This window comes from Pezoporus wallicus, unplaced genomic scaffold (assembly GCF_028554395.1).
Source record: "Pezoporus wallicus isolate ANWC-B61680 ecotype Strahan unplaced genomic scaffold, APGP_CSIRO_Pwel_v1 contig_865, whole genome shotgun sequence".
In the NCBI taxonomy this organism is placed as follows: Eukaryota; Metazoa; Chordata; class Aves; order Psittaciformes; family Psittacidae; genus Pezoporus; species Pezoporus wallicus.
In genome coordinates, this window is record NW_026636827.1 from 1,568,153 (window position 1) to 2,144,868 (window position 576,716).

The 576,716-nt window shown below is 40.2% G+C and overlaps 3 protein-coding genes, 3 long non-coding RNA genes and 1 other non-coding gene across 11 annotated transcripts; 1 reads left to right on the plus strand and 6 right to left on the minus strand.

Moving 5' to 3' along the window:
- Positions 1-39,224: 39,224 nt before the first annotated feature.
- LOC130595256 (uncharacterized) lies at positions 39,225-42,771 on the plus strand. The gene is made up of 4 exons (XR_008971284.1): positions 39,225-39,416; positions 40,248-40,412; positions 42,369-42,591; positions 42,694-42,771. It is a non-coding gene; the product is annotated as an uncharacterized LOC130595256 (long non-coding RNA).
- Positions 42,193-68,295, minus strand: LOC130595255 (histamine N-methyltransferase-like). Of its 3 annotated transcripts, none has more exons than XM_057401819.1 (7): positions 68,153-68,170; positions 54,762-54,958; positions 54,124-54,176; positions 50,648-50,755; positions 47,038-47,168; positions 46,425-46,518; positions 42,193-43,367 (listed from the first exon to the last, which is right to left on the minus strand). In XM_057401819.1, the coding sequence occupies exons 1-7, from the start codon at positions 68,153-68,155 to the stop codon at positions 43,012-43,014; spliced, it is 942 nt and encodes a 313-aa protein (XP_057257802.1). In that variant the 5' UTR covers positions 68,156-68,170; the 3' UTR covers positions 42,193-43,011. The 3 variants fall into 3 exon arrangements, with proteins under 3 accessions (XP_057257802.1, XP_057257803.1, XP_057257804.1); XM_057401820.1 differs by lacking the exon at positions 68,153-68,170 and adding an exon at positions 59,766-59,957; XM_057401821.1 differs by lacking the exon at positions 46,425-46,518 and having other exon boundaries at positions 43,164-43,367; positions 68,153-68,295.
- Positions 68,296-79,990: 11,695 nt separating this feature from the next.
- Positions 79,991-80,093, minus strand: LOC130595274 (U6 spliceosomal RNA). The gene has a single exon (XR_008971289.1). It is a non-coding gene; the product is annotated as a U6 spliceosomal RNA (small nuclear RNA).
- A 6,636-nt stretch (positions 80,094-86,729) lies between these two features.
- On the minus strand, positions 86,730-100,481 carry LOC130595257 (carnosine N-methyltransferase 2-like). The gene is given in 11 exon segments (XM_057401822.1): positions 86,730-87,260; positions 88,054-88,147; positions 89,128-89,258; positions 89,357-89,464; positions 92,518-92,570; positions 94,858-94,996; positions 96,371-96,432; positions 98,687-98,717; positions 98,720-98,752; positions 98,755-98,882; positions 100,387-100,481. Coding segments are annotated over 11 exon segments (1,203 nt in total). The 5' UTR covers positions 100,455-100,481; the 3' UTR covers positions 86,730-86,904.
- Positions 100,482-121,038: 20,557 nt separating this feature from the next.
- On the minus strand, positions 121,039-405,896 carry THSD7B (thrombospondin type 1 domain containing 7B). 3 transcript variants are annotated; one of them, XM_057401823.1, is made up of 28 exons: positions 405,802-405,896; positions 403,639-403,812; positions 348,252-349,047; positions 336,055-336,306; positions 328,613-328,782; positions 314,911-315,066; positions 313,039-313,236; positions 273,618-273,809; positions 270,552-270,786; positions 268,382-268,497; positions 261,660-261,792; positions 260,564-260,664; positions 229,050-229,244; positions 224,323-224,586; positions 201,667-201,845; positions 157,880-158,013; positions 156,980-157,133; positions 145,655-145,796; positions 144,169-144,284; positions 143,516-143,633; positions 136,517-136,662; positions 131,228-131,387; positions 130,702-130,875; positions 130,517-130,612; positions 129,346-129,428; positions 127,605-127,797; positions 124,010-124,097; positions 121,039-122,203 (listed from the first exon to the last, which is right to left on the minus strand). In XM_057401823.1, exons 2-28 carry the CDS (start codon positions 403,775-403,777, stop codon positions 122,122-122,124), a joined length of 4,812 nt encoding a protein of 1,603 aa, XP_057257806.1. In that variant the 5' UTR covers positions 403,778-403,812; positions 405,802-405,896; the 3' UTR covers positions 121,039-122,121. The 3 variants fall into 3 exon arrangements, with proteins under 3 accessions (XP_057257806.1, XP_057257807.1, XP_057257809.1); XM_057401824.1 differs by lacking the exons at positions 403,639-403,812; positions 405,802-405,896 and adding an exon at positions 355,931-356,092; XM_057401826.1 differs by lacking the exons at positions 143,516-143,633; positions 144,169-144,284.
- Positions 405,897-458,227: 52,331 nt separating this feature from the next.
- Positions 458,228-465,275, minus strand: LOC130595266 (uncharacterized). Its single transcript, XR_008971285.1, has 4 exons — positions 465,096-465,275; positions 459,818-459,908; positions 459,112-459,235; positions 458,228-458,350 (listed from the first exon to the last, which is right to left on the minus strand). It is a non-coding gene; the product is annotated as an uncharacterized LOC130595266 (long non-coding RNA).
- Positions 465,276-502,977: 37,702 nt separating this feature from the next.
- Positions 502,978-505,515, minus strand: LOC130595267 (uncharacterized). The gene is made up of 3 exons (XR_008971286.1): positions 505,325-505,515; positions 505,268-505,290; positions 502,978-503,057 (listed from the first exon to the last, which is right to left on the minus strand). It is a non-coding gene; the product is annotated as an uncharacterized LOC130595267 (long non-coding RNA).
- Positions 505,516-576,716: the final 71,201 nt, after the last annotated feature.

Genomic DNA, 576,716 nt, shown 5'->3' on the forward strand with positions numbered 1-576,716 from the left:
TTTATGTTCTGCTCATAAGGGCAGAATACATCTGGTTTTGCCTTTTACCACCCATTAGTACAATGCATATAATTTCTTTTTTTTTTTTCCACCCGGAATCCCTGAAAAACACTTAGAAATCCATGGCAGGAGTTTGGATTTTATTAAAACTTGATATTAACTTGTGCTCCAAAGGCAGTGGGGCCCTTTGCACCATTGTGGCAGTGTGTCTGGGTGGCCCCTGCTTTGGTAGTGGCTGCCTCAGTTTGCAGAGTATCCAAATTGCTCCATTCATTTTGTCTGGCAACTGGAAGAACCACTGGGGATATTTGAAATCCCAATGTTAATGTCTTTGTTGCTGACTGAAGCATGTCAAGGAGCAGCAGCTTAGAGACTTCCAGGACGGGGTCTGCATTCGCAGAGATTGTGGACATGTGCTTGCAAAATCCCTCTCAATTTCTGGAAGAAATCACTCCTATATAAAGCCACCAAAAAGAAAGGGTCATGTACTAGTTAGGAATCCTCACTGACTTCCCTGGTTTGGGGTTTAAGCTGATAAAGGATTGGATTTTCCCTGTGCGATAACCATTTCCCTGCCCTCCTCAGCTGCAAATAATTAAATGAGTTTCAGTAAATGTGACATAAGATCAGATCCCAAGAGCTCCTGCCAAAGAGCACTTTTAAGGCATGAATTAAATACAGGTTGAAGTACTTTTAACCAATCAGCTGGTTTCTCACAGAGAAACGGGAGCTTCTTCATTTAGGAGCCTGACATTTTGTCCAAGTTCTGCTGAGCAGAACATATCACACCAGTTAACGCGGTAATGAAGAAGTGATGGTGGTATTTGCACTCGACTTGTACGTCAGCATAAATTCTGTTACTTGTCCAGATCCATACAACTTCCCTGAAATAAAGCGTATTTCAGCCCCATTAACCAATTTAAGATCTAAAATGAAATGAGATCAATTTAACTTAAATCCATCATAACCAAGCTGGCTTTGAGAATTACTTTCTCTGGGTCTGTAAGGATACTTCCAGTAACTGTTCCAGCAAGATAATGTATTCTGGGCTTTTTAAAGGGCCCAGCTACCCACAAAATTTTAATTGCAAATACTCAGATCAGATATATGGACTTCTGCTTTCTTAATGTCACTACCACCCATGAAAACTTGCAGTATTCCTGCATTAGAATTTCAGGCAATAAATGAATTTTAATGTGTTAAAATGGTACATTTATAACTCAGCCACCAACACAAAACAATAAATGGTTTTAAAAATAATTACTGCACTTTAGAACAGCCATTATTTCAAGCAGTGGATTTCAGTTGTGTTCACACAGTGCAGTTAAAAACGTTTAAATATTTTCAGTTTTCAACAAGATGGTCACCCAAAGTGGATGTCTGAGAAATAAAAACTGGAATTAAAACCTCAAAGAGAGGTTACGTTTACCAAGTTACTTGTGAGAGCTGCATCATGGTTCTCAAGGCTCAGCCTGCTGCAGTTAGCCAAATAGGTGTAGTTTCTGCATAAATTAATTCATTTTCTCACAACACCCATATAGCCAAATATAATTCTCAATTTAACCTGTTTCTATGGGGTCACCTTTGTGTGACACCCCTGTACTGGTGTCATCAGAATTAATAGGAAAACTTGCCTTAAGCTTAATTGGTATTTTAATGCCTACATTTTTAAATTACTTGAACACTTTCTTAATTAAACTGGAACATTAAAACTGAAACTGCTCTTTATTTTTTGCTGTTTTCTTCATATTAAAATATTTCAAAGATAATTGCAATCCATATGGAAGAGTGCTTTTTGTAAAAAAAAAATTAAAAATCTTGTACTTGATACTAGATGTTAATTATAAGAAAGAAACAACTGGGGAAAAAATGTAATAGGTAGTCCAAAGGCCAGCAGTGATTTCACCTGAATGACTGAACATAGCAATTGCTTCCCAGCTGTTTAGATTCTAATCTCATTGTGGATCTGTATTGCTTTCACTGACTATATCTTTAATATCTACATGGACAGATGCTGTAGTGGTTGTTAAGACATTTTAGGAAACTTGCATCTTCCATCACCATTGTCACAAGTTAAAGGTCCAGAGACCTTAAGCTGATGGTTCAAACTCATCTTGCCAAAGCAACAGAGTGAAAAAACATATCTTTTCTTTTACTGTCCATTTTAAAGAAAACGAAGTGAATGACGAATTCAACATCAGTAAAGTCATTCTGTCCCTCAGCTTGCAATGTTTGTGGAGCTTTATTTAATGGAAAACTGAGATCATTCTCATATACAGATTGTTTATTGTGTAGATGTTTGTTTTAATGCCTATCCTGTTCCTTCATCCTCACCATCCTGAAATTAACCATATTCAGCAGAAAAACCATATACCTTTCTTCCCCAAGCAGTGTTACAGTTAGGGATGGAAATGTGTTATTGAGCTTAAATTAATGTATGAATTCACTAAACATTTTCAAGCTCTGTGCCCATATTCCTTAGAGACAAAACGTTAGCCAACTGCAGTGAAAAAGTAAAAAGCCTTTTATGCTCCAACACAAGCAACCTTAGTGACTTCAGCTTCCAGCTTACACAAGCCTACCCCACTTTGAGCTGTAGTCACTGAAAATCAAATAACTTTCTACTGATGGTTTTAATCTGGTCTCATTTTTTTTTTCAGGTATACCAGTGCCAGTTCAGAGTGACTCCACTTTGCCCTGTGTTTTTTCCAGTTTTATATCAGCATAAAGAAGACCAGAATCAGACCCCAGTTTCTCTCTGATGTGTTGAACCAGTTTTGGCATCATGCAGTTCTGCATACAAAGAGCCAATGGCTTACAGCAGAGTAGTGGGCTGCAGGAGGTTTGCCTGTCTTTTCTTCTGAATTAAGCTTGGTATTTGCTCAAAGAAAAAAATACACTGCTAGTGCCAATTAGATAACTGGATCATTCTTTTTCTTCCATCAGAAATTCCTTTCTCTTTTATTTTCAATTCTAAAGGCCCAGCTTCTAAAGCACACTGTTGCACATCTGATTAAATGGGCTGTTTGTGGGACTGAGCTCCAAAATTATAAATGTCCTCTGAGTTTGTAAGCAGGTAATATTCTTCAGAGAGATTTTCACTTTTAAAATGGGAAACAAAATAGAATTTTCATCATCAGCTGAGCTCAGAGCTATTGCTGTCTTTTCTCTTCTAAACCTGCTTTTTACTCAGTTACTAGACCAGCCTCCCTCATGAGCCTCTTCCCAGAAGCAGCAAAAAAGGCAGAATTAAAGGAGAGACAGAGTAAGGGTGGTTGTTTGTCACTTGCCCATGTCTTGTCTTCCAAATAGAGCTTCCCTTTTCTCCCATAAGAAACTAGAACAGTTAATTATGTAGTCTACAGTCCACGTCACCCACAGTAGCTGCAGCCATGTACCTTCACCCTGCTCACCACAGACCAGTGCCTGTTCCTGCATCTCAGCCTGTGATGCAGCATGACCCCACCAGTCACCACACGGCAAATCCTCTGGAACGGTTTGTCCCATACCACACACCCCGGGGCAACGTGCTGGCTTGTTCCTGGGCAAGGGACAGAAGCTGGAGGCACTTGTTCCTTTTCTATTGATAAAAATGGGAGAAATTCTGCTGCCTTTAGTTGTTTTGAAGGCAGCGATATTTGATGTGCTGGTTCTTGCCTCTGGCTTTTTCCTCCTACTCTTCACCCAGCAAAATAAGCTGGAGCTCTCAGAAAGGGCCTCTCTTTTCCTCCCAGTTAATTACACAGCTGAGTCTCTGGTCTTTGTTGCTGTGAACACTGATAAAACTTGAAGAGCTTTAGAGCATGAAAGTTCCTGCAACCACTTTTTCTGGCCTTTTGTGGTTCAGTACCCTATCGAGTCAGCAATTATTTTAAACCTTTATTGCAAGTCAATTCAAAATAAAGGAAAAATTTCATGAAATCATGGAATGGTTTGTGATGGAAAGGACCTTAAGATCACTCAGTTCCAATCCCCCTGCCATAGGCAGGGACACCTTACACTAGACTAGGTTACTGAAAGCCCCATCCAACCTGGCCTCAAGCTTCTCCAGGGATGAGGCAGCCACAGCTTCTCAGGGCAACCTGTGCCAGTGCCTCACCACCCTCAAAGAGAAGAACTTCTTCCTAATATTTGATCTAAATCTCCTCTCTTCTGGGTTAAAGCCATTCCCCCTTGTCCTATCCCTACCTGCCCTTGTAAAAAGTCCCTCTCCAGTTTTCTTGTAAGTCCCTTTTAGGCACTGGAAGGCTGCTCTAAACTCTTCTGAGACCCTTCTCTCCAGGCTGAACAAGCCCAGCTCTCTCAGCCTGTCTTCATAGGAGAGGTTTCCTCCATAATTTCTCTGTAATCATTTTTTATGAGCCCCTTCAGCAAGATCCTGCTCCACATGCAAATTCACATGAGCTTGCTGGGTTTTGTAGTGTTACTGGGATTACTGCTCAAAATGCTTTTACTGTTATTTCAGGTGCTGGTGACATACTCTGGTAAGGTTTGCTTTTAGGAGAGAAGGGCGCATCCACCCAAAGACAGTCCTGCCAAGCAGTGCCTGGAATTGCTGGCAGAATTTACCCTTCTGTGCAACATTGCCTCTTTTTGCATTTGTAATAATATGGCTCTTTAACACACTAGAAAAAAGGTTCTGCATTTAAACATGCCACAGGAGTGAAGATTAAGAAAGCAAGTGCAGACGCCCAGCTGTTGAAAGGAAAAGGAGTATGAAATTGGGGGTGGGGGACAGAATTAGCATTCTCCTCACATGCTCGCTGCCTGCTCGAATCACAATGCAGGCATTATCAGTGAGGGTTGAATCTTTGTATTATTTCCAAGTTTCCCCTATTGTCAGTCATTGTGACAAAGTGCAGGACAATCTGACACAATGATGAATCACTCCAGACACTGAGTTTTCACATGGCTGTCACAGGATCTCAGTAGGCTGTGTCACCTGAAAATGCCACAAGACTAAAGCTGTGGTGTACTTCAGAACAAAAATGGAGTTTGGTATAAACTCCACTCATTCAGGACTTAAACATGGGAGTCTGGAGGGATGGCTGAGATTTTCCTCTTCCTTAGGAAATCTCTGCGTTTTCATCCAGAATGAATGAAGTAGGGAGCGGAGCTTAGGATTTATTAACATGTCTTGCATGCAAACCAGGAAGACATGGTTTGGATTTTTATGTTATGGAATGGAAGGATTTCTGTTCCTGCATAGAAGGGTTTGTACTGTGTGCATTTTTTAAAATACTTTGCTCAAGATGTAATGCCTATCAAAGGGTATTTTATCCCAATAGTTTCAGTTGCATATATAAAAATGAGTTTCTTGCACTTACTTTTTTTCTGCATGGTAAAGTTATCTAGCATGCATTTTATTTTCTCTGTGGGTCAGGTAAGATGTAGCTGTACTGATAACTGATTGATATATAGTCAAATGCAAATATGCTTGTTTAAGTACATGCCTTGCCTTCATGTATATTTGCTTGTAGGTGCTATTGTGAGTCTAGCCCGGAAGAACATTGCTTTCTCCCACATTATTATTCACAAAGGCAGCTTTCTGAGTTATTTCTGTTCCTGCACAATATTCATGATAGCAATTTGATACCTTAGCAGTTTCAAGGTTATCAAGTGATTGAAAATCCTACTGCTTATTTCAAGGTGTTACATATAAACTGTACTGCCATCCATTCTAGTAATATAATAGTTTTTCTTAACGCCTTTCATGAACTCCTGATTTAAAGTGTAAGCTAAATTCAGAAAGGGCCTATCAGCCCCAGACTTTCCAGTGCAGCTCAGCTGCTGAATACAGTCCTCTGAGTTTGTACTGCTGCATGTACACTTAAGCAGGCAATATTTAATCTCTTTCAGAGATATTGATATATCAGCTCCCAAGTGAGGACACTGAACCACGGCCATAATAAGAAACAAAGAAATGGCTATTTATCTCATGTGTCGAAGGGCTAGTGCTCCTTTGATATGAATCTCATGAGCAAGAATTGCAGACTGTACATCATATGGATTAACTTTATACCAAAGAGCCGCTACAGAGCCATATGATACTGTAGCGTTCATTAGCGATGAACAAATAAATGCCATTGAATGCTTAATGAGGGCATTGAAGAAAAGCCCATCATTTCTCAACCTGTTTTGGGGGCTCCCAGCCACCCACTGAATTTTGGCTGTGGATGTAGTTTGGGTTATTTCTGATTGGTGAATAGGGTTGCTTGATGGAGTTTACATGGTGGCATCTGCTTAAGTAACAGATGTCTGTGCCACTAAGGTGCTATGTTCTCACTTTTTATATAGAAAGAAATTGCTTCTCAAAGAGTTTTTATTGTCTTTATGCAAATTAAAATACAAAATTCCTCTCCTTAAAGGATCCTCATTATAACAAGAACCTTAAATAATCATAAATACATATGCAGCCTCATAAAATCTTTTGCTCTTTGGATATTAAGGAACTTCCTTCTGCGCTGTCAATTGTGCATGAAATTAGTTCTTATTTCAACTACCAGTATGAAGATACTAGCTTTTATTCTGTGAAGCCCCACTGGATTTCTAAACAAATAGTGCAGAATAGTTGCTTGTGCCAAAGTATTTCGAGGAGGAAATTTTGCATTCTGCTTCTCATGCAGTGCTGAAGAGTAAAATAGAGCTCTATACTTATTTCCCAGAAGCCTGGTGACAGAAATATACATGTTTTTTATCTTTCTTTTACCAATTTTCTTTGCTAGGCAAATGTGTGACATCTTTAAGGATTCTCTTTTTCTTTTAACCAGGGATTGAAATCTGTGAGGAATCATGCCTGGAAAAATGCCCACAGTTGCCAGCCTACTTCGGGCTGAGCGTTAAGGTATACAAGTGCTTACATTCCTGTTTCATCTCACATCATAACTTTGCATCAGGTATGACTTGCACAGCCCTAGTTTCCCTATCTATTTTGTTTATTTCCAGTGACAGGGAGGAATGAAGTCCCTTTATTCTTTGCATTACGTACATATGGACCAAGCAAGATGTCAGGTAACATGGTACTTTCAGGCAGGATGAAGGGCCTGCTAAGGGAGGCCATGGCCCCAACCCAGTTTGTGCAAGAGTGATACCAGACCCTGAGACAGGTAAAATTGTACTTTAATGGGATGTTTTGGGATTTTCTCCTGGCTACAAAGTTCAGGACAACAGCTCCTGTGCTGGACAAAATGATCCTTGATGAGGTCAAGATGTACATGCTAACACCAGACTAGAGCATCTACCAGCCTCATCCAGGACCTTTGGAAAAAAAAAATGCGTGGAGTTCAGTCAGCACTGAAAAGCACCTACCTGTCACCTCATCGCTCTTAGGCAGAAGAAATTGCCCCACAAGGACCTCTGAGGTCAGCATCATCTGCCAACCCCATGATGATTTGGCTGCCCCATTCCTCCCTGCCACCCAAACAACCGGGGCAACCTGGGCAGAGCCGTGGCTGGGGTATGTGTATCTATTCATCTTGTTTTCCTTCATGTGGGCTCAACAATCACCAAACCCATGGTAAGCTTGAGAGAAATGGCTAAATTCCTGCAGAGGGGGGAGCCTGGATCATGCCCGGTCTCATGTACTTTGTGCTCGGTTTTGTCCTTTTAGAGTATGTTGTATTAAAGGAAAAGAAATTGAAAAAGAATGCGTAGAGAACAGAAATGTGATTCTTTATTTTTTTCTGACCTGTGGGATGTGATGCTGTAGGAGTCAGAAGCCAAAGTCTGTTCAGTGTTTCAGTGGATAAACCTTATTTTAGATAGATATTTCTGATATGACCTTTTCCTAACAATATTTTTTCACATATCTATCCAGTAGACTGAGTAAGGAGGTGGTGGATGTGCAGTGTATTTTTAACCTGATGGCAAGAACATTAGTAACATAGAAGGGTGCTTTATTCTACTGCTAGCGCTGGCATCTGTTTCACAAACATTACCAAGATAATCACATTCTTCCTGCATCTGTTTTGCTTTAGCTCACACAGATAATTCAAGGGTAATGCACCTTGTCTAAGCTAATTCTAAATACATGCCTCAAACACAACAAAAAGCGCTTGGTGGGTATTTTGACCCAATGCACTACATCAAAGTAACCAAGTAAGCTGTAAATGCTTTGAATAAAATAGGACAAAAATTGGCATTTGTCCAGCCATGTTTCTGTCTGGCAGTTATTTGAGTTTTAAACTTTCCCTTTATGTGAATATGCATCAAACTGAAGTGCAACCTGTGAGCTATTCAGGTGCTCAAGTGAGAGCTGTGCTGAGGGATAAAATACACAATGGTCAGTGTGTTCTCATGTCTAAGATAAGTCCTGGAACTGAGACTTGACCTTTTCAGATAACCTGCAGGATATCAAAATTGCCTATATGGGACAACACCTTTGGGATGGTGCCCCTGATGAGGGGGAACTTGGAGCTGTTCACTGGGACTTTGACCTCTGGATCCATACATTAACTCCTGAAAAATGGAATTATGCAGATGATTGGTGAAAGTGAGGTTACATGAAACTAGCAAAATTGATAAACATAGTAAAGGATGTACTTAAATAAAAACAGAATGTTTGTTGCTTATGGAAAGTCAACAAGAGGTCACACCTCTGGAGACACATATCAAATTCTGTTTTGTATGGTTAAGAAATATCAGTGACCATTAGTATCAGCAGCTTCTTTAGGTACTGTGATCAAGTAATAATCTAAGGTGTCAGAAGCTTGAAATGACTCCATTAGAGCCAGGAAAGAGGAGAATTTATGAAGACATCATTAGCATTTCCTTTTCAAGCTTCATGCAAATTTCTTGGAGGGAACATATGCCAAGAGTCTTCCGTTAGCTGTTGGAGCCAAGAGGAGTCCCTTTCTCAACATTGGCTTCTGCCTGTCATCTTCTAAACAGTATGTCATATGGTTTCAGAGAGCTAACACTACACTGGACATCATTCTATTCATAAGATTGATTTCTTCTAAACACTTTAAAATGGTTTTGAATGTTAATTATTTTTAAAATATTACTACTCCTAATAAGCAGTATGATAAATGCATTTAAAAATAAATTATTAGCACTCTTCCTATTTTCAAATGCATTCAGACTTTATCAGTAAAGTTTAATTTGGGTTTGACTGACGTTCCAGTAAAATGCTCATCAACATAAGAGAATAAAGTAAAATGAGGATTTTTCAACGGACTCCTGAGAGTGTATAGACAGCAGAGACCACTCTGAATCCCTCCTAAACAAAAACAGCTTGTATGTAGCAGGTCAACATTTGGAAACACACTATGGTGAAGAGGAGTCTGAAACAGGTCTTCATTCCTCATCTTTCAATGCTAAAAAGCAGATTCAAGCATTTGAAAGCAAAGGCATCAGAAAATGAACAGAGAAAACAAGTGAGTTTGTCTCCAACAGGAAAATCATTTAGTGCTATTTAAAGTGATACACTAGTTACCTTCTTATTGCACTAATAAATACTCACAAAACTATAACACAGATTGACTTGAAGAGAGTCCTTGCTTTATTTTGAGTAACTGCATTAAATGGCAGGGTCTTTGTCCCAAGGTTAGGAACTGCTTCAACAGTAAAACCATCCTGGATTTGATCGTACACCCAGCATTGTAGCATTTGATCATACATCTCAACAGCACTGTAGCATTGGGTTTTGGGGACTAATTTCTAATTTAGCCTGGTATAAGTGTGAGTTAATTTATGCCTACTTTATTTTTCTTTGCTCTCACCTGTTCACATCATTGATATTTTGCTTTCCTGCCTGTCTCTGTTGTCCTTACTTTTTTTGTATCTATGTATGGTTTAACTCAAAACTTTTTATAACACTATTACTGGTGGAATTTTATTGGCTTTTTTTTATGAGGAATTACAGTAATTTATCATTTAAATTAAAAACAATATATGATAGGAAAACTTTGAGCATGCTTAGTGGTAGACAGATAGATAGGTTGTCTTGCCTGCAACCATTGGTGCTGTATGTGAGAATTCCTCAGGGCCAACAGGAACAAAGAGCAAACCAGGATGAAAAGCTAGATCTTCAGCTTGTAGTAAGAGACTTTAAAATGTCTTGTTGAAGCATACACACAAAACACTGCTCTGTCATTGGGAATAACAGGCAATAAATTGATACAGTCTTTAGGGAACTGAAAATGAGAAGTACAGGAAACAGCAATTAAGCAATTTCAAGCCTAAATCATAACAGCGCAAGAGGAACTCCCTAGATGCTGTCGCAGCCTTTCAAATAATCACTGGATAAGTTTTGCCAAGAAGAATAAAAAAAAACAAAAAAAAAAGAGAGAAAAAAGACAGCAAAATCAAGGCGCATACTCAGGAAAACACAGAACTGCAAAATCAAATTAATGAGGGGAAATTCCCAGTGGATGGAAGAGGAAAGGACTTAAGGACTGCATCGTCCCCTGGGACAGTGGCACAGGTCACAGCTTTGCAAGGAGGAGCCATGCAGGAGTCATGTGGCCAACAGCCCTGTCTCTGAGCCCTGCTACTGCCTTTGCATGCTGTGCCCTCCCAGGGACCTCCTTGGTTTTGGCATGGGATTTCTGTAACTGTGGTCGTGGTGGAGGAGATTTGCCCTAAATGGGTGATTCAGGAAACTGCAGAGATCTCCTCTGGGAAGCTTCCCTGAGAGCCTGCTGTCCTCTTAAGTCCCTGCAGCCTCTCCCCAGGCTTACACCACACCAATCTGATTCCCTCATCAAAAAACACAGCTGGGTAGCCAAAGCATCCAGGAATACCTGCATCTACTCCATGTGAACCAGCTGATTTGGGCAGCCTGGCAGCTAAGGAATGTCCTAAGCAGAAATTTAACAGCAATGCTGCCCCTTTTCTGACTCTGCTTGGGAGTTCATGTTTCGATCATCATAAGTAGCAGCCCTCTAAATCTATGCGATTACTCAGATTTATCCTTCTAAGCAGTCATACAAGGGAAATAATTTGGTTGTCCTTGATGAATTCTCTAGGATAGTTTAATACAGAATCCCTAAGTCTCTTTGCCTGATGATGAAAAAAATACTGAGGTTTAACAGGCTTGAAACTGCTTATGGTTTTTCTGATGATGACCCAAGATGAAGTCCTAACACTGCTGAGCATGCAAGGACTCATTTTCTGCAAAGCAACACTGTCCACGTGTATATGGAGAATTCGAGAGTTTTATCCTGATATTTTAAAAGTATTTCCAAACTAACTCCATGACTAAGGAGTGTGACTGGGGGTTACGCACTGCAAATACCTTGTATCTGTTTGTGCCATGTCCAGAATGACCACAAAATGACATTTATTCCTTTTGAACTACAAAGTTACTTTGTCTGTTCCCAGAAATCTCAGTATTTCGGAGAAAAGCTGGATTTGCAAACATGTGCCGATCATCTGGACAGCATGCATGTGGGAGGGTGCAGGCTTTCTGAAGGAACAGGACTCGTGACACATGGGCACATTCTTAGCATCTAATGTGAAATATGTCTTGCCAGAAATGCGTCTTTTCAGGACCAGTGAGACCATGATGCAGGGGAGGTCTTGAGCATCTGTTTAACAGCATAAGCAGAAAGTCATGAAAATCATTAAAAACAAAAGGAAACCAAACTAAAAAAAAAAATCCCACAACAAGTAAGAGACAGCTAACTATATGAAATCCCAAATCTTAGCTCCAGGTAATGCAATCATCTGAATATCTATTTCTTCCCATTTGCATGATTAATTGATATCTTGTTAAGTGCTCATTAGGGACACTGCAAATCAGCGTGGAACAAAATAAACACTTCACAACAGAGAAGAGAGTCTCTAATTGTGAGTTACACTGGAAAAAATGGGTTTTAAAAATTCATTGGAGGAGTCATCCTGTATTATATGCAAGGTAAACATGATTGAAAATTTCCCAAACTGTTACTGGAGACTGTATGGAGCAGCCTGTGCTTTCTCACGATGCTGCTCTGACTTTGGTGAATTCCAGACTGCATGTCTGGCCAGTGATCTGAATAGCAAGAAGTAGTCACAAAAAATGTTTCTAAAAAGGTATTCAAGCTTATTGACATATGAGTCCAGAAGACTGTATATCTTGGTTAATTTATACACATATCTGAATGCTCAGGTTTACATGTGAATAAGATTTCAAGTCAAGAAATTTCCTGTCCTGATGATGGAGGCTCTGCTGCAGAGTTGTTTTCTGTAAATATAAATGCTGCATGTAGAGCAGGAATATCTAATCTGTAAAATGCCTGCTTTACAGAGCATTTTAGAGGTAGTAGTGTTGACAGCAGAAACCAGCAATGGTCCAGCATGCAGAAATCCAATGCTTAAACTCCTGAAAAATCCCATGTCCCTTCTCTCCATGTCTGCAGGCAGATGTCCATCAGTTTGATAGGACCATGTGCGTGCTGAGAACAGTGCCTGAACAAGTGCTTTTGCTGGACCATGGTTATTGCACAGGCCATTACACAGATATTGGAGATTTGGAAACCAGTCAGTACATGCAAACCAGCTCTTCATTATACTACTGTGGATCCTGAGTACTCTGGTAATAAAATAGATTAGTAATAAATAATGATAAGTAAGGAATGGAATTAACAACAAACTTCAGTTCATACAACAGGGCTAAAAGTATACCTCCTTTATTGTTAGAGTAACAACACAAAGTAAGAAGTGTTAGCGTAAGGCCCACACAGTGCTCTGAACCTGTAGGGGTGGTGTGGTGAGGATGACTGTGATTAAGGAGTAGATGGCTGTGGTTCTTCCTAACTGGGAACTTCCTAACTCCCTGGGGAGTTTCCACCACAGCACCATGGCTCTCCGTGTCCTTGCAAAGGGAGCAGTACGGGGAGGAGCAGGCAACTGTTGTGCCTTCCCATGCACCCTGCTTGGCCAGGAGAGGTAACAACCGATTAATACTCTTGCACATTGTAGCAGAGGTATTACAAGCTTTTTCTCCCTGTTGCAGCCTGACAGTTCCAGTGGGAATTCTGAGCTAAATGGCTTTTTTTTTTTCGTGCACCAGAGAGTAATTTAATTTATTTTCTCTCTTGCTTGTTTTCCATTGCCACAGCAGAAAGGACAATGATGGATAAAGGGAGAAAGCAGGAAAGCTGCGGCAGTGATTTTCCATTTTATTTATAGTGACGCTATGTAACAAAATGTAAAGATAGATCTCATTGCTGACAGTTTTGTCGCTTCTTGATTTCAGGCTGGCACTTCGGACCTCCCACCTCCACCTCCTGTGAGGAGCGCTGCCCAAGGAGAGGGATCAGGCAAAGGCCTGCATTCGATGAATGGGGTGACTCACAAGAAAGAAAAGGTGCAAATAAAACAGTGAACAATTTAGAGTTTATTTTTCTTGGAGGAGACACCTCAGGCTAAATCTTGCTCTCCTGAAACTGAAGTCAAAGGGATGAATCCAGTGAATGATGGGAGAAGACTGGAAACTAGAGACATAGCAAAATCCTCCCAAAGGAGAGAATGAGAAATATCATTTCAGCTGAAAACAGAAATGCCTGGCTTCTGTTACAGCCTTTTCCAGATAGTAACCTATTTGCATGACAGGTGAGCAGTGAATCATGCTCTGTGAGACTTTTTGATCAAAAAAAAAAAACACCGTACTGAAGGAGACAATGAACATTTCAAAATCAATGGCCTGAACAGCCAGCAAGGTATCAGTGGTGATGACTGCCCACTTGAAAATAGCAAAAAAAAACCCCTACTGGGGTGCAACCTGAACAAGTACATCAGTACTACAATCAGTAGTATCATTAGCTTTTCTTTTGAAAGCCACTGGTACAGAAATGCACCTCTTATTCACAGCACTGCCTGGCCATGCATCTTATTTTAGTAAAAGAAAAAAAAAAGTATTTTAAAAGCATGTAAGCAAATATTGGATGAGAACAATCAAATGACAAAGGAGTCAGAGAATGATCATGACTTGTTTTTAACTCCGGGGAGGTGTTCACAAACCACAGAGAGAAATAACATGCAAGTAACTTTTCAAGTAGGGAAAGAAAACAGTACTTAATGGACACGTCAGCCTTGCTTTTTGTTTGTTAAGTTTTTTTATTGCTTGTGGCTGGAGGAAGCAGCTGCAACACCCGTTTTCATTTATACTGCAGGTGCGATGGGAGTCTGCCACACCGGGCTACACTTTCGAAGTCCTCGAGGGACTGTATGAGAGAATGACTTTGATGGATTGTAGTTGCACTTGAAACCGAGCTAGGAAAGATTAGCGTGTCTCAAGCAGAGAGATACCACTCACCTGATTTTTTTTGCACAGATGAGATAATTTTTCTAATTAACCTTGATAACATTTTCAGACACACAGGCCTGTCCACACAAAAATGGAAATAAATTTTCAAATGGACATCTCACTTCTACCCATGTTTTCTAGCAGTAAATACAGAATTTTAACACCTTGGTTTCCAGCTGATTCAGTGGGAAGACTAAAGCTGACCCTGCTTAAGAGAAGCAGAAATTTCCCACAAGAGCCTTTAGCAGAAGTCCACACTTCCATAGGCATCAATGTGTTTTGTAAACACTGATTGAATAAGGAGAGTAATATGAACTTAAAAGTAGCCTTACAGTGTCAGATGCTAATTTCTCTTCCCTGATTAGCATCCCTGTTGATGCTAATCAAAGTCAGTGATGCTATCCTTTTCCAGCAGGGTCTCAATCACTAAAAATATTTTGGAAGCCAGAGCATGCCAGAACCTGGCCCTTTGGAAATATTCAGTGTCTGACCTTTGCCCCTCAGACCATCCCACTTAGGAACAGGAAAAACCGTCTCATAATCCTGCTGAATTCACATGAAAATCATCCTGGAAGCAAAATGAACTATTCCCCCTGCTCTCACTTGCTTTGTTCAGTTTTGAAATTACTGAGGTTCTTCAAAGTTTCCAGAGTCCCCTTGGTCTTGTCTACCTTTACAGCAGCACAGATTTTGTACTGCATAGAGCTGGGAAAGCAGTTCTCCACTTCCCAAAAGGAGCCATGATACCTGTGAGAAAGAGCAAGTAACTCCCTCTTCACCCATTCACCATGCCCTTTGAACCTACTGTGGGTGACCCAAAGCAAGTACCATTCTGAAAGGCTTTCCTGAGGTGCTTGCTGGAGGTAGTGTTTTTCTCTGCTACCTGAAAGATGATAAAGCTTGCCAAGAATGCAATATGAAAAATAATCTAACACATTATCTAGGCTTCATAAACCTTCATACAGGCAGAGGAACTGAGAAACTGTAATATAGGTAACAACCTGTATTTTCCCCAGGAGCTAGGAATCTATATTGTGGGAGAAGTTTTAGCAGGATATTTGGCTACAGTTAAACAGAATTTAAGAGGGGGCCAGTGAATATTTGAGTTTTAGGAAGATAGCAATTTTAGAGATACCACGATCTCTTTCATCTCTTCCGAGGTTATGCTGATACCTCAGCAGCAATCTGCCTTTCCCCTTCGCAGAGAAAGCCTACCCCAGCTTTTGCTGCAGCTGGTTTTGTAAAAAGCCAGTAGTTAGTTGACCACTTTAATATGACTTTATAGGTCTTTTAACACATCTGTTAAAAGATGCAGTTGCTCTGGGTGAGCATTACTGTCTTAGGCAGAAGTGATTGCTCTGTGGGATTGGCTTTCTTTACCTGTAGCAAGTTTATTGCATTATTATTCTCAAAAAAGTCTATGACCATTTCTTATCCAATTTAAAAAAAAATTGTAAAATAAAAGTGTTTAGAAAAATAAAACATGCCAATGCTCACAAGTTATTTACTTTAAAACTCAGTTGTGCCATTGGCCTGAATATGCTGATGAGGTGCCATTCACCCAAGCCCCAGAGACAGTCTTCATGATGGTTCACAAAATAATTTGCAAAACTTTCAGACTTCATGTTACGTATATATTTATTTCTTTTTTCTTAAGGAGTAACATGGTTCTGAAAGTGTATTTTGTTCTTTCAGACATGCTTTGGTGAGGGTTTTTTTTCACTTTGCTCATTTCTGAGGCATACAGTCTTTCTACCTTCTCAGTCTTTGCCATAACTTTTGAAAGACACAGGCAGAGAAAGAACAGATGGAAATAATGATAATTACTTACTTTGAACATTGCAAGAAGTGCACGAGGTCCATCCAAAGTAAATGGAAAGACTATTAATCTATTGTACTGATATTGCCTCTGTTACCATAGGATCTGAGCACCTCAGCAGCTTTCAGGAATTTATCCTCAGGAATATGTGAGGTAGGGAAGCATATTTTTCCCCATTTCATTGAGGTAGAGACAGACTTTTTGTGCTTCCCACAGCCATACACACTGATGGAGCAGGAATTTGAAGCTGAGTGTTTCAACTCCTTTGCCTTGATGGTAACCTGATCCCGTGTGACCAGCAGAATGAATGGGTTCTGGATCCAGATCACTCTGACAGGCATCTGTCATCTTTACTCCCAAACACTTCAAGCCATATGTGGAGTATAGTACCAAGCATAATGACCAAGTGGCCTATAACAGCTATTTAACGGTCTCACAAGCCTTAGCACATCAAAAGTTGGCTCTAGTGAAGCAAATCTCTAGAAATTAAGGCAATATGAATCATACCAAAATCCATGTGATTTTTCTACAACTCACTAAAAGAAGTCTTGTCCCCCTTAAATGAAATGTATGTTAATTACTGAATGGGGTGTGAACAGAAAACCACTTACAAAGGAGCTTTACTACGCATGAATAACATGACTTGCATGATAATCAGGAGCAAAGTGTGTGAGGACATCTCACTGATGTTTCTTGCCCACGATTCACTGCCCCAAGCACCTTGTCCTATGACATCTGTCATCTCCTTTAATCCACCTGCCACATTCCTGCTCTGGCTTGCTCTTACTTTCTCACAGTACATTCCTGGGACAGGGTTTACCGTCTGGTATTTATTGGCATACAGAAAGTCTTGTGCCCTGACCTCCTGGTACCTTTCTCCTGTCGGCGAGTCACCGTCCTTATGGCTTGCCCCCACAGCTGCATACACCACAGCATCCCTGTAGCACTGAGCAGCTACAAAACTCCTCCACAGACCCACAGCCCACACAATGACCTGCAACAACCTGGTGTTGGCTATGCAGTTCCCTCATAAACAGGATTGCACACAACAGTTTGGGATACAGAGTCCTGGGTTGTGAAGACCCTCCTAATTTAAACAATGTGTTTGGACTAATCTCAGCTGAAGATTTTACACTACTAGAGGAATTAAAACTATATGCTAAGTGGTAGATCTCACCTGTTATATTTTGCTTCTGGGTGAAAGCAGTATACAGTTCTAGTGACAGCAAACAGAGTATCACCAGTGATCATTTGTGAAACAGGAGGCAAGAATATTTGGTCTAAAAAAGAAATATGTTTTAAACAACACAGAGGACATAAAATATGATTTTGGTGTTAAAGGCTTGATTGTTTAGGTTTTGAAGAAATAAAAACTGGAATATTATACAAGTGGTCATCAAATGTACCTACGCATCCACTACATGTGCAGTACATGAAGAGTAAAGTTTTCAGGTGTCATGCGCGATACATGTACAACAGTAGCATATATATTCATTTGAAGTAAATGTGTAAAACATATAGTGCTCATATAATTTCCAGGAACTATGTAAAGAGAGCGTGAAGGGCTTAGCTATAAGGATTGAAATAGTAGGGAGAATTCAGAAACCATAGTTAAAGAACTTAAAAAGAACATCTGAAAAGATGAACCTTTTGATAGGATTTAAACTGCCTATGGGATTCAAGAGCTTTAATCAACAAAAGCAGCTTATTCCATCAATGTGAGCAATAGCAGAAGAGGCATCATCAGTAAAGAACATTGTAGAAAACAATTTCTTCAGTTTAAAAAACTGTTCAGAGAAATCTGAGACTCCTCCCTTTGTCTGGTGACCATCTGGATGGATTTTGCCTTGGAAAGCCTGTCTTGAACTTGAAGCAAACAAACATTTGTTCACATGGTAGGAAAGAAAAGTTTGAAGCAATGTGCCAGAACTGGAAAAGGCACCGACGCGTATCGGTATATTTACCCAGAGCGAGAAAAATGTTCTCTTTGTTTCTGGGACATTATCTTTAGTCCTCTTGTAAAGGTCTCCTTGACCACCCTGCATAGTGCAAAGTCAGGGAAAAGATACTTATTTTTTCCCGTAAATGACATCTATTTCTATGGCATACATTTGCACTCAAAGGTCTGTTACCAGAAGACTCTCTGGACAGTGCTATATTAGAGTCTCTGAAGCTTAATTTCTGTGTTCCTTAACAAGGTTTTAGTCACCCCCAAATCAGTTTGTGTTCGGTGGTTCCCTGCAGGGAGGATGTGCCGCCCTGGCCTGGCACTGCTGGCACCCCAGCCCCGGAGCTCTGCAGGGTTTCTGGTGAGCTTTGCAGGACCAGTACCCGGCGAGGTGGCGGTGCCAGATGGCTCCTGCCCTGCTGGGCCAGGCTGCCAGAGCCAGACCCTGGCTGCCATTTCAGGCAGCTGGCTGTCACACTGATGGACTCAAAGCCATCAGCTTGCACCAGGGCCCTATCCAAGACCTATAAAGAGGGATTGAAAGTAAACTCCACAATGGGGAGGAATAATGCAAAGAGGCAGAAATTGTTATTTTCCTCTTCACTTAGGGTTAGCCATTACAAATTTGGGTGGCATTGTTTTGGATGAACCCTGGACAACTCTGTACCGCAATATATTCAATCAAACACTCATTTAAATAAGCTCGCAGTTCAGGTGTTGGTTGTGAGTTGTTTCCCATTTCAAGCTACTTAGCATCCCTGGCTGTTTCTTCACTAACTGAAATATCTGATATCCTTCAACAAAAATAACAGTGACTGCTAACAATATACTTATCAAACATAGAAGCAACCTTTATGCTCTTCAGCATTCCTGGCAGTTAGTATTTACTAGATCTCTGAACCTGACTTACCCAATGCACAGAGGCAGGAGGAATGCTGTATTTCATATTTCTTCTTTTCAGAGCTTTGAGTACAGTGCAAGTAACTTTTTCTACAAAGTCAGCTAATACAATCCTTCATCTTAGACATGTATAATTTGCAATGTAAAAGCAATGGGTCATCACATTTGTATGAATCCACATATAGGGTAAAAAGTTTGAATATTTTGGAAGGAGCTTATACATACTTCACAAAGGACACTGATAAATCATACACTGGCTCTTCCTTATTTGTGCATCATCATTGCTCTGGCAGAAAGACAATTGCATTGCCTGACTTAAAAGCAAGTAGTTTAAGGCTAGCTTGTTAGTGTACATTTTGACAGTTTAATGGGCATTTTTGAGAGTGCAAATATAGGTATATCTAAAAGATATACATGGAAGATTTTACGTTCAAGATGAAACACACCTTTTCCTTAGAGATGATTTTGACTTTTTTATTTTAAAATTACCTTGAAGTGAACAATGAATTCGTGTTAAAATGAACAGCAAAGGTTTTTAAAAAAGGATATAGGTTAGAATGCTTTAAATTCCAGTAAAATCTTTCTGAAATGTTTGAGCAAATTGAGGGCACCTATTCAAGCACATATTACTTTCCCACCAGCACTGCAGTCTGAGAGCTGAATTATTAGGAAAGTTCTTTTGTTGGATTTCAGACAAATCACTTTAATGTCCCAAAATTGATTTGGCATGAAATCATCAATAGACCCTCCAGAATACTAATAGCATTAAAGGCAGAGGCCAGGACTGTCAAACTTGCTTGGCTAAAGTTAGGCTCATAAATTAGTCGTTAGCCATCCAAATTAAAGTCTTCTGCTTCCAGATGTGCTCTGTGTCCTATGGTCCATCTGAAGAGATTTCAGCAAGTGACACATGGGGGAAATGGGAACACTAGGAACAAGGGGAAGAGTTTATTTAATGGCTTTGCTTCTCAGCTCAAATCTTCATCTGTTGCTGTAGTATTTTGTAAAAATGCTATATATGCTGAAATGCTGTAGTAGTTTGTAAACCACCCAGGTAGTTTGTAAAGAACTAAAGTTCTGTGCAGTTATTTTTTAACAAATCCACAGATCTTGACTCTGACCCGCACATCTTTCTTCTCATCTATTGGAAACACTGGCACAGCCCAGTACTCTGGGCAGAGAGCAAATTCCTCATAGGTGAAGATGATTAACCTCTTCTCCCAACTCCACTTTCTACAGCCCTCATGGCCTTGGGTGAAACTTCTCCTAGTCTGTACTTTCTTGTCTGTAAGAAAAGGATGATGATGCTTAATTTCCAGGTATGCAGTGAACATCTCTCATTGTATTGAGCTACTTTCACTGAAGCATAAGTTTTTTGTAGGATCTTTGGCATAAAAGTACAGAGCAACCTTCTTCTCCCAAGTAGTTGTATTTATGAAATTTAAGAGTGTGAAACAGTATTTGGACCAGGTCTTTTGGCAATAAGATATGTAATGCACTATCTCTGTAATATCTGGGGACAGGAGCCTTGGGTGACATAAATCTGCTTTTTTTAACTTTAGTCAATTTGAAAGAATTTCCTTTAGTGGAGGTATTGATTCAATTCAGCTGAGGTCCAGGCCTCTGCCTTTTCAGTAGCAACGTTTCCTAAAGCAACGGGGACAAGTACAGTATAGGAGGAGTTCTGCAGCCAAGCAACAACTCAAGGGAACTAAAACCATCATAGCTGATTAACAGAAATGAAAGCTGCTCAGGAAAGAATCAGGGTATGAATTTAGAGCGCAAGAATTAATTGAGAAGGGGATTCTCTTTGTACTTCTTCTAGTAGGTCAAACAGTTCATTCACTAAGATGCCTTTGAAGCTGCTAGCAAAAAAAGCATCACTGCAAAGATGAAACAAACCACTGAGTGAAGTCATATGTTTGTCCTAAACCCTACTATTCTGAGTGAATTAGTTGCACAGTGAATAGCAGAAGACTAAGCCAGAGATGCTCCATTAGCCTTTCCAAAGAGAGGGCAAGAAAGGGATAGCTGTGGCAAGAGAGGAGCTAAGGGTAACATGCAGCCTTAGTACAAGAACAGGGACATAGTGCTGGAAGGTTGAATTGCTGCTTTGTTTATGCAGCTGTGCATGAACTTCTGCTTTTCCTGCAGAAAACAAGGACCGAACACAAATTCGGAGCAATATGCTCCCTTCCTGATGGCATTCCTTTAATGATGGTGGGGGCAGGTGAAAGTTACAGTGATATTGTGGTGACTTAGTAGATGGTTATTCAGGTAGCCATGAATTCAGTGGGAGTTTTTACACTGATTTTAATGGAACGTGGCTCACAAGAAAGAAAAGCAGATGCAGGCACAGGAATTGATCGGTAGGATACAGGAAAAAGACCACAGCTCCTGATGAAGTCAATGGGAGGAAGGGTTTTCAGTAGTAACATACAAAATCATATCGGAGAAAAATAAACGTGCATGCAGAGCAAAGGAAATGCAGTGTTTGGTTTTTGATAGCCCTTGGCTGCTTGAAGATACTGACAGTAGGAAAACTCACTTTTCAAATTTGCCTCTGCTTTTGATGTAGAAAGGCAATGTGGGATGTTTGTCCCAAAGAAAGCAGGAATAAAAGAGATATTAAGATTTCACAGTCCTGCACTTCCTCATCAGATAGGAGTTGTGGCATATCATGCCATCCTCTGCCTCCAGCATCCAAACTTGTACTTATGGAGTCACTCATCTTTTGATGAGGATCAGTTAGGTATAAGAAATGGAAGAAAATAGGATGTAGTCATAGAATATGGCACATTTTGTGATGTAAATTGTGAAAACAATAGTTGCTTTCCCCATATTTTTCCTTACCTAAGCCTCCAAAACAAATAAAAGAGGGTTTTCTTTTTGTCATGATGCTGTATTCTGTTGTATTTATTGTATTTTCCAGCCTAAAGTGCTTTGTGTGTGAGATTAAAAAGCTGCAAGTCTCAGGCCATCTGGCCAACCAAATGGATTTAGTGTACAGGATCACTGCCAGATGTATGCCAGTTGTAAGTTTAATTTTTGAACATAGAAAGTGCCTGGGGCTCTGTGTCTGTTATTCAGAGGAAATCAAGCTCCACTTTTCCAGAAAAATCCAGATACAGTTTGAATCTGGGTGTATGGTCTTTTCTCCTTCACATGGTTTAGGGGTGTATTCTTTGTTTCTCCTAAAGAAAAATTATAGCAAGAGGATTTTTCATATATCTTACATGTTACGTATGTTTGATCACATCTGTCTGACCTTACAGAACAGTAGGGACCGCAGCAATAAGTTTTTATAAGGAGCTGCACTGAAATTGTTTACTCGAAAGATAAAATTTCAGAAAGTATTTCTAATTAATTTGCACATATATTTATTTATGATCAATTTGGAGAATACATATTTTTTCAAGTATATAATAGGTTATAATATCTCAGAAGTGATATTTAATTGATTTATTTAAATGAGTAAAGGAAGATGAGATATTTCTATCTTTACAGACTGTAAGAAGGATAAAATGCATTGTTTTTTTATTTTGCAAATGATCTCACATAACAATGTCTACAGTACATCTGAAACAGTTATTGTGAAAATGAGGAAAGGTGTGAGCACAGACTGAAAAAACACACCAATTGAAATCCAGGATAAAAGCAGGATTTAGGCAATGGGAAACAGTGATTTGCAGGTCTGGCTCTCCTGCCTAACATGCTGCTGCCTACATCAGTGTATTTCTTTGCAGCTGAAATACTGAGGTTGAATTACTTTCTCCTAAACAGACCTGAAGACCCAATGAATCAGAGATAAATGTTTTGGGGAAAAAAAAAGAAAGACTTGTTTGTCAGGGCAGAGTTACTCTCCCCTGTCTGATGGAACAGTGAGAGAGGAGTTGGTGAGTGCCAGACATCCATTTGCAGTAGCCAAAGGCACCTGCAGTAGATCTTAGTGCCCTTGAGAGGCACAGCATGCGGGACTGCACAGGATCTGGCAATTTCCATCACAGTCCAGTTTAAGTATATGTAGACAAAAAGAAGTTCAAATGTTCAGAAAAGGAGAGTGGTGGCAATGTTGCTGCCAAGAAGCAAAGCCTCTGATAGGAATTTCATTGCAAATGTCTCTGACACTAAAAATAAATCTCAGTCTTCCAAAACAAGGGCTGCATTAGCCTTGAAATCAGCAGGTCTAATTGTATTCTTGTGCCTGGAAATAGACAAGAAGATTTGGTTAGCAGCTCAGATTGGTATGTTAGCAGCTCAGATGATAACCCATCATCTGAAAAAGGCTCCATGTGGTTTTGGGTCCAACTTTCCAATGAAGAGCCATAAAAGAAAAGCTGGCACTGTAATTTGTAGCTTGTTTTATGCTTGAAAGTAATTTTCCCTGTGATATTAGCTGTTTTTCTCTTCTCCTGCAAACTCATTCAGGGGGTTGGAATCAAGGAAACCAAACAAATAGTAGATTTCATAAAGTAAGGAACAGCAAATTGAGCAAAAGGAGGATTACGAAGACTAAATCTTTTGTTCAAAGAGTGATTAAAAAGCATTAAGTTGGATGAAGTCAATCTGGAGCTTAGCTGCATGAACCTTCTGCCCTGTTTTTCTTCTGCTTGGTTTTCCATATATTAAGAAATTAAAGAGAGGGAGAGACCTCTTGAGGACTGCTGAGGTGGGGCTTTTTAAAAGTAATAGGCAAAATCAGTTGGACATAAGCTCTGTTTCCTGGTTTCCAGGGAATGTAAATTGTCCAGGCCAGCTGCCTCTGAGAACAGCAAGAATAAGTTAAGTGCTCTTTTCCAGCAGAGGACTAGGGCAATTCACACCCAAACATATGTGCCTAGGGGATTCCTCCAGGCAATGAAATTTAGGGATTTGTAGCCTCCTCTTCCCATGGTTAACAGAAAACAGTTCCCCTGCCCAACAGCAAATACAGCTGCAGTTCATTGCTGAAATAAAGTGACAGGGTAATTGCTATTTGCTTTGTATTCAAAATACCTTTTTTTTTTCCCTTTTCCTTTGGTTTTAGATTAAATAAGCACAAGATGAGGGCATCCAGCTCTCAGAGCTGTGTTTGCCTTAAAGAAATCTACTTAGAGGAGCACAGCTCCCTTGCAGGAAAGACCAATAATAGTATGAAGTAGGAGTTATCAGTGGATGCTGTATCATAGCCATGGACTTATATCAAGAGAGACTAAAAATAACAAATAGTCAGGTTTCTGCACTCAGCTTTTGCACAGCACTTGGAAAGCTCTAGCCTTTTTCCTGCACTGTGTTTATACAGAAAGATCAAGGGTGGGGAACAGAGTACAGCTGTAAGCATAAATGAGGTTGGTATATCTTTTTTCCACAGCTTTTCCATATTTACTGACTTAATTGTTGTCTTCTGTTTAGACTGTTGTTTAAAATTAATTGCCAGTTTGATTTAAAGCTAATTGTTCATTTCAAAATCACCTGTCTCCAGCCATTTCCCATGATGGGCACTTTGGTCTCTGCATTTTCGTATCCTCCCTGTTTGGCTTGATGACATTTCCTTTACCTGAAATATTTGTATTTCTGGTCTTTAATGTCCTTATGAACATGGTAATTTTAGTCTTTATTTCCGAAGAATACCACCCTTGGGCAGCAGCTCTGCCCCATTGCTCTGCCACGTGGAGCAATGGCTCATAATGGAGCAATGTGAAGCACTCCCAGTGCCAGCAACATTAAATGGAGTTGTACTGAGCAAAACATTTGCTCTGAAGCCTTTTGCTTTCCTTGGATATTATTTTCCCCCCTGATTTACACTTCCATTTCTAATGAAAACCAGAAGGAGGAGTTCTCCACACCCCCTTCCAAAGGCACTTGAAAAGAGTTTGGAGGAAAGCTATTTTCCTTCCAATAGTTGTTTTTGATATTTCATCTTCTTCCGCATTCTATGACTAGGTGAAAATGGGGATTTTGGTAAACCGAAGTTCTCCTTTCCCCCAGAAAAAGCTAATAAATAGTCTAGTGGCTAGAGCACATGTCAAGGGCTGAAGACATTGCATAGCTCCCCACTCTGTTGCTTACCAGAGACTGAGTTTAGGTCTTGGCAGTGCAGGGCCTGGGGTGCCTAATTGTCTTAATCTCCACTCTTCATTTCCTCCAATCATTCTCACTTCTCCCCCAGAATAACTATTATTCCCATGGAAATTTGCTTAATCCGCCATTTTACCAAAACTCCGTGTGGTTCTCTCTGAGAAAGTTGAAAAACTGAAACAGGACTTGAGTTGAAGGAGTTGGTTAGCTCCAGCCATAGGGGATAAGCATTTTTATGTCGTCTTTTTTCTTTCTATTTCAAGTACAGTGGATTATCATAGAATCATAATATCCTCTCAGAATTGCTTTTCCAAGGGGTGATGCTGTATAAATCATGAAAACTAGACATGGAAAATGTTGAGCAGGTCTCCTGGTCCAACCATCTGCCAGGAGAAGATTGTTCCCTGCAGAATTTTCCCCATTGCTCTGCTGTAGCAAAGTAGCAAAGAGGTGCTTTATCTGCAAAACAGCTCCACACCTATTTATAGTCCTGCAGAACTCATTATCTTTAGTTACAGAGAAATTACTTTACACCACTGTTACAGAATAAAGTCCCTCTTTCTATACTTTCACAGCTGAATTTGCTCACATGCATGTCCCTAAAGCCACAATTGTGAAAGCTGATATACATCTGCAGCTTGATAATTAAACCAGAAACATACCTTATCCACCACAACCACATATCCTGCCCTTCCGTAACACACTGATAACCAACTGGCAACCACCTGATTACTCCCCCACAAATAACAGGGAGCACAGCAAAATGTTCCTCTGTGTCTAAAGCAGAGAAGGGGCATTTCATTACCAGATCCTCTCCCTCTTTGCCAGAAGCTACCAAACAATAAAATGGAAAGGAGAGATATGGCTTCTGACATCTGTCAGTGCAAGTAGCCTTTGGTTCAACCTGGGCTGTTATAAATATTATATTAGAAGTATTAGCAAGAGCAGATTGGATTGCAGCAGGTCCAGAATGAGACAGCCTGAAGGCTGGCAATAAAGCTGGAAGAAATGAAATGGTTTGGCATAGGCATGTTCTGCTTTGCATTGTTTAAGGAATGAAGAGGAATGGGGGAAATAGTTCTGCTTCGATTCAGCTCATCCAGAATATCTATTTAGAAGAGCCACTATCACCACCTTGGCAAAGATAGACAGCCCCTGCATGAGCAAACACTGACATACGACACTGTCCTCACAAAGTCTATTTAATTACCCTCATCACTCTTTTATGCTTTTCTGGGCATGTTTCTCTATGTTTAATTAAGTTTGCATCACTAGTGGAGGTGGGCTCAGTCTGGGAGTGCAGATTCAACTTGCACAGGCTTCGCTGAGTGAACCTAGGCACATCAATGAGGGACAGAGGTTGAAGACATTCAGGTACTGAAAGATGAAAAAATAGTTACTATCTCCTCTTTGTTTCACACAGTGAGAGCTCCTGAAACTGGCAGTTTGTTTTTACTCTCAGCTATAGACACCACAATGATAATTTTTTTTTTAATCTGGTTCAAATCTCTGTATCTTGGTCCCCCACCTGCATTATGGAGAGAAAACTATTTCTCTAGCCTGAACTTCTGTGAGACAATAAAAACTTTCTGGCAGAGGCCATGTGAGTTCCTCAGCTAAATAGGAAAATTCATTATATCAGTTGAAATTCTGACAATTTCAGGGGAGCAAAGAAAATCAAAAGTATCAATATATCTTACACCTTCCTGTTACTGCAGTTTTAAGGGCTACTTGTAAATAAAAATAGTTGATCAAAAACATTAATTTTTCAGGTCCATGAAGTTACTTAAAGGGGGGGGGGGGGGAGAAAGGGTAAAACAAAAATACTTTGATGTTTCTCCTCCAGCAACAAGAGAAAAAAGAAGGTGAAAATCATTGAAGAGGTGGACATTTCCACACCACTAGATAAACCCTCTGCCTTGGTGTACACAGGGCATCAGGGGAGGGACATGCCAGAAATTGGCCTAGACTATATTTCCCTAGAGGCACAGAGAGATATTGAGGGAAATCACAGTCATTCTGTATCATGTGATGGAGAAATCAGGATCTATTTTTTCTCCTCATTTTAAGAATGCTACAGACTCGACAGAAACCACATGAGAAAGCTGATGAAAAGAAGAGTGGGGAGAAATCATTCCAGTCAATACTTCTGAAGTGTGGGCTTGCATCATTTGCTCTGCAGCCTTTTTATCATAGCAGAAATGCTCATATATGGGAGAATAGCCTTAATCATCTTGGGTAGAAGGTTATTATATAAACAAGTATATATTTAATTGACCTCTCTTTGCTCTCTAGAAGGACTTTCCTCACATTTCAAGTTGGAGGAAGGTCTAAAGTCAAGAGCACTCATCACAAAAAGGTACTTGAAGCTTTCTCTTTAAGGATGTGCAGTTGCACAGCCCCTTCAAGCAACTTTAAACGGGTGCTGTGAATGGCAACTCAAGAAGCTGCTCTATCATTAGCTTCCACCTGAGTGTAAAAAAAAAAAATACACTGTCTGACCTTAAGTGGATAAGAAACACTGGCTGTCAAGAAAATGTCAGTAAAATATCCCCAACTGCTCTGGTACTGTTAGCCACTTCTGGCATTGTGCCTGCCTTACAAAATGCACTAAGGACTGTATCCTCTGCAGGACAGGCTGAGGCATCTACACACCCTACACTGTAGTTACAATGCCCATCCAAGGATTGGAAATGTTTTTCTGTTACCACCCTCCTGGACTATCAATTTGGTTGGTTTGAAACATCTGGGTGTGGTGCTTTCCTCTCAATCTTGACTCATCTTGGTGCTAGCAAATAACCCCATCACAGATGTGTTTTACACATCTGTAAAAGCAGAGTGGTGCTCCTGTCTTCCCAGGTGACACAGATTTGTGGTGTGAGATGCTCCTGCCCTGCCTGCCACTATACCTCATCGAGGTGTTGCCCACCAGGCAAGACTAGCCCAGAAAAACCTGCCCATCACTCTACCACCATCCTGCTGGGATGATACCCAGTGTGCAGCCAGCAGGTCTGGCCACAGTGCCTCTTGCTGTCACTTTGCTGCAGACCATTGCTATTTGGGGGTGTATTTGTGTACCACATACAGCATAGGGTACATGCAGCCATTTGCTTTCTCTGACTTCTTTCACAATTGCCACTACAATTTCTGCTTTGGCTCTCTTCCTAATGACTGTATTATTAGCTCTATTTTCATCCGCTCTCAGTTGTTTATTTTGCATAGAGTTACTTTGGCTCCTCTACATATCACAAATTGATTAGCTGAACCAAGTCCACAAATGCTAACAGAGAAAGCATGTTGAGCAGGGTTTTGTCCACCCAGTGTCATTTTCACCCTTGCAATGTGCTGCTGCTCCCTGGCAGCCCGACTGCTGTCCTACTGCACTTCCAAACGTACAGTGGCACAGGGAGAAGCAGACTTCTCAAAGGTCCTATTTTATTCTGGCTCACTGGAAATCTTTGAGGGAACGAGGAGATGCAGGATATTAGGATATTCCCTAAGAGCAAACAAAAGCAGAAGGGAAAATCTGTCATTGTCTAGGGAAAATCGGAGAGGGGACAAGTGGATAGAAGTAGAAATAGGTGATCTCCATTCAGCTATTAAAAATTAAATAAAGCTGCCTATCTCCCAGGTGTTGGAAGAGGAAAGAGCACAGGTTATATGCATGCGTAGTTGGAAGAAAGTCCTAGCTAGAAAAGAGTTTTATAACAATTCTACCCTGCTCCCAGCCAATCCATGGGTTTAGCATGCTGGGATCTCTGGTGGGCGATAGCCCACTTCCCAGCAGAGAGAAGTTATGGAAGCTGCGCACAATTTTTAATGTTTAATGACACAAAATCAATTGGAAGAGGTTGCAGTTTCCACAATTAATTTAGGAGATCTCTCAGAACAGGAGAAAGTGGGAGAGTTTCCATTAGCCCTGGAAATCTCATCAATGATAGGAAAATGGTTATAAACAACCCCGCACTCAAATAAACGTATTAATAACCTTGTCCTCACTCATTTCTCATGTCTCCCTAAGACAACAATTTTGTCACCAATAAGGTCATACCTTGGTCTCAATTCCACCCTGTCTTTACACAGACACAGAACATCCATATGGTTGTAAGCTCTTTTAGCAGAGTGAGCTCTAAACCATGGCTCGTGGTTGCTGCCCCATGAGCTATCCCTGGTCCAAGGGGCAGGAATCACAGATGGATAATCCCTCTCCCTATGGGCCCTGCCGCATAGTGAGAGGCACTTTATCCAAAATACAAGGTAAGAAGCTGTCCTGCCCTGTAGCTGGGCGGGAAGGGGTTCCTAGTCCTGGGTGCATGATGGCGCTAGCATGGTTGATGAGAAGGTACAAGCTGATTTTGATGGCCCTGATGCCATTTGCCAAGCTTAATGCTGCATGGCATGAAGTGCCCGTTTTCTGCCCTTGTTTTGCTCAGACGGGGGGAGTGTGATGCCTTCGCTAGCTGGAATCTCAAAAAATAAATAAAGTTATTTTTTGTGTCTTTTAAAAATCCCAGGGCTAAGCAGAGGTAGCAACAGTCCTCACTGCAGCTCAGTGCAAATCAAGAAGCTGTTTTCAAATCTTGCAGGTTGTCTCCAGGACTCCAGCTAAGTGAAGTCAAGGCAGGGTTTGTAATGCACAATTTAATCAGTGAATTTGTAGATCTCAAAAGGCGTGCTTAATTTAATATTGTTTCTAATGGCTATTGTCTTCATGCTTGCCTGTTTCCCCGGTGCTTTTCCCTTTTGTAATTACTTGAATGGCCATTTCCAGGTGCACTGCATATATTAGCAAGCACTTTCATTTTAGTAATGAGTAAGACACTTTCAGTGTTTGTTTCTTCATTGCCCTAATACTCAGTTTATTAAAGGTCCTGATTCTACTAAAAGAGAAAAATTAACATTTACCACTTCTTTCTGCCTCATTTTCCTCTTATACCATATGATGTCTTTGAAAACAGAAGTGTTAAATTACTTACTGGCCAGGGTCAGACCAGATTTAAATAATCAGAGAAAAGTAAACTAGATGGAGATGCTTGGCCAATGCCTGTCCTCACTCCTTATCAGGATGACAAGTAAGATTTTGTTGAACTTAAAACCATTCCCCTGGTCATCAGGACCTCGGGGCTATTTTAAGCTCTGAAAGGAGTACCTGCAGTATGTTTCCTACACCCCATTACTATCCCTTAGCATTAATGTGCATTTTCCCACTCCTTGCCCTGCAGCCTGGGGACTTGTGGAGTGTAGGAGGCAGAGCTTTGCCCAGTCACCCCAGGCTGCTGATTAACACTGTGGCAGAATTTCAGCATCAGCTGACAACCTTCATCCTGCTGCTGAGCAGGATTTATTATACATGCTCAACATCCCTTTGCCACATGCTAGTCTAATTTCAGATTAGCTGTTTATTAGCGTTATTACAAACATGGCTCTTCATCTTCTATTAAATGGTACTGCAGTTGCTGGGCTTCCCACATGAAGCCTGTAAGGAAGCACTTGGTTCACTAAATTACCCTGAAAATGTCAGACTTGCTCTGTATTATTAGCTGTACGTCCTACATCCTCTTTATTAGGATTCTGTGTCTTGAGGGTGCCCTGTGGCATATAGATTTTTTAAAATACAAACCCGTGTAATTTTGCTGTTTAAAAGAACATTTAATTAATCTGGATTCATTGCTTGTATGGGGCAAGTTAAATGAAAACTAAATAGAAGGCATATGATTGCATGTTATTAAGAAGAGCAACTGCTCCAGAGACCAAACGCTTTTAACACAACATTAAACTGAGCTCATTTCATATGCACAGGTTAGGAGAACATATTCTGAGAAGATCAGCAGAATGGTTATGGGCACTAAACAGCTTTTAACAAAATGCATCTTTCAGGGAAGAAACCTTGCCTAAGCTAGACATAAATATGCTAATGACGGGAATGAAAGCTTCGCACAGATTCTAGGTAACCTTTTAAAAATGACCACTTTTATAGTGTCAGATGTAAATGATAAGATTGGCTTTGTTTATTATTTCACCATCTATAAATTAACAAGGGCCACAATGAGCATAAAAATAAAATACAAAGTATTCTGCAGGCTTGAGTCATTGGTCACATCATGACTTTTTAATGGTTTTTAGGAAAGCAAAAGGAATCGTGATTAAAAACTCTATTACACAATTTCCCATTCCCTACTCCATTTATGTTAACACTATTGGTACAATCAAACTATTTTAAGAAAAGCACTCACCAAATTTCCAAGTATCCTAAGCTGTTTTTTAAAAGTCTACTGCACCTATGTCTTTTTCCAACCCCATCCCTAAAATTCACCTTGTCTGTGAGACTACAAAGCCTTCAGCAGTGCTGTGGCCCTCGGTGGGCAAGAGCTGCTATTTTTTACATGAATCGCAGCCATCTCATCATACCTTTATAGCTCTCAACTGCTCTGAGGTTAGGACTGCCTTTGGTATTTTTGTCCCTTGTTTGGAGGAGGAATAAGGGTTTGGATGTGCATCACTGCATGGCACTGGCTGGATGTTGTAGCCCTCTCCCCCCTGCTTTCCTGTGCATCCTCCTTGCCTGTTGATTTACCTGTTACTAAAGTTAAAACCACATCTGCTGACAATTTTCAGCTCAAGCCCTCTTCAGAATGTGACAAGGACACCACATCTATTTTCCCTGCTTGCAATGAGCATGCACAGCTAAAAGAGGCAGCTCTCAGCAGGAGTTTCATGACTGAAAAGCATTAGAAAAACTAGAATTACCTGTTTCTTCCAATGAAGTGACTTAAAATCAAGCTACTTGGCATTGTAGCTTCTGGTGGGACCAGCAATGTGTGTCCCTGGTATGTGTTCCCTGAGCACTACTGCCTTTCATGCAAATAATGAATGTCAACAGTGAAGACATTGCTGTGAGAAGCTTTTGCTCACAATCCTTCTCACAGTCACAGGGAGAACACAAATAAGAGGCTTCCCACATATGAAGTAGATGCACTCAGATATGAAGCTGCACCATCTCCCTCCAGTTTGGCTCCCCTGCTCTCTCCGGAAGGAAGCACTGGTCTCCCTATTCTGCCTGACTCCCCCAGCTCCAGAGAAGCTTTAAAAATCCCCTGGGCACGAAGATGCCTAATGGCCAGAACAAATACCTATGTCCTAAAACGGGCAGGCCTTAATTCCTCTGTTCATCCATCCCCTGAGCCGGTGTAGGCGGCTCTGCTTGCTGCCCTTGTTGCTCCTAGCATGGCCCCAGGGCACCTTTTGGTGGGTGGTACAATCCATGACCCTGGGCTCCTCCAAGGGTTTGGACTGCCGACAGGTGTCACAGCACATGCCCCCAGTTAATAAACAGAATAACTTTTGCCTGTGTGTTAGGCCAGACATGTCCCTTTACCTCTATCTAGGTCAGCAAGAGCCATGGGAGTATAGAAGTGTGCTCTGAAAAAAAGAGGAAGAGACTTTCCTATTTTTAGGTTGGTTTAATTGTTTTTCATGCTTTTCAGAACATCTGAGAGGAAACTCTTCCCCAGGAGTGTCACTTCCCCTGTTCGCCCCTCATCTGGGAAGACCAGTGCTGTAGGAGGTGCCTCTCCTGCACTGCAGCCCAGGCACAGCACCAGCTCTGCTTCTCTTGGGGTACCTCTGTCACTGATCTCTCTTGTCTTCTCAGTGTGCCTACTTTTTATCTTTCTTTCCAACTGCAAAAGAAACGGAGCCCCTCCATGCATTGCTAATATGAGCATGCAGAATATACAATATCCATAATAATACAACAATACAAAATGCATAATAATGCACCATATACATGGGAAACTGAATTATAGCACACAAATGGAAACAAATAAGGCAGACTTGGAGCAACTCTGCCTTCCAAATATAAATGTGCTTGTCCAGAGGTCAGGCTTGTAACTTCTGGGTTTTGAAACGAGCTCCTAAATGGAGACCCTGCATCTTTTTTGTTCGTTAACACAATCCACCCCTGGGACACATCAATACAGCTGCGGCTTTGAGATGAGTTGTAGCTAATATAGTAATGAGCAGGGATGTAATTAGCAACGTTGGAAGGGCTGCTGTGGGCAGATGGGAGCTGAAAAGACTGCGCTTGTTGTGAGACAGGCGTTTATACATATTGGCCTGGGAGTCTAAAGCAACGTGTGATGAATGACCTTACTGATAAACCATTTGAACAGTAAACCATGGCATCTGTGTCCCTTGCTTTGGTACAGGGCAGTTGTTCCCTCTCTATAAATCATGGCAGAATGAGGTTTCCCTTAGTAATCTGGGTTAACCTTTCCTGCAAACTAATCTGAGTTAGATAGCTGAGAGTTTAAATCAACTCTTCACCTGAAAGGCAAGAAGCCCCAAATTTCTCTGGCCATGGTCCTTTGCCTTCCAGCAGACCCCAGTTTCTCCCTTAGAGCAAGTGCCGTCTTCAGGCACAGCCTCAAAATTTCTGCAAGGTGACAGGAAGAGTAGCCAGGAACAGACCTGAAGGAAACAGAAATACTGCAAAGTTTATGCTGCAAAGCCTCTGCCTTTGTCAGAGTGCAAGCTTTTAGTTGGTTTGTTGGGTTTTTTTTAATCATATTTTTTTATCCCACATGCCATTAGCTACTGCCAGGCATGCAGCATTACAGCAGCCCATAGGTACTTGAGTATTTATTTCATAGTTTCTGCCCTGGCAGTGCATGCCTCTGAGCAGCAGTTCACTGGACTTATTTCAGGAAAGATCCCAATCCCAGTAATAGCTTCTGATGGAAATATTCTGTGACTGCTAACTCTCAAGCTTTCTCGGGTTTTGTTTTCCAGAAGGCAGTAATTTCAGGTAGTCTTAGCATCTGCTTTCGCACTGAAAAACCCAAGAGAACCTATTTTTCAAACATGTACAGCAAAAAGCCTTTTACTCTGTTTTCCCTGGGACTTAATGCAGGACATCAGGGTTTATGCTCTCGTGGGCTGTGCAAGCACTGCTATCAGCAGCCTAATACTTGCCCTGGGCTGAGATGTCAGTCATTGTTAGGAACGAATGACATTCAGGAAGAAGAGATTTAGTGTGTAAAATGGGTAACTATACTTCTGCACTGCAACGTCCTGTATAGTGTCTCCAGTGATGGTCATTTCAGCTTGGGCTACAGGCAGCTCCAAATGGTTGGACTGTCATGATTGTTTAGTGTTTCTCCAGCTGTGGTTAAAAGTGGTGACCCAGGGAAGAGTATCCTATGTCTCCTATATGTACAGGGCAAACACATATGATAATTTTTCTTTTTTTTTTTTATCCACCTATTTCTGCCCAGGGATCTCCTACACTGGACACTGCATGTTCCTCCTCAAAACAGTTCTCATCCACTACGTTGCTGTCTTCTCTTGAACCCTTGAAATAAAGGTTTAACATGTGTTCCTCTTTCAGAAGGAATTCCAGAGGTCACCCAGCTGCCATTTCTTTGTTCAGGGTTTATAGATACCAAGCAACAGCAGCCATGAGGGAGGTAATTTCTGTCAGGAAACTCATCCATGATCACTGATCCTAATTTATATCAAATCTTTACAGTCCTTTTCCATAAATAATGCTCTGTTCTTCATATTAAAAAAAAAATAATCATTTGTTATTTACACAAAAGATGCACCTAAAAACCACTGACTGAGATGAAGACTCAATTGTGCTAGGCACTATAAAACAAGCAGTAATCCCCAAAGAGCTTTTAAAGTAAGGGATTGATAGTTTAGATCTCCTAGGAAGACGAGTCACAGTGAATCTTTATATTTCTATGCAAAGCAGAGAAAGTTGTTGGGCTTTCATTCCCTTCAGTTCTTGATAGCACAGATAAAGCACCAAGCAAAATAGCTGTGCGACTTTGCAACTTGAATCACAGACAGAATATGTGTGCAGATTTGGCCAGAGGCATTCATTGACTTCTAAGCAGAAATTTCTTCCTGAATCGGGAAAATGGTGAGCTGGGTATTGCTCCTCGCTTAAAATGTCAGCCCCACAGTGGCAGGTGTGATTGCTACAGGCTTCACAGAGAGGAGCAATCCCAAACTCTTTACCATAAAAGCATGTTACTGACTTCCCGCTATTGCACCATGTTCATGGACATGCCCCAAACAATCATTTTTAGAGTGGCTCAACTCCTGAGCTTGCCTTGGTGTGCATTGAAGCAGTTTGTTCTAAGCAAGTCATGTTCACTACCCTAATCTGACATGAAGCCTGATGGAAAAATCTGTGATCGATTATAGCAGCAGGACAAAGAGATATGAGAAGAAAGCAATGCAAAAGAACAGATATCAATCACTGGTTCACAACGAGCCTAAAGAAGGTAGCTGGTGCTATTACTGAATTTGAAGGCAGTGTAGCACATCTTTTTGCTGTTGTAGGTAAACACTCCGAGCTGCAGACTGTTTGTCTTACAGACAGACCGATTCAGTATGAAAAGTAGATTTTGAAGTATGGATTTTGTTGGAAGGGGACAAAATGAACTATTGGTTTGCTACCTCGAAAACAGTGTAGCATGTAATGAGTGTTTGCAGTGGTTTCACAACTGCTTATTACTGTTATTTTTAAGAGTGTTTTTTATAGTTATAATTTTTAATTGATTATGAAGTATATGGTGGAACAAATTTGTATTGAACAGCAGACAGAATCAACAAACTTTAGTGTTGAGTTAGCTTTTTTCTTGTTCCTAGACAAGATCATACTTCAAAGCAAATTAAAAATGTGAAGCCAAATTCTGATTGCAATGCAGGCAACAGAAATCTTCCTGTCAGTCTCAATAAAAGCAGGCGTAAGTTTTCAGTATTGGTCCGGTCCATCCAATTCACATGTCTTTCCATCTTTATCTAATCTAATACATGGTCACAAGATAAATTACAGAAGTATAAGATAAATTGCATTGCTATTCATTTTTTGCAAGATCACCTATACTCTGGACACTAATTCATCTCCGACAGGATCTATTGTAACATACCAGATCCTCGCAACAGCCTCCGAATACTATAATTCCATTTTCTTTAAGAAAACAAAGAGATTGTATGTGCTTGCCCTCAGCAAAATAAATGATATCTCATTGTCACCCTGCAAAATCAAAGTTATAAAAAGATCAAAATGTATTTATAGCATTAGAAGTCTCAAAAGTATTAGGTTCTTATATTCTATTTGAGTGGAAAACTATTACATGATTTAGATTGAGGGATTTCAAGTGGGAAAGGATGACAGTTTATGTTTAGGGATTTCAAAGAGTCATTAATTTGGTTATTTCTGTGTTTGTTTTGTGGTTTTTTTTTTACTTTGTTAGATACTTGATAGTACAGATAGAATACACAAAACTGAGTGAGAAATCTGCAGTATGCTGTAATAATTATTTCTGGTGCTTAATTAGAGCAGTTCAGCTCTCTTGAACAAAAGCACCATCCTGAATCGCTCCAGTACCACTTTGGACCCAGACATTCATGCATCTCTTTTAAGGCAACTTATTTTCACTTACACTCATCAGATCCACCCCTACCTTCCATACGATCTCTGCTGGGTAATGAAGGATGGCAGTTAAATGCCTCTTGATGTGCAAGAAAACAGTGAAGAATTGAATGCCAGGTGTTGGGAGGTACAAGCTAAAGAAGGCTGCCTTTGCGAGTTGTAGGAGACCTCCCCATTGCCACTAGCGTGAAGGAACACCAGGACACTGCAGGATGGTACGATTGCAACACAAAAGCTGGTGTCAAGCCCATTGATGGTAGACACCTTTGGTTCCACCACTAGTATGAGCTGTTGAATGAGCTAGGGTGGTGGTGGGCACTGGACTTCATCCTGAACCAGCCCCATGTCTCACCCCAATGTCCCATCACTCTGCTGCTTTGGAAAAGGGGAAGCAGTAAGCTGATGGCAGTTTTGGCCGAGGATACATGTTAACACCAGCCCACGTAATTGCTTTCTGGAAGTCGGCATTGCCACTTTGACTGCCAACAGCTGCCTTCTCCTCCTTGCGCTGCCACAAATCACTGCGAAATGGTGCTGTGAACCATTCAACAGCTGCTGAATTTCACCCAGGAGATTGCTGCACCTCAGTGGTAAGTGAAGTGGCTTTGCATATCAAGATTTTAAAGCAATTTGGGACATTTTGAGATGGAAGACAGTATTGATGTGAAAAGACAATTATATTTCCTGCAGAACCCACTATGCACCCCATGAACACAAGAGCGATATTCAAGACAAGAGCATGTATTGCAGGATGATGTGAAAACCTGGCCTTGCTGGTGGAAGCAAAAGTTTTCCTTTTCAGGGAGGTGCAAGCTGCATCTTACACTGTTTAGGAGCAGTTGAGGCATAATAGTTACATCCAACTAATTGGATGCATTGCTATAGGCACTTAAGAAATACAATAGGCATCTGCACTCAGCTAGATAGTTATCCTTCGGTGTAGCAAGCTGAAGTCAATTATGGAGTTAAATTGTGAAAGATTTGACCTGATGTCATTTATATCTCAAATCATAATTAACACTTAAAGTTCAACTCTATGGCAATTTTCTTTTAATAACACTTAAAACCCATCTAGAGCTCAAAGAATTGCATAGACATGATGAAGGGTGGCTTGAGTGGATGCTAGAATTTTAGCATTAGTAATTAATCCTCAAAACACCTTTGCAAGGCATATGGGTAGCATCATTTCTCTTCAGTTTCTTCTTTAAAGAGAAGTGGGTTTTGCCAATGCCTCCCAAAAGTCCATGGCACCTGTAGATAAGGACTGAGGCTTTTTCAGGTATTAAACCAGTGAACACTCAACTCAGCCACGCTCCCATCTTTTCATCTTGGTATAATTTTAAATGTAACCAAACTCTTTAGAAAGATTATGAACAAATTGCTTGTTAAATGGCCTGGTTTTTTACCAATTAGAAGCTATGCAAATGCAGAAGAAAAAGTCTGCCATAAACACAGCTTCTGCTTCTAAGATTTTCATGTGGATGAAGTACAAATCTCATGGGGAGGGAAGAAATGTGCTCTTGGACTAAGACCTTGTAAGCCAAGATTCAGCTGGCTGCAGATTTTTATGGTCAAGTTATAACTGCCTGTAAAGCAGGTTAAAATGGAAGTGCTGACAAAACTTTTAAACTGCAACAGCGGAAATGGTGCCGCAATAATTTATAATCTACAGGCAGCTTGGATTTATTATCACAATGACAAATGCACTGTCATTGCTAATAGGATATTTCCCAGCAAGGACTTCTTGTTATGCAAGCCAGGTTCACTATGTCATGCAGCATGATAGCAATAAAGTCTACAAGAATTTGTAATGAACTTCAATTACTAATAGATTATGGTTAATGGGAAATATGTGCAGTAAAGATATGGGTTTTTATATGCGCCTTCTGGTACTTTACAAGGCAATGATTTATGCTACAATTTATGTTAACATTCTCCAGTATGAAAAAAAGCCTAAATTGGTGGAATGCCACTCCATCCATAACAAATATTTAAGATAATTCTGCACATCATGTAAATTAAGATGTAAAATTAGATATTAATCCATTTCATTTTAGCATTTGTATTTTTATTAAAAATGAGGACTTTGCCCTACTGTGTAATGACATTAAAAAATCCTATCATGGGCTGCAAGCATGAATTACACTGATGCAGTGTAATGGCCACAGCAACTGAGCTGTAAGTGCATTTGTTCAATTTGCTGTTGTAATTAACAGAGCAGTGAGAGTATTTTTCTATGTATGTTTTAAAGTAACAGCCCTTGAAACCGCTCAGGCAGGTATGTCTGACTCACAGGGCATATATACGTGATGACGGGGCTCCTTTGGAGGGGGTCAGCCTTTTCATTCCCCATTTTTGTTCTCCCCCTGCCTTCCTGTGTGGCATTGCTCTAAACCCATGCCTGATCTGTGGACATCGGGCTATTCCCTTCCCTGCACAGCAAACCTCCCGCAGGAATGACTTTGGGAAATAATCACTTGATGCAGCATCAGAGCCATGAGCTCATGTCCCTTATCAGACGGACACAGGCCCAGGTGTTTGACTGCTATTTCAAAGGAGAGCTGTTGTTCTTCCTCCTCCTCCACTCCCTCCAGCTTTTTTTCTCCTGTAATTGTAATATAATCTGTATATTTCATCCCTGGCAGTCTTCAAGGCCAGGTTGGACAGAGCCTTGGGTGACATGGTCTAGTGTGAGGTGTCCCTGCCCATGGCAGGGGGGTTGGAACTAGATGATTTTAAGGTCCTTTCCAACCCAAACCATTCTATGATTCTATGATTCTATATTCCAGATTTATGTAAAAAAAGATGTCCCCAGTTTAAAAACAAACACTGTTCAGAACCATCTCTGATGGTGGAGGGCATGCGCCATTCCCGCCAGTGCCAGGGCACATCAGGGACATTGGTCGGTGGGAGTGGGAGAGAGGCGGCCATGAGGGATGAGGGGAGATCGTGAGGGGAGATCATGAAGGGAGAGCATAGGCAGCCATGAGGGAAAATCATGAGGGGAAAGGTGGGTTGGTTATGAGGGGAAACCATGAGGAGACAGGAGGGGCAGTTATGTGGGGAGAGCAGGGGCTGCCATGAGGGTGAGGGCACATTGTGAGGGGAAGGCAGGGACAGCCATTAGGGAAGACAGTGAGGGGAAAGGAGGGGTGGCCATGAGTGGTGTGGGGAGATCAAGAGGGGAGAGCAGGGGCAACCACATGGGAAGATCATGAGGGGAGTTATGGGGCAGTCATGAGGGGACAGGAGGGGTGGTCATGAGGGGTGAGCGGAGACTTGATGGGAGAGCAGGGGTGGCCATAAGGGGAGAGGTGTAATTTTGAGGCGAGAGCAGGGGCAGCCATGGGCCATGAGGGGTGGCCATAAGGGGACATCTTGAGGGGAGCTGAGGGGTGGCCATGAGGGCTAGCGACAGCAGCTCTATAGTGTGGAGCCACAATGAGATTGCAGATGAGGGGCAGTCATGAGGGGAGATCAGTTGCCCTAAAGTGACATGGTTTAATGGTGGGCTTGACGGTCCTGGGGTAATGGTTGGGCTTAATGTTCTTAAAGGTCTTTTCCAACCTAGCTGATTCTGTGATTCTATGATGAACACAGAATATAGACGCAATGTTAAGGATTGCATTTACCCAGTCACACTTCTGCAGTATTTTTACACTTCGTATCTGAAGCATACCCAAATACGAAGAACCTGCATAGTATTATACCAGAAAAATATTTCTGATATATTTTTAATATAGGTAGCCTGATACCCAGCTTGTGTCCATCGGTGTTATTCTGATTTAAGATCATTGCTCTGGGTGAAGCTCGGTATAAAGACTATAAATTCACTTTCTAGGAGTGCAAGCAAGGAAGATGCATCCTGTTAGCCCACATGTCCGCCTGCAGGTTTGCAAAGAGCGAGGCCTGTCTGGAGATGTGCTTTTGGAAGAAATTGCTGCTGGTTGAGATAAGGCAGACTTTCTAAGAAGAAAACAATTAATTCAATGCAGAAAGCACATGGGTAAGTTCAAAAGTGTATAAATGCCAATCCATGGACAAGCTGGACTCCCCAGACATGCTCTGGAATAGCAGTATCTTGCCGTACAATTAAGGGCGATCCTTGCATGAAAATGTGGTTCTTCAGTTGGAAGTTGTGTGAGAGATTTACAAAAACTCCTTCAGTATTTATAGTCAAATAAGCATAAAATTGTTCTTCCCCACACTCATTTCCTACTAAATACTTACAGACTCTACTTCTTGGAAATCTGTGTGTTACAAATTTAAAATTAATTTATCCCTTAAGGGTGCTCTTCTGATTCAGTTTTTCCCCAGCCCCTTAACAGCAGCAGCTGCATATACAGAATGGAATTTATTGTGTTTTTTCCCCCAGATTTTTAATGAAATTCTCCTCAGAAGCAAAACCAGTGGAAGAGGGCCACTCCAGCATGTCTGCTTTCAGATAAGGAGTTTTTTTCTCCAGCCTGGGGTGAAAGTGCCTTTTTCTCCAAGTGAATTCTGCTTTTTAAATAAGACCCCATGCAATGCCATGCACCCAGCAAGTACTCTTTCTCCCTGGCCTCTCCCTTTCTTAAAGGGGGAAGGAACTCCTATATGCTTTCACATTGAATCTCAGGGGTTTTGTGTGTGTGTGGTCCTATCCTCCTCTCTTCTCTCCAGATCATCTCTGTTGTCCCTTGTCTTTCCTGGTCTTTCCCACATTTTCAGGACATCCCCAAAAACTCTAAAAAGCTTTTTTTCTTGTATTTCTTACCTCTGCTAAAGCAGAAAACAGCAGGACCTGCATATGCATCTTGTTACTAAGTTTTGTTGTTGAATTTTGTTGGGGTTTTGTTGGTTTGGTTTTTTTTGTGTTTTTTTTTGTTGTTTTTTTTGTTCTGGCATTTCTGTGGCTCCCAAATATATGTCATTCCTGACATGGTTGATGTGGCAATATTCAGGGGTCACCTCCTTCACAAGCACCATTTAGAAGAGGTCACTGATAGCACAAAAGTGCTACAGAAATAATCGCAACTTTGTTTCCAATTAGAAATGCATGCAGCAATCTGTCCTAATGAGATTTTCTTTCTTTCCTGCTTCAGTATGTCATCATAGCAACTCACAGATATACTGAGGTCTTCTAATGCAGGAATCTGTACACAGCACTGTGTTAAAGTGGTAATAGATCTTCTTCTGTTTAACAGCTAAGAAATGTAACGGAAACACTCTAAAGTACACTGGAATTAATATTTGATCACTAGGAGAAGTGTGTGTTTTGAATAATTCACCCTAAAACAGCTATTAATGCACAATATAGTCTCTTGAAAATCACTTCAAATCATTAATAATCTATATTGTACTAGAAATGTACATGCAGAAATAAAACATAATTTCTTGCAGCTAAAACATTACCTAACGTAAACCATTTCAACATTGAATCAAATTATTTCAGTGGCAGAAATCACACCTGTCTCACGGGATAAATTGGGTATTCAGACTATTGAATTCATTCAAGCGACTATATTGTATCCCAGTATGCATTGTGCCTTGTAGAGAGCATAACACTTCTTAAAACCATAAAATCATTCAGCAAAACACATGCATTGACTATCAGAGTAGAGACAGCCCCACATGGAGAAGGAACTGAGGAACACCTTCTTGCTGAACATCCTATACAATATACTAAACAGATTTAGCTGACACAACTCCACTGAAAATCAAACAAATCCCACTGAAACTTGTCAGTTTGGCATCAGTGTTTAATTCTACATTTTCATTGTTACAAAGCTCACAAAACATTGCTTCCAGGCTAGAGAAAGGTTTGTGTGGTAAACTAAAAGTATCAAAAAGCCCTATGTGACAATAGTAGCTGATTCCTAACAAAGGCTTTGCGTCGGAGCTCACTAGTAAAAATGACCTCTCCAGGACAGTTGTCACCACTGCTATGTCTTAACCATCTTCAATCGCACTCCTCTTGCAGTGCCAGAAGGACCTGGTACACAAATCACTCTGCAGATGCGACATCATGAAAATAAAAATGTGGGAAAAAGGAAGGGAAGCAGTGCCATTAAATAGAGTTGGCTGCAGAGGCAGGAGCAGGCAACCACTGCAAATGCAGAAGGCATGAGGCCACTTTCACAATAACTGGAGGTATGAGATCAAGTCACAAGCTCAAGAAATCCCACTTAGCAGCCACGCACATGGTCAGTCATTCTGAGCCTCCACTCTTGCCAGCTGCACTGAGAAGTTGTCATTTGCTTATTTGGTCTGCAGAGAGTTTTTAAATGATGATGAAAAGGTTATAGATCTTGATTATTTCTTAGGAAATAGGTTTCTGCAGTGCCTGAGTGGATGGTACGAGTTACATCTGATTATACACTATCTGATAAAGCACAATTAACTGCTTAGTGAGTTACACATTCATAGATTGGTACAGAATTAATCAGGTATTAAAGCTCACTCATAACAACAGATATTAATACGGATTTCTTAACAGGCTCGAAAAATAATGTATCAATACTGAAGTAAACTAAGCCATTTCTAAAGGATGAAAAATGTATTTCAGCTGTTAACAGTTTGCATTTGACTATTTGCTTTAGATCAGGAAGCAAGAAGAGGTTAACTCATGGCTCAATCACTACTACGCTCAGGTTGTTATTAAAAAGTACCTTCCCATCTCTTTCTTGACTGCATTCAGGCTTTCTTAACTCTTCTATTACCTGACGCTTTAGTTCAGGAGGAGCAGTTTTAGAAAACTCACAAGTTTCTGTCAGGAAGTCCAGCAACATCTCCCCATCCTTGTTCCCTTCAATAAAGCAGCTTGTTATGTCCATGTGGGATGGGAGCTCATGAAGCTGGCACTTCAGCCCAGATGAATCCAGTATCCTTTTTATGTCAGCAGAGGAAACATAAGAGCAGAGATCATCTAAAGGGAAGGAAGACCCGTACTTCTTCCATAGCGCTTCCCAGCCACTGGTTCCTGGGATAAACCACCAGAAAAATGCTCAAGAATAAGGAAAACCACAAGATTTTTATCACGTATTTTTTTTAGCAGTTGTCCTCACTGTGAGCAGGATCTTTCCAGAACTGGGACATATGTCCTGAGGCATGGTGGAGATGGTTGCCTCCCTGCTTCTGGCGGCCTTGGGATTGGGGGTTGCAGAAGGGAATGGGCACGTTACTTACCCTGGAGCTTCAGCACCTCCCACCAAGCCCCCAGAGACAAGAGCACCTCAGTGCACTTAATCATCCTCCCTTCCACTCTCAACACACTGCGCCTCCCTGCTTCCTACCCATAGGCAGTATCTTGCAGTGACATCCTTTTATAGTTGACATGCTGAACACCAGCTATACAGTGCCATCTTCATGAATTAAACTATTCCTTAGGTTTCTGCTGCGGTTTGGAAGACCAAATCCTCTCCTCTCCCTTCACCTGATCACATGGTGGTTGAGCTACATTTGAGCTTCATTGAAACACTTATTACCAGTAAACTATCTGCTATGTGACCTACATGGGGTACAAAATCCTGATCACACTGTCCATGAAGCTGGATGCGTAATGGAGAAAAGGGTGGGATGGACAGAGTCCAGAGTGAAACTGCACCATCCTCCCAGCCTTCAGCTTTCTCTCCCACCATGCTCACATGCTGTTGGCCATGGGCAATGAGAGGGTTGCCCCTCACCCCAAGCAGACCTCCCCAGTGCTGGCAGAAGGATGTTTTGGCTGGGTACTATTTGGATCTGCAACAATGAAGAGTGAGGAAGGAAAAGGCCCCTGTGGCACTGCAGTCACCTAGAGAACCAAGCCCAAGCCAAGCCCATGTTTCTGCATGCACCTCTTCTCAAGGGACGTTTTACAAAGAAAACAAGCTGGGTGAACTGAAAAGTCCCCAGATATGCCTTCACATCTTTATTTTCCCTCAGCCTGGATTTCTGATTCAGCATTTCTTCTATAAATCATTTATAAAGGATCACCCAGAATGACTGGACCGGATGAAAATAACTTCAAGCCTAATGAGCAGCTCTTGAGAGTTATGACAATAAATCTCCATAACTACTAAACCCAGTTGCTCGGCAATTTTGCAAATGCTTTATCTGCAAACAGTTATTTATAGCCAAATAAACAGTTTGGTGTTTAGAAGAGGGGCTACAATATTTTCTTTCACCTTGCGGAAATTGAATGCAGAACACTAATTGCAGAAAATTTGCTGGTGTCAGTGTTGTGTGACTCAGTGCCATCTCTGAGCTGAGCAATTATACACTACCTGAACGCAGCATTATTATAATAGCTCTCAATAGGCCCAGCATATGGCACTACTTTTGTTTTCAAGGCGATGTAAACAGATTTTTTAAGTATGTTAAAAATACCACCACATAGCTCTTGCAACTCACCTGCTCTCCCAGCAGGGGCAGTGCAGGAGGGACTGCAGCCCTCACCAACTGACCAAGCCCTCTCCTATCAATCCTATTCCCTGTTTTTTAATTAACACATCCTAATGTGTTTGTGTTGGAGATGACGTTACCTTCATTTTTTGAACTGAGCTTTGTTCTGCTTATCTTTCAGTGCCTCTTTTTGCTTCAGTGCTCATTTTCATAGCACTTCTTCCTTCCCCTCCTCTGCTCCTCTTTCCCCCACGGTTTTCCCCTTCCTTTCCCCTCTGCTATTCTGAGCCCTACTCCTGTGTCTCATTTTCTTGCTGGGCCCAGAAATTTATGCTCCATTCTGCTTCACTAGAAAACACAGAATTGTCTGGTCCAGAGAGGACTTCGAATACTTTTCATTTTTAATGTGATTTCATAATGTGATTTTTAATCACATTAATTTTGAATACATGTGTTTCCCCCTGTATTCACATTTCATGAATATCCAAAGGGACAGGTTAAGCAACTGGAAAAGAGTTTCAATTAACTATACACAGGTAATCAGCAATAGTTTGATATTATGATCTATTCCACTTCAGCCAAAGAATGAGAACAGTTCTTTCAAATAATTTAAAATCAGATCATTTAAAACAGGGATTTCTTGTAGTGAGATGCTTGAAAACACTTTAAACTAAAAATAGCTTGGAGACAAATAGTTTGAATAAATTAAGGTCAGGGAAGTGCCGCTTCATTGCGGACACTTCATGAACACAAAAAAAGAACTTCATTAAACACATTGCAGTTTGCAGACACGACCAAATTCAATTAAAAATTAAGCTTAAACCTCTGAACAAATAATATATCTGGCAAAATTATCGGATGCGACTGTTTACACAACTGAAATTTCTATAGCTTGTGAACCAAATTAAAGGCTTTCTAGAGTCACATTAGACCCCACCATTGCAGTATCTCTAGCATACTTTGCCCACAATAATAAAAGGTCATCATTTACTCTGCTCCCACATTTTCCTGCTGGATTGACCACAGAACATCTCTTTTGAGATCCAAAACAGCTTAAGAATGCTGTTTTCCACCCAAAATGATGAAATTAAGGAAATGGGCAGTTTGAGAAGAAAATGAACCATATGTGCTCTAACACCTGCTGTATGGCAGAGCCGAGCCCTGTCGTAGCTGTTTGCTTAATGCTGCAAGTCTCCAGGAGTGAGATAATGTGGTACCCGGCCTGAAAAGTCTTTTACAGAAAATAGCTGATGTTGAAAGAGCTCTTGTGAGTGAGAGCCGCTGGATGAAGCTGCTCACCTGCTGTGGGGTTCTCTGCAGCGTCCATCACTGGCCGGGCTGTAGGATGGGGAAAGGTAGAGGGCAAGAGAAAGATGTTTTGTGTCCTTGGCATGGGTTTTCTGGCTTACAAAGCCTTCTACTTTACAACCTGCAGCATCGAGCTGTGCAGGTATATAGACTGTGCAGATTTCAATCTATGTAGACGAGTGGACACCATTTGTTACTCAGTGAGTTCACCTCTACTGGTGAAAAAAAACATGTTATAAATAAAAATGCGCACTGATTTCTAGATGGCCTGTGTTGAACTTGCAGGAACCACAGAACTCCTCATGGTTCTTGCCCAGTTGAGCAGCACTGGTAGAGCAGCTCTCACCTGACACCAGGATAATGAGGAGCTTCGCCTGCTCTTCCAGGAGGCTGTGGAAATACTGGATAGTTGCTGAGACATCTTTCACATAATACAGCATCTGGAAAGAGCAGAGATACTTGCAGATATGGTGAGGTCCTGGTGAATATTGTAAGTGGTACCACTAGGTAAAAGAAATCAAATGGGGGCAATATTGACAGAACTGCAGCAAGACAATAGGACGTTAGCACAAAATTGGGCAATGGACTCATACTGCAAGCTTGTGGCTGTCGCTGCCCTGCCTGCTCTCTGGCTCTCCCAGGACTAAGCTTATGGTCATTTGTTAACCTGAGATAAACAGATTTTCCTTTCTTAACATTGAAGATTACTTGTAATGGTTTCAGTAAACTTGGAAATACAAAGGCAATTTCATGGAGAGGACACCCACCACCTGGTTATTTGGACTACTGTGCCCAAAGCTGCTTTGCTGTAACTCGTCTTTCATTTTTACAGTGCATTCTAAATTACAGGGAAATAAACTCACCTTTCTTCCCCTTAGAGTGGATAATGAGGTCATATACTTCATGCATACTTTTAATAGCCAAATCTTTGGCAACATTTATTTTGCAGAGATTTTTACCTGGATCATGTGAATGAAGTCCCATCTTTTAGACTTATTTTCTGCACTCATTCGACTTTCATATTCATATGCTGTCTCCTCATGCCAGGTAAACTTTATGTTCTCAAGGTTTGATGCTGCAGCCACATGCTCTGAAATATGAGAGAAGGCAGGACAGAGTTATCTCAATTGCAAATACTAGACTGATTTCCATTTACAGCTTTTATACATCCAGAAGTCATATTTAGGTAAAGAGATCTTGTACCAATTCAACCCAGCAGTAGAATATTTAAAATCTTGAGCACATATGTGAGAAGGGGGCTATAAAGGTCTTTGTAGGATGAAATCTTAAGAGGGTCTGATGTTTTTCCCTTTGAACCCTCATTTGGGCTCATCCAGTCTTCACCTGATCAAAAAAACCCAACCCAACCCAACCCAAACCAAACCAAACCAAACCCCAAACAACTCTTCCCCATGACTGAATTTCAAGATGTTGGCTGAGATAAACAGTTCTGAGGCCATGAGCAGTACATTCCATGCTGAATGGGGGAAGAGTTGATGGCCTCTTCACTTAGGTGCCACACAAGCCCTACATGGCTGTGCAGAAGCCAGGCCATGGCAAAGGGTTTTCTAGAGACTGAACAAACGAGGATGGATCAAAGGGGATTTAATTTTTGAGAGAAGCACAATTAAAAGCTCAAGAAGGGCAGAGACAGTAATTGGCTCACTCTGGGAATGTGTCATGGGGATGGTGGGAGAGGGAAGGAGCTTTCCTCCATGAGCAAGGAACAATCACTTGACATTTGTCTTCTGCTGTGTCCAAATAATTTTTCAAAAGCCCACAGTTTCAGCCAACTGCTTCACGTAAAAGGCATAATAGTATTTTAAAGCAAAGAGAAGTATAAAGAGTGACACATGGCATGTTTTCATACCTTGACAGAATGCATATCCAGCACCAGAGGAAAGCAGAAAGCTGGAGAAGGAGTAAGTTATACCAAGGCCCTGGCTCACTGCATTTCTTTGCCTTTTATGGGAGCAAAAATGAGAGATAACTTCAGAATTTAGGGGATGCCAGAATATTAATGTCCATCTGCTGGCATATGGAGCTCATCTCACTGCGCTTCTGCCTGGAGCTCAGGATTGCTCCAGGACAAAGCTAGCCCTGATGCGATTTCCGTGCTTCGCTGGAGTTAACATAAATTTAAAACTCAAATGGCCCAAAGGCAGACTGAGCCTTAGCTACAGAATACATGTTCAAAACAACATGATTTGCTAAGACCAGGGCCTTTACACCACTAATCACAATGTTTCTCCTTTAGGGCTCTGATTAGGCCATACCCCTATTGTGTAGATGAGAAATGGTTTATCAGTCCTCATCTCCTCTCTTTTATGGCTGGAAATAAGCCACCCTTTTTGATGCTGCTACTATTACTCTGTTTGCTTCTATTTATCAGTCACCAGCTCCGGCACTTGCAGTTCAGATTTAATTTGCTGTTTTAAACTCAGGCTCCATTCAGCAGCAGTTCATATCACCATCACAAATAATCTGGTGCAATGTGGTTCAATTCAATTTCTAGAGAGTCTGAAAGGAGGTGCTAGGAAAACTGAAACCATTTCCAGGGTGGGATTTTGAAGTCGAAATTTCAGAAAGGGCAACCTCATTCTGATTATGGGAACTTTCTGCCCAAAGATTCATCTGAAGCTAAAATGTATCGCCCTAACCATTTTGAAAGTTTTTCCTTAATTTTATCCTGGTTGTGTGCCCTAGCTGGGTGCCATCAAAACTTCAGTACCTGCAGTTGTGCCATACCATGCAGGCAATGTCAATGCACCTCAGTTGTGGGGCCACCAACACTCCAACCACGGTCACCAAGGAGCTTCACCTGGACATGGACTGGGAATGAAGGAAAGCCACAGCCTGCTCATGGGGCTTTGAGGAGAGCCTCCATTCTACCACGCAGCCTAACAGAAACCTCAATTTGTAATCACTGCACGTCCCCATCCCAGTATGAAACTTCTCCTGTGAGCCTGGCTTCTCCTTCCCAAGGGGAAAGTATCTGTTTAGGCAGAAAATATAACTACTGAATCCTCAAAGGTGCAGATAATGCTTCCAGTTCTCTCTGGAAGATCTTAGGGCTCAGAAACCTAATTAATGATACCTATTGGGGACACAATTTATTACCAAATAAGAAAGTTTAAAGAAAGAAATGCAGATTAATATTTCATTTCTAGTTTAACGTAAAACTTAAAATAAGGACAACGTCTTACATTAACTTTATTCTGGAAAGAAACTCACTGAAGTAGGACTGCCAGTTAATCAGTGGTAGGACCACTAGGAAGATTCAGCACAAATCCAGTCTCCCATAGCCTGTGGTCCATGGCCCAGACAGGACAGAAATGCTATGTGCAAGTGCTCAAACTGTCTTATAGGCTGAGTAGATGATCTGTTGTCCATGCTTCACCATCTCAGCCTGGAGCAATGTAAAAGCTCCTGGGATTTTGCACATGCCATCATTTCAAGGATCAGGTCCATGTAATACAGAGACAGATATAAAAAAATACATTTCCTGGAAGCCTTTGGTGCTTCTGGTGACTGGGAACTCCCTCACTGCAGGGAGAAAGGGATTGTTACAAGTTTTATTATTTTTCCTTCAACTTCCACAAGTTGCTTCATACTAAGAATGCTTCATTATTAAGGACTTAAGCAAGAGTAAGGGTTGGAGATTTACAGTGTGGTTTATAATCTGTTATTTACTATGGTTTGGAGCATTTCCAACAGCTCGGACTGCTGACCAGTTTCATTCTTTTCTGCCACATTCATTCAGCAGCTGTTTTCTGGCAAGGTGTGCTCTGCTCAGGGCTGCTTACAGTCTGTACTCCATAGGCGGTGTCTCCTCCATAAAGGACCACAATTACCTGGTAAATTAAAGCCTGGTAGGTGTTAATCCAGTCATACTCAAACTGTGAATTGATATTTAATGCTCACTTGGTAGGGCAATTTGACCAAAGCACCCCTGCTAACATTCAATTCTCCTTAGAAAACTCTTTGTCTTTCCTTCACAAATGTTGCTCAGACCTTGGGACTGGTGGAAGGAAACAAGCTCTAAGCCACTAAGCACACAGCAAAAGTCCTTCCTATCCCTCTTGCTTTCCTTTCAATGTTTTCTAATTCAAAGGATGCCAAGTAATTTAGTGTAACACTGTGAGGTTTAGCTAATTGTTATTTGTAAGCAATTTTTAAGATATGTGAGAATTACCATGAGACACTAGAATTTTCCCTTTGATGCTGAGGGGGGGGGTCCTGATTCAGCGCAAGTTGAAGGAGAAAAACTTTCTGAAACGTGCAGATTTTACTCTATTCCCGTACAATCACCCATCAGTTCCCACCTAGTTTAGCTTTTTAAGTTTGTCTAGCCCAAGCATTTGCCATGCAGAGCTCTTCGCAATGTGAGAAACTAAGATTTTAATGAAAGACTAAACATCGTTGAAAAGCAATGATGGCAAAAAAGCATAAAATAGGGACTTTTTTTTTACTTTGTCAGAATTGGCTCTTAAAAGTATCTGAATGCAGAGTAATTCTAATGAATTTAGCATATTTAATTAAAATTTCATTTATTTAATGTAAAAATACCTTTGTACTTGAAGATTTGGTCAGCGCTTGGTTCTATCACATGGTTGTTGATGGTGACCCCTGGATATCTGGCTTGTACTTTTGAGAGTATCAGCAGGTCAATCTCACCTAGGGAAGCAAGCAACATGAAATACCAGATGAAAGTAAAGCTCAGGCAACTCCTATCTCCACGATGATCACATCCCCCGTTGGTGATGCCTGCCATTCATGTACAGAAAATGTACCACACAGGTACATGTAGCTGCTTTGTATTCTCACCAGATTGCCACTGAAGGTTTAGCTCTAGGATTTGAGAAAAATTTCAGTATCAGTTCCAACTATCTTTATTCCTCCTCTCTGACTGCCACCATCAGTGCCAAGGGAAAAACAGACACATTCATGTACATGGCTTGACGTCCTATTTTCTGGACATGGCCTAACTTCCTAACTTCCCCGGGCAGATCCTAAATGGCTTTGACAGTACCAGTTCTGATAGTCCCAAATCACCAGCAAACCTGGCAGGATTTCTTAAGAGTCAGCAAAGAGCATTTCTAGCCAAGTGCCTCACTGGTTACGAAGTCATGTGGGTGAGGGAGCAGAGAATATGTGTTTACACTGGAATCAGAGGCAACATTCATGTCTGTTTGTCTTTACTGTACTATGACTTTTTCCATAAGTATGTGCACATACCATCTGTATTTATCTAACCCCTGTTTGCACAGTACCCCAGAACTGACTACTTTTTTTGGTGAGGAATAGTTCTCTCTGGACACTGTTCAGGCCAGCTGCAATTATTTTACTGACAGAAGTACCAATAGATCCAGCATTTCAAAATTTAAAATGAGCTGCCATTGCTCTTGATCACCTCTCCCCATCCACAATATAGGAAGCGGAAAAAATAACAGAATTAATTAAGGTATAAAGAGTGAAACAGAGGGGTAGCTGTGGTGAATAACAGATCCAGAGGCTGTGTTACAGACAAATACTGAGCTTCGTTCTGAAATATTTCCTTGTGCTTGCACACAAGTCCATTTTATAAAATTCTCTACAAATGAACCAAATTATGTACTCAATGAAAGATCACCCAGCAAACTCTGATGGCGAGACAGGCCCTTGCTGAGGGAGGGCTCCCCCACTGTATTTGCACAGCCTTTACCCATCTTCATGATTTTCAGTGGTCCTGGGCTCCCACCACTTCAGCATTAGCTACATTATACAGAAGATTTGAGGTACAAAAGGAAAATACCATGGATTCAGTAGTCATAATGTGCTCCTCAGAGCTCAACCCAGCATATCAGCTCTTTCCCCAGGAGGGTCCTTTTCACTATGAAGAACTCTCTGCCTATTTCTGACCCCACCACACATCATCACAGGTCAAAATCCAGCACTCATCTCAGGTCTCATCTGCTTATTAATGCCCTGAGAATTTAACATAAAAAGTGAAGAAGGGTTCCAATTTTTCAAACTTACATGTCTTTCTTACAGCACTAACAACACCAAAATTTATATGGCATATGATTCTTTGAGGGAGGGAAACTGAATTTCTGAAGCAGCAGAAATAGCTGCAGCTTTGCAATCACTGCAAACCCTGTATTCTGCTGAAAAATCGGAGCAAAGCCAGTCATCTGCTCACTGCCATTGTAGAATTTGAGAACAGAGCATTTGTAATGAACTACTAGAATATTTTGATTTTTGGTTCCTTTACCAACTTTCTGTAAAAGGGATTAGCCCTTTGAAAAGACTTCGTAGTTCCTCCTAGAAAAAAAAATGAATTTTGAATTTATATATGTGGTTAATATACTCTTCTGTTGCCAAACCACCCTTGTATTGCTTCTAAACACCCCCACACACACACCCCTTTGATTAATAATTTAATCCACAGCCTTAACTGACTTCGGTTAGCTCTTTTATATGCAAACAAGTGTCCCGAGGCATTTTACAGTCAAATCTGTGGCAGCTTGCATTATCAACAATTTGGCAATTAGGCTATCCAAATTATTTAAACTCTCCAACACAATTACCTTTTAAAGGCTACCACCATGTTCACCATTAAGCTTCTAATTAAACATTTTACGTAACGGAATAGTTTATAGCACAGTTGCTACTTTATAGCAGCATTGATGACTTTTATGGTTTTTAAAGGTACAAAGTCCTGTGTGCTGGAGTGTGAACTTAATAAAGCAGAAGCTGTAGGCAAAGGCAGGCGCTGTACATGGGCTGGTGCAATGGGATATGATGCTACATTAAATGGTGTGCTTGTCTCTCGAGGTAGGAAAGTGGAAAGGAAACTTTCCTTCCATGCTCCCTCCTTGCAAATCACAGGGGCAGATGAGGCCAAGGCAGCAGCTTCATCACTGCCCTCCACCATCCAGGATTAGCCGGGGGGGTGGTTGGGAATTTGCTTCCCTTACCTCCCAAAAACAGGGGAAGAGAACAAGCCAGAAAACAGCAGGGGGTTTGGTGGTTTGGCGATTTTTGCATCACAAAATGAGTTTTGCCTGCATAGTATTGCTTGAATGTCCACTTAGCTGGAACATCCCTGGTTATGGAGCTGAGTACCTCACTAAGTGTTCCTGTTAGAAACAACACTTTTTTTTTGGCAGAATAGTTTCCTTTGTGTGGAGAGCAATATTACTGCTCTCTCAAAGTGTTTTATACTAATGCCCACCATTTGCATACAATTATTTTTACTTATTAGGAGAGATTGACAAAGCTGAGATCAGTCTTTGGAGATGGCATGACTAAAGCATTTAAACTAAATTAACTGTTAATATAAAATTTAAGTTTGATGACTTAATAGGCAGAGCAGAATTAGAAACAGAGGCTTTAATTATGGGCAACTTAAGCAAGAATTTAATGAGAGAAAGCCATTTGATGTTCTTCATATTGTTTTTCCATCCAGCAAACTCCAGATTAGAAATTTATTTCTTCCACTTTCTTCTGGATTTATTCTGGAGCTTATGTTCAGCTCCAGTGTTCTGGAGAACAGTAGCTCCACAAGGGGCTCGTTTATTGACTGTGGTCAGGAAGTACATACAGGCAAAACAGCGCTCAGCCTAGGCTATCACATATCAGGGCAGGAGGCAGCAGTGATGGGTAGTTACTGTCTCGGTAAGTAGGTACAGGGAAGAATAACTGTAATAAAATTAAAAAAAGAAAAATGAAATTTTTTTTGCCAATACAAATTGAATATTCTGAGGAATCTAAGCAATTTGGGGGTGGGAGTGTTGCACAGAAGTACTACGGGGCAGTCAAGCCTCTCTCTGCCCTTGAGGAGGGATGGTGTAGAAGGAGGTCTCTCATAGAGAGAGGGCGGGGAGGCACAAGCTGTTCCCAGATGATGTGGCCACACACCAGCTAGCACCATCTGTCCCCAGGAGCTGACTTTTCAAGAAAAAAACTTATTTCCTCCTCTGCTCCTTTCTGCAATTTTTAATCCCCTATTCACTGGGGGAAAAAAAAAAAACAAGATATCAATATTGAAGTCCATAGCATACCTGCTCCACCACCAACGCTTAGAATATTGATTGCAGATTTCCCGTTTCCAATACTGAAAAACATTATTTATACATTTAGGAGAGCTACCCAGTACTGGAGAGCGTAACACGTTTAAAACACCTTAGTGAGGCTTTGGCAGAGCCATAAAAACCTGAGCCCAGAGAAGGACCTCCTCAGAAACAGGGTTTAACACTGGCTGCCTGCTACCCAAGCCAGCCCACAAAGCAAGGGGTCCAGAGAAAAACACACACCAGAGCAGGACTGTTATTCAAACACGTGAAAGAGAGACTAAATATTACCTGAAAAGATTACTTTTAAGAGGATGCTCACAATCAAACTTAATATTAGAACATAGTATCTGCTAGTGCATTTTATAGTTGATTCAAGGCAAGCTGTATTTGCATGCAATGAAACAATTCAGCCTTATCTCCTTCCTGATAGGCGGGACCCATCCCGAAGAACAGCCATTCAGCAATGTGTGCACTTGAAATCTCCAGCCAAGCCCTAACAGAGACCCACAGACACTGACAGACAGGATGGCCAGCAGGGAACAGCAATATGCCTCCTGCAGACAGCCTTCTGAGATCATCCAAGTCTGTCAGTGCCATTCAGCTCGATGTGACCACTTCCATGTTACCTCCCTATCACAGCTGGCAACTGTCTCTCCATGAACTCCTGCATGCACTGGTGCTCGGTCGAATTCGCGAGGAAGAGGCGGAAAGACTGGAGGTATCTCTCAGGGTCACTAAACAAGCTCCTCATTGGTGATGCCATATTAGTGTTTGGAAGGCTACAGGATCGGTCAGGCTGCTCCTTGCAGCTCTTCTTGCAGATCTAGGGAAGGAATTGATGCAAGGGGTTAACCGATGTACAAGGGGGTAGGTCAAGCCGCTTGCTTAACAATGTTACTACTCATTCATGCTTATCATACTCGCGATGTATGCTAGAACAAGATAATAAGGACATAGCTATTGTTAAGAGGTAGGGACCGTGACTTGATTTCCTTCGGATGCCTAGGCCAGCTGAAATTGGCTCTGCGGTTTGACAATGACTAAGCCTCCAGGGAGCATGCATAATGACTAGGGGTGAAAAGTTCAGGCTCGAGGAAGACTTGTTTACTTAATCTTGAGGCCCATGACCACCAGGAGGCACTGCACAAGTGCAAAGGACCTTTCAGCTTATTATAATACAAAGCAGGAATAGGACATGAATATGTACATCCGTGTTGTGCAACCTCATGCATATGTATAACATTAGAGGATAAATGTAAAGGGGAAAGGATGCTGAGGTGCACATGTCTTTGAAGGAGCTATCCCCCATGCGCCTCAGCGCCGAATAAGGCATACCTACTTTACAACTTTAACAAGTTGTGGAGTCCATCCGCGTATCAGAATAACAAATGCTAGAGAGGTAAAAACCATGCCTGGACTTTGCTCTGCATTCTCAGCCCTGCTACTGCACTTTAGAGCACTTAAAAAGGTATTATGCAATTTTGAAATAGAAGCTGTAAATCAGGTTTGAGCAGCAAAGGTAATATATCATCTTTAATCTGCACAGAGGAAATGCCAACATTTTTTAACTGTGCTGACTCTGTTAAAACCCAGTAAAAAGGCCTTTAGATGGTTCTTAAACATAAGAAAAATTCCCTTATTTCTTGAAGTCATGGAGAAGCTCCAAAGACTTGGTCTGGATTAGAAGAAAGTGCAACACACATCTCCAGAGGTGCTGGAAGATGCCTCTATCTCTTTTTTTTAATCTTTTGATGTTCTTAGAGGGAATGTTGATGGTGGGGTGAGAACAATAAAAACCTTATAAATGCACTCTTTATTTTTCTAGTTCCTCTGAAGATACTGGTATGACTCCCACAGGCTAAGTGGTTAATTCATGAAAGCCATGTGAGTCACTGGAATGGATGTTAAGCTAAACCCAGTTTTACAAGTTGGGAGAGAGGGAGGCAGAGCATGCTACTGGGAAACATCCAGCTGTACTGTGAAAGCTCCACAGAGATGTGTTCATCCCCTCTCAAACCACAGTTTAAGTCTGTCACGTCTTGTAGCAAATGGCAAGGAGAAAGAGGAACCCCCTTCCTTCTCAAGGGTCCCAAGCTTAAGGATCGCAGCGTACATCCCCAGTGTCTCCTACAGTCTCCTCTGGCTTTCTTGCAGAGGTTACATCCTAGCCACCTCTTGCTATTTTTATTGCTCCCTTTGGACTGTCTCCAGTTAAACCCCGTTGTTGCAGAAGTGCAGCAGCCAAGGGTGAAAGCCTCCCACCTGCTGACACCCCCTGGCTTCCAGCACAGCTGGGATGGCTTCCCTCACCCCACCGAGACCCCACACCCCCTGCCTTTGCTCACCAGCATGATCACTGAAATACAAAGCACAGGTTTTTTCCAGACTACTTCTCTTGTCCATTTGAATTATAATTCTGTTCCCTGTTGTGCTCAATTATCTCCCAGCAACAGTCCTGTCCCTCCTCCCAATCATAAACAGAAACACAAGGAGTAGTGGGCTCAGGTTCCCACTCATCATTACCTCCGTTTCTGGCAGTGAACTGCTGATAAATTTTCTGACAAACTGTGCAACCAGTTTTCCACCCACCCAATAGCTGTCTTATCAAGGCTATGTCTTCCTTGCTTGCTTACAAGAATGTCATACCAGATGGTGCCAACCCTAAAGCCTCTGTATAGGAATGACTCCTTCTCCCCTGTACACCAAGACAGTTACACCACTGCAGAAAGATGGTCACAATTTCTCCTTGACATCTCCACATTTCCTGGCAATCACCTCTTTCTGGTGCTCACTCTTTCTTGAAGAACGATTTCTTCTACAGAAAGCTGTCACGCTCAGCAGATCCACCCCAGCTCCTCCTTCCTTTTCAATGATAACATAAGCTGCTTGGCTTTGCCCACTTTCTTTTGATGCTCATAGAATCACAGAATAGTTTGGGCTGGAAAGGACCTTAAGATCATCTAGTTCCAGCACCTTCCAGTAGACCATGTTGCCCAAGGCTCTGTCTAATCTTGCCTTGAACACTGCCAGAGATGAAGCATTCACCACTTCTTTGGGCAACCTGTTTCACTGCCTCACCACCTTCACAGTAAAGAACTTTTTTCTTATATCTAACCTGAACTTCCCCTGTCTAAGTTTAAACCTATTACCCCTTTTCCTATCACTATAGTTCCTGATGAAGAGTCTCTTTCCAGCATCCTTATAGGCCCCCTTCAGATACTGGAAGGCTGCTATGAGGTCTCCACGTGGCCTTCTCTTCCCAGGCTGAACAGCCCCAACTGTCTTCATACGGGAGGTGCTCCAGCCCCCTTTTCATCCTTGTGGATGATCCTCCAGACTTGCTCCAACTGTTTCATGTCCTTTTTATGTTGAGGACACCAGAACTGCACACAGTACTCCAAGTGGGGTCTCACAAGAGCAGAGTAGAGGGGCAGGATCACCTCCTTCACCCTGCTGGTCATGCTCCTTTTGATGCAGCCCAGGATATGGTTGGCTTTCTGGGCTGCGAGTGCACACTGAAGCTGGCTCATATTCATTTTCTCATCGACCAACACCCCCAGGTCCTTCTCTGCAGGGCTGCTCTGAATCTCTTCTTTGCCCAACCTGTAGCTGTCACTGGGATTGCCCCAACAAGTACAGGACCTTGCACTTTGCTTTGCTGAACTTCATGAGGCTGGCACTGGCTCACCTCTCAAGTGTATCAAGGTCCTTCTGGATCCCACCGCTTCCCTCCAGTGTATCAACCGAACCACAGAGCTTGGTGTCATCGCCAGACTTGCTGAGGGCACACTCAATCCCACTGTCTATGTCACTGACAAAGATGCTGAACAGGGTAGCTCTCAATACCAGTCCCTGAAGGACACCACTCATTACTGGTCTCCAGTTAGACATTGAGCCATTGACAGCAACTCTCTGCATGTGGCCATCCAGCCAATTCTTTATTCACCAGCTTGTCCATACATCAGATTTATGTCTCTCCAGTTTAGAGACAAAAATGTCTTGTCTCTAAAGATATGCAAGGGTAACACAAGGATGTCTTGTGTCTGAGATAACATCCAAACTGTGATGTTTTGGTTTTGCATCCCATGAAGCCTCATCTCTAAACATCCCAAGGTTCCTGAAGGCAGATGCATGGTGAAGGTTTGCAGCAATGCACTTCCTCCAGTGCATGCAACCTCCAGAGCAGGACCCAAGGTGTGATTTTCCACCCATACTACCTCCAAGGCAGACTCAATTTTTGATTCACTCGCTGTTCCTCACCCTCTCAGTCAGCAAGGATATTTTCAAGAGAAAAAAACAACAAAACCAAGGATGTTAAAGAGCAATGATGAAACAAGACTGATAACTTGGAGACGGGAGAGCTTTAAAAACTTTTTTGGGTCCTGGATGCCCACGACAACTGGTAGGAATAAAATGTGAAGATGATGCCCCCCCCACCCCCCAGCCACAAAGCTTTCCCTTTGCTACCTGTTTCAGTGAGCCTGGTGGTGGTAGGTAACACAGGCAAAACAGCCCATGCATCACACAGACCAACAAATTGCAGATGAATTGACTCTATGGTGGGGGACCATCACTTGTCTCGCAGGGTGATATCTGCCACTCACGTGCATGGAGGCAGCACAGTGCCCCCACCCAGCTCAGCTACCACACATGAGCCTCAGAGCAGCAACCTCTCCTTCTCACAGATGACCAACACTCGAATACCCAGAAAAATCTGAATTTAGCTGGGGAAACCAAGTATGAATTTTGCCATAGAGAGTAAGGAAGCACACACCTGGCCGTAAGTCAGGTGAGAATTACTTGCTGCTAACCCACTCTGAAAATAAAGTGGTATATGCCTTGTTTGCCCATTCCTCTGCTCTGCCCAACACCTTGCTTTTACTTTAAATGCACAAAGAGGCTTTGCAATTTGCCACTAATGTATTTTACTGCATTCGATCTTGAAAAAAATATTTTGCAGTTAATAAGAGGAGATTTAGACAATCAACCTTTCTTCTGTGCCTCCCTCTATTTCCCATGATTTAATTTGCCTGTGTTCACTGCTCGGCGGTCTCTAATGAGCAGCTGAGATTCATTTTCATGTTAGACGCAGTTCAAGAAATTTGTCTCATTTCTGTCATTATGCTTTTGGCTGTTTGCATTTGCCCCATTTATTTCACTTACATGTTTTGCTGTTTGAATTGCAGCCAGTTAACTTTAAAAATGAGTAAAGAGAAGGAGGAAAAGGATTTTTTTTTCTGAATGAGGCTAATGGAAACTTGGATAATGATGTTCATTTGGGCATGCTCCCTTCAACGATAATCCAAATTTATATACAGCTCCCTAGAAAGATTGAGAAGTTTTGAAAACAGACTGTGTTTACACTGCAGTTACTTATCTACCCTTTGTTTGGGCTGGTGCTAGTAGAATTAAACCTGCTTTAAACTCACCCCAAACCGCTTTAAACCTTCCCCATGAAGACAAAAACCAAGTGTGCGTGCTCTCAGCTGTAACCTATTTGCAGCAGGAGCTTAGGTTTATTAGCACAGGACTGCATTTGCCCATGAACACCAGCAAGACAGGGATTCCTCTTGGAGGAATTTAACGCAATCTGCTAAGCTAGTGCTTGCCTCGCAGGCAGCTGTACTTACATGCAAGTGGTCTGCGCCTCTTGGGGCTGTGGCCTCCCAGGCACGACGTCGCTGCGGTGCCCAGGACACACTCCCGGCTGACCAACTTCCCAGCCGCCACTGCCGTCCCACCCCCCGGGCTGCGACGTGGCAGCATGGAGGAGGTTGTGCCGCCTGAGAAAGGAGCAGTAAACATCTTAACCTCGTGCAGCGGCAGCTGCCTGCAGAGACAGTGGGAGCAGTTCGAACCCTGCCCTCCCAGCACCCTTTGCACCGACCCTACCGGCTGTGCCCAGGGACACGCCTGGCACAGCCACCAACACCCTGGGAGTATTTAGATGCAGATCTTTGCAATGTGTTAATTAGTGTCTGGATGAAAAATAAAGCCCTGCCACTGGTGTATAAGAAAAGCAAGTCTTGATAAATTGGAAATAGTTGTCTCAGTGTGTGGCACACGGCAATGTGCAGTATCATTACAGTTTGCCTCCCATTATAGATTACTTTGCTTTTTAGCTCGTTTTCATGCCAGCAGCTGACGTTTTGCTTATCCTTTACTTTTCATGGCTTAAGCATTGGGAAGCATTTTCCAAGATGTGTGCACCCTCCGTAGCCCTGTTAGGAGCATTTTTATCCCACAGAACAGAAGCGTGGAAAAAAGCATTAACCCATGTCTGCTATCACACTGTGATTTGGTGTTCAGACCATTAAAGTATTTGCCCTGTGTGTGCCTCAAATTATTCATTGTGCCTTCATGTTTAGTGTGAAGGGGTTGGTTTTGGTTTTTTTAAAAAGTTAAATGACGTTTTCCTTGGGGCCTTAGGTGGAGAAATGAGCGGTTCGTGGAGAAATGAACTAATATCACAAAAGTCTTATAAAATAATGCCAGTAATATTAATTATTATGCTTTCAAATGCACAGTTACAGGGAAAATGGATTTAATTTGACATTTAGCTGAAAGTTTACTGAAATATAGATTTCATATCAACAGTTAAACTTGTTCAGCTAGAACGATGACTCTGTGTGAAGGTAACCCACCGTATGTTTTTCTCTCTCCACACACAGCACCATTTCCAAACCACTTTGAGGGAAGGAGGTACAAAGCTGTTTGCCAAGCAGCAAACCCAGAGCTGCAAGGACACAGTGTTTCAGTACCTTCTGGTGGTCCCTTGGCAAAAAATGATGCCAAAGCCAGTCAGGAGGGACGAGCAGACCCACAACTAATTTGCAAGTGGACAATCACAACTTTATTTTCAAAGGCATTTTAAAGGAAATGAAACCCCAGCTACTCTGTGAGACAGCTACAAATTGAGCCAGCTTCTCTTGGTTTGCAGCATCCCAGCTAACAATCATTTTGCAGCAAATAGTTCCCACGCAGGCTGTGGCTGCTAACCCTGCTGCAGCAATAGCTGTGCAATGCTGTGCAAAGTCCTGTGCTGGCTCTGTACTGGTGATAAGCACTGCTGTTCAAACATAGCTGAACAGCAAGATTAGTGGTGTTTTCCTGGCTTTCTGTGCAGTTCTGGAAATCCAGACTAGTTGACATCACCAGAGCTGTGCAAACTGGTAAAAAAGAATACAAACTCCGTCCATCTGACCCATGCTTTCCTCCCTCTGCAGTTCACCAAGTGTGAGTTTTCTAAGTGCCAGTTGCCTTTTAATATGAAAGCCTAAATTTAGAGATCCAAAAAGAAAAATTATATTCATCTGGTTATTTTAAGTGATTCATAAAAAAAAAAAAAAATTAAAAATGCTACTTGTTAAATTGCTTCTTTAATTTCCCTTGGAGATACATTTTGTGAGCTCTAAGCCAAATCCCAGCCATTTCAGTTCTACATGGGCTCAGTCCTGTCCTGATGATGAGTAAATGGGGAGGAAGGATGTTGCACCATTGCCTAGACCTTACTTTCCTTGTCTTCCAGCACCTTCCCTTCCCATTATAAACATTATAAAATCATTATGGAATCATAGAATGGTTTCTGTTGGAAGGGACCTTAAAGATTATCTATTTCGAACCTTCCTGCCATGGGCAGGGACACCTTCCACAAGACCAGGTTGCTCGAAGCCCTATAAAACCTGACCTTGAACACTGCCAGGGATGGGGCAGCCACAGCTCAATATTTAGAAAAGTTTTTCACCTCCCTGTGGCATTTTACCATGTGTCCTCCTGTATATAGCACTGTCCTAGATGGCAGGAGCCTGAGTTATTGAAAGGAGATCCCACAAGCCTTGAAGTCACCAATATATGGAAAATAATAGTTTTTGCGCATTAAACATCTCTCTGTCATGACAGGTCAGGGAACAATTCACATCTCTGTAGAAAATTGGCCAATAGTGGTGTAGTATAATTATTAAAACACAAAGTTGTAAAATGAGTCCACCCATAAGCCTGTCAAGGACCCAAATAGTTGTCACTGGCCCCTTAGGTGAGGAGAGAGCTGTGAACAGTCAACATCTGCAGATTATTTCGTACTCTGGAGTACATCTGCATGGTATTTGGCTCAGAATTTATTCTCTGGGAAGGAGGAGAAAGGATTTAAGTGTTACGGTCTTGATACAAATGAAACATCATAAATTTCTCCTTCCAGGGATGCTGCGAGTGATGCTGGGAGACAGTCCTCACTGAAGGAGGAAAGGTGCAGGGGAACGTGCCCTGCCACATGCTCCTTGGGAGGCCACCAACCGTGCCCAACCTCAATGCAGGATTTCCCGTAGGTTGTGCTTCAGCAGCCTCATTGGTTCCATGACAAAAGTAGGAATAAGCAGCACAAAGGTACCCACAGAAGATTTAGAAAAGCTGTGATAACCGATTAATCAATTGATGTCTTCAGAGATTAAAAGTGCTAAAAAAAGCTGGGTACAAGCAAGGTGTGGGGGCTGAGTGCTATTTTCATGTGAAGATAGGTGTTTAAAGCTGCATGGTGCTGATTTTTATCTTGGAAGATATGGGAGTGCTGGAATAGACCCTCTGTCATGTGCATGGCTGCAGCGACCTTCACTTGGGTGAAGACCCATCCCTTTAGAACAGGGACCAAAGCCTGGAGTCAAAGCTGAGCAAAGCTGAGCTTGGGAGCAGGCAGGGGGAAGGATCTGAATGTCATGACCCACCTGCCTCAATAAAACCCAACAGTCCAAAGTATGTGGGTCAGATGTAAGAAACTGGATTTTCAAGAGACAGCAGGAGTGGGAAAGGTGGGGCAGGAAAGACCTAATTGCTATCCTTTCACCATACTTCAGAGCATCTGTTTATGAACCATATGACTGAGCCCAGAGATCCAGGAGTTTATTGGGCTTACCTCTGGATCTGATTTAATCACACTCAGACAGCCAGATAAAAGCAAAAGCTAGACGTTGCTTAATGTCTAAAGAATTATTTCTGCTGTCCTCTAATAAAGCACACTGATGTAAGCTGGAGTTGATAACAAGATCGCTGCACTGGGGTAGCAAAATCTCATTTTTCAGGACAACTGAACTGTCAGTGCCAAAGAACAGACAGGTTATTGTTCATGCTCCTCCAAGGTTGCTTTTATTAAAATGGAAATTTCCAAAGCTTTGCATGCATATGCACACAGCTACAGGTGCAGACACCTCTTCAAGGGGAAGAGGGTGGATGCCCCCTTCATCCTGCAGCTCATTAGTTGCAGCAGCCCTTATAAACCAGGGTACCCTGGGGAAACTGCCGCACAGCTGTTTCTGTGCTGGGTGAAGGGGCGCGTGTCTTCACAGCCCACATCCTCACCATGGTTTTGAGGTGGGTTGGGCAGGTTTGGCAGCCTCTGGTGTGTGCAAGGTGCTCCCCTACAGCTGCAGCCCATGAATTTCAAACACAGTTTGAGTGAGAATTTGCCCTCCCTCCTCAAACCCAGCATAGGCTTCATCACCTCAAAACTGGGCCTTTAGTTCTGGGCTGCTGCAGCTCTTCATACAGGAGGGGCACAGCACACCAGCCCCTCTCCAGCATGGCCACACTCAAAGCACTGCAAGTGGTTCACCCTTGTGGGCAGTCCCCACCCAATAGAATAGAATGGACTGGACTGGACTAGAATAGAATAGAACTGAATTTTGCATTGGGAGAGACCTACAGTGATCATCTGCTCCAACTACCTGACCATTTCAAGGCTGATCATAAGTTAAAACATGTTATTATGGACATTGTCCAAATGCCTCTTGACAATATTGACATTGACAATATAAAAAAAAAGGGGGGGGGGGCAAAAAATTCATGCCTAGCTGTATTTTCACTTGTTGTAATACATGGAGTAACTGCAACAGGCCTAACCGGAGCTTGGCTATCAACAACAATTTATTCAACAAATGTGCCCTTTTATCTTCCCAAGCGCTTACGAGGAACAGATTAAATTTTTACAAATGTGTGCCTTAGTTAAAATAGTTTTGCTTTTTCCCCTCCCAGAAGTTAACTGAATCAAAGATTGTTTGCAAAATATCTCATTATGGAACACTCCAAACCTGTGCCTCGTCATTAGCAAAACAAATAAGTGCCCTATTCCCAGCCTGAAAAAAAGAAAGAAAAAAAAAAAAGAGTATTTCAATTAGTAATTTGACACTGAAATTCTTAATGAAATTAGTCTCGGAAAGAAACTCAAGTTCAAGGAATTTCATTACTGTGTCTGGGTTTGGAGGTGGTAAATGATGGTGCACACCTCCACCGACTGGTGCTTCTTACCAGAAAGAGCTGGTAGAAAGTGATGCTGCTAGAAATCAAATAACGCAGAGCTGCAGAAACTGCAGCTCTCAGCCTGCAAAGCCTCAAGGCAGTGATGGACCAGACATGAGACCCCCAGCCTCTCTCTGCCCCTGAGTGCTATGCAGCTCAGTTTTTCCTTGAGACTTCAATCTCTGACAAGAAACTAGTTTCTGTGCTGAAGAAGCATGAAGGACTCGGTGAAGACCTGGCTCAGGTTATTGATGCTACGGGAAAGCAGAATATGCCAGAACAAAGGAGCTGGATTTCCTTCTTTGCCACTTCTGTTACTGATTTAGGTTTTCCACACATTTTAGCAAACAACAATCATTCATTACAAAACATTTTGGAAGCATTTTACCCATATATGGGAATAATTGTTTTCTCTCTTCAAGATGCAGTGGTACGAGGACAGAACTGACAGAAACACCCAAATATCTACATATGAATAATACCCCCTTGGACAATTTTTTCCTCAGAAACTGTCACATGGGGCTGCCCCTGGAACCATGCCAACTTAGTGGAACTTCAGATCCACAGAGCCATACAGAAGTTAGGCAGCAATTAATACTTGCTCATGCTTAAGATAATTTCCACTTGTAACAACAACAGTCTGTTATCTATTCTGAAACAAGTATTCCTGGCTGAGAAGATCACTCCCTTTCCCATACCTATGCAATATCCACGTGCAGCTGGCACCTTCCGCGTTACTAATTTCCCTTTACCTCCTCCTCTAGCTGTTCCCTAATGAGCTTGCATGGCAAAGAGGATCTGAACAAGCCACATTTGAAAAAGCAATCAACTGAAATTAGAAGGGCTTTCTTCTAGCCCGTGTCTGGGAAGCCATCACTCCCCCCGGGCACATGGCACTGACGGCTCCTCACACTCGGCTCTCATGTTCATGTAGGGAGTGTGGCTGTTGCCTTTGCAGCATTATTTTGACAACTGAATATTCCACTTGCAGCTCCTCGGCATAGTTCACATGCCTCCTAAATCTCTCTGCTTGAAGTGTAATATTTTCTTGGTATTCATATCTCTTCCTGTGGGAACTTACGATAAGCTTTGGAAACGGCTTAGACACACTCACCCCTCTGATAGAGTAGCCGTGTATGACTCTCATAGTCAAAATCTTTGCATTAAGATGACTAAAAAAAACATGTATTAGGAACACTTCAAATGTTTGTAAGTCATCATTCATGCCAAATCCCAGTGTTTAAATTACCCTGATGTCATGAAGAGTATCCTTTGACAAAATTTGTTTTATTATCTTTAAGTCTATGAGATCTTGGTCTGGACTGGACAGCAGCTGTCAATACCAGCACAGGGGTAGCATTCCCACTTGGTGTCTGTGCAGCCCAGAGCCTATGCACCCCTTCGATCATGGAAATACTGTGGCGACGTACATATACTAAGCATCTAAAATGATCCATATGTCTTTTTGAAGAGTTTCTGCTTTCTGAGACAGATAAAGTTGTCCTGCAGCAAGTCCAGCCCCTCCACACTAGTCAGTTGTCTTTGCCTTTTTTGCTTTCAGCCCCAAAGTCTTTTTCCCTTCTGCCGACTTCGTTACAATGATGTGATGTTCTCACAGGTTACTGATGAAAATGTTTGATGATAACAGAGGTTCAGAGAGCATCTGGACTGCCTGTGTGGGAAGCCAACTCAGCAACACTGGACTTTCCCTGGGGAACCATGTGGCCCCAGACTTTGGGCACAGATGGGAGGAGCAGCTCAGCCACGATGTTGCTGTTTCTCCCAGGCCTAACAAGAGGCCAAAGGTGAAGGAATAAGGAAAATAAAGACCAAGGGAAAAATGAAAAATGAAAGTACAGGGAGGGTTGCTTGCTGCGTGACCTCTACCTCTCCAGTCCTCGATTTCAGGAAGCACACCCAGCAGAGTAAGTTTTAACACACCATGTAACTATTAACCACAACAAACCTTATAATTAGGACCACTGAAACAGGCAGAAATTTTTGCAAAACCGAGATTAAGAATAATTTATTTGTTTTTTTTTAAAAATGCCAAATGTTGTGATCAACTACAGTCATGTGCAATTAGACCTTTGGATACTGCTATTCAGAGTGGAAAATGAAATGGTCTGTGACTCACCAGGGCCTCGCATTGCCACACTCTAGCTTGGCTTTGAGAATAGCCATGCTTTAATTTATACTACATTTTGTACGGCAGTTTGAACTAATATATTAGTTTCAGAGCTGAGTGTACCACCTACTGCCAAAAAGAGTTGCAAATGTGGAATTTCACAGTGAAATATCAGTACAAAACCACTGCTTTCTTGCTAGCAGTTATCAGTACTAGGTACATGGATCATGTAAAAGCCTTTGGCATGGTACTATAACATTGCTCAAGTGAAAATGTACAAGAGCTTTTCATGGACAGTGCTGTCATTTTTATTTTATTTTTTTTTAATTACAGCTTAATTTGGAGCCAGCAGAAGCTTTGACTGGATAGCTTCTCCCTGCAGAATACGTTCATGTTTTAGCAAGGGATGCTGAAAACACCGTCTTAAAACTTCCCTAGAAGTAAAAACACTACATATTTCCACCCTCCTACCCTCCTCTTATCCCCCACCCCCCTCCCCAGGAAAAGTCATTCCCAAGGAAATGACTGTTTTTAACTCAAGCCTTAAACTGAAGGTGTATATATTTGCAGACGTGAAGAATTTTGCCTGAAAAGGTATTTTTCAGAAGGTTATGTGTGGGAGAAGAGGACTGTGAGGGATGCCTGCAGGTAGTCTGACTGTCAGTTTGCAGCAGGGTGGACCTGGAAGGAGGCAGCTTTGTGCTGTCCGCAGCTACCCGCAGTCCCTGATCACATCCTTTGAGCTTCTTACCCTGTCACAGCCCAAGTAATTGACATTCCTGGCATGATGTCCTCGCCTTTTCACTTGCCCTCCTTATCTATTGCATTGCTTCCTGCTCTCACTTCCCTTTCTGCCCTGCAGGCCTACAACTGTTGCTTGCAATAATTTTTTTTATACCATTTCTATATCTTGCCTCAATCCAGCCGGTACCATTGTAGGCAGTTTCCATGTGTCACTGCTTCTTTCAAGCATCATATCCTCCTGCATGATACTGACACATCCAACTCAGCCAGCCCACTCTCTCCTTTGTGCAGTTTTTATATTGCAAGTTATTTAAACTCCCAGCTATTTTCCCGATTAAATAAACCCAGGACCTGTTATTGTAAAAGTATCAGGGTTTTATTAGAAAGCTATATTGCCATCTTGTTATTTTGATCCCTATTCACCTCTCATCTTCCCATAGACAAGGCCTCTGAGTTTCTTTATGTATATATGTGTATTCATGCTTTTATTGAGCAGGAATCATCTTTGCAATCTCTACTCTGAGAAGAGCCTGCTCTGCAGATCATATTCAGTGTTTTACTTGGGTTTGATTTTGTCTCTGCTCTGACAAATGCCTCATGAAGTTAATAGCAAGAAAAGAAGGACTTGAGGATTTGGCCCTGATTTCAGTCGTAGGAATTCATCTCCTTCTCACGCTCTTCTCTCCCTGTTGCAGCCACATCCAAATTCTAGGAATATCTTCTGGATTAGGTTAAGGAAGGGTGGGAATGGCACATGAAAATGCAAAGAAAACTGAAATTCATTAAAGCATAGCAGTTACGTCAAAGATAGATAGATAGTTTTAAAAATACACCATCTTGATGTAGTTAGTGGATTTTACTAACCATGCCATTCAGAGCCCAGAGGAGGGAGAGATGGGCTGTGGTGGTATCCCCTGGCTGTGGGATTCTTCCTGGTATCACAGGGTTAAAGCTTCAGCCTCCAGCCTTCAAGCAGGAAAGTGCAAATGTGGTCCAGTTTTGGCTTTTCGGGGGCAAACGTCTGCGCAGCCACAGGTGAATAAAAATGTGGAAACATGCAAGAATCAGCAAGGCAGCTGGTATTCTTCTATATTTTTAAAATATTTTATTTTTTTTTAAATAAATATGTATTTATTTCCCACTCTTTCAGCCTGCAAACAAAAAACCCTGTTCTGGCACCCTATTCCAGCCAGTTGCTGTCACACACAGTGCCTCATCCAGTCTAGAGCTGCATCAGCACGTAAGTATGAGCTTCACAAAGGACACAACTATTTTGGGGGTGCCCACAAGTCCAACCCCATTTGTCAATTAACAAATTTAAGCAGAGCATGAAGTGTCAATCGGACTGATGCCAACACACAGAGAAAACCTGGCATTTTCTGCACTGCACTGCAGCTTTTTCCCCAAGGCATGTACCACCCTCAGGAACATGGCATAGGGGCAGTTCTCATGGATCCTTCAATTCTGACTAGACATAGGGGTAGCAGTTTTCACAGTAACCCCCTAATCTATTGGGGGCCAGATTTTATCCCTCCCCTTCCTAAATTACCATGGGCTGAGCTGGGCAAGAGCCAAATCTAGCCATGTTTTAAGCAAGAAGAGGAGACTGTGGCTACAATGGCAAGGTGAGGACAGGGTCTCAGCTATGGGTGTCATGGGTTTAATGCACTGCTGCACTGTGGTCCCCAGCCCTGCCCATGGATCTGTGTTTAATGGTGGGAGACATCACCAACATATTTGCAGCATCATTCTTTGCTACAGCCAAACCCTTCCCTGCACCAAACCCCACAGCATCTCCTGGACCAGTACACTGTGTCCTGGAGAGGGTTTTTCAACCCTTTCCCAGGCTGGAGGGTTCTCCATCCTAATTCAGTGCTGGGAGAATCTGAGGACTGCCAGGGTCAGCAATACTCCTGGCATCAGTGGAGGAATGAGTGGGACAGCCTACCAGCCAAGCACTCCAGGTCAGGAAAAAGGGGTAGAAAAGGGATTTGGACAGCAGGGGAGGGGGGAAAGTGAAGCCTGTCCCAGTCTCTGCAGCTGAGCTTGGTCTCCTTTGAGCACCAGGACCCAGGATTTCCACAGCCCCTCCAGCCGCTCCTGCTTTTGACATCATTGTCAGGATTTTGGGGAGCTTGGTGGGCTGTGGAGAGCCAACCTGACCTTAGTTTGGACCCTCCAAAACACAAGAACTTCCCCAGCAGTCTTAAAAGCTGCATCTGCCATACACAGTGGCTTTAAAAGAAGCTTAATATAAAACTTTGGAGCCACCTTTTCCAGATAGAGGGTTTACAGCATGGGAACAAGGCAGAAAAACTGGGGAAAAGGGAGGTTGCTGTTGTTATTATTATTTAAAATTCTTATTTATTTCCCCTTGTTATTATTTATTGCAATTTGCCTCAAGGATTTTCTCTCTCTGGAGTAAGGAAATAAGATCTTCAGCAGTCATTCAAAACCAGGGGCACATCTCTAATTCAGGCCCCGGCAGCAGACCCTCCTGTAGCCAGGGAGATGCAGCTGTGCCATCCAAAATACATACCGAGCTGCTGGGTGTTGTGGTAACATGATAATGACATAAAAAGCCCTGATAAAAATATGCCTTATTCTTCCATTGATCAGTGCTGGATGTGGCAGGTTCACTGAGAGAAGTAACCTGCCAGACACCCAAATGGTGGCTGTTTAATTTTCCTGAAGTTAATGGAGAGAGTGCCCATAATTACACATGGCCTTCTGTAACTTTTCAGCTTTTGTGATGAAGTCAGAGACAGCATCATGGCTCTTACAGCTATTGATTATTTAAACTAATGGACTGAGACTGGTTGAATCTACTGCCGCAGGTCCAGGCTGCTCCGACCATGGTCTTGGGGTGCAAGGAGTGGGCTTTTCACCTCAATGTGGCCCTGCATCCAGATATCTTGGGACCAAAGCTGGACAATATCTTGTTTGTATGCACAGAGCACTGTCCCTGTAAAGGCACAGGTTGCTGAGGAAAATAGTTCAAAACTTCTGAAGATATGGTTTAATCTGAAAAGAGGGGAGAAAAGGCTAAGGTCTAAGTAAGCACATACAGTATACAGCCTGTATCGATATCTTACAAATATTATGGGTCTTTGTGTATTCTTGACCAGATAAAACTGTAATGACCACCAGGCATAAAAAACACATGAAATCTCTGTGTTAAAAGCCCCAAATGACTCCTGTTTTTCAAAGCTTTTAGAAATCACACATTCAAACAAAAGTTTCCATCTCTTACCTGCCCAACATTGGCTCAATGCACAAAGATATTTCTTAGCATTGAAAGTATGAACCATATTTAGGGCGATGAAGATTTGCTGCCACCTCTCCCCTGTGGTTCAGATCAAGGCTTGTGCACTAAACAGCTCAGCCCCAGATAGGAAGACTTGTGCCCTTCTGCCCTGGCAAGGCCAGCTTCCCTCCATGGCTGATTTCCCACGCAGGCAGTGCTGTGAAGGGTTCCAAGGCCTTGGATTGTTGCCCTGAGGATCTGTTCACATGTCTGTTTCCTCTCCTGGTCCCATATGATGTCAAAAGTACATTCATAAAGAATAAGCTACTATTTAATGGACTAACTATACTGCCCATAGGCTGTTTAGAGGTAATGTAATTTTGTATATATAAGGACAGTTGGATCAGTCACATACTTTACAATATCTTAGCTGTTTAACAAGCGATTAGACAAAAATACAGTCCTGATATGAAAAGGACTGGGGAAATTTCCCCAGCATGACCAAGACTCCCAGGCTCCATTGCCTGACTGTGTCTGGGGATGTTTGTGGTGCCAGGGTATCAGCCTCTCTGCTGCTGCTACTCTAGCTGGACATAGGTGTCCCATAGGTCTCAATGGCAGCACTTGACAACATCTCAGATGTCCCCAGGCACCTTGAACAGGCTATGACATGTGAGACCACCTCACAGCCTCCCTTGCTACCTCCCTTCCAGGCACATCTGGTGGCTTGGTCACTTGCCCCTCAAGGAGCTGCTGTAGGTCAGACACAATTCATGCCCGTTTCATTACAGGAAAACCACAAAAATCAATAAAAATGATCTTTGCCATGTGGTGGTGTTGTCCACAGGTTGGAAGCCCGGCTGCCCATCAGCAGGGCAATGCTGACCTCTGCTGACTGAAACCAAAATTATGAGAAAGTACCTGCAACAGCACCTGTTTAGGCAGATGGCTTTGGTGAAGTGGCTGTAAAACCACCCAGATGTAATACGATTTCCATGTCACCTGATCTGGGTGAGCACAGGTTTGTAACTTCAGACCCACAAGCCAGATCTTGAGGAGATGCTATAAAAGCCAATCAGGCTACAAGTCTGGGCTAAGCCCTTTCCCAGTGGTGATTTTGCAGCAGGGAGAGCCAGGCAGCTGATGCTGACATGTACACCCCATCCAGCACAGTGGGTCAGAGGAGCTAAAAGTGGAGCAATTGCATTACAAAGCAATTGCAATCCTGTCGAGCCCCTGACTCTTCTTTTTCCCTATACGCATCAGTCACTTGATTCCTCTGTGTCTCTATTTGCCCAGCTGCAGATTAGCAGCAGTAATAATACACCTTATGCAGGTACCAGAAGACACAACTGATGGCAAAACCTCCCCAAAGGTTTTCCCTTTACATGCTGCCTGCTCAGGAACGACAGACACATCTTGCGCCTCTTTGTATCACCTGTACACCAGCTTTTAGTTCCCCTGAACCCTTTTTTCTTCTCTCTTCCTCCTCAAAGAGTTGCCAGATTTGGTGGACCTGAATCCAGAACCATCTACCCCATCTTACTCCCTTATAGTGAAGGCAGACGAGGTGATGGCTGACTGCACACCCACTCAGTGGGTCTCCCAGGATAGACCACCTTGGCCACACACTGTGATGAGAACCAGTGAGGGCTTTTTGCTAGAAAAACTCTTTGACTTCACATACAATACAGAAAACTTTCAACCCAGCTGGCATACAAGGGAAAACTCGTGTTAATGCAACACCTTTGGGGAGGTTTTGCCATCAGTTGTGTCTTCTGGTATCTGCATAAGGTGTTTTATTACTGCTGCTAATCTGCAGCTGGGCAAATAGAGACACAGAGGAGTCAAGTGACTGACACGTATAGGGAAAAGGAAGAGTCAGGGGCTCAGCAAATGGTCACCGACTCCTTGGCACACGGACAAACCCAACAACACTCCCCCCTGAGTGACTTCTGGCTAAAGGGTACAACCCATAAGCCTCTGCTGCTCCTAATCAGAGGGAGAATTATCTGTGTTTGTGGTCAAGGTGGTCTATCCTGGGATGTGTATTTCTTAGTCATTGTCACAAGGGCTAATTTATCTTTGGTAATTAGTTACTGTGCCTTGGAGCACTGAAGTGCAAATAAGCAGTTAACATTGATCTATTACAGCACTTCCCTGTGTAAATAGATAGCTCTGGTGTTGGCTGCTGCTGATCATCAGTGTCTTTCATGATCAGAAGAATCACTCAAGCATCGGCTCAGCTACAAGCCAACAAGCATGTCTAAGCTTTTAAAACCAAACTCAGGGAACATATCTTCTCTCACCTGCTTGTGCTCTAGAAGACAACAGCAGCATTTCCTTCCTCTTGTTCTGAGACACAAGACCAAAGAGCTCCTGAGGGGCAGGTCATATCAAAGACAAGCACAGAAGCTTGAAGACTAGGGCCAGCAGAAATGTCCTTTGCTTTTCTAAACCTCATGACTGCTTAGGTTCAGGCTTTACAGCCACTACACAAGCTGCATGGCCAGCTCAGGACCATAGTCTGCCCTCATTGCCCCATTGCTGTTTTCTAAGTAATTACATGTGATTAGGTGTGTTTTCTTTTTAGATGCAAGAATGTAACGTCACAAGCTCAGGAGGAAGGATCTGTAATAAACCTGTCAAGACAGGATGTCGTGGTTTAAGCCCAGCCAGTAACTCAGAACCACACAGCCACTCACTCACTCCCCCTGCCCTTCCTCCCCCCACCCCCGGCTCCCAGAGGGATGGGGAGGAGAATCAAAAGAATGTAACTTCCACGGGTTGAGATAAGAGCAGTCCAGTAACTAAGGTATAACACAAACCACTACTGCTACCAATAATAACAATGATAAGGGAAATAACAAGGGCAGAGAATACAACCGCTCACCACCCATCGACCGATACCCAGCCTGACCGAGCAGTGATCTAGCCCTTCTGGGTAACTGCCCCTAGTTTATATACTGCACATGATGTGCTGTGGTATGGAATACCCCTTTGGTCAGTTTGGGTCAGGTGTCCTGTCTCTGCTTCCTGCTGACTTCCCCTCCTCCCTGGCAGAGCATGAGACTGAGAAAGTCCTTGGTCAGACTAAACATTACTGAGCAGTAACTAAAAACATCAGTGTTTCAGTGCTGTTCCCAGGCTGAAAGTCAAAACCGCAGCACTGCACCAGCTGCTAAGAAGGAGAAAAATGACTGCTACTGCTGAACCCAGGACACAGGAGTAGAGCGATAAGACCACAGACTGAAAAATGTGAGGCAGGAATCCAGAGTCCTGATAGCCGTACCTTGGTTGTGGGGCTTGCTTTTGTGCAAAGGCTAGAGGAAATTTTAAGTGAAGAGGTTTAAATGGAAAACATGGTGTAATGCACCACAGGGTCCTTGGGAATGGCACAGGTCATGCTGGATGAGCACTTCTTTAGGAAAATTATTTACCTATTTACTTAAGACTGAAAAAAAAACCCACCATTCTAATCTTTCCTGTCTTTAAATAAGGACTGGATAAGGTGCCACGTGGGGTGCAATTATTTCAATTAGAGAGTCATCTGGAGATGATGAAATGCGTGAGGAAATGGCTACAAGGGTGTTTTGAAAAGGCAAATCTCAGACCAAAGTTGATTTATGATGGAATGTCTCTGGACTTATCACGGATAGTGATTTCATTAAAAGTCTTAGCAAAAATGACAGAAACATGAAATCTATTGATGACAGACAGGTAGGGGCTATCACCAATAGCAACAGGGGTAGGGATGCCATGGGGAAAAAAAAAAGAGCCCAAACAGCTGACTTTGAAGACTTTGGTAACAGAATCCACCAACAATTCATTGCAGCAGCAGCAGCAATGGTCCCGAACAAAAGCACCTGCTCTAGCCCAAGCTCATCAATGGGACCACCAGGGAAGGAGAAATGTACATGTACTGGTTAAGCCCCAGCATACAGAACAGATGCAGACATACAACGTCTGGCAAAATTAATGAAAGAAATAGATTTTCATTCCAAGGAAACTATATTAATAAAATCATTGAAAAGAATGCATGCAACGCTTGCTAACTTACATGGAACAGAAAGAGAAATAATAATTAAAAAACCCCGACATTATTATACACTAAGTAGGGTGGACTATAAAATACCTATTCATCTAGAAATAAATTATAGATACTAAAATCTGTTAGAGCTAGAGCAGTTTTTCACTTAATTAAATGTGATGTTATTATTTCGTAGGGAAGTGATTTATTCTGTGATACCTAATTATTTCTTTGAAAAAGTTGCATGCTCGTCTTTACAACTGTGAAATTAAAAACAGGCTGTAAAGTCTTACTTTGATTGAGAGACTTTTCCAGAATACTGAAAGAAATGTGTCAGTGCCTGAAACCTGGATACACTAGCCTGGATATACTGGCTTTTCCACAGCCATATTTAACAAAGTGCAGTCAAAATCCTATTCCTTCCTGCCACAGGGGTTGAGAAGCATTAGCTGCTTGCAGTGCTCAAAAATTATCCCAGTTCTTCATCTGAGGTATGAAACTGGGCTGCACAGATTCAAAGTGGCTGATTTTATCATGACCCCAAAAATGTGAAGCAGGTGGAAAAAAATCTCTCCCCAGCTGTTAGCTGCATTGTCCTCATTCAGTATCTTTTCTTTTGCTGGTTAGATTAGAGATGGAGAGGACTTTGCTACTCATGATCACATTACTGACAACAGTGGACAAGTTGCAGTGACCAACATTTAAAATTTGGGTATTTCAGTTTATCAACTGAAGTCCTAATTTTCAGACATGTTTTCTTCATTCAAGGCTGCCAAAATACATCCGTGAAAATCAGATCACTAGTATGAGCTCCTAAAACAGACGTAGGAACTAGGTAGCTAATTTTGGGTGGCCTCATTTGAGGTGGTCTCTTTGGCTACCTAGGACCAGTTCTAATTGCAGTTCAACAGGAGCTGCCAGTTTTATAAATGAACCAACACATTGCACATATATGATTTTAAAAATCTTCTTATCAATTATTCTGAGTCTTTTTGCTCCCTCTGGATTTATTTTAGTCTGATACCTTCCACTTTGTTTGAACTTCCACACTTTTTTCCCCCTCTCTTGCACTTTCTTTCTTGAGATATCCAAACCATAGGGAAAATAAATAACCGTCATGGTTGGACTTCCAAGCCTGTGTGGTATAAAGAGAGTCACAATTAGACAAAACCAATTGAGGGTCTGGTGAACTGATGAACAAAACATGCTTCGATAAAAGAATCTGCCTAAGTATTGAGTATCATTATAATGTAGTTTGAGTGCAAGAAGGCTTCTTTCCTCACTCGAACTTTCTCCAAGCCAGAAGAGCATTTACAGACTACTATTACTGAAATAACCATCAAGGTGTTCAGTAAAGTAGTTATCCACCTCAAAAATACAGGTTATCAAATAAAACTCTGTTTCTGAGTATTTCAAACATGGAATTTTCTCAGCTGCAAATTCAAAGGGAAGCAGATGCCTAGGAGCCTTATTATTTGAGGAGTTATTAAAGAATAGAAATCATCAAGAGAGAGCACAATAGCAGATCAGGTTGAAAAGTTACAATTCACTTTTTTTCCTGGCAAGTCAAATATCAAAATAAATTCACTTCAGGCACATTCTCATCAGTTTTCATCAGTTTTCTCGCAAGACTTTTATTAGCACAAATGATCACAGGAAGCAAACTTCACGCTGAAAGTGCTCTACCTACCTCTGAAGGGTAAGTTCATTAGGAAGGATTAATTGGGTGAAGGCATTATCTCCTTTGAGAAGTCTTTTTCATGTCAGCACTTAATAATGTTCACTCTATTCAAGCTAACTCCGGAGTGCAACTTTCCACTGTCATTCTGAATAGGCAAAACACCACTCTCTCATGTCAACTATTTTTATTTCCATTGTAATGAAACAACCACCTGTTACTCAATGATCAAAGGAAGATAGATGCCACTGTAGAGGACAGAAAATGAGGTACTGGAGGTTCAAAGGACACATTATATCTGCTGATGTGACCTGCTTTTGCTCAGTGAACTTATCTACGAACATCTCAACTCAGCTGTACAGGGTAGGCTACAGGCTTGTGCAATGCTTTGTGCCAGAGCCCTGCAGTTGCTGAGACCAACTTCTGTGTGTAACAAAGAGCTTAAGTCACTTTTTGGGCATTGTGAAGGCCCTCTACACACTCATCACTGAATAATAGCCTGCAGGAAAGATGTATGAAATCAAATTTTTATAAGCATCTAAAAGCATTGCCTCCTGTTGAAGTCATCTAACACCATCTCTGCTTGGGACTGAAAAGATTTAGAGCATTTGCATTCATTGTTACAGGAAAAAGAAAATAAAGTTTCCAGCTCTTTAGAAGAGGAAGAATTTGATGCCAGTGCTGTATTTCTGCTTGTGCAATCAGCCCTATGAAATTTGGAAATTGCTCAGGATTAGGTCTTACCAATTTTTTATATGACTGACATTGCAAAGTGCATGGTTTACATTTGCCTAAGCTTTTTAAGTGGGGTCTTTCTCCTGTACCGTGATGGCAGCATCAACTAAGGTTTTGTAGATGTTGTAATTTCCTTCTCTTTCAGATAAGATTTAACTGACATGCAAGATATTTTAGGAAGAAAAGACATTAGTTTTAAAGAACTCAGGATTTTCTATTGCTGTTTAGCAGGATGCATAAGTCTTTTGAGTCATATAACAGGAGAAACCTGCCACCTTGAAGGTTTTCTAATTGGTTTTATTCTAAATTTTGGGTTTCTATGTTTAAGTACTTTCCCCAGATTTTCATTTTTCAAGCTGAAATTTCTCAAGGTCAATTTCACCCAGGCAGTAAATGTCTCTGGAATGCATGAAAGCAAAAGACATGAAGAGAATGGCTTTACACTGAAAATTTTACCAGGAAAAAAAAAAAAACAACAAAACCCCCAATACCAAAAAACAAAAACCCAGAAAACACAAAAATATTTTCATAACTTTCCATCACATGGCAAAAAGAAGTAATGGTTGTCAGTTAGGGAAGGGGCTTTTAATTGTTCTGCAGGAAACTGATCCTGAGAAACCTTTGCAGGTGAAGCAAAGTTGGGGTTTTTTTTTTCATCCCATTTGAGGAAGACAGTTCCCTTTGCAAGGTGTCACCAGCAGATCATCATGTGCTTGAAGGGCTGAAAGAAGCCTGGGGTCTGACAGGTGGCTCTCCTGGCCTGGCTGGAGAAGAGGGATGGTGCGGGACCCCTTGGGAGAAGAAGCGATGGTAAGCTGGCATGTAGGACATTTGAGGACAAGTTGCGTCCCTTGCCCAAAAGCAAGGATGTGTGCCCTGGTCCTGCAGGGTTTGCTTTTGTAGATCTTCTTTCCCTGCAGCATTTAAATATTATCTGCTTAGATACATGTTAGCTAAAGGATTTATTTCCATCTTTAAGGGATGAAAGCAGAAAGGGCTGAGAGAGGCAGAGGGGCTTCTTGATTAGAGGCATGTAAAGGCAGTAAATTATGTAAAGGCAGCAGGTGAGGGCACAACAAAGGTGCTTTGGGGCAGCATAGGGCTTTGATTCCAAAGTCCTGGGTTGCTGTTATGAGCAGGTATTTCAGAAGGGCCCTGATGGGAACAACACAGAAAGTCTCCTTTGCCTGTGTATCCTGGCAGGATGCTCTTGGGAAGCCTTTCACTTCACTGACTCATAATCACAGATGAAAAGGGGCTGAAATGAATGTTGTGGGAAAATAGGAAGCAATTCTGAAAGCACAGAAATAGAAAAGCTTACAAGATCAAGTGAGACCTCCCTTGCTTCTCAGAGGAGTTCCCCTCCACCTTTGCCTCCCAGCAGGGTAATCTGAAACCCAACTGGAGTGATGGGGTCTTGTACAGGTGAGAGGTTTCTTGCTGGGTCAAGGCACCAAGGACATTTCAGTTGAATAAAAGACATTTATTTCCAAAGTGAAAAAAACGTGAGCCTGAGAAAAACCTTCTGTATGTTCTACATTCAATTCCAGTCCACACACACTGCAAGTGCTTGAAATGTAATTTATAATGTCAGACCCTTTTACACTTTCAGAGAATTATTTATTATTACTATTGTATTGGCATGACACTTATCACCTCAGTAATAAAGCCTCTCATTTATAGTAATTGATCTAGCCTTATGACCTGCCTGCAAGGAAAGGAAGATTTTAAAGATGGAAAACTGGGGGCCAACAAGAAGAAGGGATTATGGCCAGACTGGGAAAGCCTGTGGCAGGGCCCCATGCAAAATGCAGCTCTCCTGACGACAGGGACAGCTGTTAATTACAAAAATGAACTTCTCTTTGCATGCTCAGATTTAAAGGTTTCTCCATTGAACAGCCAAGTTTTTAACAGCAGGTACCCTCTGATACGATTTCTAGCTTGATTTTGTAAGCAGAAGATGACAGATCAGACGCAGTCAGGGTGTACATGAATGTCAATGGCAGATCGAAGAGCACAGTGGCACACCAGGAGTCATGACCAGCCCTGACAAACCTGCTGTATGGGCTTTCAAAGACGGCAGGTTCACCTAGCACAGAGGCAAAGTCCTGCCTAAACCCAGCCCACCAAAAAGCAGCATCCTACACCACAATGCTGATGTTCTGCCCTCAGAACAACTGAAGACTGATAATAAAATCACTATACCTAATGGAAAAAAACATAAGCAGTCACTGACAGCCAACCGCCAGCCCACCAGTTCTGCTTTGCCAACTGTTAACTGTCAGCTGGAAACACACTCAGTGTCGTTGTGATGAGCTCATGTGTTTTTCCCCAGAGGACTGAAAGGTGTGATCGAAAAGCTTTTCCTCCATCTCTTCCCCTTGCAATGTTAGGGAGCATCTCCTGGCTGGCTCACAGTACCCACCTCTCATCCCCTGGGCCACCAGTGCTGGGGCTGGTAAGGGCTGTTTCTCCTCCTTGCTGATTTCCTTCTTCACACTGTTCTTACTACCTCACAACACCAAGTATGTGGTGACTCTATGGTGAAACAAGTGCCATCCAGTTCACTGCAGGCCTGAAACAAAGAGCAGAGCTGAGCTGTCATGTTTGCAGAGGCCAGGTGGTCCTCACATTAGATGAAATTCAGAAAAAAAGAAGAGATTATTCACCAAGATGGAAAGTGGGTGTGGAGAGGCATTGGAAAGGATTTGTTTGCTGCTCATCTTTGCAAGATAAATGGAAACTAATTAGGCAAATTAATGAGGAAAGGCAAGGAGGAGGTGTGATTGCCTGGATGTAGCCTTCAGTCCCTCACTGACAGTTTGCCAAACAGGAGGGGAGGATGGAGGAAGGAAAAGAAACATGTCAGAGCAGACTGACTATTTTCTATATTCCCCACTTTCCTTCCCTCCTTAGACAGGACAGGATTCTGGTCAGGTGTGGTTTTTGCCTGAGCCTGGATGAAATTTCATATATTCCTACATTTTTCAGGGACCATTGTAACACCGTCTTTTGAATATGGAATGCTTCATGAAGTTGTGTGTCATCCTTGTGCAGGGGCCATGCTAATCTTCTCTATATCGTTCCAGTTTTAGTATATGAGCTGCTGAAGCTACCAGTATAAATGCTAATTATTTTCAAAAGCATTTTGTTGCTGAGTGATGGAATTGGAAGATTTGTTTAAATTGGAAGAATTCAAATTCTTCTTCAGTTCAGAACAAGAATGAATTCAGGGACCATATTTGATGGAGGGGTGAGGCTGCTCCTTTGTACGTACAGGGACATGAAATACAACTCACCCATACAGATGAGAAAGCAAGTTTACTCTCCCATTAATACCTTTACCTGGTTTTGTAGTATAGCTCATATTAATGTCCTTAGTTCAAAATTTCAAAACCCTTAGAAATATTAATAAACATTATGCAGTAGCTCAGGAATAATTTATACAAAGTGCAGTGAAGGTACTTTCTAGCAGTGCTTGTTGTTTTAAGGCATTTCTAATCAGGTGAGACACTCCTAGTGAAACGCTCAGATGGGCACATGTCATTTGTTTCATATCTCCATAGGCTCTGAAGCCAAAAATCTGCATTAACTTTTGGCAGGAATTGCAAGTGAGGCACTATGGGGGTTGGCCATGACCCCAAATCCCCTGAGCACAGGAAGAAAGTTTTCCTTGATTTCTCTGCCTTGACATAAGGCCATGGAGCAGGGATGCTCTGCCGAAGAAGGGAGCTGGAAAGGGCAAGACCTTGGAGGGAAGCTATAAGAATTAAATAAGCTCAGGAAAGATCTCCAGGCTGAAATTCGTACTGTTGTCTTTGTTATTTTTAAGTGTGTACAAAAACAAGTCCTGGCACAAGGGGTGAGTTTGGGTGAATAATTTTTAGACTGAAGGTTGTTCACAGTTGAGTTTTTTGATTCTCCAGTGTTAATTATTTCTGCGCTGTGATGGATCATGTGAGGCACAGGGATTTCTTTGCATTCCAAAGTGGATAACCGATATGTAAAATCGGAGAATAACCCGTAGTTGGTAGTGAATAATTGAGAAGGCCTATGAGATAAGTGTATTAAATCGGTAGAATTTTAATCTGAGGTTTTTGAAATATTGTTTCCTTTTCCCAAGTAACAAATGACATGATCTGCACAAGCATGTCAAACCAAAGTCAACATTTATCTACATGAAAACATCTGCAAATCAAGATCTTACACACTGTTTGTTCAGCACTGAAAGTATATCAGCCTTTCCAGAAATAATAAAATAAAAACATTTACCTTCTGGATGATCATTCAGATATCTTATAAAGTAAACCCACTCTGAGTCAGGAAAGCATTGAAAAGTGTTCATGAAATCAAGGGATTTGGTCTTGTCATAGTGAAGTCAATGGCAAAGTGCCCATAGAGTTAAATCCTAAAGAAAACAGCCACTGGAGCAATGAGCTGTAATCTTCCTTAATCCATAATATCAGCTGTTGACAGATACATAGAGAGTGATTAATAGGATGCTAAAAAATGTTAACAAAGCAATAGGGACTTAGAGACTGCTCTGAAAATTTCTTTATCACAGTTCTAAATTCACCAGAGGTACCATGATTACAGTGTATGACAAAACATATGTTTTCTCTACCAGCTTGCTAGCAGGTCTTATCAAAAGTGTCATCAGACTATCAAGAAGCAACTAGTGGAAATGAAACTCCTGTTCTTCTCTTCCCTGTTCCTTCTCAGAGATGAGAAGAAAAGCCCATCTGGGATCTGGCTGTCTCACATGTTCTACAAACCCTGGTCAGACCTAAGATCTTTCCAGCTCTAGCTCGTACCTGAAACATTTCTCTCCGAGGGATTTTTATGATTAATTTTATTTTTAACAAGACTTTAAAGGAGAATGGGGAATGTACATCACATAGCCTACATTTTGTATCAGCTGCTGCTTTAGCTAAAACCAGCAGCCTTAAATAAGACAGTGTAGGAGGGCTGCTGCACAATGTCCTCTGGGTGTCCAGGCTGCAGCCCCAGCTCCCGTGCCAGGCAGATCACATGAACATATTTGTATTAGAGGGATAAGCTGTCAGTTTATTTGTTTTCCTGTTTTAGGACTGATTGAAAGGAACCTTTGCATTGATAAGGGGGCTTTTAGAGCCATCCATTGTACAAAACCAAGGAGATTTCCAGGCTATTGCTGTCAGGTGTCCTAGCAGCTTGGTACATAGTAGAGGGACCATGCACTGGTCCATAGACGTCTTCGGAGACCTAACCAGGATTCTTGTCATCTAGCAAGATTTAGGTTTCTGTTGATACTTCAGTACTGGATTTGAATGACTCCAAAGAGCAATGGTTAACCAAAAAGATATTTTAGACTTGGTTTGGATATTTCTTCTCAGTCTGGAGGATATGGCCTTCAAAAAATACTGTACTTTAAAAAGTAGCATGATAAACACCTTAGAATGATGACCTATGAAGGCCTTTGTAAGCTCCAGGAATGTCAGTATGATCCTGTCACCAGTACGAAGATGCACAGCCAGCAGCTTCAGGGAGATTTGTCTGGCTTTTGCTGCCTTCTCTGCTGGATACGGAGCATGCAGAGATGGTTTATGGTTTGGGTCATCAGGACTAACTCAATCAAAAGACACTGCATGTTGAGCTCACAGTTACTCCTGCCCTTCCCACCATAAAGCTCGTTGAGAACAGTCAGTCTCTCAGGAAACCCAAATTCTGTTCCTACCAAGGACTGTCTGACAATATTTTCAAGGAAACAGCTCTGAACCATGCATGGATTGAGGGCAGATGGAAACTTATTTCTAGGCAGAAGCATGTCCTGAGTCTTCCTGGGATTTCCTAAGTACAACTTTGTGGCAGCCTCTCCACCACGTCTAGATTGTGCCTCAGGTTTCTTCACTCAAGGGACCTCCAGAACTAGCATCTCAAATCTGAAGACTACAGGACAAAGCTTGGTGTCTCAATGAAAACTATTAATACAGATGCTGTATGGCTCATGATTGTTAGAGATCTCACTGTACAGGCATGCATTTATTTGATATATTTCTTTATGAGGAATGTGTGGAGTAACCAAAGATTTTCTATGTCCTTGATATATATTTGTGTGGGCAAATATTGAAGGGTGTGAGGAGGAAGTCAGCATCTGTATTTTTATGTTTTGTTCCCTGATTGAGGTTAATTTTAATTTTTTCAGTATATGCTCCAGTATTTTACTGAGCTTGTCTTTCAATGGGATTATTTTGAAAAGAGCTATTAGATTTTCCTGTGCTACTTTCTTTCCCCTCCTAATGTTCATGGATAGAAAAGGCTTAATGTTCACTACAAAGGTAAACCATTCAGCCCCCAAAACTAAATACAAGCCCAATAAAAAACAAATTCTCCTTCCTTGATATATAAAGAGCTGCTTTCTGTAACTCATTTTTAAGAGGCTGTAATACACAATCAGAGCAATGACATGCCATTGAAATAGGCATATTATTAACTTGAAGTAAGGATAAAACCTGTAGCTGAAGCATTTAAAAATAATGTAGTTTGGGTTGTGTAGACATTACTTCTACTCCAGAGTACACGCAGCAGCTTACTACATGTTCACAAAAGCATTCACTTTGGGCTGGAGCTAGCTATCATGCTGACAGAGCAGCACAGCTCCTTCAGAGAGCCCTGGACCTGCTCCTTCCTAACTGCAGCACTACAAATTGCCGTGAAACTCACTGAGGAGTAGGGGTCATCCTGGACTGAGCTTAATTCAACTCAAAGGTAAAGCAGAAGCAACCTCTTACTCCTGACACCCCCTTCCTTGTGTTTTTCTGCCCCGGGCAGCCCCTGGTTAGCTCTCTACAGCTTGAGAGTCAGCCAAGCTGCAGCACTTCGGTTGTTGAGTGAGGACAAAAAAAAACAACCCACGAGCAAAACCTGTGTAGCCCTTGTTGGCACCTCTGCTGTGCAATTTTGACTTATTTATGACCTGGAGCTTGGCATTAAGAACATGACTCTCAGGAAGAAAAAAGCGTGGTCCCCAACAGCTAGAATCAGGATGCAGTGACCCAGCAAAGAAAGCTGAGCTAAACAACTGCCCCATCCGCCTGCCTGGCTGCTTGACTCTGCCTCCAGCTCAGCATCTCAAGTGTGTTGGGAGGCGGATTTAATCCGCTGGCTGCTGCAGCCCTCTCGTGGCCACGCAGACCCAACTGCGCTGCTGCGTCCGGGCTGCTGGGAATGCGCAGGCAGAAGTTCCCTGTGGGAGGAGAGCCTATTTTAGAAAGCACAAGTAGTTATTAAATAGCGTATTTGCCCAAGAATAAATATGTATATAAATAAATGGAACACACACTCACGATAGCATTTGTTCCAGGTGAACAGGCAGGATTGCCTTTAAATAACTTGCTTTTCAAGAATCAAAAGAAAAAAATACAGATAAAGCATTAAGCAGCCATGTTTTTAATGGGCTTCCCTGTTTCATCTCCTTAGGCTGTCACTAAAGAGTCTGCTTTGAAGAGCTCCTTTTCTTCTGAGCATTTGCACATTGATTTACAATGGTGTGGGTAAATTTGGTGCTCACAGGTTTTGCTGAGTATCTGCTTACCGGAAACATGTCTACCTGCACAGAAAACTCCAAGGAGGGTTAAAAACCTCTTGGTTTGGGGAAGATCTGGGGGAACTTGGGGTGTTCCAAATGTCTGCAAAGACTAACAGATAGTTCTTTGGAGCTTGAAAAGCAAGACTGTTTTTTTGGTATATTTTGGTTTTCTTTTTAATCTACCACGTAGAGACAGAGACATCACCAACACTTGGAAGTATGCCATGGGCATTAACCGTGGAAGGAGAACACTGATGAGAGCAGTGCTGAGAGCCTCCCAGCAGTACACTCACTGCCCAGTGCTGCAAGCAAGCACAAGCAAAGGAGATAGATACCTTCAGAATAAAAAATAAAATGGATCAAAATGAAAGGCTTGTGCATAGGTATGGAATACTATGGAGGAGACTGTCCGGTTTTGACTGATGTTTCTTAGACTGACAGCAGTAGTACTTACAGACCAGTGTGCTGCAGTCCAGACAGAGAGATGATGTTACGTTTTCCATTGCTTTTCTCTTTCATTCCTTACAGTGGTTTCAGGACAAATGGCTGCATGTCAAAAAGGTATGGAAAAAAGTGCAAACCAAAACAGAAACCCAAACAAAGAAAACCAAACCAAACTAAGTAAAAAAAAACCCGCCCCAAAACAACCCAAACAAGCAAAAAACAAAACAAACCCTGAAAAAACAAAGGACAAAGTAGAGCCACGATGACCGTATGAACTGACATTACCTTTTCAGATATGAACACTGATACTGGTCAGTCTATCTGGGCAGAGAGATGGTGTGTGGGCTGCAGGTAGGTTTATTGGGATCATAGCATGTAATAGTTTACAAGCCAATGTGCTGACCCATGTGCTCATGATGCTGGAACAAACCTTTTGATTAATAACAGGCATCACTAAGGCAGCTCCTTAGGGTACACACAGACATGTGCTTTCCAGCTTAAGCACGGAAAAATCAGTTTATAGTGGCAGGCTCTGTGCCTGCAGGTATCTGAGCTGGTGCTTCCTGCCCTGAGAGCTCTTTGCAATGAAGCCAGTGGGACTGCAGGCAGCTTTCCCCCCTACGCTCAGGCACAGCACGACGAGACAATGCAATGCCAAGCCTCACTAACATTCCGTGCAGCATCTCCCTCTAGAGCTGGGCCCCGGGGGCACATCCTTCAGCCCTTTGAACAACTCAGGTCCCTGTGGAAATAATCTTAACTTACCTGTATTCACATCTTAACTACATACATTATATTTAAGTAACATTGGTTCTGTTTTGCTGCACTGCAGCTATGTGGCTTTGAGTGAGCCAAGCTCCCTTCCGCAGATGCAGCATAAGGACAAGCTGCAGCTCGCTCACAGCTTTTCCACATCCTCAGGCCCATCTTTCTCACAAGAAACCCTTAATGTTTCCATAAAATGGCATCTTTGTTTTGTTTTGTTTTTAACTAAATAACCTCTTTGCTCTTCATTTTCTGTAAGCCCACATGTGCAGAAAAAAAATGTGACCTTTTTGGTTTAAGATTGCTTTTATTTTAAATGGAGAAAAACAGTAGTAAGAAAGTAGCTAAATTAATGTCTGCCTGAAAGAACACAGGGCAGCTATCATCCTGGGATCCAAAAACATCTCCAAACATAATAACTGGTAATTTTTTAAGACATGCCTATATTACGAGGTGCTGAGATGATTTTGGCAGTAAATACCTACACTGATACCCGCATGTGAAAAAGCCTAGCTCAGAGCAACGTACATCTCGTATCTGGGTGCAACAAGGCACATTACTTGGGTGCAAAGCAGTAGGGACACCTTTCCAATCTTGCCCTGGCACAGCTGGAAGCAGTGGGTCTCTATGCAGCCGGCACGGAGGCTGCAGCTTCATCCCAGCTGAAAAACAGCACCTGGTCATATAGACATGTAAACATGCTGGCTTTATAAAAAAAAGTGGAAATCCCAGTGTCAAAAGCACAGACAGGATGCATACTGTCCAAAACCAAGTCCATGTAGGCTTTTAGTGAGATGAAGCTCTTCACTCTCTGCAAAACGTTTTCCTAGGGCTAGACTAGGACCTGGTGTAGCAGAAGTGTCCCTGCCCAAGACAGGGAGGTTGGAAATAGATGATCTTTAAGGTCCCTTCCAACCCAAACCATTCTATGATTCTATGACTGAATAGCCAGGGTGGCCCCGATGACCTCAGCAGGACAAAGAGCTCATCTCTGGTGTCACAGGTGGCCCTGGCTGGGAATGAGAGGCTGCAGCTGAGCCTCACTTTCTCACCTTCTTGCCCGTGAGTTGCCTTCTTTCTATGCTACACCCTTCTGCAACTGCATTGCCTCCATACCCACCTAATTTGTCTTCTACAGTTGGTCCGGACTCTAGGAATCAACCACAATCATACTCAAGTTGTTGCTGAAGATGATCCTCCCATCCTTTTTGCTGCTGCACTCTGGCTGGCAGAGAGCCTCCTGCAGCTGCCGCCTCAGACCTGGAGGGGCCGTGCCCAGGAAGTTTTTTGTCCCTGTCAGGAAATCCATCATGCAGCCTCCAACCAGGTCCCCATCAATAAAGCACTCAGTGATATCCCAGCCCGACAGGAACTCATAAATGCGGTATTCAATACCAAGTCTCTTCAAAATATCTGTGATGCCGTTGGAGGTGATGTAGTGGCCACTGTCCGTGGAAGGCAAACAGTGTCTGTAGTTCTTCCATAGGCTGGCCCATCCACTACTGTCTGACAGAACAGGAGGAAAGGTTACTTTTGCAAAGCCAAAGCAGTCAAACACCAGCTAATGCAACTACTACATGAGTTTGAAATGCTCCCTTGCTGCTGACCCAGAGCTTTCCCTTTACTTGAGTCCACTTACAAACATCCATGCCCAGGGAGAAGTAAACCTGTGGTCTCCCCACTTCTTCCAAAACTCTCCCATTAAAAGAAAATTCATGGGAGATGGCCTCAGGCACTGGATTTGGCTAGAAGGATTACACACAGAGGTACCAGTGTGCTGAGGCTGCACATGCACACTACCTATTAAGTGCCCTCTGCTAGAACATTGTAGATGTTTTTATACATCAAACCTCAATTTTAAGTGCATATTGAAGAATACGTAGCTGAAAAAGACAGTCCAAGCTAGCAAGGGAAACAGCCTACCAGCAACGTGAGAGGGAGTATTAACGGCAAATATGGGGAGGAAGCCTACACCCAAAGACAGGTCCTTCCAGAGCTCAGGTAATGTTTTTACAGTGATGATTTCACCATGAAGGTTTGACCCTCATTCATGAATAGCCACACTTCTCTCTAACCAGTAATTTCACAGCAGGAGGTCTCTTTTAGTTATGGAGCTATTTATCTATTTAATAAGCATGGAAACAATGCCACAAAGGGGTCCCATCACACATTGGGGTCCAAGAGGCTAAGCTCAAGGTTACATGCTCCCTATGAAATACAGCACTGGTTTTATTTAATTATTCTAGAAGAATAAGTGCTACTGAAATCCTGAGAAACAAAAAGTAAAGGTGCCTCTTACCTGATAAAATTATGATCAGGAGTTTACCATGATGGTCAAGGCAGCTGTGGAAAAATTTGATAGTACTGGGAATATCCTCCACACGGTACAGCATCTAGGACAGAGTTACACACAGCCACTATTCCTCCTTCACAGTGCAATGGCCCTTCAAAGGCTTAAACACTTTCTCTATAGAACTGGCTTTAGCTACTTCACAGTTGCTTCCCAGCCTGTCCTGACTCAGCATGCACAGTTAAGGATGCCCCACAGGACTGAGCATCACCAGCTCTCCACTGGCACCAACAGCCTGGGGGCCAGACCCAGGGACCTTCTGCTCAGCTTCAGCCACCAGCCAGGTGCTGACCTGCCCACAGAGGGGAGTCTCCTGGTTTGTGTGGGTGGTCCTTATCACCAGGAACATTTCTCAGACATGCCTGGGACATGGGTAGGATGGGTCTCTTCCAGATATTGAGGAATTTGCGCTAAGGCAAAGCAGGGCTCATCTCAAAGGCTGCCACCAGGACTTGTAACTTGACACATCCATCAAATCCCCAAAACACTTTCTGGTTGTGAAATCAGCTTTTATGAAATGAAAGCAGGATGTAATGAAAGGAAAATGAAAGAAAAGCCACTAAAGCAAAAGAATAACAGATTTTTTACAAAATATTATTTTGCACATACAACAGCAGTGTCATCAGTATCAGAGACACAGCAGCAACATTTCTGACCCAAAACCTGACACAGGTGTTCTTTCACTAAACTTCTCTTCAGTGCTCTCCAAACTACTCTGATAAAGCAAAACAATCAAGGTCTTTTGCAGCAGCAAAGCATGATTGTTGGTTTCTGTGTGACAGCCTGAGACTTGTCCTGCTTTATTATCTACCATACACAGTTAAACCAGTACAAACCAGGGACCAAAACCAGGGTGGATAGAGAATGAGGTTTGATGTTTGTATAGCTGCTGCAGAAGTTATGGCTCATGGGAGATCTCAGTGAGACCAGTGCTCAGCTCTGGTACCCTAACTTCATGCATATGGCAGAAATTAAGGGAGTGGCTAAAGCTAACACTCCTATATTAAAACAATACTCCATTACCTGGATCATATGGATGAAGTCAAATTTCTTGTGTGCATCTTTCTCTTTCACCTGTTGCTCATACTCTGAGGAAGTGAGCTGGTGCCAACTAAAAGAGACATTTTCCAGGTCTGGAGCTTGATTCACCAGCTCTGTTTAAAAAGTAGTAGAAAAAGATGATTTTCACAGAAAAAGTCATCATTCAAATAGGCAATTCTTGATGTACCCCAGGCAGAAGGTATAGACTTACCTTTGTAAGCTGCCACATGTTGTGGGTTGGGCTCTACAATTTCGTTGTCAATAAGGACACCTGGGTGTGCAGCCTGCAGTATCCTGATCATTTTCAAATCCTGCTCACCTATTCAATAAACATAAAATCATTGCTTCAAAAAGTACTTAAACGTGATGAAAAGATGCAGTGTACCTGCCACCTCCCTGCTGCGAAATCCCCCAGGCAGAAGTGAGACACTTTCTACCTTGCAGCCTGCATGGTGGCATCGAGCCCAGTGGTAGTCTTACCATGATATTTGACTACTTCAGGTAACATATCATTACAGATAAGACTAAGAACAAGGACGAGATAAGCAACAGTGCAGAAACCTGCTGGTGGCATTACTCTGTGTCATGGGACAAAGAGGTCAAAATAATTAAAGGTCAATATTTAGAAAAAACAACCAGGAAGCCTTAGTTTCCAACAAAACCACAAAGTTTGAATTGATGCAAGGAGCCAGTTGGCACAACTGTGTAGCTTCAGCATGGCACAGGGTGGTCCATGCCTTGGGCAGTGCCACAGGGACGTGATGACTGTTCTGGTGTGACACAGCTCCCAGACTCAGGGAGCAGCATGGCAAGAGGAAAGTCCCATTGACATGCAGTAACCTGGGTCTTCCCTCTTCAGGGACCAGCCACCTGGTCTCAGCTCTGAGCATTGACTGATTTTGGAGCTGCAAATAGAAACTCACGTATTTGTGTGTAGGTACCCTGCAAATTTGGCTGTTGGTGCTCCTCTGTTGCTGTGTAAGCTCTGAAGGAGCAAGCAGCATCCTGTCCTATCCTAGGAAATTTCCAGCCTCTTTTGAAATGATGCAGGTTACTCCTGTTTTCTCCCAGAAAGGCCACAATACACCAAGTTCATCTGGAACTACAGAAACAAACAGCAAAGGTGACCACCTTAAGTGGACCTCTGTGTGAATCCTGTCTGTAGCTTATGGTGGGGCCTAAAAATAGGCCTGCACATGCAAATGCCACACACAGAGATCTTGATATTAAATACTGCATCTTCCCTAGCTGACGTACAAGCTATGAGAAGAGTCTTCATCTTTGACAGGTGTTGCAGTAAATAGAATTCAAGGAGGGAAACAGAAGCCATGCCAGCACTACATGGACATCCAAGGAAGGACGAGCCTTTTGAAATTGGAGAAAAAATAACCAAGACCCCTGAGGAATGCAGTGGCAGCAGTGCAGGGCTGGCCAAAAGCACAAGGAAAGAGGCTGCGGCTGCATATGTTGAAGGACCAATAGTTGACAAGATGGAAGATCCCTATAGGAAGGAGCTGATTCATTTTAGGCAGTCCTAAATGCCAGTTAGTATGTGCCTGGGATGGGGAGCACCAGCAATCAGAGGTGCTGACATGGGCTCCTTGCAGGCTCAGGGCAGACAGGAGGTAAAGCATCGCTACCCCATGCCCTGGAGCCACTGTTGGTGGCAAATAGGTGTATCACAGCAAACACGTTTCATAAAAGTTGCTTGGGTGGGGTTTTTTACTCCATCTCTGTAAAATACCCTAATCCAGTCTTTGCAAGAGCAGTGAATAGTGTCCTCATCTGGGGTATCTGCAAAAACTAGCAGTAAAATACAGTGGTTCAGAGTAGGAATTTCTCTGCACCAGCTTGCCCTGCCAGCAATTCTTCAGTACTAACCACAGTGAGGGTGAAGCACGAGTGAAACCGCTCTGCAAAGAGCAGCCCATGCATCACTAACTGGGAGGTTACAGCCCAGAGAGTTAAATCAGCCATGGGTAAACATAGGGCGAATGAGAAAATGTGATCTGGAGCTGGCAACAGTATTTTAGGATGTAGAGTCAGTCCCTAATCCCCATTAATATTTTCATCAACTAAATTAATTCTGGGGTCTCTGTGAAATCAGAGTCCAAGCCTGAAAAGGTCAGGGATCAGATATAACCTTTTGCTCAATGCCATCCCAGCTTACTCCCTGCCTAGCCACAGAAGTTCAGCTCTTGCAGCTGTGGACAAGCTGTGGGGGTGCAACTCTGTACCACGTCATCTGTGAGGGGCAGGAAACCCAGGACATTTTAAAGGTTTTACTTTTCTATTAAAACACCTTCTGAAAAGGAAATTAAAAAAAAAAAATAGGACTGTGCAAAAAAGTTCATTTTCCCCTAGTGTTTTCCTGGAGTCAGAATTTCGGGTTTGTAATACTTAATGAAAATAGAATGCAATTGAGAACTGAGTGATTTCTTCCTGCTTGCTTTCTCATCTGCTCCAAAATATTCCCAGCTGGGGAAAATAGTTTAATGCTATTTTTCTCTCACTCAGGAAAAGAAGGGAAAAAAAAAAAAAAAGAAAAAGAAAAGTGAGAAAAATACTTGCATTTGAAAGTATTAGCACTTAACATTCATCTGAAAGTACTTTTTAAAGCAAAAGCAAACTCTGACAAATCAAAGTGCCACTTCTTTTCTCTACTTCTTATTTATCCCCAGTTTCCCTAGGAGCAAAGTTGGATGTTTCATCACTTTTTTTATTTTAAACACAAATTCATTTAGAACACCTTCAAAGCTATTTTCCAAAACACGGGTTTCTCTCTGGGGGGAAATACCATTTGCAGTTAAACCTTACTTATCACTGGATATAAACAAAGTAGTAACAAAAACGCACATCTTGAAAAAGCTGAAGCAGCCCCATGCTAATGGTGGTTTGCACCACCTGGAGCAGAGCATCGCCCAGCTTTGGCCTTGGGGATCCTTAAAAGCAAAGCAGAAAGAGAGGTCCTTTCAGATGGGATAGTCTAAGATAGGACTTAGGGTGGAACAAACCACTCAGATCTCTTTAATTCTCTCTGAGAAGGTTTGAAGATGCTCTCATACCTAACCCAGTTCTTGCTTTGAGACATACAAAGCCAGGTGAGAGTCATCAAGAGGAACAGACTAAGCCAAAATCATCCCACTCATCTCACTTCTCAGAAAGATTTGAGAAGCAGTGTTTCAGAAGGGAGATGTGAGAGGGAAGGAGAGGAGATTTCTGTCATCCTGGCTCAACACCCCATATTGCCATTCTCTGCCTCAATGAGAAACATGTTATTAAAACCCGATTTGCTCAGAATTTTGGCATCACCTTCTGCAACCCATAGGGACCCCCAGCCCCTGTCATCAGGAGTGCTGCTAAGCTCCTTACCTGTGCCACTTCCAACGCCCAGAACATTTATAGTTGATTTTCCATTGCCGAGACTGAAATTATAAATACATATTACTTAACCACAATACGTCACACGACTTCACGTTTCAATTCTAGTATCTCAGATGTGACATTTGCCTGGAAATTTTCCTGTTTTGCCACATGAATTAGGCTAGAAATTCAAGCATCACTTTGGAAAGCAGCTATAACCAGCTGCGTGGTGGGAGCCAGCCCCATATTAGCAAGCTCACATATCAAAGTACAGTAGGCATCAGGACATAGTGTTTCTTATCCTTTGCCAGAATGTTTCCTTCATGCAGTGAATGGCACCATGGAAAAATGCCTCAGGGAATCCGAGGGTGAGGGGTTCCCTTTGGGGGTAGCAGTGCTGTGCCTGGCTGGGGTGGGCACTGCTGGGCATGCAGGGACAAGGTGAGCCAAAGTGAAACCTATACACCTTAAGGAGAGAAGTTTGATTTTCCAATATTGGACATAAATAACCAGAGAAAGTAAAAGATGAGGTTATTCAGGTGATGGGAAAGTCTACCTTTTAAAAATCAATCTTGATTTGAAATTGGGAGGGAAAGTCAGAATCTTCAATACTTTTTATCTTAGAAATACTACTTTTGAGAAGACCAAAAAAACCCCAATCACGTGGTTCATAGCAGAATATATAATTACAGCCTGGCTTGAGGAAGAGTAGCCCAGGCCAGAGGCTCCTTACTGCTCTGACATGCTTTATGGCCTTGTACTGCTTTGAGGCATGGACTGTGCAGGGTGATTGAGTTTCCCATACACAATCTCAGGAGACTCCACAGAAATGATTCAACAAGAGGAGAACAAGTAGGAAATCCTGGAGGGTGTGAGTTAGTCAAGAGCTTAGCCCTAACTAGGGCCAAGACCCTTTTACAGGCCCATAACCATCATCATAGGAAGCTGCAATGTTTTACATAATTTAAAATTCACATAAATAATTAAATTAAATCTCCCCCCAAAAATTATTTTTTTATTAGTATTTTAATGCTTTTTATATATATCTGATATGGAGAATAAAAATTTGACTGCCTAAATTTTTTTCTCAATGGAGAATAGAGTTTCTGTAACAGCCAAAAATTACCCAACTTGAAAGGGCTTTCATGTGGTTTGTATCTAGGCTGTTCTAAAACTATCTGCGGATATCCAGTCTTAATGTATTACATCAATACTTCACAAACTGATTATCATTTGGTACTTAAGCAATGCAAATCGACTTAGGATAGAAATAAGGAGGTCTTAGGGGATTGAGAAAACCAAGAATTAGTCACTAGAAGGGAATTAGAGATGTGTTTCTGTTTGGGCTGATGTCCAAATGTCCCAAATGCAGGGAGAAAGTACAAGAGATCTTTCTTTTGAAAGAAACAAACAAAAACCCCAAAACCTTTAATCCTTGGAAAAGGACCTAATGAAAAAGGATGGACATGAAAATTAGGTCTTGATTCTTTCCTTAAGATAAGCTGAGAGGCAATGCAGTGTATTAGTTGCAATGGCATGTATTCTGGAGTCATTAAACGGAATATCCTTGTTCTGATTTTAGCTGGGATAATTTTCTTCCTAGTAGCTGGTGCAGTGCTTAGTTTTGGATTTAGTCTCAGAACAATGCTGATAACACACCAATGTTTCAGTTGTTACCCTGATCTTGTCTTAGTGACTGATCTTGTCAGTCTCATGCTTTGCCAATGAGTAGGGGCACAAGAAGCCAATAGGAAACAGAGACAGGACACCTGACCCAAACCAGCCAAAGGGGTATTCCATACCACAAAGTGTTGTGCCCAGTGTACAAACTGGGGGGAGTTTGCCTGGAGGGACTGATAGTTGCTTGTATTAGGCAGAGTATCAGTCAGTGAATGATAAGCAATTGTATTGTCCACCACTTGGGTTTTGGGGGAATTTTATTTCTCTGTCTTTTTGTTGTTTCCCTTTTCATTACATTATTGCTATTATTATTATTATTACAATTATTAATATTAATGTTGTTGCTGTTGTTATCATCATAATATTTTACTTAGTTTCAATTATTAAATTATTCTTATCTCAACCCACAGGTTTTACCTTTTTCTGATTCTCCTCCCTATCCCACCAGGACAGGGAGGGGGGTGAGCAAGCAGCTGCATAGTACTTAGTTGCTGACTGGGCTTAAACCATTTCAATCCTAAAGATTACAATTAAGGGACTTAAAAATTAATAGCATTAAAAGTTCATTCCTGCTCCAGAAAGTCCATAAACATGTTTTCTGATTCTTGAATGCAGGTTGCCCTTCCAGGATAACATGCCTTTCCCACCTTGGTGGAAGTGCTTTCTTACCCAGCCATGATGTTGGGCAATTCTTTCTTGTTGAACTCATCCATGCACTGATGCTCTGTTGAATGATCCAAAAATGACTTGAAGGCCTCTACATACTCCTCAGCTGTGAGACTTCTCATGGAAGGGATCACATATAGCTCTTGAGAAACAAATACAAATTGTGTGTTAGTGGTTTCAAGGCAAATGAAGGATGAAAGCACTTACCTTGTGGAAGAAACCCAACACAAAAGAAGCCAGAGATTTGGGAATATGGTACAGAGGACACATGGGCTAGGAGCCGTTCAGAACACTTCCCAACCTGTTCACAATCCGGTTTTGAAAATTATTCTTAGATGTCCTTTTCTATCAGCATATTTGTTAAGTGCTTTATTACTACAGGTCAGCCTGAGGAAAACAACTCCAAAATGCTTAGCCAGATATGGGGTACTCAGTTTACAGAAAGGGAGGTAACTGGAGAGTTTTTCTGAAAGAATCAAGGCAAGAAGGTGAAGGGAATTGCCTAGCAGGTCCAAACCTGGAGGGGCCATCGCTCACACATATGCTGGATGGTGTAACTGAAATCACCAGCTGTTGGCACACTTGCTGTTAGGGAGAAGGCAACGCAAAAACTGCCACCTGCAGCTCAAGCAAATATAGTCAACACCGAACACCTGATTTCTGAATCTTGCCAGCATGGGACTGCAATGCACTGCCAGAGAGGTGAATTTCTGACTAGGAACTGCAGGCTGTGGGCAGGAGGGACACCAGCAGCAAAAGCATTTCATCTGAATAGGCTCATGCTTAAACATGCATGGCTGAGAACAAGAGTTCTAGCTCTAACACCCAGGTTGCAAGCAATTATTGCAAAGACTCACTTCATCACTGTCTCATTCTAAGGACAGCCCTGCTCTAACCAACTGCTTGGGTCTGAGGAGCAACAGTAAAACTGAGGTTCATGAGAAGATTCCATGAGCTGAGTACTCGCCCTGGGGTCTATCTCAGAGGGCTGCAGTAGGAAGGCAGTCATAGTGCCAGCCTCAACATGTGAGATCAGCATAGGAAAGGTAGCATTCAACAGGAAAAAAAACAGCTTTTCCTCCTAAATAAAATGAGAATGAAGGACAGAACTCAGCAGAACATCTTCATCATCAGTTTTGCCTTTTGAGGAGCTGCTTTTTAATTATCAGCTTTTAGTTGCACTAGTAAGAAAACTGTATGTCTCATATGAAACTGTGCTGTTTCCAAATCACATCATTGGCAGCTGTGTTTCTGGTAGGCATGTATGGAGATCCTACATGTATCCAGCCCTATTGGAGGTAAGTATACCAACATCTATCCTCAACACTTTGACATATACCCTAAAACCTGAAATCACCTGAACTGCAGTCAGTTTAGCATCCTGGGGTTTTGTTGTTTTGTTTTGGTTTTTAATCAATCTCAAACTCCAGAAGAACTCAAACATGTCTGCAGTGATAGCAAGCTGAGTGGGCATTTTACTTTAATCTCTTTATTTTTTTCTTTTTCTCCCAAATACCTGAGTTATCGTGTGGAGCTGTCAGAATCTCTGCTTCAAAGTTCATGCTGGGGAACCTATTCCTGTAAGGAAAGTATAGCACTTCAGTTATTTGAAGAACCTGTATGCTTTTTTGAAGCTGCATTGAAAATGCAGAACAAAGAGAAGATGTTCCTGGACAAATTTTCCTTGTCTGATAATCAATACTGTTTGTTCTCTTTGACTAGGCTAAAGAAAGTCAAAATTTCTCAGTTAGCTGATCACCTGTAAGTATCAGCAACAGACTGGCCACCTGCACCAGTGCTTGTCTGAGATGTGCTGTGGAAGCTTTTCCTGTCTCTGAAGAATCATTAAGCAGTCAATATAGCGGATATCACATACACACTCTGTGAAACCTTTAATCATGAACAGAGTAAAAGAAATAGCAGTGAAATTAGGAAAAGGCTATAGTGAGCTTCAGCATCTGAAGTGCTAAAAGATCTACTTGGCCCAAAGTTTCATGGATCTTTCTGCTGTGACTTTTTTTTTTATCTTAGGATTTTTCTGTCTGCAAATACTACCTTGGTAACTTCTAGAAGGTACAGGACTCAAGGGGCAAAAGGCCATTTGACAATAAATGTTTTCACTCAGTCACGTGTTTTCATTCTTAGTTTAGGGGGGTTCTGTGAAGATTTCCAGCAATTAAATCACATCTTCACTTTCCTTTGACAGTGTGCCTCATCTACGAAACAGGGATGAGGTGCCACTAGCAAAAGGAAGGGATGAAATTAAATTGGAGCAAGGACCCCAATTCTGCAAAGAAAGTGTTGGGGTGAGGTTATCTATGCAAGGGGAATAGTTATCTTCTGGGTAACCACATTTCAAAATCAAGATGCACAGCAAGACTTCGAGGTGACATTCCTGTATAACCTGGGTTTAGACATGTTTCTGCTCCCAAAGCTTTGCTGTTAGAAAATGCTTCATGATAAGCAGTCTGCAACAGCAGTAAGCATCCCCTGAGTCCCCTCTGTCAGGGAAAAAACTCCTGAGTGAATAAGAAATGAGCCAAGAGGCAGAAAAGAAAGACGGGAGTCTTGTAGTGGGGCTCTGATATACAAATATGCAATGACTGTGCTAGCAAGTAGCAAGGAAGTGGTCATATGTGCAAATAACACACTGCTTTGGTTGATGAAGGAAAGACTAAGATGTCCCAGAAGTCTTGGAGATGCTGGGGTGGGCTGGAGGCCTATAACACCAGTTGTTTTCATCTGAGTTCACGGCCAAAGTTGTGTACTTGGCTCCCACAAGGTATGTCAAAGGTCTTGGTTCCACCACCTTGACTTCACCTCTCTCTAGAAAAGACGTCAGAGAAAGGCTGAAGTCAGCCCATCTCCATGAGCTCCAGCTTGGCTGCAGGCCAGTTCCCCCAGTCTCCACTCAACCCTGTAACCTCTTCTATCTTTGCCTATCAAAACAGAGGACTATTCTGTACTCTCAGCTGGCTGAATCAAGCAACATGGTTTTCAGAATAAATCTCCTACTAAAATGCTGAAGGGCAGTGTGCCTTCCCCTGTGCAGAGCGGAGCTACTCTTAGGGTCCCGGAATACAACTCGATTTCTGACCGGTCAAATGTTTCCAGCCATCCCAGGAGACCTGCCAGGTGACCTGGACAGACTGCAGCACAAGTATTCACCAAGATGGATGATGCCAAGGTAACTCTTCCACCGAGACTTTTGCCATTTCTCCCCAGGCAGGGTTTCTAAGATTAACACTTGTTGCTGGGAAGGCGAAACAGGCGTAATTATTGCTAGGAACAAATGGACTTCCTCTAAAATCTGGCTTAAAATCTAGCTGTCCATCCCAGCACCTCAATACGCAACAGCAAGACTGAAGCAGTGACTGCCAGGGAGTGAGATGCTCATGGGCAGATGATCCTGACATGGTTCCTTGCTAAGTCAGAACTCAACGTTAGTGAGGTTAAACCTGTTCCCCCCTCTGAACGGAGCAGGTTGCATTACTGAGTGTAGGTGCAGGACACAGAGGGAATTCAGAATGTCACTTTAAATGATGCAGCACCTTTAAGTTCAAAAAGTCACTAAATTCAAGACGTTTCTAGCGACACAAATTGCAAGAACATCTCTAACTCACCATTACACCTAAACTTCGGCTGCTAAGGGACTAAAGGTCTCCTCACAAAGGCTGGTTTAGACCCCATCCCTCCCAGGACACGGGTGCATCTGCTGTTACTCCCATCTTGCGCACACCCATCTGTGACACAGGGACAGCAGGGGCTGGCTCTGACACCCAGCCGGATGTGGCAAAACTTGCACCCTCACTCCCTTCCAAAATCCACGTACCTCTTCATCTCTGGGACGGGGTCCATGGTGTGGCACGTGCCGTGCTGGGACACGGCGGCTGGGCAGGGGCTGGGGGCTAGCCAGGTACCTGGTCCCTATGTTAGCATGTCCACCTGCCGTCCCGCTCCGTGCTCGCCATTCAACCCAGCACGACGGAGGTGGCGACCCTGGCGTGATTCCGCAGCTCTGCCGGCACCTGTTGGGACAGGCAGCGTCACTGGAGAGGGAAGGGGAAACCTGAGCTCTGTGAGGAAGCAGCAAGGGGCCGGGGCGAGCAGCGCACGGGACCTGACGTCTGCGGGGCTGTCCTCATCGCACAGCAGCTGCGCTGTTTTCAAGGGGAGGGAAACAAAAGGGACGGATTGAGACTTCTAAACCTGAGTGGAAGTGGCTGAGGGGTTCAGCCAGCGCCGGGAGACCTGGGGGCCGTTTCCATCCACGTTTTAACATGCTTTGAACCCTGCTGCTCCATCTTCACTGCCCTGGGCGGGAGGAGACGATCTCCTGCATTCTTGCCATGCTGCTGCCTGAGGGATGGACATGCTGGGGATGCGCTAAGAGATCCCTGCTTTCTCCAGACAGGAGAGGCTCACTGGCTGCCCAGACACCTGAGCAAGTGATCTTTCCAGCTCTGATTCGGGGAAATATGGGGCACGGTGGCAGTGCCAGGGGGCACTGCAGCCCTGTGGGCAGCCTGGACCCCCCGTCCCTGCCCCACGAAGGGGATGGGGGAGCTGGGGAGCCAGGGTGAGGGGCAGCGACCCCGGCCTGCTCCCACTCTGCTTGCTGAGCCACAGGGATTAAAAACAAGGAAATATTTTTAGGGGAGAGCTGTCTGAGACAGACGTGGATGGATGTCACCCAGGGTGGGATGGCACAACAGGAGATTCAGTCGTGACAATCGCAAGTACAGAAAACCCCATGTGCTCCCTGCACCTGGATTTGGCCTTTTCTCCTACAGCACCCACAAGACTGATGCCTCTTTTGACTAAAATCTAATAACACAAGTGTAAAAAAAGAAGGACTTAAGGACTTTGTACTTTCAAGTGAGGCCCAGGGGTGGGAAGCGCAGCATTAAGATCCTCTCCACTCCCATTCCCTGAAGGCAACATGCAGAACAGATTTAACAAACACTCCTCCCTTGCTGAGATCCCTCCCCCAAAATACCACCTGCCTCATACAACTCAGGGAGGGTAGGGATCATGTTCTCAGGTAGGGATGCTTCACCACAAAGACACCTGTTTTGATTCATACTAGATTTGGTTTCCAATTGAATTTAAATTGGAAACACCCCGAGGCAGGTCTGCAGCAGCAAGTTAAGCTAGAAATGGCCACATCATTGCTCCTAACTAAAATATTTGAATCAAAGGTGAGGAAAGACCGGAATACCTTTGCTAGGTCTAAAATGCAGGTTTGGCTCCTGGTCCTGTTTGCCCACCCAGGCCATGATTCTACATCTGTTGTTTCAGTCCCTAAATATTTGCACCAGAGATGCCAGACACCACCTGCGCAGTGGTGGATGGCACCTGGCATTTCCCAGCCGAGCCCCACATGCTGCAGCCACAACTGCCTCGTGTCCCCCAGCCACCTCCACCTTGTCCCAGCTAAGCCACACTGCCCAGCCAGGCCCAGGAACCCATCCACCCCCCCATGCTGTCACCAGGGATGGGTACCCCACAGGTTCCAGCAGGAAGCCGTACCTCCCCGGAGCAATAGGAGATGTAGAGAGCCCTTCAGCCTCCAGGAGCTTGGAAACCTCCTTGTACATCCACCGGGGGCTGATACGCCTCCCTGGCCCCCCGTGTCCTCCCCTCCCCGCAGCTCCAACAGCCCACTTAGGCGCATGCCACAACTGAGCCGGCATTAGCCTACAACAACAGCCTTTGTTCCCCTGTTGCTGGAAACAACAGGACATTGTGGGCAGCTGCCTGAGCTGGCAGGAATTGGTGGCAGGGTGGCTTTGGAGGATATACCCTTCAGACCCTGTGCTTTGGTTGTTCTGGCAAGCTCGTGACTAAATCCGCTCTAAACTGCATTTTTCGTGTGAATTGGAAAAGCTGGGGGTTTTGATTAGGGAGACGATGGTTAAATCTTGAGCCAGGCTGCAGTGCGAGATTAAACAAAGCAACAGTGATTTTCCCCGCATGCTGTGGCTGTGGCAATCAGTTTGGGGCTAGTCGTGCAGAAGTAGGTCACTCACTTTTCCCAGGGTGAGCCTGCCCAAAGCCGATGTCACCCATGGTGCTCAGCCCCCTCAGCGCTACACCTCCATCAGCCCACCATGACAAGCATCAGACTGTGCCTTCAGGCAGGAAAGCCTTGGCATTTGGAAATCAAATTTCAATGAATTTATCATCTGAATATTGGTCAAGTGTTAGGCTGATGAGCGTCAGGAAGGTCCTTGGCATTTTTACGGAGTTCTTTTTGGCACTGCTAGTTTATTGTTTGAGATCCTCCCAGCTCCACTTAAAACAACTGATTAAGGCCCATGCAATGTAACTTTGATTTTCCTGTGAGCAGAGCTCTTTTCTTCAGCAGCAGTGTTTCTTTTTTTAATTACAATGGTTTCATCAGTTAGAGAATTTCAATTTCCTAGACACATTTTCTAAGGTATAGCCAGCAGTTTCTGTACTGTCCTAAGTGAAACATTTGATTCAAACGTGTTATTTACATTAGGCAGGTTCTGGTAGAGAGGAAGGTAACCAGGAATTTGGAGTACCCATTTTCTTGATAGTTAAAGACAAGATTTGCCATTAAAGGAAGAGGTTTTGTTTTGCATTAATCCTATTAAATATTTAGCAGCTCCTGGGCAGCAGTAGGTCTTGGAGCTCAAGAACAGTATTTGTTTTTAAATGTGTATACAGGGTTTTTTTCCTATAGGAAAAAGAACAGGACTTCTGATAAATACTGAAAAAGATGACATGGGAAAAGCAGAACCTGTCTGTCCTGGGGACACAGCATTCACTGCTGCTGGGCCCGGCCACTTCAGCCACATTTCAATTCAACCTCACAAAATAACAAAGCATCTAGGTGTGGAGATCAATTATTTTTTTTTTTAACACAGCCCTTCCTGCCTCTTTACTGGAGCCTGGCTGCTGGTGCAGTTCTTCAAGAGCTTTCAAAAACACCCTTTTCAAACTATTTGACTGCAGGTCATATCTTATGTAGCTGTAATTACAGAGCTAAGGCAAGGGCAGACAGAGAATCCAACGTGACCGCCTTCAGAAAAGGCCCTTTGATTCAAGGTGAAGACCAGCTCTTCCCCTACAGACCATACAGTGTTCAAAAAAAATGATATCTGAGAGCAAAGCCAGGAGCAGAGGCGTGTGCCCTTCACCCCTCCAGAGCTCGTGGGTCTTCAGCCAGGAAAATACACTCAGAATTTAAATCCCCATGGCTGTACCTGTGCTGCTGCTGCTGACATGTGCTGGGAGCACAGCACTGGCAGGATTAAACACATCCGACAGGTACAGTGCTCCAAAACCAGGGCATCTGTAACATCCTGCTGTATCATGGAGAACTGTCAGCCAAGGAGGGTTTGTCCTGAGCTCAAAGTCAGCAGTGCAAATAGTAAGGCCATAAAGACTGGTCCTGAGGAAGATTTTCTGGTTCAAGAGGACAGACTAAGGGGGACAGGAGTTTTTTGTTGAGAAACAAGGCTGTGATGCATGACCCTTAGAAGGCTGCTGGGGAGGGGTACATCCAGGAGAGCTCAGCACCACAGGAGCTTTGCTTTATGTTAAGGTTTCTCAGCTGTGCTGGTGTGCTGAATTGGTGCTCCTCTGCCTCAGTGGGACTCACCAACTAACCTGTAACTGGGAGCAAGTAAGTCTGCAGGTCCAGGAGTTGTAGCTGAGCAGTTTGGATCACAGAATGTTGCAACATGATGCAAACTGCTGGCAAACCCAGAGACCCATGGGTGCTGAGCTCCCATAAGGGCCATAAAGAGCTCAGAGAGCATCTAACACAAAAGTACCAGTGAATTATCATTATTACTGATTACATTTTAATTGCACCTTAAATGAAAGATCAGAACTGAAATTCTGTTAGCTTACCTCCTCTTAAAGCAAGGCTGAGCCCAGTCTTCACAGCAGATGTGACATGGCACTGCCTCCAAAGAGAAGAGGCCTGAACTCTCTGAGCAGCCAAGGTACCCCAGGAAAACCAGTCTGCCAGGCAAAAATCTGTTACAATCCTGGAATACTTCTTTTCATGCCATCTGTGGAATGAGATGATGAGTCACCCTTTTCTGGGTAAATAGCAAACAGTGGAAGAGAGGGTACGAGTCCAGTGGGGGATGCTCACCTTACACAGAAGGTTTGGCTGATCTGTGAATCTTTCTGGTTTGTCCTACTCTTAAAAAGAATGTCCTTAGCTAAATTAACATTTTGTTGAAAGTTGGGTTAATGTTTCTCTTACATCTTACATCTTACTTAATGGTAAGTTCTGCGATCTGTCAAACCTTGGTATTTATGCCAGGCAGCAAACGTACCCATTGGTCCCTTTGGAGCCCAGCAGTTTTCTGCTACCACAGTAGTTTTGGCCACAAAGTGATCAGAGATGAAGAAAAACCTTAAAGCCTGAAAACTTACTGAGGAATATTTATAAAAAATTGAATTCAAAGAAATACATCAAATTGAGAAGCTTTGACTCAGCCCAGCACTTCTGACGCAAAGTCTAGCAATGTGTTTGTTTATCATTTAGCAGATTGCATTAGCACGTAGAGGAGAAAATGCCCAAAAGAGAGGGACTACGGGTTTATTTTACCAAAAGCCACTAGATGGGGATGCAAGGACACTTTTCTGCTCTCGAATCCCCATTTAGTTGTGCTTGAGCTGGCCTTTCCAGCTGCTGTCTTTGCTTTTTCTTTTGAGGAGCTGACAGAGGTCATTTGGAAACTTACCACTCGCTGACTTTTCATCCTGTACGAGTCAGGCCTTGGGCAACACTTACGATGTGATTACTGCTTGCCAAGTATTATACTCTGCATTAAGACTCAGCAGAGGGAAGACTGAAGGATTTGGCTTTCAGTTTGTGGATTAGTCTTCTTTTATAGTCTGTGGAAAGGAAAAGTTCTTTATATTGAACACTATGAGAAAAAAAGGGTATTCAGCAAACTGGTAATCTCTGAAAATGGCTGTACTTTGGAACAGTTGCTGTGGAAAAAAGCCAGCAGATTTTCTTTGGGCACAATAGTCAAGTCTCTGGGCAATTATTTTTTCTCTTCCTTTGAAGTCCATATATCTCCTATGAAGAAGAGAGAGAGATAGAATCAGAAAGATCAGTTTGGCAGAGGGGTAGGCAGGATCAGTCCTGCTCTCTAGGGCAGAAGCACTCTATAGATGCAGATATACCATGAGCACATATGGGGAGCTGGAATCTATGCAGTGAAGATGCAATGCTACAGGGGTAAGGAGTGAGGAGGGCTCCAGCTACACAGTACTCTTCAGCTCTGACCTCCATTCACTTTCGGTTTCTGCAGTGAGCACCCACTCTTATTATTTCATCCTAAGTGTAAGGATATTTAGTGTTCTTACTAATTCCCAGTCCCTGACTCAGGTGAATGTGAAGAAACTCTCCTAGCACATTTTTAATGGTAAAATTTCAGCTTCTGTGTTGTGGTGGGGTCTTCAAAATTCACTCCAGGGTTCAAAACACAGAGATGCTTTGAAAAAAATCTGAATTAATTTAAAAGCAATTTCTTGAAAGCTTTCAGTGTTTGGCAGAGAGAGGGGAGAAGGTGTCATGTTGTCTTGGGGAGTCTGAGAAAAAAAAGCTCTGGTAAGCACCCTGAAAGCAAAATCATCTTACATCATAATCATGAATTCAGATAACTGGGAGAATCATTCAAATACTGAAGTGATGAAATATCTTTCCTACTGAACATGCTTAAAGCATGGCGCTAATGCTGCAAATACATAGCAATCCATGTTTTATGGACTGAGAGGCACAGGCGGGGGGATTGTTTTGTGTTTTAATTTGCATCACCATTAATTGCTAAAACCTGATTGTTATGTTTCATTTAAAATGAACAGAATACAATTGCTTTTTCTGGGCGGGCGGTTGGAAGGGTTGCAGAGATGAGGGCTGAAGGTGCGTGGGACTGGCAGTGGTGGCTGTTTCCCTGCACACTGGCTGCCAGACACTGCCGGCAGCTCCTTGAGCCCATCCTTCCAAGTGCTGCCTGTGCTTCCTGTCAAGGTATTCAAGCTTGTTCCCAGCTCAAGCAGGTCCTGAAGACTCTGCCTATTTTTCTTCTGCTATTTCCCCCCCCCCCCACTGCTTAGTAGTCTCCTCATGATGACAGCAAAATGTCTGTTTTCCAGGAAACCATTTGAGCTTTATGGATTAGCTATGGTAGGCACTTGCAGACCTCCATAAAGCACGTTGACAAGCTCTCTGGTGTATTACTAACTTGACTGAAAAATTGATCAAACCTGATAGAGTTACAGGGCCCTGAGCCCCTTTACAATCTGCTGCTGTGCTGCTCGGCTGTTACAGAGGCAGCAGAGCCAAACTCTTGCCTGGAAAATACACCTTCCTCCTGCCCTTGGCTTTGCAATGTGGCAATAGCTCTGCATCCAAAGTGGATGATGTGCAGGATGTGCCCTCACAATTGCTATTGGTCCTCCTGGGGCCAAGCTCCCCCTGGCATCTGTGAGTATACCTGAAATGCAACAGAGAGCACTTGCAGGGTCCTGCCTTGCCACAAGGCTGGGACACCAGCTGCGAAATGCTCAGGGCTGTCACATCCTCACCCTGATGCGGGTATGGCCTCAGGTACCTCCTGCACCCTTGCATCCCCCCTCCCATCTGCTCCAGCAGCAACTCTTAGGAGAGACTGCTTAAATTACAGGGATATTTCACAAACTCATTAAATGTGGGCATAAGCTTGCTGGGAAAGATGGGATGCCGTGCAGTAGAAGAGCTGCTGGTATACTGCAAGACCTTAGAATGTCTTTTTTCTTTTCCTCCCTGCCTCCCAACAGCTATTCTTTTTGCTCACTGAGACTACCAGTCCCTAAGAGCAGAGTCTAAGTATTTGTGCTTTATTTCATCCCAAGAACAACTAGTCTTTGGGAAGGCAGGTGGGTGTCTGGTGTATAGAATCTCCCCAAGCATCCTCTAGTATCTCAGTCCCACAGAAATGCCTCCTGCTTCTGTTTATTATTTAAAGTTTGATTTTTGCTGAAATCCCAAATGAAGACTGAATAGCAAAGCCAATACCTGATTCAAAGTGTTTCCAAATGAGGGGTCAGGTGGGATATGAAGGATGTTAAGATAATTAACAAGGGATCAGAAGTGGATAACTGAAGAGCTAAGGCACTTGCTTTCAGTCCTAAAAATGCAGCCAGAGCCAACATGCTCTTCGCCACATGTTAAGCTGTGCCCACGCTTGAATGAGACAGCAATACTCTGATTACCATCAAATTCAGTTCAATAAGGCTGATCAATAAACACAAACAGGTGAGTATATTGACAGGGGAAGTACTACTGTCATGGAGTGATGTCATGTCATCACTCACATGGGTCTCTGCTGCCTTTGAACCATGCACTGCCAATGGGGAAAGGACAGTGAGGGAAATGCTCAGCTCCTCAGTTCCTTGGAGTCATAATACAGCTTACAGCCTCCAACTACGTTAACTTAAACATGACTTTGAAATTATTTCCCTGATGACCCCTGTTGCCTCCTTCTGTCGTTGCTCTCCTATGTGACCACTAAATCTTGTTGTCTTCCCCCAAACCAGATTTCAACTACTTATCCCAGAAAGGGTCAGATTGCTGAGCTGGGAGGTGACCAACAGCTCCAGGCAGGTGTGAGGAGTCACGAAAAGACCAGCACCAAACATCTCAGTAAACTCAATGTGCTAAGACCATAATGGCTTCAAAAATCCCAGGGAAGAAAAACAAATGAAGCAGCTCCAATGCAACCCAGCCATCTCCTCTCTCTGACTTTAGCTGTGTACCATGCCATTGGACGCATCTTTGTACAGCCCATGTCCATGCTGCAGATCTTGTGTTTGCCCCTGTGTAGTAGTCTTCTGCTTTAAAATGCATATCCCTGGTCACTTCCATTCACATAGTGCCTAAGGAGTGCATCCTAAATACAAATAACATTGCAGAGGCTGCTGAAGGTACCGCCTGCAGCTTAATGCTCTTTGAAGAGCAACTTGGTTAGCTCTGGCACATTCCCTTTGGTGGGATTTAACATGACTCCTGAGCTTTCAGCAGACCTAACCCAGAACTATGGATTTTGTCTTTTTTCTTTCCTCTCCTTAAATAATACATATGTGAGTGAGCTTTCCTAAAGCAGTGAAGACGCTTTTTATCTCGATTACTAGTACCAGCTATAGCATGAAAATTAAAATTCAGTATTTGTTACCAACACTTTAAATACTCACTGTTACCAAGTTGTCACCAAGCCTTTAATTATTTTTCAGTTTATACCTAATTTCCCACACTATGATTGCTTTAGTAATGTTAAAGTTGATCTGCAACTGTAATAGAAAACGTCCAAGTCCTTTATGATGCTGAGGATTCGAAATGACAATGTTAATAAAATTCACACATCACCTGTGCCACAAGCCATCATCAATATAGTGCTCATCTGCAGTTGGCATGCTATTTAATTATGTTCTTTTGGTACCAATAAAAACACTTAATAATACATTCAAAATGAGTAAACAGGATATAACACTGACTGTGATTCTGCATCTACTTAAAGATTGGGCTCAGGACCATAAAATCTCACTGCCAAAGCCTCTCTGCAGTAGACTCTGTATTTTGAACAATGCCGTGACACTGGAAAGTTGTTTATGAGGTACAGGGTACATGCACCCAAGATTCTGGAGATCTGCCTCACAGGCAGTTAAGACCAATTATGCAGGTAGTTCCCCTTGTTTACAGAGATCATTTGTTTTAACACACCGAGCAATTTTGACTCAGCAAAACGCTATGCAAAGAAGGAAGCAGTGGCTGCAGTGACAATGCTGCTGTAGAAACTCTCACAAACCTCACTAGATACGGCAAAAAAAGCAATTTGCCAAGTTTCTTGTCAAGTCCAGAGCAGGAAAATAGTGGTATTATTATACCTGCTGCAGATCCCTGTCACTGGAGGAGCCTCTGAGGAGCTCTTCCTACTGCTGTGCACTTAATAACCCTGGATCTCTGAGGGAAGATATGAAACAGCTATTTTCTCCTCTTTTCCCCTAAAAGGCCATTACCAGCCAGGGCACACTTTGACTCTGATGTGCAGGCAATGTCTGATGGACACCTGAGGCAGCTCACCTCAGACTGATGGCTAAACTTCACTTAGCACCTATGCCTGGCTCCCCTTCGCCTCCAGCCAGGCCCAGGGCTCTCAGCTAATGCACGTGTCTGGGAGCACCATGAGCATTCCCAGGCTGTGCACAGAGGTCCCATCAATGTTGTGCAAGTCAAGCACTCTGGAGACAAGCTGGGTTGAAGTTTTCATACTGTTCATGCTAACAGACTGAAGTAGAGGAAAAAGAGGTTTAGCATAAGACCTGCCCAAAATGCCTGCAGTGTCACCAGCTGGGAGTGAGAAGGGAGAGCTAGCACTGAATGGAGGCACCAAGTGGGAGACATGCTGGGAATGAAGCTGGGCTGGAAAAGCAGAGAAAGGTTTTGGGGAGAGCTGTACATAGGGAGAGGTCCTTGCAATCAGCCTTGGGAGAGGAGGGGACTGACCCTGCTCACTAATCAATGTGCCGAGGTGGGAGACCAAACAGGAACAGAAAAGGCACCCAAAGAATGCCCTGCTGTTATTCCAGGTTTTACCCAGGAGCAAAAGCAACCAGCAGCACCTCATGAGGGAACTGAGGTGGCATCATCATTTTTTTTACATGCAAGTTTAAAGTCCTTTGGCATATCTCATTATTTTCTGTCTTGGAAGATTGTTTGCAATTACTTAGAAAACCCTCCAAGTCTCGAGGCCCATCCCACTGCAGAGCCAGAGGGCTCTCCCCTGACATCCTGGCCTCAATGCTTCCAACTATTAGGACTTGGAAATTTCATCCCATGCATTTCTTTGCAACAGGAAAATTAGCAAGGCCTGCTCCCTGATGTACATAAACCTAGTTCATAAACCTGATAAACAGCAAAATAAGGAAATTGTGTCTGATCCTGCCCCATTTTACACTGTGTTTGAGCACCCTGAACCTAAAACGCAGGGGGAAACCTCGAGCAGGTCAGCATCTTCAGACTAGGGTCTCCCAGTCACCACCATAGTTTGCTCTTTCAGCTAGTGTATAAGTATGTAAGTGCGTAAGTGTATAGTATATAGTATGTAAGGCTTACAGGTGCCTGCCTGCTGCATGCTGGCTGCAGCTCAAATACGTTGTGTGGCATGATGTTCTTTCTTACTGTCTAATGACACTTCTTGACCAGAATTAATTAGCAGATGTACAAAATAACCTCTCTAACCAGCACCTCCATTTCTAGCCTGCAGCACCTTCTGCAAACAGATTTTACATGTCTGAGATTTAAATTCAAGTTAAATCATAAGAGCTGATCTTCCAGAAATGGGGAAGCAAAGGTTGCTAACATACTACCCATGTGCTCAAGATTGTTGCATATTTTATGCTGTTCCTCTCGGGTAATTGACTTAATGCCACACACAGCTGGGAGCATATCTGCATCCCCAAAAGGACCACAGCACTCAGAAGACGTGTTTTTTCACCTTCCCGTCTAACAGCTTGACTCACAACTGACTCCCACCAAAAATACTCACTTTACACAGATGTTGATGATTAGAGCCTGAACCAGAACTAACTTTTCAGAAAATTGTACTTATTGTAGGACAAATTGTGTCTGCTACAGCAGAAGCCAGCATAATTGCTCAGGGGAGCATGGGGCTTATCCAGCAGTTAATTCATTATTTCTACCTGCTCAGAGCCAGGATAGAAACAGCAGGCAAGGCATCAGCAAACAAGGTACAAACTTGAGTATCTCAGGATCAATTTATCCAAATAAAGATATATTGCCATCACAGCAAGGTTGCAAAACATTGCTACAAGTGCTTATGGGTGGGGAAATAAGAGACGGAAGCTGTTTTACTACTGTCCATAAGTTTGGTGATAAGCTATACAGACTTGAAACAATTAATACTGAATTTTGGCCTTTGCCATGTCTTCATATGCACCCCAAATTCAGAGTCTAAAGGGAAAACACATCTCAAACTGGGAGGGCAGATTCTACCTTCACAATGCTCCCAGGATAATGCAACCTTGTACCTGCCAGCGGCAGCTGTGGCTGGTTTTGCTATGTGTCAAGCTTGACGCTTTAGAAAGAAATTGCAGCTTGAAAAAGGTGTTAACAACCAGCAGCACCAGTAGCGCTGCAGATGCTGAGCTCTGCCATCTTTCTAGTAACACGTCATACCAGGGCTGTTTTTGCTGCATGCTCCTGAGGATACCCCTCTAAATACACCTCCCCAAGGGACAGAGGCTTCTCCAAAGCTGCCTGGAGCAACCCCGTGTCAGCCCCCTTCTCTACTGCCCATTCTGTGCATTGCATCTGTGCATGCAAGCCCAAGAAGGCAGCTCTCACCCCTGCCCCAGCAGTGATTTTCCCTCTGCAGAGTGGTGTCCCATGTCCACGCAACAAGACAGGCGGTGGTGCCAGAGCTTAACTTCTCCAAGGGCCTCTGCAAGATATGGGAAGCCAATTTAAAATAAAAATCAAGCCATTCATCAGAGCACACAAACAAGCTCGGGTGCACAGGCACTGTGTGAAGTTCAGCCTGGCCTCGAGGCAAAGCAAAGCTGCTCCTAACTGCAACATCACCTCTAACAACCTCCACAAATTGGAATAGGAAGTGTCTCTATTGAGTGTGGATATTTCTGCACCATTTTTTTTGTACTCCTGACCAGTGAAGGGAATCACCATGAAACTTCCTTTGCTTTGCTGCGTTCACACTGGGTTTGTGGTAGCATATTTGTTTGTAATACTAAACAAACATATACTATTTTGGCTAACGTTCACCTAGATCTTAATACGTTACCTCTATCAGATCTATTATTGCTTAATAATTTTATAGAGTTTAATTATTTACTAATGCAAAACATAAGAATACTGCCAGTTCTTTCATTCCCATAATATAAAATGCAGAACTGCCAGGTGAGCAAGGCGTTGGACAGAGAAGACCAAGATGACGTGGTTGGGGCAGTCACATTTGCTGTGTGAGTGGCCATGAAACTTCCCTACACGATACAGGCAGGGACATTTTTTTTATTTCAATTGAGAAATATGTTAGTTAAAATAATCTCAGGCACATTTATGCTATTTGTTCTGTGTCATTACACAGCCATTTTTACTAAAGCAAGCAGTAATTAATCTGTTTGTCACCTTTGTATTTGTAGGTAGTACAGATACAGTCATTTTTCTACTCCTTAAATATAATTACTTCCCACACGGTAAAGCAGTGAATATGTTTGATTCAGTAGGGGCACTTGTATAGCACAGCCATCTTTCTATTGGTTCCTAAATGCAACAGAAACAAATACAGTATGAATTCATGCAATACACTGGTCAGAGAAATACTGAGAGAGAAAAGAATAATAAATCCAGCCTGCACCATACTGCACAAACCACCCCATTGCCTTCATTACTGGCTGCAGCACAGAAAGACCACTACAGACAGAAATAACACCACCATCTTCAGTCATTTCATGACTTTTATCACCACTTGGGCTGGACCTGCATCTGGCTTTGGAAAAAGCAGAACCCAGGGAAGAGAGAACATCCAGAGTGAGTTAGTATATCTGGAAGGTGAGCAGCAAAATCCACCCATGAGATAAAGGAGGGAGCAAAAAGCTAAAAAAAATGATTTGCATTTCCCTTCTGATCCTGCAAACACTTTAAAATATGCTCACAGTTACACATGTAAAATATCCACATTGGAATTATTGACTAGCAAAGATTTGTAGGAAAAAGAAATTGAAGAAACCTGTCAGTGAAGACCTGTATCTGATCTCAGCCTGTGCACAGCAGTGTACACAACTGGGGCTGTGCGGGTGCAGCCGCTCACACACTACTCGGGGCTGATGCTGCGCAATCAGTGCTCACACAAAGCATCAGTGGTTTGGTGCACAGCTCCTGGCTTGAGTCCTGCAGAGACTGCGGAGATGCAGCCAGCTGTGAAGTGGGTGGGAATAACCCGTGCTCTACTGGCCCTAGTGATTCTGCACCATAGTTATGGATTAGCACCTTGGTTTTAGTCCATGCCATGCTGCTGAGCATCCAGATGAATTCCTTTTGCTCCAGTTTAACCTTGAAGGCAAAACTGTTCTTTCAAACATTAAAAATGTTTGAAATATACTTGGGAAGGGAAAAAAAAAAGTAAGCTGTTAGGAGACCTTGTTAATGCGAATGCTGGTGCTCTGGTCAGCACTAATATGAAGTGCTGCCTCGTGTGCAAGGCAGCTTGTCTGCTTCACTCCCTGCATGGAGAGCAGCTGAACTTATCCACAAGGAGTGGGAAAGTCCATGCCTCGGTGACAGCTCTGGGTGAGAAGAGTGATTGAATGCATTACAGGTTAGGGAAGGTAACACTTCCAGAGCTGTCCTCCAAGTACAGGAATGAGAAAGGAATTGATTTCACCTCCCCCTAATTCTCCTTTCTAGTAACAGAGTGTGAGCTTGTTGCCTTGGTAGTAGTAGAAAAAAATCCCAGCCAGCCCCTTTGCTTTCTGGAAAGGGTAATTCACAGGGGAACACAAGCAACACAACAGCTGAGCTCTCCTGCAAAGGGGAGAGAACGTGGGGGATGTTCTCCAGCTCTGCCTGCCACTGTCTCACCATCACTCATCTCCCACCTGAAGCCACCCTTGCACAGATGGCCACAGAAAGGGGCTGAGGCATCCAACGCAGCTCTGCAAGGAAGCCACAGATTCCTCCTCTGCTCATCAGCAGATTCCCTCCTTCCCCGGTAAGGGTCAGTGGCTGCCAGCATTGCCATGCCATGGCCTCTGGATCTCCCCAGGGTATTTTGTGCTCCCAAGTTCTCTCTGGTGATGTTCAGCCCTTGCTCCACTTGCATGGATAAAAATGAGTGATTTGGGGAGCTGCTGGCACAGCAAGGGTTTGGTCCCTGATCCCTGGTCACATCAAACCAGCAAAACTATCAGTTTCATGAAGAGCAACCCATCACCTTCCCAAATTAACCCAGATTTTTCACCTTATGGCTGCTAGAAGAGCCACACTGGGACAGCACCACTCCACTCAAGCAGCAGCAGAGGAGCAGAAACCAGGTCTTTATTTTACAGCCAAGGTCTGCTTTCAGCTGGGCAGCAAATGAACTCCTTAGGAAAGCAGGACATACTCTCTGCAGAAGAGATTTCCCATCAGTGTCTAGGTCCATTCCTGAAATTGGTCATTCGATGAAGTAATTCAGGAGTAGCGCCCCACATCCACAGCCAGACAATGCTGACATTTTGGTTCTTTCCCAGCCATGCTGCAATAAATGGAGCTGTCAGGTCAGAGCATGCCGTTTCATTTTCATGCAAGCACCTATTTAATATTCATCATGTTATAGGGGGACATTTTTATGTCAGAAAACCCACAAGTGCTCTCCCAATGACTCAAGGGCAATATAGAATAAATTGTCTTTAAACCTGTATAATGGATGCTGAAGTCACAAACAAGGCATAAAATAATATGGAGGTAGAAACTACTTTTTCCTTATTAGGTTTATCAAAGTAAAACTAGACTGGCAAGCTTGTTCTATCAAGCAAATGGATGTGGTAAAAAAAGGAAATGAAAATTCTGATCCATATTCATTGTTTCAGTGTCAGCAAGGGAGAAAAAAGCTCCACTTTATTTTTTTCTTTAGAAAGCTGATCTGAAGTTTTACAGAAAAAAAGTAAGCAAAGCTGATAAGGAAACAAAGGAAAATCAAAGATAATTAATGGACACAAAGCAAGCAGCAGAAGAGCCCAGACAAAATATCTAATATTAAGCAAATTGCGAAATGCAGGACATGCTTGACTGCACCAAACAGCAGCTCCAGGCACTGACAGCATCTTAATAGGGAGATTTCTTTTCCAAAGCTCCCAGCGCTGGCCTGGGCAGAACTGCTGCTGTCACTGGCCTGCAGCCGATAGCTACTGACCCCTGCATTGGCAGTGGCGTTTATCTCCAGACACATAGCAGATTTCTCTTTTCTGTTTAAATTAGGTTCTAACAAAGTCCTGTCAGTACTTGAACAGTCGTACCCATGGACCTGTTGCATTTGTAAAATAAAGCTGGACTGTTTCTCCGGTTAATAAGCCTTCGACAGCAGAAGTTTAAAGAAGATTACACGGACTAGACTAGACTAGACTGGGATGGGATAAGATAGGATAGGGTAGGGTAGGGTAGGACAGGACAGAATAGTAGACCTCTAAGATAAGAGTCCAACTGTTAACATTGCCAAGTCCACCACTGAACTATGGCCCTAAACACCACATCTACATGTACTTTAAATACCTCCAGGACCTCCAGGGATGGTGACTCCACCACTTCCCTGGGCAGCCTGGTCCAATGCTTGACAACCCCTTCCATGAAGAGATGTTTCCTAATATCCAGTCTAAACCTCCCCTGGCACAACTTGAGGCCATTTCCTCTCATCCCATTGTTTGTTACTTAGGAAAAGAGACCGACCCCCACCTCACTACAACCTCCTTTCAGGTAATTGTACAGAGCAATAAGAACTCCTCCCCTCAGTCTCCTTTTCTCTAGACTAAACAACCCCAGTTCCCTTAGCTGCTCCTCATAATACTTGTTCTCCAGACCCTCTGGACATGCTCCAGCACCTCAATATCTTTCATATAGTGAGGGGCCCAAAGCTGAATACAGTATTCAAGGTGCAACCTCACCAGTACAGGGGACGATCACTTCCCTGGCCTACTGGCCATACTGTTTCTGATACCAGCCAGGATGCTCTTGGCCTTCTTGGCTGCCTGGGCACAAGCTGGCTCATGCTCAGCCACTGTTGACCATCTGGGGGTCCTTTCTGCCCAGCAGCTTTCCATCCACTCTTCCCCAAGCCTGTAGTGTTTCATGGAGGAGTTGTGACCCAAGTGCAGGACCCGGCACTGAGCTTCGTTGAACCTCATACAACTATCCTTGGCCCATTGATCCAGCCTGTCCAGATCCTTTTGTAGAGCCTTCTTACCCTCAAGCAGATCAACACTCCCACCAAAAGAGTCTTAATGCTGGTGTGGCTGCACGTGTATTTTGCGTTTCTTCAGCCTTGACAAATGAACACATTTTCCTCTGTAGGACAATGACAGGACAAAAAATTTTCAAGTCAGTCCCACATGCTGCAGCTGGGACCAGGTCCTACAGCCAAAGCTGCATTATCCATGCTCTGGGCTGCAACACTCTTCATTGCATTTTAAATTTCACTGCATTTGGTGCTTTCCCTCCTCCCCGCTACTCCCCAACATCCACTTCCTAGCTTCCCATGAATAGGTGTGACAGGCAGCTTTCTGGTTTTCAGGAAATGCAGAGGGGATCCAGCAGACACACCTCAGAGAGCAGCTCTTCATTTCTAAATCATGTTCTGCCAGTACATAAAAAATACTACACAACTTCACAAAGTGAAGAGGTTGGTGTTTTTTTGGTGGTGGTGGTTTTAGGGAATTCTTTTTGGTCAACAATGATTCATGTAGAGGAGTGACAAGGGAATAGTAGTTCGGTCACTTCTGCCTTTCTACAGCCCACTGAGTGTGATGAACAGATTTGTACTCCTTTCCCTTGGTCCCACGGACTCATCAGCATAATTTTTTTTGTGGAAAAAGCTTGATGAGACTGGGAAATTATGCCAGCCCCATACTCCTGTGGAAAACACAGAATTATTGGAGAGCAGTCTTTGTAAATATACTCTTTCCTCTGAAGAGGACAGTGGTTTTAATGACAAATCAAGTGAAATCTCACTTGGAATGAAGCAAATAAAATAGTAAACGTTTCAAGTTACCGCTCTGCTGTAATAGAGACTGCATTTAAAAATAATTGCTGTGGATCTGCCGTATCATACAAAGGAATAGAGGACAAGGCAACTGTGATGTGACACATCTGCGTTACAGCTTTTCATCTCAATTCAGTCCTTAACAGGCTCAATCAGCTGACTGCATTCAGTACATGAAATGATATTTTCCACCGGCCTCTGCTGTAGAAGTAGCAATCTCCTGATGCTTCCCAGCAATGAGAAACCTGCCTGGCTGTCATCACTGCCACCACAGAGTGCAGCCATCAGTCACGGGGTAGAGCTTATACAGACATATGTCTTTGATGCTCCTCTGCTGAGCCTATCATTCACAGCCTATTGCAATAGAAACCAGAGCTAGACTGGGATTGAGATATAAAACCCTCGTTTCTCTGTTCCAGGACTGTCGGACACTAGAAGATGACATGTTTTGTCCAGTTAAAAAAGTGGTGTGGGGCCATCAGAGAAAACAACAGATCACTGAAAATTGCTCTGGTAGGACCTGTCTCTGCTGTGACTTTTCCTGGCAGTCCCTCAGCATGTCTGTCACTGGGAGAGATGGCTCAGACACACTGTCTGGGTTCCAGAAAATGCCCTTCTTGCACCTCTCAAAGAAAACAGTTCACTGGTGCGTCAGCTGGGCTACAACCACCACAAGCTCTACATTGTGTACTTTGGAAGAACAAACTTTTCTGTCACAGAGAAATCTCTTATTAGAGAGAAATCTCTTATTAGAAGTCCTGCTTTGGATTGCTTATCTGAGGATAAAGCTTTTGTTTCATCAGAGGAAAAGACTTAAAACACCCACTACAAATAGCAAAAAAAACCTGATACCAACTATCACTGTGGACTTGCAGCATTGCTTTTTCTCAAAGCAGGGAAGATGATAGTTTAAATCTCTGTTGCATCCTGTCGCTGAAACAATCCTGGATATCCATCCTCAGGTAGACCCCAATTATTCCACTTTAGTAACTTTGGATATATTTGGTCTACTTAGTGCACAAAAGCCAAGAAGCTTAATCTTTCTGCTGCGGAAAAGCAGCCACAGACCACATTTCTCATGGTACACTTGCATGGTACACTAGTCTGACCCATCAGTTGATGGGATGCTCTTCTCTAATCCAGTCACTGAGCTAAATTGACTAGCAATGTAGAAGATAGAACCAGATTGTGTAAGTAAATCACTTAATTTGCCACATTAGCTGTTTCAGGATTGATGAATTCATATTTGCAAATGACACTGAAGGTGGAAAACATCAAGGAAGCAACAGATAATAACCTCCAAATGACCTGCTCATATCCAAGTGAAGTCAATAGGCATCATTTACTCACTTTGGATCAGATAATCCCTCCTTTGCCATCTCCAAATACAGTTTAGATTGATGGTACAGCAGTGTCAGAGGAGTGACACCAACTACAGTAATTTCTGCTAACCCTGAGTTTCAGAACACCATTACCAAAGGCTAGTTGCAATGAAGAGAGGAAATGTCTCATTGTTCCTTGGCCCAAATCTACTGCTGCACAGTGCTGTGATTACTGGCCAATAGCAGCAGCCTGGAAACACCATTTCTGGGCTGCGTTCATCTGCTCAGATACTTCTGCAAGAAAAGATACTTGAAGCTACGTTAGGTAGAAGCCAGATTGCATAAAAAAAAAACCCTGCCGTCTTCCTCATCCATAAAATTAATGCTTGGTGCTCCACTTGATCCATGTACTGTTGAAAGATTCTTCACTGTTATGTTTGAAGAGGTTTTTTTTCCAAATGTCATATTGGCATGTAACAACCACAATATTCATAACATGCAGGTGAACTTTCATAAAGCAGAGGAGAAAATTAATATTCTTCCTCATCAGAGGAAACTGAATCTGATTTTTCATTCCATCAAAACATCTCTTCACAGACAGGGTAAATCCCATAAATTGCTTTAACGCAACGTATCTGCCTACAGTCCATTCTACACACTATTGTAACAAAAGCATGCAATCAAAGTAAATGAGTATAATTGCCAAAGGATGCAAATATGGAGTTTCTGGATATTTTTTCAGACATTTCATATGTGATCATTTTACCATATGTTTACATTTTAAAATAAGAATAAACTATATTTGGTTGGAGGACAAAGGCTATACATTAAAGATTCATGCAGAAAGCATCCTGTAGCCATGATTACCATTATAAGTATTCATTCAAATCTAGTCTTTTCTCCCCAGATGTAAATGTAACCAAATCACAAAGCATGTCCAAATAATAACCCGTTTAAGGGCCAGTGGGGTCCTGTGCTATCAGACTTCACAGCAAGACTCCCTTTTTATTTTGCTCTACCAGGTAGGAACAAGAAATTACTCTGCGCAATTCCATTTATTTAATGGTAGTTCAGGTGAATTCCTCGGGTTTTTACCCTCCTGTTTGTAGTCTTAGTTATCCTGAGGGTCAGACAGACTTCCTTAAGGCAACCTCAGAGCTGTACAACTCCGTTGACTGGTAACAATCCCCTAATACATCACATCCCCATCTGTGCAGCTGTACCAGGCAGGGGTGACTGCTGCAACCCTACAGAGATTCCCTTCTCTGCAGATGCAGAAAGACCAGGAGGAAATTACATGCAAATTCCTTTATCTTCCATGTCTGACAGAAATAGAAGGCATGACCCATTGTAAGCATTGTGAGTCAGGTCATGTCACATCACAACAGCTTAACAGCATGGCCAGTGGCCACAAGTCATGTCAGCAGTTAAATGACAGTAACAGAGTCACCTGTCAGGTCATGGCTCCAGGAATCCAGTAATACATGCATATTGATGATGCTTAATAGTATGCGCATAGATACATCTTCATAAAGATAACATAAATCAAGCTCCTGTCCAGGACAGGTGCATGTCACAGCTGTAAGATGTGGAAGTTAATTAATTTAAATTACATTTTAAACCAGACAGAACCATAATCTGTCCTGAGGCACGTTAATACATTAAGATATCCCGGTACATCTTTCAAAAGATCCTGAGTTAGATCATTTTCTTTCTGCATTTACTACCTCCCAATTGAAAACAAGCCCCAAAATTATATTTAAACTATATTTTCCCTTCCATTAGTAAATGCAAATTAAGTTATATATTTAGAAAAAATATAATCAGAGGGCTGGAGCACCTGTCCTATGAAAACAGGCTGAGAGAGTTGGAGTTGTTAAGCCTGGAGAGGAGGCAGCTCCAGGGAGACCTTAGAAAAGCCTTCCAATACCTAAAGGGGCCAACGACAAATCTGAGAGGGACTTTTTACAAGGGCAGGTAGGAACAGGACAATGGGGAATGGCTTTAAACACAGAGAGGGGAGATTTGGATTAGATACAAGGAAGAAGTTCTTTATCATGAATGTCTTGATACACTGGCACAGGTTGCCCAGAGAAGTTGTCGCTGCCCCATCCCTGGGAGTATTCAAGGCCAGGCTAGACAGAGCTTTGAGCAACCTGGTCCATTGGAAGGTGTCCATGCTCATGGCAGAGGGGTTGGAACTGGATGATCTTTAATGTCCCTTCCAACCCAAACCATTCTATGATTCTATGATTCTGTCATAAGTCTTTCAGGAAATCATCTATGCCATGCTAGCACCAAATAATAATTTCATACTTATCAGGACTGATGAAAAAAAGAAGTACTCAAATGATTTTTTTTTCCCCAAGGATAATATTTTCTTCATTTCCTGATGAAATTGGCCATGAATGTAAGTGCACTTAAGTAAAGAAACTACACAATTAGGCTCTTCTTCAACACATATGAATACAAGCACAAGCTAAGCAGTGGTTGTCTCAAAGAGCAGCCTTATGAGCCTTCCGCTTGTTTTATTTTATTTGATTTTACAAAGCTGAACAGGTGCACTGATTTCCTAAAGGATATTATTGAAGTGCAAGAGCTCTGCAGCAGAAGCTGTCCCTTAGCCCTGTGAGACAGCACCCTGCAAAGCGAGCAGCTTCACAAGCAGTACCCAGCCCCAGTATAGAATACAGCCAGTCCCTCTGAAGATCCCGTGGTGCTTTGGCCAGAAGGTGCTATAGGATGAGGTGGGACATAGACTGCATGAAGACCACCAACTGAAGCACAATCCCAGATCCATCTGCTCACCACACTTTGCAGTGTTATACTTTGAGCTCCTTGCCTCCCCCAAGCAGTTTACCATATAGCCCATACCTCATGTGCTGAACATTATGATTTGGGCTGTAATTTACCCTGACACGGAGGGCAATGACCACATGTTGCAGTTGTCATTTTTTGTTACTATTACATCAACTTTCCCATTTCAATGCCATTTTGAACAGTATGCTTAATTGACCGCATGCCTTCATTATCCAGAGTACCGTTCTGCTCACATTGTACACTGCAGGAAAAATACATTATAGTATGGCAGTAGTCTTCCTAATAGCACTAGATTATTACTCCCCATGTAACTTTTACACTATACATGTTACTCAAAGGTTTAGTACAGATCACTTAAAAATGATTTAGTCCCCTGATGTTACTGGGCAACACCAGATCTTGCTTCTTATACCATAACCCATTATAGCTCTAAGGTAGAAAGTAGGACCAGCAGAACATCTTCAAGGCCATAATTAGATGAGACGATTTCCCTTCACAATTCCATCAGTCTTTCTTTTTTTAATACAAGAAGAAAGCGCATTCTTGACCTCGCTTTGATGACACAGTATGATCTAGATTTGATGCTGTGAAAGAAATGCTGGATGGGTGGGATCCTGGCCAGGGAAGGGAAACCTATCTACAAGTCCATAATTTTTTCAATGAAACTGTAATATTCAAATCACTTTACAAAGCTTTGAATAGCAACATAAAAAGATGAGCATTGCCTTATACCCTAGTCATACCCTTCTATTGTGATGATCCACTCTCAAGCAATTGCAGACTGAGAAGGACCGAATAGGTGCTAAGCTGGTAACAGGTTTTTTTTCTACTCTTGTCTTCCTCTTCTCTTTTCTCATCCTCTTCTCTTTTCTCATCCTCTTCTCTTCTCTTTTCTCATCCTCTTCTCTTCTCTTTTCTCATCCTCTTTTCTCTTCTCTTTTCTCTTTCTCTTCTCTTCTCTTCTCTCCTCTTTTCCTTTTTTCTTCTCTCCTCTCTTCTCTTCCTCTCTCTTCTCTCTTCCCTCTTCCCTTCTTTCTGATTACTGAAATAAGCAACAGCATTGAGCTAAAAATAAGACCAAGCATTCTCCAGATCTGCAACTGTTCTCTCAACTTGTACTTGTCTACATTTCTTTCACTAATCACTACAGCACAAAATATGCCAGAATTGTTTGAAATCCAAGCCTAACCTCAGACACAGTCAAAGACTAATAATGAATGTTGTTTACACATATTTAATTCAACATACCAGAAGCAATTTTCTCACTCTCTTTAGCATTTTATTTGTTTATAAATACAAGTCAATACCACAAGATGGCACTTTCTTACTTGCAACACACACTACTATAAACACTTACCCTCTTCAAATGTCCCCAGATGTTTAAGACAAGTAACTTCTCAGTGGTTTTGAAACATTTAAAAAAGCAAGACCTTCTACAAACTGTATCTGTGTTTGATGCATATTAAATGAGGTCAGGTAATTAAATTCAAAAAAAGAATTTATAAATATTTCAGATAAGAAAATTTAAATATAAAAGCAGAGTTTGTATTAATTCAACTGAATAGCAATTTAGACTGGCCGTAATGCATCTACATGGTTTAATTTAATTTAAAATACTTTTTAAACAACCAAATCCTCTAACCATTCATCAAAACACCTATCTACTCAACTCTTTAAAAAATATTCTTGGTTAAGAAACCACCTATGCTTTTCCACAACAATCCTTATTCTGTCCTGTAGGTGGAAATGAAGGAAAATCATATTCCAGACTAGAAAACAGGATAAGAAGGAAGAAACTTTAAAAAACCTGATAACTTCAGACACTTCAACTCATTCTTCCTTATGATTCTCAAAATATGTGATCCAGTTCTAAAGTCTTTGAACGAAATGTAAGCACTAGAAAACTCATTGTTGAAATATGTGAAGAATAAAGAACCCTGCACTAATATAGTGCATAATGATGCTGTGTCAAACTTGTCATTTACAGTAAATGTCACATTTTCCTCAGGATTGTCATGCCTTTTTTTTTTTTTCACTAATTCCTCTTGATGTCTGTAGATTCTCCTTTTTTTTTTTTCATTCCCATTGCCCAACAGGAAGAGATGTATGTTCTGGTCTCCTCAGAAAAAGTTTCACAAGATCCAAGTCTTTGACTCCATTATTTTTAACAAAGAGGTGGCAAAATTCTAAGCTTGCAATACTTCTGTTCTGCCCTGTATATTACACATCAGGAGATTCCTCAAAAAACTGAGAAGTCGGAGAGTTCCAAAAAAGAAAGCAGTTAAGGCAGTTGATGTCTACATTTGGATTTCTTTTTTACGTTACATATCAATGTCTCCGTCATAAGCTAAGGTTAGAGGCTTCTGCTGTGGAGGAGTGCTTTGATGCTGCTTTGTTCTTTTGCTGCAAGAAAAATATTTCAGGAGACAAAATTATAAACTGTAATAAGCTCAGAAACACCATTAAAACCCAAACTTCATCAAAAAATCAACTTCCCATGCTGGTTATTTTATCTTGCAGTACAGTAACTACTTCCAAAAAAGCCACATGGATCTGCTTCTGTGCTATTACATGTGTGGTATGAACACAGCCTGCTGAAAACAGGCAGCCAACTGTGCTCTTCATCTGGAGAGGAAATAAAGCATATTTGTTTCCCATGTCTTCGCAGAGCTGACAAAACAAGGAACACCTCGCAGAAAAATTGAAACATGAACTGTCTAGGAGTGGGATATTCTCATTTTTCTTTGTCATGGTATTGAAGCAACAATAATTATTATTGAGAAATACACTTCCTCACCAGCCTTCAAGTGATGGAGAACTATGTAATGGAATTCAAAAAATCCTCTGTGTGCTCCACTGTGAAACCACAGAGAGATGGTAGCGATATGGCTTGGAAAATAAGGAAGCTGCAACTCCTAAGCAGACTCCAAATGCTGTTATTTAAGCTTTTAACTGAAGAGAGGCTGAGAGAAGGACTAAGAGAATGAGTGAGAATAAGCACATTTTGGATTAAAGAGGGCAGTAATGCTGGCAGGCCATGGTTGTGACTCTTTGGTTGCCTGTCCTGATCCGACAGGGGTTGGGAGAGCTTACACCATTAATGTTAGTAAAGACCAAGCCAGCTCCATGGTCTTCAAGGACAGCTACAGGCACTGCAGGACACATGGATGCTAGCCACTGTCCCCTTCTTATCCTCCAAGATGCATCAATGGCAGTGTCTTTCCAAATACTGGAACCATATAACACAACACTAGCTCTGCCAAGCCAGGCCTACCACCCCTGCGAGGGGTGACGGCTGCTTTGGAGGAGGGTAGACATCCCCTCCCCACCAGTAAAGCCCACCACCAGTGATGCACTGGTGTAGAGCAGAGCTTCCATACATCCAGTACCGTATCTCTAACAGTGGCTGGTAACCACAGCTTTAGATACAGAACATGTTTCCACCTGATGTATTCATAGCAAAAAACCTATTTAGGGATTTCCTGAGCTAGAGCACACATCCAGAAAACCGCAATTAACACCAAGAGATCCAATCTCCCATGAACTGTTATGCTGTCTTTGAATCCATTTATCTTCCTGGCATGCACAGTCCCCGGCAGCATTAAGTTCAAAAGGTAATAATGCACTGTGTGAAAAATAAAATCTTTTGTTTATTTTAAATGATCATTTCATCAGATGCCTCCTACTTCTGATATTGTGGGAAATAAAAATTCCCTAGCACCCTCTTCTACTCCATTCATGATTTCATAGATCTCTATTGTATTTGCACGTCAAACACAATTTTCCAACTGAATGCCCCTATTCTATTTAGTCCTTCCTTGAGCGGAAGCCAGCTCCTTGATCCAATCGGCCTCCTTGCCGTTTTTCAGTTTTACTTTATCCTTTTTTTTTTTTTAAGAATACAATAAAAAGCCCTTTCTAATCCCAGCAGAAGTCTGAATAAATATAAGGCTCTATTGATAACCAAAAAGAACTCTTTCCCTGCATGGCCATCATGCTTCTTCACAGTTACATCCGTTAACATTACAATTTTGAGAGTTTTAAATTCCTGTGACACAGGGGCCAAATAAAGGCAGTTAAGTAATCCAAGGCTTTCATAAAGCCCTGAGAATTAAAGCTCTGCAACACAGACTGTTGTGATATATTTTGGATTGTTTAAATAAAAGCAAACTAGCTTTTATTTAAGGACAAAATACTTGCCATACTCACCACATCAGGTAGGATGTAAAGATCAGGAAAACTATGATGAGGAACCCACCAGCTGATACTCCATATACCCACATCTTCAGTTTACCATCTGTTGGAAGATGTGGAAAAATGACAGAGGAAGAATAAAAAACTTTATTGTAAAATAAACAAATTCCTAACAGTGTAAGTAAACAGCCCACAAGCAAAACTAGAAGCATCTTGGATGGGAAACAAGCAAGGACTGACTGGAAATAACCCATAAAGCCCACATTTTTGACAGGAAAAAACAAAAGATTCCTGTAAAAATCAACTGTTTTAAAGACAAAATCTTAACTTTGGTAATGAGTGTAGATTTTCCTCAATGAAAACTTAAAATGAGCTCTTTGCCTCAGTTTTCCAAAGCAGCATTATTTTATAATCTCCCCTCTGGCTAAATTCCCGCAGTTCATTACAGGCAGCCTGGGCTTTTGGTGCAGCGTAAGAACCCAGCCAGGCTCCTGCCTGTGGAAAGGACCAGGGGCATGAGATAATTGCAGTAAATTGCTCAGGAGCTTCAGTGGCTGTTCTGGCAAAGGTGGTTCAATATTGAGCTGACCCAGACAGAAACAGGGGGAACACCTGATATGTTTAGCCTAATGAAAGGAGGACTGAGAACGGATGGGATTGTTTTCTGTAAATACTTGGGGGTCAACTGGGGTAAAAACACCAGCAAGCACAACTGAACCAGCTACTTGGAGCTAAAAAATGCTTGGGCAACAAATGGGAATAGATTCAGCTTAGAATAAAAAACAAGAATATGCTTTGTGTTGGTAAGAGGGATCAAGTTGTGCAAGAGCTCTCTAGTCGGGCCACAGGAGCAAGAGACATAACTGGCTTTCAGACAATGTAATGCTCTTGAAAGGACTATTTGGGCAGCAATGACAGTGGATCCACTCTGTGACCCTTGCAGGAACCTCATGCACATGAGCTTGATTGTGTTGAAACTTTTCCTTCTGATAGAAAGTCTCAAAACAGTATTTGGATACATCCTTAGTACTAATAATTTTTATAAGATCAGTATTTCTGTTTGTTGCTTTATTCTGGCAGTACAGCTTTCCTTGTGAGGAGAAGCATTGGTATTTTTTCCATGCAGCAGTAATCTGAGCTGATTCACGTCAACAGAGCTGTTAATACTGGAGGCAGGAATACGAACCTGTGCTGTGCCCACAGACATGATTTGACAGAGGCCATTTCAAATTCAGTCATGCGAGTGGGAAGTTACTTCATGGACAATCCCTAGGACTGTTTTACATTTGATGTCTGAATGCTGATTTTTTTCAAAGAGAAACATATTTAATCAGATCCCATTCTTTCTCTTTTTTTTCTTCCAGGCTTTGTGGAAAAGACAAGTACCTCTCACAGATTTTCTCTTCTCCACAAAACACATAGAGCTTATTCCCCATGTCAGAAGAGCTCTGTTCATTTGGTCTGGGTTAGTTTTGTTGTGGGCTCTTTTTTGAAGTCTAGCTATGAAATTTTTCACCCTCTCAACTGGGGCTGGCCACAAAACATTTAGCAGTCCTGTGAAGGAACTGTCACAGCCACAAAAATATGCCATGCCTGCTATGAAAGCAGCTATAGTCTCAATTCCCAACATAAAGGCATTGGACCATGCCATCCTCCAGTTTAAACGATCCTATTTAAATTGCCTCTCATGTTCAAAAAGTTTCTGTATCTGAACTGTGGCCTCCCAGAGTATGGCAAAGAAAGTTAAAAAGCAGCCTGATTAAAAATCAGCTCTATGCTTTCCAGCAGAGCGCTTGAAAGACCAAAACCAGCAGACTTATTAAATCATAATAAAATTTGTGTTCCAAACTGTAAACAGGAAGGGAAATCACAAATGCACTGGAGAAAGGCATGTATATTTTTACTGACAGATGTAAGTCCTCAGACGTACACAAATGTCAAGGGCTATGGTACTGAAGGGCAGTAAATGCCATCCATACAGGGAGCATTCACCATAGGCCTGCTAACAAGAGCATAACTGGTTTTGTTGCAAACCTCCAGACTAGTAAGCCTGAGAGCCTGTTTAAGGGAATTACATATCTTGTCAAGTTAGACAAAAGGGAGTGATTTGAAGAGCACCAGCCTTGATACAGACTGAAGAGTTACCTGCAAGATGCCATGGGGTTGGTGATAAAATTAGCACATATGGAGCATGGTTATTGCTTCCCCATATATTGCTTCTATAACATTTCTGCCCTAAAATTAAATAACACCATGCTCTGTAAAAGCTCCTTAGTCCCTATTTCTGTCTTGCAGTCCCTGGGGGAGCACTGGCTCACAGATGCTGCACTGAGGTCAAGCCCACCAAAAGCTTTCAGAGCTGTAACCTCAAATGCTGATTTAAAAAGAGAAGGTTGCAGCATCCACCTACACCTCTCTCCCTTTTCTAACCCTGTAAAGGTACCAGCTGAAGAGGTGACACCTAAGTAAGACAGCCTATCGAGGGCCACAGAAGCTGACAAAAAGGCAATTAACCCCAAACCTGTGACTCAAACTGCTGTGAACTGCATGGGCTTCAGGATGATGGGTTTGTTCAAAACCCAGCCAACTTCAAAAGGCTTTGGACTGAGCTCTGTGAGCTTGAAGAGTGTCAATGCAAAGGTTAACTACTGTATGCAAATCAAACATGCAAATGTAACATTCAAAGTGTGATCACATATATCAGATAGAATTATGGCTCCCTGAATCCTGTAACAGAACCATTCGTTACATGTTTTCTGAAGTCTTATGTTCATTACAAACTAATAAGAAACAAATGCAATGTCAGGTAACAGAGGAGGGGGAAGACTGTGCTGCCAGTGTTTATGAATACGGGGAGAACTAATATGTTTCAGTAAAACTTGATGTGCCTGACACCGTTGTCTCTCATTTTAAAGTCCTATTTGCATTTTAGAAATGTATTTTGAACAAATTAATTTTTCAAAATAAAAGTCAAAATGGCAATCAGCTATTACAGCTACAGCACCAGTCCTGTGGACTAGTGTGGGCACATCTGGTATCTGGTTCCAACTGGGAAGCATTTTATGATGTAGAAATCAGAGATCCTCCTGGGATGTACTTCTTGGGCACAGCAACTTGCCTGCTTTTTGTGTTTGGCTTTGGGGGTTTTTTAATCTCTTCAACATTTTAAACTCTACACTTTCTATCCTGTTTTTTTCATACACTTTTGAAATATGGCAAGAAACAACCAATGTTTTCTGTAATGAAATCTTAAGTACTTTCTGCTCTGAATCTTCTAAAGTGCTAGTGATCAGTGTCTTCCCTGGTCCAAACATATTACTTCTAGAAACATCATCAGATAAAAGTTCTAAGCATCCCCCCAAATCACATATGAGTATACTTTTGCAAAATATTATTGCTTCATCATGTCTTTGTTATCTCTCAACATAAGAGATTGTGATTACTCTGAATAGGTACAAACAAATGAAAGATGGCATGCAAATTGGAAACTGGGAGGTTTCTCTGCAGCTTACAGACACAATCTCTGATGTTATGATCTGCAAAGCTTGTACCTTTCCTCTATAGAAATGTTGTAAAGACAATTTATTCCATTCATATTTAAGTTTTTCACCTGGATTAAAAGGTTGAATAGACCATCCTTTGAAAATGTCATGCATTTTTGAGTTGACAGGTTTATTTTTTCCAGCAATGGTCTTAACATCAGCTTTCTTATCTTCTAAACCTGGTACCTTCATGCAGTAATCCAGGAAACCATTTGATCTCATTATTTCTGTATATCCTCGCTCACAACCGCAGACTCCTCTCTAGGCAATAAAAGGGAATTCAGTATTAAACCAAATAACATCCTCTCACAGAACAGTGCAAATTGTAGGCATACCACAAAGAAAATGCAAGGTATATACTGCACATGCAACTTAACCACCAAAACAACCAAGCCAGGAACTAGTGTCTGTAAACCCTTTTCAGCTAAAAAAAGCAAAAGTCTATTTGGGGAACTGGTTGAAAAAGAGTTGGTAACTACAGAGAAGCCCAACATACAAAAATTTGCATCCTAACAGGCTTAAGAGGCATCTATGGCTTGATCTAAAATCCTCAGTAAAAAAATTCCCACTGACCCTGCTAGACATTACAAGAGACAAACAAAAACCAATCCCACTTCAGACCCAAACCATACCCATGTATTTCCATTCAAGTATTTAACAGGGCTATCTGAAATGAAGCTTGCTTTCATATAGCCAAATATCCACTGCCCTAGATCAGCATAAGCAGATTCTTCAAGAGGTTTCTTAGAAGTCTGTGGTTTGGTAAATAGATAATTAATTTTCTGGACTTCTACTTTTAAAAAGCTTTTTTAGATTTTTGTTTGTTTTGTTAATGTTCTTGTAATTACAATGCCTGTCTGACAGTCTGATAGCATCACTTATGATTCAAACAGGTGACTGATTTACAGTCTCTGTGATAAGAGGTTAACTTTTGACATCAGTTTTGTTGCCACTGTGTTCCCCACGTGTTAAAAGGCATGATCCTGAGCTTTTCTGGTGAAAAGGTGAAGTCTAAATTTAGAGTTTTTACAGCAAATAAATTCACGTTTGCATTATTTTTACGTTCCTGTAGGCTCTGAGTACTCCCATGACCACCCTCTCAGCCACTTTCAGTTACCCATGAGCTAGTTTCAATTGTAATTTCTCAGCTGAAGCTGAGAGCTGTGGAGGCTATTTTCAAAACATAAATATCTAAATCCCAGCTGCCCCTGGCTACTTTAAGGGTTCTAGGTTTTATACTCCATCACAGTACTGACATGTATAAGGCATTCTGGGAAGCTTTTACTCTGGAGTTCAGTACTGCAGGAAGGGAAATTCATAATCTCTTGTCTCGTGTTTGCTCAGAGGAAAAGAAGTGGCAGTGGATCCACAATTCAGCAACTGTTGCAGAAGACAGTATGGAGTTTGTGGGATCATGATGCTGCAGCTTCCCTACATTCATGAAGGCTTTCTGTGTCCATGGAGGAGCAGGGGAGGACATACTCTTTTATCTCTTCTACTACAGAAGTTTCAAACAGTCCATTTTCTACAGGACTGTTCAATAGCATTCAATTAAAATTAAACCAAGAGGTTCCAAAGCTCCTCCACAGAAAAAAAGCAAACTCGTAACACCACATAAATACTCCATCACTTGTTCATGCAGATAAACAGGTGACTGAAAATTCCCACAAACTGAAATTCCCACAACTTCCTCGAGGTGGTACCATAGACACGCTAAAATATCTTCTAGGTCCCGGAATGCATACACAGACTAATTGAATAGATTTTGTAGTGTTAATTTCTCAACCATATTCTGCAGGGAGCAATTACCTGTGTGCAGTAAGAGAACGGTTTTGTGCACGCTGGGCTGCAGTACCGAACTTCCGCAGGTTTTGTCCGAAGTGCACACCCTCCTGGTAAAAGAAAATATGGAGTGACTTCAAGGGCATGCTTTAAAATGTTTTTGACTTGGATCACAATAGTGTAAGAAATGCTTGCTTGCTTGCTTTATATAGTTAAATACTAGCCTATTGAGCACATTAGCATAATATCTGTAGGCACTGCATTAATTAATTTGCCTTAACAAGGCAGGGAATTATTATCATACCCATCTTGTTAATGGAGAACAGAGATACACAGATTTAAGCAATTTGCCACAGGCCACATAGGAAGTTCGGGACAGACTCAAGAATTAGATGCAGAACTTCTGTGTCCTCATTAATGCCTTATCTACATAAGAAGACATAATTCACATAATGCCTTTGCCCATCCTCACTTGGGGAAGTCTGTGGTTCTATAGGCATAAAAACATGTTAATGAGTTCTTAACTGCTCAGCAACATTCGCACATAAAACTTTAGTTATTATCTTAACTAGTCATTATAAATAGAACTAGATAAGAACATCTGCATTTTCACTTCTACTCTCTCTCCATTCACCCTGTGCATATTGAGAGAGATCCTACACATGTGCAAGCCCTACTGCCTTTGCCAGTCTCTCATGGAGCTTCAAAGTGCTGACCATGAATTTCCTTTTTCATCCTGTGTAGGCAGAATTTGTAGGTCACGGCAACAGCAAACATCTCACAGTTTGAGAGATTTGAGATACCTGTGTGTTGAATAGAAGAAGAGGTACAGAAACTGGGCTCTGTACCACGTGGTGTGATATTCTCTTCTGTTCTCCACTATCACAGAAAGGTTGCACTAACAGCTGGGCAAGCCAGCCCAGGCAGCCCTTTTAATGTATGTGTACTCATTTCTTTCCATGACCAACTCAACAGTAGGGGCAACTCACCCAAATACTGTTAACACATGTGTGACATTGACCTGTCAGCAAGGCTGGTGAGATACCATCTGCCTTTCCTACACACAAATCTGAACTGAAATTCTGGGGGGGAGTTAGGAGGGATGTCCAACTTCCCTCTGAGCAGCTGATGCGCAAGAAGAACCTCGATGGTGACTTTTTATTCATAATTGTGCATGAATGACAATTTGTTGATATACCTGTGACATTTATTCCATCTGAGCGCTGACACCACACTGTGCGTACGTTGTCTCGCCATAGGCTGGTTTTCCACAGGTAGTCATAACACTTCCCTCCTGCGATATTAATACCAGTTAGTCTTCACCTTGCAACAAAACCAGAATAAACTCTTTAATGGGAGGAAGCAGCACTGTGGCCATGTTACCTGAGCAAGGCCGTGTTTCCATTGCTTGTCCAGAGCAGCTCTCCTGGTTCTTGGGAGACTGAAGGATAAATGCCCTGGATCGAGACTGGTGTCCCATTGTCTCAAAGCTCCTGCCATTGATGCAGGTGAGCTCGCAGGAGCTCCATTCTGACCACTCTGTCAGGTGGCAGTCACCTGCACATTATAAAAATAAATCACAGGTTTTCAAAAGGACTCAGCTTTAAAGGATAAAGACAATCCAAGCATACAACAGCTTTAGTAGTGAAATACCCACAGTTTATCGCTTAGTGGTATGCAATATTCAGATTTTATCTTCATGGGGAATCTCGTTTTCTCAAAAAGCAAAAGAAGGCTTTTCCAGGTGATCTAGAAACAGCAGGCTGAGCATTTACCCGATCAGCATTTACCTGATTTACTTTAAGTGCAAATTCTTATGACAGTTGACACTACTCAGAGCTATGGAAGCATCGCCATCTCAAGACAATTATAAAGGCAGAAAGGCATCTTGGCTTTCCAAAGACTTTACCTGGGCATGGCACAGTGCATGGTAACTGCAGCACACTCTCCTTCAAAGGCAGTTCATCACATAATGCGCTTTCTACTGGTCTAGATGAAGCAGAAACAGATGCATCATGCACTACACATGTGAGGTTGCGGACTTGCAATCCATCTCCACACTGTCCACCCTACAAAATGATAGAAGGGAATAGAGACGCCCATTGCTGATGTTAGCAGATGACAGAAGAAACACAGTTGATTCCACCTAAAAAGACTTCAAAGATACAAATTTGGTCTTTAGACTGCAATAGTATCCCCAGTTATGGGAAGACAGATGGAGATCTCCTCTGTACACATCTCTAGAGAAGCTCAGAGGCAAGGGCAGAACCACACAGAAAAGCATGCTGTAATCAAAGCTGGAGAAGAGGTGGGTACCATGAAAGAATACCATCTTTGGGGACAGACCTTCGTACCTTTTACTAGAGCTAGTGAATTTACTGATTCTTAATTAATGCCCAATTACACAAACACAGAAATTTTTGGCTTTTCTGAAGAGGCCAAGAGAAGAGCCCGCCCATAAGGAATGGACATTTCTGCTCACATCCTTTGATGATTCGGCCCAACAGAAGCACTCACATAGTTTAAACTCTGCAACAGCAAAAATTCTCCAGCACACTTAGTTAGACCAGAAGGGTTACTGCTCACTAGGTTGTTTGTGCAATTTATTAAAGGGAGCTGTTGGTTCTGGAGTACACACAGATCAACAACTCATGTCAAATACTCTACCAAAACATCATCCAAAGCGAGCCATCAGCTGTTATACCCACATTTGAACAAGCAATAGGAGAGGCTCCATCTGAGTCACTCTACGCTTGTCACCCCAGTTCTGAAATACTTAATAATACACCAAACTGCTTGCTGAAGAAGACTTCCTTTACTGGAAAATCAATATTGTTTGGCTAAAGTGATGATCCAGTGCTCAGGATGCTGTAAGAGCTGAAGCAATAAGGCTGTTTCCAGATGCTGGAATTGTTTCATTCTCATCTGAAAAACAGAGCTGCAATGATGTCTGAGGTGCATTTTAAACTTGTCTGAGGTGCACTTTAAACTTGTGCGATGCTTTACGAAACGTGCACCTGAAGCCTTGTGGAAATGGCACTTTACAAAATTTGGTAAATAAAACTCAAGAAGAAGGACGAAACATTGCTTTTATATAACCAAGGGAAGTGCTCCTTTGGATCACTTGGCATTGGATTCTTTTAAAATAATAGAGTTCATCTGCAGAACAGAATGGCTCCTGCCGAGTGCATTCATTCAGCAGTGGGTTTGCTAGCAGGAATCTCAGGAATGGCTTTCCTGCACACACCTGGCTGCTTTTTAATTCTCCCCATCCCTTCTGTTGCAGAGCCACAATGAAATGGAAATAAGAGCATTAACTAGCTGGATTTAGAGTAGTTGCTAATCAAAAGCATTTGAGAGAAGTATTGGTGTAGATTTATAATATGTATCCAGATTTAAAGGTTTTAACACCATGTCTCACTTTAGTCAATATGTAACTTACTGTTCTAAATTACTGTTTCACCACTGAAACCTCTATTGTGGTCTGAAATTAATGGTGTGTGAATAACTCATGCAGCTGTCAATTGGGTTACAGCTCTTAGAAATGGCTACTGGAAACTAGAAGATGATGTGGAGAAAATTCTCAGGGGAAATGGGCACTAATCAAACTGCAGTATATTTCCAGCTCGAAGTTGCTCAAGGAATGATTAAATGACTGGAAAGGACAAAAAGAGTTCTTAAAAAGAAACTTATTCTTTTGTAAACAATATAGAAGTATTCATACATGAATTAATATGTAAATATTCACACGAATATAGAGATAGAAATAGAAATATGTGAAAACTGTACTTTTTTCAGGTGCAGCATTGCTCACTGTAAGAGTCCACATGCAACATTTTTCATTATTCTTTGTATCGTGCAATATTGGAAATACATTCATATTTTCCAATGTTCAGAATAAAAAATAAAAAGGAACCATGAACTTACAAACAATCACACAAAACCAGTGTGTTTTTACAATCAGCTGAACGCACTGAAAAATGTCCTGTCATTTACAGTAGGAGATGGTTTTTGGTATATTTGGTAAGGTCACAAGCAATACAGGAGCACTGCATTAACTTCACTATCATCTTCACAATTATTCACGTCCCCCAAATTATACATTTGAAGATCTAATTAATAGGTATGGAATCAGAGGAAGTTCACTGCTGCAACAGCACACTGAGGATGCAGGGAATAGCTGCTAATCAGAGGGGAACTGCCAAGGTAATGATCACATATTCAAAACTCAGGGGATCAAATCTGTATTGTAAATGTTCTTCCTTGGAAGATGTGATCATCTCAGATTTGCCTAGAACCAGCAATTGCTTCTTGAGCCATGAGCTCCTTGTAGGAAATGTGAGGGGATTTAACTTCCAGAGGGGATTCCCTCCATTTGGCTGCAAAAGTTTCTACTCTGACCCTATGGGAAATGCAGAACCTACCTTGGGTTCCCTAAATACAGGCTGGAGGTATAGGCCCTTCCAAGAGCAACCTCATGGAGCCTCCACCTCTCATCTCCTTGCTGCAACTGACCACTGGTAAAATAAGGAGAAGGTTTATGCCAGGTCTGTGTTCTGACAGCCAGGTATCTTCTGAATTTAGCAATACACTAACATAAAGCAGCATCTACATAAACTTCTCTCAGATCACCCTCTTCAAATTTAACACACTAATAAGGCAAGAGATAACAGTCCTAATGAGAGGCTTTACCCAGAAGTGTCTTTAAGAAAACTCTTCCCTTTTCAGCTTTTACTAGGGTGCATGTGTGTTCACAAGTCTTTTAGGTAAAGAGTTGATTGAGCAATGCTTTCACAGGTTGATGAGCATTTAATCAGCTAAAAGTTTTCTCTAATGAGGAAGTGTTGTGTGACCACATTTAAGGGAGTGCTTTCAAAACACATTACAAAGGAAGGACTACATTCTTAGTCTTCTTAGGAACATTAGGCAGTAAGTGCTTCATAATGTCTAGCTACTTATATTCCCTTAATGGAAAAATTGAGAACAGTGTCAGCCACTGCTGATTTATTTTTTTTTAAAGCTAATCAGGGTAAACCACTTCAACTCCAGTAGGAAAATGATTAATGTAATGTAACCCTTTAAGATTAGGTGTATTGACTACTTCCCAAGTTGTGCATCCCTCTGAATGCAGCAGAAATGCCCCATGCCCACCAGAAGTGTGCCTGTGATATGTGTAATTACCTGGAGAACAATGCACTGATTCCTGTACCGTGAAAATCGGCAATACAGAACACTTAGTAGGCTCTGTTCCTAAACATGCAGACACCTCTAATTTTTCACATGAAGTCAATTTAGTATAAAATAGTCCTTCTGCAATTAAGACAAGCAGTCTTAGTTATCTCATAATACAGGAAAAAATATTTTAGCTCCGTAATTGCTTGTCCTGTTTATATTACTACAGGACGACACTTTCACAATACTCATTTTGGCCTTAGCATAGTACGCATTTACCTTATTTCACAAAGCACCCTTGAGAACAGGGCTTCTGAAAGCTTTCTTTAGAAAGTCAGCTTAAGCTTCTTTTCCAGTACAGCACAGGAATAAATCACCCTGTATTTATGAACTACATTTAATTCCTAAGCACCTCATTAAGGAGAAGTGAACCTGAATAAAATGGCTCCTCTCCAAAACAAAGCAAAGGGCAGAGAAACTACATCACAGTAATTTAAGGAGAGACACAGTCTCTACCTCCACTGAATGCACGGGATGATATCTGGGTTAGGGAAGGCTGTGATTACTTGCTCTGGGCTGAAATTTAACTGGGTTCTGGATGTGCAGACTTTTAATTTGCATGATGCGTTATCTATCTGGAGTATGCCAAGGCTTTAATTCAGCTTCCCTACTAATTCTTTTATCAGCTGCATTAGTTCCTATGGTTGAAGGTCTCTTTGCTAATGTTTAACAGAATTTACTTATGTTAGCTGGACATCAGCTGATGTAATCATTTTGTTACATTTATGTTATACATAAATGAATACTGAGTGCAGTACATACAAGGACTATATTCATATCCCTGGCTGCAATGAGTTGTTCTTTGTTATATAAAATACAAATATATTTCTGTTTCTCTGATCTTGGACTGTCCAAAGACTGTCATTCTCCAGATTTCATTTGTGAAAACTTGAGAAAGTTTTGGGTATCTATTTTGCCACCTGCAGTATTCACTACACATCCATCTACTGCACCTAGAAACCATGTAGGTATTCAAGGCATCTGTAGAAGGCAGAGCAGAAAACACATGGGATGTGTCTATGTACATTATTGGCTTCAATGTCCTATATGGTATAAAGTGGACAAGAAGCCACATATCTGTGTACAAGTCTTGTCCCCTGGGACCAGGCAGGCCACTTTTCCACCCCAATCAGCCTTCTCCCATCACCACCTCAGCAAACCCAGCTTTAAGAAGCCCAAGTGGACTTTGCCTGAAAAACCTCACTGTGAAAGATTCACCTCTGCTTAAACAGGGTTACTGACTAATATGTTTTAATATTGGAAATGCGATCAAACAGATAAGGGTAAAAGAAGAAACACAGAGGGGAAGAAAAAGTCAACTCAAGACTCAGGCAAATCACTGGCAGTGAAAAAATGACTGCTCCAGTGCCAAGCAGAGGTGCTGAGTGTAGCTAAAACACACTGCAACTGAATCCAGCCATTCTTAGATCATTAAAAAGATAGCCAGGCTAAGGAGAAAGTATAAAACAGCATTACATATAGTAACTCATGGTACTGTACTGAAGACCTTGTGAGGAAAGACCTGCTATACAGTACTTTACTTAAAAAAAAAAAAACAAAACGGAAAAGAATAAAGATAAAACAGGCTAAGCTCTCTTGAAATCTAGTGCATCTATTTTCTTGTTAGAGTTACTTTATATAATTAAATTATAGGTCACCATGACTATGTTCACTCAAGCACATTTACTCCATAAATCTCCTTTAATACCTCTATAAGCTCATGGTTCTTGAACCTGTATTGCTATAAATCGCTGCTGATGGCTAGAAGATGAGGTGCAAAGGTTTACCGCTCCTGAATTTCCCCCGCTTTCTGACAGATCTTACCAGCACCTTCAATGCCCACAGAGACACCTCTGACCCATGAACAGTAGCCTCAATCGATTGTGCTATGTAATGATGATTTTGTTGTTGACCCTGGCCGCAGGAAACCTGAGGAGCCTTTAGGGAGTGCTGGAGAAAGCCATACCTGGACTCTGCAGGGAGACCACGGGCCAAGCAGCCAGCTGTAGCAAGGCTTCACTGGGCAGCTCCTGTGCTGGGTGAGTTGCTCCGGGCAGGGTCTGCCCTCGCCCTCTGCCTGCAAGACCACGGAGCGTCCACGCACCATCTGGCCTAGGTGAGGGAAGAAAACAGGACACAGTGAAGGAGACCCAGAGGAAGAAGGAAAGGCAGATTTTGTGATGTATCAGTATTCCTACTTCATTTTCCACTAGTAAAATCTGTTAAAACGGCAATGAATTGGGAAGACTTTTTGGATAACATGGATGCAATTGCTAAGTCTAAATGATGCAGTCACTGATATTTTCAAACGCAGTTTTAAAACACAGTTTTATATGTTTTCCAAATATATTACTTGTTTATGCAGCATTTAAATATTTGACTAAACCCTGATTATTAAATATGGCAAGAAAATACTTCCAATAGCAGCATCATTTCTAACATTATGTTTCCAGAGATTCTTAACAAATGAAATTTTCTTTCTATGAGCAATTATATGCGGCTAATTTGAAAACTGCAGACATTGTAGTGGCTATTACCGTCCATAACCACTTCTGCCATTCCCATTAAAATCCTATTTATTATTAGTGAAAACTTCTTCAGCCACTGAATAGAAAAAGCAATTATGTTATTACCTTTGAAATAATAAAACTGAATATGCTCATTAAAGTTACAGCAATTCCATTTCCGTCTCCTTTGCCATCCATTTACATCGAGGAATGTTTTCACTCAAAATGTTTCAATTAGAATCCAGCTCCAATTAAAAAGAAAGGTGAAAAAATAAGAAGTCCTTATGCAATGGGATGCAGAAGATTCTGCCGAGGATAAAATTTCTGCCTTGACTTTTCATAGGCATGGATTTGAGAGGCATTTAAAAAGTAAATAAAAGGTGTGGGTAACACGGCACACACATGCAACAGGACAGAGGCAAGCAGTAACTGCTAACTCCCTGAGGTGAAGCTCTCCCATTTGGCTTGCAGTTGTTCAGCTGCAATGCAATTGGAAGTACAGAGGAGTCTGTGGGGTAGAGATCTAACATCCTTGTGGAGTGGGAAGGCTGCAATATCCACCCAGATCTTTCTCCCAGCTATTTATGCATGCACTTTTGAATTACTGATACTGCAGCTGGGTTTAAGGTGCATCTCTAATAACTGTCATCATGACTGCCTATGGAGCAAGGTTTCCAAAAACATTTAAGCAAATAAAAATTCAAAGCAGACACACCTGAAAAAGCTACTGATGGATACCTTAGCAAGCTCTCTTACCATTCGAATGCTGCTCCCTTGCTCTGACCCATTGAATTCCATTTTTAAACCCATTTAAACCAATTTTAAGACTTATTCCTTTTCCAATTTTAATCCTCTGGACCTGGGGAGTTTGTAACAGAAGTGATGATAAAAGCTCTTATCCACATGACTGTGCACTCAGCCATCATGGAATCAGATACATTAAGATATAGAAAAAAATCACACCAGCTGGGAGGAAAGGTAAGATACTCCTGCAGTTCACTGGGAGTCAGAGCAAGGAAGAAAAATCTCCCAGCCTGCTGCTGGCATACTGCAGCTCTCTGCTGCCCAACAGGCCAAAAGTAGCTGTTTCTTCCTCTCCAGCAATGGACCCAATTTGCTGGATTCTTCTTAATTCTGAATGCTGAGAACTGGTAAGCAATGGAAAAGGCTCTTTGGGAAATGGTGGGAAGCCTGTGGCTATGGGGTTTTGGGTTGTTTTTGTTTGTGGCAGCTCACCCAGGGCAGGGAGCTTCATCGTCCCGCCAGGCAGGAGTTCCCAAAAATACAGCTGTGGAAAAGGTGGTCTCCTAAGGTTAAAAGATCTGATTTCATTAACAGGGACTTGAATGCCTGAAGCATCCATCAAGCTATTTTAATTAAAGAAATAATTTCCTTTCGTACACTCTGTTTAACATCTTTCTAGCAAAATGTAAATGGGAAGATCACTGGATAGAAAACACAATTTCCCTTTTAAGAAGAATTAACAACCATTCCGTATTTATTTGCATTCTATTTTCCTACAGTTGGTTATCCAAACCATTTAAACTCACTACATTCACACTGGTCCGCTGGTGCTTGACTCATTTAGTCTAGTACTTTTTTTCCTATACTTTGAAGAAATCAATGAAGAAAGAAAATTCATTGAAATCTTTCTTTGCACAGTCACTGCAGTGAGTTTCTCAAAGCTTTGTGATTTTTTTTGTCATTCCACTAACATTATCTAGGTGCGTGGTTACTCAAGTGGCAGAAAATCTGCCTGGTTTTACTTTTTAAATAACTTATCTTATGCTGCCTATGGAGAACAAAAAGAATCTCAGTGCATCTGAAAATAATTTGCTTTCAGTACAAACTCTGCAAGAGTCAAAGCAATCCCAGTTCTTTCTTTAATTTCCCAGTGAATTTTTCTTTGATTTCCCAATGAATTGGCCACATCTCTGGTTCCTCTGCTCTGTGGAATTGAATGATACTAAAATTAAGACAAAAATGTGTGCTGAAAATTGCTGTCCTGGGTTCAGCAGTAGGACTCGTTTTTCTGCTTCTTAGTAGCTGGTGCAGTGCTGTGTTTTTGACTTTCAGCCTAGGAACAGCGCTGATAACACCGATGGTTTTAGTTGTTTCAGTAATGTTTACTCTGACCAAGGACTTTCTCAGTCTCATGCTCTGCCAGGAAGGAGAGGAAGCCAGGAGGAATCAGAGACAGGACACCTGACCCAAACTAGCCAAAGAGGTATTCCATACCACAGCACATCATGTGCAGTATATTAACGGGGGGCAGTTACCCGAAAGGGCTTGGTCACTGCTCGGTCAGGCTGGGTATCGGTTGGTGAGTGGTGAGCATTTGTATTCTCTTCCCTTGTTATTTCCCTTATCATTATTATTACTGGTGGTAGCAGTAGTGATCTGTGTTATACCTTAGTTACTGGACTGCTCTTATCTCAACCCGTGGGAGTTACATTCTTTCGATTCTCCTCCCCATCCCACCGGGAGCTGGGGGAGGAAGGACAGGGGAGTGAGCGAGTGGCTGTGTGGTTCTGAGTTACTGGCTGGGCTTAAACCACAACAATTGCAAGTAAGTGCTCTTCATATCCTCAAATTTGTCATTAGTTTTGAAAGGAGAAAAAAAAAAAAAAGAGGCTAGTGTTGTTAATGCTGGTTACTTAAAACTCCGTTTTATATCAGCTGCTGAAATTTCAGCTCAGAAACATAGGAGCATATTTTGAAATCAGAAGAATAAGATTTTCACCCCCAAAAAATTCCTGTCAGTCTTTGTGTTTTATTCTCACAAAGTGATGTGTTGCAGCTGAAACCAACACAATTAAAATTCCTGCTAGAGTTCATCCCACTGAAATTGCTGACATGTCATTATCTGTTTGATGAGCATAAGCACATCATATAAAACATGGCCCTATCAGGCAGCCACAAGACTAGAGAAGGGATCAAGTTACTTCACAGCCTTGGAGGTCAGGTTTGGTCAAGTCACAAAACAATGGGACTGGTGACAAAGGGAGCTTTTGATCTGCTTCTCACTGTCAGTTCCTCCAGCAGGTACTGGGGCATCCACAGCTCAGAGAGATGTTTTGGTGGCCCCTCTTCCAGCAGTGTGTCCCAGCACCATCAGAATGGAGCTTGCAAAGTTTGAGTAGCAAGTGAAAGTCATGAAAATTTCCTCTTCAGAAGCCAAAACCAAACATGTTTTCCCAAATCAGTAACAAATCAGTGAAAAATAAAACCACCAAATTTTTTAGTTGCACACACCTTTGTCCCCCTCATTTCTGTTACATGGATCAGTCTGGAGTTGGGGTGCACATCTCTGCGACCCACAATGGTCTCTGCTGAGCTCTGAGGCCTGAGCAAAGCATGTCAGTGTGTTCAGCCCTGTGTAAAGCAGGTAAATCCCATAATTTATCTGATGAAGTCAGCTTTACAAGTAGCAAAGCATGGGTTTAGGTGGGTTTATACTATTTAGCACTCCTGTTAGACAACATGGGAGAAATGCTACGGGATTGGAAAACGTTTACATAGAAAAATTCAGGATCCTTATGTATTTATCTGCTTTAACAAAAGAAATAAAATTTGCTGGGGATTATCCCTGCCAAACATCTTTCCAGTAACTTTTTTTTCAGGCTGTTGGAGAATCATCCATTACTATACATCTTTTCATAGTAGTACAGCTACTGATACAAGGAACCCTAATATATAACCCAACATCAGCCTAAAGCCCTAACCAGAATCCTGAACAGATGTTGCCCAGAACTACAGCTGCAACAGGCAAATATCAGTTATACATCTCCGTAGGCTCAGTGCAGGCAGGAAAGAGAGATCTACTTTACTCATCATCATTTATAAAAATCAATATATTCGCCTTTGGCTGCTGTGTACCAGAGCCATATTAGCTGTCAGTGCCACATACATACCACTTCATGTTTAAATGCAGTGTTCGATAAAATAAAACCTGAGCAAGAGAGCTACCATCCATTAAAATATAACACAGCAAACAGTTATTGGAAGAGATGGACAGAATAAAAATACTGGTAACAATGCTTGAGGTAAGAAACACAGGAAAATACAAATCTTGCAACACTAAATTTTGATCTGAACGATATTTAAATTATGTTTCTATTTGAAGTCATTTATGGCACTTCAGCAGGCCCTTCACACACTCTCCAAGAAAAGTCAGAAAAGCAGCATATTATTGTGAGCAGAGCCATTAACAGCGTGTACAACTGACTTGCTGTGAATTACTTCTGAGAACCATGCATCTAAGTCCTACGTCTTAGCTTTATCAAATAGCAGACAATTACTTATTTGGCAAAGGGAAGCTGAATCAGTGTTTACTGATCCCCACAGCTCATTTTATTGTCATCCTTTGTTGTTCCCTGTCTAATTTGAGGTTTCATCCTATTCTTACAAATGCCTGTGAGAAACTCATGGTGATATCCAAGGTATGGCAGTCTATGCACCTTCGGGTAGGAAACCTTAACTGTATTAATCTTTGAAGTACCACCTACAGATGAGTACATAATTAATGTCTTTTCTGTTAATACCATCATGTAGTATTTATAACCAACTGGAACTCAATGAAGAAGTTGAAATGACGGTGTTTCTGCTGTTGGAACTACACAAAGGCCACGGCCACAGGACTGGTTCCAAGGTCCCTCCATCACAGATGTTTGAGATCAGTGTAGTTCCATGCTTGATAGCTGCTGCAGCAAAACTCAAATGAGGACTGGGGCTGCAGTAAAATATACCATGTGCTTGGAATTACCTGGATGCAAAGCAGTTTCATTTCATTGACACTCCTGCTTTGGGCTGTGATTCAAGACTCTTAGGTCCCTGCAAAACTATTCAAATGATAGACAAGTACTGAAAAAACCTTGATTTCTTTATGATGTGATTATTAAGACAGCTTTTCTAGCTGCTTAGCTGCCATAGGTTCAGAAAACAGTATCTCCAGCTTTTAAATCCTACACATCTATGGTGTGAATTGTATGAGCCAGCTCTCTTGCTAGCAGCGTAATGAAGTTACAAACTTTGAGGATCAGAAGATGACCCATAGACTGAGCTCAGCTTGGGCTTGACTGTGTGGCTCAAGCAGCCTTAATGAGGTTTGGCATCTACAGCCACGACACTCACTGGAGTGCTTCAGCAGGGCAAAGATGTTTCCAGTTTTCCTCTGCAGAAGCCCAGTTCTGACTTAGGACATGAAGTAACTAACTGCCTCTTGCATGTATTGGCAACCATTGGCCCTTTAACTGGTCTTGAGATTTTAAATAAGCATTTGAGGATCAAAGGCAAATACAAAATGTACCTTTACTTGAGTACATCCTTCTGCAAACTATGCAATGTAAGAACACAGGACAAAAAAAAACTTCAGGCATTATATACAGTCAGCATGCTAAGAGCTAAAAAGAAGTTGTTACAACCTGCTTGTGCACACACAGCTCTGTTTATTTTATTAAGTGTTTGAACACTCAAAGAATTAATTTAAGTCAATTCTGCAACATGAGTGTTAACACTCCAAAACAGATTTTGGGGAAAAAAAAATAAATTTGGAATTAATAGTACTCCTAGTATGTTGTTGTTAAAATGCTGTCCATGAATTATTCATTTCTGTTAAGAAAGCACTGCTTTACAAGAGGGCTAAAAGCTCAGCAAAGAAAGAACACCACTAATCTAAATATTAAGCTTTTTCTGTATCATGCTTTGATCTCTGAAATCCATCTGAAGGAATCACTTTATGGACGTTAAGAGCTTTTTTCTTTTTAACCTTAAGTGAATTTGATTCAAATATACATTATGGCTCTTGAATCTCAAAGACCATTAGCTGTACATTTGCTGAACATCAGAAGCCTGGGAAATAATGTCACAAGCTTATTTTGAATAAAACTTTCAATGCATTTCCTCCTGTCAATACTGAAATGGTTTTTAAAATCACATAAAGTTAAAAAAAGGCCTAATCCTTTCACTTTTTGTATGCTGGTCAGCATTACTGGCTTTAGAAAACCTTGCTAAAGTTACTGGAGTCATACAACTATTAAGGCACCTGTGGGTTCAAGATGGAGACAGAGGCATATAATAAATGATGAAAAGTAGACTTAGCAGTTTTTCTTCAATGGGATGTAATTATGTTTATCTGTTTCTTAAGAACCCTGTAACTCTCCCCAGCTCTACATACTCTCTCTGTCTCAAGGGTTAATGTTTCCTAGGACTGAATTCTGACAGTTTGAATTAATTAATAAATTAACCCTCCAGACACCTGTCTACTTGTTTCCTAAATTGCATTTTTCACTTTAGACTACTTTGAAAATAGCCTGTTTTGTTCAAAACCCCCAAAACCTCAGGACCCCAGTGCAATCCCTGCACTCTCCCCCCCTGCTCAGGGTCCTCCTGGGGCTGGAGGTCCCATCTGTGTAGCTTTGCTGAGGTGGATGGAGGAAATGGGACAGAAGGGGACTCACCGCCAGTGCCACATGTGTGGGAGCACTGAGACCAGGCTGACCACGCTGAGAGCTGGCAGTCCACTGTGCACCCCACCATGCACCGACTGCTCGTCTGCACCGGCTTCTCCAGGCGAAGCTGTGAGATGACAAGGAAATACAAGTGTCAGCCCCACCGGGTTCCCCAGCCACCTCCTGCCACAGCTGGGCAGCAAGTCAAGACAACGAAAATTGGCAGCAACCCTGGTGGGACACCAGAGAGTTTACAGGGTGCTTTCCCAGGGGTGCAGTCAGTGAAAGCAGTTTCAGTGTTGAAGCATTTCACATCTAAGAGTTTCTCAGTGTTTGCGTCTTACACTGAAAGGACAATCCCAAACTTCTAGTAGAGCACAATCTCCCTGGCCACCAGCTTTGTCAGAGCCACTGGGATGGTCAGGATTGGTAGCCATGCCTCATGCATTTCAGTCAAAGAGTGATACCACCCACTAACACGCCAGGGATGCTCTTGTTACCCAAAGCACCCAACTGCTGTGCTCCCATCACTAAACTCAACTTCTCCACTGTTCATAGAAGATGTCTTGGCATGGGTCAGAAGGCACCAGCTTTCTGGAAACAAAATGAACCTCTGGGTGTTTCCGTGCCCCATGCACATGTGTGGCAGAGCTGCGTCTCACCCGCTGGCAGAGCTGTGTGCTGACAGTGGCCCCATCGCTGCGCTGACAGCTCAGGAGGCGGCGCCGCTCTCCATGCCCGCAGGTGGCATTGGCATCCAGCTGGCACCCGCTCCAGCCTGTGGACACAGAGCAAAGGGTGCAGTGCTGCAGGTCATGGCTGTCCCATTTGACATCTTTTTACTCAACATGTGGGCTACGTTTGCTGAGAGCAGTGCTTCCCCACATCAGGGCATGCCAAACCAAAGAACAACCCACACAAAAGAAAGCTGCTCTCAAAAACTGAGCAAGTCTCTGAGGTGAAGCCACTCGTTTTGCACTCAGATATCCCCTTAATGAAACCAGTACATCAGAGTGCACAGAAAACTGCTAAACACTGCTAAAGTGAATCAGTTCAATCCAGTTGGTGCATTTACAAGTCTGAAGTAAAATTTCACTTTGATAAAGTAGCTGGGAAAGTTTCTGCAGGATAACTGGTTTAACCTATTCCTTGTCTCAAGGCAAAACTTCCATTATTTAAAACTAAGCTCTAACACTCGTGAAATAAAACCGGTATTTCTAGTGGAAGAAAATTTATATCTTATTACTTGTCTGAAATTATGATAGTCAGAATACAACTAAACTGAAATAAGCCTCAAAACACCACTTAAAATAAACAAAAAACATGACACAAACAACTAAAATTTCCATACACCACCAATAAACAGGAAGCATGAGAAGAAAACCTATTACTTTATGTCTTCCACCTCTGATCAACATGAACACATAAATGTTCTGCATTTCTGAAATGTGACAATAAAAAAGGCATCGACCTGCTGCCTGTGTGTTTCTGGGCCTTTTATTTCAAACAGGCTGAGTTTATATTCAGGTATTTTAACCTGCTTTGTTGTCCCTTCCCACAGCCCCCAAGCTCCTCTTAGATCTCTCCTCTCTCTGCCCTTCTCATTTATCCGAGCTGGTCAAAACAAAAGTTTTTCCCTATTTTGGCTACTCTGTTTGCAACATATCTAACTGCTTCTAAGGTCCTAAATAATGCATTTTGCTCTGAATATCCTACACCTGCCCATATAACCCATACTGTCTTCAAACCAGACTTGTTTGACTTCAGACTCAAATGATAACCTTTTAACTGGAATTTTGTAATACTGTTGATAACCCACCAAAAAGAAGAAATTCCATTTAACCTGTTTTATTTCCAGTGTACCTGCAATGACAATTTAAATACAAAAAATATGCACTGTCTGCTAACCTGTACAAACCTAGGCATGCGATTAACTTTACTGAAAACAGTGATGTCTACATGTAGCTCTTTAATGTGAAGGCTTTAACCAACATCACAAGCAAACATAACTAAAAACACACCTGAAGAAAGCCTTTGAGGAGGTGAATCTTTTATGGAAAGATATTTGGAAAAGCAGAACATCAATTTAATATGCATCGCTATTGGTGTGAATTCCCACTAAGAATATACTGGAAAGTATCTTCCTACCTGTTAGATTGTATTGATACTGGAAGCAATTTTGGTTAAGAATACATGGCTTCATTTGTGAATCTTCAGGGCAGGGCTTTGTATTGACAGAAGACCTTAGCACTTGTCTAGTTCGGATTTGCATAATATTCGGATCACACACCTATATACAAAAGTGACAGTACAAGAAACCCTATTAAATCATACAGGCACTGACCACCTGGGGTTGTTACACGCATATTCATGGCCATATCAAGGTACAATATAATCACACTTTCATTCTAAAGATACTTAAAGGCACATGAAGGAAATGTGGTTCAAAGGCAAAAATCCAATATTATAAAAAGTCATATTTTTTTTCACCCTGATTTCCTATTTTAGGCACTCTTATACTATTTCTATACTTTCTTAAAAGGATTCATAGGGACAATAGGCTAAAGACTGTGCCATTTTGCTGTGCTCTACTTTCTATCTCTTTCCAAGGCATTAGGGTTAGGCAAATTGCGTAATACTGAATAATGGGACAGGATTTCTGATACAATTAATACATTTTTAAGTAATAACCGATGTTACAGCAAAGCTTTCATTTCCAGGAAGGACATTTGTAATTGCCTATCATTTATAACGCTGACAAGAAGACAGGGTGACTTTTCAAAGTATGCGACACAAATACCGATGCCCAACTGCCCAGGATTTGCTTGTTCACATTTTCATGTGAACATCATAGAATCATAAGAATACTGGGTTGGAAGGGACACCAAGGACCATCTGGTCCAACCTTTCTTGGCAAAAGCACATTCTAGACTAGCTGTCACGGCACCCTGTCCAGCTGAATCTTAAAAGTGTCCAACACTGGGGAATGCACCAGTTTCCTGGGGAAGATTAGTCCAATGGCTGATTGTTCTCATTGTGAGAAAGTTTCTTTTGTGTCCACTGGGAATCTCCTGAGAGTAACGTGTGCCCATTACCCCTTTTCTTTTCAATGTGACTCCATCTTTGTAGCCACCCTTTAAACACCGGAACATGGTGATAAGGTCTCCCCTGTGCCTTGTTTTCTCTGGGCTGAAAAAAACTCGGCTCCCTCAGCCTTTCCTCACATGGCAGGATTCATCTTTGATCATCTTTGTAGCCCTTCTCTGAACCCTCTCCAGCCTGCCCACATCATTTTTTTTTATAGGGGGGACCAAAGCTGAACACAGGATTCCAGGTGTGGCTTGACTAGTGTTGAGTACAGTGGGATAATGACATCCTTATCTCTGCTTGTTGATGTTGGCCTTCTTGGCTGCAGCTGTACACTGTTCACTCCTATTGAGCTTCTTGTCCACTTGGACCCCCAGGTCCCTTTCCACAGAGCTCTTCCCCAGCCAAGTAGATCCCAGCCTGTGTTGCACTCTTTGATAGTGCTTACCCAGGTGCAAGACCTTACACTTGTCCTCACTGAACTTCATAAGGTTCTTTTTAGCCAGCTCCTCAAGTCTAATACAAACCAGCTGAGACAGGTTTTCATTTGTGTTTGTACATCACAGGAATGAACATTGTTTTAGCAGCCTTCCATTCTTACTCTGTTAGCATTGTGGCATTGGGCTGTTTTGCTTTCCATTTCACTGCAGACTTGAGAATAGTGACCAAATACTTTCAGTATTCTAAGAAACATTCCCTTTATGGTAGAAGGAAGCATCTGTTCACACCTACAAATCTCCTCCTGCAGCCTTCTGGTTAACACACCTCTGCAGCACGAGAGCTGTTCTCTTTGGATGACATACAAAGGTGTCACCTGACTCTGTTTACATGTTTCTTAGTTATTTCCCTTGGTGTACTTAATCTGGGGCTACAGCATAAGCACTGGCTGGGCCCTGAGGAACATGGTTCCACAGCTGGTGCCCCAACCCTGGCTGTCGCATCCATGTCTCAGGCCAAAGGGAAGTACTTCAGGAGGAAGGAGTCATAGCACCAATGATTAAATGCCTGTGACACAGGGTAAGGCTGAGGTGAAAAACACTGAGGACTGCTATTTTGTCTCATCTAACAAAATTATTGTCTCATTTAACAAAATCACAAAAACATCAAAATAAGCTTATTCTGAAGCCAGGGCGATTACGTGAATATGCAATAGCCATTTTGACTGCAAGGCTGGGACAGAAAAGCAGCCCCAAGTGCAGGGGAGCTGACCTGCTGAAACATTCCCCTGCAATCCAGTACAGGGGGAATGAATCTGTGGTAGTGGGCACAGCTAACTTAATGGAAATAAATCCCTATTGAAGGTATTCACAGCCATTTACTGGAGAAGAGAACCTATTTCATTCCTAATGGTCTCTCATTAGGACTAAAGACCACTCAGGAGCAGAAAATAAACCAAAAAAATCCTCAATGCGTTTTCATAAATGCTTGGGAATTTAAAACATGATTTTTCTACTAGAGTGGTTTAATTACAAAAAATAACTAACATTTCAAAACCACAGGCGGCTTATCATACAACTGACTGCTAACACTGAACCCTACATGGATAAAGCATGGATAATTCCTGTATTGTGAATATTAAAGAGAAATGCAATGGCATTGCAGCATAAATCTGCATCTCGGACTGCTGAAAATTGGATTAGTTGCACAGATGATAGCATAACTAAACAGAATGAATATCAGGAAAAACAGGAAAAAATTCTGGTCTGGTTTTAAAAATGTATGTTCAGGGACAATATTCCTTATGTTTACACAGTGTGAAGGGAATTCTATTATGTCCTTATTGCTGACACAGACCTTGTCATATAATTTTAAATGTTAATCTTATTTGAATATCCTCAGTCATCTAAAATAACCAATTGTTCTTAATTATCTGAAAATTAAATTTATGCTAAGTGTTTACCAATAGTTTACTGCCTTTTCCACAACTAGTCTGATTGCCCGTCCTCATAACAGTAATAACTTAAATGATTTGCCAATAAAACGAAACAAATAAAAAAATCAAAGAAGGTATCTCAGTAGCTACTCCTAATTAATGTTTCTCTGCATTATGTCACCAAAGGGTAAAAAAAACCAATAAATGCTGTGGCAGAAGCTGAGTCTGTGCCATCTCAGAAATACCTGCTTTTGCTCCCTTCAAAATATGAACCTGTAGGGAGAAAATACATCTCATTTGTAGATAAGTAACTTCTTTAAATAAAATGGCATGCACCCATCTAGCATGCATCCCGCTGGGCTTGATTACAGGGCATTGATGCAGCTCAGTGCTGCACATGCTGTCATACAGCCCCTCCGAAAATTTCCTGGCGATCAGGACCATTTTCCCACTCAGTTGTCCTCCTGGTGGGTAGCAGACCAATCTAACAGGTAAAAAGCTATCTGGTGTTTGCCAGGATCTAAATAAGCGACTGGTTTACTGCAGCTCTGAAGCTACTGTTCCCACTGTACTGATGAGCCATGTTGTTCAGAAGCCAGAGCTGATGTGATAAGCTCCCCACTTTTACTAGTTCTGAATAATAAAGAATCTCTGTAGAAAAAATATGTTCATTTAATCAAGCTGAGTACATGGGAAACATGCAAAAATTCAAAGCCGGCAAACCGTAACTAATATCCTGTAATATTATTTGTTGAATTTCTCTTTACGTCAATTGAGAAGTCAATTTAGTTTTATAATTGATTTTCTGGCCTTACTCTTTCAAGTTAACTATGTAAAAAACTTGAGCCAAATACATATGGAACTGAATAAGCAGTAGGAGGGAATGACTTGCAAAGAAAAAGATGAAAGTTGGGATTTTCAAAGGAGCAAGAGGGAGAGGAGCATCCAGTTACCCTGGAAACCCATGGGATTGGGTGCACAACTTTTGCAGGACCTCTCCAAAATTCCAGGCTGGAAAAAATAAATACTTATGACATGGCAAAGGTTGAGGAATGGCTTGGCAGATTCAAAGTCATTCAGGGATGTGAATGGTGACAGTTAAAGAGGAGGGATTGTTTCCAGTGGGGAGTTGCTGAGGGTATTAACAAGCAGTAACAAACAGATGTGTGCAAGCTGCACAGTAAAAGGAAGGTATTATGTCACTATTATCACCTCTGCTATCACTACCAATGGTATGCATCTAGTCCTGAATTTGTGTCTTAAAAAATACCAAGCGAAAAAACAGTCACCATCAATGGCAAATTACATTTTTAGGAGGTAGGACAGACACAGCAGTCAGTAATACTATAGCAAAGGCATCGAAAGAAACAAATATTTGTGTAATTAAAGTAAGAAATCATCTCAGCATTAATTAAGATTTGGGCAAGATTATGGAAGGGGTTGTTTCTGAGTATTCTCACATAAGAAAAAAATGACAAAACCAATTGACTGTTCAAATACTCTTCCCTACGAAACAGTGATGGTGCTGTTCATGGATCAAGACTGGGTATGCTCTACCCCATTAGGAATCCCAATTTCTTATCAGAAGCATATATGAATCTACAATTTTGGGGGTTTAAAATAAATAAAACCCACTGTGATTCCGCAACCCGCTACTGAGTATATTCATTTACAACTCCTCTCTTCCCACTGAGTGGATGCTATACTTTCAAAGACACTGTTTTACTTCCCACTGTTCTATTAATAACTACTACTTTCAGTGATCAGATTAAGCTTTTTTTTTCTATTATTTTTACATTAATTCAGCCATTACCTCCTGTAAAGTAATCATAACTGGTTTGTGCTCAGCATTATCCAACACTTCTACAGTGGAAGAACAAGGAAAGCTGAAAATGGACAGCCAACAACACTGTTAAGACAGTACATACAACAGAAGTGTTCAGTAGTGGGAGTTTGACTTTGACTTGGATTTCTGAGATCATCTCTTTATGGTCATGCTACTTATTTTTATGCCTGTGGTTATAAATCCCACAAACAGTCTCTATAGTTGGGGAATTTGGTATGTACCAATGGGGTAGAATTGGGCATAACAGCAGATCTCCTAACAGCAAATCTTCAAGGTGATAGATTGCAACAACTTATTAGAGCGGATTTAGGCAGCGTCAAAATCAGGTGATGGTTAAACTGAGGGCAATGCAGAATCGCTTGCAGATGCTGAAGCTCTCCACATGCACAGAGCTTGCGGATACGTGCCAGGGCCCAGATCAAGCAACTCTTACACAGACTTCATGTAGAAGAAAGATAAAAAGAAGATGGGGTGAAATTCAGCCTCTCACTTAGGTCTTGGCTCTAGGCACATCTCCAGTAAACTTCAATAGCATCAACTCTGTTAGCACCTCCACTTGATTTTTCCAGAGGCTCTGCTCTGCCAGACAGCCGGGGCTACCAGGAAGGAAAAGTAATTCTTATTGCAGCCTGAGGACCATCAGAGCAAGTGGAAAACCATTGTCCAACTTCTGCCCCTATTCTGAACAAACGAAACCCACTTCTGACACCACCCAGACTAGAAATAGATTATAAAGATTTAAGGATCAAAGAAGGATGATGAATATAGGTGCTGATTGGCCATAAACAGATGAAAAAAGTCCTAAGACACTGAGGTGTCTGTGATGCATAGAGGTAGAAGGTGAGAGGCTTGGAGAACTCTATATACCTTCAAGGTTATGTGCTAACTCAGTGTAGCAGTTAAGTTTTACAGACTATGCGGTTTGTTGGATTTAGTCCAGGTTCCTTCTTGATGAGTGTAAGCAATAGGGGGTGTAATTCAGGCATATGATTCCTTTGGAATGGGTGATAGGAATGGAATTAATTTCTGGATGGAAATAATGATGGGGACCTAACTCAGGTCATACATTAATAACCTACAGAGTAGGATGTCATATACAGACACAGAAAGTTTGTTTAGGTGTATAATTATACTGCCCCAGCCTACTTTATTGTATTAAATCTCATCATTTACTTTATCCTTTTCCATGAAGTGTGAAAAAGTTGAGCTAGAGCCAGGGATCTATAGGCCAGGTTATATAAACCACTACAGAAACAAAATATTCTGAAGCAATGGGAGGCACATAAAATTTTAAGTTAGAAACGATTCAGAGCTTTTCCCAAAGGACCATTCAGAAATTGTAAAAGCCTTCATCTTGATTCTATGAAGGAATTCTTGGCAGTATTATGTACTGCATTTTTTAATACTTCTTTTAGCCAATCACAGTTCTCCACCATGACCACTTGACACTAGTTTAAGCTAATGTAAAAAGTGAGGGACACAAACATGCACAAAGGATGTACCCAGCCTTTGCTCTAGCCAGTAAGAGAACAGACAAAGCACAGAAAGTTTGTTCTGGAAGACAAGAATAATATCTAAAAAAACCTGAAAATTTATGAATGCCAAGGTCCAGGGTAAAAGCTGTTAACATATCACACATTAATTTACATTATTAGACTCTCCTTGTGGTGGATTTTAAAAGCTGTCCATTGATCCAGGCTTTCACATGCATCAAAATTGTACAACACAAGCGTTGTAACCCATTAGAGAGCCCTTTAAGCTGTTTAATTTATCAGATTGTATAATGCATAGTGCACTATAAATAGCTGGCCACATTATATTTAACTGGCTATTCATAAGGAAACATACAACCTCAAACTCAGGTAAATGGATTGGCAGCAACAGGATTTGACTATTTTTAACAATGCAATGAACCATTATATTGTTCATGTGGATGTTTTGTAACAATTTAACAAGTCATTTACAATAACATGAGCAGTCTTTTGAAATGAAAATGCATTTGCATAAATTTTTCTTTTTGAGATGCATCTAGGTTCTAAAACCTTATCTGCCTCAAAAAATAATGATTACTTTTTAAAAAAATGATTGAGATGAATAAAAATAAAAAATAAATCTAAAAATACAGCAGTTACCAACTTCTTGATAAAGCTATTAAAAAAAACCAAGCTACAGCTATGCATAAGGAACAGTGTATGTTCTTACAGAAAGCCTCAGACTAGCATAATTCTCATGCTTGACCTGAATAAATTATCTTTTGGACTAGAAACACAACTCTGTGCAAGCTTCATTCTCCAATCCAGTCTCCATACTGCAAGTTCTCTGCCAAACCTACCTATAAAGGTACCAGTTGGGATGAAGACTTGGGCAACACACACAGTAAGCCCCAGCTCTGCAGGAGTCCACAATTTCTCTTCCAGTTGGCATTTCCAAGCTAATGACTCCAACTTCTATTTATGATGAAAGTAACTACACAACCTGGGGTCGGCTGTAGTGCCTGGTGCCACTTTTAATGCAATCAGTTGCTGCAGTACTACACTCCCCCCCACAGATTCAAGAGAATAATAATTCAATTGTCTCAAGTCCTGAGCATTGTACATCGCTACTGATCCATGAGGAAAATGCTCGCTGAAAGAGAGACAGCTGTTCTCACTCACTACACATGTAACCTCCTATAATTAACTAATTTCAGACCTCTTGGAATTAGCTGCTAGAAATGCCAACAGCTGAGGCAAACAAGGAGGCCACTCTGATAGGCCACAGGGGCTGTGACAGCTATCCACACAACAAAGAGCTAATAAAACAAATTTGAGGTAATTATTTCAGAGACTTGTAGCACAACTCACATATTAACTCCTTCTAAGAATGCTTTGATGAATTCAATTGAAGTCAATTAATTACATTTCCAAGTCAGATGAATACAAAGTTGAGGCACCACAGGAAGTACATGTTATTCGATCACTGAATATGTAATAGACTTGATAGGATTTCAGTTTCCAGATTGTTTAGCTGGGTCTTTAGGCAATCAAGTGATGATGTCTGACTGAATATGATATTGTAGCTGGAATGAATATGAAATCTCTGAAGCAAAATGCAAGTCAATCCAATTTGCTCATCATTTTTTTTTCTAACTAGCAAGATTCAAACTGTTATTTTAAATGGCTTTAAACCCCTGATATTTAAGTTATATGGATGTTACTTATTGTCAAAGAAGAAAACTTTATGAGCCAAAAACCAGCCTTCAATCAGAAGGAAAATTATTTTGAATTTACTTCTCACAATAGAGAATGTGAGAATAACAGGGATGCTTTAAATAAGTAATTATGAGTTTCTTGAATTCAGTAATGAGACAAAATCTCAAAAGTAACCTCGTGGTATTACGGTTCAGACAACTGCATTTCTGGGTCACAGCAAAGTGCCATTAGAGGAAATATTAAAATTTAGCTTTGTATAGCAGTATTAAATGGCAATATAATCAAGATGCAAAAACTGCCATTCACTTGGAAAATACACATTAAAGAATTGTGGGACCATGTGAAATTACAAAAGACCACCCTAGAAATACAAATATTTAAAAGCAAAAGGGAAATGCAGCCACAAATGGAAGAACAAATACAATGCTTTAGCAGAAAGAAGTATTGAAGGAAAATACTCCCCATTGACAAAGCAGTCCCCACCTTTATGACCCATTGATTTAAATAAGATTCAAGAGCATTTACTGTGCTGAAAGTAGAAAATACACATGGGTAGAGTATTGCTACAAGATAAAACCAAGTAATAATCTAGAAAGCATCCAGAGTACAATAACATATTGACAAAAGGTACACTAGATAATCTAAAAGCCCTTTTTATATTCAGCTGATAAGAGTTAGTTATTCTGCTATCAGGATGAATTTATTATCAACACCATAAAATATGAGCAGAACATCAAAGCAACTGGAAAAGAACTCTAAAAAATCACTTTTTTACTTTTCAAAAGAACTGACCAAAATCTCTGGTAAATATCTCAAAGAGCTACTTGGGCAAAGATGAGGCTGAAATTGTGATTGCTCATCTTAAAAACCAGCATGTGCCAAATTTCATAAATCCACTTTATCTCCAGGAAGCCAAACATGACCAAAGATAAAGGAAGGTTTCCTGGAATGCTCTTTGGCAGCTGCCTCACAAGAGTGCTATGACTATAGGAATGCCAACTATTTTGGTATGAAATGTAAACCTGCTTGAAGAAGGGCAGCCTGAATATAGTGGTTTTCCAGTCCAATATGATGTGATTCTTTTTCGTATTACTTGGGGAAGAGAAAGGAGACATATTTAGAAAATGGATTTTTGGTGAATATTCATCCTCAAAAGACAGGCCTTTACTTCCAGCTTGGCATGAGTCAGACACCATGCATGAGTATACCAACTATAGAGCAAAATTCCCTCTAACACAATTAAAAAAGCAGCCCAAATGAGCAGGAGGTTCTATGCACACAAACTTACTGATGTGCTTTGGGGCACTGTGGGAAGCCATTCGACACAAGGCTGGAGGCACAGCAGATCTGGCCAAAAGATTTCACATGAGATTCAGCTTCAGATGCAGACTCCTATATTTGGGTGTCTATATGTAGGGTCTCTGTGCAAGGTCCAGACACAAGCTCTCACTCACAACCAGTGGAGCTATTCAACTGACCACACGTAGCTCTTATAACAAAAGCAGGATCCTCTGCAAGCTCCATTGCCTTTGTAACTCCACTGACCATGTCCACCAGCTCGTGGTCATCCTCAGTGATCACCTTTCCTAGAGCAACTCGAGAGATGAAGGGTTGAATTAATTATCCTGGTGCTGGTGATGCCTCACTCCTGGCCACCACTTTTCCTTTGATCCCTGCCCCATTAGACAAGTATCCCTACACATACTGAAGATACACCACTGTCTGTCATAGTACAGCCATTCTGCACTTAGAGCAAGCCCAGCGGTTGCTGTGGAGATGCTAAGCATGTGCAGCCTGAGAGGGACTGTGCTGTGTGGTCCTCTCAAAACCAAACACAAATGGCCAAAGTAGCTATAAAAGGGAGACAGCACTGCTGTAAATTCATCAAAAGAGGGTTTTATCTGTCCATAAAACTTCAAGCTGTTTATTGCCTCATATCTGGACAGAACTATTTAAACACATGCTCCATCAGCACGCGGTCATCTCAGTTTCACAACAAAGCATTGCAGAACAGCTTGTGAAAGCATATTGTTCAGTTAATTGGATTGGCATACAGATGCCCTCGCATTTATGAATTAACATCAACTATGGCAAAGGAACATACAAGGAGACACAGGGACTGTGGCACTCAGCCTGCGACTGCCAAGAGCTATGCTGCCTGATGGAGTGCAGCCCACAAGTTCTGGGCACCCCTTTCCTGCTTCACCATTACCAAAAAGGAGCATTCATGTAAAAACTCAGGGTGTCTCCCTATAAGGACACTCGGGTACTTAAAGCTTCAAGCTGTCCTTCATAACCAAGTGACTGCCACCAAGGCACCTGAAAATACCCAGTGGCCTGAGGATCTCTGCATCTGTTTACTGCATGCTGAAAGGAAGAAAATCTATCTGTGAAAAGTCCATGGCAAAGAAACAGCCCAACAACAGTGGGACATTGAAAGGTATCCAAGCACCTGTATTGGTGCAAGACTACTATACTTCATCAAAGCTATGCTGCTCAGGAGGAGGTGAATGCAGGAAATGAAACACAAGGTTTTATTTGACATGTTCTTACTCAAAATGTTGATACGCTACACAAAATATTATGGAAGGAAATTACCTGTGTCAGCAGTAGTATAAATACCTGTCCAGTAATAACTCAGACTTTTGATAACGACTGAGTTAACACAGGGGCAATGAATATATGTTTGTCACTTAAATACATCAAGCAAGTCTGTTAAAAAAACCCTGACATTAAACCTGACACCTATTTTAACACTGAGAAAGAGAGAAACAATCAGTTTGAGATTACATGCTTTGAGGCCAGAGAGTTTTCACAAGACAGAATTTGCAGTTTCTTTCTATCTCATACACTTCGGAAAACACTGAGCACTTGGCAGTGGCTTGAATCTCTGCATAATTCACAAAGTTTCAAGTGTTTTGTGACATGACAAATTATTCAGGCATCTTGCTGCCATGCCTTTCTGTTGCTGTTGCCTCAGATGTTCCCTCAAGGTTCTGAGGAGGAATAGACACTGGACAGAAATAGCATCTGCTGGGAAGGGAGAGCTGTCTTTCCCGCAGGCCAAAGACTTTTCCAGAGTGCCACCACCACACTTTACCAGCAGGTTGTTATGGCAGTCATGCATTACTCACAGACATCTCCCTGTAAATATGTCCCCTGTAATATATCTTCCCTGTAAATATTTACTAACACAGCTCTTACTGGAGCAAGAATACTGGTCCCTTCCACCGCTCTTCTTGTGTGGGTCCTCTCCCACAGACCAAGTACAAAGATGTGTTGAATCAACTGGCACAGTAATAGCTATGTGTTTTACTACCTAACTTTCTATAGCTCAATCTCTGTAGAAGTATCTCCAGATTCTACCTTGCTAAATAATTTACTTTTTCAGAAAATAACTATATTCTGAAGTGGCTGATGGACAGCGAAGACCGACGCATGAGAATTGCCACAGACACACAAGCAAGAGAGCCTACCTGTGGGCACTTGCTCCACTGTCCCCAGTCAGACACTACACACTCACTGGGACAGTACAAACTACACTTCTGCATCACGTCTGGGATTTCAGCCTGATTACACAGTGCACTGGGCACAGTCTCCCCTCTGTGGTCCTCAGCAATACTCACACACCTACACAGAAAACATTTTCATTAGAGGATCATCACTGTACCACAGAAGTAATGGATATAAACAAATCCTCTTCAGCCCATGTAGGACACCATATGTAACACAGTAGCTATATGCAGTAAGGCTGGTCAAAAAGTAGAGTTCATCACGTTAATACAAATCAAAACCAGCTACACACACAACATGCTTCTGTTACTCACAAATTTCAATAACAACTACTTTAAAGAAACATTTCAGACTGCATACAGAAGGATTTAAACTTTGAATAGAAGAGAGGTGAGCAAACAGAAAATGACAATCAGCAAGAACATACCTTTGTGCTCCTGAAAGAAACATCTGAACATTTGGAGATAACTCACCATTTCCCCACGCCTGGGGAATGAATATTCACTACTAATGAATGACACTCTGTTGTGTGCAGTGCCATTACTTGGGGAAAACATTAGCAAATTTGAACATGGAGGATTTGCCCCTCAGGGGGCTTTATGTATATATATGGCATTTAGGTTGAAGAATTCTAATTTAAATTTCATGCCTTCTTCCTGAAAGACATCCTGATCGTAACACAAGGCTGCATCTCTGAGATGCTTTTCCTGTAAACCATTACACATAAATGCATGTTTGTTTTCATTTGAAATGCACTGGAGTCAGCAACATACTCACTGTCAGATGGCCAGATATCGCAGCTTTATGCAAGTATGTATCAGCTCTTTTTAATCTGGAGTACCTGTGCTTTTGTCTTCACGCACCTGACTTTTCTTGTTTGCATTCCTTCTCCACAGTGGAGGGAATTTTGTTCACTCTTGATTTTGCACGAAGACCATGGCTCTACTACCCAAGAATACTGATTGCACTCACTGTAGCATGGGACTGCCTCATACACCTGCAAGAAGAAAGAATCAAAACTGTTCATCTGAATTATACAGGTTAGCATCTCTGCAGAAATGTCTCAGCCAAAGCCAGGAAAGAGTATACTGAAAAACATCCTGGCTTACACTCCTGATGCTAATTATGCAATGGATATTGCAATAGCTTTAAGTTCATTTATTCATTATTGACTTGCCACAGGATTTCTAAGTATATAATAAGCAGTAGTATGTAAGCAGCATCTTAGGAAACAGGACAAATAACCGCTGTTTCCTGCAGCCAGAAGAGGAACTAGATTACAATTTCATTTGTTCCAACTGCTCTCGCTATAATCTATCGCACGTTATTCACCAGGACTGTAAGCATTGCATCCTTTTGTGTTTCAGAAGGTACAAACTTAAATCAGCACTCATTTACCTTTGCTTCTGACATATCCTTGTAAGTCATTTATCATAAAAGAATGAAATTTCATGCATCCTATAAATTTCATTTTTATACACAACACCTGTAAATGTTTTTTTCCCTGCAAGTGGGAACGCATCTAATCAACTCTAACACATCTAAGCAAACACGACTGCGTGTTCACCTGAGCTGTGGTGTCTATGTAGAGAGGAAAATACAGCCAAAAGCCTGATAAACTTTTTTTAAAAGGTGCCAGATATCCAGGTTGTTAGAAGCAGCACACTGAGATACAGTACTTTAGCAGGTCTTTAGGATTAAACAAATGAATGCATGAACAGTTCTATTACAATAACAAATAAAAGTTATTTATTTTGAATCCGGTATGCCTGCAGAAGCTGATTTGAAGATACAGTGTTCTTTGTTGCTTTGTATGAAGCACAATGCGCTGCCTTGGAAAAATATAGCACACCTAAAATTTCTCCTTCCACACACCAAAATCTCCTTGGTCTTGCTGCTGTGGAGCCATTCAGTTCTCACCATTAAAATTACTGTAAACCAATAGCTTTCCTCACAGTTACCACCTCTCCTGTCTAGTCCCCCTCCCCCCCCAAAAAAAAATAAATCAGGTTTAATAAATTATAGCTTCATTTTAAAATGACTGTGCATGTTGTGGCCACAACAATAAAGAAACCTTACTTGCAACATTTTGGAGGTGGGCAGATGAGATCAAGGTACTGGTCTGAAAACAAAACTGGTGCCCCATCTGAAAATCACTTTCATACCAAATAAAATGAAGATAACTTGCTAAAGAAAAGTATTCAGGAACATAAAATGCCACAAACTAATTTTAATTGTGGGTCTGCATATACGTTGTGCACAGGTTTAGCAGAGAAGAAAGAGTAGGAGAAACTGAAAAGTGCAAAATACGTGAAGGAGAAAAGAAAGAGGGACCAGAAGTCAGGACTGGTGGAGGTAAGTATGGCATGAACTAGTAAGAGCATCACATTTTATGGAGAGGAAAGGGATGGGATTGAAGGGAGAAAAGGCAGTAGTAAAATTAGTACCATTTTTCCTACTTATTACTAAGCACAAATCCTTTTTCACGGTCTGTGCACAAATAACATTGAGAACGTGCAAAATTTATTGGAACTACTATTTCAGGGATGAAATACACACAGAGATAATGTTTGGTACAACAACCTTCTTGCAGAAGCGAGTGGGGCCACCCTGCAGCATCTGGGGGAGCACCGGAGCTGAGAGACATTTCCAGCTTCTGCTGGACCTGCACAAAGGTCTGTGAAAGATCACAGTGGTCCTCAGTTGCTCGATATGGGCTAATGACTTCTGCATGCTAAGGTGGCAGTATCTGGCCTAACTATAGGTATCTGTGTATTGTACAAAGTGCTAAGTTTCCTAGCCTGAGCAAGGGGCACCACGAGTGTCACTAATTAGCTGTGCAGTCATGCTTATTAACTGATGTACACAAGAGTAAAGAGAGGAAGTACCTGCTGAGCAAGTACTCGGCACCAGCAAGCAGGGAGACTGCCAGTGTGGGGGATGCATCAGGCAGCACATGAGCCCACCCAAACCACTGTCCTGCCCCAGCTATTCTGTCACCTTTGGAGAATTACTGACTCCTGCATTCATTTCCCTGTACATACCAGGGAGAATAAAAATCTCTTTTTAGGCACTGTGAAGCCTTCACGTTCCCCAAAGACAGCCAGGAGATGGATATAGAGACAGGCAGTATTTATTGGTTTCCTGCTCCACGAGGTAGAAGGAAAAACTACACTCTGCCTATGTTGTCTGACAAAACATACTGCTGTCTGCAGGAGACGATTAGTTGAAGAGGGAACTGTGTGCTTGAGGCATGATCAGAGTTTCCCTCATTGCAGAGGGGAGGCAAAACTGGGAGAGAGCGAAGCACTAAACATTGCAAGAGCTGGCTGCAGCAGACAGGAAATCTGCAACCTGCAGAGGAGATATCTCACTGTGCAGTGTTAAGGGAGGTAAAACTTATTTACTAATACACTTATTAAGAGCCAGGTGGGTACTTGTTCCTGCTTTTTAGACTTTTGGAGAGAAAGACAAGGTTGAGAGCGGCTGGGAGGTGATGGTGCATATGCTGCCTGCGCCCCTTTGTAAGTACAGAGGGGTAGCCAGGGCAGGCACAGCACAAACAGTGGCTTTAGGGATTTAAGATCCTTTCCCCTTCTCTAATTAATAACCCTTCCTCAGGGTTAGAGGCTATCACTGTGAATCCCACAGATCAGGATGTGAGCACTGGTAGCCTTTCAGCGCTCACCCCCACTGCCTGCAGCAAGAAGCCTCTGCTCCTCACTCAGATAAGACCAAGATCTTGGAAAATCCCACACTGTTGTCTCAGTGACCTCTCATTGCTCTGTGTTAAAATCCATTAAACCTCAGAACTCTCCAAACCAGCAAACCCTCACTGTGGATAGCAGTACAGGCCTAACACCAGCAATTTACCACAACTGTGTTTTGGAGGTCAAAACCTCCTGTAGCATTTACCTGAGGTGATTGCAGTGTAAGGAAGCCAGCAGGGTTTGGGCAGGGATGGGATGCCACATGAACTAAAATCTATCCAAGGAAACGTGTGGGGACAAAACAGAGATTACATACGCAGTGACACAAATACACGTAATGTGAAGTGATATTTAAAATATGCTCTTTCAAGAGCAGGCAGGATAGCAATAATAAAGCCATTAACAGAGCATTTGTATTCTGCTGTCTAATCATGTCAAGACAGCATGATTACACATGAAGCTACATCAGCTCTCCTTCTCTGTCACATATCCCATTCTGTGCAGGAGCAGGGAAGGCATTCGATACTTGCTGTGTAATCCCTGAAGCACCTCCATACCCAGGCAGTCTGCAGTACTTCCAGTTGGGCCAGGATTCCCAGATTACACTCACCACCAAAAACCTGGAATGTAATTGTAACAAATAACCTGTTTTCCTACATTATTAGGCTGACCACTGAACATTCTGTCCGTGAACCTCTCTCATCTACCCTGCATTGTGGCACTGAGCAATGCCATCTCCAGTAGTACCTCTGGGACACTGGGAAGGTGTAAATAACCACCAAGTGTCATTGGCAGGGACAAATTTCTTCAGAGCAAGTTACAACATGTATCAGTAAACTCTGTTACACTTCTAAATGGGAATCTCAAAGAGATACAAGATTTCCATGAGTGAAACTGTGGGTATGCACTTCAGAAGCTGTGAATTTAATTTGTGACTCTATCTTTGCATTTAAAAACCATGGTGATGGGGCATGTGGTCCTTTTCTCCACAGGACAATGTTTTCCTCCCATTTCTCTCTCCTGGCTTGCCATCATTTGTTTTCTATCACTTCCGAGTCCTCTTTTTTTTTAATTTGAAAAAAAGAAAACAAAACCAAAAACCCAACAGACCTTAAAGCTTTTCATTACTATCTTTTGCTAACAGCTGTGGTACTTAAGGAGGTCAAACAGATGATGTTCTTGACTGTGTTTTCAAAGGATATTGGCTAAGCTTTGCTGTTCTTTGGGCACCACCAACCAAGGGAACCTGGAATCACTTCTCACCTCCTGGGTCCATGGGAGCACTCTGTCCTTACCCTGAACAGAGGCTGGGACAGGATGCGGTGTCCTTACTCCTAACGCAAAACAGAGACCCAAAGTGGCTGAGCCTGGAGGCGGTTGGGATGTGCATCCACGGATCCCTGGGTGTAACAAAGAGTGTATCCAAGCTTCAAATTAGATTTAGTTTCAGTATCCTGGCCCACATCACATTTGCCATCTGCTACCTCTGCTGCAGATATGGAAGTCTCTTGTCCAGCTACACCACTTCTTTTCCCAATCATGAAGACAACAGTTTCTTTGAAAATAATCTGCTTAATGCTCACCCTTCCCCAAGCTTATGCAAACCCACTATGAGGGTGCATTTACAAAAACCTTCAGCCTGAGAAACCCAGTACATATATGAAGCTGCACTACAACAATCCATCTCCTGACGGACAAGAACTAAATGGAATCCACACCACCGGACCATGGGTCCATTACTCCAAACTGCTCAGGGTGGAAAAAGATGCTTGAAGCTGCAGGCACCTGACATGTGCAGAGTTGCAGAGAGCTCAGTGCTAAGGGAACCAGCCTGGCTCCATCCCTCAATGCATTCCCTTTAACCCCTTAGGGAAACAAACACAATCAAAATATTTTTAACATTTTAGGAAATTAACTGCTTTCCTCAATTCTTATTCATATTCACATGCTGTGTTTTGGGCTCAATGAACCAAGGAGTGAAACGATGTCTGATGAAAGCCAACGGGAGTTTTGCTGCTGACTTCCATAGGACCACTGTCTCACTCTTCATAGCCACGACTAACCTGGAATACATTAACATCTGTATCCTAAAATCAAATTGATGGAACCAGTTCTAAATTAAAGAGAAGAATGACAAAACCTATTCTTTAAAAGAAAAACTGCTATAGGCTTGTCCAAATAAAAGAAGCTGGTTTCCATTCATTCCAATGTAAACCCTGAGTCCTTGTGAAAGTATCTTGACGTCAACAGTTACTTCAACAAAATATAAAAACATTAATTTATTTATTTTCCCTTTTAATAGCTGATACTTGCATTTTGATGAAAAGTCCAAATATCCAACCACCACGGAGTTCTGCTGTGATTTATAATGTTCTGTAACTTATTTAAATATTGGTCAGGAATAATACTGACCTTGCAAAGGACATGCAGAAAGAAGTACATTCACTCAACTGATGTGATTCATTAAAAGAAATTCATACCTATACTTCAGGTAGCTTTTCTGATGAGCACCTGCAGAGTAAGCTAGAACAAGGTTCAACATTTCTGAAAATCATAGTGACTTCATATTTCTGTGAACATCAAGATTTATTCTCTCTCAAGGTAAATATTGACTCCGGTTTTCCCTCAGTCAATATTTTAGCTTTCAAGACAGTAAATCTTGGTGTTCACCTCAACTAAAGTCAATATCTGCTTATTACATTAGAACAACCAAACTGATCACTGTAGCGGTTGCCCGAAACCCTGAGGACAACCTCTGTGCTATTCATTTCTAATAAAAATGGTCTGAATTCATTGCTAACATAAGTTCATTTCACATCACAGCCCTTATACCAAGGTTACATTAGACCTAATACATTGAAACAGCCAGAACCAAAGAAACAACCTACTTTTAAACTATGGAGACCACCGTGAATAACACCAAAGCTAGAAAAGATCCCATAGGAAACAGCTGATTTGCTCTGGTTTGCAGACACTTGCTGGCAAGGAAATTCAAGCACAGATATTGAAACCACTGCTATTGAGACTGGCGAGCAATTTCCCCACTTTTAATACTTTCTGCACAACAACTTTGATGTTCCCCGCATATCCAGGCTGTACAAGGAGGCAGCAGTGGGGTGTCACCTCTCCTCCCCTCCAGCTTATGGACACTGCTTTGTGAAATCTGCATCACAGCCAGCACTTCTCTTGCAACCAGCCTGACACAAATGGATCTGGTGCACGGTGGGAAATACAGCTCCAAAGATGCCCATCCATTGCAATTACCTGCAAATTTGACTTCTTTGTTGATTCCATCTAGTTCATCCAAATGTCTATTCTTGGTTGTAAGCTGCCTATACATTAACTGAATCATTTTTATAACGCTCTAAAACTGCCTTTGCAGTTCATATAATCCAGACCAGATAATTTCTTATAATGAGTTTCTTTTATTTAATTCTTTAAAACTGAATTCAACATGGAGTACTGAATTTGTTAATTACTTAAGTGAATGTTTGATTTGGCAGATCTAAGCACACATTTAAAAGCTTTACCGAATTAAGTCTATATCTGAAAGACAAGTACTTGCACATTAACAAACACTACATCACAGAAATGACCTCATTAAAATTTCAACATTAAATAGTTCTCTTTAAAATAAAATTGATTTTATTACATGCTAATTTCTATATTGATCACAATCGCCAGAAATATGCTAACTGCTCACCAGTATTAAAACTGGTTGAGCAATTAATTTTCAAGCAATTTGGATTTTGCAAAGCAGTGGTTTCACTGATGAATATTTGTCTTTCAGTATTTGGATGATGCAAATAGCCACCAAAATTAAATAAATATTGCTCAAGAATGACTTACAACACAAAAGTTTGAATAGATCAGCATGTGGTAAGACTTCTGAAATTACTGGAATTCCTGAATTTTTTATGCCTACAGCAGATACTCACACAAGTAATGGTGAAGTAAATTCAGCACTTTAAGTTTTCATTTACACCCAAATCAAAGGAGTTAGTGTTTTTTTACCTCCTTTGTGGTACGGAAAATCAATTAGAGCTTTGTTAAGGTTATAAAAAACCTTCACTGGTGTTGAACCAAGTCATAGAAAACCCAGACATTCCTAAAACTTTGTAGCTGGCAGAAGGATAAATTTTATTCTAAGTACAAAATATGAATTAAGAGTCAGGACAATGATTACTATAGCACAGACAGAAAGACACGAATTCCCAGTCTCTGCCCTGTGGGTAGTATGGAAGCACCTGCAGAAACAGGCCCTTTACCATTATCCTGAGGAACATGCCATGGTGACAGCTTTCAAAAACACTGCCAAAATATGATTTTCACTGAGTACAAAGGGTAAAAACACTTATAAATCCTCTGAAGTTTCCTCAGCTCTTGACTACGTATTGATAGCCTGACCCTCAAAACTGCTCAACTTTAATCTTAATTTACACATGAGAAAACTAAGGATGAAGAACTGAGACAGCACATTTATTAGAGGCTAGCAAGGGAGCCCTTATTGAGTGGGGGACTGAATCTGGAAATGCCCCGCTTCTTGCACTGACTGGATGACACCTCAGCTTAAAATCAGACACTGAAAAGTTCAGATTAAGACATTTCAGGATGAAGCCATCAGAGAAAGCAGCACTGTAAAACTCTGGCTGTAAATTGAGGGAAAAGGGAAAGAGGAGCTATTAGAAAAGCAGCAGAGTATTCTTGCTATAAAGGTATCTGGATGTTCCACTTTCCCTCACCGTGGCCTTTAGATGCTTTTACTGTATCTACTCTTTTGATGGACTTTACAATGCTCTTAACTAAATCCCTTATTTTCTTCTAATGGATGATTAAATATGCAAAGACAGACACTGCTGTATTTCAAATTCTTAAGTGAAATGAGTGGAAAATGCTTTGTTTAAGAAGTTAATTGGAGTGAGCTCTGTCAAATCCCAGTCATTATAGCTCACATACACAGAACTAACATGTTGCTCAGCAAGGTTTATTAATTCATATTTACTAGTTATAAGTGGTTTTATTTTCTGTAAGATTGGTTCAGGCATCATTCAATGTGAGAAAATATGGGAGAACACACAACTCCCAGATGTGAACCTGCCTCCCTCGTTTTATTCAAGGTTTTACGGTCACTACAGCCTTTGAGGAGCAGAACACAGCACGGAGTATAACCTTGCAGCTATCATGCAGATATTAAGTATTTATTTCTATCTGAAATACTCAGGGCAAGGCAATTTAGTTGAGATTGTTAAAGTGTGAATGGAGGATATGCGAATACAATCACAAATGGCCAGTTCCTCAGGCTTTTTATTTTATTTTGTAATTATGTTTCTTCACTATCAAGAAACTATTGAATCTAGAGGAGATACTAACAAATACAATTTTACTATGTTGTCAAATACTAGGGTCTAAAGCAAGACAGAAACTCGTTAATGAGAGTTTCACTGCATTTCTGCTGATTCCAGAAGCTGTAGGTGCTGTAGCTTCTGCTGTCTCCCTGTCACAAAGCTAGGCAAGCATAGCAATTTTAAGTAGATATAAATAAATCAATGTCCCATGTTTCTGAAACAGCACGTTTTGCTGCAGCTGAAGGATAGTTTCAGGGGCAACAAACATGGAACCTCTCTGGATGACTCTGTTATGCAGTCATAATGTCGGATCCCATTTGAAAGAGAGGAAGGGGAAAAAAAGCTGATTAATGAAGGACAACATCAAAGCCCCTCTTTACTAAATGAGAATAAGACAAGATGAAGACAGATTGCAACACCAACCTGAGCCTTTGTAGAGGTCCATGTTAGCAGGGCATGACAAGCAGAAAGGAAAGAAAATTATATATTCATTAGTTTAGCTGCTGCATGATAATATTGTGAAGAAAAGCAGAAAATCTGCTTAAAATAAAACTGCCACAATCTAAGGTTGCATTCATTTTTTTGATTTTCCCATCTTTGGAAAAAAAAAAAAGAAAAGAAATCCCTCAAGCAGAAATCAGACATTTATTTGTGAGTGAATGAAAAGCACGACTATGCTGAAGAATAAAGCAGAGTTCATTCAGCTTCATCCAACAATCCTCTAGATTTCGTGTGTCTGACAATCAAAGCCTAAAGAGAATAACAACAAAAAAAAAATTAAAAACATCTATGAAGCTTTAACTGAAATTTGGTAAGAAACCCCACAATTACTGAATATCAATCATGACAGACACAAAAGGCTTTCAGACATTTAAATCTTAGTTGTGTGGCACTGTCTTTAGTGCAGCCTGTAGATGACACACAGAAAGCATGCCAGGCGGCAGGCAGCCGACTGGCCTTTATCAGGCAGGGCCCAATCTTCATGAGCACCATCAATAACTCAAAGTAGATATCATTAAGGAAAAACTATTTAAATGATAAAAGTTCAATAACATGGTCATACAGCACATGCACATCCTACAGACAAGGAGGCCTGTGCGGGAACAGTTGACACTGAGATCGCCAGGGGTCCACCGGCAGTACAGGAGCTGCACTATGGAAGTTCATATCAAATGGTCCTGCAGTCTGTAGGCAGCCTCACTGAAACAGCATGGAGAACATAAACATCAGCCTTTGCTAACACAGCCCAGGCAGCCTGGTGCTCCAACTCCTCTCATCTGACTGAAACACCAAAGCCAACACAGGCATGCGCCAGCAGTCATCCGGGCTTGGGGGCCATGGGGCTCCTGCACCCCATGCTGTCCTCTGTGCAGGCAGGCTGCACCCCCAAACCAAATGACAGTGTTTCAGTAGGTCAAAAGCTGTGCTGGTGGCATGTGAGTGAATAGTTACTAGATCCAGAAGCCAATTCATCTGTCACATGAAAAGAAATAAATGCTGGTACTAAACACAAACCGTCCCAAAGAAGCACTTTCTTTGTAGGCATCTGGACAATAGGCAATTTAAAGAAAGAACCATCAGAGCTTACTGCTAAGTTAAAAATGATGCCTTGGAGACAAAGTTTCAACCCTAGTCTTTCTTTTAAGAGATTTTAAATCATTTCAAAGTATAAAAACTTCAAATTGATATTCTATCAATTTATTTTCACATCTTAAGCAAGAATAAATTAATGTGGCAGAGCAGACACGTGTTTGCCCATAGTATAATATTGGACTGATAATTTTTCCATGAGATTTAAAACTGGTTAGCCAACAAGAAGAATCTGACTGATAGCCCTATAGACAAGAAATAGAAGAGACCGGGAAGTGTCAGGCAGTTGAAAGTTATGTTTTCTGAAACACACTTCCATGAGACTATACCAAAGACTGGAAGCAGACAGAACTGCAAACTGCTCCTGGGGCTTCCCACAGTCACAGCAAGAAACAGTCCAGTTTTAGGTTCCTGCAAAAGCAGGAATAGAAATGCAAACCATCTCATAACCAGATTGTTTCATTAGGATAAGACTGTCACTCTCCCCCGTGTCTGCTCAGCAGCAGGTCTGATTCCTCCTCAGCAGCATCCAGACATAAACGGATGCTCATAGGGAGAGCAGGACAGATGCTGATGGATGAGTGACAGATCCCACAGCTTCAGAGCTCAGAAAGATCACCCACAGCCTGAGCAGTAACTTGAGCTGGACATTTTTTCTTAGAAGAGCAAGTTACTGCAGAAGCCAAGATATTTGACAGCCTGTTGCACTGCATATTTGTGGTAGCTGTCTTACTGCCAAGACAGGCAGATGTTAGTACTGCGTTTAGACACAGCATTAACTTAAGCAATTTTCTCTGTATAATTAACAGGTAACTCAGACCTCCCAGCAGTACTGCTGAGAGGCCAGCCTCATGACAAGGCAGCTGAATTCACAGATTTGAAGGCAGCTACAATCATACCACTGCATACTTAGAAATCCTGCAGTTGTTATCACCTGACATTTTTTATTGATGGTTTTTTATAGGTAGATTGAGACAGAAAAGATTACAGCACAGAAGAGCCAAGTTTTCTTTTTGAATACATACATTCAAGAAAAGTGAACCATGCTTCGACCTGCAACCTCTCTCTGGCAAGAACACCCATATTTAATAAACTAGAGGCTTCCTTGAGCCAAAAATTAAATTCTTCCCAACCTATTTCAAACATCAGAGTACATGTATACTATCCCCTAAACCAAAAGATAAGAAAGAAGTTCTTGTGAGCCACTACCTTGCGGTTTAGCTGGTGTCTCTGTAGTTCTGGGTATCTTTCTTCTGCATTTTCATTCCTTTTTTTTTTTTAAGAGCAGGAACTATATGTTTTCAGAGTCCTGCATTTTTATCATAGGGCCATATTTTGAGGTTAAAGGCTATACATGGAGCTGTACAAATGAACATGAATCAATGGAAAGTGTACTACTGACTTCCACTTTTTGGGAAAGCAAGGAATGTCTCAACATTTAGAGACACATCACTAAAATTTAGGAAAAAAAAGTAGTGATCATGGTGACCGTTTGCTGCAGTACCTGTGTCTTTAAAATGTACATCAACAGTGCCTATATATATATTGCTGGTTAATTAGAAGCTACATAAAAACTGAACAGATGTTTTTTTAATCCATTTGACCAGGAACAACTTCATAACTACAAACACACATGCACATGCTCCACAGACATCAGTATCTAGCTCATAGTTAACGCTTTCTTTGTACCACATTTTCAAGGAGTTTGAGTGTCTGACTATTGGAGCCCTACCAGAAAGCAGAACTTCCTATTTTTTTATGTACCAGTGGGTAGTGTGCCCCATAATAACAACACAGTGCACTAAGTCTTGCTCTGTACTGCAGTATTCAGAAAGGGTATGACAGGGTTCGAGTGATTTAGCAGTTCTCACACCTCTGTCATTCCCTAGAGCACCACCTTCATGCATCCATGCTTCTGAAAATAATGGAGTGGAAAAATCTGTTTCCCAAACAGTAAAAGGAGAAAGTAAATGCATATGGTGACCATGACACAGCAGTGCTTTGCAGTATCATACACACAAACCACACTACCTGAAACCTTTTAGAGAATTAAATAATGCAACAGAGCAAATAGCATGTGGTATAAATTAAAATACACAGTAATTCAAAGATCTTGAAAACAGTTTAACAGAAAGTATTCACTCAGCCCATAGCAGATTAGAAAGAGAAGAAAATTAAAAAGCAGAGACAAGAACCTGAACGATCTGAAAGGAACTGAAAAATCACAGAAATAAAGAAAAGGAAAACACTGTTACCCATGACAGGAACCACACTGAGAAGGCCCAGCACTACAAATAGTCGATTTAGAACAGAAGGAACAGTAGGAAATGAAAGATCACAAACGGGATGAAAGGAAAGATTGGTGAGACAAACTTGGCTAACAAACAGGGCAAACTTGAGGAGACACTTGAAATAACTTCTGTGCCAATGTGACTATTTAGGAATGATGGAGACAAGATTTCTTAACATCTTTCAGAAGACGCAATGCAAGAACGTTGGAGGAGAAAAGAGGGAAAATAACAGTGAACTGTACAGCAGTCAAGTAAACTTTTACTCTTAGAAAAATATTTTCCTACAGACATTATCTATAAGCAGCAGAAAATAACACGGAGACAAGTAGCAGCCAGTATGGGTTTGTTAAGAACAAACTGTGAGAAATCATTCTGATGTTCTTTGGTAACAGGATAACAGATGATGTGAACAGGGATGAAATGGCAGGTATTATGTTGACTTTAGTAAGCCACACTACAACTCAGGCTAAGGAAATATGGTCTGGATGAATCTAATACTTGGTGAGTACAGTGCTGGAAAATCATATTCTGACTAGTTAATAGGATAAAACAGGCAAGAAACCTCACACATGGCTCTGCAGAGCATTATGGTCTGTATCCAGTCATATTCCTTGTTTTCATTAATGTGAGGCTGATGGATTGAAAATGATTCTTACTGACTCTGTGGATGCTACCAAGGTGACAGGGACAGCGAGGCAATCAGATGACAGGAAGGGAATTCAAAACAGGCTTTATGAATTAGAGAAATGGACTGAAAAAACAGGTTAAAAGAGAGGTACAGAACTACAGTCATGAGAGCCCAACCAGTCAACAGTGTGAACACGAGAGAGAGACAGTCCCCTAGTGGTACCACTGCCCTGGATCCAGAAACTGTAGAGAACCATAAAGAGAATGTGATTCAATAATATCACAAATAGAGAAGACAAATGTAGAGTTTGTAAAACACTGAAGTTCCACTTCAGCTATGGCATGAATTCATATCAGGAAGCATGTCCAGATGTGTGCACCCATGTTTATGAGAAAATTCAAGGATTTGAACCAACTAAGATCCAACAAATGACAGTAAGCTTAGTAAGACCAGAATCAAATTGCTAAGGTGCCCGGTGGTGATGACCTTGAACAAATTTCCGCTATTGCTTTACAGGTAAACAGGTCTGTCAATGAAGCATAATATCATTGTCAGATAAAAGAGCAACAATGAGTCATAAAAATAAATAAATGCTGTATCATCCCACCAGATGCAGGGTTGCAGAAAGACACCTGAGAGAGTTTTAGAGATCTTCAGCATCTTGAAACCATCTATCTGCAGCACCACTGAGCTCTGTGCTGGCTAATTCACTGCTGCCTTGAATAAATCCCAGACTGTCAGACTGCATTTTGAAAACTTTTATACCTCATACAGGAATAGGGCAGTGGAATTAACATTATATTAAATATTAACAGCACTGTTATAACACTGCTTACTGTCCTAGCACCTCATTGTCAAAAAACATTTATACTGGCAGAGTTAAAGGAAACACAGAAAAATAATTCAAGGTCTGAAAAACTTGCCTAAAAGTAACAGAATAAAGAAACCTACCTCTTTGGTTTAGGTGAGAGGTGAAGAAAGGGAGACTCAATAATTTGGGGGAATATGCAGAGCAGATTTCTCTTAGAAGAGCTCTATTTAAGCTAGCAGGTAAAGATATATATTCCCAAGGCTGAGAGCTCTAGTTAGAAAAATTCATATTGAAGTTATGAAAGAGAGAGAACTTTTTCAGCATGAAAGAAATTTATTTCTGGATCATTTTATCCAGGGTAAATCCTCCTTCAGCCAAACTGTGTGCCCAGGTGGAGTGTCTTTGTACAAACCTGCTCCAGCTCCACAGGTAGGCAGGGATTTGATTGCAATCAAGTAGCTTACGCTGTACAAGAGGTCAAAACACACCATCATCATCATGGGCTATGTCTGTTCTTAGGATCTCTGAATGAGGAACTGAAGACTTCTAAATCATGTAACAATCATTAAGTGAGCATGTTTGTTAACCTATACTACATACACAAATTATAAGTTATACATTAAAGCTGAAGGAATGCCTTCATGGATCTTGTATGCATTTTGAGAGGGTGTCAAAAAAAAGCAGCTCTACATTATAGATAAGAAGCACACTGGAGTTCAGCCAGTCCACGTGTCATCCCATAAATGTTGATTGCACAAAGACAACAATATTTTATTTACTGTATCAGCTCTAGCTACCAAGAGAGGAGCTGGAACTGAGCAGACAATATGCTTTTTAGCAAGGTCCTGATGTTGCCAGTAGCACACAGGATGGAGGAGGAAAAGTAAAAAGCAATTATCTAAATAAACACTCTCTTGGCTGTACCTGTTCATTAGTGACTTCTGCCATTTCTCGGCTGTTACTCCGGTGAAGGTAAAAGAGATGGCATACTTGGAAAGGCAAGTTATATTCCCCTGCCTCTGAATAGAGGCTTCTGGGTCTGCGGTTTGCTTCTCAGCCAACTGCTCCTGTTAGGTTTTAAAAAACCCTCATTTAGCAATGCCTCCCTGTCCCTTCACCAGGTCAGTGTGTGGTACCTGGCTCCTGGACAAGTATCCACATGTATGCATGGACATCACTAAGAATGAGCTGACTGACAGGAAAATCAAAAGAAAGAAAACAGAGAACAATTGTAATTACATGGTAGCAAAGAAGGACAAATATTCACTGTACAGAAACGCATTTCAGTCAAAACAAGAAAAAGAAAAGAAATGTGGTAACAAGGAACACTGGCAGTGACACAGAAATGGGTAAAGGTAAGGAAAAGACAAAGGAAAATATTAGAGGAAGGGGCTCACTGTGTTTTACAAACACTTGACACAGTACAATACAAAGCAAAATATGTCTGAGGCAGGACAGAGGAACGTGGAGAGGCAGTGCCAAAGTTACTTTGCAATAGGGAATATGTGGAGCCTTGCTGGGCTCTACTTCAGTTGTTTCTTTGTGGTTTGGCAAGTCCTGTAACAGCTTCCAATTACATGAGACATGTGCAATAGATCAAAATACTTGGAAAAGAAGTTACACTTAAAAGGCTAATGCTTTTATACCCATCAACTGATGGTTTAATATTGACATTAGTGCCATCGTTTGCTCTACATACAAACAATGGGCAACATTCCTACAGCTATTTTCAGTTTATTTTACAAAGTCACTTTTGGAAATCCTTGCTCCCAGTGAGCAATGTAGGCATTTTGAGTCAAACTCCATACGCTTTGTATCAAAGCCTCTCCCACAGTGCAGCTCCACACCAGCGTGTAGGATCCACATACATACACTTCTATGGTTGCTTTTGGCCTGCTGAGCCAAAAACTGTGTGTGCACAAATCCTCCTTGCCTGTGTATACTGGGAAACAACCCACATTCCATTGTCCTTTCATTTAGACTGATAAATAACTTAGAGATAAATACTAGACAGCAAGGAAAGTAATTGCTCACTCAAAGTTGCATGTAAAAATACTTAAGCACGACATTAAGTCCTTCTTAGTGTCTATCATTCAGACATCAGACAGTTTGCAAATAACATGTTTAGTCACTAAATGCTAACAGGACTAGACTGTGAAGGACTGACATACAGTACATTGTTTCAGATGGGTATAGAGAAATACACCCTGGGTACAGATCACTGAAAAATCCACTGCATTTGGTATAAATAATAGTTTGGCTTGGAGGTTGGGTTTTGGGTATTTTTTAGATGGTACAATGGAGTACTCTAGCTGCCTCCTGTTAACTGCTATTATACCAGCAAAAATTAACAGAGAAGAAAAGTGCTAAATTCCCTCTTGTGTACCATAGGGAAAAAAAATCTTGAACCAGCTGAGTAACACTGGTATTTGTGCTTGTGTATATTTAGACATGACAACATTTTTCTTAATAAAACCAAAAGACATTACAATTTGGAGGAAAACAGAAGCCTGAGATAACATTTCCCTTTTAAATCCTGTGAACTGAGACTTCTCAAGGACAGTGCCTGACTTTCTAGCTCACGCAAATGATGGACACCAATGAAAGCAAACCAGATTTATCACCGTGATGGTGAGCAAAAAAAAAAATTCCAAACCATGAAATTTATGCCTCTCTGTTCCTGCCTGGATTCTTTATGTGTTGGACAGAGGGCTCTGGAGCAGGACATGCTCTTGTTAAACACAAGGAACATGGGTGGGCAGATGCCAGTACTGCCAGCTAGTGGTCCTTCATGAACAACTGAGTTGAGGTTTCACGCACAAAAAGAAAGGGGATTTCTCTTCCTCCCTCATCCCAAGACAATGATTACACCTGCACCTGAACACAACAGAGTGAAAATAAAGCAACTATGGAAAAAGCTAGCTGTCTCATGCACTGGACAGGAGCTGCAGTTTTACACCACATGCAGAAGACATTAGAGATATTCCCACTGCTGGCACTTGAGATTTCCACCCAAAACCAGGAATGTGTACTCAGAAACAGCATCTCTCTGTGTGGAAAGCCATTGGAGCCACCCAGCACTGTCACTGCAGCCCCCTAGTTTGGGTGCAAATGCAGCAGCAACTTGAAGCTGTTGCCATGTACAAATGAACATCAGGAACTCAATTCCCTACCTGCCTACTAGAAAAGAATCTTTGATGTCTTCCAGAAATTAAAGTCTTCGAGTTCTTTTGCACTTCCGGCATCAACAAGACATGTCACAGTGGGGATGATCAGGGCAAAGAAAATGCCAGTTAAGAGACACCAAGGCAGAGAAAATGACAGTAACTCAACTTTACTGTAATAATTATGCTTCTAAGACCTCCTGAGGATGATGCTAGATGCCACAGTGGGTAAAATACAGAAAACTTAAGAAAATTAGGTTTGGTACCGAAGGAAGACCTCAGTGGTCTCCAGCCCAGGTGTGTGTAATGGTAGCTCTAAAATACAGGGAACAAACCGGGATATAGTAAGATGATCTTATCTTTGTTGGGCCAGTAATACATGTAGTCAGACTTCTTTATAGCATATATACTTATAACAAATGACATTCTAAACAATTCCAGTGGTAAGAATGCATGCTTTTGCTGGGAGCTATCTTCTTGGACTGAATGCCTACAAAAGTCTATCCTTGGTTTTCCCAAAGCGTCTGATACTAAGCATTCAGACACTTCTCTGCCATGTTGTTTCTTCTGGATTGTTTTCATTGTGAAATTCCAACATATCTCAAGATAAGTGCAGTTAGACTGTATTCAGCACAGCTCAGCAAGAGAATGCGGTGTATCTTTAACTATGTGGCATGGCATGGCACCTAACCACTACCTCCAAGAAGCAGCAGACTTCACCAATGCAACCATTTCATCTCTACAGATGATATCACATTGCACTGCAAACATGCCAACATGTGCAGACATCTCTGCAGGATGTCATGCTGCAAAGTGCAGACATAGCAACTGCAGGACTGGGGAGTAAGCACATCTCCAGTGAGGTTGTGTTCTCCATCAGGCTGACACAGTAGCAGAGAGGCAAGTGCTTGTCCAACACAGCAGAAATAACAGGGCCATTCCCACACACGCTTTACAGCATGCACATGGTTTTCCTTCTCCTTGGCTTCACTCTGTCAGCAGAACTACACACAGCAAACCACATCCCAGCCTCTGCTAGCACCTGACTTGAGAAACTCATGAAGGAAGAATTAGTTTGCTGCCGTTTCAATATAGTTTGCTGCCGTTTCAATTGCTCTTTCCCTCTGGAAAGGGCACTGTTGTACAGGTTGATCAGCTAGGAAGATTATTCCTTATAGTCAGCCTCTATCTCCACTCTTAATTCCACCCCATTACCCTTGTTACACCCCTGGGCCTCACACTGTATAACTGCAGACTTTCTTTAATATGTATGCCCTTTATAGGTTCAGAAACTGTTACGAACCCCCACAGTCACTGCTAAGCCCCAGAATCCTTTTCACACCAGTATTTGTCTCTTCCAGTTCCCCTAGCAGATGGATTATATGGCTGGTGTTAAATACAGCACAACCTCCCATTCAGAAACAGCCTAGGCAGCCTGGCCCACCCCGCACAAACCCTTGAAGTCTTTAACATAAGCACACCTAGGTTTATCCAGACTTTGATGGAAAATTGGAATGTGCCATTCAAACATCACACTGCTTGCTCTCCCCTGGCATCTTGGCCCATTTACTATGTGCTTCCCATGTATTAAAGGGAAGAGAAGCTCTCTGTCAATTTTATATGAGCATATTTAACTTGTTTACACTGAACCCTGATGTCTTGGCAAAGAACCACTGAGCTGAGTCTTAACGGGATTAAGTTCAGCATTTTCTCTTAATTGGGCCACAATGGTGTATCTCAATATTGCATAACTGTTTTTACTCTTCTCTGAGATAAACCTAAGAAGATTAGACTGGTTGGCTTCTCTCAAGATTCCTGCAGATTATCACCTGCAACATAACTGCCCCCATGTATGTGTCCCTTATCTCCCTCCAACACTTCGCAGTTTTGAATGCTTCTGATTATATGATAGAGCCTAAAAAACAGCCAGGGTCTACCTCTGTGTTTTTCTCTTTCTAAAAATGTACTAATTTTCTCATTCTTTCCTTCACCTGTTCCTCCTTCAGTACACCATTTGGGACAATAATCTTAAAGCGTTTATTGCAATCCGTATTTGATATATAAGGGCTGATCTTCCAAAATTACTTGGTCTGCCAACCATCAAGATTCATCACAGCATTGGATTTCAGAAACCTGAAGACAAGGAAACAACCAAGACTTCCTTGAAGTTAGAGAAAATCCAAGGAATAGCCTCTACTGCCTAAAATTAAATTAAATCTACATTCAAAATGCACAGCCTTGTATAAGTAGGGCATGGGACTTCCTGCTGGAGAAGCAGATCAATGAGTTGACTTTCAGTTCACCAGGAGGTAATTTCTGAGAGCAGACACCATAATGTGTGGCAGGGAAATTATGACTGTCTCATGACAATGCTAGCCAGTGGCAGAGACTGCCAAGGTCAGCTGGGGGAGACCCCAGCCTCTGGCACAGTGGCAACAGAGCTGTTAGGTATTAATTCACATCAGCAGACAAAGACTGCGAGAACTCAGTCACCAATTCAGCCCTGGGCCTCTGGGAATCAAGGGTCTTCCTGAATTACTTATTTAGTCCAAACGGTGATTTTTGGTCTTTAGATTACCTGATTCCACTCAGCCACCTCCATAATATAATTATTTTCTTTTTCATCTTTTGCCCCACTTTCCCAGTGCAACTTAATTTTCTCTCCTTTTTTTTTTTTCCTTTTGTTCAGCCATGTGCTGAATCCCGGATCTCCATCTTTTCTTAGAGGAATATATAAAATAGGTGCTCATTTTCCCAATAGCAACATCTAATAAATGCGCAGCTTAGAATCAGAAATCCTAGAGATAAAACATTCTTGAATAATGTCAATATATCTTTCCAACTAATTCAACAGAGTATTAGTTTCAACATGACAAGGTCTTATTTTCAAACAGTTATTTATAGGGCTTTCATCAGCTTACCCGGGATATCACTTCACTGTGCGTAGCTCTTTTCTTCATAATATTCAGCCTAAAACACCTCTGAAATCAGAGCTGAAAAACTTCTTGGTTAATTTGATGCTTTAAGTGCCAGTACAATTTCAAGAAAGTACAAGAATTAGAGAGGTTGAAAGAATCACTACAACTTACACTTCAGTGTTCATTCATACTGAGTTTTAAGATATCCTTTGAGGACAAAATATTTTAGCCCCATGTTTCAATAAAGGTAGCTGAATTTCGGTGGCCATTCATGATTACTTGAGCTCTTTCCCAAACTTAGGTGGCTATTACCATGCTACTGGATGCCACTCTCTCAGTGGCAAGTCTGCTCCTGGTGCTGTAGGTGGTTTGCAAAACCCCTTTCTTATTTTGCGCTGTGAACAGCAGTACGCGCAGTCACCAACACACCCCCTGGGAGAAGAGAGCTAATGTGAATGGATGGTGGTCTGTAAATCTTCTCTAGAGAGGCACGTACAGCACATCACTAACATGCTCCAAGTGCTGTAACTTCAAAGGCAGAAGAAAAGGGAGCAGTTCCAAAATTGGAATTGCTCTGAATGGGCTAAAAAGCACTTTCACCTCAGTTTTCATTGTGGGAACACATAGTTACAGAAGAGCTAGTAATTACCAACTTTGTTTTGTAACTGCTAGCTTACCATCTTGAGTGGACTTCTGTCTGTACAGCCCTCTAGGAGATACCTACCGTAAACTCTGCTAATTGGTCAGGTGCAACAATTGCTGCCAAAAATGTGCTCAGTAGGCACTTTCTTATAAAATCTCCCAAAATGTCAGTTAGAAGTTTAGCCCTCAGAGATAATAAGAATGGGAAAGCCATTTATGAATTTCACACAATTTTACCGTAAAAGCTAAGGGAAGTGATGACGGTTTGGGAGACACATGCAAGAGGACAACCAATTGCTGTGGATTCAGTACAATTATATTGAGGTCAGCCACTGGCAAAGCACCTGTCTGAGGTTTAGCATTGTACTAATGGAGGACACTGATTTCCCAGACATCATGCTGACATATTTTAACACAAAAGAAAATGGTCAAACTATATTTGGATGCCTCTAGGAAGACTCTTCTATTTCCTACAGAAAATTAATTCATACATATTCAAACACCTACTACATTTGCAAAGTCTTGTAAGGTGCCAACTACAGAGCTGTGTTTGGCTGTGCAAATTTTTCTGCCATGCCCATCTCCCTGTCAAAAATTAAAGAGGTTCAGTAATACAAAATAAAATGCAGCTGCTCTTATTAAAGTTATTTGGCCAGTAAAGAAAGCATTGTATTTGTTCAAAAAATACAGTTAAATGGCTAAAAAAATAAGTATTCTTTAAACTTGTAATCCACACTTGAGGATGAATCTTTACAGAAAAGCTCACTGCACTGCAAAGAAGTAATAAACATACATTAAAAGACTTGTGCATTAATACAAGAAATTGCATTACAGAGATAAAGCCACATCTGCAAGAGAAGGAGCATGCAGTCAAATTTTCAAAAATTTTCAAAATCAATTTAATGCTAAGCTGCAATCTCATTTACCTAAAAATAATTAAACAGGAAGGAAAAAAACACCCCAAATTATGACTAAAGTAAACAGAAAAGAACATATACCAGATGTTCAGGCTTTCCACCTACCCTTTATCCTATCTTGATGATACCTTTCTTTCGTTTAAAAAATGCGCTAATAATATAATGGATCATAGCAATAAAATAGGTGGTATAAAACCTCCTAGTTAAGGTGTGTTACAGGCATTCACCTCCTTCCATTGACTGCTGAAGGATGTCAGCCTCCCAACTTTAAAGATTAATGGGAATATATCCACAGTGTCTTTTTTTTTTTTTTTTCAATTTTCTTTTAACCTCCAACTTATCCTACCCTAGAAGCTAAGTAATTCCCATTTCTTTTTCCCTTGTCATGCTCTACAATCCAGTTCCATACTTTAGCTAGTTCTATATATTACTGCTGTCAACGATGAGTTCAATGAGGTTACTTCTTCTATTGACATTGAATGATGTGCATAGAAAATCACAAGGGAAGCAAAAAACTCAGCTACCTTCCTTTTCACCATCTCATTCATAACTGAGCAACACATCAGTGAAAGTCAGGAGCTGCTAAACAGCCTCACTACTGGCAATTACCCATTTGTATAAACAATACTGCTGCCTGCTCTTTCTATCCCCTCCTTAGTGCCTTCCTACAGGAATAAGCAGACAGCCCTATGCCAGCTGCAAATTATGTGCTTAGTTTTTGTTCAACTCTTGTTTAACTAGATGTGACATGCCTGAGTGAATTCATCCTGAAAAAGTGGGAAAAGCTACACCTGGAAACTGATGAGGGTCATCAATAATCCATATTTAGCTTTATGGTAAATGAAGGAGGAAAGTGAGCAGGAAGAGGAACTTATAGCTGAAGAAGAAACTATTTACTAGGGATAAGGACCTGCATTACTCAAGGAACATCAACACATGGATAAGGTCAGCTAAACCATCAGTAAAATACACTGAACTAAATAATTATTAACACTTTTGCAGAACTGGAAAAACGGCAGGATCACAACAGCCTTTGCCAAGCACGACACAGGCATAGGCAAGGTGGGAACATATAGAAAAGAATGTAAATGAAAGAGATTACTAAAACTAGGAGTCTCATGAATTGTCAGACTAATATCAGAAGGGATGTTATCTTAACGTGGTATTTGAGAGAAGGTAAGAAAGATAATGCCTTAAGGAACTAGAGAGGTAAGTTTTGTCATGCACGGAGCCCATATGGGACATCACCCAAGCTGCGCAGAGAAGAGGGGAGCAAACAGGTGGCTGAGTCTGTCATGGGAGGCAACACAATCTCACAGCACATCCAGAGCTGGATTCACAGGGTTCACACTGTATGGAGGTAGGGGCAAGGACAAGTTCAATGGGCTGATGTGGCTGAGGAGAGGCAGAGCTTGTGGGTCTGTGTGGGAGAGCTGTAATTCTTGTGAGAGGTGATTGTACATAAAAAATTCTCTTAGACAAACTGCCAAACCCCTCACAGCACACCCTGCGACTCCAAATGCAGAGATGCTTTTCTGTACCTTACAGCACAGGCACGGGGGGAATCTTCTTCTCAAGGGAAGGTTTGAGTTCACACTCCTTTGACTCTTCACACAGTTTACAAAACCACAGTGGAATATTTTTTCCCTGATATGGAGAATATAAAGGAACAGAATTACAAGCTGAGCGAGATGAAAACTAACTACTGCATGCAAGATACCACCTCTGAGGCAGGAGAATGGAAATATATGCAAATATTTCTTGCCTCTGCCAAAGATCAACCAAATTTGCCAAGGGAGAGCCTGCTCTTATTTATATTATGGGTTTTTGTTTGTTTGTTTTAGTTTTGCTTTTTTGTAATTCTGTTAGAAAATCACTCCTGACATCCAATAGTGTGAGATCTGCAGAATCAGATCCAAAATATGTTCATGTCATGAGAATAACGATTACATATCATGGAGGTACTTTATATGCTGCACAGGTGTATCCTGGATTATAAGCTTCCTGAATCTGAATTTGTTTTCTGATTTTGACACTTTTACTTGTGCTTTCTGGTACATATTCCACTATACTTTTAACTGCAATTGTTACAGTAACTCCTTTAACCATTTTCAGTTTTTCCACTTTGATTTATTTATGGAAGAATTCTTTTTTAATTAAAGTTCTTAAAACTTGCTGCCAAGGACTTTGAAATTGAAGGATTTGATTTAAGCTACCAGACAAAGGCACCCATGATCACATTGGGATCCTGGTTTCTTCTTTTCAATACCAAAGTGCAATTATAGCTCTGTAATAGTTATGCTGAATATTAAAGGGAGTGATTATTACGGGGCATTTTAACTATCTGAACAATAAAAACCTAAAAGCACTAATCATAATTCCTTCGCCATATTAAAACATCACATGAGTAGAGCAGGAGCTGCACTAAAGCAATAGTCATTAATCAGTATTTAAAGTAAGCCTGTTGCCAAATTATCTCTTAGGCTTAACTTCCTTGAGCAGTATCACCCCACAGAGAGAAGTCTGGAGCATAACCTGACATATTACTGTTCTTCAAGAGATTAGCCCACCATTGGCAATTTCTCACCTGCATTATCTGGCCCCTGCAACACTGCTATCACATCTCCAGTTTAGAGAGGAGCAAATGTCAAATACCCATCTGCCTTCCAAACCAGCCCAAGGCTGCTCATTAACACAGGCAAAATTGAATGAGTTATTTTGCCCTAAGTCTACAGGCTGCAAAATTGAATTTGGTGGCAGCAGCAGAGCTGGATCCTGGAGAGGGCACAGAGAACTGACAGCAGCCTGTGAGAGCTTCAGGAAGCAAAGGTAAAAAGGGTTGAAGAACTGTATTTCAGAGGCCACTGATTTAGGGCGGAAGGAATAAGAGAGCATCCAGTCTTCCATGCATGAGGGAATGCCAATTCTGGTTCCTTGCAGAGCCTCTCCTGCCTGACCCCCATGCACCACTGTCTCAGTCCCCTGCACCCAAGCAGATGGTCCTCACTCTTGTTGGGAACAGCCCCCTCACATACATCTGCAGCTTCCCCATCAGTTTCATGTTTTCACTTCTCTCACATTCCATACCAGTAGATAACCTGGCAAAAAAACAATTAAAAAAAAAAGTAATCTAACCATTCTAATATGAAAAGCTCCACTGAGACTTAGAGGGTGCAGTGCTATAAGGGAGAGCATATGGCTGTGACACGGGTCTCTGCCAGGTTGGCCAAACTTTCTGAAGTTATGAGCTAAGTGCCAATTGCAAAATTTCCTACCTGCTGGTGATGAAGAACTTCTTCCCTCCCTCCTCCTTCTAGGTGGAAATGTTCCCTGCAGGGGTACTTCCATCTCCAAAGGCAGAAACTGCTTATCCCTGCCTGTCAGAGCACACTCCAGCATGCAAACATCAGCAGCAGACACAAACTGCCATTCAAAACTCCTGGCCAGACAGGTAAGAGCATGAGTACTACTTACCACCTAGATGTAGTGCTCCTGCCAGAGTGCCCCACTGGTGATTTGTGTCTGTATGGTGTTAAAAGCCTGAGGTCCAAAGAATGAACAAAAAAGCTGGTCTGTAGTCCAAATATGTTACATACTATATTATACATATATTGCACCATGGAATAACTATACAGAGAACAGGAGTTAGCTGTCTCTTTGCTATGCCTTTCGTAAGTTTGTTCCCTCCACTTATCCTCTTTATGGGGCACAGGAGAAATATCCCTCAGCTCGCCTGCTTTTCTTTCTTCCTCTCTTGTCCATAGCTAATTTTATCTCCTCTGTGGCTTCAACTTCCATTTTCAACTAGCACTTACACTGTTATATCTGAAATGCTCCTCTCTGGCCCACACATTATTTTAGACCATCTCTCTCTCTCACTTCAATTGTCCCCACTTTGCTCCATCAATGACACCAGCGAGGAGCACTCATGTCTGAACTTCTGTTATACCTTTTCTTTATGCTGTCCCCCTGGAATACTTAACTGGAATTAATATGAAATATCATTCACTTTCCCAGTGTTCAGTAGTTTCTCAAGATCAGCTCCTGCAGTAAGCCTCACCTCTGCCTCCTAAAACCAGCCAGACATGACATCTAGGCTGCATGACTTTCAGTAATACTCACTGCTATTTACTGTACTTGTTCTTTTAAAAAATAACATTGCATAAACAGCATCACCATTCCATTATGTGTACTGTTAACCTGCACAACCAGTCTGGGCACTACCACCCTTTTCATTGCTCTTTGATCCTTCGCCATTGTTTTGTGATTTTTTAAATTTCTTTTTACACTTTTCTCAACTGATAAGCAACCACTTTTAGGAATGAAATCTGTCTTATGTGTATATACAGCAACTACATCAGTGAAGGCATTACCATAAAAGTGATAAGAAATAGCACTAAAAGCTAGTTCTCCTACTTTAATCCATTTATCCTACTGTGCCTTCCAATAGTCAAAATGAAGATATGTCCATGGGACCCAGAAAAGAATCAAATTTACATACCACAATAAGACATGAAATACTTACAACTGCAATTGCTTAAGGATAATTTAGATTATGATCCCCTCCTGTGTTACACTGAAGTATCTTGGCTATTGGAAAGTTGATGCACAGAGAAAAAATGTATTTTGTGTGACAAACAGAAGAATGCTTCACTAACTTAGAAGAGTCATGAAGAATAAAAGGAATTGCAAATTAAAAGGAGAATGCAGTTGTTCAGGGGATTTGGATACTTGTGATATTTGTACTGGGACCAAAACAATGCTTCTTTTAATAAAGCTGTCATCATCACATATCATATAAATGGCCACTTTTCAGCCCAAAGCACCATACAAACAATGCATCTAATCTGGCAGTCATTACTTAGTTTTCATGCTCATTAGTTTTTTATCTAAAACAGTCTGATCTGATCAGATTTTCTCATCTGTTGTTTAGCTAAGGATCTGGATGCATTTTATCAGGGTGTATCTGTTAGCTTTGCAAAATAGTTTAATGTCTCTCCAACACTCAGTATAAGCAGCATTACAATACACAGGTTCTCTCTTGGGAACAATGCACATATTCCTCTGAAATTGGCTTTTACCTGCTGTTTAAAGGATAAAAAAGTTCCTTTAAGGTGAGGAATAAAAATGTAACTGTTAGGTAGCACACTGATAGTTTAGAAAGCCCCTTCATAATTATGATCGCTCCTATTTCTAACTTGTTATCCAGTCTGGAGCACTCACTTCAGGAATGCCACGGCTACTAGCACTGAAGCACTCTCTGGGTGTATCTCAAATTTAGTGTATGAGTGTCCTTATTGAAGCCCATCGCCACACAAAATGACTGGGCTGTCTAACAAGAATCTGAGATAGAAGACTAGAGGAGAAATGAATATGCAGACAGGACAATGGCTCCAGCTGCATATAATTTGCCATTTAAGTGTATTTAGGACAAACAGGAGAGACAGAACAGACACTTCCACTGATGTTGTCCATTTGGTACTACCCTGTGGCTATGTATTCACAAACAAGTCCGTCAAGCCTGACCTTTCAGTGTTCAGCAGCTTGGGGGGTAAGTGGGAAAAAAATGACAATGGTACTTTACAACAGGAAAAAAGAGGGAGGAGGTGTCCTAGATTTGCACTATTTATAAATGAAGACCTTTATGAAAACTGTTCACATGGGTCTGTCTTTATTATCTTTGAACTCACACTTAGCGTCCCCAAAGGTGAACATTTTCAGAGAACAAACAGGATACACTACACTAAAATACTTCTTCAGCTGTTTTACTGAAAAATCTAAACTCTTCCCAGCAAATTACAATTCAAGCATCAGTAAATAAATACAAACATTTACACGACCTGCCGAAAAGCAACACAGCACGGCTCTGTAAGGCTTTAAATAAAGATGACAGTTAGCTAACTTAAATTTCTTCTTACAGGCATATAAATCAGGAGGGACTTAACTGATGTCATGAAGATTCACCAGAGTGAGGGGTAAAAGAGACTCAGTGAATTAAATTATTGAAGAACTTTATCAAAACCAGGATGAAATTATCTAGGGACCAGAAAGTAACATTGTAATGGTTCCACTGTGACAATGCTGCCGGGTAACATGCCACAGACCTCTGGAGCTGGATTTTAATATAAAAGCATGTTATCAGAGAGCTATTTTTTAACAAGACTTCTCATTTACTGGAGAAGAAATGCTGTCGCTAATAATAATATTAGAATGAGGTATTCCCAAAAGCAGTCACTGACAGGTTAATTCAGCCACTGAAACAAGGTGATGCTATTCTAGATGTCTTTTTGATATGTAAGAGGAATAAAAGAGCTGGTTATAAAAATAAATCTGGAGTGTGTGATTATATGCCAATTCTAAATTAATCACCGATGTTCACAGAAACTTTAGAAAAAGCAGGCTGGCACTTTCAGCCACAGCTCTTGGCTTCAAAAGGGCAACCTCTACCAAGCAAGGGAGCCAGCTGGGAACTCACTAATTACGAGGTTGAAAGGTCTGCCTGGGGAAGGAGACCAGAGTTTTTCAGTCAAAGATGCCAGTACTTACAGGGATACATATGTCAAGTAAGAAATAAAAACTCAAAGGCAGTGTGTCCGGTCCTCACCTGCCAAGGAAACTAATGGACAGAACAAGTCCTGTGGGGATAATGGAGTTCATGTGGAGATGAAGAAATCACAGAGAGAAGCCCCACTTAAAGCTCAGGAATGGCTGAGGAGGAGAGTGGAGGAGGCAGTGAGGGGCAGCTACCAAAGCCCAGCCAAGGGAGCTGCTTCAGAAGATACTAAAACAAGCAATGAAAGATGTGTTGGGCACATGACCTGTAAAGAAGCAGAGCTACTACACAGTGAGGTTGGAGTACAGATTTAAAACAAAGTAGGTAACTGCAAATTACATGAATACATGCTTCAATTCTCATTGAAGTCAATGATGATAACCATGCAGAAACTATCACAGCTGAGAGGAACACATATCTCAAGAAACAAAATGCCAGAAAGAACTGGCATATGAAAATTAATGTGGGGTAGCAAGTTTAAATAAATCAAGGAAGACAAGAACGGTATCATGCAATCAGAAATAATAAATGTCATATCTGTATGTTAAAAAATATCAGAGCAACTAAAAGTCCTTTCTTCTACACTCAGTAGCAGCAGCACAGCTTTAGGACAATTTTTAAGGGAAGAGTAATCAAAGCCAGTGAAGCTAGAAGAGTTTGGGGGAAATATCACATGGGCTTACTACAGGTAAGGCACACTAATCTGACATCTTCCTTAGAGAAAAAAACTCACTTTTGAGAGAAAGGAAATGAAATCTATCTCAGCTGTCTGATTTTGGTAAAGCTTTAACACCATGTCACCTGGGAAGTTATTAGTTAAATTGAAGAAGATGGGGGATTAATACAAAAATTTTAAATTGGCCTGAAACTGCTAGAGGTGGGACAGTAACAGCAACATTAAATGGGGAATGTCAGGCTGGAGGGAAGTTATTAGCATCATTGCTGAGAGACTGGTCTTAGAGCCAGGCTTGGTTAATAATTCACCTGTTATACTGGCACACAAATAGCTATAGTCCTGTTAAAATTTTACTGAAGACAAGAAGCTAAGTGACATCTTCATACACAGAGAACTGGGACGGTGTGGGACAAGAACTGCATGGCACCTTGCCCGCAGTACCAGAGAGAGGTTTCAGTTCAATAGTACAGATCACATATTCAAAGACAAAAAAAACAAAAATCAAAACCCAAAAAAACAACTAAACAAAAACCAAACTCAGCCTTGAGAAACTACAGGGGGGCATCACAAAGATGAAACACCGTGTGATGTGGCTGCAAGATAAAACAGAAGAAAATGCAATCCATGGAAGGTTTTATCTCGAATTTCCCTGCAAGACAGGATACAATTACCAGTGTTTTACAAAGCCCTGCTAAGACCCTCTCTTAGTGTGCACAGATCCAGAACCTTAGTTTCCCAGATTCAAACAGAACAAATACAGAAGAGAAACATCAGGGTGATTGTGAGAATGAAGCTCCCATCTTGCAATAAGAAGCTAAAAGGGTTTGATATGTCTGGAAACAGAATGCTGTGAGGCATGGCTCTCTTATCATTACAGAATAGAGATGTTTTCTCCCTATAAAGTCTGCAGGGAAAGAAAATACCAGGGCAGAGCTTTTAGTACTAACAGAAACTTTAGCAAAGTTGAGACAGGAAAAAAAAATCCATCCACTCAGCCTAGGAATGACAAGGTTTTTCACTAGGAGAGGTTGGGACAGTCCTTTCACCAGTGTAATGCAGATCATTAATGCCAAGGCAGAGTTTAATAATGTTTTCAACAGGTCAGTACAGTTGCCTGCAATTCCTGTGACTAAAACAGAGAAGTAAGTCCTGTGTCCTGTGAAAATACCATGAGCATTTCTCATGTGAACCTGGTTATTCCAGGACAGTGCGATACCTGCACCTCCCCTTTCCCATGGGTTATCACATTAATTCTCTGGCAAACCTTCAATTAGAAGAGTGAACCAACAGACAATTAGCTTAATGAAACCTCGAATTAAATGCAAATTAAATTCAAGACCACTGAAAAAGTGATCTTTGACTGGAAGTAGGTAATGAACTGGGTTTTGTCGTCAGCAGTTGTTAACTGGGTTTAGGTAGTTCTGAAATATCAAAGAAAAGATAAATTGGCTTAAGCAGTGACTCACGTAAAGCTATTAAGATAAACTCTTGGGTTTTATGGCTTGTTACAAAATATAATTTTAAAAAATGCAAACAAATAACAACAGACTTGTTCTTAGTAACTGCCTCTAGATGAAAAATGCTTCTCTTTTTCTACTCGGTGCTAGTAGCTAACACTGCAGCTAACACGGCAGCTAACACTGACTGCCGACAGCTCAGGTACGGGAAACAAGTAAGTCTGGCAGGAAAAAACAGATAGAAGCATCACAGAAGTGGTCTATTCTAGTTTCCATAAAAGCCATTAGGAGTTTTAATCACATGAATTCAATGGGAATATGAAAAAGCTTGCTATTTAATGGGAGAATTTACCTCCTAACAGATTAGGAAAGATAGGTTACTTTTCATGATTTAATTACACTTACACATATCAAATACAGTAAAACCAGCAACAGTTTTACATGATAAAACTGAAAAGTGAAGGTCTTCCCTAAGCAAAGTCTAACTACACACAGAGAGTTATACAACATAACTAAAATGAAAATAGATGTGGTTTTTCTTTTCCCAGAAAACTTACTGGAGGGACAGTACTGTAACTGAAGCTACAATTTAAACTGAAGGAGCATATAGCAGGGACCTCTGACAATACTTTTATTTTACTTTAAATAGAATTATAACCTGTTATCTCAGGTTATTCTGGGCTCACCTTGTTCCCTGTAATTCATTCCTGGGAAGCATACTCCTTTCCCTTAGAAGCTTGCAATACAATCCATAGAACATTTCACGTTTGTGTGACTTGGAGACCTGCTCCAAACTTTTGTACTTTTCCCATTTGCAACAGACAAAACCTTTTTGAAAAACTAAATGTTCCTTATTTCATGACTTTAAATACGCTCAAAGGGTGTTGCAAATACTATTGGACACATGTCAGGTAAGCATGTGGAGACTGACTGCCCCTTTCATTATTAATTCAACTGATAAACATTGGTTCTAGCCAAAAAATTATCTTTTTGGTTTTAGAGTCAAACTTCATCTGTTATCCAGTCTGCAAATTAGATCACAATTCAGTCAAAATATGCAAACTTCTGCTATATGAAATGACTGACTATTCTATAGGGAGGTCCATTTCTAGGGCTTTACATATGACTTGGATCAAAGGTCTTGCCTCTGCTGAATAGACAAAAGGGAAATATTATGTAAAGTAATACTACTTTCTTAAAAAAACAGAGCCAATTCCAGGTGTCTTAAAAGTTAATTGGAATTTGCCTTTATTTAATTAAATGATGAGAGTTAGGCCAGAGACACTTGGTTAGAATAACAAAGTAGTTAGTAAAACACTACATGGAAGACAGGACATAAAACTGGTGTTTGCATCTGCTGCCACACAATCAGCCACGGATTTATGGGCACGTTCCAGAAGTGAAGAGCTGCCATAAACCCCACCCGGCTAGGCAACACAGCCGCCAGGCAGCACATAGCAGCTGGAGCACACATCCTAGTACTCACAAAGTACTGATCACCAGTTCAGGCACAGACAATTTACTGTGAATTACGGGGCTTTGGCAGGAAGGAATAAGCCATGCAGAGCCTGGATCCATACCCAAACTTCTCACAACTGAGCTTACAGGGCAGCCTTTTCATATGTGGTGTTGCAAGAATTACTACTGTTCAATGCTGTTCTGCACAGCCAGACATGAAGATGTCGTAATTCCCTTAGTATCATCAGGAACTGAAAGAAAAGAGTCTTACCCGCAGTTTTAAACATATTGCCAATTCAAAAACCAATACCTGTCACACCCTGATTATTCACTTGATTTGATCACAAATGAATTTTCATTCAGGTGCATAGAAGTCAGGTGTACAGAATCAGCGTTGCAAGGTCTCTGCAGTGTAACAGGCAGTGTGACCTGTTAGAAAGGATTTTGTTTTTTTGGTTTTTTTTGTAATCTGTCTAAAATTAATATTTTATTCCAAAACAAGTAAACATTTTAGTTTTATCTGATGGACTTGGGAAATCATCTGTGGAGCCTTTCCTCACTAAGCTCTCAGGTAACTATTGTATGCTACATCAGCGTTGACAGGGTGAAAACAATGGAATCAAGTTAAAAAAAAATAGTATTTGTTCTTCCTCTAGCTGGGATTAATTTCTGAGGTTAGCATGCAGATATGACCCAAATACAACTTGTACTTAGAATTTCCTCTGTGATAACTAACTATGCTGAAAATGCTGCTGTTTGCATACAACTCCTGAGAGGATACTTATTATGCAAAAATGAAGACATCAGAATGCTGATGAAAATCTGCAAGTCATTTATCAAACACTAACCTGAAATGAATATTAAGAAAAAGCTCTTTTATATGCTAATGTTAGTCCAATTCAGTTTAATCATTACTTTTCTTTCTCAGGACTGATGAGTTGTGTACGTACTGTGCACTGTAAGATACAATCTTCCACATCTCATTCTCAAAAAAAACCCAGTTGTTTTGTCAATGGTTGCTCTGGGAACACACAGAATAGAAAATTAATCTTTTCTTATTATTTTACTCACCTGTGAGGCTATCCATAAAGCCTGTTTTGTCTGCCCACCTGCTGATCACTTGGGTAATATCTGGTTTACACGGACCAAGTACTTCCATTCTCTCAACAAGACAAACTATAATTAATTTCTCTGATGGATTTTTTAATGAATATCTATTGCTACTCTAGTTGCTGAAGTATTCACTGCTGTTTGTGTTCCAACAAATATAAATCTGTTTATTTACTCTGCAACTTTACATCCAGCTACTAACTGGGGAAAAGCAACATAAAAAAGAAAAATAATAAATGCCCATACATTTAGAAACATTAGGCTCCAAAGCAGCGGCCTGTTTGTTTGTTTGGGGTTTTTTTTGTTATTTTTATTCTTTTACATCAAAACTTGGTTTTAAAATCTGGATTTAAAACTAGGATTTAACTTGTCAAAGAGGACACCATGTACAAGATGCTTGACATTTCGGCATGAATATTTTGATCCAGGTCCAGATCCCTACTTACAAAGGAGTAATTCCTTAATAACCAGATTAATAGCAGCAAGGATAGTACCACTTGGTTGTCGGAGGAATTATTTACATATACAAATACATGTTCCAGATGGCCACTTGAGAGCACACTGAATGTAAATTAAAGCAACAGACTGGATTTATTTTAAGAAATTTTGAAAATCTGCAGACTCAAAGGGGCATATGTTGGACTTAGTGAGCACTAAGCATTCACCCTAAAACCAAAACCAAAACCAACTGAGGTGCCTCAGGGAAGTTTGGCCACTGCAGCTGCATTACATGAACATATGCACCAAGGAGCACAGGTCTTCTAATACACTGAAGACTGAATGAAAAACCTCAACTCCATGTATTAAATAGAACACTGTATAACAGCATTAGCACATATATATTATTTTCGCCAGTTAAGCAGATATATAATAAGACATTATAAAAATAGCATACGACTACTAGGTCTTTTCAAAGTCTTGCTTAGAAAAGACTGCTAAACCTTAGTATTTTACACCAGTACTCTTTTTTACTTAGATTCTTCAGAAGAATAATGAAAAGATCTTTATGCCTGGTAGTCAATTAGAAAGTTCATGAACCTCATACTGCCACTCTAAAAAAGGAAAAATTCTCATCTTTACTTCGTGAAGTAATAATTTAAAACTAACTTAGAAGAGCATAAAGAACACCTAAGCTCAACAGATGTTTGAATAAATTGTTGAATGTAGACTGACCAGCAGAGCTGACATATTATTTGGTTTAGCATTTCTAATTTCCAAAATTCATACTAATTAATAACAGTTGTCCACTTTGCAAACTCCTGCAGAATTGCCTGGATAAAATCTTTCTGACTATCCAAAAGACATCTACAGTTTTTATCTAATGTGGCATAGGACAATAGCTACATGACTTCATATCTAACCATTTTCATCAAGTAAAACAAATTTCACTATTTTTATTAATGATTGTAAAATACTATTGTCAAGAAAAGGGTTAAAAACATTCAGGAAAAAGTTTTTGTTTCAGAAACAATTAAGACTGTTCAGTGACAACACTGCAATTATATATGAAGTTACTTAGAAAATCCAAATCTTAAAAGTAAGGTTAAGCGAAGCTGAGCTTTTTTGCAGTGGTTACTCTTTGCACCAGAGGTGGATTACTGTTAGAAGTCAACTGATTTCAAACACATAACCAGCAGGTGGGACGCAGGGAAGGCTCTTCCTGTCCATCCCACCAGAAGTTACAAGAAGCACAAATGAATACACAGCAAAGCTGAACTAACCAACAGAGGGCAGCTGACTCACAGGTATATGAAATTCTTATTCCTGACAAAAACAGTGGCAAAACTCTTTTACCACCAATGAAACCCAAACAGATATCAAATCTTTTTACCTGTAATCTGTAGCACTAGGATAGGACAAAGCTTTGCTACTGGAACTAGCATGTTTTCAAATAATAATAATATTTGAGAAAGAAAGAGATAAACCTAAGTTCAAATCAGATGAGTGTTCTGAAACATGCAACTCAAAACTTGTTCAATTAAAATTTTTCACATTTTGCAGAAATTCTCAAGCTAGCCATCTCTGCTATCACTACAAAAGTTGAAGTTTGTATATCATACTTTTTCTTCAATAGTAACTCATATAAGAAAAATCTGTTTTTATAATAAATGCTAGTTATAACCTTAATTAAGGAAAATACACAACAGTAACCTACCAACTAAAACAAACAAACAAACAAAACAACACCCAACAACCAAACTAAAAAGCCCTGGTTGTTCTATTGTTTTGACAACAGCATGTGGTTCAATACTGCAGTCAAATTAATTCTCCATTAAAACATAAATAACCATCTTGAGCCTGCTCTTTAAATTATTAAAGTGTAGCTAACATCTGTTTATTGTGAAACCACAAATGAGTCTCATCACTATTAAAATTAGTCTGTAACTCTAGCAAATACATAGACTGCATTTGCCATCAAATGATAATCGATGCTGAGTAAACTTTATTAAGTGCACTAATATTTAATTATCTTTGGTTCTGAGTTTGAACTCCAAAGTCAATCTGGAACATCTGAGACAGCGTTGTGTGCCTCATCTGTCAGTGAATACCAGGACTCACAAAATTCTCCCTTCATAAAGTAATACAAGTTTCCTAGTTAAATTACAATATAGGAAACAGCTGACTCAAAAATAATATAAATTATAGACGGATTAAAAGCCCTCATAACTTTTAATTAAGCAATAAATCATAACAGACTACACAGGACTGCTGATTTATGTACTCCTCAAGTGAGAAGCAGTAAATAAAATCAGACAGGACAGAATATACATCATATCGGAGAAACAGAATCTATCCTTTGGCGTTTCATTCACACATAAAAGTCTGCTCATGTTTAGTTTCTCTACTGGTGCCCATAGCCTGTTAACACATACTTAAAACACAAAAACGTGACACAATTATCTGTAATGATGAAGAATTGGCTGAGTTTGTGCAAACTCATATTTGCGACTCTTTTCTTAGTGTCCCTGCTAAAACAGTGACTTCAGGAGGCAGGGAGAGCCCCAGACACCTGTACAAGGGAGACAGCTTTGATTTCTCCCTTCTTTCCCCAAACCTACATGTGACTAGAATGGATTTCAACTTTTGGAGAACAGTCCTTACAAACAACAGACCTTCCTGACATGGGGGTTGTATTTGACAACTGCTCAGAAAGCTGTAATTGGGTCTTGAAATCCAAAAACTCAAAGTGGTTTATATTCCAGCTAGCAATCTGGTAATGCTGACAATCCCGATGCTGTCACCTAAAAAAGATGCAAAATTCATGTATTCAACTTGCAGTTCAAATGCACACATTTAGCTGATGGCAAGTCTGGCACAATCCTTCCAGTCATGTGTGGAGAGAGCAAGAGGAGTACAGAAGGTCATTTGCACTTTTATTCTGCTGTTTTGGAGGAAGAAACCAATTAAACAACATAAAATAAAAAAAAAAAGAAAAAATCCATTCCTGAATCTATCAGTCGGCTACAGTACATAAAACAAAGCAAACTGAACAAATGATATGGGTACTATTCCTGGGCAATGGCCAAAAGAAATGCCTGCACCAGAAAAAATATTAACACTTGTTAAGTATTAATCAATGATAACTGCTGTAGACGGAACACAGCAATATTAAATACTTTAAGAAAGCAAGATGAGGGTTATTTTAAGTACCATAATGCAAGAGGTGCCTGAGTGTTCCTGGGCTTCTCAGTAGCTCTGACAGATGAATTCATATAGGACATCTTCATGAATATGAGAGAGTAATTGGAAATGAAGTTACTGCTCAAACATATTCATAAAGGAGAGTCAGAAAGTAGGAATTTCATGCTCTGAGTGCTTAGGATATATTCACAGCATGCACGTGAGTCAGACCATGCTTAATAAACTCTATTCCTTTTAGAATAAAGACATCCACTGGTATGCAGCCCACCTTAATCTGAGGACACACAGTGTCTGCAATACATCTATGAGAAAATTCAGTCTGTCTAAAAGACTCTGCTGTACACTGGAAAAATGAAAAAAAGTGACCAAAATCTTTAATAACCAAGCTAGAGCTGCATACCTGGCAGACAGAACACAGAAGAACTCCACATAGAGGCCTATATGAAACACACCCAGACTTAGATATTTGGCTGACCAAAGGATATATGAGACACTCTGCCCTGCTGAGTGGAAACTCATTTCTTTACTGCAGTCTTTTCATCAGTGCTGGGGCCAGATTGCCATGACATGCTTTTTACAATCTTCTTCCTAGAATAGCCTCACACTGGTTTTTTGACGCTAGGAGATGCTAAATCAGGCCAATGCTGGTATCTAATTTATCGACTCAACACAACTCAGTCCAACTCAACCTTCATTCAGGCTGGATGATCTGCACTGTGATTCAGGCTGTGCACACAAGCTGCTAGATTGGACAGATCTGGGTGCCTTCTGTTTAATGCACTCCTGTTCAGTGTCTTGCCAGTATCTTGTTGCATTCACACTACAAAAAGTTTTGAAGTAATTATGTGGCAGGTTCTATAGAACTATAAATTACTGTCATTAATTTCATTACTTGACTTAGAATCTATTTCAGAAAAAATTTCCACACTCATGTCTTGTATTATAGCAAACATTATTTTGTAATCCACAAGATAATACTTTAGAAACTAATTCTGTACAGAAAAGAATTATAGAAGACAGTAAAGAAAAGGACAACATGTCCAAATCTTTATTTAAGTTGCCAAAAGCAAGAAAAGGGATACTTCTGTGTAATTAAGACTTTCTGAAGACATGTCATAAAAAACATGATGCCAAATAATGCATCTTCTACCATAGGAAAAGGTGGAGATGTGCTAACATCTTTTATTCTGAATATTCTTGGGTTTGTTCCAGTTAGAAAAGAAGCTAGGTCCTTATTTTATGCGTTATGAAGCATTTCCCCTTCCTTAACGATTATGAACCTAAAACCAAGAACAAATTACACTGCAAAACTTTGCAGAAAAACATAAAACTTTCTAAAAGGAGTGAGGGACAGGAAAAAAAAAATTACATCTGCTGCTAAAGAATAACCAAAGCATCAATCCTTTGTGTTCTCCTGCTCCTAAGACAAAGACAAGCAAGAGTAAGTTCAGTCTCAGTGTTAGACGCTGTCATGCTGATTTACAACATACAGGGTTTGCTGGTCCTCCAACATGACATATTGTCCACAGGAGATTCAACAGAAACCAAACTCCTTTCCTTAAAAAATGTCACGCAAACCAATTGAACTCCAGTTCCTTAGGTGAAAAGTTGATACTTTCTCCACTGGGCAACCTGACCTTCTATGGCTGATTTTCCATTGAATTCCATCTTCTCTACAGAGAAATAAACAGGACAAAGCACTTCTGGTTTAACTCCTGTCTTTCCTATATTTTGCAGTATGCTATCATATTAAACAATAGATTTATTTTCAACAACAAATGTAGGCACATCTGGAATTTGGTCCAGAAATAAATACAGGTAAATTTTCAGTTCCATAGATGCAAATATATTACTCTTTTACTGCAAAAAGTCCTGTTTTGATACATATTTCATTAAGAACTTGGAAGGGCCTGCAGCAGGCAGAAAAATGTAGTTTAGTTAGCACAAGGCTACTAATTTTTGTGGATTCGGAGTAGTTCTAGGAAAGAGACTGGCATTGTAAGATATTTAATTTCACAAAGTGCAAATGTACTCTCACCATTACAGAAAATACCATTATACTATATATCAAGATACATTATTATTAAAGAGAAGTTTAAAGCAGCTACGTAGAGGAAAAAAAAAAGCCAGGTGAAAAATACTTCTGAGGAAATTGTTTAAACTGCTCAATTTTTTGGAAAGCTAAAGCTTTTCATGACTGGCAATTGTGAAAATATGTTTATATGACTCTTTACTCAACAGAAAAGCTGCAGAAGAAATGAAAATCAAGTGTGGATAGCTACTAAAGCTGAATAAAAAATATATGCTGGGAATTAGAGTAGATGCTACAGGGTTATTATGCCGAAGGACAACATGGGAAATGGCTGTATTTACCTTGGGAAGTGAAGCAGTACCTACCCACACAGTGGATTCTCCAGGCACTTACTTCAGGAAGAAGAGGCAGTGCTCAGAGTACACACATTTGTCTTGCTACTTTTGCTTATTTAATGAACTAAGTTACAGTCACAGGAAAAAAGAAGTAAGGAAACCAAGAGTTTCTTATTATTTTGTGACAACAAAAATTCTACTGTATTAATGCAGCAGGCAAAAACCCTTTTCATTTTTATGACACTGTAAATCCACACTAGAATCAGAGGACTTTTTTTTTTTTTTTTTAAATGCTGTAATTCCTTCCTTTAAGGCAGAGTGGGAGGAAATCAGACCTTCTGAAGGTAACACCAAGATTAACAATAGGATTTTTGTTTGCAAAGTTAAGTTGTACACAAAGCAAATGAGTGTTGACAGGCAGACCCAGAGCAAAATATAGGTCATACATGTCCTTGCATGCCACAGAAAGGTATCTTACAAAGCTGATGCTACTGATAACAGCAGTATAGGACTAGGCTCTGAAATAAACTACAGGCAGCTGAAATCTGTGAGACAAAGAGATTTTTAGCACCTCAAGAAAGTTCAGTGACATTTTTGAAAATTAGAAATCTTATAAAAAGAAGTGCTTTACAAGGAGTTAATTATAGCTAATACATTATTAATAATATTCTTGAAAAACAGATTCTGATACTGAGATGCAAGGATTATACATGCAACTCACTATCCATAGATTGTGATACAGCTCACATCCATGAGCTAATTCAGTGACAGCAATGACAGACACTGGGTTCAAACTTCTAACACAGGAGCCTAACAGTTTTGAAAACACTTCATACAGCGTGTATATGCATACATACGTAGGTATAAAAGATATAGTTACACAAGGGAATAGTACAACCAAGTACTACAGCAAAACAAAGCATGAAAATGAACTCTTTTATAGTCAGACACAATCACAATTAAGAGAATAAATACTATTTTAATAATTTCCAATCAGAGAGGTGACAAAGATAAATGAAAGATTGCAAGTATTTTGTGTTCAGCAAGTTAAGGACAAGAACATAAATTGAAGGAAGGAAAACAGGTGAAGTACAGTAGTGTTACATGTTGCTTATTCAGAAACTTTATTGTATACAAAATTATGGCTCTCAGAACTGTTACAGACCTAAAAAAAAAAAAAATGGATCTTGTTTCATACCATTGTCCTGTGATAAGCCATGTCACACTGCTCTTCCTTAGGCAAAGTTCCTTTGACACAGTCTAAGGGCATTTCTGGATAATGGAGACTTAGACTGGCAAATGTGAGCCAAAAATTGCCCAGAGAAATGGCTACTGAATGCAAGCAAGTCTGTGTTGGTTTTCTTTGGGGTGGTTTGTTTTTTTGTGGTTTTTTTTTTTTTTGGAAATGGTAAAAGCCTTTTCTTTAACAAAAAGAAACAGAAGACCTTTCTGAACAGGCCTTTCCTAAAATTACAGATTAGAAAAGGGGAAAGAACACACAACCCTCCTCTCCACCTCTAGCCCAAGCCCAGCCTTGCCTCACAAGAGATCGTGACTTCAACAGTTAACAGCACTCCAAGCCCAGCCAATCTTATCCATTCTAATGGTGAGGTTTTAAAGCCTATAATTTTGTAAGATTTTCACTTACGAAAAGGAATCTGAAATATTTTTTTTGCTGATTAAAACAAAAAAAAAATGTTTTCTCTGAAGTGCAAGGACTAAACGAGTCAATTTCTACAAAAAAGTTACAAGAAATTCATACATCACACCTGCATCTGAGAGATCTGATCTGTAAATCCACTGCCTTCCTTTTCCCTTTCATTAAACTTCTGTATGCAATTTCAGGAAAAAGACTTGCAATCATAATGTGCAAGGTGTCTGTATTTCTCATATTCTAGAGTGAACACTGGAAAATGTCATTAAGAATAAAATATTCATTTTCAAGAAAGCAGTAAGTTTAAATTTCAAAACTATTACATTTTTTTTTCCTTCTATGCCTGCTGTTACAAATGCTCTCAATCCTTTAAAAATGCTTGTTTAAATATATACAGTGTATATATAAAGGGAATAAACTACTTGCTATGATATTTGCTCTTTAGCAGGACTGGGTAAGAGAGAGGGAGAGGAAGGAGAAGGAGGGAGAATCTTGACAAGAATATATATTACAGCAATCAATAAAAAAATTATCCTTGGAATTCTTGAGTCTTTAAAAAAGATGCATTTTCTTGTTGTAATCATAAAAACCTATAAAAGAATATTCAAGCAATAAACCCCCCGTAATTCATATTTAACCTTTCATCATGTAGAACTACATATTAAATAGCTTAGAAACTGCATGCTGTGTAAGTGCACTCAAATAAGAGTAGAAATAGAAAAATGTAAATGCTACTTCTCTTTTAACATGCATTGCACAGCCAAGAACATCTGCCAGCTGACCCCATAATCCAATTGGCTCTTCAGAAGCAATCATATCCTTATACAAGGGTTTCAGTGCTCCTACATGCAATACCTATTTTCTTTAAGAGATAGAGCAAAAGGTAGTTAGCCAACTCTTCAATGATTTTCAGAGGTACAACACGAAGGTAATTCAACATACGACATGGATCTGCACTAAAATACTGTCATCTCTTCCCCCAGATATTGTAATTAATCTTTTAATTTCACAGGGCAATAACACAGAGGAAGTTTAAGGCTGCAGTGACTATATCAGTACACCAAGTGCATACAGCCTATGCAAACTGTTTGTCACTTAGAAAATAATGAAACCTAGAATAAAATCTGTAAGGGCACAACTTAGCTCATCACCTATAATGAGAAAAAAACACATAAAATCTGAATTAACTTTCCTAACTCTGATTTTACATCTCACAACAACTGCAAAAGAAGTGAACTGCTTGACAGGCTCTACAGGCTGGGGTGGGGAGAATGACATCTGAAAGAACAGCTTCAAGATCAGAAAAGCCGAAACACCTGTGGAACCAAAACCTTTGTGGAATTAAGAGTATAAACTCCATGGAATGTCATGCAATAATAAGATATGTCATTATCTCTGTATGAAACTAAACTTTTGCTAAAAAGTTCTGTTCTAAATACACAAGCAAGCTGTACAACTGTCAAGCTGAACTGACTCTAGGAGGATAGGCTTGTTTATGTGACTCAAATAATCACTTATATCATCAGATCAATTGTTTTGATCATGCAAATTGCCCCTCTCTCCAAAGCAGTAGCTAACATATCTGTATCAGCAGGGCCTCAGACATGGTGGAAAATTGGTAAGAGAGAATTGCTGTAACAGTGTTTCAAGTAATGCTCTGTCTAGTTAAATTTATGTCAAATATCTGAAAGGCATTAAAAAAAACAGCAAAAAAAAAAAGCCATACAGGGGTCTGCCAAGAGGCCTAGAAAACACCCTTCACAAGAACAGGGTAAAAAGATGATTTGGCTTAATGAAAAAAAGACACAAACTGACTGAGGGCTTTAATTGTAAGACACTAGAAAATGGAGAGTTTGCCAAAGCAACTGATTAAGCAATGTCAATACCCAAGCTCAGAAGCAATAATTAAAAAGCAAAACAAAAAAACAAAAACAAAAACCAGAAACAATCCCACCCCCTCAAAAAAAAAAAGAAAAAAAGAAATAAAGAAAAAAAGAAACCCATCAAAACCTAAAAATACAATAGAAAAAAATAAGGTACATGGAGGAGTTTATTATTTGTTCTGAATTTATGTAATATCTTTATAAAATGCGAAAACCACAATATAGCACAGTAGCCAGTGAAAGAGCAAATCTCAGCACCAAGGTGATTTAGCTTTTCCCATGCCTGACAGCAAACAGAAGCAAATATTTTACAGCAGGTATTTCACTAAGATTATATAAAAATAACTAAGATGTCATATATTTGTATGTGAAGAATCTATAGAGCTCTGCTTTAGGTTTTAAACACCGCCCAGACCAAAGGAAACAGAAGACATTCTGCCTTGCAGTGGATTAATAGTATGTGTCCATCTTAGCTAATCAGCAGTGGGATAGCTAATTTAGTTTACCATCTGGGTAGGCAACTTGTGCATGCTGCAATGTGCCTAAAGACCTCAGTGTGTTTAAATCTGTGCTGGAAGTCAAAGTCCAGTGGGTGCAGAGCAAAACTTTTTCTGAACTGTGCAAAAGATTTTGAGAAGTGCTTGAGGAGGCAAGGAATAGAATATTAATACGTGTATATTTGTGCATACCTAATTGTACATATGTTTTTACACGTATGTATATACACACATTTTTCTTATTAGCACAACAATTTCTTCTTACTTTAAAAGCTCTGAAAATATATAGCATCTGATCCAATCCTATAAATCTAAATTGTAAACAGGTAATCCATTTGTGCACTAAACCAGCTAGAAATAGAACCCAAACCCACATACAAAGAAACAAAAAAGCCCCCAAACCCACCCAAACAAAAAAAAAAAAGCACTTGGAAAAACAAAGTCACAAATCTAAAGAAACAGACCTCAATGTACTTGTGTCACTATTTGAGCCTGCAATAGAAAGCCCTCTAACGAATTCAGTGGGTTTTGTATCAAGACATGTTCCCAACAAAGTGGCAAAACCCACCAACTAAGTTTATATTAATACCAGCCACAGCACTTTACAAGCACAGTGCACCAATAAACCGTACAAAGACATAATTTCTAAGTTTAAACAACTTCTTTCCTTTAATATCTTCTGAAAGGCTTTTGAAACTAGCAAATTTAATGTGTATGGGAATAGGTAACACTTTATAGCAGTAAGTTTGCTTTTAATGGAAGTAGTCTGCTGTGTCTATGGGTAAAAACCCCAGTATCTTTTCATTACAAAGGAGCTTATTGTTACCATACAACTTACTGAGGGATTTGATTTTGCCTCTTTGGTGATCTGTCTGATCTATTAAGAAAAGCACTGAAGTATGGACAACATACACTTTATTGCAGTTTTATATTTTTGTAGTCCCTGCTGCTTCTGTTAGGCTACTGCCTATGAATTTCAAATAGTAATAAGGAAAAAGAAAAGTATTTACCAAGTTTCTCACCAAAAAAAAAAAAAAAAAGGAAAAAAAGGAAAAAAAGGAAAGTGAAAAAAATGAGGCAAGTTGAGAATCAGGCGTTAGAAGTGGTGCTGCAACTCGGGACAGGACTGCTGCAGCAGTCAAATTCTGCTGTTACATGAGCATCTCCCCCCCTCAATCCTCAAGAAGTTTGAGGACTGCCTACAAAATCTAACACACGGTGTGATCCCAAAGATAATTCCTATTTTTAATTTCTTCACCAACACAGCACCTTTCCATCACAATTGAAAAATACAGTAAGTACAGACAGAATTCTGTTGGCTATTTAATGCTGCTCACCTGATTCTTGAGATCCAGCTTTGGGCAGGGACGACCTCCATTGTAAGGCTTCTCCTTGAGCCACTTGTATCGGACTTTCACCCCCGGTCCACAAGAAGAGCTGCAAGGGGACCAGCTGGACCAATCGCTTAATTTGCAATCAAATGGGCAGGGGACTGTGCAAGATTCTTCAATGTAACCTAAACCAAAAATTTAAGAAAGGTTTTAATCACCTCAGCTAATGAATTCTGATCCTCTGTTGTCTCACGGCAATCTGTGTAATCAACACAAAATGAGAACTTCTGAAAGAGGAGACATTTGGCAGGCTGACAACACCTTCCTAACACAAGATTATGGTATTATTATTTGTAAAGAACAGCAGTGACTAAATCTAATTTCTACTTGGTTTAGTCCAATAAAGGCTGTGATAAAACTGACTGATATAAAGGACTCACACTTGCCAAAGTATTTGTCGTGAAGCTGGTGGTCATCAACAGGTAGTAATTATCTTCCCTATGAGATTGTAGCCATAAGGCTAGCTATCTCCAGAGCCAGCATAGGCAGGGAGTCAGAGGCTCTCTTCCCATCTGACAGAACCAGGGGTTGCACTGTGCTGTTAGCAGCTCGCACACATGTGTGAGGGACCTGCCTGCAGCCTGCCAGCTGGAGCAGCGCCGAATTCTTAAGTTTAAAATTTTCTCTTTTCCTTTTTTTGTGTTGGAAGGGAACTTAAAGATCATCTGGTTCCATCCTCCCTGCCATGGGCAGGGACACCTTCCACTAGACCAGGTTGCTCAAAGCCCTATCCAACCCTGAACACTTCCAGGGATGGATGAGGCAGCCACAACTTCTCTGGGCAACCTGTTCCAGTGCCTCACCACACACAGAGTGAAGAACTTCTTCCTTATATCTAATCTAAATCTATCCTCTTCTACTTTAAAGCCATTACCCCTTGTCCTATCATTACTTGCTCTTACAGAAAGTCCCTTTACAACATTCTTCTAGGCCACTTTAAGTACTGGAAGATTTAATTCTGGGGAGAAGCAGATGAAACCTGCTTCCCACTTCTTTCTGGTAGTTCTCTTTATACAACTGTTTTGCCTATTCTAGGCTTCATAAACGGCATTTTGATGCCTTTTTTCACCTTAACCCAGCTTGAAATATAAGTCCTTCCAAGATCATAGTCTCTTAAAATCAGAATTCCAGACATCTGAAGGACCAACACCTTGTCAAATTAAAATCCAACAGGGTTACTCCGGGAAAAAAACAAGGCACAACCCCACAGCTGTTTTAGGAGCTGGCATATGGGAAAAGAGATTTTGCAGAGCCCAGTACTGGCCATGGAGCTCCTGGTGGGCAGAAAGGCAGTGGAGGGCCACCAAACCCTAGGGGCCTCTGGGAAATTACTGGCACCAGTCTCAGGCTGGCAGTCTGGAACAACTTCTGCATCTTCCTGCCTACCATGCTGCATTTGTTCTCCTTGAGTTTCTATTATCTGCTTGTCATCTCTGTATGTACTATTTTAATTTAAACAAAAAAGAGATTTCATGTTAGACCATGAAAGTCAGTGGCTGCTAAGATCAGCCTTTATTAAAGGCAGCTTCGGCCCTCTGATAGCGCTGGAAACTATGGTCATGGAAATAACTGAATTTCATCCCTACCGTATTTCTGATGTTTTTCATTTTTATGCCTTCTTTCTGTTTGCTTTTCATCGCATAAACACTCCTTCTACATTCCTTACCTACAGAATACCAAATTAGCTCATTCAATTACTCTTTCATGAAGAGTTTCCCCACTCTATCAAGGTGACAGTCACTGCAGCAGAGAGGGAAAAAAACCCCAAATAAACCCCAAAGACCAGAAAAACCCAACACAGAAGCAACTGCCCTCTAAAACTCCCAGACAATAACCCCAAAAAACTGGGAAACACTAAGGCTGAGACACAAGGATTATTCCAGCCTGGAGCTGTATTTACTGACTTTGCCATACCTGAATCTGCAGCTTACTCCAAACCAGGACTGTGTTACATCTTGAGCATTGACCCATGGCAGCAGTATGCTGCTTCTGTCCTGGTCTTCACATTGAAGTCAACATCAAGAAAGGTTTCAGACTAATTTAGGTATCCCCTACCAGAAAACATCCTTTTCCTAGAAGAAGCACAACAAATACTGCTGTTTTTCTAAACAGTGCCTTAAAAATGCTAGAAACAACAGTTCCCTTCTTCAGTTCACCGATGATGTATTTCTTCTCTTTTTTTTCCTTCATGATGGTACTGTTCCCTCTTCCTTTACAGAGGCCACCCTGCACCCTGATGGCTGCAATCATTTCCCCAGTAATTCATGCTGTAACTCTTCCCTAAAGCTGCAGACCTGTCCCCATATGGTGTTCTGATTTTTCTTTGATACCTTTTATCTCCATGTTTTGCATTGCCTTTTCATTTGCAGCTCCAAAGCCACCAGAATCGGGTATCTTAATTATTTAATACATATTTAATATACCACAAGAAATCAAGGGGAGGGGGGAGGGGTGGGAAGAGAGAGGAAATTAGAGAAAACTGAGGTCTGACTGAAGTTGTAGTATTATAGAGGGTTTCCACTTTCAGGATGGCTGGCATGCATAGAATCCACTCCACCATGGTTCCCTATGCGACACACCCTGCTATCCTAGAGGAGCAATGGAGGGTGGAGCAGAGCGGAAACACCGCAGCCTGTTGTACTCCCTGCAGGATTGGAAACTTGATGGTACCATGCAGTTGATAAGCTGCACAGCAGCTGTCAAATGGAAACTATAAGAGGTCAGTTGCTAAGCCAACAACTGTGGGAAAATCATAGAATCATAGAATGGTTTGGGTTGGAAAGGACCTTAAGATTATCTAGTTCCAACCCTCTGCCATGAGGACTAGACCATGTCGTCCAAGGTGCTGTCTAACCTGGCCCTGAACACTGCCAGGGATGGAGCATTCACCACTTCTTTGGGCACCCTGTCCCAGTGCCTCACCACCCTCACAGTAAAGAACTTCTTCCTTATATCCATCCTGAACTTCCCTTGTTGAAGTTTAAGCCCATTATGCCTTGTCCTATCACTTTCCTTAGGTAAACCTTGCTCATTATAATCTCATTATAATACACCTCCATTTCAAAGTTAGCCACCTCCAAGGCACAACCACCCCTCACTGAGCATGTGCTTTGTATTTTTTATTGGCTATATCTTTAAACAAGAAGTGACAGAATTTTACACCAATCAATAATAATGTATGACTAGAGTCACTCAAGCTCTACCAGAAAACATAAAAGTGAATGAGAGACCGGGAGAGACAGGGCAGACTCCATCGTTAACTTCTGGGATCAGCTGATGGCCTAAACCTGTTTCCTCCACCACAGGTATGCCTATTGTGTAAGAACTTTATCTTATGCATGTTAAATAACTAACTCACACTAGCTGTTTTTAGTGATTATAGTCTGGTTGTGTATCACTTCAGGCTTGTTTTTGCAGACAGTCTCTATCACCAGCGATCACAAACATTATTTGGTCATGTTTCTATATTAATAGTGTGATTCCATAGACTATTAGCGTTGGTCCTTCATGGGCACTAGCATTCGCCTTCACCAGGTAACATATTCAAATAAAGCGGGAAGAACTGCTGAGGGGTCCCCTCTACGCTGCTAGCATGTTTCCCTGAACTAGTCAGTCAAATCACCAGATCCCGCAGGACTGTTCAGTGAAGGGTCCCTATAACGGGATGCTGACAGACTGGCCAGGCACAAGGGTCTCAGTTTTCCTGGGGAGCTGACAGACAGTTGACAAAATCTCCCTGCCTTTCACATGACACTGACTCGATCCATTACCATGGTGCTTGCATATATTTCAACTTTGCATGCTTTGTATTCTCATCTAGGTGAGGTTATAGCCATGCACACACATGCACAAATATTTCCAAAACACATTTGCTATTTTTCCCAAAATGAAACTCCCAAATATCCCACTAATATTCTACTCCACCTGCTTAGGTTGCCACTCAAAGCAATTCATAATACATTATGATAAGTAAAAGAAATTTTGTCATGATAGATTTATGAGAGGCATTTCCTAGGCAGTTCTCCAAAGGGTTCTGTTCCACCACCGTATGAAATATCACTTTTTCTTGGGTTGTGTGACAGCCTAGGTAATTAACTCTCAACAGAAACAAAGAAAGTGCCTTGTTTCAAAGTAGAATTAGACAGAGGGGTTATCAACTTATCAGTGAAGGCAAAATGGGCTAAGCCATTGACAATTCAAGACCTACCTCTACAGGAAAAAAAAATATAAGAAAAAAAAAAAAAAGAAATATAATACAAAAAAAATCATAAAGAAGAGGAAGGAAAAGTTATAATATACAAAACTAAAGAAGCCTATTGTATTCCATCCCTGGGAGATCTCTCAGCAGACCACAGAATTTCTAAAGGTGTCCTGTTGCTAAGAGGCCAGTTCATTACCTTTTGAGTTTCCTCACCCATATTTCTAAATTACATTAAGTATAAACAAATAATGTCCAGCTAACAAAGCATTAAATTACCATACTGCCCAGAGGAAGCCAATTTTCCATATCGAATAATGCTTCAGAATCAAAATGGGAACATAACTTACTTTCAAGCTCTTCTCACAGGCTGCCATTACTTCTTCTGTGAACAACTTGAGGGTAATTCTACACTGAGATACCCAAGGATCAAAGTTTTCATTCAATAAAAATTCGCCTCCAAAAGTCTTTCTGTGATGTATCCCCTCTGCTCAGATAGGGGATGCCTTTATGGATATCTTTTTATGAGAACTAGTAAATAATGTTGTACTCAGCTCAACCATTGCCCATGAGAACAGGATGTGGGATTTTTTTTTTTTCTGTAGGAGCCAAGCAATGGCTTGCCATTGTCTGGGGGCTGAAAAGACACACAATATTCCTAGCATTAGCATGCCTAGAAAACTTGTAACAAAGGATATATCCTATTAAAAGCAACGTATTAACAAAGAATTCTACATTCAGGGTATTACCCAGAGAAATAATTCTTACCATAACAGAATATGAATAAAGGATATAACATAAACACATTTCTGAGTCACTGTCGCTCAGCCTGGGGAGACTAGCTTAAGGTTGAGTTTATGCAGCTGCTTTTGTCAGTGTCATCCTGAAACATCTCACTCATTCTTCATTTTTCTTTCCTCTGCAGAACCTGGTACCAAAAAGCTGAGTTTCCAAGACATTATACGGAAAAAGATGTCCTCTTCTTCCCAGCCATATTCAGCCTGTTTTCTATGTGTTCTTATATTATTACTTGAAGCTTCCTTTAACTTCTTTTGTTCCTCAAAATTTCAACTACCGTTAAAATAAACCCCATTCAATTTAGAAACAACATAGAAGAGCCTCTGTCCTATCTGAACCAAGAGCAGGCTCCCGAACACCACAGATTTGGAGCTACACACAAGATGTCACAGGAGATAGTAATAGAAACACCAGTGCATGGCATATTTAAGCAGGCACTTTGAAATATACTACTGGGAATAGTCCTGAATTGGCAGCAAAAATGAGCTGGATGATCAAATAAGCCTTTTCAATGTTTAAGAGCTACTGTGTTATTACTGAGGCACTGCCAACATAATGGATGAACAAATGCATTTACCTAGGCTGCACAGCTCATTTTACTATTATTTATTCATTTAGAACAATGTGTTTGCTGCTCTACAAGCCACAAATGGAATCTCTTCCTTAAAAAGTCTCTAATAAACAAAGCACCCACAGTTTACACAGGATGTACTGGGAAGGCTCAAACACACATGTAGCACCACACTTTGCTACTTGTCTCGTTTCTTCTGTGCAGCCCAAGAGACAAAGCAATAGCAGGCAGATGAATAAAGTGAGGAAGATGGTCTGGTAGGCGTCAGTGGTTATGGCTCAAATACACAGTATAAAGACTGTTGTCTCATTTTTTTGCTGTTTAACCCAAAAGAGCCATAACAATAGGAGGCAGCTGAATGATGGGCTGGTAGGTGTCAGCGCAGAAGCACAAACAGGTTGTGGGTTGCACTGCAGAACTGGAGGGAATTTTTTGCAGTAGCACAATTTCTTTCCCATCTACACAAGATGCCATACACACCACATCAGGCACAGCCAGCAAGGGGCTACAGTGTCCTTCCATGTCCCTCTGTATTTGCAAATGGATTGTGGTGGGAGAAGCAGGCAATTAGTAGGCTTACAAGCTAAGACACAGGTTTCCACCTGATTGCTGCACTTCCAAATGATAAATTTGCTGCAGGTGTAAGGTGTGCACACAGCGTTAAACAACAGCGCCAACAGGATTTGAAGAGGCTGACTTAAAAGTGATTTGAAAATAAATATTTCTCTAGCAGCTTTGGAAACAGATGCACGTCTAATTGAATTGGCATTAAAGTCATTTGTATCATCTCTAACATATTTCACCGTTTCAATTAACAAACTTCTAGTGGTTCTACTGTTTTTAGTAAACCTTGAGGTGCTTCATAATACTCAAGGTCATTACTATGAGAGGAACAATTCTGTGCACCACTGCAACCACCCCTGGTGGTAATGCTACTAATTTCCCTTGAAGTCTATAGGATAAAAGAGATCACCCTTCAAGAAACAAGTGAGCAGCATAGTGGACAGTGACACAGAAGAAATGTTTTTAATCACACAGGCTAAAAGTAAAAGGGGAAAAGATGATTCATTTTGCAATTAATATTCATTTGGTTACTGACTGTGAAATACATAGAATAACACCAGTAAATCCATGCACTGCTGAAACTCCAATAGCTAAAGACTTTATAAAGCAGACCTAGCGGACCATGGCACTCAGTGAGCCAGATTCTGTTCAGCTGAATCTTTGGGATCTCCTACAAAGCAAACCTCGTGTTTTACTTCAGGCTAAAACTTAGAATCAAGCATTGAAAGCAGTTAAGAGATTAACTCCACCAGCTGATCATAGTTCTAAAGCAAGGGCTTTCCCAATGTGCTGCTGATAAGGCAGCCACCAGCCATGGGCCTGCATACAAGAAGAGCACCTCCCCCTAAGAAATTCAGGTCCGAACATTTAAATCATCCTTCAAAGGAGAACATTATTAACTGAAGGACACTAAGCACAATAAGTCTGGGAGTCAAAGTTGCTAACAACTTCGGCTGCATCTGAAAAGGATGTAATAATGCCATGGAACAAGTGTTCAACTGTTTGGGGGTTTTGTTTGTTTGTTTGTTTTTATTTTTGTTGGGTTTTGCTGTTTTTTTTTTAATATGAAAGGATTTGAGAGATTTTGTGCATTATTAGTTTGGTAGCTGTGAAATTTAAGAGATAATCTAATGAATACATTCAGTAAATGCACAAGCAAAAAAAAAAAAACCCAGAAAAAAAGCCTTTCACATCAAACATTTTGCAAAGCTCAAATAATTGACCCTTAGCTAAATTATTCCACTTGCTTTTCTCAACAAAGAGGCACATGGTCTCATTATCTCATAGCAGACTGATTATAGATTCTAAATAGACCAGAGAGGACTTGCAAAAAACATTGGTAAGTTTAACACATTATTGTTATTGAAATTCATCCAAAGGTTGGTTTTATTGCTCAATTTCACAGTCTCTATAAATCCTGATGAGGCAGTTGTGTTGATGCTGACTTTGCGTTATGATTCCTAATTTCTTTTGATTTTACATTATGTTTTCTTCCTTAAAGAATTTGCAAGCTTACACTTTGTGTTATATATGACTATAATAGCTGATATGTTTAATATTTTAACTAAACATGGAAAGCTCTACTAATTAGCACCCTCCTTGCAACAGATTGCAGAATAAGCTGAGAACTCTTCTGGAGAAAAGAGACTTGCCTGCTGCCTTCTGAGTCTAAATAAATAGTGCAAATAAATAGGACATCACAGCGGGCATTCCTCTCACAGAGAACTCTGGACACACAGAGGCAGAAATCCACTGCACAAATGTGTCTAGGCTCCAAAAAAACAGCTGTGGAAATGATTCCCACTCCTCATAGGGCTCCACCCCAGTGGGTGCTTGGGCTGGCTGCTTGGGAGCCCTGATATCTTACGGAAGTCCTTACTCAAATCAAAAATCATCTGCAGGGCTCAACAGCAGTTAGGATAGTAGCTCAGCTGTGGTTTTACATATACTTTGCTCATTACCCGGCCACTGGGAAAATCATCTACTTTGTTCAAACAAAACTGAGCTGCTTTTTATCTTTACCAGTGTCATCATCCTCTGTATATTGGGAAAGAAACTCAGCCCACTGTACTTTATTATGAATTATTTAGCATACATTCTTCAGGCTACTCAATTCATAATAAAAGCAGATTTTAAAACAAGCCTGAGATAGTGTTTATTTTTTATTATTATTGTGAGATTTATAGAATAAACCAAGACTTTTTTCTTCAGGGTTGAACACACTTCTGCAATATATCACAAGGACAAAATTAAATGGTCCAGACCATCAAATTCCTCTCTTTCTCCTACATCTTACTTCTCTCAGTGGCCCAACTGCACAGTAGCTCCGAAAATAGATGTGCATTGCAGAGTGCTCTGAAGATCAATATAGACTTGGGCAATTTGGACCAGGCAGGAAGCATCTTCCAGAGCCACGGGCCCATCACTGAGAGAAAGCTGCTGCCAAATGTCACTAAAAATATCTACCCCCATCAGTAAATCATATATGGCCTGAAGGTCAATGGTTTCAGGCTCTGCTGGAGCACACTAAGAAACTCCATTGCAGAGCTTGGGGCCTCTCCGTAGACAGCATCTTTCTGCCAGTTTCTAAAGATACAATGTTAGACACTGTCAGCACAATATGCCACCTCATTTCAGCTGCCAAGCTGCAACCCCAAGACACAGACAAGCCTCATTTAGACAACTTCCCTTAGACAACAACGTGACAGTTTCCATTTTACAGAATGGGGAATGCTGATGCATGTCCTCGTATCCTGATAATCAGCATGTATTATGCATTATAATCCTGCTTTTATTTCAGACAAAATAATGCAGCAGATGACTGCAAAAAAAGAACACAAACAATTAGACCCATGTGCAATTAATGTTATCAAGAAGGCTCATAACAACATGAAAGAAAACTTTTTTTTTTCCTTTCTTTAAATGTATGTTCCTAGTCCTTTAATTCACAAACTCAAAAGGTATTACTGAGTGTAAATGGGCCTCTGTTCAAGCACAGTTGCACAGGCACTGAAAAGGCAGGGAGAAGCTTCTGAACCCACAGCGAAACCCACAGCCCCCCTCCCTGCCGACACAGGAGGCGAGTGACACAGTGACCTCTCAGATCAATACATTTAAATCAATACACTGCCTCAACTCCTTCTCATCTAATAGACACTAAATGAGAAACCTAACTACATGCTTTAATTATACTGGTGCTGTTTTAAAGATGCCACTAACCATTACCAGCATTAGGAAGATCTGTGAGCACTTTCCCATATGCCAGGTAGCTGCTGTGAAGATCCAGCCTGCTTGGATAAGGAGTTTCACTCTTGCTAATAGAGGTCACCTTGCTACAGAAGCAGGGACACAAAGGCATCTGACCTCCTTAAATAAAGCTGTGCTATAAAAAACATCTGATGGAAACAGGATTTTAAAAAAGGGAATAGTCCTGTTTTCCCACAGCATAGGCACAGGGAGAGCAGTACAACTCATTTAGATGATGGAAAATCTTGAGATGGAAACAGGACATTTTTGTGACGTTAGCAGAGTATTGATGTAATAAACTCCTGATAGACTTTTGTTACAATTTTGCAGTATGACTTTGAACACTCTGATTGTGTATTTCAACCTCCTCTGCTAGAGAATTTCAACAAATTCAGACAGAACCCAAAAGCAATGCAATCTTGTTAAATAATGCAATTTTTAATGGTGACTCCTCCATGCTACCAAACACAAATGAGTTTCAATATTTCCCATAGGGAATCTCTGTCCGTACAGAGGAATACTAGAAGTTTTGCAAACCAGGCTCTCAGTAACTTAACTTACACCATCCCCATTTGCAAACCTTGGAGGATGGAGAGATTTCAAATTATGCCTCAGACCCAGGAATAGACCAAGGTAGGACAAATTCTCAGTTACTTATCAATATCATCATGATAATCCTGAGAGCAGCCCAAGCTGAAGTTTAATTTTATCCAGATTTCCTAATTCAGGCTCATTTCCTCAAATCTTCTAAATTCAGCTGTTGCTGTGTTTCTTAGTTACTCTCCCAAACTCTTTAATCAAGCAGACTACATAAGGCACCTCCCCCTGTCATGCTAACTTTATTGCCATATGCAGCACTCCAGCAAACACATTGCTTCTCAGGCAGTCAGCTCATTTTATTTAGACATTTGCCTATGTGCGAAACCCGGAACTCTTGTTTTTGGAGGAATCTCATTAAATACAAGCAGAAACACATGGTGTTGCTTCTGAAGGTATTCAGAATATATCAGGTAAAGATGTAAATTGTGACTTTCCACTTGCAAATGATTTGTCATCTGTTTATTTGCCTGAAATTCCTGTTCATCAGAGCTATATTAAAGGCAACTGGGCTAAAAACACTGCAAAAACACCCATGTAAGACATGAGAGGAATCCCGTGAACGAGTACATGCCACTTCCCAGTACAGCTACACATCTCAAAGGCATCATGAAGTTCTCCATGAGCAGGGAAAGTGTAGAGGTCTCAACACTGGAGTACATAATTCATGAAAAGACTTAGGTTAAACCGGTATTTTTTCATACTTCCAATGGAATGACACATAGGAAGAGAAAAATAATTATTCTAAATCTATCTTTGTATTGTAACATTTTATCAGAGCCTTGTTTCATAGCAGGCTGTATTTGTGACAAATGCATTCTTAAGGATAAAGAGACAAGCCACATTTCAAAGAGATACTCTCAGAAACCAGGGCAGTAGATCGTCCATTGCATTAACTTGCTATCAAAACTCTCCTAAACCTCCAATAGACTATTTCTACACCAAGTTACTATTTCTACACTAAAAACATTCCCTACTCCCATAGAAGAGCTTTAATCAACCTGTCAAAAATAGATGAAAACTGAGTGAGCCTAATAATAGAAACAAAAGATACCAACATGAGCAAGGGTGAATAGCAGTAATCCTCAACTGCAGGCTGTCAGTGATCATCAAACACAAGAAAGCCTGTTTGAGGTTAGTTAAAAAATCATTCCTTTGCATAGTCTGGTACTGCCGCCTCTTCAAAAGGGTCACTTTATGGAATGCAGCAAAACACATAAAAGAAATTTGGACAAAAAGACATGATATAAAGATTTGTATTTCGAGCCAAGGAGTAACAACAGACATCATTGTGGCTAAATACAGCACTACAGAGGATGCTGCTCAAATAGCTAATTGTTTAAATGTTTCCTCATAAGATGCTTGCTTTCTCTAAGAAGATAATGATCTGGAAGTATGAGCATTTCTACGTACTAATGCCTCAGGGGAAGTCCTAACTTGCTTTAAATAAACTGCTCTGATAGCCAGTTTGACCCACTCAGAAATAATGTTTTTGAAGGCTGCTTACCTTTGATTCTATTGCCAGAAACACAGAGAATAGCAATGTCTGAACAGTTGTCTTGTGATTCAATTTCATTTGATAAGTCTTTTTAACATCCAGAAGGAAGAACTGTGGCCAACTTTTCATATGGCAAATAGATTTTAGAAGACAGGAAATGAAAACATAGGGAATAAAAAAGTGTTCTTTGAACACTGTTATACATATGTAAAAGTCCTTAGTCAAACAAGAAACGGAGGACAGGTTCTTTACAGGCTCTGTTTCTGTGCTTACAGCTTCCTTGGCAACCACAGCTGTAATTAAGAGTGTCACTGCACACCCAAGGAGATGTGTAGAAATGTCAAAAAAAAGGTCCAGAGGAGAACCCAGCCAGGATTTTGGGGCTAAATTTAGAAGCTATTTAGCTTTGAGATACCAGAAAAACAGTCAAAGGTGACAGTGGCTTTGAAGAGTCCTGAAATAAAGGACACGGGGTAGAACAGCCCCGTCTGCACCTGGCAACACCTTTCAGCCACCTGTGATCCAAACTCAGCCTTAATTCCCATGGAGGGCGATGGGACAGGCAGAAAATAAGGTGAAATTTAGCTGATTTTTTTTTTTTTTCTCAAGTAGTCTTTAAAAAGCTTTGTCCTCATAAGTTATTTCTGTAATAAAAAGGCCACGGAGAGATAGAATGGCTTTAGCTGGAGTAGAGTTAATTTTCTTTACAGTAGCTACTAGCATGGGGCTATGTTATGGATTTGTGCTAAAACCACTGCTGATGACACAGGGATGTTTTTGTTACTGCTGAGCAGTGCTTACACAGAGTCAAGGACTTTTCTGCTCCTCACCCCACCCCACCAGTGAGTAACCTGGCGGTGCACAAGCGGCTGGGAAGGGACACAGCCAGGACAGCTGACCCCAAATGACTAAAGGGATATTGCAGACCATATGGTATCATGCTCAGCATGTGAACCTGGGGGAAGAAAGGGAAATGTTCATAGTGATGGCATTTTGTCTTCCCATGTAACAGTTACATATAATGGAGCCCTGCTTAACTGAAGATGGCTGAACACCTGCCTGTCTATCGGAAGTGGTGAATGAATTCCTTGGTTTGCTTTGAACTGCTTGGTTTGCTGAATTCCTGGTGTGTGTGCATGACTTTTGCTTTACTTACTAAACTGTCTTTATTTCAATCCATGAGTTTTCTCACTTTCCTGATTCTTTCTCCCATCCCACTGGAGGGGAATAAATGAGCTGCTGTGTGGGGCTTAGCTGCCAGCTGGGTTTAAACCATGACAGATATACTGCAGAAGCACATAGGAGAAACCACAGGGAGAAACAGGAGTACTGTAATATCTAATTAAACCCAAATGCCAATAGGTTTAGGGTAGTCTGAGCACAGGGTTTACATATTGTCATTAACTGATGGTGCCAAGACCACCTATTACTCCCACACTTTCAGAGAGGAGGAGGAAGCATCCTGAGGCTGTCACCTGTGGGGTCTGGAGCTGGGAAGAGGACAGCCTAGGCAGAGTTGCCCATATTCTTTGTAAAAGAGATCAAGCTGCCAAGAATAAGGCCTCCAGAAATGAGGCCTCATTCATAAGATGCTTGTAGGATGCTGTTCGTTAAAGCACAGAACCCCCTTAAAACTAAAACTAGTTGGATTCTAGAATTAATGGCTTGTGTTAAAAAAATAAATTTCAATCTAAAATTTCAGTTAGACTAAGAATGAAATTAAATACTTAGGAATATTCTGAAAAACACATATGAATATCATGGATTTCTGCAACAATTTCATTCTTCAAAATAAAATTTACCAGATATAGAGAATTGTATACCACAGGAATTGTCAAAACAAGATATAATTTCAAAATAAACAGGAATATATTTAACATAGCTTTCCAACTTTTTTTTTTTTTTTTTAAACCGTTACCTTGTAGGAAAGTTAAGTTTGCTATCAGTCCGGGATAGACTTGGCTCTTATTTCTTTAACCTATTGTTCAAGGATTCCAGGTTGAGAGAGGGGTAAGACACAATGGATAAAAAAAAAACAACTAGCTCATTACTGTAGGAAAAGATAGTGAGGAAGAGATGGCAAAGGGTAAAAGAAACAGTGATGGGTATTTTCGGTAAGTGCTTATCTTACCAACCCTAAAGACCACATGATGACGATCAGGAAATCAGCTCTGAGAGACCTCCGATGATCGCAGTGCAAGGTGGCAGGCTCAACCTTAGGAGGTGTCCATGTGGAGGGAACGTTGACCTGGGTGGTATGAGGGTCTGTCTCCCTGCATTGCATGAGGTTCGGGCTTTTATGCTTGAGAATGGGCACACTCATTCTGACGTAGGGGGCCAGCCTACATTGGAAGGAATGGCCCATTATGGTTATTTGCTACAACTGCACAGTTAGTACAAAAGGGTCTCTGTTTGGGGATTTTCAAAGTGGACTGTAGAGCTTTCAGGGGATTTTCGGGGAGGAGTCACCACGGACCATTATCTCGTTTGTCTTGCAACTGGTATAAGACTCCCTTTTGCTAACAGCGGTGTTAACTCCCCTGTTTTCCCGGTTATGCTCCCACAACCCATCCCAAACAGTACTGTTCTAATTTTTGTGCGTTTCACCACAGACCATTGTCTACTGGCATTGATGCATGCCACCACGTGGTCTGCAGTTGGAACACACAAAAGTTTTACCAACCGTACTACAGTTTTGTATAATATACTCTCTATAAGGAAACAGATTAATGCTCTTATAACAGAGGAGGGCATCCCTCACATCAAGGTCTGGCATGGCATGTGTCCCCACCGCTCAACGCCTGCTGGGTTGCAGCCAGCAGTGGAGCTAAAGGTTCTTGGTGGCAAACACAGAGGCCAACCCAGTCTTGCCCTTGACTATGGTAGGAGGCATTTGGCCAACCTCAATCCTTGCACCTTGTTGTCAATGCAGAGTTTAACCTGCTTCACCCAGTAACAAGTCATTACTATGGCAAAGCACATACAGATTTATTTATCAGTACAACTACTACAGGGTGCAGCAGAGTGCTGAAGATGCTGGTGGCAGTGGGGACCAGACAAGGAAAGAATTTCCCACCAGTGGGGTTCTCCCACCCTCTTAATTGGTTCTATTACCTGCTTTATAACACTACCATCATATTAGAATCTTACTAGCTTCTGCCTTAGCAAATTCTATCAGCTGCTGTAAATTTGCATGCTCTAACATCTCTTTTACAAGTGACAAATCCATATGATACAAGATGTAGTTTCTAATTAGCAACTGGCTAGTAAATACAGTTGGTTTATGCACAAAATCCCAGCCTCTAATAATTGCTACATTGCAAGCACACATATTCAAGTCGTTACTTTTCAGTTGCCCCCAAGGAATGTTTTGCAAATCGCTCCTTTTTCTGTTCCTCTGTCACATTCCGCTCAGGGACTTCAAGGTCAGCTCCTGCAGCTGAGGCATCAGGCTTAACAAACTTTGCAGGCAGCCATCACAGACTTGTAGGCAGGACACAAACATACCCCCTCCCACAGGTTATCAGTTCCACTGGCCCTTCCCATTTCTGCAGGCCGGAGGGTGGCTTCTTTTTGAACGTGGTTACTCACAGCTAATAACTAAACAACTTAAGTGTGGCGCAATCCAGTAGCTGTGCACTCCACTATATGGCCCCACTACACACAAAGATGAAAGACGTGGAATCCAGGGGCTGTATACCCCGTCACCCAGCCTTGCTATTTCTCGTATACCCAAATATGCTGACACACAAATACATGAGACGTGGAACCCGGTGTGAAACTTGCTACACGGCCCCACTAATGCTTGTTATACCCAAATATCTCTTACAGTCTCCCAGACCTGGAATCCCATCCTCATATCATCAATTACGTTCCAGAGTTCAGGGTTTTCAGGTTGAGAGAGAGAGGTGAGACACAATGGATAAAAACCCCATAGTTTATTATTAGAGGGAAAGGGGGGGTGGAGGTGGGGGTAAGAGCTAGGGAGAGAAAGCCAGGAAAGGGTTAAAGAAACAGTGATGGATCTTGTTATCGAGTGTTTATCTTACTAATCCCAGAGATCATGTGATGGTGATTAGGAAACCAGCTCCAAGAGACATCATCACGGTATGAGGTGGCAGGCTCCACTGTAGAGGGCATCCCCATGGAGGCAACATTGACTTGGGTGGTATGAGGGTCTGCCTCCCTGTACCGCATGAGGTTTGGGCTTCTTATGTTGTCAAAATGTACAGACTCCCTCTGATGAAGGGGGCCAACCTACATCAGAGGGAGTGGCTGGTTTTACATATGCATCAACGGAGGGTAGGAGGCGCTTTATTCAAATTAAGGGAGCACCTTCTTTGCATTTCGCACTACCCCCCAGTAGTCTCATGTGGGGGTCTTTCTGATGAAGGTTCAATGTCTTCCCCTGTCTGAATTTTTGAACCGTGCGCCACTGCTCATGCACAGCAACAGTTCAAACCAGATAGCTGGCGAAAACTGGTTTAATTCCTCTCTATCTCCTCGATGCCTTCTTCTGATCGGTTCACTACTCCTTGTAGATTAGGTAGATACAAATGCATTACAAGCATCAGCGGAATTAGTTGCAATAAGCTGCAAACCTAGTCCAACTAACAATAAGGTCTTAGACTTAGAACTCTCCCCCCAGCTCCCAGGCTGGGGGTGTGTGCGAGTGCAGGGGATGTTTTGGGGAAAGGCCACCACGGACCATTTTTTTTCCCCTTGTCAGGTTTGCCTGACACACCTATTCAACTCTGCTTATGGTTTTTTGAGCTACAAAAGTACAATTTTGCAGAACGATTATTATAAGCTACTGATTAAAGGTTACCTGAAAATAGCTCATTTTCTCCTAAAATGACAGTGCAGGGATTCACACACTGTAGGGTTTTAGAGAAGGTCCTTGTATTAACTCACAGGTAGGTCATGCAATGTCTGTCAAGCTGGTGGCCAGGATTTTCATGTAAGGGAGCGTAAACCCCAGAGGAATGCCCTGGGTGGAAATACAGCACTACTCTCAGCTGACCTTTCAGAAAATCAAACTTCATGAGACTTGATACTACCTGGCTTTCAGCTGTGGGAGTTGAAACTGCCGATCCATGACCTTTGCATACTGTCCTAAATCTCTCAACACTGGGGACATGGCTGATCATGACAGAAGCAGCACTGTGACTGCTGGCACATGCTCCCTGATGTGCCTCAGAGCAAGAACATCCCTCCTGCAACCACAAAAACTATGAGTTTTCAAATCACCCAAATTTTTAATTCCTCCTGATGCATATCTTTGTTAATCCCACCTGTCTGGGATTAAAGATGACCTTGCCAGCAGCTTCCCAGTAGCAGTTTCATCGACCTGACTGGGAGGAGCCAAGTGACACCCCTGCATCAGAAGGTGCTGGGGAACCCCCTGTGCAACCCTAGTCCTCTTTGGTTTATCCACCCACAACTAAACCATGTACAATAAAACACGGCACTGTTGAGAATAAGGAAGTGTATGAGCATCCCTACCGTGCCCTTTATAAATTTAGAGATAATGAAAGCTTTTCAAGGTGACTGTAGATTGAAGCTAACCGCTGTGATTTAAAGCCAATATCAGTTTGTCTGTTGTGTCCAGGTTCCTGTTGTTGCAAGCACAGTGGAACCTGAAAAATATAAATGTTCTTCAGAAATTCCTGCTTTCCATAAATTGTGGCTTAAATCAAATCAGAACCTCTGTGCAAAAGAACAGAAATCTCCACTGTTTGATTTGGAACAGATGAGGCCCCCTGTGTTCCTCTAAGATTAAAAAAACCCTGTTGGCACAGCACACAAGAAAGAGAAGCAAAGGAGCTACATGAAATAATTCAAAACAAAAGGGATACGAGGAACTTGGATGACAGATTGAGAAGTAAAGGAACTGCAGTGAAGAGGACAATTTCATGTCCAACAAGGATGCTCCAAATACCAGCCAGCAAATGGAGAACTAGCAGTAAGCTGAAGGCAGTACAAGCCAGTCTTCAGATGGGAACGCATACTGGGGCAAACTATCAATTACATTTTTGCAATGTAGTTAGAGATAGTTAGCCCTATCCATGATTGCATAAGTTACAAATTAAAAGACGACTGAACCAAATCCAGGAAAACAAAAAAAAAAATTAGCTCTATTTGAAAACTGCAGGCCACTCATTTGTTGAGCTTATTGGATGGGTGATCAAGGAAAACAATGGCTTATCACTAAAATGAAGAAGTGGACTAATCACAAAATCCAGTCATAAAAAAATAAATAAATAAACGGAAGAAAAAAACTATACTGTGTTTTTTTTCTGAACATCAGAGAAAAGGTTTGGTATAGAAAGAAATAAAATTCAGACAGTTCTGGGTTTTGCATGCTTAAGCATGTCATATCTAATAATCATGAGCTAAATTTGTTGTATCTAATGATCGCGAGCTAACCTTGTCATATCTAATGATTGTGAGCTAACCCGCATGACTAAACTTCAGTGAGGATAGTTAAATTACTGAGGTTTGATATGTGTACCCACAACAGCTGACCCAAAGTATTCCCACAAACTGTGCTCAGTTGTGCTGGGTCAGGACAGAGGTCCCTCCAACCCACGTCTTGCGTCCCCACAGAAGAAACTGTAGACACCAGGCAAGCCACTAGTGCATTTCCATTATGGCACACAGAATGCTTTTGTTTTCACTGATTTTGGACCTTGGGATACTCTGTATGCAGTAACTATGCCAATAGGGAGAAAATCCATTTCCTGTTGAAAAGGCATGCTTAAAGGGTTAATACATTTGTAGATAATAGGCTTAGGAGAGTTGTAGTCTAGACTGCAACAAACAGATGAACAGACTTTTTTGGTTTGGGTGTCTCCTCCCTTAAGCTGCAAATGAAGAATTGCTCAAAAACCTCAGTGTAAAATCAGAGCCTCAGACCTCGTGATTAATTTCTACACATTAGACTCAAACTCACAGTACGCTCTCTCGGTAACTACGATACATTCACATAATAAGTCACATTGACATAAGTGAACTAAACCCTACTGAATTGGTAAGTTCAACAGCCAGGTTTCTGTCACGTAAAATAAAAATCATTGCAGCAAGAAGGCAAGAGCCAGAGTTTGCTCTCTAGAAAAGCCATAAACTGATGTATTCTATTCTATTTTTGTTGTCCTACACCTTGGGTTCATGGCATTATCAAGTCTTGAACAAACTTAAATCTACTTCTACGACAAAGTTTACATCCTTACGTCTTTCTTTCTGAATTTTGTAAAAGTTCTTTAAAAGGATGTAGCAAAGAACTAAGGTCTAAGTCTTACAACTTCTCATTTCTTCCTGGTTCAAGAGAAAGGAAGGAAATGCAAAAGTAAAAGAGCAGGAAACAAAGAGATGTCAGAAGACCTGAAAGAAACAATGATAGGACAAGGGGGAATGGCTTTAAACTGAAAGAGGGTAGATTTAGATTACCTATTAGGAAGAAGTTCTTCACTATGAGGGTGGTGAGGCACTGGAACAAGGTGCCCAGATGTGGCTGACCCATCCCTAGCAGGGTTCAAGGCCAGGTTGGATGGGGCTTTGAGCAACCTGGTCTAGTGGAAGGTGTCCTTGCCTATGGCAGGGGGATTGGAACTGGATGATCTTTAAGGTTCCTTCCAACCCAAATCCGTTCTATAATTCTATGCATTAAAAGAGGAATATACTTACCCCCACATCGTATAAAGCAAGAACAGTGCCTAGATATCACAGTGATTGGCATTCAATACGTAGGTCAATGACTCAGCCATAATATGGTCAGTTGGCAAATGTTAAAAGGTCACCTGATGCTAATTGTGAACAAGACAAACTGAGCTACTTAAAAAAAAAAACAACTGTTATGAACAATTTCTCAGGGCTTAGGAATTCTGCATGCTTCTGCAATTTGCTCTTCCCTTTTATGGTTGAATAACATTCTGCTGATTATTAATTGGATAATGATTTGTTTCTATCACTAATTCAATAATGTGTTCGGAGGTATATTTTGAAAGCTCCCAGCTCTAAAGATCGTAAATATCAGGCTTATCCTCACTAAACTGCTCTGGATGGAAAGCAGCTCCAAAGTGATAGTAATGGAGTCCATGGAACTTCTGTCCACTTTTGCACAGTTTACACCCAAAGTCACCAAAATATCTATGTCCTCTGGAGACCAAGGCAATGCTTCTTTCCCACTTGCCTTGCAGGGAAAGGAAGGTTTTTAACATGGGTAGCAATTAGGAAATTAAACATACTGGGTATTAAACAGGGGTTTGGCTGGAAATTAATAGTCCACCCTTAGGAGGACTCCTTGTGGGGCATCCAGAAGGAAAACATCTCACCCCTCCTTTACATCCCACTTCCAAATCTAAAGGTCTTCAGAACACTCTGAAGACAGGCATATGACAGGGCTCTGCTGTACAGTACTGACCACCCCTCTGGCCTCTGACATGGATCCTGGGCCAGGGCTGAGCTGCAATCATTTCTGCTCAGATACAAAAGCTGAAGACAAGAAAGCCAGAGATAATTCCCTTGAGCTACCACTCCCTGCTACCTCCCTAAGAGAAGCAAGACCATTAAAAATGCCACATAAATATCACTGACAGAAAACAGGCTTCAAGGTTATTCAGAAAAACCCCACGCACAACCTACTCTTTTTAATAGTGATAAAACCCCTGAGTTTTTTGAAAGAGCAAGTCACAGCACAGGCAAACCTGCCTTTCAAAACCCAACAGCTCCCTTTTTGCAGAAGAAAAGGTAATGTTGTGGGGGAAAGGTAGTGCATTCCTCCTTCATGGGCCACAGAGGCATAATCAATTGGTACAAAAGCACATTGTTGAAACACAAACCATGGAAAGCTGCTTTATGAAGACGTGCTGCCAGCTGGAACAGCCATAACAGCTGTGAGAGGAATTCACTCTAGGACTGAATCACTTCATTTTGGTGGTTTTTTTTCCTTTTATTACATGCAGCTCAGGCTGCTGAGCCTCATCCTGAAGACCCTCCACAGAGCAGCTCCACTTCTTTCTCTGCTCCCTTATATATTTGGGAGCATTAATAGTCCTGACTGTATTACTGAATCTCCTCCTGAGACATCATTTCTCCCTCTCCCATCATATAGCAGTCTTCCTACCTACTACATCACATTGTGTGGTATCCTAAGCTTTTTGACTGTAAGTCAGACAGTGTAAGTAAGTGGTTTGGGAGCAGGATAGGTACAGAATTAGCTCTTAAGAGAAGGGCTTTTTTGTGTAAATTGATTTAGTGTAATGATAGTAACAAACTGTGATTCACAGAATCATAGAATAGTTAGGACTGGAAAAGACCTTAAGTTCACCTGGTTCCAATCCCCCTGCCATGGGCAGGGATGCCTCACTCCAGCCCATGTCACCCAAGGCTCTGTCCAAACTGGCCTGTACTTGAATACTGCCAGGGATGGAAAATTCACAGCTTCCTTGGGCAAATCATTCCAGTACCTCACCACCCTCACAGTAAAGAACTTCCTCCTTGTATCTAACCTGAACTTCCCTGTTTAAGTTTAAACCCATTGCCCCTTGTCCTATTGCTACAGTCCCTGATAAAGAGTTCCTCGCTGGTGACCTTGTAGGCCCCCTTCAGATACTGGAAGGCTGCTATGAGATATCCACATGCTCTTCTTTTCTCCAGACTGAACAGCCCCAATTCTCTCAGCCTGTCCGCATACAGGAGGTGCTCCAGCCTCCTTACCATCCCTGTGGTCCCCCTCTGGATTTCCAACAGTTCTATGTCTTTCTTACGTTGAGGACACCAGAACTGTACACAATACTCCAAGTGAGGTCTCACGAGAGCAGAGTACAGGGGCAGGATCACCTCCTTCGACCTGCTGGTCATGCTCCTTTTGATGCAGCCCAGGATACGGTTGGCTTTCTGGGCTGCAAGTGCATACTGAAGCCAGCTCATGTTAAGTTTCCCGTCGACCAACACCCCCAAGTCCTTCTCCACAGGGCTGCTCTGAATCTCTTCTCTGCCCAACCTGTAGCTGTGCCTGGGCTTGCCCCTACCCAGGTGTAGAACCTTGCACTTGTCTTGGTTGAACTTCATGAGGCTGGCACTGGCCCACCTGCAAGCATGTCAAGGTCCCTCTGCATCCTATCTCCTCCCTCCAGCAGATTAACTGAACCACACAGCTTGGTGTCATCAGCAAACCTGCTGAGGGCACATCAATCCCACTGTCCATGTCACTGACAAAGACGTTGAACAGGGTTGGTCCCAACACCGACCCCTGGGGTACATCACTTGTTATCAGTCTCTGCTTGGGCAACTCTTGAGTGCAGCCATCCAGCCAAGTCTTTATCCACTGAGTGGTCCATCCATCAGATTTATGTCTCCTCAGTTTAGACACAAGGATCTTTTCTGGGACAGACCATGGAAGCTGGGAGAAAATATCTAGATGGAATGACATTTCCTGCTTGCTCTACTTCTAAGTCTGCCCTCTTTCTGCCTGATATAGGCTACTTGATTATATCTTGTATATACTTCATTTTATTATGTGTGAAATATAAGTGGACAGAACCACAGCCCAGACACCCAGCAAGCAGTGACATTGAAATATACACTGTGAATCAACTTAAGCTTGAGCCTGGCACAAAATTGCAAGGAGAAGACCACTGGCTGCTGAAGTCATGTACTTGGCATGAGCGACAGCAGGCGACGCCATAAGGGTATTGTAATTAAATATTATCTCAAGAAAATTCCTGATTCCTTCATTGAAAAAACTATGCAAACCTGCAAATTTAGTGAAAAGGTATAAAAATTTCTGAACAAGTAGGTGATATCTTCAAACAAATATAGCTTCTAAGCCTATACCTTTACTGGATTTTCAGACAAAGAAAAGAAATGCCTCCGGTATTCTGATAGTGTAGCCAATTGTAGCTCTCCTCTACTTCATTTCCATTGTAGAAATGCCAGCACATCCTTATACTGAGAAAAAAATCAGTATTAAGAGCAATAAAAAGATATTAGAACAATGTTCAACACTTACAGCAACTTTGTGAAAGCTATTTCACCACAGGGTGGCTCTAAAATGAACCATTGAGTGGATAACCAAGATCAGCATCATGATTATTTACATGCGTTGTACACTTTTTTAGATCTCCTTACCTGAACTGCTACAGTGAGATGGTTCCACGAGTCTGCCAGTCTTATCATAACAGGCAATAGCTCGCAGCCGTACACCCTTGCCACACTCCTTTGAGTCTTTGTAGGATTGTGTTCGAAACTGTGGCTCAGAGGTACCTCCTCCGATAATGCAGTCAGACCAATTTCCATGGGGCTGGGAGGTAAACACCTCACAAGGGCACAGCTCTGTTTCAACTTGAGGGTAAACTTCTGTATTCTGGCATTTGTCTCGCTTTCTGCTTCGCCCTGTTCCAACCATAGAAATTTGTTCATTACTTAACATCTGCTACTTTTGATAACACCACATCATATTACTTATACTTGCATGAATTCAACACATTAGAACCAAGACAATCTGAATGTTAACATCCAGGAACATTTCTGAAGTATCTACTACCTTCTGACGGTGCTATGGTGTGTGAAGACAACGTATTTATCTTGAGGGGCAGCCAGAGAACTTGGAAATACTGTTTTGATGAGTAGAGCAAGGATAAAAATGTAATGCCTTACTCTAGGAATGGTCTGCCCAGATAATACTTTTTAATTTTATATAGCAACATTTTTCTTTATTTATCTGATGAAAATAAATATATTGTTTTGTTTCTATTTGCTCACAATCAATGGTTACCAGGACAGCTTCTGGAGAACTCTACATTAGCCGCAACTTCTTTAAGGCTACATTACAAATTAGTTGAAGATGCATTCTGCACACAAACCGTGTTTTGAAGAAAGCACAAAAGATAATCCTCAGGAAATTATTAGGGCTGGATAGCATTTCAATGGTTATATTTGGGTTTAAATTTTCTTTGGTCTATTCCTTCAGCAGGTTTTAAAAGAAGGCTCTTTCAGAAGCTTCAGGAAGCAGCAGCATTCAAATAAACCTGTGGTACAGCTCTCTGCAACTGTACTCTCCATGACTGTTCCTGCAAGACTTCTAGACATGTGAAGGGGTCCCCAGTACAAGAAGAGATAATGTAAATAAAAGAATTCATGCTCCCTGCATCCCTATACTCACTCAAGGGGACAAATGTCTGTATACAGCCTCTAATGATAAAATCAATGCTTTTCATGGCATGGGTTAACCAACATGATATGAAGCAATCTTTATGCTGCTGAGCTCAGAAACATCTTTGCATTTGTCATCTGCATAGAAGGGGGAAATTCATCTTCACTAACAGACCACATCTGTATACCGTACTCAAAATGTTCACTAGGGATCTTGGATGCTCTAAAAATACTTCTGAAAAAAGTTTATAATGCTTTGATCCCTAAAGAAATGTTTTCTCTTTGGCATTCCCCACAAAAAAAAAAGATACTAAGAACAAAAGGCAAGTTGTATAACCCCCAAACCCTCTTTCTAGACTGGAACCAAGAGTTTTTTTCACAATATAATAGAAGCACAAGCTGGCTGTCATCAATAACTGTTTGCATACAAACATATACTTCCAAAGATAACGGCAAGGATTGCAGACCTCTTCCACCACCTAAAGGGGCCTATAAGAAAGCTAGAGAGGGACTTTTTACAAGAGCAGGTAGGGATAGGAAGTAGAAGGTGTCCCTGCCCATGTCAGGGGAGTTGGAACTAGATGATCTTTAAGGTCCCTTGCAATCCAAACCATTCTAGAATTCTATGATATGATTCTATGAATACGACTGTCCTTCAAGCCCCAGTTCTTTAAAAACTGTATTTTCAGAGTTCAGGGGAATGTAAAGTTCTAGCACAAAGGGATAACAAACACAAAGAAGTGCTGGCATATTGATATTTCTCTCTGTGCATATATATATACATATTTATATTTATACATATTGATATATAATCTTATGTATTATATTAATAATAAAATTTGATTAAGGTATAATAAGACGTACAACTCCACATATTTCAAGGAAAGTCTTTTTAAAGGCTTTTAATAGATTGGGAGGTCTGCAGTGACATTTCCAGCATGTTATGTTTGATGAGCTGACAGAAGCCACAAACTCAGTGTATACCTACAGCTGTGTGTTCTGCATTGTACTGGTAAACATGGGAATTTGGGACTTGGCCATGTTTGCCATTATTGCATGAAGCACATCAGACACAGGTAAGGATGCTAATAATCTCACACCCATATGACACTTTTTTTCCAACTTTCTCTGCCACCTGTTTTGTAGGAATCTTCCCTCTAATGAAACTGGCATGAGAAAGCCCTAATTTGAGGGCAAACGTGACATTCATCCCATACTCTTCACAAAGAAGTAGTTTTAGAATTAGTGATGCTGATATTTTTATCACCTTCACAGATAGCTTTAAATTACTATTAAAAATACTATCTCCAGAAATTTTGAAGATATAAATACTTCAATTAAATAGTATTTTCTTTTTAAAATTAAATTTCTAAACACTAACAAATATTATATGCATTAAATATTATCAGGTAGTACATACTGTACATAAAAATCCATGAAACATTAAAAATCTACCTTCCTACAGAAAATACACTGTATCCATAATAAAGTGAATTAATTGACTGTATTAATTAACTGAAGACTTCCTTAAAAACTGTTTTCATTATAATGACTTTGAATTTTGATATGTTCTGTAACAAGTCTTTCACTTCTTAAGTAATGACTAATTTCATAAGTCTGTGATTACTAACAAACTAAAATGAATAATACTATTAAAAACTGAGTGGGAGGCAAGCAAATACTTAGCAAACAATTAGCAGATTCCTATGAAATGACACTGTTAATGAACTCTGCAATGCGGCGGCATGGTATGTAGTTAATGGCTCAGTTTAAACCAAGACAAACTCTCAGAATAAAGAAAAAACATGCATGTGAGAACACGAAGAGTATTGAATAAGGAGGTACAATTCTTGTACTCTTAAAGAAAGGTGAAATACAAATGGATAAAGGACTCTCCTGACATTGTGAAATACTTCCCAAAATAGCACGTTCCTTAAATCTTTGGACTGAGTTCCTATGGATGAGATTTTTCAAGACTTCTGGCTAGCTCCACTTTTCATGAACTTTTATGCAACCACAAGTCAGCACTAATCTCACAGACTTTCCCTTTTGAAATATGGTCAAACCAAAACTGGTATCTGATTTGGTCTCCCCTTGCTGTAATCTACGGTGTCATGCTGTCCCCACCCCAGCACAGCCTGGGACTCCTGCTGCATGTTGACCACTTGCTTTTCAGAACTCCTTTGCTGGGCGGGGGCTGAGGCCATGAGCTGCTTCCCAGCAGGAGGAAGGGAACCGCACAAGGTCATATGGGAGAAACTGGTGGTGTTTGGTCACAAATGCTTTGCTGGTGAGGAGACAAGCTATCAAAACCTATGAGAAACCATTTCTGGTCCACTTACTTGAATGGATTTATGTCTGATATAGAACATAGGAAGAAAGAGGATAGGTCGAACCTATACTGTTTTGTAACTTGCACAGATGTTCATAAAAAAAAATCAGATTTAAACTGCCTGGAAGTAAGTATTCACTTAATTCTTACTTATTTTCTACAAGAAAAGTCACCTATTATTCTGATACAGATAAAGGATTTCTACTACTATAAACATACAGAGAACATTTTAGAATATGCTGTTTAGCAGAAATAATAGAAAAATGTGTAATAATGATTTTTAAGTAAAAGAGGAGTCTTTATCCTTCAACGAGCCATACTGACAAATGGCAGCTTGAAGCCATTATATATGCATACTGTAATTGTAAGTTGCTAAAAATTTGGATCATTCCAGCAGTAGCAAACTGAATAAAAAGACAGCCATGCAGCCAGGTACAAGTGAGTCTAGAAGAAAGGAGCAGTGGTAGCCACCATAATTCTCTGCCATTCAGTTCCCAGGCATTATCGCAGAAGATATTTTTAAAGCAATGTTAATATTCTACACCATAGTAGAAGTCTTTCAAGTTTCACCTCTATAAATGAAGCAAACTCAAGCCAGCTACACCATAGCTCTCAAACACTACACAGAAATACGAAAAGATGCCAGTTTTCAGAATAACAATAACAGAAAATTTCTTGTAAACCTTCTGAAAACAGTATAATTCATTTTAATTCAATTTAGCTATGCATGTGTGGGGAAGACAACTCTGAACAAAACAACCAGTTCCAAACTATTCATGTTAGAGTTTTAAAGCTTTTCAGTTTAGTCAGCATTCAGATAACACAATAACAAACCACAACAGCAAGTACGGGAGACTGATCCATGTAATGGTTTGAACTAGAGTTTTTAATGGATACATATAAAAGAACAAACAAAATTAGTTTAATGATACTGTTTTTTCTTTATTCATGGTACTAATTTGCCCCCTTGAACTACTGGATACTGCTGAGCACAAATCTCCCAGTTTTAAACTTTTCCCAGATTTCAAGAGTCTTAAACAGAAAATCACACTGATTTGTGCTTGTACAGTATGTACTTGTATACATATTTACTGCATGCTTCCCAGATTAATAGGTCAGATAAACTCGCACAATGAATAGTTGCACTTGGTTTATGACTAAAAATGGCTTTCAACCGCTTAGTTTTTCTGCACTATTCTCATACAAAATGTATGTGAATAAAGCAGGCAATGATCAGTATCAGATCAAAAAACAGTTAAGGATGATCAGTACTCTGTCTGGGCTTTCCCAAAACCTCAACAACAGTCCACCAACATCTGAGAGGCATTATTCACAAGTATCGCCATCAGATTAATATTATAAAAGATTATACCTGTTAGTGACCGCCTCCTACTTCTAGTTGATTCACAGTCAAATGAACATGCTGTAAATTTTGACCAAGGCGTAAATGTGCAGTCATCTTTGCAGGGAATGAGGCACTCCTGTACAAGAGATGGCATAGCTCCAGCCCACCGCAAGCAGTCACCAACACTAGCGGAGTCGTTGTGCTCTGAGAGGCAGGTAACAGCTGGGAAGTAAAAGTACAGAAATCTTTATACTCTTATATATCCTGTGCTATACTCTATGCAGTCAGTACTTGTGTTCTATGTGAGATTCTCTCTCCTGGGTTAACAGGATAATGCTGATTTATTTTTAGGTCATTATGCATGCATCACTCAAACATGTGCTTGAAACTTCACAAAACCATGAAGACACATTCTTATTTGAGCCATGTGTTATCTAAAGCATGATATAAATTCAATCTTCTCAAGGAGGCAGTCATTTTAAGGGTGGGGGCAACGGCTTCAACAATGATACATTGTACGAACAAACAAGAAAAGATATAATACTGTGGCTATGTTCCAGAAAACACAGTTGGTCAAGACCAGGATTCCCAAGCTTTGATGTACACAACATTCATGCAACTGAAACTGCAATTTCCTAAATATTGTGCTATCCTTTGTGCTCTCCCACTCTGTGGCCATCCAAACCTTTGAATCTCTGGCATAAATGGAGATGTGTAAGAGGAAGGGCACAAGCATTCAGTCTGTAGCCATGATACAAAAGGACTGCAGCTACTGCACTAGAAGTCTCCTTTTACAGTGCGTGACAGCTTGCTATGAGGATGGATGAATGAGAACTACTGAATGGATCCTTTAACAGGGGAAAGGAAAAAAAAACAAACAACCCAAAACACAAACAAACAAACAAATAAGAAAAAAAAATAATAAAAGAAACCTGCTCTGCAGGTCTCAACTGAGGACAGTGTCACTCTGCTGAGCTCCATCCAACCTGAAATGCCATTGCACGCAGGCAGAAGCAGAGCCCCTGTGCATATATTGAGATTTGTCTTCATGCACAGCACCATCAAGGCTGCAGCCCACATTCCCATGAGATGCATTTCTCTAGTGCCCTGCCCAAAGCTTACAGCTCTCTAAGACTGGGCCATGCCAATAGGAAACAAGAGGCACAGGGCTGGGCTAATGCTCTGGTCTCCAAATTTGGATGTAGATGTCTCTGGGGCCAGGCAAGAGTCAAACAAGGTTTGCCCAGGACTTAAGATTTGCCACCAGTTTTATTTTAGCTCAATCCCCTTTGCCTTCAACGCCCCTATCCTTTTTTGGACTGTAATGATTAATTTTTCAGGGTGGATAATGGCACTGGATAGCCATGACAGAGGACAAAATTATTAATGCGTAAATCTGAGTCACAGGAAGCCTGTAATAAAACTTGCTAAAGTTTCAGTGAATTAATAAGTAATTATAATAAATAAAAATAGTCTGCACATCATGGAGTCTTTCATTTCATTAATAAGAATTAATTCTCACAAAATCTCTAAGATTATAGGCTATTTATATCCTACTTTGTAGGTTAACCAAAGGAAAGATCATGACTTGATTAAAGTAATAAAGTCAGGGACAGAGATAGGAACTGAATTTGGCCCCAAGAGTTTAGCCATCTCATGCACTTTGATCTCAGGCAAGTCCACACATCATATTATAAAGCAACAGAAAATGAAATTATTTAATCCAGATTTTATTTTTTAACAAACTGAGATATTATTTTGTGGAGATTCCTAAATAATTCAGGTTTTTGAGACAGCATACGTTTTTCCTTGTTGCCAGCACTTAATGCAACTAGGAGTGCATGAAGAAAAAGGAAAATGAGAACTCTGTTTTCTTACAGTTAAAGGATTTACTGGGGTGTAACTTAGCAATGAGTACACCTGATTTTTGTTTTTTAACTACAGAACTGTATGGGATCAAGGGATGGGTTGGCAATCATCTTGAAAAAAAAAACAACCAAAAAACGGAATTAGATTTCTAAGAAAAAAACCAGCATTTTGAAGAGCATGCAAAAGCTAAGCAATTGTTAAAAGTCTCTTTAGACTCAAATGACAATAAATCAGCATATTAATAACTACCTCTAAATTGCTGATCCTCGCCTTTGACTTTCCATGCTTGTGACCCTTCCTAGCTCTCAACTCCGGCAATCAGAAACTTGGACACATTCCCCTTCTCAGTTACAAGAGTGTAAGGACAGAGGTCACCATTCTGTATGGGAAAGCAGGGTAATTGCCCTCTTCAGGAAGGTTAAACAATAGAATCGGATGCCCAAGGTCTGTGTAGCCTCATTACCTTCAGCAAGGACACCAAAGATCTGGCAACACAAATATGTCCATGTGAAGTATGGCCAAGTATATGCAAACCATCCTCTCAGCATCATGACAGCCACTAGCACCTGCAGGGAAATGAATAGTATCCTACACCATCAGCCCCATGAAGCAGTTTTTGCAACTGCATAATAAACCATCATGTTGCAAAGTTTACTACTGTCTGACAGAAGACCACAATTCATTCCTGACATTTATTAATGGCAACACAAGTGATGGAACTTCTAAATATCAATGTTAAACTTGACACTCCATGCTGCAATGAGTTATTACCTAATAGCCTCATCTTCTGCACAGATGTGCTTAATTTTAAACATACAAATAAGTCACTGAGATTGTTGAGCCTATTTTGATGCTAAAAGTGATGGATATATAACGACATATAAGATCAGGGCAAATATTTGACAGAGATCATGGAGCTTAAAGAAACTGGTGTAGAGGGAAGTTAAAATTACAAATAATATAGTGTATTATACATGTGTAAGCATGGAGACATGATGGAGTTGAAACAAAGAAAATACAATGGATAGTCTAGTAAGAGACCTAAGACTTTAAGGAGGAGAGAAGGATGATCTCCTGTGAGGTGATTAGGGACAGGAAGGTGGTTGAAAATAGAGAATTGCTTCTTTTTGTAAGCGCTGATCCTGGTAACTCAACCCGGTCATTCCTGAGACAGCAACAAAACCCCCACGCCAGGAAGGAAAGAAGGCACTGGCCAAAGAGCAAGGAATCCAAAAAGCATTTTTTGATGCCTAAGAAACGACCTAGAAAGCAAACATTTTGCTTTTCTGGACTTCTGCACTTATCACTGCCAGGAGTGTTATTACTAAGCTGGTAGGCCCAGATGAGCACCTTCTCGGAGACCCAACCAAGCAGCTCCATCACTGCTGTTAGAGCAGGCACTTCTTGTTTCACACGCATAAATAAAATGTCAGCCATGAACATCTGGTACCCTTATATACCAAAAACTCAGGCTGCCTTGGATTTGCCTAAGCAGTACAGTGCATTTCAGTCATACTAGGAGCAATTAATTTCTACTCAAGAGACTGCTAACATCTTCAAAGACAATGCCAATGTATGACTTCTTCAGTTTGAGCTGAATTACCTTTAAAAGCTTGAGCTTAATGGGCCTGATATTTACAGCATGTCAGTCATAAAAATGGCAGGATTTCTGGTACATGCTTACAATGATGCTTCAGGTGAGCAGCATAAACTGCTAAAATAAATTAAATAATAAAACAAATGCCCCATTAGGGCATTTTAATGGATTGAAAAGGGCCAGACACGAATCAGCAGAGCTGACAGATCGACTCCAGTGATTCATTCAGGAACTCATCACCTCATTTCTGCCTGCTGTGAACTTATTTCTGAGTTGTTAGCTTTAACACTTACAAGAAAAATATTTTCAAATACAGGCACTTCTGGAAATAGAATGAGACAAATCTGTTTCCAGTGGACCTTCAGGAAAGTTAGTAAAATTATTCATCCTCCGTGGTTTCAGACTACTGATTGGGTTGGCTCATGTGTGGTTTATGTTGCATAAAAAATATTTCCCTGTAATACTCAGTTCTGTCACAGTGGTTTTTAATAAACTCATACCGCAAAGCCATTTCTGCTATGTCAACATCTCTTTTTTTTTTAAAGCGGGTACCACAGGAGAGCAAATGCAGTCCATTTGCAGCCCTATGCACTGAGGAAAAAAAAAAAATCACACAGTAACAATAAATCCCTCCTAGACATAATGTGTGACTTCTACCATCTCTGCATCATTTAGAATGGCCACAAACATACAAATAGAAACAGCTAATAACAGGACACTACCAGATAAAGGGATTCAAATTATAATATTGATTCCCATAAAGAGGGGAAATGCAGGGTTTCCTTTTGAACTCCTGCTATTCTTTCTTATTACCACCAGTCAATGCCACCAAACCGGAAATAATCACTTTGGGCCAAGCTGCGGGATGACAATATAATGCAATTCTGTTGAATTGCACAAAACAATGGCTGGCACCCAAAAAAAAGTACATTTTCTCTCATAACAACAGAAATAATATCATGAATTAAATTGAAAGGTAATCAGGTTTAAAATGCTAAAAGATAATACCTTTTTTCTTTTTTTTTCTTTTTTCCAGGAAAGAGCTGGAATTGTTTAACACAGTGTGGATACACTCATTAGGGTGTCAAGAAAAGTTAACAATTAATATGAGCAATGAAAATAGCTGCAGATGCAACCTCTTTGCTTCAAGACGTAAGTCAAGTGCTAAATGTACAGCTTGGGGAGGAAATTTCCCTTTCTGCAGTTACGGAGTCCTGTCGGGACACTGAACAAGGACTGCTAACAGGATATTCAGTCTAACAGGATGACAGACTCTGCCTTCTGGTTTTATTTTGACACCCACAAGAGTATGTTTGTATGCCACCATGTTAGCATATGACACACAGAAGCATATGGAAGCTATATTATTTAACTACATTTATCTTAAATTAAAAGCAAACCGTAGACACTTCTATAAACTTTTATTTGGTGAGATCAAATGTTTGCATGCTGCCAAATTGCAGAGGCACTGAATGCATCCTTAGATGATGCTACAACACCACCAAGTAAGTATGTCAGCATCAAACTGGGGTAACTCAAGTGCTCTCAGGAGACACATGCCTGACTTACAAGTACTACAGATGGTCTTAACAAAAGGAGTATATTGAGAAAGAAATATTATAGGTATGGCATTGCATCCAGGAAGGAAAGATAACATAAATATAGTTCCTCTTCAGTAAAAATCCAACTACAGGCAGTCTTGGTAATTACATCCATTTACCAAAGTTATAATCAATTCTCCTTTAAAAATTCATTTCAACAGTTTCCAAAGGGTAAAAAGCTGAAGAGTGAAAATATCAACTACAAACCAGTAAAATTATATTGTCTGTGGCACTTCAATTTGGGAAACCTAAATTAGTGGTTTCAAAACTCTGGAATTAAATGTCATTAGAACATCTGAAAACAATGACTGATAATTCCAGAGAGGTACAACTCAGGCCAAACACTGAAACTAAAGCTATGCAGCAGTGTAAATGAAATAATTGGACTTAGTGCAGGAATAACAGGATGACCTATGAGGTTAGACAAGAGGTCTAATGCCCAAGAGGTGTAGACACAATGATATAATAAGCTTCTCTGGCTTCAAGCTCTAAAAATGTGTGAAAAATCAAAGCCAGCATGAAAGGCAAAGGAATCCTTTGAATGTAGCTGCTTACCTTCTCATTGTTCAGAAAAATTCTCATTTGTGTTACTTAATTATTTTCATTACCACTCAATGTAAGAAGATAACATATCACTACTTACACATATGACTAATGATAAGTGAAAAAGGAGTTCAGATATAACATGTTAGGAAAAAAAGAAGAAAAAACTTTAAGGATCTAGACTTGCTGACTATAAGTACAGTTCCAGCTCATGATGACCTCATTTATTTTCTGTATTGATGCTTCTTTATACTTAGAATCATAGAATCGTTTGGGTTGGAAGGGACCTTAAAGATCATCTGGTTTCAAACCCCCTGTCATGGGCACCTTCCACTAGAGCACATGCAACATTTATGTTACTCTCGGTACGTTAACATAACCCCTAGTTATAGGAGACCAGAAGCAGACATAAGATGTAAGAAAAAGCTCTGCTGACCCTCAAGTTTAAGTCTAGGGTCCAGCTTCTATAAGGACATAAACACACATTCCATTTTAGCATTGTGACAGCCCCTTTGGATGTAGCAGCACTCCCTGCAATTAAGTGTTTCTAAAGTCTGGACTAACAGAAGCAAAATATAAAATATAAAATATAAAATTAAAAGATAACCATTAAAATTAAATCTGAGGAAAAGAACAAATGATGCCAGGAAGGACATCGCAGACACAATCTAGGAAAAATACCAGAGTAAGAGCTGGGACAACTAGTTATGCAGCAGGGACACTGACTCTAAGATCAGTTTCCCATTTTATAATTATTAATTATATTGACAGTAGCGCTAAAGGGCTAACAATGCCATTGAGCAAACACAGTACTGAAGAAACACAGCCCCCACCAATACGCTCTATAAACAAACAATAGGAACCTGAGGTAATGTTGGGAAGCAATAAAGATGGTAAATATCAACTGAAAAGATAAAGGAAAGCAACTTAAATGATTTGCAAGAAAAGAGGTCAGAGAAGAATTGGGTAGAAAAGTTTGGTACAGAGCAGTAGCATGGAGAAAAGCCTGTAACAAAGGAAAGGGGAGAAGTTTGGGATAAAATTAGAATGGAAATAAAAAAAAAGCATGCAAAACTGTGCAGATCCTTCTCAAGCTAAAGGTCCATGGTTTAGCTGCTATTTGGGTTGGTTTCTCTCTGCAGCCTTCCCACAATAAGGCATGCACATGGAGAAGAAGATAGGTTAATCTAAGTACAGGGGGCTCAGAAAAAGAGGAGTCGTAGCTGCAGCTTTCTGGGGGCCAGCATGATGTGAGGCGACCTCCAGCACAGCCAAAGCCATGCCTCTGCTGGGGTAGCCATTTGCATGTGTCTGACCCAACCACAGAACTTCCTCACAGCTCCATGCCATTGGCATACACCAGAAGGGACAAAGCAATCTGTACAAAAGGTCTGCATACCAAAAGCACACATCCCTCCCACACTGTTCATTCTTCTTGGCTCATGACTCTCAGCCAACATGAGCAAGCAACAGAAGAAAGCAGTTGAAAGGGATTACATTCCAGGGTAATAAAGTCAATGCAGGCTGACTTCTGTCACATAATGCCTTAAATTGGACTCATCTCTGTTCCATTTTAAAGTAACCTCTTCGGAGTACAATTTTTGATACTTATGAATGAGTTTATGGATTTTTTGGTTTGGAATTAGAATCACTGTAAGAACTGAGCTGTACATGTCAATTAAGCCAAGCTATGTTGATGTTTTAGTTTTTCCTCATCTGTGAGAACCAGGACTGCCCACTGTGTAAGGAGAAGTAGGAGAGAAATACATTGCTGTAAAGACCATTCCTCCTCCCACCCACACAGGGAATGCAGAACATAAGATTGATACATCAATGTCTAGCACCATTTTCATTTTAATACAAGTATTTTCTTATTGCAAATGGTTCACAGTCTGCCTGGCTAGAAAGACAAAACAATATGATTTTTTTAATGTTTCAAATTTACTTCGGCCAGAGCATAACTGCAATCTGAGTGCTCCTACATTATGCAATCAGTCTAAGGAACCTTTCACAATTTTCCCCCTTTTTTTCCTAACATTATTATAGGTTTTGAATTGCTTTTACTTTCATTTTCTAGAAAATATAAAATCAATGAAAGTGCGTTAGATGATTAATGACAGAAATTATGCTTCTGCTTCTTTCACAGAATATAACAAAACGCAAATATATTCTTCCTTTTTTCCTCTTTCTGTGGCCCACAATTACTAAAATTACTTGAGTTCAATTTATTTGTAGCACCTATCATCAAGTTATATTTAAGATGAATTATTTATCACATAACTTGAAAACTAAGACATCTTGTTAAATACACACATATTGAGACCACAGTAAATAAAAAGAATCAAACATGCCAAATAATACGAGAGAAAATGTAAACCAAACACATTTACAGTAACTTAAGTAACTCAATTCTAGTAACACAAGTTTGAAAAGCACTTAGCTGATTAAGAGAGCACTGACTTCCTTTTGAAAGTTTTGCCTCAGTTATCTATTCAATGGCTTTTCCTTTGGCTGTACAACTATTAGTAGCACCCCATGGTCATCTTTCATGACAGCAGTAAAGAGCTCAACACTACGCTCAACTCACATGGCAAAACCAACCTTATGAAGGTCTCAGAAGACAGCCTTCTAAACTTGTCCAGACAAATGTCCATTTCAGGCTTTCAAAACTCCTCACTGCCCTTGGCTGATCAAGGACCAGCAACTAAGCTACTGTGGATATATACATGCCCTTCAACAATTTTCAGTTCATCCTGATGAGCCTCCTGCTCTCAAATGACCGTTCTCCTCTTGCCCCTGTTAATTCTGTTGTTAATACCCAAATCCTGCTCTACTAGGCATGATCCAAAGCCCCAGGCAAGATGGCACAAATTAACCTGCTGTTGCATAGATCTCATTACAGAAAGGGGTTGTGTGGCAGCCTGCTGTCCATCAGTGTGGATTCATTCTCCAAAATTCATATTTTCTCACTACTTGGTCACATAGCTAACATCTAACAGAGAATTTTTGTCTGAAATTACTACCCGCACAATGTTATTTATAGCACTGTACCTAAGATATGAAGATTTGGACTGGTATAAAAAAGAGCAGCATGTGGTCTCCTCTATTTAATTGTATTTTTAAATAACCACACTCTACCAGAATTCAGACCACAATGGCATTTTTTACAGCATACGGATTTGTCATCTTTATCAAAGTTCAAAACTGTAATTCAGAAAGTAGTAACATGGAAATTTGGAAACATCCCATAACTTCCTACATTCCATTCATACAAACTGCTGTTATGTTTTTCTAAAGTACCAATGGATTCTGTAGATAAAGTGTTCCGGCATAAAACTTTCCACTTCAGTTAGCACTTCCTTAAAGTAAATGAACAGATAAGAATACTAAATGCTTTGAGGTTTGAAGTCTGGCTACTCATCTCCAGCCTAAAGCTGTTAAAATAACTAAATCTACTTCGACCAAAGCTAATAAAAATGCATACTCATATAATTCATGTTATCTAAATTAAGTATCTTACAGCCATCATAAAATAGTCTACTTTGTGAGACAAAATAAAGATATCATACTTGAGACTGAAGGGTCAGCACAGTCTAAGTACAGTAAAGTACCACTACTTAGATTAAAGGTGAGAGAGGCAGAAAAAGACTGTGAAAAATTTCCCATGAACAACCTTAAGAAATCAAATGTTTGAGGCCTTTCTGGAGATTCACCCAATAGGAAACCCAAGTATTCAGATTAGAACCCAGTAAGAGCAAAGTCACACTCTGATGTGTGGGAGTCCCATACATATAATACATAATGTATAAATTATACATACAGAAAGGCTTTTTATACTTCTTCCTGAACACTCCTAGTGTGTGGGAGAAAAGTGCTTTAAAGAAACCCTACCTCAGAGCATCCTTTCTTTAGCAGGAGAAAAGAAAGATAAACAAAATCAAAACAGAAAACCAAATTCCCCTCAAAAGACTAACAGTCCAAAGTACTGAAGGATATATTTCTGTATTGGGTGTATAAAAGACCTTGATTCATGTAAGTGTAAGAATTAGTATTACCCCTGGATCATGTTCAGTGGACATTTTTGTGTGAGGAAAGGAGTTCCAATAGGTTTGCTTCTTAAGAATAATAAAAATAATTACATTCATCTTCCCTTATGTTTGCTGTTCAGACCGTTCTCACTGCTAGAACATTCCTTTTTACTCTTCTTTTGAAGCTAACAGATCTAAAGGGACTATTTGCTTTCCCCTTCTAGTCTCTTAAACACAAGGTAGAAGAGCAGAGAAGATGCAAAGGGTGGTATTTTACAGTATGTTATGTTTTTGTTATGATGATCATTTCTTACAGGCAGAAAAAGAAAAAAAGCAGCAACATTTCTTATGCAGCTTCTATTACTCTTCCTAGATTTGCAATAAATTCTTATAATTGAGTGGAGATTATAAAGCTGATTGTATTCTTGCTGAAACAATGGGATAACTCACATTTATTTCAATAGGAAAACAACAGATCCTATTATATTTTCATTTTAATATCTGTGAACGAAGCATTTGTTTGCAAGCATTTGTTTCTAAAGCAATTGCACAATCCAAACACCAATGGGTCACTATAGGATCATTCATGTTTAACAGATACAATATTTGGACACAAGAAGTTCTCCACTGTGATTTCTTTACCACTGATTCAGATCATATAATTTATGGTTTAACTGAAGAAAAAAATCAAATGAAATAAAAGCAAATTAATATAACAGAAAATAATTGCATCAGACTTAGAAACACTTTCCACCCAGCTGGAAGATTATTAGTAGAATCATAGAATCTTAGTGGTTTTAGCTATTTTTCACATGCTTCATTCTAGCTAACCCCAGGGTAGAGCTGACTGGGACAGTACACTACATTTTCTTGCATTACAGCCTTTCCAGTATAAACCATTTTAATCTTCGCTATAATAAATCACCAGTTTATTCTCATTTTATGCTCCTTTTCACCTGTGAAGATTTGTTCATCTTTGCTGGACCTCAGAACAGTTTCTCCCACAAAATTGCACTGTGTGTGAATCTCTTGTTGTAGATTTTTTGCCAACTGTCATCACACTTAAAGTAAGGAGCGCTTGAAGCAGGGGAAGGTCATCTTTGGAAAGTAACTTGAAATAAAACTCTACAGAGTGGTTTATGGATTTTTTTCTGACTTCTTAAAAAATATTCTTTAAAAAGAAATCAAGAAAACAAGAGTCCGTGGAAATGAAGAGAGAGACAGTAACCTGATTGCTGTTCATATTCTGCCAGTGCCACAACAGTGGACCCACCACCTATATATACTAACACTTCTATTTACCTTCAGCATGCCTCTCCTGGCTCATTTGAAAGTAGTTGGGCCACAAGTATGTATCATCAGCTTCCTCCTCCAAACCTCTGAGAAGTCCTCAATGTTCACACACAGTGTCAGGACCTGTGCTGGTCCAGGAGCATATCAGTGGCTCAGACCTGAGGCTTCCTCAGGGATACATAGCCCAGAGGAACATACTATCCTGTCTTCCTTGGAGAGGAAACAGACTGTGGCCAATTATGCCCAGCATGACCATTTCCCTTAAAGCCAAGTGAAAGTAATCAGAGAGTCTTCCAAAATTTCCCAAAGTAGTAATTACTTCTTTCATTCTGAGTAAGTCACTTAGGAAATAAAATTTAAAGCAAAACTAACTCAATACTTTGAAAATCCAATAAAGATTCATGTCACATTTTCTTTTCAGAAGAGAAAACTGATATTTGAAATTTTAAGTGTGTATTTCAAAGAAACAGTAAATAGCAGCTTTTTCATCAGAAGCCCAAAGGAAAAGGAACTATCCAGACAAATGCGCACTACTTGGGAAACTAACTCTTGCTGTTGCTGCAATGAAAGTATAAATATAGCACACCACAAATTCATAGCAATTTTTTTCTATGAGCAAGTTTGACATGGCACGGCCAAATAAATTAAGATTGTATGGTTATGCAGAACTGAGAGATTCTCTAAGATACTGCATTGTTTTTTTGCCTTTTCTTCAGAACTTTGTCTCAATTTCTCTTTAAACCTTTGTCTTGTCCTATTTCAAGACCTATGCTCCAGGGTTATATCTTATCAGTTAATTAACTTTTAGAATGGAAACATAGCAAAAATGACTATATAAACTTTTGTTCATACATATCAAAGCCAATGTCAACCAGTGTGGGTCTTGTGTACTTAATCCAGGAGATTTATAATCATAGAATCTCATCTTCCATTTACAGCCTGAGGCAAAAGCAGGTCTTGCAGAAAGATGTGGAAAGTGGCAAGGTTTAGTAGAGCAATAACATTGCTCAACAGTTTGAATATTGGTCTAGCTACTAAACTTTATACCATGAGGTTCTGGCAGTACATTATTAAATACCAAGACTTCATCCATGATTTTCACTTCCTCAGAATAATGCAAGATCCGTTTCAGAAAAAAAAGCCTGTAATGTATGTGGGATTTTTTCCCACAAACCCTTGAAGATAACACTATTCCTCAGTAGATTAAGGAAACACTAATGGGGAAGTATGGAGAGTGGGTGTGTAATGTATCAGTCCTTCTGAAAAAGGAGGACTGATACATTACACACCCGCTGTAAATTAATGAACAATTTGGCAGTGAAATATTAGAAGCCTTGAAAACCAGGCTTTACAAGGTCACTACCAACAAGGAATAAAGAAGAAACCAATTAGGCTGGAAAGTTTGAATCAACAAATAAGAAAGAGAAGGCTCCTTGGAGGCAACTTTGATTTTTATTTCACTGGCTCTTCACCCAACATCAGCAGATCTCATTGATGTGCATTAAAAAAAAAAAAAAAAAAAAAAAATCAGGAAAAAAAGCCAATGTTTGAAAATCGTTTTGAATTCACACAGTTTAAAATCACAATAAAAGATCCAGCAGTAAAAAGGATGAAATACAGAAAAAGAATAAAAACGGAATGGTAATCAGAACCTGAGAGGATGATGCAAGGGCTGGGAGAATGCAACAGCCTCTCCCCCAAGAGCCAAGCAAGCCTCTTCCCCCAGGTGAGGATCAGGCCCTTGGGCTTCTAATTCCTGTCATTTCAGAAAAGCTGTGGGATCTGGCACTGAGATATACATACATATATACATGTATATATATATATATATTATAATTTACCACCATCCCTGATTTTTTAATTTATTTTTTTTTAGTGCAGGGTTAAATCTATATAGGTTTGTTAAGAGTCTCTCAAGGAAGTTTCCCCAAGAACAGTTTTAAAGTCAAGAAAACTTCTTATCATTTAGTTTCAATGAAAGCAAGAGAACATACTGTAGATTTAGATCACCGTATCAGTACTTTTGATTTACTCACATTTTCAACGTAAAGACAGGCAATTCCCATATATAACTTTATTCCAAAGCTGTGACCTTGACTTTTACTGAAAGTTCAATTGCAGGGATATTGTTTTTGAGTGAAGATGAAGGAAGAAAGGATTTCTCACAGATAAGATAATGAACTGTCAAATGCAGCTTATGAAATACTACTGTTTCAAATAGATGCTCTGGTTTAAGATGGGTTGACAGTAGCTTCAAAAATTATGACTAGATCATTATGCAGCACACTGACTACAAAGCTTGAATTACTTATTTGTTTATCTCATAAAGCATTAGGTATATGAACCAAAGGCATCCCCCACAGCCTTCCATGAAGGGATCAAAAAAACCAGAATAATACTAAATTAAATACAATATATGGAAGGTGGATGATTGGAATTTGTCAAAACGTAAAGAAAGAAAACATTGAAATGTACTATTAGTAAAGTTACTGATTACACCAAGGTAAAAAAAACAGAAGTTGTTCTCTAGTTGAAAATAATAAAGGAACACACAAAATGGCTATTTAATCATTAACCCACTGTCCTAAGTACTCATACAACTGTAAAAATACAGTGAAGCTTAAAACAAACACCCAAAACCACAAGATTCTCTCCAGGGTGTAATGAGAATCATGTACCCATATACACACAGAAAATAATCTTTTTCTTTTTTTTTTTCAACTTTGTAGCAAGGTGTTTTTTTTTCTCATAAAAAGACAAAAAAGATGAGCTGCCAATACTAAGATGTCTGGTATCAATAAATGAGAAGTCCTGATAAGACTACAAGGTTTTTCACTACAGTAAACATGGAAGAAAAGGTGACATTCATATGAAGCTTTGCACAGATTCTTGTATTCTATGTTGTCCAATATAACAGAAGCCCATTTCACAGTGCTATATAAAATTATTCTAGAAAAAATAAGTGTACACAAACAGTAGGGACATGGGTTAGATTTAAGTTAAAAGACGTAAGATTGACAGTCCTTTTCCAGCAAAAGAATGAGCAAAGATTGTGAAGAAGTGAGCAAATGCTTAACTCTCTGTTTCAAATGCTTACCTACCTTTCTGTCACAGATGTTTAAAATTAAGCTTAATATGCTTTCCATTATGATTACAGTGGGATTCTTCAGTAACAAGCTCGAACAAACATGTTATATGTAATCACCTTCCAAAATCAAATCATCCTTTATCAACACAAAATCTGCTAAACCTACAAAAACACTGACTAAATAGCAAACAACAGTCATCTGCTACCAATATTAACCTATTCTTTTCAGAGTAACCTACGTAAGGAAATAAAAAATGGGACCTGATTTTTCTCCCCCACAAGACAGCTGTACTTTGTCCCAGTACTGCCAGAGGCAGTGCTCAATGATGCATTCATATCACTCTCCTGAGCCATGACGGCTGCTTCATCATCTTTATATTATACTTCAGCTAAGGTAACTGAGGTTTTGCAATAAGGCTATATTGCGAAACTATGTAACAATCAACTAAGCATTAAAAAATACACTGCAAATGTTTACACAGTTACAGCATTAACATACAGTTTTGACTGAAAGCCTGTTGTAGCCAATATTTAACAGGTGAATTCATGTGACTGGTACAATAACATAAAGGGGTAGATCTCTTCTGGAAGGACATGCAAATGATGGTGGTATGTTTTATTTTATCTACAATTTATAGACCTTTTCAGTCTCTGGGCTAATCTATAGAGAATGACTGACCTACTGAGTGCTCAGCTGATGATTAAAAGTGAAAGGAACATACATGCTATGCTGCAAAAAGGACCTCAAATGAGATGAGCTCAAGAGCAAGCAGGAGGACATGATACACCACTCTATCTGGTGCTTTAGGAACACAGAATGGCCCAGAAAGTATAATTAATTCCTAGACTGACTGGTGAATTTTCTGTGAGGGGAACAGGCACAACTATGGTAGGGATAAGCCAGATCAGCTAAGCTCGGTAAAAAGCTGTTCACTGACCTCAAACAAACAAAACAACAGCAACATAAAAAAAGGTGGAAACTAGGTCATAGAATCACAGAATCATAGAATAATTAGGGTTGGAAAGGACCTTAAGATCATATAGTTCCAACCCCCCTGCCATGGGCAGGGACACCTCACACTAAACCATATCACCCAAGGCCTCATCCAACCTGGTCTTGAACACTGCCAGGGATGGAGCATTCACAACCTCCCTGGGCAACCCATTCCAGTGCCTCACCACCCTCACAGGAAAGAATTTCCTTCTTATATCCAACCTAAACTTCCCCTGTTTAAGTTTTAATCCGTTACCCCTTGTCCTATCACTACAGTCTCTAATGAAGAGTCCCTCTCCAGCATCCCTATAGGCCCCCTTCAGATATTGGAAGGCTGCTATGAGGTCTCCACGCAGCCTTCTCTTCTCCAGGCTGAACAGCCCCAACTTTCTCAGCCTGTCTTCGTACGGGAGGTGCTCCAGTCCCCTGATCATCCCCGTGGACCTCCTCTGGATTTGTTCCAACAGTTCCATGTCGTTTTTATGTTGTGGACACCAGAACTGCACACAATACTCCAGGTGAGATCTCACAAGAGCAGAGTAGAGGGGCAGGATCACCTCCTTCGACCGGCTGGTCACGCTCCTTTTGGTGCAGCCCAGGATACGGTTGGCTTTCTGGGCTGCAAGCGCACACTGAAGCCGGCTCATGCTCATTTTCTCACTGACCAACACCCCCAAGTCCTTCTCCACAGGGCTGCTCTGAATCTCTTCTCTGCCCAACCTGTAGCTGTGCCTGGGATTGCTCTGACCCAGGTGTACCTTGCACTTGTCATGGTTAAACTTCATGATGTTGGCATCGGCCCACCTCACAAGCGCGTCAAGGTCCCTCTGGATGGCATTCCTTCCCTCCAGCATATCAACCAAACCACACAGCTTGCTGTCATCGGCAAACTTGCTGAGGGCGCACTCAATCCCACTGTCCATGTCAGCAATAAAGATGTTAAACAAGACCAGTCCCAACACCAATCCCTGAGGGACACCACTCGTTACTGGTCTCCAGCCGGACACTGAGCCATTGACCACAGCTCTTTGTGTGCGGCCATCCAGCCAGTTCCTTATCCACCGAGTGGTCCATCCATCAAATTGATGTCTCTCCAATTTAGAGACAAGGTTGTTGTGTGGGACAGTGTCGAATGCTTTACACAAGTCCAGGTAGATGACATCAACTGCTCTACCCCTGTCCATCAGTTCTGTAGCCCCATCAGTAGACTGCAGCACATGCATGCAAAAAGCTCAACTGAGCAACACGGATTACAAGCAACAAAGGATCCTTCTGCAAATGTGGTAAAAACCAGACACTCTCCACCCTACCTCCCCATAAACTTGCCTAAGCTTGAACCACCCATTATTGAGTGGACCAGCTGCAACCACAGAGATGTTACAGTTACCAGTTACAACCAGGTCAAGATCTCAGGCCTGCAGTCCTCTTTCAGGGAAACAGCTGCCAAGGATAAGCAGCTATTTTGAAATTGCCTGTCCCAGTGAATCCTGGCTTTAGCAGTCTGACAGAAACCAACCTTGATTTGTCAGAAATTAGCATATTTGAGACCTCATGGAAGAAGTGCAACTTGCCAGCAAACACTGTGCCTATCCTTATAACAGCTCTATTTATTTATCTTTTTAATTTAAGATGATTGATATGGAAATAAAGGGCCATCAGCTTATTTTTGATTTGCACAAAAAATACTGGAAGAAATAATTATCCAGCAGATAACAGTATCTACCACAGATAATAAAACAAAACAAAAGACCAAACAAAAAAAATAAAAAGTTAAAAAAATCCACTTTATTTCTGTAATAGCTTGATGGACTCAGAAAGAAAAGGAAGAATGGTAGCCTCATTTTAAAATAGCTTGTTTCCTTCAGGACAAAAAAAATCTAAAAATGATCAGCACTATGAATCCTAAATGACATCCAAATGACTTTCTCAATAATTAAATTATAGTGCATCAAAAAGCACATGCCTTTAGCTGTTTGATTCGTGTGTGTGCATTCTAACCATGAGTAACTCGGTAAGCAAAGATTGGGTGGAGTTGCCATAAAAATATAGTATGTTTAGTACTAAAGAAAATCTCTGAAACAGAATAGAGCCTTTTGCTTTATGATTATCTCTGGACCTGATTCACCGCTGTTTTATTACTGACTTCTGTTATTGTATCTGAATACAATTTGATTTTATGAGATCTTAAATATTACCTTTATAAACATTTCATGGGATGTTGACTCTCTTATCTGCAAATTGCTTATTTGCTTATTGTATCTGTTTATTGATGCCATTGCAATAGCTTATTTTTGCATTAACTTCTTTGTTGAGTCTAGTTTATCTTCTGAGAAAATCCTGGGATAGAATTTTTAATAAGAAACCCTTGCATAAAGAGATACAAGTGTAACTGGTAAAGACATTTTCCCTTGCAGTGTTCAGTTTGCAGTATAATTCAATCAGGGAGTTTATGCCAGTAACTGTGAGACTTCAAGAAAGTACTTTGTTTATTATTTAATCAATATGGTTTGAGAAACCCAGAAAGGTTTTTAAATAGCAAGCTAGATTTTGTACACACCTCCTGAAACTCTACCAGAATTTTGGACTTTTGCTCAATAAGTACTCTCCATAAATCATTTCTTTTGATTCCACCATTCTTACCATGCAAACTCAACACCAATAAAAACCTGTAGCTCTGTTAATTCAACATATTAACCTGTTTTCAAGTAGTGGAAGATGACTGCACTGGGAGAAAATATAACAGGATCGCTGGGCTCCCCCAGTCCTACTTGACAGGCTAGCTAATTGATAGTTATACTTGTATACCCATCACTTCTACTGTAAACCTGAGAGTTTGCATTCCACAAAGCCCATACTCAAATTTTACTGAATGAAAGCCTGAGAATTAAGTGTATTTAACTTCTGGAAACACAATAGATATTTTTTTTTCACTTACAGTAAATATTTAATACTTGCAAAACCATAGGACCAACTGCAAATTGCTAGTACATTTCATTATTATTAACTTTGTCCCTTGGAAACACCAGCTCTCAGGGTCAAATGAAATGCCATAATCCTTCTAAATTTCTTCCATGGTTACTTTCAATATTAACATTTACCTGTGAAAATCATCTCGCTAGGGAAGACAGGAATCTTTCAAAGTCTTCAGATAAGGCAGTTTAAGCAGAGACATATTTTGCCCTGTTTCTCATCAAAATGCTTAAAATTGGAAAGTTCATGCTTTCATATCTGATTTGCAGAGTATTTACTTTTAAATAAGCTTTAAAAAAGGCAAGATGCATGATCTAAAACCAAAAATTAATAAAAAGCAGCCATCTTCCTATAAATGCTACTATTCATCATTATGATGAACAGGTAGAAAGGAATCCATCTCGTCATACCATAGAGCTGATGTAGCTTTTCCTTTCATACACCACAGAAGTTAATTATTATGAGCAGATGTGTTTAGATTACATGAAAATTTATACTCCATGAAACTAGGCACTAAAGATATCATTTATTTTAAAGCACAAATGTTTTGAGGTTCACTCACATGCAACTTCACCAGCAACATGGGTGTTGGTGAAAAACAAAACCCATCCACCTTGCAGGCAGTGATTTTTATGTGCTCCGCTAACCAATCACTTCAAAGCGATACTGAAAAAGCACTGCTGGTCATAGCAGCTTCTTACAAACATGGTGTGTCTGATTTGCCTGTCATGGTTTAAGCCCTGCTGGTAACTCAGAACCACGCAGCCACTTGCTCACTCACCCCTCTTATTCTTCTCCCCGCTCCCACGGGTTGAGATAAGAACAGTCCAGTAACTAAGGTATAACACAAACCACTACTGCTATCACCAATAATAATAATGGTAAGGGAAATAACAAGGGAAGAGAATACAACCGCTCACCACCTGCTGACCGATACCCAGACCAACCCGAGCAGTGATCTGGGCCTTCCGAGTAACTCCCCCAATTTATATACTGGGCATGATGCACTGTGGTATGGAATACCCCTTTGGTCAGTTTGGGACAGGTGTCCTGTCTCTGCTTCCTCCTGACTTCCCCTCCTCCCTGGCAGAGCATGAGACTCAGAAAGTCCTTGGTCAGAGTAAACATTACTGAGCAACAACTAAAAACAGCGGTGTTATCAGTGTTGTTACCAGGCTGAAAGTCAAAACCACAGCACTGCACCAGCTACTAAGAAGGAGAAAAATGGCTGCTACTGCTGAACCCAGGACATTTGCCCCATCAGATTCCCCGGTGTGCCCCAAATGAAAACTGCCATGACAACATCACATTCTCTGGGGGTTTAAAATGCAATAGAAGAGCTAAATCCCTCAAAATCTCCTGAGTTCATGTCTGCACACAGCTGCTCAGTTCTGCCAATCAATTTCTGCTTCATTTTCTCACGTATCTTTAATAACTACCTATTATTAAGATGCCCTCCCAGAGCATGAGGAATAAAATAAGCCAGTAGCAAAGGCTTGTGGGCAGAAAGGGCAGAGGCTGTGGAAGCCCATATATTCCAACTACACAGCAGTGGTTGGGAGTGCTGCCCTCTCACGTTATACATCCCCTAAGGATGTGTTGATCTGCTTCACCCTGAATTAAACAAATGCTGAAGTAGATGGCCTTTGACAAGCCTATTACATTTTAATAGGCCAGTTATATTCCCTCACACTGCGTACCACTAGTTCAGGCATTTCCTCTGCCTACACAAAGACCAAGATAAAAACAAAGATACAGAAAGTTAATACCCAAAAGACAGTAGAAGAGAGAGAACTTTAAGAAATTTCAATCACCTTGGGGCACGTATCAAAAAAAAACAAATACACGATTGCAGGACTGAAACTTCAGTGAACTGTCAAGAAGAAACAATAGTACTGATCCGAATTGACCAGAAATGCCATAAAAAGTAACATTTGCTACAAGGCTCCACATCCAAGATCCAAATTTGACATGACAAAATACCCTTCTTGAGGAAAACTGCCAAATATCAGAATATATTATTCCAAACTTTCTTTATTTCACAAAGCTAATATCAGCAATCCTTTAATAAATGATGCACGCACTAGGCAAAACCAGTGGCTGCCAGGAAAAGAATTGACTTTAGAAAAATCTTTGTTAGAAAGTGACATTTTTTTCATTACTATCTATTGCCATCGGAGTACAGAGATGGCTTTTTCTCGTGCAGTAATTTTATTCCACTGGAATTCCAATTTTTTGGATGAAGTTTCTCTTGATTTATTATAATATAAAAAAGACGGAATCTTCTCCCAAGCCTTTTGAGAAGCAAATCAATGACAATACTGTTAACAAAAGGGGAGAAGGGGTGTTTCCAACAGGAAAGCTGCTCAGAAGTATTACTGCTGGAATCATCAGACTGCTTTAGAAAGTGCTAAACACACTACTCAGTATTTTTAATATTTCTGAACATATTTAGAAATGGTGCCAACAGAAAAAAAACACCACTTGTCACATAAAGCAAATGTAATATTGATCAGGTCACATTTACCTGATGTATTATTGCAAGTGCAAGTGCAACTGCTTCATAAGTATCCCTATCACTTCCAGTTACTCTGCTGTCACTTTAGTGCACCCATTTGAAAGTAAGATGCTAGGAAATTTGAAAGATAGTTTCAGCCAAGGTTATTCATTTCTTTTTTAACTAAATCTCATGTCTAACACCTCTACCACAGATAGAAAGCTATTGGAGAAACATTAACATTCAAATTCAGATTCAGTGAACATGACATCAGGATTCCTTTTGCACCTTTGTGGCATGTCACATTTAACAGATCTTCAGTGCCTGAGGATTTATAGTAAGCTACACAGATAAGCTCTGCCATTTAGGATGCTAATATTCATGTTGAGTATTAGTGCTTAATTATTCAAAGAAACCTGACTCTGTAATTTCCAATAATAAGTGCTTTCTAACTAGTGCAGAATAAGGGAAAATGCAAACCACAACTTTTAGCAAGCTCCTTTGAACGGAATTCCCCAGGCAGTCCAAACCTTTGCATCCTTACAATAAACAATATCTGCTACAAATCAAACTCTGCATTCCCCTCAACATCTCCCTTTTTCCTTTATCAATATTTGGTTTTATTTATTTGCTGGGGTGGTTTTGATGGTGTGTTTTGGTTGGTTTTGGTTGGATTTTTTTGTTTGGTAGGTTTGGGTTTTGTGTTGGTTGTTTTGGGTTTTCTGGGGGTTTGGTTTCTTTTTTTTTCTTTTTTTTTTGGGGGGGGAGGGGTGTATTCAACCAACCAACAGTCCTTTAATTTCATTGATTTAAGTAGAACCAGCATTTCAACTTAGAACTGTCCATTTCTTCAGCTAGGTAAAATAAATATCACACTAAGTCCCTTTGATACTACTGTACTGGAAGAATAAGCAACCAGTCTTTATCCTTCCGGTTAATGAGTGGAATTTCTCACAAGCTTATATTCCACTTGACTGAGATCATTATGGACAAAGTATACGTTATTCTGGTAAAGACTGGGAGAATAACGTCTCTAGTGTTTTCCCAACAACTAATAGCACAAAAGCTTTTTAATAAACTTGCTTACTTTTTTGGTCATGCTTCAAGATTTCCCATTTTATAGTGTCTATTTGAAGTCCTCCTTAAGGCCATTTTCCAGAGAACCTGGATCTTATCCTACTCAGCTCAGATGAATTTTTTAACAATTTCCCTATGAACCACAGTGGCTTTGGCACAAATTATCTTTGGAGTTGTAAACAGCACAACCGTGACAAGGAGGAAATTAAAATTTCATAAAAGCAAAAGTAGATCTAAATCAGTACTGGATGGGACTGCTTGCAACACAGAAAGGTGAACAAGGGACAAGAAAGTTTTATATAAAATAGCAAAAAAATGAGAAGACCAAATGGGACGCAAATGTCTTAAGAACAAAGGATGATTCATTAAATTGAAAATCAACAAGAAACTAAAGTAGCTTACTCTCTGCAGGACAGGTATGCCTGACACTGACAGAGGCAAAAAGATTAGGAAGAACATTGAAAAAATCAGGTATTATTATAGGTAGTTACAGTGACAGTTACATAAGCTCATATAAAATATTAAGGATTATAAACCCTCATATTTCAGGTTCTAAGTCAACAAAACAGTTTTAGAATGAAATGGCTCCTGTATTTCTGATAAGATGCACACAAGGCTGTATGATCAGGTCTATTTAGAAACCCAGCTGTAGCCATAGAAAAATATTCTGTTACAGAATCACAGAATCAACTAGGTTGAAAAAAACCATTACAATCATCAAATCAACCCTTATTCCAGGACTGACAAGTCCATCACTAACCCATGTCACTGAGGGCATCTACACGGTTTTTGAACACTTGCAGGGATGGTGATTCCACCACTTCCCTGGGCAGCCTGTCCCAATGTCTGACTACAATTCCAGTGAAGAAATTCTTCCTAATATCCAGTCTAAACCTCCCCTGGCACAACCTGAGGCCATTACTTCTTGTCCTATTACTTGTTACTGGGAGATCAGTCACCTCCATAGTTCATAGCATCCTCTGCACAAACCATAAAGCATGACCACCCAGGTCTCCTGGTTCACATAATTAAAATTTCTCAAGATTTGTATGAAAAATCCAAATCAACTGTTCATAGCCAGCATTTTAAACCACTCAAAGCTGGTTCTAAAACTAAGTCATAATTGGAAGGGCCTTTCTCCAGTTTAAGGGAGAGATTGCTCTTCATTATGTCTCTCATTATGTCTTTCATCCTCCTGAGTAAGTCTCAGCACAGTTTGGTTCTTCTTGGGCCTCTTTCATCTACTCTACTCTGTTTAATGACAATCCATCATTTAAAAAAGGATCCCAAAAATGACTTTCACCAACGACAGTTGCTTAGATCATACAGACTACACATAGATGAAAGAAATCTTAGGAGGACCAAAGAGAGCAGAACTTAATCAGAGGGATGAAAGACGGAATGAAAATCTATCTACCCTTACATTTAAAAAGGAGTTTCCTTCAGATAAGATGACCTCGACATCTCTCTGTACCTGTTAAATACGGTGTGAGCACTGTCAGATCATTTGGGACTTTCATGATTTAGATGCTCTAGCAATTCCTGTAAATTGTACACATTTGGATGGTGCTGTCTTTGACTTTGAGGTGATTGGGCCATTTCCTATTGATCTAAAAACATCTTTCCCCCCTTCTTCCTAATCAAGGCAAAAATACATAGCCTGGAAAGCTTTGATGTTCCTCTGCTGTACTTCTCATTATTTTGATCTTTTAACAATCCCTCTATTGGTACATGTGTGTAATATACATCTTCAGTGTTCATGCCTTCTGGCTTCAAAAGACCTTTCTTCTTGATCAAGACTTTTTATCCCCAGAAAACAAAAGCTGTGTGTGGTACTCAGCTACTGATATTTGTTTTGTTTATAAGATAGGAACAGTACATAGTTAAGCTAGAAAGCCTGCTTATTTCCTTCTACAGAGTGGAATAAACCATCCTGTTTTTGAAGGAAATCAAATATGTGTAATTTATCTGATGCAGACTTCATCATCTTTATTTTACAAAAAGTCTACAGATTACTGAGTTGCCTTTAGATAAAATGTTGCACTGTAGATTGCTGTCAGGACAAATTCCCTACGTGTCTCTTCAATTTTTATGTTGCTGGCATAAGCCTACAGTGACAGAAATGAGTTGGAGTCTCTCTTGCTATTAGTTAGTGTCTATAAAGTAATGTCATGTCAATTCTCCCATTGCCTATGAAATACTCTCACAGCATAGCTTCAAGTGGAAGCCGGGCCAGACCCAGACTGAAATATAGTAGCACTGTTTTAAGTGCCTTGTGATGCCTGCTGACATCTCCCGTGAAAGAGGGAGGGTAGTCCACCATCACTCTTTTGTGAACAACCTGTCACTAGAAAATCAGTATCAATCTTTCTTCCCCTTGTCCTATCAACTAAGACCCAAGGAAAGAAAAATTGGTCTACAGCAACACATTACCTGGAGATCAGTAGGATGTAATACAATACAAGGATGAATTTCCATTCCCCAAGCCGGTACCCAGCTGCAGACTCCAGGACAGCGATGGACGCATTTACATATACAACTCTGCTATGCTGCCAGGTTTTAAAAATCATCCCAGGATGATTTCTATACAAGCAGGTGATTTTATTTCTCATAAATCAAACTGCAGGAATCCCAAAGGCAGCCACAAAATGCTCAGAGATTGATCCATCACATCGCACACAGCCTAATCTGTCCCTTCCCCTCTCCTCCTGCTTCCATTCGATTCTAATGTTGCAAACCTGAAATAAATCCCACTAAGAACCTGTCTGGTAGACGGTATCTTCCTCATTCCACTACTACATGAAAGGCTAAGAATGCACACATGTATCATGCATACATTCATTACTATTGTATTCTTGTCTCCTACTCCTTAATTTTCCTTGTTTGCCCCTACGTGAAATGCTGTCACACATTTTTGCATGAAGCTAATCTACTATCAAATCCACAATTAAACCCAAGCTTTGGGAAATAATTTCAAGATCAAATTCTATTCTTAAACTGATAGAAACTAGATACAAACAATCTGGACTCATGTAATAAATCATCCATATTGCAGTGAAAAATCTCTCAAATTCCATGCGCGGATATACGTAGTTCACCAAGAAGGCAGATAAGTTTTAAATGCAAAGTCAAAGGTAAAGTTTCATTAAGTTCGAAAGATACTAAGTCATTTACTAGTATTTGCCCAATCTTAAGACTCCTACATACCTAATTTATTTCTGTTAATGAAATTTTATAAAAAAAGTTCCTAGCTATTCTGAATCTATTGGCAATCCATGAACTGTAACTACTAAAGAGAAATCTTTTATGTTTTTTTTTTCCCTTAACTGTTTGTCATTATGTACAGTAGCAGAAGTGCTACGTTACAAAATAAAGGGAGGATTAAAAATATTTAAATATGTTAAAAATATTGTATTTTATGAATCAGAAGAATAAATTTCAGGAACTTGGAGATTAGATGGAAAATATAAGAAATAAGTGATTTTATGATGAGCGTTCTTTTACAACAGTATAAGGCTACTCACACATGTAATTCCAGACTTACCCATACAGTACCACTCCCCATCTTTCTACATAGTCTGAATGCTGCACATTTTTTGATTTAATGAATATTTCACTTTTCTGATGTCAAGAGTATGCTCAAATTTATTCAATGTGCATTTTTTGCCTATCGTTCAAAGTACTTACAATTCACAATTACCCAGATGTGTTATAGATGTACTCTGTTTCATTATACACACTGCTAGTGAAAAACATTGAAGCAGTCAAGAGTATGTGTGCCCTGCAGGAAGTCATCTGAAATGGCCTTCCTGGTTGACAGTAAATAACTGATAACAGACTTTGAATGTGATTTTCAACAAGTTGTACAACCACCTCAACCTGCGTTTCTTTAGGTCATACTTTCTTATTGCACACAGGAGACTGTCACATGGGACGGGACTCAATGTTCTCCTAAAGTCAAGAGAGTTATCTGTGCTGCTTCCTGCCTAGCTTATTGCCTAACCTCCAGCCCATTGCCTTGTCAAAGAAATCAAATTATCAAGAACAAATACTAGTAAATCAATTCTGGTTTGATTGTTTCTTACCACCTTATTACTCTTCATGTGTTTATAAGCTAAAAATATCATCAGTGATAAAAAACAATACAGATAACACATACTTTATGAATTTGCAATATGACGTAAAGGAGCCACATTGGTAAAGTGTTGGCAAAGCCCTGGGCAGACATGGTTGACAAACTGAGGCTCTCCATCCTGGCGAGGCAACCCCCTAAAACTCAATCCCCATCCTAGGGATTCACAAACTTTCCTTTCAAATGTGTCTCAAACAAGACTCAGCTCCTGTCCTTAATGCTGGTAATTATTTTTCCCTCAACTATTTGCTAGCAGTGCCACCAGCTGCCAGGCAGGTGTCTTCCAGACCATGAAACTGGCTGGGAACACTCCAGATCAGCTCACTGTGCTCCCATAGTGCCCCTGCAACCCTTGACTAGTATCATCAGAAGAAACACCAAGAAACCTAATGGACCTCCAGCACCACTCAGAATAAGGCTCAAGGTGCCACTGTCCTATCAGGCAAAGTTAATATTGGAGGGAGTTACTGATGACAGGTAAGCCTCTATCAGTGGGACAGATTTATACACAGGATTGTATACAAAGCATGGCCCATAAAATATCACCAACTAACTAAAGCAGTCTGTGTCTTCACTACATTTACTATCATAAATGTATGCATTGTAAACTTTGGGTTATCACATTGCCTCTAGTGTGTAAATTATAACACAATTCCAATAGGTACCTCTTGAAACTGGTAATTCTGTGCAAAAGCATCCTGCATCTGTTAATTTAGCTAATCAGCAGTGACATTAACTACCTCTAAAACTGGGAATAAGAACTATTGGGTGACTATCTCACGAGCAAAACAAAATGGTTACACTGAAGCTTTTCTGATGACACATCTCATTATAAAAAGGTTACCATATAATAATATCATCAGAAACAAAAGTATTGTAATGGCCATTACTGTGTTACAGATTGATAATACAGGAGATAATACAGCTAAAGGATAGCTGTTTGAAAAATTTTTGTAGATACATCATTAACAGGCAATACCAAAATTCATCCTTTCATCTTGCTTAGTATGGAGCACAACTTAGTCACTGATTTATTACAAATTACATTTGTAACCACAGTTCTGCCTGTATATTATGTAAGATTTTACTGGAACTATCACTGCATTTACACACACTCAGAAAACTTAGATAGCTATTTGTTACAATTTTTGTTCTCATAAAGATAAGTTTTCAATCTGCATCTCAGTCTGAAACTGTCTTGTCTGCAAAACCCCGATAGGTATCAGGGAGCTTCAGAGTAGGAGCCAGAAACCTGCAGTGAAGGAGACAAGAATCTTTAATTGCTTGAGTTCGGTGCTGCCTGCATTTTACTTTTTGACTGTCAATTCATACATCAACTTTTCAACTGAAACATACTATATTTAACACCAACTATCTTAGCAAAGTCCACATGGTGTAAATTTACAACCCAGTTAAAGAAGGAAAGAAATACATCATATGCGGTTTGATAGCAGAGCATACCAAAAGAAATATTCTACTGAGATGCCCAATGAGTCTATCCAGTACTGATCCCCCCCGTGACCTCAGGTGAGTCTCTGAGCCTCTGAAAGTGCACTTTTCCACAGCAGAGGAGTAGTTTCTCATTACTGCATTGGTGGGTTTGTGGTTGTTTTCCTGTACATAAATCAATAAATTATTCTCTAAGAATATTTGCAGCTCTGTGTCATAGTATTTCTGTATTCTTCCGATGGCGAGCTACAACTCTGAGATAGACTTACTATCTTGGTAATTGGGGTAGATATGGTCAAAACTCCCAGATAAATCAGAGTTAAGAAGTGGCAGGAGAAGGAGAAATAAGACGTGACATGCTCCATTGTTGCAGCTTCTCCCTGCTTTTGGAAAGTAACTACTTTTTGCATAACCATGTTGTCAGTGTATTTCCAAGACTAGTTATTAAAGCAAAATCTCATTACATCAGTCTGGTCTTTAATACGTGTCTGCTTATTTTATCAATGGCTTTTGAAGCAGCCTTCAAAGACACTTGCTTAAAACAGGCTTTCCATCCACTAATTAAAGCTTAACAATCCCTTGTAATGAGCAACACATTTTTCCATAAACATGTAAATGTCTAAGGTTACTGTTGAAGTCAGCACTGAGGGGAGACGTCATTTTTGAAGGATCTTCCATTACAAACATCAGAGAACAGTAAAGTCACTGAAGGGCATCTGAAGCAGAAGCAATTTTTATAGAATCGTAGAATTATTTGGGTTGGAAGGGACATTAAAGATCATCCTCTTCCAAACCCCCATCCAGCCTGGCCCTGAATACTTCCAGGGATGGAACAGCCACAGCTTCGCTGTGTAACACATTCCACTGCCTCACCACCCTCACAGTAATGAGCTTCATCCTAACATCTAATCTAAATCTTCTTTCTTTCTGTTTAAAGCCATTACCCCTTGTGCTATCCCTACAAGCCCTTGTGAAAAGTCCCTCTCCAGCTTTCTTGTCAGCCCCTTTACATACTGGAAGGCTGCTCTAAGGTCTCCCCAGAACCTTCTGTTCTCCAGGCTGAACAACCCCAAGTCTCTCAGCCTGTATTCATAAGAGAGGTGCTCCAGCCTCCTCTGGACTCACTCCAACAGGTCCATGTCCTCCTTATGTTGGGGTCCCAAGGCTGAACACAGTACTGCAGGAGGGGTCCCACCAGAGCAGAGTAGCAGGGGAGAATCACCTCCCTTAACCTGCTGGTCACGCTTCTTTTGACGCAGCCCAGGACACGGTTGGCTTTCTGCACTGCAAGCGCACACTGCCAGCTCATGTTGAGTTTCTCATCAATCAACACTACCAAATCCTTCTCATCAGGGCTGTTCCCAATCCAGTGTCTGCCCAGCCAGTATTTGTGCTTGAGATTGCTCCAACCCAGGTGCAGGACCCTTTCTCACAGTCTTGACGCTTTCTAGTAAATTAGTCACTCATCGAGGAAAATGACAGCTATGTAGCAATAGAAAAGTTTGCAAAGCTCTTCATTTACTGTTAGAAATGTTGTCTATACAACTGTCAAGCAATAGTAACATCCCCACCTGGTTTTACTCTCGAATGCCCTATCTCAAGGGCTTTTTGCAAATCATGCCCTAATGAAGTTTAAATAAAAACTGTATTTCTTATTTCTAAATGTTACTTTTCTTTTACCTGCCTGTTTTCTGAATAAGTTAGTCTGCTGAACCTGATATAAAAAAAGAAATGCTATTGTAATTAGTGCAATATTATTCCAAGATAAAGCCATGAAAAGTGAAGCTTGAGACAGCTGTCATCTCTTTGGCTATTCTGCTTATTATTCACAGTCAAATTCTGATATCTTCAGCATGCTACACAGAACATTTACATGCAATTTCAACGAAAAACACTCACGGAACAAGATCTCTAAGTATCTATCTCAGAATCTAGCCTAGACAAAGAGCAGAGCTTGAAAGTAATTTCAGACTTAATTTTCCCTCAGCACAGTCATCATTCTAAATAGGTACTCATAAACATACACTTTCACTAATTTCAGAAATAATTTCTATGAATGTAATGTCCTTATATAATTGTCTAGATACAACAGACACTGAAAACTGAAATCCTCTTATTTATATGACAGTCAGGGTATGGACAGCAAAAGAAAAAAGATTCTAAAAAACGGATGCTCTAAGGAACGGCAAGACTGATTATCTTCAGTGATAAAAGGGTAATTGCTGTTACATGGTAAAACAGAAACAAGGCAAATTCATACAAATACTCTTTGGAGTACAAGCACTTGCTAAAAATGCTGACACATTATGCAAGACGATTACTGTGTGGAGTGGTGGTAATATGTCAAACACAAACTCATTTGTAGGATGCCTGAATATTGCAGGAAAGCATCTATCTATAACACCTGGCAGTCTTCCACTGATGGCACACTTTCCCCTGAAAAGACTCACAGAATCACACGATGTATTTTAGAACAGAATGGACCCCTGAAGATTCAATGCCTGCTCTAAGTGAGACTGAGCTCAAAGTTTGGAAAGGCTCCTCAACAACTTATTCAGTTGAGTTTTCAGTATCTCCAAGGAACCTACAGTCTCTCCAGGCAACCTGGGAATTCCCCTCACTACAGCCTATGACTTTTATCTTCTGCTGTTTTACTGTGACCTATATGAAGACTGTGCCTCCATCTTCTCTAAGAACCCTTCTCCCATTAGACACTTCTCCAGCATCACCTCACATATTATTTCAGAAATATCTCCAAAGACCCCCTTCATGATGGAGAACGAAAGGATCAGAAGTCCTCCAGTTTCAACGTCTACCAGCTGAGAAGACCCTGCAAGGCATGTAAGCAAATGTCACCCCTGGCTTAACAGCTAGTCTCTGACAATATGGTGACACAGCACCTCTTCACAGATGCGAGCTGGTCTTGAAGAGTTCAAGTAGCACCAAGGTGAGGTATTAACAGCAGCTTCTAGGCACTTCTGTAGGTAAAGAACTGCTGAAAATCCAACAGCTTGTTTTTCAGAAGCAATACGCTCAGAGTTAGCAGCTTGGTTTCAGCTGCCTTCTTCATGGAGAACACTCCCCTTTGATCATAGGAAATATCTTGAAAATATTCTTTCATGGGTTCTCATCTGAGATCTCACTTTCCTGAAACCCTACTCATTCTCAACAATACCTAGCAGATTGGTTCTCTGACTACATGTGATTAGGAAAACCAAAGCTGTTCGCAAAGACCACGTTTAATGACAAGATGTGAATGTGGCACTGAAACAAATTTTGCTTAAACTCATCACACTATGAGATTCGTTTTCCATGATTACCCCAGAACAGCACATAGCCCACGTAATTGTTAGAGGACTCTCCACAGAGCACAAATAGGTGCGATACTCCTCTATTATACTTCAAACTCTACCAGAGAATGATTAACACAAAGTTCATGCACCTACTGGAGCATTAAGAGTATCATCCCTTCACGCAGAGATTGAGGAATACATTTTAGGACACCTCAATTTACAGAGCTCTCTTTGAAAACCTTGTGGAAAGGCCTGTGGTCAAAACCTGCTTAAAGATATTTACTCTTTTGAGCTTTAGTTTAAAACACATTTCTTCTTTCAGACCCACATACTGTCAGGGCTTCTTTTCCTCTTCCTTTGTTTCCAGATTATACAAGAAATTCATTTCATCTTTAAAGAACACAGTTTCTACCCTTTGCAGGAGTAAATTATGATGTCAAGTTTCTTCAGTTAGCATACCTGTACAGTAATTATTTTTTTTTAAATAAAAATAACCTTCTGTTAGAGATTTCATTAGATTTCCTTGGAGACTGATAACAGCCAAATCTCCAGTCATCTGCCGGAACCACTACAGACTCTGATCACATAGTCTGAACAGTGAAATTTTTCTCAACACTTTAGTTCAGACAACGGGATCACTGTATTTTCCAACTGCTTCATTATGCCAAGAGCAGGAGCCCAAAGCCTTTGCCCACATTGAACTTCTTCAATAGCCTTAATGAAAATCAGGCCTCAGGCAAAATATTAGTAAAATTTAAAATCATGTGGAAATTATCCTTTCTGGTTTTAGCACCAAAAATGGGTTATTTCATAGGGGCTATAGATAGATAGTTCTTTTAAAGCCAACATGCTTCATCTTTAGGCAGAAGAGCAGGTTTCTATAAAGACATTTGACTATCAAGCACAGATCCCCGCCTGTACTCTAAGCATACTATCATATTACTAGTACTTTAACATCCAGCACACCAGCAAATGGGTCCACTTTCCAAAACACTTTAAGTGCATCAGTCACTTGGTTTCCAAACTAGCTACTGAAAAAGAGGAAAGAGTCTATTTAAATGCCATGCTCCAACACCTTAAATATTTGGAGGCTGCATGTAGAAAGCTTACCCCTTGACTGCAAACCATGTCCACATGCCTCATTATGTCCCAGCACATGTCTCACTGAATCTGGCACCAGTACACAGTGACTCCAACGGTGGGTCTTCCACCTGAAAGAGGAAAAGCTTAACGATTAAGTGGAAAACAGCTGACACATCCAGGCAAAACCTGCAGTTACAAATTATGATAAACTGTAAGGACTTAAGGAAAAATAGAGTCAAAAAGTGATAATTACTCCTGAAGTAAGTATTGTGAACTGAAATTCAAATGCAAGGTTCACCTTCTAGAAAGGTACATCATCCTCCACCAATGTTTCCCTTTCTCATTTTGTAGGGGGTGGTTCAAAGTTACATAAAATGCACAGGAAACATCTTCAGTGGGCTTTGAAATCAGGCTCTCCTCATGCAAGCCTGTTCTAATACAACTGATGTTGTTCCCAGTCTGCTTTCTGCACTAGGATGCACGCCAGTCAAGAACAGGAGAAAGCATCTTTCCATAGCACTATGCAGTACAGAGCCAGGCAGAGCCGGGTGGTGCAGCTCCTGCTTTGGCACCACCTTCAGCTCCCTGCTTTGTGACCATGTCCTACAGGATGTGCAGGCTGGAGATCGGTATGCAAAGATATAATGCTTTTCTATTTACTAATATTGTATAACAGGTGGGTCACAGAATTTTAATGCAGAGTGGTAACTGTCCTATTGTACCATTTGTCTAATGAGAATTTTTTAAAATGCATATTATTCATTGGAATGGGGAAAAGACAAGTGTTTCTGCAATAAGCATACAATTATGATTAAAGCAGTTGAGTGCTTGTGGTCCAAAAATACATTGATTTTGAGATACATTGAGGGGGGAGCTCCCAGTAATAGCTTCCTTAAACATATTGAACCCTGAGGTTACCTTTCTAGGAGCTGTGCCTGTTGGTGTGCATTCTGATAATGTCACATCTACTGAAATCTCCACTTTGAACTCTACATTTACACATTTTGCAAGGTACATTATTTGTTTATATGTCTGCTTTTTTCCAGTATTATGTTGTTTTCTGGTGAAAATTTTGCAGGACAATTGCAAAAGAGTAGTTTCCGGAGAAGCTAACACCTTTTACCTATACACCGGACAGATGGGAATATCTTCACATTCTCTTTCCTCATACAACGTGTCCGGGCATGTCTGTCCCCCATTGGCAGCATCCTGAATGATAATTCTATACCGGGACTGCTTAACTGCAGTGGCATTGCCTGTAAAAAGAAAAAACAAACAAACAAAAAAAAACCCTTCTAAACACAGTTGGCACGCTGAGTTAGTGATCTGGCTGTCCTGGTTAAAAACATGCTTGGTGTTATGTTTGTGTTTTAAAACTATCAGCAGTATGGAAGGAATGGCATGTTGGATCAAAAGCTACCATTGCTTGCTTTAAAATTACCACTAGTTCAGCAGAACAGCACCTGGAAGGTTGATAAATCAACAGCCTAGAAGCTGCATCAAAAAATGCCTATTTAACAGAACATCGAATCAGGCAAGAAAAGTATTAGCAAATACTTAAACACCCGAACAGGCAAAAAGAATAAAACCAAACCAAATCAAACCAAACAAACAAATGAAAGAAAAAAAAACAAACAAACCCAAACTTCATAATGAAAGGTTTTGTTTCTGAAAACATTCTGGTGATCTCAGGCTGGCAGCAGTAATCCATCTGTCCTAGTTTTACCTGTGATAGAGATAATTTTCTTCCTAATAAGAAGGGTTTAAACCAGAACACCATCTTTTGGGGTCTAGAAATTACATACAATAACTTTCTGATAGGAAAACCTTTGCAACCAACAGAAGTTAACTCTCTGCTTAACCTGATTTGATGCAAGATCAATCCATCTAGAAACACTGTTCACAAAATCTACAGTACAGAATGCTGCATGGAAGAGAAGGATAAGATTTATCTATGTATCTCTATAGCTAAAACAAACACAATCCTTGGCTGCGTAAGTGGTAAGCACAGAGAGCTGGTTTAACTGCTGTGTATTGCATTTGTACTTTTTTGGATGCTCTATTCATGTTTCAGAAACAGATGCTACAAAACTGAAAAGGGATCGCAGCAAAACTCCATAAAGAATTCCAAACCAGGCAAACATATTTTAATAGTGGATTTCATCCAACTTGTCCAACAGAGGAAAGCAGTGTGTAAATTAGCTCACCTATGAGCATTATTTTTTCAGCTCAAGATAAGACAAAGCTGCAGTAACAAGGTTACAGTGCATTAGAGTAGAAGGAAAACATAGGAAAAGTCACACCATGAACACAATGTACAAGTAGAGATCCAGTAAATATGGTTGATTCTAAAGATACCAAGTCATACAAACCTTCACTCACATAGTCACTGTGAGATCACCACAAAGGGACTTTGGACTGCAGAAAGTTGCTCACCCCAGCTGCTCACCTGAGGCAGGAGGGCATCCAGGGCAAGCCCCTCCTGCTTTTTTAACAGCCTCTACTTCAGGTCACTCTACTGCTTCCTACAGTCTCCTTTCAGATGCCTGATTCAGCACTTGTAGAGTCTCACAGAGAGCCTTTTCTTAAAATCTAGACCAAGTCATCACTCTGTAAATTAAGCTAAATTCTAATCTTCTGTCCACTACATGCAAAAAAAGTTTAGCCCTATCATCTGATGCATAACTTCTATGAAATTCCAAGGGCTTGTATCCACTGTCTTCTCTAAACTAAGCAAACCCAGCTCTTCATAGCTCCAATTCAATTACCTCTCATTGCCCACTTTTTTACTTCAACACTGTGCCCAAGGAATGCCACCTTTAACCTGTACTGTACAGTGCACAGTACACTAACACTTTGGTGCTTTACATACAACATGCCCACGAGTTTGACAAGCCTAGCATGAGTTTTAGCATTTTAAATTGCTGACTTTAATTCATTTTGTAGTTCACTGTATCACCAGAGGTGCCTGAGAAAGTACTAAAATCTTAACTTCCCACTCTTTCTGCAATTAACCTTTTTCATCCCAAGTTGCATTTTGAGAAATTTCTCAATTATTTTAATATCATTTAATATATTGTCTATTTTGTTTGCTATCTCTTTCTGAGATCTATCCACTAATGTTATTATTCAAGCACACAAGCTGTTCAGACACACATCACACAGAATTGGGGCAGAAGAGTTTTCTCTAGAACTCCCTTTAGCTAATGTTCCAGTTTGATTGTGAACAGTGGACACCTATCAGCCAACTGACTGGAAGCAGGATGTGGGAGTCATGACAGACAAGTTGACCATGAGGCAGCAATGTCCCTTTGCAGTCCAGAAGGGCCACAGCATCCTGGGCTACTTTAAGAAGAGCACCACTGGTAGGTTGAGGGTGGTGATTCTTTCCCTCTACTCAGCTGTGGAAAGATAACGTGCTGCGTCCAGTTCTTGGCTCCCCAGAAGGAGGACATGGGCACACTGGAGAGGGTCCAGTGAACTGCCACAAAGACTGTTTTGGGACTGGAGCATCTGACAAACAAGAAGAGACCAGGAAATTTGGCCCACAGGATCTTATCTATGTATATCAATACCCAATGGCAGGCAGTAAAGGAGACAGATGCTTTTCAGTGATATCCACTATGAATTTTTTCAAGCAGCTGATTACCCATTTAACAGTCATCTAAGTGAAGTCACTGTTCCCCAGCTTCCTGATAAAAGTTTGATGTGTCAAAAATTTACCACTTCCTTTAATTAGAGAAGCTACACTGTCAAAAAAAAGGAAAAAAAAAGGAGATTAAATTTTTTCTCAATAAATCCACACCAGCCAGTTTATTAGAGTCTTATTCTCAAAATGTTTATATATATTATTCTCAAAATGTTTATATATCATCATAGAATGGTTAGGGTTGGAAAGGACCTTAAGATCATCTAGTTCCAACCCCCTGCCATGGGCAGGGACACCTTATGCTAAATCATATCACCCAAGGCTCTGTCCAACGTGGTCTTGAACACCGCCAGGGGTGGAGCATTTACAGCCTCCCTGGGCAACCTATTCCAGTGCCTCACCACCCTAACAGGAAAGAATTTCCTCCTTATATCCAACCTAAACTTCCTCTTGAGAAATAACTTGTTCTTGTGTTTTTCCAGGGAATAAAGTTAGGATGAGTAATCTACAATTTCCCTGACTGCTTTGGGGTTATTGTTTTTTTCTTTGGGGGGGGGGGGGAAGGAGGTGGAGTGAGGGTGTTGGTTGGTTTGGTTTGTCTTAGTATTACTGTTTTAGTTCCTTAGGATTTATCAATTTCTTACCCAGAAGGTGGTCAATAGATGCTTTGGCATCACTTTGTTACTTCCTTCTCTATTCATACAGCTCTACTGACATGGAAACATCTAATTTATGAGAATAATTATTCTTTTGTCCGTTCCTTTCCTGTCTGCAGACAGGAAATAACAGCAGCAACTGCACATTCCCCATGTTTACCTTGTTTGTCAGAATGCAGTGGACATTTCATTCAGTTTCCCCTTAGTTTTAATCCACTTATGTAATTCTTGTTACCTAATATCCTCCTATCACTTAATTTACATTCTCAATTTCTTGTTTCTAATTTTTGTGAAACAATAATCAAAAAGGAAAAAAGATTCTGAACACCTCTGACGATGAGAAAAGGGCTTTTCTAGCTGTGTATGATGTGTTCTTTTAATGATTTGAAGCTTGAATATGCAAGTTATACACAGAACTACACATGCCTTTTTCCTCTGTGCTTGCTACTATAATAATTTCAGGATAGAAAGTAGAGTCCAGATGGGGTTCATCCCTTCATATGTTTTTTCTTGGTAGCTTCCAGGTCTTCTACACTCTTGTCTGCATAGAACATGTTCTCAAGAGGTATAGCTACTGATTTTCTCTGTCTGCTGAAGTCTGTCTTTTTTATTTTTTAAATGTCTTGCTGATACTGCCATCCTTCCCTCCTATTAAGAATCGTGAACTCTATCACTTTGCGATGATTTTCATTCAAATTATCTACCACCATTAGAACCTTAGCCATTTCCTTCCTATTAATCAGTACCAAATCTAAATGAGCTTCTCACAGTAATTTTCTCCACCTCAAGAAACTAAATTATCCTCAAAATTTATTGCACATTACTCAACCCCCATTTTCAAAATTGAATTTCCTCATTGGTTTTTCTACAGCATTCCTTACAAATATTAATGAACATAATTTTTATATCTCATTTAAAATTGCTATAGCCTGATTTTCCAGAGTATTACCGTTATGTAGGACTGTCCTATTAAAGCCAAACTTCAGCTGATTTAGGCATGGCTACTACTGCTTGTCCTCCTCCAGATAAAAATCAAGCCTCAGGATCTCAAGACCATCTTAACTTCTATGTTCTTGACTATGAACTCCGATAATGCTGTTTGAGAATTCTGGGAGTGCCTTACCTCTGCTTCCACTTACACCTCTCTGTCCCACTAACCTCCAGTGTCCTCTCCTTACACACATACGACTTCTTCCATCAATCCACTCTTCTCATTCCCTCTTGTTGTCTCATCTTTTCTTCCCCTGAATTTGACCCCAGGTTCCTCAGTACCCAGCCCAAGACTCAGAAAGGTGCATCACCATTCTCAGGCAAGGGAAAAAATCCTAGTTCACTACTGTAAAGTGTGCTATATCTGGTCAAGCTTAAACAGGAAACATCCAGCTTCATACTCTTTGCTCCTGACAATCTGGTCAAAACAAGCCTCTGAGCACACAGATTTTCGAAGATTTCAGTCACCAAAATCAGAGCTGTCTCCATTTTTATGCAAAGAGCTTTTGAAGGGGTAAGTCTAACTCTGACTGATTCTGGTTGAGTGTTTTTGAGAACTGGAAGTGCCCGATCCTTTACAGAAACCTAGATAAGGTATAGATCATTGGAATTCCTTATCATGGTATGCCACACATTTTATCCACTTTTACTCCATCCCATTTCAGATCTGATTTAAAGCGTGGGGAAATAAATAGGACAGTTACTACTAACATTTCATGTAAACTTTTTTAGAGAATAAAGTAACAGAGAAATTTCTAACCTTCCCCCTGGACAACCAATACTCAGAAGAGGAGTAGTACTAATAGGTACCATTTATTTTCAGGAGGAAGACGAAAAACATTATTTATTATCAGGTGTTTTCTTTTTTTTAATCTCCCCATCTTAAATCTATGCTGACAGACTAGAGAGCACATCACCCATGCTGAAAGCATTTAGTTCCCCAGGAAACCTTCATCACTAGGAAAGCAGCTGATAGAAGAAAATCTGCATGCTGCTCATTCAGATCATTTCATGATCTTTGAGGTCCCTTCCAAACTGGTATTCTGTGATTCTGTTCTATCCTGAAACCTCCATATTGATCATTTGATTCCTGTTTTGATTCATCCTCAAAGACCTATTAAAATCCATATATTATTGAAGACTGCAGTAGACAGTTGTCACCTGTATGTATCTGAAATGGCAGAGAACTTGCAACTTCCTCCCTGCTCCTGCCTCACCAACAGGTGTTGGGATTCAGTTACACTTCTTTTGTGAATTGTGCTGTCTGTCCATCTGTTATTGCCTGAAGTTCACAGCTGTCTACACTTCTGAAGTATGACATAATTCTTCACCAAATGACAGATGGTTGTCTGATGACATTTAAATATAGGGCAAATGTCAGCTTTTTTATTGTTAGATAGTAAAGTTGGACACATTTTCTTAGACAAACTACAAACAGCTTAACTGGTAAAGTTCTGTGTAAAAGTGATTTAGTGATTGCCATGTTTGTCTAAGTTCTGATCCTATACCAGTACACATTTAATTTTAAACCTGCCAGGCAATACCTGTTCCTGCTTGATATGCTTGGTAATTCACCATCTGTATATTGTTTTCATTAAACACAACTTTTCTATTAAAAAAAAAAAAAAAACCAACTCACATATGTATAGTGGTTCTGAAATTTCATTATCATGCTGAGGTTTTAATTGTACAATGCAACTAAAAAAAAGTAAATCTTGCAATGCAGCCACATCAATAACCGATTTAGCAAAAAACAAACTCCCCCACCTAGGAAGTTTTAATTTAGAATTATATTAAAGTGATAACGCTACCAAGAAGGTTAAATAATTAATTTCTTCTCATTTTAATTGTAGACTATTATTTAATAAACAAAGTCATTTACCAGGTAATTTATTCTACTTCTTTATAGGCAGCTCATTTAAAGTCTAAAAATAAATTGCTAATTAAAACAGGATTCACTGTTGTAGAAAGCAACTCATTTTCCCATAAAATCTAACAAGGACTATGTTAGAGCATCCACTGAGAATCTTTGAAGGGCAAAGAAGCCACCAACAATAATGAAATATTCTGATTACTGAGAAGGCTTTCATCTGAATAATTAATGAAACACACACGTTTGTCATAAAAACCAACACTAGATCATTATAAAGAAACTTTTTTAAACACTGTCCAAAAGCTAACTAACTAGATCAAAGAAATACACAGTCCTTGAAAAAACACAAAGCACAGGAGTTATTTGCACAACCCTGTGTGTACATCTAGTTTGGTCAAGAGAAATAAATTTCATATAATGTAGGAATTCCATGTATAGCCATATAACTTTGGGAACTTGAAGGCAAAAAACCAGAAGGAGTTTATTCCAGGTGAAGAGAACTCCTATCTCCAAATACGCTGCAAGGATCCCATCCCTCAACAACATCACATCAACAACACCCCAGTCCAAAACTCTTCAGATCAAAGCCCTAAAAATTATTAGACTGACACGAACTACATCTACCATACATTTCTAGGCCAATTCTCTGTTTTTCCCCAAACTTCTTAAAGGCTTACCAGGCTGACATGCTGTTGGGCAGCGAGTCCACTCACTGAAAGGTGTGACAACACAGTTTTTCTTGCAGAGGAGGAGACACGGCCGCACAGTTTCAGGTCTGATGGACTCTGGACATCTATTGATCCAAACCCAAAGATAAAATATAGAAAAAATTAAAACTACAGGGAAATGTTCTCCTCACAAGTCTCTCACAGGGCTGTGCAGGTACCGCCATACCAAAGGTAACACTCCTGGTCAGTCACAGCAAGCCTCATTTTTCTTCTCCTTTGCACTCGTGTAACCCAACTGAATTTAGCATACTTCAAAGATTAAAAACAAAATAATAATAATAACAAAAATGTAGAGTTTGACTTGATGACTACAGGCTACATCTATGCTACTCTATCTATGACGCCTAAAACACAAAACTCACTGCAGCAAAACAGATATATTCACTATCAAAAAAAGCACGTAGTTATGTTTATAAATAGCTTAAAGTACTCTTTGATTGAGGCCTCAATTGTTATTTAAAAAGTTGTACAACACAGTATAGTATAACAGCACTGTGATTTGGTTTTCATTCCTTCTGAACTCTTAGATTAAAAATCTGTCATGCATATTCTAAAAAAGGTTTCAGACACAGTTAACAAATAAAAACTCAAAGGGTGGAAGTTGAAAATTTTCCTGGCATCAGGCAGATCATGCACATCAACTGAGGGATCAGAACAGGAATTACTTCTTTAATTTTTTTATTAATCTCTAGTAGAAAGATCACTCGAAATTACTTAGTAATGCATGCAACCTCAAATAACCCCATTTGAAAGAGGAATAGGCCACTACAACATACTAGGAGAGAAAGTAAATCTTAATGTCACAATTTTGTTACTGAGATAGTAATAAGATACTCAAGGGTATAATTTAAAAGAAAATAAATACAAAGAGACATGTCTTCTCATTAAGCATGATTATCCTAGAGGGCATATTTCTGTTACCCAAGTTGAAATATTTTTCTGCAAAAATTTTAGTTTTATTTGGCTATATAACAATTTCAGGAAGAAGCTCCTATAAGGGCTCAGCAGTCCTTCTTGATCCAGCTACTTCCATTACACAAGGAACACTACAGCACTGAAGCTACCACACCAAAGCCAAGGAGATAGCCTTTCTGAAGTTCCCAGTACACAAATCTCTCCTTTTGGCAGGACTTTTCCACCTCTGAAATTCTGTTTGCCCTCAACATACTTCACTAAAGTATTTACTTACCCCCTTCAGTTTCATTTCCCCTTACACAATCTCAGAAGTGGAGGGGGCAAACAACTTTTTTAGACATCACATAGCTCTATAAACAATATGTTTAATTAGGTAAAGTTAAAAAATATCAAGAATTCCAGGTATAAATGAATATTAGATTTCTTTCCTTTTATTTAATTAATCTCATTAACCTTAAGAACTTTAATTAACTTTACTGAAATCAACACAGTCTGCTTATAAGAGCAGGATTGTTTTGAGAGCTACAATAAGACATGAAACTCAGTTGTAAGTCTCTAGACTCATTAACAGTGCAAAAAATAATTAGCAATGTCTTGATTTTTTCATATGAGGGAAAACATCTGTGCTACTTTTTTTTCCTCATTTAGTAAAGCAAAGGAAAATTCAGAATACTTGTACTGCAGAATACATAACTTTGTTGTGTTGGTATCACATCATAGAAGCTCTACAAGTGAACTGAAAGATATAGATCACATATGGCTCTTCCTTATTGTGGTGTAAATATAATGCAAAATCTGTTTACTTTTTCTATTTTATTAGAGCATTGTTAATAATGTATTAATGAACATTATATTCAATCTACTTAACATTTTCCTCACACCTGTCCTTCAGGAAAAATATTTGCAGAAAAATGTGAATTAGAATAACAAAGGAGCTATAGCAACAAATCTACACCACTAAAAGCATGCATTTTCCATGGGTTTACACAGAAAATTAAAAATGCTCTAGCTTTTTATTTTTGTTAGATATTTGTATCCCTTTCATAGTAGTGATGGAGTAGTAGCTGGAGAATTAGTCCTGAAATTATTTTCAAGGATGCATGGATTTTCAAGGCTATGCAAGGATTCCATAGACCCGCTGAAAATGCCTTTATATGTCATGTATTGCAACCTCAAATAACCACTAATAACCCTTTTTAAATACCTTTTGGGTGTGACCTGGCCAGAATTGCTCTTCATGCAGAAGACTTTTCTTGTCTGTATGCCCACTCCACAGGTGGCTTCTCCGCTCCAATTAAGTGTGGCATTGAGTGCAGTTACCAGCATGTCTTCAGAGCAAGAGCTCCAGGGAGAAGTTTCCCAGAAGAAATGCATGCACGGGTGATCATTACAGGCACGGTGCTCCTGCAGGGCTTGGTCAGGGGGACAGGCTTTTCCACCTGGAGTAAAGAGAACACCCCAATTTATATTATGGCAAGTGGCAAAAGGAAGACATAGAAAAATAATTAAAAATGTTAAGTTTGCTTAGTATCTTCCCCCCCTCCCCAATTAAAAATAAATAAATAAATAAAGTTTAAATAAAGCTGTTGACCTTTATAGCTGCAATAAGAACCTTCTAAAATATTGTTTCCCCATTAAATTAGCCTTGCATAAAATTGTATTCCAGCACATAATGGAAACAGAAATAGGCAAAGTGTATTTCTGAGTAACCTTATTGATACTCCTACACAGACCCAAGTTAATTCCATTTAAATGCCAGTATCACTCAGCAAACATGCAATTAGGTTTAAAGACAAGTTAATATTATTTTTATGTTCATTCTTTGTGCTAGTTTCCCAAGGAGGAGCATCGCGTTCTGATATTTGGACTCTGTTCACACATTGCCTTAAACAGACAAGCTTTAGAGGGTCCTGAACCATACTGATGGAGGAATGCATCAAATTATACCCATATCAGAAAATCAAGGGAGGGAAAACTTGAAAGAGGTTTTGTGTATGAAGTCTTTACTTTTCTGAAACAGCATCATTCAAATTAGTGTTGAAATATTTTGCTAAGGTACTGCACTTTGTCGACAGCTGGTAATAAATCCACAAAGTACAGGCGTTTGAACAGCCTCCCCAGAAGTTTCAACACTGTAGCCAGCAGTCTGCATTTACCCCATAAAAGCAGGCACTGTTCTTAGCTCAAAAGCTAAGGAACAATGCAGTGAAGTTTAACAGTAAGCATTGTAATTTTAGGAAGAAAGAAGTAAAAATTACTAAAACCAAAGCCATTTGCTTACAGGCAACTTCTGATACAACCAAAGTGCTGCAGGTTTTGAAAGAACTGTAGCGTTCGGGCCAGATACCACAAGACTCAGAGCACATTCATGCCCTACTAAAATCATCAAGCGATGAAGGTATATTGCTTCTTGAAGGGATGTCTATTGCCTTGTAGGCCTGAGACTTCTCAAATAAGGTATAACCCTAAATGGCCACAATAAATAGTACCAAGGAAAGAAAGAGAGAAATTTCTTAGCGCAATGATTAGGATAATCATGTCACATTCATTTTCCCCATGAAAATGGACTGTTTCACATATTACAGTACCACAGTATCACAGTATGCTAGAGATTGGAAGGGACCTCAGAAGAACATCTAGTCCAATCCCCCTGCCGGAGCAGGAACACCTAGATAATGTTACACAGGAATGGGTCCAGGCGGGTTTTGAATGTCTCCAGGGAAGGAGACTCCACAACCTCCCTGGGCAGCCTGTTCCAGTGTTCCGTCACCCTCACCAAGAAGAAGTTTCTTCTCAAGTTTAAGTGGAACCTCTTGTGTTCCAGTTTGTACCCATTACCCCTTGTCCTATCATTGTTTGCCACTGAGTAGAGCCTGGCTCCATCCTCGTGACACTCCCCCTTTATATATTTATATACACTAATAAGGTCACCCCTCAGTCTCCTCTTCTCCAAACTATAGAGACCCAGCTCCCTCAGTCTTTCCTCATAAGGGAGATGCTCCACTCCCCTAATCATCTTAGTTGCCCTGAGCTGGACTCTCTCCAGCAGCTCCCTGTCCTTCTTGAACTGAGGGGCCCAGAACTGGACACAATATTCCAGATGCGGTCTCACCAGGGCAGAGTAGAGGGGAAGGAGGACCTCTCTCTACCTACTAACCACCCCCCTTCTAATACACCCCAGGATGCCATTGGCCTTCTTGGCCACAAGGGCACAGTGTTGGCTCATGGTCATCCTGTCGTCCACTAGGACCCCCAGGTCCCTCTCCCCTACACTGCTCTCTAACAGGTCGTTCCTCAACCTATACTGGAACCTGGGGTTGTTCCTGCCCAGATGCAGGACTCTACACTTTCCCTTGTTATATTTCATCAAGTTATTCCCTGCCCAACTCTCCAGCCTGTCCAGGTCTCGCTGGATGGCAGCACAGCCTTCTGGCGTGTCAGCCACTCCTCCCAGCTTAGTGTCACCAGCAAACTTGCCATTTACTGACTTTATGGACCTGATGTTCATCAGTTTCCTAATCCATTCTAAACCTGCTGAGACTGCCTACCTCCACAGTTGCATAAGTTTACCTCATAAAGAAATATCTTTTAAAACCTGTTTTAAACCAAATCCCTCTAGTTTCATCAATAGCCTCTTGGTTATCAAACTCTGGGAGCTGGTCAGCAGCTTGGAGAAAACTGAGGGTTTGAACTGCCTGTGAGATGGCATCCAGAAGTCAGACAGCAGAGCCATGGCCTCAGTTGATAGAGGACAAATGAAATGGCACTTGCAAAGGTAACGGAGCTCTGTAGAATCAACCACTATTTATCTGTATGCAGACATGTGGCTCTGTATAGCAAACCACTATACTCATTCATAAAGATGTATAAAAAAAGTTGGGCTATTTGATTTTAATTATTCCTTCCTGAGGAACTTTAAAGTCTTCACTTAGATAAAGACACTAGCATGATGAGTGCGGATTTGTGTCATCCAACAATTTCTTTAGGATAGGATGCAGCTCTCCTGAAGTTAATTCACACCCAGACTAGCCCTCAATAGATAACAATTCATAGCTGAAGTAAATAATTTGGAATTGTGACAGAATTTCTTTGACACATGCATTAACTCAAGCCCATAAAGATTTTTTAGTCACCAGGCATGAAGTACAGAAAGTATTAACTATTGCTGCAGTACTGGGATTACTTCTGATCTAAACACAGTTTGGGTGAGGAATGCAAGTCAGCTCATTAACAAGCAAACAATGATTAATCCAAAATTTTTACCACTTACTTTCAGCTGGAAGGGCCAAGATGGACCTACTCCTGCTTTGACTGCCCTCAGCATTTTTACTGGAGCATGAGTGGGAACACGGGGACCATGCGGACCACTCGCTGATAACACAGTCCATTGCACAAGGGATTTCACAAGCCACAAATTCAGGATAGAGAAGCTCTGAGCAGAGGTGATGTGGCACTTCTTCACCTGGAGCAAACAAAACAAGACAGACATGGAGGAAGGCTCAGCTTGGTTCAATATCCAGTCAAACAGACTATATCAAACATCCGCCTGTGGAGGAATATACTACAAAAGAGCACATGGTTAGGCTTTAAGCTTGAAAGTGTAATACTTGAACAACTGAATTATTTCTTCAGAAGAGCAAAAAAGAAAAAATGTGTTTCAAGATTCGTGTGTGACCTCTTGGCTGCAGTCCACTTCATAAAGCAAGTCCTTCTGCAACCTCACCAGAATGAACCATTATTTCTGACTCTGCTTCTCACACAAACACAAGGATCCAAAATTATGGACCTGTTGGACCACCCCCATCTAAGAGAGAAATACTTTCTGTTAGAGATAAATCAAAGGATCTGAACCAAAGCATACCTCCTGATGAGAAGCATCTTTCCAAAACCCCTTTCAACAAGAAGGTAGAACACTAGGGACTGGTGAGTTAAAACCTACTAACTAAAAGAACCGCTGGCAGAATGAGCAGCAAAAACAAAGCACATGAGGGATCCATGTGGAGTCCAACATGCAGAACTATTGGTTTTAAAATGCAAAATAAAAATATACATTTATTTTTTAAATAAAGGAAATGTTCAGTAATTTTAGCAATTACACAGAATTTACAAGGACATCATAATGAATAAAAATTCATAAAATGTAAGTCTTTAGAACTGAGTAACACCTAATATCTTACAATTTAAGCAATGAACAGACATGGCTGACTTTATTACGCTGTTCTATTGTTTAGTATTTCTGGACCCTTATGAATTTTTAGCTACATAGCCGAAAATTCTGGAAGCTCAAATCTACCTGTTTACAAGCAACAAGCTCACACTGAATGTTACGTCCTTTTTTGCCCTTATAATAGTTACAAAGCTCTCCTTTGAGGTTTCTTTAATTATGAACTTAGGAAAAAACATAATAACTATACAGGCTCAATTATACGTAGGAAAAAAATAATTAAATTTATAATAGCAACAACTGGCTCTTTCACCTCACCCTACAGGAAAAGGCTCCATAACAAGGCGGTCCAGAATGCAATTATAACTAGGAGGGTAGAAAACTGCACTGCTTTTGCAAGGCAACACATATACAAGTGAGTAAAAAAGAGGCTGGCTGCTAGCAAGAGTGCATAAACCTGTCAATAGCACAGTGGTATTATCTGCAGTTGCATTTCTAAATGAAGACAGAATCATCATCCTCAAGGCACAAATAAAACTTTTCAAGCATATTATAAGAAGTAATGGAGAATCTAGCAAGCAAGCAGACTCCAAGATACGCTTTAAAATACTTTATTCTTATAATCCCTTTCCACTGCGTATGCTATGCTCATAAGGAAGGGCTTGGTATGCCCAGTGTTTGAACTACTATTTTATGTCTAGTCAATAATGAAATGGAGACCAACACCCACCCTACAGACAGCCCCCATCCTTTGGTACTGCACTGTTGGCACCCTTGCAAACCAAGGTGTCCTGGGCTCAGCAGTAGCAGTCATGTTTTTCCTTTGTGGTAGCTGGTGCAGTGCTGTGTTTTGACTTCCAGCCTGGGAACAGTGTTGGTGAAGCCGATGTTTTCAGTTGTTGCTAAGTGATGGACTTTGTGAGGCTCATGCTCTGCCAGGGAGGAGGGGAAGCTGTGAGGAAGCAGAGATGGGGCGCCTGACCCGGGCTAGCCAGGGAGGTATTCCATACCACAGCACGTCATGGCCGGGGTGGGGGGTAACGGGGAGTTACCCGGAAGGAAACGGGCTTCCCGGTGGGACTCGTTTCTTGGCTGGTGGTATCGTATTCTCTTCCCTTGTTATTTTCTCTTATTATTGTTGTCGTTGGTGGTAGCGGTGGTGATTTGTGTTGTACATTGGTTGCTGGACTGTTCTTGTCTTAACCTGTAGGAGTTGCACTCTCTCGATCCTCCTCCCCGTTCCTCCGGGAGCGGGGAAGGGGAGAGCCCCGGTGGGGGGGGGCGGCCCTCAATTGTTGTCAGCTCGGCACCACTCACTGGGAGTGAGTGAACAAGTTGCCTGACTGGGTTTAAACCACGACAGCTCTTTTTGGCACCCAACGTGGGGCACGAGGGGTTGAGATAAGAACAGATCTGACTGGATTGATAGTCATTCGTCACAATGCTGATTTATTGGCTCTCAAGGTTGTTCCTCTTGATCTCATAGTTTCAGTATACCATATCTTACGTCCATCCGGTATTGGCTGTATTAGTGTTTTTCAAATGTGGGGCTTGGGCTAAGGTTTTTATCCCATTGTACTTTATGGTAATGACTTGTAATACAATAGAATCATTGATCATGAAACTGATCTGGCTTATGTTCCCAGTGTGGTCACCACCTTTATACTTTGGGAGGTATATGATGGAGGTGCTTAGCAATTACACATCTTTTTTCTCCTTCTCAGGTGCTCAACCTGTGAAGGAGACATCCTTTTACCCTCCCAGTCGTCCCCCCAGACCATTTACATTTGAGAGTTTTGAATTTTTTGAATGGCATTTTAATGCTGTTGAGACTTGTTTGCTGATCGTGATGGGAATCACCATGCTAGCACGCATAGAGTGTGTTTTGCCCACTACTGATTTCAAGAGTTAAGCAGAGTCAGGTTTGGGTCTTGTCTGGGGTCAAACGACGATGTAGGCGGACCGAGAGATTTTCCCTGAGGCTGGACAGTCATGAGTGGCAGGGTGTGTGGGATAGTATGGGCAAGTATCTAGGTCAGTGGGCCCCTCCAGTACTTTGGAATTTCACTACCGAACAACTGCAAAATCCAGACGAATTAGTAAAACACTTAAATGAGGTGTGTGGTCATTCTGGCCATACCAGAGATGGACAAATCATAGCAACGTGCTGGGGCTTGGCCTATGCTTACAGGGCCTTGTTCAACACTATCCAGCACCTTCAAAAGGAGAAGAATGTCGGATCTGAGGGCAAAGCAACAGTCGCTACTCAAACTTTGGCCTCAATGAACAGAGCAGCTACCCCAGTGGCAAGTACAGCAGCTGCTCAAACTTCAACTGCAACAGACAGCGCGGTTACCCCAGCTCCAAGAACAGCAGCTACACCACCCCCAGCAACAAATACAGTTGCTACTCAAACCACAGTGATAATCACTGCAGCCAAACCAGAGGACCAATTCGTACCAATATTGGTTGCCCCTGTACGCAAGAGAACAAGCAAAAAGGAGGCAAGAAGGGTGAAGCGAGATGAAGAACCAATGAATTCACCACCCGGTCCAGAATCTGATCAGGAGTCATCATCACATGACGAAGAAGAAGAAGAAGAGGTAACTTCTCGACCTCGGACCTCAACCGAGCTGCGGAATATGCGAAAAGATTTTACCCGTCAACCAGGGGAGCACATCATCACCTGGTTACTCCGATGCTGGGACAATGGGGCCGATGGTCACGAACTAGAAGGTACAGAAGCCAAGCAGCTGGGATCACTTGCTAGAGAAGGGGGAATTGACAAAGCAATTGCAAGAGAGAAAAAGTCCCTCAGCCTTTGGAGGCGGCTCTTGGCAGCTGTGAAAGAAAGGTTTCCGTACAAGGACGATGTTACGAGTCGTTCGGCCAAGTGGACTACTATAGACAAAGGCATCCAGTCTCTGAGGGAATCAGCCATCGTAGAGATGATCTATCACATCAAGCCGAATAACGGGGATACACCTATAGATCCAGATGAAGTTGAATGTACACGACCCATGTGGCGAAAACTTACACAGAATGCACCGTCATCATATGCCCATTCACTGGCAACAGTAACCTGGAATGACATAGTACCACTAACAGTGGATAAAATGGTTCATAAACTCCGAGAGTTCGAAGACAATCTCACCCCTTCCATCATCTCAGCTGTGAAAAAACTGTCCCAGGACCTCGACAAATTGAGGGACGATGTATCTGATTTATCCAGCTCCTCACGTGTACCAACACACGTCTCAGCTATTAACAAAAGGCGTCCTATTCTTCAAGAGAGGAGATACAGGAGGTATACGCCACGGGGTACCTTATGGTTTTACCTGCTGGATCACGGAGAAGACATGACAAAGTGGGATGGAAAACCTACTTCAGCTTTGGAGGAATGGGTGAGTGAACCGAAGAGGGGAGCAAGGGCCAAGACTGATCATCCCATGAGAGCTACGGCTTCAGTCTCTGGTGAGCAGTTTCCCAGATGGAATGGAAGAGCTGATTTTACTCCAGCTCCTGTGATAACAAAGAATAATCCCTTTTACCCCGATTTAAGTGTCCAACGCTGTGACGACCATTAGAGAGGCCCTGCCTCCAGCCAGGTGGAGGTAGGGGACAATTGGATTTACTGGACTGTGTGGATCAGATGGCCTGGCACATCAGTCCCACAGAAGTATAAGGCTCTAGTAGATACCGGTGCACAGTGTACCCTGATGCCATCAAGCTGTCAAGGGGTGGAACCCATCTATATTTCTGGAGTAACAGGAGGATCCCAAGAGTTGACTGTGCTGGAGGCTGAAATCAGCCTGACTGGGAGGGAATGGCAAAAGCACCCTATTGTGACTGGTCCAGAGGCTCCATGCATCCTCGGCATAGACTACCTCAAGAGAGGGTACTTCAAAGACCCAAAAGGGTACCGGTGGGCTTTTGGTATTGCTGCTTTGGAGACTGAGGAAATTGAGCAGCTGTCCACCTTGCCTGGTCTCTCAGAAGATCCCTCTGCTGTGGGGTTGCTGAAAGTTGAAGAACAACAAGTGCCAATTGCGACCACAACAGTGCACCGGCGGCAATATCGCACCAACCGAGACTCCCTGATTCCCATCCATCAGCTGATCCGTAGACTGGAGAGTCAGGGGGTGATCAGCAGGACCCGCTCACCCTTTAATAGCCCCATATGGCCAGTGCGAAAGTCTAATGGAGAATGGAGACTAACAGTAGACTATCGTGGCCTGAATGAAGTCACACCACCATTGAGTGCTGCCGTACCGGACATGCTAGAACTTCAGTATGAACTAGAGTCAAAGGCAGCCAAGTGGTATGCCACGATTGATATGGCCAATGCATTTTTCTCAATTCCTTTGGCAGCAGAGTGCAGGCCACAGTTTGCTTTTACTTGGAGGGGTGCCCAGTTCACTTGGAACCGACTGCCCCAGGGGTGGAAACACAGCCCTACCATTTGCCATGGACTGATCCAGACTGCACTGGAAAGGGGCAAGCTCCAGAACACCTGCAATACATTAATGACATTATTGTGTGGGGCGATACAGTGGAAGAAGTCTTTGAGAAAGGGAGGAAAATAATCCAAATCCTGCTGAAAGCCGGTTTTGCCATAAAACGGAATAAGGTCAAGGGACCTGCACAGGAGATTCAATTTTTGGGAATAAAATGGCAAGATGGACGTAGACAGATCCCCACAGATGTGATCAACAAGATAACAGCAATGTCTCCACCAACTAATAAGAAAGAAACGCAAGCTTTCTTGGGTGCAGTGGGGTTCTGGAGAATGCACATCCCAAATTACAGTTCGATTGTAAGCCCTCTCTATCATGTGACCCGGAAGAAGAATGATTTTAAATGGGGCCCTGAGCAGCAACAAGCCTTTGAGCAAATTAAACTCGAGATAGTTCATGCAGTAGCCCTTGGACCAGTCCGGACCGGGCCAGATGTAAAAAATGTACTGTACACTGCAGCTGGGGAGAACGGTCCTACCTGGAGCCTCTGGCAGAAAGCTCCAGGGGAGACTCGAGGTCGACCCCTCGGCTTTTGGAGTCGGGGATATAAAGGATCTGAGGCCAGCTATACCCCAACTGAGAAAGAGATACTGGCAGCCTATGAAGGGGTTCGAGCTGCTTCGGAAGTGATTGGCACTGAAGCACAGCTCCTCCTGGCACCCCGGTTGCCCGTGCTGGGCTGGATGTTCAAAGGCAGGGTCTCCTCTACACATCATGCAACTGATGCTACATGGAGTAAATGGGCTGCACTAATTACACAATGAACTCGAATAGGAAATCTCAGTCGTCCAGGCATTCTAGAAGTCATCATGGACTGGCCAGAGGGCAAAGATTTTGGAATGTCACCAAAGGAGGAGGTGGTGCGCGCTGAAGAGGCCCCACCATATAATAAACTGTCAGAAAGTGAAAAGCAGTATGCCTTGTTTACTGATGGCTCTTGCCGTATTGTGGGAAAGCATCGGAGATGGAAGGCAGCTGTATGGAGTCCTGGACGACAAGTTGCAGAAACTGCTGAAGGAGAGGGTGAATCGAGTCAGTTTGCCGAGGTGAAAGCCATCCAGCTGGCCCTGGACATTGCTGAACGAGAAAAGTGGCCAGTACTTTATCTCTATACTGACTCATGGATGGTGGCAAATGCCCTGTGGGGGTGGTTGAAGCAATGGAAGCAGAGCAACTGGCAATGCAGAGGTAAACCCATCTGGGCTGCTGCACTGTGGAAAGATATTGCTGCCCGGGTGCAGAACCTGGTGGTGAAGGTACGTCATGTAGATGCCCATGTACCCAAGAGTCGGGCCACTGAGGAACACCAGAACAACCAACAAGTGGATAAAGCGGCTAAGATTGAAGTGGCTCAGATGGACTTAGATTGGCAACATAAAGGTGAATTATTTTTGACCCGGTGGGCCCATGACACTTCAGGCCATCAGGGCAGAGATGCAACATATAGATGGGCCCGTGATCGAGGGGTGGACTTAACAATGGACACTATTGCCCAGGTTATTCATGAGTGTGAAACATGTGCTGCAATTAAACAAGCCAAGCGGTTAAAGCCTCTTTGGTATGGAGGACGATGGTTGAAGTATAAATATGGGGAGGCCTGGCAGATTGACTATATCACACTGCCACCAACCCGCCAAGGCAAGCGCCATGTGCTTACCATGGTGGAAGCAACCACCGGGTGGCTGGAAACATACGCTGTGCCCCATGCCACTGCCCGGAACACTATCCTGGGCCTTGAGAAACAGATTTGTGGCGACACGGCACCCCAGAGAGAATCAAGTCAGACAATGGGACTCATTTCCGAAATAACCTTATAGATATTTGGGCCAAAGAGCATGGCATTGAGTGGGTATATCACATCCCCTACCATGCACCAGCCTCTGGGAAAATCGAACGGTACAATGGGCTGTTAAAAACTACACTGAGAGCAATGGGTGGGGGAACTTTCAAGCATTGGGATACACATTTACCAAAGGCCACCTGGTTGGTCAACACCAGAGGATCTGCCAACAGGGCTGGCCCAGCCCAGTCAGAACTTTTACATATTGTAGAGGGGGACAAAGTTCCTGTGGTGCATATGAAGAATTTGCTGGGGAAGACAGTCTGGGTAATTCCTGCTTCAGGTAAAGGCAAACCCACTCGTGGGATTGCTTTTGCTCAGGGACCTGGATATACTTGGTGGGTAATGCGGGAAGATGGGGAAGTCCGATGTATACCTCAAGGGGATTTGATTTTAGGGAAAAGCAGCCAGTGAACTCAATTGTATGCTGTTGCCTGCTTTTATAGCCCATCAACTAGATGTCTCCAGGTCACCAGCGACTGGCCCTGACTTCCTTCCAGCCATCATCCCAACAGAGAATGAACTTGGAACATCATGGACCGAATGGACTTGGCAGCATTATAGGGATTGGTCCATGCACTAAGAAAATGATCTTTTCCTCTTGGTCTGTATGTATATGGATGTATATATGTGGGAGAGCGATGGTGTATTGAAAATGTGGGATCTGAGCATGACATGAATGGTATGGAATAAGGGGTGGATAATCTCCTGGGTTCAGCAGTAGCAGTCATGTTTTTTTTTTCCTTTGTGGTAGCTGGTACAGCGCTGTGTTTTGACTTCCAGCCTGGGAACAGTGCGGGTGAAGCCAATGTTTACAGTTGTTGCTAAGTGATGTTTACCCTGACCAAGGACTTTGTGAGGCTCGTGCTCTGCCAGGGAGGAGGGGAAGCTGTGAGGAAGCAGAGATGGGGCGCCTGACCCGGGCTAGCCTGGGAGGTATTCCATACCACAGCACGTCATGGCCGGGGTGGGGGGTAACGGGGAGTTACCCGGAAGGAAACGGGCTTCGGGGTGGGACTCGTTTCTTGGCTGGTGGTATCGTATTCTCTTCCCTTGTTATTTTCCCTTATCATTGTTGTAGCTGATAGTAGCGGTGGTGATTTGTGTTGTACATTGGTTGCTGGACTGTTCTTGTCTCAACCCATAGGAGTTGCACTCTTTCAATCCGCCTCCCCATTCCTCCGGGAGTGGGGAAGGGGAGAGCCCCGGGGGGGGACGGGGGGGGGGCCATCTCGGCACCACTCACTGACTCACTGGGAGTGAGTGAACAAGTTACCTGACTGGGTTTAAACCACGACACAAGGCTAATCTATCATCTGTTTTGACCAGCCATTAGCATCACCGCTGTTTTGGATGCTCACATAAGGCTAAGAACTACTTCTAGATAAAAACAATGTAAAAACACCAAATAAACCTGTAAACCTTATTCAGCTGTCTTCTGTAGTCACTTAAGTATAAAAATCCCTGCTAACATTTTGACAGCTTGTTTGTACAGCAGCAGATAACACAAGGGCATCCTGGGCAGGCATGATTTTAGGAGTCAATGGTACAGTAGCATCAAGAGATTATAGGCTTTGGTGAAGTAGTGTAAAACATCTGTCCTCCTCTCCCATCACTGACACTTACAAGGAAGCATGTGAACAGTCACTGACAAGCTTCTGAATGAGAAGGGATGACATGTAACACCGGCCCTGCAAGAGCGCTCCCTGTCCCACAATCCATGCAAGAGGCTACCCTCATTATATACAGACTTCACAGCAAGGGAACCCCATTAAATTCACCAAATCCTGGATTTAGCCCAATTTTCCCCACCAATCAGATTGTGCTAGAGATGCAAGCAGCAGAGAAAAACCTACTTGTTGGAAGCCAGGAGAGCCTTTCCACTGATTTAACGTGATTTCAGACAGTCTAAACTGCTACACTCAGATGGTTTAAAACACTTGAGTCTCCTTTGGGGTGGCTTCCTTCACCCATGAGGAGCTCAAATGCCACAGCTTTTCAAGTGACCACCCTGTGGGGAAGGGATGCAAAGGAGCAAAATACACCTTCCACTTCTTCCCTTGGTGATTTCTTTTCACACTGGATTTACAGCAGGTGACAGCAACAGTAATGCTGCAAACAGAGGCTGCAATTCATGGTTCCTCAGCAAAGAAAGGAAGCTTTTGAGTTTCGTTGTAGAGAGTTTACCACTCGTTGCATGAAGGTACAATTCAACACTCACTTTGATTTACTTTATAGATCTATTCACTGTGTTCAGGTTTAATTACTGGCTTGTATTACTGTAGAAGGGGAATGTTCTTCTGTACAAGCCACTTGGCAGAGAATTCTCAGAAAACTACAGTATACTACAAAGAAAGGTAATAATCTTTCATTTTCCATGAAAAATACTAGTACAGGATATGTCTGAAGTGTGCTTTATACATTGTCACAGAATTACAGGAAATATTAAGCTCTCCAGAGCTTCCAAATTGTCTGCCCAATACCTTAAAGGTATAATTCTTATCTCAGATTTTCTGAATGCTCTTTCTAGATCTTTCTATAATCTTTACACACACAAGTCTCTGAGGCCAGACAGGATCCACCCCAAGGTACTGAGGGAGCTGGCAGAACTGCTCATGAGCCACTTCATTTAACGGCAGTCCGGGCTAACCAGGTCCGAGTTGACTGGAAGTTGGCAAATGTGATGCCCATAAACAAGAAGGGCTGGAAGGAGGATCTGGGGAACTACAGGCCTGTCAGTCTGAACCTTGGTGCTGGGGAAGGTTATGGAGCAGATCATCCTGAGCGCCATCACAAGACATGTACAGGACAACAAGGTGATCAGGACCAGTCATCATGGGTTTATGAAAGGCAGGTCCTGCTTGACCAACCTGATCTCCTCCGGTGACAAGGTAACCCACTTAGTGGATGAGGGAAAGGCTGTGGATGTTGCCTATCTAGACTTTAGTAAAGCTTTTGACACCATTTCCCACAGCATGCTCCTGGGGAAGCTGGCAGCTCATGGCTTGGATGGGTGGTGTACAGTTTGCTGGGTAAAAGCCTGTTTGGAGGGCCGAGCCCAAAGAGTGGTGCTGAATGGAGTTAAATCCAGTTGGAGTTAAATCCAGCCAGTCAGAAGTGGTGTTCCCCAGGACTCAGTACTGGGGCCAGTTCTGTTTACTATTTTCATCAGTGATCAGGATGAAGGGATCGAGCGCAAGTAAGCTCACAGGTGACACCAAGTTGTGTGGGAGAGTTGGTCTGCTGGAGGGTAGAATGGCTCTACAGAGGGATCTGGACAAGCTGGATCAATGGGCCAAGGCCAACTGTACGAGGTTCAATAAGGCTCAGTGCCAGCTCCTGCTCTTGGGTCATAACAACCCCTTGCCCCCTAATTTGAATTCTTTAGCAAGGTAACAGAGAAGCTACATGGAAAAGTACAATTCCGAGTGGAATTTCTGATTCACCAAAAAGGAAATTAAATTCTTTCCAGCAAGGGAAACAAAAGGAATAGGGTAAAACCCTCCTTAACTAAAGAGCTTGTTTTTTTCCAGCAACTTTGTTTTTTCCTTATTCTCTTTTCCATTCTAGTAGAAGCCACTCCCATGGTCCTGAATAACACATTCCAAGGTGAGGCACTGAATCTACAGGAAAATTTCATTCTGAACCAGTTCAATATTAAACTGCATCTGTCTATTTTACATAACGCCTTGCAGCTATGGTGCATTAGCCTCATTCATCTCAATAACCTGTGTACCTATCTCCTCTGACACAGTTTAATTACTCTTGCCACAGACGTCTCTCCTGGCTCAGAAAAAGAGTGTCCACTGGAAAGGATATGACTAAACCAGCAAAAATACAAATCCCATCAGGCAGCAGGAATCAAAAGATCAACTCACTGACAAACTGAGTATCCTCCTTTTGACACTCACCACTATACACACCATGCTCACTTTTGAAAATGGAAATTTGCAAAATTACTTTGAAGATTTCATGCTTGCATGCTGTGTGTGGAGGCCTGAATGACCTCCATGGTGAGGGAAGGCTCAAGATGAAGGAATTGCATTTCAGACTGCTCTGCATTGCTACCTAGAAGTTTAGATTTTTTTTTTTTAATCACAAATGACTGTTGTAAAAGTGTTGCATATTTAATGACAATTACTGGTTTGACATCAATATTTCTCCTTGTAGCAGTTCAAATTATTCAGTGGAAATAATGAAGCTGTCATCTAAAATACTATGTGTATCGTAAAATTTTATGTTGCACTTAAATCTCAGAAAAGAATGACAATAAACTTTGATTAAATACTTGCCTGTAACAGAATAAGATGTCAACAGACAGTAGTAAATTCAGAAGAATTCCTATTGACTGTATGCCAGTTTGCTAACGGCAACTGCATTCAGAGAGCTGTCTGCTGACAATATCTTGGCCTAGGCATCTCATCAGCTAACGAAAACGTTACATTTAGAAGCAATAACAATCAAACAACAACAATAGGATAAATTTCATATAATCATTTTGAATGTGCTCATCTCATCACAAAAAATCATGGATTTTATGTGTTGCACACCCAGCTTTAGATACATCTTAAAGCACCCAGGGCTTGACGTCTTCAACTCTCACTGGGGGACCAATGTCACACTTCACTGAGAACCCTGGCTCCTGGTTGACTTTTCTTAATGCCAGTCAACAGGTAAGAACAGCGGAGAAAAGTGGTGTCAGTTTGTCAGGGAAAGCAGTGGTGTATGGAATAAATTTAATTGTAGTGGTCCATCACTATTATCAGAGCCCTATAGCAGAGAAGTAACACAGTAGCAATGAAGAATGGAGGTGAAGACCACAAAAACAGATGAAGCAGTGAAGAAGAACAAGCCATTTACAATGCAAAAGAGGAAAGAAACACAAATACAATTCAGGGGGGTGGGTGGAGAGAAGGGAGGGGAAAGGAGGAGGAAGATTTAGAAAAAAAAAATAAAAATAGATGAGACAATTATTAACGGTTTGAGTCAAAAGACTTGGTTAAAATGCAACTATGAAAACCAGTGCATTAGGTTAAGGAAAGCATATTTTTAACCAGGCAATGCATAATGAAGAAAAGGGGAATAGTAACTCAGAAGAATAAGTAAAAGGAAAGTAAGATGGAAAAGTACAGACAGATGGAATAATAATAAATGTGGAAAAGAATCAGCATGTCTGAAAATACATTACAAAATCCCCATAAAATCAGAAGTCTTGCCCAAATCCCTGCATCACTTGCCATGATCCTGTCCCTTACCTATCTCCAAGTGATCATTACATGAGAAAAAGATGATGACAAGTATGCAAAAAAAGTGGTACTTGTTTTTCTTTCCTGTACATCACTTACTGCAATTTGGGCTGTTTACCCACAATTCGTTATGCACATACGAAAATTGATTTGTGACTCTCAGGAAACACCATGAAAGCAAGCACAGGGGAAGCATCTCAGCAAGCAGCTGCCAAGCCTGCAGAAAACATCCTGGTATACCTCCATGAAGTATTATACAGCAGCTACCAGTCTCAAAGTTAAAGAAAAGAAAAAAATAATACAGCTGCATGAGGTTACCTACACAAGAGCTTATATTTCCTATCCCACACAGAAAGACAAGCAGTCATTTAAAGGCATTTGCTGCACATTCACCTGCTGGGCTTCAGCATACAAGCAGAATTAATTCTAACTTGTTGCTGTTTGCACAGCCCCTCCTGAATTAAGAGAAATGGCTCACGTGGCAGCCAAAAGTAAACATGAGTTCACTGTATCCCCAGAGAAGAGCACAGAAATTAAGGCTGCTGTTCCTAATAATTAACATAGCACAGCAATCTGAAAACATAAAGTATAAAAACTAAACATAATCCATATTAGTGTTCAGGGTTTTTTTTCCTCTCTCTTTCACTTTTTTCTTTTTTCTCCATTATCCCTCCACACTGGAAATGAGGGAATCTACACAGGTGGGTTGATCAAGACTGATTGCAATTAAGATTTATTGTTGAAATTGGTGCTGTGGTATAATTGAAACAGGTGTCCCTCTATTTTCTTCTCTGTAGTGCTTTGTTCCAAATGCTAATCAGCACAAAATATTGTAGAAACCAATTACACACCTAAGTAAAACGCATTAATATATTTTAAAATACACATATATTTCTGAAACTTTAAGAAAAAGAACAAGTAAGAATAGACTGCAGAGTCTACTTCATCTTCTACATCTGTGCAGTGGGGCAGAACAATTTTAGTAAAGAAATTAAGGCATTTTAATTTAGAATAAAGAAGGTGGCATTTTATGCATCAAATTCAGAAATTTCTAGACATTTCATTTTTGCAGACTTAAGGTGCTATCTTCAGTCTGAAAACTCTGAAAGAATTGTAAGGGACATATTACAAAGGGAAAATTGCAGTAATCATGCTCTCACACAGTTAAGTGACCCCAAAAAGAAAAGTTGTGTGTGCATCCATGGAAAAGCGTCATGCTTTTATACCAACTGGTTTGATTATTATGATTTTTGTTCCGATTATGCTACTCTTTAGAATGACATATCTTAATGTCTTGCTCATAGCCATCAAAAGGCTATGACTGGCTGTTATCCAAGTGATATTCACAAAATAAATTAGCAATTTGTCATATATTGTGAATAACAGACCATTTTTCATTTCTAGCCACAAAAATTGCCCTAAGAGTTTTTATTAACATAGGACACTGAAAAATTGTAAACAATAGTGCAGCAGATGAGGTTTATGTAAGTTGGCAAAAGTCTTGTTTTCAGATACAGTGAATGCTAATGATAATAAATAATTGCAAATACCATCTGGAGGCTTTAAGAAACATCTTTCTCCAAGTCTGCAATTGAATCTCTACAAAAAGAGGATCAATGCAAAAGAAAATGAAAACAGTAAATTAAAATTAGATTTATGCCAACTACTTAAAACTAAGTGCTCATTTAGAAGCAGTTAACACAAAAATGTGTTCTAGTTCAGATGCAGTCTGGCCTAATCCCATAAAGCAACTCTGAGAGCTGCCACAGTCTATCAGGAAATGTAAAGAATTTGGAGGATGAAATACTAAGCTTTTTTTTTTCTTTCTTCTTTTGTTATTAGTGATAACGGTAGTAGTTTTGTTTCCAATTTTGTCCTAGAATCACAGAATGGTTTGGGTTGGAAAGGACCTTAATATCATCTCATTCCAACCCCCTGCTATGAGCAGGGACGCCTCACACTAGACCATGTCACCCAAGGCTCTGTTCAAACTGACCTTCAACACTGCCAAGGACGGAGCATTTTCCACTTCTTTGTGCAACCTGTTCCATTGCCTCACCACCCTCACAGTGAAGAACTTCTTCCTTAATTGATCCACAGACTCAGAACAGAGCAATATTGAGATATTCTATTTGATAGCTTTTAAGAGATTGCTATAAAAAAAGAAAACACCCTCAGTAACACAGATGATCATCAGTCAAGAGTCTAAATGAGTGACTCAGATCTGTTCTTGGGAAAAAAAAATATATATACAAATTGCAAGCCATGACCTTCAGTTATTGAGTAAAATTTCTCGTGGACACACAGGTTTTGCCTAGTATCAATTATGCATCTAAGCTTCTACATTTGTCAGATGGCTTAAGTTACTTCTGGCTAATGTACCCTGACCTGTGCTTGAACCATTTTTACATAATGAAGTTGTGAATTTTAGAAAGAGCATTGAATTTTCACTGTATTTTGCATAGATCATTTAGTACTTAAAATGTGAATAAATCAAATGTAGAAAACACAATATTAATAGTATTTTCTGTGTGTTTCTACTTTGCCCATGAGGTGGAACCTTAATTACACCATTAATAATGGTGCCTACATTTTCAGTCAGTAGTGCATCATTCCTCTAGTGTCATTTAAAGTGCATTTGGTCTATAAACTGCTCCACCCTCTGGAACTGGTTCAGTGATTATACTGTAACAACAGCCTCATTCTGCTTACAACTCAGCTCCTGTGGCATCAATGGAAGAATTTAAAGGCAGGAATCACTTACGATGACCTTAAATGGTTTAATGATTTATTCAGAAAAAGGCTTGTTTAGAAAAGTTTCTTGTTATTTTCCATCTTCAGAAAGGTTTCATAGATTTAAAGTAGATAGTTGCTATGGAGAATTAAAAAAAAAAAAAGGAGAAAAAAAATTCATCACTGGCTTCCCCTATTACTCAGAGTCTAAATTGTCTCAAACATGGACACACAAATATTTAAAAACTGGCACCTCTGGGTACACTTTTTGCTGGGAGCTGGGGGGAGAGAGGGGGAAGTTTCCAATCAGGGTTTCCAAGGGGAAAGTAAACAGCACACAACCTTATATTTGGGTATTGTAATTAAAAGGTGACAACAGATCTGCTACCGTAAAAAAAAATAAATTATGTATATTACTCTGAGGAAGTCTTACGACACAACTTTGCCTGAAGCTTGCTCCCAGTATTACTGGTCCAGGTAAGGCAGCACACTCTGCTTCCCCTTGTTCTTAGCTGATGAAACTCAGCCAAGTTTCCTGTAAAGATGCTCACTCTTTCTCTAGGCTTCTGATGGAGGTGGATACTGCTGCATGAATGCTTACAGAGCAAGATGAAGCATCCTCACAGCATTGGCCAGTGTTATCATCCCAACCTGGGAAATGGGGTCTTGCCAGCAGAGCAGCGTTTGCCAGAATACAAACACTGCATCCCCAGGAGGTCTCTGCTCAGTGGAGTGCACTGATCCTCCATCACCACATCCTTTCAGAGTTTGAACATATGGATGGGCTTGGTCACAGCAGCTGGGTTCAGGGTCTGGAACAACCTGAGCTGGATTGAACTTGCTCACTGAACAAGCCTCAGACTCTCTCCTGTAAAAACAAAATAGGGTGCACCTACAGATGGTGATATTTTCCAGATTGAGTGATGGTGAAACTAAAACCTGAAGACTGTATTAAAAAGACTTCTAAGAGAGGCCAGAAAGGCCATTGTCCATGTTTTCTTAGTGTCCTCGTGGTACAACCCAGGCTCACAGAAAGAAAAAAGAGGAAGACGACAGAGCAAGTAGAGAAAACACAGGAGAAGGAATTATCTGTAAAAATTTCATCAAGCTGGTGCTTTCACAGAGATGCTGAAGCTGGGACGATGTGCTGAGCTGGCAGTTCAGACAAATGTTGTTTGCCAAGTCCAGAGACACCCATGCCAACAGTTGCCCTCCCACACTGACCTATTCCTTATTTGCTCCAAAGCAGAAAAAAGACCAAAGATTTATGAACACTAAACGGCCTACATAGATACCAACCAGTCATTCCCTAACAGGTTTTTCAGCTCCTGTTGGAAACCTACTATTTTAACTTTGCTACTAGATTAAAGAAAAACACAGAATCAGTAAATGAAATCAAATGAGCACCCCTCCACCCCCTGTTTAAACACCCTGAAGTGTCAAGGCTGTCAGGAGGCATTTGGACATGCTTTTCAAATATAAGAACTGAAATAGAGAAACCGGAGAGTATCTGGATAAAATCTGGTTTTCTACCACTAAATTTCTTTGTGTGAAAAAAGCAATAACCTCTCTGCAGCTTAGAAAATATTTCTGTTCTGATTATTCAGCTATTAAAATAGGAAAGTGTCATTTTATGGCAATTGCTTTCGGCAGGAGATATTTTATACTTTTATTCTCAAGGAATATGTACATAAGGAAGAACAATATTAAAACCTTCAGTGTTAATCTTTATTTTAAGAGCTAAGCACATTTTGACAAACCTTCTAATAGACACTCTTCAAAATCCATAACATATATGAGCATGATTACATTACTCTAATTTACTTTTTCTCCTCTCATGTGCAGCAATAAAAATTTACCTTTGAACTTATATTTAAGTTCAGGAGGATATGCAAGCACAGAAATATAATAAAGTTTTACTAATTCCACACATTATTGAAATCCTAAAAGCGCAAATGGTATTTTACTTTCTTCGTGCATACTTAAAAATTTCAATTCAAAATATATTTCATTAAAAGAGCTGGTTAAGCAACAGTATATCATTTTTTTTAAGTTTATGGATTAATGCACTAGAATTATATTTTATATATTTGGATAAAAGTAGGTAATGCTAGTTTTTGTTTAGGTGCTGTAAGCAAAATCTTGATAGATGCTAAATAATTGAGTGCTCCATCCATCAGATTTCTAAGCACTATAAAACTGAAGAGAAGGAAAGTGCTAAAGAATAACCTTTGCTTACCCACAGGCTGCTGTAAACTGGGACTGATTCCAGTAGTGAAAATACCACTGACTTCACCAAAACGGGGAGTGTACAGCCATGCAAGGTAGCTTCCAACTAAACAAAGCACAAACAGGCTAAAGTACAGAAAGAATTTAGTCCATGAAGATCAGGGATCATCACATAACAGTAATGATACCTGACCAATGAAAACATCACTACTAACACATGTGACAAATTCTGGGTATCTCATCTCGGTTATGTAATGCTAAATGATGTGGCCATACAAGTCACTAAGCAAGAAGCTCATGCAACCCAATACATGACAAAGTGCAAAAGTTGACTCAAACAGCAAGTAGAATATTTTCACAACCTTCTTTCTGTCAAAAGGTCACTTTGCACATTAGTTCCAGCTTCATTGATTAGCAGCTGAGATAACAGCCACTCACACACACCTCAGAGTTATTGGGAAAAAAGACAAGGGGATGACTTTCTGCATATGACTACATTTCTGGTGCTTGTTCAATCACAGATAAGGCACAAATACAAAAAAAAGCAGCAGAACAGACTACTCTGAAAACATAACAAACTTACTAACCCTTACATTTGCAATGAAGCATCAAAAATGATAGTTATTATTACTGCTGTAATTACATGGCTGGGGCTCAGAAGAATTGCATTTTGCTTCCCTGGAAGCATGGCCCCATGATGTTTGATGGCTCCTAAACCCATAGGAACAGATCTGCCCACCATGGCCAGTTTGCACAACACCTGCAGGATCAAACACCTGGACACTTGAAGACATGCTGCCAGAAATGGTCCAAACAGGACTCCCAAACCCACAGCGTCCATCACCCCAGTCCTCCTGGAGGCAGATTATGGCAGTTTACCTCCTTGGTATATTGATGCCTGTGAGAGTCTTGAAAACTCAACAGCTAGGTCTGCTGTCTGCTGCTAACTTGGGCTCCTCTAATCATAAAGCTCTGAGGTGCACCAACATCATGATCTTTCCAGAGTGCTACTCTGTTCCCACCATCTGTGTCCTTACATAGGATTACAGGCCAACCACTGAGGACTAAGACAGAGATTTTCATATCTTGTCAAGTGGACTACAGTAAAAATCCTCTCCCTGTGAGTCAGCAGTGGTCAGATACATCCTCTCAAGCCAGCTACAAGAGGGAAATGCAAGGGAATAAATACATGGAGCCAATTAACCTTTTTGACTACTAAATACCAGACCAGGCTGGGGAAACATGAGGGCCATATTTTAACTCCACAGAGGTAATGAAGTTGCCATGCTGAAGGATTTCCCATAGTCCAGTAGGACTCAGTACATGATACCAAGCTCTCTCAGGCTCAATTCATCAAATTTAGGCTACTGAGCTATCCTGTGCCATGGCAAACCTAGACTGGACAAGGCAAACCTCATCTTTGCATGACTTCCCAGCAACAAGCAGCAAAGCAGGGAGCAGTTTACCACAGCAAACTATGACTGTCTCCTACATTAAGGTGAGCTTTCAAGATCAGCCATCCCTGGTGCAGAGTCAGAATTTAACAAAAGCCTTCAGAAATATGGTCTCTGCCAAGTTTGTTTTAGAGATAAATACTTGCTAAAAAGTCAGCGAAAAGGTTTTCCTTTGAAACTAGGTAAGCAGAACAAGACTTCTACCTGCTCTCAAGCACTTGGTTGAAATGTATTCCACTACAGACTTTGAAGTCACCTCACTGGCAACATAACCTCCCAATGTACTGAAAACCAGCACGAAATGTTGAATTAATACGTATATGCTAGCAAGCACTCCTACAATCATGAATGTTTAATCTAGTTTTTCACTAGCTGACACTGTACCCCCATGGCTGCTATGTGGTTTTGAAGCCTTGAGAGGGGGAAGAACTAGAGGGAAACTGCTGGAGAGCAGGAAACCACAGAAAAGCAGTCAGAGGGAAAGTCTCTGGAGAAAGCCCAGAACAGAACACTATCACAGCAAAAGAAGCAAGGCAGATATATGTTAACATCTGGAGCGGGATGGTGGAGGTAGAGAAGGGAGTTAATATGAGCACCGGGAGGGACTCAGCCTCTACTTTCAGTAGTCATGGGGCTACATTTTAATGATGCGTAAAATACTTCCCAGCAATATATAAGATGTTACTCCTTACATGTTGCGTATACAAAGAGATGCGAACAAAAAGAGTTTTCAGAGAGTGTGTAATACCGACTGTCCTGGGTTCAGCAGTAGCAGTCATTTTTCTCCTTCTTGGTAGCTGGTGCAGTGCTGTGTTTTGACTTTCGGCCTGGGAACAGAGCTGATAACAAGGATGTTTTGGTTTGGCCAAGGACTTTGTGAGCCTCATGCTCTGCCAGGGAGGAGGGGAAGCCAGGAGGAAGCAGAGACAGGACACCTGACCCAAACTGACCAAAGAGCTATTCCATACCACAGCACGTCATGCCCAGGAGGTAACTGGGAGTTACCCGGAAGGGCTAGGAGACTGCAGGGTTGGAGGAGGTATATGGGTCGGTGCTTGGTCGGGCTGAGGGGGGCGAGTTATCAGTCGGCTGGTGGTGAGGTGTTGTATTCTCTTCCCTTGTTATTTCCTTTATAATTATTATCATTGGTGGTAGCAGTAGTGATCTGTGTTATACCTTAGTTACTAAACTGTTCTTATCTCAACCCGTGGGAGTTGCATTCTTTTCGATTCTCCTCTCCGTACCTCCGGGAATAGGGGGAGGGAAAGAAGGGGGGGGTGAGTGAACGAGTTACCTGACTGGGTTTAAACCACGACACCGACTGACTGCACAGGGAAAGTTATGATGTACCAAAAGACTGCTGGAAAAAGGAACTTTTATACACCTTTGGGGTCTTACCCATATATCTTAATGTTCTAAACCATGACAAATGATTGGATAACAACTCTTACTCCCCTTGTCATCACTGATCTTCTTAGGAGGCTTATTTCCTCAAACCATGATGATGAACATCTGTAGTCACTTATTTGAGCAGCAAAAATTTATTGCCTTTACTAGAAAATGAAATTTTCCTCCAGGAGAACAGCAATGCATACAAAAGGGCAAATTTCCACCCTGGAGCATGTGAATGCATTCTCCTACTCTTTAGTGAGAACTACATATATTTATCCCATGTCAGGACGTGGACCAAAGGGTATCTCCTCTGTTAATAAGAATGCCTAATTTCCAATTAAATAAGCTTACAGATCATAGAAATGCCCTAACAAGGAAAAAAATATTAGGCCCTATACTAATCCTGCTTTCACTGCACATACTTAACAGGGTTGCCAAAGCAGAGTCTCCAAAATACTTACTAATTACATTGGACTGCCTCCAGCCATTGTCACTGGCTGAGAATGGGCAAAGTTTGCAAAAAAGCAACCCACCAAGGGTTCAAAAATTATATCATTATTTTTGGGAAACCCTTGAAGGAGTGAAGAGATAAGAGAACTGTGGAACAAACTGGAACTGTGGAACAAAGTATTGCAGGGCTGGTTTGGATGGGAAATACTGCTATAGTGTGTGGACTTCATAAGCAGCTGTATAAAAATATTCCGGCACAGCTGGCAGCAGCCCCCAGACTGATAAAATACAGAAGTGCAGACTAGCACTAACTCCATGGCATTTATTGTGCACTTAAATACATGCCATCTTCAGCAGTTACAGAAACCTGTTGTAGAGACTGGAGTATAAAAAGAAGAAAAGCCATAGGGCAGAAGTCTATAAATTCAGTTGAAAGAATCCACACACATCTTCTTTTCCACGTGTTCAGTGGCAAGGGTTGGTACACCAAGTGTGGTTTTCCCCAAGAAAGGGAGAGCCAAAACTAACACCACAGAATGACTGAAGGACCCATAAGTACATCACTGAAGAAAACCAAATTCCTGCTTTTGTCTCATCAACAAGAACTAGCAAATCTGTGCAAGTTGCATGTGACTTTCGTAAGAAACAATACTAAGAACAGTCTCGTCAGATTTCTCATCAAGTAGCGTAGTTAGCCATTAATTAGCTTGGAGTTCAAAACCTCTATCCCAGCTCCGCAGTGCAAGAAGGGCTGAAAGAAAGGCAGGTGTCCAGAGTGACACCATAAATAGTGACCACAGTGCTCATTCCACTTCATTAGCCATGAAGCAAGCAATGATCCTTAAGGGAGAGGAAAAGGCAGATCCAATTTTAATCAAACTCCCATCCTAAAAAGCAAACTTTGTGGAATATTATTTCAATTATTGCCTTTACTCATGACAATTGCAGTCTATGAAAAAAAAAAAAAACGAAAATGGAGATGTTTCTGGACAGAGAGCCAAAACCTTCAGCTGCCAGGAAGGCGCATCTACACTACACAAAGCAGCCCTATGTAATGACACCCAAGTGAGCTCTGTAACCAGCAAAAGCAGTTTTCCAGCTCAGCACTTCACGCTGGGCTTGTTAGAAACACAGTTCATTAACCAGCCAAAACTTCATGCTACCACAGCAGTAGTGTTCCCAAAATACAAACTGGTGTCTGGCAGTGAAGGGGCTGTACAGACTTATCGGCTTACTCAGGCCAACCTACTGTGGCAGGTTGACTGTGGCTGGATCCTTGTGCCCACCAAACCTTCTCTATCACTTACCTCCTAGCTGAACAGCAGAGAGAAAACATAACAAAGGGCTTGTGAGACAGGATAAGAACAGGGAGAAATCACTCACCAGTTAATTGCCATGGGCAAAACAGACTCGACCTGGGGAAATCAGCACAATAATCATAATAATGAGAAATAAAGACTACATCTTAAAACACCCTCCACCCACTCCTCCCTTCTTCCCAAGCTTAACTTCACTCCCAGATTCTCTACCTCCTCCCCTCTCAGTGGCGCAAGGAGACAGGGAGTTGGTACTGTGGCCAGTTCATCACACCTTGTCTCTGCTGCTCCTTCCTCCTCAGGGGAGGGCTCCTCACACTCTTCCCTTTCTCCAGGGTGGGGTCCCTCCCACAGAAGACAGTCCTTCATGGACTTCTCCAACATGAGTCCTTCCCACAGGCTGCAGTTCTTCAGGAACTGCTCCAGTGTAGGTCCCTTCCATGGGGTGCAGTCCTTCAGGAACTCCAGGGTGTCTCAAAACTCATGCAGCAAACCTGCTCCAGCAGGGGCTCCTTGTTCCGTGGGGCCACAGGTCCTGCCAGGAGCATGCTCCACCTCAGGCTTCCCACAGGGTCACAGCTTGATTCAGGCATCCCTGCTCCAGCACTGAGTCCTCCCCAGGCTGCAGGTGCAGATCTGCTCCACCATGGACCTCACGGGCTGCAGGGCACAGCCTGCCTCACCGTGGGCTGCAGGGGAATCTGCTCCGGTACCTGGAGCCCCTCCTCTCTCCTTCTGCACTGGCCTTGGTGCCTGCAGAGCTACTGCTGGTCACATGTTCTCACTCTTCTTGCAGTTGCTTCTGTGCAGTTTTTTTCCCCCTTCTCCATTATGCTATCCCAGAGCCACTACCACCATTGCTGATGGGCTTGGGCTTGACCAGCAGCAGGTCCCTCTTGGAGTTGGCTGGCATTGGCTCCATTGGCCATGGGGGAAACTTGAAGAAGCTTCCCACAGAAGCCACCCTGTAGCCCCCCCCCGCTACCAGCACCTTGCCATGCAAACCCAATACACCTACATAGTATAGTACATAAATCCTAAGCCATTTAAACTTCAAAATATATGTCTGGGAATACTGCCAGTGAATATTTTAAGGGGATTACAGCAAATGTATTAGTTGTCACTGAAAATGAAAATATGGATTTCAATTGAAACTCAATATAAGGGGGACTTTTCCCCCCAAAATCCGTTAGTCTAGCAGCCATGCTGAACAAAGGGAAATCACACAGCTAGCTCAGACTACAGAGTACACACTGATGTATTTTAAAAGCTACATTTTTATCTACTGAAATAAAACATTTTTCTTTTTCTTTTTCTACTTTAATCAGAATATAACCTCATTAAATGACAGTGTGTGAAAAGAACATATAAACTAGAAAGAAAATATAAAAACTTTCTGAATAAATTAATGTTTATTTCTTTTAGACTTTGATTTCCTGGTCTTTACTACTTAAATGCAGTTTAAATGTATTACTTGCCACGGCCTTTACGCTAAACTCAGTAAGTCTGCAATTTGCGATAAATTTCCTTATCTCTCTCTTTCTGAAGCTATGCAAAGATCCAAGGTTAATTTGCAGATAATATTGCTTTATGAAATAATTATCTTAGTCTATAATACTTAAAATAGCTAAATTCAGGACAGATATTTTTAAAAAATGAAGCTGTTGCGGCTGTAGGATGGAGTCTGCTCCCTCTCAGCATGCATCCCCACACTGGCAGCATCCTGAGTGGGGTGCAGAGTCTGGGTACTCCAAACGCAAACTCCCCAGGTAAGCATGTCCTGAGTCAGGGCAGGGATGCTCCATGCCAATGCATGTGGCTGGAGCAGAGACCTCCCTGCAGTAGTGAGGGAAGGGGATCCAGCCCCAAGCAACCTCATTCTCCTAGCTTCTAAACACCAACAGCAAGGCAGCCTGCCTTCCTCTTCGCAACCACAGCACTTGCTGAAAAATTACTCACTTGAGCCATTCTTCTCATCCTGCTAATTTTTCCAAACATTTTCCTATTAAACTATACAAATATATTCATTTAGTAAACATCCCATTAACCAGGTCAGCATACAGTATTCAGAACTTATTACAGAGCAGCACCAAATCAATCACAGCAGCAATTATGCAATTGTAAAGCAGACAACTCACTTTAATCTTAATATGGGGCTGGGGATGTACATGCCAATGTTCATTCACATGACTCATTCAACTTCCAAGTATTGTACACCATTTGTTTTACCCTCACTTATGCAGCACTCTCATGTATTTTGATTTGTAAGCTTTGTGGACTGTCAGAAAATATTTTCAGTGTTTCATCCTTCATGTAAGCTGGGCTAAGTATTTGGAATCTAGACCTAAAAAGTGGTTTTCTCAAAAAAAAAGCCAAAACAAACAAACAACAAAAAAAAAACCACCAACCACTGAAGATCTTTCCGGAACTATTTAAAATAGGTTGTAGAGAAGATAAATCAAAGCTAAGCTTTATGGAATACTACAGTTACAATGGGGGAGGAGGGTGGGGAAAGCGGCTTTTAAAATCACAGCTCTATCTGCAAGCAGTAATTTGTTTGAGCATCTTGGTAAAACAGGTTGCCATATAATATTAACAAACAAGAATAAACTCTGTCAACCACACGAAGTACCACAGACATTTTGGAGACCTAAATAATACATTCGAAAACCTAGCCTAGTCTGAACTATTGCAGATTCCTAGGATATAAATGAACAGCAATAGTGGAATTATTTTCCTGGGATTTAAGTCGTATATAGCATTAAAAGTAAAGGCCTTAAGATACTTATTGATAGGCAAGAAACTGCTATCTTTAGATCTATGCATGCCTGGGGAGCACTCTGGCAAATTTACAATCTCAGAGAGTTTCCAAGAGTTACCAAATCAGTCAGCTTTATTTGTAAACACCATGAAAAAGAACAAAACACCCTCTTGGCTGCAGTCTCCTTTGACACAGCACTAAGCATACAACAAAACAGGGCTGACTTTGTATTTAACTTGGGAAATCTGCTGAAACTGGGGGGGGGGGGAGAGTAAAGGGACACAACATTCTTTCTACATTAAATTTAATGGAAATTTTGCATATGGTAAAAAAAAAAAAAAAATAAGAATTTGAACTTAAAGGATCGTCTTGGTTTCTACAATGTTCTATGGGCAGCCAAGACCCATCTAGCCCCAGCTTCAAGCACAAATGGAGCCATTTCTACCAAGTGTTATTAACTGCATCATTAACTCCATGAGGACTTACCAGTTCTGCTAGGTCATCATGTTTTCACTACACAAAAGACTTGGTATTTTATATCACATGCACATTTGCCAGTAACAAATGGAAACAAGCCCCAAATCAGGAGCAGACTCAGGTGCAGTGCCACAGGAGATGTGGAAAGGGAGCACAGATGGGCCTCACATCACCTGGAATTAATGATCCCTCCAACAAAGCACCCCGGGTTTACTCAGTCCCAGTGAACTCCGTGATTGCTTGTTAGGGGCATATAAGTATTCTCTTCTTCCAGAATAGTCATTTCTCAAACTACATCCATCTCCCACTGGACATAGTGATCAAATCCCCACAGATAACACTAGCCACAGGACCAAGGGAAGAAATAAATTTGTGTCTGTTTTTTCACTTCTCGGTGATATGAAAGGAAAAAGCACTGTCTGATGCTTGCATAGCTGCTGACCTAGTCCTCGTGGATGTGTTGACTCATCAGTTTCTCTTTCTGGACTTTGTACTTACTGGGTCAATATGAGGGATCACTGGTAGCAACACCATTAGGCAACTGATGGCAAAATATAGACTGCAGCTATCAAAAACGGACTGGACAAATTTGTGCTTACAGCTAATTCCTACATCCCCATGGGAATTTTTTAATAATGGATCTAATAACTAAAAAAGTATACACTAAAATTTTTACAGTATGGGAAGACCAGGCTTCAAAACTGGAAAATGCAACCCAACAATACAGGATGATTCAGTTTCTAAAGAAATTCCATCTCACATATGCATTCTTGACAAAAATTTGCTCTGACATTTGCGAACTGCTAAAGATAAAAACTGAACAGGCTGCTTATTTAAAAAGGGAACTATGAAATATACTGTTACTTGTTTAACTCCTCTAAACAAAGGCAGTACCTAATTTGAAACAACTACAGATGTGCCTCATACAGACAGAAAGGAAAACACTGAACAATGGAATTTTGAATTGTTCTCAATCTCTTCAAAGAGCTAATCTTTCTTGATATACTAATTTACATTCATTGCAGCGCTTCACAAAAGCCACCATTTATTAAATATAGATTCAATTCACAGATAAACAAATTCAATAATGTAATCTACACTTAAAGTAATAGCTTGGCTTCAAAATTTTGAGGGAATTGTGTCTTCCCTTTTATGGCTCTTATTATTTCTGGTCACAGCTTCAGAGCTCAAGCTCACTCGAGGTCCACTGAACTCACATTTCTCACAAGCCAGGATCCCAGTGACGACTGAATACCATCCCACAGAGGGCACTGAATTTAGTGGGATATCTGCCAGCAGGAAGATGTTAAAGAGCGTTTTGGAGCTGCATCCTGTGGCCTTTTTCCCTTCTCTGCAATTTCTCTACCATTCATCTCATTCTCTTCTCTTTCTGTTATGACCACCTGACTAATCGCAAATTGCTGCCTAATGAAAAGTACTGGCATTATAATACTGAAGTAGAATTAAAAGGAAGATTTACTTTAAAAACCTGACAGGCCAATATGCCCCAGAGCAAACCTTGCTAGTGCAGAACTAGCCCCAAATTCCAATGTCCTGAATTCTTAATTAAGTTTGTCAAAACTTCTTATTTTAAGGGGAAAACCTTCCCCTCCAGCATCCATTAACTTCAAAACAAATGACTAAATTGTTTTCAATCAGCCCTACTTCATAAACAGCTTGATAAAAAGAAACCCAAAGAAAGTGCAACGCTTATCTTTAATTTCCACTCAACTGCCTTCAGTACTGTATAAAGGTGGCTCTCACAATCATTCCTGTCCAGCATGCAAGCTGCAGCACTGAAAAAAATTCAGCTAGAGAAAAAGCCTTCTGTAGGGCCACCCAGCAGGAAAGGATTAAATTACACAAAAAAAAAAAAAAAAAGCCCTTCATTTTTCCCCCACTAAAGGGCTGTGGTCAGAGATCAACGTGAGAAGCTGTCTATTGAAGTTAGACTTGAATTATTCCATTATATAAGCCTCAGGAGAAATTTACTGCTGAGCCCCACAGCATGGAACACAACCAGACTGTGGGTGCAGCTCCTTCACCTTGTCTGAGGAGCAGCTAGCATAGAAGACCTCATGGCTGCAGGCTGCTCCCAGCCTTTTCCTCCACCCTGGCTTCTCAGCATCTCCCCCCCACCTGCAGACTGAGATGGAAGGAAGCCCCCACACACTGCCTGTTGTCACAGGCAACATTCACTACCAAGTCTCAGTCTCGAGTCCACAAAATCAGGTTGAGTTTACTTCTTTTAATATTATTTAACAAAAATAAATTCCTAGATACTACCTCATACAGAACTTAATTGGCTTATTTGGAAACATTTTTTTTTCTTTCTATCGTATAAGTTGGATTCCAGCCCACTAAACTTCACATACAGAATGCAATAAAATACAGCCAGTCATTTCTTTATCCTAATGATCTTCTGTTTAATTTAAAACCGTTATATTTTGACTATTAGAAAAAAAGGTATTGGTGAAAACAATTTTGAACTGAGAACTGGGCAATTTTCTGTCTATTAAGACTGAAAAACATCAAATGCATTACAAACTGCTTTCTGGCTTTTTTTAGTCCAGCATCCTAAGGAAATGAGGACACGCCACTGTGTTGTTTAATTGAACACCACAAAATTTTGAAACTGTTTCATAATGTAAACAAAATTTGGCAGAAGAGTCGATCCTGTAAAGATTCAAATGCCTACTTGAACTATCAGCTGAGTGTTGGAGAAAGCCATAAACCATTGCTACCACTGAAGGAAAGTCATCCTTCTGCCATGTTTGCTGGTTGGACACTGGCCGGTCAAACACCAGTGCCCAGAAGAGGAAAAATGCCACAAGCATGTAGAACATGAAGCTCTCCCCATTCACTCTTTATTTTTTCTAAAGTATTCTGTGAACATCCCTGTAAACTGTCAGCTGTGTCTTCCATACAACAAGTTCGGAAGAGTTGGTTAAATGAAAGGCTCATGCCCGCACATCCCATGCTGGGCTTTCCTGCAATTCAGCTACAGCATCCTTCAGAAAAATTGAATAAATGGTGCCTTAAGCTGTAATATGTGGTTAAAGACAAATGGTTTAAGGACAATGTTAAAGCAAAAAGCTTTGCATTCATGTGCCTCAAGGGCATAAAACCCTAAGGAACCTAAGGAATTTAGGAATAAAAACCTAAGGAATTTATGAATAAAACCCTAAGGAATTTTTGAGGTCAAAACTGTGTAAAGAGGCTCTAAAAGCACCGTATAAAAACCTGATGAAAATACTACTGACAATGCTATGAATAGCCACTGTTTATTTTCAGAGAGCCCCTTTTATATGTATCAGAACCGACAAGGGGGGGACTAAAGAATAAAATTCCATACAGACTCTACTTGGGATGAGGAAGGTAAAAAGATGTCGCAAAGCATCCCCACATCTTACATTCCTCAAGAGCGTGTGCCCAGTGCTTTACATTTGAGAAACTTAATAAATACGTTACTAGATCATATACAAGTAGTGTGGAAAGGACCTAGGTATCTTAAACACTACCTTCACAAGTAGAAAAGCAGTGAAGTCCTTAATCACTTTTGGAATCCATTTAATTCCAAGAAACAGAACCCTTATATAATAGATTAACCCTCACTGTGACAGCTTCCACCTGGTCCTCCTGGTCACTTCAGCCACTTTTGGGTCACAGATCCAGGATCATGTCTTTAATCACAGAATCACAGAATAGAGAGGGTTGGAAAGGACCTTAAAATCATTTAGTTCCAACCCCCCTACCATGGGCAGGGACACCTCACACTAGACCACATCACTGAAAACTCCATCCAACCTGGCCTTGAACACTGCCAGGGATGGAACATTTCTCACTTCTTTGGGCACAGTATTTTTCAAATCAATCCTTTTACCCTTCTTCCTCTTCTATCCACATAAATTAATTTTAGAACTTCTTCTACCTACCTTTCCAACACATTTCAAGGATCCTATTTTGCTCACTTATCCCTTTTTTTTGAATCAGCATTCCCTAAGAAGTACAATAGCCCTTTAAAAAGAATATGAACTCAACATACATGTGAAGATACACTTAGTTTAAAGAAACAGCCTAACAGGTATTTTATGCTGCATGCTTCATTTCACTGAGAAAACAGGAATTGCTCTTAGCACTTTACAGATACTTTTCCCGTTTCTTATAGACACAATCCAAGACTTTTGTCTACAACATACTGTGAGGGGCAAAACCAAATAAATCTATATTAAGATTTGTTTTCTAGACTTAAAAAACTGAATACAAATACTTTCACAGTTACAAAATACAATAAAGGACCCTTATTTCACTCATAATTGAAAGAGTAGAAAACATCAAACTGGATAAAAATATCCTAAAAACCAGTTTCTAAATAAATAGGTGTCGTGGTTTAAACCCAGTCAGGTAACTCGTTCACTCACTTCCAGTGAGTGGTGCCGAGCTGACAACAATCGAGGTCCGTGTCCGTCTCCCCCCCCGCACCGGGGCTCTCCCCTTCCCCGCTCCCGGAGGAACGGGGAGGAGGATCAAGAGAGTGCAACTCCTACGGGTTGAGACAAGAACAGTCCAGCAACAAATCACCACCGCTACTATCAGCTAAAACAATGATAAGGGAAAATAACAAGGGAAGAGAATACGATACCACCGGCCAAGAAACGAGTTCCACCCGGAAGCCCCTGTCCTTCCGGGTAACTCCCAGTTACCCCCCACCCCGGGCATGAAGTGCTGTGGTATGGAATACCTCCCCGGCTAGCCCGGATCAGGCGCCTCGTCTCTGCTTCCTCACAGCTTCCCCTCCTCCCTGGCAGAGCATGAGCCTCACAGCGTCCTTGGTCAGGGTAAACATCACTTAGCAACAACCGAAAACATCGGCTTCACCAACACTGTTCTCAAACTAGAAGTCAAAACACAGCACTGCACCAGTTAACACAAAGGAAAAAAAACATGACTGCTACTGCTGAACCCAGGACAATAGGTTAAAAGTATATATTTGAATTTGCAAATTTGCATTGCCCTAGTATACAAATATTAATCCTTCTCTACTGCTTCTTCAAACCTCTTGCACCAATGTAACAGACCTGTGGGTCATACACACGTGCCATGCTCTTTAGGTAACCTTTATCGCAAATTTGGATCAACTTAAGTCAAACTTATTCCATAACATTTAAAACATAAAGGGCAGTACAGATCTTGCCATAATAACTGATGTTTGTATTTTTCTTAATGTTGTAATTCGCCTTTCTGAAAGGGCTACTTTGAACCTTTGTTCCAAATCTGCAGGTGTTTGAAGCTCAGGTTCATTAAGAAAAAAAAGAACCAGAACCTGCTGCTCCCTCTCGCTAGTGCAAGTGGGAGCTGGATCTTTGAAAATTCGTATCTTCGCTGCAGAAACAGCCATAGGGAAGGAATGGCCTTTGCCCTCACTATTTTAACACTGTTCTGAAGTCCTGAAAAAACATCTTTTTGAGACATTAGGTATCAAAAAGGAGCACTAGATACTGAAAAGAATTGTGCATAGAAATTCATTTGAGGGCATTTGGTACTGACCACAAGCTCATGCTTAGCTGGCCCAGAAAAAATATTTTCACAGGTAGCTGTAATACCTTACATTGACAAGCACAGAAAGGATGAAAGCTGGCTATATCCCTAATCAACTCCACTGGTATCTCTGTCTGCCAGCTACACAAGAGCTAACATCACCACTGGATGCCAGTGATAGCTGCCTCCTGGATAACTGACACAAATCACACCACCAGCATTTGAAAAAGCACAGCCACAGTTCAGCTGGAAATCATGCAACATACCTGCATTCAAGGATAAAGAAAATTAATCAAAATATGTTTGAGTGTATCCTTTAGATTCAAACCCACAACCTTCCAGCTTTCCAGCATTACATATTTTATAATATATATATATATTATGTATTTTAGCACAATATGCCTGACTCTAAGGCATAGATATTTACACAAATGTAGCTACTACAAGAATTGTAGTAACTGTACAAGAATTTAGACTTTCATGTGACTATCTTGCTTGGCTTGTGGGCCATATGTTTGCTATGATCTTGAATGAAGAAAACTGTTAAAGTGTGACAAAGCAAATAAAGCTCTTATTTTTCAGCAGCTTATCCTAAAATTAACCTAAAGCTTATCTTAGCAGCAGAGGACACAGAGAGAGTAAATTCTCTTGAAGTCATGATGGTGTCTGCCCTCAAATTGTCAGTACACCAGTCCTAAAGCAGGTCACAATCTGCATTGTGTCTTTTTAAACGTTTCCAGTAGGAGATATCAAATATTTGGCATGGTACCAGCTGCTGTAAGGCTTTATTGAGGTAACCACATCCACCCCACCTGGCTCGTAAACAGCCAGCCTGCTCAAAGAGAACATCAATCTTTATGACTACAAAAAAAAAATAAAAATCCATAGAACAAACCACACACCATTCTTCAGGATTCCTGAAACACTCCTGATACTCCTCAGCCTTGCTACTACACTGCAATATGCTCCTTCAACCATGCTGCAAAATGAGAAGATGAGACGTATGGGTCCTATCTGACTGCTAAAAGGCTCTGCATATTGCCTTCTAGGATTTGTGTTTCTAACAGGCAGGAAAACACACCCGTTTGGGATTAACAGCTTCAAAAATGGGGTATGGTGGAATACACTCATGAACTAAGAGGAGGAATGAGTGATATGATACAGAAGGCTGAGCCCCACAACAGTAATTGAACCTGCATGCTTAGAAGAGATGGTATCTGTTTAATTTTATTGATTACATGTGCAAGTGTGTCGAGCAACTGGATGATTTTACCATTCCTACAAAGGAATTCAAAATCTCGCTGGTTTAAAGTTTTCTCACTTCCAGTTTGCATTTACATGAACAGTCCGTAACATTTATGTATTAATCACACCCCCAAGACAAAACTCTCACTGTCCTGTTAATGCTGACAGCACACAAGATTTGATTGAAGCGGTATATAAATCTGTCTTTTTGAACCTCAATGATTTAAAAAGCCAAGACAAAACAGTTCTTTATCTATCAACTGAGCTATTTAACTTTAAGCTATATATCATTCTCTCGTTCACTGTGTATTACTAGAAGCACACTCTCCACCCATCCCTCTCAGTAAGTCAAAGCCCTCATGGGTATGCTCCGCTACAGGCAGATCTGAGAAAAAACATCACTGAAGAAAAACTGATTTTTGTTACTCCAGGTATGAAGATCAGATTAAAGACAGGTGCATTTCCACTTCAACTTCAAAACAAGTCTTTTTAATTTTACAAACAAAACTGCTTCTTACACTTTCCAAAAGTTTTAGTTTCTAAAAGAACGATACCAATCTACACTTATGCGACTCTTACAGAAGAAACAAAATCTAGGTATACCATTAGACACAGTGTTGTGTCACTGAATACAACACATCAATGGAGATTTAAGATCTTATTCCAATACGTCACAAAGAATTTATTTAAAAGTTACTTTCAATAAATTGAACACAGTAAATCTTTTCTCTGAGAAATGAAACAGACTCTGCAAATTCATTCTATATTATTAATCCATTAAAAGACGATAAACCAAGAATTCTACTCAGGTAAGAACTCAGCTTTGCTGAGATTTATGTTAAAATAGAAGATCTCAGAAAGGTGCTAGCTTCATGCCTTCAACTGGGAATAAAACTAGACACCACCTCAACTCGCAACCTCTTCCTTTCGGAGGATTCAAGCAAGCTGTTGAAGATGCTCCTGCTTCTCATGATGCTGTGAGCCAAACAAAGCACGCATGGCAAGCTGCCTCTGCAGACCACCATTCTTAGGGAGAACAGGACATGCCGGTGTTGAATTGGAAGCACACACAGGTAACAGAGCACACCATTATTGATACTCTACCCCCAAAGCGTCTTCAGCTTCCGTAAGTGAAGAGCTTCCCTGTCAAACTCCGGAAGAACATAATATTGGATCTTAAAATAACACTGATTTGATTACATTACTTCCCTTTACTCTTCGCTTAATTCCAACACGATTTCTGTGTCTGCTCTGTCAATAGAGCCATGTGAATAATGGATTTCTGTTTGAGCACCGAACCAAGGGAAAGAAAAATAAACCTCTATAACTGTTTTAAATAGACTAAAGAGAGACTGGGAATGACTGAGGAAAAAAGTAATTTCACAATAAGGCAAAATGCCGGTTTAATCTAAAAGGAATATTTGCTTGTATATTAACAACCTCTTTTAAAAATATTCTTTTAATTTTGTTTAAGACTTGGACTAGTTCATTTACCAAATAAAGCAAATATTAATCATTTAATCTAAAAATGCTGAAACATTTTTACTCTGAAACACTGTTCTCCAATTTTACAAATAAAACTGTCAAACAGAATAGAAATTTAGAAGTAGATGTATTTCAACCAAAACGTACTCTTTCAGTGAACTTATTAACACTTATAAGCAAAAAAACCTCTCATCTTCTTGGAAAGTGCTACATTCTGGATACCGACTGCCTAGAACCAGAGATCGCACAGAAATCTAAAACAAAACTGTTCTGCTGAATTGACTCTCATCAGTACTGCCAGAACAGCAGCAGTAATACTAGAATAAAGGTGAAATGAGGGTAACCGATTTTTTACTCCACAATCATTTATGGTCCTGACTGCTCTTTGCTGCTGCTCATGCAGCCCCATGTCCAGCATCAGTGAGGCTCAATAAGCCCAGGCTCAGGCAATGGGTGCTGCCCCCAACTCAGGTAACTCTTGCAGATTGAAGCCAGCCACTTATTCCACTGAGAATACTTAAAAGAAAACATCTTGCCACCATCACAGCTAAGACAGTAGGATTGCAGCATGTTTCATTTCTAAGGTACCATCTAGGAAGATTGTCTTAGCAGAGTGGTTTAACCCTTACAGGTGCAAGTCCCAGGATTTGCTAGATATTTTCCTCATATATGGCAGGGAAAGGTGAACAGAAACCTCCAAAGTACCTGGGAACATCTAAGTGAGGCAGAAGCTGCTGAAGAAGGTGGCTTGTGACAGGTCCCAGGTACAGTCATTTGAGTGCTACAGGAGAAGATAGAATCATAGAATCAAAGATAGAAAGCAGTGCTCTTCTGGAACCTCTGGACTCTGCTCCTCTGAATTTGGTACCTCCATTTCCCTACCACTGTGTGAACTATGTATGAATAAGGAACCAAGAGATTATTAAGCACTGTTCCAAATCCTGTACGCTGAAAGGAAGACATCCCCACAAAATTAAGAAAACCTGATCCCCAGACTGACAGTTTAGAAGGGCAAATACTTACCAGCTTTTGAGCTGTAGTTGGGCTGGTTAAGTAGAAAACAGCCGGAACCCAGCAAAATCATAAAACCTTTGCATTAAACCTCATAGCCAACTTGATAATTTCTGATTAAAACAATGAAGCCTTTGGGTATAAACTATTTCTTATTTTTGATTATTTAGACACTATGCTGTTCACTATGACAGAAAAATCATTCTTGTTATTAATAGTTCTTCTGGTAGGAATCAGAATGAGCAGAAGCAAATTAATAGCTGATGACATGGAAATTACAACAAACTAGACTGACAACTTGCGGGTACGATTCTGAATAATAACATTTTGCATCTGTTCAAGAGTACTGCTAATAGGTGAGATTTAGTTTATATACTGTCAGAAACAGTTCTAAAAGGGTAGAAAAATGAATTGTCACTTTATGAGTCATACTTGTTATTGCATGAATTTATTATATGAATTTACTGTAGTTCCTTCTTATGTATGTTCTCAGGTTGTACTCCTCATTAAAAGAACTGTTGTGTTCACAAGCTACATGACCATAATGTGCATTTTTAAATACTGTAATTTAGTTCAACATTTGTCTTGTTTCAATCTATTTTTCTATTATTAATACAGCCTAAAACAGATATGGAATATAACAATTAAAAGGGTTCCCAAATTCCTCCATCAGATAAAACTCAACACGATTTATAAGTTAGATACAGTTGTATTTCCTAGCATCTAAATCAAAAGACTGGGAAACTACCTATGAAGGCACACCAGCTCCTGTTTGGACTGAACTTTTACCTGCTGCACCCTGAGCCAAGTCTTGCTGTCTAATGTTATCTGCAGTTTTCTGCACACTACTACAACATTGAATTCCCTTTGTCACACCATACTCAAAGTGCTTGTATCTATCACAAAGGAAGAAGCAGCAGAGCACTAAAAAGATTATTTTAGTCATTGTTCTCAAAAAAATGAAACCCAATACATTTGGGCTACTGTCCAATTGCATTTTAAAATTAAAAAGGTTTGACTGTGTTTGTGGTTTTGTATCTACTGAGCAGCATCATTTAAGGAGACCAAGTAAACTGGAGAGTTTTTAGAGAGTTATTTTCATCTGGTCAATACATAGTAATGTTTGTCTGTTCTGATCAAGACTGCATAAATTCAAATGTCAAATACGTGCAACCGCCTGATCAAGAATACATTACAAACAAGAGATTATGCAATTCTTTGTTGAACAACCTAAAACAAAGACTGACAAAAAACACAAATAATCCTTGGGTTATGTGTGAACATAAAAAAGAGTTTGCAAATAAATTCTTTGATCTAAATTATAGATCCAGGTACCCAATGATACACTTACACGATCCACTTGTAACTAGCATCATCCATTTTCCTGTACTATTCTTTTGTCTTCCCAGGCTTCCTCAGAAGTATCCATTGTCCTTCACTAACTAAATAAATAACAGTTTGCTGATAAAATTTTGCTTGTAAGAAGCATGCAATATAGGTCTTTTCCCATATTATGCATTACTTTATTTCATTTCTATACATTATTTAATTTCATTTGATTTATTACACTACTGTCTTCTGATGCTACAGAAGAGTTGAACTCGAGTTTCTAGCAAGCATAATATACATATTTAACAACTTATTAACAGAGATTAGAGATGCAACTAGGTGGGAACAGAGACACCTAACAGTGACAAAGTTATGAGATGATTATGGTCTTCTCATTCCTCCTCATCTATGCTAACTACTGCAAATCACAGATTCCAGCCTCCCAATGAAAACGTGTGGTATGTCGTATGTGCTCTGTGACAGCCCTTTCATTATGGACCCCCTAGAGTAACTTATTTAAGAAACAAAACTTCATTTTTGTACCTCTAGGCCAAGTGGAAGTAAGAATGTAACATCACTGAAATTCATATAAGCCCTTACAAAGAGAAACTGCTTTGACAGAGAAATCTTCAGAGAAACCCTGCAAACCAGAGTAAGACCCATGCGCGACTTGCTCCCGAGTTGTTCAAGCTCCAGCTCAGGCCAGTGGCAGTTTGTTACTTGGGTCAGTACCACAAAATCTTCTCACCATAAAGGATGGCTTCTTAAAACGGAAAGAAAGAACACTAAAAGGGGCTCTGAAGTTGAGGTTTCTGTTAGAGAAATATGTTAGCCACTGCTCCCTGCTCACCTCCCAGGCAGGTTCCTCCCAATCCTCTCTCATGACCCAGGCTGGCATCACAAGCATGCAAGAGATGTGACATGGGAAAAAGACACTGGGGTGACCAAGAGTGGGACAGAGAAAGGCTAATGCCTTGTTAACCTCACTCACTATCTATCAACACATACAAGAGACAAAGATGAACCTCCAAGCTATACTTTGCTGGAGAGAAGTTTAGGCCAATGGGATCCCACAGGCTCTGCTGACAGCAGCAAAGTTGTCTGCCATAGGAAAGAGGACTACGAAACCCGGCCAGTTCCCTTCAACTGCAGTCAATGTAATTAGAGCTCAGTTTTGTCAAGCAAAAACTGCATCTCCTCATGACAAAAGGCCTCAGGTCTCTAAGCCATGGAAAGCAGTATGCAACTGCATTATACAGCAGAACATGTCTAGCAAAGGACACAGGTTCGGCCATGCTGTGGGTAAAGGGAGAGGAGAAGATGGGCAAGGGCAAGAAGCCATGATGCCAAGCTCTTCTGTAGCATGGCTGACACAAAAAGGACTGATATATCAGCTATTTCTCACTTCTAAAGAGCAGTGAACTAGCACACTGAAACAAGAAGAGGAGAGCATCATGCCAAAAAGTCTAGCATTATATGAAGACAGCTTACAGACAAGGATACACATAAGACCCAAAGTACCCTAATCAACATACTCCAGGCCCAAATAAACTGTTGTTAGGATGATGATACATTGGATTTTGTCATTTAGCAGAGTCAAAAAAAATGTTCTATTTTTTAATCCCTTTAGGCATTCAGTGGGAATACTGAACAAAAATGCCAGGCACAGAAGACAAAATGACTGCATAAATGACAGGATTTTAGGATACAAAGCTGAATTCTACAAATGATGCTTAAGTAAATGAAAATACCAGCCCATAATGCAGCTGTTCTAAATGCTTTCAGCAGGCCAGTTACTTGCACAGAATTTTTAACTTCTGTATAATGCTAAGCATTAGCATAGGCCTTATGCTATTTACCTGTAATTGATATGTCTCTCAGTTTCACACAACTCCCTACTGGCTTCCCACTACCAAGTAACCAACTATTCCAGGTAAAACACTTTATGCAACTCTGCAGCTTACTCCAGCTTTTATATCTAACAAAATAGACCACTTACTGCAATTAGAATCTGTCTAAGAGAACATCAGAGAAGAAACAAAGGTTATAAACAAAGTAACTAGTGTTACTGGATTGACAGAAGAAGAAACAAATCTTTTTTCCCCCCAATTTTTTTTATCCTGGTGGATCAAAAATTCAGGAAAGCTTAAAAGTAGTTCTAGCCAGTGCTTCTAATCTGCCTAGTGATCTAGATAGTTCCTTGTTAAACCTCAGCTAGAACTGGGTGATGAACACATCCAGTGAAAATGTTTACCTTGGGCTGGTGGGGTTGGAAGAATGTCACAACTTTATTGTTTTTGTAACTAAAACATGCACAGGTAATTGAAATGAAAAGAGTACTATGAGACTTCCAATCGCTTGTTGAACAACTAAGTGAAGAAGGGACATTTCAGAGGTACGGCTTCTTAAGGATCATAGACACAGAGAACAGTTTGATCAGAGATCAATGAGCATCTGCCATGTTTTATGCTTTCCTTCCGAGTCTCACGTTGCTGCACAAAAATGGATGTTGGCACAGTTTTAACAGTGTGAAGTACATGGTGCTCCTTAGCAATACAAGACTGCATCTGCAAACATTGCTGCAGGAATGGACCTACAGTTACGATTACACACGAGAAGAACCACTCAGACAACATTCAGAGACATCTCTTGGCTCTTCCTTATATTCTGACTATGTCATTTTATAACAGTTACAGATTTTTTTTTCTTTCTTTCCCATTGTCACAAACTTACAAGAAAACCACATATACTTAAAAGTATTTCAGGAGAATCTGTGATCTTCAGACAAAGCAGCCATCATTTCATTCTGTCAGATTCTAATGCCTCAGAAGCGTCACCCTTTTTTTTAGCCATTTGCCAATTAACCCCTCTGGTTATCAACTGAAATTGTTTCCTGTGAGCGGTCTCAGAACCATATAAAAGAAGAATTCTCCATTTCCAACATAATATCAGGCTCTACAGTTCCACAATTTTGCCGCTTTTGAGATGATAGCTGTCTCACCATGACTAAGGACTGAAAAATTGTGCTCCATGTAATTGAATCTAAAGATCTGACAACACTGACCTTATCAAGAAATGAAACTTTTGGCTGAGGTTCAAACCATGCACAAGAAATAAGCTCTTGCTAGTTCTTTGTAAACATCATATAAAAAGGTACTTATTCATTAACAATTTGTAAACTGAACACACTGTAGGTCTCAAACTGCTGCCAAGTAAACTATTATTTAGTACTATCATTTCATTTACATCTAATTCTTGTATAAATTTTGGCAGCACAATTGAGCATTCTTTCTCATAATTGTAAACGGGTTATTCTAAGATATAAATATGCAGACCATACGCTAAAAAACAGCATAGAGGAAATGCTAGGGGCATCAAAACCTGAAAGTTTCATAAAAATTCAGTAAGGAGCTATTGTAATAATCACAATTGCTGTGCACGAAAATGCCATTTTAGAAGGGGGCACAAAACATATGGGGCTGTTAAGACAATACCATTGCATACCTTTCTTGTTCTTGCATACAGCTTTCAGGATGCGTTTTCCAGGTCCACATTTTCCATGGTCAGTCACACATATTCCTTCTGAAACAACCCACTCATAACACACTGGGTCTTCACAAGGAATAGATTCAATTAAATGCGGACAGTCTGCCAGGGTGTCTACTGGATCCACGATCACTTGCCTTTGTCTCATTCTAAAGCCTGGAAAAATAGAAACCAAACTAACTCGAGAAGCAAAAAAATTATTTATACCAATAATCTAGTTACAAGAGGACTATCTAGGTCATCTGGAACTGGGGAATATAAAGAAAAACCAGGGTACAACGCTTAAAAACTGAACTGATTAGGACAACACTTGGCTGTATATGTATGCAAAATTTACGAGCGTGTAAAGGATTCCAACAAACCACATTTTTCATATTTCTTTTTCCCTTTCATCAACATTAGATAGAAATATACTTGTCCAAATATAGGAATTTGCCAATGATGCATATATTAATCTAATAACATTAAGATAAGAAGAGAGAAACAGTTACAGGAATTGAAGATATAAAGGACATCTATATTCTGCCTGGGAAACCACTAATGAAAAGACTTGTTTTGAGATGGAGCAGAGCAGTTTACTAAGAAATTAATATTCTGCTTTATGAAGGTGTAAGGATTTTTGATACATAATGCATATCAGACCTCTTTGAAATGACATCTTATTAAATTGGAAGATTCAAATGTAAAGTGGAAGGAAAAGGTTACAGAAATAATGAAAGAATTGATTACATAAACTACCTCCTTCTGAATAAAACTGAAAGTCATGTTGCTATATAAAACGCAGAACTAATGTGCCAGTATCTTTCAGCATGTTTTGTTATGTAAATGACAGAATTCTAAGAAAGACATCAAAAAAATACATGTTGGTCTTTCTTACAACAGTCTCAGACAAGGGGCAAATACACAGCATTAGTGGAGGCCACACGGAAATCTCTTGGCTGTGAAACAGAAATGAAAACAGAAAATAAAACATTCCAGAGAATACAACAGACCAAACTTCCACCATTTGCAAATCAGTAAAATGAAATCATTCACAATAATTTAAAAATGAAACCTTTATATTAAACCACTATTATTTTACTATTTCATTTTTAATTTGAAAAATTCTGACCAGCTCAAATCATTTTGAAAACTTATGCTATTTTCAGATAAGTGTATTTTTCAAACAATAGTATTCATTCCCTGACATGAACTCCAACAGTCACCTTTTCAACTCAGACCCTTAGGAAAGGCTTTGCAATGAATTTCAAAGTGTTGCAGCAACAAACATTTAAGCTAGTCAATTAGGATCCAAGGGAGTTCAATTATATTTGCATACTCTTCTTCCAGGAATTTAAAACAAACCCAGACCAATGAGAACAATCTCTTGCGTCACCTTAACTCCAGGATGATAGGGTTGTGGGATAAACACCACCCAAGCATTGCCCTTGAATCCAGGCATGCAGCTGGACTTCCGAGTGGGATCAGAGATGGACAGCCTGGCACTGCGGAGGTCTGCAGCTGTTATCCCAGGAAATCCTCTTTTTCTACAAGTTCAGTGCAGGACAAAAGGATCTGAATCAGGCTGAAAATCTTATCTTATTCTTTTTTTTTTTTTTTCCTTTTCTCCTCCCAAAAATAACTGCAAAAAGCTTTCAAAGGTCATATTCCATTCCTGAATGTACATCACATCAACGAGCTTCATCCTATGGTTAGATTAACTTAAAAAAAAAAACACATTTAGCCTCCTATGTAAAATTTGACACAACTGCTTCTGCAATCTTAAAATATTCCATTACCTGCTTTAGATCCCCAAACACTGCAAAAGCAGTATTTAAGAGTAGCCATTACCTCTTCCTCTGTGGTGGTCCTGGCAGTTCTCGTGAAGGCAGGGGCCCCACACCGACCAAACAGATACCACACATTCAGATGGGCACGGCAGGTTACACAGCTGGGAGGCAGAGGGAGCAGGTCCTAGACATAGCTTCCCATCAACTGGTCTAGTAACTGAGAGAAAAAAAGAAAGGAAAAAAGAAAAGCAGGGCTGTAGCTTTGCCCTGACCAACGCATGGAGCTCCAGACTCTACTGCTGGCCTTAGGTTTCCAGAATACATCAAACTCCAGTGCTTTCTTAGGGTCTTACCTCCTAGAGCAAAAAGTTAATCCTGTGTTCAGAAAGGCACTTGAAGTTTTATCTAAATCATCCATATTCAGCAGGACAACTAAAACTAAGCTTAATGGTAAACAGTGCTTTAAAACTAAATTCATTGTTGATTTTCAACAATGCTGCTTCAACAAATTAGAATCTAATCCCCAAGCACCTACGATCAAGGAGACCTCTTTATATCATACTAAAGAGAAAGACACATGAGAAGGAAATCCAAAAAAGCTCACACTGCAACTGGGAGCCAGGCAGAGGCAGATAATACAAACCTGAGCACAGGGGAATCTACCCATGTTCATCCCCACAAGGGGCACTGCCACCTCTGCATTACAGATGCATGGTCTAAACCTTTGAATTTTTCTCCATCTACTTTCAATAAAATTGAAATAAATTGAATAAAACTGAGCAGAGCTCTCTTTCTTCTACACAGACATATACATAAAGCATCTTAACATGTACTTGAGCTGCCTACACCCAAGGCATGCATGACTCTCCAAACCTCTTCATCCAAGAGATGAACTAACCCCAAACTCTGCCGAGTACCAGTTTAGTTGATACTGACAATAACTTTCGAAAGCTAATTCCCTTTGTATTTTCCTTTATCATAAGAGATTTCAACTAACTTTAAGTTTCAATTAACTTCTCCGGCCTTTTTATGAGGGGCAGCGGGAAGAACGAAAAGAAGGAGAAAGACTCTTAAATCTGTCTTCTAAGTCATTATATAATACTGCATTTTAATTACACTATGGGCTGAATTTGGCTGTCTCTTTAGATAAAGCAATATCAAAGCAGTCTGTCAAAAGGCAAAAGCCTGTTTGAGTTTACTCTGCCATCTCTTACAGAGACTTCATTAATTTTTATAGCTACTGATTTTGCTTTATCCTCATTTTTATGTTTAACGTCTATTTTTCTTTGCTTCCATGCATGGAATTGACTTGAAAAGAATTTATGAAAATAATAAAGTGGAATCTTTAATTTTTCTGATATTTTACGATTTTCTTTAAAATGGGCAGTTTGACGAAAAACACAAGTCGTTTGTTTTTTTTTTAAACACAAGACTTCAGTGCTCAAAATCCCAATAAATTTTGAATGGCACATACTGAAGCTGAGACTTCAGACCAATATCTTTGGTTATTATTCCAGCTCATCAGAACAACAGGATTAAACAACATAAGTGATTTAATTCTAAACTGAAAGATATGTTAGTAAAAATGACTATTTTCTGAATGTTTTCTGTGACACTGTAAGGTCTTTGACATGTCCATTTAGACATTACAATGAGGTGACATAAATTCACCTGAATGTTAACATAAACAGACCTTTTCTAGAGACCTTGCAAGTGAAGTGACAGAATGAGATTAACGTTAGAGTTTTAACGATAAGAGTATTTATTTTACCAAGAGGTCTCATGCATGACTTAACCTACCTTTCAGCATCAAGTTTTACAAAAACTGTACCATTTTTATGAAGTTCACTTGAAAAAATTAAAGGAAATAGAGGACAGATGGTCTACCCAAGGAATAAAGTCCAGTCCTACTCTGCTTTAACTCAGGGTGTCATTGCTAGCAATAGCTGTTCCCTCCTCAGTGATTTTTATATTGTTTCTATATTATAATTTAACTATTTAAACATGGAAGCTACTAGATAAAGCAGGCTGGTTCTCCTCAAAAACTAACAAGCTACAACCAGTGGTGCCGAGGATATTTAAAACTGATTTTGGATAAAAGAAAAAGAAGAAAAAATCATTACAAAAAAGTAAAGGGGCAGATTTTTACTGGTAGGCTGAGCCTACCAGCCATCCCTGACTCATGCTTGACCTCGTGCTCACCAACAGGGAAGGGCTTGTTGGAAATGTGACTCTCCAGAGCAGCCTTGGATGCAGCGATCATGAGGTGCTCGAATTTGAGATCCTCAGGACAGTGAGAAGAGCGTGCACTGCCCTGGATTTCAAAAGAGCAGACTTTGGCCTCTTCAGGAACCTGCTGTGGAAGGTTCCATGGGATACAGCCCCAGAAGGCAGAGGGGCCCAAGACTGTTGGTTGATATTCAAGGATCACCTGCTACAAGCTCAGGAGTGTTGCATCCCAACCAGAAGGAAGTGCAGCAGGAGGGCCAGGAGACCTCCTTGGATGGATAAGGAGCTCCTGAGGAAAATTCAAATGAAAAAAAGAGGCTTATAATAAGTGGAAGCAAAGACAGGTGGCCTGGGAAGAATACAGGGATGTTGTCTGGGAAGCTACGGACAAGGTTAGGAAAGCTAAAGCCCAGTTAGAATTAAACTTAGCTAGAGGTATTAAAGATAACAGGAAGGGATTCTACAAGTACATAGCAAATAAAAAACAGACTAGGGAGAATGTAGGCCCCCTCAGGAAGCTCTCAGGAGAACTGGCTACACAGGATTTGGAGAAGGCTGAGGTTCTGAATGACTTCTTTGCCTCAGTCTTCACTGGCAAAGGCTCTGACCCCACCACCCAGGTCTTGGAAGGCAGATGCAGGGACTGTGAGAATGAAGACCTTGTGCCCACTGTAGGAGAGGAACTGGTTCGAGACCATCTTAAAAATCTGAACGTGCATAAGTCCATGGGTCCTGATGAGATCCATCCGCGGGTCCTGAAGGAGCTGGCAAATGAAGTTGCGAAGCCGCTGGCCATCATATTTGAGAAATCATGGCAGTCAGGTGAAGTTCCCGATGACTGGAAAAAGGGAAATATAACCCCCATGTTCAAGAAGGGGAAAATGGATAACCCAGGAAATTACAGAGCAGTCAGTCTCACCTCTGTGCCTGGCAAAATCTTGGAGCAGATTCTCCTGGAAGGCATGCTAAGGCACATGAAAAACAACATGGTGCTTGGTGACAGCCAGCATGGCTTCACTAAGGGGAAATCCTGCCTGACCAATTTGGTGGCCTTCTATGATGGGGCTACAGAACTGATGGACAGGGGTAGAACAGTTGATGTCATCTACCTGGACTTGTGTAAAGCATTCGACACTGTCCCACACAACATCCTTGTCTCTAAATTGGAGAGACATCAATTTGATGGATGGACCACTCGGTGGATAAAGAACTGGCTGGATGGCTGCACACAAAGAGTTGGTCAATGGCTCAGTGTCTGGCTGGAGACCAGTAACGAGTGGTGTCCCTCAGGGATCGGTGTTGGGACCGGTCTTGTTCAACATCTTCGTCGCTGACATGGAGAGTGGGATTGAGTGCGCCCTCAGCAAGTTGGCCGATGACACCAAGCTGTGTGGTTTGGTTGATACGCTGGAGGGAAGGAATGCCATCCAGAGGGACTTTGACTCACTTGTGAGGTGGGCTGATGCCAACCTCATGAAGTTTAACCATGACAAGTGAAAGCTCCTACAGCTGTGTCAGAGCAATCCCAGGCACAGCTACAGGTTGGGCAGAGAAGAGATTCAGAGCAGCCCTGTGGAGAAGGACTTGGGGGTGTTGGTTGATGAGAAAATGAACATGAGCTGGCAGTGTGCACTTGCAGCCCAGAAAGCCAACCGTATCCTGGGCTGCATCAAAAGGAGTGTGACCAGCAGGTCGAAGGAGGTGATCCTGCCCCTCTACTCTGCTCTTGTGAGACCTCACATGGAGTATTGTGTGCAGTTCTGGTGTCCTCAACATAAAAAGGACATGGAACTGTTGGAACAAATCCAGAGAAGGGCCACGAGGATGATCAGGGGACTGGAGCACCTCCCATATGAAGACAGGCTGAGGAAGTTGGGGCTGTTCAGCCTGGAGAAGAGAAGGCTGCTTGGAGACCTCATAGCAGCCTTCCCGTCTCTGAAGGGGGCCTATAGGGATGCTGGGGAGGGACTCATTATTAGAGACTGTAGTGATAGGACAAGGGGTAACGGGTTAAAACTTAAACAGGGTAAGTTTAGATTGGATATAAGAAGGAAATTCTTTCCTGTAAGGGTGGTGAGGCACTGGAATGGGTTGCCCAGGGAAGTTGTGAATGCTCCATCCCTGGCAGTGTTCAAGAGCAGGTTGGACGAGGCCTTGGGTGATATGATTTAGCCTAAGGTGTCCCTGCCCACAGCAGGGGGGTTGGAACTTGATGATCTTAAGGTCCTTTCCAACCTAAACTATTCTATGATTCTGTGATTCTATGAAAGACTCCTTCCTATTCTGGAGGAAATCCCTATCAACCACCTTCCTCTCATGTCCAACCATTACCGCAGGACTGCCAAGACCACCACTAAATCATGTCATTGAGGGTGCCAGCTTATACTCACTCTACAATCTTCCAGTGAAAGTCTTCAGGAATAAGATAAGTACAAAAAGAAACAAGCTGCATTGATAAATGCATCTACAATAGCATCCTTTCCAAAACCAGGAAGTATGAAGAGTCACTCTGGCATGACAGCCAGAGTGACTGGATGGACCAGTGGGGTCCTAGATAAAGGAATTTCATCTCTTCTTCAGCCATTTGATCGACAACCCTGATTTCCATCTATTTTATTTAATAGCTTGATGTGATTTTCTAGCGCTGTTCTTTCATATTGTAATAAATTATTATTTTTTTTTTACTATTAGGTGTTTTTTTTCCTGTGAACCTTTTAAATGCCAGAATTTTCACACACTGCCTTTTGCATAATTATTTACCTTTGAAAAACATTGGCCACTTTTAGGGTGAAGGGGAAAGGCAGAAGCCGGGGAATTAAAGGGTGCGAGAGGGAGGCAATATTTCTGACTGAAGTAGCAGCTTATTTATTACGCTTGTTCATACCTTTTAAAATCCTGTGTTCTTCCCAATCTATAGAACAAACTTGAAAAAGCAATCAAGCACTAATCTGGGAGCCTCTGAAACATTGCACATTTCTATAGCTGTTATATTGAATCTATCCTTTATAAATGTGACTACAGCTGCTCCCAGCACCAGTGTCTGCCTCGAGTTTGAATTTTACTATTTGCTGTTATTTTCAGGTTATTGCTACCAGCAGGATATAATAAATTGGGTTCTAAAGTATCTTGTTTCCCTATATATTTTTACTCAGGCAGTGATTTGGAGGAAGAGTGGAAGACAAAATCAGCTCTGATAGGATTATTTCCATAATGTAATTTTAATACAATAAATAAATTATCTGTGAATATACTCATATGCACATATACTTGCAGGCATACATACCAACACTGTGTTAAAAAGCAATGATGACCAGACACAGGGAGAAATACATAGGATGATATTTTGGTTGCAGTGATTCCTTTCAAATGTCGGTTTTCAATTCCTCAGTAGATAAATAACTCATTTTTTTCCCAGACCTTAACTTTAGTTCCCTCTTCCAATGAAAAAACAAGTATTTTTGACATTAACACCTAAATGAGGCATTTCCAAATACCACTAACGTATCTGGGATACACTCAAAGAATACCAGGACTGTCTCTTATATACTGATACAGCCATATTTTAGCTAATACTCAATTCTCAAAGCATTAAATCCAGATGCTTACCTTATCTTTGGCAGGACTAAGCCAAATTAATGATTGCCAGGGTACAAGAAAGAGATGGCATATCTTTGTGAAAGTTCCTACTGCCTTTGCCAGGACTCATGAACCAAAGACACTCGGATCAACACAAGGGGAAATTACTTGAGAAAATCACAGAGGAATGAGTCATGTTATTAAAAAACCTACATGTGTAAAATGTAATAGGGATTAACCCAGCAAAACACTTGTAAGTAGTTTCTCTAACATGAAAGCCTAGTTTTTATAGCAAAACCAAAACATTAGACAAAGGAGAAGTAGTGAAGGTAACTTAACTAGCCTGGAAATGGTGCCAACCCTAGTCTAGTGCACCCCTCCACCAAAAAGCCCGATGCACCCCATGCCTGATGGAAAGGGTTCCTTCATGCCTTTAAGAAGAATCAATTCTTTTTGAAGCCACAAGGCACAAAGTTAAAGTCCTATTTTCAATTAAATCTATCTAATAGACAAGAAACAAAGTATGAATAGAAAGCTAATCACAGCATGAAAGAGGGTTAATAGCAGATTGCCAAGAGCAACAACAGTTTAATGTATTTCAGAACAATAAAGATCCTCGCAATTTTATTAAAGTGACACAGACTATTAGCACTCCATAGTATTAAAAGTTTCCCTGTGTCCATACCCTCTGCTGCACAATGGGATCCTGATCCCAACTGGAATACTGTGTTGTTTTGCTACAGCAGAATTTGTAGAGATTATAAACAGAAACTGCAGATCTGGCAAAATTCAGAGTGAAGATGGGGCTTCACACCAGTGGTCACATGGCTGAGCAAAGCAGAGGAGAAAAGTCATCAAGAGTGTCCAGGAAAAACAGTAGAAACAATTGGGATGCTGAGGTGCTAGTGAAGGAAACGACAGGAATGAAAAAGGAATTCTCCAGGATGTTTGAGCCTTGATAGCTATTATTCAGAAAATGCCATTAGACGCTGAAAACCACTGGGACAGACCTGGTGGGGTGACAGAAGCCACAGTGAACACAGGGAAGAAAACCCAGAAGTGGTGATCTACTTCACGAAAGACTCATAAGTGGGTGAACTTTGCCCATCACTAAGTTTAGCATTCGTTCAACAGGAAGGAGCACCCATGAGCAGAAATCTGTTCTGTGAAGGACACATCACTGCAGCAGTCCTGGTACAACAAGAAAAGCACCACTATGAATGCTTCTATGATACTGGGACGTGGTAAAGGTGGCCCAAAGCTTAAGATAGTGACACATTAAGCTAGTCCACTCATGGCATAGCCATGCCAGCTCAGATCCTGAAATCAGCAGGACTGCTCCATGAAGAGTTGACCCAAATTCACAAGATTGATTTATCTCAAATGTTTCCTGTTCCAGGACAAGCACAGCCACCATTGGCTTCATTACCCCTCCCCACTGTCTTAGTCTGTGGCATAGCCTCGTACATACCAATCCCCTTATTTTTTCATATGACTCAACAATAGTGTTTGAACACAACATAGCTCCCCGTCCCAGTAACAACAGCAGGACAAAATTACTTACAGCAAACCACTACCATTCTAAATAAAATTAATCCAGTTCAGGTGGCAGGAAATCATGACAAAAATACAAATGAAATTAAAATCTTAGGTTTCAAAGATAAAACCCTAAGTCAAAACTTATTATCTCATATGAACTGACTGGGCAGCATATTATTTGCTGCATACCAAAGCCAGTCATATAAATCAAAGTATTCATAAAGGGATAAATATTTCATGGTCATATCAAATAGCTTGTTGACAAAAAAAGGCATATTATTTATAAGGCACCTTTTAGAAGGCACACTTCTTTCACTGTCAAAGTCTTTTATACATTATTCTCTTCATTTTACTTTAATTAGTTTCTAGACATGAAAGAACTGAAAATATTACACCTCTAAAAGACATTAGGGAAAATGTTTGGGTTTTTCCCCTAATGGATTCAAACTACAATTTTTGAAATACACATTTAAACAATACTCTCAAGCACTGCAACAAACTGAATAAAATCATTTCCTCTCTTGCTTCTAAAGGGTTTCCCCTGAAGAAGCCAGCTGTTACATATTTATTTTTCCATTATATGAGTTTTATCTCGTAAATTCTGCTCAGCATTTGGTGAGCTTACAGATCAATAACTCTGCATCACAGAAATATAAATCTGATGCAGACTTGCCTGAATATATTTTACACTTCAGAGGTGTATTTCTCATTTTCTCAAAGCAGCTCGGTCATCCCAATGATAAATAACTAGTTTGGGATGAGAGAGATCCTTAGAGGGGAGTCTTCCACCTGAGAATGCGGGTTTGTGTGATTCAGGACAACTAAGCCCCAGGCTGGATGCTTCTACTGCTGCACCACAAGCCAGCTGAACAGAGGTTTTTTTCACACCACTGCTGACCATCAGTTATCTCTCTATGGTCCTTGCAAAGTTTTCTCATTGTTAAGATATTCTAACCTATTCCTTTTCAATTTTATAAACCAGACAAGGACAACAGGATTTAAACATCAAAGTTCCTAAACTCTAATTTCCAGTGAGTAAATCAATCTTGTAATTCCTGCAGCTTCACCAGCATAAATTTGAAAACAAAACAAAACCCCAAAAAAAACCAAACCACACCCAAACAAAAAAAAAGTGTGCATTTAATCTAGTGTTCATACTCCACACAGGGTTCATATTCACTCCAACAGCGCATATCCCAACTCCTATCTGTAGCTTATCTCTAATCAACGCATCTTTTCCCAATAAATATGTGGGATGGTAACAGCCATAAATGATAACAACCTGCACAAGCAACTTACTGTTTCTGAAAAGTCAGACAAGACAGATAGCACCCAAAGGGTGGTGGCATGTTCAAATGCCAATGAAGAGTTTATTGAACAGATGCCTTATGTACCAATTTGAAACAGTAATCCCCCAAAAGACGTACATTGGAAGATCATGATTCACAGCAGAACAAAGAACTTGCAGGGGGAAAAAAATGTGGCACCCTCATTAGGAAACAGAACATACAGAGCAAAGAGGCAAACCCACATATTTTAGAGCTAGAAAAGACAAAAGGGCAGAAAGAAAAGAATGAGAATAAATACAGAATAATACAACATATAAATAAAGGAGACCTCAAATTCATCTTCGTGTAACTCCAAAGAGACATTAATTTCTGGAAAATAAAATACATTGCCAAAACATCTCCCATATGGGAATTAAGAATAGTCTAAAAAGTTCACTCATCAGATAAGAAAGGATTAAACAGTTTTGCCTAACTGAAGTAGAGAGAAAGCTCAACATTTTGTGGAAAACAAGAAAGGATAAAGGCCATTAAATTATCATTTTGAGACTTGTATAAGTAGGGCTTAGATTAAAGTGCAGGCAACACTTTCAGACCATTTGGGGATTCTGTCAGTAAAGTGGCTTGTAAGACAAAAATACATAGGGAAATACACACAGGGATGGATCAGAAAGCAACCATTAGACCTGAAAAGGCACTTGAGTATTTACTAGATCTTGAATTGTAAACAGACTAAAGGAGTTTGTTCTTGCTGCTACAGCTGGTAACACACAAGTTTATAAAAAAAAATACAATGCAAGATGACCCAGGTGGAACTGCATGCTAAAAATAAATCAAAAATGGTTGAACTGCAGTGAAATAAGTCAAGAAAATATATCTACTAACAGGTGAGGGCTGAGTATCTCTCAAAGGAAAGAGGGCTATAAAAGTAATAAAGACTTCCGTAAGAAGTAGTTTTGCAGGGTAACACTAAAAGGTATCTGAGAATAATGAAGGCACAACTACCTCACATACCTTCCACTGAAATTCAAGATAAAATAAAAATAAATATATGGAGACAAATATGATGGAGACACTTATTAAGCCAAAAAAGTGTAAAAAGACTTTAGAACCCTGTACAGGTATGAGAATTTAATGTGGATTTTCAGATGGAAAATAAAAAGTATTAAGAAGATAGGAAACTGCAATGATTTGCTTGTGAGTTGGTAATAACAGATACATTTTATTAGCCGATTTTACTATGCTGGGTAAACAATAAAGGGGATTCAAGGAAGAAAAACATTTCATAAAAGTCTTTTCAGTCCTGTAATTAAAACTTAAGCAGACAGGCTCCCAAAAACATTTTAAGAAGACTCTGAAAGTGAGAGGTAAATTGGATCTCATTCAAATAAATAAAAAAGAAAAAATGTCAAGATATATAAGGCACAAACTTTATGAAAGAATGACAGGACAGGCAGATCCCTACTTAGAAAACCACAGAAAATATGGAGAGACGTGCAATCCCAGTCACTAGGGACAGCAGGTAACTAGTTCAGAGAAGAGAGGAGATGCTTCTGGAGAATTTTATAAAGGATGCCACCCCCAGACAACTGATTAAGGGTTACAGTCTATGGACAAATCCAAAAAGCAAAATTTAATTAGAAATCAAAAGGATGCTCCCTGGCCTTCAAGAAAGGAAGTAAAAAAATCCTGAGGCAGAAGAGTAAATGTAGGAATCTCGTATGTTCATTAATTGTTTGAATATAAATTCAGACACCATTCCCAGGCTCTAAGAGGAATTTTAATTCCCATATTATTGGACTTTATGTGATTGAGAGAAGAGTTGTATTGCCAAACAAGGAGAGAAATTTCATAAAGTGATCATTGCATAATATCCTTCCATACTTTTACCAAAGGTCTTTTTTGTTGGTACACTGGGGATTGTTAGTAAGTGATGCTCGCCCAGATTAATTAAAATTTATTGTGGGAAAATGTATCATGGGAGAACACATTCCAGATAACATTTTATAAAATCAACAGTCACAAAAATGTTGTATCAATTCAGAAAAGAGAATAAAACATGTGTTCACTTAGCCGTGCCTGGCTTTGAAAATAAGTTGAGGATCTGCATTTCTGCTTTATTGAAAACACCTTCCATAACACTGAAGAGATTTACATTAAAAAAGAGGTATGAATAAGGGTATCCACCACTACGCCTACAGTTTGCTCCAGACACAGAATGTTCAGGCCCAGTGATCAGGGAGTATGCAGAGATGAATGACAGAAAGGGCAGACTGGAGCTGTACATAGGTAGCTCACTTGCATTTTCTATGCTACTTTTTGTGCAAAATTTGTCTCCTCCTTAAATGCAGCATCATTTCAAACATGTAGCTTTGCTGCTTCCAGCTCTGGATATCAAAAAAATAATCATAAACTTTAAGTATTAGAAGACCATCTTTGTGTGAAAATTATAAATTATAAATTTTAATATGTTAAAATTCAATTAGATTCTTTAAAAACACATGGTTCTGCTTAAAGCCAATTATGATAAAGTTCAGTCTAAATTAACAAAAGCCTCACAACTGAGTAGAGATGTAGATTCCTTCAACTGAATAGCCAACATTAAAAATAGCACAGTCTCTTAAGTGCCTATACATCGGCTTACCTACAGGTACCTGAATGACAAAACACTTTACACATTTACCAAGTGTCCCTGCCAGCTTTGTCTAGATTCAAGTGTCCCAGAATGCAAGAATATTACAAAGGACTTCAAACGTTGGAAGACCTTCTGTCCCCAAATACTCATCACCCATCTTAAAAATATGGACTTCCTCTTCAAGGCCTAAAACAATATATAACTTCAATTGGATCAAGACAGGTATTTCTTAGTTAGGTCACCTCTTGGGAGAGAAAGATATAAAATCTTATCAATGCATTTCTGAAAGTAATACCTGAATATAAGTTTCCTATTTCCAATATCTGCAAGTTGGAATTTTATAATCAAAATGTAGAAAGCTTTCAGCAGACTTAACCTTCTATATATAGGGACACAAGAAAACAGGGTCTCCCTTTCTAAATATACCCATTTTAATAAATGAGAAAGTAGATGGGAAGACTAAGCAAATGAAAAATGAGAGAGATATCCTTGGGGGATAAAAGAGCTTTGAGCAATATGTATAAATAAATCACAGATGGTACCTGTCTCCAACTAGGATTCAACATACTTTATCCAAGAATGCTGCTGGAGAGACCACAGGACACATTTCTTTCACATATATTATTGGGCCTAGGTCCAAATTCTCATTGGAAGTAATCAAAAGAGTAACAACTGTGATGGACTGTAATAACCTATTAGACTCGCTTGTTTGATCCTGAATGATCCCTTTAAGGACACTCAAGGGGTGAAGAAAGAAAAATTACTATACTTCTGATGGTAGCAATTAGACTCTAAATTGGCTTAGATATAGGATTCACTTCTTCGTCTTCCTCCATCACTGAAAAAATGATACAATAAAATATAAGATGATGAATAGATAGTATTAGTGATGAATAGAAGTATTCTATCAGTTCAAATTGCCAGGAAAAAAGGCCTGAAAAGATGTCATTCCTTATTTATTCAAAGAACAAAAATAGATCAGCTAGCAAGTGAGACACACTGAATATTACTGGATAGGAAGGGATAACTGGGAAGGCCCTCTTTCTATTTGCATGCAACTATGTTGGCAGTAAATATGGTTCTCACTTTGTCAGGACTACTGCAAATCTGCACTACTGTCTTGCAATGGCAGTAATAATGTTTACCTTGTACAATTGCTCTGCATATTTTGTTTTTTTTCAGTCGCTTTTATGAATTATTTTTTTTTTAAAGAAAGGGTTAGAACTGTAAAAAACAAGGAAGAGTTATCCCAGTGTTTCCTTTTCACTGAGGGGACAGTTTGCAATCTTTACATTGAACTGAACTTTAAATAAGGAAAAAACTTGCAGGTGATCACACACTGGATATAGAGCACCGATTCTGTTACAAATTATGTTGCTGCAAGAGTTTCAAGATGCACTCCTCTAATCTTCTTGAGTAACCCACAATACTGAAAAAGAATAAAGAAATGTGAACAAAGTCAGTTGAAGTTTGCTGCGTACCCACTTGCCGTGTGCTGGCTGCAGGAACACAAAAGCGGTTAGAAGGATGAAGACAGTCAAGAAACGTTACACACTTCTCATAAACAGCATTTTTCTTACTTTGAAAGTTATGTACATCGCACACTTGTGCAAAACAACAATAGGGTTTGTATTGGGAGAGCAAGGTAGTGCCAGATGTTTGGGAGAGGTGAAGCAGCAACTATGCATGGATTGAGTAGAGATTAAAACGGCCCTGGCTTTCTATAATCTCAGAGTCTGGGGGGGATGCTAGTACACACTGGGTGTCCAGGAAACATTTGCTTTTGCCTTTGTAAGTAAATAAATCTAAGATATGATATTGTGTTCTTATTATCTTACATCTCTGCTCAAAAACATATTCTGCAAGAGCACCACACAGAGTAAATAAAACAGTCTAAGATGAATTATTCATCATGCATCTGTATCTACTCATTATTCTTCTAAAAGAAATATAACTCACTTCTAGAGTCCAAAAACCATCTGTCTGCTCAGAAGTTGTGACAATATTATTTTTGCTTTCCCCTTCAGATCACAAGAAAGATTGTGTACCAGTCTGAAGCAGAGGCTAAAGCCATATCCGGAATGCAGTGACACCCTTTTTTATACTCTAAACCAGGACTAAAACCACAGATGAATGTATTCAGCTATCAAGGGGCTGGGCTACCTGATGTATGAGAGAGGAAGAAAACTCAACTCGAAGCAAAAATTAGCTTTTTCATTCTTTGAAACCCTCCCTTCACAAGTAACCTACAGAACTGGCAGCAATTCACCCCGTAAGATTGTAGCTCCTGGCAGTTCCTCGGGACCCTGAGGAACACATGCTCCTGCTCCCTCTGATGGTCAGTAACACTTCACAATGTAAGCATGGATACAATGCTTAGCATCAGCCAGCTGAAACCTACTAATGACTGCAAGTTATCTACTTTTTTTTTCTTTGCCCTATTCACTTTACTCAAATCTACTTGGGCCAAACATTTCGGAATGACTACACGTATGTACCTTCCTTCAGTCGGTGCATCCCAAGTTCCATGGTGATTTGGACACAGTAGACTTCCCGGGTTTGTATGCCACCTCCACAAAGGCCTACGTGCTTGTGGTGGCGAGGGTCCTGCTGGTCAAGCAGGAGAGACACTTGGCAAGCTTTCCATTCCGAAGTCCTCCATGCAAATCTTAGGAAATAAAAGAGAGCAGGTAAAACGAGTTTTTGAAAAGCTGTGGGTGAGGGAGTGGTATTTTATTAGATGACAAACTACAATTGGTTTAATCTTTATATCAGTGCTTCCCTGTCCAAAATGGAGTGTTTTGAAACACTTGGAATGTTAAATTTACAAAGGTTGAGTATTTGCTATTTGTCTGAAGCGTTTGTGTAAAACTTTTCAGATCTCCAAAGCATTCTGAAACACTAAATCATCCTGACAACACTTTGAGCAGGGTGCAAAGAAGAAACAAAGATTAAGAGGTTTGATTAAGTGCAAAAACTAGTTTTCAAACATGCAGCTCAAACCACTAAACCACCCCTCTCTGCCAAGAGCTGAACGTCTCGCTCTGAAATGCACTTAATAGCTAAAACCCCACATACATCAGTGGAGCTCGAAGCACCAGGTGGCTTTTCTATAGGTGACAGCTTTATAAACGCCTAGGGTACTACCAATTTCTTCAAGGGATTGGCTAAAGTAACTCAGTTCTTGTTTCAGTTTCCAGAAGTTGTGATCCACAGCAAGCTCCAGATAAAAATATTGTCATTCTGCATTCCCTTCACACCTAAAGAGCATTAATGCTTTTCAAGAAAGAATAAAGTACTTGGGCAATGAATTGTGAATGTTGTACAATCATTACTGGTATGTACCCAGTTTAAATTCCAGGAAGAACTTATTAAAACTAAGGGAAAACAGTATCGTGTATCAGTGGAAAGCATAAGTTATTTCAGCAACGTGTCTGCAAATGTATAGCATATTTCTAATACAACAGCTTTTAACAGGCATAATTCATTTTGATTCACAGGTCACAGTATCAGGGGAGTAAAAAAAGCTTGAAGACTTTCTTAGCTTCCTGAATGCAAATCTGAGGTAATATTGTTTTTATAACCAATCTGTTCACACTTTGGCTGTTTTATTCCTTTGCTCCTCTAAATTTCATAGTTTACTTTTTTCCATACAATCTTTGAGGGTTGTGTAATGTAAGCTAAAAATAATTTACTTCTTTTATCCTCAAGACAAATGCTCTCTCCTCTTACAGCAGATCCACGGCTGTTAAAACAGTGTATGTTTGTTAACCTGACAACTGATCGCTGTAAACTCAAGCACATGAGGTGCCTCTGCAGAAAAAGCCTTCCACATCATAATTCTGTGTATGCTTCATAGCAAGTATCTGCTCTTGACTACAGCTTGACAAGAAAACACGCATCTTAAAATTATATAAAAAATAAATATATTAGTTTGCCTGAGCACACATCGATATTCTCTTATGTTGTAAATATGGGTAAAAGAATGATTTCTAGCCAGAGTACTTACAGATTTTGCAACATACCCATGGAAAATGTTTGTGAATACTGCCAATTACTTTTTAATTTACAGGTACTTTTCAGATGAGCTGTCATGCTCTCTTAAATAACATACAGTATCATGTGCAAATTTGGATATCCTCGCAGAGTTTATTATCAACAGAAAAAACAATAAAGAATACACTTCTCATATGAAAAGCATGAAATACTTGAACTCCCACAACATATAAAGCACAGCCATGAATTTTTTTCTTCTAGTAGTTCCTTCTGGGAATTCCTAATTGCATTTCTTGGGCCTGCGGTATTAAATGCAACCTTCCTCATCATAAAGGCAATGAAGAGTGCTCTTCATCCTGAAGAGGAATCCTCCACACCACTTCAGGACATTGTGCTCTTCAAGTCTACAATTTCAAACTAGAAGCTTAAATGCAGAACACGCACATCTTTCCACAGCCACAGAAATAGCTGTTTTAGGGAAGTATTTCTTAAAACTGACTATCAATATCTGGCTTAGGTAGTTAGCTGTGAACTCTGGGTTCCTTTAGGAACGTGAGCACCTGCTTCTCACATTCAGTGTGAATTGTGAGAGTTAACACCTACAAAAAATAGGCCATCAGTGATTAAAATTATGCAAAATAACTAAATCTTAACTCAGAGATAATTAAACTTCATCAGCCCTTAAATCTTAAGAAAAAAAAGAAAAAAAACAAACCTTCAGATATTTTCATGGAGTAGCTGGATATTGTGCTACTCTGCTAAACCACAGAGCAGTCTTTAACAAAGAGCTACTGCATGCTCCAGCCACTGCCTGCTCTGCTGTGAGCAGCTTAAAGCCTAAGCCCCATCAGCCCATATTGCTTTTTCCCAGCTGGACATACCCTTGGCTGTGCAGAGTTTTCCCATAAGAAATCCTGATCCCCAAGCATTAGGTGTTTAGAAGGTACACATTTTCGTGACCATTAACAAGCGCGCCGCAACAGAAACTTATCTAAGGCAGCACTATCCTTGTGAGTGGGAGACCTAATGCAAGACCTTTTCAGATGGATTAAGCAACCTTGGACAGCTTTGTGGCAGACTCCTTGCAGGAGTTTAAGCAGCATGGATACATGGTATTAGTTTGCCCATCTACACACTAAAGACAATGAGAATAAACATTACTTAATGACAAGAAACTGACTACATAATCTCTATTTATATTTAATCAGAAGCTTGTTAATAGCCATTAGCAAAAAACTGAGATTACTGGTGTGCAAGTACTTGGGGCTTTGTGTAACTTTGGCAACCTCAAGCCAGTACTTGCAAATTATTAGCAACATCCACAGTGGGTTTACCACATGGCTGTAACTTCTCCAGTTGAACAAAGATAACCAAAGCCACCAACGCCACTATGGACATTCTATTGTTAGAGCAGACTATACCAGAAATGCACTGTACCAGCATTACGCTAAGGGGCCAATGCCACCCAGCCACTCCATTCACTAGCCCCAGAGGCTGAAGAGTGTAATAACTCAGTAAGTGGATGGGATATTACACATTTGGACCAAAGCTGGTCAGCTCCAGCATACTCTTGCGATCACTCTGCCAAAACCCATCAGTGACAATAATTTCAAATGTCAACAGGTTTAACATCTCATTTTAACTTTCACCAATATCTAGTTAGACTGATACAAACTCAGTATAATTGCAGTCCATATTTATCTAGAGATCTCTTACCAGCTGAAAAATATCTCAGCCTTTTCCTTTGGCTTCCCAATAGGTTTGTTTCAGTTATTGACACTACTGTTTGAGTTGCAGAAGGTCTAGCTACTTCAAAGATTAACAGATCCCATTGCTGATGGTTAGAGGATTAGCTAAATAACAACCCAGATGGGGACTCCACAATCCACAGACAGTTGTATCAGTCTGCTTAAGAAAATGGGCAAGCAAAAACTGCTAGTTTAAGAACAATGAAGTGTGTGCTTGAGGTGTCTAGGAGGTAACTTGGCTGGTACAGCTGAATAGCTTTTCACATCATAAGCAGTGCTCTCAATTTCTCTGCTAGAAAGTCAGTTCAGGAAGCAGAAGAGCAGAACCCAGAGGTTTCTGTTACCATCAAGGCAAAGCATGCTCTTGCACTGTGACACCCGACTGCAGCCACAGGAGAAGTGCCTGGCATGGAGTTGGAGAGCCAAAGCTACACTACAGATGGTTCCTAGTCCAAGGGGGGGACAACAAAGCTGCTCAGCTGAATGGAGGTCATTGCTGCAGCCCATGACTGGTGACGGTCCAAGAGCTGAAGAGGAGTGTTGCTACCATTCCCAACGCATATCTCCAGCAGCCTACTAGCACTGTTCACTGAATTTCCTTTCAAAGCTTTCCTACTTCACACTAATGCCTTATCTTTAATTGGGACGCATAATGGCCCTCATTTACAAAGTGATACCATCACACCTGTATCTCAGCAGTAACCTCAAGCCTTTTGAAATAATCAGGTCTTAAAACTTTCCCATTTTCCACCATTTAACTTCTGAAAAGCTTTGAATTTCCAACAAAGCAAAGGCTTTTTTTTCTAAATCTCTGTCTTGTAACATAGCAACCACAACAAAAAATGAAAGATTTAAAGACATAATCACAATTCTGGAAAATCCATCTATTCCCAGTGAACATGAAAGCTATGCAGCAAGGATAAAAATGATATAATACATCGTTTTAAAACTGATGACTCAGTGACAGTTATGCAACAAACAAGTACTAAATATCTCTCTGATTTATAGTAATCTTTTGGTCTTTCTACTCTACAGGACTTATGCTCTTAGCACTTACACAAGTTTTATACCTGTATACACACATTCACTTTAACTGAACTATCCCAAACTTGTATCACAATATAAGAAAGTAGAAACACTTCCTATTTATTTAAGCTTTTTAAGTGCTTAATCTAACCCCTTCAGAACAAATGACCAAAAGTAAAACAAAGTACAAAGCTCTGGAGTCCTACATGCAGTTAAAGTGTTTTATTTTCTTGCATTTAAACTATTGATTAAAGAAGTTATTGTAAACTTCAGCCATAAAATTAAAAGCTCTTCCTATTTAACAGGAAATTTACACTAATTGCATATACCTGTGACAGGACCTTTAACTTTCAGCCTTGCTATGGACATAGAGGTAATACTTAACACAGCAGTCTTCAGACTGAAGGTATTTTTTCCCCTCCTGGATCCTTTTTAGGAAGCTGGAATATAACCTCACACATCTGCCCTTGCTGAGTAAAATCTGTAAGTGCTACCTCTTGAGCTGCTGCTTTTCTGTGTTGGTGGATGCAGTCTGCAACACATACCTTCATTCCGCAATGGGGTGCTCTCTGTCCCCGAATTAAAACACAGCCTCTAGGGAATCCCCTTCCTTCTGCTGCTCAGAGACCTGCTCTCTTTCTAGGCTATTTTCTTTGCTGTGCCTGAAGCAGGCTTTACAAAATTCTTGCCAAAAGAATAAAGCTAAAGGAAAGGCTACTTGTCTTAAAATCAACCAAAAAACAGGAAAGAACAGCTTTACAGGAACTGGAAAAGTGAGTAGGGCTCTCACCTTAAAAGATTTTAAAACTAATCTGATTAGGAAAACACAAACCGGAAAGAAAGAATGGTTTGTGTTGAGACCGGACATATGAAGGAGAGAGCCTTTTATTTCTGCCTCTGAATCTCCTTAAATTCATCATCTTCTTGTAAGGGGAAGAGAAAAAGATAACTGTTTGGTAAGCCTCAGCAAAGCCACAGATGAAGTGGCATGTATTTAAGGGGAAAAAAAGCATAAGCTGTCTAGGTATTACTGTGCAAAGAGAATATGCTGAAATAAGGAGAATAGGAGCATCAAAGACCCTTTATATTATTTCACAGGGATTAACAATACATCCTTCTAAGGCTGAAAGCTACTAGTTTCCAATGTGAAGTACTATCAGTACTATTGGTGACCACTATCTTGGTCACCAATTCCCAAAAACCCACACCAAATCACCAGGCTGCAAACTGTAACATGGACTGCTGACAGCCGTAATCAGCTGCTAACACCTAAATAACATACTTAAACATATTTGACTTCTGTTCATTAATACAGAATTCTGTACCCCACAGCCTTACTGTGCGGGGCCACAGCCCCCACCACCTTACCTGGTAGACCCACAGCACATACTGCAACAGTAGAGCTTTTCATTCCTGCTTGTTTCTGCAGTCCTGAATGGCCAAATCAAAGCCTACTAACCAGGCGCTGCTGTAAAATTCTCTTCAATGGTGCATCATGTGAGGAAGTCACAGCCTACCCTACCACCTGCATTTTGAGATATTACATTCCTAGAAATAACTAAATACCAGGGTTTTTTTAATTATTTTTTCTATTTTTATCTAAGTGACTCTATCAATCTGTGAGTCTAATGTCATTCTTAGGTAGTTTACCTCACCTCACACAGATACTTCACTAGAGATGTTGCCTCAAGGACTGAAGGTGTGCAGGTATGGTAGGATGGGGAAGGTTTAAGAGTTCATAGGCTCATGAAAACCTGGGCATAGCAGAGGTATACCAAATGAAGATCAGGTTTCTTTCTATAGCAAAAGTGTCACCTCCATAAAATTATCAGTGTTATGAAGGTTCTCACCTTTTGGACTCTCCTGGCTCTACACCAAGCCACTAGAATCAATTGCACTTTAATACAGTGCAACGTCATAAAGTAGAAGTGAGAAACTAGGGACAGACACATGTCTATTCGCTCTCTGATTAACTACCAGCCGGTATACTCCAATCAGGTGTCACCTGCACCCACGCTCCTATACAAAATCAGCAAGACAATGTGTTACTCTATTGTCTTTGAAATTGATGTGCTTTTGGGCAGGAACAAAAACCACTCTGCAAGAGCCTTTCTGTAGGGTGTAATCAAGCAACAGATTTTTTTTTTTTTTTTTATCGTTCCCCTCTTCTGATAGCAGGGTGCATAAAAATGATCAGCATTTGATTTTGACATAGAGATACTTTTACAGGTTACACCTTCCTAAGAAATGTCTTGCACGGGCTTTATCAAAGGTTTTGACAAGATCTGGCAAAGCCCCAGGAACTCATGATTTGAGCACTGAATACTCCTCCCATTAAATGCACTCATTCACAGCGAGATTTGTCTGCATGCATATAAAATTTTATCAGTCTTGAAGCATTTTACAGTCAATCTCAGAATACGTCACATGAAATATTAAGCAGTATTTTCTTTTCTTTGCAAAGTAAATTAGCAACCTCCTATGCTAGCCTAGCCAAGCATAACAGCACGTATTTGCAGACCAAAAAAGTGAAATCCTCACCTTGTGCCAGAACAAAAATTGCCATAAACAAAGCAAACACTCAGGGACTGCAAAGTTTCCCATTTCCAGAAGTATCCAGACAGAAGCTGAGTAAAGTCCAAGCTACTACCTCTGATCAGTTCCCATTTTCTTCAAGGAGGACTGAGAGTTTTTTATGGGGAGATGAAGGGGAATCATCATATCTTATGTAAAAATTACTATTTCAGAGGCAATAAAAGCATAGCCATGGATACCTGCCCAGTCTATGTGCAGTTAAGGAAATTCTCCAGAACAGCAACTAGTATAAAAGCCCTACAGAGAACAGGAGTATCTGCTCTCAATTTTTAAAATGAGAAAAAAAATTTTAATATGAGAACATAAACTAGTGAGTATAATTTAATTTTTTTTCTATATATGTGTAATTACTGTAATAGCAGTACCAACAGATAATAGTACTAATTACAAGAATACTACTAAGAAATAATATCACTAATCATAGTTAACAATGACCAAATCAATGATCTTTTAGACACAGAGAGAAAGCATGACATGTAACCCTTTCCATGCACAAACACTGGGCAAGGCACAGGGCAGTCATCAGAAAGGGGCTTCTTTACTTCCAAAAACTGGGCTAAAAGCACTTGCTGTACCTTGGGCAAGGCTGCAGTAGCTCTTTCCGTCCCGTGCTGCATGCTTCCCTCTCTTCCAGCTCCAGACACTGCTTCCCGGCACCCACCGCCACACTCCGTATGCCACGGTGCCGGCTCCGAAAGCCCCCGGTGAGATCTCCCCAGCCGCAGGTCTGCGAGCAGGCACTCCATGGAGACCACTCAGACATTTCACAGTCTTTAGCAATGACACAGGACTTGAAGGTCACAGGGACAGGATCTTGCATGCAGAGGCTGTGGTAAGAACATAGTAAAACAGCTGAGGAGGTCTTGCTTAATAAATTACTTTTTTTTTTTCAAGCCAAAATCCCAAAGGAGAAATCCATGCTCATTTGGGGTAAATCAGACAACCTGCATCAACACCAATGCAATGCAAGTAGAAAAGCTGCAATGCAGCGCACGGAACACATTTCCAGGGAGTTCTGGGTGCAATCTTGCACACCGAGTAGTTTGCAAATAATATACTTCATTTATTTCAAGTTAAAACAGATGCAAAAGGCATTTTATTTACTCCTGTGCAGTTACAATGTCACAATTTATCCAAGACAGAAAATGAAAGCCAAGCCCAAGAGAAATACTGCCACTGATAACCATCTCCATCATCCCACACACACGACTAGCACGTCCGTCTATCCATCCAGGTGTCAGCACGTCCTGCTGAGCAATCCTGTTCTTTTAAAAAATAATTAGTCACCCACTAATAAGAAAGGTGTTGGCTCTGTGAGGCTGTTATCAAACAAATGCTGTCAAACAAGGTCAGAGGGTTTTCAAACCTGACACACCACCAGAGAGCCAGCAATGCTGCAATTTGTATTTGGGCTGTATTTCTGGGGACTCAATTACTCCTGCTGACATTAGGACATGATCCTCGCTCATTCTGCAACACACCAAGACATACACCACATAAGGCCCAATACAAATGAAAACTAAATTTTAAGAGCTGCCAACTGTTGAGGTTTGGTATCAAGATACAAAGTCCCAGAATATTTTTTAAGAGTTCCAAAGTTACAATAGTTTTTCATAATATAGAAAATTATGGCAAACGTAGGAAACACTTCTGGGTGAAGACAAAACCTCCAGACTAAAGACACCAACCTTCGCTGCTCCTCCACTTCAGTCTCAGCCAGCTGATGGTTCTCCCACCTAGTACACAATGGTTAGGACCCCACAGAGCATGGATGCTGCTGCTCCACCTCACGCCAGTCAGAGCTCAACCAGAGTCATCACTCATCCTCCAAAATCACAGAAAATCCTCTCTTGTCTCTAAAAAACCTGAGACAGCTGACATAACAGAGAAGGAGAGGATATTCCAAAAGAGGACTGAGGTATGCACAAGCAGAGGTAGCACTGAAGCACCAGGAAGGATGGGACAGGGCAAAAAAAAAAAACCCCAAGAAACCTGAACAAAAAAGGAGTCACTAGGGAAAAGGAACCAAGATTTTCTGACTTCTCCCTAGTCTTATGTGGACAATGCAAATTGGCCTCTAAAATTAAGACCATACATGAACTCAGTGTGAACTCTCTCTAAATTTGTACTCTCCAGCCTCCAGTTGCTCACAGTCAGGCTTTTGCCAACTGTAAGTAGCAAATACAGGTACACTTAAAAGGTGTGAAATCCAGAGCTGCTGCCAGGGAGCCAGCTATTACCTCATTTAGTACTACTTACAGCACAGTTTGACTAACTGAACTTCCTCTAAAGAAAACAGACTGGGGCAATCATTTCAGGATTGCTGGGCAGTCTCATAGGGGTATCAGAGAAGATAAAAGACATTCATTTGCTTCTCCACAAGTCTAGAAATGGGTCCTGTTTTCACAAAGGTCAATATGAATATGTCCATGGATACTTCATAAAATTTGACCAGACCCTCAACTACCAGTAAAATACAGCATTTCTTGCCTTAAATTTATACTTCAAAATAAATTTAAAAACCAATTTTTTTGTTTTAGGTTCTTCACCAGAATGCTATGAGGATGAATTTACTGAATTTTAACAACTTCATAAAGTAGAAACAGCTTGTGATATAGCCTCCTCAAAATGAAATTATTCTTGCTTAGAACACTAAAAGCTGTCTCATTCTTCTGTTACATGTCAAATGTAACTGATTGCAAAGCTGCCTCTGATACAAAACATCAATAGTAGTGAACCAAGGACTGAAAAGTAATAATCATTATAACTGTATTTACTAACCCAAGGATCTAGACTCTTGTTTGGAACATTAGGTTAGGTGCAGTCACATGAACAGTAACTTTACTTCCCTTTTAATACTTTTTAACAGTTATCAGGTGAACCACCCATGCCACAACATTAACAAGAAACAAGAATTCCTCATTTTAAGTAGATAAAATAGTTGCACAGACAAATCGCTGTCCTCATTTATGGTACTAGAAAACTAGAGTTTACCTAGGACACAAGATGGAGGGTAACTGATGTCACATTAAAAAGTGACCAGAACTTTGCAGTCAGTAAAAAGTACAAAACCACAAATCCATATTTGGGGTTTCACCACTGCAAAGAAGACTTGAGCCTTGCCTGATCTTTACTGAAATACCAAACAAAATGAAGCCCTGAAAAATCTGATTTGGGGTCTTCTTTAAAATCAGTATCGCTACCTCCGGTTAGCACGACAATACCCACAACACCTCTCCTGATGGATTTGAACCTACACTGACACTCTCTCTGCAAAAGACAGCGACCATCCTTGCTTTTTGCAAAAGGCTTTGAAGCATTCCGAGACTGAACAGCTGTTTCTTTTCCTGAAAATCCCTCCACTGCTCCTACTATAAAAGGCTAAAGAAATAACTTTGTTGACCTAAAGGTGAACAAGATGTGGAGCTGGCAATTTCCACCTTCTGCTCAAATAAGTTTTTGAGGGAGAATTGCATGCAACTGCCTAACAGGAAGAAAATCTAATTAACTTGTACCTACTCATTCAGAGCCTCAAAGTCAAATTAATTGTGACACTGAGCAACACAAAGACAAATGTAAAAACATGCTTTTGCATGAAATTCAGACACAGCCTTTCATGTTGCAAGTGTATTTAGGACAATCTAACACAGATAAAGCCTAGACATGCAAGATTGGAGGCCACAAACCGGATGTGTATTTGCACTGTTGTAGCTGTATCCAAACTGGCAGGGAGAGGACAGAGATCTTGGGGACAGAAAATACTATGTAAGCCCTGTTTTTAAACTAACTTTCCCTGTATTAATGTATCAGGTTAGATCTTCTAACTGTGATATAGTAGGGTATTTAAGTGTTTGATACTTCTTCCTATGTTACACTCTTGGATTGATACTGTAAAACTACATGAATTGTTTCACAACCCAACTTGCTCAAGTAGCAGAGAGCGCTCTTTATTTCTCATGTATTGAAGGGGAATAAACCACACATAAAAAAAAATACATTAAACCAAAGGAAGCCTACTCACGCTTCTTTTACACTTGCATAGTCCTGCAGCTACAAGCCGAAAAGCAAGAAGAAGGAAAGAAAAAGCATCCCCACATATCACTTCCTACTGTGCAGCTCCACGTTCTCTGTGACTCTGTAACTACAGGCTGATGCCAGCAGAGTACCACTGCTCTGCTCCTCCGTCTCCAGCCACACTCTCCATCAGGAGATACAATAACTGTGCAGTCTCAGGCTGAAATACACCACCCTTCTGTTCTGGACAAAAAAGCAACTCACCAAAACATGGTAAATTTTCTAACAGCTCAGTGCATCCACGCTACGTGCCTTACAAGTCTACACAGTCATGACATCCACCACAAGGAAATGGGTGGAAACATACATACCAGCAGGAAAAATGAGGAAGAGCGACTAGCAGCGCATCATCAAATCAGGTTGGGCACAGGACAAAAATTACCCTGGTTTCCTTTTAGAACCATATCAATGCAGTCAGAATGAAAGGCAAATGCTTTTCCTTACATTAGAAGGAAGAGACAGGTGGTTACTGTTGAAACTTATATACTGAAAGGATCATCTCCTAAATAACTTGACACATTAAGAAGCTATCACCATGCCTACGCTGCTGGTACAGAAGGCAGCACGAGGAGGACAGGATACTGCTTCAGCAGCCAGGCTCTGCCCTGGCAGCTCAGGAAGGCTCCTGAGGAGTGCCAAGCCTCACCAGGAAATGCATGCTCAAACCCACACACTGCAGAGCAAGAAAATCTTGAAGTGAGCTAAGCTACACTTGATAATAACACATATTTTTTCCCCTTTCCTAAAGTCGTCTCCTATTCTGTAATTAATGATCCAACCTCACATGCTGCTGGAATAAACACTACCTATTCTTTGCAATTGGCTAATAATATTAGGGTCTAATAATGGATACAGTTTTGCCACGTTTCTAGCAGCATTGAAACAATTGTTCCCTTCTGACAATCAGTGTTAACAGGCATACTTTCAAGGATTCATAATGTATTTTAGGGTCCTCAAGGGCTGCCAAGGCTATTTTAAATAACTATGCAGTGGAGGCTTCTTTGGCAGAAGAAATACTGGCCCCTTCTGCACCAGCATGGTACAGAAGATGAAGGATATTCGCCTGACATACAACTGACAAAGGGAAAGGGAGCTGGGAGACTTATAATCCAAACAAACACAGGGCTTTGGTGTCTAAGATATCTAAGTTTTGGTATCTCCAAAACTTACCACACCAAATTCTCTATTTCAACTAAAAAGAAATGCTAACTTATATTTGCACTACTTAGGTAGACACTGAGATGATAAAGCTACAGAAGCAGATGGCTTTTAGCACAATTTGTAAACAAAAGAAAAAAGCCCAATTATTATTGGACACCTTCTAAAATCTTACTTATTCTAATTAAAAAAGCAGTCAGTGTTCCTTTGGTTTAGGTTATTTTAATAAAAGCAAAGGAAATGAGAAATTAAACTTTTAAAAAACTCCTAGAAAATAAAATCTCCTTATCCAATAGCTCAGGAATTTACCTGAAAGCCTGAGCACTGGGGATTGGTTCCTACATTTATTGGGAGGAATGTGAACACACATCTTCTCTTCCAGATTAGAATCACAACCATCAAATAGCATATTACAGCACAGAGTTTCCACCTCTGGAATGCAAAATTTTGTATTCATCCAGAGAATAGAAGGATGTCAACACTAGAAACTGCAAATAATTTTTTCCTATAAACATACAACAGTACAGTGGTTAAGTACAACACACTAGGAAATGCGTAACGGAAATTCAAATTATAGAGGCAAACAAAAGAGCTGAATGCTGCTCTACCTTAGCCTTGTCGAATGGGTTACTCCATGAGTGAGTTTGACCTAAATTTTCCACTTACAAAGGCAAAAGTAAACAAACCCAAATCCAACTCTATAATATTACTGCTGTCATCTTATACATAGAATGGAGAGTTTAAGAAATACATACCTGAAAGGACTCCTAATCCATATAATAATAATAATAAAACCCCAAACCTGACTAACTTCTCAGTATGCTTAGTGAGCATACACATCAGGTTAGAAAATCAGGTTAAATTTATTTAGGAGTTCAAGGTCTAGCTATGGGCACTCGTTTCCCTAAATTACAATTTAGTGTCTAACCTAAATAACTTTGTCCCACTATTCGGAAGTTTTGTCACAACTGTGGCAAGACAGAAAAGCTAAAAGAGCAGAAGTTCTAGCACATTTATTTCTTGCAACTTTTCCAAAGGTTTTTTTTGTTATTATTTTTAAGTATATTGAAGTGCTTATGCTTGAATTTATTACTGGATAAGAGATATAATGCAAAACAAACTTTTTTTCTGAAATAGAATGAAATCTGAATTCTATGTGAATTTTAAAAGCCTTTAAGACCTTTAAATCAGATCCATAAAATCATTCTATTTTGATGTTACCCCTTTTATTTTCACAAATATAAAGCTTCTACACCAAATTTTTTTTCTGAGCAGAAATGAACCTCTTAAGATCTATTGATGTTCTGCTGTTCAGTTGTCTTCAAGTGCTTTCAAAAAAGTCTGTCCTTCCCTTTCCTCTTCCTTTTTTCCCTTTTTCTTCCATTTTGACAAATGTTGAACCTCTAAACTGAAAAAACATTATCCAGCTCTGTTTCCCTGATACAGCATGTCTAATCTTCCACATGCTTGTGCTCCTCTCCAAGTAATTCCTGCTTACAGTTTTTACCTTTAAAGCTGCTAGGATTTTTGCTTGCACTGTTAAGGTTGGTACGGACACAAAGATCTTCACCAGATGACTTACTTAAATGCAAAAAATATTTTCCTTATAACGCAAACAATTCTTTGGCTTCTACCTGAGCGTTCAGTATAAAACCAAAGAACCCTTTTTTCAGGGTTTGATGGCATAATTTAGATGGCGAATGAAGTTGCTAAGCCACTGTCCATCACATTTGAAAAATCATGGCAGTGATGTGAAGTTCCCAACAACTGGAAAAAGGGAAATATAACCCCCATGTTCAAGAAGGGGAAAATGGATGACCCAGGGAATTACAGAGCAGTCAGTCTCACCTCTGTGCCTGGCAAAATCTTGGAGCAGATTCTCCTGGAAGGCATGCGAAGGCACATGAAAATCAACATGGTGCTTGGTGACAGCCAGCATGGCTTCACTAAGGGGAAATCCTGCCTGACCAATTTAGTGGCCTTCTATGATGGGGCTACGGAACTGATGGACAGGGGTAGAGCAGTTGATGTCATCTACCTGGACTTGTGTAAAGCATCCGACACTGTCCCACATGACATCCTTGTCTCTAAATTGAAGAGACGTCAATTTGATGGATGGACCACTCAGTGGATAAAGAACTGGCTGGATGGCTGCACACAAAGAGTTGTGGTCAATGGCTCAGTGTGCAGCTGGAGGCCAGTAACGAGTGGTGTCCCTCAGGGATTGGTGCTGGGACCGGTCTTTTCAACATCTTTGTCACTGACATGGACAGTGGGATTGAGTGCGCCCTCAGCAAGTTTGCCAGTGACACCAAGCTGTGTGGTTTGGTTGATATGCTGGAGGGAAGGAATGCCATCCAGAGGGACCTTGACACTCCTCTGAGGTGAGCTGATGCCAACCTCATGAAGTTTAACCATGACAAGTGAAAGCTCCTACACACCTGGGTCGGAGCAATCCCAGGCACAGCTACAGGTTGGGTAGAGAAGAGATTCAGAGCAGCTCTGCGGAGAAGGACTTGGGGGTGTTGGACGATGAGAAAATGAATATGAGCTGGCTTCAGTGTGCGCATGAAGCCCAGAAAGCCAACCGTATCCCGGGCTGCATCAAAAGGAGCGTGACCAGCAGGTTGAAGGAAGTGATCCTGCCCCTCTACTCTGCTCTCCTGAGACCTCACTTGGAGTATTGTGTGCAGTTCTGGGGTCCTCAACATAAAAAGGACATGGAACTGTTGGAACAAGTCCAGAGGAGGGCCACGAGGATGATCAGGGGGCTGGAGCACCTCCCGTATGAAGACAGGCTGAGAAAGTTGGGGCTGTTCAGCCTGGAGACCTCATAGCAGCCTTCCAGCATCTGAAGGGGGCCTATAGGGATGCTGGGGAGGGACTCATTATTAGGGACTGTAGTGATAGGACAAGGGGTAATGGGTTGTAACTTAAACAGGGGAAGCTTAGATTGGATATAAGGAGGAAGTTCCTTACTGTAAGGGTGGTGAGGCACTGGAATGGGCTGCCCAGGGAAGCTGTGAATGCTCCATCACTGGCCAGGTTGGACGAGGCCTTGGGTGACATGGTTTAGTGTGAGGTGCCCCTGCCCATGGCAGGGGGGGGTGGAACTAGACAACCTTAAGGTCCTTTCCAACCCTAACTATTCTATGATTCTATAATTTAAGCACCAGTAAAAAACTGAAAACAAACATCAGGCACGTTTCCCACCACTGCCACCTATTTCACAAGAGAAAGGACACCCTATTTGCCATTCCCATCAATCACAAATTTGTTAGCAAAGAGGCCAAAATGAATGTCTTGCCAGCAATCTAACATCCATAACAAATTAACATGTTCAAACTTTTAATCTTTAAAAAACAGTCTGCACCCAAGACCACCAAAATCCAATTTTTGGCAAAGTACCGTCTGCCATGCTGAGGCGCACACCAGGAACCCTCGCCTGCCAGTGAGCACAGTGGCTGCTACTGCTGCTTGCCATCCTTGCTGGCTGCTCCACAACCCTGAGATTAGACATCAGCAAACTAAAAAACCTTGATAATTAATTAAGCATCTTTGCCACTGCATTATAAATTAGGAGGCGAGATGAGCAGACTGTTCCTGTCCTCACATGGCTTGGATCACTCAGGGGCTAGTTAGCTGACCACTCCCAATATCTACCACTTTCCTTCAAGAATCAGGCAGCGGCAGGAGGTGAGGTTGATGGCAAAGCCCTGGCAAACCAGCAGCTCAGAGCCCGCTGTTACAGCACATCTTGGGATATTCCTCTCTCTTGCCTCATTTTTCCAGATATTGAATCTGTATCTCTCATCAGTACTTACTCGATGGTGTTAGCTGAAATAGGAAGCCTCAGCCAAGAAAATGAAAAAGCACAAACAAGGTGCTTCTTCCCATTTTTACAGCAGACGCTTGGCTGCCTGCCAAACCCTGCTACAGGGTTATGCAAATACATTTACTCTTCTTTATCAGTAGCCAAAATATCATCGCTCATGTAAAGCAACATCTGCAAGATTGGGCCCATTCTTAAGAAGAATGGCAGCTAATACGTTGCACAACAAAACAAGGAGGTCATTAATTAATGGTTTAAAGGGAGACATTGTCAGGTATATTTGGTATCAGTGACACTCCAGCCCCGAAATGAAACACAGACTGGATTTTACGCTGGATTTTTAGGTTTGGATTTTAGGTGCAAAAAGAGAAAGGAAAAGCGTGTGACCATCTCAACTCTGTAACATGACATGACCAATTGCACCCTATTCAACTGACGTGCTTTCCTCTTGTATTTGGAGTAAGGGATGGGTCAGACACAGCTCTCTCTGCAGTAGATCTGAGACACAGGCTCAGCATGAAAAGTCTGCCAGAAGGCTGCTAATGGACCTGTACACTCCCAAAAAGCGAGTTACATCAGCAAGAAAAAACCCAGAAAGGAGCAGGGAAGGAGACAACTTGATCAGCAGTAGAGTCACTAAAACTAAAGCTCCTGGGACCTTCTGCACTGTCATCCAGAAATTCAGCAAATAACTCACACAGGAACACAACAAAAAGAAAATACCTATAGAAACATACAGTGTCTTCCATTCCCCATTCTTACAGAAATATAGCAGTGAGTGTGTGAGGGCAGAGCAAGTGAAGTTTTAACAAAATGAGAATCCCCTTCCCAGAGCCTCTGATAAGGAATGAGATACAAGCGTCAGAAGGACAGCTAACAAGTGTTAGCAGACATAAACCTGCTGCTGGTTGCATGGCAGTATAAATCACAAGAGACTCCATTAAAGTCAAGCAGCTACATGAGCATAAAATCTGTATATTTAGAATCAGCATATATTTAGAGACAAGTAATAAAGTCAAGATGTTAGAAACTGCTGGAACATTCACAAACCTTGACTTTCTTCCAACCAGAAAGAAAAAATCGGCACTTTACCATAGGTGTAATAGGAGGGGGTAAGAGAAAGGTAGAACGTATATTTTCACCTCAGTATGTGTGCAAAAACCTCTTCAGGCACTAACAGGGGTAGAGAGTTGGACGTAAAATAACCCCTTTTCTCTGTCATTTGAGCTTGTGCAGGTGCTAGGAGGTATAGATTACTGAGAAACAGATTGATTTCTGCAAAATTCAGGAGCAAGATTTTTTTCAAGAACTTCTAATTTCCTTGAAAAACAGAACACAGACTGTTCTCCAGAAATCTTGACTTTGTCATAACTCAGTTTCTCAGTCATGTATAGCTCCTGGTACTTGCTCAGGAACCTGAAGGTGCACAAGTCCATGGGACCTGATGAGATGCATCCACCTCCATGGATGAGGCACTTCCATACTGAGAGAACTGGAAGGTGAAGTGGTTAAGCTACTGCTCATCATATTTGAGAAATCGTGGCAGTGCACTGATGTTCCCACTGACTGGAAAAGGGGAAACATAACACCCATTTTTAAAAAGGGAATAAGGGATGCAGGGAACTACAGGCCATTCAGTCTTATCTCCATGCCCAGCATAATCATGAAGCAGATCCTCCTGGAAACTATGCTAAGATACATGGGAAAGAAGGAGACGATTGGTGACAGTCAACATGGCTTCACTAAGTGCAAATCATGCCTAACAAATTTGATGGCCTTCTATGGTGGGGTTACAGCATAGCCGGATTAAGGGAAGAATGACTGACATCATGTACCCGGGCTTGTGCAAAGCATATAATACTGTCCCACAAGACATCCTTGTCTCTAAGCTGGAGAGGCATGGATCTGATGGATGGACCACTCTGTGGATAAGGAATTGGCTGGATGATCGCACTCCAAGAGTTGTAGTCAACAGTTTGATATTCAAGCGAAGACCACTGAAAAGTGGTGTCCCTCAGAGGTATTAGGACTGGTGCTGTTTAACATCTTTGTCAGCAACATGGACAGTGGGGCTGAATGCACCTTCAGCAAGTTTGCCAATGACACCAAGCTGTGTGGTGCAGTTAACCTGCTGTACAGAAGGGCTGCCATTCAGAGGCACCTTGACAGGCTGGAGAGATGGGCCCATCATGAAGTTCAACAAGGCCAAGTGCAAGACCCTGCACATTGATCAGGGCAATCTCAAGCACAAATACAGGCTGGTCAGGGAATGGATTGAGAGCAGCCCTGAGGGGCTGTTGGTTGATGGGAAGGTCAACATAACCCACCAATGTGCACTCACAGCCCAGAAAGACAACCATATCCTGGGCTGCATCAAAAGGAGGTCAAGGGAGGTGATTCTCCCCCTCCACTCTCATGAGACTCCACCTGAAGTACTGCTGTCTGGTCCGCAGCGTAAGGATGTAGATTATATATAAGGAAAAAGTTCTTCACAGTGAGGGTGGTGAGGCACTGGAACAGGTTGCCTTGAGAAACTCGGTGCTCCATCCCTGAAAGTGTTCAAGGCCAGGTTGCACAGGGCTTTGAGCAACCTGGTGTAGCAGAAGGCTGAGGGGTTGGAACTAGATGATCATTAAGGTACCTTCCAACCCAAACCACTCTACGATTCTATGAAATCCAACCAGAGGTGAAATACCAAAGCTTAGAGTGCTTAAATTTAAATGTGATTTTCAGTGGTGCCCATCGACAGGACGAAGAGCAATGGCCACAGACTAAAATACAAGAAGCTTCACCTCAACATGAGGAAGCAGTTCTTTACATTGAGGGTGGCAAAGCACTGGAACAGGTTGCCCAGGTCAGTTTGTGGAGCCTCTCTCTCTGGAGACATTCAAAACCTGACTGGACGTGTCCCTTTGTAACCTGCCCTAGGTCCTGCCTTGGCAGGGGGGACGATCTCTAGAGGTCTCTTCCAACCCTAATGATTCCGTGATTATTTGCTGCACATTACTGTAACTTTCACATTTGAATTATAGCAAAGCAACCTACTAAGAGAAATTATTAGAAAGAACACATGGGGACACAAATCAACAAACACTACCAACTACAGACGTGCAACTCACCTATCTTGTATCAGCATTCAAGGGTTACACCCAGACAGGAAGACTTATTAAGTAGGAGACAATCACAGGTTTGCTCACTAATCTGTCTTTCCAAGAAACATGTTTTAGTAAACTCTCAAAGCCAAATTTTTCAGACTTATTTTATCAGTGGTGATTTGTAAGAATGGAGTTTAATCTGGTGCAATTTTAGCCTCTTCTGACAATTATATGCAGTACATGACTGAGAAGGAAACCTCCCTCTCCCACAGCCAGGGCCCAGCAACAGTACAAAGTGATATATATTTCCATTTTCTTGATGTTTCTTCAAAACAACAACAACAACAAAAAAGATAAAAGAATTGTTAAAAACATAAACTGAATTAAACAGTAACAATTCATAGAAGGATGCCAAATATTCAGCATATGCAAGCTTTACAAGAAGGGAATTAAATTAACTAACAAACAAACAAAAAGACCATAAAAAAAGCACATAAAAATTTGCATTAACAACTCAAGAATGGGAGCATGTTTGCTGTGGTGCTGCCATGCAGAGCAAGCACTCCATCAAACAAATCCACTGGGGATGAAATAGAAGACAAAGCACCCTTACCTCAGCGCTGCATTTTTTCCATCACTCCTTACACACCTGACCTGCCTGGTTTGGTAGCCAATCTCCACCTCCCTGGGACGGTGGTGGGGTTTATAGCCTTGAAGTCCAGATGTGCTTGGCTCTCCAGAGTCTGAACCCAAATCAGGCATAGTCCTCCCAGCCAGGTCAATGTCTTTTGGATTGGGCAGCTGGCATTCACCCCAAGGTCCCACTCGGAGGCTGTAGGTGTGCTCCTCCTCCCCGAAAGGACAGGCGGGAGTGCTGCAGGCTCTAGATTCAGTGAGATTTGGACACGGGGCACCCCCGTAGAGAGGAGGAGCGATGACCGCCCGTGTCCGGTACTGCAAGCTCTTGGAGCAGCCTGTGCCGCACTCAGACCAGGCAGAGAACTCAGACACAACACAGTCCCGTGGGCAGGGCACCAGGCAGGCTTGCTCAGCAGGTGGCTGCGGTGTGAAATACTCACATATTTCATTGGCAACAATGGTTCTGTTGAGCTTCTGGAGGCAGCGGACGCTCCGGCGCTGCAGCCCGTGCTGCGCGGTGACACAAGCCCCGGTTCCCACCTCACCGCCGGCAGAGGAGATAAGCCCACACCTGTCCCATGCCGAAACCTCCCACTCAAACAGCTCCAGGTGCCAGTCACAGATTTTAAAGCACCTCCTCTGGCTTTCAGGCTTGTCCTTCTGGTCGCAGTTTGCGTGGTACGTTGTCCAGCCCTCCACGTGGGTGCACCAGACGGCCCGACTCCGAATGCCCCCCAAGCCACAGTCACCCACACACCGGCCCCAGTGACCTGCAAAGGAGGAGGTGTTGAGAAAAGCCATGCAGTACTCCTGCCACAGACCTGTCTTGACGGATTCACAGTAGCATCCAAACCACACCCTGCCACGCATTAAAAAGTAAATAACTACCAGCTGGTCCCTAAAATTGGTTAAATGCTTCCTAAAGGCTACAAGTAATTTCTCCTCCCAATGTAGCTGTATCACTACACCACTCAGAGAAACTTGCAGGGAAGACAGACAAAAGAAAATGCCCTGTATCATCTCAAATTAAAGGCAGGCCAGGCACATTTCTGTAGCATTAAAACACACCCCAAACCCTGAGGAAACATGAATACTTAATTTCACTTGTACAAGTGAATTTAAAATGATCATAAAGGAATAATAATCTAATAGGAAAAGGAAGTCAAATTAGATAAAAGAAAAATAGCCTTAATAGAGCAATTAGTCAATGGAATAAACTGCACTGGGAAGCAGCTGAATCATCATCTGCAAGGATGAAACAGTGAAGATAAATGCTACGAAAATAAAAGCATACTTGATAGGGGCTCAAAACAGAGGAACTAACTAGGTATGATAGCAGATGTACTGCAGGACAGGTGTCACAGGGTTCTGCTCTGAGAGCAGAGCCTCAATAGCAGAAAAGGCACCTCGCATGCATCAACTTCTCAATTAGCCTAAAATGTACACCGAGCAAGCCGTTTCCACTTCCGGTACGTGGCACTGTATGAGGTGGTGAAGCTTGGGAAGAGAAATTAAAACAAAATTAAGCACAGTGATGTCATTTTTAGTTGCAGAGCACATGAACATATGTAATCAGATGAACCTTATTTGAGGATTTGCAGGTGAATGTAATCAGACATGGCTAAATAGAAAGATTTTTCTGTGACAATATTATTCAACAAAATTCCACCAAGTCAAAAAAATAATCTGATGGCTATAAAGTACAAAATCACTTGCAAACTGAAAAGCTAGAAAAAGCACTCAGGCCAAACTTTAACATATTTAAGGGATTCTGATGATCATATCTCAAGAGGGCCCCATCTCATTCCTGAGTTTAAAAACTTTCCAATATCTCGTAACAGAGCAATTTTGCTCAGTACAAGCACCGCATACATAATTCTTGCTTGAAAATACACTGCAACTACCCTATCTTTTGCATCTTTTCAAGGCAGAAAATGAACTTGCAATAAGAAGGTCAATTTAGATTAAGAAAAGTTACTCCAGTCAAGTTATCTAAAATTGATTCTAAAACTACCAAACATTTACGTGCTTACACTACAAAACCAAATACACACATAAAAACAAAAAATAGTCCTATAATGGCTGCAATTATAATATCAGCTATTTCATTCACCTGATGGTGGTTTTGTTGGTAATCCCATTGTTCTGTCTTCATGAATAGAGGAGTTAATCCTCCAGAGCCAGGAGCTTGACAAAAGTATAATTAAAAAAAAAAAAGAAATCGTGTTCCTTTTTCACCGTTAATAAAGGAGGAAAGTAAATAGGAATTCAATATAGCCAAGCTTCTCCTCTTCTTGCCATGTCCCTTCTGCGGGCGCTCCTCCTCCCCTCATCCTAAAGGCCAGGACTGGAACTCTACCCTCAGACTGACACCTTTCTCCATGGTGGACATGCAGAGGGCAAGGAGGTTTTCAGAGTTGTCAGGGTTTAGACAGCTCCAGCTTTTGTTGAATCCTTCAGGCTATGCGAAAAAACGTTGTCCCTTTTATGCCTCTGTTTCACACCAAAAGATATCAGACTGAGGTAATAACTCAGCCGTGTCATGTATCTTGAATGAAAAAAGGTTGCATCAAACTATAATGTGCTCTACAAGCCGTACTACACTAACGACAGGCTTTCAACAGAATCCACTATGCTTAAAAAATGAATATTCAAAACAATGAATCTTTAAATATGCTTTTGAAATTCAGTTACATGAAGAGGTCCACTGACAATTTAAACATTCAGCCTTGATACTTCGTTTCCCTCTAAAACAATTTTCTCATACAAATGCCAGCAAGATTCAAAACCAGACATCGGATTATGTATGTACTGTCATCTTACTAAAAATAATAGGCAAAATTCAAACCTCAGGTACTAGGTGGCTTTGTATTAACAGAAAGTAACTACCACAAAGACTATGCATTGTGACATTATTGTACCATTTGCTTATTTCAGCACTTATTTCTTCTCGGCAAGGGCAGTTTAGTTATTTGATATATGGAAGTTTCAGTACAGGAAAAGTCTGGGTTTCACCAGTTTGCTTTTAAAGCAAATATTCAAGAATAATATTGTTTCACTTCAGCATTTTGTATAACATTATTTTATTCATCAACAGGACCTTGAAATACAATGCACCAATTAAGTATCTACTACTTAGGATGGCAGACAGCATTAAACTTTCCCATGGAGTAATACAAAGCAGTTTTAGCAGAGGACTGGCCAAATTATACTCACCATACCTACCACCACTCTTTCACTACTCTACAGAACTCGTCATGCTCATATTTTTAATGCATTTCTGGGTGTTGCTCATGAGCTACTCCATGTACCAGCTGCAGATTTACCAATCCTTACATTAAGAGGATAGAGAGAGATGCAGAGGAAGCCAGAAGCAAGATATGGCCATTATGTAATGTCAAATATGAATTTAGAATGAAAAATTACTGAAAGGAAAAAAAGTAAGCAAGGACTCATAAGTAATTACACTATCATTAGACACATCACAATTTGCAATTATTCTCTGGCAAATGTGCTAAAAACCTATGCTCTTGGCATACCAAAAAAGGAAGCATGAAAAATAAGGTTAAGAATCAGATGCAAAACCTGTTACTATGGATTTTTTTCACTTCCTGATGATCTCTTCAGAATGTAGCAGTAAACTTATCCATAATGTTTCACTGCTTGGTTAAATATCCTGTTCAGTAGCTTAAATGAGGAGAAGGATGTAAATACTTCCTATTCAATAGTCTGCTTTGTAATTAGAATTTAATTATTTTTAAAAGAGTCATGTTAAATTTACACATTCCCTAAAATAATTCTGAGTCAATTAAAAGACACATCTTGGCACAATGTGAAAAATAATATTAACTATGTTTTATTAAAAACCCATTGGAATTTAGGCATCACAAGCCCAAACTTCAGAAAGATGCTTTAAAAACTCCCAATATAAGATGGGATGCCACTGGTTATTAAAGACTGAACAAAATTAAACATCATTACGCAGTGGTCTGTCTACAGAAAGTACACAAAGATGAAAATAAAGGATTGATATTGTCTCCTAACTATTGTAAACTACTCCGATACTGGATGGATGCTTGATCTCATCACAGCAAGACACAGGTGGGAGGAGAGACCGTGAATGTATGCAGAAACCAGGGAGGTCCCTCACTATGAGGATAACCCTTGGAACAGGCTGCCCAACGGACAGCAGAATCTCATCCTTGAAGGTCTGCAATACCCAACTGAACAAAGCTCTGAGCAACCTGGTGTGAATTCAATGTTGAATCTGCTCTGAGCAGGATTACTCTATAAAAGAGCATCTAACTGAAAGTAAGGCTTTGTCCACTAGGATGCCAAAAAAGTTCTTCCCTAAAAAATAGCATGGAGATCTGCAAAATACCAAGGAACATGCAAAAGCACAAATAAATCTGTTAGTCAACCAAGCTAAAGAGAAATTAAATCAAACCACTATTTCCAAAAATTGACTTATATAAAAATTGTAAGAGACAGTGGGATGCCTTTGTTTATGGAAAACTGTAAACAAAGACATCCTACTGTCTCTTAAAGACATTGATAACACTATAAGTGATAATGACATGAAAGGGATTAATTAATCAAGATAAAATAATAAAGAAAAGCTACACATTGTTCTGTTTGCCATCTTTTATTAGCCAGAAAGAGTACTCTACTATCATTCCATACAGCTTCTCTAATCCCATTAAAGCATGCAATAATACAGCAATTGTAGTTTATTTGATGTAATGTGCACTGATTTGCTTTTCCTGCCTGTGAGACATACCTACAGCTATGCAATACTTAAGTCTGAAAGAACACAGTGACATCTGCTCTTTGACACACAGGTGTCACAAGCAGAAGGCAAGCAGGCTTTTCAGATAATAATTACATATTACAGACAAAAAGAAACACCAGTAAGCATCAAACCTAGAACAAGAAACTGGGTAAGAGCTGCTTAAAAAGTATGTTATTGCTTAATAAGGTTTGTTACAATAATTATGCTCTGTTTAATGTGACATTTAGCTTAACTGCAACCATTTCACCATCTGAGAATTCATTCAACAATAAGCATCTTCCACAATTATTCTGTCCCTGTAGCTATGTACTAATCTGCAAATTTAGGACAAGATCATCAATCAGTTAAATAGAGTATTCTGTTAGTAATTTATTTCAAACAGGTAACAGATATGTTCCGAGTCACATCTGATACATAGAACAGAGAAGAAACACTGAGAAAAAAAATTAATGGACAATCACTGCAATAGTCCTCCTATTGTGTCTTTCAGTTGAAGTGCAAAATATGAAAGGAATTGTTCTAGACCTTAACAATTAGGTTTTAAACAGAACCTCCTAATTCTTAAACAAATATAACAAAGATCAACAACTTCCTTAATGCCTGACTAAGGAATAACTCCATCAGACATGACTAACTCCAGAAGATCACTGCAGTGTCCACGTTCATTGAATACTTCTGCTTGAAAAGTCCTATAATCACTTTGGATGCCATTCCAGCATTCTTCCACCACAGCATGTTTATATGAAATGGAAAGATCCAAATTCTGTGATTTCTGAGAACATATAAAACAGACTTGGACAACACGAGTTCTATTCCTAACAGCATTACAACCAATTAATATTAACTATCAGTAACAGCAACAAAAAATAAGTTCCACTGAATTAGTGTCATAAGAATTGGTTATTTTATGAGACATTTTCATGAGATTTATGTAATTTCACAGGAACAATGTCTTTTTTATGAGATTTGTACATATTAATTATGAACCAAACTTCAATATTATATGAACTATCACTTATTTTCTCACCTTTTTTTTTTTTTTTTCTTTTCCACTAAGATGCAAAGCTACTCCACATTATAACAAGAAAAATATTTCTAATGATTCGGACAAAGTTCTTACTATGCTGATGAAAGTCATATCATTTGCATACCATGCTCTCTCCATGGCAGTGTACTCGGTCCAGTGACACCTTTTTTTTGCAGACTAAACACTCTAACATCAACATCTTGGGGACGAACTCCTTAGAAAGTCTAGAACACCTTATCTGATACTTTTACATATTATATATCACAAAGTAATATTTGCAGCATTTACAGCTATACTAAGCATTCGACACTGTCCCGCATGACATCCTTGTCTCTGAATTGAAGAGACGTCAATTTGATATGTGGACCACTCAGTGGATAAAGAACTGGCTGGATGGCCACACGCAAAGAGGTGTGGTCAATGGCTCAATGGCTCAATGTCAGGCTGGGGACCAGTAACGAGTGGTGTCCCTCAGGGATCGGTGTTGGGACCAGTCTTTTCAACATCTTTGTCACTGACATGGACAGTGGGATTGAGTGCGCCCTCAGCAAGTTTGCTGATGACACCAAGCTGTGTGGTTCGGTTGATACGCTGGAGGGAAGGAATGCCATCCAGAGGGACCTTAACATGCTTGTGAGGTGGGCTGATGCCAACCTCATGAAGTTTAACCATGACAAGTGAAAGCTCCTACACACCTGGGTCGGAGCAATCCCAGGCACAGCTACAGGTTGGGCAGAGAAGAGATTCAGAGCAGCCCTGCAGAGAAGGACTTGGGGGTGTTGGACTATGAGAAAATGAACATGAGCTGGCTTCAGTGTGTGCTCGCAGCCCAGAAAGCCAACCATATCCTGGGCTGCATCAAAAGGAGCGTGACCAGCAGGTCGAAGGAGGTGATCCTGCCCCTCTACTCTGCTCTTGTGAGACCTCACATGGAGTATTGTGTGCAGTTCTGGTGTCCTCAACATTAAAAGGACATGCAACTGTTGGAACAAGTCCAGAGAAGGGCCACGAGGATGATCAGGGGACTGGAGCAGCGGCCGTATGAAGACAGGCTGAGGAAGCTGGGGCTGTTCAGCCTGGAGAAGAGAAGGCTGCGTGGAGATCTCATAGCAGCCTTCCAGTAACTGAAGGGGGCCTATAAGGATTCTGGGAAGGACTCTTCATTAGGGACTGTAGTGACAGGACAAGGGGTAACAGGTTAAAAGTTAAACAGGGGAAGTTTAGATTGGATATAAGGAAGAAGTTCTTTACTGTGAGGGTGGTGAGGCACTGGAATGGGTTGCCCAGGGAAGTTGTGAATGCTCCATCACTGGCATTGTTCAAGGCCAGATTGGACAGAGCCTTGGGTGACATGGTTTAGTGTGAGGTGTCAATGTCCATGGCAGGGGGGTTGGAACTAGATGACCTTAAGGTCCTTTTCAACCCTAACTATTCTATGATTCTATGTAGTTAGCATAACTGCCTACCCCCCTGCTTCCTGGAAGTGTCCCCCATTATGCTTGCCCTGTACCTACTGCTACACCTGAGCCAAAACGCAGCTTTTCCTCCTTGTCAGTACTTAACTGTCTCAATTATTTAGTTATTTATTATTAACAGCAATTCAGTAAAACCCTTTCTATTATAACCTGTATGAAAGATGCTGTACAAAATAAAAGACTACTGTACCATTTGCAATGTGTCACACAGGGCATTAAAATTACTCTGATTCCTGCGATTAATTTTAAATACTTGCAGCACTTTTTTAAACTTTCATGACCTACACAAATGAGTAATTCAGCAGCTTAGTTATTCATCTTATTTTAGATCTGAATAGAAGTGAAGTTTAGTGACTTACAGCCATGCAGCATTTTGTTCCAATTTTACATTTCAGCTTTTCCCCTTATTATCCACGCGCGGTAACACTCAAGACACACTACAGCAAGAAAGACATTCTGCAACAAAATGTAACGAACACTGCTGTTTATGAAAACTCAGTGATTTACTAACCCCTTGGCACTTGAAGGCAGGACTTCTCAATATAATCACTAATACCAACTGCATTGCCTGAGCTACTCAATCATGTGCCCACACCCCAGGGACGGCGCAGGGGAAAATATTCTATTCTTTCAACTCTCAGTTTAAAAATACGAAAAAAAATAAAAACAACAAACACACGTATTAGAATGCATTTCTGTAATACTCATCTGACACATTTTGAGGGCTCATGATAGCAGCTGACATTAGGAGATGAGGACATAATGTAGGCCATAAATTTAGGTATACTGTAAAAACAAAAAATAAATAGATGTTATCATCACCTTATAAATATGAGTAGTTTACTGCAGATGAGATTAAAAACATCTCAGTACTGAATTATAGATAGTTATAATCAAACTCTGGCCTTTTTAAAATTCCAAATGCCTATGAAAACCGATTCCTTTTAGAACATGGATAGCCTTTATAAGATGTTTGTAAATGTAACCTTAATAGAAAAAGCAGCTGAGAAATGTTTCTTCAGTCACTCCACCTCGACTCAAGGGCTTGTATGTCCCAAAGGAAACTGTTACTTGCCTGTGGAAAACACCCAGAATCAATAAAAACACTGGCTACACAGCATCGCCTGCAACACAAACAGCCTGGCTTACCAGTGGGAACCAGGGAAGATACACAGGCATTTCTGGACACACATCTCAATGATACCTTCTTCTGAACCCAAACCTCCTCTCTAGTTATGTTTAAATCCTCTCTCAAGCCCATAGGAAAGCTCAGACCCCTTCAAGCCCAACCAAGTAAGAAGTTGAGGAGATCTACTCTGATTATTTGCAGGGAAGCAAAAGGGACCTTGGTATATCTGTGAATGAGATTATTTCATATTTGCCTGTAGAAACTGTGTGATTCAGAAGGCCCACTCCGGGGTTATACAGGTCTTTACACTACTGGTTCAACACCAGGAAGCTTTGCAAAAAGGTGTTTCTGCTCTTCCATACATTGGCTCCCTCTCACCGCCCTTCACATAGGCAGTTGCTCGGAGTCATTTTTCCAGCATGCAAAGCCTGGACTCCAGGTCCACCTTCTTGCTGATAACCCAGCAAAGGGTAGAAGGACTCCAAAGGTGATACACTCAGCCCTGGAAGAGACCATCCCATCCACATCTTGCCAACGAATCTTACCATACAACATCAAGATCACCACTAATGGACTCCTAAAGGAATCACACCAGGAAAATCGCTGTCAAATGGTTGATGCTCTGAGATAGGGCCTCAGTGAGACAGCTGGGGGGGAAGCACTGGCAGCAATTCAACACCTGCTTGGTATTCAAACTCCAAGACACAAAGAGACTTCTTGTATCAGTTCTGCAATGATTCATTACCTGCCAAACACCAAAGATGCTGCCACCCCTTAGTCTGAGTTGTGACAACTGCAGTTTCTAATTTTCTTACTCTTTCATGAAGCTTAAATTATATTTATTCAGTGAAATAATAGCAACATTCTGTTTTTAAAAACTTTAAAAATTTAATGGTTCCTTTTTTCACAAAAAAACTTTCACAGGAAAAGTTGTGAAATAATACAGCTATGTGCACACCTGCAAAACCTTTCTGAAGTATCAGAATTTATTTCACATGCACATAATCACAGAAATTTCTACACCCCTCTGAAGAAATAATTTTAAGGGAGAACTGCATTTTTTTCTACTCACTTTCATGCTATTCCCAACTTACCTATTTTATAAGCCACTACAGCACAGAAGCCAGCATACTTTTTCAGATATTATACTGGTCAATATGCTATGGCAATGGAATCAAAATCAAGAATTGCACACTGAGGTGCTACCAAGTCTAGCTAGGGTTATATGGTGGAATTGTATTAACTCTCCCTCAGACTCCTGCAGAGCTGACATGCATATACCTACAAATTCCTTACCCTGTGATATTCTCCAGGTGGGACCTCTGATGAGCCCCAGCTCAGGCAGGCCCTCTGCCTGTGGGTACTTCCCTTGCTCCAGAGCAGAAACAGGGATGCCCAAAGCTCTTGGAACAGAAAAGGTAGATGGTAAAATATAGACACTATGTACATATACAGAAATACCTTCTCAACCGTATGGGCCAGACAGTTATTATTCTTACTAAGCATTATAGAAGAGCTATACAACAGCCAGGATTTCCCATGGTGCCCAAAAATGCTGTTAATTAGCATTTCTGCATAGATGGAGAACACCAATGATAACAATTCCCTGGCAACAGATAGCATAATTAATTCATGTGAAAAGTACTATTTAAAAATATGTGCACGTCAATTTTATAAACACTGGACAGAGGTTATTGCAGAATTTTACAAACTGCTTTTACTGGGCACTTTCTCTTTTTTGTTTGTTTGTTAACAGTCCACATTTAGTTATCCACCTGTAATTATTTGCAATTAAATTGCAGTTTACTCTCGTTACTCCTCTTAAATGCTCCAAATTCTAAAGCAAAAGTATTTAGGAAAAGCAAAATTCACTGCAATAGTTAGAAATAGCTGTGCACGAATAAACAATACAAATAGATAGCTATGCCAAAGTTTGGAATGATAAGTGTTCTCCAGCAGTAAATCAATCTGCTCGTCTCACAGACTCTGTGAGCACAGGCTGCTGACAGGAGGAATGGCTGGTGGTTGAGCAATGTCTCATCAATCTAAAAGGGTCAAAGAGCTTAAGTTTCCAGACAGTGTAAATCAGGATGAAGGGCTTTAAGATACAAGTGGGTTTCACTTCAAAGGCAGACATACTTTAAACAAACAAACAACTGAACAACAACACACACACACACAAAACCCAAATCCTGGACAAACAAAAAAAACTACCAACCACAAAAAACCTAAATAACTAAACTCTATTGGGAGGAGGCAGGGAAACGAATATAAAAGGAAGGCAATGACAAATACATTAATTGCCAAACTGAGATAATCTCCCCTCACATCATAAATTCAGCTTCTTGATTGCATGGTCCATAAGAACAGAATAACTAAACTACTTGAATATTTTAGAATAAAACACTTGAGTTTGCAGTCAGAGGACATGATCACATTACCTCATTTAGACACCTCATGCAGGTGTCAAGACCAGAAAAATCTTGGTAATCTTGTGACAAGAATTACAAAATATAAGTAAGCATAGCATATCTAGATACCTGTATGAAGAAAGAAAAAGCTCTGTCGCACCTGGAGGCAGATTTTGCCAGCCGTTGCTCCGAATAACTATGCGTGCAGATAAGTGAAAGTAAGATACTGTCAGACTAAGATCTGTGCATCAGGCTAGACTGAGATCCACAGATCTTCTGAAAATGTTGCAATATCCTGTCATGCTTTTGAACTTCTTTTTTTTTTTTCCAAAATAGCACATTAGATATATTTCGTTTCTGGAGAGCAGGACATGGCATTCAACTACACCCCATCCAGAGAAAGCCCCTCTGCTGCAGCACTTCTCTGTAAACCTACCTTCCAAATGACCTAGAACATTCCAACATGCAGAGCAATTTCCTACTCATTTTATTTCTTAATTTAGGTTTTCCTTTTCCAGATCAGTTAGATTCCTTGGAGCAAAAGCCAGTAATGCTCTAAGGATAAACAGAGAAAAGAGTATCAGAGTCTTGGCCATAAATCTGTGTCAGTACATTAACATGAGCCCCAGTGTTGCAAGTCCTGCAGCAGGCAGAGTGCTAAGCCATGGTCCCAGTGTGGGAACAAGCATGTTCAGAAGACAGGGCAGATTTTGTTGTTTTGTTTGGGGTCTTTTCTGTTTGGTTTGGGGTTTTTTTTCAATATCTACACTGTTGAAATAAAGAAAACTGGAAACAGAATGACAGTTCAGTAATTTAAAGATGGAAGTGCTCAGACATCAAACCGCATCCTAGAATTATGCAGAGGTCAGCCGTACAATGCTGGTACATCTCTACTACTTTTTTGGCATATCTTTTGACCATGTTATTCTGCACTTTTGCTGGTTACATATTTCTGAATAGTCTTCAGCTATCACTGAAATACAGTCATGCACCTTTACATGCGTTTTCACAATGAATAAAACCACATCCTTCGAGATGTTTAAAGAGCTGAGAATATATATCCTGAGGATGACTTTACTGGCATAGACCCATGTTTCTTTTGAAAACCAGTAAGAGATGTGGCAGGGTGCAGGGATCATTCACGTATTCTGCTGGGGCTGTTCTCTGAGCACAGAAGAACAGTTCTGAACTTGGAAATCTGGTCACATCACACTGACTTTTTGAACTAAAAGAATGCTAACTTGGAAAAAGATCAATTACAGAGGCACAGAGGTATGCATATTTTACACCCAAACGTAAGCATCTGCTTTTACAATGTTAGCCCACACTTTGCAACTGAAGATTTTAAGAAACGTTTTTGTACATAAGTAATCATTTAACAAGGCCTCAGAAAATACAGCCCTTATAGATTTAATTAACAGGTTAATGATGTGGATAGCATGCATGCTTTCAAAAGCAAAGATTTTCACATTAAGCTTGTTTCTGTCTCACAGAAGTAGCTTTCTTGTAGAGTATCTGTGCTAATGTAATTACACATCTGGTACTTCTGTTGCTTTCAATTGCAGAGATATTTATAAACAGTGGTCCTAATTTACACAAGAGTACCTAGTTGTTCCATTGTTTTATACTACAAATAAAGATATTTGTACAAAAATTAAACTGTGAAGAGTTCTCTTTTGTAGACCTGAATGGTTCTACTGAATATATAAAATAATCATTTAGCCTGCAAAATAAATCTAACACCCTATTGTCATAATTGCTTAGGAAACCTGCATAAACCAAGTGTGCCTCAAGTTCAGCTTGATATAAAGAGGTCAAGTACAAATTTTTAGACAATTTTAAATTAAACATCAGCATGGCAATCATCTTTGTTCCACTGTGTCACCAACATGGCAAAACTAATGTTTTAAACTATCATTTATTAGAGATGTTCATTCATCATCCTTACTGAAACGGAAATGATCAAAAACCAGACCACAATAATGGCAATCCCACATTATCTCTACCAGTATTGTCAAGAAAATGCAGTAGCTATTAATTTAAATATGCTTCAAAGAATGATCACAACTTCAAACACAATTCAACAAGATAAAAAGCCTGCCACAAGGTGCTTTCATTTCAATTTAGGTCACATATGAGTTCACCATGATAGCACCTGAAATTCCCAACTTACTAACTATTGACAGAAGATGCTCCTGCCCTAAGTGTTTAATCAAAGGAGTGGTTGAGTCCCAAGTCCTGTTGGAGCATTACTGAAAGGAGACACTATCAAAGTAACCTTTCAACATCTGTGTGCTCAAGCTCAGAAATGTCTGCACGAGAGAAAAGATAAGCCAAGAAATATACCCCTTTCTGCTTCCTATTTTAAAGGCACATCTGATTAAGAAAAATCATGAAATATTTAATAAAAGGAAAAAAATACACATGTGAATGTGAATAACTTTACTGTCAAATACATATACACACACATACGTATATATAATATATGCTATGAGATATTTATATCTAAATTATCCCATTTTGCTCACATTTTTTATTCAACCAGTATTTTTATGTGCAGTCTGTACCCAGTGCAACAGAAGTTTATGTAAAATGTCATGATTGCCCCATCATGGGTTCTGAAACACTGGAGACAGCTCCTAATCCTTCTCAGAGGAAACACTTCCAGTGTTTTGGAGGTCATGATGAAGTCTGTGGATAATTTTGAAGATTAGATTATGACAGGCAATGGACAAAACACTGAAATCTGCTCATTTAATTACTCCAAACCCCTGACAGTAATCCAGAAAGACAGAATGAGGAGTGATCTGGGGGGACAGGGCAATAAAAACACTTAGCTAATACTCCCGAAAAACAGATTTCAAAGGGCTTTTAGTTTTGCTGCTTTTGTGAGAGTAAGCTGTTTCCATATAAACTAGCTCATTAGCATGTCCCAGCTGGTTCATTAACCAGTACATAGAGATTCCATATCACTGTAAGAAAACAATAAGCTGCTACAGAAAGCTCTGTTGAGAAACAGAGTGGGCTACCTGGCCTCTCCCGGAAGGAAATCTACCTCTCAGTCTAGTCCTCAGGTAGGTTTAAAGAATAACAAAGTTCATAGCAAAGCTGGCATATCCATCCACAAACTACAGCATTAATAAATCTGTCTACATCCTCAACGGATGGACAATACTCAGATGTGGATAAATCAGACTGATAGTTCTGTAAAATAAGAAAAATCAGGTCTTCCACTAAGGATTTATGATTCCCATAATAAACATTATTCCGAATATTCTGAAGTAAATTAAGCCAATTTGATTTGAGATCCTTTTAACAGTAAGCCATATATTTTAGTACAAATAAAAATGACTGATTGAATGGAAAAAAAATCAATAAAGAAAAGGGAGCTAACAAAATGTAAACCATAATTATTACATGTTAAAATCACTTATAGTCTGTCCTAGCTGAAAGTTTAGAAATTCAAGATATTACTCATCTTTGAAAAATTACTCAATAAAGAAAGATTTTTAGCTTACATCAAATCTTGATGCTACTGCAGATATAGAAGGAGTGGGTTCTAGAAAGTATAAACAGAGCACATGTATATAGTTAATATTGTGCATACTCTTCAGGTGTTTTTAAAACAAAAAAAAAATCTAGATTTTTTTCAAGAATATTTACTGTTCTCAGGACATGCTCTTTAAAAAAATTCTTAAACTAAAACTGTATGCTAAATTTAAACTGTTTCTACTTTACTCCCTTAAGAATAAAGGACAGGAAAATTTCTCCTGGACCTCTGAGCTTAATCTAAGAAGGTAATGTATGCAGATTTACCATAGATTCTTCTACTTAAAAGTCTCAAACAGCTGAATCAGTTAGACCAGTTAGGTTTACTGTCCTATCACTCTTCCCAAACCATTCCGCTGCACTACCTTCACATTCTCCCAAGTATTCTAATTTAAACCAATAAAACAATCTTGACAGGCAAACTAAGCAATGAAATACATTTTCCTACATTAATTTTTAACACACGCAAACACACATTATTAACAATTACTCAGCCAACATTTCCATTTATATAAATTTGTCTGGTTACAATAGTTGCTGCCCAAAGAATTTTCCCTGATTAGGATGGATATGCGATCACAAACCATATCCATGTGATAGCCTTTTTTATTACCACATGCAATCGGTTTCCACCAGACTAAGAAAGCATGAGCTTCCCACTATGCACTTAGCCTTGCATCAAACTCTGTAATAAAGCAAGAGAACAAAATACTGTATGTACTCAAGATAAGCTTCTCCAATAGCATCACCTTCAGGACTTTTTTCTGGATTACATTTCCCTGTATCTTCTTTGCCCTTCAGGACAGCTTCCCACAATATCCTAATTCCCTGAACAAGTTAAAGTTTGTGCTGCCAAGATCAAGGAATAAGCTTTAATCCCCTAACTTCCTTCCTCACTTCTCTCAGGATCTTAAACTCCATCATCATGTGGACCAACTCCGCTCCTTGTGGCCAAGGATACTGATTTGCCTGCTCCTGATCAGTTCCTCTATATCAGTGAGTCACTCATCACTCACTAAAGTGATGACCACTTTAGTTGGCCTGTCCAGCACTTGCAATACGAGGATGTAGAGTAGAAGCAGGGAATAACACATAACAAGGTGCAGACTGGCACTGGAAACCCCACCACTATTGCTAACTCACTAGTTATCAGTTAGAGAAATGTACGTCTGTGGCCAGACAAAACTGGTTAGTGCAGTGAAACACAACATGGTGAGATGGACTGATAAAGAAAGATAAAGATGTAAAACTGTTAAGAAATTAATGTGATCTCATGTCGATCCCATAGTGAGGAAGAAGAAACCATCAAAATGAACATTACATTCCACTTGTCAAAAGACTCCAGATGCTGAAAACCCACCACTGCTAGGATGAAACCACCAACCTTAGGACACAGAGGAGGAAGGCAGAAGTAACATTGGGAAAGGTGTATAAGCTGAGAATCGTGTGTATAACTTTAACTGCACTACTCCTTTTTCTTTTTCTGTAACAATTAGATATGGACAAATAATGATGAGACTTTTAGGATTTCAATTATACTAACGATAATTAGCTGTATTTATCTCTAAGGCGTGCTTCCTCCTCACCCAAGAACAAGGAGAGAAAAATTTACCTTAAGAAACACATAGTTTGACTTCCATGAGAGATGGACTCTCTCATTCCATTCAGAGCTGTAGATTTCATTCCTGCAACTGCAGTCCCAAGACCTATCAATACTGCAATTAAACAAGATGGAGAATGATATTCTCCCAAACGAGACCAAGCAGAGCACTCTGTCAGAACACTGGTAAAAAGAGAAGTGCCTGCTGCAATACATGGTATTCAGATAGCTTAGTCCCAGGAATACATCAGCTTCAGACATTTGTGTAAGTAGAAATAAAGATGTTTTGCATCAGTCCTCTTACAAAAGATTCTTCACATCTATTAAGAGCTGCAATGCCTTGGAAAAACAATTTCACTACAGCTCCCTGACTGCAAAGTTCAGAATCTCAGGTATCACAACCTTCATCTTTTCAAATAATTAACTTAATTTCACATGCAATAACTAAAGAACACTGTGCATGAAAAAGATACTTATGATTTCTTTTAAATACCAGCTACACAAAGCATTTTATAAACTATTCCTTAGATTAAGGCTGGACTAAAACCTTTTTTTGAGTTTCAGATGTGAATAAACCCATCCACAACAAGTCTGTAGGGTGTCTTTTACATTTACAATTTCTAGGCAAACAGATCTTCCCAATCAAAACTTCAGCAAGGCTCAGAAATACCCTTTTATGGCCACCTTAAAAACACTCCTTAATCATGCGATTACAATGAAACTGCTTATATAAACTACATTAAAATATTAATTCAGCATCAAGTATATACATAAATATGCACACAGCAGTAATAGCATATGTCATCTGACCCACAAGGATTACAGCATTCAACAGCTGGACTGTTAGAATGTGTCACTAGGTGCCAATCACACTGATAAAAGATAGGGGGTTTTACTGATCACAATGCATATCCTTTGTCCCAGGGAGGAAGAACAGCTGCTACTTCCTGTAAAATCCTTCACATGTCCTCTCTTCTGGGAATTCAAGCTCCAGATAAATTAAGTGTTTGGGCAGGCATGAGAATTCATTAACTTCTTCAGTCTGCTTTTATGTATGCATTTGCTAGCTCAAGGAGCTATTGTTAGAACAATGTTGTTACAATATTGTTACAAAATAACCGAATATTTTTCCCTAGTACCTCCATGTTTTCCACTCGGGGGTTATGCTTCTCAGGACCTTCAGTTGTTTGACAGAAGTACCCATGGCATCTTCCAAATCTGAAGCCAGAGGGACAAATTCTGGTCTCTGTTACGCCAGCATCAATTCAAAGTGAGCAGACTGAGTCCACATTCCTACTCTGTTCCTCATTTATCTCTGTCCTACATTCTGGATGTCCAGCCGATTGCTAAGTTTCATTGATGAACCTCAGTTCACCAACAAACATTTTAAGCGCTGTCTTTGAATTTCCAAATGGATCTCAGACTGTTAAGTAATTTAAGATGTCTCAGGAAAGAACTCAGTATTGACTTGGACTCACTTCCAGCTGATGCCTAATCCATATTACAATAATAATGTAAATTATCACTAAGGAGTGGTTAGCCATTGTGGTTAGATCGCATGGCAGGCAGGCAATCTCAACCAATAAGTAAACTGTGAGGGGAAATGGTAAATGTGCTGATTATGTAAATGTAACTGTTTGAAGTCAAAGATGCAGGCCTGTATTTCACTGATAACATGACTAACGCAGAAAGAAGATCTGTGTAAGCAATTAAATTTAACTTTTTAATCAATAAAAAGGAAACTGGGACCTAAATCCACTTTATAGGATTTACAAATCAAAGTCTTCCTGCAACTCGAAGACAGCTATGATACCCATTTCACTAGAGGGGAACTTATCATAAGACAAAAACATCACACTCTATCCTGATACCACACACAAGAGTCATCTATCACTAGATTAGATAATTTGGTGGTCATGATGTTCCTGTTTCGTTATGGTTGCCATCCTTTGTAAATAACGCTATTCTCACAACAGTTTTGATGGCAGCATCTCACATGAGTTTGATGTAGGAGCCTGCCTGTCCTTAACACTGGATTTGCTTTTTCTACGTCCAGTATTTCCCTAAGGATGCCAGAAATAGGAAGTCTATTGCGCCTTTAAACTTGCACTTCATTTCAAAAATTTCAGCATTGACAGAACTTGGGTTGGTACTCAGGTGTTATGAATTCATCCACTCTGCTCTAGGAGGAGGCAACCCAAGCTATAAAACACAGTGGCCCATCACCAAGTTGGAAAGCCATTTTGATTTCGCTACCATCTACCAAATTCACTGCCCACTTAATTTTTCTTTCTCTCCTTACTGATTCATTTCCCTGTGTTGCCACTCAAACATAGCAAAATCTGCCACGAAATATCAATGCCTCCTCTTAAAAAAAATTCATCAGTTTCCACAGACACAGCTGATGCCAAATTTCTTCCAATGCCCTTACAATTGCATGTGAACTGCTGTCCTGTACCTTACCTTACAAGAACTGCAGCCATATCAATTTATCTGTTTTGTAAAGTACTGTATAGTTACAGTCGTATTACAACAAATACCCTTATTCATGATATTTCCACATCTGAAAAGCAAATAAGAATATATATATATATGTAGCAGATAGAATACATATATAAACACATAGTCAGAGGTACTTACTGATGCAAGATTAACTGAAAAACAAATTTTGTACATACAGTTGAGGCTGCAATGGTCAGGCTTATTCTAAAAAGCACAAAAATGACTACCATCTGCGATGCCTTTGATAGTTCACTAATTAATGATCAAGAATGCATTTGCTCCAGCATAATTTTATGCTTTTATATGGATATCTTATTTGATTATAATTATCACAGTCTGTAGAAGTTTATTAGGGCCAATCATTTCTTAATACAATTAAAATCCCAAGGGAACAATATGAAGTAATTTTTATTGGCGAAAATGATGAGAACTTACAACCAAAGTTCTTGTACTGCAAAGTATACTACCAAAAGTACTTGTCTACTGCAGTTATTCCAATATATAAAATTAAAACAAACTGCATGAATTTTTCAATACATTTATGTGAGTACCTGATTTAAAACAACCAGTAGGTGTTAGAAGTTGCAGAATGAGCTCTTCTTTAAACTCCTCTAGTATTCTTCTCTTTGGGATTATGCAGCCTTTTTCTCCTCCTGGATGAAATAGCTCTCAAAATATCTCTCTGGGCTATTGCCTCTGCTTCTCAACCCTGTTAATACAACACTTCTAATTCTTTCTCTTTCACAACACTGTGACACTTCCTATTAAAATGAGTCTAAAAACCGTTTCTCCACAACACAAATAATTATTTGTTCTTTCACCCAAAGGTATTAACATGAACATTGGAGGGTAAAAACAGTAAGAATTCTTTATGAATGCTTTCTGTGTACGTACACCTTATCCTGTTCTTTTATACATTTTTAGAATACCTCTATCTCGGAGCTGGTAAAACAAATTATTCTCTTTCCCATTCTGTCATTCTCTCTCTATTGTCATCCTAAAGGTGCTCCTTTTCTTTCTCTGCCCAGACAAGAGCCTTTTAGGTTTTAGCATGCTCTTTACCCCAAGACCTGCTTAAAAAAAGTAATACATAGCACACCAATGGGTGCCAGAATGTGATTTATTTCCCTTTCACAGTTTCCCCTGAGAACGCAAGTAATCACTCCAAGAACATCTCATCACCGCCACTGTTTTAGTCCCATTTGCTCTCCCTTAAGAGTGCCTTTTGATTAAACACCTTGCATTTAACAAAGATAACTTTACAGTGTTCTAAAAATGTTGAATTTTGAGAAATAAATCTCCAGCAAGTCAATCTACATCAGATGGCTGTTTACACAGCTCTTTTCAGACAACAGAGACCAAGTTCCACTATCACTTACACCGTTTTCTCATCTATTTGCGCATTTTGTAGTTACACTGAATAAGCCCCAGTATCTGGTATGTCGTAAAACACCTGGAGAGAAACTAACTTAAAAAAAAACCCTAGTTCTAAAAAAGATACCTTACATTTTCTTAACTCAGACCTAAAAAAAAATGTCTGTAGAGGAAAAAAAGGCAAAAAGGAAAACATTAGCTGGCATTAGCTGAAGCAAACAGCCTCTTTCTCCAGACATCTACACCAAGCTTAAAAAGCAATTACATCTGTTGGGATGTTTACACCAGAGAAGAATTTACACCAGGGGTTCAGGACAACAGGTATGGGCAGCAGGCGCTTGGAGCCAGGACACCTTCACTGCAATCAGCTGCCAAATGGGAACCAAGGAGGAGAATCACCAAAGGCAAAGTGGAACAAGATTGCCTTCAGTATAAATCAGCTTCTTCTGATTGTTCATATGAACTGATTGTTCCATAAGAACAGTAAACTGTGACTGGCAGTGAACTATTTTCCTAAGTATTCTTAATAGCACAGAATATATGCAGTTGTTCTTCAGAGTGTCAATATTCCACTGCAATAGCTTTTCTCCTGAGGCTTAGAGAAATCCTTCCTCCTTTAATCCTGTTTTCCAGTGACAACTTCAGAACTGAAATGGCAACAATTTCCCATTCCCCCTGCTAATTCACAAATTGCCAAATTTGGGGTTTTTTCCCTGCCATTCAGCAGCACTCAGTATTCTCCCAGAATATGAGTTTGAACTGTTCAGCCTGGTGGCTCTTTGAGGGATAACAGGGATGGGCAGAGAAGGATAGCAAACCGCGTCAACTTGCATGCTTGCTGATTTTTATTTCTCTTCTTTAAAAAGAATATTAAAGCCATTTTACATCAAGGCCACTTAGCTCAAGGTAGTGATGCTTAAGCTCTCTAGCCCTGCCAGACACCCAAGACTGGGTACCTTAGTTTTACAGAATAGTAGTTTACTGTGGTTTGCAATATACAGAATAGTTATTAATTTAAAATACTTCTGCTTGTCTGAAAAAAGAAAAAGGAATACTGAAGCAAAAACTTCCACTAATAACTCAGCACTGCTTAAGTTTGTCAATTTACTTGCCACAGCTAAGAAGTCCAACAAACCTGTGCATTGGCAACAGCACCGGGAGAAACCACTGTTGAGTTGTTAGTTACAGCACTTTCCAATGATGAACTGCAACAAATTATAATTTTATTTCATGATTAACCATTTCAGCACTAATAAATTAGCAAAATATATAGACGCATGTGAAAAGATCTAAGAAGAGGGTACACACTCACTTCAGACCTCATGCATGAGGCAATTTTCTACAGCAGACATTTTAATGGCACATAAGGGGTTTTATTGTTTTGGGGTTCTTCTAGATGACTGGCACCAGCTCCAAACCAGAATACTATTTCATACGAAAATGGAATAGTATACAGCTGGAGTTAATGCCTGTGAAAGTCAATGAAATGCTTAGATATATTTGTATTTTTAAGATAAAAAAAGAAAGCTCTATGCCAGCAGTATGACTCCATGCCAATTAAACATTAACCTCAGGTTTTTCTCCTTCTGGTCTGATACTCAATTCCAAAAATTGTAAGTTCAAAGGGAAGAGTTTTTTCAAACCCACATTTGGGCATATAACACGTTCCCTATGAAATGGAAATCACTTGATCACCTTGTATTAGTGGCTAGTATGGAAACCAAAATGAGCTAGTGTTTTCAAAAGGCAAAATGTTATGTTTAGATGTCCCACATTTGCATCCTACAATTTCACAGTACTTATTTTACTTATTTTCTGCAAACTGGCTTACGTGAGAATGCACATATGTGTGGAGGAGGAATCACACATAACTAATTTTTATTGGCTAGGTATCATGACCCAAAGACAGGCTTGTAAGAGATAGTTGTGATATTTCTGCAAGAGCAAAACAGTGATGATGAGGTGGGTATTCCACATGCATTAAGTTTCGCCATCAGCAAACTAGGAGCATCCAGATTATGCCACCTTATGTGGACCTTCTCCCCAGAGAAGCTCCTCTTTCAGTGATACGGATACAGGTGAGGTTAAAGCTGGCCTTTCTGTATATCCCTGAATTTCCCCCACTGTTTCAGTAGGAATCTGTACCTTTAAGTCAGTCCTGATTTAGGGCAGAATTTTAAAAAATATTTTGTAGGCATTAAGCATGTAAATCCTTTCTTTTAGGGAGGCATATCCCATTAATTACCTGAAATGGTTTTAAGCCTTTAGCTATTCCTGAGAAGTAGATGATGAAATGGTCCATTGAACCACAAAATACTGAAAACTGGGAAGGTTCATGGGGATAGACTGGAAAAGATTTAATTCAGTACAAGATGGTAAATCAGGTTAAAACAGAAAAGCATGCATGTCTTCCACTGTGAATACTTTTCTCAGCAGAAACCCAACTACCAGATCACCTTGAATTTGGGTTTCAAACAGGATTTTCACCATCTGCAATCTCTCCACTATCCATCCACACCAAATATTAAGCTTCTAATTAAATAGCAGAGATTTCATCCAGTGTCTTGCCTTAGCAGCACTATTCTTAGTCTCTGCCCATCAAAAAAAAGTACACTGAAATTGAAGTGTTTCTAAATGGCATTGTCCAAATCTTGCAAGAAATATTATGCCAACAGAAATCAACTGGGTGCACCAGTATAGCACTATCTTCGACTCACCATCTTAAATTGATTCTTAACTTTATATGCATAATCTTTTAAAGCCTGTGTTCAATACTTTAGCACACCCTATTATGTGTTTGTAAGACATACACAGCAACTCATAACTCACTCCTTGCTCTGCACCATGAAGTACACTTCAGTACAGAGTAACAAATATCTCATTTTAACTGAAGACTGAGAGAAGAAGGTCCTGTATGGCCATGGCTACAGCTAACTGTCTGAAACTGAAGACCTCACTGCTTGCCTCAAAATAACTTCAGCCATCCACACCTTTTTTCTGTATTCACTTCCTTTAGCTGAAAAAAAGTACATAACATGCTTTTCAGCCTGAATACATTTCCCCTTTCCCAGTACCAACACTGTGTATACTCCTGGTTTCCTCCAAGCAAATGACTGCTACAAACTCAATAGCACTGCATAAAGTTTCTCACTGGCTTTGGTGGAAGTCAGCATGTGCCAAGGCCCTCTTCTCTCCCACTTCAGTGAAGAGAGGTATGAGGGCTTCTCCTTTTCATACCAAGGGAACAAATTTCTAAGGGACAAGAATTTGCTCTTTACTAGGGGGGATGGAATTCCTAAAAAAAATAAACTCAGACTCTATTTGCAACATACACCAGCCATCTAACCTGAGACAGTTCCTTGACAGTATTTATGGCAAAGTAATGGTTGTGTTGCTGAACCAAACTTACACTTATAATTAATCAAGAGATGAGACAATATCAAGTGACTACCTTATTTTGATTGCGGTTTAACTTTTTCTGAACAGTATATAGTATGAAATTACTCCATCCCCAAATATAGGTGCTTTTTCAGTCCATTCTCCTCCAATTCCACTCAATTCTAAATTCTCTTGCAGTTACAGCTGTCATAAAAGGAAACAGGAACTTTCTTTTTTAATTGGTTCTCTCAACCTAGAAGCAATTTTCAAAGTGTGGAGACTTTTGTAAGACAGCATTTTTATGTATTATATTTTCATCATTTAAGGAGGTCTTGAATGTTGTGAGGGTCATTATTACATGATGAAGAGTATTAGGCAAAGCTTTTTATCTTGGTTGCTATTAAATGCCCTTTTATTGCTGTATCAATCAACTAAATGATTTCCAAAGTCTGGTGTAAAATAGTATGTTGGTAAAATGGGCAAAGCTGATGGTAGGTAAAACTGCTATATCTTTACATCTTTGGATTTGATGGCTTACATTGCTGGAGAGGTATTTTCTAAATCTTTCATTCTTTTAGTGGCTGGAAGACAAAATGAAAATGAGGAAGAGATTGTCTGGTGTTAATATGACTCCTCTAATATTCTGAGAACCAAACTGCTACAGTGCAAAAACAGGACCCATAAAAACACTAATAAAGAACTTTTGTATGTTTTACCTGTAGATACAGGGAAGCAAGAGAGACCAGAATAACCTAGGAACTAGCCAGCAGATTGAAGGAGGTGATCTTGCCCCTCTACTCTGCTCTCCTGAGACCTCACTTGGAGCACTGTGTACAGTTCTGGTGTCCACAACATAAAAAGGACATGGAACTGTTGGAACAAGTCCAGAGAAGGGCCACGAGGATGATCAGGGGACTGGAGCACCTCCCATATGAAGACAGGCTGAGGAAGTTGGGGCTGTTCAGCCTGGAGAAGAGAAGGCTGCGTGGAGACCTTATAGCAGCCTTCCAGCATCTGAAGGGGGCCTATAGGGATGCTGGGGAGGGACTCTTCATTAGGGACTGTAGTGATAGGACAAGGGGTAATGGGTTAAAACTTAAACAGGGGAAGTTTAGGTTAGATATAACCTAAGATATAAGGAAGAAGTTCTTTACTGTGAGTGTGGGAAGGCACTGGAATGGGTTGCCCAGGGAAGCTGTGAATGCTCCATCCCTGGCAGTGTTCAAGACCAGGCTGGATGGAGTCTTGGGTGACATCATTTAGTGCAAGGTGTCCCTGCCCATGGCAGGGGGGTTGGAACTTGATGATCTCAGGGTCCTTTCTAACCCTAACTATTCCATGACTCTATGATCTACGAAAACTATGATGATGCTGATGGGATGGAACCAAAAAGAAAATGGAACAAAGATTCTCCATGCAGTTTTTGTAAATTAGGCGGGGAAAAAAAAAGTGGATTTTGAGTTAACGTCAGTCTTCAAATTCAACAAATGCAGTTACACCTTTTTTGCGTTAATTCCATGGCCCAGCATTGCTTCCCTTTAAGCAGTTAAGCACTTCTGTCACCGACTTCCACCTGAAGCACTCGGTTTCTTTTATTATACATGGTTGCTTTCTTTCCCAAGAACTGAGCATTCAGCAAAAAATAACCAAATGCCATGTGTTAACACCCTCTGTGAAACATTAGTGCTGGGGGGGGGGAAGTCAGGTGTATTTCTTTAACAAACTCCATTATGCAAACCACTGAATTCATAAATGCACAAGCAAAGCAGCAATTTGAAATAGATTGGTCACCGTTTATACAAGTTTGCTACAGACAGAAAGTCAGTATAAGTATTTTGCTACATCCCACTTTGAGCAAAACTTTTATAAAGCAAGTAATTTTCTCTATATATACTGCTCCAGTCTTTTTTATTAAAAAAAAAATAAAGAAAAAAAAAGAAGACATTTTATTTTGCAATGTCAGAGAACTTCAATTCTCTAAAGAAATGCCCTGCATATATTAAAAATACACACTTCTGTTCGAAGCTTCCTTTTCCATGAAGGGAAGAATCTCCAGGACCTTCCATACTCTGCCCCTTGTGTTCAGATATATGAGATTACGTATCTGCCACCATACTTGTATGAGCACAGGCAAGAGCTTGTAGTATCTTAAACCAGTTGCTACAGCATGATTAACAATAATAATCTTCTGTTGTTGCAGGACTGCCCGGGTCCTACCACCAGTACTCCACAGGCAACTACTCACCCCATGGCAGCAACATGTAGACCTGGTGATGTCTGTGAAGGGTGCACCATCAGTCCCATGCCTGGAACAAGGTCTTAACTGGGAGACAAGTGCATCTCAGAATGGGGGACTAGCCTTAGGACACCTACATTATGGAGCTGGATCTCTCCAAAAACAGTTTCCTTGATCTAAAGCTCTGAGTAAGGTGATTAGGAGCCCTGAAGCATGCAAAGCCCAGCTGTTCCTCACAGTGCAGAAAAAGCCCTCTTTAGACTATTTTACAAGCTATTACTTTTTATCTCTTTCCCTCATACGTGTCACAGACTACATGTTGCTTTTCATTAAGTCCTTTTTACTAAGCCTATCACCACTTTTATCAGTAAATTTTACTGTACTTAAAAGTTTCCTGTACTTCACTGTACAGCTTTTTTTTTATTTGATTTTCTCTTCAACTAGATAGGTTGTCAAAAAAAATTCAGACAGGGAACCTGCTTTATATATGAATTAACAAATAGCAGTAGCTTTGGAACATCATAGGTAGAACAGTAAAATATGAGACTCAAAGATCCACAGTAATTTTACTCCTCCTAAGGGCAATTCATGCTTTTCAGGCAATGGTTCAACAGACAGTTCACACATCTCTGAAGTATGGAGGACTAAATTCCTGCCTTTATTTCCTGGGTTTAAATGCCATGGGAATAGAGACAAAAATAATAGAATGTGCTTTCATTACAAAATTCTTGCAAAATTACTGAACTACAGGTTATATCAAAAGAAACTGTATCCCACCAGGCAGCATCCTGCTGTAGCCATTTCCATCATTTTCTCACATTCATGATAAAACAATTTTACAAGAGCTTGTAACACAATAATATTTGTATTAAACACCTCACTACTACACAGACGAACACACTCTCCTGAAAGTCAAAAACTCAAGGCCAATTTTTACTATCCATTAACTCCAAATTATTCCACCAGCTGAAAGAATGTAGCATGAGTAGATTCAGATTTACTGGGAGATTCAGTAGTATTAAAGACGTTAAAAAACCACGAGCAATTATTTCCACATCAGTATCACTTGGAAGGTATCAGTTAAGTTTCACAGACTGCTTTGTGAGGCAAGTATGACAGTACAGTAAGATGGGTGATTTTATTAAGCTCCTACATGGAGAGAGGCTCCTCTCCCACAGCACATGCAAAACAGGGGAGAGATGAACATCTCCACCCAGCCACGTGACCACAAGCACCTGAGACCAGAGAGATGTGCTGGTGTCAGAGGTGGGTAGATACACAAAGGTAATCTCTCCCTCATTCCTCTCAACTAAAAATAAAAACATTAAATAAATAAATAAAAAAAGAAAAAAGAAAACTAAATACCCTCCTGAAACACGCAGCACTGCAGCGGTGACACGCAGACCCCAAAACACCCTGGCACCCACCCCCAGCAAGGCAGATGGGGTGATGTTCTCCCACAGTAAGAAAAAAGGCCCACACAATATGCATGAGAAAACTATTTTTTCACTGTAATATAGGAACATTTAACACTAATGGCAGTAAATCAGTAAATGTTATTTAAATGGCCAAGCTCTAACAACTTTCATCCCCTAAAAACGTACTTCAAAGCCATATTTGCATAAATTAACGAGGGCAAGGGTATGATGATGCATCAGTGAACCTGCACTGGGATGAGTAAACATGGTAAAAGAATCTAAATTTGAAAATACTTCCCATAACACTGTTAGAATTACATGGGAATTAGGACTGTGGGAGGTTTCTTAACACATCTTGTCGAATTTTTGGCTCAGGTTAACATACAGCTGTGGCCTTGGTAAAACTAATTCATATACCATAGACTTTAGTTTCAAGTGGGGATGAGTCTCTAAAGTTTCAGCCTAATAATTCATTTTCAATTTTTGTATACTGCATGTATACTATCAAAATTTTAGCACTTTAGCCATTGGGAAACTGAAAACATGATTAATTTCAAGTTATAAAAGGAACAACAGGAGGCAGATTACAGCCTGCACCTCGGATCTCCCCTTAGAAACCATTTCATTTACAGATAGGGCTATCGAGACCTGCTGGAGTGAAATGCTGAAAGACTGGATTTTGCAGCCTGCCTTCTACTCACACAGCTGCATGAAACAAGCAGTGAGCATCTTTGAAAAATGCATTTGTGAGACTGGGCTGTTACAAAACTAGGATTTTAATAAAAAAAATTTAAAGTCACTGCATCTTAAGCACAAATTTTGTTTGGTTTACGGAATAAAGGTAGCACAAATATTCTGAAATACATAACTACACAGCTTTCAATTCCTAGGTACTGAAATGCTTTGGGTCATAAAAGGCACTTTTGGAAAATGCTAGTAAAGGCTTCCCCAGGACAGCAGTTATAGCACACCGGGCAACCCGCTTTGCCTGACAAGGGGACACTTCGAGCAAAAAACTGCTAACAGATGGCAATGTTTTACTTTATAAGACTGATTCCAATAATAGAGAATGCAAATTTTGTCTCTTCATTTCTGCTGATGCAAATCCATCAGAAACCCTGATATACAAAAGAAGTCCACTTCTTGTAATAATTGAAGTGACTGCTCAAAAATCTGACACAGAGACAACAAGTGTTATCTAGGCTTCATCAAACCTCAATCAGATTTGCTCAAAGAATTAGCAATACTTATACTCACACTGCTACTCTCCTATAAACAAACACATACGAGATTCAGGAAAAGAGAAAGTTTATATTACACCAATGTATATTATTCTCCATGAAGATTATATGAACTGCTCTAAAGGTATATAACATGTGGAGTTAACCAGCCCACATGTGTGAGCATAGTATCATACTGGGTTTTTTTAATATGTGTTTTAAATGGTAACTACATTTATGCGTGTATTCTATGACATGGGATACAGAAATAAAAAAAATCTTAGTTACAGTAGTGCTACACATCAGTCAAAATTTACTAACTAGTATTTTCTGACAATTCAGTCAGTTTCAATTATTTATTGTTCAGTGTCAAACAGATGCTTTTCACTTTTTTCTAAGATCGTATTTTTCCTGTCTTGTCAATAGGATGTCATATTTGCTATTCAATTTACATAATGTGTAGGCTCTCCTGAATCATCAGAATAAGCTGAAGTAGTAGGGAATTGACTTACATGAATATCAATGACTCCTGTTTTTCATTCTGGGTGACATCCTTATGGAAGCCAAAGTATGCCCAACTCCAAAAAGGAGTAGGAGAGAAAGGTAAAAGGACAGAACATTGCAATAGGAGAAACATCTGGCAATCTGCAAAACAGCAAGGAAATTATACTACAAGAGGGGATTTTCCTTGGAACACACGCGTATGTACGTGCCCACCAGTGCTGTATCAAGCAAGAGGGTTTCCTGAAGACAATTTAATTTGGACCACAGCACATCTCTGCTGATCAGCAAAGGAATGATATCCCAGGTCTAAACTGCTGTAAAGAAGAACAGACTAACAACACAGCCATAGCAACAGAAAATAAAACTAGTTTAAAAACCAGCTTGCCAAAGGATTTGGTATGCAATAGCTGAAACAGGTGATTTGGCCCAAAAAGGCGCCCCTTCAATCATCACTAACACCCAGCTATAGTTATGCTGGTGATCACCATAGTAAAAGCCAAGGAAGTAAAAGTTACTTTTTCAATAACTTCTCTGAATGATATACCAAACCACATCATTCTTGCCCAAAATCTGTTATATGAAATATATGTGGGCACAGAAATGACAAGTTAAATCATTCTGGTAGAAAATATATACATATATAGATAATGTTTCTTCCAAATTTATCAGGAAATAATTTCTTTATATAATGGTTAAAAAAAAAAATGCAGTTATCCATGCTTAAGTGTAAAACAATACTAGACATAAACATATCTTCACTGGCAATGAGAGTGTGTTCCACTTTTCTGCACAACACATTACTGACAATACCCAGAGAAAACCTTTATAATGTTCTGTTTCTTGTTTCATGAATTTTTACGGCTAATGTGTTCTCAGTCAAGAATAATGTAGTGATTAGAACAGAGCTCAGTAAGAATATCTGGCAATGTAATACCTACAGAATTTAATGAATTTCTCTCAGACTAGAAGAAAATTATTGATCACCAATTTTTTTTCAAGCTTTCGATCAATTTTTACATCATTTAGCATAAAGTTTCTAGAACTAATTCATGAGAAGGTACAGATAACAAGCTTTGAAGGTAACAACATATTGATTTGTGCGACTTTCTATGCTAATTTTAGGATTTGATCACAGCTAATTTAATTTGACTACTGCTTTTTTACTTTTAGATAGCTATAAAAAAAATTGAAGATGAAGATTCCCTTTGACAATAACTTCAGAAGACTTCATCAGAAAATAAAATTAGAAAACTTGTGGGGTTTTGTACTCAGTTGTTCACAGACACTTAATACATGAAGACACACACACCAGCTTGTTTAGTGAGAAAAATATTACCTGGGAAAATCTGACAAGAAAGGAAGCAAGAAAGTCTCTGTAGCTACCTTTTGATTAAGAGTCTCCACTTACAGTATAATTTGAAAAAACTCATCAGTAAAAAATGCAAGTTATTTTAGTAGTATTTAACATTATCTCATGTCAAATCATTTCGTGTGTTAAGCATCTTGTGCCAAATTAATGCAATTTCTACACTTATAAATAGGCTGAAACATGATTTTACGCATTTGATCTTTCACATGCCTTTGCACTACTGTATTTCCTGCAACACTGCAGTACTGGACAAGCCTCTTGAACAGAGATTTCTAAAAGCACAATTCCTGATCTAAGGTAATAAGTGTTTGGCAGCAAAATTAAATAAAATCTAGAAACCATCTGTTTTAGAAACTTTCATGATTAATTTTTGGAAGTTGTTCTAAAAATGAGGTTATTTTTGGCATAGCATTTATTTATAAGACGTATCACTAGCAATCTTGCACTTTTCATACCGGGTTTATAACTACATTTTCCAGTTATCCATCTGGGCCCTTTTCAATTCAGTGGTTTAATTAAAACTCAATGGTATTATCAATCTGTTGCATTTTTCATTTTGATGGTTATTACATTTATAGTACAGCAGGAGTACAAATTAGAGTAAGAAGATAAATTTCATCTTAAAATTTCATTTCTGTATCTTTAGTAACTTTCATTGTCATAATATTTTCTAGCTCATTCATGTTTATGAAACAGTTTTAATGATCTATCTTTTATTATTACAATAAGGAGAAACAGAAAAAATATCTTTCAATAGCTTTACACATCCCACAGGGTATCTTTCATTATTCATTCCGTAAGTCTGGTCAACAGATGGGCATTACACAGCAAGGATGGGAAAAGGTCCATAGCAGAGTTGATATTAAGATTTTTCTTTTCACCTCTTAAACATGTAATTTGGCAATAAATAGCCAAGTACATATCAGAGACAGAACCAGAGAGATGTAGGAAAAAAATAACCAATTCCCCAAAGAAGAGTATGGTGAAATGAAAATGGCAAAGTTGCAAGTTGCAACTAGTGTCAATTAATATTGAGGAAGAGCACAGGGCATGTCTTCAAACTGCCTCAACAGTCCTGCAGGACTCCAGCTTTAGGCTGCAGCATCCAAATGAGTGAAATTTCAGGTCACCATTTTGGCTTAGGTCTTTACTAGTGGGGATTATTTCTATAAAATAATAATAAAATGTAGCATTATAATAAATAATAACTTTATTTTTTAGTGGCATATAACAACAAAACCAGCACACACTCGATTTGCTTACAATTGGAAAGTTAATCAGAGCAAGCTTTATACGGTCAAAAGGAAGAGGGTGAAAAAATAAAAACTACAGCTCTCAAGTAAACTTCCCAGAAAAGTGGAAAAAACAGCCTCAGCTACTCTTTCAACTCTCCTTATCACTACTACAGAAAGAGAGACAGGACCCAGACTACACAGTTGCCCATGTATGCTGCAATCAAAGTTTTCAAAGCTTTGCATGGCTTACAGCACTTCAAGAAACACAAAAGTCAGTCTCACACTGGTGCTGCCTGTTTTTCTAACAATTTCATCTTTTTATAGCAGTAAAATCCCTACAATTCTACTCTTAATCAACAGAAGACATCCCTGTAGATGTCAAAAATTAAAGACCTCTATCAGGTCCCCCAGCCTGAGACTAAGACATTAAGGAGTCTATCGTTACCTTTCCCTAGGCTCTGTACAGCATTCCCAACACACTCACCAATTCCTCGGGAGAGGTGATTTCACTTTTTATTTCCCACCCCCAAGTCGTGCAGCAGAGTTTCTACCATTCCAGAGCTGCTTGCCTGGCTCTGAAAACAGCAGAGCACTTAGAGCAACATTGTTAAAGACTTATTAAACCAAGTTTTAGAGCTGGTTTTGCTGCTTTTGATTGCTACCCGAGCTAAACAAATGGGGGGAAAAAGTCTCTGGTTCATATATTCAGTGCCACTGAATGCTTTGCGTTTTCAGGAAGAAACACTGCAAATACTTCCTATAGAGATAGCAAAACAAGGTTAACTCTGGCAGACATTAATAAAAGTACAGGGAAAACCTTATTTTTATTAAATGGCAAGCAGATATGTTAGCAAAAATGTTATTTTTTTCTCAAAATCAGAAAAAATATTTGCTATATATTTTATAGCAACTATTATTGTAAAGCAAGGAGAACTCTAACATTCAAATATTTAAACTGGAAGAAGCTATATCAATGGAATAAATAGATACACATAACTATAATGGGGAAGCGTCAACACAAATTTGATAAAAAGCACCACACTTCAAAAACAGTCTTTGAAGGAGCTGCAAACCCCACAGATAAGAGTGTAGCTACTGACTACATAAAGCAGGACATTACCAAATTCCCTGACTTAAGATTGCACACAGCAGCAACCTGGGAGCAAATCTTCCTTTAATCAGAGAAGACAAAGCCGTAACTACATGCAATTAGTAACATGCTCCGTAATTAGTAACATTTCAAAAAGAGATCTTGGAGTCATTTGAAGAGCGGTCTGAAAACACAGAACATTCAGTTCTGATGAGAGAGACACCAGGATATCAGGAAATACCAGAGCCTAAAGCATCCCTGGGCAGGGGATGGTATGTGGGATACTGCACTCCCATTTGGAAGACTGCACGTAGTCCTAGTCCCCATTTCAGAAAAGGATAATAAAATCAGGAAAAGTCCAGAGAAGGGTAACAAGTATTACTAAGGCTTTCTTTCAAAAAGGGATGACAGAAGTACAAATTGTTTCACATAGTAACTTAGATTCATGGCAGAAAGTCCATCGGGGCTATTAAGGTTATTATCGCTGAAGTGCAGGCACCATCTTCAGCTCAGGGCTTCCTAAAGCTTCAAACTGTCAGAAGTGGAAGAAGACGCAAGAAAGTGTCTATATTTGCGCTTTTAGTACACAGTTTTCCCAGGCAGCTAACACAGCCAGTGCTGGGGACAAGGACAGCCTTAGTGGGACTACAGGACTGCTCTCTGCTGCTACTACTCTCTTGGTCTTATTCATAGAAAGGGGAAATCAAGGTTTGCACAAGGTCAGTAAGAAACATAAATTTATTCTCACACACATCATCTTCTGGCCTTACACCAACAAAGAAGCTACCACGAAGCATTTATTTGATTAATGTTTTCCAGCAATCAACCTGTCCATTGGGACATCATTTATTAGAAGCTGTGTCTGGATTTGTGGTGCTCTACTTTTTTCCTACAAACTTCTCACAGAGTCAGTGGGAAACTCCTGCTGACTCAAACCCTGGATCAGAGCCACTGTTTCCACTAAAAGAAGTGGTTCTACACCTCAAAAGAGGAGTAATTATTTGCCTGCTTGGTCAAATAAGATTACAGCTTGGGTGCTGATCTTGGTTACTGATGAAGAGCAAACAACACAGTAAACCCTGATAGGCATCAGGAAAAAAAATCATGAAGTGCAAAAAACAGTCTGTATAATAACAAAAAATGTCATCTATAATGGCTTTATGTCTGAGGATTGATATCTGGCTTTTCCTTTTACTGTCAGCAGAGGGTTCCTTTGGCTAAATAATTATAACACCACTATTTAAAAAAAAAAAAAAAAGTTAGGTAACACTGTTTTAAAAAAAAAACATATGCAAATACTAATTTTGCAGCTGATCAGTTTTGACACACCTGGCTATCAAAATGTTAAGCCTGCTATGAAAAGCCTATAGTTAGCTCAAAGAAGCCTATGTAGTTGACATTCCCAGTAACGATTTTGAAAGTACCTAAGCATTACTTACCATACCCATCACCTTCTGCCAACACCCACAAAAGACACATCTTACTCCACACACACAAGTGTCACTCACTCCAGCCAAGTCACATACATTTCACTTGGAAAAAATGCTAAAAAAAAAAAAAAAAAAAAAATTTATATAAAACTTACACATAACTACTGCTGGGCCTTAAGAGTGGGAGAACTAACTAGTTATCTTTCTGAACGAGATATATGGAGGCACAAAAAGGGCCCAGCACTCAACTTGCATTAACTTTTGATATGAGTCAGACACCCAATTATCCTTTGTGCTACTGAAAAAAATCCACCCTCTCTAATTCTTGCATTTCCATAAGAATTGACATCTATTGAAACATCATTAGGTATGCAGTCAAAACAACATAACATTTCAAATAATTACTGTTAGTCATAGTTAATTGTCTGCAAGCTATTTCTTTAAAAATTCAATAATTGCAGTCAATATTTCAGATATCTCTTCCATGTATTTTCGGTTTGCAAGTTTTCTGAAAAAGCATCAGCTATTGGTATTTGCATCAGAAAGAATAAAATGAAACGACAAGATAGCAGTAACCTATTCTTTGAGTAGTGCTGACTTAACCACAAAATTATAAATAAGTACCTACCAATTCAAAACATATTTACTATACTACTTAAAAGGGGGATGTCTTCACTCTTGAGACAGTTTTGAGCCCAGATCAAATAGAAGAAAATTTTTACCAGAGATGTAAATGATCACCACAAAATACTTAAGGAAAAAGCTAGAAAGACACACAAGCTTGTGAAAAAAGATCACAGAAATACAAAAAAATACAAAATATAAAATGGTAAATAATAATAAAAATTAATATAGATTAGCCTCTAGAATTTATTAAAAAATATAAAGAAAAGTGTAAGAATGCTAAGAATAATACAAGGTCTCAAGAATATTATGAGCTCAAGGAATCATGCCAACAATATGATTAACTGCCACATGGGTTCTACTGAAATCTTCATTAGACAACCTCATCCCCATCCCTCTCGGACATTGAGTGACACACTCCTTGACCTGAATTGAATGTTTTAGCTTTACTGTGCACCTGAAGGATACCCGTGTGGCCAGCACATGTACAGACAAAAAAGTACTTCTCACAAGTACCTGGTCTGATGCCCATCTCCAGACCAGCACAAACACACATTTCTACCCTCACTTCTGTTGTGGTCATTTTTCGCACAGTCTTGTCAATGCACAATGTGCAGCATCGGCTAAATACTCTTAGAATTTAGGTACCACGCTTCCCACCATCAATGACTTCAAACACAGAAGCATGCTGCGCTTGCATGTGAAGGTAAAAGGAAAAGAAGAAAAAAATAAAAGGTAAATTAGCAACAGATCCAAAACCTGCAAAGAATATGTATAATATGCCAGCAATATAAACTGATACCCATACTTTGGCTTCAAACAGAATGAGAGACCGGAGATGTGGCCTGTCAGATTATGCCAACTGAACCAAACAAAATACAAAAAAATGTATCTGTGTGATCCATCACTCTGAAATTGCTGTAGACAAACTATTTACCCAGAGGAAACCAGCTATGGACTTGAATTAATATTTCTTCATTTTTTAAATGAAGATACCATATCCTCTCTAAAGGCGAGGTATAATAAAGGAAAAACTGCAAGTGTTTTCTCATCTATTCTTGTGTCCTTTTTCTAAAGGGAAAGGCCACTTAGCAAATAACAGAAATGGATGGAGCCACAAAGTGAATGGAGATAAGTGGGGAGATGCACAGCCATGCCTGTATCATGCTGCTTGGTAAACTAAATTTTGAGTAAGAAAGTCTGTTCCTCAAGGTAATCCCATGGCTAAGGTTTAATATCATCTCCAGAAAAAGCAGTTCCACAAATGATGAGGATGACCATCAGCCAGATCAAACAGCAACCAGGGAACTACTCAGACACTTTTGAAACAAAGACGGAAGTCATCTTGAAAAGAATTTTAAAAAATAAAAGAAAATAAAAAATGTATGCATTTCTTCTTTCTTAGAGCAAAGAGGGGAAAGTAGTTGGAAGAGAGCAGCGGTGATCTCACCCCAGGGCGGCAGATATGACAGGCAGATGGGTGCACACAGGCGCAGCACCCACATGTCCTGCACAGCTCAGGGTGGAGGTATAGCTTCATGTGTAAGTGGTGAGGATGCTTTTGGGGAGGAGGAGGATGATTAGAAACTTCTGGAGATTAGATCTAGAAAGATGTTTATAAATTTATACTAAGCATCTTGTACTGTAGCTCATCTGAATGTAGTCTACTGACTGCTGACTAATTATGTTCCATTAATAAATCAAGGAAGAGCTTTGATCCTGATATGATTTATATTAGATTATTGGAGCAAATTCTCACTGCAGCAAGCAGGTGCCATAGATTTCCCTGTCTGGCTTTATGAAAAACTGAGAAACTTAATACAGTCCACATTTTACTCTCAAACATCACTAATTTAGCCACTTGAAGGAAATTACTGATGGGTTCAAGAACTGCCCTGGGAGAAAAGAATCTCCCATGATTTTAGAGGGAGTAAAACACCTTTACTTGATAAAAATAAATCCAAGTTGACTTTAAGTAACCTTGAACACTCTAAAATTACATAAAAGGCCACTATGTTTTGGGGCAGCTAATGAGTTTTAATTGAAAGTTTATTACTTCTTCAGTTAAAAATACATTAGAATGACAGAGACCTGAAAAAACTATTTAACTACAGATACACTGTACTAGCTCAGACTGTTAATTCAACTGTTTTTCTCCCAGAGTAGACAGGCACTCACAACAGCACAGAAGACAATCAGCAGGCCACAAAGCAGGAGGACACTTGCTACCACAGCAGCAGTTAGCATCTCACAATCTGTTCTATTAGATTTTATTTTTCTGCTGCAAATTCTGTTTTTATGCAATTTCTCTAGGCCTGGGTAAACTACATACCACGCACCAGTGTTTAACTGTTTGCAGACTGTTCCTCATAAACAGCATTTCTTGCCAAAACTATGAACTTAGAGTAAATGGAAAAAAAAAAAAAACAATCTAAGGAAAGAAGGGTGACAATTACATTCCTTTTTATTGATGACCCTGAACACAGTAACATGCTGACAAACATCCTTCGTCCCACACTGTCATAGCCCTCAGCACAGCATGTCCTACACGACCACTAACCTTCATTTTGCTGTTTTTCCTCTTTTCCCGACTGATGCAAAGCTTCAGAGGGACAAGGGGAGATCCAGGTGAGAGCAGGCAGGAAACAAGGCTTGGGTTAACAGTACAGGGGCAAAAGAGAGAAAAGAGATCACAGCTCTTAGATACCCTCACTCTTCGTTTCTTTAGAAGTACCAAAAAACTAGATGGTTTCATTAAAATTAGGAAAACTTGGGATGGCCAATTATATTATTATCACTTAGCAATATCCTTCAAGAGAGCCACTAAAGGCTTTTAAGACTGAACTCTTTCTGGAAACAAGATTCGCAAAGTAGTCTGTATGCTTGAGATGGTGGAGCCCAACCTGAATGGTGAGAAGTCAGCTGGCTAAAGATATTCCCTGGAGGGTAAATGTATTTATTCCTTTTATGGCCTTCCTGCTGTATGTTAAATATATGAGCTTTTTATGCCCCATTGTATTTTCAGCATTTGGCTCAGAAAACCACAGTTATGGCATAAAATGAAAAAAATCACATAAAGTCAAAAAGCATAAAAAGAGATTTAACTGCCTCCTTTTAATTTCTCTTCCCCCCTAGATAAAGCTGCTGAACAGCTCAGCTACTCTTTGGTGAGGCAGGGGGAAAGCACACCTCCTACAACTACTGCACAGGTCCTGTGCTGTCACCACACCCCAATCCAAACACATCGCAAACCCAGCGCTCAGAGACGGGGGTGGTGTCTGCTCCCTGCCCACCCCACCAATAACTCCACAGGCAACAGAGAAATAGGGCTTTTCCAGAGCCTTGATACTGCCTGTGCTGCTGCTGTCCATAAATGCCTATGTGAGTTCAGCACCAAAACCCCATCAGCTCTGTCTAATCTATCTTCAATAGGTGCAAAATGCTGAACCCTAACAGACAACAGTATGGTAGTCAAAATTATTCCACTTTCAAGCTACCATACACACACACAAAAAAAAAATCTTTGACGAGGCCAGACAGGTTTGCCAAACAAAATCTCTGTCTAAAAATTTCCAAATTACAAAAATAGCCCTACTTTATTTAGCCTTGGTTGTTCTCCTTCTCTCCAAAAGCTGAGAACTATAAATCTGTCCAGAACACAGCCCATTAACACAGTCTCTAACAACCTATACACCAATGGTACCAGACAGCTGTCACCAATGCACCTATATATATATATATTTGTATATTGATCTTGGAAAAAAACGGCAACATAGTACCTGTGGGTTTGGGTTTGGATCAGACAACACAAGGCTAGAAGATAATTATTATGTTAAAAAAATACATATACAAGAGCTACACAGCAGATATTTAATCTATCATCCTGTCTGGTTTCTAACTGAAAGGAAATCAGTCGGCCTTATGAAAAAGACACCAATATGGGTTCCAATAAACTGAAGAGGAGAAGACGAAGGTTTGAAAATTAAGCTTTAGAAGTTTGTAATCTTCGAGACTAAAGTTCTTCCTTCCTTACTCTCACAACTTTATTCTAAGCAGCTATGACATTTGAAGCCTTAAGCCTACACCTGAAGCCATGCACATTTTAAGAAAATACTTTCATATGTATATATATATATATAAAGTAGTATACAGCACACAGCATATATTTTACTCGGATTTTAGGAAAACCAGGACACGGTGTTGATATTTAATTTTAATGTCACTAAGCAACATTCTTTTTCAGAAAGCTTTTCAGAAGCGACTCCTGCTCTCTGACAGGAGGAGGTTGGTGGCATCAAAACTTGGAAAAGAAGTTTCAACTTCCAGAACTTCATTCTCCTCACCACCTGCATACAGAATAATTCAATTCATGTCTGTTATACAAAAAATGCTGCTGCCCTCATTTCTGCACAGCATCACTAAAATGATGAAGCCATAAGATTTTACATTGAAAACATGATTTAAATTAGATAATGTACAACAGGAACCCAAAATATTGGATTTCTTGTTTTTCCCTTCTCCTCGCATTGCATAAGAACCTCTCAGATCATGTTTGTTTTCTCTTGGTGTTGTATACAGTACAGTCCAGCTTTTGTTAAAGGACGCTAATCCTGGTGCCAAAGGTGCTCTTGGCAGCATGGACTGGCTGTGAATGAAGTTGAGCCAAGAGCATCTCAGGAGTACAATGCTAATGCAGTGAGGTTTTTACTACTGTAAAGCAAATACAAAGCAAGTCTGGGGCACATTTGAATGTTCCTGACTCTTATAATGTCATCCAGCAACACAGACGATGCTGTGAAATGCGCAGTCCTTAAGGTTCACAGAACAGATGGAGCCTTAGCCTTTACTGGAGACTCTGGTTACACAGCTTCTGCATCTTAAATAATTTATATGATATGATCATATGGGAGCTTCAGTTGTGAAAACAGATGATGCTGAAAAAGTATCTCATCCAATCTGTTCACTTGCCATTGTTCAAAACCTGGGAAAGGTGAACAGGTCACCCAGCAGCCCACGGTGCTTAGACGTGGGACTTTCAGCACCAAATACTTGTTTATTACTGTTTATCGCATTATACACAACTCAGTGTAGGTCTGCAGCGCACCACATTTACTTCGGTTAATCAACTTGAACCCAATTTTGCTCTAAAACCAAGCAAATGATTTCCCTAAATTACAGTTCAGACGCTCTGCAGAAGAATATATCAGTTAGGCAATCACTGTATATGTTATAATACAAATATTTAAGTAAAAAATAGTAGCTTACTCTTAAAATAAAATATTTACTAACAGGTACCACTGTTTCTGCAGGACTGGAGTGGTAAGTAGGACCACTATTTTAAATACACTGAGAAGAAACTGCTGAGAGCAGCATCTGTGCTGACTCTCAGGCAGGCAATGTTGCACAGGGAAGCATGGTGCAGGGACACTCAAGGCTGTGGACACCATCAGCTTCAATGCCAGAGCAGAGCAGCCACATAATGGCACACATTTACATTTACGCACAGCAGCAGACCAAGAAGATGCAAGCGAGGAAGCAGCACGAGTACATTACCAAGTCAGCCTCAGAAATACAAATAACATCCCATATTTAGTATGCCTTTTTAGACAGCTGGGGAAGTCTAAAAGCTCCCCAAAATCATTTAGGAGAAGCATATTGAAGTAAACCAGCCCCAGTTCAGCTTACTTTACTATTCCAGACTAAAAACTGTTTTATAGAAGCTGATTCATGAACAGACCAAATATTGCTGTTCTGGGATGCACAACAAAGAGCAGGGCAGATGGTCAGGGGTGGCAGCAGCTTCGTTCATCTGATTTTAATCCATCACCACAACCCTGTCAGAGCCCTCAGTCACGTGTGTTTCACTTACTCATTGGTTCGGTTCATGCAAGGCATCCAAAAAAAGCCCGCTGAACAAGATGCACAGCTCATATTTACTATTCAACCCTGCCAGCATTCCTGTTTTTTTTAAACAAGCTTGGAGAAATAAATTTGCTTTTGGCTGAGAGGACCTCTGCCAGGTTTTCCACCCTAATGTGTTTTAATCGGATCGCCGCTAAAACTTTCCAGAAGACGGTATTTAATGAAAACAAACAGATGTACAACTGCCGAATGTCACTGTGAGATAGCTAACGTGTCATCACCACGTTTAAATAGCAAAACTAAAAAAACAAAATCAAGAGTTATGACAGGGAAAGATGGTTGCTATAGAAGTCCAGCTTCATAAACAGAATCTTCCCAGAAGAGAGGAGCTCCTACGCACAGACCAAGCAGGCGCCCGTGTCAGCATCTGCGTTCATGTTCACCCACACAGCTCCCACATGTAGGCCGGTCTCAGCCCCCTTCCCAACCCATGGTGCCCTCCTGCCCTCCCACAGGTCATCCTCACCATACCAGCTGCAGCACAGGTCACTTCTCAGCTCATTCAACAGAAAACCCTTAAAACTAGGGAGTTTCCATCACACCAAGCTATCTGAATCAACCCAACCACATGGCCACAAAACCTGACCTGCTGAGGAGTGGGGCTACAGGTGGAAACCTCTACCCATGGGAGGACACAGCTCCATTTAGCAGCAGTTCTGCAAGCCTACACTATAACCTCCTGCATACATACACATGCTTAAGCAAGTTCCAAGGTATTAGCTGAGCCAGATTTTCCAGAGGATAATTCCACTCCCAGCAGGTGTACTTCTACAAATTAAAAGGAAGAGCTCCAAGAGGATAATTTGGGAAGATACACTGGGGATACAAAGAGACCATAGATGCCAGATCCCTTCACCCAGCTACATTCATGCTTCAAAATACCCACATCAACATTATGACTCCTTCTAAAAGTAAATCTGAATAAAATGGTTTCTCACTCTACTTTCCATAAAAAAGCAAAGCAAAGACCCTGTCAAAACTTTCCTTACTTCCTTAATGAAACTCTTACTGATTTTTCATTCTTGTGAATCACTGCCTTGGACCCATTTCTTTTAGCCACGGGTTCCCACATTTAATTGTATATGTGCTTAAGGGAAAATTTATCAATACAGTCTCCAGAGATATATTAAAATGGTTTTATGAGAAAGTTATGAAATTTTGCATATGGCGTTTACCAATCTAGTTTAAAAAATAGAATAATGCGCATTAACAATTAGCAGTTTCACATAACATCTTACACCACCTCCGTGCAGCTATCAGTGCATAAAGACAACAGAAGTCAGACTGAATAGATTTATGATGACAGAGTAAAAACACCACAACAGAAATTTATTCAGATATATGGATCTTCAACATGTTAATAGCTACCTGAAGACAAGTACACCAGAGCACATGTATGTGTCCATAGGATGCAAGGACAGTTACTGGTACTAAAATTTATATTCAGGCCAGGCATGAAGCAACTGTTAAGATTTAAAAAAGAAAAAAATATCCATCAGCAATACATTAACAGTTAGCTTTGCCAATACCACCAAAGACAAAAAAAGACAAATCTCTGATAATTTATTCTTGAGCTAAAATTTCCCAGCTGCTTTAATTTCTATTTACATTGGAAACAAAAATAAAATGGTACGGACCTTTTCATTCTCATTCATGAAAAATATGCTAATTTTACTAGACAATGGAAGAAAGAAATTTATCGGCTAATGGGCATCATCCAGGATACAGTAATTCAACTAACTACTAACCAAGTTCACATCTGAAAAATGAGATACCCTTTTGCTTAAAAGTTAGTATTCTGCACTGTGATTAATATTGTCCAAATGACACTATCTGCAAGTAAAAAGGATTGGCTAGAATTGATTCCAGAAGACCTGAAATGAAGGATCTTTCACAAAGTATCTAAGCTTCTGGAAAGAAAAATGTGGAAACACCAGCACAAGGAGCAAAAAGGAGATTTTACAGAGATAGGCAGATTAAAAAAAAAATCATCTGTTGCTCATGTCAATTTGGTCTTCTACTCCAAAGATGTTTAATAACTATAAAAGTTAAATTGGGATGAGAAAAGGTTAGGGAAATCTTTAAACTCTCACGAAATAACCAATACCAAAAATACTGAGATTAAAAGGAAGAACATTTATAAAAACCTACATGAAGCAAACATGAAAAGGTTGCTCAGCTGCGAGATAACTGAGTAATGTAACCTTTCAAAGCAGCAACAAAAAACGATTAGACTGTCCCTTGGATTGAAAATGATTGATTATTACTGCTAATATTGGAATTGAAGTTGACTATGATTTTTTTTTTTGTAATTGCTTTATTGAATGCCGCATAGCTTTATTTGGTAATATATTCAGAACATGGCAAGTTTACTATTTCTTTAGCTTCTGATACACTAAGACACACATATAGTTACAATATATTTATTCTAATGATATTGTATTAAATGGCATATCCTAAGGTTAGCTCTTGACCTTTCAGGTAAGGTCTATGGGGAACCTTCTGCCTGCAGAATCATCAAGCAGTTTTGAATACCAGCAACTTTCTATCATATGCACCTGTTCACTGGTTTATTTCATAAACTGTATCAAAATACCTTAAATCTGATTTGAGCCCTGTGTGCTACAATAATTAAATCATTTTGAGGACTTTGCCAGCTGGCTTATCTATTACAAAAAAAAAAAAAAAATCAAGGCCAAGTGAATCACAGTGAAGAAGGTGAAAAAGTAAAACTCTTTTATATATACACATTAAAATTTTAAAATATCTACAGGCAAAACAGGGATTTTTTTCTATTTTTCACCTTTGTTTTTATTCAGAAAAGCAGCCTTCAGTATTTAAATGTAACTGCTTTCTGGAGAGGGTCACTGCAAAGGTCAGTAGTCAATTAGCCATCAATAAATACCCAACATGAGAGTGAAAATTTTGGGCTGCCTGAACTCCCATTACTAAACCAAGAAACACGTTTGAAAGGTCGTAACAGAAAGCATAGAGTACTTTAGAGCGTTCCAAACATAAATATAATGTTACCTGTAAAGCAGTAACTATGAAAAATATCAAAGCAGGTGTGTAATACCAAGCTTTATCACCTATTGCACACGTATATTGACTTAACTGAGACACGCTCACTTATCTACAAAGCAAAAATTGGGTTTTAAGTACTGTACTTTGCAAGACCCTTAGGGCACAACAACATTACTGTCACCATTTACTCCAGCTTCCCGGTTTCTCATTTGATCCCTCTCCAGTCTTTTCAAAACATTGCAGTTACATTTCTGTTTCTGCTACTACACCAGTGTCCTTGGCTAGATGGCGACACAATTATACACCGCTGACATATAAATACACTCAAAAAATTACGTAACATGTAAGCAACATATTTAACACTTGCATCTCAGTACAAGGATATACTTGGGGCTGTTTTAGGGGAGTGGCACACATTTTCATGCTTGCAGCCAATTCCAGAAGTAAGGTTTTCTTGGCACTTTGCAGAGGAATGCAGAAGATCGAGAATTGATATTTCCTTAAGGGAAAAGTGTGATTAATACTAGTTAAAGTTTGGATAAACCCTTATTATTGGATTTCTACAACTTCAAAACCAATAAACATCAGCTACCTGTTAAGAACAGACACAACTTCACATGTTACCAGCTCACCACTGACAGTGAATAAAGGGAAATCTGGGAATACATATGTGCAGAATCAAGAATTTTCACATTATCAATGGTTTAAATCAAGATACAACTATACTTGGATTATGAAATATTTAATGCTAGATGAAAAATAGATATATTGAATTAATACCAAAAATATTGAAAGCTTAGATAAATTACTTATTCTAGTCATACAGCATACATATTTAACAGACAGAGCTGCAAACAATTTATTGAAATTCTGCTTGAATACAGCATTACTTTATTAATACAAGGAAAAATATTAAGGGAGTGACAAAAACTTTAAATGAGCACTACCTTGTGTGCACCATATTTAATAAAAGAGCTTCTAAAAAGTTCATGGTGTTTTATCATTACAGCCCCTTTTTAGTCCTTGTCTGTAAAAACCCAAATTTTGTGTTCTCTCCAGGCAGCTGCTTTTGAACCATACAGCTAATACACATCAGAATTTATTAAATATATAGAAATAACTTTTCTATAACCAGTGACTCCATCTTGAAGATTTTCAATAGCTAGAAGAAAAGTGTTTATTTTGCTTAAAAGTAATTGCTCAAAAGCAATTGATACTTATCAATTTAACTAATGGGTCAAAAGACCTTAAAGATTTCAGAAATACTGAATTCATTTTTGGCAGCAGCACTTCCAGACTTGTGAAATTTATGGTTATGAGTGTCATACTGTAAAGAAGTAAAATGTGCCTCACACATAGGTGGATATTTTTAAACTATTGATATGTGAATGTCTTTGGATCTCAGGGGTGATAGAATAAACCCAAGAGGACACCAATTAGTGAAAAAGTTCAGGTGATAACCCAGTAAACACCAGATATCCCCTCACTTTACATTTAATCACATGGCTGGCACCACCAGCCACATTTTATACTTCTGTTAACCTATTCAACATGTCAATAAAGTCCTAATAAAGACTTACTAAAGTACCTACATTATACATTTAATTTTTTAAGTATATTGAAAATGTAATGCTTTAAATGTCAGGATTTTTCAGCAAGTCATACGGTGTGAACTATTATTGCAAATAAAGCGTAGGAACATTTCTAAAGTTACTGTTGACTATGCCAGGGAATATGAATGCTTTTATTACCACTCCATTCTGTACAGGGTATAAACATAACTCTGAATTTGTTCACAGTTACTTAGGCTGTGCTGGTGGCATCAGCCCCTTCTCAAAGTCTTCTGCTGAAAGCCTGACAGCACTGCTTTATAAAGAGACACAAAGAGCTTTTAAAATCCAATCCTGTGAAATATAGGGGGGTGGTAAATACACATCAATGAGTGGTCAAAACCAAGCAGCAAATATACTGGCTTAAGATAAATAACATAGGTTTACTGGTACTTTCTCCAGGAACAGTTGGGTACCAAGGCAAGCAAGCTGCACCACAGCAATGACGTGGGCTCCACATTTGAGGCCTTGGGCTGGCTCCTCTTTGAACATATGCCCTTTCAAGTGAAATTAATCACTCTCTTTATCACTCCTGCAGCATCTGGAGCCATCATCATTACCCAACTGCTGAGAAAGAAATGAAACCACTAATCGCACGGGGAGTAGGGCTTAGTGTTCAGAGAAGGAAAGTTTTTATTAAGTTCTCATTTGAAAAGTGATTTTTCATGGTTAGCCCTCCAGGACATGCCACACAAAAGGTGGATATACCTCGGCAACTGTCTACAACTCCTCACCCAACATATAGAATCAATATACTTAGAACCACTACAATGAGGTTCCAACATGCTTTTCCAAATATAGCTCTATAATCCTGAATCACAGTTATACTCAAGTATGACATGGAGACACATTTAACTGCAAACTTTAAAAAATCTCTGGAAAAAGGTACTGCAGAAGTCTACAAAGCAGTAGACACTGGGCAGCATAATCAAAAGTAAGGATCAGATACTGCCTCTAGATGCACGCACCACACTCCTAATGATCCCAGCATGAATCCCCTATGCAAACTGAAGCTCATATATTCAAAACTACTATATTAAGTGGGAATTTCATCATATCTATCCAGTAGCTGAGGTTGATTAAAATAAACCATATGAACGCTATGTCAGTAATCTGGACTACCAGAAATCTGGATTACCAGAAATATGGATTACCCCATCCCTTTCAACATCTCCATTTCACTTTCCTGGCTTTTACCCATCAATTCTTTTGAAAAGAAGAAAGAATACAAAGGAACTATTTTTTTCTTTCTGAAAAGAAAAAAAGAGTAAGTTGATGACAGCAGGACTATTTGCATAAATACCAAAGTGGAAAAAATTAAATCTAGGGAAATACGGGTATCAGTGGACAGACTACCCAAAACTCATGGCCCTCGAAAAAATCAGCTGCATTATCTGCATAGTGAGAGCAACAGGATGCATCTTAGAGATTTCTGATCTTGTGCATTTTCACCCATAATAATTGTACTCTACACAAGAGCTGACTGAGGTGATTACCCCTATACACTGAAATCGTTAAGCAGGGAAGTGAAACTTATTCTAATTTATGATATAATTATTAAGAAAAAAAAATCCTGCAGGGTTCTGAATAAGGGCAGTGGAATAATTAAATCTAGTACTCCACTGAAACAAGATGAAAATGTGATCATCCATTTTTAATGCTCCATCTATACGTAACAACAGAAATCTTTCCAACAGCTGCATTCAATTAAAAAATATTAACCCTAAGGAAGAAGTACAAAAACATGCTCATCTGTTTTTCTTGCCACTCACTGTGCTTCTTTTGTGAGTAAAATATGGGTAACAATACGATCCAACAAAGTTGAATGAAAAGTACTACAATTCTAATAATATGTTACCTTCTTTTTTTTTTTAATGAACAATTTAAGAAACCACTTTTGCAGATTTTCCCCTGTGACCCGCAGCTCTGTTCCCATAGTAACTATTGAGGAAAGAAAAGGATAAGGCACCTAACTTATACTTTTCCCAATATCAACAAAAAACAGGAAAAAAAGCACCTTATTCTCAAAAACCATTATTCTCAGGAAGGGAAGAGGGCCATTAAAAGATTACTGTGAATCTCCTGTGTAATCTAGTTTAAACCACCACCTACTGAACATCTGATGTCGGTTAGACAAAGATATTTGTTAAAGCATGTAATCTTTGTGGAAAAGAACTATTGAAACATTTTTGCAAGCCCAACAATAACAAAATTACCAGGCACATGCTATAAAAGCTTCATCTGAACTCAGCAAGCACCACCATCAGTTTACAGCTGTGCTGCTGCACAGTACTCATCACCACTGAGGAGCTGGTACTCAACATATTATCTACAAGCACATAAAGCGTTAACATTAACATATGTTTCAGTGTCATTTCAGTTCCTCCTTTGCTTGCCTTTTTAATTTTACTGATACTGCTTGCTGTAGTGCATTTTTCCAGGAAAAAATAAGGAACCCAGTGATTGATTCTTTAAGCAGTGCCACCAAGAACGTTTCACTGGTCTCTTCAAGTCCCAGTGGGAAACCAGAGCTGGTAAGAACATACCAAGTTTTACAGAGAAAAACAGCATGAGTTTAAGCATCTCTGAATCTCAGATTACGCTTTCTAAACTTATCCAGGAACAATCCTGGTGTCTCTGACACTAAATGGCATTCTCTGTGCCAGCCGGTTAGGTTCTTCAGCTATGCCCCACATGCTGAGCTATTAGCCCTGTAGATTAAGGATAAATCCAGAAGCTACAGTGGACAGGACCCAGGTAAGCATGCAATGGGCTGCTCTAGACTGTTTATCCAACACAGCACCAGACCTCAAGAACCTGAAGGAAAGGCAAGGCTGGAAAATGAGCTTCCTGCGCACAAAAGATTCTTCAGGAGAGAGATTGAGCTCTTCTCATGTATCTTTGTCTCGTTCTCTTATCTGTATTTACTGCCTGAGGATACAAGTTATACACCAACCGTGAAACACCCACCTAAATATTACCTGTACAACCACTGCAGAAGGTTATAAAGGAAGGCAACAGATGCACCTCCACAACTACAAGACAAGTGGAATTCAGCTCTTGAGAAAACAAGACCAGATGAGGCTATCATATCAGAACTGAAATGAAAAGGGTGAGGTAAAGAGCCAGAACTATAGAAAATAAAATTTACATGTGTGTGAAACAGAAAGGTGAAAATGTGGATAGGAATGGGTAAGGAATAATGAGGAGAGAAACGCAAATATTTAGCAATCTGAAACTGCATTCCAGTCTAAGGAAAAATGAGATTAGCTTTAAGGCCACTCTCAAATCTTCTCAAATTATATCAGCCAGCATATCAAGTTTTGCTGCTAATGAAATTTTGCAAAACAACTTCTTTTAAAATTACAATTACTGTTGTTTTAAAAAGTTTTCCAGGAATAAAAGCATAATTTATACTGTCTCAAAAAATATTCTTTATAAATAACTGAGACAAAATTAGAACTAAAGAACTATTTTTTATATTTAAATAACTTTTTGTAATGGCTAGTTAATGAAACTTTAACAACAGCTTAAAACCAACTAAACTACTTCAAATGAAACTGTTTATTACATAATATCAAAAAAAAATCACCATCTATATGATTGAGATATTTTAAGCCAGCCACTTAAATTAAAATCATAAAATATCAGTGAGTGAAATCTCATCTGAATCTGACATAATTCTGAGGAGTGATATTAAGAAAAGATCTAATGTGACAAACCAGTTCAAAGAGAATACGTTTACTAACACGAGTCCAGAATATCTCAGTTATCATTAATTCACAAATACCTTAGGAACAACCACCAAAAGAAGAGTTACTTAAAGAACAGTCTGGCTCAAGTACAAAGCTGGGAACTACAGAGCAGTCAGTCTCACCTCTGTGCCTGGCAAAATCTTGGAGCAGATTCTCCTGGAAGGCATGCTAAGGCACATGAAAAACAACAAGGTGCTTGGTGACAGCCAGCATGGCTTCACTAAGGGGAAATCCTGCCTGACCAATTTAGTAGCCTTCTATGATGGGGCTACAGAACTGATGGACAGGAGTAGAGCAGTTGATGTCATCTACCTGGACTTGTGCAAAGCATTCGACACTGCCCCACACAACATCCTTGTCTCTAAATTGGAGTGACATCAATTTGATAGGTGGACCACTCCATGAATAAAGAACTGGCTGGATGGCCCCATGCAAAGAGTTGTGGTCAATGGCTCAATGTCCAGCTGGAGACCACTAACAAGTGGTGTCCCTCAGGGATCGGTGTTGGGACCGGTCTTGTTCAACATCTTTGCCGATGACACCAAGCTGTGTGGTTCAGTTGATATGCGGGAGGGAAGGAATGCCATCCAGAGGGACCTTGACACGCTTGTAAGGTGGGCTGATGCCAACCTTATCACATTTGAACAAGCCAAGTGCAAGGTTCTGCACCTGGCTCATGGCAATCCCATGCACAGCTACAGGTTGGGCAGAAAAGAGATTCAGAGCAGCCCTGCAGAGGACGTGGGGGTTCTGGTCGATGAGAAAATGAACATGAGCCAGCTTCAGTGTGCACTCACAGCCCAGAAAGCCAACCATATCCTGGGCTGCATCAAAAGGAGCGTGACCAGCAGGTCGAAGGAGGTGATCCTGCCCCTTTTCTCTGCTCCTGTGAGACCTCACTTGGAGTATTGTGTGCAGTTCTGGTGTCCTCAACATAAAAAGGACATAGAACTGTTGGAACAAGTCCAGGGAAGAGCCACGAGGATGATCAGGGGACTGGAGCACCTCCCATATGAAGACAGGCTGAGAACATTGGGGCTGTTCAGCCTGGAGAAGAGAAGGCTGCGTGGAGACCTCATAGCAGCCTTCCAGTATCTGAAGGGGGCCTATAGGGATGCTGAGGATATTCATTATGCTGATGCTATTCATTAGGGACTGTAGTGACAGGACAAGGGGTAACAGGTTAAAACTTAAACAGGGGAAGTTTAGATTGGATATAAGGCAGAAATTCTTTCCTGTTAGGGTGGTGAGGCACTAGAATGGGTTGCCCAGGGAGGCTGTGAATGCTCCATCACTGGCAGTGTTCAAGGCCAGGTTGGACAAAGACTTGGACAACATGGTTTAGTGTGAGGTGTCCCTGCTCATGGCAGGGGGGTTAGAACTGGATGATCTTAAGGTCCTTTCCAACCCTAACTATTCTATGATTCTATAATTCTATAAACTGGTCATGGTTGAAGGTAAAAATAAGAACATTTATCATTTTGAAACAACTCCTCCATCACCAAGCAGCAATCTGAATACAACAGAACTTAATAGGGGGTTTTTAAATTATTTATTAATTCTTGCTGCTGTCTATACGACAAGATTGCAATCTATAACCCAAGAAAATCACTGCAGTTCTAAATTCTTAGAATAGCAAAGAACCTTAGAATCATTCAAAGTTTAATTAAATCAAGGCTGAATTTCCACGTTAGTTTAAATATTTAAAATTCAATTCACCAAGACCACATAATAACCTACGATTAGAATATCTGCCACAAAACGAGAAGTTTGGAAGCATCAGAAAGTCAGAGATACCATAAAACTTCCAGATACCACACAAAGATCCTTAAAAACACATTTGCAATTCATTCATGAATTGTTGTCCTATCAAATAAAAAGTAAAAATAAAAAAAATTAAAACCACCAAACCTTAATCTAGGATAATTATCATTCTTCATCTTGTAGAGCTTCTGGAAAAATACTATTTGTTGCAGAGATATCTTTGAATCTCTTTCAGCAGGTTTGAGCTCTACTGTCCTTTGAGGATCTGGACTCCTTTTAACATTTGGTGTTTGTAGGTAAAAGTTTGTCTTTTAAGACATTAAGGTCAAAGGCATTTCCTAACCAGAACTTGGCCTGCCTGAAATTACTATCTTGAGAAGGGCATTTTATGGCAGTATTATCTGCGAACAGAGAACAAGGGATCTTTTTCATCTTAGCAGTAACTGGCTCACCCACATTCACAAGTAGTTCAAAGGTTCCTCTGCGTTAGAAGTCGTTCTCTGAAAAGTTCATTTCATACCCTTTCCATTAGGATTGTTTCTGAAGAAAGACTAATGATCAAAACCCATTTGCTAATCCTATTTTAAGAAGGACTTTCAAATATGGGTAATAACTCTGAACTAAAGGGGTTTTTCTGTTCACTTGTGGAAAGAGAACTTGCAGCTCACACCTCACTCCCAGAAGCCCACATACACCAGAAGATTAGTGTTTTCTTTCCTAGGTAAAAAGCTCTCTAGTGTGATCATCTGTATTACAGATGCATTTCCCAGTCTGATACCTCACTTTCAGTACTCCCATTCGTAAAAGGGAGTGTATTCCTACTGGGTTATATCATCATCCCAGTTTAATTTTTCGAGAGAATTACAGATGGAGAACTCACTGGAACACCACATCTGGGTTTCTAATAGCCTCTTTCCTCCCTTCTGTAGTAGACAGGGTATTATTGCCACATTAAATAGCATTTTACCACAATTAGAGAATTATTTTCCTAAAAATCAGAACATTTTCATCCAAAACGTTTTTACGATATTCCCCTTAAAAAAAGAAAAAAAAAAATCCACATCACTTCTTTGGCTCTGAGAGACACCTTTATGGGGTACATCCCTGATCCCTTTCATTCTGTTAGTATTTTACAGGAAATAGCACATGCACAGTTACTGAGGTGGTATTTATGCAAGAGCTGAAGACATTACAGCAGTAATGGCAAGACTGCAACCTGCCCATGGGGCAACTGCAAGTGTCTCTGGGAAAGGCTACTTTTTAGCATTTTTTTAATCCTAATTATCAGCCCATCTCCTGTAAAGCACCCAAAATATTTCTCCGCATGGCACACATTTTAGACTTAACTTAGACTTTAGAACTAAATTGTAGAGTTTTACTAAGAAAAAATAAACCAAATTGAATCACGCTGCGGATACACTTCTGTATAAATATTTTATGTAAAGTTTTAAAAGCTTGAATAGCTATTACTAAAACATAGACATAATTGTATTACAGAAATTCCAGGCACTTTTAGGACCATTCAAGAGCTGAAGAAAATCAACATGTTGAAATATGTGAACTGATAACTGGCTATTACATTAAACAACATTAATTTACAATATTAATTTAGATCCATTTATATTTTCATAAGATTTTATCACTAAAACTGCTTTGTTAGTTAGCAAGTGTTGGAAAATTATTCAGCTATTGAAGGTTGCTGAGTAATTTAGTTGGTATAATTATTGCTTTCATGTTTAGGCTGGTGGCCACAAAATAAGTACTGACAAAGAATATCTTCAAAACCAAGAGAGATACAAGAGTGTACAGATATTTAAACATTAATGTATTATCTCTTGAAACAAAAAGCTAAAAATAAATGGTTTTAAGACACGCCAGAAATAAGAAAATGAAAGTGATAGTCCTTTGAATAGCTGAGTGAAAGGTATGTATTACCTATCTCACACTGACAAGTTCTTACATCTTAGAAACATGAAGCCTATGTTTTCTGTGATTTCAATAAGATTGCTTTCACTTTCACCAAGACCACCAAGCCCAGCATAACAATGTATGAATCTGCATTACATAAAGCCAAGGATTTAGCTAAAAACCTTCAGTGTTCATACAATGCTACTTTTTTTCCCCCCATTCATATTAAGGATGCATTTCTGGGCTTCTATCTGCTAGGAAAATTTACTACAGTACATATACACTCATTGTATTAAAGTCGGAGCTTTCAGCAGCATAACCTTATTTAATTATAAAGCATAACACTTCAGTAAGCTGAATTTCTCTACAGCAAGTAATTTGCCATGCTAGTGACAATTCAAGATTTAAAAACAAAACAGACCATCTCATCTCCCATTAGGGATTGCTCATTTCTCAGTAGATTGTTTCATTAAAAAAAGACAACAGCTGCAGGTTTTCCTTTTATCAGAACAGATTTGCTCCACTCTGACTTTAAAAGCTACTTCTTTTTAGGTTCACTATGGTGTGCTTTTTTTTTTTTTTTAATTGGGCATAGAAGTCTTCAAACTACAGAATTATTTATATTTTTATTAGTATAGAAAGCACAAATCTCATTAGGTCAAGACCTCCATGATATACAACCCAAAGTTGTTTTATTATTAATGTATCTTGTCACAACATGTGTTAACCTTTCTACCTCTCCAGATCCACCTGCTCCATTCAATTTACCATACCTCTCCTCCCAAAACATTTCCCTGTAATCTTTTGAAAGATACACCTTTGTGATGATGTACCTGAAAAAAATCATTTCAAGCAAAATAAAAGAAGGCATACAAAAGCAAGCAACATATGCTACCCTGACAGCAGACTGCCATTTACACTCTTTAGTAACTAGTTCCAAGATCACTGTAGTTTTATTTTGATATATATGCTTCCAAATACCTCAGAAAGAAAACTGCAACACATGCAGCAGAACTACCAAAAGCAAGCCACTCATTTACTGCTGCAAAAGACAAAGATGCAGGATTTAGAAATGTTGCTGCTTCACTACTACTGCAGAGAAAGTAGGGGTTTCACAAACAATGTCTTGTCTTTTTAGCAAAACAAAGTTTTTTGGGGGAACATACTATTCGTTTCAACCTAGAATTAAGCATTTTGGATTTAGATATAATTTTCACCTAATTCTCAACAAAATACTCCAATGAAAATAATGAAGATTTTGTTTACAAATACAAAAATATTAAACCAGTGGAAAAACAAAAGAAAAAATAAAAAAAATAAGCAAACAAACAAACAAAAAACCACACAAAACAACACAAAATAAAACAAAATAATTAAAACCACTTATTGCAATCCAGACAATGAATTTTGGCGCACACTCACACGCTATTTTCATTTGGAAAACATTTCACTCAAAGTTGTTTTCTACCTCTTGTCACTACATAAGCAGAGAAAATGCATCAAAATACTGTTAGGATTGAAGATTTTTAAAATTACTCTGGAGAGCTCAGATATTTCTAATTTACTGTGGAAGTCACAAGAAGTGACAATTTCCTTCCGCTTCTGGGAGACAGACCTTTACAACAAGCTCATCACAGGGCTTTCAGAACATGTTAACCCTGCATCCACTCAAACCTGTGCAACACCTTTTCTTAGTTCTAAATACATCTGCCTCAGATGCCTTTGAAGCATTGATAACTATTGTCAGCTGGAATCATCAAGTCAAATTAAATTTTTATGACTTCCAACGCACAACCCTAAAGACTGACAGTACAATACACTCTAGAACTGAAGACAGACAGCATTAAAGGGTCTAATTTGTATTAAGAAAACAACTCTACCTTTCAAAGCTTGTTCAAAAATCACATAAATAACAGTGAATTGGAGAAAGACAGTTCGTGCTGTTTATTTCCTCTTCATTTTACATGCAAGACATCATAAAAAAATGTCTTTAGAAATATAGTGTCAGAGTTGTACACAACCAGCACTTCACCAGCGCTCAGCCTCCCATCCCAGCAGCCAGGGTAAGAAGCTTGTGTTGATCCTATCAGAAAGATAAGAGCCCTCCCAGAATAATTGTTTCACTATTCAGCTAATTCAGTCTTCTATAGAATTATAATTTAAAACCAAATAACCAAACCAGCAAATAACCTCTCACAAAAAGGACTGAAATTATTTTTCCATTAAATTTAACCACTCTGTTGCTCAGGCATAAAAGGCCAGTGCTCAAAGGGATCATGCGCAATGAAACCTCTGGTTCAGTTGCATCTTTTTTATGCAGTATTTTGAGTAAACATTTTGCAAATTTGCCAATCTTTCCATTTCATTGAACATTCTTTGTTGCCGTGTTGTGCTACAAAGTATCCAATATGTCATGCTTAGTTTTATTCATCTGTACTATACCATCTCCTATCTACCTCCTCCCTGTCACCAAGAATCAAAGTGCTAGCAATGCATCTTCACAAAAATTTCCAAACATTGTGTGTGCACTTTCATGTATCCAATATGACTGATGCACAGAAATAATTCACTAAATGTGAATTAAAAGTAAATGGAAGTATAAATAGATCAAGCAAGAGTATGGACTTCTGGCTCAATTCATCCTGAAAGATGCTGGTGTGCCTTTTTCATTCAAACATAAAAAGAAAATTATTAAATATTTCAAAGGAAGCAACATTAGGATGATGATACCAGGATCCAGTAAAAATTTTACTCTTGGATTAAAAACATTAAGCAGTCCAGAATTATACTCTAGAGTCACTCTGGTGCATAACTGCAACAGGCATGAAGATAACTAATTTAAAATAGGGATTAACCTCCTCTATTTTTCAGTTAAAAAAAAAAAAAACAAGAAAAAGAAAGACATTATTAGGCTTTTGTAATTTATTATTGAGCTAAAACAGAATTGAGAAAGTGCAATCACTCCATCCTCAAATACAGGAATCTTACAGTAGATAATTTACTTTTTTTTCCTACCTGTTTTCCAGACAAACTGATGACCTCCCCTGGCTTCCGGATCAGCTGTTTGTAACATTAAGACAACAAACAAAAGGAAGGACTTCCCCAGGCTCTGCCATGCCCAATGAGGAGAAACCCAGTTCTGTTGTAGAAGCATAATTCAGATAATTCAGTCTCTTGTTTTATTTGGTCCTAGAATTACAAAAGAAAAAAAAAAAAGCTTGCTCAAAGACTTAAAACACCAAGGCAACAGACTCAGCTTAAAGGTAACTTGGTGACCACTTTGCATTTGAGTCCGTGGGTGCCAGATTCACTGAGGACAAGATTTTTCTGAAGGCTTCTCTTAGAAAGTGGAAAAAAAGCTGCGGGGGGAAAGAGGGTCAGCTCCCAGAGGATGTGCATCCCATCCTATAAAGTCAGCCGTTCTAAATGCTTTTAGCAGGTTCTTAAGAAATCTACCAGTACAAATGAATGACAAGGGACCTGATAAAACTGTGTGATGTGTCCCTTCTTTTCTGTTTAATTTATCTTTAGCATTCATATTATCATGATATAGGCAGACTAAACGAAAGCTGAGAATGGATTGCAGGTGCAAAATTCAGCTCTGAATACAGACCCCATGTCCTACATTTAAGATCCCCAAAATACCAGACCTGAAATTGTTTTAGCTCCATGTATGAACATGGAATATACCAAAGCAATATAAGAAATGCAACAGGAAAAGCAGAGAAGCAGGGGTTGCTTGTCAGTATATGGTGAACCAGCCTGAAAGGGAAAACTAGACATTACTCAGGCATTTCTCTGGAATTTGGGACTCACATTCACATTCCTGATCTTTGAGCTCCGTATCAGCAACCAGCTACTCCAGAGAGGTCCCTCTGACTAAGGGATTTTAATTAAGCTCTCCAACAGTTCAGACGAATACCAGAGCCATATTGTGACTGAGGCAAGTATGGATCAAGTCCTATTGCTGGAGCAGTTTTACACCACACAACTCATTAAAATAATCACTGTGCAACACTGAAAGGAAGGAGAAATGTCTTTCTGGTTCCCCCATACAAAGCAGGTGCCCATCATCTAAATACCTGCTTCAGCAAACAACCACATGCTTTATATGCCATGGAAAAGCTCCAAAGCAAGAGAGATTACAAAAAGATGATACACAAAAAAGTAAAATCTTAAAAATTCCAATTCAGACCAGTAGTTCAAATCTCTATTTTTCTCATCCCAGAAAATGACCAACTAGCCACTTACTTAGGCAGATTTTAAGTGAGTTTCAAGATGTTTTGGATTCATCCACATTCACGTAGGAACAGTTTTGAAGTCCCATAAAATGTTAATGGTACTGCCACATCAAACAAGGGTTTTTTTCTGATGTAATATACGTATTAATTTTTTCTTATGTAATAGCTTTTGTATTTATACCATGTTTAAATTCACAACATAGATTTACTTATTCGTGATTAATCTTACTTGTATAGGTTAAAATGTCAAATCCATATTAGTGTAAGGAGAGAGATAACACCTATCTTCAAGATTTGTCTTCATTGGCATAATCTTGGCAATGCTCATTAAAATTAACAGTTATTAGAAGTTTAGTCCAGAAAAATTCCATTACATTCCTAACCTTATGAAAAGCAACATTGTCATTTTACATAATACACAGGATCATTCTTGATAAGAACCTGAAGATAAACCTGAAAATAGTATATATTGAATATACAGTAAAACTTTTAATTTCAAGCTGCATTTAAATTACTTGCAAACAGTTTCTATCATGATAAATTCATGCAGTTATGTTTAATCAGATATTGACTGACTACAGCAGAAGGTACAATGTAGTATCTGTTATCTGGTTGAGTTCATTCTAGCATTTCAGATGAACATTTCATGTAAGACCTGAAACACCATCAAGCTGACCAAAACCAGTAATGCAGGCAAGGTCCTGGATTTATTGCTTTGCTCATGTCTTCTGGGTTATTTAGTTAGAATTCACATTTATTTCAAAGTGCAACCTGCCGTGTCCCAACATGTGGGACATACAAAGCACAAGTGAAGCTCAGAAATCGTGAGCATCCTTCTGAAATGCAATGTAGCAGGGAAGTCCTCAGAATGGGGGGAAGAAGGGCTGTTTAACATCCTGCAAATAAGATTTTTTTGTCCCTGTAGGTGGCTGCTTACCTCACACAGAAGAGCTGAGGAGGAGTGACCTGCCCAGTGTCTTCAGCATTGCAGTTACCATCTATGACGGTCAGAAAACAGTCACTGACTTTCTGCCAAGGGAAAGAGATAGAATTAGTGACACTGGCTCCAACACTGTTCACACCTGAAAACACAAACAGGGAAAGAAATTATTCAGATGCTCAGATTTAAGTACTGAGGGGATCCAGCAAGCTCACCTGTGCAAAAAACACTCATTTAAATTGCAGGGCAGCTCTCCAGGTCCAGAAGAATGCCATAAGAACAACATGCCTTAAACAGGTGGGGGCATGAAATGGGCAAATCCAAAGAAACCTGAGATAACAGCTGATAAAGACGCTGAGACTTTTAACAAAGCACCAGTAGGGCTCATCAGCTGCTTTCTCAATACACTGCCTTCATCTCGGCGTTCAAAGGGCCGGTAAACAGCAGTAAATCCCTGGGACTAGCAGTCTCCTGCCCAAAACGAGGGGTTTCACACATGTTTATTCTTCGGGCAAGACTATAAAGATAACTGGTTGCTGCTCCCCATGGAGCAAGAACAGAGATTACATTAAATCAGGAAAAATAGAAATAAATTAGTCACCATGACACTGATCCTAATCTCACCAACCCCAGCAGAGCTCTATAGAGTCCACTGATTTACACCACAGCCAAGCACAACAAAAATTTGTCTGTATATCTAAGTCTGTATAACACAATATGGAACAGTAGCTGTGCTGTCCTGTTACGATAAAAAATTATTGCACAGGCAACATATGCTATCTACAGAAAAAATTAATACATTATGAAGGCCACCAACATTTCACATCAAATTTAGTTACAGTATATCTCAGCTCCCAAATGTGTCAGCATGGCTAGCTGTAAACTGGCAAATACAGAGAAAAAAAAAGGGGGGGGAAATAAAGAAATAAAAGGAATTTACCCATGGAAAATAGTTTTAAAAATTGACTTCACCAAGACTAGTCATGATTAAACTCATGCAATTACTTAAATGTGTTCAAGATACGTGTTTTATACTGAAAAATATCTCACTTTTCCAAAACTGATTATCTGGATTTATTCAATATACTTTATCATGCAGGCCTAGCCAATTAATAGCCTGCACTAATAGATTATCATGAAATTAAACAATGAGGTGTTGTTTTCATGTATTTGTAGGATTAGTCACAAGCATCCTTTTAATTTTGTTTGGTTTGTACAGAATCTTGTTCAGAAAAACAAGGATATCATACATTAGTTGTAACGGCTGGGAATACACAAGCAGTCTTGAAAAAACCATGTGCAAGTTTCCTAATGATCATTACAATGCATTACATTATCTAATCTACTGCTAATTCTCTTAATGACAGGATTGAATAAAACAAGTTTTGAATAACAGACTTAATTTAGAAACCTACATTTCTTCTGAAAACATGGCATTCAAGTATAGTGTCAAAATGTTATCAATAAATAAAAATGCACAGAGCTGACAAATAAATATTTCTGATGAGTTCAAAATTTTATTTCATTTTCAACATCAATTTCATTTCATTTTCAACATCGATGAACTATCCAGCAGCCAAACCCTGCCCTAACCCCAGCTTAGCTAGGGAGGCGGAAAAGCCTCTGGGTAACTTTTGCCATCTTCCAGCCACTGCTGAGCACTCAGAGGCAGATGTTTCCAAGTCATAGTCATTGTGCTAGTCCAAGACAGATTAGGAGTCCTCAAAAGCATCCAACACTGAAAGACAAAAGATTGATGGTCCAATTTTGACTCCCCACTCTACACATACTGTACTGTTACGTGAAAGCACCAGTTGCTCTTTCTTCAAGCTTCCACAGGACAAGAGGTTTCTTCAGTCATTCTGCACCATTTCTGTGGCTTAGGAAAATTCAGTCTGGCTCTGCTCCAATGTAGATTTACACAGTATTTATTACTGAACTTAGAAAAAGATCAACTTAAACTGATCCAAACCTGAGACACGATTTTAGCCTTGACATGTCAATTACATTCCCCCTAATATCACTGGGAGTTGTGACATTCCCCATCATAGGTAAATCTGACCATTTTTTTTTGTCTACAAGATGGGAATGCTGACAAGGACACCTGGGTAGCACTCTCTACTTAAAATACACGATGCAGTTAGAATAATCCCAAACACTATAAATAGTAACAACAAAAAAAGTAATTGCGGATCATATGCGTAGCTATAAATCATTTGGCAGGTGTCTAGCATAAAGATAAGCATCATTAGTCATGAATAATTTTTCTTAACAGAAACTTAAGCAGTAATTATGCAACTGTTTGCCTACTACACGCAGCACAAACCCATTGTTTATGATATTCCAAGATAATGTGGAAGTTTAGAGCATACTCTTTATCATCAGATACCAGCAAAATCTGCCTTGCCTTCTCAGAAAGCTGTTACCCAAAAAGCTAATTCTGTTCTGTCTTAGAGCAGCAGAATGCCTGGCCTGTAGCAGCAGAGGCTGATCACCACAGCCGTGTGCTGCAGACCATCCCTGGGGGGGGTACTTCCAAAAAAAGCCACTAATGCTAGTGCTACAGGTTTTAAGTTTAATAAAATGAAAGTGGCACATATATCAAACTAAGAAGAAACCTTCAGATAGAAATGCGTATGTGCCCATGACACAGGTGTATGTGTATGCTGCCCAATCTTTTAGCTATTGATTAAGTTACACTAAATCCCTTTTACTTCCACATGGAAAAAACACTATACATTCTTACACACTCGGAGAAAGACAGTCTTCTGGTTAAAGTAGGGGCACCCTACTAAATCGATTCCACTTCCAAACGTGTCAGAAACCTCCTGTGCAAAAAGTCATTTAAGGTCACACTCCAACACTAATACTTGATGCCGCAAGCGCTCCCCTTGATTTCAGAGGAGTGACTTTGCATATATAACAGTAGCTTAATTTTCTATACCTCTACTTCTTCATTTCCAGTCCTTAGTTGGGAATATTTATTCTTCTTCCAGGAGAATTTTAGAAAATATTAAAAACATACAGCATGAATGAACTAAATTTATATATCGGGTTAAAAATCGCCTGACAGTATTTTTGTACTAACTGGTCACTCATCAGGAACCAAAACTTTAAGCTCTACAAACAATTCTTTGGTAATTTGCTACAATAACTGTAAGGGTTAATTATGCCCAAAAGAACATCTGGTGTTAACACATCTTCATACAGAGGACAGCTCCAAACTACCAGCAGACAGTCTAAATCAGCCTGCTTTGGGCTGGGAGTAAACCTGCACAACCTCCAGATTGACAAAGCTGAACAAAAATTCACCACGGTCCATTTTCACATATAAGCCTTACTTAACTTTCCTCAACACTCAGTTGCTGGAAAGCTCAGTAAGTAGTCAACTTCATTCAATAGTCATATTTGAAAGCTCAGATATTTATTTTGGTGATTTCAAATAGTAAGAATCTATTGTTTCATCTTTTTTCTTCCATTCAATTGTACCTGTTTCTTGTCCCAAAGCTATAGAAGATCCTGGTAATTAAAAGCAATAATATGAAATTACTGTACTGTCAATAAATTGCTGCTTAACTTACAACAATTTGTTTGGGGTAAAACCCCTGAATCCTAAATTTTTCTGCTTCAGTTTTCGTACATCCTTTTGTTAAAGCAAGTTTGAATTTAGAAGTTTAATTATAACCTTAGATAAGTGGATTATAATGAATGAAGTTCCAGCAAGGGAGTTTAAACTGATGCATTATGACTACATTAAAGGAAACACTAGAGAATAGACTTTCCATCAGTAGAACAAGTTTAATTAAAACAGTGCTAGAGCAGAACTGTTCTGTGAAATGATGCGACTGTTCCCTCTCATGCCTAAGTACTTGCAAAGGACTCTATGGGAACACACTTCACTTTCAAGAGTAAAAAGTATATGAGATTTCAGACTTTTTGAGGAACCCAGTTCAGAAGATCAGTTAAAAGTAGTTAAAGCAAAACTTGCTTCATTTGTACACAAACACATATGGCTTACACAAACACAGAAGAGTGGAGAGATTCAAGAGCTCATGTAAGGCACTGTCCTGATGATACACAGTTGCACCATCATACACCCTACAGCCCCCATGCTCACTGAAGCAAAATTAATGATGCTCAACATTGCCACATTTTCTTCTACAAAAATCATTTAACGGGACCCAGGATGCAAGTACTTAAGTGTTATCCAAGCCTTGGAGTTCTCAATGGTATTTAACACCCATGGACCTTTGGTGTTGTACCTTAGGACTCAAAGTAGGCTAATTTACTTCACAAATTTTCTTCAAGCTACTATCATACTCCACACAGCAGGAACAAGTACAGAGCAATTAAGATCAAAATGCTCAAGTCTGTCAATAGGTTTCTCTTGTGAACTCAGGCATTGATTTTTTCTGAGCAGAACACAGAAAGTGCCCAATAACTTTTAAGTAACCTTTTCAGACTGCTTGTGCACTTTTATTTATTTCATTAAATACAAAGAAGGCTATAGCAACTCAAACTAAACATCCACCAAGTCCCAGATCCTCCAACAGGAGAACGATACCAAATGACCAAGGTGCAGTGGAAGGACGAAGTGTGCACTAATAGTACTTCTTGCTATACCTTCCTAGCCTCCAAAATGTTGTGGCTTCCACATCTTCAGAGTCAGGAGGCCTTTATATCTGACAGCCGTCTTTGTAAACTTATGTCAAAGTCACATTCAGAACCTATGTAAGTTTAGTTTTGGGTTTGTTTGGGGTTTTGTAAATAGGTTATGTATATAGCCTATACACAGCTACATGTGAGGCCTCCTCATGCAGGCTTGTCAACCAGCACCACGGAACACAGCCCACAGTAAGCTCAGTGATGCCTTCACGCTATAGGACACCACTTCCATAACAGCAAAACTTTTTATCTTTGAGGGGAAAAAAGTTTCTTTTTATTTTTCAATGGATAGAGAAAAGTTTGACTCTATTATCAATATACTGTTCTGCTGTAGGTTTTATCATTGGCACTGGATGAACTAAAGGTCCTTTCAAACTCAACTATCTAAGAATTGTTATCATAGTCGTATAGATCTTGGATTACTGTTAAATTGCAATTAAGTATACAAAGGGAAAGAGAGCTGGCACTACTTCCAATGCTATTTCAGTAAATGCTATTGCAACTAGTTGTTCAAAGAGGATTACTCTCACTTCACTGGCAAAACACTGCATATAATGCACATTCAGCAGTATCATACTGTTTGAAAACTAGTATTTGAAATTTTCCTTTAAGAGGCAAACCTGGAAACCACTCAGTAGAGCGCAAACTCCCTACTTTAGCAGCATGACCATTCACACGGGAAAAAACAGAAAGCTTCAAGTCACCAATTACAAGGCAGCAGAGTTTAAAAAAAAAAAAGAAAAGAAAAAAAAAACTACCTCATAACCTCTACTGCGGGAACAATGGCAGATTTTTCTTAGCATTCCCATTAAAGTGCTTTCAGTTCACAGGAATTAAATTGCTTTACTGCAGTGATTTTCTTCTGCATTCTGATATTACTTTATATTATTTGACATTAATACAGCATTGTGAGCTGTAGGTCAGGATTTCTTTTCCTCCTCACTGGAACGTGGCCACCACACAGAGTTTATCAATCTTAAACACAAGGTCAAAATGTAACTATCAAGTACCACCAAGCATATGAGCTCAGTAAAGGCTTAGGCTCTGCTTAGCAGGGGAAGGACCATCTGCTTCCTTGCCACAGGACTGCCTTATCTGAAGCTTATCTCCAATTTAAGTTATTATATTCTACTCTTCTACAGAACAACAGAGCGCACGCACACACCCAAGCATCCAAACAAACTAATGACAGATAGTCAGGAAAACGTTGCAGTTTCAACTTGTTATTCAGTTTTAGGGAGAGTATTTGGGGTTCAGTTTTGAACCTCAAGATCGGTGACTGTGGCTAAAATAACACTACTCTTGCATACACACACACAGGCCAACATGAATGCTTCTTGAATGTATAAAGTTTTCCTTCTGCTGTAACACATTAAGAACAATTTCTTTTCCACAATATTTGTACCTCTATTTGTATGTAGTCATTACTATTTTGCCATTTGCTCTACATAGCTCTAGTTTATACCCAAATGAGCTAATATGAAAAGACACACACACATCCACAAGATAAATTCCATTTCAAAAAACTCATTTCCAAAGTGCTGAAATAAACATTTTTTCCAATGCACCGTCATCAGCTGTTTATTTCAGTGCACCAAACACAAACTCATAGGAAAGGAGAAAATATGGAGCACAATGCAATGCAAACATTCTATGAATCCAAAACCACACAGGCTCTTCGGAGGAGCACAGTTAATCAAACACTGTCTTTGTAGTTCATTTCCTATCAAACATCACCAGTGAAGACTTGTAATGGTGTCTCCAGCAACCAAGGTTTATCATTTCTATAGAATAAAAGCCTGTATAAGTCAAATCCCACGTAAGAATACATACTTTAAATAATTACAGCTAGCGTTGTCAAATACATTTCGTGATGCTTTATTATTGATTCATTCATTTTCCTTCCATTCACTTTGAAAAGGATGTCCCAGTCATTGATGACACCTGGCCCAGGCAGACAGTGTAATAAAAGGGTTAAGAAAAGATTATACTACTGAAAAAAAAAAAAAAAAGAAGTGAAGTCTGAACACTCACAGAAAGAAAGTGACAGTGTGATAAAGAACTTCTGGACACACGCACAGATGCCAATGTGCACACATCGCACTCTGAATGCAGCTTTTGCTAACTGCCATACAGACTTACTCTGGCACACCAAGAGCAACACAGTTACAGAACGCACACAGTGTACTGAAAAGTACATTTGGGTTTTAGGTGGAATTTACTTTCAGAAACGCACAAGCTATGGCTTATACCAAATTTCCTCATGCCACCATGTGAGGGTCTTCATAGAAGGCTTCACAGACCTCATTTTCCCCCTGCAGTTGTAGTACTCAGGAAAAATGTGTCTCCACAGAAGATGCACACAATAGCAGAAAGCTCACACCATCACATCACGTTGCTTCCTCCAGAGTGGAAGAAACACCAGGCCTGCACTCCAGCTCAGAACCTGGCATTAGTCTGCAGAAGAGATGGCTCAGGTGGGACCTTATCACTTTCTACAACTACCTCAAAGGAGGATGGAGAGAGGAGGTGGCTCCTCCTCCCAAATAACTTCTCCAAAGTAACACCTGATAGGACAAGAGGAAATGGCCTCAAGCTGCACCAGGGGAGGTTTAGACTGGCTATTAGGAAGGATTTCTTCACCAAAAGGGTAGTCAGGTACTGGAACAGGCTGCCCAGGGAAGTGGTGGAATCACCATCCCTGGAAGTGATAAAAAATTATGTAGATGAGGCCCTTAGTGATGTTTAGTGGTGGACTTGGGTAAAGATTGGACTTGATGATCAGTCTAGCTGATTCTATGATTAGGATGCAAGCCTGAACTCAAGCATTTCCAGGCTCCTTGCAAGAGCTGCAAAACCAGGTTTAAGAATGTTTTTCATATGAAAACCCATTCAGAACATCAGCATAGTTATTTAAAAGTGGACTTGCTTTCCCCCCAAGATTCACTATGCATGAAAAAAAAAAAAAACAAACTGCCATAAGGACAGTTAGAAAGAATGATACTACCCTTTAAAGCAGTTGGAACAACCAGCTGGGTAAAGCTATATTATCTATTTAAAAATTTTGTCACTGTCACCTTTTTCATTCCCAATTCTTTTCCCCTGTAGCTGGTTATAGTCACTCACTGTATTTTATCACATTGGAAAGTCTAATTTCTTTAGGGTGAGAAATATATCTGCCCTGAACACAATATAATACGATTCACACAGGAGTCCCTGACACTATTGCATTATTGATACGAAAAAAATGACCATAATGATATCAACTGATAAAAGCCCTCAGTATAATATTATTTAAGCAAGGTCAATTGCCCATGCAGGTTGTTCTTATCAGAGTTCACATTACATCACTGGTCCCATCATCCTGACCTTCCCTGCTGCCATCCCCATCACAGTTCAATTAACAGAGGAGTCCTGCAGTGGCTTGATGAGCATCTGCTGCCTCTACCCGGCAGTAATTCAATAAGGATACGCCATAGGAAGAGATAATGAGAAGGCAGCCTAGTTGTTCTGTCTCCCCCCAGGAAAGCAGATGAGTTTGGTTTATGGGAAAGAGCGTGACCTATGAAAATTATTAGTTAGTTTTGTATTTCAGAGCTTCAACACACACTGGTAACTTACAGTGCTCTTCAGTTTATCTGATGGTGCAGCTCACAAGGATCCAGAATCTTTTTTCCAGGTGGATTTCTGTTTAACAACCCTTCCCACATTTAAAGAATACATCTTCCTGAAAGCATTTTCTCTTTGCCAGTTCTACCAAAGAAACTGTTTCTACTTGTGCATTCAGCAGTGGTAGGTCAAATTTAAAAATTAAATATGTGAGCATAGAAAATGGACCAAAACTACTATAAAGTAATTCCAGGTAGAAAAACTTTCACAAAACCAAAATCTCCTAGGTTCTTCTACACTGCATTAATCAGGTTGTGTTTTCTCTCCCTGCCCCAAAGAACAGAGTTATCAATGCTGTTAAAATTACCAATGTAAAGTGAAGTGACCACCTCTTCCTCCTCAATGGTATCCAAATTCAGGTTCTCCCTCCATTTCCTTCTGCACCTTTCCTACAGACTCATTGTCATGTCCCATCCCCCACCTTAACTCCCACCTATCCTCTCTAACTCTCCTGTTGCTTTAGAAACACCTATTCCATCACTAAAAACCCAGAGCCACCTACAGTCCCTTCATCTCCTACTCTATCACTGGTTGCCACAGTGACTATTTGAGAGATGTGGCTCTGCATTGTCTCTGGTAGAGTGCTCTCTTTCTCTCACTGCTATGGATCAAAGAGCACTGGAAATGTTGAAATTCTCTGCCTCTGCTCTTGGGAAAGAAGCTGAAATCAGGACATGCTATGTCCCACATTTCTCCTTTTCTGGGTACTGAAGACAACTACATTCTTCTTTCTACACAGCCTCCATTGATGTTCAAACTCTGACCAACTCCTCCTAAACCCCAAGTTTACTCTCACTGACCGCAGATTCTAGCGCAGGGCATATTTTGCCTTGTGACTGTAGTACCCTCATCAGTTTTGCAGCCTTATTTCAACAATCTCATTCACCAAAACAGGCATTTTCAACTTTATTTCAAAAACAATTTTCTATTGTTATGTCTCCTTAATATGTTTCCTCCCTAAGCTCTGCCAGTGCAATGTGGTCAGTGAACCACAGTGAATTTACATGGCTGCATAGTCCCACACCTCCACATTCACAGCTTAGTTTCTCTCAAGATCAGCTTCATTTGAGACACATCCTTTCTCATCACACAATTATTTGCATTGCACTGAGGACTCTACCTGATTTGACCACTCTTTTACATGACTACAGTCATCAGGTCTGCTCATTCCTCATTCATAACCCAGCTTGGCAGTTCCCTACCTCAGGAGGTCTCTAGCCCAACCTTCTACTCAAAGTAGAATCAGACAGCTATGAATCATATAAGATATTTTACACCGTCCCAAATTCTTTTATTTTGCTTCTACTTCCCACTAGAAAGTTTTGTCTACCAAGCACACACCAACAGATTGACACCGGGTCTCAAGCAGTGGTTCACCTCTTGTGAGTTCTACACCAGACAGTTTTCCCCCATTTCAATATAATTCTCTTCATCCAGCTCTGCCGTCTCTTTTCATTCTTCAATTTAAATACCTGCTGCATCTGCTCCTGGTTACCTTTTCCTTAATCCTCAAACACTTTCCATCCTCTGCCTCTAATTCTTTCCCATACTAAACTAGTTGATTTCTCCCAAAAGATAACAGGTATCATGTTTATTACATTTACCACCTTTTCTCAGCTTTGTTTCTTATCCCTTTCTTAACCTACAATATTTTGTTCTTTCTCCTAACTAGCCCTTTGTTCACTTGCATCTCCCCTCTCCTATATTCTTATTCCCTGGGGTTAATTGTCATTCCTCCAACTTTTTCTCCTCTACTGTTTTCTGCTCACATTCATCTCCCCCCCTTAGAAAAAAATAATAATAAAAAAAAAGCCTAAAACTAACAACCCTGAGAGAAAACACTACAGGCATGCTATATCATATGCAAAATAGGACATTAAAACAGCATTTAAGAAATGCTACAATTAAAGTTCCATTGCAGGAATGTATCAAGATAGTCAGGTTTCATGATTACGTCTATTTTTACTGTATTACTAAAGTCTATATTAAAAAGCCATTTAAATCTATCTTTGACTTCTTTTGCTTTTATCTATTCATCACAATTGCTTTCAACCCTCTTTTGAAGCCTTACTCATATTCCTCTCTGAAACAAGCAGAAAGCACCTGTAAATATCCAACTGCAACTACAGAAAATGTTATTTGTTAAATGTTTTAATATTTATGTGTACCAATAAAAAAATATTTTTATTTACTATATTAGGTTAAATAACTTAAAATTTGATAAACATGCTATGATCTAGTTTCCATCTAGTTAAAGAAAGAATAGGCAGAGTCTATATAACAAACACTACCAAGTCAGTTGATGTCCACTCACTACTTTTGCTTTAAAGCTACATCTCATTACTAACATCAAAGTAAAACATATAAAGTTATTCACACTGGGCACAACTATAAGCTGCAAGCAAGGAATATAAAACACTGTTTCAGGGGAAGGACCAAGAACAACTCACATGGTGCCAAGACGGGGCTAACAGGAGAACACAACAGTCAACAGGAGACTGCCCAGCTCTCAGTTCCAATTGCCCATATTGGACTTTCATTTTGTCTGCTGGAGTTTGTGATGGTTACAATAAGCAAAATTTATTTCTTTATTTCAATTTATTTCTTTAAATAGAAAAATATGTTTTTCATACCAGTCAAGGTAAACTCAAACTTTTCCAGGTTAATATATTTTATTGCCACTTTTTTTTCCCCACATGCTTCACTTCTCTATATTAGGTGAATTAATAAATCAACTAATGCATAAATGCTTTTGTAAAAGCATAAACAGATGGATGTTCACCAAACTTTAGCCTTCATTTTCTACGTGTTTCAGAATTTAAATAAAAATTGAGTCAACCTTCAGGAGAACTCAGTGCTGGCAAAAGTTCTCTTTGTGGATTTACTCTTAAAGAGATTAACAACTCCTGCAGTGAAACACCTGTACTTTAAACTAAAAAAAAAAAAATCTGTGTCAATAGCTTTCTAAGTCTGATATATTCTTGCTTGCTGAAAGTATTTGGGACTGTGTCGTGGTTTAAGCCCAGCCACACAGCTGCTCTCTCACTCCCCTGCTTTCCTCCCCAACTCGCTTCCCAGAGGGATAGGGAGAAGAATCGAAAGAATGTGACTCCCACGGGTTGAGATAAGAACAGTCCAGTAACTAAGGTATAACACAAACCACTGCTGCTACCACCAATAATAATAATGATAAGGAAAATAATGAGGGAAGAGAATACAACACCTCACCACCCATTGTCCAATACCCATCCCAACCCGAGCACTGATCTGGCCTTCCAGGTAACTGCCCCCAGTTTATATACTGGGCATGATGTGCTATGGTATGGAATACCTCTTTGGTTAGTTTGGGTCAGGTGTCCTGTCTCTGCTTCCTCCCAGCTTCCCCTCCTCCCTGGCAAAGCATGAGACTCAGAATGTCCTTGGTCAGGGTAAACATTTGAGCAGTAACAAAAACGTCGGTGCTATCAGTGCTGTTCCCAGGCTGAAAATCAAACACGCAGCACTGCACCAGATACTAAGAAGGAGAAAAATGACTGCTCCTGCTGAACCCAGGACAGACTGCTACTATATACACTTTCAATATTAAAATCTTCAAACATTTCCAGGCTTGTATTGCGCATTATTAGAACTAATTTACCCTCCTTTAGCATTTTCTTCCTTCAGAAAGATGGGAATCTGAACTAAATACAGGACTTGATAGTAGCAGTAATCCAATATATCTACGTAAACAATTCTAAGGTAAAATTATAATTAAAATGGAAGAAGATAATATATTGCAAGCCCTGGGCATTTCTTTAAAAATTGGTCTACCAGACAGTATTTGCCAGAGGCAGCACAAGATCTGGGTCGTAATTTTGTTTGTATTATTTTTTTCCTCATGTGGTAAAACTAGCAAGGAATTGGGTTACTACTGGAGTTAGAACTCCCATTTACTATACAATTTTTCTCCCGTACTTGAGTCTTTTTTTAAAGGACTGCAATTGCTTTGAGTTATACAAAAAGATTGCTCTGTAGAAGGGAAAATGTCTCCTGTCCTACTTTTGAGATTTGGATTTTGTCATGCCAGCAACTGTTTCATAGGACCATTCCATCTCCAAGATAGAGGTAAAAAAAAACAGAGAATTTCTGATCCTGTGGGAAGAATTTCCCCTGACTTACATGAAAATACACATTTGCAAATATAAATACACTTAAAATCATACACTCTACTTTCCCTCTATTTGTTACTTTTCCTGCTAGACAAAATTAGCAGATATGGACATGGTGTTAATGAACGCCGAAAGGAACCTGGCATTCTCACACCAAGGACCTCCATAAACTGCAGTTCAGCAAAATAAGACAATCTGCTCATCGTGTGTAAGAGCTCAATTAAATCATCATTTTAATGTAATCCTATTTAATAGCTGTCATATTTTCTGTTCTGATGTTAGTGATATTAATATCTTAAAAAACAAGGAAGCAAAAATACAGAGGTAGAAGGGGAAGGACAGGAGACAGGAAATTGCAGCTTCTGTTTCATTGAAGATCATTTGATTGGGGGGGGGGGCAGATAAAAAAAATAAAAAAGAACCCAAAACTCAGAAGCATGGAAACAGCTTACAGCTGAACATAAAACCCAAAGAGTTTTTCTGGACCCAAATCCATTCTGACAAACATGCTATGAATTGTGAATTGAGAATGACTGCTCTAGCCAAAGACTTCCAAAGACTTTCAAGGACTTTTCAAGAGTTTGCTTGCCTCCAACTGCAATGCTTACTAGGGGTAAACACTTTGCTAAAGAAATCAATTATTATTATGCCACACATTCCAAAAAAGCATACAAGAGGAATAAGGAACACCCTTCAAATGCACAGCTCTTCATACATGAGCAACAAATCTCTACACAAACTGACTAAGCTTAAAAGTTGCATTTAAAATCATCCTCAATATCCATTACAAAAGAAAGTCACCTACCCACTGATAAAACTACCCACTGATAAATTAGCAATTGTAATAAGGGCCTGTGAAAGCTAAGGGTAAATGGATTGTTTCTCCTAATTTTCTCTTTATTTTAATCCAAAACTTTCAAATTGCAAGAAATAAAAGTATGGGCAAGAGGGTAAGTAAAAAGCTTGACTGCCATATCAGACACCTAAAAATAGTGTTTCAGTAAATTTCCATACACTGGAAGTAGCAGCGAATATCATTATATAAATCTACTCCTAGCAGAGGTTTTCAGCAGCATCCAGGCCTTGAGAATCAACTGTAAATTTGTATTTTAGAATAATCAGTAAGAAAAAAAAAAAACAGAACAACTCACACTTAAGCAATATGCAGCATTTAGCAGCAAGACACAGCCATTCATCATCTTATACAAAATAGAGACATTATTATAAGCCACATATTTTTAATCTTATGGAGTTTAGGGAGAACTTAAATGTTTTTTAGAATATCCCTTTATTTTAACAGTTTTGTTAGTGATGTAAGACATTGCCAGGGCTGTGGGTTCAGATACATATGACTGATCTGGCTGGTCCTGATGTCCCTGTGGGCACAGATAGCACCTATACACACAAAACGGAGGGTTTACCATGCAGATCGCTTTGATGCACAAACACCTTCAACAGATTAAAAGCTGTACTGGAATCATAGAATGGTTTGGGCTGGAGAGGACCTTAAAGATCATCCAGTTCCAACCCCACTGCCATGGGCAGGGACACTTTCCACTAGACCAGGCTGCTCAAAGCTCCATCTATGCTGGCTGATGTCAGCGCATCATCTATCTCCACATGAACAAGCTGTCAGTAAAAGTGAAAACGACAGGTCTGTAACTTCACTAGACCCTGCAGGAAAAGCTATAGACTCCTTTGCCAAGACCACCTTGGGAGAAGGTTACCTCACCAAAGCCATGAGGACTCTCCAAACTCAGGTCTATGTTGCCAGTACACACTGAACTGGTTGCTATTCTCAACGCTTCATAGTCCCTGGACCCCATGGGAATAAGTGACAGGTGTCACATCTCCCAAGTGTAAAGAGATAATAGCATATACTCAGGAAGGGAGGAACTAATGGCCAACTCAAAAGTGTTTGCTCTTCTTGCCAGCAAGACCAGTACCTAGTGTATCAACTGGGAATAAGCATTTAAACCATGAGGAAACGTTATATAGATTATACAGACAATTGACTATCTCATACCAGTAAAATTTAAGAGAAGGAGGTTTTCTCCTCCTCTTTTTCTGGTTTAGTCCATTTACTATCAGATATTTGAGTGATTTTTTGAGAAGTGATTGCTTCTCTAGCAAAACTTGTACTGGCATCAGAACTAGATTTAGCAAAATCGTTTTATTCAAATGCCAGTGTGTCTTCCAGGTAATCAAAGTAGCACTGCATTCAGTCAGCAGCTTTTTCAAACAATTCCCACTGCAAACTGGTGCATTGAGAAAGGCTATGAGACCCAAATTACTGCACAGCCACAAAGGTGAATATGAGATGAAATATGAGCAGTGACCTGTCACAAGAAGACACAGTCAATTATTTAAAGAAAGTGCCTGTCATGAAGCTCACTAGGGAAAGTCTATGTGATGTGGAATCACAATCAATGAGGCACAGAACAGCACCTGGTTAAATAAGAAGGGAAAGAATAATTACAAATCGTTATATGGTTCCTTGGGCTCCAAAAAGAAACAAAAATTAAAACCCAAAATATTCCTTGGAAAAACAAAAAAGAAACAAATTCCTTGAAAGTTTTTGGAAGTCTTTGGCTATAGGACTCTGACCCTCTGTAAGTGTAAGATTAATAACCTGAGAAGAAACCTCACAAGGTCTCTCAGGTATGAAAGTGCCCATAGGTAGTCATATACCAGCTCCAGTGCATTTACTCAACGTTTACCTGCATATTTATTTTATTTCCTAGCCCCTTGATGAATGGTAGACACACCATGCACACTTCAATGATTTCATTCGGAACAAAGCCTTCAATTTTAGTGGTATTTCAGTGGATGCTTTATACACTCAAAATGATATACGGACACTGAAACACAGGAAGAACACTGTTCCTTTTCCTCACTTTACATATCTGTGGTATTAAATATCATTGTTTATTAATGCAAAATAACCTGTAGAGGGAAATAAATCCCTTTTTTCCTTTCCCTTTTTTCTCCTCCCATGAGCTGCCAGCTTTTTTCTCTCACCATTCCTCATCAGAGAAGAATCAGGAGTTGCTCTTAGAGCTAAAAATAAATATATTATTCTACGAATACAGGTTCTTCAGGAATGAAGTTACAGTACAGCGGTATAATTCTTTCTGCTTTTGTACATACACACTTCTCTAAGTGTACTCTCACCCAAGTCTGTAACTTAACACCTCTCTAAACAAACCCATCAGAAGCAGCTTAACATGTTTCCATTTCAGAGAAGCTTCTGTAAATTTAAAATCTTTTCAAAACTTGTTTACTGCTTTATTTATTTATTTATTTCTGAGCAAATTGTCAGATACCTGTTTTCCTGCAAACTGTTAAAATTTTACTTTTTCTAATGAATACTGACATCATTTAAGTAGGTCACTATGCACATTCAGTCCAATTTTCTGCATTAAACAGGCCAAAGAACCCTCCTGAAAATATCTGCATCCAGGCTGTAACTTCTGCTTAAGAGATGTACTTCAAATATGAATGGGACCTTGTTTTGAAAGTATCAAGAGTTGGAGGGGAGAAAAAAAAAAAAAAAAAGATTTTATATTTACTTAAGTTCTTCTTGTAGTTGCCCATCCTTTAAAGCTGTACATCTGAATCTTAATGTCCTAAACAAACGAACAAAAAAGCATGCAAGCAGTGAACCCTGTCCCTTCTCTACCTTTCCCTTCCAATACACTGTGAACCTGACTGCTAAAAAAATAAAAATCACTGTAACCTTTTTAGCAATACTCGCAAATGTGAGCAGTGATTTCAGCTGCTCCTTACAGGACACAGTAAATGGGCTAGGATTGCAGAAAGCAGGTGATGAAACACTCCAGAAGCCAGCCTCTTCTACAGGCATCTCAGAGAAATGAAAAAGAAACGCATCCAAAATTATTCACATTACATATACTATAGCAAGTTCTCTTCTGATTGCCTTAGAGGGGTTAAAACAGTAGCCTGTGAAAAATAAGTGTCCATCAGGCTCATCGTGATTTCCAGGCACACTCAAAAAAAAAAGGTTACACTTCTATATCCTGACATGTCAACTGCTGTTTGAGGATTATAAGTAACTTAACAGGAGCGATTATGTATCGCAATAGGATATGAAAAATATAAAGATAGATTTATAATGTTAAAGAAAACAAAACAAAACAAAACAAAACAAAACACTAGTGCAACGGCCTAAGCTTCTGGAAAGAACTGACTCCATTCTGAAAAGACCCAGTTCAAAAAGACTGTACTAGAGAAAAAAGAGGTAGTGCTAATGGAGAAAAACTGTACAAAAAAATTATGTCTAGATAAATCGAATACATATGCTTCTTAACTAGTGTATATGAATTTTTCATGACAAAAATTTCAATTTCTCTCAAAAAAAAGAAAATCTATATGAATTAAAAGCTCTCTAAATTTTCTTTAGACAGTCTAAAAGGAGGACCAGACAAACCCTGTATCAAAGGAATTCACCCCATTTAACATGAAGTATTACAAAACTTAACCCAATTTTGCCACCACTGAACTCAAATGAAATTTCTTAGCAATTTAATCCACCTCAAAAACAAGTCAAAAATTCCTTTTTCTTCCAGAAGGGAAATGCATTTCTGGATAAAGCACTCAAACATGTAATATACACAGATGAACAGTACTACACACAAAAAAACACTCATTAATGTACCTATTAAATGTGTTCATTAATAACACTTCCATATGTGGGAGATGGAAATGCTCTGTCATAGCAAGAAAGCCTGTATATCTTGAACCAAAGTGCAAAGAAACAAAATAAAAAATCCAGCAGAAAACCTCCAAGTCTGTAACTGCAGTTTTCGTCTAATTCTGAAATAGTCTACGAATCTCAGCGAAACTAAAGCTTTCTCCAAGAACTACAGCTGCAAAGAGCAATAAGCAGACACACACAAACCCACAGAGATAATAAATGTGGGTCTATCCTAAACTGGTGTGCAGTCACCTTGTAGGAAATGAACTATAACCTGCACCATGGAGATGTGTTTATAATTTTAGACTCTGAATCACAGAAGATTCCTATACCCACACATGAATCAAGCCTCATCTGTGAAAGAAAATGGCAACATATGAAGCACCTTGCCTTCATACATGCCTTCTTCTTCAATCAAGCTGCTTAGCACGACTCCTCATTGTTTCAGTGTCTTGAATAAAAGAGTGGCCTTTTATACTTCTGAAGTTATATTTCTAATGTAAAACAGTGTTACAAAAATTATCCAAATGAAATCTAGACAGCAATTAATTAAAATAAAATCCATCCAAAAAAAAAGGCAAGTTTTTATTTCCTTCATGATTTTACCTAATTAAGGTGTCCCACAGATGTACTGAAACCTGGATTTGTATGGATACTCCCCAGATCCCCAGATGTCCACTTCTCTTCCCTCCAGTTTCCTACACAACCTCAGCTGTCTCATCATTTGATCAATGCCTCTAATCCCTCCCCATGCCCCCTACACTCCTTCTCCTTCCAGAGGTTCTGCAGCTGCAACCTCAAGGGCCAGCCAAGCAAGAGGCAGCATTTCCTGCAGCTGGCTGCACACCATACACACAAGTGTTGGCAACAGATGGGATGCTCACCACATATGCTGCAGCCTTCCCATCAATAGGAGCACTCATTTCATCTTCCTACTCTAGGCAGCCACCAAATCTCATTACACACACAGGAAAAATAATTGCCTTTGAGACATCTACCACTTTATGAAATTTGGTTTAGAATGTGCAGCAGACTGAATGGGGACACACACAACCCAGGCTAATAATTAAATTTAATAATACATTATACATGAGCTCATAATTAATTAGCATATATAATTGGACAACACATTCTATATTATTTGATATGAAATAGATTGTCTGCAACAGGCATGGTATGACATCTCCAATTGAAAATAAGCACCCTTGCTATAACAGCAAAAAAAAAACCCATGCCTCATGAATATTCCTCTTACAGTCCACCGCTAACTTGTTTCTTTTCCTTAAGGACCAGATCTACACATTATGCTATTCTATGAGAATCCCCTTTATCTCTGAAGAGGAAGTTTTCTGTCTTTCATGGTCACAATATAAAATCTGCAAACATCATCTTGAATGCATCTTAATGGATGCTCAGGAAACCAAAAGAAAATTAAAAGCACCTCAACACATCTTATTGCTTTAAGTAGTACAAGAGGAGGGGGGAAATCACCAGATGTTTTCGCATTAAAATAGCCAATACCAAATTGAAACACAGAACTATCACAATGGGAAACCTTGGGCAAGGGCCAAGTCTTCGGAGGCCTACAGAGCACAGGTGGTTTGAAGTAACACCCACTTCTTTATTTGCTGGTTCAGGTGAAGTGCAACGGAGAAACAATCAAACAAATTGGAGTACTTCAGGGAGGCAGCAGCAAGCAACCATCCTCACATGCCTCCTGTAATGGCATGGTAGAGCACCCCAAACTGTCACCTGGCTGCTCTGGAGCCACCTTACTAATGGACTGCACCAACCCTGCTGCCAACCCAGGCCAGGAGCTCAATCTCTGAGCAAGCCTCAGGTTATCTCACTGCCAGCTGTGACCAGCACTACTCAAGAGCCTGTGCATATCACCTGCTCTGCAGCAGCTCTCCCGGGCAGCCTTGCAAAATCACTTTTCCTTTCACCTCACAGCAGTTAAGCAGCACACAGAAAATTGAATCATAAGGGTAGACAAATAATACATCACAGATCACAGTGCTAAGAAATCTTTCTGTCTTTTCAAAGAAACTTACTGCTGAAGCCTTAATTTGTGAGAATTGAAAGCCTCATAACAATTTATGTTGGATTAAGGTTCCTGCCCAGTTAAATACCAGTACTGACAGTCCTAGATGAGTTCCCATCTTATGAACAACCATCAGCCACATGCTTACAGGCAACATGCCAGAGCACACTGCACTTTATCTACCTTCCCTCGCTGCAGATTATGCTCCTCTGGGGATAAAAAATCTCACAGTTCAAATATATCAGCTAACTACACTAAATCTTCCAAGTGCCTCTAGCAGCTGATGGGCACCTCCACATATCTTAAAGCCCATGAGCACTCCAGTTTTCTTCAAATTCTGACACACATAGAGAAATGAGGACCTCTTCCCATAGTTACTCTTGACATGGACAGCTAAGTCATTGGCCGTCTTCCCACCAGCAAGCCCAACAGTAGTTGGAAGGATGCTGGCTCATATCAGCTGGAGCAGGCATCCTTCAGTCTCATCCATTCACCTACATTGGTAGAAAAGATGTTCTGACTTATGAGAGCCTATAACCATGGTGCGAGATGCAGTGCTCTGTGAAGGAACAGCCGCCCAGCTCCACGAGCAATGCAACATCCCTTGCTGCAGATCAGCCCATCACCACTACACCTGCAGCTTCAGGCAGTGAAGGAAGTGTCAGGTTGATGCTAGCAAAGGTTACGTGTTTAATGGTCAAATTGTAAGCCTATCAACAAAGGAAAAACATGAAAGTGTATCTGAAATTTTAGTCCATCTATAGCCACTGATTCCTTTCAGAGCATCTCCAAGCTGCCACCTGCAAAGATGAATTCAGCAGCACTTCTACTTTGTGCTGCTACCAAACCGACCCCTTCCACCCCCATCTTGTCACACACCACGTCAGAGCTGGAGACCAGGACATCACACAGTGCTAGGAGCTGGGCAGCTAATGCTCTTTACTAGGGATGGAGCTTCTGAGACTAATTTTGGCTTTTATCTCCAATGCCTCTCTCCTCTCAAAGAAAGGTTCCCTGAGGCCACACCTGAGCTGGCTGCCAAGACAGCCATGCCGATTAGTAATCCCTCATCTCCCCAGCTCTCAGAGATGGATTACACAACTGCAAATGTAATACTAGAAACATCCTCTTCTTATGTACTCTCTCAAATATAGGTATCTCTGCTTTCCCTTATAGCTTTCTCAATTTCTATTTTATTTTGAATTTGCATACTTGTTCCAGCCTAGCTCGTTTTAGCCCATTTACCACACTATAAAAGATTTATAAAGTTTAACAGCAATCATGTATCATCTTCAAGATACATATGTTTCACTAGACTCACAGCATATAGCTTGCTTTAGCTACTCCAAAACATTATTTGCTTTATAACAACACAGATGATTCACTTGACATCAGCATTTCTGGCAATATATTTCCTGCACTCAGAGTAAGGAGCCACAAGACAAATCTGAAGCAAGATTCAGAATCTTCTGGTGATTATTCACTGTTTTGCATTCTTGCAGAAGTCCTGATTTATTCCATGTCAGATCTCAGTGACACCACTCAGATATTCTGTCTGAGAAAGCCCTGACGGGCAGTGTCCTTAACCTGTCTTCAAGAGTCCTCACCATGTCTGCCCTTTGTAACTAAACAATACAGAGCATCCAAATGGACACTGTCAAATTATGATCTGAGTTTGCCAACAATAATCAGTTAGTTCCTAAATTGACTTGGGCTGCAAGTCCACTCTGAATATCAGTATCACTGGGAAAAAAAATTCATTTGTCTGGGTTGTGTTATGTCCTGAAACCTTAACATCTTTCATTTCAAGCTACCATTGTAGTGAAGAGCTTAAGAAACATCAACAGCCATCACCTGCGCTATTGCAATTCACATGTGTTATCACCTATTACTCCACAGCACAGAGCAACAATCTACTGTGATTTTGAAGTTATCATCTCTTTCTGGTTAGAGACATACAGCATTGTTTTCATAAAGTGGTGGCAACTTCTGGAACCCCAAATCATACTGATTTTATCATTGCTTTGCCCTGTCTGTCTGTTTATACATCTGTAATCCCCTAATGACTCCTGCATCAGTATCGGGCAGCATAAGCATTTATCTTTCAGTTTTCTGTTGAGCAAAACACCGGCAGTTGACTAGCCCTGCTTCACTGGCATCTCTCTTCAATTCAACACTACAAAACAGGATCTAGTTCTGAAGCTTTCTCAGTTGGCATTTTTTTATTTTGCCACATTTTTCATCAGTTTATTAGATTAAAAATAACGCTGACTGCCAATGACATGTCCAAACTTACACTCCCCTCCAAAGTCCTTAAGCTCATCTCTAAAACTATGGCTTACTGCTAGATGTTACTGTTACTGGCTACACAACCTAGAGATCAGATGAGTTTTTGTCCAAACCCCCATTTAGCTACAGTATAACCAAACAAGGCTGTCTCAGGGAAAAGAGTGGGATAGTACAAAACAAGTACAAAGGTTTCCCAGCCTTTTCATGACTAGTTTGCTTAAAGGTATCAATATTCTCCAGTTCCATTAAATGGGCTCTTCACATTACCTGACCTGAATTTTTCACATCTGCAAAATCACTGACAGCCTCCTCAGTGTCACTGAGAATCTGAGGCAGTATAAAATGTTTTAAGTCTTTTCCTTTCACCATTCAGGGACCTCTAATGACAATCCTGCCACATCTTATATACACACTGATAACAAAAACTTGGTACCTCTATATTCTCCTATTTTTGGCAGAGCATCTTTCTGAACTAGGGCTCTACCAGTCACCGTTCCTTTCTCTGTTGTATCTTGCATATACTTTTCCAAAACTTTCTAAAGTAAAAAAAGAAAAAAAAAAACACAAAAAACAACAAAACCACAAAAAATGCAAACAACAACCCACACAACTATATTTAACACAAACTCAAGAACCAGCTGCTTGCACTGCCATTGATAGGAGGAGCACTTTGCACACCAGCACCTTTCTAGGAGACGATTAACTCGTATCAGCTGGAGCAAGCATCCTTCAGTCTCCTTCCATTCACCTAAGTTGGTAGAAAAGATGTTCTGACTTATGAGAGCCCATAAGCATAGTGTGAGGTGCAATTCTCTGTGAAGGAACAGCCCCCCAGCTCCTCGAGCAATGAGACGTCCCTTGCTACAGCAATTAAATCACTTAGGGCTCTAAAAAGCTCTATATCAGTCTTTGCTTTCATAGGAATGCAGGGCAGTATTTCTAACAGTTTAAAATTCAGCCTGATGGACATGCTGCTAGTTTGCATAAATCATGGGCATAACACACTACTGGTGGCCATGGACAGTTTTAGGTATATATAATATCTCTGAGTTACCAGGTATTATGTAGTTCTGCAACACCCAATTGCTAAGCCAAATCACACACAGCATCTCCACTCCAAGACAGAGAAGAAAGAGGGCCTTGGAGGAAAGACATACTTTTCCCCCTATTTCTCAGCCCACATCCCAAAACTCTCCCTTCAGCAAAGTCAGTTGTTTTTACACAGTTTGACAGGAGCAGCCTGCAGGCAAGGAATTCCACCACACTCAGACTTGCGTTTCAGTGTACAGCCAACACACCGATCCATCCATCATCTGGCCTTCCCATACTCATCACCAATACTGAGACATTGCTCTGTGTTTCCAAAGAGCTCACATAAAAATTGATTAAGCAGAAACGTAGATACCCATGTTCATGCTGTCTGTAAAAGATAAGCTGAATGATTTTTGATGACTGTTTAGCAATAGCTATTTAACATAAAACTTTTGACTATCATCTCCATTCATTATTTACCAGACCCTGAAGAGTATTTCCAATGGTTAGAAAAGAGCAGCCACGTTATTTAAATTATAATACTGCAAGTCCAGAGGAGGGTCATGAGGATGATCAGGGGGATGGAGCACCTCTTGTACAAAGACAGACTGAGAAAGTTGGGGCTGTTCAGCCTGGAAAAGAGAAGGCTGCATGAAGACCTCATAGCAGCCTTCCAGTATCTGAAGGGGGCCTATAGGGATGCTGGGGAGGGACTCTTCATCAGCAACTATAGCAATAGGGCAAGGGGTAATGGGTTTAAAATTAAACAGGGGAAGTTCAGGTTAGATATAAGGAAGAAGTTCTTTACTGTGAGGGTGGTGAGGCACTGGAACAGGCTGCCCAAAGTGGTGGTAAATGCTCCATCCCTGGCAGTGTTCAAGGCCCGGTTGGAAAGAGCCTTGGGCAACATGGTCTAGTGTGAGGTGTCCCTGCCCATGGCAGGGTGGTTGGAACTAGATGATCTTAAGGTCTCTTCCAACCCTAACTATTCTAGGATTCTATGATTGTAACAACCGCAGTACAAAGCGGCATTTTGTAATATGCAGATTTACCAGAAGAAAATAAATTCAAGCTTAACAATTTTGTTCTAAGACAGCACTAAACATCTGACTCAAGGAGCTAAGTACACAGGTGAACAATCACTTCCAAAGGGAAAATAAACTGACCAGAAGCCCAGGGCAAAAGCAAATTAAAGAAAGACACATCCTTTTCTTTTTGTGTTCTCATTTCCTGTTCCTCAAAATTCCATTTGTAAAGGCTTAAATTCTGCCACACAGCTTCTCCTTTTCCTCTGTATATGTATTACAGCTTATTCGGTATCTCGTACTCACTTTCTTCCTAACATCTTTGTCAAAATATTAGCAAATTTACAGGAAGAGAAGTAACTGTCAAAACTGGAGTACACACTGAGACATGCCCACCTGTGTTTGACCCCTATGTGATGAGATTGATGTGGTTAAGATTAATGAGTCAATTATTTCTAGGTGCGGTAGAAGACACCCAATTGTTTCGGAATTTCAGTACTAACCACCACACTCCTTCTACAATGCTTGATACCCATAAAATAATTGTGAGCAATTGTTCAGTAGGACATCATGAGTACAAGCCTTATACCAAAAAACAAACAAAAAAAAACCACTGAGATTAAAAGGAAATGGGATAAGTGTACAGTTAGAGCAACCCTCCAAAGCCACTGGCTTTAAAAGTTTTTCACTTGACAAATTTAAGTTGCCACAAGATACTGTGCAATACAGCACGATTAATTGCTTGCCTTTCAGCTGACCTCCCACAGGGACTTGGTCTTACAGTTCCGAACACCATCACATTAAGGCACCAACAGTCACCACATACCCTGACAGGGACAAGAAAACCTATACGCATACACCTGCTTTCACACAATGACCTCTTCCAAATTTGGCAGGTCTCCATTTCAAGAGACTTCTCATAGCGCCATAGAGTATTCCTTAATATTTAATACATACATCGCTGTTTTAGAGTGGGTGCAGCCTCACAGATGGGTACAGTGAAAATCAGGTGAGGCAGTGGTGATGCTCTGCTCTATCATTCTTGACAAGCGCCTAATAACTGGTTAACAAGTATGTCTGTTCTGTAACGCCTACAATCAGCAGAACAGGGAATGCAACATTACTGACAAGAGTCCAGCTACAGGAGTTCACCCACTCCCTTTAGGTTAAACGACATTTAATAAATAAGTAAATAGATAGATAAACATTTAAAACCCACAAAACACTGCAAAGCAGAGACAGTGCCAGTTTTCTCTGAAGAATGAATATCCAGGTTCCTTCATGTGAAACCTCTCAACATATTGGGATGGCAAGAGAGTCCATACCATGTAGTAGCATTGCATCAATGCGCTTTTTGTGAATTGGTCAATGGACAGAACTCCTGGCCTACAAAGATACCTGGCAGAATAAGGAGATACGGAAGGACACAATTTTGGTATCTCCACCTCCTAAAGACCCACAATATAATCTCACTTTCAGAGCTGACCCAAATTCATATTGAAAAAAAATCTTTTCAATTCTCAATATATAAGATTATATAAGCTGGGCTTTAAACCAGCAGCTTTTAAAATATGCATTTCAATACACCAGAGGAAATCAGAAAAAGATTTTAACAAAATTCATTATAAACCCTTTTAAAGATGACCTACATTTGAACTTCTGTATCTTGTATGGCAAGGGTTCACTTCAATTACTCTATTAACCCAAATAAAGAAAATGGATCAGTCATAAAGACCTCCAAAACAGGTAACTGGAACAAGTGCCTCAAAATCAAGTAGACCTGCAGAAGTTAAACTTAAGGCTTTGGTCTGACTTGAGGAAGTTAGGTTTGTGTTATTTTCAATTTTAACTGAAAACATAAAAAGCAGAAGCATGGCTTACTCTATTTCTGGTCCCCAGCACTGGAACCGGATGGCCTAGCTTCACCAGACCACCACCATTGAGGGACATCACGACCTGAGAACAGGACTCCCCCATCATGGGAGCAACACGCCTCCAGAGGAATGGGTCATTCAACCTTCCCAACAACACCTGCTCTCACTTTCTGCTGAGCTCGCTAATAAAAGTACTGGTGGGAGTGCTACAAGTCTCATGCTATATGTGTATCATGAGACTCATAGCAGAGGCGTACGATTAACTCCCCCAGGCTGAGGCAGGCAACAAATGTATGGCATCACCAGCTGCTGCTCAGGGACTCCCCCAGTGCACTTTTATTTTTATGGTAAAGCAAGGAGCAGCTCGGTGCTCTACAAACCTCTGCCACTTTTGCCGGAGCAGAAGAGTAATAAAAATGACAAAGCTCCTACTGGAGAACAGGATTCAGAGAAGCTAGACACTGCTATGGGCTTTTGGGCATTACTGTGCAGGAGAGGGAATAAAACTCAAAACTTCAATAGAGTAAACCACCTCTCACAGTCCTCTCCCCTGCTTTTGGGAGGGGAAACCTCAGTTCCCAATAAACCAGCTATCAAAACAAATGTCACCTGCCCCAACTACAAAAACTGCCGCATTCCAGCAAGGTTTTGCTGCTGTCTCCAACAATAGTAGGATCAATCTCATCAGATGTTAGCTCCCCAGTATACTGGTAACAACAAGATTACGTCCCCTAATTGAAGCTGCAAAAAGCACTTTCCAAAGCACAACCAAATTGTGAAAGTGAATAAAAACACTTTTAAAAGTTTGTGATTTTTTTCTTTTTACATCAGCAGTCTTCAAAAACATTTTGATTTTTACTCTGTTTAACATTAAAAGCCAACCAGTTAGATATTACAAGAAGAAAATATTTGGGATTTAGTTATCAAATTTCCTTGATGGGAAGAGCTGGAGCTTTTAATATAAATTTATCTCTTGCTTTAAGCACTGAATTGAGGATTCAATCAAACAGAAAGTAAAATGCAAGTTCCGCATTACTTCCATGGAGTTTAGTTAAAAGAAACTTTAGTTACTTTAGTTAAAAGAAACAGTCCTTAATATTTAACAGACTATAAGATTCACACACATCTTGCCAGTGCTTCAGCAAGTGGTAGTTTCCATCATTAAGCACAGTAATGACATATTTGCCCAGTCTATATGCCCACCACTAAGTATGTGGCAAGTTAATGAGATGCTTTGCCAAGGGTTCAGCCTGCACCTGCGGCATCACCTCTGCATACAAAACATGGCTGATGCTGATCTCAGCACCTCATCCATATTTGCAGAAACACCTATCAGGGAAAAAGAAGAGATAATGTATTAAAACTGTCCACAGCTACCTTCAGGCATCAGGAACAAGACAGGAGACAGTACATTAGAGCTTGCAAATTTAATAACCTATTTTGGAGGTAAGATATTTGATCATTCAGAAAGTGACTGCCTTTGGTGCAACTGGGAGACTGAAGCCTGTCTGTACAATGTTTTGCCAACAACAAAGAAGAGTCTTTAGGAAAATTTCCTTAAATCCTACCTCCGTTCTTAGAGTAACCAAAAATGTGCCCTTATATGTACTTTTGGATTGAAGGCAGAGGTGCAAATGGAAGCAATCAGAAAATCACAAATCACAGCTAGCAAAGGCAGGACAGCATCGAGCATGCAAGGGCAGCAGCACGGCTTCAGGACTCACTGCACGACACCGACAGGAATACAGACACCACGCACCAAGCAGGCTTGTAGTCCTTGGGCTCTCAGCAGTCACCCAGATAGCAAGCAACAAGTGCAATTAAAACTTGTACATCAATGAAAACTAAAGCATATTTGCATCCATTCATACCTGTTATCTGCAAAACCTCTTGCTAGTGTTTAACTTACTGCACTGTTTATCTCACTGCTTAATTAGGCCCCAAGGGTGATTTTTAATCTAATTCACACCAAATAAATCCTAAATCAGATTTACTCCAATGTAAACAAGGTGAGAAACTGCACAAAATGCCCAACACAAATATTTTTATTTCCCATGTTTCTAGTTGCCGAAATCTCCCACAAATTCCTTTCAAAAAAAGTTTTAAATCACTTTTTCTCTACAGACTTTTGATTAACCCCTTTGCAGTGCAGCCTGTAACCTGCTGGTTTAACCTAGAAAAACTGCAGGTACAGGGCACTGCTTCTCTACAATCACAGAACTACTGAAAAGAGGGGAAAAAATAATCCATGCTGAGCGCCAGGTAGCTGCCACCAGAGTGCTAATGGCTTAAATATGGCTTAGTTTAAATTTTGTGTAGTTGTTTCGGTGACCAGGTGTAGGTAAACCACTACTGTCCCCTAGGACGACTCTGACATGGCCACCACTCTTGGTGTTCAGGGCAGGAGCTTTCTCCTGCTAGAGGTTTATTGAAGAAATCAGTTCTTGCCTGATCTGAGCTCACTTTAGGAATGACTCCCAGCTGCAAGAGAGATCAGAGCCCTGGCTTCTCTCTATTTGCATTTTGCTCGAGGCAGATAAATGCTGCCACAGGGAATGATACACAGGGATCTCCCACCTCCCTTCATCCTTGATGCACTTGCCCATAAGCCCCCATGGGCAAAGCTACGGCTCTTCTCCGGTCCTGCTGCCAGCGACATTATCTACAGCCTGGAAAGACAAGAGAAGGTGTTTGACATGTTCTTTTCCTGTGCCCAAGAGAAATGTATTATCTGCCCAATAAACCTGGTTATCTATTGAACAGACAAGCTGTAGTCCTACGAGCCTCCTCAAAATCAGGTTGGTTACGTACCAGCAATCATATTACACAACACTCCCCCCATTTATCTTTTTATTCAAAAGCACTCTTTACAGAAGACAAATGAAAAGCTGAAACAGCAGAATCCCTCATTGCTTCCAGCATTCTTCATTGCTAGCAAAACTTGTTCCAGTAACAGTGGAAGACAAACGAGATTATTTCAAGACTGCGGGCATAAATTATGAAAATAAATGCGACAGAATACAATACTTCACACTGCCCCTTCTCACACATGGTCGGAGAACCAAAATATGTGCATATAGGGAGATGAACAGGATAAAGCCAAACAGTAGTTTGTCTTGCCCCCAACACTTACACTTGGCATAAATACATATTTTTTATTTTGGGGAGGGTTTGTTGGAGATTTTGCCCAGCAACATCCCTGCTTTCTGGCCAAATTTGTCATCATTTCTCACCCCTTGGACAATTAAAATTAAAGCAGCGGTTCACTTTAAAGCCCTGTAGCCCTGGAGTCCCCCATTTTTCAAAAGGCTTGCTCTATAAGCCCAAAATACACAGCTCTCTGAGGTTTTTTCCCATTATCATTTTTCAAAGCTTGCTTCTGGATTTCGTTTGTGGGGGTTTATTTGTCTCTACTTTCTATGCTAAAGTGCCAAGAGGTACAATAAGAATAGGTGCACACTGTTAATATTGTGACTTCTCTGTGGATTTATTTGAAGAACAGTAGAAAAGGTAAAGTAAGTAAAGACTGTAGCTTTCCTCTTCATTAAACTACTCTTCAGCCATGCATAAACACCTAATTCTCCATTGAGCTTCCCTGAGTATTAAAGTCACTTGAGAAAGAAACTCAGCATCTTACTTACATTTTGTTTTATAAAAACACAGTTACATTTCTGCAGCACAACAGCAGCAGCAACAGCGGCAGCTGTCACCCTGCTTGGAAAGGAAGCTGCAAACTAGCCTGGAGGTGCTCCAGCAGAGAAACAAGACAACAGACAACCTTCTCCCAGGCAATCTAACCTTCAGCCTTGCACCCACACCAGGAAAAAACAGCAGGGCAAGGAAGTCAGTTAATGAACTCTCAGTAGGATGGCCCACACAACCATTTTGTAGGGCAGCTTCTTAACGCTGCTGCACAGAAGTTGGAGAAGGCACAAAAACACTCACAAAAGCACAAGGCCATGTCACTGAGCCAAAGCACTGGGGTAGAAAAGTACACAGCACTTCAACCCACCCTCTACTGCACTCTACTGCAGGAGGGGCTGGCTCCAAACTGAAATGTTTTATGAATGCCAGTACTTAAGTGTGAGCTTCAATTTTTTTTATTTTTTTTTTTTTACTTCCGAACTGAGAATTTTGATCCCCACAGACCTGCTATCAAATTTTCCTCTTTTACAGATGAAGTATAACTTCAGGTCAAAGGAGGTGATTCTACCCCTTTATTCTGCTCTTGTGAGACACTATTTGGAGTACAGTTCTGGTGTCCTCAACATAAGACAGATATGGAACTACTGGAACAAGCCCAGAGGAGGGCCACAAGGGTGATAAGGGGATTGGAGCACCTCCCATACAAAGACAGGCTGAGAAAGTTGGAGAAGAGAAGGCTGCATGGAGACCTCACAGCAGCCTTCCAGTATCTGAAGACGGGCCTCCAAGGATGCTGGGGAAGGACTCTCCATTAGGGACTGTAGGGATAGGACCGGGGGTAATGGGTTCAAACTTAAACAGGGAAAGTTTAGGTTAGACCTAAGGAAGAAGTTCTTTACTGTAAGGGTGGTGAGGCAGTGGAACAGGTTGCACAAGGAAGTGTTGGCTGCCCCATCCCTGGCAGTGTTCAAGGCCAGGCTGGACAGAGACTTGGACAACATGGTGTAGTGTGAGGTGTCCCTGCCCATGGCAGGGGGGTTGGAACTTGACTATCTTAAAGTCTTTTCTAACCCTAACTGTTCTATGGTTCTATGATCACAGAAGCTGCAACTGTTGTTTTGAAGTTGTAGCTCATTTTGGAACCCATGTGCTATTTCAGTTCTGACTACCATGGTAAGTGCAACTTTCTGTACTTAAGATACACCCCTGGATTTAACGTGATATTTAGAGAATTATAATAATAGCTTAGCATTAGAGCTAATCCATTCACTCTTTAATTCAAGGCTTGGTGCACAAAGTAATGAAAACATAGTTATGGAAATGCACTGAATGATTAGGCACTGAAACCTGAAAAAAGTACAACTTTCAATAATGTTTTATTTCTCAAAAGCTTTCTATCAGTTACATTGATTATACAATCATACAGATTTTTTTCTACTTAAACATTAAGAATTGCATTTAAAAGTTAAAGCGTTAGCTATGGATCTTGTTTGCTTTGTTGTAATTCTAATTGTTCTGTTCTTGTCAGCAACAATTGTCCTGTTAAGCATCTTCAACCTAAGGAAATATTCACCCATTAGACTTTTACTATGCCATTTGCACAGAAAGTAAAAAGTGGCATAGAAATAACTCTACAAAAATATATTGTAAAAAATACTACATTGAAGAATTTATGTTTTATGCGACAGCCAGAGCACAGCAATGTTTTGAATGGAAGCCACAGTCAGTGCCTTTACCCAGATATTCTGCTCATGCATGCCAGCCTCGTGACTACACAGATAAAAGCATGCCTGTGATTAAGTTAAGTAAGCATAGATCATCATTTAAGATAAACCAATAAAAGCCAATTAAGGCCACAACATATCACACATGGTTTTATATACAACATTTATTTGACAGCTACACACAAATGTAAGCTGTTAGTTTCAGTAATTAGCAGTTTTCATGCTTTGTTAAGATAATGGCACTAATCCAGAGAGAGAAAGGTAATTCACAGAGAAAGATCTCACCATGGCTATTAGCAACCCAGCTAACAAAGTGTGGCTCTCCTACAAAACCCATCACAGAGTACATCATAGAGCAGTGCATAATCGGGGGACGCTTTTATGTAAAATTTAGTATCAGACAGCATATTTGAAACAATGAGGCCATCTCCACCACCTCACACCATCTCCAGCTTCTGGAAACTACATCAACTACATTAACTTGCTGTTAAAGTTTATGGTATTACCCCAGTATCTTGCTAAAATTATACCTCTGTAACTCCGAGTAGCCTATTTTCCAAGTCTAGTAATTTCAGTGCAGGTTCTAACACCTTCCACTAGACCAGGTTGCTCAAAGCCCCATGCAACCTGGCCTTGAACACTGCCAGGGATGGGGCAGCCACAACTTCTCTGGGCAACCTGCTCTAGTGCCTCACCACCCTCACAATAAAGAGCTTCTTTCTGACAGCTAATCTAAACCTATTCCTTCAGTTTAAAGCCATTCCCCATTGTCCTATCACTACCTGCCCCAGTAAAAAGCCCCTCTGCAGCTCTCTTGTCCCCCACTTTAGGTACTGGAAAGCTGCTACTAGGTGTCCAAGAGCCTGAGGATCAGTCATTAACCTTCTTCCCTACAGCTGAACATTTGCTCAGCATGGCTACCATACAAGATGTTAACAGTCATGGTAGCTTTGCTATAAAGGTTAATCACATCAATTCCATTTTTTAAAGGAGAAATAAAGATCGATTGGACTGTTCATTGTACCTCTTTCAAAACAGAGGCAAGATTGCTGAGAAAAATCTTCAGTTAATCACTTGGAGGGATGAACATGCAGGGAATTTTGCATTATTAATGAAAAAAATCAGCAATTAGATAAGTAATAGTCTCCTTCCAGTTGCTTATAAGGCTTCCTGATAGACCACATTTCAAGCCAAGTTAAAGCACCTTTCCCAGTTATGTACTGTCTTATACACTTTGGAGTTGTGGGGTTCATCCATAACTGCCATTAAAACTCAACTGGAGTGGTTTATTTCATCCTACAGCCTTTTAGTGTGTTGCCCGATTATGAAGATTATCTTTCTCACATACATTTTCCATCAAAAACATGAGAGAGATACACCTCAGTACAGCTCCAGATTCAAAATATTCAACCGAATGCCAGAATATCACTCCCAGATCAGAATGAAGCCAAGAAATGTTGATTTGAACACAGGCATCCCTCATCCTAACTAAATCTCCATCCCGCATCCTACCAGCTACAGGCTCGCTGGTGCATTTACAGAAATTCCACTGTGAACATGAAAGAATTATTGAAGAACTTCAGTCAAGCCCAGAATAGTTCATTAAGCTGTCTCAGCTGCAATCAGAGTTTTACGATAAAAAAATCTTTTGCATAAGGATGTTGGAAAAAACTTTAGACCTTCAAACGATGAAATCTGTCCCTAAGGATGTATATATGCAATTCAGAAAACTGTAGGAAGGATACACACACAGGCCATCTGTTGTGAAGTCAGACAAAGAACTGTATCTCACTCTGATACAAATGATCTTCACTAAGCAACAGATCTGTCAACACAGTATTATGAAAATAAATATGAATCTTGGGTAACCTTTCCCACTTAGTCCCATATGAGGTCCCGTATGTTTATGGGACCACAAGTTTAATTCAATGTCTTAACTGAAGCATTTCCGCTTCTGTCCTGCATTTGACAGTCTTCACTGACTGCTCCTGGGTCTGCACTATGCGCCTCAAGCAGCCTTGTTCATTGTATGTGCCATAACCTAGATACTTTCAAATATAACAGCAATTATGACATACACACACTGATAATATTCTGAAAAAGGAAATACCTGATGCCTGGTGGAAAAAAAAAAGCATAGGAAAAAAAAAATAAAGAAAAAAAAAGAGAATAATAAAACCATTAAATGTCAGAGTGTACTGGCTGAATTTGTATGCTAGCACACTTGCACAGCATAATGTACATTGTTAGTAAGTCTTGCTACCTTTTACACTAATTCACACCTATTAAAAGGTGCAGCTTTATGACATCCCAATGAAATCAGGAATTCTTTTTACATTTCATCAATTCAATCACAAAATTTATTGCAACAGTAATAAACAACATGCTCCACTTGGAAAAAAAAAGCGTAACTAATATATTTGAGGAACATGAAAAAGGAAGAACCACCTGCATCACTGAGCTCAGCCCCACACATCCACATAAAGATGTGGTAGAAGTTTAATCTAGAAGTCCATAAAACACCTACTCTGCTTGTCTCCTCATACACTATCGTCAAATCCAAACATCCAGTAAAAAAACAAGTCTAGAGTAAAAAAATGTAGTCAGGACTGTAGGGTGGAACAGAAATACAAAACAACAGATCATGGGCATCACCATCTGTTGGGTCAAACACCAGATGATCTGGGAACATGCATGATCCCATGTGCTACAGCAGCAAGCTAAAAATCTCAACTTTCTTTGATCAGGATGAACATGTTTTCCATTCCTTAAACCTCATAAACTGATCAACCCAAGCACATAGACACCAACACATGCCTAGTGTGACCTAGCTTTAATACACTGTTGGCAATAATACAAAGACCCATAAAAATCCATAGACTCAAGTTGCATAACAGAAAGTGAAACTCCATTGGATGTAAAAGCAGAGACAAACTCCAGATACACAATCCCTCAGTCCGAGATGCTGTTCCGGAACTTCTCTCATCTATCGTTTAAATACTCTCTAAATTTTCAGGCTAAAATAATTTTGGACAAATGTGTACCCAGGTCATCTGATGCCAAATTATCATTCATCTTGAGATGCCAGGCTAATCTTCCCTTTCTGTCATTTATTTATGGAGGGGTATGAGAGAGAGGATGTGAAAGACTGAATGAGCAAGTGAAGCAGAGTCATCACATCACTTCTGAAGATGCCTCCAATAACACACTACATATGGAGTTCCCAACACACACATTCCTCAAAGTATTTTAGAAACAATTCTTAAGGTTCATAATAAATTTTTTGTCCTCATGATAGGGACACATCCATTACTGAGACACAGAACTTAAACTTGAGAATACAACCCCGAGCCCTGGGGCGTTGTCCAGCTGATAATGCAACACTGCCCCATGCTGTAGCTATAGTTTTCTTTTTTGGAGCCTTATGGACCCATGAAAATTTCACAGGGTACTCCAATATTTCCATGTTTAAAACTGCCTTCACATCCTTTATACAGCAGTTTCCTGTTTCTAAAATAAATACATGTAGTGTACAAAATGGACAACTAAAAAGGCCAGATCTAAGCTCTTTCCAAATCAACCACCCTCTGAACATGAGTGTAAATGTTGTCTATTATTTCTCTGTTGTCGTTACATTTTATCCTCAATGCTCAAGCACTATTTCACACATTGTGAAAGAGCACCTTTGCTTTTTCTTAGTAACTATCTGCTTCAAAGTAGTCTGTAAAATTGACAAAAACTGTATCAACCTGAACCATTTAATTTGCATTGGTTTAATGCCAATTCTGATATAGACTTCCTTTGCAATGGAAAGAGCATTTCCTGCTTTCCTCCTGTGTGCTTTACAGCCTTTCCAAACACTCTGGACTCCCTCAGAAAGCTGAAAGTCTGAAATAGGTCCTTAGTGCAATTATATATAAAATGGCTCAGAAGATGAATGTCAGGACCAGCAGTGATTGGAACATACCAAAGGTTTTGTTATTTAAACCACTTCCTTTCTTCCAATTCATTTAGCAACAGGTCATTTAACTGCCCCAAAAATGGTCTTTAAATGCAAATGCAGAGTTTTATCATTTCTCCACTACTCGATAGCAGTACAGCTGGCCAATTAAATATTTAATGCAAAAGTCCTCGATATTTAATTAGGGAAAAATAGCATTATTTGGCAGTTTGTTTGAATTTGAGAACAACCTTTCCCATTGTACCTATACCTGAACATTTAATATAACAAAGATGTATTTAATTATTATAACTTTATTGATAATGATATTACAGTGAATTCATTTCTTGTCAATGACTGCTGCACATTACAATCTCATTACTGGAACAGGTTGCCCAGGGGGGTTGTGGAGTCTCCTACACTGGAGATATTCAAGGCCCGCCTGGACAAGTTCCTGTGTGATGTACTCTAGGTTACCCTGCTCTTGCAGGGGGGTTGGACTAGATGATCTTTTGAGGTCCCTTCCAACCCTTGGGATTCTGTGATTACTATATCTAAAAGTGGATTAACATAATAATGTTGCTGGTCTTAATGTAATACGGAAAATACACTTGATTATTTAGAAAATACAGAAGAATTCTGAAACAAAGTTAAAGATGTAACTTCATCTATCATAGCACTTTATAGTGAAAGTTATAATTTAAAGTACTTATTTAATAATCAAGCCTTCATATAAACTTGGTCACGTCATGGCTAGCAATAACTATTTTGAGATTCCTACTGATTTTGATTAGTGTCCACCAATGACAGTAATATATAAAATTGGACTCTACCATTCTATAAGCTAAGGTGCGAACGGTCAAATTTTCAGTTTAAATACATTCCCCCCTCAAAGAGAAAAAAAAAAAAACAAAACACTGTAGAAACACAGAAGCACAATTTTTTCATCATGCCCCTAATACATCACTGCCCCTACACAGACCAAGCAATTTCTAATCAAGTTCTGCCTTCCTCTCAGATGTAGAAAAACAAAAGCAATGTCCAGGGCCTGAGACCTTGGATCAAAGTCCTCCATTGCATCTGGGCTCTCAGGACTTACTCAGCTATAGTTCCAAGAGTGCCTTTCTGCTGAATTTACAATCGGTTGTATCACTCAATTTCATCAGTCACTTTCTGCTTGCGTTCCTACGTGCCCAGTACCATAACAGGTGACGAATTCCACCATGATGATGGTAGTCTGCACCATACAATGCTTTCACATCACAGATTGAAGCTGCTAGTGTCACAATTCTTTGCTATTGGGCAAAAAATTTCCAAAAATTTTGATTATGCAACTAACACAAGCAAGGAATCCATGATACCTGCACCCACCATTAGAAGATGCAGGACTCATTTCAGGCCTGCTCCACCACCCTGAAACATATTTCCAAAAGTACCTGAACCTTCACTATCTTCCATAAATTAAAATTCTAAGAAGTTTCCAGAGGCAACATTTTTTAATTCTAAAACAATAATCCTACACATTGGAAAAAACAAATAACATTATCTAGTACTAACTGCAAATAAGTTCTATTTTTCCTACATATATTTTAATAATTTACATAGGCCTAAATGAAAACAGATGATATAGACATGCTTGTAACTTTAAGAAATCTCGGTTCCTTTAACTTAAAGGCAAAAACTCCCAAACCACTCAATTTTTGCTGTTTCTACTTTCTCATGTGACATTTGCAGTTTTAATAATTTACCCACAATGCTCACAGGCTGGCTGGTCTGCAACTGTAATGACAGCCAGGACATAACTGCAACCTGAACTACCAGTAACTGCCAAGAACTCTGAAGACAACTTTTCAGTCCAAGGATCATCTTCTCTGAATTCAACCTTCACAAGATCAAAGAAGGCATTAATTTTAACAAGAAAGATATGTCAAATAATGTTAGTGAATCCATCATCATCATCAAGCAATGTATTATACTCATTCAATGTCAAGTTGTTTTGAGGCAAGGATCCCAGCTGGAGGTTACTGGGATAGATCTCTGACAGAGTAATAAGGGATTTGATTAAGAAACACTTGAAGGCAGCCCTAGGTCCTCACCAGCAGCTCTTGTGGTTGCTTCTCCTCAACAAGAACCCCTGGGGAGCCAAGTAAAAGCAGGTATCAGCAGCAGCTTGTAGCCAGAAGAAACCATGGCATTAGCTGATTAAAGCCCCGCGAGAGGGACTGTGCCCCCAAATGCCATGCCTTCAGCATGGTGGTCACCAAAGACACCACCACCAGTATTGGGCCCCAACTCCCTTATGCTCAGCTGCTCTTCTTGGCTATGTTATCTGCGGTTTGGTGAGGCTTTTTTTCCTACTACTTACATTATTCCAAACAAGAACAATCTTGAAATAATTGTCTGTAAAACCAAACTGCTTAAGTCTGATCAAGTGACACAGTGCATGCTAGAGTTGCAAACGCATCAGCAGTATTGCCCTCAACAGGCATGAGGTAATAGAACATGGGACAAGTTTTCCTGAGTCAACAGTCAGTTCATCTCATCCATGTTACTGTTTCATGAACAAAACAATATTTGGTTTGTTTGCTTTCAGGTTGGTTTTTCTTTTTTATTTAGGGGTTTGGGGGGGGTTATATTTATTTATTTATTTGGTTGGGGGGTTTGTTTTGGCTTGGTTTTGTTTACATATATGAACTAGAAAACTTACTTCTAATTATAGCTTAATAGCTTTGAATACAAATAAGAAATTATTGCCTTATAAGCCAACATATTGTTTATATTGTTATTTGATTAACCTTTTCTTCCCCTTTCTCCCCTTAACATGCTGAAACTACAGAAAGTAAAACATTGATTTTAATAAGTGCTAACATTTACACAGGGATTTCTGGCTTCTGCCTATGACCACCTGTCTTACTGGATTTGAAGACCAATCTTCTACACTGCAGAGTAGCTCTTACTTTTTTCAATATAATCAAAGAACATTATTTAGTCTCCAAAGTCCTATCATACAGCCATTGCTTCTGCTATTAAAGAAGGCAAAGCTGAACAAATATTCCCAACACTTGGTGGAGAGGTTTTCAATAATCCGGAGCTCCCCAAGTGAACTATTCCAGGGGTAGCTCACTAAAATACTGCGTCTCCCACACCAACAACTCTCTCATAGAAGATGCTCCAAATCTCAAGTTAAAAGTCACGTGGCCTTTTAAATCCTGTTTACTACCTCAAGAGGTTCCTTTAAACAATTTTATAACCTGTCCTTTCTGGACATTTATAGCAATTTTCCACTTGGTTTTAAACAGACTAACATTATCTATACCTATAACATAACCTGTGATTCTTGTTGCCAAGTAATTGTACATGCAATTACTTCTGCAGAGCTGAAATATCCTTCCTGCATATATTATGCATTATTTAATAGTATATATTGATATCAAAGTACCTATATATAGTATCCTTATAAATGTATTAACTTGCTGCTTTACAAGTGCTGGCTTCAGTTCATTCTCATCTCTACAGCTGCTGCCATTCCACCACTGCAGTAGTCAAATTCTAAATTGTACCAAGAAGCAACCAGAAAGGAGAAGGTAGAGTGGAAACACCAGTGGACACATGCTTGAGTCAGTCAACCAATTCCTATATAGATGTCAGTAAGTCTCTGTAGAAGAGTAAGAATTTACAAGATCAGACCTTAATTTTATGCACCAAAGACAACAGCAAAGCAGGGCAAATGATGACAAATTAAACTAAACACAGTAACCATTTGTATCTATTAAACAGAATATGCAAATTCACTTCTATATAATGTTATCACAACTCATTTGTTTTATTTTTTCAAATATTCAAGTTTTAATGGAATAATTACTTACAAATTTTGGCATATATATAAGCATATATTTGGAGAAGCTAAAGATGCATACAAACAACCTTTCTGGACTAATTTTCAGCGTGCCACAGTTGCCACTTATGCCCATCTATAAGAGGTAAGGATGTGGCTGCATGCGCCATATCAGTTCATTTCAAAGAGCAAAGCTCCTCCAAGAAGCACTGACTCATCAAGTCAGTTACTTGTGACACTGGCAGCAAACCCAACACAGAACACTAAGTACTGTTCAGCAAATACAGAACATTGAGACATAAAAGAGCTAAATAACTTAGAGATACCCTGTTGAACACTACACACCAAAGGGCAGTCTTCCTTGCAGGATTCTGATCTGTGCACTACCCAGAGTGTCTCTCACTGTGCTGGAATTGCTCCAAGTATATTCTGCAGTTCAGACAGAATATTTCACTTTTTTTCTAATCAGAAAAACAGACATATTTCCTTGTTGTTGTTTCAAGAAAACAGAATTTCAGTCATTCTGATGAGCAAAAAAAGTACAACATACCGATACAAATGTGCTTCTCTGATTTCCTTAACTGCCCACACTATGATGCTGGCTGTGTTTTTGAAAACAAAACTACTAATGAAAAGAAACTACCTTTCAAGGCTAGTCAAATGAAACACCTCTCTAATATAAAAATGTTTCCCTCATTTCCATTATAGCAACAGTAACTTCAGACCAACCTAACTGGGGCAATTTCAAAGTAAGCAGGAGAATACCACAGCTAGACCCACAGACAGCAAAAGAGGAAAAAAGAGGACAAAACTCTACTCCTACTTTCCTTTGATTTGCTATCAGTTATTCTTGTAGTTTCATCTGCCTCAGGAAAAGAGATTTGTTATTACTTTTAAAGCATTCTTAATTTTTAAACAATTAAAAAAGTCCAAACTTTGCTCCATTTTAAAAAGTGTGTGGTTTCAAGGGATTTTCCTTTTTTTCTCTCTAAAAATAATAAGCTGAAATGTTCTGCATCTTCACACTAGCAGTTCTTTCTCATTCACCAGGATTAGTGAAAGTTTACAACATATACATGAAACCCAGAGAGGCACACGTGTATACATACAGGTCATCTCTTCACAGGAATAATAATACGTAAGAGTGCAATTCTTCCAGAATACAAGGCATAAAAATCAAAACTGCACTTCAGAAGACTCAGTCACTCCAAACACAGAGTTCAGTCCATGCACTTCTTACATACTATTCAGCACCACAAAGCATTTGAGTATTTCCAATCTACAATCTATGGACTTTGGTGTAGAGAGGATATGGCATGGGATGAAGGCTTTCCATACCTTCAAAAGAAAATCAATAGTCTATTAGACTTTTGAAGACATCTTAAAGGCACATTTGGTCTTGAATTTTCAATTATTCTGCAGAGCTGTCAAAGGCCTTTGCAAACATTTTTTTGTTTGTTTTTTTAACCTCCATCAGCACATATATCTCCATCTGGGACACAGACAGGGTGCATGACTTCCCATCTCCAAGTACCTCCAGATACTAAGGGAGCTAAACAGCACTGGATACCACGTCATTAAAGATTTCTAGTGTAACACCTGGGGGGAAGAAGGAAAAAAAAAAAAGAGAGACAAAGGTTCAAGCACAGCAAGTATTTCTACACTGTAACTGTAAAATTATTTGCCTGAGCCCACACTGCAAACCAATAATACCAGTCTTGGCTCCAGATCTCACAAGCTCCCAGCTATGTGCTCAATTCTTTTAGGCCACATTAACTTAGTTTTAAACTAAAAAAGACTGCCTTCAAGGGCTGCAAAATTGAATCAATCACTGATTGACTAGTAAGAAGGTACTGATTTATAGTGTGCCTGAACTGACGTGAAGTAAATGACAGCTCTGACTAAACGAGAGGATCAGTGAAGCCAAAGATTAAGCTCTGTTTCAACAGGAACACCCTACCAGATACTTTCCACAAGCAAGTAGATATTTTAAAAGCTCAGGCTGTGATTCTGTGAATTATTCAAGGAAAAAAAAATATAAAAATCTGGAATATCAAAATAAAAGTATTAAAAGCTGGAAGAAGACTGTATTCAAGCTTTTTCATTTTTGCTTAAACTCTTTCAAGGTATGTTGATTTTCAGACTTAATATTGTTATGTTACTAGAGAAGTGGAAGGTATCTGAAATAGCTTATTTCCAGACAGTGCCTCTATACCGTAGGAAATTTATTTAAAACTAGCTTTTGTATTCCCATTTGAATCAACAAGAAACCTCATGCTGACTTCAGTGAGTTTCAACATTCCATTTTACATTTCCTCTTTTGGCTGAGTTTGTGAAAAGAGGCAACAAGGGGCAAAAGGGTGCAAAGACTGAGAACATACCAGAGAAGCTGTCAGCTCAGTGAAAGTTTTTCACTTGTGGTTGTATTTCATACACATTTGTCTTACAGAAATTAAACTTCATCACTATAATTTTTCATCAGAATAAGGATATCTATGTATTACAATATTCTTAGAGGTTATATGGACATGGCCAGTCACATCAAGTCAGGTATTTGTCATTATGTCACAGTCCCAACTGAGGGCCAGTAATGAACCATGCATTTTAAGCATTTGTATGTAGTATCCCAGTTACTAGACACCATGACACAAGAGTCAGGAGAGGAGACACCAGACACGGACATAGTCAACAAGTCACCAAAGAGATAGGAGAAGGGTTTTACGCTTCATTGCAACAAGGAGTAAAATATATGAAATTACATACATTTGGCACCCCAAAGAAATAAAGCATTGTCTATTTTAATTAAGATGACTGGTCACACTAACTCCTGGATAAGAAAAATAAACTCGATTATGGTTAAAAAGTTAAATTTGTCTGTATATTTTGTGAGACTGCAAAAGAGAGACTGACCATAAACACCAGCATAATTATGAAAATTCTCCACTGAGCAGTAAAGGAAGCATCAAGAACACAAGAAGAGGGAACAACACCACACCAAGAAAGGTTTCAACGTGTCATGCAGACAAATTTTCCCAGTTTAACTTCTGTAAATGTACAAGCAAGTGAAGGTTTTCTCTCATCCCTCCATCTGTAATTTTAATATTCTGAATTTTGTAAATAAGTGACTGTTTGCATTTTGCCTTAACTGTTTTGAATTAAATATGATCTCAAGTTATCTGGAGAGAAACAAGCACTCGTCATTCCACGTGGCTAATCTATTGAGTGAGGGCAGCCATGAGCAGGCAGTAAGTGCTCTAGTTCAGCCACAAGCATGCAAAGGTTAAACATGCTTCCCAGCTGCAGCTGCCAAGGTCAAGAGATTGCTCCAATCCTAAGGATCAATACAAACAGAAAAACGTTGGTAACCAAGGAGGTTCTCTATTATACAAAACAAGATACTGGAGAACACATTTGACTCCTGAGCATCCCCAGTGAATTTACTGCATGTATCCAGCATCTTGCTGAAACAAAGTATCAACAGTGGTTTCTGGAAAAGCAAACATGACTTTTTTCCCCCCTTCCCTGCAACCTCAATAGACTTTTTTTGTACTTCTCTCATACTATTTTCCTACTGGAAACCCCACTCCATTAAAAGAACGAAAGCCATCATCAACCCTTATTCAAGTACCTTCACAAACTGCGCTGGCTCTCACAGCAACTATCAAGTGTAACGTTAATGATTACGGGGAGACTGAGTTTATCTTTTGGTCTTCAAGTAGGTAGCTCATCATTCAAACTTTGTGCTATTGGACTACAGTTAACTGTTATGTGACCTTCGCAGTTTTCTAATTTACTTCCTTTCCTCTCTCCTTTTTCTCTATGCATGGCTTTCCCTTAGAAAAATGCAAGCTCTTACAGATTAGGCTTCCCTATTTAAAACTGAATACAATATCTTATACTCTGGTTTCAGCTCAAGGCATAGCAAATACTGAAAAATCTGTCTTCCAGGGAAAGAAAAAAAAAAAAAAAGAAGAGATCAGTTAAAAATTACTTTTAATTTATATTTTTGACATGGACTTTCTTTCACTTCTTCCACAAAGTAATTGCAGTAAGCTAGAAACCAACAATGACGAAATTTTCATGTCCATCATTCCTTCACCCAGTCCAGCAGCCTATCTTAACTCAAGGTTTCCTAACAATAGCTTTAATAGAATTAAGACATTCTGGGATGTGTACTACTTCTGCTGGTTAGCAATGGTTCTTCCATAGGAGAAAACAATGGAAATTATTAAACTCCATATAATTTGAACTGCATCATACAGGCTAATTTTTCTATCACAGCTTTCAGCATTAAGTGGCCCTCCCATTCCAAACCCTATGGAAAAGTGTGACATATACCCCACTCATATGTCAGAAGATGACAATCTATGATTTTCACAAATACTCAAGGGCTCTAACACACCACTCATGTTATAACAAACACTTTCTGCTTTTCATTTTTCTTCTCCAGCCTTTCCAGGGTCACCACTGCATTTACCCCAGACTCTCAGGTGCAGTAAGCCACAAAGCAACCCAGAGCTAAACTTCTCCAAGCCCGCACAGAGTCTGTCTAAGGTGTTCAAACTCAGCTCCCAACCTTTCAAGCACTTGACACCAGTCTGCTGTGCTGTTAAGCAATCTGTGCTTCCATCAAGGCTACATGTAGTAAAAAAAGCTAAATTGGTAATCCTTTCTTGCAGAAGCAGATTCCATGCCACCTCAAAGCACAGAGGCTTACATCAAGTGTACCACTCTCCCCTGAAGAGCATATGTACAGACAACTGAAAATATTCTGATACAGGTTTTAGAGAGATCAAGAGCAATTGCAAGGGGGGTAAGGAACCAAAAATCCCTAGTATTTTCTGTTCTGGTAAATTGAACTTACTTTCTTAGTACTGCTCTATAACTAACAAATGAGAATCTATCAAAATCTTTCACAAAACCATGCAAAACTTCATATAAAAATTTAAAACCACCTCACAAATAAAAACAGTAACATCTTCCTCACAATTACAGCATAGTCATGCAAGAAAATTCCACAAGGAGAAAGCTGAATACTCCTTTCTACACTGATGACACTTAGGCTACTGTGAGATATACAAAGAATCATTTAGCTTAGAAAAGACCCTTAAAGTCAAGTCCAACCATTAACACTGCCAAGTCCACCACTAAACCACGTCCCTAAATGCCACATCTACATGTCTTTCAAATATCTCCAGGGATGGCAATTCCATCATTCCCTGGGCAGCCTGTTTCAGTGCTTGACAACCCTTCTGGTGATGAAATTTTTTCTAATATTCAATCTAAACCTTCCCTGGCACAACTTGCTCTTCAAAGGCTGTTTGCTCTTGTCCTACCACTTGTTAATTCAGAGAAGAGACCAACCCCCACCTCAGTACAACCTCCTTTTCAGGTAGCTGTAGAGAGCAGTATGGCTTCCTCCCATCCTCCTCTCCTGCCCAGGTGCGTTTGATCCCCTCATCCACATCTTTGATAAAGATATCAAACAGAACCGGCCCCACTACTGAGTCCTGGGGAACGACACTTGTGACCGGCTGCCAACTGGATTTAACTCCATTCACCACCACTCTTTGGGCTCGGCCCTCCAAACAGGTTTTTACCCAACAAACTGTACACCCATCCAAGCCATGAGCTGCCAGCTTCCCCAGGAGCATGCTGTGGGAAATGGTGTCAAAAGCTTTACTAAAGTCTAGATAGGCAACATCCACAGCCTTTCCCTCATCCACTAAGTGGGTTACCTTGTCACAGGAGGAGATCAGGCTGGTCAAGCAGGACCTGCCTTTCATAAACCCATGATGACTGGTCCTGATCACCTTGTTGTCCTGTACATGTCTTGTGATGGCGCTCAGGATGATCTGCTCCATAACCTTCCCCAGCACCAAGGTTCAGACTGACAGGCCTGTAGTTCCCCAGATCCTCCTTCCAGCCCTTCTTGTTTATGGGCATCACATTTGCCAACTTCCAGTCAACTCGGACCTGGTTAGCCCGGACTGCCGTTAAATGATGGGAAGTGGCTCAGTAAGCATTTCTGCCAGCTCCCTCACCACCAGGTGAGTTCCCCTCTGGCTCCATGGATTTGTGCATGTCTAAGTGGTGTAGGAGGTCGCTGACCGTTTCCCCTTGGATTATGAGGGCTGCCTTCTGCTCCCCAGCCTTGTCTTCCAGTGCAGTGGACTGGGTACTTCTGGTATTACTGTTAAAGAAGGCATTGAGTACCTCAGCTTTTCCCTCATCCTTCGCCACTATATTTCCCTCCACATCCAATAAGGACAGAGATTCTAGATGCACTGATATTACATAGAATCATGAAATCTTTTAGATTGGAAATGACCTTTAAGATTGAGCCCAATCGTTAACCTAGCGCTGCCAAGCCCACCACTAAACCTTATCCTTAAGTGCCACATCTGTATGTCTTATAAATGCCTCCAGGGATGGTGACTCCACCACTTTCCTGGGCATCCTGTTCCAGTGCTTGACAACAGATATAACGTATTACAGTAATGCATTTCTCTGGGAATGAAGGTCAGCTTTAATAAGCTACCTGAAGTCCAAGTAGCTTCAAAACATGTGCTCAAGTGCTAGCAAGTGTTCTCCTGAACTGTGATCTAAAGCAAATCCAGACTAAAAAAAAAAAAAAAAAAACAGAAAAGGAAAAAAAAAAAAAAGAAATTGAAGATCAAGAATTTTAAAAGTAATCAGAACATGGAAGCCAGATATGAATATTTTTTCATCTCAGGAGGATAAACAGGTACATGTTTCATAAATGTTTACAAGCCTACTGCCTAATGACTAGAAATTGTAAAGTTTCCACTTCCCCAGAAAGTTCCAGCTACTGTAGGAATACAAGTCAGTTTCCACTCATTACTCTAAATTACTAGTAAAAAACAAAACTGAAGTCCATTTTCTAAAATTCCTTTTCTTGATCTTATTATGGCTTATAAACGTGGCTTTACTAGAGTAATGTTGGGTTTAACCTCATATTAAATAAAACTTGTCCTTATTTCTCTCTGTACAGAAATATTTGTACAATTTTGACAAATAAAGATGAAAAAAGCATGGTCAAATAAAAAATAATGCTGCCACAGAGAAAGTAAAAAAATTCCTAATGAACTGCAAAGACCTATTGTAGCACTCGGTGCTTAAACCCAGAAGGATTTTTTCATTTATTAACACCCTGTGCTTGTGCCACAGCATACTAATGAAGTTAATCTAAAGGATAAATTTCAATTATGAATCACAGAACCGCACCTCTGCTCCTCGATTACTCAGATAACCTGAATCAAGCCTTCTCCTATACAAAGTACAATGGCTGACTGCAGATGAAAGTTCCCAAACATCAAAAATACTCAGTCCAGAAGGTAAAATCTGACAAACACCTGTTTCCACATCCATTCAGTAACTCTGTGACAAAGTAATGACTTCTAATAACTTGAAAGACTGCTTTGCTCACTGAAAATATGCTGCACAGGTTTGAACAATAAAAAGAACAGCAAATGTTTAAATCTCTCAGGCTCACAGCCAAGACAAAGTCTTCAGCCACAGTATAAAAAGGGTTTCCATTTGTTAAAATAATTTGAGAGAAAATGTTTTCCTCTTGAATACGATGCATTTGTCCTGGAACAAAACCTGAGACAGCAACCAAAACAAAACCAAGATCAGTGAATGGCAGTGCATCATTTGACAATTAATATGCACAACTACAGACCAAGATGTGGCATTTCATGACGTGTCAATGCAGCTCAAATAAGGAGCTGAAGCCACAGAACCAGAAAGAAAAAAAAAAAACACCCACAAAATATGAGTAATAACAACAACCTGGGACATTTGCTTCCAATTCCTTCTGCAAACAGAAAAGTGATGAACGCTCACAAGAACAAATCATGTTGCTATCCCATCTGAAAGACTGATACAAAGGAAACATTGCCTCTGCTTTTTAACAAGATAATAAAGAGAAGTTGAACAGCCAGCCTTTAATTTTTAGCTGACAGAATGAGGCACAAAAGGACCACTCACTTCCAATGGGAGCCGAAGGAGCAAATGGGAAGCAGAACACAGAAAAGCCATGAGTTTCAACTTATGCAAACCTGGCTCAAAGATACCAGAACCTTTCAAATGATCTTTCAGAAGAGTTTTCACCATACAGCGCATGTGATTTCCACAACTCTAAGGTCAATTCCTCCATTTCTTGTGGGGAAAGAAAGAGTAAATGCACTGCAACCAACCTTTTTCTGACCATCTCTAGGAGTAAAATATTCAGAGGAGATTTTCTTCCAAAACTAGGGCAAGACAGTGATAAATTCCTGCTTTACACACACCTATTAGCTCCTGTTCATACTCCAAGAGAGCTAAGCTCACAGACAGAGAGAAGACTCACAAGATTTGCTGCTATTCCATAGCATTCAAATACAGGTCAGATACATCTGACTACTTTTTAATGGAGTAATAGGAGCTTTCCCCCCTCCCTTCTTTCAAGTTAAGCAAAGCCAAACATACATACCCACACCTCCAGAGCAGCCAATGCACAACTGAAGGTTACTACTGTCCTAAACAAAATACTAATCCCTACAGTTCACCAATTCTATTTCTTCAGGATATAAGCACAAACAGTACAATTTTTTTACCTCCAACCTACTGGTACCCACTGCCTTTATCCTTCAAGTACATGACACCCATTGGGAAGCTATCAGTGCCCAGACAATCCTCAGGCTTTTTTTCTTTTAAGTCATAAAAATAAATGCTCATCATTAAAAAAACAAATCAGATTTTTTATCAGATCCACAAGATATTCATGATGTTATCTGATTTGGCAATATTGATTATTACAACACTGATATATATATGCAAAATGATTTGGCAACTACATCCTTCCAGAAGCACAAGCCTCCCATTGTTGAATACCAAAACACGAGCTTTGCTTTTGTATTTGAGTGGATGCTGTGCAAGTTTTCCTTCATGCCTCAGTCCTTAAATAAGCTGTTTTTCAGCAACACACTTATTTTTGTCTGACTGAGCAATAGGCACATATGCGTATGCTTAGCAATATATTTGGAGGAAGCAGGGCAGTTGTCATTCATAGTTTTTATCAAAATACATCTTAATTGAGTAGCAGCATTAACCACAAATGAGCCAGAAAAAAGGACAACAATAATGACAGGCCACTAGAAATAATCTGTTGTCTTCTGGGTAAACTGTTCAATGCTGAAACTTATTATCTGTAAAAGCACCTTTTGAATCACTTTTGTTTTGCCCCATGGAATACCTTAATGTTTCTATCGGTAATAAAATTTCTGGCTCGCAATACTGCCCTTGTCTGTAAGACTGCAAGAGAAGGGAAGGGAAAGAGATGAAAACAGGGAAACACAGAACTGCTGTTATTATTAAACCTTTAAGTTACAGAGTTAATTCCAGCTAAACATTTTTATCTGTTGCACTGTTTATAGGAAGTGGACTTTTTTCTAGAAGGGAAATCTAATTTTTGCACCCAAGTGTCAAATCACTCCACGGCCATCTATATCTGCACCGACTGTACTTCTACAAGTAATCTGTTAAGCAGCACATCCCCAGCTGGGGACTGTAATTAGGGTGCGAACTGCCATACAATCCCCTTGCCAGATTGATGAAGGAGACCTCTTACAAGGTGATCCAGCAGTCAGTGTTGAGACCATTAATCATTTATCCATTGAGGAGAATACAAAAAGCTCTGCCACCGAGAGCGTTACACTGCAAAAGTATCATGACAAAACTAATACCTAAAAAACCTAATAAAGTTTTAATTATAAGGTCAGATATTAGTTACTGTATCATTTTTAAAGTTCTAGGTCAGCTCACACCAAGAAAGACATATTCAGATTTCAGATAGGATTTGACACTAGTGCTTTGCTACTCCTTTTAAAAGATTGATAACAATCGGCTCAGAGGCTTTTTAGCTCTGCTAGCAGCAATCCCAGATATCAAAGACATGTAATACTAAGCTACAGAGCAAGCTTAAATACACTGCCAGTATTTCAGCTAGCAACTATTTATCTGGGGGGGATCTGAACTTACAGAAAATGCAGGTATTTCCTATAACGTGTGACTACAGATATTGTTAGTACAAAAATTCAGTCTACAGTGAGTACACTAACTTTTGAAAACCTGCCTAATGGGGTCTTCACTTTCATCCTGATCACGTAAGTCTTGACCCTGCCAAACTCAGCTAAAAATTTTTAAATAAGCTTACTGTTAATGAAATACCTCAAGTGTTTAAAGTTGAGTTTAAGCTTAGGTGTTTCTCTTCTTCATTTTTGTTCGATCCAGTAAGCAAATCTGCACCGTCCTTACAGAACTCAATGAAATTACGAGATAAAAATGCAAAAAATCAAGATCACTTATGTAGTCTAATGGTATATTACTAGAATTTGAAACATTTCTCTTTGGAAAAAAGCTTTTAACCTTGTTTTGAACGTACCTCTTATTTTACTTATCACACATCATCCAAGAATTATCAGCATCAAAAGGTTCTTAACTATATCCATCAGTTTCAAGTATGTTTCACCTGAGCCCAGCCTAAGGAGGAGCAGGTTGGGCAGGGAAAAGGGAGGAAGTACACTCCACCCCCTCCCTTGAATTACCTGGAATTTAAAATAATTGCCTAGGAGAATTCTGCTGTTTCAAATGCAAACAAATTCTATCATCTACAACTACCTACCAGACTAACAGAAAACATATTTTTCTGTAGAATGTGAAATAGGGAGGAAGCTTAATCCAAACACATCATTACATAGTTCAACAGGATTTGCTTACAAACTCTAAAAAATACTGTAGTGAAGGCGAGCTCCTAGTAACCTAGCCTAAAAAGCAGTCAGCGGGCAAGTACCTTTTCTTTCTGACAACTGAAAAACATAAATTTAAATCATTTTCCACAGATAATCAACAAGCATATCCAAAAGAAAGAGGAAAAAAAATCTGTCAACTGTGACTATGAAGTTAAACCATTTTAAACATTCAAAAAATATTCTTATGTGCAAATTATTATAGTTCCCCCACAACTTTCTTCATCCCCTATAGACAAGAGGATTTTTTTCTTAAAGACACAGCAAGGGAGGCAAAGAATAGGAAAAGCACCTCAGGAGCAAGGAAAGCCCAACAAAATTTTTAGCATCAAGTGCCTTTACAATGAGGACTGTTTTGCAAACATAACTGTAGACACAGCAAAGCTCTTTATTTGTTTCTGCAACATTGGGAATCTTCTGATTTCCAAAACCCTTCCTTGCATGAATAAGCATGCAAGTAATCTTCCAAATATGTCAGTGAGAGAAGGAAAGCAGAAATAGCTTCATTATCCTTATACAGAACCTTACAGGCAGCTGTGGAACCCAAGTTTCTTAAAAATTATTGCCATGTTGAAAAACCATAATCCATTTCAACAGCAAGTTCTATCATATATCACTGATTCCCTCAGTATTTACATTTTTCCAATATTGCCTGAACTAATATAAGAGCTCAGCAACACAGCAGGAGAATACATAGGATAATTCACACGTTCAAAGCCACCAGATGTTTTTCATAGGAGTCAGTAACATTAAAACATCACCTAAGGGAACAGAGCATAACTTGCAAACATGAAGATGACAAAAAGTCTTTATATTATTTCTTGAAGCTTGATCCTGCACAATGGAATAGAAAGTGTTAAACACAGCACATAAATTAATACCACACTATTTCAGGTACTTAGTTAACATCCAAGTTACTAGTATGTTGATCTTATTTTGGAGTAAACCTACCCTCCCCAACCTCCTTTTTGAGTCTTGCTGCATCATCACTTACTGGCATTAATATTGCTCTCATCCTTAGGCAAGCCCTTAAAGACTCTGATCCTTTATATCCCTTACAGGGAGCTATTAATGCTGCTACTCAAAGTTTCTGACCTTTAATTCTCAGTCCCAGTAGTGTTATTCAGATTTTTCTTTTCAAGATTAGCAGAAAATAGTAACTATTCCCAAAGTTTTCAGCTCCAAATGTGCTCCTCTGAAGGATCAGACACTTCCCAAATTCTGCCTGACCTTCCAAATCACTTCAGTTTAGATGTTCTGCCTTTCAGAAGTATTCTGGCAAATCACTTTGAAAATGCTTAAATAGTTGCATAAAGTTTTACATCCCATACTGAATTCCCCCTCATCATCCTCTGCAGGAGGATGACTATTGCTGTGATTATTTTCAGTGAAGCCACAGTGCTAAGTTCCATTTTCTTTATTCCTGGTAACACCCACCCAGCCTTCCTGCCCTCTTCTCCACAAAATTACTCAGCTTCCCTGTTGCCTCTTTCAAGAATATTCATGAGGAGCATCCCAGAATCAAAATAATACAGTTATTATTTGTTGTCTTCATCTAATGTGTATTTTTTAACTGCCAGACACAGAGGCTGCATACCTAGAAAACCAAGCGTGTCATTTTCGGAACCACCCCATGAAGTCATCTTGCATTTTCTTTTCAAAGTGTAATTAATATATGGTGTCTTTTACAAAGTGCAAAACACCTTGCACACACACTCAAAATAAACCCCCAAAATAGCCTACCTCTCCCAATCTCCCAAAAATCAAATCCGATCATTTTAGCCCATCAATACCTTTCTGCATTAAATCTTCCCCGATATGAAAATCATTACAGCTCATCTGGAAGACTGACAAGCTAATATTTCTCTAGACCCAGAGAAAGGGTATCCCACTGCCGAGACTCTTCCAAATAGCCAGGGAAAAAAGTTACACCTATTCAAACAGAGAATGAGCCAGGCTCAACCAGCACTGCACAGGGAAGAGGCAATCAACTTGACAGTAAATGTAATTAGTGTTATACTTCCAGCCAAAATTAAGCATGATACAAGCAGATATATCAAACAAATTTGACATGATCTATTACCACCAATGTGCCTAAATATATAAAATCACTGATGTGCCTAAATATATTAAAGGGGGGGGAGGGGGAATTTGGATTTTAGAAGGGTGAGAGTAGGGGTTTTTATATTTTAAGTGGGGGAAAAAAAAAACCAAAACCAACTAATCTTGACATGCTTCCATCACTTCTGTCTCTACTTTGTTCGTTAAAGTTTCTCCTCTCCAGTTTCTATTTCCATCATGATCAGAGTGACATAAAACATCCTCTTTTTTTGTAGCTCACTAAAATCAAAGTAGCATCATGTCTCTTTTTCATGTCTTTTCTTCCCCTCTTGTCATTGAGAGGCTTCAATCCATTTGCTTTCTAGACACATTTGCAGGCCAAACCTGTTTCCTGACATGAGCTCAGTTGTTTGCCTCTCCTCATTTACACTCACCAAAACTTGCTCTCATAATATCACATCTCCTTTCCAAACTGACACCATCTCCTGGTTGTCACTCCCACATCCCTTTTTCCTGGTACCAATACCAAATTCCTGTCATCTCTGCAAGTTTCCTAATACAAGTAGTTTTCTATTATTTAAACACATTAAATCACACCACGCTCCCCGTCAACTAGCAAAGCTTCTCTACATTTGCTCAGATTAGCTTCAGTGCAACATGCTGCCCCAGATACGCTTGTTCTCAATCACTTCAGTATGCAGACCAAACATCTCAGTTTCATTTCACAGGTCCCTGTGTTTAGCAAAATAAGACAAAATAATAAGATACTGCAGCAACCTCTGCAAAGAAATCCTCCCTTCCCAAATTCCAGTCTCAAGATCCAGAAAAAGAGGAGAAAAAAAAAAAAAAAAAGCCAGACCATCATCTAGAACTGAGAAAGGTTCACAAAAGTCTTGGAAAATAACTTATTTGAGAGCTACTCTATCAAATATAAGTCCTCAATACCTAATTTAGACCTGATACTGGAGAAGAGGGACTCATTCCCAGCTCAAGACAAAAGCAGAAGAAACAGGAAGACAGCAATCCTCAATGCTCACAGAGTTAGACCCAGAGATTAAAGGGCTTCTCTGTTAAACAGAAAATATATTTTAAAAATAAACAAAACCAAACCACACACCCCACATCTCCTTTCCCAAATGAGAAAAGAACTGAACTAGAATGGAATGTTTATTTTCTTCTTGCTTCTGCTAGAAAGCTACACTACAGCTTTCATTTAGAGGCAACCAAGCTCTGTTCCATGACCCTTCATTTGAGGGAAATTTAACCTTTTGATTATTTTGTTCAATTTCTCCTTTGAAACAAACTTTTACTTAAAAATACTATCATGAAATCCAGCAATGTTTAGACAAATTCAGTAATTTCCTAAGTCATTCCACTTCTTCTGAAACAGTGACCTTTCACTAGCAATATGCTCTGAATACACCAAATCGTGTCCTTCCTAACTAGAAACTCTCATACACCCTGTTTTATGCAGCACCTGAACTTGCCACTAAAATACTTGAGGCAGAAAAAATCTAGGCCAAGCAGAGGTATTTGTGACTTTAATGGAAAGTTTTAAAATTACCTCAAAAAAGCAAGTCTTTAACTAGACTTGTCTTTGCTATTCCAGCAAACACAGAGCACATTGCTGTTCATCTCTGATAAATTACTCTCCCAGAGAATATAAACCACCCGTGTTGAGCTCCAGAAAGGCTCTGGAAGAGAGCTCAGTTTCAATCCACTTGAGACAAAAAGCCAGTCACAAAACAGACTCCATCCCAGCGGAAAGCCTCCCTCGCTCACAAACACAAGTTTTAATCCCATTGATTAAGAGCTGAATTGTATTCACCTTTATTGTGCTACATCTTCAGGTTGTTCTTCCATCCATTACATTTTCTGTTGTGGGCGTATTCTCCATTTTATTAACTGTAATTTAATTCAATACAGATTCCTACACAGGACAGGTTATTTTCCTGACTGTTTCAAAACATTTCACAAGATGGAGCACAGATGAATTTTTAAATAGCAAAACAAGACCAAAAAAAAAAAAAAAAAGCCCACACACAAGAAGAAACCCAGAAATCTACTGCGTGTTTCTGTTGGGCTGGTCGTAAAGTTTGCCGTATCTGTCAAGCCTCCCACCACCTGTTTTGTTTCATGAATGAAAAACCAAATGCATAAACTGCACATCACTGCTTGAGATAGCTGCAATCACAGGGTTCGCTGCTTTCACCTTCACTGAAGCTGTATATCATGTTTACTACAGATACCTGAAATTAATTACACAGTCTTAAATATTTGCAGCCTACACTTTTCCAAGTATCTCAGAAAGCACATGTTCATGCCCAGGAGTCATTACCCCTATATTACAGTACCCTCAGCCCCAATGCTCTGCTCTCTGCTGACATCAATTTTGCAATGAAAACACAGTAATTCAGTGAGAATAGGTGCCTAAGGGAAGATAAAAGCATCTGTCTAACGAGTGAATATCACTGTCCTGTCATACACATAAAAAATATATATTTTTTTTAATATATATATTTATATATACTTACATAACCTACAAGGTGCTATGGCAAGTTACACTCTCCACAGTCTCCTGTCCAAAACACAGCAGACAGAAACCCACGCTGCTCTCACCATGTGCTGAAAAGATACCAGTATGTATTACAAGCTCTGGTGGGACATGGATCAGAAACAGCCACAATTATACCTAACAACTGAAGAGACTGCTTCATTTGATCTTTCCCTTGGAAGGTGATGCCAGTCTGAAAGAGCCAAGTGGCACATAGCATCTTTCTGTCCATTCTTGGCAGCCTGAAGACGGACACTCTGAGCAAGGCTGAGACCAGAAGTTTGCCACATTAATTTAGGCTATCTCCAACCTTCAAAAATACCCACTATTCACTACCAGAACACCCCTTTTCTGCAAAAATACATTTTCTATTTCAGCACTGAGTCAGGAGGGTGACTATTTAACAACTTTCTAATCGTTTTTAAGTAGTTTTCAGTGCTACAAAGTCTTCACTCTCTCGTCATTCATACTACCCTTTCAGGTCACACCACCTCAGCTGAAATACCTTCCATACTTTGCTGCACTGCAACTGGGTTTACACACTCTGCCTTTATCAACAGGGACACTGGAGCCACTGTAGGTATCAGACAGCAGATTATCTTGCATGTTATTCTATCTTCAACAGCGCCTGCCCCGCACATGCATGGATACACCATACATCACACACGCACCTTCTGGGTCTGCTCAGCAGCTCCACAGAGGACCAGTTTCCAAACCTCAGCAAAGGGGATAGGGCTGCAAGAGGCAGGCAACGACAGGAAGGCACAATCCACTAAATAATATGAAGATGGCTTAGGCAGGTATGATTTACTACATCATTAACACAGTTTTTTTCTTTGGTTTCTCAGTGGCCCTTGAATCTCTCTTTCCTCTCCCATTTCATACTCTTCCTCAAAATAGCTGCCTGCTATGCGAGTGCAGGTGGAAAAAAAAGAATAAACAAAAAAACCCAAACATTTTAAGTAGCTAGCTCATTTTCAGACACAAAATATGCGCATTACGTAGATTAGACTCAACAGAAAAGGGAGAGAAGCAATCAAAAAGCTTTGCCACAAAAAAAAAAAATAAAAGATTTTGTTTTGGTCAGAGTAAAAGCTTAACAAATAAAAATCATAACAGAAAGGAATTGCAACTAAAAGCACTCCCAACAAAAATGATGCAGCATATCCTTAATACTCAAGTGTTTAAACTGAATACAGCAGAAGTACAAAGGAATGCCTAAAGGTGACTCAATAAGGAGGAATTCAAAATAGAAATAGCATTACCAACATGTTTATCTTAAGCTTGCTAGTCCAAAACACAGTATTTTTTTGTTCTTGTGTTCAAAACAAGACCGCAGACAACCAGCACTTGTGCTTAAGATGCAGAAGTACGGTAGGAAGGTTCATCAGTGACTCAGAGGCTGGACCTCTGCAGACTCACAGAGCAAGCAGAGAAACCTGCCTTCCTTGCAGAGTATCTGGTTTTAAATGACCAACACAACCCTAATTCTCTGACACAAAACCCTAGGATTTTGGGGTTCTTGTTTTGGTTTTTTTTTGGTTTTTTTTTTTTGTAGGCTTGTGCATTACCTGTTTCCCTACCACATTACCCACTTCATCACAACCTAGAAGCAGCTTCAGATGTTTTGGGATGCGCGGCTTCCAGGAGGCACACCATCCTGGCTTCACCTGGCAACCCACCTTCATTTCACAGCACACCCTCCCATTTACTTAATATGATCTTGGGACAAATAACAGCAAAGGTAGCTTTACCAATATCTGGAATGCTACCTCAGTAATAAATTAAGATTTTCAATGATCAGGCAAAGAGGTGGATTGAGATATGAGCAAAACCTCACAGCATAGGACAACCCAGAACACACTGAGCAACACACCACGACAGCACAGAGAACTTTGACCAGGAAGTCCAAATGAAACTCAATTATAATGATGCAAGACAGCCCATCCACAGCTTCTTAACTGCTCTGGTTTACAAGCAAACACCATGAGTCTCCCCCTCTTAAACAGCCCCAGCAGCACTCCCTTTCCTCAGCCACACTGGTAACACAAGGGCCTGTGAACTGCAGCCAGGACAAGACAAATTCTCATTTTCTATTGCGTTAATAACACAGCAGACATGTTTTGTGAAAACAATGCTTTTGTCTCACCACACTGAAACATAAATCACTGATAGTTCAAGATAGTTCCAAACACTTGTCTTTCTGAACACACATCGAGGCAGTCCAGCAGGACAGTTTCCCTCACCTACAAAACACCCTGAGAAGTTCCTGGTTCCCAGAACCACCTTTGTGTCAGGCAGCTCAAGAAGACAGGTCTCCACTCTCCCCCCATCCAGCCCACTCCAGCATAGCACACATCATTAAAGCACAGCATATATCTCTAAGAGAGCACACACCATTAAAGCACAGCGTATACCTCTAAGAGAGAACTTACCTCCCTGAACAACAGCCTGGAGGCATTTCCATCACCTCCTTAATCTGCAATAGCATCCCTGTTGCTCAGCTTTCATAATGCCTTCCGGTTAAGGCACGGGGTGCGAGTAGCATCGCAGGGCAGGGAAGCAGAACAGACGCAGGTATTCATGTTGGTGCAGCACTGTCAACTCAGGTATTTATTTAAAAAAAATAAAATATCTTATCCCACTCTTTGCTTACAGCCTGCACAGCCAGACGAGCTTTAGTTGCCTTGGACACCCGGATAAGACCATTCACATCACATCTTCCAGCACTGACCCCCCCCCCGCCCACCTACCAACAGCAACGGGGAATCAAAAGCTTCCAAAGTGCACCCACCACCTGGGTTTTCCACTCCCTAAAACCACTCTCTCATTGCTACCTTTGTGCTGCTATTTAGCAGCAAGCTTGGCACGGGGTACGCGCAGCATCTGGCACGTTTCACCAGCTTCAGCTCAGGCTCCTCACATGCTTCCTTCTGTTGCCAGTCACTGGGATAGTTGCTGCTGTGCTCAAATACAAAAGGAGCAAGTGTCTAAAACAGGCATGAGAGCTCTGCTCATCTGTCTGAGGGCACAACACAAGAGACTGAATACTGGTTAGGGAAAAAAAAAGATCAAAAAAATTTATCCTGAAGTGCAAGGAGGCACGTGGGAATCCCCACCTCTTCCCTGCAAACCCCAGAACTTTTGTGACATCAAAGGCAGCTAAAAGCAGCAGCCTGAGTGCCTCCTACCAGAGCATCGTGTCAGCAAACACACGTCAGTGCGATCCTTATCGGTATGACTTTCTAGTGAAGAGACGTCCCTAGAAAGCAGTCACTACAAATACAGTTTTCCTGAATATCATTACTGATCCAGAAGTAATGAAATAGCAGATAATATGGCCCCAGGGTACAAATCAACCACCTACCCTAATGCATACAGATGGAGCTTAACAGCTCTTCTGGTCTTCCATTACCAGAGTGAAATGGGATCTCTGAAACACCATCATGGCAAAGCAGAAGGGAAGCTTACTAATGAGTGGTGTTTATTTCCAGTTCTTCAGAAAAGGCTTTTAAATGCTGCAATCTGAAAAAAAAAAAGACCCCTTTTTCACGTATGGAGTAGACACAGCTTCCCCTCACAGAACCAAGATAAAAAAGCAGAATGCACTGCTCTTCCCAGATTTTGCAGAAAAGGCTTTGCCAAAAAACAGTGTCTAAATACTTTCTGTAAGAATCTACAATGAAACTTTACCCAGTCCCACCAAAGAAAGTAGCAAACCTGTCATGACTTACAGCAGGATCATGTGCCGCTTGTTGATGTTCGCATCAGTTAAAGCAGTAACTTCCACAGGGCTCTAACACCGACCCAGCAAATGTATAAAGTACAAGCAGGCACAGAATCTCTCTGCTTCCATCCCCAGGAAATTTAGCACTTAACACCTAGTGCCGACTCCCACAAAAACATGATGTTACGCATTCCAAGCTGGTCACATCCCCACAAACCAACCAAGCCAACGTGCAGTCCAGCACCAATGTCACACACCCTGAGGTGCCCATACTTATCTGCATTGAGAACATCCCTGTACGCAATCAAGCATGTTACTTTAATGCTACCAAAGAGATATTTAACATCAGATTATTTAAACTCTCAGAAACTAGAGAGTTCACCACTTTTTAATCCATTCCCTTAAAGTTTGAACGTTTTATGATGCAAGTTGAACATCCATGCAAGGCACCTGCCTGGCACCAGACACAAGAAACAGCCGCTCGCTCCGTTCACAGCATCCTCTCTCTCCTAGGTGTCTTCAGTGACACCTATTTCTAAGAGGCACATTATCCTGCACACACAAACAAGACATCACCTGGACAACTTCCTTCAAAAATTACGCTCTCAAGAAATCAATTCCTTAAACTGATTCCTTAATTAGAGGAATTAATATCTTTCAATTATACAAAAGAGCTGGAGGCAGCGGTCAGCAAGTACTTTTACGACCCTCATCTATTCTTCTAAAAGCCTTCTCCAGAGCACTCAGGCAGGGGGATGAGCGGGAGAGAGGCAAGAGGAGGGCAGAAGGAACCCGATTACAGCAGTCCTCGTTCACTCGAATTAGTCCAAACGCTACCCAGTTTGACCTTGAATTAAGAACAGCACACAAAATAAGCAAAAGGACAAGTATGATAAATTAAGAATAAACGTTCAGAGTAATGGAAGTGGTTAAGGAAGAAGCGTTAAATCGGAAGGTACCCATTTAAAATTGCTGAATGAAGAATCAGTGGAGGGAAAAATGCAACTCAAACACGTTTCAGTACTGTGCTTGGGGTGGGTGGGTGAAAAAGTATGATTTTATAAGCCATCTTACACAACAAAGAGCACAAAACCCAGAAGCGGCACCTCGGCGAGGAGAAGCAGAGCTACTTTTAACAGCTCTTCAGCAGGCGCAAGTTCATAGCAGATACCTCACACAGCGCAGGGAGACGGCAGCCCCATTGCGCGCTGCCCAAAGCGGCTAATGTCCATTAAAACTTCACCTGTGTCTCGGAGGCAGCGGTGCAACGGCACCAAACACCCACCACCCCGGACACCCGCCGGGGCAGGACCCGGGACCGGCAGAGTGAAGCGGAGCGGACCAGAGCACAGCGGGCGGGCGGCCGCGCTCCCCGCCCGGCAGCGAGCCAAGCGATCCCGGCCGGAGAGGTCCCCAAAAAACCGCACAGCAACTTCTCCCGCGCGGCGCCGAACGACGCGACCGGGCCGGTCCGTCCACCCGCCCCAGAGCCCCGAACCCACCCGCTCCCCCGCCACCGGCGCGGCCGCACCTCCTCGCAGCACGGGGCGCGACATCGAGCCCGGCGCGGTCCGCTGCGGCGGGAAGGTCTGCGGTGCCGGCGCCGCGGGCGAGCCCGGGCGGGCGGGCGGCGGGGCGGTGCCGGCCGCTCCGGCGGGAGGGGCGCGCACTCACCGCTAAGCCCCGCAGCGCGGAGGGGCGCGGCGGCGGAGCGGTGCCGCGGGAGGGGCGAAGATGGAGGCGCGGCGGCGGCCGCCCCTCCCGACAGGGCCGCCAGGACCCGCTCCGGCGGCGGAGCCGGCGCCGCGTGGCGCCCTCTGCCGGGCTGCGCTGCCCGCGCCGGGAGCGGCGGTGTGAGAGGAGCGGGGCGGCAGGGAAGAGGGTTCGGGTGAACCCGGGCGGGTCTCCAGGATGCAGCTGTCTCCGCCGCGCTTGCCCCCTCGCCCGGCTCCACAATTGACTACCGGCCCCTGGGCCACTGTGCCCGGCCCGAGAGCCGTATGCAGCAGAGGGTCAAAAACCCCCGGAAAGTTGTTTCCTAGGCTTTTAAGACAAAGATAGACTGAGTTTTACACATATCAAATATGCAGTATCTCCATAAAGTTAGCCAATACCGAGTTTAACTGTGTATTTAGCCCACACCAAATTCCCAATATTCCATTTTTCACCAGCCTTCTGATCCCATGCACAGTGTGCTGCTGAGGATGCTTCGTAACAATGCCAGATGATTCCTAATGCGCTCACCCAAAGCTTTGCCCAAGAAATGTTAGTCCCATTGACTTTCAAAGTCATCCAAGTCATATTTTCAGGAATTTAATTAGTGCGAGATATCACCAAACTGGCTGAAAGCCTCGATTAAGGAGGGAACATCTATTGATTGCAGGGAAAGGAGGCAGGGTAGATACTGAATCCATCGCCTTTTAAATACATGAAGTGAATTATCTCAGTTTAGTTCAGCTGCACTGTTTAAAAATTCAAGTAAACGTTATTCAGCACAACCAACGGGGTTTTTTGTACACAGTCAGTAAGTTTAGGTGTTATCCAGGAAAAAAAAAAAAAAAAGAATACATAATATCCAACTCAGCATCAGGTGACTGTATGAATAATGAAATCACTACCAAATTTATTCCCGCTTTTCATGCAGTTCTTATTTCTATGTTGTTAAAGAAGGTTCATTCTCACACTACGTGGGGTGTGAAACTAATTATGACTAGTGAGAAGGAGAAATAACTCCACTGATGTGAAGATGGTATAAACGAACAACACTCAGACACTTTCAGACTACTACATGTCCTTTGTGCTAGCACTGTACCCTGAGGATAGGCTATTCAAAAATCAGCTCAACAGATGTTTTCCATTCAACAAGAATAACGTATATAAAGTTTTAATGGCCATGGTCGTATTGCTCATGTTTGTAATTTTTTTCTTTACAGAAATACTAAATACTGGTAAGCCCTAATGCAAGGATTGTTCATAGCATCTACAGACTCCAAATGAAACCAGAAATTTGTTGTGTTGGGTTCTGTATAATTAGCCAGTGTTCCTGCCTCAGCGACCTTCTGTCTTACAAAGGCAGGAGACAGCAGAGTAGAAACGAAAGCAGAGAGATGTGATGATCTTATCATAAGGTATGAATTCCAGATCAGAGATTGAAACATGAGTTTCCTGCCTCAAGGTTTAGTCCTGCCTCTCATGAATTATTAGGCATCTCCCTGGAAGTTCACTGGGGAAGGAAAGTCCCCCAGAAACTGCACACCAGCTGGTCAGGAATGTTCCAAATGAAGTTTTGTGCAAAAAGTTCTATTTGTCAAAGTGGACAAATACACAAGTGGACAAGGTAATTAATTTGTTTCACAAAGGTTTTTCTCTCAGATCCTTCCCAGGTCAGAGAGCCGTACCCTTCGCTTCTCTGCTGCCTGCTTCTTTTTTTCTATTGAAAAGTTTTGAAAGATCTCATTCTTGTTCGATACAGAATAGAAAACACCTCTTGAAATGTCAGGAGTTCTTCATGAGAGACACTTCTTTTTTTTTCCTAACTGGCCCTGGGCTACAGGCAGTTACGCTCTGTTTGCCTTTCTACAGCCCTAGCATTGTTGTCTGCCAAAAATAGCTACATATTGCACCTCACTCTTAATCTGGAGTTGATGCATCTGGGAAGTGGCACGGTTGCAATTCTTATCTTAATCTGCCAATGTAGAGTTTGAATTAATACAACTAATCTAGCATCAGAGTACGGGAGCCTGAAGTCCCCCTCCTCCCCCACCCAGCCCCAAGAGGAGTCCTCATTAAAGGAAGAGGCAGCACAAGAGGGCAAGAAAAAAAGTCCTTACTGTCCTACAGCCAGCTGAGTGCCAGCTCCCTCCATTGCACACATTCTGGCTTTAACTCTCTTCCTTGAGGCTTTAGCTTCTTTATAGAGGACTACATATACACCTAAAAAAATGTGTAGGAAATCAGTATGGAGTTAATATGTAGATGGTAAAACATGAAATAAACCTGCTTTTCCCAATTTGAGTACAAAAGCTGAAGTAAGACACCAAGAAGCAGCAACAGGAAAATGAAAGCACAACCGTAGTTCATGAAGGAGCTTGAAACTCAAAGTAACCTGTTAGGCTGGGGATTAGCCCAAATCAATTTCTTCTTGTTTCTGCTATTTGTGATCATTCTGTTACATGGATCTTGTCTGCTTTGTGGGGCTCAAAGAAAGAAAACTGGTACCCAAGTACTGTGAATACTGGAAGCATTAAGCCAGCTCTTGCTTGTGGATGACTGGCTCAGCCTAAGAAAGGAATAACAAAGCCACTTGAATGACAGCTTGGATCAAGTTCATAATGACCTGGTTTGTACAGGCCAGGTGTTATGTAGATTGGAGCTTGTTATTGTGCAAAATTTTGGCAAGCCTTGCAATGCAACAGCCAGTTCCAGCAGAGCTGGGCAAAAAGCCACAGACTACAGGCAGGTCTGTCTTCAGCAAGATGGGCAAAGGAGCCATCATTTTCTGTACTTGGCACCTTGGGGATGTGAACCAACCTGCCCGCACAGCATCTGGAATAAAGCTTATAAAGGAACAGACAACAGTTTCAAAACATGGAATTCCAGGCTTAAAAATGAAGAGGAAAGCTTGTGTAAAAACACGTTGCCAAGTTTACTGCCTGTTTCTTAGGGAGCAAAAATTCAGAGCAAAACAGTACAAGACAGAAGCCTCCCACTACAGCATTAATGGAAAGTGAGCAAGCTGGGTTATAAAATTTCCCTATCACTATGTTCTGTGATTGTTGGGAAGTCTTTCATAATACTGTATCCATTTTTATGTTATTTAAAAGTAGTTACTAGAGTAATGCAGATGAAGAGCTATTGGAATTCGGGTTCACCTATGATTTGTTTTCTCACCCTTTAACATTATTTCCCATTACTTACCATTACTATGCACATACTGCAATTTGTTATTTAAGTTAACTGGGCTTAAATTTTATTCTTTCTTTAGATGGCCATTTCTTAAAAAGAAGATGATAAAACAACCAACAAAAAGAAAAACAAAAAATCCAAACCCAACAATTAACAAAAGTATCTTGGGTGCAATTTTTGTAATAATAATGTTGTATTTCAGAAAATCTGTATTTCACCAACACTCAGAATTTACATCTCTGCTCAAAGTTGAGAAAAGGGACTGTACAAATTGGATCAAAGCCAGTTAGACGATTGACCAGATTTCATTTTTTGTTATAGTAAAGACTTCCTAAGTGTGGTGGTAGTGATGTTTTTACACAGTACCACAAAAGCCAGTACAACTCAGGAGAAGAAAAAGAAAGGAAAAAAATAAAAATAAGAGCTATGTAATCTTTACCAGATATTACAACTGCAAATAAGTGACAGCTTTTTCCATATACGAAGTATGGCACTTTTATTGTAGCAGTATCAGCTTTCATATTGAAGTCCATGGCAGCATAGAAAAGTAGCAGAAAGCCAAGAAGCTAATGAATGCCTGCCACAATGGATTTACAGCCAAAAGGCACAGCTTTAGGTAAGTGTTACAGGCAGGACAGGTCCAAAGTAGAGTGGTTAGTTGGGCTTTAATGCTCCACAGAAAGGTGGGTTACGAGTTTTTTTGAATCTCTCACTGCTCCTGAGCTTGCACCGAGATTTAGAAGTTATTTTTAATAGTCTATTAAAAGCTGGGATCATGAGAACCTGTAAAAGAAATTATCCTCTCATCCTTAGGGGCAGTGCCTCAGAAATCGATGCTAATGAACAGACTGCAGCATACGGAAGCTTGCATTTCCCCTGCTGCACCAATTTTGTGCACTCACAAGGGACACTGCAAGTGCCATCATGTGTAATTAGAAACAGGAAAGGGGGAAAAGGATATCATTCATTCACACTTCTCATGGTGTCATTTCTTTGTGGCAGATTTAACAGAGATTAAACAGTCATTCAGTTTAATACTAGTCCTATTAAGAAACAACAATAATTTATTTTTAATTATGGAGTTATCAAGACACGAACATAACTGGTGGCAGTCCTGTTGTGAACATATCCTTAGATGATGACTTCTTTAGTGACAGAAGACATACACACAGGCAGGTTATTTATCTTTACTAGCATTCTAGTTAGAGTATGCCTCTGTAAAACAGCCAGTCTTAATGTTGGCTCCAAACCCAGCACACACTAGTGAGTACAACACCTCAAATCTCAGGACACATCCCTGCCCAAACATGAAATAAATGCTGAACTCGGATTTGAAATCAATCCTCCCTGCAGCATGGAGTTTGCTGGACATGCAGACATCGATTAGCACACCAGCCCCTCTTCCCCCCAAGCCATCTGTCCCTTCCTGTTCTTCTCCACCCAGTTTCTGCTCTTTGTGTCCCACAAATGGCACCATTTCCTAAGGGACACACGGTTCTTTATATGACTTTATTACACACTACAGTTCAAGGCACAGGTAATGGAGGATGTAAATTGCAAATCAGACATAAATATCAGTGGAGAGAGAGCTTTTCCGATAATGGGCATGAAAGTAAAAAAACTCCCTCCATGGCTGACTGGTCTTGGCCAGCTTCTTTTTGCAGACGTGTCAACAACACAAGGGTTCAAGGAGGACTGAGGTCTGCTTTCACTACCTAACAAGCATGGTGACAAACAACAGCCATGCAGTCAGAGCTGTGTTACAGCTCCCTTAACATTTTACACATTGAAAATCTTTCCAAACGCAAGTTAACTTCTACAAAAGGGAGAAAAATGTTTCAACGTTTACATTATTCACATAGAAGATCACTGGTTGTTATAAAATAATTATAATACATCATCATTTAAACTTAAGAACTGATGTCCTACATTCCTTCCACCAAAGGAGACCATTAACTATTCACACTCCAGATCCTTTTGGGACATATCCTCTGTCTGCACGTCTGCTAAAACAACTGCACCCGCACTGGTACACGAAGAGCAGAAAACACAACCTGCCTCCCATGGATTTTGTCTTTCCAATGGCTTTTTTCATTGTCACCAACCCTGGAATCATTTGTTATGATCAAATTTCAAGACCATCTTGAGTGTTATTTTTTGAGAATGCAGGATCAGATCTTTTCATGCCAATGTTGTGTTGAAGAAGGAGGAATATTTATCAAATAAATAATCCCCACAAATTATAACACAGATCAGAACTACTGCAAAGGGCTATTATCTTCTTGGCTGGAGTGCCTCGAGTTTAAAAATGTGATACCCTTGTTAACGTTCAAGGAAACACGATGACTGTATTGATGTGTAAGAGAAAGTCGTTTTTAAGTACCATGGCATGCTGGTTAAAGAAAAGCATGAGTAGGGTGCAGCATGAAGCAACGCATCTGCCACCTATTCACCAGCCAGGCAGGGCAAGAAAAGCTTCAATGGAGGCACTTCACAAGCTATTAACCTTTCCTGATTGGAGTCTTGCTTTACAGAAAGAGCAGCAAGTATCTACTCAAAAAAGGGCTTCCCTGCAAATAGTAACCGGCAATAATTTAGCAGCCGGGGAACCTGTCAAGTGTGAAGGTTCTTTGTGTTCTAAGAAACTACTTATTTAGTAGTGAAAGTGACAGTAAGAGATAAAGAAGGCTCATGCTAGTGGCTAATTACTAGATTTTAAATCTATCAATGACTGTGGAGGAGAAAACTAAATTTCAATATATTTTCTTATAATTTCAGTTTTGCTTTGGGTTTTCTTGCTCTTTTTTAGTGCTTCTGTTCTTCACTGCTTTAATTAAGGGTTGACTAGAAGGAAAGCGATTTGCTCAACACAATCAATAATGGCATTCTGATGCTGATGTTAAATTGACGTGCTATTTTTAACATGCTGCTTAGTTATTGCCTATCATCCTTAGCCACACCTTAGGGTTCTGCAGATATGCACCACCATAAGAGATTCCCAAGAAGAGCTTTTGCCTTAAGGTGGTTGAATCCTGTCACGTACCTCTGAGCATCCATGCAAGAGGTTAAAGGTACCTCCAAAGATGTCAGTGGTGGGAAGAAGTTTTTACACGTAGAGAGCTAAAATGTTTGTGCATATGTAGTCTGCAGAAATACGGTTTGACCCAACCACACTCACAATGAACAGCTTTTACTTACTACCATACTACACTGGATTAGCTGTCTTTGTCTAGTAAATGCTTTGCAAAGCCAGTACACATAAGTATTTCTAACACAAAGAGTGTTAAAGAAACACCTTGCTATGATTTATTATTTAAATGAATTATTATTAAATTCCATGTCAACATGAAATAGGAAAGCGTTCACAGTATACAGATGGCTGCAATTTAAAAAAAAAAAAAATTCCAGAACAAAAATAGGATGAATGAATGAACAGAAATTCTGAAATTCAGTCAACAGCTTAATATACAGCCACCTTTTTCATAAGTTTCTCTTACACTAAAAAGCAGTCATCACTTTTTGCCTAAAGAGCCAAAGATGAGAGGGATGTTCAGCTCAGCTGAGAGCCTTCCCTTCACACCTGGTCTCTCCACTTCTCCAGCAGCTCCCTATTTTGTGCCTAAACATCACAGCACTCTTTAGAATTTGTACACATATGGTGCACCTTTGCAAATCATTCAGGAATGTGCCCTATCTGTCTATACACACAAACACAATAAATGCATTATACACAATTTTCCATCACCTCATCGAGCTTTTCATGACTTCCTAAAATTGCAGTTTTCTGCATTTTTGAATATAACATAAAAAAGGACATGGATCTGTTGGAGCAAGTCCAGAGGAAGCCATGAAGATGATCAGAGAGCTGGAGCACCTCTACGAAAACAGGATGAGAGAGCTGGGGTTGCTCAGCCTAAAGAAGAGAAGGCTCTGGGGAGACCTTAGAGCAGCCTTCCAGTATCTGAAGGGGCCTATCCAAGAAAGCTGGATGGGGACTTTAGACAAGGGCACGTAGGGATAGGACAAAGGGGAAAAGACTTTAGACTGAAAGAGAGGAGATTTAGATTAGAGGTTAGAAAGAAGTTCTTCCCTGTGAGGGTGATGGGGTGCTGGCATAGGCTGCCCAGAGAAGCTGTGGCTGCCCCATCCCTGGCAGTGTTCAAGGCCAAGCTGGATGGGGCTTTGGGCAGCCTGGTCTAGTGGAAGGTGTCCTTGCCCATGACTGAGGGTTGAAACTGGATGATCTTTAAGGTCCCTTCCACCAAACCATTCTCTGATAAAACAAGATTAAATTTAACAAGTTTCCAATATTAAGGATTCAAGTCAAACATAATTCATATCTATGCAAATAGGCTATATGTAAAAAAAGAGCTAAACTAAAGTTCAAGAACAGACACAAAACAAGTTTCAAATTATTTTTGTTTCATCTTTTAAAAAATTATTTAAACATTTTAAAATGTTTAAAAACTTTTATCTTCTTCTGTAATTAAAAGTGACAGTGAATTTCTCTGATGCTTACAGTCAAGCCAGGTATTTCAGTGGGTGTTCAGGTTCATTTCTCCTGAATGCTTGCCATGGCTGTCCTGCCAGAGAAATGTATTACAGCCCATGTGCTTGTAACTGCAGCCTCTTAAGAATGTTTAGGAATTAATTCAGTGTATCTGCTCCTCTCTTCTCTGCCACATTTCTCCTGTTAAGGATCCAGATCAGTGTCGTTTCACAAATCAGATAATCTGTGAAGCAAGTCGTTGACACGTTCTCCTGCTTTTATAATTCACAAAGCCAACCTGTGCATCACACACAGAAGCATAAGCAGGATTGAGAGTTACCTACTAAAAGGCAACAATCATGTGCTGTAACATGCCTTCATATTACTAATTGACCAAGGCAACAGTTACTGTCTTTAAAAATGTCTTCCTCCCTCTGAAATCCTCATCAAGTTATTTCTGTCTATGCTCTGTAGTAATTTATTTTCCACTCTGGATGCATATAAAATAAGCTGAAACAGTTTACTTGAACCATGGTCGTACAAACTGCAAAGTTTCATGTTTGAGTGACATTTCTGTGTTGTTGCTTTTCTCACAAAAATATTTTTAAAAGACACTTTATAGTTCTGAGACCTACATACATATGCTGAAATACCCCTTCTTTCACTATACCCTTGGTTTTCAGCACCCTATCAAACATATTTGTTAAGCAATGTGGTGGTTTTGTTAGATGCCAAGAAACAATACAATTATTTTAAGCCAAGTCTCATTGCTTCCTAAGGACATACCTAACTGCTGGTGGAACTCTCTGAACTCTGTATTAGTCAGTGATAAAGCGCTGCAGCATTAGTTATAATTAACTGTCATTGTGTCATTTTTCACCCAACCACTCAGAATACAAAAAAAAAAAAAATCCACCCAAAACAACAAAACAACCCTAGCAGCAACCAGGATTGGTTTCCTATCCCAAACTTCATTTTTAACTCACAGAGCTCACAAGCTCTTCCATTCCTCAGCTTTCACACAGGTGCCTTGTCTATCACACATAAAAATAAGTGTTTTTAACAGCAGCTAAAGAGTTAGCTGTACAGAAGGTGTAAGAAGCTTGAGACAAATATTTCGTACTAAATAAGCACTTTCTCACGAAACCATTTACACCTCTGATGTAATAGTTTTGTGGAGACCTATGGCTGATTTATTCATTTACATTACTTCAAGGAGCCTGTTAGAGCCTGTAGGCACACATTCAAAAATAATTTAAAAGGACGTGAATTCATCAGTGAGCCAGTGACAACTAATGGTAACACACTAGTTGAACCTGTGCCAACTAGAAATAACATAAAACTACCCACACTTGGGTTTCTCCTGGTTTAGGATAGATCCATAAGCTCTGCATCACCTTGAGAGTCATAAGAATTCGTATCTCCCACCTATATGGTAGGTGATAGCATTCACCTAATGTATCACCTTCCACAGGACAGGTTTCAGAATGCAAAGCCCATGTCAACAAGTTAATATAAAGATATACTTAAATGAGGTGACTGTGAGTGATCCCTAGCTGTGAATGTTAGGAGACAAAAGTTGTCAGTTTCGCATAGGTCATCCCAAAACGTTGTTGATATTTACAATTCTTATGTGAACAAATTTTAGTTAAAGAGGGGGAGGAATAAATGGCATTACAGAAAAATAATGCAACATTAATTAAAGTCACATTTTATTTTACAATAATCTACTTTCAGTTAAAAATCATGCTCTACCATTCCTAATTCAATGATTCTGGAGAAATGGGAGAGGAATGGGCACATAGGAGGTCAGGGCTCTCATGGTTGCCCTGAACAGCATCTCCATTGCTGTCAGCAAAGACAGAACACTAGACAGACCACTGCTCTGATCCAGTATGACATCTCTTATATTGTGTTAAGAACCAGGAAATAAAAGCAGATATTATGACAGGTGAAAAAGATTTGTACTTATTTCAAAGATGCAAACTGATGGAGATTTTTCTCCCACCACTTCTTTGGCCCACTCTCCACCTTAAATGAATAAAATAAAATAAAATAAAATATTAAAAAATATAGACTTTCTGTATTCAGTCATTCATTTTCTAGAACTATGGCTGGAGTTTCCACTGTAGGAGGTCACCAAGCCTCACGGTAGCAACTGTTGCTGGTTTTCATTAAAATGCTGTACCGAGTAAGAGGCAGCAGCAGAAGAGTCTCAACACACTGGTTTTGGGTAACTCTTAGCTGCAGCTGATAACTGAAACACTCTGTGTAAGGTGGAAGGGTTTCACTGGCTTGTCTTGGAGGAGGCTTCTACCCAAGTTAAGGTTTTATTTTGCAAAATGGGCAGGTAAGCCATACCATGCAAAGCAACTTCATTCCTCTATGATCAGCTCTGGGAAATGGCTTAATTCCCTCTCCCATTTATGCAGCACAAGCCTTTTTTCACCAGCCTGAAGGGCAAAACAGTCGCTTTCTGCACTCTTTCTACAATCTTCTAAAACTCATTACTGTGAAAATTTAAACTAAAAGATGACTTAAACTTTTAATACATAATTCAATACAAAAATATTTTACCTGGATGTAAAGAAGTGGGGAAATGACACATTTACTCACTTTTTTGTGCTGTACTTTTACTGAATAGATGAGATAATATATCTCACTGGCTGGTAATCTGCTGTTCTGTAACTAAATGATATTTGCAAATGATACTGTAGTTTCTGAACAAAGACCCACCAGATCGAGGTATAGCTCAATCTGGTCAATAGCATATCATGCTACCATGACTATAGCATGCATTGGGTAAAGCAACCGAAGAGGTTAACCAATGCTACCGGTGCCAGGCTGTTTTACATAGGGTAGATAAAAGCGTTTATATCCTCATGCACTTCAGGACATGGAAAGACATAGCACAGCTCTAATACCACGTTCTGGGGTGGATTTGATCCCAGCATTTTAAAGGAAGAACACTTAGAACCTGCCTTTTATTCTCAAACCAAAGCTGTGAAAGCTTCAAGAGAGAGAGAACAATGGGGTCAGTACTACCATTCACTCAAACATGAACAAGAGAAACTTTACTACATAATTAAATCTCAGTAGCAAATGATGAGGAATTTCATACCTGGAATAAAATCATTGCTCATAAAAGCCACCAAAGGAAAACCGACATGGTGGATTTTTCCCAGCTGCTGCAGGAAAGTAATGGCTTTCTTTACCATGTCAGACATCTGTAGATGATTGCATGCCTCCACAACTCCCTTAGACCTATGCCTGATCTTCAGAAATCCTTCAAAATCAACTTTGTAGGGTTTGAGGTATTGATTCAATTTTAAAAAATGTTTGTTCCTTGAAAACTACTCTTCCCATCTAACACTTCAGGTTGCCAGCAATTGCAGGAAGCTCCAAAATTGTTTTTATACCATCAAACACTCCCAATTGCCAGACAAGTTTTGGAGCAACATCCCCCATTCTGTCGGTCAGATTTGAAACCTTGTCACTAGCTATGGATTTCTGGGAGTCTGACTTGCTTTACCATGGCAATGTAGTAAGACAGCAATAGCAAGTGAGAGACTACACTACTGCACTTTGAAACAGGTGAATCATAACAAGCCAACAACTTCTTTTCTTTTCCGCTTTACATTATTTCTGGATATCATACAAGTGTGTCTAATTAATTCAAATCAAACTTCTTTTTCTGTTTAGTTTTGTATCTAGCATTACATGAGCCCAAATGAAAATAAATTAGAAGAAATTCAGTGCTTCCCTAACTCCTACAAAGGGCAGCCTGGCTTAAATGGATTGACGTTTTCAAGAAAATCTGAGACTCGTGTGGATTACATCTGTCATCCTCAAGAGCAAACATGGTGAGGAGAAAGGGAACGGGAAGAGAAACTTGCAAGCTGTTCAGTTTAACTTTTTTTTTTTCCCGGACTGTTAAATATTACACTAAATTCATTCATGCTCCATTAGCAGCAGATCAAGTCCTTATGACTGCCAGCAAGGGTCCATAATTTGATTGATGTCTTCTCACCCATCTAGAAATCTGAAAATAATCCTTGTAAGTGATTAAATATTTGATTCCTAGCAGAAAAGGAATGAAGAAAAAACCTACATGAGTATATAAATGGCAAGTCCACTGGGTTAGGTCCTAAGGTAGCTGGAAGTCCACAGCCTTTACTGAGCAAAGCAGAACAAAGGTAAAGTTTCATTTGTGCTCACAAGCATGGTGGCAGTGAGAAGGCAGTTTGACCCCTGGCACAGTAAATTATTTCCAGATCTGACAAGCACTAGAGAACATTTCACAACATGAGATCACTGTACAACTGGCTGCTGTGGCTAGTACAGAGGCTAGGACCTCTGTGCACCGAGTGCTGAACTCCCTGGGTTCCTAGGGAGACAGAAAGGGACCTTAATATGGGCAAGAACCTATCTCTAGGCTTAAAAACAAGTTTTGTAGTGTTATATTCATAGTTAAAGCTACATTCTGAAGCACAGCTATGACCAAAGAGTGGTCATTCACTTTTTTTGAGGGGTTAGTTGCACCCATGAATTTGAAAGAAGATAGCTGTTATTTAGTGCAGTCTTTTTAAAAGGAAATCAAGAAAAGTCAGAATAAATGAAGACTAATGAGAAAAATTTAGAAGACCACTTTTTCTAGAAATGATTTATTAGAAATGAAATAACCTGAAAGCCAGAATTTACAATCTTCCAACCAATCATACATTGCATTTAAAGTTGCTGCCTTAACCTGCCAAAAGAAATCAAGTGTAAAAATGTAATGAAAGAAATGACACCTTCCTCTTGGACTTAAAGACAATGTTTAGCTTTAAAAGTGCAATCTAAAAATAAGCACTGCTGCTCACTAGTCTCATTGTATACTCAGATTCATTCTTCTTCATTTAATAGGAAATCGATCTAATATCCATTAGGCATCCAATAAATCCATTAGCCGATGGAAACACACTATTTTAATACTTGTAAAAAATATTTATTTGCAGTAAGGAAGCAAAAGACATCTGGCAATTAACTGACATGCACAATCCATGTCTTTTTAGATTGCCATTATTTCTACATAACCAGCATTTCATATGTCAAGCAACCTCCATCTGAGCCAAAGTGATTGTTAAAATAAAACTATGAAATATACTTACAGGAACAGGCAATTTCAACATCTGTGCCAAAAAGGTGACACAATTGGTGTAGTGATTGCACACAGCTTCCAATTGCAACATACCTGGAAGGTGAAGGGTGACCATCCTCTCAAGTGGTAAATGCCAGAACATTTATTGGTTTGAATATCAGTAATTCTGAGAAGTCTTCCTTGAGCTGTATTCAATAGCATCCAAGGACTTCCCTGCAATGAGTAACAGTTACTGCAGATTCAACACAGCTATAATATTCAGGAAACTTCCTTCCCTCTATGAAAAGGTTATGATGCATGCACTTTCTCCAGTTTCAAGTTAAAGCTCCAGACATTTAAGGACCTAATGCTGAAGAAGATTGCATAGTGTACTCTTATATACATTAAAAGAAAAAAAAGTAAATAATAGAAAAGGTATGCTATAAGAAATTTGTAGGTCAAAGGGAAAAAAAACCTCCACTTTTTGACAGTGATAGTATTCCTGTGCTGAAGGTAGTAGCTTAGACCTGAACACTGATTCTCAGAGAGCTAACTCTTCTGTTGACATTCACTTCATAAATAATCTGGAAGAACAACTAAGCACATCTTGTCCTGTAAAAACAAATATGATCATTCACATTTAGATCTTCACAAGCAGGAAAGAAAAGAGACTGCAAGCCTCATTTATATCATGTAGCTTCCTTACTACTCCTAACTTAGGCATGCATTGCTTATTTGAAACATGTAGGAACACAAACAGTAGGTAGGGCTAAAACACACAGCGTATCTTGCTGCCTGGGAAACTCTTCACAAAAAAACATAAATCTGGGCAGTCTGCATGCTGTCATCCAGGTAGAAAGAAGGAGGGAAAAATCGCTTTCTATTCTTCAGACAATTCTGGAAATGGTTGTGGGTCATATGAAAGAGCCTGACTTTCCAGCTCTCAGATAGAGTGCAAATTCAGCTGCTGTCTTCCACAGTGGAAGAGAGAGAAGATAATGCCACAGCAGGACATTCCTGAAGAATTTCTTTTTGCTCCTATGCATGTCATGATTGCACACTTCTTCTGCAAAGTGTTAGCTCACAAAGACAGGCTAGTCAGTGAAGAAAAAAAAAAAAAAAAAGAATTATACCTCAGACATCCTATAACTATAGTGATCAATAGAGGGAATAATTAATCAAGGTCTATCATCTCAAAAGTAGATTCATACTTAGTAAAAGGTGAACTGGAAAATATAGAGCATACTGTGGCCTAAAAGTTCCTTAATCAGTTTGTTACATTTCAGATTGTACCATGACAGTCCACAAATCAAGTGAAGGCCAAGGAGACTGGAAATCACTCTGACCCAATTGCAGACTTCAGCAGTGGTAAAAAGCTCGACAGTTGCTTCCCAATAAAACAAAAGCTGCACTGGCGAGAACTGCACTTTCGCATCTTGAAGCTTGTCTTATGATCACATCTAAGAAAAAACATTAGAGTTTTTACTTCAGCACTTCACTTGCATGTAAAGTCATATTGAGGGTGATTGATAACATTTTTCTCTGAAGCATCTGCCTTGTAAAATGAGCTTTACAAGTGAGTTCAGATACTAAGTATTTGTCTAAGAAAAGAAAGGCTTTCCACCATAGCCAATCCACCTTACAGTATAATCTTTATCCAATAAAGCCATCAAACACTACTTGATGTTCTGGCAGCAAACTGATCTTGGTATATTTGCTAGAAATAAGAGGGAAGAAATTTTTGCATGGGATTAAATAATATACAAATAATGTCTGCACTGACCTGAAAGATTAAGTTTAAATGCAACTTAAAGTAAAAAAAAATAAATAAATAAATTGTTGGGACATATTAAGTTTTCTAGCCGGATGAATCACGGTATGCCCAGCCCAGAATTCCACTAAATCTATTTTATCCTAAGAGCCGGATGGATAAAACTGACAGAAAAACATGCTGCTAAAACTGATCACATCGGTTATTTCACCAACACAGATCATTCCTCCTCACTGCATCCTAAAGATGTATCTTTTACAAGTGCAAGTAGGGTTAGGGGAATGACTTTAAACTGACAGAGGGTAGATTTAGGTTCAATATTAGGAAGTCCTTTCCTATGAGGGTGGTGAGGCACTGGAACAGGTTTCCCAGAGAAGTTGTGGCTGCCCCATCTCTCAAAGTGCTCAAGGCCAGATCGAATGGGGCTTTGAGCAACCTGGTCTAGTGGAAGGTATCCCTGCCATGGCAGTGGGGTTAGAACTAGATGATCTTTAAGGTCCCTTCCAACCCAAACCATTCTATGATTCTATGATCTTGGACCACTAAATTTCTCTTCCATATTTGCCTTCAAGTACCTGTCCTACTAAAGGACCAAGTGCATGTTATTTTAAAATTAATTATAATTATAATTTAGTAGAGAACTTTGTCTAATACTGTAAAATCCCTGTGAACTTCATTAGGAATGCTAAAAGCTTGAATTCCTAGACCCAAAGTGGGTTTTGTCATCAAAACTTTAGCCACCTGCCAGAGCAGTCAGCAGCTGGTAGTCATCACCCTCATCTAGGTGGTCACAGATCAGCTGCTCAAGAGCAAGGGCTTCACCCCAGGGAGTGCCCCAGCCACCACCAGCAAACTGCTCGAGGGCAGGGGGCTGTGGGGTCATGCCAGAAAGGGAAAACACAAATCCCTTAAAGTCACAACATTTATCTTGCAAAGCAGAATTATTTGTTCTACATTCCAGCTAAATTAAGGAAAGATGAACTGGGACAGGAATGTGTAAGGATGAAAATAAGGGATTTTGGTTATTGTCCAGCTTCTGTTGTCATATTGGGCTATGAACAGAATCTGTCTGCCTGCACAAGAGCACACTGTAATACCAGGTGCGAGTAGTGATATTGGGGTTTATTCCTTCAAGGGTAGGCATAAAATAACAAGGAGTACAGGGTTTGCCCACTGACTGCAGCAGAAAACTTTCAAGGTGCAAGGAGGGGATCATTAATACTTGCAGTGCACATGCACAAAGGAAGAGTATTCACCTTACTCATACAGCCTTACCTTTGACATCACCGGAACTTTGAGTAGTTCATTTGTCATTCATCTAAGTGTTTCTTCATCACATTATTCTAGCATAGAATTTTATAATTATTTCCAATTACTGTCTGTAATAAGTGCAACTTTCTGCACTGCAGTTGTATTTTACCACTGAACTTTAAAACATCTTAATTTCAAATATACTCTGACAACTGTGTGACACACCTACTTTGAGATAGTTGTTAAAGAAAAATCAAGCATAAATATTTACCTCATTAGTAACAATAAGAAGATTGCAGTTAGGTAGGCACAATAAAAATTATCTTGAATCCTGTCAACATCTGTGTGCTTCCTACAATAATTTTAGAGCTACATACAAAAATATAGAGAGCTAAACATAATACAGAATAACTCCCCTTTTCTGCATAATACTGCAATAGCTCTTCAGGGTTTGTAGTCACCAGAGAAAGGCATTAAAGAAGCACAACTTGCCAAAACTGTGTTTATTTGCCATTGGACAGCCAAAAATGGACCTGTTTACTCAGGCTCTGCTGTGTGTTATAATTATGATCATCAGCCCAAAGGACTGCTAAATTAGCAGAGCCAATAAAATCAATAAGATCAGGGGTACAAAGAGACTCAGGAAGGAAAGGATCTGCAAAGAAAACTATTTAGTATGACACAGCTGCCCTCTACTTCTACACTTTGTTGACTCAGCAGCTGTAGTGGACGTTGCTGACTGAGTGTCTGGTGTACACCTTCAAAATAAAGCAATATACGATATTCAATGGGAAAGCTCTTGTCTTAGAACAAACCATGGCAACTTTTGTAAGGTTTAAAGTATTTCCCATTCTGTTTCACATGGCCTTGAATATCCAAGGAATCCTACTGCGGTTCAGAGATAGTACAGAAGTGGCATCATTTGCACAGTTGAAGGGCAGAAAAGCATCCCAAGCCACAATGTTTAAACATGGTAACTAAAACTAGCAACTGAAGCCCATGAGTTCAGCCAGCTCTACATCCTAAAACTTCAAAACCTTTATAAGCTTGTGTATTTTGGTCTTAGGGAATGTGATTCAATACTTTAATTTAATTTGATTTAAAAACAACAACAAAAAAAAAACCAAAAACAAACAAAAAAAAACCCACTAAAACTAGGGGTAGACTGAAAATTTCTTGCCCTGAAAAGAGCAAGGGAGAGCACAACTGCTTTACTCTTCAGTTCTGTAGTGCTGGTGAGCTTCTCCTAATAGGCACCCTGTAACACTAAGGACAAAGGGTAGCAGGTTTCCAAGAAAAGGGCATCAGAGTTTCTCACCTCATTAACTCTAATTTCCAACTCAATAGGGAGTAAACGACTAGGCTGTAGTTACAAAGACTTTTCTGCCAATGGTCAATGAAAATTTAGTTCCAATGAAATAGTGCAAAAACTTTACTGGTCTCAAATTCTCTCAGCTTTATATGACAGACAGAAATGTTCGGGGTTGCAGGGACAGGGTTTAGATACTTCTCACAGCACAGGTACTAAAACTAGATCAGTATTTGCCATTAAAAATACCAAAAGTATAATGCAGGGTGAAACTGTTAAGCTTTATACATCTAGTAGAAATTGGTGGCTAGCATGCACCTATCCATATGTGGCTTATTACAGTAATCAACTTCGTTGGTTTCGCTCTATTTTGCTTTTTATTCTATACTTAAAAAGCAGTACCTGAACATGGTTCCAAGACAAATGGTCTGGTGTAACAGAGACTGAAATTAGTCTGCATCTTTTAAATTCTGTAATTTATCTATATTTAAATGAATTGTTGCATTTTTACATCTTTTGGGAAATCATGCACAATTCACTGCAGTGATCAAAATCAGCATTTAGAGAATTATATCAATAAATAAGTCCCTCATAAAAGTATGCTAAAACCATAAGCAACCTTTCTGGTACATTTCAGCTCTCATTAGGAGGTAGCTGGAGGCTGGCATCTAGATAATGCTGACCTTCAGTTGTGATTTGGTTTATCTGGATTAGCATCGTTATTTGCTAGAACCTTAGAAAAACAAAAGGCTAATCAATATAAGGTCAAAACAAAAGTGTCACAGATGGCTTTGACCATTCCAAAAAGGTGACATCTGTCACCAAGAGTTACTGCAGGAGCTGGCACAGTGTTCCAGTGGCTAACACTGAGGGCGTTTATGTGGGCAACCAGCAGGCAACATTCACAAGCCATTTCTCAAGCATGCTTCATGACCCCGGTAGTGGCATGAAACTGACAGGTCAGATTGATCAGCAGAATTTATAAAAAGTCAGAAAAGAAACAAAAAAGAGAGAGAAAAATAACAGAGTAAGGAACAGAGGAAAGTTTTGTGAAGGAGTTTAATTCTTTGATACATTTACTCCAGCAGCTCATCCTCAATATGCTAATCTAAACACCATAGCTGAAACCAGAGACAGTCAGGATAAGCACAAGGTTTAAGCTATATAGTACCTCACATCTTAAGCAGTTTATTCATGTACTATCGTTCACTGATAAACTAGGCACTCTGACACAAAGCCTTGCCTGCAAAAGAAGTGCTCTAATAGTAGACAAGAAGTATACAATACACCTCCCAGACAAAACTGCCAAAAAAATGGAGATGAGTATAATGGTTCACAGTGGATTATTTTTCTCCCCAAGCCATGGGGATCATCATTCTTACATTTGTTCCACAAAACCTTATAATGAGCATAAATGATCTTGCTCATGCAAGTCTCTTGCAGGGCTGGTGTAAGAGTTGTGCCTCTAGCACACACCTCCAGGCATCAAAAGGGGATACCATCCACAGAGGTCAGGTTGGAAAGAGGTAAACCTTTTCAGCACAAAAAGTTTAGAGCAAGCTGTGCATACTGAGGAACTTATATACCACCTAGACTCATGTTCCCAAAGAAAGCTTTGAGGTACAACAGTATTCAAACTTAAAATTCAAGCTCATCCTGGGATGCTCTCAGGGTGCGATCCAAGACATTCAAAGAACATTATATTTTATATTACAAATACTGCTAAGCCACATCTGTTTATTGCACAACCATTATGCAGATAAGGATTCAGGATGAACTTGACTGCCTTGGGGAAGGTCAACCTTAGACTTAGATTTTTGCATTCTGCATGAGGAGTTTTAGGCCAAAAAAATGTATCAGGTATTTGTTTAAGGAAGAAAGAGAACTGGAATGCTAGTCTACATTCTGCTCCACCTTCTCACTCTGGGTATTTCGTAGGAAATGGAAGCTTTGGATATCTACTTTGCACATTATATTTAATTGGAGCTAAGTTTCTATGAGTTTCTGCTTTCAGAAAATGTTTCATAAGGCCTTTGGTTTTCATTTTTGTCACGGGGCAGGTAGGGAAGAATATGCTAATCAAAGACTCCAGAACTACAGCTTCTATAATTGGCAGCTCAGTATTCTCCTATAGCCTTAATTTATGCATACTGTTAAAAGGTTAAAGTTGGTCACAGGTCTCCTGTGACTGTCATCTGTGAAAAATGCAGTTGGAAATGCAGTTTTGGTTCTACCTCATTCCTGCCTGCAAACAAAACCACACATATTCTGCACATCTTTCCCCCTGAACATTGACACCTCCAGCGACATAAAATCCGGCAAGCAATGTGACAGCTGCCAAGGTCAATAAGAGTTATACTGAACTGCTGAGTAAGTGCTGGTCACACAAATCAAAGCTGTATAAGGGCAGCTTAACATACTCAAAAAAATGCAGCTTATTCAAACTACTTTTTTTGGACTCAGATATTTTTATCATTTTTCTCTTTCATGAAATGTTATACAATGAAATGTGATGAAGTCAGTTATTTCATGAAATCTCAGTATTGTGTTCTTTGTGTCAAGTTAATGATAGTAAACTGTATTGAAAATACACTTAATATTTTTGAGAAACTTAACAGCAATTTTAGGTGGGCAATAATATGAAGAAGAAAGTAAAAATAATGTAGCAGGAAAATTTAAAGACACAGTGGGCAATGCTATCTAATTACGACCTAGATTCGGCTATGTAGATGAATTCCTAAATAAGGAAGTCTGTGTTGAGCATTTCCAAGGGTACTTTAAGCCTTCTGCCTTTGCTATAGTTATCAAAAAGGTTTCAGTATTCATTCACAGTTTCATGTTAACTTTTAATTATCAAAACACATTTCCCAAGATGTTACCAATTGATTGGTAGGGATAATAAGGTATTTCTGCCAGCCCCAAGGGTTAGACTGGATTTTATGTCTGAACTCCTCACTCAAAGTCATAGACATAGAAACTGCTGTATCAGATCTGCAAAACTTGTATTTTTGTTTTGCAGTCATGAAATACTGAGATTTAGAACAAATGCATAGAAAAATCATTCTGAACTTTGAGCCTTAAGTAAGGACTTCTGTGCCAAACCCTACCTGTTAGCAAGTATTTGCAGCTGAGCTGAAAAAGCCCTGGAAATAGAAATTGTTAATAGAAGCACTGCTGCAACTCTAACTGGATTGGTGTGACCAGTAACACTCCAGTAATTACAGTGAAGTGTTAAAAGAGGAGTGAGGACAGAAAGCTCTCTGTCATCTGTCAGGCACTGCTTACTCCTGGATTTTTCTCAGAGAATGAGAGTTACCAGCAGAAGGGCTCTGCAAGGGCTTCTGTCTTCCTTTATTCTACTTTAAAGTTGCTAATTGATCCTCTAAGGGAAGGTTTAGGCCTTTTAATGAAGTCTCTCCATTAACAGGGAGTCTGTACAAGAGAGGATGGAGGTGTGTGGGTGTGGGAGCCATGCAACCTTTCATGCCAGATTTCTCCATGATGACTCACAAGGCAGGGATGTTTGAGAACCTCATTCCCTGCTAATAGCGGGGGGGGGGGGGGGGGGGGGGGGCGGGGTGTTACTGAAGCCCTAAGCTTTGTTTTGCCTGAAAGGATCCGGGCTGACCTGAATTTTCCAGGTATGGGTATGATAACAGGTCAAAGAATAAGGGGACAGGGAGATGAAGAGAGAACACTGTGCTGGAATAGTTGTTATCTTAACAGACATATTCGTCCATGTTGCAGGAACACAGCCAGTGATTGCTCTGCTCTGCAGTAGGACATATTGCTTTAGATAAGCAAAATAAATATCAGGAGCAGCATCCATTTTAAGTTATTACCTTTGCACTAGCATAAAAATAACTTTGCAATAGCTAACTTTCTCTTGTTATGCAGAATTGTGAAAGCAAAAGTGATCAGACCGATGGCAGTCACTGGTAATACCAGTCACATCACTGCATAGGAGACTGACAGCCTGTTCTGATCTGACTAATGGGTTAATTTTACTGAAGCAGTACCAGACTAAAGAATAGTTTTATCAAGTGTTTCACCATTTAAAGCAGCAAGGCAGTTTGCCAAGCAAAATGGTCCATCATTAAGAAAGAAGTGTTTCAGTTTACTCATTGCCTGAGCAAAGCACAGTTTAATTTAGGTCTAGGGCACTGTCTAGGAAACATTTCCATTATTCTTACTGAAGGATACTGTAGTTACACCTACAAATACTACTACCTTGTGAAATGGAAAGAAGCTTTTTTCCCCTTTCATCTATGACTCTTTTTTACTTACCTGTTTTTTCTGCTACCAGCCAGAAAGCAATGCCTGATTATTTTTAGGTATGTCCAGAGCCCTTTTTTTAAGTGTCAGTTTTAACAAAAACCCTTGGAAAGATTCTGTGTTTCCATTTGAAGTCAGAGCTTCAATCTGAGTTGAGCAGGCTGTCAGTTTTTAAACATGCAATCTTTTTTTTTATAAGAATTTCATGTAGGATTTCTACCATGAGTTATTACCACACCTGAGTACCTTTTTGTGACCCAATGCACAGACCACTAGTGGCAGAAAGACCAAATACAAGCTCTCACTGGAGTCCTAGGACATTGCCCTCAGTAAAAGGCTGGTTTCAAGTACTAATCTCAGCCACCCAGAGTCATGCCTTAAGTCTACTCAAGAGTCTTTAGTTCTATTTTGATCATTCACGTACATTTGAGGTCTACTCTAGTAAGTTCTCAGTACAAGGACCACTCAAAATCAGGAAAAAATCTCCAATCTTTGGAAATACTATTCATTTTCATTTTATATACATATACATAAGCTAAAACACCATAAATATCTATTTTTTCACTAATTATATGTAAGTTTCTGATACGCAAAATCATTATTCTCTTCACTATAATACATTCAGTTTTCATTCAGTTTAAAGCTAACTTTCAAAGGGTGTTTTTATGCAATTTTTATGAGGTTGATTTTAGAGCCTCAAGTGAAATATTAAGGTATTTTCTGCCATTCTCTTCAAATACTGTACACAGTCCAACACCAACATAAGACTCATGTATAAACACAAGGAATATGAACCCCAGAAAAAAATCGAAAAGCCCTGGTGAGACCGCATCTGGAATATTGTGTCCAGTTCTGGGCCCCTCAGTTCAAGAAGGACAGGGAGCTGCTGGAGAGAGTCCAGCGCAGGGCAACTAAGATGATTAAGGGAGTGGAGCATCTCCCTTATGAGGAAAGACTGAGGGAGCTGGATCTCTATAGTTTGGAGAAGAGGAGACTGAGGGGTGACCTTATAAGTGTCTATAAATATATAAAGGGGGAGTGTCACGAGGATGGAGCCAGGCTCTACTCAGTGGCAAACAATGATAGGACAAGGGGTAATGGGTACAAACTGGAACACAAGAGGTTCCACCTAAACTTGAGAAGAAACTTCTTCTCAGTGAGGGTGACGGAACACTGGAACAGGCTGCCCAGGGAGGTTGTGGAGTCTCCTTCCCTGGAGACATTCAAAACCCACCTGGACACATTCCTGTGTAACATTATCTAGGTGTTCCTGCTCCGGCAGGGGGATTGGACTAGATGATCTTTTGAGGTCCCTTCCAATCTCTAGCATACTCTGTGTGTGTGTGTGTGTGTGTGTGTGTGACTAGAAGACTACAATGCATGACCAAATGGAGAAGTTTTCAATTTATGACCCACAGAGCCCTGGTGGTCAACAGAGTAACTGCAGAGAGCTGGATTGTATTGAATGCTTTTCCTCTTCAAAATGCAGAAAGGGTTTTGTTTCATTCTGTCTCCAACCATTTTGTAGGTATTCGTGCAACTCCCACAGAGGACTACTGCTATGAAAATGTCCAGGAAACAGAAGCCAGCCGCAGGGCACTAGAACAATTAGTGGGATTAACTCCACATCTCTCAGTCAACAAGTGGCTACAGGCCAAATTCTTTCCCAACCCTAACCCACCACATCACTGGTCATAAGTTGCTCCAAATCAGCACAGATGTCAAATAACATAACCTTTCCCAGTAGGTAATTACTAACAGTGGTCGTGTTTACATCAGTTTAGAGATACCACAGCCACACTCAGATAATGAGTCACATCTCCAGACTGGAGTGGAGACAGTTCAGCAGTCCTGCTAGACTGTGCCTTTCTCACCTCCCTAAAGAGGGCTCAAGTGGTCAACTGTTGCAGACTTAACCCATCTCACATTCTGCAATTATATCTGGAACTTCCTCAACAAAAGCAAGTGCTGTTTGGCAGGATCAAGTGCCCTGCATTTCTAGATGTGCTGCAAACATTTTGGCATCAAAGAGAATGTGAGTTATTGAATCTCAACTCTCAAACTTGTTATTGGAAGATTCTTTCAGTGCAGACGTAGACTCAATGGTCAAAATACTCAGCAGGCCTAAGGTGGTGTGATTGCACTGAAGTCAACAGAATTACAATATTTATAGATATAAAGAAATTACCAGAGTAAGGGATCAATTTTTTTCTAGGAACCCCCAGTGACAGCCATCTGTCTTTATTTTTCTTTCATGGTCTTTGGCATGGCTTTGCTTGAAAAGAGGTTTTATCCCTGGATTTCCTGTCAGACTAATCTGAGCTGTTAAACATTATGCTACCTCTGGTGCTGCAGAACAAAATTTAAGAAGCAGCTTCTAGACACACACAGTAGTAATCACATCTCTCTGGGCTGGATCTTTTTACACTTTCATTCTGATATTGTTTTGATTGCTTTGATTTTTAACAAAAGTTCAGTGATTTGCCTAGTACAGAGACAAAAGAGCTTATTTTTGACCCTTTTTATGCTGTTCTTCAGGGTTTTGTTGATAAATGACCTTGCAAACAGAGAACACACATTCTTGCACTTGCAGCATAAGCCACACAAGAGTTATTGGCCAGGGGGCTGGGGGCTGCCTGGGGCTATCTGAGCATTCCTGGTTTTAGGTTTTGGCTGGTATATTAAGGCACACATAATAAAATAGATCTTTTATTTTAAAAATCAATAAAATGACTGATCTTAAGTCAGAAAACCATTTTGTTTTACTTTTACCATCATTGGTTTTTTATTGCATCTCACATTTTGTTTTTTCCTCGTCTTTTTCCTGCCAGACAATCAGTCTCGGCTCTTTTTAGTTTCAACTTTCTATAGTAACATTGTAATTTATTTTTCTGAGGTAGTTCCTCCCTTGTCCTCCTCCCCCCCCCCCCGCCCCTTGCTGTTTCTGGTTTTGGATCTGACGCAGGTTTTCCAACTACTTTATCCATCAGGCTGTTAAAGTTTACTGTAATAGGTAAGTAATGGTATGGTGAATATTTATGCCATTTAAAGACATGCTTTTTTTTTTTTTTTTACACTCTGAGCTACTTGGACCAATAAAATAGGAAACCAGATGAGGCAATGAAAGATAAGTTACACAGTTAGTTCATGTGCTACTATTTATTCTATGTCTGGACATTCCAAGACTATGCCAGAATTAATCTTAGAAGATTCTGCTCTTCCACCCTGCTCTCAACTGTTCATTCCAATTTCCATCTCAATCTGTCACCTCACAGGGATGCCACCTCCTGTGGTGCCACAGTACAGATCAATAAAATTATCCAAGCTAAAACCTACTTCACCCAGATCATTTTACTGCTCTAACTTATGCTGCCACTTCAAACAATTGCATAAACAACCACAGCACAGGCGGGAATTCACTGACTGAGACGAGGGGCGGCAGCTGGGTGCTTCTTAAGCTGGTGTAGCCGTTTCACATTTTAGTGTTGCAAATCTAGTATAAATAATTGTGTTCTCATTCGCCTGGCTTCTTTCGCTGTAACTCATTAGTAAAGCATGCTAGATAGCTTGATAGGAAAGGCAGCAGCCTTTCTAGCTTTTTTGATATTCCTCCCAAATCTGATTTCATATATGACCTTGTGACTTCCAAAAAGAATGAAGAAAAAAAAAGAAATCACTCCCGACCTCTTTGAGATGTTGCAAAAATGGTGGGTCTCTCTATTTGTTACACTCCTGTGTTGTTAATATCATTAAATGTTAAACACACAAAGATCAGTTCCTGTATAAATCTTGGTTCAAGGATGACAGGCAAGCAGCTAGAAAACATTTTTTTCATGTCTTTTTCCTGTAATGTAAAACTTTTAATAGAAAAGTGATAAGGATAAATGGCACCTATCCAACTGATTCCATTATAGAAGCTGGTTTGTCTGAGACAGATGATTCACTATTTATAGTGTCTTTAGTGTGTGCATCACAGTATACTCTCACACTCAAAGACATGTTATTTAGGCAGGGTAATGTACTCATGTTCTCCAAAAGAGAGAAACTTCTGCACACAGGGGGAAAAAAAAAAAAAAAATAGAACATCTCAAGGGATAAAATATTCCATACCTACAGCCATTCAAACCCTACATAGAGATTGAGTACAACAGAACACCAGGACAACGCCAGGACAATCCTTCTGACTTTGGAGGATTCCAAGATGCTCTGAGGTATAAGAGGAGCATCTAATAAAACTGTTGTTTCCTTGTAGAAACATTTAGACACCCCCAGCTGGAGCCAAAACCCCAACAAAACCACCTCCAATTTCTCCCAGCACACAGGGCTTCAGCTCTGACATACATCAAATAACAAGGTGAGAAAATACAACTCCTGTTTCATGACAGGCAATTACACCAGAAGCACTCCAGACTGCAGCATATAGCAGTTACGTTCAAGCTAGCTTCAAGCCCCTTCCTCCTGAGGTAAAGCTGAAGCATACAGACTGAAAAAACACAAATATTTCAGACACTAGTTAGCAGTGAGGACATACTCACAGTGATCTTAAGTCCAGCAATACCAAGAAGTAGGTAGTGTGATTGTTGCCCTGGTAAGTTGACAGCAAGGCAGGGTAAGCCCCAGAAACTGAGGGTATTAGCATAGCCTGAGCATGCAATAGCTGAAAAGCAACTATAGAATCTATTTCACTGATACATGGGTGTATAATCAGTATTTTAGTTGCCTAATGTGAAATTGCCCTTTCCACAGTAAAGCCCCAAAATAACTGCTTCTTCTTCCCCATTTCAAAGAAAAATACACTTTTACTATTACAAACATTTGCTCCCAGAACTCTCTGGCCCCTAGAAGAAGTGTTTAGCTTTTGTTTGCCTAAACATTGTTATTATACTACATACACTGCAAAAAAATGGAAACAACGAGATGTTTTTAAAGCAGTTTGGATAATAAAAAAGTAGTGTTCCATTCTGAAAAAATATTACAATGGGAGTGTTTAACATCAAAGCATTTGTCAATAAAATACACAGACCTATCACAGAACACTGCAGCCCTTTTATTTTTATTGTTTAATATTTCCAAGTCACTGCCATCAACCACTACAAATAGAGGTTGCAATGCTTTGTTTTCCCTTTTTTTCTTATTTTTTAAAGCCTTCACACAGTGATACCCTTCTTGAAAATACTCTTCAAAATACTGAGATAAACCATCATAAAGAAACACCTACATTACCTTTGTGCCCTCATTTTCCAGAAAATACAAAAGCATTTAAAAATGTATTATTCAGAATGTTTCAGACAGGAGTAAACCCGTTTTATGTTTAATACTCTGCATGAATGATACATTGGAAAACTTCATAACAGATGCCTCCTGGTTAAATATGGGGGTTTTAGCAGCAGTTACAGAAACTTTAAGAAAAAATACAAACTGAAATCTACATTACAGGTGAGAAAACACGAGTTAGATCTGCACAGCACCTGCAGATCCTGAAAACACTGGGGTTTAGCAGTTATTATCAAAGGGCAGTTTGAATTTCCCAGGGGACACTGACATTTTTTCCAGCAATAAGCGCAAAACCTTCTCTTGTTGACTCTTACCAATACCAATTCCTTGGTTCTCAGACAACCTCAGTTAATAGATCTGGTGGTCTCATGCATGTGCTCTTCATCCCAGGTTTGCTTTCATGGATGTCTCTGCAATAAGCTATTTTCTGGGAGTGATTCATTGCAAATACAGCTTCTCACATAATTTCTTTTGACTCCTTCCTCAAGGTAAAGAGGAGTCTTCACAGTATTTTCACTTCAGTTCCTTTCAAATAATATTAGATCTACAAGGATGGGGTTGGTTATGCATACGAAAGCTAATGTAACGGGCTAACGCCTGACTGTGCTGGAGGTCAGGCAGTAACAGATACTGGGACATGACTGTCAGTCAGGCAGCAGTTCATTAAACCTTCCTGCCCTATCAGAGCCCCCAGATAGCTGCTTTCCTCTGACTCCAGACACCTGGACAATTTTATTTTTTTTTTTACTTTCTTTTAATTTTACCATGACATCTGCCTCCAAAACCATGAAACATACCAGCAAACTTTAACCAAACAGCAAGTCAAAGTCTTCCATATTTTCCTCTCATTCTAGCTGGATGTGAGGATTTGATTTTTGCTCTTCCATGGAAACTTCGTCAGTCTGCTTCCACCCAGAGCATCAGTACTGGCCCACTTCTATTGAAGTCCCCGGTAAGGAATGGGCATTAGCTTGTCCCCAACAAAACCAAAAGTTTCTCAGCAAGGGGTGGGGGGGACAGCAGGGCATTTAGTCTTGGTGAAAAATCAAATATTAAGGAAAGAAGTGAAAAAAGCAAGGAGCAAAGAGGGCAAACAGCCTCAGGAGAGAAATAAGGATCCTGTGGCAACCAGAACACCCTGCATTTCTCAGTGTTGCTTCAAAGATATTAATTCTCAAGGGACAGAGACATGAGCATCGGGGTAAGAAACCCTCCTTCCTGCAGTCCCTCCCCAGCATACTCTCCCCATAGGCAGGGCAGGTATGGTTGCAACCCTCTCTCCATCCCCAGATACTCTCCTGATGAAACATTACACTGGGAGCAGTTTCATGAGGGAGAGGACTTTTAAGAATCAAGGACGGGAGCAGGGAGAGTCAACTTTGAGGAGGATATGAGAACAGAGTCCAGAACCTCAGGCTGCAGGTAGGAGTGGAAGAGAAATGGTGTGACTTGATGGCACAAACGAGAATAGAAAGGAAGGGGAATATGGAACACAAGTACAGAGAAAAGGTTAATTGGTGCAGGAATAGGACAGCAATAATAATAAGAAGAGGGATTCTGCTCTAACTCATTCCTGCTGAAAGCTTCCTTCCCAGGAGGTATGGTGGAGAGTCAATGCACAGCAATGATGGCTTTTGGGGTGATGAGCAGGACAAGCTACAGAGAAGGGGCCAGAGCTGAAGCCATGACCCTCAATTTTTGCCTACTGTTGCACGTGAAGGTAAGGCTTTATCACCCAGGGACCTATGAGAGTGATAGAGACACCAGCAGCAGTGATATCAGCAACTGTCTCTAGAGTGGCTCCCTCCTGGTGGCAGGAAGGATGCAGAATTCAGCAGTCAGGGTAGATGTGCTCCTGGCCTGACGCAGTCAATCCATACAATCATAGAACCACAGAATAGTTAGGGATGGAAAGGACCTTAAGGTCATCTAATTCCAACCCTGCTGCCATGGGCAGGGACACCTCACACTAAACCATGTCACTCAAGGCTCTGTTGAGCCCAGCCTTGAACACTGCGAGGGACAGAGCATTCACAACCTCCCTGGGCAATCCATTCCAGTGCCTCACCACCCTTAAAGGAAAGAATTTCCTCCTTATATCCAATCTAAACTTCCCCTGTTTAAGTTTTAACCCATTACCCCTTGTCCTGTCACTACAGTCCCTAATGAAGAGTCCCTCCCCAGCATCCTTGTAGGCCCCCTTTAGATACTGGGAGGCTGCTATGAGATCTCCACACAGCCTTCTCTTCTCCAGGCTGAACAGCCCCAACTTCCTCAGCCTATCTTCATATGGGAGGTGCTCCAGTCCCCTGATCATCCTTGTGGCCCTTCTCTGGAGTTGTTCCAACAGTTCCATGTCCTTTTATGTTGAGGACACCAGAACTGCACACAATACTCCAAGTGAGGTCTCAGGAGAGCAGTGTAGAGGGGCAGGATCACCTCCTTGGACCTGCTGGTCACGCTCCTTTTGATGCAGCCCAGGATATGGTCGGCTTTCTGGGCTTCAAGCGCACACTGAAGCTGGCTCATATTCATTTTCTCATCAACCAACACCCCCAAGTCCTTCTCTGCAGGGCTGCTCTGAACCAATTCTCTGCCCAACCTGTAGCTGCGCCTGGGATTACTCTGACCCAGGTGTAGGAACTTGCACCTGGCATGGTTAAACTTCATGAGGTTGGCATCAGCCCACCTCACAAGTGTGTCAAGGTCCCTCTGGGTGGCATTCTTTCCCTCCAGTGTATCAACCGAACCACACAGCTTGGTGTCACTGGCAAACTTGCTGAGGGCGCACTCAATCCCACTGTCCATGTCAGTGACAAAGATGTTGAACAAGACTGGTCCCAACACTGATCTCTGAGGGACACCACTCGTTACTGGTCTCCAGCCAGACACTGAGCCATTGACCACGACTCTTTGTGTGCGGCCATCCAGCCAGTTCTTTATCCACTGAGTGGTCCATCCATCAAATTGATGTCTCTCCAATTTAGAGACAAGGATGTCATGTGGGACAGTGTCAAACGCTTTACACAAGTCCAGGTAGATGACATCAACTGCTCTACTCCTTTCCATCAGCTCCGTAGCCCCATGTAGAAGGCCACCAAATTGGTCAGGCAGGATTTCCCCTTAGTGAAGCCATGCTGGCTGTCACCAAGCACCTTGTTGTTTTCCATGTGCCTTCGCATGCCTTCCAGGAGAATCTGCTCCAAGATTTTGCCAGGCACAGAGGTGAGACTGACTGCTCTGTAGTTCCCTGGGTCATCCATTTTCCCCTTCTTGAAATCCACTGCCATTTCCATCAGAATTCAGCAAAGGATCCAGAAGCACAGTGTTGCCTTGGAGTAGGGACTATCTTTTTGTCCTGACTGTAGCAAGGCAAGACTCCAAGGATTTTTAACCAAGCCCGGTTGCTTTCAGTTTTATGACACTTGTATCCTTCATAGCTCCCCCTACGTGCTACCTTTTCCTCTGCACTCTGGACTGTATTTTGTTCAATGATGTGTGAAAATGCAGACTGGTGCTATTCACTGCAACAATTAGTCAGGGGTTTCATTGGTGTCATCAACAGAAGAATCTGGCTATCATCTTCCTAGTCCACAAAGTAATAAAATGCAAAACTGAATGAACCAGATGAGCTGGCAGTCAATCACTGATTTATTATTTCTTTGATGTGAAGATAGTTTATTGATTGAAATGTTTTAATATAAAAAAAATCACAATTCAGAACAAGAGTTTTATAACTGGCAACAAATTCTCAAGTGGATTTTATAGATCAGTTAATGTCTAGATGAGTTACAGGTGAAAGGTAAACTTGACATTAAATTCTTAGTTAAGAGTGCCAGAGGATTCATCATTGCAACTAAATGGATACTGAAGTGAAACTCCACTACTTTTTTACCTTGTTGGAAAAATAGAACGCTTAGAGGAACATTCAATCTCTTTGGAGTCTGAGAAAAATAGTGCAAGCTTTATGCAGCTAACACTCAGACCATTAAAAGAGGTTAGTGAAAGAGAAAACTTAAAGATTTAGCTCCGTGTTTGAGCTGATTTACAATTTTATACCTTGTTGACCCTGTTGGGGTTCATATATCCTTGATGAAAAACTACTACTAAAGTAAAATCAGTCTTTCAGCAGAATGTTTCAGTTTTCCCAAAATGCACAATTTATATTTTGGTTTTAGCTACATGGCACCACCCCTTAATCTTAGAGGAAGATGCCACGTAAGGCAAACTACACAAAGCAAAAAATCACAAGTCTTCATGAACCTTATCTTGTACAAAGCAAATTCTATTGACCTCTGCACACACCAGCAGCTAACAGGAGCTGTATCCATTTGCACTCAGACATCTTTCCCGCTTTCAATTCCAGAGGAAAGTCACACACAGTATTATTTCGCACAGTATTATTGCAATAAGGTAAGGCATACCCAAGTCACAAGTCAGGCTGTCCTTCACAGCTGAACTGAAATTTCAGGGGATTTTATTTGCCTTCCAGACTTTGAAACTTCATGTTTCGCTTTTTCAAGTCTGTCCACGTAACTTCCACTGCTAGAATTCATCTCCAAAGCACTACCTTCATTGTATCAGTGTCACACTGAAAAAGCTTATCCAGGAGACTACAATTAGTATGTAAGTCTTACCAAAGCAACTAAAAATCATTTGGTAAGAAAGGATGAGTGACACAATCAATATTGTCATAGACCGGGGAAAAATTCTGAGGCAAGAAAAGAAAGATGTTAACTGAAAGGAACAGCAATTTTTAGACTAATAGGAAATACAGAATACACTTAAACACCTTATGAAGACTAAAGAACCTCACTGTCAGATAATTAAGTGGAATATGACACACCTATGAAATATAGGATATGTAACATTATAAATCATTTTAGGTATCAGGATGCAACCCACACCTGTCCAGTGCTTATTTAAATATACCTTAGACCTATAAGATTGTGGTCATATGAATAACATATTTAGTATGGCACAAATGTTAGAAATTAATAAAAATGTGATATTAAGAAAATGAAATATAAGCCTGTTATAATATAGAGACTACAGAACTGAACAGTCACTATTTAGACTTCATATTGAGAATCTTATAAATACATATGTTCATTGGAATTTTAATAAGACACTTATGGCACCATAGGAGAATTTGGGGAACAGAAAGAAGCTGATCAGCTTATACAATCTAAGCTCTGCAATAAAGTGAAAACGAAAAAGATCATTTATGGATTTTTTGTTAAGAGAACAAACAGTGCAATACACTAATATGCATGCTTGCCATTGAACTACATACTGATGGCTCTACTTTTCTTCCTGCAAAAGACACCCCTATATTTAGCTCAAAGATGGATCAAATGAGCAAAAATTGGAGTTGATCTTCAGAGGGAGAAGCACTGCACAGGTCTGGGATAAATATCACATAAGGCCAGGCAGCTGTGGCTTTTATTTCCCTTGCTCTTCTGAACTGATGAGTTCTCTACATGTCAATCATTTCTAAGTTGTGAAAACTGGCTAGTGTTTTTTGAGTGCTTGACTTGAGATAGCAGTGTCACTGTTGTCAATAACCACAAGTCCAGCTCTCCTCTAACACACAAGCAAGGGTTGGGTACAGAAGTAAGTGCTGGATGTCCAGAAATTCAGTTGCTCCTTTCTAAACTGGAAAGAGCAGCGCTATTTTGTTGTAAACAATTAGCCAGCATAGACACTTGTCAATGACCATGGATCAGCTCCTCCAGTGGTGCCTTGGTTAGCTCCTCCAGTGGTGCCATTAGTTGATCCTCCTGCCTCTTAGTCTGTATAAGGGAAATACTTGTCCTCAGGCACATGCCAGGTCCTACCCAGGAGACTGGCACTCCCTGCCAAGCCATGCCAGTCGGTCCTTAGTCCTCTGCATCCTCATGCTCAGAGCAACCCCATCCCCTCCTCCACCCCAAATATGCCCTTTATAAGTTATTTGATTTTGTCTCTCTAACCCCTCCTATTTGCTAGTTCTAGCTTTTTCTGCTCATCAACATCACTTCATCATTCCTTCCAGAGCACTTTCCCTCCCCTTTTGCAGGCTGAAGCTCCTTCAGAAGAGAGATTTTTAACTTGCAGCAGTTAAAAGCTATCCTCAACTGACCTACGGAGGCCACTGCCACCAGGGTGCTTACGGCCTGCCCACAAGCCTATCCATCCAACAGTCTCCATTCAAATGAATCAAACCCAAAGCTGTCCTTGCTTAGCTGCTCTGTTTGCTGCTAGACTGCATTCACCCAAGAAGCAGAGATGTTAAAGGTATTTTCTTCCTGCACTGGTGGTTAATAGCCTTTGCAGCAATCCCTGCTCCGCTGACCAACATAAACTATTGTTTATGTGGCAGCTTCAGAAACCTCTAGAAGAGATGAAACAACTCTGCTTGACCTTTCATTACAGACATCAGCAAGAGCATGACCAGTGTTGTGCTGGCTGTTTTCTTATCAGCATAATAAATCTAAACTTTATAGTAACTTATGTCCAAAATAGCTCCCACCCCCCCACCCCAACACACCCCACCCCACACCCCCCCAGTATTTCCTTGTACTTCCCCTTAGTGAAAGTCAGAACACTGCATGCCATAGTAATCTCTACTTAGTTACATGAAGTTACAGCAAAATTAAGCATGTCTTTTGCAAAAAATAATAAAAATTAAGAATTAGAATTAAAACATTCAATTTTTGTTCCCTTAATTTACAGTGAGAGGCTTCATGACTTCCAAGACCTGGCAGCTTTTCAAAGCAGACCTGTGAGCCTTGATATGCAAATGGCTCCTGATCTGAGACTTTTTGCCAAAAGGCAAACTCAGCAGAGCAATAAATGGAACAAATCTAGACTGTCTTTGGAGATTAGCCAAGCGTTCATAAATGGCACCACTTCCAAAGACAAGCAAGTGAAGCATCAATAAACCAGTAAACCAATAAACACTGAAATCTCTCTGTTGTATTCATTATATATTCACAGCTGTTTGTAAACTTAGATAAGAACCAATAATAATCCATTTGATATCCTGAATCTGATGTCTGGCAAAAAAAAAACAAACAAACAAGCATACAAACAGATTTGTTTCTATTCTTGTTGTATAAACTTTTCCCTCTAACATGATTTGAAAATCAAATCATTTCTGCTGTTTATTCCTTTTTTGAAGAGTTTGAATTTTGCTTAAATGATATGGCTCCCAATTTCAAATTTTATCTTTATCCCAGAGGTGTGCCCAGAGAGTCTCACTCACTCCACAAAGAAAAACACTGATAAAACAACTGTAGAAGCACTTAGTTAACACTGTCTGATATACTAGCTAAGAATCTGAACGTGAATCCAAGTGGAAATGCTCTAACAAAATAAAAATCACAAGTTTAAAGATATAGATGCGTTATAGTCAAACGTGTGACAGCAGCTGGAGCAAGCACTTGCCGAGACACTGAATGGCAGCAGCACCTTGTAGAGACAAGGATAAATACTCAGACAGCTCGCAGCATAGCTAAAATACTATGTGAGACACAAAAACTTAGATCACACATGTCAAGCCAAGTTAGTCATACAGTCTGTAGCATAAAAAGAGTCTTTAATGTGCATCATTATGTCTGTTCCTAGTAACTGGATTAGAGACTCTATGTCTTGCCCAGAAGCATGAGATTTTGGATCCACTTCCCATCATAGTATCTGGCACACCCCATATAAAACTTCAGATACTCTCAAGAGACTTTGAAAATCCACTTGAAGCTCTTTGTCTGCAGTTGCAGAGAAAAGTTTCATTTGCTGTCTCCTTCTGCAAACGACCAAGACTTTGTGACAATATGAACCAGGGGCTTGACATCCTAAAATGCAGTGACTTCAGTCCTGCTAACATAGAGCATGAAGTCCGAGGGAGACTTAGCTGAGGAAGAAGCAGTGACCAAGAGCTGCAGCTGTGCCCACCTCACTAGCATCACATCACTAGTGTCAAGAAGGGAAGATCCTTCCCTGGTCGCCCTCCTCATTTCCCACACCATGTTTCTTCCCTCCTGCTATACCAGCGCAAGTGCTCAGCAGATCTTTTGCTGATTTAACCCTCTGTTCCTGAAGCACATTGACCCTTGCCATGGAAGACTCTGCCATGCACCAGACACTGTGCAAGGTGCAGGACCAGGGGTGGTAGGGGAGATCAGGACCACACTTAACCTCACACATGGGAGGAAGACCCCAGATTCGGACTGGCTAATTATAGACTTGCACATGGCACAGTATTGTTTCTGAAAGCAGTAGGAGAAACAGTTTGAAGAGCAGGAATGTGATAGTGGTACCATCAGAACAGACAGTGCCTAGTTTGCAGTATAAGCAGCACTGCAATACAGTCTTTGATACCATCAGTTAAGGAGTAGACAAGTTTTGATTTTCTTTCTTTTTTCCTTTTTATTAATATCCAGTTTCAGTTTGAGTGAACAAATATACAGACATCCATTAATATTTTAGACTAAAATCTTTATCCAAACTATTACCACTATTTTAAAATATTTCACAAGAACATGATCAAAAAGCTTGCTTTTCTATACTATATAAACACCAAAATGAAAAAAGGAATGCCCATTTACTGCGCATGACAGCTTAAGCTCTGAGTACATCATTACTTATTTTAAAAACATACACATGAGAACATACATTGAGATTTTTTTGTTTTCCCTTGCACAACACCCAACAAAATCTTAAGCCCTGCAACAAAAACTTACTAGTTGCTCCTATCACAGCAACCTAACAAATCACCTTTTAATTCTAGCAAAATGAGACAAGATGAGCTCAGAACTGAAGCCTCACAACAGTATTTCATCTAATAATGGCTATCAAAAAACTGATACATTTCAACTCTGGAAAAATATCACTTCAGCTATGGAAACTTTTCCCAAGAAATACATTTTTGTTCCCTGTTAGCAGCAGTTTCAGATGGATTGATCAGCTATACTCCAAAAAACCTCACCTTACTAGCTCTAACGACTTGCTTGGATAAGTTATCAGAACATCTTACCATTCTTATCTGGAGCTCTTTTGTGCAAACACTGCCATGGAGCAGAGCTGATGCCCATAACAGTTAGCAGAATATTTTATTTGAGTTAGGGACTGGATTGCACTTTATATGCTTGAACAGCACTTTGCAATGCATGTTCTGTCATTTTGGTTTACTCTGAATATTACTTTTATTTCTACACTGGTGTCTCTCTGAGCCATGCAAGTGACAGAAGTTAACATATTTTACATCTTGCCTCTGCTTTGATTTCAAGGATTTCATAACCCATTTGAAAGCTGTACCGACTACTGTCAGTGGCAGATGTCCCATGGGCGACTCAGTGCCAGGCAACCCTGCCCGTTTGAACCCAGTGCTCTACTCTCACCTTTGAATTCTATTTCTTGGAAAATGCACAGACAAACTGACTGCTGCATAAACTTTCTCTTTATTTAAACCTGACAGCTGCATTATTTTTTATTTAAATAAACAATATTCTTAGGAACAACATTAACATTAATGCAAAATGATTTAAACTATGGCAAAAAGTAATATTTTAAATGGTATTTAATGAAGGTGTTATTGTCTAGAGAGCTGCATTTGTTAGACCCTCAACCCTGTGAACACCTGAGGTCATTCCAATCCATTTCATAAGAGGTCTAATTCTGCTCTGTGGAAATGTGTAAAAAATATATGTGCACAGATTGCATATGAAGAATGGAGCTATATGTATTACAACCATGCAAAAAAAATTAATGCTGGGGGCATAATATCATACTTGAAGAATTGAGTTCAATATTACCTACAGCTTCTAGATCTCCTCTGCTGTTACATGATTTAATTTTTAATTCAGAAAACATGGTGAAAGGTTCCATTTTCTTTCCTGCTACAGGTACATTGATATAAAAGCTTTGCTTCTGCATTATGATAACTATTAAGAGTCTACAAATTGTACTTCAGATTTACAGTATCACAGCCTATTTGAGAAACCCTCTAGGTTTAAGATGAGAAGTACAAGTTACTTTTCAGTACAAGTTCTTCTGGAAGCACACAGAAAAAAAATAATAAAGAAAACTGTTTATCCAGCAGCTCCAGCAATTCAGTCTGTAGCACTTGGCAATCTGAATTCAGCATGAAGCACCTACTCAACCAGGCTCCACCATGTTCCCATCCAATGACCCAAAATGCCTAAACACAATTATGTGACAAATCAGAGGATGCCAGAATGACAGTGAAGTTTAAAAAAAATAAAATAAAATAATAAGCTTCTCTCTATTTCAGTGTATTTTGAAGAAGACAAAGACAACTGCTCATGCAAAAAGGAAAAACAGACAAGTGTCTTAAGGTAAGCCTGTTTATTTCATGCTTTATTAGCACAATCCTACTATATTTATTTTTCCTCTTCATTTTAATTAACAAAACTGCAGTATAATGGACCCATCCTGAAGGCCTCATATTTAAAAGTTGTAACTTCTACTATAAACTCTATTTTTAGTGGTATACAGTTTTGTCTGGGGAATTAAAAAGCAACTTAGACTGAAAACTGTCAGGTTTATCTTGAAAACAAACAGAAAAAGAGATTGAGTTCTACAATTTGAAGACAATCTCACAGTGTTAAGTTACAGATCACTAACATTGTTTTATTTTGAATTGTTAACCCCCTCCCACAAAACTCTTAGATCTGAACACTGCAGCACTTAATTTCTTCATATGGAAAGTATGCACAGCTTAAAGATACATATTTTGCATCTAGGTATATTTATAGTTAATATTTGTGCACACATGCCCACAACAAAAGCAGTTTCTGCAAGAGGCAGTAGTAGGGGAGGGCTTTAGGTAACCTCACTGTCTGTCAGCCCAAGGAGAAGTCTGTCTAAAATCAAAAGAAAGAGGTCACCCAGCCCAGTGTATGAAGAAGAGAAACTGCTGTCATCTGGGCATGAGCAGCTCTCAGCTTGGGTCTAAGGGCATACAGATGAATCCTCCCATAACCAGCTATCAAGAGATAGCCCCTCAAAAGCTCTCACTGCACCCAGGGATGTGTCTTAGCTGTGCCATATCTTGCTCCCACCACCTGGCCATCATGTCATAGGGATGATCCTTAACACCTGTATGTTTTGATATGCACCAGGACACAGTTATTTTTATTTCACGTCCTTAGGGACCAAATGTGCATACAAACTACACTTCTGAACTAACAAAGCCCTCATTTGAGTTAAAATCATAGGCAAAGTGTTCGTTTAGGAAGGACCAGGGCTTTTATGCCAACCTAGCAAAAAGGTGCTGCTTAAACACACGTACGACTCAGCTGGCCTCACAGCTCAGCTAGAAGGTGACTAGTCTGTTACACAGACCCAAACAGCACTGCATAGTCCCCTGCATCTGGGCAGAATGCAACTAATATTTCTACCTCTGACTGTGAAAATAAAGTTATCAGAATCACCACCTTGTCTGACATTCAGGACAAAATAGTGCATGGGTATCTTGCTATACAGCCATGCACCATTTAAGAAATCTGTAACATCTCTTGGTCACTGCAGCAATCTACCTCAGAGCTCTATCTGTATTAAAGCACTATTATTTCCATCCAAAATCCTTCAGAGTGCTGAGAAATTAAACCAAGAAGCATTTATTTAACAGCAAATGCCTTATACCAATCATATAACTCTTAAAAAAGAAAAAAAAAAAAAAAAGATGGTACAGATATTCCAAAACATTATGAGCCTCATACACAGACTTTCACTGAATAAAAATAAGAGTCTGCATCACAAGGGCAGACATTAATGCTCAGCAAAGCAAAACTTATTTTGCATGAACCTGATATTTACTTTTTATGAAGACCACATCGAGCTAAAAGAAGCAGTTGGCATGGATTGAATGGAGAAACGATTGCAGTGGTTCCTTAGGAAAGCATGACAAGATTTTGAATTGCATACAAGGAGGTTACTAGATGAGCAGCTCCTGCTTTCTGCCTCATCACAGGCTGGTATATAGATGAAGTTGCATTTTCTGAAGTGTATAATGGAGAAAAAAATGAAACACATCTTCCTCTTTTCTGTAGAGGTACATTTCAAAAAGGTAAAGACAGCCCTGGACTCCCTAGACAGCAGGGGAGAAGTGAGATGCTATCTCTAGCCCACAGTCTGTTATGCTGATTTTGGAGCCATAAAAGATGGGAAGAGAGGCCTAAAGGAGTTTGTTTCATTTCCCAAAACAACTAATGGATGAGGAGATATTAACAGCTTTTTAACCTTCACTTATCAAAATAAGTAGGGAATGGTTTGGTTTTTTTTTTACCATTGACTTCAACAGTAGAGGATCATGACTTCATAAATGTGATATTTTGGCACTGTAACTTTTGTGGCGATGCAGTGGGAGAGTAGTTTGCCCTCCCTTTGCCATTAATTTCACAATCTTAAACAGTGTTATTTAACTGTAACATTTCTCTTATATTTTTATATCCATATCACAGTTTTATTAAGTTTAACTTTCTTTCGAAAGGTCACCTTTCTTATGACACAATGTATGTGTACCATACTGTAAAAATACCATACCAAACACTGTTATTGCTAACATAGGAAGATTTACTGGAGAAAACTACTCTGAGAAACACACTGAAAAGCCATACTGGGGTGATTCTTGTGTAATGATCAGTCCAAGGATCACTTTATCCAGCTGTACATGCTTGCAGATCAGTGTGTTTACATAGTGTATAGGACATGAGGGCTAACACATAATGGTAAAGCAGTGCATGAACTAGTGAAATAATCTGTAAAAACTGACTAGTTTGCTTTATAGCATGCTGAGGACACTGAATAAAGCAGGTAATCTCCAAGTAATAGGCTAGGAGGACTAATATGCAGAAGGACAGTGAGTCTACAGAAGAGCTGCAATGCTGAAGCAGGTCCACTACACATCGAGTTTCTCACACACAATCCATTTGCCATTTACAGCTTGTTATCTCATCATCAGTGAATCAATGGAATTACAAGCTTATTATGCACAGCCAGGCTTGGATTATAGCACATATTAAGACAACAGCTTTGTTAATACTGAAACAATGTTTTGCTTGTTTAATTTTTAAACACCTACTACTACCAGAACACAAATCCTATTACCAGCTTTTTAAGTTATTACCTCAAGGTCATCTTCAGCAGTATTTACCATCATGTTACCAGTTTCAATAGACTGTTTTTAGAACAGTTTTATATATTTACCAATTGCAAGTTTGGACCTTAAATCAGTCAAGTTACTTGATTTTGATGCAAACTGGGGAAAAGTGTATGAATTAATTTCAGTAGAGATGAAAGTTACTCACTTGTATTTCTATTCAGGGAAGCACTGTAATCTGTTGTGGTGGTATTGGTAGCAGGACCTGTAATCTGTTGTGGTGGTATTGGTAGCAGGACAAGACACATTACATTTGCAATGGATCAGAGGAAGGAGAGGAAGTAGGCTTGCCCATGAGGGATGGCAAAGCCAAGTTAAGTTGTCAGACTACTTCTCTATCCCACAGGAGGCCAAGGATGACAGCATTATTTTTGTTTATTATTTGGTCAGCACTCCTTGGTGCCTGGTCCTGTACAAGAGAGGAAGGACAAAGAAACCAACCAGTAAAAATGAAAATGAGAGTGCCCACAGCAGATCCAATCCAGAGCATTATGAAATACAGAGGTAATGCTTCATAAATCGAGCATCTTCCATGGTGGCTTCAGACTGGTATGCTCTGTTGCCTCCTAATCAATATTCAACAAACAAGAGGTGGCCTTCCTCTCTCAGAACTAATGAGTGGTTAATGACTCTAATATGGTGTATAACAGATTGTTAATACCAGTACAAGAAAAGCCCTAGTGAGAACAGGAGGGCAAAAGCATAATTTGATTTAAACTGGTCACAAGCTGCACTTCTCTCAGAAAAGTTATGACACTTATTTGTTATGCAGCTCTGCCTTATGCAAGCAGAACAAAAATTAAAGGATTGTGATATTTTTAATATTACATTTATGAAGATGATTACCCAGCTGCTGTTTAATTTCCATCTGTGTTCTGCTACATTTATACCATTAGTGCCACTCTGTGATTAGAGAGACAGGCTCAGAACTTGGATAAAAAAGTGTGGCTGACAATTGCCATTTAACTCTGTGGAACAGCAACAAATGGTTTTATTCTACCGACTGTTACCTATAAATTATAACAACTGCTTTCTTTTTGCTGGCTTTTCAAAATCACTCAAGAAAAGGAAAGGCTCATGCAAACCCCTTCTCTGCTACACTGAAAAAGGTTGTCTCAATGGTAAATTTGCAAAGCTTCACCTCAGAGTAAATAAAGTCCCTCCCAGCAGGCAGTACACAATATTTTTTTTTTATATTAGGGAAAGATTGCAATACACCTAATATCCATTTGCTACCTTTTTAAAAGAATCTTTTTTTATATATATTTCTACGTTCATGCACCATAAAACTGATCTTCATCTGTCTGTTACCCTACCCAATAATACACTGCAGCTTTCCACATGGCAAATTAAATTGTGTTTTCCAGTCAGTCATAAACCAGGGTTTTACAGGATGCTCTTGATATGCTTTAGAAAGGATGAGGAACCTTGTGGCCATCTTGAACTGTCTTGCATCCTAGGTCCTGAACAGGACAGCAAATCACTGCTAGGAAGTTTCCTAGGCTGTCTCAAGATGATGTCCTATTTCCTCAGTGAAAAACAAAATGGTGTGTACAACCTAACTGCAAAATAACTGCCCCCTTTTCTCCTGCACTTGTTTCGTGTCCTGCCTATGGCTCTTGGGCTGATCCTCTAGGCTTTGTTAATGGAAGCCTTAAAGGGCTTCAGAATCTCTGAGAAAGCCATCTGGGATTAAAAGTGCCATTAGCTACAGGAAAAGAAGCAACCTGTAGAGAAGAGTGCACAGAATAGTACTTGCACCCCCCCCAAACCTTCTTCATTTACCCATGGGAGGTCCCCTCATCCCAGCTAACCGCCCTTCCCTCACCAAATAAGCACAGCACTGTGCTCACAGCTCATATTCCTAGTCATCTGCCTCTCAGATCCTACTATTTCCTCAGGCCAACTCACTTAAAGTTATCCCTTATGATGCTGGATATTGATTTCAAGAAACTACAGTTGATCCAGGTTGTTTTGACCCAGGCAGGAAGTATTTCCCTACTGATGCACCTTTTTACCGTTGCCTCACTCCCTGTGAAAACCTCTCTATAGCTGCCTTCGATTTCACTGTTTCTGCTGCAGGGCAATGTGATACAGGGAACCCAAAAGCAGAGAACATTTTTGAGGTTGTTTTCCCCCCTTTTTTTTAATGTTACATACTATTACCTATTTTTGACAACAGGCTAGTCAAACTCCACCACAGCATTTCTTGAAGAGAAGCAGAAATCAGCACTTCTGCTATTAGTCCTTTACAAATAAGTACAGCAGGCTGATTTTAATAGAACGAGCCTCAGCTGTTTTCCGACTGTCACTTAACCTCTATCTCTTCAGCCTAAAAGCAAGCACGTCCTTTTCTCCCACATATGACACCTTTGATTGCGAGTTTTCTCCTTTGTAGCTGGTTTTTCACACTTAGAAGAGCTATAAATGGTAAAAAAAGATGCACAAGCCTTATTTTCTGAAAAGCAGATGAGAAATGAGGGTTTGGGTTTTTTTTATGTATGTTATTTCTTGAATTTTTCTTTTATAAAAGAAAAACCACTTGCTTCTCTTACTGGGCATTGCTTTCAGAGATGCTGATCATTACGATTTGCTGCTGATTACAACATTAATTGGGGGTATTTCTTAGATATAAAAATCAGCCCTATTCTAAAAATACATTGTTCCAAACACAGACTTTGTGCTATCTCAGGCAATTATCCATAATCTCTTTCAGCACTAAAACTCAAGGACTTGAGCTTATCAAGAAACAGTTATCTTTACCCATATATCAAGTCAGCTTTTACAAATACGCAATTATTTATATGTCTAATAGAGACCTGAATTCTGTCCCAGTTCACTGTGGTAAATTCATCATTGTAAATTCAGAGTAACTACACTGTTTTCAAATATTGAGGCAAAGTGTGTATGGTCAGACACCACTAATGAGAACAGGAGGGCTGCCTTGCTCCCATTTTGTTTGGATGCTCTGGAATCCTCCTATGGAAAATTAGAGCAATATAGAATTAAGAATATTTATTTATTGTACCACTGGTCAAAAAGTTGCAAAATCATACAACTGAGCTAAGAAGAGAAACCACAGGGAATACCAGGAAACTAACTTGTACTTTTACCTTTTAAAGTCTCCTCTTCAGTTAATTAAAGACTGTTACCCTGAATTGAAAACCATACATTTTCATGGATTTCAAATGCACAGCACCTTCTTCATCCCTAAGAAATACAATTTTTTCCTGAGATAACTTCCTTCTTCTCACAGACAGAGAAAAAATGAAGCAGCAAATCTATCTTAAAAGTAATAACTTACCCATTATATTGGAATAGTATTTAAGCGACAACAAGGCAATCAACAAAAGAGCAACATTATTTGTTCAGTCAATCTCTTTCAGAGTGATAAAACAATTCAAAACCCAGGCCATTAAAATGCTGAGGAAAGAAGGGAGGAAGAAACCTGAGGAAAAGAAGCACGTCAATATAAAATATTCAGAGTACTTACATATGATGTAGTTCCAGAGACAGTGGCCACAAAATAGGAAAACAATTGCAGTGTCTGAAAACTAGAGCTGGGCAAATCAATGATGGCTAGTCATCAACCATGCCTCACACACATCATTTATTCAATCAGAATCCTTCCTTCATTCTTCTCGACAGAACCAATAAAAAACTACTCTATGCAGTTAAGCCTCAATCTGTATATCTGAGGAAGACAGGAATCAGATAAATTCATTTTAAGGGGGAAATTCTTCTTCTAATTTTCCTCACAGGTAGCAGCTTTCCAGCCCTCCAACCTTGTGATTCTCAATCACAGTTATTGCTGAAGCACTCATATGGAAGCAGGTGGTAATAGCTGGGTTCAGGGGACCCTTCTGCCAAAGGAAACTGAAAAGCATCCAGTATTGATGACCCTGGAGGTAATCACCTAACTGGGGGGGGGGGGGATAAAACTGGGATTTTTTTGTATCATATGTATCAAGAAATACATGACTAAAATACAAGGAAAAACTGTTATTCAACATATTTTTTTCAATACACTTTTATAATTCCTTTTAGCATGGTGTAACAGCCCTGTTCTGGGAGGTAATCATATTGTTCTAAACCCTTTATGAACAAAAAGCAAAAAGATGGCTTCAGCCTCAAAATCAAAGAGGACCTAAGATGGAGGACGTCAGAAAAGGAATACAAGGAGACAGGCTCTATCGGGATGATAGGTCATGGTTTCCACACATGAGAAGCCTCATGTCCTTATCTGTAAACAGCATGAATCTTAAGAAGCAATGTGAGGAAAAGCAACAAAACCATTTCCAAGACGTGCCTTTGACTTTGAAGGAGCTTGGGAAAAGATACTATGTTTGTAAATGCAATGAAGCCATATTGGAATCACAGGATGATCTGTCACTTCTCAGAGAGAGATGATCCATTAGGAGAGGCTGCAACCAAGGGAATGGGTAAAAAACAGCATTTGGCACAGCTCCAGTTGTCAAGGTCAGAGAAAAGAATGCTGTGGTAACCAAGGCACAAGCAATTAAAGTCTAGACAAGAGTATTAAGTACTTTTTGGTAGGTTCCTAATCAGAGACAGCTCTTGAGGTCTGAGTTGTGTTTATGTCCCACAGTCACTAGTGACAGGGCCTTTTCTCTCTTTCAGCCCTTCCATTTTCCTCTCTTGTACCAACTCTTTCACCTTCTGCCCTTTCTTCCTTTGTTTTCAATTAAACCTAGGCTAAAAAACAACAGATGAAGCAGCTTCTGTCATAACTGACATCACACAGTAAGCATTATATTAGCTAATACATTAAATAGACACTGAAAAACAGGGAAAGGGATAAATTATACCCTTGTCTGTTTGTTCAGCTGCTATGCCCTGTCAGATTCGTGTTGTGGTGTTTGTTTTTTAAACCTTCCTTGCAAAGAGCAATATCCCGATTGCTCCCATGCTGACGGTGCCAAGGCAAATGTCTCCCTGCCCATGCTAATGGCAAGTATTCCCCTTCCTTTCAAAAGGGTCTGTAACCTCTACCTTGTAGGACTCTCTTCTGATTTTTTTACTTCAGGAGGAAATTTTTACAGTGGTGGAACTGGTGTATTGACCTGGAGCAAGCACAAAATGAAGATGGTTAAAAATTGAAGCCATATGTAGGATTGTGTGAAATTCAGAAATACATGAAGAAATCAGGAAATTTCTATCTCAAAGTTGTAAGAAAAGGAAAGTGATACTTCAGTTATCACTAACAGGAAAAGCGTCTTTTACCAGCTTTTCCCATTCTAAGGATAGATTTGGGGAACGATACAGGCTTTGAACTAGTATTGCAAAGGAAGATCAAGCCTTTCTGCAGCTTCTTTTTCTGACTGATTGATGCATTCATGGCAAGTATTCTTGCTCACAGACCATAAATGACAAGTGACAATCCATACTCTTACACAAAATCACCTGTAAAGCAGTCTAGCTAATCATCTATGAAGTCCTAAAGAGATTCTTTTATATTGTACCCCACTTCCCATTTGTACCAGTTAGTTCTCATCTTAAGTTCTGACAAATCCATAAAGATAAATGTGCAAAAAAAAAGGCAGAAAATAGAGGAAAAGAGTTAAAAATTAAGTAGTGAATTCTCAGAAATGTCATTAGAGATTCTTAGGGATTTAAAAAAACAAATGTTTATTTTTAAAAAAGCTAGAAGTAGAAGCAATTAGTCATGCAAGCCTAGAGTCACACAGGCAAGAATTAATTTCAAAATGGATATTGGCCATTCTGTTTAACTCATGAAATGTATTGGTTTTGCTGGATCTAGCTGCAAAGTATACTTATTCAAGGAAACTTGCCAGGATACACTACGTTTAAGGATTAAACTAAGGATTAAACTTGCAAGCATTATACAGCACTCTATTTGTAACATACAGCACTCCTTACCATAGTACTTGTAATTCAGATTTTTCACTAATCACTTACTCAAGACAACCTGGGTGGGGGATTCTCATACTAGGAGCATTGAAAATACAAATCCAGAAACTCATTCAAATTTGCCATTGTTCCCAAAAGAGCAGGAATTTCCTGCAGTATAAAACATCAAAAAACATTTGGCCTAAGTGTCGTGGTTTAAACCCAGTCAGGTAACTCGTTCACTCACTTCCCCCTTTCTTTCCCTCCCCCTACTCCCAGAGGGACGGAGAGGAGAATCGAAAAGAATGCAACTCCCACGGGTTGACATAAGAACAGTTTAGTAACTAAGGTATAACACAGATCACTACTGCTACCACCAATGATAATAATTATAAAGGAAATAACAAGGGAAGAGAATACAACACCTCAGCACCAGCTGACCGATAACTCGCCCCCCAAGCCCGACCAAGCTCCAACCGATACCTCCTCCAACCCTGCAGACTCCCAGCCCTTCTGGCTAACTCCCAGTTACATCCTGGGCATGACGTGCTGTGGTATGGAATACCTCTTTGGTCAGTTTGGGTCAGGTGTCCTGTCTCTGCTTCCTCCTGGCTTCCCCTCCTCCCTGGCAGAGCATGAGGCTCACAAAGTCCTTGGCCAAACCAAAACATTACTATCAGCTCTGTTCCCAGGCCGAAAATCAAAACACTGCACTGCACCAGCTACCAAGAAGGGGAAAAATGACTGCTACTGCTGAACCCAGGACATTATCCACCCCTTATTCCATACCATTCACGTCATGCTCAGATCCCACATTTTCAATATACCATCGCTCTTATCTCAGTGCACTCTTATCTTAGTGCACGGACCAGTCCCTATAAAGCTGCTGTGTCCATCTGGTCCATGATGTCAGGCTCCATCTCTTGTAACAGTCTTCCAGAGCAGGAGAGACTGTGTGCAGTGTTCACACTTGTGAATAACCTGGGCAATAGTGTCCATTGCTAAGTCCACCCCTCGATCATGAGTCCATCTCTGTGTTGCATCTCAGCTCTGATGACCTGAAGTGCCATGGGCCCACCAGGCTCAAAATAATTCACTGTCCCCTTCAGCAGTTTCTGCAGCTTGTTGCTGGGGACTCCATAAAGCTGCCTTCCATCTCCGATGCTTCCAAAGCACTGGAGGGGCCCAGTGGACTAGATACTTGCCCATACTGTCCCACACACCCTGCCACTCATGACTGTCCAGCCTTGGGGAAAACCTCTTGGTCCCCCTATATTGTCATCTAACCCCAGACAAGACCCAAACCTGACTCTGCTTAACTTCTGAGATCAGACAAAATGGTTGTGGGTAGAACACAGCCTGTGTGTGTGCCAACATGCTGATCCCCATCACAATCAGCAGGCAGGTCCCAAGGGTACCCAAAGGCCATTCACAACCTTCAGAACTCTCAAACGATGCTGCTGTACTTGTCACTGGGGCTGGTGTAGCTGCTGTGCTTGCCGGCTCTCCCACCAACAGCTTCTCTTTTCCTGAGTCCAGCTCTTCCTCCTCTGCCTTGCTGGGAAATGCTGCCTGGTCTCCTGCATCCTCCTGGGGCTCGGCGGGCGGCTTCCGGGGAATGCTCTCGGCCGTCGCGGAGCCGGGCTCCTCCGCGGGGCTTGGCTCCTCCGCGGGGCTCGGCTCCTCCGCCGCCTTATCCCGCTGCTCGGCAGCCGCCTCCTTCTGCTCCTCGACCGCCCCGACCTCCTCCACCGGCAGCCGTCCCCTCGCGGCCTCCGGCCCCGCTCCCGCCGCCGCTCGGTCCCCGGGGCCGCTCTCCCGGGCCGGTTCGGCTGCCGCCGGCTCCCGGGGCCGCTCCCCCTCGGCTCCCCGCAGCCTCACGAAGATGGAGAGTAGGGTGAGGGCCAGGACGGTGAAGAGCAGCCGGACGGCCAGGTACAAGTCCACGGCCACGTCCGTCCCGCCCTGCTGCTGGAGCCCGACGTATTACAAGTCATTGCCATAAAGCACAGTGAGACAAGAACCTTAGCCCAGGCCCCACACTTGATAAACACTAACACAGCAAATACCGGCTCTAAGTAAGTTACAACATTCTGAAGCTGTGAGATCAACAAGAACAACTCTGAGAGCCAATAAATCAGCATTGTGACGAGTGACTATTAATCTGGTCAGATCTGTCGTTATCTCAACCCTTCGTGCCCCACATTGGGCGCCAAAAAGAACTGTCGTGGTTTAAACCCAGTCAGGTAACTCGTTCACTCACTTCCCCCTTTCTTCCCTCCCCCTACTCCCAGAGGGACGGAGAGGAGAATCGAAAAGAATGCAACTCCCACGGGTTGACATAAGAACAGTTTAGTAACTAAGGTATAACACAGATCACTACTGCTACCACCAATGATAATAATTATAAAGGAAATAACAAGGGAAGAGAATACAACACCTCAGCACCAGCTGACCGATAACTCGCCCCCCAAGCCCGACCAAGCTCCAACCGATACCTCCTCCAACCCTGCAGACTCCCAGCCCTTCCGGCTAACTCCCAGTTACATCCTGGGCATGACGTGCTGTGGTATGGAATACCTCTTTGGTCAGTTTGGGTCAGGTGTCCTGTCTCTGCTTCCTCCTGGCTTCCCCTCCTCCCTGGCAGAGCGTGAGGCTCACAAAGTCCTTGGCCAAACCAAAACATTACTATCAGCTCTGTTCCCAGGCCGAAAATCAAAACACTGCACTGCACCAGCTACCAAGAAGGGGAAAAATGACTGCTACTGCTGAACCCAGGACACTAAGCTATTCAATGAAGGCACAAATAATGGGACTCTGGGGAATGAATGACAACCACCGACCCTGCTTTCTGAGAGCTCCTTTTGTTGCAATGTTGCTCCTCCCTTTCTAAAGGTAAACAGCGGAGCCCCTATAAATCAAGACTCTTCTAGACTTCAAATCCAGTGGGATATCCCTATCAATACATCACTCAAGTCAGAAATTAGCTTTAACATGCTATACGATCTGTAAATAGTCAGAGTTAGCAGTCAGAGAGCAAAGGAGTGTTGATAGGTCCAGTCAATTATTATTTTCCTGATAAAATACTATCTCCAGGAGATCTCTGAAGCTAATACAGAGTCATGCTTCAAACCATGACCCTCAGATGCCATAAATTTCAAGGATCTGCACCAGAATGCTCACTCATGTCAGACACTTAAAACTATAAAGCTTCAAAGGAGATAGAACAAACATTAGTTTAAGCTGTCCAAAAGAACATCTGCATCTGCACCAGCCACATGTGAGGGCAAACAGCTTGAGCTGCTGTCTCCAGCTGGGCTAAGTATCCTTAGCTTAAATCTTCTTGAATTGTGACTAATGACCCAGAACATGCTTTGCAGCAATTAAAGCAAATAAATAAACACCCTGACATTTCCTGACAGCATCTGAATATTCTCTTTCTCTGTGCCTGGTATCTTTACAGATCATGTTGATACTAGCTATGAAAAACAGTCGCCAGAATTTGTGAGAGCTCTTGAAATACCAAGCTATGGGCCATAATTTGCCAGAGGGCCATCTTAGCTCTAGAGTAATGGTGGTAGCTGGCCAGGAGGTCAACAGCACACACACAAACTGGAAAGTCACACACATAAAGCCCATAAAGCCAGTAGAGTCAAACTGGGTAGATTTTGCCATTGAATGAAGAAAGTGCAACACGTTTCATGAGGTTTAAACCTATTGAGTGTGCAAGAAAATGGATAACAAACTAGCACAGACAAAGAGGGTCCAAACTCATGCTAAACGGTGTCACCCACAGGCTAGTGTGAGGGAAGGTAGCCATCTGCTGCTCAAGGCCAATCCTATCTAGGAGAAACTGAGGCCAGTTCCTTCTGATATGCAGTATCATAACCATGAAGGCCAGCTTTGCATATGCACTGTTAGAGAAGGAGATGGTGGCCACTGCCAGCTTTTGCCCTATTTGGATGTTATTCCCAAGGACTGGAGGGCATTGTCCCTGATGTGTCACTGGTAGGCTTACAGCTCTAGATGTGTCTGTGCTGAATTTCTGCTCCTGAAATTGGGTAACTGTTTCACAAATACACAGGGCCAGACAGGGAACTTGTCCTGTAGCCCAAAAGTAAGGGGATTCAGGCAGGAAAGCAATGTCCTGGGGTCTGGTTCCTACTTCCAGCATCCACTCTGCCTTTTGCAGTAGAGAATAATTGGATAAAGTGCATAAACAACACCAAGGGTCACTCCAAGACTGCACAGCACAGCAAGGACATGATTTTGTCTGTGTCCTCACCATTTATTTCATCAATTCAAATTGTCCACACCAGCTTTATGTTCAGTTTGAACACCTTTTTAGTGAAGCTTCATTTCTGTTAAGTTCCTGCAAAAATTGTATTTGGTTATACTATGATGGAATTATCATAATCAAATTTAACAATGACTAAGCTGTGTGTAAGTGGTCTAGTTCATATAAACACACACAGTTATTTTGCCAGAATGTGAAATGTTGGCCTTCGGTTCTTTATCTACAAGTAATGATGGCATAATAGTACAAGGAAATTATAATACGGCTTCTTTGAAGCAGACTTCTCTTTTGAAAAAACATTCTTTAGAGCCACTAGAAGACCTCTTAGTTACATTTCTGCTGCAGTTGCATTTCAAAATCTTTGTAATTAAACACACCTAGATAATGGGAAGATATTCCTCTTCCCAATGAAGTCTTAGTCTTGCAAAGTCAGACAAGAAAAAAAAGCCTGCTTTGGGTTGATTGCAAGTCCCCCTCCTCCCTTCTAGCTTTTTCTACGGTGACTATATATTTTGTCCCAGAATCTCTGCTTTCAATTATAAAGAAGTTTCTAGCCCCTTTGATCACAAAGAAAACCTTTGAAATGTGGAATGAGTTCAAACTGACGCAGCAATGTGTGCCCAAGTCTTTAGACACCTGTAATAACAGTAGTTGGATGTGCGAACTGTCCTATTCACATCAGCAGAGTGCAAATTCTAAAGCCAAGTTAAATACAGGACACATGGTCTGGTGATTAGATCATTATTTTGGCATTTGTGATGTTCAGGATTAGTTTTCTGCTGATCCACAGAGTTATGGGAATTTGGATAAGTCAGCTGGCAGAAGGTTTGAACCATGTCTGCTTCTCACCAGGGACCTGGAGTCTGGCTCATGCCAGAATGGCAAGCCTCTGCCACCTTCTCTCCCTTATCCCACTTGCCATCTAAGGTTAGATTTGCACAGGATCACAGCATTTGGCCCCAAGACTGGAGACCCGTTAAAAATATTTGCAAATTACCAGACTGTAGCCTTTGAACAGACCAGGGTCTCGGAGTTCATTAACTCCACAGATTTTGAGAGGATGCAACACTGCATTTAAAACTAAAATATACAATAAATTAAAAGCAGTACAACAACAGAGCTGAACAATGAAGGGAAGAGATTCATCCTGTAACCACAGCCCTGTGACTTGGGCTCTGACTGAGTTCCTGTATGACATCTGAAAAGAGGAGTTTAAGGATGTTCAAACATTTCTTTTTCTGACAGCAGATGAAACAGTAACTCAATGGAGAAATAGCTGCCAAAGATTAGTGCAGGAAAGTCTGGTTCTCCTAAAAACCACAGTAACATGACATGGAAGTCATATGACAGAATTATCATGATCAAATTTAACAATGACTAAGCTGTGTGTAAGTGGTCTAGTTCATATGGACACGCATATAAAAACACAGTTATTTTGCCAGAATGTGAAATGTTGGCCTTCGGTACTTTATCTACAAGTAATGATGGCGTATCTCTCCTGCTCTGAAAGACTGTTACAAGAGATGGAGCCTGACATCATGGACTGGATTGACTCAGCAGCTTTATAGGGATTGGTCCATGCACTAAGGAATGATCTCTCTCTCTCTCTGTGGATATATATGTATATATAAGAGTGATGGTATATTGAAAATGTAGGACCTGAGCATGAAGTGAATGGTATGGAATAAGGGGAGGATACTGTCCTGGGTTCAGCAGGAGCAATCATTTTTTCTCCTTCTTAGTAGCTGGTGCAGTGCTGTGTTTTTGACTTTCGGCCTGAGAACAGCGCTGATAACACTGATGTTTTTGTTACTGCTCAAATGTTTAGTCTGACCAAGGACTTTCTGAGTCTCATGCTCTGCCAGGGAGGAGGGGAAGACGTGAGGAAGCAGAGACAGGACACCTGACCCAAAGTAGCCAAAGGGATATTCCATACCACAGCACGTCATGCCCAGGATGTAGAACTGGGGGCAGTTACACAGAAGGGCTAGATCACTGCTGGGTGGGGGGGAGGTATCGGTCAGCCAGTGGTGAGTGGTTGTATTCTCTTCCCTTGTTATTTCCTTTATCATTATTATTGGTGGCAGCAGCAGTGATTTGTGTTATACCTTAGTTACTGGACTGTTCTTATCTCAACCCGTGGGAGTTACATTCTTTCAATTCTTCTTCCCATCGCTCCGGGAGCAGGGGGAATAAGGGGGGGGGGGGGGGTGTATTAGACTGCGTGGTTCTGATTTATGGCCTGGGCTTAAACCATGACAGGTGTGTATAAAATTAATATAGTTGTATGTATCATTTCCCAATTAAGTGCAGGTATATTTAGATCAGGAACCCTACAGAAAAAAAGAAGAATACACTGTTTTCCCTCTCCACAGTTAAGACAAATTCACAATACCAACAATATTTTATCAGACTGCTCTCCAAAATAGCTCTGGCTGCAATTTATACTTTTTATTTCATCAAAACTCTTGCAATCGAAAGCTCAGCAAATCCATAACTTTACAAATGCAGACCGTTCTGTTGACTCGAAGAGGACTGTTAGGAGGAACAAAAGTGTGCCTAGGCATGCTATTGAGAAATTTGGTCTACACCATCTTTGTTCTGAATTTATATCTATTTATATAAGTGTTCATAATTTAAAAATGTGTAAAATGCTACCACTGAAAACCATCATAGGGATCAATAAAACTTGCGTACAAGAATCAAATCTTCCCTCCCATTCCTCAGTCCGTTGATGCTGGAAAGAAGAAAATTCTTCCCTTCAAGCCTGCCTTTTGTAGAAAGTGAGGCCATCCTATTTTCTGCCAAGCTTCAGGTAGCTTACAAGGATAAGGTCATATCTTTTAAGATGTACCATTAGCTTCCTTACTGCTGGAGAAAATTAAGACAGAAAATTGCCTGTCACACCCAGAGCCAATGATGAAGGCTGAAGTCTGCTTAGATTTTCACTCCCAGGTTTAGACTTTAAGGTTACCCTGTTTATTTATTTTCATGCACCTGGAGTGCTGCTTAAAATACAAAACCTACCAAGTATTTGCTTTCTTAAAAACATGATAAATTGGGCTAGATTTTCAATGTGCTGCATATATGCAATCCCAGCTTTTAGGTGATCTGCAAGGGTCTCAGGTAATTCTATCTTTTTGATGGCATGCAATCTTCAGTGCTAGAATGAGACACTTTTTGTCTCGGTTTTTCCCTCACCATCTAACTTGTGGCTCAGTTGATGATGCCAGGATTGATGTGCCTAGGAAGAGACACTTCCTATTTTTATTGCTTATATATTACCTTTTAGTTCTACTATTATTTTTTCTGCACACCTTTTGGAGAAAACTCCAAACACACTGCATCTCTTTCCAAGTGTCAGATTATTCATCCGAGCAATGACCTTACTTTACTTCTGGAAGCCTAAAGATGTGTTTGTTAAAATAGGCAATTGGACATATGCTGCCGGGCACGGTAACTTTGTCCATATGAAATATGCTACAGAAACTGATGTATTCTGAAGTATCCTTTTACTTGGATAGCTGATAACTGACTCCATCAGCTTAGCTCCTGTTTTGCTGATATGCCTCAGGGAAATTTTTTAAGCCTTCAAGATGTAAAGAAAAAGGATACATTAAAGAAACCATAAAAGTCTGTTTTAAACTAACAGAAGCAAACAAGCTTGTTTGTAACATCTACTCATGCCAAGGTACAACAGACCTTGAGGGTTATTTCTGCTGGAGAGATGCACAAACTATGGCTCTGTTAATAATAAGGATGATGGCAACAATAGTGATGGTAATAATAATGACGAGAAGACGAAGAAGGAGAAGGAAAAATGTAACAGCATGCTCAAATTATCATCTGACCTCATTTTGTGAACCATATAAGACCATTAAATCCATAGAGAGATGATCTGCCTGCCAGATGAAGCCAGCTTACTTGTTATCATAGCCCCTGCAGCACACAGTCCAGAGCCATACTGGAAACCAGTCAGGCATGCTGCAATGTGAGCTTGAGGGCAAGGAGTTGTCCCAGGAGGTAGTCAGGGACTGGTAGGTCCTGAATGCCAATGATGTAACTTGAATTCTCCTGGGAAAAAAACAATGTTGGCCAGTTACCGTCACAACTTTCAAGGCAAGGCAAGATTTGCAAGTTATTGTATTACAACAGTTAGAGGTCTTGGAAAAAAATAGACTAGCTGTGAAACAGATGAGGCATAATCACATGATATCAAGATATCACAATTTTCAAAACTAAACATCCTGTTCTTGCCTCTGCCCTCCCAGTTTCTAACCTTGCTATGCAAGGGTCAGCAAGTAAGGAAAACATTTTCCTTCTTCGACAGATAGTACAAGGCCCTTTGACTGCAACAGGATTATCTCTAGTCACTAGAAACTGGTTGACCCTTTTTTCACTTGTCTATGGGAGGAAGAAAACCCAGAACACCACAGAACTTAAAAGAATGATAACAATGCCCCACTTAATGCCTGAGAGGGCAGAAGTCATCAGATCATGTGGTCCAAATTGGCAAATACAGTACAAAATAGTTGGTTAGAGAAAAAAAACAATTTTATTGAGCTTAGATAGACACCTCTTATTGCTGCCTTCCCTACAGTACTTCCTTCAAGTTTTGTGGACTCACTCAGCACTCCACTCTAATCAGCTTTACAATCCATCTTCAAAACACTGTTACTCCACACTGGAGCACACCCAACAACTGAACCTGCTCCCTCCAAAACCCTGCTAGTATTCACCATTGTAAAAAGTAGCTGCATTGAACAGGCAACAACCATCCACCAGCTTTTCAGACAGTATTTCAGTTAATGTCCGATTAAAGGCAATCAGGAATGATGATCTCGAGAGAGCTAAGCAAGGACAGAAGAACCATGGAGTATGCTTCCCTGTTACCATGTAAAGTGTCACTACCTTACCCATACAAAGGTTCTTGGTGGCTAAATCATCTTCCAGGAAAAGGCTTACAGCAATAAACCCCATCCTGTGTCCAGTCTGTCACATATACAGACACTCTGCAAGACTTTAATAAAGTGATGGTTTGATGTAAAACCAGAAGTTCCAAAAAGAAAAGCAGAAATCAGGTATATGCAGCAAAATATGCTCTTGAAACCAAGAAGATTCCAGGAAGCAAATGCTTTACATTTTGGGCCATTTCCTCTACCTTCAATGCATTTCATCTTTTTGCAAAAAACAAAGGAGACATTATAGGCCAAAAAATGCATTTTTCTTTGGATCACCACTAAATGTACACGGTGTTTAATTTACAGACCAAAACAATCAACAATACGGAAATAGTATTTACCAACTAATTCAAGTTTTATTCATATATGCAGTATACTGCTACGCATAAAACATGATGTGAAACATAGCTTTATGTATTTTTACTAGGCAAACTTAAACTTTGATTTATGTCCATTTCACTAAAACTTTATTGCTTCCTCGTCAGATAGGACAGATTCCTTTCTGTATCTTAGATGGTAAATATAGTTAATGTGCTGAGGCTGCAATGGATCAGCAGTGAAGCTGTTTAATAGTGACATAAATTATTTCAGTGACTTTTCCGGCAAGTGAGAGATGACTCCATGTGCTATAAACTAATACCAAAGAAATGATGCTCTTTCATGCTAGCAAAGTGCCTGAGCTATATTGTTTTTGTATCCTGTTGGGGATGCTATAAATGCAGTGTGTATAACAACTATATGCACTTAGGCCATTTTTCTTTGCTGTTTTTAATGCTCCCCTGCCCTGAAAATTGAGCTTCAGTGTCTGAATGAAGGCAAAGCCAATTACTTTATTTGAAACCTCCCTTTAAAGTCTGCAAATCCCAACAGATTTTTAAAAACCTTTCCATTAGCTAAAAAATGTATTTTAAAATAATTATGCCTGTAGAAACTAAGAAGGGCAAGGCATGAATGAAGCTGGATGGCTGGAGTGAGCCATATGCACATGCCTGTATGCCCTTTCCCACACTGCAGAAGCTGCTTAGCAATGCTCCATCTCCATTAGCCTGCCCCTGTCTCCAGAGGCCATGTTATAGTTTCCAGAGCATTTTGTTCAACTTGCAGTTCAAGTGCACTTCTACTAGGAAACCAGTTTCTATTTGTCCTCAAATTGGTCACTTATAAAAGACCTTTCATGTGCATTGAAGTTCCTCAATAGAAATCACAGGAATATGGGGGAGCAGAGCAGATGTTTATTACAGTGCCACAAAATATGTGCCATCAGAGAGTTAACTGATGCAGAAGTTCATCCTGTGAGTAGCTTTCACCTATTTAATACAGCCATGTCGTCTGTTCGCTTTCATCCTTGCCCCCATAGAAATTCATCCTCTTTTCTCCCTTGTACCTGTTCTTGCAAACTTAATTGCACTTTCCCTCTTTCTGTACCTCCCATGAAGCCAACTTTGACAATCCCAAAAATATTCCTTTGCTGTTTTGTTTTGTCCCTCCACTAGCATACATACTAGCATACTCATACAGGATATTGGGACCTCATTTCCAACTTTTCCTCTCTCACCCAAGCACTTCTTCCAACTGTGTTTCTCCCTCCTCTCCAACTCTTTGCACAAATTTAAGCTAGCCTCCTTCTTCACACTGTTATCTATTTCTCTGCAGACCAAAGTTAACCTCTTTTCCCCTGTACCTCTAAATGCAACAATATGGTCTACAACTGCTTCCTCAGTTTCTTTCTCTATCACCAAACATTGAACTCCATCACTCTCTGTCCCAAAGAGCTGATGCAGAAGCTCCACAGCCAAGTTGTTCTTTCCTTGAGCCTTCTTCTCTTCCCATTCATGAATACCACACTGCCTCCTCACATTTTCTCCTCTATTTCCTATTAAATCTACTTATTCTCTTTCCTGTATGCAGAACTGTAACCTGCAGCTCTGTATCTGCATGTCACTTCTGAGTACCTGCCATTAGTGTCTATTCAGGCTCATATTAAGTCATCAGTTCCTCTTAGGACTGGTATTACCATCTCTCACTCCTGCCCTCCCATATTTATACATTGTCATTCCCTGCACATGCTCCTGAACGCATGTGCATTCACGACAGCAGCAACCGTCCTTCCCTCAGGAGCCCTCTGTGGCCACTGGCAAAGCCTCTGCCTCTGCCTCGTCCTGGTGCAGCTGCAGTTTGTCCACCTCCTCAGTCTGTTTTAAACTGTTTTTCCACTCAGACAAACCTTTTGATAATTTTAAAATATATTTCTTAAGTGCACAGAAAAAGTCTTCTTCAATCTGTGTACTTGTTCTCACAGACTGTAAAACAGGAACAACTAAGCATTTTCATTGTGAGAAGTAAATAGCAGACAGAGGCCTCCTCCACCAGTCGCTGTGGAACATTTCTTTTTGAGGGAGGAAAGGAACTGGGGGACTCCCCTATGACTAACTTCTCATTGAATATAAAGCTTATAAAAGCACCAATGTAACAGTTATTTCCCTATGGTTCATCCTGCTTTCAAGTTACGGAACATACACAAAACAAAATGCACAAAACTGTGCTGGCAATATAATAACTGAAGTATAATCACAAAGAATCCAAATTATATAAAAATTAAACTTAGTGATAAATATATTGCATTTTGGAGTGTTTATTTCTAAGTTTTCCCAGATAAGTCTTCACTTATGTCTTAAGACTTTAAACTGGCTCTCACAGGAGGAGGTTCTGTAGGTTATCAGTCTTTTCTGTAGTGGCTAAAGACTACCTTAAGACACAACAGAGAGCACTCAATCTGACAGATCTCCATCACTTTAAACATTATTTTATTTAAACCTACGATGAAAACTCAAGTCATCTGCACAGAGACCTCCAAGATGGTCTCAGGATAGCCCACTTTATTGCAAATGGGACTGTCTACATGCTGCAACATTCACCCTTTTCCACTTGAATGTACCATCTGTTCAATTTACTGTTTTTTCATTATGCTTTAACGTTCTTCTTGTCCTCCTTTCCACAGCACATGAAGCATCAGCCTGACAGTCCCAGTCCTCCAGGAACCCCAGCACATGAAACATGCTCCAGAAAACACTTCAGTTCAGAGTTCTTTCATTGCAAAGATTACTGCTATGATTTAATTTTCTCCTGAATCACTCGGAGATTTCCACAGAAATCAGTGGAATTGCATCTTCCTAAAATTCATATAGCTGAGTTTGAAACTCTGTGTTTCCAGCATTTGCAGGAAGGTAACACTCAGTTTAGGTGGCTTATGTTGGTGGATGCAGTGCTTCCTACCCCCAGGCTGACAAAACAGCTCAAGCAAGTTTTCTTTCCTCTACCCTCTCCTCCCTTTTACATTTTCTTATAAACACAGGTTTCCAGTCCTATCACTTCCCATCTAAAAGCAATGTGATGGTGGAGGAGGCAGCTGGAAACATCACCTCAAATGCTAGCATCATTTAGTACTTTTTTGATGTTTATTTCACCTGGAAAGTAAACGGTTATGGAAGTACACAGTTATTTACAATTATTTATTACTTCCATTATTAGATATGATAACCACAGAGAACAGACTGACATAATTCAAAATTTGCATAAAATGACAAAAAACATTTCTGTGATGCCAGGCTGGTTTCTGCCTTACTGTAAAGGCCTTTTCCATCCTGGACACCTTTGCTTAGCTGTATGTGCGACAGCAAGTCTGAATGCCCAGGAGAATTGTGCCATTAGTCCGTGATTATAGTACCACACTAACCCAGAAGAACTGGTAAATGCAGAATAATTCATTGAGATGTTCCTTTCACATTTTCTGGATAAATAAAACTAAATTTTGGAGAAAAATACCAAGGAATTTCTGAGAAATGAAGTTTTGTCCTAAAAATACCAGTTCTTGTAAGGGAGGTTGAAGTTGACTGCCTAAATCATTGACAAAATCCAAATGATTTCTGAAGTCGAGACTCCCAAAAATTTTGTTTTTCAGCTCTTACCCCCCCATTATTATTTCTTCTCTTTTTGCCTGAGGACGCATTCAGAGAATCACCATTTGTAAAAGCACAGGAGGACAAGACCAGATACACGTTTTTTTTCATGTACAGACAAGTTGTAAGTACACATAAAACAGAGATCAGCCAGTCAGAGGTCTATAGTTCATCTTGTCTCTCATTTTCCCCTGTGATTCTTTTCTTTTTTGATCATCAAGAAAATCAATAAGGTTATGTCCAGGGATGTCTGGGACTTCTCTATCAACTCTGTATACATAAAGAGTGATCGATTCCAATGATACTACAGAAAAAAATAGACTGCCATAATTTTTACAACCCAGGATCTATATTTGAACTTGACTGAAGTAATTAGCCCATAATCAAATGCTTGCTGTCTCTTTCACACTTTAAAGCTAGTAGACCCCATTTCAGTGATGTGTGTTTACTCCAAAAAGATAAGAACACAGTATTTCCTCTTTTTCCACTCCCAGCTGGTTTATCAGTTTTGAAACAGCCATTTGACTGTTTAGATAAAGTTGAAAATTACATGAAAAAATATTTCTCTGTACTGCTGTCAACAGTTCCAGTTCCCCACAGTTAACTGATGGATTCCAACTACTCGTGACCTGCCCTTTTTAACACTTCATTTATGTACTATATTTTAAACTTTTTCAACATCTATGAATCTTGCATGTAGCATAGCTGAGATCTCTACTGAATGAACTAGCTCTGCGGTGATGGTGCTACAAAACAGGCAGGGCTCATGCACCTTGCTTCTTCTTCATGCATCCCGCTGTAGCCCTACCTGATCCTAGCCCTACACTTTGCTTTTTGTATCTACAAGGTAGCTAGACTGCAAATGCTGAGATCCAGTTCAGTTTCAGACATTCAGATTTGCTTATACTAAGTAAGCCCCACTCACTTGTAGAAGTCTGTGCCACCCACTGAATAGCTAGAAAAGTTAAAATAGATACAAACTGGTGGGTTAAGAGGGAAAAGTGTCAAAGACTTTAAGTTCCCCTCCCTAGCACTGATCAGCTCTGACAACCTCTTATCACACCAAGTAAAGTGAGGGCTGACTGGAGCCATCACACTGGCTAGCGATGGGCAATTTCTGTCTGCCTGAATGGACCTCTGCTTTGAGAGGTCCTCTCTCCCACTTCATGATATTTCAATGAGTATTTACGTTTAGCTGGGGTTGAGTGCTGAGGGTCACAAAATGCTGCTCAAAAGGATTTTAGAGAGAAGCAGGAGAAAAGTCCTCAACAGCTATAGCTGTGTAGCTCGGGATCATGACATGGATCTGACTAGCTGGAGGGGCACCAGTGGTAATTAACCTCCTCTATACCACTAATAGAAATAACAGCTCACAGTAGTAGCCAGAATTGGCAACTTTTCACACAAGAAAGAAGCAGAGAAGGTAACAGGGTGCAGAAAGGAAATGCAGACGGGAACATCAGTATTAAAACTTTCCTTTAATTAGATTATAACTGCTGAACAAGTTAACAGAACTTAGAGAAATAAATGTTAGGTGAGTAGGAATTTAGATGGGTCCAGAAGGGAAACCATGAGCAAATATTCAACCCTCTTAGATCAATTCTCTACATATACACAGACTGTAGTTTAAAATACTAAATATTGTTTTCATTAAGAAACCTTCTAGAGTTTACTCAGGAAATATATTTTTAGATTCACCTGTGTAATGGATTTGCTCTATTCTGAAATTAGCATACTAAATTTTACCTAGACTTGCGTCTTAATAGAGTTTACCAAGCAAATGCATAAATAAGAAGTTTTCATCCATCATCTCTCTGACAGGCATGCTAAAGTCACTTTTAATCTCTGTATAATAAATGGGATTAAGCATTCCTACATATGGTTTTGTCTTGCCAGTTTACAAAAAGCCTGGTGGATAAATTCTCCTGAATGGCAATCTACCTTTCCCCACTCTTCTTGCTTGAGTATTAGGTTTAACATCTCATGCAAGTACCTTTCTTCCAGTGAGTCAGCTACTTGACAGTCTACACCACACAGGTTCCCTCTGATAGGGTTCATGAGCTACTATTACTAGCATAGCTTTTGATTTCTGTAAAATAATAGAAGGTCAAACGATACAGAAAAGGAGAAGTGGGTTAAACATCCAGTTAGAAAAAAATGAAAAGCACAAATAAAAGGCAGAAGGATAGTCTTTCTAGAGAGCACTGAATAAGACTTTTTCCCTGAACCTTGTTGAACTCCTGGTCCAATTCTAGGCTCTTTTAAATATCTACATTTCCTCTCAGTTCCTCATCTGTACAAAATGGTGCATCTCTGTGTGATGTACTGTGACCACGATAAGTAATCACATGCAATGATTACCAGCACATAATGTGAACAGCAAGTGCTGAAAACAGGTTTGGAGTCTCTCAACGCCATGATCTTTCTGTCTCCTGCTGTGCTTCCTGTGTTCCCCCACGAAAGCTGTACGATGAAAATGCCATTAGGTGAACCTCCCAGTTTTGAACGTGAATTGAAAGAGCACTCATCCTGTAAGGCCAGTAAATAACTACTTGGGATAGATCAAGTTAAAGACCAAACTAAGGAAATACAACTTCATGTTTAATACCGACAACTTTTCATTTTCTCACTTTACTCCCCCCACTCCCCAAGATGCTGTTCATCAGATTCATTAGCTGTTCACCTCTTGATTATCAGCAGATATCTCATATACTTTTCGGAAAGCTATAGGATCCCCAGCACTGCACCAAGACTGATGCCCAAGGCCCACAGGGTGAAAGCATACATGCTGACATTGTGTATCCAACCCCAAAACAAGTGTGGGTACAATGGATGATTCCTAAGAGACATAGGTAAAAACAGACCATTAAATCAGTTTAATAACATCAGGCAGAGGCACTGGGAAGGAAAGAGGCCAGAGACCATACAGCCACTTCATTCTGGTCAAACTAAAACAGTTGACACTAACCACCACATCAAATGTCCAAGGTGCAAAGGCTTCTCCAGCTGCCACCATCTGAACTTCCAGACAGATTAGATCATAACTGCAAGGAAGGCATTTCCTCCACAACTCTAATATAGTGCTGACATTTGAAGGGGACATAAAGGCAAGCCCTATTTCACTCCCAAGAGGAATATCAAGTAAGGGTCCAAAGGATATTTGCATTTATTCCTCTATGGATGTGTGTTCTTTTCTTTTGCCTATTCTTAAAAGGAGATGGGATTGAGTCTGAATCATATATGATCAAATTTTCAGAATCCCCCAAATAATTCAGCAAAAGAAATCCCTTTCAGTAGGCTATATAATCCCCATAGTCCCCATAAAGTCTTAGGTAAACCTAAGTTAAAATTATGTATGTTTTCAATTATCCATAATTGTAGCATTTTATTATTACATTAGGGGAAAAAAAAAAGTTACATTTGTGAATTCAAATTTATGTCAGCTCATTAAAGACAGAAAAATTTGAACACATTTCCATGTTTCTTCTTCATTGGGAAAAGTAATTTAAGTCATGTGCATAATGACACTGATATTTCGGTATTCTAAAACTGCTCTCCACCAGTTCAGCATTTTTGTTTGATATCTGTAGTAAGACCAACATCGATATCATCATATAATTGACTTTTTCTTTCTTTTTTCATCTGTGATTTACTGCTCAAGTTTCCAAACAAAGAAAAAATTTGAAAACGGGGAGTAAGGGAGATACATCTGGCATAATGTCTTCATCTGTGCAACCACCTACAACTGTCAATACAGAGGTGGTATTTTAAAAAGATTAAAGTCTCACTGCAAGAGCCTCAAAGCTCAGACTCTGAAAGACTCTGCTAATGCACAGAAGTGCTGGACACTGGTCTCCTGCTGTATATGTGATCAGAAGAAACACTCTGATTTTGCAAAGGGCTTGGGTAAGGTTCTTAATTTCTATCTCTTTTCTTTTCCTTTTTTTTTTCAGTGTGAAGGGTGATGATTCTTACTTAACTCAGTAAAACATTCCGAGATCAATAGATGAAACAGTTGATACATCCATTTAGAAATATTATTAAGTACTATGCAGCAGATAGCATTGTGCCTGAAAGCATGCCAAATGCCCTGTTTCTTATTCTACAATTTAGAGTAAGGCAGTGAATGCAGCAGGATCATGATTAAACTTTTAAATGTCACAGCTTCTAAACAGCAATATCAGTGAGTCATTGAGACAGTCTTCTATGAACTTAGCTCACATCAGTGACTGAATTATACATTTCTTTTCCCATAATTTGTTTCAATAGGATATCTACACCTCATAGCTACAGTCAATCAATGTGTTCCTCATTTAAGGAATATGGAAAATAAACAGTCTATTCAGCTCCACTTCAGGAAAAAAAATACATATATTTTATACACTGTACAGCACAAGATATTATCTCTATATAAATCAGCTCATTGGGATTTCAGGCCTATAAAAATCAATAACAATGATGCCAGACTGTCTTGACCTATTTGCACCTGTATTGGGTTTGCATGACAAGGTTTTGCTAGCAACAGGCTACAGGGGTGGCTTCTGTGAAAACTGCTGGAAGCTTTCCCCGTGTCCAAGGGAGCCAATGCCAGCTGATTCCAAGATAGTCCCACAGCTGTCCAAGGCTGAGCCCATCAATGATGGCCTCTGGGGTAACATCATTAAGAAGGAATAAAAACTGCACAACAGCAATTGCAGTGGGAGAGAGTGAGAACCTGTGAGAGCAGCAGCTCTGCAGACACCAAGGTCAGTGCAGAAGGAGGGGAGGAGGGGCGCCAGGCACCAGAGCAGAGATTTCCCTGCAGCCCATGGTGCAGCCCATGGTGAGGCAGGCTGTGCCCTGCAGCCCATGGGGGTCCACAGTGGAGCAGATCTGCACCTGCAGCCTGGGAAGGACCCCAGGCCGGATTAGGGGGATACCCTAAGGAGGCTGTGACCCTGTAGGAAGCCTGTGCTGCAGCAGGCTCCTGGCAGGACCTGTGACCCATGCAGAAAGAAGCCTGCACTGGAGCAGGTTTGCTGCAGAACTTCTGATCCTTTGGGGGACCCACACTGAGGCAGTCTGTTCCTGAAGGACTGAACCCATGGAAGGGACCCACACTGGAGCAGTCTGTTCCTGAAGGACTGAACCCATGGAAGGGACCCACACTGGAGCAGTCTGTTCCTGAAGGACTGCACCCATGGAAGGGACCCACACTGGAGCAGTCTGCTCCTGAAGGACTGCACCCATGGAAGGGACCCACGCTGGAGCAGTCTGTTCCCGAAGGACTGCACCCATGGAAGGGACCCACGCTGGAGCAGTCTGTTCCTGAAGGACTGCACCCGTGGAAGGGACACACGCTGGAGCAGTCTGTTCCCGAAGGACTGCACCCGTGGAAGGGACACACGCTGGAGCAGTCTGTTCCTGAAGGACTGCACCCACAGAAGGGACCCACACTGAAGCAGTCTGCTCCTGAAGGATTGCACCCATAGAAGGGACCCACACTGAAGCGTTTCATGAAAAACTGCAGCCTGCGAGAAGGACTCATGTTGGAGAAGTCTGTGGAAGACTGTCTCCCATATGACAGAACCCCACACTGGAGCAGGGGAAGAGCGTGAGGAATCCTCCCCTGAGGAGGAAGGAGCGGCAGAGACAGGGTGTGATGAACTGGCCACAACCCCCATTTCCCAACTCCCTGCACCACTGGGAGAGAGGAGGTGGCAACTCTGGGAGTGAAGTTGAGCCCAGGAAGAAGGGAGGGGTGGGGGAAAGTTGTTTCAAAATTTGGTTCTATTTGTCATGATCCTGCTCTGATTTGATTGGTAATAAATTAAATTTATTTTCCCCAAGTCGAGTCTGTTTTGCCCATGGCAGTAACTGGTGAGTGATCTCTCCCTGTCCTTTATCTCAACCCGTGAGCCTTCTGTTATATCTTCTCTCCCCTGTCCAGCTGAAGAGGGCAGTGATACAGTGGCCTTGGTGGGCACCTGGCATCCAGCCAGGGTCACCCCAACACAGCACTACAGAAACTGTCTACTACAAATTCTATACAAGGTCAAGAAATAATGAGCTGCTAATTATGAGACTAGGACAAAGGATGCAAGATTATTTCGTTATATACTAACTTTTTTTTTTTACTTCCTTATAAATACATTTATTTAACTTAATCCCTTCCTTATTATACAGTATTTGTATTCAGATTTGGACAGACAAAACCATAGGATATAATTCATAACATCCATCTGCAGAATCACAGCATTTGTAAATACCAAAAATCAATCAAAAAGCTGGCTTGATGTGCTCAGTCACAGATCAGAGCTTTTTCTCATCTCTGGAAACAGCCACAAAAATCTGTCCTACAGCAAAGAAAAAAAACATTGTTTAACTTTCTACACTTATCCATGCCACAGTAAATGCTCGCTTCCATGGCAGAGATGGGCATGTTTCTACAATTATGCTCACTGATAGCCATCAGTAGTTGAAGCCAAAGATTCAGAAAGACTCAAATTGTCCTAAATTGATTTAAGGACTGTAACCCAGTTCTGCCTTTCTCTAGCCACCATTGCCCATTCTTAGGCAGAGCTGGCCAGCTACAAGCCTTCTACCAGGAGAGCTTGTCTTTGCTTTCACCGTTACAGCCTCCCTCTAGATTGCCTACTCTTTTGCCTCACCAATGACAAATGAAGGAACATCCTACAGATAAATCACATCCAACAAAGGATGGTTCTCCTTGCAAAAAGACTGTATCTAAATACGTGCTGACGCTTTAAAGAAATTAAATTTCTTTTCAAACAGGAAAAAACAAAGGTATCTCAATGCTTTAAGCAACTTTTCCAAAGATTTAAATGTTGACTCAAAAAGTGATAAAACGCATCAGGAAAGTTCTAGGCAGCTGAAACAGTACATGCCTCCTTCTGAACAACCTGCAAGGAGCAAATATAAAATGTTCATTTTATCTGAAAACACAGATTGCTTTCTTCCTTTTAAGTCCATTGGATGACAGTAACAAACTTCCATGGGATTCTTCTGAGATCTTCCTTAGGCAAAATCCACAAGCCAATGTATTCAGAGCTACTGCATAACAGAATGGAAACAAAAGATATCCCTCCCTGTGTCTTCCAGAAGTCAGATTTAGACTTTTATTTGGGGCAAGTGGATTTACATGTCAGGAACAATTTCTACTTCTATACATAACGTTAGAAGCAAGGAAAGCCTTAGAACTTCAGACAAAACGAAAATGCCCAATCTTGAAATACAAAGTGACTCAAACTCTGCTGGACTGCAAAGCTTTAATCTTATGCTAGGGGGGGACACAAACAGAAGGTAGTGCCAAAATCTGCTCTCAGACACTGTGAGGTTTGAGCAATTCCTTTTAAATTTCAGTGTAAAAGTAAAATCTGGAGCAGTGACCCTCAGCCTTCTTTGCCAGCCACACACAAAGCATACCCCCTATGCGAAAGGTGCTCTGTGGAGCACTACTAGCCCAGCAGGAAGCAGTGCTCACAGAGGCTCCCTCATGCTTCACCATCTTCCCTACCCTCCTACTGCTCTCTAACTGTGCTTTTAAAGGAAGGATATTAACAGCTAGGATGTTTCTGATTAACGGCATAAATACTTTCAAACTGCTTGTGAGCTTTATCTGTTGCTGCATTTAAAAAGCAGTGCATGAAGGATTAAAATGCACAGACCTTACTAATAATTGGAGCTATATGACTAAATTTCTGTGCTTGTTCCTAAGCAGTAATTTTTTGTCTGACTGACAAGGTCCTTCTCTCTCTGAGCAGTGGGGTCACAGAAGCCATCAGCCAATTACCCTTTCCCAGACCAATGACTGCCTTTTCACCTTGCTGACTGAAAGAACTTAACAGTGTTATTCACACTTCCACAAGTGTAAAGCTCTTCGTGATCTTTATGGATAAGACATATTCTCCAGATAAAAGCCAGAATCCTCACTATGTACTCCATTCTTTTTGGCATACTTGCACTGCTCTGTCACAACACAACTGGAGTTACAAAGTCAGATGTCTGTTTATTCTTATTTCTTCCTCAGCCTCTTTTATTTCCCTCTTCTGCAGTGACCTCATAGACTTGAATAATGGCGAGAAGGGAAAAAACCCTCAGCAGTATATGCATGCCTGGCTTCATTCTCTTTACTGGAATTGCATTAGGGATGGATTTAGGCATAAACTCTTTTCATTAGCTGTACAGGAAGTAGGGATGCTAAGCAAAGGGATGCTATGCAACATTGGTCCAAAGATACTCAATTTACAAGCCACAACTCACCACAGTAGCACTGTACACTGGTATGTTACACCTATAAAGAGTGGAACTAGAAATAAAATAGTTAGATATGTGAAGCCAGAGCTACTTTAACCAAAGGCAGATAGTGGCAAGAGCTGAATTATGAGTCATGGGTAAGGAGTTATTGCCTTTATTCTGATACTGTGCACTTCAGTCAATTTTTTAAGGTTATATCTTCAAAGCTTGATCACCAGGTCATCTAATAAGATCCTCAGTCCCAGTCAGGCTTTCTGTATAGTAGAAGACAATGGAGTGAATTGAGATAATTAGTTAATTAAAGATTGTATTCATTGGTGGAAAGGAGTTTTGTATATTGCTGCAATTGCCATGAAGCCATATCTGACTTTGTATTAACCAACTTGAACTGGGGTTTTTAGACATTTATATGCATGAAGTGTATGAAAAGAGACCAGTAAGAGTAAAATTAATGCATTGCTCACTCTCCCTAGTCTAAACTTTGAAAAGCAGTCTAATCTAAAGAACACACAATGACTCACCCCTCATCTGCAGCTTTTGCTAATCTATAAATATGTCTACTACCATAGACATTAGCAAAACTTAAAAATAAATAAATTCAGGCATACAAGTCTGCCAAGAATTCACACAGCTCTCATCTACAGCTGGTAAGAGAATGCAGTCCCACTGCTGAGTCCATCATGCCACTCTAAACTGAAAAGACTGATTTATCCATTTATGGTTAGATTTGATGTTCTAAAGTTGGATTCAATGTTCTTAAAGGTCTTTTCCATCCTAAATGATTCTGTAATTCTTAAATCTTCCAATTTAATTTAAAGTGCATTATTTAAAACATATAGTGGGCTGCATGAACTGAACTCATGTGAACTCTTAGGGTTTGAAAGGATGTGAAGTGGCCCCAGATGTGATAGCTGCTGAGCTGATATATAATTTTTCAGAGAAAAATATTTGAAGATTGGACAGATTTCTCAAATTCTCCAATTAAATGAAAACAACATATCCAATATGAGACCTGATCATAGAGCAGATATGAAATAAAGATTCAGGCTTTCCTGAACAATTAAAAAGCAAATACAAAAAGACTATTAACCATTGTTTGATATTGTGGAGAAGTTGAGAATTGTGACCACAACTAACTCTCATGCTGAAGCCAGCAAAGGCTGTTGAGAAAGTGAGCAGATTGTGTAAATTTGCACTGGAGATTTTTAACATCTTTGAGGCTACACCAAAACCAGGGTGCTGCGTGACTGTCAGGACATGCAAAGAGAAGCGTCTTGCCACTTCATGGGCATACAGCATCTTCATCATGAAGGCAATAACTACAGACTGGTAACACTTACTACTTTGAGGGCTATGAATTTTCACTGCAAGTAATTTCCTAACCATGTTTCACTGACCTCATTTTCAACACTTTTATTTTTACAGGTCATCATAGCCCAGTTCCTTTTCTTCTCTCCATAAAGGAATGTGTGTGTATAAAGATACTGCTACGTCTTGGGTCACTCCCAAATTGTGCTAGAGACCGCCAACAGCATGCGACACTGCCTCTTCAAATAGAGATATAAAGGCAGAGTAAGATATGGGAATGACTAAACCAAAATGCTAAGAGAAAGTACAATGATAAGCTCTCTTGAACTGACCCAGGAAACCATTTGTGTCCAGGGGAACTCCATTTGGTGAGCAGTGCTGTCAATGTCAGTAGGTAATCAAACCTCAGAGCATGGATAGTCATGTAGCCCATGGCCACACTGATGAATGCCTTATTGGCCACATGAAATACATGACATTTCCACTCTTTACTATCAGTTTTCTCCCTAGCATCACCAGAAGAGCAGAATGAAAAAGGATGGAGAGTTCTTCTTGGTTCAGTTACAGATTATAGTGAGAATATCACTCATCAAAGCCACAAAGACACCTCAAATTCTTGCCCAGAATTAGTCAACCTGCAGACAGTCATATCAGTGAGGTGCAACTTACTCCACATTAGTAAAAAGATCATCCTTAACCAGAAGAAGTAGATTAGCAGAGCACTTTGCTACTCCTCTTCTTGTTAGCTTTGAGAGTTTACGCACATAGCAGGTGACCTATTCCTCATCACAGGCATGCAAATGCCAGACATCAAAGAACACTTCTAACTGAATTCTCAGGATAATTAATTTTCACCAGAAAGTGTTTTAACCTTTTAATCCATCTAAGCTAATAGATAGTAATGGCCTTCATTACTGCAACATCAGAACGGCTCCCCATCTTTTAACGTATGAAGGCCTGTCACCACTTTTTGTGAGGTAAGAAAGTACTCAGCACCTTCTTGCACAGAGGTTAAACACCAGGAAAATGCCAACTAAATAAACTTTTCAATTTTATGTATAAAACTGTACTTGATAAGGCCACCATTTCTGGTGGACACTCTTCTCTTCTTGGAGAATGGTTTCACATGTCATAGGGTTAAGGTCCCACCATTTATTGCAGCTATCATGCCAGCATATGCTCTAACACCAGCATCATCTGTGGAATGACAGTCTTACTCCCAGCTCTGCAAGCAGCATTACAGCTTCATTCTGCTCAGCTGAGGTGCCCATTCATTCACTGCACAGGGAGTGAAATGTGCTGTTTGTTTTCCTAACAGATACTTTCTTCCACAGAAATAAATTTGGGAAGTTTAAAACTGCCATTTCCCACAAAACATTGCCTACAAGACACATACACCTGCATAGTAAAGATGCTCACTCTGGCTCCAGGGAATTGAGAAAAGCCAGAAAGGACCATTAACCCCTCAGATAGATCTCCCAGTCTGTACACTGCTGAGTCACAATAGCAGTCTGGCAGCACCCTCACAGCTCAAAATGGGTTTGAACCAAAACTCTGGATGTAAAAACCCTGAATGTCCTTTGGTCTGATGAGTCAGTGTCTGGAATTCAAAACAGGATTCAAATCCAAGTTTACAAGTTTGATAGCTGAAAACAATGAAGCAAACCAGTGACTCCAACCTGAATTTCCCGGGAGCCACAGTCCAAACTCCCCTGCTGAGCTGGGCAGGTCAGATACAGCACAGATGTTGCAGGCAGTCATCGATCCCCTTTGTCAGAAGGAGGCAAAAAAAGTTTCCACAATGTGAGGCAGCACTCAGCAGTAATCTGTTCTCCATGAACATGTACTTTCAAGAGCAGAAGAATTCACTAGAGAAATGCAAAATTAGAAGAAGTTGTAAAGGGTCAAACGAAAAAAGCCCACCCAGCATCACACCTCTAATTTCTTTAGTGAATCACAATGCATAAGGGGATTTCTGTTTTCTTCCAAGTCTGACAGCAGAGATTGGATTTATGCAAATTATAAGGTTAAAATAATTAGAGATAGGTCAAAGGTGTAAATCAAACAACCAAAGCTGACATGTCTAAAATCCTGCATGTTAAACAATCAAGGTTTAACAAGTCAAAACATTTACTGGTGCTTACTTATATAAAGCAAAATTTAAGGGAGGATTTGATAAACTTCCTTTCTGGTTGTTAAAGTAAGTTTTCATCTGTACATTTTACAAGGGAAGACAAAGTCCTGCTGTCATCTGCATTTCTGCAGCATAATTAACATTTATGGAGTTCCAGGTGAAAACTTCAGTCTCCTTCTCCATCCCTAGTTTAAACACAGCTAGCAGAAATGATTTGGGAATTTTAATTCCTAAATTGCTGCAGCAAGAGTAAAGTGGAAAAAAAATAATCCTCAAAAAACTAAAAGAATACGTAATCCACTTACGAATATGCTGTGTGGCTTGCATTTTGTCACACTGTTGTGGCTGAAATGCTGTTTTGTAGTCTGCAAACATGTAAAACAACAGGAGTCGAGCCTTGGTCTTTCACACTGTTGCGGGTCTAGAGAGACTGCGCCAAAAACCACTCAAGAAACGGGTTACCACAGCTCTATAAAACAGTACATCCCAGCCATAATGCAGCAACACAACCCGAACGTGGTGGAGAGGACAGCGAAAGCAAAGTCCCACTTAAGGCAGATGAATAAAAACTTGCAACCCTGTTTTTTTTAAAAATGACAAGTGGTCACTTGCTTTCTGTGGAAAAGCCTCTGTTTCCTCGAAGAAAAAAGAGGTGAAAAAACAAAACAAAACATCTTGTCTTGAAAACCAAAATACTTTTATCCAAAGGCACTTTCATCAGAGTGCCCCACCCAGGACCTCTTCAGAATGGCTGGGTCAGTCCTGCATCAAACCCAGGATTTCAGTGCAAGAGAAGAACATCCACACAGGTAGTTTACTGGAAAGTGAAGCACTGAACAGCTAGCGTACGAATTGCAGGAAACTTCAGAACACAAGATGAAATTTTTCAAGTTTAGACTTGGACATTTCATGAGAGAAAAGAAAGCTATTTTGCTGGTAGCTGTAGCGAAAAGATATTTGCCATGGGTTAAAATAGGTGATGACTCACTTAGATCTGTGTCCCTTGTTTTGGCATAATTATTTGATCCATGTCCTATGAATAGAACCATAGAATCATAGAATAGTTAGGGTTGGAAAGGACCTTAAGATCATCAAGTTCCAACCCCCCTGCCATGGGCAGGGACACCTCATACTAAACCATATCACCCAAGGCCTTGTCCAACCTGGTCCTGAACACTTCCAGAGATGGAGCATCCACAACCTCCCTGGGCAACCTATTCCAGTGCCTCACCACCCTAACAGGAAAGAATTTCCTCTTTATATCCAGTCTAAACTTCCCCTGTTTAAGTTTTAACCTGTTACCCCTTGTCCTGTCACTACAGTCCCTAATGAAGAGTCCCTCCCCAGCATCCCTATAGCCCCCGCTTCAGATACTGGAAGGCTGCTATGAGGTCTCCATGCAGCCTTCTCTTCTCCAGGCTGAACAGCCCCAACTTCCTCAGCCTGTCTTCATACAGGAGGTGCTCCAGTCCCCTGATCATCCTCGTGGCCCTTCTCTGGACTTGTTCCAACAGTTCCATGTCCTTTTTATGTTGAGGACACCAGAACTGCGCACAATAATGGATGTAAGAAGGGATATGCATTTCAACTACGCATTAGTGTTACCTGAAATTGCACGCATCATGGTCAATATGAAATAATTAATATCCCTCTTAGTTAGTTTATGAGTAGATTCACATAACTTTGAGTATTATATGGCAGAAAACAGGTCCCTGCATGTTTCATGGTGAAATAAATTACCAAATATAACTGTACATTGACTTTTGCTAGCTAACGTGGCAGATAAATAAATAGATATATGCATCTTTTAGTAGTCTGAAGTTTTTGTCCCTGTATTTATCAGGTGAAGAGGGAAGGGAAAATAGATCTTGAGTTTACTTTATGACTTTTTTTTTTCCCCATGTTATGCTTGAAATATCAGTGCCTGATAATGGCCTGCATTTCCCAGCAAAGAATTTGTGCCTTTTTCAAAACACTGAAAGAAGTGGCACTCATAAGGCTTGCTCTCTTCCTTCTCCCAGTGTGACAGAATAATTTTACTCATACCTGATCCATTCAATTTCTTCAGTTCCATGGCCTTTTTCCCCCATTCATCTCTGTCCTCTCCTTCTACTTAAAAAGTCATTTATGTGGCCCCATAGTTCATTACAATGTTCCCAGATTCAAAACCCTTTTAAAATAACATATTACACATATTTACTTCTCCTTGTATTAAATTACTTTAAGGCACTTTTTCTTTTACAGTTTTCAAGTGACCTCCAGTTTCCACTCTCAGATCACTTTCCCTGTGACTGAAGTCCATTTAACACAATATGCACACATAACAATTTAGGGAAATTACAGAAAAATTCTCTTAAATACTCCCTACCAGTGAGCAAGTGCTCATGCTGGAGCAATGTGAAGATGATCTGAGTTTAATATAAATATCCTTTTCTTTCATTTTCCTGACACTAAAAATTTGGTTACAGTTGAGCTGGACAAAGGTTTCACTGAATTATTCACTTGTTTAATGCAATCTCTTTTTGTTTTATTTATTTGTGAATAATTAAAATTTTCTCACTAATTATTTGAAATAATTTGATAAATAATTTCATGTTCCACCAATCTGCATAAGCCAAGCCTTTTAAATACAAACCTTCTGTTTGGAATAAATAATTCTAAGTATATCTGAGTCTTTTGGGGGCATTTTTTATAATTATGGCCATTATTCTAAAGCAGTAAAGGTCCACTTAAAAGAAAATATTTCAAAAGTATGTAAATTAATTCAGTTCAGAGATTCTTAATTTTTATTTCATATTTTAAAATAAGTATTTAATTTAGATATATAAAATTCATATATTTAATTTTATCCTGAAAAAATATATACATAATTGATAAGGGAGAGGCACATGTGTTTATAAGAATTGTTTTTCCTTTTTCCATCTAAAGAAAGGCAGTTGAGAAGAAATATCATATAAGATACTTCAGGGATGACATTCTTAAAATATTAAATATACTTTATTTACTACAGCAACATCCTTAGCAGCACTATAACAAAAGCTCCCTCTGTGTTCCCATTTTTTATCCTAACTTCAAAAATTTTATATATAGCACTCATAAAAATGTACTGTGGTTTAAAATTAAGCTTGGAAATGAAACATTAGGGAGAAAAGTTGCTTAATTTTTATTTTTTGTTTTACAATTTACATACTAAAAGACAGTTATTCAGAAAGTATTTACAGATGTGTAGAGACAATTTGCACCTCCTGCCTGGAGAGGAAGGCCATTTTTATTTTCTTGTTTCTTTCCATCAGAAGTTGGTCACTGATCTCTGAAGCCTAAGATTTTAAACATATGACTCCATAGGCTCAGATCCAAAACATGTTTGCGCCTTTTGTTGTTCTTGTTGTTGTCTTAAAGGAGAGACTTAAGTCCTTGAAGATTTTCAGAATTTGATGGCACAAAATCCTGAGGGACCCTTGATCTAATGTTAATCCTGCCTGGGGGAGGAGGCTGGACCAGATGACCTCTTTAATGAAAGAATTTAGCTGCCATTTTTCTTTGCAGAAGTGCAATTGTGGTGGCAAGATTTCGGGTGCTCCCATGATAAACTCCTAATAAAGACGGTTTGTGGTTTGTTTGTTGGGGGATTTGGGTTTGGGTTTGGGTTTTTTTTTTAACTTAAATAGCCTGTAGACTACCAGTTTACACAAAACCTAAAAGCTTTGAGTAGTTTGATTGAAAGAATTAATAACTGTTATTTCCTAAATGGAGACATTTCATTTTGAATGCTTGTAAAATACTTTGCTTTTCTGAGGCACCTGAAATACAAGATTCTAAAAGCCTTCGCTGACATTTATTTTCCTTTTCAAATACTTCTGAAAGAAGGGTGAGAAATGAGGTTAAGAGAGACTCAGAATACACCAGTGAGAGACTCCATGACATTTCCAACCTCCCATTATTCTGCTCTAGCCAGTAGAATTATTCCCACACTCAAGTTCAACACCTGCACCAGCATGATAAACCCTTGGAGCTATTGTAGTCCGTCAAGTTAATGACATGCATTTTAGACAGTCATTTTAACTAAGCTACCAACACTATCAAGGAGCAGTTAGTCTACAAATGCAACAATTCAGACAGCTTTATAAGGTCCCTAAATATATATTTACATGACAAATGGTAATAGACTTGTCAAACACCCATCATGTGCACCAAGGAAGGACCAGCACACCAGCCCCTCCTAAGCGTGGTGCAGCTCAGCCATGTTCAGAAGTACTAGTTGCATATGGGCCATATTTGCCATTAAGCCAACCTTGATGCTGGGTCTGTGCCAGTAAATCAGATCACTCTTAATGTTGTTCTACATTAGCATTGCATCTGAGCCAACTCTGTTTCCCAAGCAGATCAGATCAGACCAGATCACTCTTACTATCACTCTACACTACCACTGGTTGCCCAGAGCTTTGTGGGAGAACTGTCAAGGTGTAGATAAAACCTAAGTAAACATGTTGATAGGTAAGATAAAGTGAAATGGCAGCGCAGGCATTCCAGCAGTGTTATTGTACAAAAGACAGTTTTACTGTAAAGAAGTTATGTTTTTCTTGACTATTTAATCTCTTTGCAGTTTCTCAGTGAGATGTGAGTCTGAGTTCCTCGACTACACAGTACACTTACAGCTGCCAGTAAAGAACAGATCCTTTGCCAGGCTGTTTCTTAATGAATTTCATGTGCCTTCTGTGAGTTCTTCTGAGGAGAATTAACCAAATCTAGAGCCAATATGATAGATGACAGTATGTTTTCACTTGGTTTTCCATAAGTTCTCTAATTGGAAATGATGCTAGAATAGACTTGAGCCTCAAAGTGCTTTCAAGCCACAAAGCAATTCATTGTAAAACACCCAAACTGACACGGAATGACCAACTTCAGGAATTTCAGCTCCAGCTTCCCTATTTGTTCCCTTCCTTGATTTAATATAGCATATTTGCCTTCCTAATGGCCTCAGATGTTTCACGCATCAAGGATCATGGACATCTAAACTCCATTTGCAATTCTCTCTGCACAGGCCTTCACTTTTTTATATATTTGTCATGGTTTAAACCCAGCAGGTAACTCAGAACAACACAGCTGCTTGCTCACTCCCCCGCTTTGTCCCCCCACTCCCGGAGGGATGGGGAGGAGAATCGAAAGAATGTAACTCCCACGGGTTGAGATAAGAGCAGTCCAGTAACTAAGGTATAACACAAACCACTGCTGCTACCACCAATAATAATAATGATAAGGGAAATAACAAGGGGAGACAATATAAAACTAAAAGGGGAAAAGGAGAAAAAAGCAGTAAACACAAGTGATGCATAATACTATTGCCCACCACCCACCGACCAATACCCACCCAACACAAGCAGTGATCTGGGCCTTCGGGGTAACTCCCCTCGTTTTATATACCGTGCATGATGTGCTGTGGTATGGAATACCCCTTTGGTTAGTTTGGGTCAGGTGTCCTGCCTCTGCTTCCTCCCAGCTTCCCATGCCCCTCTTCACTGGCAGAGCACGAGACTGAAAAGTCCTTGATCAACTAAAAACTTTGGTGTTATCAGCGTTGTTCTCAGACTAAAGTCAAAAACACAGCACTGCACCAGCTACTAAGAAGGAGAAATGCAACTGTTTCAGCTGAACCAAGGACAGTATTCTTTGCTTCTTACTTATCTATTTGAACATCACCTCAACACTGTCCACTCTAACGCCATCTTATAGATTTATGGGGTACTAAAAGCAAGACAGTTCCTCTCTGAAACAGTAGTGTGTCCTGTAGAGATTCTAGAGGCAAGGCATACTCATGTCAGCATGCCTGTATTGTTGTCAGTACCATCACTAATGTATTCAAGGCCCACATAAAAGTCTCTACAGATACTAAGACATACCCATGAAGTATACTCCATTTAAAGATGATACTAGAGGGCAAAAATAGTATTTTTCATCTGCATAAATAATCATCTAAGGCAGGATGCATATACTGCACCTGAAATCCTCAAGGCAAAGATTAAAGCTAAATGTACTTTCTGGAAGACCAGCTGCCTTCTCCCGTCTTCTCAGATCAAAAATGGCAAGTATGGAAACAAAATAATAAAAAAAAAGGATTCTCCTCAAAGGATTCTCCCTTTGATACCATGTAGCAAAAGAGTGACTACTGAGTCACAACAGACTTAAAAGCAAAAAGAAACTACAGAAAATGGGCAGAAGGGCTCAGTTTTCTTTCCAACATGGTCCAAATCAAATAAAAGGATCTCTACACATCAGCTTACAATTCTGTCTGACTAGCTACACCCAACCTAATGATTCAAAGCCTAATTATAACATTTACTTTACAGCCCATTTGCTGCAGTACCAGTGAAATATTATCTAGACACAGTTCTTCCTCCAGGGCCCAGGAAGGATATAATGTTGACAGAATTTTTAATGAAAAGAAAAATGAAATTTCCATTAAACCTTCTCATAAGCAGATCAGCTTCCATTCATTCCTGTAAAGGCCCAGTACTCTAGCCTTGAACCAGAAAAATACTAAGTATATCCTTAAGATTAAGTGTAAGCGGCCTCAGTACTTGTGGCTTTTACAGTGTTCACATCTTTAAAGTTAAGCATGTAGTTAAATGATTTCAGAACAGAGCCTTGTATCGCTGTCTGTGACTCAAACAGTTTGAATGGTATCCATTAGCATGTGTATTCAGAGAAGAAAGAAAAAATAAGCTAATCGAACTACAATTTTGTTGCTTCTGTTGCATTGGTGGCATAACTCCTTATCCTGTCTAATTAGCTGGAGAGAACAGAAAATTTGACATAAACCTGTCAGTTCCTGTCACAGCTAAATTTTGTAAGTGCTCCAGTTATGCAAACAGACTCACTCTGAAACTAAGAAGATGCTGTAATATGTACATCTTAATAGTGCCTTTTAAACTAGATAATCAGCTTTAATAGTATTTCCTTTTGGATTACTGTATCACTATAGGAGATTTACTGTACTATAGGAGAGATCTAGTACTCAAAAAAAGATCCTGCTTCCGTATCTGTCATTCCCTAATTACTGCTTTTATTTATCTTTGGATGAGGTACACTCACTAAACCTGCAAGATCTTCCCTTCTTCTGTATTGCCATTGTGGAATAAGCACAGGGTACTAGCTGTATTTTCTTTCCATATTTGGTTAGCCAAATGGCCCACTAACACTTGTGTTGGCACAGCTGAAGAGGTACTACAGAAGGGGACTGAAAAGCTGGAGGGTAGAATTCAGCATCTCCTTAAATCAGAGCTGCTGCTACAGACGACAGTAAATGAAATCTTAGTGCTTAGCTTTAGAAAATAGGCAGACTGCAAACAAGAATAATTTTTATGAGCCAGACCCTGCTGGTTTTACTCATGTTGGAAGTCTTATTGTCATTAAATGTAACTGTATGTGTGAATTAAGAAAGCAGTATTTGGACTTTTATTTATGTAGTCTCCTGTGCAATAACCCTGAATGGAAATGTGTTTGTTTATTTTTAAAAGCACTCCAAGTTTTACTGTTACAAGAGTGGCACTGCCTTCACACTGCTTTTCTGCAAAACAAATATACTGTCCTCCATAAATACACTGTCTTTCAATTCGACTCCTCATTACTACATCTTCAGGTTTTTTAATCGACAATGCAAATAGGCAGGCAAGTGGTCATTACACAGTTTCTATATCTTCCTTACCTTAATTTAAAACAGACACAATGCTGTCTCGTGAATACAGTGGTTTTCAATGTTCTAAATATATTTTTAGTGTAGATACTTGTTCCGACTCCATTATTTTCCCTTTCACCCTAAATAAAGTTTTCCCAGATCACTGTCACTACTGCAGAGAAATAGATTTTCTATTTTGCCTTGAAAGAAATGTGGAAAAGGAAAATGCTGATGGCACAAGAAGCAATTTGAATCCCATGATAGAAAACATAGCCTTAGCAGAAAATGCACAGTAATAAATAATAGTATAGGAACACTTTTGTTGTTGTTGTTATCAGAAGAGAAATACAAGGTACACATTTTTAAACAAATAAATGTTTCCTTTTGCCCTTTTTTTGGTAGTAAAAGAAAGGTGGTAGGAGACAAGAGAATAGATCTGAAAAATACATACCCTGTCCATCATTCAATAGGTGCAGAATTGGTTTTGGTTTTTAATAATGCATATTGGTTCCACTACAGACTACATATAAAGGACAGACAAAGATAGAGGTCAGACACTACTACAAGTCATTTTCTTCAAGGTGCTCTGGTACCTTTTGTTGTTATTTTCATTGTCATTGTCCTGTGTGTAGAATAGCAAAGGAAGCTATATATCTTACAACTGTGAATGTGTTGGGCTGTTTGTTTTAGGTTTTGCTTCAAGTAAATCAGATTTAGTAGGAGTGATTCACCAGGTACATATTCTTTCTTAAGTGTAACAGCACTACACAAGACTGTGGAGTTTCAGGGATGACAAAGCATATATTGAATATTCTCCAAGAGGACAGTTCATGTCCTGCGTGACTACCGGAGCTTATTACATTGCTCTTGATGTAACAGGGTGAATTTAAAACTTTGTGAAGTGCTGCCTTGTGACTGGCAAACTACTTCTGACATGAAGCTGAAAGCTGCTGCTATTTAATGGCTCTTTAGTGACCTTTCAGAAGAGAAAGGACTGCTTTGGTCCAAGTTATAGCACACAGACATCCATATCACTGCCACAAGCAGCTTCTACTCTGGCGGAAAATGAGTTCAATCATTTCTGCGGGTAGGGATTTCCCAATCAGACCCCATCTTTCAGATTCACTAATCATAGCTCACATTCTCACAATCACAGCTACACATTCTCATTCCTTTTCTTGGTATTACAACTCAGAATGTTAGCTACATGGCTAATGATGATGAGATGCACAGAGGATGATGATGCACAGATCACTGGGCAATACTGCTTTTCTCATCTAACTTCTTATGCAAATGATCATACAGAAAAATCAGCTACTATTGCTTACGAGTGTTATTGCCACCAAAGTAGAACAGAAAGTGAACACAAACAAATAAATGGACTCATCTGAAACAAATTCACAATTTGGCTTAATCAGGCCTTTTGAAAGGGTCCCCATTACTGAAGCACCTTCATTAAGAGTTGATTTTCAAGTCATACCATTTCTGTGCTACAGACAGGCCAGTTAAATGAGGAATATAGAGAGGAATATTAAAAGAAGTTTACACTTGTGTGACAGAGAATAGATATCCTCTTTGGCTGTCATTGACTGCCATATGGGAAATTACCTTTGTGGGCCAGAATGCAGCCACTGAACCTTTACGCACATAACCCACAAACAGGAAAGAACATCCTCTATATCCCCAGCCAGTCTATTAACAGAACTGTTTATTTTATCTTTGGCTGTAACAAAATTTCCCATTTCTTTTTAATTCCTCAGTGAGTTTTTGCAGACATTTTACCAGAGTTAGCTGGTACACTGTATGGTATTTGACTGTTACCTTTCCCAGGTGGGAGCTATATTTCCGGAGTACATTAGGTAGGGACTGTAAAGTAGCTCTATTCTGCATAATAGAAGCTATTATTCTTATTAATACTTTTAATGTATAGATAACTGTAGAGCACTGGAATATGCTAGCAGCTTATGTCTAATCACCACTTTTGCAACAAAACGTGCTTTATTTTACAACGAGTATACATACCACTTTTGTTTCTATTTATCACCAACTATTTGGCACATCAGAAAGAGGAAGAAATAGGCAATCTGGAGCAAAAAAATATATATACAACCAAGAGAAATTGGCTCTCTTACAGCTGAGTTTATCTCTTTGAGTGTGAAGAGGAAGGAATGTGCAGGAGTGACACAAAAGGAGAAGAGCTTATACCATCTTTTTTAATGGAGTCAGTATCCAGTGTATATAGACTGGAAAATACGCAAAGGCATGCAATGCAGAAAACTGTGAGCAGTCTGCTTCGAAGTATTGGCTAGCAGTGACCATTAGGTCACCTTATTAAAGACGAAAAATGGCTTGGCTTTGAAATAAAAGTCTGCTGCCTTCTATTTAACGTCTTGATGCAGTTGCAGGAACATAGAAGAAAAATACAAAAGCCAAAGTACAACTATAAATACACAAGGAAACAGCAACATGAAAACATTTTCTAAGTACCTGTGTAATAAGTAGAAGGAGTTCATCTAGAGGGAAACAAATCAAGTTAACAGAAATGTTTTGTGTTCTTTTGGTTCAAACCTAGATCCATTAGTAATTTACCTTTGAAATCAGACTGGCAGGCAAGTGTCTAACTGTAAAACGCAAAATAGTGTCAGTCTCTAAAGGACAATATGAGGAAATCCCAGGCTATTTGAAGTTGGTCTGACTCCTCCATAATTCTGAAAACAGTCAAAACCAATACGCACCTATAAAACAACAGGCTTCATAAAAGTCAGCCTGATTTTCTTCTAGGACAAGTTAATAGGCTTCTGAGTTCAAAATTAGTTTTAGATTAACCTCAGAAAAGCTTTATACACAGTTTCTTCTGATATTGTCAAACACAAGCTAAAATGGTACTATCTCAATGAAATTTTTGTACAACTAATAAAAAACAATCTGCAAAACTGTTGGTTTACTGATAAAAGAAAACAATGCATAAAGTAAAGCTCCAGCAAGAGCCTGAGCTGAGCTCAGTGCTATTCAGCATGTTTATGAAAGACTTGAATGATGGAATAAAACACACAGTAATTAAATTTGCAGATAATATCAAGCTGGAAGGATGCATGAAGACTGTGGAGGACACCATTAATATTCAAAACTTATCTGAACAAACTGATGATACAAATAAGATATAGTTCAATGAAGACATGCAGTATACAGTATTTATGTAGAAATCATCAGTTGCACAAATACAACATGGGGAACACCTAATTACAGCAACAACTCATTAGATGAAAGGTGTGGAGACTAAAGGATAACAAACAGAACACCAGTCAGTATTTTCTCTAATAAAATTACCCTCCTACTTGGGTGTGCGATGAAGATGTCACACACAGGACATATGAAGTAGCCCTCAGCAAGTTACAGCCTGAGGCTGAAGCACTGTATGGAGTTTAATACACCAAACATCAAGAAAGATATGACTCAGCTGGACAGCTGAGAGCAGCAAGAATGATCAAAGGTTTGAAAACAAATTCTGTGAGGAAAGGTTGAGAGAATTTGGTTTAACTTAGCCAAGGGAGACATAACAACAGTCTTTAAACAACAGAGAAGTTTTGCAAGAAGTTACTCTTACTACCCACTCTACTAATATGTTTAAATTGCAGGCAGGACTTTCTAATGACAAACAAACATTAGTCAGGAATGACTTGGAATAATTAATCCTATCTTAAGGGGCTGAAGGATCTCTCAGAGCATCTTCCAACCCTATCTGTTGCCCTTGTTTTCTCAATGTTATTCTTTAAAACTACATTAAAAGCATGCTCATTCTGCCCATGAAAATCTAAGAAAAAATAACAAAGATCACTATGATTATTTATTTTTAAATTTATATTAAAAGCGTAAAAATTCTAGAGTTATTTTAGGTAAACTTTAGAAAACGCCATATTAAGTTACCCAGAATTAGTTGTCATTTTTTAGGCTAAACAAGGGTACACAGACCTAAAAAGGGAAATTATTGCAATTAACTGCAGTCGTGCAACTGAAGCAATGACAGGTTTGAGGGAGTGAATGACAGATTCTAGATAGTCTGATGGTTTTATTATCATCTATCTGCCTATTTTAAAAACCTACACAAAATATCAAAGGTACATTAAGGAGGGAACTTAGGCCAGAGCTTGTCCAGATAAAGCATTAACTGAACAGATGGTACTGACAGTGAAGCTGGATAACAAGAGCGCTTTGCACAATGAAAGGTAATAAACCTGTCAAAGGGTTCATGACAGGATCCATGGTACAACATATACAGGCCGGAAAGCAGAAAGGTAGAAATGAGGGGTAGTTTAAATTCTGTGGATGTAGGGTGCCAGAAAGTTGGACAATATCACACGCTGTTTGGTCACCTGTAAAAAGCACATTGCATTCAGAATAATACTCAGGGCTCATTCAGTCAGTCAGCAGTGGGACAAGGTACAATTTTAAGTCTTGTCCTGTAAAACAGGATCAGAAACTGATCCTGGAGTAGCCAGCAGTGGCTCTTTGGGGACCAACCCAAAGAGTTGGCACACTTGGGGCACCAACAGCCCTGGAAAATCCAGAGTGGCCACATGCCAGTAAGAGCAGCAGTCAGTGGAAGCAGCCAACTCTCAAAATTTTACCTAAGAATCTCTCTCAGCAAAGTGTTAACAATGAAAACACTGGGTTAGTTCAGCAGTGTTCAGCTTGCTCCAGTCATTATTTTGAGTCTGCTGTCTTTTAACTGCGAGGAAGTAAACTGAAGCATGCCTTTCACTTCATTTTACAGCAGATTCGCCTGACCATCATTCATCATTTTGTCCCATATTAATTTCTGCTTAGCACTGTCTTAAATATCCTGTTTACTTCTCCAGGAATTGTTTTTTGTATTTCTTAATCAATTTCGTTGCTCGATTTAAGACCTTTTCTATTATTTCGTCTGCCTTTTGAGATGGAATGTCTGAGATGAAACACCTTAAATACAGGCAAAAGTGTACTATAAATTCCTGTAATGATACTCATTTTGTCTTAATACAATCCAACATCTCAATTTCTTTCTAAACTGCACTGAGCTGCAGCTTGCTCTATGCTGTTCCCTGCAATGACCAAGTTCTCTTCTTGGAGATGTTACAGCTAATATAGAATCTATCAGGCAGTATGATTAGTTCCAATTGTCCATTCAGAATCAGTTACCATCAGCTGTCTACCCTGAAGCTCACCTGTCATTTATCACTGAATGCTCAATCACCATTTGATCCTTCTGCACGCTTTGTACCTCCTCATAGCTAACAAGCCCCATCTCATTTTACCTTGCAAAAAAAAAAAAACTAAAGTACTATGTCCAGTCTGGGTCATTACATTACTCAACTATTAATCTTTTCCTCAAGTCCTTATTTCTTACCTTGCTAGAACTCTCTAATCCACAAGAGAACTTTCTTATTATATTAAATTATGTGATATGATTTAGCGTAAGGTGTCCCTGCCCACGGCAGGGGGGTTGGAACTAGATGATCTTAAGGTCCTTTCCAACCCTAACGATTCTATGATTCTATTAAAGTAATTATTTTTTTTAAGTGGCTTTATCCACATAAACTGCATTTACAACTGGAGTTACAAGATTGCCTCTCTTCAAGTAACGAAAGAATTTCTGATAGGCTGCAAAGATAATGTGTTCCTTAACTATTTTGATTCATTCCTTAATAACAGTTCTATTAAAATGTTTCATAAAATTCCATACCAACATGACCTCTACATTTCTTGAAGGTACTAGTCACCAGGCTGAGATCCGCTCACTCAAACCATTTGTACTCCCTACATCTTCCCTTTGTCTATTTGCTTTATCTTTATGTTTGCCTTTCATCTAGGTTTTCAACTGTTTGAGGATGATTTTTACTTTTTTTTATATTTGGTCAGTGTATAGCATAGTAGGACTGGAGACCACACATGAGAAGTACCTTAAAGAGACAATAGTGACTTATTGCATGGAAAATGTTTCAAATAAAGTGATTTAGTTCTTATCAAGTGCAAACAGACATTTCTATCTCTTCTGCTCAGGTAATTCTCTGCTCAGGCCTGCTACTAATAAAAATAATTCTTTTCTATCCCAGTGATTTTCTAACCTCAACACCACACTGATCCAAAAGAATGCTACTCTTAGATTAACTCTACTGGATATACAAGAAATTAATCTGGAGACCTCTGCTTATGCAGTTACCATCCTTAGACTTAAGATGGTATCAATTCAGACAATGATTTTTTTCCTTATCTCCCCTTCAGAGTAAGTTTTCTCCTTTTTTCCCAAGAAGTAATTCAGTATAAAAAGTTAGAAAACTCCATCATCTTGGTACATGCCTCTCTACTGTCAATAAAGTGAACTGCTTGTTTGTGGAAGTAAATAATGCTTTAAGTATTTTTACCAAATAAAATGCTATTTACACACATTAACAACCTCAGATGATCAACTATTGACAATATACACTCAAAGGGATTGTACCTGGCCACAAAGCTACCTCAGGCCACTCATTGCACATGAGGAACAATTAGGACAATTAATTCACAAAATTACTATTTAGTGGTAAATGCCCAACTATGGTAGATAACTACAGTCTCCTGTGTGACTATGTTGGAGGAGGAGGAGGAGTAAAGAAGAATGCAACAGAGCAGAAGTCCAGGGCATACTTGGAAGACAACAAGCAAAGGAGTCACAATCAAGGATCCCATTTCCACTTCTACAACTTGATTTGTCAAAGGCAGAAGTATGAAGTCAAAGACCAGCAAATTAAGAGGGACATCTCATACAAAGAGAGGATGGAGTTCAGCTTGTCAACAACAGAGAGATTCCAGAATATTTTGAAAAGAAGCTGTGTCTTCCTCAGGCTCAGGGAAAGGTATGACTAAAGGAAAAGCCTAAAGCAAACTATATATGTCACCACCTGTTGTAAAGATGCTTTCATTTAAATAAATGTGATGCTTTAAAAAACTGTACATCATTGTTCTCAGAGAAAGACAGAGTGCAAGGTCTGAGATTAAGACAAATTACCTTACTCCAGAAGAGAAAGAGTGAAAACTGTATGTTACTTCCTCAAGAGAAATGGTATGTAGATTTTACCTCAGAGAATTGTAGATTAGAGGTAGGATTCAACAATCTGGTAAGTATCGTAAGAAAGCACAGTCGTTTTGCCATTATCCACCTTGTCCTGTAAGTGGAGAACTGAGCCCTCTTACCAAATCATCTTTGCCCATCATTGACATGGCCTGTTGCTCACTTCACAGTCAAGCTCAGGAACACTTCAGCAGAAGGCAGCCTAAATATCCTCTCTGCCTTTAACAAGAGGTCTGAGTTCATGCTTGGGTAAGCCGTAAAGATCAGGCCTGGAAAGGGCTAAGCACTGTGCAGACCAAGCTAGCAGCTATCAAGGCTTTTCACTTCCTAAACAATCTCTGGATTAATTAAGAATATCCAGATATATATCTGTATAAAGGTTACACTGAAAACAGAAAATATGAGGCCTAAAACTCAAGTAGTTTCAAATTATTTGTTTCCTAGTTTAGACATAGCTTTAGATGTTCTTCTATGGTGCTATGAGCAGAATACCCACAGTGAGAGCTGTCAGCTTTCCCTACAGAGGACTGGAGGCTTGTAGCGCAGTTGACTGTTGTCATGTCAGGAGCAGGACAAGAAACTCCACTAAGCAGTGACAGTTGCGAAATACATTGTTTAATCCACAGACTGAATCATAGAATCATAGAATGGTTAGGGTTGGAAAGGATCATCTAGTTCCAACCCCCCTGCCATGGGCAGGGACACCTCACACTAAACCATGTCACCCAAAGCTCTGTCTGACCTGGCCTTGAACACTGCCAGGGATGGAGCATTCACAACCTCCCTGGGCAGCCTATTCCAGTGCCTCACCACCCTAACAGGAAAGAATTTCCTTATATCCAATCTAAACTTCCCCTGTTTAAGTTTTAACCCGTTACCCCTTGTCCTGTCACTACAGTCCCTAATGAAGAGTCCCTCCCCAGCATCCCTGTAGCCCCCCTTCAGATACTGGAAAGCTGCTATGAGGTCTCCACGCAGCCTTCTCTTCTCCAGACTGAGCAGCCCCAACTTTCTCAGCCTGTCTTCATATGGAAGGTGCTCCAGTCCCCTGATGTCCTGGGTTCAGCAGTAGCAGTCATTTTTCTCCTTCTTGGTAGCTGGTGTAGTGCAGTGTTTTGACTTTCAGCTCGGGAACAAAGCTGATAACGATGTTTACCCTGACCAAGGACTCTGTGAGCCTCATGCTCTGCCAGGGAGGAGGGGAAGCCAGGGGGAAGCAGAGACAGGACACCTGACCCAAACTGACCAAAGAGGTATTCCATACCACAGCACGTCATGCCCAGGATGTAACTGGGAGTTAGCCGGAAGGGCTGGGAGACTGCAGGGTTGGAGGAGGTATCGGTCGGAGCTTGGTCGGGCTTGGGGGGCGAGTTATCGGTCAGTGGGTGGTGAGGTGTTGTATTCTGTTCCCTTGTTATTTCCTTTATCATTATTATCATTGGTGGTAGCAGTAGTGATTTGTGTTATACCTTAGTTACTAAACTGTTCTTCTCTCAACCCGTGGGAGTTGCATTCTTTTGATTCTCCTCTCCGTCCCTCCGAGAGCAGGGGGAGGGCAAGAAAGGGGGGGAAGTGAGCGAACGAATTACCTGACTGGGTTTAAACCACGACACCTGATCATCCTCGTGGCCCTTCTCTGGATTTGTTCCAACAGTTCCATGTCCTTTTTAAGTTGAGGACACCAGAACTGTACACAATACTCCAAGTGAGGTCCCATGAGAGCAGAGCAGAGGGGGCAGGATCACCTCCTTGGACCTGCTGGTCACGCTTCTTTTGATGCAGCCCGGGATACGGTTGGCTTTCTGGGCTGCGAGCGCACACTGAAGCCGGCTCATGTTCGTTTTCTCTTCGACCAACACCCCCAAGTCCTTCTCTGCAGGGCTGCTCTGAATCTCTTCTCTGCCCAACCTGTAGCTGTGCCTGGGATTGCTCCAACCCAGGTGTAAAATCATTGCCAAGAGGAATCAGTTTACTTTTCATCTCTTAGTGTCCGCAAACCTTCTAAGTTTTATATATGAGGCTATTGTGAAGAAAAAAGAAAAGTACTGAAGAAGAAAAGAAATTATACCTAGTGAAGTGAGGCCATCTCAGGATAGTGAGGTGTTCTATTAAGTACAACATTCAATGTAATTTTAAGCTCTAGACCACTCTTACACACAGGCTTGTTGCAAAATGTGGGAATAACTGGGTTCAAATGAAGGGAGACATTGGTATCATAGGTCATCAGTTCTACCAAAGATCCCTAAAAGCTCTGAACACAATCTTTTCTTGCAAGTATGTCAGTATTAAATGTATTTAAGAAAATTAACCCAAACCAGCGAAAATAAAGATAAAAATATATATCATTATATAAATTGATGTATGACTGATTGACAGATTGTTTATGATCATACTATAAACACTAGAATCTAGTTCTGGAAATTACCTTAAGAAATCGCCCAGCCACACCTATTGGCATCCTATATGATATCAATGTGTGACACTCAGTATTAACAGGTTCAGAAAAACTGAAGTCACGGTTTATGAAAACACAAATTTTCACACAATTATTCATATACTTTTTAGAATATCTTGTACTTCAATATCTGATGAAGCATCATATCATTCTCCAACACCTAAAACTACTGGGAAATTTGCAATAACATTTTAACAAGGTAAACATTTATGAAGTCTCTACTAAGTAAAGCTTACAACTCATAATTCATGTAAAACCAAAAATCTGTCTCAATAATTTCAATGCAATCTTTATTTTAAATGAAGGTTAAGTGTATGCCAGCTCTGTTCTTACATGTACTATTTGTTTCACAAAAGAGTAAATTAAAAGAGATCTGGAAATGCTCATGAGATCCCAGAGTCAAAATTGATGTGTTATTTTCTTTCTAAACCTCTGTTTTCAGAACTAGCAGCTTTGAATTTCACCTTCTGGGGAAAATTGCTTGTGCTTATTCTCAGCATAGAGATGAATGATTCTTGAGGGAAAATTTCAAGAAAAGCCATGACTATATGTTTTAGTTAGCAAGTTTAGAAAGTGTATCCGGCACTTAACCATGTACTTCTATGTATTCATCAGACCAGTGATCGAAGTTCATACAGCAGCCCTTCCTCTCTCATCTGTCCCTATGCCCAAGGCAGGAAGGGAGCCACAAATGCAGTTTACAGCCCCTCCTTAAGACACGATACTAGATTTTCAAGCTGTCGTGGTTTAAACCCAGTCAGGTAACTTGTTCACTCACTCCCAGTGAGTGGTGCCGAGCTGACAACAATCAAGGTCCGTCCCTCCCCCCCCGACTGGGGCTCTCCCCTTCCCCGCTCCCGGAGGAACGGGGAGGAGGATCGAAAGAGTGCAACTCCTACGGGTTGAGACAAGAACAGTCCAGCAACCAATGTACAACACAAATCACCACTGCTACTATCAACTACAACAATGATAAGGGAAAATAACAAGGGAAGAGAATACGATACCACCGGCCAAGAAAACGAGTTCCACCCGGAAGCCCGTGTCCTTCCGGGTAACTCCCAGTTACCCCCCACCCCGGCCATGACATGCTGTGGTATGGAATACCTCCCTGGCTAGCCCGGGTCAGGCACCCCGTCTCTGCTTCCTCACAGCTTCCCCTCCTCCCTGGCAGAGCATGAGCCTCACAAAGTCCTTGGTCAGGGTAAACATCACTTAGCAACAACTGAAAACATCGGCTTCACCAACACTGTTCTCAGGCTGGAAGTCAAAACACAGCACTGCACCAGCTAACACAAAGGAAAAAACATGACTGCTACTGCTGAACCCAGGACACAAGCCCACAACATAATCTTGAAATTATGTACACACTGTGTATTATCAATAAATTTGAACTAGAACTTAGGCTGCAGTATGCACTTGATACACAGCATGCATATACTTTGTCTCAGCTGGACAGAGGAAGATCAAACAGGATTTTACATTAAAGCTCTGAAAGAGACATCCATAGCTCACCTTATTCTTAGTACTTATTGATTTAAATAGCAATAATATTCACCTTTTATGCAGAGCTTTCACCAGTAGATTTCAAAACATTTTACAAAGGAAGTCAACAATATTATCACCATTTTGCAGTTGTGAAATCTGAAGTAAAAGGAGGTAAAGTGCTTTGTCAAGAGTCACACAATAACCAGTGAACTGAAGGAGAGTTGCATTAAGTCTGGCACATGGATATTGTGAAGAGGAGGACAAACATTATAAATGCAGTTTGTGGAAAAGAGGTGCTAAAGGAACAGAAGACAGTAAAGGAAAGAGAAAGGCAAGGATCATACATAAGCAGCAGCTTAACAGGAAGATCAGGAGCAGTGCAGTAGATATGAGTAGAAGCAAAAGGAATTATCAGAGCTGGTGAAAAGGGGTGACAACAGGGGTGTGAAAAAGAAAAATGAAAAAAGGAGCTCTTTATCATGAACCATAAAGGGTCCTTAAAGGCCAGAAAAGAAAAGGCTGTAGCAGTCCAGATAAAAACTACACATTGGCAAAAGAAGGTTGAAGTTGTGCTCAGGTGCTTCCTGACTTGTGTGATTCAAGGTTGTGGAGCTTTTCTAAGTTCAAGCCGACAATGATGCTGCAATACACACCGAGGCACTGCTAAATGTGAAACAAAGGAGTCGATTTGCTTTTCATGTTTCTCTTCTGCTCTACTTAGATTTTTCTCCAGGGTGGTTTCTCTTTTGTGCTGATTTATTCTCTCTCCTATCACGTTTTTTCCCCTACACTGCTCGTTAATATCGAGTTCAATGTTCCTTCTCAGATTTTGTAAGAGTCACTCCCTCCCTGGACAGTACGAGGTTTTTTCGTTTAAATTGATTTAAGCTCAGTTTTGCAATAGGAGATTTTTCTTCTGCTCCTTATGACCAATACTTCTGCCCTTCACTTCAATCAACATGATAATGGCATTTGTGCTGCTACGTACAACCTATCTAGCCTTTCTATCAGAATATTTTGTTTAGAAAAACAGAACGACAGAGAATTCATCCATTCTAGATGCAAAAATATTGGGAAATTTTCTCTTACTCTATTACTGAACATGCCTGTGCATTTTCTATACTGATCTATATCAGTTTAGAAATGAACACAGTATGAGAGTAATGCCCTTACATAGAAGCAGTTTTATTCATATTTTCTTCACTGCTGGAAAGCAATATGTAGGTGTAAGATCCTGTAATTGCAACTGCAGTAATTTACCTATATAAGCTTGAGTGTGTGCATGTATGGAGTTCACATCTTTAATCGGTACAAAAGCACATGAATTTTAGACCTGAACGCTATGTATAAATGCAAGTCCAAATCTCTGGATTACCTGTGGCTCAGAATCATCAAAATCCTGTTCCCGTTGCTTAAAATTACAACATGCATTTTCTTTATCATAGTCACATATACAGGATGTGAAATACAGGCTTCACTATTTTGTCCTTCTCTCTCCAGTTCACGTGCAAATAACCGAAAGATTGTTTATTGACGGTGCTAAGTATATTTAATGCACATGACACATTTAATGTGTTGACTCATATGAGGGCTCTGCTGACTGCTGAGCCTGGGTGAGAATGTCTCTTGTTCCCTGTTGAAAGTTTAGGTGCTTTTGAAAGCAGCTCTTCTAAGCCACAGATCTCTGGGTTTTCTTCCATTTACTCTTTTGGAATAAAACGCCAAAAGTAGTAGGATGCTATATTTGTTTCCAGACTACTTAGTAATTCCAACCTATGCCATTTTTTAAAGCTCAACCTGACTGGAATTTAAGAATACAAACCTAAAAGTTAAGTATTGCTAGTCGGTGTAAAACATAGCATGTTCTTGAGAGCATGTTGTTTCTTCTGATGTTTGCTGAGCATTATTGATACTTTTCTGATTAATATTTCCTGAGACCTAAATTTCTCTAAAATTGTCTTCCACCTTGCACATGTGTGAGCATTAGGCAATTCATCTCACTACTTCCTTTTTGGTGTCACAGAATATTTTTTCTAATAAGCATCTACATATCCTACATTTTTTAATTTATTTTGGTGAAAAATAAATTAAAGCTATTGATACTGACAGGCCTCTGCAGTACAATTTTACAAGCAGCTTTTCTTCAGGAGAAAAGAAAAATCATGAAAGGAAAATCTTTACACCCTTCGACAACAGTTTCATGGATTAGAAGTCACTGAGAACTTCTTTAAGTATGTCTGTCACGAGACCCAGGGATAGGTGAGAAACACACTGACACTAAAATGTTTTTGCACATAATTCCTTGAGTAAGCGCTTGAAGAACCTTGGCTCCCCATCAAGATCTGGTTCTAAAAGGCTGAACTTGGTTTTGTAAGAAAGCTGAAAAAACAAAACTGAAAAAAACACCAGGCAGGGTTCTGTTCATAGCTGCATAGTGGAGTCCTTACCTGACTTTGGGCAACTTTACGTTGCAAATAAAAGACTAGGGACAATGGAGACAACGTGGGCCCTCTCCGGAAGCTATCAGGAGAACTGGCTACCCTGGATTTGGAGAAGGCTGAGGTTCTTAACGAGCCAGCAGTTTTCACTCACAGCCCAGAAAGCAAACCGTATCCTGGGTTGCATCAAAAGGAGCGTGAACAGCAGGTCCAAGGAGGTGATCCTGCCCCTCTACACTGCTCTCCTGAGGCCTCACTTGGATTATTGTGTACATTTCTGGTGTCTTCAACATAAAAAGGACATGGAACTGTTGGAACAAGTCCAGAGGAGAGCCACGAGGATGATCAGGGGACTGGAGCACCTTCCATATGAAGACAGGCTGAGAAAGTTAAGGCTGTTCAGTCTGGAGAAGAGAAGGCTGCATGGAGACCTCATAGCAGCCTTCCAGTATCTGAAGGGGGGCTATAGGGATGCTGGAGAGGGACTCTTCATTAGGGACTGTAGAGACAGGACAAGGGGTAACGGGTTAAAACTAAAACAGGGGAAGTTTAGTTTGGATATAAGGAGGAAGTTCTTTACTGTAAGGGTGGTGAGGCACTGGAATGGATTGCCCAGGGAAGTTGTGAATGCTCCATCCCTGGCAGTGTTCAAGGCCAGGTCGGACAGAGCTTTGGGTGACATGGTTTAGTCTGAGGTGTCCCTGCCCACAGCAGGGGGTTAGAACTAGATGACCTTAAGGTTCTTTCCAACCCTAACTATTCTATGATTCTATAGTCCACACACAACCACGTTTTCAGCCAATAGAGTAATACACATTTTAATTTTTACATTTAACTTGAAACAGTGTGTATCTTTTTTTCACATTACTGATGAACTGGTATTCCTCCGAAGCTCCCATAAGAGCTCCAGGCTTGCTACAGTACATCTTAGCTTAGGTGCTTCACTAGTGAAATCTCTCAGAATATTTCTGCATCATCTTTGGCATCACCTGCCTTACATCTTTCCACAGGTGGTGAGCTGAGGGGTCAGCGTTTAATGCTGGCAAACACAAAAGTCTTCATTTGTGTGGAACTTTCTCTACAAAGGGAAAATATTATTCCAATCTTGGGAAGATGATTCCTTCGCCTTCTCATATGATAAAATATATGTTAATAAATCAAGGGGCGGGTTGGGAGTAGGGGGAAATATGACACACAAAACAATGTAGCAGGAGCCAGATGCAGATAAAGACAGTTTCACTTAGACATTGTCCGCATCTCCTGGGACTGCTTCACATTACTGCAGACATTCTGAGGAGTCATCTCTGCCTAAAGTTGTTACCTTCCTTACTTCAGAGAACCTACACCTAGGAGGTTTACATTTTAATGAGAGGAAATAATCTCTTCTTACCCAGCTTCCCCTAACAATCTCTTTTCTGGATGAGAAAGCAAGCAGCAGTCCTTGTAAAATGTAAAACTAAAGTAAGAAACCCAATCAGAGGAAGTACATCCTCAAATTTGTAATATGTTTTAAATTGTATCAATATGGTTGACTGATTAGAAATATGCAACAGTAAACTCCTATATATGTCTTTTCATTTGCAAAGAATCACAACATAAAAATCAGATCTTGTTTAACGTGACTGTTGAAATGGTCCATTATGGATTTTTCTTCTTCTCAAAAGTCCTTGTACTCCATATGTAGCATTTTGGATCTAATAAAAAGATTAAGACTTAGACAAATGTTTTCACAATACCACGATCTTCTGAGCTCTCCAGATATGAAAAGAAATTTTATAAAATACACCACAATTTGAACCTAAATAATTAGATTTTTTTTTTTTTTACTTATATTGTGAGGAAATACCAGTACTTCTGGCAAGTGACAAGTGCATGTGACAAAATCAAGAACCTTTTTTAAACGCATATGAAGAAAATAATATTGAGGCATTGCCAAAAAATGTCACTAGCAACTTCTTATATCAAGAGCCCAAGAATGGACATCAAAACAATATATATACCTAAAAGTAATGAGCAGGAACAAGTAACACAACTTCTAAAATACTGCTTTGCTTTTACAGCTGTCCATGTATTCTCTTTTCACCAGCACCACACATTTCTGACATATGAATAAATAACTATTAAAGAAGCTTAACAAATTATGCAGTATGGACCGCTTCCTTTTCTGCATATTTCACTACCAACTCACCAAAGGCAGATCAGAAATTAAGCTTTATTTATATAATGATTTATTTTAAAAACAAGTTATGGAAGATTGCCAGCTACATCTGCTGATTAAGAGCCTGGAACACCCTCTGTTGGCTAGCATTGCCTTTTCTTCAAAGAAATCACAGGAGGCAATTCTGTGTGTTTGTTGTCCACTTCATTTGCATGTCTGCCTCCATTACAAAATCATTGTGCAATATGCATGGATATTTGTCACATATTATTATCAGTATTTCCAGACCTTGCTTTCCAACTTACTGAGGTAATTACTGAGTTTCAAAATAATGCACACAAGAGCATATCTCTAGAATTGTACAGTTCTAAAAAAATAGGAAGAGGCTGGATTTAATAAAACTTGTCAATGAAGGCATGTCTGCTTAGGACTGTAAGGATCAAGAAAAGAGGATTGTTTTAATGTTGAAAACAATATTTTTAATGAAAGAGCTTATATTCAGGTCTTAAAATGAATCTTTATAGAAGACTTACAGTAAGGATATCTCACTGAGTCTGCAGTGCATAACTAAGCACGAGGAGAATGATGGACGCTGTAACACTGTACAACCCCAAGACATCCAAAATCACTCATGACTGAATCAGTCCAACTGATACTCACATTAGAAACAACTCACATTCTAAAATAACTCACATTGTTAAAGAGGATTTTTTTGCAGTTAGCCTCTATCTTTAGGTTCCCTCTTCAGACATTACAATCCTGTATTTACAGACACTTACTTACATATAAAACATCTTAAAAGAAACAGAAAAGGTCTTTGGAACTACACTTATGTTTCTTATTTAGAAAATCAAAGATACAGGCTGAAGACACAAAATTATTGCAGAATTTCTCTTTTATATATAAATTGCAGAAAAGTAAAAGCTGTACTATTAATATTTCTAAGCCTAAAAGAACTCGCATTAAGTCTGTCAAAATCCTGAAAATTGTTTTTTTTTTCAAGTCTTCAAATACAGTGTAATGGATTTAAATCCATTAAAGGATGATTTCACTTCAGATCCATAGCATTATATTCAAGTCATCCAGGGATATTTAAAAATTTAAGTCTGTGGTACTTTCAAAATTGATTACTTTAATGGCATATTAGATAATACACACCAACTGTTTGGAATTACCTGTCTACATCAGTGTCACATCAAACTAGTCATTCTTCCTACATCAAGACTTGTGGCTTTTTATCGGAATCACTGGGTTATTTCCCTCATTCATGCTTTTAGTGCTATGCTGTTATCCACTATTTAAGATAATGAATAAATAATAGATAATTTCCCTATTTCTATCAAATTAAACTTTACTTCAGTTAGTTCTTGGCTGTTCTTTCAGTTCCACTGAGAGAGAAAAGAGACTTACAAAGTGGGTATGTTTTCTGAATTTGGACTTAGAATAAGTCTATGATTCTTCCTAAGCAAATGAGTGTATTATGCCAATTCTAGCACTATGTACAATCAAAAGCAGAGACTGCTTGATTTCACTGCTCATCCCAGCCCAAGTCTATTTTATGGCTACAAAGGAAATATTCGAAGAATCAGAGAGATACTAAGAAGCCAGAATCCCACAAGTGCCAACTATATGGCAGATCTTCACATTTTATTTATTCTCTTATTTGTAAATTCTCTTGCCTCAGGATGTATGCCAGCTGTTCACCCAAAGAGATTTGGAAGGAACATACCCTGTATATACCTCCGAGCTTCCTAAAATCCCAGTATGTGTACATAACCTGGTTCTCTTCAGCACACCAAGAGGGACCCTAGTGGAGGGAAACCTATACATTTGGTTGCTTGACCAATTCAAGAGATCAACAGTAATGGAAATGTGAGGGACAGGAGGCAAAAGTGTCATGTAGGGGCAGCACTGCAAGTGCTACATTCCATTAGCTCACAAGCTTCAAGGAACAAGCCTGTTAGGATGACTACCCAAAGGACAGCTTGCTAACCTGCAACCATCAGAGAACTTGTCCCAAAAACATAACTGCTAATTACCAAGCACTTACAGTAGGTGTAATGGAGTTACAGTAGGTGACCTACTTACAGACTCTCTAAGGGATAGGAGAGGTTTTCTTTTCCTGAGGAGATGAAATGGTTTTCTTGTGACTCAACAGCCACATGCTTTCAAAAGCAGGTGGAGAAGGTACTGTGTTACTGAAGGCACAGCTTTGTTCACTCATCATAAAACTAATTTTTCAGAATATTCTTCCACTTGCACAAAGTTCAAAACCAAAATATATTTATCAAAACCTGTAAAATTTCTTTTTCCCACCCAGAAAGACTGATATTAACCAGAGGTACTAAGAGAAGTATGTCATTTTCCCATCTTGTACACATAGGAACTCACTGTCCAGAGTATGTTCTTGTCAGAGTCAGAAGACTCCTTCATCCATGTAACCTATAGCTACCTGTATCTTCCATGTAAACTCAGCAATCACACATCTGGTAATCCCTATTTCCTTCTACAGGAAACAAAATAATTTCTGTGAGAACTGGAAAAAATTCTTCGAACTGGATAGGAAAAACCAGTCAGAATTAGCCAAAACCACAATCAGGTCACTAGAAGAAATCCTTGCCCTGCAGCCTAACCCTAACCCTAACCCTTGCTCTGTTCATAAGACCTGCTAGTGCCACAATTTACATGGCTATGCCTTTATTCAAGAATTAATCACGCAATCTTGTGTTACATCCAATCCAGGTTCTATGATTAGAATGAGCATTTTCAGGTGCTACCTGGACCTTCATTCTGTGAGTTCAGCTCTAAGCATTGGTGCAGCCTGTAACCACTGTGGCTGAAATGCTTGAAGTGAGCAGTTAAGAGAATCCCATCTTGAGACTGTATAGCTTTTGATGCTATTTAGCCATGGCCAGTCTTTCATTTTTAGAAAACATTATGAGGATGGTTGTGACAAGACAGCTTTGTCATCTAGGAGTTTACAGACCTCCTCCCAGCCTTTCCATCTGGCTTCTGAGTTGGCTTGTAGAATGCCAGAAGTGTAATCTCTTTGCCAAGTCCCTATAGTCATGAACACAGGAAATTGCTGTTCATTTTATCAGCACCCTATGTTGGTGGTAATACTTAATTATTTTGATAGTTTTTTTTAATTCCTCTTCGTGTTTACTGAACAATTTATGGCTAAATCTTAATAGTTAAGAAACCCCATACAACACTTCCAAGTCACAAAAGAACAAAAATATATTACCTGTGGCTGGAACATAAAATAACTTAAACTATTGGGAAATTAAGTTTTTTAGATGTCATAGAAAATGTATGAGGTGTTATAATCTAAATGGCTACTAATAAATTATACAGGCACTTAGCAAACCCCAACAACGAATGTTAACATCCACATTTGTTCTTAGGATTTAAATTCTAGTTTGGATCCCAACTAGGAAAGGATATTTTCCAGTATAAATAGAAGTATATCCCCTTCCTGGACCCCCTAGCCTGCTAAGACTTAGAACATTTAGGACCAAAGACTTGTGAGAACACCACATTAGAATTACACTTCATTCATGTTAAGCAACAGCCTGTATGTTCATCCCCAAGTCTTACAGCTCTGCTCCAAACAATCTGGATCTAAATTTTCACAAAAGATATTAAGGGATAGGCTGTTCCATCCCTGTTGAATACTCTATCTTTGAATGCTTTATAGGATTTTATTTTAGCCTTTCAATTACAGAAACCACAAAAGCATGCACATTTGATAGGTACTTTTAGAGCTATTGTCTACAAAGTGTAACTCAATACAGTAGACATCAGACAAAACACACCTAAGGGGTATCATAAAGCATTTTCATAGAAGGTCATCCTTTGACACCTTCCTGAATTGTAAGGAAACCAACTTCCCTTTGATGTTTGCACTAAAATTGTCACATGATTAGTTTTCTCCTAAAGCAATTCACAGATGGATGGTTTCATCAGTGGCTGTTTTCATGTACTACAGAAAGATTTACCTCCTCTCCCCATTCTTCCAGCTGCATAAGTGGCACCCACAGTTTCTCTGACCTGCACCAGCATCCTCCAGACCTGAGGAATCCTGTAAATCACAGCTGTCAGTGGCATCACTCGCTGGCTGCAAAGCCTGGGTGTGAGAGAACAGCATTCAGAAACCAAGCCTTTTTTCTCTAATGATGGTCAGAGCAAGAAATGCTTCAAACACCAAAATCTAAATAAGCGTTCTCCTTACTACAAGGTAGTAATTTTTTTTTAGAACAGATTTCTGAGCCTCTGAAAGGATTTTACTTGCCTTCCTCTGCTTATTTAGTGAAATCCTCTCTTACATGCATAAATTACAGTCACATAGGATAGCAGTTCAAAGGCAAAAGAGTGTCAGCAAATAAATATTAGAGGCTTTAATGGGGGTTTTGCTTTCACATTTTGATATAATCTAGTGTTAATGCATCTGGCATTACAACCAAATTTGTAATGCCAAACACTTGGGAGCAGCTAGTTTTTCCTTTACCCTTTTCTTTTCAGCTTTAGTATTACATCTAATTTTCTACCACAGCCTTTGAGTGGCGATGTTCATCTCTTCATGTTTGCACCAGAGGGATGCAGCTTAGGTGCTGGTACTGCAGAAATCACAGTAACAGAGCCCTACCCACTGTTCTCTATTGTTCTGAGAAACGTGGTGGGATTAAAGACTTGCCCTTTCCCTAAAGTGAGACCCCCAAGCAATCAGCTGGCAGTTAATGACACCTCTTCCCATACCACAATGCTGGTTTGGATTGCACTTCTGTCTGCAAAACCATGGGCAGGTTTACGGGTTCGAAGCACGGATTTTCATGGAAGCGTTTACTCATGAAGCCTTTCATCTCTGGGGCGCTTGGAGACTGGCCTCGCTGGGTGCAACGGCCGACTTCTCCTGACGAAGAAGACCCACCTCAGCCAACCCTGGCTGGCCCCAGGCAGAGCCAGGCCCGGCTAACCACACAAATGAGAACAAATCTTGTGATCAGCATCACCTGGCTACTTGCTTACCCTCCCCACTTTGCTCCTACCTCAGAGTCACTGGATCAGCTTGGCAAAACTAACAACTGCTGTCACGCACTGGCCAGCCTGGAAACCTTGGGACGAAGCAGGTTGTGAAGGCGTAATAAATCACGGTAATTCCTTTACAACACTGCTGGGGGTCTGGCGCTGCCAGCCCGGCGGGCAGGAGCCGACACCTCCCCGTGTGCCGCACTACTCTACTCAGCCAGCGCCAGGGGCCGGGACGGGCCGAGTCCAGCCCAGCAGAGTCCGCGACGCAGCTCGTATGCTGCCCCCTGGCGGCGGCTGGAGTATGGCGCCGCCCGCCCGCCCTCAGCTCCGTTCCTCAGGCCGTCGCAGACTGTTCCCGGTCTCGGTTCTGTCCGCTCGTCCTCCTGACTAAACCTGGCTTGCAGCCGCCTCAAGCGCCGTCGCAGGCTGCAGAGCGGCCTGGGAGCAGAGATAGCTAAGGGAGGCCGAAAGCGGTCAGGGAAACTGCCTGTGAGGGAGGCAGTCTCCCAAAGTCTCCTGGCAGAGCTCCCTCCCCTTGGAGGAGCATGGCCTGTCGCTGTAGAGGGAGCAAAATCAGAGGAAGGATAATATATTCTTTCTCATCTCTTATAATCGGTTTCCAGCAGTTTTCAAATAAAAATCTAAATTGCAGCGAGGCAGCCTGTGTGCCATTTACTGTCGGTGGTTGGTGCTCCGTGCCGCCGCGGGGACAGCCGGCACCGTGTGCCTGCGAGTGATTCCTCAGGACACCGGTCCACGGCTCTTCGGTCAGTGTGAGGAAGGAAGTAATAATTGCGTTCGGTTTCTGCACACTACGAAAAAAAATTGCTTCGTTTAGTTATTACAGCAAAGTAGAATGGAAAATACTTCATGTTTATTTTCAGAGAAGGTGGTTGCTATCTGCCTCAACTCAACCGCAGCTATCAGTGTTCTGGGAAGCTATCAGAAGTTATGGAGTGGTCTCTTTTGCTCCCATTTGCTGCTAGTAATTTGTCACCGTGTGTTCAACAAGCAAAACCAGCTGCACTGCAGAAAGGCCGCACCTGGGGCAGTGGCTGGCTAGTGGGCTGAGGGCAGCACATCTTACTTTCTGTGTTTGGTATTTGTAAAGCTCTTGCTTTCCTTCAAACTGAGAATTCTAGGGTTGTTATGTGGAAGATCACCTGAGCATCTTTAAGAGGGTGGTGACTACAGGAGCTCCATGATTATCGTGCAGTCTCTGCAAAATACTGGTGTTTTGCATAAGGTTACCTAAGCCACATATACTCTACAAATCTCAGTGCAGAGATGTTTCATAAGAATATGCTGGAGGTTGTTTCAACTCCTATGAGCTCAAAACACCACTGATAGTTTAACCTTGGCTGCCTCATAACAGCAGGAAACTGTCCGATTCCATGCCAGGTCTTCATAACATCAGTATTAAAAATGCAAAGTACACTTGCTATCCAAAGTTGGAAGGGACAGCCAGTTTGCAAAGGAAATAAATGGTATGAGGAAGCACTTTACTCAATTACACTATGTCTGTGTGAAGTAGGAGAGAAAGTATAACCTGCTCAGTGCTGAGATGGTTAAGAAGCACCTCACAAAAATGGTGTGAAGTGGAATATGGCTGTCGCATAGTGGAGACCCACTCACAGGTCACTCGTACACAACACCACAAACCTGGATGCAAATGGTACAAGCACTACCATAAGCAACTACCACAAAGAGTTTTAATCTAACCAGGAATCTGGTTCAGAATTTAAAACAGGAAGATTAAACCTTCTCTTGTTGCAGATTTTTTTTTATAAAGAGCTTGTAGCTGAATGCAAATAAGGTTTAGACCTGTTAGAAGATTAAGTGTTCTACTCTGTTCCTACTTAAACCAATTAATAGTTCTCAAGGTCTGAACAGTGGGGATATGCATGAATTTTCTGAATTCCACTAGCTAAAAGAGATCTGAATGACTTCTGCCTTACACTGTCGTGCAAACACTGGTATGGCTTGCAGTAAGGTAGATCAGCAGTAGCATAAGATTATCCATCAGTAATCCATTAGAAGAGTAAAACTTCATAATATATCACAGTAGGTTAAATATATGTAAAACTCATAGTTAAAAAAAAAAATCATAGTAAGAATGGGGGCTTTTTGTCTCTGGTGAGACAATGTCCTCAATCTAGGCCCTGAAAGACCCATAGGCAACTACCTGAGCCAAATTAATGATTTTTCTTGAGAATGTTTCACCTTTTTCCTTTTTAGTTTTTATTATAAGCTGCTTATATTACTTACATCACTTATATCATTTATAAGTGATAAAAGTTTCTAATCATTTGAAATTCTGCAAATACAGAAATTCCTCCTGACTGGTTGCTATTCACTCTTTGGTTGAAAAGTCCACTAGTCACAGAATCACAGAATCACAGAATCCTAAGGGTTGGAAGGGACCTCAAAAGATCATCTAGTCCAACCCTCCTGCAAGAGCAGGGTAACCTAGAGTACATCACACAGGAACTTGTCCAGGCGGGCCTTGAATATCTCCAACGTAGGAGGCTCCACAACCCCCCTGGGCAACCTGTTCCAGTGCTCTGTCACTCTCACAGTAAAGAAATTTTTCCTGATGTTCACATGGAACCTCCTATGCTCCAGTTTACACCCATTGCCCCTTGTCCTATCACTGGACATCACTGAAAAAAACCTAGCTCCATCATCCTGACACTCACCCTTTACATATTTGTAAACATTGATGAGGTCACCCCTCAGTCTCCTCTTCTCCAAGCTAAAGAGTCCCAGCTCCCTCAGCCTCTCCTCATAAGAGAGATGTTTCATTCCCTTAATCATCTTTGTAGCTCTGCACTGGACTCTTTCAAGCAATTCCCTGTCCTTCTTGAACTGTGGGGCCCAGAACTGGACACAATAATCCAGATGCGGCCTCACCGAGGCAGAGTAGAGGGGGAGGAGAACCTCTCTTGACCTACTAACCACACCTTTTCTAATGAACCCTAGGATGCCATTGGCCTTCTTGGCCACAAGGGCACATTGCTGGCTCATGGTCATCCTCCTAACCATCAGGACCCCCAGGTCCCTTTCCCCTTCGCTACTGTCCAGCAGGTCAGCCCCCAGCCTGTACTGGTGCATGGGGTTGTTCTTCCCCAGATGCAAGACTCTACACTTGCCTTTGTTGAATTTCATCAAGTTCCTCTCCACCCAACTCTCCAGCTTGCCCAGGTCTCGCTGAATGGCAACACAGCCCTCTGGTGTGTCAGCCACTCCTCCCAGTTTAGTTATCATCAGCAAACTTGCTGAGGGTACACTCACTTCCCTCATCCAGGTCGTTGATGAAAATATTAAACAGCACTGGTCCCAGCACCGACCCCTGAGGGACTCCACTAGTCACAGACCTCCAGCTAGATTCTGCTCCATTAACCACAATTCTCTGCCTTCTTCCTTCCAACCAGTTCTCGATCCACCTCACTACCTGATCATCAAGCCCACACTTCCTTAGCTTATCTATGAGGATGCTGTGGGAGACAGTACCAAATGCCTTACTGAAATCAAGCAAAATCACATCTACCGCTCTACCATCATCATCCACCTAGTTACTTGCTTATAGAAGGCTGTAAGGTTGGTCAAACATGACTTTCCCTTGGTAAAGCCATGTTGGCTGCTCCTAATGACCCCCTCATCCTAGTCATTCTGCTGTTGACTCTGAGTGACCTAACAAAAGGGGTATTGTTTTTTAGTTAAATTATACTTAAAGATATAACACATAAATGTTTGATGTCTGCTCCGCAAGCTCCTCAAATGAGCATGCAAACCATTTCATTGTGAAGATGTATTTTCATTGTTCTTCAAAACACTTCTGCCTGCAGGAGCACGCATTTATGTGGTAAATTGCTCACAAGTAAAGATACAAATTGATACCTGCAAAGTATCCAGCAAATCTCCTACAAAGAATATGTTAGAGAATACATCTCATTTGCAGCTTTACAGTTGTGCCCCATATTATCCGGAGATTTTGATTAAATTCTCATTAATTTTGGCATCATCAAAAAGGAGCCTTAACATTTCAAGTTCGTGTTAAGTTGCATTATGACTTGTGTACTCATTCTGCTGGAATTCATGCACAAAGAGTTGTAAGAGCTGTTTTTAAAATAAAGGGTGCTGCAGCCCTCACTGTAGAACTACGTGGTGTGTATTTTATTCTCCTCATGGTGTGAGTTACATAAGAAAAAAGCATACAGTGCCATGCCGAAGCAGGTTTCTCATTTAATCGTAAGATTGTTCCACAAATCCAGTCGGTCTGCCATAAATAACTTGTCTGCTTTAGAATTCACACTAAACATACTTTCACATTTTCTCTCAGGCAAAGTTCTGTGCTATGCCTGGAAGTAAATTTTTCTATAACAGGTATTTTCACTACATCAGGAACAGTCAATATGTATTGTTTTCTAGGATTTAAACTTCTAGGATTATTTTTGTGTGTGTGTTATTAATAAACTTTATTTATTTCATGTTCTATTTTACTATTTAGCTCAGGTTTTTATTTTCTTCTGCCTTATGCAAACTGAACTTTCTATTTTACTATTTAGCTCAGGTTTTTATTTTCTTCTGCCTTATGCAAACTGAACTTGTATTCCATGGGAACTTGGAGGAGGACTTCAAAATCTGATTCCTGATTACTGTTGCTTGTTTTCTGTCACCTTTGTTAAAAAGAATAGGAGATAGCAGCCTTCCTTTCGAGAGGCCTACCAACAATACTATCATCTCGTGTTTTAGGCTACGTGACCCACAAATATGCATAATAATATGAAATCTTTACTCACCTGCATAAAAAATATGAACCATTTAAACAGTTACACTGCCAATTGCACAATAGGATTGTAATTGGAAACACTTTTTCTCCTCAATTTCCCAGTGGTTCATAAGAACAAACTTGCAGAGAACAGTGATAGTATAAATAAAGCATACTGCTTTGCAAATAGTATGACTCTTTACCTAACTGTAGTGTAAAAATAGTGACTTCCAGCTAACTTCCTGAATCTGAAAATGTTGCACACATATGGCAGAAAGGTACCTGTCTCTACAGTACTTCAATTTTATGCTAGAGTTTATTTCTCTAGAACAGCTTGATAAGCTTGATTAATTGTCAAAAAATATTTGGAACTTGTAACACAACAATCTCTCTGCAACAGAAAAATATGTAACCAAAAGATATTGAGATTTAAGTATGTCTACGTGTCAGAAAAATCTTACTAACCAGTATTAGTCATATTTCATTTACATATTTTTTTTAAAAACTGACCCCCCCTCAGCTATTCTTTTATTGAATATATATATATAAAAAAAAATCAGTGTGTGAATTTTTTCATATCAGTGTTAACCTTTTCTCCTTTAGCTATGAAAAATGTAATCAATTTCTGTTCGGGAATTATAACCAGGAAACCTGATGTTCTGCTGGATGCTGTTAAAGCTTTTCAGTGCAATAAATATTGTTGATGTAATTTCACTGACACATGGATCAGAATAATATAGATAGTTCATAGCCAATTGTTTGAAATACATTTGTGTGTTAGCATCTTAGAGGAGTGGGAAATAAAACAAAAGCTTGTAAAACTTGCTGCCAGTATCTAGATCTGTAAAGAAAGAGGTGATTGAAAACATACCAGTTTTATAGCAGAGAAAGGATTTCTGTATTATACAAGGTCAAATACGCAGAAGAAAAATTATCATCCCTTATTTGAATAAAGTATAAGTATTGATTAGATTTAACATATGAGGCTGGAAAAAATAATTTATAAAAATATGTTATTATCTATTAAATATTCAGCCAAGAATCAGAATAATAAGGTGACCAAGAAATAGTCTAGTATATAAACTGGAACAAACAAAGAATTATAAGCAGCCTCCTTGCAGTGTAATCGATCAAAGACAGTTGCACTTAAAGTTATGTGTGTGAATGCGTACTGACAGAGTCCTTTACTAGCACAAATACAAAATATGGAAATAGCCAGTTCCCTGCAATCTTTGTTTCTGATGACTACCTTCTCAAAGCTGTGTTGGCTCATTTGCTCTCTCACTTTTTTTGTGAAATTGTCACCCTCTAACAATTTAGACCTTAGAGAAGGAAGCCTATCCTTAGTCATTAACAATGCTCTGAATACGCACATTGCTGCTGTCACATCCAAGGAGTTAGTTCTGCCCTCGTAATTGTAATAGTATGTAACTACTCGTGTGGTGTTCTCTGAATGACTGTGACTGCTAAAGATGATTCATGACCAGCAAAAAGAAGAATCAAAATCTAAGCATTATATTTTTTGAGAAGTAAAATCAAGGATAATTTATTACCACCCTTGATTAATCTAGTAAAAACAAAAAAAAAGTCAAGGCATTTTCCAAACTGCATGCTGTGTCCTTTTGTGTGTCAAGGAAGCACAAGAGTTCTCACGGAATCATAGTATCACAAAATGGTTTGGGTTGAAAGGGACCTTAAAGCTCAACTGGTTCCAATTCCCCTGCCATGGGAAGAGATACCTTCCACCAGACCAGGTTTCTCAAAGTCCCATCCAACCTAGCCTTGAACACTTCAGGAATGGGGCAGCCACAGCTTCTCAGGTAAACATGCTTCAGTGCCTCTCCACCCTCACAGTGAGCAACTCCTTCCTAAGATCTAACCCAAATGTACCCTCTTTCAGTTTAAAGCCATTCCCTCTTGTCCTATCCGTATCTGCCCTTGTAGAAAGTTCTCTCCAGCTTTCTTGTTGGCTTCTTTAGGCACTGGAAGGCTGCTCTAAGGTCTCCCCTGAGCTTCTCTTCTCCAGACTGAACAAGCCCAGCTCTCTCAACCTGTCGTTATAGGAGAGGTGCTCCAGCTCTCAGATCATCTTGGTGGCCTCCTCTGGACTCACTTCAACAGATCTGCATCCTTCATATGTTGGGGCCTCTGAAAGAAACATCCATAATTCTGATATATAGTGAAGAGTGACATTGTTCATAGCTGCTGGCAATGCAGGAGGAGATTCTCATTTTGGAAGGACACCTGGAATGTAGGAGTTCCAAAGTTAAACAGCAGTTTCAGGTTGGCTGTCATGGTAAGGAGGTAATACATTGGTTGTCTAATGCCATTGTTTGAAATGTGATATCCACACTGGCCATCTAAATATACAGAAGCCCAGCAATGGAGAAATGGTATCCTGACCTTTTTGTAACAAGTACAAATTTGGAAGCCCCTTCTATCTCGTTCTTTAAAATGCTGCACTGTTGCTGAAGTGGGCTGGGAGGGAAAAGAATTTTCAATGTAGACCTACACACACAGATTACAGCTGTTACGAACAGACAGAACATTTTTTACAAATTTTACATAATGTGTCCTTAGGCAGTAGTTTCAGAAGGACCTCGTCAGTTTGAATTTTAAGTCTTATTAAAATTTTTCATTTCTTCCATGAATATTTGATCTTCAGCCACACAAAACTAGAAAATTGGAAGAGTTTTGCAGCCTTTGATTCTTTCTCACCCACTTAACAAAGAATTTGGTAAGGGTGATGTTACCAGAAACTGAATCGAGCAATTAGTGAGGCTATTTATCTCATGCTTCTACTGAAGAAGTAACATGGGGGATTTGAGAATATTTAAAGAGCAGCAGAGTATGCAAACTGTCAGGGTGTTTTGTAGACTGCAGCAGCTTCTGAGATAGAGTACAAGGATTAAAAAAAAATCTCATTTAATTATTTTGTCTCCCACTGTTGCTGTCACCTTCTATAAACAACTGAGTAAAGAAAGATGAACTAGGAAAAGTAAACTAAAGCTTAATTAAGAAGTTGGGGATTTTTTTCTTTCCTACTCAGGACTATGCATGTATCTTCTCCCTAGGATACAGCAGACATGCCATTTCCTTACTCCACTAATTAGAGATGCCATATTCCCTGAATAGAGCATTTGAGGTATATTCTCAACCATACTTTTTTAAAACAGAATGACAGTCATGTTTATAACCTAAAAGTAACAAGTGTTCATGTAAACGCAGCCTATTTGCACATAGCCACTTTAATCAAATTGACATATCACAGCTTTGCAAACCTAGAAGTGTTACAAAAGAGATCAACACTGAAAGACTTAGACATGACACCAAAAAAATTGTAGTAGGTGAGGCTGAGATGGGAACATTTATTTTAGGCTACCTATGAAACCTATGGAGGCCTGAAAGATATGAGTTCTAATTATATCTGAATACAATAGAAAGTGGGAAGTGACTTATAAGCAGGCAGAAAATAGACTAAAGTAGAATATCTGTGCACTATCAAAGGGCTAATGAAAATCAACCCAGCATATCTATGACATGATATGAGGACGTACAGACCAGGAACTACCTAACATGAGCATTTAAAGATGCCCATCATAAACTGAATAAATAGTGCTGCCAGTAATTGGAATTCTCTGTACGTTTAGGCAAGGATAAATAGCCAATTTAAAGTTGCATTATGAAAGGTAACCAAGGAGAGAATACATAACACAGTGTATAAGGAACTGGCATATAAAAGGAATGCATAGTTTTCCTCTTTGGATTCGGGCTATTAAAGCTCAGGGTGTATTATTTAATCAGCATGTAGTGTCTTATCTTACCACTGTCACAGGGAAACCTGCACGACAAGTGTACTGTGAAGAAGAGTGCCATAGCTTTATAAGGTTGGGTCAGACTTGGGGTAGGCAATAGGTGCCAGTAGGGGAACAGCTGCATGTTGGAATACAGTGGGTGAGTTGAGTCTCAAATATCTTGAGTACCAGTAGCTCCATAGGACAAATGTGCCTGAGATTCTGATTAAATCCTCGTTATTTTCAGCATTATAGAAAAGGTACTTGAACATTTCAAGTGGGTATTAAGTTGCTTTCATCTGACAACCATAGACCTGAAGGCTCTGGTATCATCCTTGTCTTGGGTTCAGCTGTAGCAGTCGTTTTTCTCCTTCACTAGTAGCTGGTGTAGTGCTGTGTTTCGGCTTCAGTCTGAGAACAATACCTGGCAGATTGACTATATCACACTCCCACTGACCTGCCAAGGCAAGCGCCATGTGCTCACCATGGTAGAAGCAACCACCGGATGGCTGGAAACATACACTGTGCCCCACGCCACTGCCCGGAACGCTATCCTGGGCCTTGAGAAACAGATTTTGTGGTGACACAGCACCCCAGAGAGAACTGAGTGAGACAATGGGATTCATTTCTGGAATAACTTGGGCCAAAGAGCATGGCATTGAGTGGGTATATCACATCCCCTACCATGCACCAGCCTCTGGGAAAATTGAACGGTACAATGGGCTGTTAAAAACTACACTAAGAGCAATGGGTGGTGGGACTTTCAAACACTGGGATACACATCTACCGAAAGCCACCGGGTTGGTCAACACCAGGAGATCTGCCAACAGGGCTGGCCCAGCCCAGTCAGAACTTTTACATACTGTAGAGGGGGACAAAGTTCCTGTGGTGCACGTAAAGAATTTGCTGGGGAAGACAGTCTGGGGTATTCCTGCTTCAGGTAAAGGCAAACACACTTGAGGTATTGCTTTTGCTCAGGGACCTGTGTATACTTGGTGGGTAATGCAGAAAGATGGGCAAGTCCAGTGCATACCTCAAGGAGATTTAATTTTGAATGAAAACAGCCAATGAGCTCAATTACATGCTGTTGACTGCTATATAGCACTTCTATTGCAGCTAGCTGGACTTTGAAAAGAAAATAGGTGCTGTCAGGATTATCAGCAGAGAATGAAGTCTTTCGATTCTCCTCTGCATCCTGCCTGGGGTGGGGGGAGAGGGAGGGAGAGAAGAGGGGAGATGAGCAAGGCTGTGTGGTTCTGAGTTACCCACTGGGTTTAAAAGGCAACAATCCTGTGCCCACACTTTCAAGGTACCTGCTACCATCACCTGCCTGTACTTCCATACACGCTGTTTCATTGTAGGGTCTTAGATAATTCACCCTACGTAAAGGACAACTTGTCATTACTCCCTATTAGTTTTATAGATGCATACAACAAGGTGGTGTCTTTAGCTTAGCACAAAGTCTGTGGCATGCGACATGCGAAGGCAACACCTTATTTACTGGGCTATAAGGCTACACATGCGTGATAGCTCCTCAACAATGGTCTCCTCTCTCCAGAACAAGGGTCCACATGCTTACATGTCTGAACAGCACTTTAATACTTTAGCCACTTTAAATCACTCTCTCAACAGCAGCCAACCTCTCCATCTTTAACACAAAGGACAAACTCAAGGTCTCTCAAATATTGCTAATAACCTTGAAGGATACATTAAATGGAAAATGTCTGTAAATACATTGACTATGAGAGCTGAGTATCACCCTTCACATAACAAGCAAGAGTAAAGCTATTTAGGGAGGGCATTTCCATCTAAGAAAAGCGCCTGGTATCTTGCAACGTATAATTTGCATAACCAAGAGATGGCAGCACTCCATCAACCATTTGCCTGAAGCATTTATTTGAATTATTATGCATCTGTAAGCATGATATCTCAGTGTATGAGCAACACTGGAAGACTTAAAACAGAATAACACTGGAGTGAGTCCCGTGATTATTATTCTATTGCTTTACAAAAGTTTAAAGAGGAAATTCATTCACCAGTAACTTGAATTATTTTTTACCCAGTTTATACTAAGAATAGGACAGAGCAAGTATTTTTTTTTGTATTTTTTTTTAAATTTGGTTGTCTCATAAAAGCATCTTCTCAAAATGTGTTTCATAAGATAACAAAATGACATAAATCCCCTTTCACCAAAACTTAAGAAGCATTTATATATCAAATGTACACTTCCTTTAAAGCACTCTCTCAGCCTTTTGTCACCAGCTGGAAAAGTTCCCTGGTAATAATCTTAAGGATAAAGGCACATCTAAAAATTGACTTATGTTATATAAATATATATACCATAGAATTCTGGAATGGTTTGGGTTGGAAGGCTCATCCAATCCCCCTGCCACAGGCAGGGACAGCTTCCACTAGACCAGGTTGTTCAAAGCCCTATCCAACCCGGCCTCGCACATTTCCAGGGACATATACTACTGATATATACTGCTGATGTTTTCCTGCAGACTGCTGCTGACAGAAATTGGAGAAGTTTAGCATTTCCCAAAGGCCTTCAGTGTCCTATATCATCAGGTTAACATATATCAAGAGGTTTGTTAGTGATAATCAATTTCTTTCAGTCCAATTTACTTTTAGCTTCTGTGAACAGCGTGTGGACTTCAGCAACAGTTTTCTAACAACGCTACATGGGAAATTAGTAGCACAACTATAAGCACACTATGAGGTGATCAGGAAGCTGGGTAAAAGGCAGATGGCAATGAACAGGATTGCAAAGGATATTGTTGAACCGAGATGCTGCTGTTGGATGAGCTTTGAGAACAGCATTACTTAAATTAATTAGAAGGTTACACTTAATCCAATACACAAGGAGAATGTTTTCATAGAAAATATGGGACTTAAGTTTTGAAGGGTTTTGTTTATTTTATTGTTTGTTTTAATGTGCCGTTGTTCTTCCATGATATCTCTGTCTCTATTGAAAATAGGCACCACTACTGCATTCATTCCTGACATTTCTAATTATACAAAATATGATCTTTCTTAGAAGACCAGCCCATGAATTCAGTTTTGCTTAACAGCTCAGGAAATACTATGTAGCAGGAGTATCAGTCAAAAAACAATTCGGTAGTTCATCTAAGGATGCTAAGTGTAGATGGCAACTAGAAACTGGAATAGCAAGTATGTTTTTTCTTCTACCTTTTATTCTAACATAATTCTAACATCTTCCATTACGACAATCGGACTGTATGAGACTACAGCTATTGTGATAACAACTCTATAAGTGATCATCTCTTTTTCGTTTTTGCCAAAGCACAAGGCTGCAGCATCAACTTTCCCCTCTTTCTTACACAAATTAATCATGCGGCCCATAATGAGCTCCAGTGTCAGTGGAAGGATAGCCATGACATTGTACACACTAGCTAGACCCAAACACTGCAAGGAGCTGAACAAGTTCTCCATAATACAGATTGGAAGCTAAGCTCTTCTGACTCTATCTATTTCTATTTATGGGCCTGGAGTCCCCATTCATTATTAGTTCAATACATTTTCAGGGGGGGACAAATGAAATCTCAATAACATATATTACAAAGAATTTATAATAGCATGTTTCTTGAATTACAATCAACTCAACAGAAATCCTGTCTTCTACAAATATACTTGAAAAGACCAGACAAAATCAAATATCATTCCTGGGGGAGCAAAAATAATTAAACTTTTTTTCCTCTCCAAGATGATCAATGCTTCAATGCTTCCAGAGCTCTTCTTCCACCCAGACTGTGATGTGGTTGTATCAGAATCAATAATCTATTTATAGATAAAAGGATAGTTTTTTACTTAACAGTTAGATTTCAACTGCTTTCAGTTGTATTTAGTATTCCTTTTAAGTTGTGGAGTTTTTTTCCTTCAGATAGAAAACTTCAGATAAT

What these genes read in the sequence shown, in the direction of transcription:
- LOC130595255 (XM_057401819.1), bottom strand. An exon ending in ACTTCATTCACATGATCCAG is followed by an intron (nt 46,519 to 47,037) that starts GTAAAAATCTCT and finishes TGCTCTTTCCAG; the next exon opens with ATGCTGTATTATGTGAAAGA. An exon ending in CCTCATTATCCTGGTGTCAG is followed by an intron (nt 43,368 to 46,424) that starts GTGAGAGCTGCT and finishes GGTTTATCCCAG; the next exon opens with GAACCAGTGGCTGGGAAGCG.
- THSD7B (XM_057401823.1), bottom strand. Translation starts at nt 403,777, where the DNA reads ATGCTTCTACAACAGAACTGGGTTTCTCCTCATTGGGCATGGCAGAGC. An exon ending in TCAGTTTGTCTGGAAAACAG is followed by an intron (nt 349,048 to 403,638) that starts GTAGGAAAAAAA and finishes CCTCCTTTGCAG; the next exon opens with GTCACTGGGGCCGGTGTGTG. An exon ending in CTTGGCCCTTCCAGCTGAAA is followed by an intron (nt 270,787 to 273,617) that starts GTAAGTGGTAAA and finishes TCTTTACTCCAG; the next exon opens with GTGGAAAAGCCTGTCCCCCT.